Below are 527707 nucleotides of genomic sequence, written 5' to 3'. Positions count from 1 at the left end.
CATTGTAGAGTTGAAGTAGGATAAACTTTGGAACGAAATGTCGAAGACGTGAGATAATTCCAACTTTGGGGGTTATTTTATTTATCACATTCTTAATGTGTGGTTTCCAGGAAAGGGAACTGTCAATTGTTACACCAAGATAACTAGCTGAAGAAACTTCCTTAATCTGTTGATTTCCAAGGTATAAATTACCGTGTAAAGTTACACGTTTTTGACGTGTTTTAACTACCATGTAATTAGTTTTTTCTGCATTAACAGTTAATTTGTTCGCCATGCACCAGTCATGACTTTATGAAATTCACTATTTATATGGTTGAGATGTAGTGTTTGAGAGTCTAAAGATTTAAAAACATTTGTGTCATCAGCAAAAAGTCTGAAATTAAAGTAGCTAGTAGAGTTATTGATGTCATTGATATATATCAAAAAAAGAGTTGGCCCTAGAATGGAACCCTGTGGAACTCCACATGTAATTTGACGTGGTTCTGACACTTTTCCATCTATTACAACTGAATGCTTGCGATTTTCAAAGTAATTTCTAAACCAAAGTAGTGGCTGACCTCTTATTCCATAAAATTCGAGTTTTTGTAAAAGTATATCATGGTTGATAGTGTCAAATGCCTTTTTAAGATCGACAAATATACCAACAGTTGTGCAACCATTATCCATTTGATCTGTTAATTCTGCAATAATATCTGCCAGGGCAAGTTTAGTGCTATATTTCTTTCTAAAGCCATATTGAGTTTGTGAGAGAATGTTATGTTTTTCGAGGAAGGAGATAAGCTGCTTATTTACAAGTGTTTCAAAAATTTTGCTAAAGACAGGTAAAACTGAAATCGGTCTGTAGTTCCCAACATCAAAAGGAGACCCCTTTTTATAAAGAGCTGTAATTTTGGCAAATTTAAGTGCGTCTGGAAAGTAACCATGAGCTAAAGAAAGGTTGATAATATGTGCTAGGGGACTGGAAATATAATCAGCAGCATCCTTGACTAATAAAGGGTGAATATAATCATGACCGGTGGCCTTTTTTGGATCTATGGAGCGTAATTCATTAACGACGTCACTTGCAACAACAGGATGAAAGAAAAAGGACCTATTGTGGTTTCTCCTAAGATATTGCTTAAAGTTGACATTGGCTGTAATTTGTGACGCCAAATTGGGACCAACATTTGTAAAATAATTACAGAAAACCTCAGCAATTTTTGTGCTGTCAGTTACTTCTTCATTATCAACCTTTAACTATTTGGTGTTAAACTATTTCTAACGTTACTATTTAAGATTTCGTTTATAACTTGCCATGTTTTCCCAGAGTTACCATGAGCATTGTTGAACTTATCACAAAAGTACCGTTTCTTTGCATGTTTTAAGACTTTCGTCAAAATATTCCTATAATTCTTATAATATTGATTTATATGAGTGCTCATTGGCGCTATTGAAATAAGAATGCCCCTTGTCAACCATGGTTTATGTATTGTTGATTTACGGCAATTACTCATCTTAACTGGAAGGTGTTTTGACGCTACACTGTAATATTTTTCGTAGAACAGGTCATAAGCCGTATTCGGGTCATGACTCTCATAAATCGGTTGCCAGGTGACATTTCCCAATTCATTCAAGAAAGCTTCGCAATTGTACCGAGTAAAATCAAACTTAATGTGTGATTTAAACTGTTTAAAAACATATCTCAAGTTATTCACAATTACAAAGGTTGACAAGTGATCAGTAATATCTGTGTCGATACATCCACAATCTAAAAAGTGGTCTGTGATGTTTGTGATCACATGATCTATTGTAGTACTTGAAAAGTCATTGACACGAGTGGGAGTATTAATAATTTGTTCAAAGTTATACGACTTTAACATAGTTAAATAAGATGTGGCGGCATTTGAAGTCGACATAACATCAATATTGAAATCGCCAACTATAATACACTTTTTGTTTTTTAAAGACATAAGGTACAGGAAATTTTCAAAACTATCCAAAAAGTCTGAAATAGGTGTGTTCGGCTGTCTATATACTACTCCAACAACAATTTTTGTCTTCGCAATGGCAGTCTCAATGAATAACGACTCACTATTTGCAATATGCAAATTGGGAAGTTGCGCCTGTGGCAATGTGGAATGCACATACATTGCTACACCGCCACCTTGTGAAAATTCTCTGTTACTAATGTGTAAATTGTATGACGGTAATTGAAAAGGAGAATGATCAATACTGTTATGTAACCATGTTTCAGAAAGAGCAATTATTGGAAAACTGTGATCAAGCACATTTAGCAAAGCATGAAGATCATCAAAATGCTTACTGATTGATCTTATATTGAAATGACAAACTGAGAATGGTGTGAATTCACAATTTTAGATTTACCTTGATTGAAGCCGTCAATGGAAACGGATGTACAGCAGGATTTCGTAATGCTCTCTTGTGAACAAAAGTCCATCATAAATGGAAAAAAAACTCGATTATCCTTGAAAAGTTAGTTTATGCGATTTACGGCTTTTGCTGACGAGACAGAGATAACTTCTGATGTTTCATCTTTCCGAGTGAATATCTTGCCATTGCTTGTCCAAATAAATCTCCATTTCAGCTGCTTTCTCCTTTCGTTTACTTGGTGGAAAATGCCACCATTAGAACGGTGGCAGTTGAAAATCATTGGTGAAATTTGCAATATTGTAAAAGTGTATTATTGTCATTTAGTTTCCAAACCATGGTGTTTAACTCCATGATTTTATTTATTGTGTAATTGTTCAAGTTTGCAATTCGTGCCAATGTGAAATTCAGACGATTGCTATTAGCGTTAATCATGTGTTAAATAAATTGTGGGCATACCACGACATTCCACACTGCTTGCTATCAAATCTTTAGCTCAACAGTGACGCTATTGTTTCTCTTCAAATGTACGGCAACCGAGGATGCTTATAGAATCACTTTTAAAAAGATGCTCTTAATCTTAAAATCGTGACTTCTACTGCTTTCATTTTTACTGTAATTTTAAAATTGTATTTCCATTAATTCGTTTTATTATTTTGATTTCGCTTTGAGTTTTGTTGTCAAAGTTAAAATTGATTTTCGTTTACAAATTCAAATCATTATTGTTTTAATTTTCATTTTGATTTAGTTGATGATTTTTGAAATTTAAATTATTTACTTTCGTTTTTATTGTTTTCATTTTTCTTCTAAAGTTTAATTTTTACATTTGTTTTAACAATTAAACTCATTTTCGATAGAGAGTATGGTTGTAATAGCAATATTAGAAACAACTTTCCAAACCCATTCCAGCAGTGTTAGCAACATTTAGAACAAGTTAGTCGTCCTACTGCTACAAAAGTTATACAGGCAAGTCGTTGGAATACAAGTTTGCTATGCTTATAAATGTGATTATCACAAAACATTTGTTGTATTTTAACAACAAAATCGGACCAGCTTCAAAATCAAAGTCCGTTTTTCCTTCGGGACTGTTTTCTGGCTCTAACAGACCAACTGCAATGCTGCGATTACCAACAACCAATATCGCAAATTTCGCACATTTTTGATACGTCACCGATAGAAATAACTGCGTATTATTAATTAATCACAGAATATTAATTATGTATCAGTACAATTGACGATTTTTCATGTTATTGAAAATCTCCATCGGGTGTTTTTGAAAAGGGTAAACATATCAGTGATTAATATGCATGAACCTAAGTTTAAATGTATGAGTGAACTCTGGTAAGTGTTTTTGTTCTACCAGCACTATGCTATGTAGGACTACTCAATAATTTTGTGATGTAATCATAAGATGTGACTTGACGTGACGACAGAAAGGATAAAACGGGAAGCAAGTGCAATATGTTGTCTACAAAATCTTATGACTTACATACAGGAGTAACTTGCAAAATTTATTAATTTTGATTATAAGGAATTCGATTGAACAATGAGTCCAGATTTACCTGTAATTCAGTCCCAGGACGAGAGTTACATTGTAAAGACTTATTGTCATTTTGATATACCGACGTTGTAAGTAACGAAATTTTATAATCGGTCATGGTAAAACATTTTTCCAAGTCCTTCCAACTTAGAAAGTGTGTCGATAAAGACACTCACATGTGTGTTGTATCTTGAATTCATCCTGCAGGAATACTCATTACATGTAATTAGGTCGCATTTCCCATATTAATGAAATTCTATTCGTGAGATCACGAAAACAGTATATTCCAAGTACATGTAACTCTGAAGATATAACTGATTGATCATAAAAAACCCCGAAAGTTACAATACTCATTTATATTCATTAGTTTCCATTTATTAATACTTTATCGGTTGATTGATACTTTATTCTTTGACTTGGCTACATTATTGGTTGATTTGATACGTTACTTGGCTACATTACGCGTTGATTGATACGCTATCGATCTATATATCTATTTATCCGTCGATAGATCTCTCTCTCTCTCTCTCTCTCTCTCTCTCTCTCTCTCTCTCTCTCTCTCTCTCTCTCTCTCTCTATATATATATATATATATATATATATATATACATGTATATACATATATGTATATATACATATATGCACATATGTATCGTTCTACCAATCGATCAGTTCTTTCAATCATTCAATCGATAGAAAGATCGATCTATTGATAGATCAATACATCGATCGATCAGTTGGTCGATCTATCGATTGATCAATGGATTGATCCATTGATCGATCGATCAATCGATCGAGGATATAGATCTATCCCCATGAAGCTATTCCCATGAATCACTTGATCCAATACATTATCAGTTGGTTTGATACGTTATCCGTAAGGAAAAATTACCACGTTATCTGTAAATTTTTACTACGTTATCTGTTAGAAAAAAAATTACGACGTTCTCGGTTCGTTACTACGTTATCGGTTGAGTTGATACGTTATCGGTAAATGTTTACTATACGTTATCGGGTTTGATACTTTATCGGTTGGTTACTACGTTATCGGTTGTAACACGCCCGTACTATAGAAAAAATTGCGAAACTGGAGCGAGAAGTGACGCTTCCTCGCAATTGGTGATAATCTCTTATTATTCTCACTGCTATCGGTGACAATTTTTGAAAACTCACTGGTGAACAGTGAGAGATGCACTCCTTGGTGAGAATCAAGTGTGATAACAGATTCTCACCAGTGAGACTGCAAATTCTCTCCAAGCATAGTGAGAATGGAAATTTTCATGATGAGTATATTATTATACTAATCATTCACTGGTGAGAATCAACCAGACTCGATGATACATAGGTAAGAATCAGCCAGATTTGATGTTCACTGGTGAGAATTAACCAGACTGATTCACGCCAGTGAACAACAAATCTGGCCAGTTATCACCTTAATGAATGACGAGCCCGGTTGATTCTCACCAGTGAATGATGAGTGTGATACATTCTCGCTGTGAAAATTAACATTCTCACTGTGCTTGGTGAGAATTTCCATTCTCAGCGGTGAGAATCTGTTATCTCACCACGAAGTGCATTTCTCACTGCTCATCAGTGAGAATTGTTTACTTTTCACCGGTGAGCAGTGAGAATACGAGAGATTCTCACCAAATGCGAGAAAACATCACTTTCTCGCCCCAGTCTCGCAATTTTTTGCTAAAGTGCCGCCGAACACACTGTACATATTCTGTATGCTCGCGTTTTGCTTTGATCCATAGCTGACCACGTCTACGCTATTTGTATCTCACTCATCGACCTATTGTCGCTTGTGCTGTTTTGTGGGTGGGGTTTGGGTTTGTGCGTAAATGTGATACGACACCGTGTTGTTGTGTTCCTCGGATGATGTGCAATGTGTCCCTAACAATGTTTTCAGGTACAAAACAAACAAATTTAACAGTACACACATCATTTAGTTAGCTGTAGATTTTGTGATCTATTGCTTTAAATACGTAGTTATTACTGGTAACTCCAGTTATTTTATTTATACTTAATAAGTGAACGTTCACAAATTAGGCAGAGTGCAAATAAAGCTATTTAATTGATCTCATTGACATATCAAATAGTACCGAGTTTGCATCATACCAACAACCAACTTTGCTTTTGAATAAAAATCAGCCAAAAACAATTTTAATTTAAGTATTTTACATTATGCTTCCTATTATATGACTAACAGTGTTACAGTCAATTTGACCACACTGTCTACGTTTTATCACGCGATATACGTATGTAATATTATTATAGAAAACCAATGTAGACGCTTTAAAACGTGACTGCAAGTTAGCATGCTGTTTTTCTTGTTATTTAATAGATATCATGAGCCAGAGTTAAAGATCAGTTGCAGTACGACATTCATTGTCACTATAGTTTAATAAATACCCGTTACTATTGTGATATTTCTCCTCGCAAAACACTGTTTCTTCGTTTTGTAAGTTCACGTCAAGGTCATTTTTTTCCTTTTTACAGGAAACTACACGTTATTGGTAGTTAAATTCACACTTCGCCGCCTGATGGCGTTCTATATTCTACAAACTTACATTCCCAGTATTCTACTCGTTGTCTTGTCATGGGTTTCATTCTGGATAAGCGCTGATGCAGCGCCAGCTAGGGTTGGACTCGGTATAACAACGGTGCTCACCATGACAACACAAAGTTCCGGTATTCTGGCATCTCTTCCAAGGGTTTCTTACATTAAGGTATGTCATTCCACCTACCTATGGCCATCTATATGTTATAGTTATATATCAAATACCAATGGCAATCTATGGCAACAGCAATGTTTATTTTTCACGATTTTTATGATGTAACTACCAACCCCACCTATCCAACCCTGTCGTCCAAATTTCATCTTTACAACCCTACAAACACTTGAAGTAAATATCACATCTCCTAAAGTCAACCGCCGTTTGTTATATTTGTTCTCGCAAATATATTTAACGGTTAACTTACATTGACATGATTTAGTTTTGGCGTTGATTTATCTTGCCCTCTTGCTTTTAGTTATCATTGTTCGCTTTATGATTGTTCTTTTTATGATGATACTTTTGTCGATTTATTAAAGTATTATTAAAGTTAATTTTAATTTTTGCCATTTTATATTTTTCCTCTACCATTTTTTAGTTACGGTTAATTTTGTTTTTATTTTTAACTAATTTATTGATGCCCTGATTTGAGAAATAAATAAAGTACTTCAGTGCATACCGATATTTATCGGAATTAACTTTCTATAGACGCAATCTTTGATTACCCTGAACATTGCCGTTTGGCAAGTGGAGAAACATAAATAGAATTTCTTTTCATGTAATTCTACTATCATGTACTACAACGTTGGTATTTTAGAAGATCGTTTCTTTGATGTCTTGATAATTGATCAAAGTATGAAAACAAAACAAACAAAGACCTGGTAAACTTGTCAGTGTGCAGTCGTTACTACATATTGCATAAAAAGTCGTCTTGAATATTCAAGTCATGATATTAGACTCGCACTGAATGTTATGGAAAATAACGCATCAAGTGAAACATGTGTTCCATGTGCTGAGTGTTTGTTCAAAATGCGAATAAAACCAAACCAAACAAAATCGCAGTTCCGATGCGCTACGTAATATGATCTGATTTACACGAACAGCAAACAAATTTTACATGAATTTTTGTACGACATTGTATGATCTAATCTCTTTTGTCAACTTCGAAAGAAATTTATCATTAACACCCGGATTAAAAGAAAGTGAGTAAGCTTATAAAGTCACTTGACGACCAACTTGCTAAACAAATTGACTCCGTACCCTAATTCTGAAAGAAACTGCTTCACAAAATGGCAATTGACGACCAACTTTGATCGAGCATATTTGAAATACAATTGACTAGCGATAGCAAGTAACATTGACAGGATCATGTTGAAAATGAAAAGTACACCTTGAGTAGAAAATGCATAAAGCACGTCTTGATAATGGACCTGTTATGATGAAAAATCAATAGATGATGTCATGGTTTATTGTATCAAAATCGAAATATTTCAAACAGGATACGCTCGAACGAGGTATGGTATCATTTCCTATGTGTTATGTAGGTCATTTCCCCACACTCATCATGACCTGAGTTCAATTAGTCTAGAACATTCTCAAGGTCACTGCCCTTGATGACCTCACAACCTTGAATTCAATTAGTCATGTTTGGAATGTTCTGGAAAGTTGATTAGTTGTGTAAGGGAGATAATTTTAGAACAGTAATTAGCATGTCAAAAAAGTTCTAGATTGTTCTTATATGCCTTTATAAAAGGGACGTGCACAGCTTCCAGTCAGACTTTTGGGATCGTGTCTCTTGTGTGTTACTAAACTCCAGCAGTAGTCATTCTCAAGACTTTTCAAGACCTTCACTGCCAACGCTGGATTTATACTGTGGACTTTGTGCAGCTTCAAGCCTGCAAGGACTGTTCATTCATCCAACTGACTGTTACAACTCTGAGACTGGAGCTTTGCCGTCCCAGCTGAGATAAGTAGTCTGTACACTTTTAAAGCTTGTACTCTATCCCTGACTTAGCAATTAGTTTTATTTTCGTAATAAATTTTGTTTAAACGTTAACTGCTGAGTTCACCCTTTTGTTCGTTTTCTCTGCACGTAACAAAATTGGGGGCTTGTCCGGGATACGAATATTTTGAGCCGTTTGACATTTTGCCAGCCTTTTCAAAACTACTGTACACTGTGAACTCAGCGAAATTTAATCATGGCGGAATTTAAGCCAGACGAATTTATGGATGACCTTGATCAGGACACATTTAATTCCCTCAGAAAAGACAACCTTATAGCACTGGCAAATTTCCTTAAAGTAGATGTCAAGTAGATTCAAAAGATCTATGCGCAAGCGAGAAATTCAATTCAAGATTGCAAAACATTTAGTTAATTCTGGCCATTTTGAAGAGTCAGCCTTAAAAGATTATGAGCCTGAGTCTTCCTTCGAACTCAAAAAATTAGAATTAGAAATTCAGGCAGATTTGGAGCTTAAAAAATTGGCATTAGAAAAAGAAAAATACAAATGCAATTACAAATGAAAGAAAAAGAATTGCAAATGGAAGAAAGACAGAAAGAAAAAGAAAGGCAGGAAAGATTAGAAATGGAAGAAAGACAGAAAGAGAGGGAATTGGAAATGAAAGAAAAAGAATTGCAAATGGAAGAAAGACAAAGGGAGAAAGAAAGAGAGGAAAAAGAAAAGGAAAGAGAATTAGCTGAACATCGACTGCAGTTAGAAATGAGACGTTTAGAGCTTAGAAAGTCAGGAAAATTCTTCCCTTCAGACAATTTTGACATCACTAAGCATTTCAGGTTAGTTCCCCCTTTCCAAGAAAAGGATGTTGATAAATATTTCCTTCATTTTGAGAAAATTGCTCAGAGTCTGAATTGGCCTAGGGAGTCCTGGTCTATGCATTTGCAGAGTGCTTTGGTGGGTAAAGCAAGAGAAATTTACATTCAGTTGTCAGTAGAGCAGGCTTCAAATTATGATTCTGTGAAGGAATTAATTCTCAAGGGTTATGAATTGGTGCCTGAAGCTTACCGTCAGAAATTTAGGGATTGTGAGAAGGTGAAAAATCAAACTTATGTTGAATTTGCTAGAACAAAAGAACAACTGTTTGATCGTTGGTGTTCTTCTGAAAAGGTCAGTCAGAATTATGACAAATTACGACAACTTGTTTTGATTGAGGAATTTAAAAGGTGCATCCGGAGTGACATCAAGACGTTTATCAATGAACAAAAGGCAGATACATTAGAGGTTGCTGCACGTTTGGCCGATGATTATTCATTGACCCACAAATCTTCATTTCTCAGCAAACCATCCCAGTCCTTTTCCTACAGAAACAATGCAGGTAAATTTAACTCCTCCTTTTCATCCAAGAATTTTTCAAAGGACAGTAGAAAATCAAATGACAACAGTTCACAGAGTTCAAGTAACACTCCCACATCATCAGATCCCAAGTCTCAATCTCCTTCTGAAAAACAGTTTGGTACACTTTCTTGTAATTATTGTAAGAAAGACGGCCATTTAATGTCAGATTGTTTCAAATTGAAAGAAACGTGAAGGTCAAAGTGGTCAAAGTGGATCTAAGCCAACCGGCTTTATTTCTTCATCAACTCAATTAGAGTCTAATAATGTGTGCAACACATTTTCTGAGGTTAAACCCTCTCATCCCAATTAATGAGGTCAAGGTCAATTCTTCTCAAGATAGCATTATGGGTATTTTCGAACCATTTATTCATGATGGTTTTATATCACTTTCTAGTGATTTCTCTTCCGCTACCCTGTCAAAATTTTAAGAGATACCGGGGCTTCCAGTCTCTTTTGTTGGCAGATACCCTGCCGTTTTCTGAAAAGTCATTTTCAGGTTCTAAAGTTCTTATTAAAGGGGTAGATTGTAATGACTACATTCCTGTTCCTCTCCATAATGTCTATTTGTCTTCGGACTTTGTTTCTGGACCTGTGACTTTAGGTATTAGGCCTTTTTGCCTTTTGAAGGGATTCACCTTCTTCTTGGAAACGACCTTGCTGGGGACAAGGTCATTACTAATCCACTTGTGACTGATAATCCTAGTTTAGATCAGGATCCAGAGCCAATTGAACAAGAGATACCCGATTTATTTCCTTCATGTGCCATTACTCGAGCCATGTCAAAGAAAACTTCCGAGAATCAAAATACTCTCAAAAATAATGTCACAGATGTTGACTTAAATGACACCTTTCTCAATCAGGTGTTTGACACGGAGCATTCCGTTATCCCTCGTGGATTTGAAACTTCCAGTAAAAACTTCCAGTAAAAGTGTTTTTCAAGTGGGGGACATTTTCTAGATCAAATCTATTGCAGAACAACCCAAAGACCCAGATATTTTGTCTTTGTTTGACAGGGTAGATGATGAAGGTAAAACTTCAGATAGCTCTGTTTCCTATTATACAAAATCTGGTATTCTCATGCGTAAATGGAGACCTCCAGACGTTTTGGTTGATGACGACTGGGCTATAAAACATCAAATTGTGGTTCCAAAGCCCTATCGTGCTGAAATATTGCGCCTGGCCCATGAAACCCCCTGGGCTGGTCACTTAGGAGTCAGGAAAACTTATCATAAAATTCTCAGTCACTTTTATTGGCCTAATCTCAGGCAGGATGTAGCACATTTCTGTAAAACTTGTCACACATGTCAGATGGTAGGAAAGCCGAATCAGACCATTCCAAAGGCCCCTTTACAGCCAATTCCTGCATTTCAAGAACCATTAGTAGGATTTAATAGACTGTGTTGGGCCCTTACCAAAAACAAGATCAGGAAATGAGTACATGCTGACAATTATGTGTACATCAACCCGGTTCCCAGAAGCCATACCACTGAGAAACATAAAGACAAAGACTATAGTGAGAGCTTTAGTCAAATTTTTCACTTTATTTGGCCTCCCTAAATGTGTCCAGTCCGATCAAGGCTCCAACTTTATGTCTGGTATTTTTCAACAAGTAATGGATCAGCTAGGCATTAAACAGTGTAGGTCATCCGCCTATCATCCAGAAAGTCAGGGTGCTCTTGAGCGATTTCATCAAACTTTGAAAAACATGATTAGGACCTACTGTTTTGACACAGAGAAGCAGTGGGATGAAGGAATTCATTTTTTGCTCTTTGCTGTTAGAGAGTCAATTCAAGAGTCTCTTGGTTTTAGCCCATTTGAGCTTGTATTTGGACATACAGTCCGTGGCCCACTTAAGCTCGTTAAAGAGAAATTCCTATCAGACGATGATGATTGTCTGAATATTTTGCAATATGTGTCAGATTTTCGTACGAAACTCTCTAAAGCATGTGAATTAGCCAGAGAAAATCTTGAGTCATCTCAGCAGTCAATGAAAACCAAATATGATAAAAGCACCTCAAAACGGAAGTTTAAACCAGGTCAAAAAGTTCTTGTTCTACTTCCAATTCCTGGCAAACCACTCCATGCTCGTTACTTTGGGCCATATCTAATTGATAAGAAATTGAGTGATTTAAATTACATCATAACAACACCTGACAGGCGAAAACAAAAACAGCTATGTCACATAAATATGCTTAAGCCATATTTGGATAGGGATAATCCTACTATAACTCAGCCTGTCAGTGCAGTCAGTTCAAACCATTATGAAGATTGTGATACTGAAACTGACTTGAGTGAAAATACTCTAAACTCAAAGCTGGGCTCGGTCAAGCTTCAGAACTCAGAAATCCTGGAGAAGCTGGAGTCTACAAAGTTGGCACACCTCCAGCCAGAACACCAACAACAGCTGAAAGAACCAATCCATGAACATTTGTTCCAAGATGTTCCAACGAGGACAAACATCATCTACCACAACGAAGATGTCTGCGACAGTAATCCAGTGGAACAACATCCAGACGGACTGAATCCTGCGAAAGCGGAATATCTCCAGGAGGAAGCCAAGTATTTGCCGAACAATGACTTTATCGAACTCAGTAAAAATAACCGGACTTTGCCGTGCATACTTTATGCCAAATTCAGTGCCATTTCAAGTTTTCCAACAACAAATTGCAAGAAGATAGTCATGGGACATCCTGTTTGCTACTTTTCACACAAATTAACAAATCTCAGAGAAACTACTCTACAATTGAAAAAGAGTGTTTATCTTTGATATTAGCTTTACAGCATTTTGAAGTTTATGTTACTTCTTCAAATCAGCCAATAGTGGTTTATATTGATCACAACCCTCTTGTTTTTCTGCAGAAATTTAAAGGCAAAAATCAGAGATTGCTAAGATGGAGTTTAATGTTACAGGAGTTTAATCTTGATATTCGACATATCAAAGGCAGAGACAATTTAATTGCAGACTGTCTCTCTCGTATTTAGAGTTTATGTTGTTCACTTTCAAGAAGTTTTACTTTAGAAAAAAAAAATGAGTACTTAAATCTTTTTCAAGATTACATTTGTAAAAGAAAGATTTTTCTTCGAAAAATTTTCTTTTTTTGAAGAGGGGGTGTGTTATGTAGGTCTTTCCCCCACACTCATCATGACCTGAGTTCAATTAGTCTAGAACATTCTCAAGGTCACTGCCCTTGATGACCTCACAACCTTGAATTCAATTAGTCATGTTTGGAATGTTCTGGAAAGTTGATTAGTTGTGTAAGGGAGATAATTTTAGAACAGTAATTAGCATGTCAATAAAAGTTCTAGATTGTTCTTATATGCCTTTATAAAAGGGACGTGCACAGCTTCCAGTCAGACTTTTGGGATCGTGTCTCTTGTGTGTTACTAAACTCCAGCAGTAGTCATTCTCAAGACTTTTCAAGACCTTCACTGCCAACGCTGGATTTATACTGTGGACTTTGTGCAGCTTCAAGCCTGCAAGGACTGTTCATCATCCAACTGACTGTTACAACTCTGAGACTGGAGCTTTGCCGTCCCAGCTGAGATAAGTAGTCTGTACACTTTTAAAGCTTGTACTCTATCCCTGACTTAGCAATTAGTTTTATTTTCGTAATAAATTTTGTTTAAACGTTAACTGCTGAGTTCACCCTTTTGTTCGTTTTCTCTGCACGTAACATATGTATCAAGTTTGTTACATTAATATTAGATGCCAGAGTGATGTATTCCTAAAATCACAATGGAATGGCTTAAGTCTTTCGTTTTGTTACACACGTCAAAATGGCTAAAAGTTACCATAAACTTTTCAGTTCGCTAGAAGTAGCATCACGGATACAGCTATTCAGTTCTGTGTGTGTAACCAATACTAAACCTACTTGACCAATCAGAGAAGGGTTTACTTAATCAGTGTCTCGTCTTTTCTCTCATCAGGCGATTGACGTATGGATGACGACGTGTTTGGTGTTCGTCTTCGGCGCACTCCTGGAATTTGCTGCCGTAAATTTCTTAGTAACAGAAGCTAGGGCTTGTGAGAAGAGAAGAAAACGAGAAGAGAAGATGAAAGGAGAAAGAAGATACCCTGTGCATGGCAAAGTAATGCATTTTTCTAGAATTTTATCAAAACCGTTACTCCAGACTAATACTATGAATTCCTTTTTGAGGAATTCCTAATAATGCTTATAATAGGGTGATAATCTGTGTTACAGTTCGATGGGTTTTTCCAATTACGGGCACTCTACCATACATTTAAGGGTACCACTGCTATCGTCAGTGTCCGTATCTGCTATGGTAAATGAAAAGTTTGCGCCTTAATTTAATTCAAAGCGTGTATGCACTTTCTGACTGGAAATCCTGGTAATTGGTAAATAGAGATCTAGAAATGTTCAATTGTGCAGGACATCGAACTAAGGGTAGCAAAGTCATTTTACAGGGGGTTTCTTAATGTTTTGTGTCTTTTGTATAGAAGGGACAAATTTATCACTGAAACCTTTCTTGGAAAAGGAGATTATGAAGCATGTCGAATCACCCGTCTTCGCCAAACTTTAAAATCTGGTCTTAAATTCATTAACCTTGTTTTTGGCATCATTTGAGTAAATAATGTATTCGTCCAGGAAAGTAAGTTACCAGGGGAGACATTATTTATTTAATTAATAAATGTCTTTCGTCTTCTCTTGCAGGATACCGTTCATGTTAATCACCGTGAAGAAATGTCGGAGTCACCCTGTGTTGGGATTCTCAAGGCGTGCTTAGGGGGACCACAATTTAATACAAGTAAATTACTGAAGCCAAAGAACCGACAACACTGGTCACTGCAGGCCGAGAAAATTGATGGTCTCGCGAGAATTGCTTTCCCAGTTGCATTTGTTATGTTTAATTTAGTTTATTGGCCAACCTATCTAAATAGTAGCGTTTAATAAATGTTTAATTTGTTTCTAAGATTTCATCAATAATATTACTTTGAAATTTGAAATTTAACACCAGAGGCCTAGAAACCTTTTACGTATGTATGATGTGTGAACAATATAGATGTGACGATCACAGTAATTACCCTAGAATAATCTCTACGTTTGCATAAGGACTATTTTGTGTGACTTTTAGCGATTAAGGTGAAGTTAGTGAATTTGAATTTCCGATTTCTCCAGAACATATTGTCGCATATAGCATTTACATGGCAACAAGTTGTAAGAGGAGTTGGCATAACTCTCAGTTCTGAAAAAAAAACTTAATTGAACATGATTAGACCGAATGGGGTTTAATCTACCGTGTTAAACAAAAGTGACTGTAAAGATATCCACTTTAAGATCATAGTAATTGAATTTGTGATTCTTATTTGGCTTGCTGACAGGACCGTCCAATAATTTAATGAAACAGCAAAAGTGACTTTCTATTTTCACTTATACGTGTGCGTTCAGCATTGAACATCGACGCATTGATTTTGTATAGCCTGCTGACCCCATAACGCTAGAAGTTGAAACCTTATCAGATCTAGTTGTAAGGCATGTCGTAGACAAACATGCTCACTAGTTTTTCCTGGTTCGTTAAATAGTAACTTCACTAGCGACAAAGTTTCAGTTCTTGAACTTATCTGCTAAAGTCCCAGGCCTAAACACTGGAATTTCGAGTTTCAGATTTTTCGTTTACTTTACTGATATTATACCTTATAAGCGTACTATCTGCGTTAGTGTCAATGTCAATATGTCTCATCTTATACTGACATATCATGCTACAACAAAATCAGCATATTCTCATTTCAATCGGTGAAGTGATATTTTCAAACTAGTGTATCACAGCCACTAGGATAATTGCATTTTATTGGAATGAAAGCATCTCACAAACTATTCAACTTTTCCATTGCCATTTCTACTAAGAACTGCAAATCACCAGATTAAATGATTGAATGCACCCAAGAAATTCTTATCGACACATCGCGATATCGGCTATTTTACTTAGAAACACCATTTTATTGTCTTCACAAATATTTAAACTATTTTAACGGCATTGACGGTTAGCAGGATGGCGCATTGATGCATTGACGGTTAGCACTATGCAGCATTAATACATTGACGGTTAACACTATGGAGCATTGATGTATCGATTTATCCTTTATAAACCATCCGAAGTTCTAAATACTACAATACAATGTTTAATTGATGTAAAGGACATTAAAGAAGTTACTTTGTTTGAAATTCATCTATCAGTCATTTCCGGGTTGGTTCGTACTTGCAGTTTAAGCGCCGGCGGATCTTGTCTGTGCTTAAACTTAAGGAAGCCATCATCATCTATGGCTTCGGGGGCGTCGGAAGAATTGAGGTATTCTTCAGAACACCAAAATCTTCAGAGGGGGTTTACGACGATTTTTGCGGCGAAGGAATATACAGTTGTGCTGAATAAAACCCCCGTCACGGTGGTAAATGACTTCTTTTACGATCCACAATATATCATATAGTTGACGGATTTGCCATGTACTCAATGACGCGACAAATTTATTAACTTCATCTTCATACGTTGGGACTAGCAGTATATATAAAGTGTTGAGAGATATCGTCACATCTGTTTCTAATCAAACCCAGAACTTACAGTGAGGTTTTACATCATATTTTATATGCACTTGCAACACTACGATTCAGCTACATCAATTGCATCAATACCAAAGTCATACTTCAATCAAAGTAGATTAAAAATGTCGGTACCCTTATAACAGTAAGCCTTGATGTTGAGAAGAGGCAATAATGTTGGCAAACTTTGCATTTTTTTTTCTCATAGTGTGACAAAAAATAACATCGAACAGTTGTAATTCAGTGTACAATGCTGCTGTCCTCCTGATGAAAAGAAACCCCTAAACATCAATGGTCATCAATGGGTCGTAGTAATCACAGTATTAATGTGTTTAAACATGCTAATTTGATGCTAATTTTCTGTAACCTGAAGCAAGCCACATATACATGAAATGAAATTGAAAGCTAACATATCAGCTGTATCAGAGACAACAGCGGAGCAAACAATGGCGATTATGAAAGTGGATACTTATTTTCTCGAAGGAATTATTTCTGCCCGGGAAAGAAGTGAGCGCTCTTTACTAAAATAGCCTGAATTGATTTTATATCAATGATATAAGACAATTTGAAAAATAGTTAGATTAACTACAGGATATGACTGTCACCCAATCCTACTATCTCTTATCATTTATTTGTTATCAGTCATGGTACTTCAAGGCGGAGACAGGACCAATGAACGTCCATGCAGGAACCATTAACAAGTAATTTTGCCTGTACAATAGTGACACGTCTGAAAGAAATCGCCCCACATCCTGTATATTAGAACTGGATGTTTTGTTATTGCAATATCATTACCTTTATTGCCTTACAGCTATGTTGAAACCATTCACCAATACACATCACTGCTTATTCGATACATGTAGAGGGAACGATAGTGAGAGCGCCGTCAGTGTTTTGAGTGTGCTTTGCACTGTGACTGCCCCCACTCAATACATTGACACATGACACAACTATTGTCAATGCATATTCAATGCATTGAAAGCTGACTGTTGCACCACAATGCCAAACATAACTTACCCTCAGCTAATTAGACACATTATTGCATTTTATGAGTAAGTGGTTTTCAATCTAGTCACGAAAATTTAGGTCCGCCTCAATTACAGCTTTCGCGGTACTTTTTGCCATGCATGACATTGCAAGTAATTTGTATTAAGAAATTGAAATAATTTAGAAATGTATGTATTTTTCCCCCGGACATCAAACACATACTGCTTATTACTATAGTCTGTAAATATAGCCAACGAGGATATGTCGCTGCCACTGTCGATTCTTGTTAACAACTTAGCTCAAAAAGATATCTTTAACAGCAAGGTGGCAGGATCTATATTTTACGAGGATTGTAGTCTCTCCGAACATGGTCAATAATGCACATGCGATCTAATGCAACAGATTGGAGTATGACAAGTCACCTAATGCAACAGATTGGAGTATACCAAGTCACCTAATGCTAACTGAAAATTGAATGGAGCGATCTATCATGATGTGAGTTCACCATTATAACTTTTACATGTCAGTATTATGACATTTTCTATGCAAGACACGGGGACGTTTTAATGTATTGCACCAATGGCGGTATTTACGTCTGCACACTGAGACTTCTCTTAGGTGGACTAGACTGAATAAACTGAGTGCAAATACAATTATCAGGCAACACGTGCATCCTTTTTGAACTTGGTAAAAGACAACAGTTTGCATATGCACTACCTTTGATATTTTTAAACTGTCTAGGTTCACACTCAAACCCAGGGCTGCTTCTGGGCCTGACCCAAAATTGTGACGACCTTTTATTGCGAACGTCAAAATGAACCGGAGATCAACTTTGATAAGCCCCTATCAATTTCCCTCGCAGTAAAATGGTTGGCCTGGATAATAGCTGTCTCCCTCCGTTTCTTGCCCTTCATACCTTTTTTACGCTAGATGCCTGTGTCCGTCAACAAATGTATGGCTTTTCAGCTCTTCTTGTTGAAGAAAGCTGAAACGAACCAAAGAGCCTGGAGACTGAGGTCAATGAAGGTCATTGAAGGTCATTGAAGATTATTGACAAGGAACAAAATGAGGAAATGGGGCTTGGCGTTTAGATACAATTCCTGTTTCTTAATGGATCAAGGGAGCTTGTGTATTTGGTCTTCGTCCTTTGTTTGTGCAATCTTAATGCCAACGAAAGTATAATTATTACAGAAAAAATGATGCTCTTGCTTTGAAAATGAACATTGATTCGAAACTGTAATGATTCAATCCAAGTTCAACTACAGCCTCTATTGACTTGCAGCAGGCACTGTTACTAATGTGATCTTGCCGCCCTGTTTGGCGACATTACACGACGGGAAGAAAATGATTTTGAAATTTAAGTACGGTACATAACGGTGTGAGACATGTAAACTACATACAATACATAATTGTTACTAATCTACGTGTCTGGATAGCGGCGTAGTCACTTTTAGAGTAAGAGGAGTTAAAAAAGCGAATCGCTAATCAAAAAAGGCATGCAAAATATGTGGATATAAAGTATAATTTGATGAAATATATAATTTCTACTCTACTTTCACGAACAAACAGTTTGTCTCACTCATTAGGTCCATTTAAAAATTTACTCGTAGAAGTTTCAATAATGCATTTTCAATTGTTTCCGTCATGGAAATGTTTCTCTTTGTTAAATTCAATTTTATCAGTGATGATGAACAGTGATAATTATCAGTCACTATAATAATCGTACATTTTTGATAACAGTTGCAGCCAGGAGATTTGGCAGGAATGGTATAGGGTTCTCACAAACTGACTTTGCCGAAAGTATGTCTATCACTGCACTACGTACCTTCACTATCTATGTTTGTATTTATGCTGTATTACCTTGTCTTTGTCTCTCACTTTGGTGGTACGAATGTTGTCAGTTTAATGACTTTCTCTATATGTTTTGATGGCCGGCAGTAATCTTGTTGTTTCACCAGAATGGAATCGTCAACTCTATGTTCTCTGCTAAAATTGTTTCAGCAAATTAAGAAAGTAACTGGTTATGTCATCCAATTTCACTAGTTTCCCTTGATGAATATCTGGGTGATACGTTGAACAATGAAGTGTGAGCATGGAACTGAATCATGGTCGTGAATGTGTGAAGAACAAAAACATATGGGCCAGTGCACCTGGGAAATTTATAAAAAAGGAAGATGCAAATTTAGCTCCGCGCCGTAGAATGACTTCAGCAGACAAGTGGAAAGGTAAAGACTGGGAAGGTCTCCAACAAGAACTGACTTCTCGGTGTGAGATTACACCAGCTGAAGTGAGAAAATCAGGATAAAGAGATATTTGTTTCTATTGTTCCTGCAACGGTTATGTATTGTACGATGCATCACTGATACCAAGGAAGTAGTTATGCTACCACCTTGCTGATACAGACTTCTACAACAGTTACAGTCATGAAATATTCGTCTCAGAACTCTCACTGAATTGTTTGAACAATGGAGAATCGTGGGTTTCGCTAACCTGTGCGTTGACAATACATAAGCGAATCTCTTACTGTTCGTCCGAGCACCAATGGAGTTTCCTTCAGAAAGTCTTACAGTATTCAAAATGTGATTCCCGCTATACGCGGCCCCTAATGGTGGCGCTTACTACAGTTTGTTGCCATAGCACATATACAAATATTCCCGAACCAATTTTTGTGTAAAACTCCTTTGGAACTGAAAATTGTCTTTGTATTGTGTCCCTGGAACAAACAAAGTCATTCAGACTTGATGTTGGTGAGTCAATACTTTATTATAACAATATGACAATGTCAAAACTACTTGCATTTAATGACACACATCTTCATCAACTTTGCTAACATCGTTTCTATCTGTGTATTTCATATTATATGTAATTGTTCTCTATATAATTATATTTGTTTACTGAATCGTTTCATGCAAGCTAATGGGGTTGTAGTTGCAAAGAGAGAAATAATTCCCGATTGTAATTAATTCCCGCTCCACAGTAATGTAGCAGCTATCGAAACAATCTCTTAATTTAACTTTATAAACAGAGCCCACCTATTTCATGTTTATCTTAAATTGCACACCGTTAATGTTCACAATCTTGTCTTGTTAAAGAGCAGAGCTAGCATTGTGTATGTAGCGTGGGGAATTTGTTGTACGTTGGGTACAACGGATATAAATAACACTTGATGTTTTAATAAAAAGAGATGTACTTTGTGTTTGTATCGCTTTAGGCATGCGTTAGAGGAATGCACATGACCTACAAATTGACAAAGGCCTAATCCGGAGAAAAGGGACGGACTTTTGTAATTTACAGTAACCGGTCGACACATTGGCAAGAGAACAGCCATGATAGCTGTGTTAAAACACGGTCCGGACTGACGGCAAGAGATCAGCCATGATAGCTGTGTTAAAGTAACCGATACACATACAATGTGATGGACTGACGGCAAGCCATCAGCCATGATAGCTGTGTTAAAGTAACCGATACACATACAATGTGATGGACTGACGGCAAGCCATCAGCCATGATAGCTGTGTTAAAGTAACCGATACACATACAATGTGATGGACTGACGGCAAGCCATCAGCCATGATAGCTGTGTTAAAGTAACCGATACACATACAATGTGATGGACTGACGGCAAGCCATCAGCCATGATAGCTGTGTTAAAGTAACCGAAACACATACAATGTATGGACTGACGGCAAGCCATCAGCCATGATAGCTGTGTTAAAGTAACCGAAACACATACAATGTGATGGACTGACGGCAAGCTATCAGCCATGATAGCTGTGTTAAATAAGAGATACACATACAATGTGATGGACTGACGGCAAGCCATCAGCCATGATAGCTGTGTTAAAGTAACCGATACACATACAATGTGATGGACTGACGGCAAGCGATCAGCCATGATAGCTGTGTTAAAGTAACCGAAACACATACAATGTGATGGACTGACGGCAAGCCATCAGCCATGATAGCTGTGTTAAAGTAACCGAAACACATACAATGTGATGGACTGACGGCAAGCGATCAGCCATGATAGCTGTGTTAAAGTAACCGATACACATACAATGTGATGGACTGACGGCAAGCGATCAGCCATGATAGCTGTGTTAAAGTAACCGATACACATACAATGTGATGGACTGACGGCAAGCCATCAGCCATGATAGCTGTGTTAAAGTAACCGATACACATACAATGTGATGGACTGACGGCAAGCCATCAGCCATGATACATGTAGCTGTGTTAAAGTAACCGATACACATACAATGTGATGGACTGACGGCAAGCCATCAGCCATGATAGCTGTGTTAAAGTAACCGAAACACATACAATGTGATGGACTGACGGCAAGCAATCAGCCATGATAGCTGTGTTAAAGTAACCGATACACATACAATGTGATGGACTGATGGCAAGCCATCAGCCATGATAGCTTTGTTAAAGTAACCGAGACACATACAATGTATGGACTGACGGCAAGCCATCAGCCATGATAGCTGTGTTAAAGTAACTGAAACACATACAATGTGATGGACTGACGGTTACAGCAATCAGCCATGATAGCTGTGTTAAAGTAACCGATACACATACAATGTGATGGACTGACGGCAAGCCATCAGCCATGATAGCTGTGTTAAAGTAACCGAAACACATACAATGTATGGCATGACGGCAAGCCATCAGCCATGATAGCTGTGTTAAAGTAACCGAAACACATGCAATGTGATGGACTGACGGCAAGCCATCAGTCATGATAGCTTTGTTAAAGTACCGAAACACATACAATGTGATCGACTGACGGCAAGCTATCAGCGATGATAGATGTATTACAGTAACCGAAATACATACAATGTGATGGACTGACGGCAAGCCATCAGCCATTATAGCTGTGTTAAAGTAACCGAAACACATACAATGTATGGACTGACGGCAAGCCATCAGCCATGATAGCTGTGTTAAGTAACCGATATACATGTACATACAATGTGATGGACTGACGGCAAGCCATCAGCCATGATAGCTGTGTTAAAGTAACCGAAACACATACAATGTATGGACTGACGGCAAGCCATCAGCCATGATAGCTGTGTTAAAGTAACCGAAACACATACAATGTATGGACTGACGGCAAGCCATCAGCCATGATAGCTGTGTTAAAGTAACCGAAACACATACAATGTATGGACTGACGGCAAGCCATCAGCCATGATAGATGTATTACATTTACCGAAACACATACAATGTTATGGACTGACGGCAAGCCATCAGCCATGATAGCTGTGTTAAAGTAACCGAAACACATACAATGTGATGGACTGACGGCAAGCCATCAGCGATGATAGATGTATTACAGTAACCGAAACACATACAATGTGATGGACTGACGGCAAGCCATCAGGCATGATAGCTTTGTTAAAGTAACTGAAACACATACAATGTGATGGACTGACGGCAAGCCATCAGCCATGATAGCTGTGTTAAAGTAACCGAAACACATGCAATGTGATGGACTGACGGCAAGCCATCAGCCATGATAGATGTATTACAGTAACCGAAACACATACAATGTGATGGACTGACGGCAAGCCATCAGCCATGATAGCTGTGTTCAAGTAACGAAACACATACCAATGTGATGGACTGACGGCAAGCCATCAGCCATGATAGCTGTGTTAAAGTAACCGATATACATACAATGTATGGACTGACGGCAAGCCATCAGCCATGATAGCTGTGTTAAAGTAACCGATATACATACAATGTGATGGACTGACGGCAAGCCATCAGCCATGATAGCTGTGTTAAAGTAACCGATACACATACAATGTATGGACTGACGGCAAGCCATCAGCCATGATAGCTGTGTTAAAGTAACCGAAACACACACAATGTATGGACTGACGGCAAGCCATCAGCCATGATAGCTGTGTTAAAGTAACCGAAACACATACAATGTGATGGACTGACGGCAAGCCATCAGCCATGATAGCTGTGTTAAAGTAACCGATACACATACAATGTGATGGACTGACGGCAAGCTATCAGCCATGATAGCTGTGTTAAAGTAACCGATACACATACAATGTGATGGACTGACGGCAAGCTATCAGCCATGATAGCTGTGTTAAAGTAACCGAAACACATACAATGTGATGGACTGACGGCAAGCCATCAGCCATGATAGCTGTGTTAAAGTAACCGAAACACATACAATGTGATGGACTGACGGCAAGCGATCAGCCATGATAGCTGTGTTAAAGTAACCGATACACATACAATGTGATGGACTGACGGCAAGCGATCAGCCATGATAGCTGTGTTAAAGTAACCGATACACATACAATGTGATGGACTGACGGCAAGCCATCAGCCATGATAGCTGTGTTAAAGTAACCGATACACATACAATGTGATGGACTGACGGCAAGCCATCAGCCATGATAGCTGTGTTAAAGTAACCGAAACACATACAATGTGATGGACTGACGGCAAGCCATCAGCCATGATAGCTGTGTTAAAGTAACCGAAACACATACAATGTGATGGACTGACGGCAAGCTATCAGCCATGATAGCTGTGTTAAAGTAACCGATACACATACAATGTGATGGACTGACGGCAAGCTATCAGCCATGATAGCTGTGTTAAAGTAACCGAGACACATACAATGTATGGACTGACGGCAAGCCATCAGCCATGATAGCTGTGTTAAAGTAACTGAAACACATACAATGTGATGGACTGACGGTTACAGCAATCAGCCATGATAGCTGTGTTAAAGTAACCGATACACATACAATGTGATGGACTGACGGCAAGCCATCAGCATGATAGCTGTGTTAAAGTAACCGAAACACATACAATGTATGGACTGACGGCAAGCCATCAGCCATGATAGCTGTGTTAAAGTAACCGAAACACATGCAATGTGATGGACTGACGGCAAGCCATCAGTCATGATAGCTTTGTTAAAGTAACCGAAACACATACAATGTGATCGACTGACGGCAAGCTATCAGCGATGATAGATGTATTACAGTAACCGAAATACATACAATGTGATGGACTGACGGCAAGCCATCAGCCATTATAGCTGTGTTAAAGTAACCGAAACACATACAATGTATGGACTGACGGCAAGCCATCAGCCATGATAGCTGTGTTAAAGTAACCGATATACATGTACATACAATGTGATGGACTGACGGCAAGCCATCAGCCATGATAGCTGTGTTAAAGTAACCGAAACACATACAATGTATGGACTGACGGCAAGCCATCAGCCATGATAGCTGTGTTAAAGTAACCGAAACACATACAATGTATGGACTGACGGCAAGCCATCAGCCATGATAGCTGTGTTAAAGTAACCGAAACACATACAATGTATGGACTGACGGCAAGCCATCAGCCATGATAGATGTATTACATTTACCGAAACACATACAATGTTATGGACTGACGGCAAGCCATCAGCCATGATAGCTGTGTTAAAGTAACCGAAACACATACAATGTGATGGACTGACGGCAAGCCATCAGCGATGATAGATGTATTACAGTAACCGAAACACATACAATGTGATGGACTGACGGCAAGCCATCAGGCATGATAGCTTTGTTAAAGTAACTGAAACACATACAATGTGATGGACTGACGGCAAGCCATCAGCCATGATAGCTGTGTTAAAGTAAACGAAACACACACAATATGATGGACTGATGGCAAGCCATCAGCCATGATAGCTGTGTTAAAGTAACCGAAACACATACAATGTGATGGACTGACGGCAAGCCATCAGCCATGATAGCTGTGTTAAAGTAACCGAAACACATACAATGTGATGGACTGACGGCAAGCGATCAGCCATGATAGCTGTGTTAAAGTAACCGATACACATACAATGTGATGGACTGACTGCAAGCCATCAGCCATGATAGCTGTGTTAAAGTAACCGAAACCCATACAATGTATGGACTGACGGCAAGCCATCAGCCATGATAGCTGTGTTAAAGTAACCGAAACACATACAATGTATGGACTGACGGCAAGCCATCAGCCATGATAGCTGTGTTAAAGTAACCGATACACATGCAATGTGATGGACTGACGGCAAGCCATCAGCGATGATAGATGTATTACAGTAACCGAAACACATACAATGTGATGGACTGACGGCAAGCCATCAGCGATGATAGATGTATTACAGTAACTGAAACACATACAATGTGATGGACTGACGGCAAGCCATCAGCCATGATAGCTGTGTTAAAGTAACCGAAACACATACAATGTGATGGACTGACGGCAAGCGATCAGCCATGATAGCTGTGTTAAAGTAACCGATACACATACAATGTGATGGACTGACGGCAAGCCATCAGCCATGATAGCTGTGTTAAAGTAACCGAAACACATACAATGTGATGGACTGACGGCAAGCCATCAGCCATGATAGCTGTGTTAAAGTAACCGAAACACATACAATGTATGGACTGACGGCAAGCCATCAGCCATGATAGCTGTGTTAAAGTAACCGAAACACATACAATGTGATGGACTGACGGCAAGCCATCAGCCATGATAGCTGTGTTAAAGTAACCGATACACATGCAATGTGATGGACTGACGGCAAGCCATCAGCGATGATAGCTGTATTACAGTAACCGATGAACATACAATGTGATGGACTGACGGCAAGCCATCAGCCATGATAGCTGTGTTAAAGTAACCGAAACACATACAATGTGATGGACTGACGGCAAGCCATCAGCCATGATAGCTGTGTTAAAGTAACCGATACACATACAATGTGATGGACTGAAGGCAAGCCATCAGCCATGACGGGTAAGCTAACGAATACAATGTCACTTTTTATATATATCCGAAATTGATAGGCAATGCATAATTTTTTATGGTAATTTAAGGATTTCTCTTTATACTGTTGATTTCAAACTCCGACAAGCTGTTTTGCAGTAATGTGAATTTATATGTGTACTAGGTGTCCGGTAAGAACAAATATTTAACAAAATGACGCTCAAAGTTAATACTCAGGCTTGCTGATATATGATGCAGATCTGTCTAATCGATCTGTCATAAAAACTCGCAGAAATGGACCAGAAGTTGTCTGTAGTTGACGAAAAATCTCAGAACTGTGTTGATACGTGCGCGAACACTCACCTTTCATGGCATAGCTGTTTTCAGACCAGTGTGATGTTGCACCCCTCCAGCGGGGAGGGGGCATAAATTATTGAATGTCTCAAGTGTCGTGTGTTAGTTCCATGAATATTTTATTACAACCTGACTGTTATCTTCCTCTTCTCTATCTCTATAAAATCTACCTGGTTCATTATATACTTGTACACATGTACACTGTCGATTTTCCTAGCCTAACAAGTTCATCGCATGTCTGGTTTATATTCTAGAATGTTACTGTCAGAGTACTAATTTTACGATGGAGTGAGAGTGTGTAAATTGGACTGTATCTCCAATACTATTTGATACGCTAGATGTGATATATGTTAAATCAAGAACATTTAATATATTTGGTCTCATATTGACTGATCCATTTCTAACACAAGAACTTCTTAGAATTCTAACTTCAAGAGCTTCTTAGAATCATAGTATTTCATTGGCACTAAATCATTGAATTTTCATCCATACCTTACATTCTTGAAGACAAAATCCTAAATGGTTATTATCCTAAAAAAGACTAAGCACTTAATGACGATATCAGATTCAATAGTTTGGTAAGTAATTCAATAAAATTGAAGGAATGACATCGTAATTTCATCCAATGGCTCTGATGTTAATAATATAATGAAACAAATTCCGGAATCATTTTATAGCATTCATGACTTTTATTATAAATAAATCTAAAATAGTATAAATGTCATTGAATTTTCATAAGAAAAAACATCAAGTAGACCTTGTACCAATTACAGGGAATTATAGAAATTGTAGGACTACTTGTTGATAATTTCTTGTCAATAGTTATATTGAATATATCAAGTACAGTTTTATGCTATCTCCCTACAGCATGCTTTATATGGAATATATTAAGTACAGTTTTATGCTATCTCCCTACAGCATGCTTTATATGGAATATATCAAGTACAGTTTTATGCTATCTCCCTACAGCATGCTTTATATTGAATATATCAAGTACAGTTTTATGCTATCTCCCTCCAGTATGCTTTATATTGAATATATCAAGTACAGTTTTATGCTATCTCCCTACAGCATGCTTTATATTGAATATATCAAGTACAGTTTTATGCTATCTCCCTACAGCATGCTTTATATTGAATATATCAAGTACAGTTTTATGCTATCTCCCTACAGCATGCTTTATATGGAATATATCAAGTACAGTTTTATGCTATCTCCCTACAGCATGCTTTATATTGAATATATCAAGTACAGTTTTATGCTATCTCCCTACAGCATGCTTTATATTGAATATATCAAGTACAGTTTTATGCTATCTCCCTACAGCATGCTTTACATTGAATATATCAAGAACAGTTTTATGCTATCTCCCTACAGCATTCTGATACACAATATATTCAACTTGTCAACAAATCTTATATATACTTCTGATAATGAATGAATTAAAGTCCAGATTGAAATTCATTTGTTAACGATACAAATGGGACAATACACATGCACATGCTGTGTTGGCAATCTGAATACTGGACGGTTAAACATGATATGAGGAGCAGAACAAGAACCCAGTCGATAAACTGCTTAAAATCTGCCAAATTATCAAAATTAAACAGCTACTCCCCCATATAAGCAACTGAAATGTAATAAATTCTGATAACAAAACAGAAGCAATAATGAACGACCACTTTTACATTATTATTTATTATTATTATTAATAATCTTTATTTAAACTCGACAACTCCATAGGTGAAACACCTCTTTTCATGGAGGTCGAATAGACAAAAGAAAATCACATTACAGCACCAACATGAAACCACAAACAACACAGAAGTACAAATATAAAAAAAAAAACTACGAAAATGCATCAGACAAGTAAATAGAATACAGAAACTTGTTACAAGATTTCTTAAAACTAGTTAGTGACTCAGAGTCCCTGACTGATTTTGGGAGATTGCTATATTCATCCACACTTATTGGCCTGTAGTTACCAGGTTCATCTATTGGACCTTTTTATAGATTTGACTAACACGAGCCAATTTTTATAATTTTACTCAAGTTGCCATTATATAAATAATTGAAATACAAGATTTTGTCAGCAAATACTATCAAATAAAGATCAGTGTACCCCAATATACACAACAATAAATCCAAATGTGTCTGTAGCCCTGATCCGTTCTTTGAACTCCTACAGCAATCCATGCACACGGGTACAAGACAAGCAATATTGTCAGACATATGTCATTTGTTGAAAGTTCTTTATATAATCATGTGCTACAGGCACTATAAAACTGAGCGCGGTACCGTCCAAGGCCCTGCGGTATAACTGTGGTACACAGCATTGCACTCAGCATGAATGACATCACAAAAGTGTATAACGAACATGTATACGCAGCTCTGTTCACTATTAATTATGAACCCTCTTTGTTAACACTGACCAGTATTACAGGGTTGTGTCAGGCCATTCACAAGGTCCATGACAGAGGTGTACTTTTGCTTTGTAAGCATTTACCTGTATTGATACATTGAGCCATGACATGTGAAAAAAAATTAATCTGAGAGGAAGTGGCAGAGGTAATGCAGGACAAGCAGTTTAACTGGCATTTTAAAAATAGACGGTTGATGTAACATTCTAATGTGTTATTGTTTTATTAGTACATGATTGCAAGGAGTAGGTTACGATATTTCGGTATCTTGTTCGGAACACCAAATATGCAGCTTGTCAACACAGCTTATACAGAAAGAAAGTCTATAATTGTTTACAATTGAATCTAAAGACACGTATCTTCAATACTCTTTTTTCTGTTTATAAACCAAATTTCTAGCACCAGTCCCTGAGAACTTAAGGTAGCTACATACCTTTTAGACGCTTTCAGATTTTTAATTTTTTCTCAATTGAACACGTCCCAAACCCCAATAAAGTATACATTTTCTGAAAGCCCTGATATTGAGCTATCAAACCAAGCACAGTACACGGTCATTATTTGCATAAGAGTCACGTGACAAGCGTTTTGCTGAACCTTCCAAAACCGGTTTTTCCCGCCTTATGCGAACACGCTGCAAGATTTCCGGTTGGAATTTCTTCATTGACAAGCCTTGACAACCTTCAAAACCGTGTCTGGGATTTCTTTATATGCCTTTGTTTTTTTTTTAATGCACTCTTAAAGGTGTTAGATGAAGGTGCTTTCAAGGAATTTTAATTATCACGCCATATAATTTGAATGGAGCCTTCGGGAAAAAATCGCAGACACTGTTTTGAAGGATATTGTCAAGGCTTGTCAATGAAAAAATTCCAACCGGAAATCTTGCAGCGTGTTTGCATAAGGCAGGAAAAACCGGTTTTTGGAAGGTTCAGCAAAACGCTTGTCACGTGACTCTTACGCAATAATGACCGTGTACTGTGCTTGGTGGGATAGCTCTATATCAGCGCTTTCAGAAAATGTATACTTTATTGGGGTTTGGGACGTGTTCAATTGAGAAAAAAATAAAAATCTGTAAGTGTCTAAAAGGTATGTAGCTACCTTAAAGCTTGTATTGAAACACCAAGTAATCACTTCAAATACCAATGCAAGCTGTATATTGATATCTTAAAAACTGAATTGCAGTCGATGCAAGTGCTGACTGTATATAATGGCCACTTGAGTAAAACCAGATATGAACTGAAAATGCTCACGTGTTTCATTATATATTGCAGTTATGTGTAAATTTTAACCTTTGTCACATGTTTGCAACTTCATTGAAAATATTATGATCGACGTAATGAACAATAATCACCGCCGATTAGGTCATGAAGTATACAAATATGTAATTAGCTGAAATAAAAATATCAAAGTTCTCCTACTGCTTTCATGGTATCACCACTTTATATAGCAAGTGTAATTAATTGGCTTAAGTAAAAATGCTTAATGATTTTCAACAATGTTGTATCACGGTATCTGCAATATAGGTAGCAAGTTTTGTCAACTTTGATCAAGTTATTTCAGATATATATCTCTAATTAGGAAAGTTCATTTAATATGCAAATTAGGATTTTGCTGAATAGAAAATGCTTAATGACTTTCAATAACATTGTATTATAGTGTCTTTAATATACATAGCAAGTTTTATCAATTTTGATCAAGTCAATTCAGATAAATATCCCTAATTATGAAAATTCATTTAATATGCAAATTCGGAATTGGCTGAAGTAAAAATGTTTTTTGATTTTTAATAATATTTCAGTATCTTTGATGTATACAGCAAGTTTCAACAACTACAATCAAGTTAATTCAGATATGTATCCCTAATTTGGAAAGTGTATTAAATATGCAAATTGGGAATTGGCTGAAGTAAAAATGTTTAATGACTTTCAAAAATGTTGTATCATAGTAGCTTCAATACATGTAGCAAGTTTCATCAACTTTGGTCCAGTCAATTTAAATATATGTCTCTAATTGGCAAAGTTCATTAAATATGTAAATTAAAAATTGGCTGCAGTTAAAACACTTAATGACTTTCAATAATGTTAAATCATAGTATCTTTAATATACATACCAAGTTTGGTCGATTTTGATCGAGTCAAATCAGACATATATCCCTAATTAGGAAAGTTCATTAAAGATGCAAATTAGCAACTCTCTTTCATGTCACCCCTTAATGGTTCCCACTACTGATATATCTTGGTGTGATCAACATTTGTAGCAAATCTCATCAAATTGTGTGTAGTCGTTTTTAATGAATATCTGTTTTTTCTAAAATCATTAATTATGCAAATAAGCAAAAAGTATGCAAGCCACACCCACCAAAAACTATTCAGTTCTTGCCATTTGCTAACTGAATCTATGTACAAGATTTGATTCTGATCTGATAAGCCGTTTTTGAGGTATCGGACCAACAGACAGACAGACAGACAGACAGACAGACAGACAGACAGACAGACAGACAGACAGACAGACAGACTGACAGACAGACAGACTGACAGACAGACAGACAGACAGACATCGCTGCGACATATGCTCACGTGTGTAAACACGTGAGCAAATAAGACACTGTTGGCACACAAAAATATAGAAAAATATCATCAAATAGTGTTGCTATTGTCCCTTTCACATTAAATAAACATATTGTACAGGCAATGTGAATACATTGGCATTCCAGCGTGGTCTGCTTGGGGGATTTATCATTTTTAGCTCATGTGTTCGCACACGTGAGCTAATGTGGCAGCGATGTCTGCCTGTCTGTCTATCTATCTGTCTGCCTGTCTGTCTGTCTGTGCGCTCGATATCTCAAAAACGGCTCGTCAGATCAGAATCAAATCTGGTACATAGATTTAGTTTACAAATGGCAAGAACTGATTAGTTTTTGGTGGGTGTGGCTTGCTTACTTTATGATCATTTGCATAATTATTGATTTTAGAAAAAAACGGATATACACTGAGAACGACTGAACACAATTTGTTGAGATTTGCTACAAATGTTGATCACACCAAGATATATCAGCTGTGAAAGATATTAAGGGTTGACATGAAAGATAGTTGCTAATTTGCATATTTTAATTAACTTTCCTAATTAGCGATATATATCTGAATTGACTCGATCAAAATTGACGAAACTTGTTATGTATATTGAAGATACTATGAGTTAACATTATTGAAAGTCATTAAACTTTTTTATTTCAGCCAGTTCCTAATTTTGCAAATTTAATGAACTTTCCTAATTAGGGATATATATATGAATTGACTTGACCAAATTAGAGTCGATTAGAGTAGTATGACCAAATTGTATCATGATCAATAACGAAAATCGGCCACATCGAGTCTTTTTATATTTCATTTTCGTCATAATTTGATATTATCACGACCATTTGAGGAAACCAAATTTTTAACTAATGACACCACACAGTAAATATCCTGTGACAAAAAAAAAATCTCTAGTAAGCCCTTTCTGATCTTTCGTCGGGTTTAAATTTATTCTGTGTCATCCCGAGCAGAAAGATGGTACTGCACTGTAGGGCTGACCTCCTAATCCTGGCAGTTGTAGCTGAATTTTATCACAATGAACTTAATTCTCTTCAGTTCTAATCATTGTTTTTTGTAATTTTGCAAACACTTGCAAAGATCATTTCGATTACGTTCTATACCAAAAAATGTTGCAATCGAACCGGCAGATTTTTTCAGCGAAAAATTGTACTTCCTAAACAAAAATCCGGCAGAATGAAAGTACCGCCAATTTTAAATTAATCTTTATGAGAACGTCCAACAGCGTATCAAAACTGTTGTGTGTATGTGCGTCTTTTATTGCATGCCTCGGGCATGTAGTCCCTTGTTTGGGCAAGTACATATTACAGCCCAAACAAAGGACTATGTGCCCCAGTGTTGGTGACTATGCGCGCAAGTTCCCAACTTTAGGAGGGCAAATGATCTCCTTCCTCGAGGGTACGTAGTCCCTTGGTCGGGCTATAATGTTTTTATTACATGCCTCTCTCACTTTGCAAATGACAATCATACGCTTTATTTCCATGTTAGATGAAAACCCTACAAAAATAGAACGATTTTCATCGTCGAATGGCATATTGATATACTTAAATCACTATTATGCGGTCTATCGATTTTTCATGCAGGACTTTCTAAAAAAACTGATTTCCAGTGTAAAGAATTTAATTGATCATTTTAATTGCCAAAGTTGCCAAATTGAAAATACGTCCGGCTCACACTCAGTCAAATGATGACTATGCAGCCCGCTACATCATCGAATAATTACCATTAAATATTGTGGAGCGCGACACTTTCGATATAAGAGGCATGTAGTAAACTATATAGGGCCTAGTGTTTGTGCCTGTATGCATACGTGCATGTATGCATACATTTATGCATGCATGGATGTGCATACGTATGCATGCATACATACATGTATATGCATGCATTATTGCATTTTTGGGTATTTGAACATGTCCTGATAACTTGTCAGTCGACCATACATGAAAATAAAACATGGCTGTACACTTTGAATTTGAAAATTCACCAGACCTTGGAGCTCAATGGTCTTCGGCTTTGTTCTAGATGGTGCAAGGTTTTCACACACAGAGTATTCAAAGGCATCGGAGAGAGATATACAGGTCTGTGTGCAAGATCACGGTGGTGATAATGATAAAAAATGGAGCGGAAATTACCTACTAAACCTTTGCAAATGTCATCTGAAAAGGCCATTAGGGAGAACGTCTGCGTGATAACATATAAACTGCAGGTAGGAAACGTCTTCTGGCTGAATATTGGCACTTTAAATAATTAATTCTATGTCCCATTATCGATTCTGCATGTAACATAGCTAGACTAGTGCTGGTGAGAAATGCTGCCTCCATGTTGATTTAACATGATTACTGCGTTATAAGTTAACAGATGCTGAACACTTTGTAAATGTGCAAAGAAAGCATGGTTACTTTCGACTTCTTAAAATATTTTAGGTTGGTTTGAGGATGCGACATGCATTAAAAATCATGAGCTTTGAAACAACGAGAATTATTTCAAAGAAAGAGAATTCGGAAGACGTCGATTTGTCGGGAAATGCCGGGGGATACTTTGGGAAATGAAAGACACCGAAAATGTCGCTAATGCAATGTCTGTCTGTCTTAAGCTGTTTTGGATTTCTCAGAAAAAAGGGGGAGATTGAAATAAATGAAGGTGATATGTGACAATCTGTTTGGTCATTGTTGTGTTTTTGTTATAGTTGCTGAGTACTACTTGCAATTTGGTGATTAGGGATTTAGCAAAGGAAAGTAATCAGCGAAAACGCTTTTGGAATTATTTTAGGTAAGTTCAAGAGATTAAGACGACGATTTCAGTTTGCAAACAATAAATACCTTTAGCAGAGGATAAGCTAGTAACATACACTTAGCTGTCATTGTCCCATCTATGAAGAAATTGGAAAAACAAAGGAAGAAATGTAGACTTGGAGGATTTCTTTCGTTTTTAATCCCCGGAATCGATCCATAGATCATGAGGTAGTTCAGGCCTGGTCGAAAGTAAAATAAAAAAATATATGGCGAGAAATTAGCTTTGAAAGAAAAAGTTGAAATCTTTATAACTAAATAGATAGTTTAAAATGAGAAGATTCAAATAAAGATTCAAATCTTTTGAATTGAAAATACAGTTTCCTTCATCGCATCGTATCAGCTTCAGAAATCAAATATTGAAAAACCTAAAAACGACGATAAGGAAAATAATTTTAAACATATCTGTGTTAGATAAGCGTCATATGAAAGCAGATGGCCTGTTAAGGCCATGCTGAATTATTTAGATGGTGATAAAACGTCAATCTTGAATATTCCTGAGGATACCAGAGCACCTAGATTCCTTACGGTAATAAATTTAAATCCACGATAATTCTAATCTCGACCTCGTAAAATTAATAAAATATGCAAATATCATCACTGTCACTTTGCGTGTCAGCCTTTCTCAAGTACAGAAATGAAATCGTTAAGTTATATACAAGGGTCGAAGGCAAGATACAAGGGCTAAGTATCATTTGGTTGAAATAATTTGCGATATAATTACTGAAATTACTGAAATGTTATCATTTATCATTTATGTCCGGTATTCATGAAACGTCAGTATCAACATTCCTTAATTAAATGGTGATACTCAAAAACGTGTCTTGATTAAATGATGATACTCATAAAACATTCATTGGTTGATTCAAACTGTACATTCTCAGACTGAAAATATATTAACCAACAATTGAAATCAGGTCAGGTCCGTGGAGGATTTGATAGAAAACACGTGATTATTAATACTTTTGAAACACAGTACCTAACATGATTGTGTCCTGTCTCTTTACGCTTTAATACTACCATAAAACAACACTATTAGGCAACACCATTTAAAAGACTATGCCATATTAATGAACATCACAAATGACTTGCCTGGCTGAGTTCTTAAGATCTGTGTAACGTTTTACAATGAACGAAAGAAAGAAAAGTAGTATTTTCATCTTGGAAACATTTTTAGACAAAATTAAAATGAAAAAATTCGATCAAATGAAACTGTTCAAAACTTAGCACACTTAAAAATCAGCTTAGTAAGGCCATTTTAATTCATTGTTTCTATTACTTCAACCTCGGCGTTCTCTGGGAGACATTATTGACAATACATGATTGATGCGATGTAATTGAATATCAAATGAAATCCAGTTTTCGTGAGACAGTGCGTACTCTCATGACGCGAAACGTTTTAGCTACAAGGACAATGAAATAAGATTGGCTCGTACATAAAAAATTTGGAATGTTTTCATCCTTTGGGATGGTGTGTCAGATAACAATTTCACCGTATTTGAATGTAGAATAGATTAATTGGCAAAATAATATCAGAAGAACAATAGCAGTGTGTCCGCTTAGCACCTGTGGTACAGTACTTCGGTCCCACGCAAAAAATTGACAATTCTCCCTACCTTCGATAGCTTTTTATCATGTGCTAGGGGTTCAAACTGCATGATATTGAAATACACTTTGGAAATGTAGAATTCTCACAGAAAGAGATATAGATTGTGACCTCATAAATACTTTCAAAGTAAATGCAATCGTTTTTATGGTAAAAGGTTCTGTTTATTTGTGAAACTAGCTAAAGCCATGCATATTTTCAAATTTTTAGGCTTTTGTGGCATTAAATTCCTGTATAAACAAAACCCCTACTTTGATTTCTGAAGTTTCATGTGTTTTACTTGTAGAAATTCGCCATGTTGAAAAGATGGTCGACCGCCTGAGATTTTTATGACTCACTTAGGCGGCATCATCCTACTTAAGGTACCGGGTATTAAGGCCACGTCATTCGAAGTGTAATTTTGATGGAAAGAAGGCAGAGATCTGTTATTCTGATGTGCACTGGGTTACTCTTGATTTGCGGCTTCGGAAATTCTTATAACGTGCTATTGAGAAATGCAAATGACGAATGAACATGCTCATCGCTTGTTATCATTATCATTGATAAACTCAGATAATCATTGGTCGGACCTTTGATTTCACCCAAGTATTTATCATCTGTGTAATAAATCTATTAAAATATCCCTGTTATATACACATACCCTATTAATTGAATGTTTGAATGTGTCAATGCCATGTCCTACTTTTCTTTGTTCAATAACACGAAGTAGTCATATTACAATCATTTCAGTTGAAAACTCGGAGACACTACATGCAGTTTAGAGTGGGTGTACTTAACTTGTACTGAGGATGAGTGGAAATTTTGGAAAATTAACAAAAAGATTCACTGCGCATATAGTACTTGTGATAAACATGTAATAAGACTTCGCGAGGAGAAGAAATTATGTGAAATGTCGGAAGGCGAGCAGGGAGAATAATCATCAGCTGGTACCGTCTGGTGTCCCATTTCATTTTCCGTCCCGTCCCTATAGCATGTATAGGATGTCATGTCTAACGGCGTGTAATTTCATTCTTCAGAGCGTCTGTGTGTATCATCTTTGATCACGGCTTGCCTTTTACATGTTATACACGAGGCTAAATTTCATCTCTCTGTCTATACATTGAAAACAAGTCATACCTGTTTACTGCATAGAATACTCATCGGTATATATCATATAAATTATTTAGCATAATTTATTCATAAAATAGAGACCTGGCAATTCTAGGTACAGCATAGCCAAGACGTTTCAGTGTAGCCAAGACGTTTCAACATAGCCAAGACGTTTCAGTGTAGCCAAGACGTTTCAACATAGCTAAGACGTTTCATTTGTATCACAAAATCGGTGACATTACTCTTTAGATAAATAATCGTAAAAAAACTGACGAACATTGGTCGTATTAAGTTTCTGGTTGATAAAAATGAGAACAACTGACTCATCTTGTAGTATCTGTAAATAAAAATAAAGACAACTAGAACAGCTGTGCTATTTAGAAATAAGTTCACAATGGCGATAATTACATAACTATTCTAATAATTACGAATGGCAGGATGCCTGGTAAAGTCTAAAAATATCTCAAAGCCAACGGTCTGTTCAGCTGTTTGAAAAAGAATATTTTAATGATTAAAATGCTAAAAGTGGACGTACACAAAACGAGCTCGAGGTGATTGAACGGCTAAGCTGACATTTGTTAATGATGCAAATTAAAATCAATTACGCCTGTTTATGTATGCAAAATTTTGCCGCAATTCTAATTTCAACCGAATCGATAAAAATTAAATATGTGCGCTAACCTTATAACGCGTAGCACTTATACGGCATATTTCTATGACTTTTTATCGAGTTTTAACTTTGATTGGTTGTTCTAGATATATTTAAATCAACAATTATTTAAATTAAAAGAATTCTCAATATATATGCTGATTAGCCGTTGTTAAACCGAAGATTTGATTGAAATTCAATTTGAATACACCCAGAACTGTTAAACAACATGGGCATGTTTAATAAAAGCAATAATTCAGGAAAGTAACGATACCAATTCAACCCTCGATCGATGAAATAAAATGTTGCTAGCCTTCGCCAGTTAAACATTGTCACTATATCAAATTTACTGCAGTATTAATAGCAGTTGGATAATTAGCTGTTTTTCTAATTGCAAAAGCACGCACAAGGTAATGTGAAAAGTTTATTCGTTGAATTTTTATGACGTTTCTTTGAATCAGTCGTGATTATTAGCCAAAGTTCAAGTTTAATACCTTAATACCAAATGCTTATTTAATTTTCCGCTAACGATTTCAAAACAGATCGTGCGAAACTATTTTAGCTCACATTTGGTATACCAATGTGAGGTTATCGTATAAGCTGAAGTCGGTGGAGTCTGTCAGTATGTGTGTATTCATGTATGTTGTTCAATTCTTGTAAGTTATATCTGAAAAGCCGCTCGTTGAGTAAGTCATTAAATCGACTGCTGCAGCCATTCTGGTTCATATCTCTTTCTACAAGTGTATTTTAGCGTATTATTTTTACCAATCTGGCCGATTAGTTCCATATTATGTGTTTTTTTCTTGATCGTCCTCGGAGAATTTAAAACGTTTACTTAGCAGTATGAATATTTCAGCGATGTAGAAATTTTCGTATCATGAAAGAATTACATACGAACATCAAAATACCAGTCTTCATGGAATAGAATGGCCGTGCATTCTATGAGGTCTGATGTGTGTAATTAAGATTCCAGAAATACCTTTGTTTCCGTGCCATTGAAATGTTCCCTGATTTTCTGTGTCTCAAATATGTCACGTGACAGGCCGATTTAGCCATTTTGAAATTTGCTGCTGCCTTTACAGCAGCATTAACGAACAAACATAATTTATGGCAGGGAGAGGTCGAGAGAATGGGGGCATGGAATTCGTAAGTGGTAGACCAAGGATGATTCTGAAATTTTATATAACCAATAGGGATTTCCTATTCTTTACCTTGATGCAATCAGACACTCAGAAAACTGTGCTAGATGTCTAAGATCGTTCTGAAAACTACTTGTATTACGAACCGTGTCTCAGGTCAACACGATTTGTAAATCAGAGAATTTCATTTTAGGCAATGTTGCAGTGACAGCTTATCTTCATTGAACCACTCATGTCACTGTCCATTGCATGGGTATGTTAAGGTAGAACGCACCTCGGGGACAGACATTCGGACTCTCAAACTTTTACAGTTCTTTTCTGATATACCACATGTGGGGGTTCATTTTAAAGCTCTTGGTGAAAGAAAACTTTTCACCGGCTTAGTTTTTTGAAATTCGAAAATTTTTATTTTTCGCCATAGAGTTAACACAGGGATGGCGGCCATTTTGAATTTCTAATATCGGTAAATCTTGGGTTATTTGTTTCTCTAGTACCAAAATTTGCACGGTGACCCCCTATTTTTATTCTTGATTTTGGAAGAGAATGATTGAAAGATTCCTTGAGGAAAGTTAGAGAAAAAGTTTAAGTCTTTCACTTTCGAGGTGCATATTACCTTAAGTCGCGTGCCCGCATGAGGATATGAGAAAACAGCTGAATATCGTGTAAATTCATCACCTGCTATCTGTCGGAAAGGATGTTTCTGAAATATGCTCAACTACGGATCATAATATTCAAAATCTACTGTTTGTAAGCCATAGCAATACTATTCTGATAACAACATTTATTCCATGAAGGAGAGTGATGAATTCCATCAATTAACAATGTATAACAGTACACTGCAGTATAATTTCATTTCACTTTGTAGAGTGAAGTGAATGGCGCATGCGCAGTAAGCAGAAATAAAGGCTAGCCGTATAATTGAAATAAAATTATCCTTTTTCAAAGAAAATTTGACCATGTCTTTATGTCTTCACAAAGAAACTTGCATTTTCAAACCAGTTTGACAATATCTGTCGGAGTATTACTGTTACTACCTACTCCTTAAATCGTCACTTTGATATGATTCACCTTCATCCGTCCTGTATTACGTGTCATCTGCTCTACTTTTACACACGTCGGAAAACCTCGTATCAAAGCTATTTAACACAGTGGACATATATTTGACTATTCATCTGCCATTATTGACAGTTGAACTTCTATTCAATTTCATTCATGTCTATTTTCATTTCTTGGCAAAAGAAAGAGTGTCACTAAAGTTTTGGCTTGCATATAATCATCTCCTCGTACGGTCATTGACTCTGCAACATTCTACTTCGTGTAGCACAGTGATATGCGCGAAATATGATTGTTGACACAATCCCAACGTACGATGAATCATGGGGTAGTGTAGTCCTCTTCTGCTATTATATTTGACAGTGAAGCAATCATAGAATCCAGTCATCAAAAGCAAACAAGCTTAAGGAAATCGATTTCGAGCAAGGTGAGTGAACTCTGTCATTTTCCTACTGGGAAAGTCAGTCGCTACATCTCTCGGGTTTATACATCTTTCCAAAATTTTATGAAGTCAAGTAAGGCATCACATCAATGGGATCTGTATAAGCAAAGTACATGAAACAGACGTGTGATAGAAACACATAAACATGTGTCTGACGATACCATTCAAGTATAAAATGGTTCCTCTAGAACTTTAAGTATTGCAGGGTAATTTTAAATAACGGAAAATACAAGCGATTATTTGTTGGAAAATTAGCAATGGAATTTGTATCAGATTTTTCGAATAGTTTTCTTAATTATCAGCGAGTATTTCAGTGCTTTTCACTGATCTCGCAATATGTTGACACAGTTATTGAAACAATCCATAAAATGTTAATTAAGTACTATAAATACATATTATAAATGTATGTCGGGTTCAGTAAGACGGTATGTACGTACGTATCTATGTATGTAGGTAGGTTGGTATAGGTAGGTAGGTAGGTAGGTAGGTAGGTAGGTAGGTATGTATGTATGTATGTATGTATGTATGTATGTATGTATGTATGTATGTATGTATGTATGTATGTATGTATGTATGTATGTATGTATGTATGTATGTATGTATGTATGTATGTTGTCCGCTGAGATTCTTTGAACAGCAGAAATATTAGGCCTAACTGTTGACCTTGAATGATAGAGTAATTTTCGAAGTTGGTCTTTGGGTGCTTGGTAACCTCATTGCTGATTCATATTTGCTCAAATAAAGACTAAAATTATGAACACGGCAGCATAGCATATTGCTCACTTTTATAGCATTGTAGTCATGTACGCTAACATTAGACATAGTCTCAAAGGCGATATCACGTGATTTATTTAACCCTGTTGGTGTCTGAACCTCATTTCCTGAAGGATTCACGAGCTAGTACAAGTTCACTCTTTTTACTTTTGGTCTATCGATAGTCTCCTTAACATTGTGATAAAACAGGGTAGCAAAGCTCATTGTATCCTGAAGGTCTCCATTGCTTATCTGTAGGCCTAGTATTTCTATGTTATCGGGGAAGTAATTCACGCTGTCTCGCCAATTGCCCACCCAGTCATGAATGACAACATCTGGAAAAGAAATTGATTTCACACAAAATGAACTATGTGCATGTGCGGAAGCTGCTAACGACAGACGAATACGTTGTCTTTTATCAGTGCAATAAAAGTGGTTCTAGATGAAATTCAACATTAGAAAAGTATAGTTACATGACATAGGTCTTTGTTAGCAGCACAAAGCTACCATTTACGTCTATTGCAATTTACATTACTTTCATTTTAATGATATGAGAACATAGTGCTTCTCGACAGACAAAGAAAATAACACATGTATGTATGTATGTATGTATGTATGTATGTATGTATGTATGTATGTATGTATGTATTTGTGTGTATGTGTGTGGGTATATATGTGTGTGTGTGGTGTACAGGATTGGTAAATGTAGGCTCTGTATCTATTTGCTCAATATGTTACGAAGCGAGATGCATTTGATATGCTCTATGCTCGTCAAAGTCCCTACAGTTCTGTGGCTTTGAATAAAGACCGCTAACTTAGGGAGTTCGTTTTCTTTCGGAGGCATAAAATTATAACGTCAGCGTTAGATTGACTGGATGACTTTTCTATCGCTGTGTTTGTAGACTACAAAGATGCATATTGACAGCTATATGGTGTGGTTTATATTGCTGATTCACGGCAGTTCACTGTTATGGCCATTATGTGACACACAGTAGGTACAGTTACTTATTTATCAGAACTAATTGGTTTCTATATCACGTTAATCTATTGATCAGGTGACCGATCTTGTCGGCTTTCAGAATAATTTTGTCAAAACACTCTTTTAGTAACACTATTTCACTGACGGGATCCAGTGACGGGGTATCAGTCATTGTATGGACTTCTGTTCTAGCAAATTTCGCTGACATGGTTTTTAACGTAGGTTTACATGATGCGACCCTTCCAGTGAAACCATTAATGCTAAGCATATGTTACGTTAAGCAATTGGATATAGTGAAAACAAACACCATGTTTAAAATACATAGGATATTTAAGTTTACTCAAACGCATGGTTAATTATTACCACAATGGGATTTAAAATTTGCAATCAAACCCAAGAAATTGAAGCTTTTTTAAATTTTCAAAGCGAAGTCCTTCATGTTCGTAGCACTAATTTAATTAGAAGCACGTGAACAGATTAACTTTGCGGAATTCTATCAACCTTTGCTATTTTATCGCTTTTGACATGACGAAATTCGCGTTCTACAAGTCTCCGTTCAACCACTGCATATCGTTAACCTCACCTGGACAATAATTGCTGACGGAAACACACGTTTGGACAATAGTTACTCTCTGAAACACATTACCTGGGCAGTATTTATGATGAAAGCGCTGAAAGTTGTTTTAGTTTTATGAATGTTTTTTTATCCACAACGAGTGTCTAACAACACTATGCTTTCGTAAATGAAATTGTGAAGATTCACATTATTTCTGCTCATCATGAAAATCGGTCGTTTTATGTATACTTCCATTTTTGTGCATTTATTGAATGGAATATTATCCCGGTGGTTCCTTTAAATAAAAACGTTTTTTTTTGTTTGAAGTCATGTCAGTAAAATGAATGGTATGACCCCGCATCATTAGCATTGGCACTCTATAATAGCTAATAGTTCTAATAGCTCTTCCGTAAACAGTTGCCGGTATACCCGTATCGAATCATAGCAATATTATGAGTTGACGATTACATAAGGCATCTGATGAGTAGCATGAAAAGCAGCTATTTATCAGACGCGGTTTGCACTGTACAAATGTCTCTTTGTTTTTAGTCCTCAGCTTTCTTTCAGCCAATCTTCATTCATCTTACACCAAGAAGTCAATTAGAATAATTAGTCAGTGACAGTAATTAGTCAGTAATACATCATTGACAATTCTGTATGAAACCAGATCAATGGAAATTATTGGCGCATTCAACTGTTATAGAGTTTATCCTCTGATATGTTAGTTGGCTATTACGCCTCAAACCGCCGTATCACGAATGTTAGTCGGCCAACTCGGTTCGTAGGTTAATTGCATTTAATGTTGAGTAAATGAAGCCAACGTGAGTTTTTCTAATGCAAGTGAAAATTATCCAAACTATCTTAGAAATCGATTAAAGGTAATTGCTGATGATAAACCAGAAATCAATTTTATGTACACTCCTAAAACCCTCAACTGTGTCAGAAGACACGAAATGTACAATAGGAAGTCACAATATCCGATTGGTCTGTCTCATTTCAATTCGTAAATGAGGGTATTTAAGAAGTTAAAGGTTCATTGTGTAAGGTATATGCATTATGGATTTAAGTCGACACGGACTGCCAACACCATTGGCTTTCATCTGTTATCGTTGCCTTATTGCCGATATCCTTTGTAACAAATATTATTGTCATCTAAACCTCGCCGCGTAATCAGCTTTCAATTTGTTTACGGTCGATTTCCAAAATACAGAAAGAGCCGTATATATGGCAAGTTTCAGTTTCAGCAATATCCAAATAGGTAATATGGCGTCGTTTTCCAATACTCAGTGAACGTAATTACACGAGGAAAAAAGTCATCGTTGATCCGTAAATCATGTCAATGTGTTTATTATGGCGATCTAATGTGATCCTGAAATGCCAATCAATCCAATTTAATAATGTCTCAATGGATAACACCCGTCTAACGATGAGTACAACTATGAATAGTTGGAATATTCATAAGATATTTTAACACTGAAAACACAAATGACTGTCAAATTATTGTTTCCGGATTATAATCAAGTAACATTGAGAGTAATACCTGCTATAAATTTCCTCACGTTCATGGGGTGAAAATGCTCCATTAATCTATAACTTGCAATGTCAAGATCAGAGATGAGAGGATCAGTCGTAATTAGCGTCTTTATCCAGTAAACATTGATCGTAATAAGCAGGAAAATCGCATTTGCACTTGTGTTTACAATATCCTACAAATTATCATGGTGCAGTTATCGCCAAATATGAAGCGTGGTTGTAAGGTTATTTTTGCTAGTAAATATAGAACAGTGAGATTGTGATTGAAATCTAGATAACATTATCGTTCTTTCCCAATAAGACGCTTAACCTTCGATGGCCAGTCGCGTAAACTCTCCCTACGTATGTTGTTACAATCTGCCGTTATGATTATCGGTTGATACTCAGCTGGCAGAGTATTATCAACAAAAAGGACATTTTGATAATCTCAATCGAAAGCTGACGTTGCTTCCCTCACCTTTGACCCAATGGGACTACTAATTGTTAATAGAGTTAACGGATGTGTTTTTGGTTAAGCTTATGAATGTAATTCTGTTTTCCATACGATACTACGATAGTCACTTTAACGTGTGTTTGATCACCTTATTCCGTTTTTTTTTTAAGCTGATCATCTGATTTTATGTTTCTTACTGATCAAGAAGCCTTGCTCTGTGTACAGAAAATGTCTCTATATTTATTCATTGCAATCTGCGAGGTGGCGCTTTGTACATCGAATAAGGTGTAAATATTTTAACTTCTCCGGTACAAATGAACTAACAGAAGACCTAATCATGTGATCTTTATTAGAGTCAAATATTAGACAACTCTCTACACATTTGAGCACTGTCGTCTTTGATTCACGCGTTCCCGACCAGTTTTATTCCTAACTTCTTATTTGCCATAATAAAATCAATTTAGTTTTCTCGGACATGGAATTAATCCTGGATTATCATTTCCGATCATGAAATACATTTAAAACTGAAAAGTATTCAAAACTAGAAGGAAGCACATTTCTAATGTTCCACTGTTCCTAAGGATTAGTCTACCTATCATAAAATACTCACACGCAGACATTTAAGGCCCCGATGTGAAGTGAGTGCAATATCTCACACGGTGTCATCTTTGCACATATGCCAAAGTAGCCAGCCAAAGTAGTCGGTCGAAGTAGTCAGCCAGTGTAGTCAGCCAGTATAGTCAGCCAAAGTAGTCAGCCAATGTAGTCAGCCAATGTAGTCAGCCAGTATAGTCAGCCAAAGTAGTCAGCCATTGTAGTCAGCCAGTGTAGTCAGCCAATGTAGTCAGCCAATGTAGTCAGCCAATGTAGTCAGCCAATGTAGTCAGCCAATATAGTCAGCCAGTGTAGTCAGCCAAAGTAGTCAACCAATGTAGTCAGCCAATGTAGTCAGTGTAGTCAGCCAATATAGTCAGCCAATGTAGTCAGCCAGTATAGTCAGCCAATGTAGTCAGTGTAGTCAGCCAATATAGTCAGCCAATGTAGTCAGCCAATGTAGTCAGACATAGTAGTCAGTGTAGTCAGCCAATATAGTCAGCCAATGTAGTCAGCCAATGTAGTCAGCTAGTATAGTCAGCCAAAGTAGTCAGCCATTGTAGTCAGCCAGTGTAGTCAGCCAATGTAGTCAGCCAATGTAGTCAGCCAATGTAGTCAGCCAATATAGTCAGCCAGTGTAGTCAGCCAAAGTAGTCAACCAATGTAGTCAGCCAATGTAGTCAGTGTAGTCAGCCAATATAGTCAGCCAATGTAGTCAGCCAGTATAGTCAGCCAATGTAGTCAGTGTAGTCAGCCAATATAGTCAGCCAATGCAGTCAGCCAGTATAGTCAGCCAGTGTAGTCAGCCAATGTAGTCAGGCAATGTAGTCAGCCAATGTAGTCAGCCAGTGTAGTCAGCCAAAGTAGTCAACTAATGTAGTCAGCCAATGTAGTCAGCCAATGTAGTCAGCCAGTGTAGTCAGCCAATGCAGTCAGCCAATGTAGTCAGCCAATGTAGTCAGCCAGTGTAGTCAGCCAATGTAGTCAGCCAATGCAGTCAGCCAATGTAGTCAGCCAATGTAGTCAGCCAATGTAGTCAGCCAATGTAGTCAGCCAGTGTAGTCAGCCAGTGTAGTCAGCCATTGTAGTCAGCCAATGTAGTCAGCCAGTGTAGTCAGTCAAAATGGCTGAATATGGTTGTAATGCCCTTTATTAAAAACCCGATCAAGCAAGTATTTTTGAAATTGGGTACATTAGGTACGACTAATACTGTACAACGGTAATGTTCAATTGCTCAGTATCACATGTGTAACGTCGACGGTCGGCTTTTTACTACAAAAACACAAGATATAGCTTGTGATAACAAGACTAGTTGTAATTTGAAGTAATGACTTTTCGACGTAAATGCATTTCTGTAGATATTATTTCGAAAGTATTAATGTCTCTAAGTATTGCGTAGATTAATTTTGAAGGGTGATTTTCTGACAACCATTTGATCGATAAGGAGAATTTTTACTTTAGATCTCTTTTTTAAAATTGCTTACGCATACAGAAATTCTTGTCTTGCTGCCAAATAAGATATATTGTATTACATTACGTTTGACAAATACAGGAATCTCATAGAGAGATCAAGGAATTCAGATGATGTTGAGTATGGTAAAACCAGAAATCTAACTCATATGCTCGATGATATACTGAAGCAATACGACATGCGAATAAGACCCAATGCCAACGGTAAGTGTATATAGTGAATAGCAATACCTGGTATTGGTCATTTATTCCAAACTTTCTGTACTGAGTCAGTCGGCAATTTTAATGGCTGATTTTAAATATCATTAATCGTAAAGGAACTAGAGACGACCTCAGATAAAACATAGACTCTGGATAAAGTGAAAAAGACTCCTGATTCTATCATGTCTGCAAAAGTGTCGCATTAAATGCGTCCCAACCTCATCTGGTTACACGTTCGTGTGGTATATTTATCTAGTACCGTTTCGTATAATATACATTTCCTTACTTTGAATTTAACATCTGTGAGATTAGTCTGGCCATTAGAAAGACATTGTCTTTGTAAACGATGAGGAACAAAACAGTTAGAGGTGATAATGTGATCAATGACTCTACTGTATATACTTGCCCTGAAACAATAGATCACACTATATGGATGTAAAAGATTGGATGTTATGATTCATTTGAATGATTAATATAAGCACATGATCCTAAAGGCATATTTTAATAACATGGATCATTGTGTCGAAACGACGCGGTACTTGACACAGTTTCAGTAGCTTTACTTATTAATTGGCTCATGTGACACTTTGTGAAGCTTGTCAAGACCAAAGTCATATTTAATTTATCGGCCTGATGAATTATAAAACTGTAATCAATATAAAATTTGCTTCAGAAAAGGAGAGTGAAGTTAACGATATGCTTGTTTCAAACAAATGATTTAAAAACTAAATGGGTGAAAGTTATGCCTTGTGTTTAATAAGTAAACGAGGTTACGGAAAGCTGAGTAAAAACTATGTAAAGCCTGTGGCGTTACTTAATTGAGGACATGTGACTACCATGTGTTACACAGCCTTCTATCTCCAGTTAACATCAGATGTAGAACATAGACAGACGTCCAAAATTAAACGTTCACAGGCAGGCCAGACGGTCCCACTGACTATAGCAGCTACACACCGGTTTATTTCCGAGTCTAGACTATGTATTTTGCGTTATTTACAACAAAAATACAACTTCAAGACAGCTCTAATATTAAAACTGTAAATAACAAATGAAAGTTCTCAACTTATGTGTAAGTATACGTAGTTTCTTTGACCAGATCATCTCTCTTCTTTCTTCATGTTGAATGTTAAAGGCCAGAGACTTAATACCCGGTATCAAGTTTAATCCCGTTCACTTTGACATTCACGGGCGGGATCGAATGTTTCTGTCTTTGTAAATTACGGTCACGATTAGTGTGCACAGGAGGTTGTAAACAGGCCAATGTGTTGACATGCAGACAACAGGTTATACGTAACTGAATATAACGGCGAGACCAGTACACTGAGAAAAACGTTTCATGAAACCCTGCTTGTAGCAATAACAGATGCTGGTCAATATTTCTCATTTTATTTATCGAGGTAATACGAGTACATAAACGAGATACGTGTCTGAGTCAGGAATATACCTTGAAAAACAATGAATAACAATTTCTTGTATCAGTTTGCATTGAAAGGAAACCTTCTAGGTTAACTTGATATTGTATTAATTATTTTTCACAGGTCCAGCGGTTCAAGTTCATTATGATATATTTATTGTGAGTGGGTTTGATTCTATAACCACATCAATGGTACGTATAATACTGGCTGGTGCATGAAGAAGCCTTTCCTTCCGAGTGTCCTCTCTGAATAAAAGCTAGTTGTTCAGCCAACATGGCCATCAAGGGTCACATTTGACTTGTACTGAGATCTGTCAAACGTAATACAAATTCAATGGGTCTCTTTCAAATGGAAGTAGGGCAATAATAATAGCGTTTCAGAAAGACTCGTATTTCTCGAAACAGATTTCATTTTGAAGTAAATCCTTATGGAATATCCGAAAATGAAATATTGATGTAGTTATCGTTCGCCATAAAAAACAATAAAGTAGATACAATGCATTCTATTGTTTGCCAGTCATGCATATCTTTTATTGGAAAATGTAATGAACATACTTTATCCATTTCAAAATTGAACGTTATGCATCAGTGTACATTGACAATCAGCATTGACACCCGGTACAAGGATGTTCACTGTCTGTAAACAATCTTCACGTTATCGGCAAGGTTAATTCCATTTCATTATCGACAGGTTCAGCATTTTTGAAATGGAGATTAGACTCATTTGAAAACAAAGCAAGCAATATGTATATTTAAGAATGTTGCACTGAAAGATTCATTTAAAATATGTGTCAGTTGGTCATGTCCAACAAATAGCACGTATTGGGATTATTGTGTTCTCATCAGTCATATTACATTACGCGCTTAACAGAGGTCACGTTTCCGGTTTCTTCTCCTCGCAACATTTTGTCAACTTAACATAAATCCATTGATCTTCATGGATACATGTAGTTTACTGTTCGCAAAGATTACATTTAGCGTTCTGATTACATTCTAAATTACGACTGATATGAAGATTAAAATTCCCTGGAGCCCGATTCAATCTTGCCTTATTACAGAAAACCATTAGATTCTCCGACAATAAATATTAAAATGTACTAATTCTGTCACGGTTAATGGGCCATCAACGTTACACGAGAATCCGTGTATTTTATCATGGGGGTTTACCTAACTGCTTCTTTCAATGGATCGTGAACGTTTCAGCTCAACTGCAGAACACTGACTCTCGTACCTTGTAAAGGATACACTACTTTGACTCAATGCCGTGAGGGGTTGTAGCTGATATTTGTATCCATTTCTCAGCCCAATCAGAACGCACGCCATCAAAAACTGCACTTCTCACTAAAACCTACACACAAAGGGCCGGGAGTATTGCCACATTTGCTTTTAAACAATATTATCACCTTAAAGTCTTGAAACAAACACTTGTAGTCTTACGAAATATTTACGAAAGCACATAAATACAAAAAACTTGTACAAATTGAACACGATTATAAATACCACGTTTTGATGATATAGATGTTTACAACTATCATCGTGGAATTGTTAACGCTTTTCATACGATCGTTTTAATTATTTTTTCTGTTTCAGCAGGATTATAACATTATGGCATTTATTAGGCAATACTGGAATGATCCAAGACTTGCATTTGAAAATGGTGACGATTACAGTTTGAATGTGAATCAGAAGATGCTTGAATTGATATGGGTTCCTGATATGTATATCATCAACGAAAAGGCTGGCGAACTTCATGAATTAACTGTTGCAAACAAAGCCCTGCGTATTTATCCAAATGGTACGGTCTTGTACAGCATGAGGTAAGATGACTTATTTTTTTGTACTGAAAGAGGTTTTGTCGGTAACGGTGGTAATAGGTTACAGTGTTGGCCATGACAGTGTAGCACTAAAATTCGCATTATTGCTAGTAGTATTTTATTGGATTTATAACAATTTGTCTCTAGTTTGTCGCTTTCCTCAGCAATGTCGTATTTTCAGTATAAGTTTTAAAAACTTTGAAAATCACATAGTGAATGAATGAATTGGATTTCTAACAATTTGTCTCTAGTTTGTCGGTTTCCTCAGCAATTTCGTATTTTCAGTATAAGTTTTATAAACTTTGAAAATCACATAGTGAGTGAATGAATGCTGATAACTATTGCATAGAACAATAACAATTGAAATGACTTGGTGAAGCAAGTCATATTTGCAAAAATCATGCAACATTTAGTAGGAAAAAGAAGCCGTATAACATAATCGTGCTTGGCTGATTTATATATCATTAATATGTGTTTATAAAATATCTTTGCAAAAACCCCACATGCACAGATACGATTTGATTACATTGAAAACTTGGCTGCTGAGCGCTGATATACATAAAAAGTAATAAGTCATAGATGTGTTTTGTGTAACTGTTTAATAGACACAGTAAGAAATTCGTTATATTTTGTAGATTACGTAGTGTACTCAAGTAAGATGCTGATTTTTTAACTGCCATATGGAATAAAATGAACAAAATCAACATGTGGATTATTGTATAAAATTCTTGACCCGTTGGAATTTGACACTATCTTCTGTTGTATGTCAAAACATGTTTACAATTGAGAAACGTTGAATATCAAGGCCATAGCATCTTGTAATATTGAAACTAAAGACCTAATTAAGTTAAATGATTGAAATTGTAACCATTTGACTTAATGAAATGTTTCCTGATGTTTGAGCTGTAGTATTGAAAACCAGCAATGTACTATCTACGACCTAAGCTTATATTTGTATCTTGCAGTCGGTTTCTAATCTATTTCAAAACACTAAAATTTAACTTTTCAAATAAACGTAAATGGTTTCTCTTAAAGTCAAAATGATTTACGGAAAACTGTCTGACTTGGCTGGGCTTCTGAAATGTCATTACTAGAATTCTTGTAAAATATTCAAGAGAAGCTACCTACATCAAAGACGTTTCAAATGAAAGAAAAGAGGTGTTGAGAATGAAGGCCAAACGTGAAGGAGTTCAAAACAAAGAACTAATTTGTAAATATTTTGTTAGATCATAATTGTGATTCATCCATTTGTTGTTATCGATATCATAAAAGCCAGTGGGGGACATTAAAAATAATTATCTCGTGAGCACGAGATAGAAAGCTTTCGTGAGTGCGAGAAAGTTTCTTTTGCTCACAAGAAAGCCATTCGTGAACACAAAACAATTTTAATAACTTCTAACACACCCTACGGAATCCTATTTCTGATTGGAAAAACGTGATATTCATTGGTCACATGCTTAATAAGCTAGTTTTTATGTCTCCTACATATGAGTAAATGATGACTCAGTCGTTGCATACAGATATATAACTGCCCACTATATATCTCTTTGGCATTTCTCTAACCGCGAAGCCTGAGACTGGACACATCATTGTCTGAAGAAATGTAACATTGCAAGTTAGAAAAGGTAACGGTTGTATCAGTTAACTTCGTCAAAATTATACCCAGCTATTAGATCATGGCAAAATTATACCCAGTTATTAGATCATGGCAAAATTATACCCAGTTATTAGATCATGGCAAAATTATACTCAGTTATTAGATCATGGCAAAATTATACCCAGTTATTAGATCATGGCAAAATTATACCCCTCTATAAGATCACAGGAGGACCACGTATATGTGAGATTATTATATGCTTGAACAAATGGAGTCTAGCTACCTGCGTGATGTTGTAATGTCTATATTTACATTTGCACCTGAGACATGAATTATCAAATTTACTAAGCGATGCACTCAAAGTTTTATTGAAAAAAGTCACAGACCTACGAATTACACGTTCTTTTTTATTACGCTATGTCCATTATACATTTTAAATGAATGTGAGAAGTGGCCATTTAAAAACTAATGAGTTTAATGTATACTTTTTGCATCGCAACTCACTATCGCAAGACAACAATTTTACAGCATTATAAAATGTGATTAAAAAATTTGAAATTGTGTGATCGATTAATCGATTTGGTTGATGTGTTATCCATCCTATTTCTTACAGTCTATTCCAGTGGGCGGTTTATGAATATGCATAAGCGTTGTTTAGATCAAGTTTACAGACTTATTAGAAGAGAGAAATTAATGAAATTTTCATTTTCACTTCCCATCTGGGTTCTTATCAAGCATTCACTTAAACTAGAATCTATCTGTGAAAAATCAATTTTATATTTTAAAACTTATATTATTGAAAAGAACCCCAAAACGAGGAAAATGGCAAGAATGAATATGCTGAAATTTTTAGTGACCCATTTCTGCCGGCCGAATTCGTCAAATAAAGTAAATAATGTGTGCAATTGTCTGTAGTGGCAAGAACTATAAATGTTTAGAAAATATTTGTAGTTAACGTGAAAATTTCACGTAGAACTTGTAAAGAATAGCAACATTGGTCAAAATATTACGCAATTCATTGCTTCGGTCAATGGAGATTCCATCTGTGTGACGTGTAGACATCCAGATCTTTGACATTTAAAAAAAGTGATCTAAATTAGACCGAGACGAGACCCGAGGGACTATAGAATTCAACACCCGAGTTTCATTTACATATGGCTCACTGTATTCCTTAACAACTAAATGCCTCAATGCAGATATTAGTCTTGCGTACTTAAGTAGAATTGAAAATTCATCTACTTTTTGTTCTATTTTCACCTTGGCATGCAAGTGTACTGCTTTTGATATTTGAGAAATGTTATGCATCCTGTAGAATGTTTCATAATGTAATATCCCGTGACAAGAATAACTGTAACTGCAATGCCTGAAATCTCGTATACGAATTATTTACACTGATATTAAACACTGGCTTAAGCCGTGCATTTCTTCGATTGATTAGATTTTCTTTGTATGTGCATAATTATTTCTGATATGAACGAAAACAATATTATATTACCATACCCTCTCCGTCGCATTTTAATAGGTCGAGCTGAACCACGTGACAGACCTCAAATTTACAGTAATGATTTGTTTACATGCTCATGAATATGAATAATGATATTAACACCGTCACTTTACAGCTAAAACGTAAATTGTGATTTGTACGAAGATCATAATCTGTCACAAAATAACATGAAGTACATGTGGGCTAAGATTAGACACTTTTTTCCCAAGAAATCTCCTGATTTGCAAAATTTTTACAACGCGCGTGACAGTGTGTCGCGTATTGCACAAGTTCTGGGGCCCTGTTTTCTTTCGCGTGGGAAATTTTCTTAAATTTTGACAGTTTATGGAAATAACATTCTCCACCCTGACCATTAACGTTTATTTATAAAACCAAAATTAAGGCAAGCCTCGCCCATTAATTTTGACTTTCCTCTCGCGCCTGCGCATTTATAAACGTTAATAGTGAGGGCGTCGCCCTTAACTTTTATAATAACACGCGAAATCAACATTTTCACAGTCAATCACAGTGCTCATCACTCTTTCTTTTGCACATAAATGAAATCAGCCTGTCTATATCATGTAATAATGCTGACCGATAGTGATTGACTCAGTTTTACACGTAAATTCAAGTAACAATAACATTGTCCCGATATCTTTGGTTACTTCATTTCTAGTACACTGCCTACTATCTTGGGTTACTTAGTACACTGCCTTCTTGTGTGCTTTTCTGGCTCACGCAGCACGACATACAATGCCATGCTCAAAAGGCTACATGTATTTTGTGCTCACAAAGTATCTCGTGCTCGCGAGAAATTGTCTTGCGCTCACGAGAAGTAAAAATATCGGCTGTCAAAGTGTTAACTTTGGTTCGAGTAATACCGTTGTAAAGGAAATAATCCCTCACAAATGTAACTATGTGTACTCTGATAGTGAACATGTTATGTCAATAATCAGTACAAAGAAATCTGACAACATTCCAAACTTTGGACAGTATGGTAGCATTCAAGGAAGTTTCAACGATTTAACAAATGAAAGTAAATTATCTCGACCTACACCAAGCGAAAGGGATACATTATAGGCTAACGTGATGCCAGGAGATGTTCAAAATTTACTGATACATCACTGCAACATTCTTGCTGATACGATAAACACATTAACCAAAGCAAGCATCTTAAAATGATGAAATTGATATATTACAAATTACAAGTTAAGAAAGGCAGATCCAAATTGTGTTGACAAGATTTTGGAATGATTTTATGTTACATGTACTGTAGGGCACACCTACAGGGTACAGTACCCTCGACACAATTAGTGACGACATAATTATATCGTGCTAATGATAAAGTTTCTCTTGCTCACGAGATAACTATGTTTTTACTTTCTTTTTAAAATGTCCCTTACTGATAGTAATACTAGTCCCTACTGGTTGCGCACGTGCTTTCCTTGTCATATCAATAAAATATGAGATACTATTAGATGAAAGATGCCCAACAAAACAACACTGGAATCGCATTGCCTGAACAGCAATGGGAAATAGCAGAGCATGCAGAGATGAAACATCAAATTCTTGTTGAATGAGTGAAATCTATCCGTCATTTATTACTTTCCAGAAGGCGACGAGAACAATGTTTGGGTTGCTGGTTTTAAATACCACAGTATTTCAAAGAATTGTGCCAAAAATAAAACGTATCAAATTAAGTTTTAATGATGTTATATAACTTCAGATTGAGTCTAACCTTGGCATGCAATATGGATTTACGAAAATATCCGATGGACAGTCAAGTATGTCATTTGGAAATGGAAAGTTGTAAGTATTTATCATCAGTTGTAGCTCTTTCTTGTTCCATTTTGACCAACAGCACGTGGCTTATTCTTTCTATTTGTTCACGTGGCCTCATCTGGAAAAAAGTCGTTCATGAACATTAATGTGAACATGATGAATAGCATTAAAACATACAAAGCTACATATTTGTTCATTGCAATCAACAAGACCTAAGAAAGCAACATCAAGGTATTAATTTGCACGGTCACTCTACCCCATACCGTGGTATTAGTATATCGGTTATACAGTTTACTGTTCAATCTTATGAAGTAACGTAAAAGACATGGTATTGAGAAATCAGTGGGGGAAGTATCGTAAAAGACATGGTATGGAGAAATCAGTGGGGATTCTGGGGAAGTATATAAAAATGTGATGCGCGCTGTGTTAAAGACGTTTACGAATCTCCATTGATGTTAACGAAACGAGACAGTGATATCAATGAAACGAGATACTGATATCATTGAAACGAGACAGTAATGTCAATGAAACGAGACACTCATATCCATGAAACGAGACACTGAGATCATTGAAAAGAGACAGTGATATCAATGTAACGAGACACTCATATCAATCACACAAGACAGTCATATCATAGTCATATCACTGATATCAATGAAACGAGAAAGCAATATCAATGAAAAGTATGAGTGAAGATTTACAGACACCTGTAATATATTATTTCAAATTTGCAAAACAATTTTTTGATAGTGGGTGGGGTTTCACAAAATAATCCACATGAGACTAGTTTAATAGTTTTAAAAGAAAATTTGTCAAAATAATGATAACACTAATTTGCACAGGCAAACCATAAAATATACTGTCCTTTCCAGCGATAAACTCTGTAGTGATTTCGATTCGGTGCATATGTACACAACCTTGTAATAATTGTGCGTTCCCATTGACTGATTGGTGTATCTAATGTCAAAATTTTGTTTATGAATTAGAAAAAAAACAGTTATTAAACATCGAACACAACTAATGTTACTGAAGGGGAAAATCAGTATTGTAAATCCAAAATGAATGATTACAGAGTACTTTTCTGTGGATACACGTCAAATCCACTGCCTCCATGAAGTAACGTAGAGATTAACAGTATGAGGCAAGTAGGTGCTGGATTCGACGATTTGAGAAAAATGGCGTGATGTTTTAGTTCGCATCGAGTGAGTTGACGTAAAAGTTGGATTCCAATAATAGAACCATTGTTTAGGGTAACATATGGTAGAGGAGTATTGTAAACCACAACACGTGTAATTGTTTTGTATCTGAATATTCATGTTTAGATCCAAAGTGTGATGTCCGCCGTCAGGCACTCGACGCCATGCGGCACTCCGACTGCTGGCAGTGCTGCCAATTCACTTGCTTAATGTCTATTCATGAGGTTAATCATGACAATTAAGGGCATGTTCCGACACAGCACGGTTACAATCTGGCGTGGCATTCGGCAATTTTTGATAATGATTTGCTCCCTAGTTAGTAGCAAATGCTGTGCAGAAACACTGTAAAGGCAACGACGTAATAGTATGGATACAGAATTAAGGAAGTAACTCATTTTATCCTGACAAAAAGCCTTTCATATTATGAATTGTCGATTAAATGACGATAGATGCCACTACCGCAATTTTGAAAGCTGTAAAATGACCAAAATTGATGGCAATGCGATAGCCATGTAGTTACAACATGTAATTGAAATTACGGATGATCTGTAAGTTTGAATGTTATTGTCAAATTCCAAGATTTGTCCGAAAAAAAGTGTCAACGTATAGTTCTTGACAAAAACAGTTAAATACTTGACATTTACAATGGTGTATGAGGAGCATGGACTGAAACCAGAAAAAGTTGGTTGGATAACATTCAAGTATCGCAGGTAGCTCTTTTTAGATTATTTGAGTAAATCCAACCGTTAGACATTTTTTTCTTTTGTGATTAGATGGAAAAAAGGTGTGGATTTTGTGCTTTGTCGATTTGGGACTAAATTTATGGATTTGTGAGTTTTTGTTTGATATTCATTTTAACAGGAACACGAAAAAAATCATTAATTTTTGAGTGACAGAGTTCTGGCTAGTTCCTAGGAATTTTAATTTTCCGGGAAATGATGATGAAAAGCTATGACAGTTCGAGCAAGTCGTGAAGTTTATAAAGGTCAAAGGTCAAATCTGGTCATCCTGTTATGTGGGAGCTATGGTTGGCAGGTTGTAGAGTTCAGCTTGCCCCGAGGAGATCCGGGTCAAATGTTGCTTTTGGTATATCACGGTCCCTCATATGAGTTCACGGGACGTAGAGGTTTTTTAGAAGATAAAAACACTCGACGGAATATCAGTTCACAAATATACATTTAGACCTTTAAACAATCAAGATATTCATACATAATAATAGGGCGAGCACAAGATATGCACCTGAAAGTCCTGACATGCAAAAACCACCAGTACCCACTTGTTGAGTAGTAAATTTGTATGCGCATCAATAATACTGACGTGTTAAGTGAGTATTGGCTTTGCATTAAACCAGGAATGGCTGGCTTATAAGGCGCCATTAACTTTTACCGTTACATTTTACATTTAACTTTTATCACTTGAAAATGTCAAAGACAGATTAAAGGGATTAAAGGGATTGGTCGACACGACCTCGGACATATCCCTTGCTATTTGTTTGCAAACAGTGTTCTAAGGGGTAAGGGATTTGGTTAATATCTAATTTACTGATCGTTGAATAACAGATGACGGTCTTCCTAGTTAATTTGTGGTCACCCAGCGGCAGTACTTATACAGACTTGGTCGTTCTGATTTCTTCTTATCAATATCCCTAAAAAAAAAAATGTTGACCACCTAAAGCTTCTCAAAGTATCACTGCTAACCATGCGTAATGATAACAGGAGTCAGGGCCGTTTACTTGCTTGAAATTTCCATTTCTATAATTTGTTCGGCGCAGTAACATTCGTCATATTACGAAACACAAAGTCACGTCATAAGGTCCGTTATGCTGTCGGTACTCACTAAAAGTTAAAGTGTTGTCTAATCTTACTGGAGGCATTCAGCGCAACTTTAGTACTGCATCAAAAATCTACTCAGTGTGTGTTCCAAGAGAGTTCAAATAACAATGGCCTTACTCTGTTGTGAATGTAACAGCTCGTTCCACGTACATTATGAATGAATTTCATGAATTCAATTTGCGAGGTTTCGTGATAATTGCACCAGGTCGGACCGCTGAGTATTGAAAACATCGACTTGTCAAGATAATTAGGGGGACTTTGACAGTCGGAATGTGTTAATGGACTATGAAGATATTTATCTTGTCGTTGCCTTTCTCACTCTCTCAAGTGAAAATGAACAACAATCAGAGTTTGTAACATTCATGCTGCGATACCACTTATGTTTCTCAAACAACGGCGCCTGCAAAGATTTGCAATAGCAGTAATTTTACGATACATCTCCCGTTGAGCAGAAAGTATCTCACCGGTGTGAGTATTGCCGATTGGTATCAGTGACCACTCCTTTACAGATTGTACGAGGAAAGCTAGTCCAGAATACGTAGGTCATCAAGGAACGGTGAAAATTCAATCAATTAACATTATGAAACAACTACCTTGTCGACAAGGTCTAAGAAATCTTTAAAACAACTGATCATATAATGAACATAGTGAACTTTTGACAAAGTAAGCTGGATATAAAGATAGTCAGGAGAATAGATAGATACAGTCGGCATAAGAGCTATCAAGCTGAAATATATAACTTTTATCTTAGTACAGAAAATTTGGCGAGTAAACTTGTATAACGCGTAGAATTTCAAAAAAGGTCAAAGAGATGGTGTTCAAGGCTATAGTCAAAGATTGCAGTAACGCTCTAAAAATGGAAAACCCTAGGTGGTTTAGGTAAATCTTATAAGCTGACACGTTTGTTGTCGGGTTAGAGGAAATGTAACTTTTATGCCACTATATGCAATCCAATCACTGTGATCCTCGGCTGTAATCTGTAAATGTCTTCTAAAATTGTTTTATATTATGGGATAGATAAATCGTATGAAATTTTTATTTCTGAACATACAATCCTTACCGAACACGTAAATTTAAAACCACTTAGGAATAAGTGGTGTACTTGTTGGTATGCGTTACCTATTTTCACATAGTATTTTCATCTTATTGAGCATGAAAAGAAAGATTTGATCGTTTAACAATTTAATTTATCTGATTCAACAATAAGGAACAGAGTCAACCCTATAGGCAGAGCAATGTGTTTTATTTGCAGTGAAAAGGCATTTTCCTGGTAAATTTTATCATGTCAGAATCTATCGACAGAACCAATGAAAAAAATGAAGAATTCATTAAACAATACCAGCATTTGTATTTAAGAACATTATTTCAGCTAGCTTCCAATTAAGGAAGTTATCTGGCTGAATTTTTAAGATCATGGACAAACCTAGGAAAAGGCAAAGTTGTTTTCTGTGGGTAAAATAAGTGTCGGGTTTACTGTAGAGTAGTAAGGGGTGTAGGGTTTCGGGAAGCTTTTATGCTAATAGGAGAATCGCTGATATCACCATGTCACCATCCGTATTGACACCCTCTTCTCAATCAGTAAAACTCAGTATGAATACATCCATTACATCAATGTGTAAGTACTTTGCATTCATGTGTAGGTACATTCTTGTAAACTTCAGATGAGATCAAGATTCAAGGCCTGGAATTGATTTGCTGTAAGCGACAATAATAATATAATTATGTACGGTTCAGTGACGCAAGTTCAATTGACGAGCGTTATCACAATATTAATGTAAGCGTGACTAAGGTTTTGTTTGGACACGTCCTTAAAGTCTTAAGGCTGCCAAGAAAAATAACATTCTCAGATTTTTATGAATCCATACCCAACATGTATTTATAGGGAACAGAAGAATTACACAGCGTTCTATCAAATTAATGCACCTTCAAATGTAGCTAGCTATACAAAAATGTTTCACGGCAAAGCTAGATTCAACTGTGACTGTATGTGAGAGCTTATAAATATTCCGCTTTTCAACTTCTTCTGTCACATCGCTGCTTTCCAATTAACTTTCCACTGTAAGCCATTATCACAATTCATTAAGTTAGCTCTTCCGACGAGAAGTCAGAGATTTCTCATAAGGCGCAAACTGATTTTCTCATGGGGCTCCTACGCATTTGGTAAATGGCATCTGGTAGTTTACAAATTATATTGTAGGGACCATTATAATGAAGAATAGTGCAAATTTTCGTACTGTTTCACCTCCTTTCAAATTTTACCATTACAAATGATCAATTTTGCCACTATGCTGTACTAAAATACTTGGTATTTCAAATAATTACTTATTGTGTGATTGTGTTGTATTTATTAGACGGATATCGAACACACGATGTTGTATTCAAATGGAAAGGAGGAAAGCCAGTTTCCATAAATGGAGCTATAGAAATACCAGAATTTGTCCTACATGACATTCAGACAACAGAATCAGTCAATGAATACACCACTGGTGAGTTAAATACGACATGCAAATTATCTTTCCTTGACCGAAGATGGATCTTTAGAGGGTGTAGAGAATGAAGAAGAATATGAAAAATTTCCATTGACTTCCTTATATAATACCATATATATGCAGTGCTTTAGCAATACTATGACACTCCGTGGAATTCTATTATCCCAGAAAAGATACGTACAACAACTGAATAGGTAACCATACCCTAGTTGTATTGTAAATGTAAATTATTTTATCAACATTTTAGATTACATGAATTCGTCATCATTAATAAATATTTGTAATAGCGTTCTTGGTGGACATTAAGATTGGCCGAATACAATATCTACATAACAATGACATGACATGACTTTCTCCAACTATCAATAATTTTGTTCGTTTGTTGTTGCAGGAAACTTCACAAGTCTTAGAGTTTACTTCTTCTTGAAGAGGATTTTTGATTTTCATCTTATTCAGACCTATGTTCCAAGCATTCTTCTTGTTGTTATATCTTGGGTTTCGTTTTGGATAAACCCTGAGGCGTCGCCGGCACGAGTCGGTCTTGGTATAACCACTGTGCTAACGATGACAGCACAGAGTACAGGGGTGAGAGAAACACTGCCCCCAGTGGCGTACATTAAGGTAAGCGTCAACCGATATATTAATCGCATGGAGGGTAAGAGAAATGGGACTTATGATTCTTTATTGTGGTGATATAACTGAAGTCTTTATCACCTTATTTGTTTTGAAATCAAAAGCTCATTAATAAACATTAAAAATAGTGACATGTCTGTGCTATGTTGGATTTGTAACATGGCAACATAAGTGCTTTGATCATGACGGAGAGATCGAGAAACACCATACTGTTATTGTCCTTGACGTATTCTCACAAATGCAGACATTCACAGACATCGCTACAGGTTTGGCACTCCGGCTATGACTAATAAAACACTAATTTTAAGCACTTTTCATTCTAGTCCATAAAATCTGAGAAATCTAAGTAAATCAGAAATATTATCATTGATAAGTGTCATTCTAATCAACCACACAGACAGTTTGAAACTGTCTCGCACAAAAATATTAACTGATTTCGCCTCATTTAGGTTGACCAGTACGGCCATATCGAAGAGTTCGATATCTTCCCTTACATATACCCCCCTTGCTGTCTATATAGTGGGCCCTCAATCGTTTCAATATGCAGGCATACAGATGTCAAGGTAATGTGTACTTAAATTTAGAAAATAAGAAATAGCAACTGGAATGTGAATTAAACTGGATGTTAATTCAATAGAATGGTGTCACATGAATTAACAAAACGAATTATCGTTATGCGAAGCATACATTTACGATGGGTCGAAATTCAAGCTATTAGAGTGGCTCTGATTCTTAAATTCCGCATTATAAGAACTAAGCTTGTCTTTATAAATCAAGGTCTGTAAGGTGTTGTTCACAGTTTGACTAATCTCTAAAAGGTGCGCACGATGTGTTCCTGAAGGCAGAAACCGTAAAGAACAACGTACGTGCGTTTCAAAATACCACTGTTATCTCAGCAGGCAGGCTGGTCACTGTGAACTCTGTCATGGTGGCCATGGTAACACCATTGCACATAATGCAAGGCGATACAGAGAACGCACAAAGGAGAGGTATTGTCAATATGTGACAAGTGTAATCAGATGTTTCAAACATCTAACACGTATACGTACTAATCGGCCAAGATTCACTTGGAAAGTTTTCAAAGTAAGAAGATTGCACTGTAATTTGTGAAACGATAGACATAATCCCGTTGAAGTGGCAATTTCCATGACATCACAGCTACTGACATTGTGATGATATTTAACTGTTTTATGATTCAAATAGGATTGAAATACCATAATATTTACCTAAATCATGTTGGTATTATTTTACAAGACAATGGTATTTGCATAATATTATTCAAATTACATTTCAATTATACCAAATATATCATCGTAATACCGGTGTAATGGTTTGTATTTACATTTTGATGATTCTTTACGATTATGTAAGTAGGTAAGATTCAAATTGGCCTGTAATTGAGTCTCGGTTTCCTTGATATGACTTTAGCTTTCTTCGCAGCTGATTTCAGTTTCTATCATCAGGCAAATTGTAAGATGTTTAGATTTAATTGTTACAAAATAATGAAAATTCATTTGCGATATAAAGCGAGCGTACAGTCTTGCAATGTTTTCCACCTCCACTGATCACTATATAATTTTCCCAAACCTTGCAAGGTTTCTTGAGCTTATAGCTAGGTCATTTGCAGCTAATGTCAACATTACTGGCTTTGCGTAAACATCCAGTTTTATCAGTATGAATTCAATGACGGTCACGTTTGTTTACAATGTCAGCACTATTTTTTTTTCAAAATAGTAAGATCATTACATTTTGCAGACAATTTGTGTCTCTGACACTGAAATACAGCGTTACCTGCGTAGTTAAATGGTCTTTAATTTCGGTCAATCCTTGATTTTATTGCTACTCTATTTTTCCTTCAAATTGAGGCGCACTGCATATGTATGTCAGTTCGTCCTTACGAATTACTAGGTAACTAACCATACGTACTATAACTCTGCCGAACACAGTTTCCTGCGTGGTTTTGTTAGAGGGCGCGCATGCCCTTGTCAATGCCTGTATAAGATACGCCCTATATTTGCTAGACCAGGCTCACTCTATAGCTCTGAATATTCATAAATAGTTGAAGTCTGTGAAGCTGAGTGTATCGACTCAATAATTCCCCATTGTTTCTTGTATGCTGTGGTACGATGGATGTTTGTGCAGTCATAAAACATTTTCGCTGATTAGGCTATTGATTGTTCTGTCGGTGCGTATTTCACTACACTTACCGGTATATACACCAGGATATCATTCTAACACGAGAGTTGTTCCAAGTTATCATTTTCTGCAGTCCCATTGAACTTGAGATATTTGTTATGATAGTGGAAGCCAAGAATATGAACTCTTCACTGACTGCCAGTATATTGGTAAAAATTTAAAGTTTGTGAATACTGTAGCATTTTTCGAATTAGGGACTGGTCAGTTTCTTTGGCCTTGGGGGGCGATGGATTCATGGGGGGTCACCCTGTTTTTGACTTTGGTGATAGGGAGGTCACCATGTTTTTCAAATGCCCAATAAGGGGGGGGGTCAGTGTGTTTTTGAATTTCGACACAGGCTCCTCATTGCCTAAAATGCATCGTGTCAGCCACAAATTCATCATTCAGTTGCATTTTTCGGCGCGCCCTTCGGGCGCGTAACTTTAATAATCTGACATATTTTTCAGCACGCCCAACTTTAACATATCAGGCATACATATATCAGAGATATCTGTATGTTCAATATTTTTCAGCGTGCTCTTCGAGCGCATTACTTTAGTATATCAGACATTATTCAGCCCTTCCTGTGCATGACTTTAATATACAAGACATTAGTCCGTGGGCTAGAGGGGGTCTACGTGCACCACCGCCCCACAGGATAACAAACCTGTATTTTTCAGACCCCTTGGGATCCCTAGAATACGAAATGGAATTTTAACAGGAAAAATATAGGGACGCAATAGCTGTTATGGTCATGTTTTGAAGGGTACCGCAAAATCACGATTTTCCAAGCCAAATGCATTTTCGTCAAATCTGTTTTCTTGTAAGTCATGTGCTGAGCTCATTTTTTAACATAACCTCACTTGTTTGGTACATTAGAAAGGGAATTTACTCCTATTTAACTTAAGACGACATATTGCACTATGCAATATCTTCTACAGTTTTTGTCAAATATAACCAAAACTTACCCCTTACCCCAAAATTTAACATTGCAAATTACAGTAAAACTAAAATTCTACCAATTTTTTAGTTAGGCATAATAAAATGTGCATTGCTTTGTCTGAAATCTGTTTTATTTGATACAAGGACATGTCAGAAATATGAAATAGACTTTTAACAGAAAAAATATTGGGAATCTACAGCTGTAACAGTCATAGTTTGAAGGGTACCGCAAAATAGCAGTGTTGCAGATTTGCATGCATTTTTGTAAAAACTGTTTTCCTATAAGTTATTTGCTGAGTTTGTTTTTGAATATAACCTGGCTTGTTAGGTATCATTAGAAAGATAATTCACTAATCTTTAGAATGACATATTGTAACATGCAATATTTTGTGTAGTTTGCATGATATATAAGCAAAACATACCCCATACCCCAAAGTTTACATTGAAAATTTCAGTCATAGCTAAAACCAAATTCTACAATTTATTTAGCTTGAATCAAAAAATCTGGCCGTTTGTGCTATTAAATCTATTTTATTTGGTACAGAAACATATCAGAAATAGGACTCTACAGCTGTAGCGGTCATATTTTGAAGGGTACCGCAAAATCACAGTGTTGCAGATTTGCATGTATTTTTGTTAAATTGGTCTTCTTATAAGTTATCTGCTGAGCTTGTTTTTGAATATAACCTTGCTTGTTGGATATCATTAGAAAGATAATTTATTAATTTTTAGAATGACATATTGTAACATGCAATATCTTCTATAGTTTTCATGATATATAACCAAAACCTACCCCATACCCCAAAGTTTACATTGAAAATTTCAGTCATAGCTAAAACCAAATTCTACCATTTTTTTTAGCTTGACACAAAAAATCTGGCCGTTTTTGCTATTAAATCTATTTTATTCGGTACAGGGACATTTCAGAAATATGAAATAGACTTTTAACAGAAAAAATATTAGGACTCTACAGCTGTAGCGGTCATATTTTGAAGGGTACTGCAAAATATTAGTGTTGCAGATTTGCATGCATTTTTGTTAAATCTGTCTTTTTATATGTCATCTGTTGAGTCTGTTTTTGAATATAACCTAATTTGGTAGGTATCATTAGAAAGATAATTTACTAATCTTTAGAATGACATATTGTAACATGAAATATCTTCTATAGTTTTCATGAAATATGACCAAAACTTACCCCATACCCCAAAATTTTCATTGAAAATTGCAGTCATAGCTAAAATCAAAATCTACCATTTTCTTTACCTAGACATATAAAATCAGGCATTTATTTGTATGAAATCTATTTCATTCGGTAATGGGTCAAGTCAAAAATATAAAATAGACTTTTAACAGAAAAAAGATTGGAATTCTGTAGTTGTAACAGTCAGATTTTGAAGGGTACAGGAAAATCTCAGTATTCCTGACTTGCGTGCATTTTTGTTGAATCTATCGTCTTTTAAGTCATCTGCTGAGCTTCTTATAGAATATAATGTAAGTTGTTAGGTATCATTAGTAAGATTATTTACTAGTCTTTAAAATGACATATTGTAACATGCAATATCTTGTACAGATTTTTATGAAATATGACCAAAACTTACCCAATACCCCAAAATTTACATCGAAAACTACTGTCATAGCTAATGTCAAATTCAAGCAATTTTTTACGCAGACATAAAAAATTAGACAATTTTTTGTATGAAATCGGTTTTATTTTGTACTTGGCCATATCAGAAATATGAAATGAACTTTTAACAGAAAAAATATTGGGATTCTATAGCTGTAACAGCTGTATTTTTAAGGGTACAGCAAAATCTCAGAATTCCTGATTCGCATGCGTTTTTGTTAAATCTGTCATCTTATAAGTCGTCTACTAAGCTTGTTATTGATTATAACTGAGTTTGTTTAGTATCATTGAAAAGGTAATTAAATAGTGTTTACAATGACATATTGTAACAGGCAATATCTTGTATATTTGTCATGTAATATGACCAAAACATACCCCATACCCAAAGGTTTATATTGAAAGTACTGTCATAGATAACGTGATCAAATTCCGTGAATTTTTAGCTAGACATGATAAAAATAGCTCTGTTTTGGTATTAAATCTGTTGTATATGGTACTGGGTCATGTCAGAAATGTGAAATAGACTTTTAACAGAAAAAATATTTGGACTGTATAGTTGTAACAGCCATATTTTGAAGGGAAATGCAAAATCGCAGTACCGCAAACTGGCACCTTTTTTGTTAAATTCTTCTTCTTGTAAGTCATCTGCTGAACTTATTTTGTGACACAACCTGGCTTGTGAGGCATCATTAGTAGGGCAATTTATTCTTTTTTAAGATGACATATTGTAATATACAATGTCATTCATAGTTTTCCTGGAATATGGTCAAATTTTACCCCATACCCAAAAAGTTCAAATCGCAAATTACGGCTTATCTTAAATTCTACCATTTTTTGCTGCACATAATACAAAAGGCAATTCTTGTTTAAAATCTGATTTATTTGTTACAAAAGTATGTCACAAGTGTAAAATTAACTTTTAACGGGAAGATGATACAATTTAGTAGCCATTTGGATCATTTTTGGAGGGGGAACCCATATATTGCAAATGTATGTGTTTCGGCAAATTTGCCCTGATACCTGGGTACCCTTCCAAGTATGATCCAAAAGGCTACAAAATCATATTATGTTCCTGTTAAAAGTTAATTTCATATTTGTGACATACTTTTTTAACAAAAACACAGATTTCATAGATTGCATACAAGCATTGCCTTTGGTATATAAAGTTAATAAATTGTAAAAAAAGGTAGAGTTTCAGATTTGCAGTAATTTGCTGTGTAAACCTTGGGGTATGGGGTAAGTTTTGGTCCTATTTCATGAAACCTAAACAAGACATTGCATATTACAATATGTCATTTTAAAAACTAATACATTACTTTTCTATTGATACCTAACAAGCCAGGTTATGTCAAAAATCAAGCTCAGCAGATGACTTATAAGAAGACAGATTTAACAAAAAAGCAAGCGAGTTGGCACTACTGTGATTTTGCGAGACCCTTCAAAATATGACTGTTACAGCTGTGGAGTCCCAATATATTTTTCTGTTAAAAGTCTATTTCATATTTCTGACATTCCCCAGTACCAAGTAAAAAGATTTCATATAAAGCATTGCCTTATTTGTTATGTCTAGCTAGAAAATTGGTAGAATTTGACGATAGCTACGAAAGTAATTTTCGATGTAAACTTTGTGGTATGGGGTAAGTTTTCGTCATATTTCATGAAAACCATATCAGATATGGCATGTAACAATATGTCATTTAGAAAAGTAGTAAATTAGCTTTTTAATGATACCAAATAAACATGGTTATGTAATAAAATAAGCGCAGTAAATGACCTACAATGGGACAAAGTTAACAAAAACACATATGAGTATGCACTGCTGTGATTTTGCAGTACTCCACAGAATATGCCTGTTACAGCCATAGAATACCAATATTCTTTCTGTTAAAAGTCTATTTCATATTTCTGACATGTTTCTGTACCAAATAAAATAGATTTAATAGCAAAAACGGCCAGATTTTTTGTGTCAAGCTAAAGAAATTGTAGAATTTGGTTTTAGCTATGACTGAAATTTTCAATGTAAACTTTGGGGTATGGAGTAAGTTTTGGTTATATATCATAAAAACTATAGAAGATATTGCATGTTACAATATGTCATTCTAAAAATTAGTAAATTATCTTTCTAATGATATCCAACAAGCAAGGTTATATTCAAAAACAAGCTCAGCAGATAACTTATATGAAGACAAATTTAACAAAAATGCATGCAAATCTGCTACACTATGATTTTGCGGTACCCTTCAAAATATGACTGTTACAGCTGTAGATTCCCAATATTTTTTCTGTTAAAAGTCTATTTCATATTTCTGATATGTTCCTGTACCAAATAAAATAGATTTAATAGCAAAAACGGCCAGACTTTTTGTGTCAAGCTAAATAAATTGTAGAATTTGGTTTTAGCTATGACTGAAATTTTCAATGTAAGCTTTGGGGTATGGGGTAAATTTTGGTTATATATATTGAAAACTACACAAGAATTGCATGTTACAATATGTCATTACAAAGACTAGTAAATTATCTTTCTAATGATACCCAACAAGCCAGGTTATATTCAAAAACAAGCTCACCAGATAACTTGTAGGAAGACAGTTTTTACAAAAATGCATGCAAATCTTGCAACACTGTATTTTGCGGTACCCTTCAAAATATGACTGTTACAGCTGTAGATTCCCAATATTTTTTCTGTTAAAAGTCTATTTCATATTTCTGACATGTCCCTACACCAAATAAAATAGATTTAATAGCAAAAACGGCCAGACTTTTTGTGTCAAGCTAAAGAAATTGTAGAATTTGGTTTTAGCTATGACTGAAATTTTCAATGTAAACTTTGGGGTATGGGGTATGTTTTGGTTATATATATTGAAAACTACACAAGATATTGCATGTTACGATATGTCATTTCAAAGACTAGTAAATTATCTTTCTAATGATACCCAACAAGCCAGGTTATATTCAAAAACAAGCTCAGCAAATAACTTATAAGAAGACAGTTTTAACAAAAATGCATGCAAATCTGCAACACTGTGATTTTGCGGTACCCTTCAAAATATGACTGTTACAGCTGTAGATTTCTTATATTTTTTCTGTTAAAAGTCTATTTCATATTTCTGACATGTCCCTACACCAAATAAAATAGATTTAATAGCAAAAACGGCCAGATTTTTTGTGTCAAGCTAAAGAAATTGTAGAATTTGGTTTTAGCTATGACTGAAATTTTCAATGTAAACTTTGGGGTATGGGGTATGTTTTGGTTATATATATTGAAAACTACACAAGATATTGCATGTTACGATATGTCATTTCAAAGACTAGTAAATTATCTTTCTAATGATACCCAACAAGCCAGGTTATATTCAAAAACAAGCTCAGCAAATAACTTATAAGAAGACAGTTTTAACAAAAATGCATGCAAATCTGCAACACTGTGATTTTGCGGTACCCTTCAAAATATGACTGTTACAGCTGTAGATTCCCAATATTTTTTCTGTTAAAAGTCTATTTCATATTTCTGACATGTCCCTGTATCAAATAAAACAGATTTCAGACAAACCAATGCATATTTTATTATGCCTAGCTAAAAAATTGGTAGAATTTTAGTTTTACTGTAATTTGCAATGTTAAATTTTGGGGTAAGGGGTAAGTTTTGGTTATATTTGACAAAAACTGTAGAAGATGTTGCATAGTGCAATATGTCATCGTAAGTTAAGAAGGAATAAATTTCCTTTCTAATGATACCAAACAAGTGAGGTTATGTTAAAAAATGAGCGCAGCTCATGACTTACAAGAAGACAGATTTGACGAAAATGCATTTGGCTTGGAAAATCGTGATTTTGCGGTACCCTTCAAAACATGACCATAACAGCTATTGCGTCCCTATATTTTTCCTATATTTCCTATATTTTTCTATATTTAGGGATCCCAAGGGGTCTGAAAAATACAGGTTTGTTATCCTGTGGGGGTGCACGTAGACCCCCTCTAGCCCACGGACTACATTTATATCAGAGATATCAGGATGTTTCATATTTTTTTCGCGCCCTTCGGGCGCCATACTTTAATAAATCAGAGATATATGCCAAAGATATCTTGATGTTTGCTAAGTGAAAGTGTACCGTTATGAAATCTGCATTTCATATGAAAAGCATGACAAATTCCTGATACTTTTCTGTTCTCTATATGAGAATTCAGTATGAGAAAGCAACATGCACAAATATTTCACAATATATATTTGATACAGTGACTTATTTTAGAGATAGAAAAATGACAAGATATCTTTCGTTCTCATTGATGCAACTGTTTTCCTTTGTGTCTCAGGTTTTCTGTAGAATGATGCTTTTTTATGACCAAAATAACAGTTAAAAAAGGCAGTTTTTGTCATTATTAGCTGTGCTTTTATGGTTACAATGTTACAAGAAAAGGTCATCTCAGACACTGCACACATCAGATTTGGCTAAAATGCCTCTCTATGGCTTCTCAGGAGATTTAATTGGATGGCTGGTAAGTCTTAACACCCATCAAAATTTTTGATTTACTGCTTTTTCCTCTTTGATATTAATGATTGACATCCATTCTGTTCAGGACATCTGGTTAAGCATAGAAAATGTGAAATACATTCAAAGCTCATTCAAAATGTACTATATTCAAACTTTAAGATTGACACTTTGAAATTCCTATCTTCCAACTGACATGTCAACAATTTCATTAAAACACAGAATGACTATTAAAATATAAATGTATGTAAAATATAATATATATATATCACGTGCGGGGGGTCACCCTGTTTTCGAAATTTGGAATAGGGGGTCACCCTGTTTTCAAAATTTGGAATAGGGGGGTCAGCCACTTTTTGATGTCGGCAAAAAATAATTCACCGCCCCCCGCCCCAAGGCCGAAGAGACTGACCAGTCCCTTAGTAACTCAGGCATGACGGGTAATCTGAGGGGGACAGTTAATATGGTGCATTCAAGGGCTTCTTTCATACAATCTCTTTTTAGCTAAACAGATAATTGGGTCGACTTTGCTATTTCAAACTGTTAGGCATCGGGTAATTTTCGAGGTTTTTCAAGTCACTTAAGTTGAACTTTCAACTTTTCTAATAGACAAAGTCCATATAGGGGAGAGAGTAACATCAAAATCAACAGTTACCTGTATAACAGATGGCTGAAGGGAGTCATTCATTGCGATATTAGATGACTGCTGTTTGTTGTTGTTTTTTGTACGTTGTGTGTGATTTTAAATGTTAGCTTAGATTTATTGTGTTCCTGTCGGTGACTATGATTAAATAATGGAATGTAAGTACTCATGTAGATGGTGTAATGTAATCAACTTCAATTCCTTATTTCCATGATAAGGCGTTTTTGCATACAGACGCAACATAAAGTACTTCCATTTCAGAGTTGATATAGATAAAAGACTTGGTGTCTGTTATGAGTTTGAGTAGCGATAAATTGACACATTGGACATATGTAAATGGTTAGAAATAATATGCAGTCTGTGAATTGATAGGGACAATATGATGTCTGTGAATGGATAGGGACATTATGATGTCTGTGAATGAATAGGGACAATATGATGTCTGTGAATGAATAGGGACAATATGCAGTCTGTGAATTGATAGGGACAATATGATGTCCGTGAATGAATAGGGACAATACGCAGTCTTTGAATATATAGGGACAATATGCAGTCTGTGAATTGATAGGGACAATATGATGTCCGTGAATTGATATGGACAAAATGATGTCTGTGAATTGATAGGAACAATATGATGTCTGTGAATGGATAGGGACAATAGGCAGTCTGTGAATGGATAGGGACAATATGATGTCTGTGAATGAATAGGGACAATATGCAGTCTGTGAATTGATAGGGACAATATGATGTCTGTGACCTGGTTTACGTCACTTCTACAAATCCTATCGGCAATTCTAGCCATCGCCACAAATTAATGAAAACATTTCCAAATCCTGACAACTTCTTTTTTGCAGCACTAATGTGATACATCGAATGATCACTTTTCAGGCTATCGACGTGTGGATGACAACGTGTTTAGCTTTTGTCTTCGCGGCGCTTCTGGAGTTTGCCTTAGTGAACTATGTACTAACAGAACAGCGGCAGAAAGTGTCCAAAAAATTCAGGGAAAAGGTACAGACGTTGTCATTGTTTCTTTTTATCGATTTAACGACATCGACATGTTTTTTGTCGATGAAATGATCTACACACACAAACTATATATATATATATATATATTATATATATATATATATATATATATATATATATATATATATATATATATATATTACCAATCCAATGGTATTTCAAAGACTTTGGAAAAAATTGCTTTGTATCGTCAAGAAATGATGTAAATAATATTATATCGAATGTGGAAATTGTGCCATTGCTCTACTAGATGTGTTGTTAGTGCATGCTAATGATGTACTTTGTTCCTCAATTGTACGGGAGGTTGAAAAAATGTGTTAATGTTTTTCAATCTATCAGGAAATACGAAAGTCGTTGAAGAGAGAAAACGGTGAAGCTGGTACAGAGATACCACTGAATATAGTGTCCAAAAATTCTTTCGTTACCCAACAAGCAACAGGAGAGGAAGAAGATGACGAAACGCATCCCTCAATACTCCTTTTGAATTCGCGTGTTACTCCGAGACTCATTGATCGTATTTCGCGATTTTTATTCCCGTTTTCTTACATTTTATTCAACGTCATTTACTGGCCAATCTGTTTCTATGGTTACGGGGCTGAGACAATACCAGTCCATTCTCAGTAGATCACTTAGTTATCAGAATATTACACAAGTTTCCAATTGTCTTCGTGCATTTATTTTCCCAACTCTAGATTTCGTGCGATTCGTTGTTCCGTTTGGTAATTTGGCGAAAAGGATCAAACCAATCAATCAATTTATCACAAAATACGTAAAACGCGCCAAAACCAATAAGCAATGTTATTCTCAAAGGCGTGCGAAAGCTAGTGCACAATATGTACCTTTGCGAACAAATCGATCTTTTTAAACTATGCTTGAAGCTGTTCAGACTAGATGCTTGTCGAATGTCACATTGTAAGGATTTCAAATGTCGTAGACACACAAATGAGAGTCTGTGTATTTCAATCTATGCTAAGATACGCACAACTGATTTTTACCGATTCGGAGAGCCATACACGACAATGTTTGTATTGGTTTAGTAGATCTTGATATAGACTAGAGCTTGGCCATTGAGAGCTTTGTAAGTTAGTAGCAGGATTTGTTCGTACATGCTCTAATATTTTAGCGTTTAACAATGCGGGCTATCGCATTTTGATCACGCTGAAGAAGATAAATACTGTAATCATGGATTATTTACAGTATTGGACTACATAATCTGTCAAGTTTCTTTATTTATATATTTCGTCATTATCAAAATTTGCATAGATGGCCATAATTGACTGGGCAGGTAGTTTAATGTGTTGATGAAAAATTTACATTGTTGAGGGTAAATCCTATGTTACGGATTAATTACGCCGTTGCAATAGTGTTTGCACCTATACAGTCGACAGTCCTAAGGGGTTAATGAATTTTTATCGAACAGGACCTGTCTGCTGCAGTCTTATAATAAGTTTTATCCATGTCTTGAAGTGAAGATTTCGATTGAACTGACAGCAGATGATAATTTTGTGGGAGAAAATCACAAGTTAAGCTAATGCAATCTGCATACTGATGAAACTGATGAAATTGTAGATTACACTGACTGATAAGTTTACCAAGAGGAAAAAGACTTTCAGAATAGTTCGATACATTGAAAATAATGTGCTTCCCTAAATAAAAAGTAGGTCACTTTTACTATATCATTGCACCTCGAATTTCGATCAAAAATCTGATGAAAATCGCCGACATATTGTATAGTTTCGCTCATCAACTGCGTTGAAGGTTTCTACATTTCCGATATCTAATTATCATCGAATTAGCATAAATATAGAATCTGATGAAAAATGCCTACAAAGGAGTGAAAAATGTAAAATAATGGAGAAGAAACTGTATGATCCAGTTTAATGAAAAGAATTACTCCCTTGAAAAAGTGTGAAGAGGATAAACAATGGCAATAATTACCTTATATTTAGTTTGTAAAATGTACTTCAAAAAGAACACTGACAATTACTATACTTATCCTTGAATATACAGTGTAACTTCATTTTAAATGTTACTCCTCCATTGAAAATGGAATTTATTGAATAATAAAGACCTATGAAGTATCAACACAAGTACATTTGTTTAATTTAATCGTAATTTTTGTAATCGTTGAAATTCAGAACATCGAGTCATTCAACTCTCTTCGGTACTACTGGTACAAGCCCTGCATCTGCAGGCCAGTCAGCCACTGCATAACCAACCCACTATACGATACTAGAATCATGCAAAGCTTAAACATTATCAGTGCTCGTTCTACATGCCGAACTCGGCTCCCTAAACATTTAAAATCGTACCATATTTTAAATCCGTGTACCCCACAGCCTTTTATCACTGATTCTAAATGTCACTAGATCGACCTATGGAGAAAGATTTTTTCCTTGCTTCGAACTGGCTGATTCATTGTTGGTTGTGTTTATGCCGCAGAATAACATACTCTCTCTGATGGATATTGTGTAGTGCTATGAAACATTATGCAGATGTCTCGGAAAATCTAAGCGGCAAATGTTTCGAACAAATATACAGCTGGATGACGTGCTTAGTTCGAAAACATTTCAAGATTAGGTTTGCGGAGAACTTTTTTAAGAACTAGTTACAATGCTTTATGATTTTCATGAGAATCGGGGAGTATTGGCATTTGTGTAGAATATGCTGCGTCAATTCAACGCTTCAATAAAATGACGTAATATGGACGTGAAGTGTGGTGGTACATTTTTTCACTATCGACAATAGTGATAAGAATAAAACTATTCTTGGCTTATAATCGACTGGATCTGCAGGCCAAAGGTTATTTGAAACTAACACAGACTTGTTTGACCGACATCATTCATTTTAAAGTGCCATTTACAAATTTATGTCCATTCACCCTGTTCAAAATTAGGTGTTGTCCTGTGTCATAGAACGAGTACTTGTAGGTCAAGGATTTCCTCTTCCACACCAGGTGCTCACTTCGTAGATTGTAATTGATTCAAATGCAAAATGAACGGATGAGTTCTGGAAGAGTTGAAGTCACACCCGCACACCTGGTTTGCGTCAGTGGCAGATGCCGCCGAACGTGGCATAACTCAATAAGACGTCTTTGTTGTGACATTTACCCGAAACAGGACTTATTCAGAGTAATACGGACAGTAAGTGTAGGCATGGCATGGATGTTCTCTCAGTAGATATTACGCAGAATTAATATTTGGAATGAAGATATGAAGCTACATACTGATGACGTAACAAAAGCCGTACGCAAAACAAACACGCCAGGTAAGGCAATATTAAAGATGTGGTACAGTCACAAAATGATGACGTCAGACATGTGCGTACTTTTTTTTTTTTTTTAATTTTTATTTACTTTGAAGAAAAAAAAGCGCACAAAACGACAACAAAACAATACATAACACAAAAATCACAGGAGTACGAGGTAAAGAAGCTTACATTACTAGGGGCACAAACATACCCCATTTCGTATTAAATTTCGTTTCACTTAAAACTTTCTGTTCAATGGCCATTATTTCTTTACTTTCTTAGTGAAGGATATTAAAGATGGTGTAATTTTGTATATCTGCTTGCATACAATAGATATTTCCCAATAAGTATGATATGATTCAGTATATTAGAATCACTTGGAGAACCTAATATAATGGTCTTACATGAAAATGACACACTTACATAGACCTTCAAAAAATTTCTATAGCTTTCCACAACTTTTGTGCAATTTCATAATGCCAAAATAGATGCTGTACAGTTTCAATCTGCTACAATGTTCACAAGTATTATCAGTTCTTACTTTATTTTTGAAAAGGAAGAGATTTGTTGCTATGATACGATGAAGAACCTTAAACTGGAAAACTCTAAGCTTTTCCTCCTTGGTAACTTTGTAAGGAAGGTGCCAAATTTGTTTCCAGTTTACTTCTGTATCTTTAACATAGTCCATTTGCTCAAACTTAATCTCAGCAGTAGGTCTTGCAAATTTTCTTTTAACAAGTAAACTATAAAAGTCCTGTGATTTACCTTTACCAATATCCACAACAATCCTCTCACAAATATCTGCATTTGAAATGTGGTTACAAGCATAAATTAAATCTTTCCATTCTCTTGGTATGGCATTAATATTGCCCAAATACGTTACAAAATCAGTGGAAACACTATATTTACTAATAAAGCTAGCATATGACATGAATTTACCATCATCATCAATAAGATTATGAATATATACGATGCCCTTGTTAATCCACTTATTATAGCAAACTGATTTACCTTCAACTAGAATATTCTCATTATTCCAAATTATCTCTGAGATAGCATCTTGAGGAGTTGTAGGTAAACTATAATTTTGTAACTCTTTCCAAAATCTCAGGACATCCCTGTAAAAACAAGGGGATGATGGTTTGCATTCTATGAATATTATAATTACAGTTCAGTAAAAATTTCAATCCCCCATAAGGACGGAAATAAAATTTGGGTATTATTCCCCATGAAGCAGTACTTTCGGCAATACGTACGGCCCATGCTAATTTGAAGGCCTTATTTTGAATTTCAATGTCAATCATACGTATTCCACCCTCTTCCAGCCCTCCAATCAGCGAGTCATTTTTTATATGATGTTTCTTTCCCCTCCACAAAAAGCTGAACAAATGAGACCTTGTACAACTTATGTCCTTATCTGGAAGACATGTGCGTACTTACAGAAATGAAGTTAGAGGTTACGTTCTTAAAGGGACCACAAATGATTTTCGGGGCATAAGCTAGAAACAGGGACGTGGAACTTACGGGGAAATTGTTTTAAGGAAGGTTCCCAATTATCACGATTTCCGCTTCACGCCTACTTATTGTCCAATCCTAGCTGTAGCCTCTTCCTCTTCTGACGTCATTACAACTCTGTGGAAGCAACAATTATAGGCGAGCGGCAGGCTCACCTATTTTTCACACTTAATGTACCCACCTTACATACAGCCACATCATACATCATTTGAAAGCCTATTATCTCTACTTCAAGAAAATTGACGATGTGGAGCTGCCAAGTAGGGCCATAACCCCCTAATTTGCATAATTCACATGGGTACCCAATTTGCATAAATATGATATAAAATTAGGAAATTCATTGTTAACTACTCTAAACATACTTTTAAACTACCGAGTGATATATCAAATGAAAGGTATTTACATGTAGAATACAAAATTGATATCCAAAAAGATATTTAAAATGGTTTACTGAAATATTTTCATATTTCTATTGAAAAAAATATTTTCCCCTTTTGAATAACAATATTTTAAAAATTTTAACACATACGGCGACATCATACAGCCACATTATACGTCATTTGAAAGCTTACTTTCTCTACTTGAAGAAAATAGACAACATTTAGCTGTCAAGTACAGCCGTAGCCCCTAATTTGCATAAATCCGACGGGTACCCAATTTGCATAAATGCGATATAATATTAGATACTTATTATTCACTACTCGAAACATACTTTTAAACTATCGAGTGATATATCAAATGAAAGGTATTTGCATGTAGAATACTAAACAGACATCCAAAAAGATATTTAAATTCATTTCACTGAAATATTGTCATATTTATATTGAAAAAATATTTTCCCCTTTTCAATAACAATATTTAAAAAAATTTAATACAAAAAGCCAAATCGTACAGCATCATCATACGTCATTTGAAAGCTTACTATCTCTACTTCAAGAAAATTGACAATGTGGAGCTGTCAAGTACGGACGTGGCCCTTAATTTGCATAATTTACATGGCTACCAAATTTGCATAAATGCGATATAAAATTAGAAATTTATTAACTGCTATAAACATACTTTAAACTATCGAGTGATATATCAAATGAAAGGTATTTGCATGCAGAATACAAAATGGATATCCAAAGAGATATTAAAATGATTTTTACTAAATGTTTTCGTACTAATGTAGAACAATATACTTTCCCCTTTTGAATAACGACATTTTAATAATTTTAACACATAGACCCGCATCACACAACCACATCAAACGTTATTTGAAAGCCTATTATCTCTGCCTCCTGAAAAATGACGATATGCAGCTGACAAATAGGGCTGTAATTATTTAATTTGCATAATGCACACGTGTACCTAATTTGCATGAATACGATATAAAATAACAAAAATCCATTGTCAAGTACTCTAACTTACTTTTCAACTATCAAGTGATATATCAAATGATAGGTATTTGCATGTAGAATAGAATCATGAACTCGAAACGTGTATTCAAAATACTCTTATTGAATATTTTCAATTAAATCGTAAACGTCTTGACTCGTTTTTAATATTCAAAATAATGTGTAGTAAATACAATAATGCTCACATTATACGGATAAATATCTGAATTTGTTTTGCAATTGATTTTTTGTTTAAAATACTAGCACCACTTACAAGTTGGTACCTCATGCTAAAAATACAAGTGAACAAAATGACGCCCACCAGGAAAGTTCGTGGGCCGCCCAATTATAAGTGGATGATGCAGTCAAACCTTTCACAGATCAGAATTCATTGACTATTTTCTCAAACAAATCGTGAATAAATAAACAACATACATCAAAGATACGACAGATTTTACATGGAAAATTGAGACAATAAAAGTTCCGGCCAATGCGACATTGGTAACACTAGACATTGTTTCAATGTACACTAATACACAGCACAATGAAGCAATGGAATCAGTCGGCAGAGTATTAAATCAGGAAAGATCATCTAATGATTGCATAATCAAACAACCAACAACAAAATACATGATAGCTATGCTGAAAATGATCTTGAAAAACAACATTTTCAAGTCAACAGTGAATTTTACCGTCAGGTATTTGGGTGCGGTACGGGATCTTCAGTTTTACCAGAAATTCCCGACATTACATTTCACAAGACAAAATGAGAATAATTCAGCAAAACACTGAACAAATATCGCTCTGACTGAGATTCAGAGACGATGTATGATTCTCATTGGAACTCAACACGAGCTTAATGAATTCATGTCAAATATAAACAAATGCATCATACTTTCAAATTTTCGAAAACTCTTCTCAGGAAATCATATCGTTAGACCTCATTATCTATAAAGGTCATCGGTGCAACAAAGAGAACATTCTCGACTGCAATACACACACAAAACCAACAGACACACTGCGGTTCATGAAACCAAATGGCAACATTCAAGGGCCTTGTTAAACGCGAAAAATTACGATACATTAGAACAATCATGCAACAACAAGACACTACAAAATACAAGACATTTTCGAGATAAAAGTAATGAAATGCGACAAAACGATTCTAAATCTTGTTTAATTATTACTAACTTTGGACAGTCGGATGACATTTAAATGTTATTAAATTTTCATTAAATTACTTTCAAAACCTTGAAATCGTAAAAAGTAAAAGGGAACCAAAACATTTTCAGATCCCCTATATGCAGATCAAAAACTCCAAGTACCCCTCTACAATCTTCCAAAACTTTCGAATCCAACCCGAATTCCTCCGCCCCTCACCGTTATTTGTGAGCGTAGCCTAATCACATACATAAGAAACGGAAATATAAGCGTAACGATGATGCCAAACTTCACAAAACCTACAACAGTCCGATCTCCGATTCAAATGAACATACACAAATACAGGCTGAATGAACTGTAGACATTCTAGCTTCCGTACTTGAACAAACTGAACTTCAGAGGAACAACTCGGTTGGTAACACCTACAATCATTCAATCAGTGCACATGTTCCACCGAAAGAAAATGAAGGACTGATGAAGACAACTCTATTCTCGAAAGGTAGCATCAAAGGATCGCAGTGTCACATTAGTCTTGCTACCCCATGCTATAGGGCAGGACACGTAGATTAGGGCTACGTCTCGCCATGGCAAATCAACACCATACATAAAACGGCCAAACATAACATAATATACACTTACAATATACACAATATCATACACAAAATTCAAACGACTAAGATATGAACGATGTGTGGAGCAGCTTTCTCTTATTACATGTCACCAATTGTGTCTGCTGTCAAATTAATCTTCCCTGCACAGACCTTTGTTTGGCAACACTTTTACTCATGACAATGCTGGTGAAGAAGATGATGATGAATTCCTACAATTACTAGATTTACTGGAAATGACATGAGTGACTTGGATCATGAATCATGCCATTATTTTGACTGCAGCTTACTCTGACACATTGTTTGAGCTACAGAGCTACATTTCAACAACAACAATAGTGTCGTTCATGTGGATCTTTTTTATGTTTGCACTTAATAGTAATTGGTGATATTTTCCCAACACATCTTTACCAAATAATGTTGGCGTTCAAATCATTTACCATATTTTTTAAAATCAAAATGTTATATATATCCTGTTTTCATGGTTACAACATTACAAGAAAATGTTGGTATTCTTGAGTAACATTAAAAAGTTTCCTTATGCTGTGAATGGCTATATACTACTAGTAATACTCCAAACAAAAGGCATATTCGAAGAATCAGCCTCTGACCTCTAAAAGCTAGACATCGGTATTGGATAACATTGTAAACAAGAAGAGATGTTTATATGTTTTAAAAACATACATTCAACAAAAAAGTTATAATTTTCAGAACTAATTTCAGCTGTTTGTTCTCCATGTTCTATGCACTTTTTTCACATCATAATGCTTGTGGTTGCATTGATACTTTAGTTATTTTTTAAAATACATTATTCAAAAGCGGAAATATTAATTTCAACAGAAATATGAAAATATTTCAGTAAAATATGAAAATATTCAGTAAAATCACTTTAAATATCACTTTTGATATTAATTTTTGTTTTACATGCAAAAACCATTACCAATTACTATATATCACTCGATAGTGCAAAAGTATGTTTACTAATTTTATATCTCATTTCTGCAAATTGCTTACAAGTGTACATTATGTACATAAAGGGGTACGGTCTTCCTTGATAGCTCAACATGTCAATTTTCTTCAAGTAGATATAATAAGCTTTCAAATGACGTATGATGTGGCTGTATGATAGGGCTATACGTGTTAAAATTTTTAAAATATTGTTACAGGGGAAAATATTTTTTCCATAAAAATATGAAAATATTTAAGTGAAATCAATATCAATATCTCTTTGGATATTAATTTTGTATTCTACATGCAACTAGCTTTCATTTATATATCACTCGATAGTTTAAACGTATGTTTAGAGAAGTTAACTATAAATTATAATATTATATCGCATTTATGCAAGTTGGGTATGCGTGTTGATTATGCAAATTAGGGGGTTGTGGCCCGATTTGGTAGCTCCAAATTGTCAATTTTCTTGAAGTAGAGATAATTAGCTTTCAAATGATGTATGATATGGCTGTGTGTTGTGACTGTATGTGTTAAATTTTTTTAATTATTGTTATTCAAAAGGGGAAAATATTGTTTTCAATATAAACATGAAAATCTTTCAGTGAGATCAATTTCAATATCTCTTTGAATATCCATTTTGTATTCTACATGGAAATACCTTTCATTTGATATATCACTCGATAGTTTAAACGTATCGTTAGAGAAGTTAACAATAAATTTCAAATATTATATCGCATTTATGCAAATTGGGTACCCTTGTTAATTATGCAAATTAGGAGGTTATGGCCCTACTTGGCAGCTCCACATCGTCAATTTTCTTAAAGTAGAGATAATAAGCTTTCAAATGATGTATGATGTGGCCGTATGTAAGGTGGGTACATTAAACTCCTAAAATAAGGCTCTTTTTGTGGATTCGCCGCTCGCCTATTAGTATACAAGGGGAGAAGAAAGAGTAAACAATTGTCATATTTACAATGAACAAAATTAGGCTAATGACTAGTCTCCATTGGTTGATTTGCATACTCAAACAATACTCAGAAATACACTTGTCTTAAGGTAGTAAGCGCCTCAAAATTGAAAGTCTTCAACTTGCTCAGCACTTCTCAAGATAGTTTTCCACCATTCTCTTTAAAAATAATGAAAAATCAGGGGTTACCGTGCAAATTTGTGTACTATGGAAACAAATTTCCTTAAATGTGCCGATCTTTGAAATTCAATATGGCTGCCATGGCTGTGTTAACTTTATGGAAAAATAACCTTTCGAATTTCACAAAAAGTAAGTCAATAAAAGCTTCAGTTACTCAATGAGCTTCAAAATTAGCCCACGCAAGAGGTAAAACAAAATAGTATTGTAAACGTTTAAGAGTCTGAATATCTGTCCCCGAGGCGCATTCTACCCTAAGTAAACATTTATATTGCTTCGAATGTCTTAGGGAGCATTAGTTTTTTACGGGGAGGGGGATCGGCGGAACTTGAGCAACAAATGAAATGTAAAAAGCGATCCCCCCTCCAAATCAAATTTCTAAAATTTGCCCCCCCCCCAATTCATCAATCGTAAAATGTGACCCCTCCCCAAATAAAAAGTCATCAGATTTGATTCATTAACCCTTCGCACCCTATGGCCCTGGGCTGAAAAATTAGGCCCTTCATAAGTGTTTGCAAGAAAAAGAGTTACCCACCCCAATTTTCATGCTCAAAAAACAGCGACCCTCCCCCAGATGTGTTAGTCCGTATCAATAATATCTTGATTGACTTATAATTTTTCATTTGACCTTGAACTTTCAAAGAATCCTTTTGAACTTTACAAATAATCACTTGGTGAAATTCCAATATCATATTGGTTTTCAGATCAGCTTTTTCAAATATAATATTCTCGTCACGTACATTTATATCAATTGTCAAACTTTTTTTAAAGCACAGATTTTAATAGCTAGTTTTGTATTGTAAAAATATATTCAAAGTTTCCTCACATACCACAATGTATAGTGAATCAACATCTCGGTGAAATTTCAAAATCAAATTTCTTGCTCACAAATGCATCGGTAACTACCCTAGTCTGATCATGTACATTAATAACAATAATCAAGAGTCTATAAACACACAGGTTTAGCTAGTTTTGTATTGGAAAAAAATTATTCATAGTTTCTTCATAGACCAACATGTATAGTGAATCAACATCTCAGTGAAATTCAAAAATAACATTTCTTGCTCACACATGCACCGTAACTACCCAAGTCTGATCAAGTACATTAATATCAATAATCAAGAGTCTATAAATACACAGATTTAGCTAGTTTTGTATTTAAGAGAAATTATTCATAGCTTCTTATAGACTACTCATAGATTATGTATGGAGGACCAAGCAACATTTCAGTGAAATTCCAAAGTCAATTTGTTTTCCATAACTCAATACAAACCTTTGTAAAATTTGACCCCTCCCCCTTCCAATCATTGATTGTAAAATTTGACCCCCCTAAAAACGGTTTCGTAAAAGTCAACCCCCCTGATTTCAACCGAACCCCCCCCCGAAAAAAAACGAATGCTCCCTTAGGTCTTAAAAATGAAATGATAAAAACGATAGAGCGTGAGTGTGTATGTGTGTGAGTGAGTGTGTGTGTCAGAGTAAAGAACTACGTATTACGGTTCCTGACAATGAGTGTTCATAATTAATTTACTCAAATATTTCGATTGAAAAAAATAACTTAGTATTCTTTTTAAAAAAAACAATGTATATTCGAAAACGTTAAAATTTTAAGTGCAATTATTTGAACCTTGGAGCCTTATAGGAGATGAACACTGAAATTGAATATGGTAAGTTTTATTTATTTTCACACATTCTTTGTATCATAACTTTAAATGGAATGTAAAGTATCGTTTTATGAAAGAGTCAGCTTGGAAATAATGCTTGAGAGTGACTGAAATGACGCAAAAGTAGGTTAACTAAATGTAACTAAATCACTCTTTTTAAGTCTACTGGTACTCCGTTGTGACGTCCCTGGATAAATTTGTATGGGACATGGTTTTCATTTCAGTCGATAGAAATACGCAGAAAATAGACACTCACAACAACACATACACAAACATCTCCATGCCAATACTGCCGCTGATGATTATAATGACGATGATGATAATAATAATAATGATGATGATTAAAAGATGGAGGAACGTTTGCAACTGATTTATGATATTGCTCTGAGTTTGCTTTCCCTGAGTTAAAGAAGTCACGTGAACATTACAATCACCGTAATACATGCTTATTTGTGCTTGTACATCCATGATACTGTTTATGTCAAACACGTTACACTACTGAGTGTTTATTATTTTTTGTCGTTATTTGCCTCCCTACCATTGTTGCGTACAGTGACTAGTGAGGTTGACATCCCATTGCTATTCGCTTTTGTAAATTTCTATTTACGTCAATGGGAACGCCTCAAATTTTTCCTTTATGCTAATATATCACGACAATATACCATGAATATTAAGTAATTTTATATGCTAACGCCTATAAGTATTCAATGAGCTATGTGTGTGCATTCTGTGTGGCCCTGTGCTCACACAAACACCTTCACAATGATTCTGCTACAACTGGTACGAGGCGTGTGCTTATGGATGTTAGTATCTGCGTTTCTGACCAAAATATGCGTTGTTTCCTGCTCGCATATGAGGTGAGCTTCAAACAATGAGACATTTTATGATTAACCTGTCTTATACACTTTTTCTTATACACAATTTTCTGCATTTCGTAATGTACGACCGCTTGTAAAACGTGTATCTTTTCCGTTTCATAGCTATTGGCTGAGTGTGTTTTAAAATTTAGAATATTGAAGGATGGTATCTCTCTACTCGGTTAAAAACAATCGCAAGATTAAAACAAAAATAAAAAATATGCAATTGTCGTAAAGAAAAAACAACAGATAGAAATGCAATGTGTAATGCATGCGATCATCTGTTAAACTCTAAATTTAGCTCTATTTGTATTCGTATTTTGACGAGGTACCAGCCAGCTATAAAATATTTTATAGTATTATTTACAAACATATGGTGCCACAAATTGAAATGAATGATCATGTTACTTCCACTGTATTGATATTATATTATTTTGTTAATATTGTAAGACTCTAAGGAATTATGTGTGCCACCAAAAATCAGTCTTACGCTATCAGCAAAGTGTAAACCAGAAAAATGCTTTGCAGACGTCTTTGGACATGGACATATGTATGAATTACAAGAATATTCATGCAATTAACAATTCGAGAAAACCTTCGGAAATTATCTTAACTTGGCGTCCGCAAAATGATTGTATTCAACTTTTTAAAGTAAACTGTATGCATGAAACTTACTACAATTGAAAATTGATTTAAAAACTGCAAGATGACATGAATCAGTGCGAATCCATCGACAGGGAGTATCAACTCTACATGTGATGAAAAGAATGTCATCTTGTCGTTGGTATTCCTGACTTACATTTTGCATGTTGTACACAGCATTATAGAATATTCGACCATAGCGGTGCTATTGAAAACAAACGTCTGCGTTGTATTGCTTGTTTTACGAAAATAAGACAGTACTTTTTATTGAGATATTTGTCTCAAAAATACTAGACAGCAATCATTATGTCGATATCCCTTCATTATCATTTGTCAAAATACTAGGGATTTATCAAAAACTGTACAAACACACACAGTGTCAAAAGATACCGGTATGGTCAGACAAGAAAGCTCATCGACACAGATAAATCGTTTGTCTGATGAAAACTTTCAACTTCACTGTGTTGTGCTTAACTACTCTGCTCTCGTTCTGTGAGAGTCGACAGCTGTATTTCTTGCATTCAATAAAACTTCATTAGGTTTGTAGCTTTATAGACACCGGATGGAACTCAAATATGTTACGGTGTCGAATGAATATTAGAAAGAATGAAAACGCATTCGTAAATATCAACTAAAAGCATTCATGCAACGTGCTCAAGATTGATGTGAAAGGTGCAATGCATGATGATAATAAACACGCAAAGAAGTTTGTAATCAACTTTTGTACCATGTAACAAATATGATCGATTTTGAGCCGATTCTTCTTGATATGTAAGAGTTCGTCATGAATTCGGAGAGTATCTGAATTTTGGAATCTTCATCAGACAAATGATTATGATATGTAAACGACACCCATCAAAATCTAATCGGTGCTTGCAATTTCCAAATAAAATACTGTATATCAAATTTCGATTTGAATTCGATGAGCCCTTCTTGAGATATTACGCCATGCGACTACACAGACAAGCATCTTTAAGACAATAACTCCCTTGTGAACACAGAAACTAATTAATCCCTAATCGTATTTGAAAGTCTTAATCCAATACACATCTATACAAATAAATGTTTCAAAGGCATCATTATTGAAGACTCTGCAATTAAGCATTCTTTATTTCTTCGTCACGTGATATATTTAAAATTATGAATTCTGTAAAAATCATCCCTAACGTTTGTATGTTTATTCGTTTAAAGAAAGTGCTATCGAATCATGGTAAAATAAGAATGCAAAGTAAACAATAACTAATTACGGAAATATTGAAATGAAATCTTCCATTAGCAAAAGATGCTGCAGTTATATTCTTCATTCGATAGCACTAATAAAATCCATTAGGAAACTCGGTCAGTCGCGGTTTAATCAGGATTGCGCGTCAAGGAATCTGTGACTATGATTAAATACTATGCGAATAAATCAGAACGTTGATGCGTTGTCATGGTGAATTGAACCCGTAAACAGGTGTACATTAACCCCCTTCTATTCCATGATCTCATGCCGCTCGGGAAAATTATCCATTTTTACTATATACCTTTTAAAATCCCATACTATATTTTGAATTCTTGGATTGCGTGTCTCGCACCTTACTACACCTTGAAACTTCTGTAGTTTTCTCTACCTTCTTAGGACTGGTTACTATGGCAATGGTTCCCTACATGGTCACATAATCAGGTGCTCAACTATGACGTAATCATTGATATCTTCAATGCTCAGTTTCAGCTACAGCCTTTCCTTGTTTGTCAAGAAGAGTCGTGTTGTCGTTAGAGTAAAAGATAATGTTAACAATGTCTTTAAACGTCTTTGATAACGCGTGGCGTAGTCAGTTGTGCGATTTAAAACCAGATTTGCCTAAACTTCGGCTTCAGCAATGCACACCAAAAGACAACAGTAAAAAAACGAACAGACAAATACGTTTGACATAATATTCAAAGTTTTTGACAATGATGTATTGACAATAATAAATTCTGTTACAGCAAAAAACAGGATGGTTGGACAGTCTCATATACATTACGTTTACTTTTTTGTACGTGGCACACAAGTTTTGTAGATAACATTGTAGATAAAAAGAACCGACTCATTTGATAAAACTGCTTACACTAATTACTTTCAGCTGTAGCCAGCTGGCAGATTAGCGTGTAGTGTGTTATAACTGGGCAGTTTCTGTTTCACCCGTGGCCACTTTAGAGTTGACCGAGGTTACTTGATACAGACAAAAAATTCTGCTTGTCCAAAGGCAAAACTAGCTCTGTCTGGGGTTGTAAGCTTAAATAAGTTACGATTGGCACCCTGTGTACAATGTAACATTACCATGCACTGGTCCATGTACAAATCTTGTTTATTTCAACTTCCCCAGACAAGCTGTCTGCTTGGGACATACAATGTTGTCTACTTTGCCAGCTGGCTACAGCTGAAACTAATTAGTGTGAGCAGTTTTATTGCAGTTCACTGCAGTAGCTTAGTAATTTAGCAATTCCCTTGTGTGTTCTATCCAGACACTCAAATGATTCGGTTCTTCTTATCTACAATGTTATCTACAAAACTTGTGTGCCACTTACAAAAAAAGTAAACGTAATGTATATGATACTGTCCAAAGGCTATTGACAAAGGTTGAGACGACCCAAACTAGCCAAAATTAGCCAAACCACCATAAACCACCATAAACGACCCATATCATCAAGTAAACGACCTAAAATAAGCACAGGGATGAAATATGTCTCAGATTTCTGGAGAAACCGCCCCAAAAACGGCGAAAACCAGCCGGCATTTTCGATCATTGCAAATTCCTATACATGCCATCAACGAGTTAAGGGGTTCGGTTTGTTTCTTCAATAGAGGGCGCTGTGCAAGATTGTTACTGCTTTTACAACGTAAAGTGTAGCACAGGGAATTTCCCCGTTGTCGTGTTTAGTGGCTTACCAAGGAATGAGATCAAAGTTTTTAGTTTATTACATTTTTACAGCTCATTCACATTTTTTTTGATACCAACATTAATTTATTTGAATAAATTCTACAAACCAAATATTAAGATAACATGTGCCGTGGCCCTGGTTCCATACATGTACATACACATACCTGCATATATGTGCATGCATGCATGCATGCACATAAACATATATATGCGTGCATGCAGGTTACCATGGAAAGTTGAAGATCTAGCAAATAACAGATTAAGTGGGTGGTCGCTTTAAAAAACAGCGCCCTCACATGGCCATATTGATACAAGGGCATATTACAGGAAACATGCATGTCTACATACATACATACATACATACATACATACATACACACACACACACACACACACACACACACACACATACATACATACATACATACATACATATTGGCCGGTGAATGAGAGTCTGGAGACCACATGTTTTCGAAAATTCGTCAATTATGCCCCACTAGCACTGCACTGCACAAAGTTTGAAAAAGCGCCCCCCTTCGGTGAGCCCAGTTACGATGCTGAAGTTATTTTCGTTTTCAGTTGTGTCATCGAAATGAGCCCCACAACTTGGTAATTGATAGTACCAACAACATGGCTGCCCGCAATTCTGTCGACGGTTTCTCCAGAAGGTGGAGTTTTATTGTATCCCTGAATACCTAGAATGTTTGTTTTAGGTCGTTTACTTGATGATATGGGTCGTTTTTGGTGGTTTATGCTGGTTTGGCTAATTTTGGCTAGTTTGGGTCGTCTCAACCTTTGTCAATAGCCCTGTCCAACCATCCTGTTTTTTGCTGTATGTGTATTTTCTGAAACCAACATTTGTAATTTCGCTTTCAATGAATACAGTGGAATTCGATTGAGTGTCCGGTTTGCCTTGTAGAGCGCGACAAGTCTACATGTTGCTTATTATAAGAAAAGTAAACATTTGCAACAAATTGTATCTTTGGTGATGGATTACAGGGCGCAGCAAATTTCCCACACACTGTCTGGTCTACAATCAACACGGTCGTTTCTGCATGCCACTTACAATAAGCTTTACACTGCACTACATACACATCGCCGAAGTTTTCTTTTAAGTGTTTATTGTAATTTGGGAACTTTATGAAGAAACACGTAAATTCTTTTCAAAATAAACTTTTCTCCTCTCGATGTCAGTAATCACAACAACGGTCCCTTTAGCATAGTCTGTAGCAGGTCCAGCACAGATTACTCTATCATAAGTATTACACAATAATATATCAACCAGAAAATTCTTAACACTCCTGCACGAAACTTTTTTCCTGCTTTCTCTTTTGTCTCAGTTAAATGAAACTTTCTTACTGGACACTTCTCTCGAATACATGACACAGCTACAAAATAGACTAGTAGAAAAGTGTCGATTTACACATGCAAGTGCAATTCTCAACCTGCACTGTAAGCTTACATTTTGTGCCATTAAATAACACATCCAGTGTTTCTAAAATAATTCACGGTATTTTGGCACGTAATTTCCCGGACGGCATCATACACGGCAACGATTAGGTTAGCATGGAGGAGACGGCAATATCTCTCTGCCTTCAAAATTTTCTTCACCTTGCTGAAGCAGTGTTCAACTGAACGCGCCCAGAGTCAGTCCGGTTGATGTTGAAGACTTTCTTCGAAATATAGATCCGACACTCAAAAAATATGTCAGTGAGTTTCGTCAGAGTTGTATTTCCCAAATCAAAGTAGATGTAAATACCTAAAAGAAACCTTGATGATGAGTAGTGCAGTGTCAAGCTTGTTGTGAGTGGCATGCTGAACGATTGTCGTGATTGTAGACCAGACAGTGTCTGGGAAACGCGCTGTAATCTGACACCAAAGACTCAATTTGTTGCAAATGTTTACTTTTCTAATGATATGCAACATGTAGACTCGTCGAGCTCTGCAAGGCAAACCGGACACTCGATCGAATTCCACTGAAATCACCTGAAATTTATCATCTTAATGTCCACAGGATATTATTTGTAGCTAATGCATGATGGTTTGTTTATTGAGCGTCTGTGACGGGAATCCGCCATTAATTACAGGGTATAGTATTCCACAAACATCACCCCCTTAATTTTATAGTCTTCGATTTAATTATCACCGTGACCTTGATTGCTTAATATATTCAGGTTTTCAACTCAAGGCGTTGCCGGCCAACAGATGTTTAACAGTTATTACCGGTAGTGGTCTGGTGTCATCAAGTAAACGTGCTGTTCAACTTCATTTTGCGCAAACTTTAATTTTTGAGGTCACAATAATAGCTGTCTGTAAACTTCTTTGCACTACTTAAATTGAAAATTTCCCCTCCCGCCTATTAGATTTTCCTCCTCAGCAGAAATCTCTTTGCTTTCCCTGTGCACACTAAAGAACTCCCAACTGGCGCATGCTTTTTGAACTCTCAATCGACAAACATCCCTAAAACAACCGAATCAAACTTATCTGCCGCCTATATTCAGTCTTTTATAGATTGTCTGCTGAGTAAAAAAACAAATTCCCGCTCGATATTTGGAAAAGTTGCCAGCTCGCCAGTCAGCTGAGAAATCGCATAAGAATAGCTTTTTGTAAGAACAGCTTTTCAGCTGCCCTTGCTACTCTTTACTACAGTCAACAACTACTGTCATTCCATCGCGAGTTCATGGTTGATGGTTGGTTCATGGTATCTTGTTTTGAATGGAGTCTATAATAACCACATGCTATCATTCCGCAACACAAAATACAGAAACAGCACCGAACTGAGCAAGCACATTTGGTCACTTAAAGATGCAAAGACAGAATACAGGATTGACTGGAAAATAATAAAGCAATGCAATCCATACTCCAACGTCACAAAAAAATGCAATCTGTGCCTCCACGAGAAATTCATACTCCTCAGATATCCAGAAATGTGCTCCCTCAACAATAGAAACGAATTAGTATCGACCTGCAGACACAGGAGAAAATTTCTCTTGTGCAGTCACTAATTATTCATCCTTTTGCAACAAACAGGTGCCAACAAAAACAAAACAAAAGAAATCGTTTCCCGCCTAAAGTCTCAGTCGATCACAGCCACCCGATGAGTGTAGGCGGCTCTGCAGCCTATACGAAACAAATTTGTAGTGGAAATGTAATATCTTAGATTATCCTGATCAACTCAGTTGTGTATTTAGCTCTACTCTAGTATTGAGCACTCTACTCCAGCTGATCTTGAACTAAACAAGTATATATATATATATATATATATATATATATATATATATATATATATAATATATATATATATGAAACATACAATCTCAGCAAATTGCCGTGAATTGTTGATAACCGTTTCCATGGTCACCGCGATCGAACACCAAATGTTGATCATCAAATCTTCTTTGAGCGCACACAGTGGTTCTCTGTCTAATTTGATTTCACGATTATTTCATTGTTTGTTGACACATTTTAAAGTCACCATTGGCACTGTCTACTTTACATTGTATAATTAAAACAGATATATTCAGGGAAACGCCCGCTTGACACTGATACACCGTGATAGTCGCTCAAGTAATACGGCCAAAAACAGACGAAAATAACATAATTTGAAACATTGGTGAAGAAGACCAGCAAAATACTCTCAGATAATATTTATAGTCTGGATACCACTAAAGAGAAAATGCCGCATAATGCTGGTAGTTGCCTAAATACACTGACAAACCAAGATCTATGAATATGCTGCTTAATTTTCACATAATCTCAGTAAGAGGAGCCAAAATAATCTCTCCAAGACAAGACTGAATACATGAAACATGAAATGGTTGCATACTCTCTACTTAGAAGGCAAACGACAAAACTTGACATGACATGAATTGCAGAAGTAAATTTTAAGACAAATCCAGATGATTGTTTGCACGAAAATCCTTGAGTTGCGACCTTGAAACCGTACAAGGATATCGCAAAATTAAAATGCCTCTAAAACAGCTCGCGAGATACAAAATATGCATGTAGATTTACTTTCAATGGGCTAATTTATTGAATTTGTTTCATGTGAATTTGTTTTATTTTTTATTGTTTTGTTTGTTGCGCCAGTATTTGCCCCACAGTTTGACGTACAATTTAGTGCATCGAGTGAGCCCCTAATGCGGTTGTGGAAGTTTAAATATTATATCCTCAGAGAGTAAATGACGCGACACGGTTTACTTAGCAGTGACTTCATTCTGTTGTGTCTGATCGTTACGCTCCGTATCCTACGCACCGTAAAGCATACATTGACATTAACTTGAAGATCTACGATTATTGGCACGAGCAATCTTCTTGACTGCGATGGTAATGAAGATTTATATTAATAGATGTATAATAAAACAATCGCAATCATACCAATCCATAATCCAATGACAGCAGGTTAGAACTAACTCTAACTCTCTGAGGAGGAAGATAAAACCTAACTGCAAATCACAGATTCAGATACCGTAATAGCTTAAATTTCCCAGGACTTACTTGCATAACAGTCATGTTATAAGACAGTTGACTGACTTCAAATTCTTTCGGTTGAAAGAACAATAGCGTGATAGGAAAAGTAATCGTCATTTACACTTTACGTTCCATACAGAATACGAAACGGTAAGTGCAGACTATGTTTCAACCTCTACAGTTCCGAAAACGCTCAACAAACTAAGTTTCATTTCACTTCATAAGTTCAACCACACGCAAACAAGTTATATAATGACAATGTTTCAGAAAGAGAGAAATAACGATTCAATTATTGAAAGTAACTACCCTGACGTCACATAAACTGCGACAATGAACGGAACGCCAGATGTCTAAATTAGACTTGTCAACATCCGCAATGGTTAAATTTGTCAGGTTTTGTCACGGCACTCAAAGTTTAAATTGTAGCTGGGCAAACAGCTTTTTTATCGTAAATTTCTATTTGAATCTCACTGATGTAGATTTTCAAAGTTTGTGACTGGTCGCCACTGACAATCTAACTTTCTTTCTGATTTTTGCTGAAATTGCACATTGCATTTAATTATCACGCAACGTGCCTCAATGGAGATTTATAAAAATAGTAACCTTACATTGAGGAAGATAATATCAGTGAATATCAATTTATTCCTTTGTAAGGTCAAAAATCGTGAATTCAATGAATCTGATTAAATTACTCAACCATGTGAACTGTTGTCTGATATAAAATCATGATACAAGGACCTAACTGAACAAGTGCAGAAAAGGTAATTTGTAGGATATTCAATGGATAAAAGTCAATTCTCTATCTTATCACCAATCCTTAAAAATTGAAAAACGTCTTTCAATTCAATGTTTTTGATTGCACCTCCATAAGATTTTACATTCACTTCGAGGGAACGAGAGTCATAAATGAACTCATAAACGTTGATGCCACTTCAAAATACGCAATTGACCATACAGTTTTCTTAAATATCATGTATCACTGTCGGCATGTTCAACAAACACTTACTGCAATAGTGAAACTCATGCACAGGAACGGCAAAAGCGTAGTTGTATAACTCAAACCATATGTGAGACTTGCAGACCTAGCTTTGCAGCCAAGGTAGTTTCGACATGCCCGATGAATAAAAATCTCAATACGCCTTGGGCTTAAGGTAGACTGTGCCTGGGGAGGGGGGGGCAGATATTCGGACTCTCACTGATGTGTCTCATTTTAGCTCTTGGAGAAAGTAAAATTTTCGCCATCTTACTTTTTGGAATTTAAAATTCAATTTTTCTTATAGAGTGAAGACAGGGGTTGCATCCATTTTGAATTTCGGATATTTGCATTTACCCTTTAAAAACCAAACCTAAAAAAAGGGGTTTTTTTGGCATTTGGTGAAATGTAGTTTATTTTCAATTAATTGCAGTGTTCTCATTTTTCTTTTGACGGGTTTGTCCCGATACCATGTAGATCAAATCACAGAGTGCTAAGACTGACTGACAACAACGAAAATGGATATAATGTCACCGGAAGTGACGAGGGAGGCACTACTTTGAGTAAGGGTATTGTCGTAGATGGTGATGACCAGCAAGAGTCTGACGAAGGTTTGACTAAAATGTTGGATGATTTGCAGAATGGGTATGACTCACGAATAAGACCCCATGCTACAGGTTAGTAGTGACAAGGAAATGCCGATAAAATACTGGACACTGTTGTTGCATGAGAAAGGTTGTACGTTAGGCGGCAGCTCTAGACTACATATTTATTACATGTAATTCCAGTCACGTTGAAGTCTGGCAGTTAACGTGAAAACATCGCATTATGTCTAATCTTGCGATGTGACAGACATAGCATAACAACATTGATTATCCTGTACATCGATCCGGCATACCAACATCAGTAAAAAATTCCATACAATATTTTACGATCAAAAAACATCTTGAATGATTTAAATGACAGAGCAAAGGCAATCAACAGTTTTTTTTCTTTCTAGATCATTTTGTTTTTGCTGAACAAATCTGAACTTTTTTCATTCATTATCCCTTCAAAGGAGAACGAGAATATTATTAGGACGAAAGTAAATGCTCAGTTTTTCATCTCGCTAGCTGTTGATTCTGCAGGATTTAATTCCTCTTCTGCAAAATGTAATATCGAATTATAATGAACCATCTTTCTTTCTCTACTGAAATTTCAGGACCGCCAGTGGTGGTACTCACTAACATTCATGTCCTCAGTGGTTTCAGTACAGTAGCTGCGACGATGGTAATTAATTTACCCATAGCATTTATTTCATTTACAAATGAGTGACAGTGGTTTATATCCTTTTACCATCAGTATAACTATTCAGTGTTTCAGTGTAGTAAAGTCAAACCTGTAGCTGTAGGTTTTAAAATATTTGTAATGAACAGTAACTTAAAATCTGAATGGTCTGTAATACATAATTTGTATCCATTATGTATTCCAGGATTTTAATTTGATGGTATTTATTAGACAACAATGGAACGATCCCAGATTGAAGTTCAATGGAGATTCAAATTACAGTTTGAGCGTGAGTCCACAATTAGTGGAAAAATTATGGGTACCGGACATGTTTTTTGCTAATGAGAAGGACGGGAAATTACACCAATTAACTGTCAAGAATGAAGCTCTGCGGATTTATCCAAACGGAGACATATTGTTAAGCATGAGGTTAGTATTACATCATGAGAAAAACTCTTAGAAGTTATCGCTAATTTGTTAATTATTAAGATTATCTTCAATGGTTCACTTTAAATTACGTCCAGTCTTTGTCTCTAAATATTGGACTGTATATACTTGCAGTATCAATATTTTCTACGGTATCACTTTATGAATAATTGAATGATGATTCATATTGTCTTCAGTGTCCAATACATTAGACTCAAGTCTGCTTTCTTTAATCATTCTCTCGAATTCTGAACCAACATTTCTTTGTCTTAGGGTGAGTCTTACTCTAGCCTGTAACATGAATCTGCGTTACTATCCAATGGATGTACAACTTTGTCATCTGTCAATGGAAAGTTGTAAGTAATGTAGCAATATTATAAAGTAAACTTTCAGAGTTACTTTGAGTTATCATTCAGTGTCGTTGTTGAGATTTCTGCAAGGTCATTCAACTTCACGATATTCTTATTAATTTAGAATACACATACATCACAAACAATGTCACTCAGTACAATAGAATGTAATGTAAGTAGTTAGAGATAAATTTGAAGATTCAGATTCACATCTGTGTAGAAATGCCCCTTAGGTACAATCTGTATTTTCTGTATGGCCAAATTTTGAACAGGATGTTATCAACCGGGTACTATCATTCTTGCTCTGTTCGATAGTGGTAAAGATTCTCTTAATGAATATATTTCTCACATTTTTCAATGATCATTAAGTGAGCTAATTGTCATACCAAAGTTACTTTTGAACAAAAATTCTTCTGCTTTGGAGAGATAGCAATGTGAAATGTTGACGCAATTTAAGTCATATCGATTAAAATCTTTGAAAGTAATCGTTTAACCATTGAAGATTCAGCATTACCTACTATTTCTACAAACAAACGCTCTATCTATATCCGACCTTATTTGATTTCGCCATATCCTAAACATACCTGCAGCATTTGATTTGTTATAAAGCGTTTTAAATAAATTCACATGTTAATTCCCAAAAAGCGACTTCATATCTAAGTTCAATCATATTTTCCCTCGTAGATGGCTACCGTACGCATGACCTTCAATTTCGATGGACAGACGAAAATGCCGTCGATATCGACGATGAAATAGAGATCGCCGAATTCAGAGATCCTCTTGTCAAAACTATCGAATATAACAAGACTTACACAACCGGTGAGTGTTCGCATTAGAAACTGTAAAATGCTGACACGATACACACATAAACTTATGTTGATTATATTTTGCATTTGCAAACTCGCTGGCATGTGACAGTTTCTCCATAAGCGACTATCTCACTATCAAGAACATGTCTCCCACTTATCACCAATCTTTCCATGTGCTTTCTAGCATTCCTGGCAGACTCCAATTACTAGCTCCTTCTAAGACTGAGGTTACTGTGCCTTTGATTGATCGATTAATATATTAGACTTTGTGATTATATGTTATACACACTTTTTATATGATGAGGGATTCATTCTGAACTGTGTTCTGCTTCTATGGTACATGCGGGTACAAAGTATTTACAAAGTGCATATATCTTTTATTATACTTCAGGCAATTTCAGCTCATTGCGGCTCTACTTCATGTTATATCGTATCTACGATTTCCACCTTGTTCAATCGTACTTTCCAACTTTTGTCATGGTGATAATTTCCTGGTTATCTTTCTGGTTGAATCCTGAAAGTGTACCAGCTAGGTTATCGTTAGGTATCACAACTCTCCTCACCATAACTTCCCAAGCTTCTGGTGTTCGGATCGGCTTACCTAAAGTCTCGTACATAAAGGTAAGACATTCGACTGGGTGTAAATGGTAGACATAACTCTGGGTCACAAAAACATTTTGATGGTATTTAAAATAACTGACTGCATGAAATATCCTTTGTGTATTGCATGGCCTATTACTGTGTTGCTTGTCGTGTAAATTTTAAGTTTGTTTTCATTATGTAAGACTAGCAATCAACGAAACATTACCACATAAAACGTGCGCGCATTAATTGCTCTGCATAACTTTTCGACGAAACACTTTACTTTTTTTGTGAAATGTTTGCCAGCGCGACACCGCACTTAAAATAAGAAACGTGTAGGGACTAATGTATCTCTGATACGATTATGACACCTTGTCATACTCTGGTCTACAATCGGGTGAGATTGATATTAACAACCGAAAGCGAAATGGACCTTCCAATGTGACATGCACGCTCAATGTCCTTGTTAGAGAAAAATTCACCACCATGATCAGAGTGAAACATTGCGTTTCCATACCATTGGATGAAATAAACTTTTCTACAACCACTTTTGTCTACCCCAATATATACTTGCAAAAACATTTATTGTGTCTGTGCTACCTTTGTTTGGTTTACACCATTCTCGCTTAATAGACATAATAGGGTCATCTTCCGGGGGCCAAACTGACCGCTTTTTTGAATGGAACTGTGTTTTTATGAAGTCATCCTTGTCGAGTCTGATACTGGGACAATGATGCATGGATTACTCTCTCGATAACTGCGTAACCTACTATTACAGATCAGGACTGAAATTCTCTTGTCAAAATTTTGTGATGTTACAGGCACATTCTCGGCGTTGCGTGCGTATTTCAAATTACGTCGAATCCATGAACATCAACTTCTTCAAACTTACCTGCCGATAACAAGTTTTGTGATCATTTCTTGGTTGTCATTTTGGATAACACCAGAAGCTGTGCCTGCTAGAGTTAGCCTGTGTATTACAACTGTCCTGACGGTCACTGCACAGAGCACTGGTATCAGAAGTGATTTGCCGCGTGTTGCTTATATCAAGGTACATCATCATGGACTATTCGCCACGCAAAGAAACATCAAAAAGCTTTCAAAAGTCATGATTTGTCAAATCGTAATTGATAAGCAATTAACATTTTGCAACACGAAAGTGATTGCTTGTCAGTGCTGAATTCGAATACATTATACGTTCAAATATTGATATGATTCTGTAAGAGGTTTTACTGAATCGATCTCACAAAATACGAGGCCTATCTAAAATGTAAAAATAAAATATCCAAAACACTAAACTGAACCTAAAACTGTTCTTGTGTAATGAACACATGCAGGATATATTAATCTTGTTTCAAGTATAGTTTTTGCTTTCATCTTTTACATATATCATGTAGAACTGCTATAAAAAGGGAATAAAATCGCCCCAAAATGCAAATATCTTCAAACAGTGGTTGGATGGTTGCTTTATGTCAGTCATCCTTCAGTGTTTTTGACAATTCCCAGAAGTTCTGAAAGCAAAATGTTCAAGGGAATGCTGTTAGAACTTTATGATATACAACAATATGTCGAGAAAATCGAATTATGAACAGGTCAAGTAATTCGAGTAGGTTGCGAGAAGTAAATCATCAAAATGATGAACTTAATTTCAGAGAATTATAAATAAACTGCATACAAAATTAGAGTGTTTTTGATGATCTTTTTTGTTTGCCATTCATGGTTCAGTCAAATAATTATATCTATATAGAATATATACCAATGTTATATCAATTTTTATGACGGAATAATTAACACTACAGGTTATTAGTACTCTTAGGAAGGGATGTTTTGAGGCGGTTAGGAATTTACGATTTGTGGTGTTTTTCCCCATAAAATTTAAATCAAACCAGGAAAAAAGTAGCAAAGCAGCCCATTTGAAAGCTCCCTGGTCGGGTTTTACGATTTGGACAAAGATGCAGTAACTTTCAATGTAGTCTTATGAAAATTGTTTCGGATAATTTTTTTATTGTTGGTTTTTTAGCCTTGCATTTCTCGTTTAACTTTAACAATAAGATAATTCATTGACATGTATGGCTTACGTTTCGACTACGTTTCTCAACATTGTTCCATTTTTTATTGTTATTTATTATTGTTGTTGCTTTTGTCGCCATTGCTTTTATACGCTTCTACTTAATTTACATGCCGCTTTGATGTTGAGCCTTTGATACTTGTATATGGGCGATGAACTGCAATATTCGAGAAACAGTTATTTTCTAGATCCTTTTTGTTGAGATATTGTTGAGCAATGATCTGGTGAATATTTCAGCCCTATCACCAAAAACAAAATTCCTACTTTAAAAAGTTACGTTAGTTCAGAGTTCTTGACATGTCAAACATATTTGCATTTAAATCATGATTGCCACAACCGAGAAATGCAAAAACAATTATATCAAGTCATCCGAAAGTGTTTGTATCTCATAGGCTAACATTAACTAGATCATTGACACACATTTACGGATGACTACCCATTGGTATCCCTTTCATTTACCAGGCCATTGACATATGGATGACTACATGTTTGGTCTTTGTCTTTGCTGCTTTGACGGAGTATGCCTTGATTAATTACCTGATAACGGAGAAGAGACGCTATGATGACAAAACCAAAGCCATTGCGATGAAGGTATCCCCACATACGTTCCCTCTCTATTTACAAATGTAAATGTCATGATCTGTTATGATATGTTTACAAAAAACCTTTTGGTATAGTTTGTAACATAATATCCATCAAGTCATTATATGTTCCACAAAATGTGATATTGTTCCAGTTCATATTCAGGAAATGGCAAAAGCGAATTGAATTAACATATTTCGTTGTTTTATGACATTTTTTCTTTTGCATGTTGTTACCATAATGTTTTACTGCTTCGAACATTGGCGCATCCTTCTTCAATCCGACTAAAATTTTAGTTAGGAGTGGGTTTGGAGCATTGAAGCTGGTCCTTCTTGAAAACAGTGTATAAGTTCACTTAAAAGGTAGAGCGATGAATTGATAATTTGCATACTGTCTCATGATTGCCATTTTGTATGCTCTGAAGCTAGTGCCATTTATCTGGCCAGAGTTGGATAAACTCAAGTTGGCTAAGACTGATAAATCCAAAATGTCCACAAATACAAATGAATCAATTTAAGAATTCGCCCTAAGCATATGGTTCTACAAACTGCTGACAGCAGGTAAAGTGTCGAACATCTGCGAGTAGAAAGGTGCAGTACATGTTTATTTTTTCTGTGCGTATATCCGTAATTAATATGCGGCTATATGATAATACGGGGGTCCTTGAAAAATTTTGATCGATGGATGTAGATGGGGACATGAAATTTTTTTAGGGTATTGAGGGGTGCCTGAAATAATATGTTTTCAATCGCGATTCCCCGTCCCCTCACCATTATTTGTGAACGCAACCTAATTGATGTAGCTACATTAGATATCTTGTGCAGTTATCCAGCCATTCAATTTATCTAGCTACATTAGATGCCTTATGTATCCAGCCATTCAATTTATCTAGCTACATTAGATGCCCTATGTATCCAGCCATTCAATTTATCTAGCTACATTAGATGCCCTATGTATCCAGCCATTCAATTTATCTAGCTACATTAGATGCCCTATGTATCCAGCCATTCAATTTATCTAGCTACATTTGATGCCCTATGTATCTAGCCATTCAATTTATCTAGCTACATTAGATGCCCTATGTATCCAGCCATTCAATTTATCTAGCTACATTAGATGCCCTATGTATCCAGCCATTCAATTTATCTAGCTACATTAGATGCCCTATGTATCCAGCCATTCAATTTATCTAGCTACATTTGATGCCCTATGTATCTAGCCATTCAATTTATCTAGCTACATTAGATGCCCTATGTATCCAGCCATTCAATTTATCTAGCTACATTAGATGCCCTATGTATCCAGCCATTCAATTTATCTAGCTACATTAGATGCCCTATGTATCCAGCCATTCAATTTATCTAGCTACATTAGATGCCCTATGTATCCAGTCATTCAATTTATCTAGCTACATTTGATGCCTATGTATCTAGCCATTCAATTTATCTAGCTACATTAGATGCCCTATGTATCCAGCCATTCAATTTATCTAGCTACATTAGATGCCCTATGTATCCAGCCATTCAATTTATCTAACTACAGTACACGAGATGTCCTGAGTATCTAGCTACATTAGGCGCGCTGTGTATCCAGTGATTGCATTTCTTAAGGTGAAGTACGACGAATTACGTCAAAATTAAGTTGTGGTGTCATTTTCTTGAAACTTGCACAAATATTCTTGGAAGTTGTGCAAGTGCAAAAATAAAATAAAAAATGGGGGTCACCACGCTCGTTTCCATGGAAACGGACGTTAAAATGGCGTCGTTAGAAATAAATAAAAATGATATAATTCACTTAAACTAAAGAAAGCAATTATAAAAAGCTTAGCAAATGAGTTAATTTTAATAAATACCAAGAGTTAAGATGCATATCTATCGAATGTATAGTTTTCATGATGTTTGTAAAGAAATTTTTACATAAGTATCGATTACAAAATGACGATATCGAAATTATATCACTACATAATTTTCGAACTTTCTTCCTGTCGCTTTGAATGGTGTCATTTTGACCAAACTTGGCGAATAAAATCCTGACATAATACCATTTAGTTTACACTTTTAATAAAAGGGTGTCACCACGCTACTTTTTACAATATCTCCAGGTGAATGGGTAATATGCGCCATGTAAATGGGAGAGAAATGTTAATTTTTCGCTCATATTGAATAAAAACCAGCTTCCTAGGGGGTCAAAATATGACAAGGTTATAGTTCACATGTATTTCTAAGAGACTGGGTCAAAAAATTAGGTAAAAGCGCAATTTCAACAATGACAGGTGATATAAATACACGCACTACAAAGTAGCCCATTTGCGACAGGCTGGAGTTAAATCTGCGCAGAAACGTTCTAAAGCGTGTGCGCGTCCGAATTCGTCGCCCTTTACCTTAAATGCAACGTACATGTAAGAGGGACGTTTTCGTGTTTATTGCCAATACATATGTTCCCGATTCTCCTAAATTCTTCGGGAGATAAAGGGGATAGCACCGGCATGTCAAAGGTGAAGATTGTGTAAGTGAAGCTTGTTTTATTGTTCTACTGTTTATATGGATTGTCTTCAATATGATGAAATTCTACCGTTCAAATTTGATGCAAATATAACCCTTTTGTCAATTTATGTTTCTCAAGGGATCACGCTGTCGTTTGATTTTAGTTGGGACATACAGATATCGTTTGTGACATTTGACATCAAACATCAAGTAACCGCATTGTACTATTCTTCTGTTTCGTTTAACTAGAAAATTGCTGCTTTGAACGAAGAGGATGACATGAGTTTAGAGAAATTGGGAAACGACGATCGAATAGCAAAGTCCAACGATAACGATGATGGAGATTATTACATTGCAACATGGATGTCACATAAAATGGAACCTGCAAAAGTTGACAAAGTGTCAAGATGGCTCTTTCCTCTGATCTTCCTTCTGTTTAATGTTTTATATTGGCCAATTTGCCTCATTAGTTACTATAGCAACCTTTTCGATGACATAAAGGTCGGTGAAGCCATAAACTGATAGGTTTATACAAAACAAAATATAACAATATGTTCAAACTATATACGTGCTATCACAAACACTCCGTGGAGCCAGCTCACACAACCTATCGAATCAATCGAATCATGTCGATTGATACATCAGTTAACCATGCATGACCTTATTTTAATCCATTGTCTACGGCGAGAAATGAAACCTTTGCACGGCGACACAGAATTTACGACTTTGAATACTCACCAACATTTTATTCATCCTTTGTGAACTACTCCTTTCACACTATCCACCACTATGAATTGTTCTGTTCAAAACAAAGGTGGCCATATAGTCACATAAAACCGGAAAGAAATTTAAAAAACGATAAAAATACTTCATGACAAAAACGAACAATAGAAATGAAAATAGAATCAAAACGTATAGAGCAGCTCTATAGATCCTTGTATAGAGCAGCTCTATAGATCCGTGTATAGAGCAGCTCTATAGATCCTTGTATAGAGCAGCTCTATAGATCCCTGTAGATACAAATAGTGAGTCGGAAAAATATCGTTCAATAATGCCAATTTTATTTAATCTAGACAGCTACTTTTAAATTTCCAACTCATTTGATGCTTTGAGAAAGAGATACTTCATAACTGTTTTACGAACGCCGAAAGTGTCTTAGGTAAAACTAAACAACGTCAGAAAAGGAAGTGTTGGTGTGTCTGCTTATCACCATTAATTTTCATCGCTGCAAACCAAAAAAAGATATAAAAAGGCTCGAAACATTTGGGAGTTTTGAAAAGTAATTGGGCTTTAAGGCTTTTATCTCCTTTCAAAATAGATATTGACATAAACAATGAAAATTGTCTGTTGCAGAAAGAATATACTGTCGAGGTCCATTCCATCTATCCTCCCATGATAAAATTCATCGAAGAACGCAGATGAAATGCTACCAAGAGAGGGCGTGCGTAATATCACACAAAGGAACAGTCCTAGAGAACCATAGACATAATCAAAACAAAACATAACAATGATGAAAAAAATCAGAAGTTTGGGTTTCGCATCAACTTTGATTTTTGAATGAGAGTAATTTCAATATGAAAGAACGAAGGAGAAAGATTTTATTACTTTCCGGATCACAAACAGCGTTCAATGCAATTGTAATGTTGAAATTTTCCTATTCCTAATTCACAAACGTAGATGTTTGGAAATATTATAATCCATCTGTATATGAAAATGAACATTATATTACTATGCCGTGTCCGTTGCATTTTAATTGGTCGAGCTGAACCACGTGACAGACTACAAATACACAGTACTACTAGTAATAGTGCCCCGTTGTCTTTCGCGTATCTTCTCGTATTTGTATCAGTCGCCTGATTTTGCAGGTAAAGCGGAGTTTATTTTTTCTAAACATACTGACTTAAAGGTTCTTCACTGATGTTTGATAAAAAAATATAATTGTGTTTCTTCATTACTTAATCAGAAGTCAATTTGTGTCTTTACATATTTGAAAGTCACATATATAGAGGTATGTTTCAGATTCTACGCAAAATGGGAATGCCAATGTTCCATTTTAGTCAGCTCTGTGTTCTTTAAGGGATGAATCATTGTCATAAAACTAATATGATTCATACATATAAAATCAAAATGTTTCCACAATTCAAATTCTTCTTATTTTTCAGTCTTCAATCTTCCACCTTCAGCCTAGAAATCAGTTCAGGGTATTTATGGTCGCTCTCAATGGACAACTACGTGTATGTACTTTGTATTTAGTTCTTATGTGATAGCTTTTGTTTTATTTTTGATGACAGTTGTATTTTTGCTTTGCTTACAAATACAAGTGTGATTTGCCAGTTTTCTGTAAGTCTACACTTAAAAAATAAATGATTAAATATTCGGAGTTAGGATAGTTAACGGATCCCTGACAAAAAGTAAAAGAACTTGCCCCGCAAGCAGCTACAGGCATCACACCAACTCTATGGCTGCTGTGTTCAGTAGTGCAATGTGAGATTATGTAAACAAATATTCCCATACTGTTATGTGAACTTTTTACCGCAGTGAACAAAGGAACTTTGAACATAGCGCAATATATTGTGATTTAATAAAATCTTCTAGTTTAAAGAAAGTCCATGTGCAATCCTTCACGGGCAACAGCAATAGTATCGAGTTGACTGTGAATAGCGCCTTCTACGGTCTATTCCTTTTCTGTCATGTAAATCGTTACTTGCTACGTCATCATAAAAACATGAGCACATCCATACATGCCATATGGCTCCAACTTCCATAAGAAATAGATTTACCTGGTTTCTATTATTTACGATGAAATCAGAATTTTTAGGAGGCTTTCCATTATAGGAGAAATGTATTTCAAACTAACATCTTAAAAGTGAACATTTCATCATTTTTTTCTGTTCGAGCAGTAAAGAATAATAATTTCATTGATGTTGGTGGAAATTTCCCTTGGTGACGTTACTTCCCATGATCAACTGACATCGTAGTCACTGTGTGGTCATTCATCTTCAATCACATTCACAGTTTCATGTGCTTCAACGCTCTTACTCCATATTGGCTGCAATCCAAACATACACTGTATCTACTCATAACGTTTCAAGCCTGTTAAATCATAACTTTATGATATTTTAGTAGTTAATCATTAACGAACCTTTGTATTTATAGTTTAGAAATAGGGGGAGACAAATAACAAGAATAAATACTATTCTATATTATGCTTTCATCGTTTTTGAGTCTACCTTTAATCTTCGATATAGCTCCCTTTTATTCATAATTTTTCTGTTTTGAGATTGTAATGTCTATGTCGTGTTAACTCTTCGTTGCTTATCTGACACTTACATGAAGCTATAGAGAGAGAATCGACCTCTTCATTAAGTTGGGAAACATAAATATAACAAAGGAAGACATATTTTTTAAATTGAATTAATTCTAGCCAAAGTAGCACAATTTACCTCTCAGCGTCTGTTTAGGATGCATAAAGCGTATATTGAGGGAAAAGAAATAATAATAACATCGTGGACTGTCAAAAGATACATATTTTGTCTTTCAAAGCATATCGTGTTGTAAAAAAATCAGAGAATTATCCCTGGATTAATGCTCCATGAACATTGAAAAATTACACTAGGCTGAGATGCAATCCCCGAATCAACTTCATCGGTTCAAGGACAGTAATTTTCTGTAAACGTTTGCGTTCGGATCGAGAAATCGTCACCATCTAACACTCTCAGAATGAACTGTGCGGTTAAAACTGCGATAAATATTTTCCGAATTTAAGAGGCAATTTATCTCGAACGCCAGAAGGTAAGGCAAGTTGTCTCAAAGAGCGTTAACGGCATCTCAAGTCGACCATATAATCTCTTTCTGAGTAAATTGAATAAATAGTCATGGCATTTGTTATTAATCCGTGACAAAACGCGGCCAATCTGTTTACCAGAACGAAATTTCAATAAAGGAATTCGAAAATGGATTTTTTGTTGATTTTCATGCTAGGCTAAAATCTGTCGTATATTGAAACATACCCTATTTCTTTTTTCTATTTTCAATATCAATTTACCATTTCGAAATAAGCATTATGGTGCTACTGCGTAGCAGAAAGCGGCCAATCGCCCTGTTCAGTTTATTATCAGGCTGGCGTAAATTGAAAATAGGAAATGCAGGCTATTTCCTATTTTCAATTTGGTGCAGACATGCGCAATGACATTTAGTGGCGCCAACCCAGACAGCAGAGGGAGTCCGACGTAATTAAATAATGATTACATTGTAACAAAAATGTATCGAGTGGTCTTTTCCTTCCGTATCGTCCCGGAAGTATTCGTGGGAAGTTCACCGTCAACTGCGCTGACACATGTGGCATGCCCCATGAGTTTGTGGGCATCCGGATCTGTACCTTCCCCCTGACCATGTGGTTGCTGACTATCCACTGGGCTCTGCTCAGGATCCTTATCAGACATCGTAATTAAGAACGGTACTAATTGAAGTGAAACAGTTCAGTAAAAAGATGGCTAAAAGTTGTCTACTGCATGACTAACGTAAAGAAAGCACAGCTACTTGTCAGACTAGAGAGCTAAAAGTAACCTGGTGAGCATGCGTAGAAGAAATGTGGACTATACCAATATCACTCGGGGGTGAAATTAATCAAAATGGGACATTTTTACCCAATGATTACATTGTAACAAAAATGTATCCCGCGAATTGAACAGATTTTGACGTCAAGATACATTAACCCTTGTGGTATGTGATGGCGTAATTAGCTCGAAACGAGAGAAGGCAGATCCCCTATTCTAACTTGAATGACCGTCTAGGGCACGTGATCTTTTCCCCTCAATGGACCGCCAAACTAAATTTCGTACAGGCATTGCATGCACGAAAAGTAATAATTACGCTACACAATAAAAATGGACCCCAAAATCGGACATTCTTGAAACGAAACACCTGAGACCGTCGATAGTCGTTTGCGCCATTTCGTACCCCTTTTTCTCTATTTCACGGACAAGTGATAGGGAATAAAAAACAGTGACTCCCCTCCCGTGATTTTAGACCACGCATGGATAAGCTTACCCATTTCCCCCGACAGTGACACCACCGGGTGCATTCCTGACTCGCGCCTTCGGCGCTAGCTTGCGGCCCCAGTCCCGGACCCCACCCAGACCCCGGGCCCGTATGTGCGAGAGACAACAATAATAGAAAAGGAAAGGCACAATGGGCTGTCGATAGTCTAAGTTTTGTTTGCCCCGTCCCTACCAGGCCCTGACAACAGGTGGGAGCTTTGACAAACTGTACCAAGAAGAAAACATCTCTCCCACGCATTTGTTTGGTTTGAAAGATTTATTGAGTTGTACATAGCAGACCATTTTGGCATATGCGTTGGATGTCTTGGCGCTCACAGGAAAAGCTGGGTAGCTATGCTTGTTATGCAAAATTTCAAAACACTCCTTACTTGGATCTGGGGTTCTCAAGTAAAAAGTCGCCCTTGTAACAGTGCGAAATATAGGAGAAATATGAACCAGAAAAAAGTACCTAATTAATTAAGAGCCAGTGAAATAATTGCAGATACAGTTACTACCATGTCAATGACTGACCAATAACATTGTCTTGACACATCAGTGTAATCTTTGTTGTTGTCTGACCGCTGACCACCACTATTACCACAGGCTCTAGAGTCAATGCAGGCGAACCGCTATTTTTATTGTATCAGTGGCGGCTAGCGGTTCGCCTGCATTGACTCAAGAGCCTGTGACTATTACAGTCTGGGGCAACAAGACACCTTACGGAAAAAGTGTTCATGATGATGCCCTTATTATAGTCGCATTTCCACCTCAGCGCTGAAATGGTTGTACGTGTAAGAACATTGTTTACCAGATTTCAAAGTGTTATTCTAATCCTTTCATCGATAAACCTTTGCAAAAAGTACGTGTTTTCACGGGCCTAGATTGTGAACAAAAAACTCCGGCTTTTCAACTGATGATTTTGAGAATACGCGTGGGTATCCAAATTTCCACAAGAGAACCACAATCAGGTGAAGAGCAAATCTGGCACCAAATACGAATCCACTTCCGGGCTGATGATTCGATGAATGTAATTTACAGTCACAGTCCCTCCGAGGGGCTGTGTTACAGTGTAACAATTACCGTGCGGGCTCTGACGTCTGCGTGAGCGACGCAGCATGCCACTGCGCATGTCTGCACCAAATTGGAAATAGGAAATAGCCTGCATTTCCTATTTTCAATTTACGTCGGGCTGGTGAGTGAACAAGGCTTCGCGTTGGCCGCAATCTGCTAGCCGGAATTACCATTATGCTTATTTCGAAATCATACGCTTATATTAGAAATAGGAAATAGAAATATGAGTATATTTCAATATTCAATAGATTTTAGCGAACAAGCAAAATCAACAAAAAATCTATTTTCAAATTTCTTTATTAAAATTTCGTTGTGGTAAACAGATTGGCCGCGTTTTGTCACGGATTATGTCTGTGTTAAGTTTGAAAGGTTATGGATTGGACGAGCCGAATCTCACATGGTCGCTAATCTGAAATCTTGCACAGCGGTAGTAATTGATTTTTACTGTAACAATCAGGTTTAGCGCTGGTAGCACAGTTTTATTTTTATCCGGTAGAGATGAAAGTCTATTTCTAGGATGGAAAACGCTCGATAAAATTAAAATCCTAGGTTACACTATTTAACTTACTATATCTCCTGATCTGTCGATTGTAGTTTCAAATTCCAATTTCCTTGCGGGTGTACACATCTTATCATCCACTGATTTGCTCTCCTACTTTCTCTATTTTCCTGTTGGAAACAAATTTCAAAAGGTTGCGAAGGAAAGCTCGTTGTTTACAACATAGGGAAGTCTCAATATCCGGACTTAGCAAACAAAATAACTGCAAGTTTACCGAACAAAACGGCAAACCGAAACGAGGACGTCATAAGATCATTCAAAAAGATGTCAGCAGAGAAAATGCAAATTGAAATTGTTTGCGAAAACTTGTCCACCATCTGCGGTAAAGAGACTTTAATGTGATTTGATCCAGCGGCATTGCTTATTGAATTGAATTTGAATTGCTTCGACGTTTATTTTACACAACTTCGTTGGAGACTATCAAATATACACATACACATACACAAAGTTTAAAATCAAACAGAAAATAATAAGATCCCAATAGCAAATTGCGTACACTTTGGATAGTCTCCGTATCAAGCACAAAGTTTTGACAAAATTAACTGCGCTCTGTCAAGTAATTTTAATTTTTTTAGTTTTCCCTGACAATGTATTAAAGAAAATATCAAAATGAAATACCATGTTTATACAAAGGCGCTTCATCACTTTCCAAACCTTAGTATTTTCTTCACCGCAATTTACATCGCTCCTTCCAATTGTCGCCATTTGACATATGAAGATGACCTCGATTGTTTGTTGCTAGGCAACATAAATCTAATTGGTTGTCGGATGCACACTGATGGGTAAAGGGCTAGCATAGGAAGGCGCTAATGAATCCATACATAATGTTACAGGACACTGTGTCTGATTGGCTACGAGACTCCAGCTTTCACAACTGAAACGCGTAGGTTATCATTTAAATTGGCTCTGTGAAATACAGTTCAGTCAGTTTTAAAGCAGTGCTGGTAAAGATTGGACCGTCATCCGTGTGAATAGTGTTGTTTTGGAAAGTGAGTGACATCATAACCTGTGAAATGCTTCAAATATGTATTGATAGGACATAGTCAGGTAATCTATACCCTCAGCATGTTCTGGAATAAGTGAATATGGCCGAGGTTGAAATGTCAGTTTCATTTGATGAAGCCATTCAACTGAAACACGGATGTCAACAGTAAGATAACTTAACATTTAACTCAACCATCGAACAACTACAATACAACAACTTGGAAACATTCAATCTTCCTAATATATTATTCCAAGAGTCATCTCTTCATCTATGACGTCGGATCTCATGGTGTGTATTTAAACTAGACGTAATTACTGAATACCGCGTATAGTCAACGTTTACGTCCGCGTTATATACGTATGTTTGTGTGTATTCGAAGATACGTGATGACTTTCTACTGAGCAGAAGAAGTGAATCCCAGAAGAAACTTCCATGTTTCAGCGCCACTGCCCGATTAACACGTCATAATCGACATTGAAACCTACCTTGAAAGTGGAGAACTTCCAGACTGTAGCGTCATAATGACAATCAGCAACACATCTAAGGGATTTGGCTGGTACGCTACAGTCATTCTCTTTCATGTGAGTAAAGAATCTACAATGAAAATTAACTATTTTACTCGAGGGTCATAAAACAAACACATTCCGATGCCTGTAACACATAACCTAAGAAATGTCCCATGAAAGTAGAGCTAGATATATTGAACATATTGATTTCTTGGAGTTCACGGGCCAAACGTAATTATATTTTCCCAATTTACTTCAAATTATACATCCAAAGTATTATTGTCTTATTACAAAAATGTCATTGACGAATATTTGCCCTGTCATTTGAGAGAAATGTTGGTCTAGGTTGATTTAACTGATTATTAACTCTATATAGGTGATCTTGTCATATTCATGGGCATCGATACCATATGAGTATAGTTTACACAGTACACAAATTTCAAATCCGTGTAAGAAGTGACCCGCAAATCGTGAATCATACAGTTATCAATGAAATATCCAGCTCCACGTGAACATTACCATAGTATTTCATTTGAAATATATAGCATTTTACTTTCTATCCACCTTACTATGATTTTGTTGCACATGCAGTCTTCAAGACGGGCTCATATTTTACAGCAAACTTTTTAAAAATTTTATTTCAGTTGCTGCGTTTGCACGTCAGTTGCGCGATAATTCAAGGTAAGAAATACGTGTTATTCATCTTTGATCTTCGAAATAATATCTAATTATCAAATATAATTTTATTCGGCTGTACCAACGGCAAATTATGTTACAACATTTTACACTTGTCTGCTCAATGTTTCATGTATGTTTTTATGACTGACCATATTCCCAAGGATTCAATGCAGAGTGTCCAATCCAACTGCTATTTGTAGACATTGACGATAGTAACCATTTTGCATTTTGCCAGGGTTTGAAAACGTCTTCATCATCAACACGATGGTATGTTAACGGCATTCAAACTTAACTAGTCCTTAAAATACACACTACATATTTCTATTTGACCAATGTCTGATTTTCCATTTTCCATTTTCATGCCTTAATGCTATATTTTAGATGTGATAACTATGATGTGTAGGAAACGAAGCGAGACCTGCGTTGTTTGGTCCCATATAATAGAGGAGAAACTTCAATATTTGAATACTTGGTTTTCTAAGACTGTTACCATAGATAGGATATTGATGTTGCACTAATCCAAAGGCAAGTAAGAGATAGAATTAATGCCTGTAGGCTAAATTGATTAAATGTAAATTTTAGGCTTACCTGAAGCACACTGGATCTCATACCCTAACCATCAATAAATACAAACATGCTCTAGACAAAATTGAATTTCCCTACAGCTTAGTAAGGGCCCACATCTCTTCAGTCGTGCCGAGTTGGCGGTGGCGAGATGAAAATACTAGATGTTTTGTTAATACCTTGCATGTGAAAATATCACAACCTGTTATGTCGTTATGACGACCGTCTGCATTGATACGATCGCTGGTACACAATCGCAACGTTGATTATTCTACAACTTACTCAAGAAACACTTTAGAAAATAACCGTTTACCGACTATTAACGAAAGATATATTGCTGATACGTGGATCCTCCAGGCACTAACCGAAAGTACGTGTCGCTAAATGTAGAACATTTTCTATATCGTCGATCAGTATCTGTATCTATGCAATTAAGAAAGCATATGGCGTTTTCAGAGTCAGTAACGGTATCAATAACCCCGGAGCTCTTCTTCCAGTTACGACAGCCAAATACAGTTGATGCTATTTACATTGCATGCTGTAGGCTAAGGCCATCTCCTAAAATTATTGATGCAATATTTATATTCTCAGCATGCGATACATTAGTAATCTAAGTCTCGGTAAAAAGTAGCTCCAAAGAAGTGTAAAGTCGGCATCCAGTAGAGTATTCATTGAAGTGCTGGCTAGCTTACACTGCCGGTAAAAGAAACATGAAACAAAAATCGCCGTCATGACTCGCATTTTAAACTTGCACAGTATGAAATTAAAAATGATTTCCCTTGATTGCTTCCAATTAGTGTATCATAATGGTAAAGATATGTTATGTCTAGTTTTGAACGACACACACGCCAAAAAAATATATCGACAGGAGAAGCTTTAAGGTAGCTACATACCTTATAGACACTATTTTTTTCTCAGTTATGGAAGTCCCAAACCCCAATAAAGTATATATTTTCTGAAAGCCCTGATATTGGAAAATCCGACCGCGCACAGCATACAGTCATTATTTTCATAATAGTGACGTGGCAAGCGTTTTGCTGAAACTTCCAAAGTTCGGTTTTTCCTCCCTTTGGCGAAAACGCACCATTTCCGGTCGAAATTTATGCATTTACAAGCCTTGGCAATACCCTTCAAATCAGTGTCTGCGATATTTTCTCCGAGTCTCCATTCAAATTATATGGCGCTACAATTGCAATTCCTTGAAAAGCACCTTAGTCTTACACCTTCAATAGTGCATAACAAAAAAACAAAGGCATATAAAGGAAATCCCAGACATGAATTTGAAAGGGTATTACCAACTTGAAGGATTGTCAATTCACAAATTTCAACCGGAAATCGTGCAGCGTTTGCTAAAAGGAGAAAAAACCGAATTTTGGAAGGTTCAACAAAACGCTTGTCACGTGACCGTTATGTAAATAATGACTGTATACTGTACACAGTCGGATTTCCCAATATCAGGGCTTTCAGAAATATATATAATTTATTGGGCTTTGGGACTTCTATAAGTGAGAAAAAAATAAAAATCTGAAAGTGTCTATAAGGTATATAGCTACCTCAAAGTGCAATATTTTTAGCACCAGACTGAGAATCACAAACACGTGATAGATTTTCATACACTGAATTGTCATGCGGACTAAAACATTCAAAATTCAAATTCAGTAGGCCATCAACAACCTAATTTTTCACTTTAAGAGCAGATAGATGTTTAGATGACGTTCCAAAGATTGATAACCTTATTATGTCAGCAATTCACATATCTGAAATATCAACTATGAAAACAGAAACACATACTACTCCATACACGTTGTATGCTTTGGGCATCGGCAAATCTTCGAATTTTGGATTTATGATGGAAACGTATTTTTAATAAACATCGCACGAATTTCCAACAAATGAGGAGTTTATTTCGTTTATAAATCATTGACAGTTATATAAACGTTAAATGGTGAAACCCCTTGATTTCAAATTAGGATCATGTTCCCATCATTTATTGGAGCAAGATGTCAGAGAGTCATTTGGGTTAAATGCCCTGAATTAGACTTGATGAATCTGCTACAAAAAATTCAAACGATCCCACAGCGCCAGTGAAATATTCTTGCATTTACTTCTAACACCAGATAACATTTTAACTGTGTACAAAACCAATCGACTATCAATTCTGCACAAGGTGTACAATTGTTTTGCTGTTCATGGAAGTTCAAATTATATTCCTTAGAACTGTGTTAAACAAATGTGCCTCAGGCAGCAACGATAATTAAACAAATGCAGTGCAAAGGTTAACTGTATGGTTGACAGGATACAAGGCTAACGTTTTACGTTTACTGATAAACTATTAATTTTATTGCTGACTGCCATAATTCCATTTTATGTTCGGCGGCTCAGAATCACAGAATTAAAGCCTTCAGCTAAAAGCGTGGTGAAGCGAGAAAGCCAGGCTGAATTTTTCGTGTTATTTTGTTGGGTTTCAAAGATTGATTGTTTGATATATCCTTTGTGTAGTCGTACAGTACATGAATTATAAAATGTAACAGTCTTAATCTGAACTCATCGAATATATAATGTTATGCCCTGATTCAGCGGAACGGTGAAAGTTTGTATGCTGTTCTTATTTTACTGGTTTTAGTGAGACTTCATGTAGTTTTATCAAATATCTACGTTGGTACGAAGTGAATGTTATGTTTGCTTTAATGATCAGAATTACAGATATTTGTCACTCAAACAAATAAAACAAATCAAACATGAGTATTTTTCGTAAAACTCCTTGAAAAATTTACAAAATTGCCAAAACTGAAGAAAAAGCCCACAGTTACTTTATGATCCTCGGTATGTTGGCTACATTAATAAAGGTTACATGGGTAGTCGTCTATATGGATAGTTTATAGATGACATAGCAATCTATCAACATGACATGTAATTTTAAGCACTTTATAATCAAATATATATTCTGTCCAAATATTACGTTTTCAATTAATTTTTCCGATGCCGTTAAGTGTCAACTGGTCATTTGGGAGTGATTAAGGTGGAGTTGCACGTAATACAGCGTATTTTGCTCAAAATCACTTTTTTGAAAAGACCCTTTCAAGTTACAGTAATTTTATAACAAAGATTAAAATATTGGTTGGGTTCACCTTTTAGCTTGTCAAGCAGTCGAAAATTGGGTGACAAAGAAGTACATGTATAATTTTATGCAAATCACCTTTCCTCGCTTCTCTTTTCTCCCGATTTCAAGATTTCTAAAGAATTTAACTCCACTCTGGCTGGGTCAAATTTTCTAAAATTTTCACATTATGTTCTTTAAATATTATTGGCGATGAAATTTTTACATTTTGAATAAGAAGCATTTTAATTTTGCTTATCATGATTTTAATCACTTTTTTTGAGTGTCGGTTTTTCAACCCCTGCCATTTTAAAATTAGGGTAGATTAGGCCTATATGAAATAAAATGGTCAGTTTTTCTACATATATTCTTGTTTCAAGTACAATTTTAAATTTCAGAAAATAATATCAAGTTTTTTACTAAATTTCATCCTTCGAGTAAACTACTGCTACCATACTAAACTTTAGAGTCTCTGTTTTATGAAAATATATAGTATGAGAAGGTTTCCTTGTCATCTTTGGTGAGAAATATTCCTTTGAAAAAAATGTGTGGGTTGAGTGCAACGCCACCATAATTTTTTCTTATTTATTTTCTTGTCAATATTCCGTATCTTTGCATCAGTATAATTTCTTCATTTGTTTATCTTTATGAATCTAATGTCTCTGTCAAGTGAATCTCTGTGTCTTGATATCATCTCACTCTGTGTCTTGATCTCATCTCATTGACGTACACTGATAAAAATAACCCTCATTGACATACAGAGCAAAAGTAAAGACAAGATATCGCGAGTTTCTAGGTATTTTTTCCTATCTGACGCTGACTAGAGTATGAAAGAATGAGTAATACATTTAAATAGAATGAAAATGAAAAAGTGACTAGACTATAACGTAGTTAATTATTCCTATTTTAACATCATTTCATAGGATGCTAATGTAATACTATAACATTAAAAATTAAGTTTTGATTGCTCTCGATCGTAATTATATTCGTTTATTGTTTTCATAAGATTGATAAAGACGGTTCCGTTGGCTATTAAAACTAGATTCAACACATAATGTACAAAACGACTTTGTTATTCAAGATCATGTTCGAAGCCTGTAATGAAAACAAAATCCCAATCAGGTCAAGTGAGACACTGATCCATAGTATCATCTCGAGAAGACGACTCTTCAACATTTCATTCCCAGTTAAACCAATATTTCCCCAGGGCTTTCTTAATAGCATCTTACAGAATGCTATGGGTCACACTGGCTTAGTATATTCATTTTAAAATTCAACTATGGAGACTTCTAGGACGTAATGATACAGAAGATGCCCGCTACTTTGTCGACATGGGTACGGCACCTTGATACTGTACTCAATCAATACACCAATGTATTGCGCATATTGACTTCTGGTATATACTGACAAACTCAAAACGATAAACTAAGATTAATACGACCTGGTGGCACAGAAAATAGAATTGAACTCATTAAGTACAGTGAATTGACAGTAACAGTCGCCGCTGACCTTACGATGCTCAAAATGTATAAGACTTACACTAGTCAAATGGAAACTGTCATCAGTACAGGAATTGTCACGTAGATCTTGTTTACCTGAATAATATCGTATGCTTCCAGTACATAGTATTATATGTCATCACATCAATATGGTGATGGCTCTAAACTTGTGCCAAGGACATTTTCCAGAAATATTTCCGGACATGAAATATACAGACGTTCTACGAAATATTTGGAGAATATAACCTTTACAAAAGATCAATCAATGTACATAGCAAGGGAGTTCACAACTTAAGAGAAATTTACCCTTGAATATGCGAGTATGTCATGTAATAATAATATAAAGTGGTCTTTATTAAGCGTGTTGACATATCAAATGAAAATATTTCTCTTATTTTATTGACTTTTATGATTAGTTAATTTAGTAAAGGAGTTTGGTTAATTTATAAGAGGAATTTCGAATTAACTTAATCATGGCTGTATTCATTCAATTTCTAGGAGATTATCACATATTTGACACTGGTAAGGTTGTCATTAATTCTTCTGATTATACATGGATACATATTTACGAAGAATACTACTTTCCCGAGGGTCCGACTGGTATTTTCAACACGACAGCTTTGGACGGGTTGAACACAACAGATAGTTATACGAATAGAACCGATATCAGCTATAATGTGTCATCGACGCCTGCTCCTCAACTCATCAACGTAACGTATGAAGGCTCTTCCACAACGTACGTTTATGGAGATGATAATGGAGTTACGTGGAGTGCTGAACTGGCACGTTTTCGATTTAACGGAACTCTCGTATTGCATTGCCCTGTTGAAATTGTCGGCGAAAACCCATTGTCGCTGGAAAGTGAAAACGGAAATATTGAAATAAAGCAATCTTTGAACCTTGATGGCGACAAAGGACCACAGGATGGCAATTATCTCGGGGGATTTGCAGGTTAGGACTTCATTGTTATTCTAACCTTCGCATAAAACGCTGATGATTATTTTGAATGGCATTTCAAACTAAACTTTGGACACAGTACTGTTTTTTTTCATAGTATAACTGACAAACAATAGGATTTTTTCATCACAACTGCCAAATGTCTAATTATAATTCTGGAAACCGAACAGCCTTAAAAATTTGACATCACAAGCTTCCCTTGAAATCAAATGTTATGAACAGAAACGGATGCTCATGAATTACAATGAAAGACAATTGTTGGAATCACACGAACAACGTCCGTGCCATTACCCTAATAGTATCCAAGGCAGTAGTGTTTTCTATAAGCTTATATAGCTTCTGACAGTGAACTAATATATTCAGCTCTAGACACAAACCGTACAATGCAAATGTTATTTATTGTCGTTTCTTTCTGTAGTTTCATCTTCAAACACCAGTTCTATTTACAAACAATAAAAGCACTAAATTGAATTACCATCACGCTTTGGTTGAAGTAGGCCTCCCATCCTATGTACTTGTTCCTTTGCCTGTTATATATTTGTCTGTCTGTCTGTCTTTCGGTTAGTAGGTAGGTAGGTGGGTAGGTAGGTGGGTAAGTGGGCAGATAAGTTCGTAGGCATAGTATGTATGTATGTATGTATGTATGTATGTATGTATGTATGTATGTATGTATGTATGTGTATGTGTGTATGTATGTATGTATGTATGTATGTATGTATGTATGTATGTATGTATGTATGTATGTATGTATGTATGTGTGTGTGTGTGTGTGTGTGTATGTATGTATGTATGTATGTATGTATGTATGTATGTATGTATGTATGTATGTATGTATGTATGTATGTATGTATGTATGTATGTACGTGTGCGTGCGTACGTGCGTGTGTGTTTGTGTGTGTATGTTTACGTACGTGTGTAGTGTAAGTTTATGTATCAGATGTATGTGTGTGCTATATGTTTAACAAAACAGCGATTGTAATACTATTTTTGTTCCACGTTTCCAAATTCAGGGTCTCTAGGCCCTGGAGCAGGGATATCGGGGGACTTTGCAGGAGGAGGTGGACATGGTGGTAAAGGGGGTGGTTGGAAGAATGATAATGGTACCGACTATGGGAAACAATATGGCATTGACCAGATTGATGGTGTTGTTATTCTAGGAGGCAGTGCAGGTTGGTAGCCATTTAAAGCATTACTACATGAATGGGTTATGCCCGAAATTCGAATAGATCAAAAGATAAGTAAAACCAAGTGCACAAACGCGCAGAGAAATACGCGTATTTCTATGCGAGTTTGTAAACGCGGGTTTGTTTGCGCCGTGGTCATGTGATCTCGTGGGCGTACTGAATCTGTAGAACACCAAGGGATCTATCTATCCAGGAGAAGAGCAATTTGAATATTTCCTTCGTTCTAGGACTTTTCCATACAGTCAACCTTGCTGTATTTGACAGATTAACTTGTGGTGTTTCGGAGCTTCCGTTAACGCTAAATTCTGCGTATTTCACGCATAATTACTTTGAAGTACGCAAAGTAAATGGACGTCTGCGTAATCCGATACGCATTGAAAAAAACGCAGTCTCCGTAACAAAGGCAAGAGCAAAAGTAGTAACGTGCACTGCTCTGTATGTTCTTTCGAGGAAATGTTTTAGTCGTCGCAACTCGACCATATAATTTCTCTAAAGAGGATGACGTGTGAACGTAGAAAAGATGTCAAGCAAGCAAACCATCGACGGTAGCCAGCCACCGAGCAGCAGTGAGTTTCCATGTTTCCATCGCAACAAAATTGGCCATGATTGCAGCCGTGATTCCAGTCTTATCTGTCCCATGTGAACGTGGGTTCAGTACCCAAAATAGGATTAACATCGAAACGTAGTTGTATGAGTGAAGATGTCATAAAATAATCTGATGGTGAATACAATGGAAGGGCCAAGATTTGGCGAATTTGACTTAAAAGCAGCGATGATAGAGTTCAAAAAGCAAAAACATCGTCGGAAGTAGTAGACAGGAAAAGTAAAGAAATGAAAACCGTCGACAGAGAATTTGTAGCTAATTTATGGGTACATAGATGTAGTTGTACGCGTTTTTGATACTTTTTACGCAAATATAAAAACATTTGCGCACAACCTTGCGCAGGTGAAAATCCTAGCGGAAGCTCTGGTGTTTATTATTCATCATCAAATGCCTGGATTTAGAAAACTTATAAAGGCATCTAATTGAATAGGGATATATGGGCAATTTGTCTTTCCAGTGAATAATTTACCAACTTATTTACCCGTGTAGCCTGTCCCATGGAACATAATTCCACTGCAACCAAAGTTGGAGAAAAAATTATTTTTGTTTGTTTCATTCAAATTTTGCCTTAAACAGTCTGTGCATCTTCTGATAGCGCTTTCAGTGGATTTGACATTGTTGCTTTTGAGGTGAACAGTTCTGTGATTTGTTTATCGCCGACACTATTTTTGACAATTGGTTCAGAAAGTTCATGAGTTGAAATATTAAAAAAAACTACGTGGCTTTTTCTTAAGTTTTTGTTCATATTTGTCGATCACACATAGAGAATGCGTTGATTTTCTTATTCTATTCGCAAAGATTTACTGAGCTTACCAAATATATTAATGATATAAAGACATGATAAAAAGTTCACTGCTTGTAAGACTGTAAACTCAAATACAAGTGGGTCAATATAGTCATACAATTAGATTGATAATGTGTCGATTTTGGGCTTTCTTGTCTCTCCCATCCATTGTAAAGCTGATAGTGTGGTTTTCCGTTTATACTCCACTATCAATACTATGTAAGCGAAAATATAAGATTGTTTTGTTTTTGTTTACGTCTATCGACATCATTCTTTTAACTTGCCAAGTCATTTGTGAAAAAAAAAACACATTTGAGCAGGTTATATTAGATTCACAATGGATCAATTGATATCAGAGTACATAAAATTTTGTAAGCTTATTGCCAATCGACACTTATTGAAGTGCATTACAAAGAAGACACATACCGGTTTTAAAGAAGTCATTTTCCAAGTTATAATTTTATATATTTATCGTAAATTATCTTGTAACTCTTTACTTTCTATGAGTTTGAACAAAAACAAAACTTGTTGATGAATGTTTATTCAATTTCCTCAGGAAATGATTCAAAACGAGTAATATTAATTGTAAAATGTGATCAGATCAATCAATATGAAATCCATACCTCGCAGAATACCATACCTAACAGTAATAAACTATCATCTACATTTCTATATTTTTCAGTGTTACAGATATCGATCGTTCAACAACAAGAGGCGTCCCAATCTTCATTTAAAATGTATTATGAATTCAAAAGATGTTTAGGGGTTGATCTTTGGTTGTATCGCCCGTTTACTTGCTTAATCCTCGATGGAAAGGAATTGTGGCAACAAACGATTTATGTCCATCATTTCACTTCACATTTTAGGAGGTGTACGTGTACCGAAAGATAAAGAAGACGCCATTCCGAACTTTACGAGAGGTGGTGGATCAATTTATATCAAGGCAGCAAATGCTATTATTGTGGGTAAGTTACAAAGACAGCACAGCTTACAAAGGCAGCACACAATTTTGACGAACGTGATAAGTTTCTCGGCAAGGGGCGAAAGAGAAAATGTTGGTGTTACAGAAAACATTGGTGTTCCGGAAGCCTTTAGAATTCCAGAGAACAGTGAGGAGCTTCGATACTGCACTGAATAGGATGGACAAGTTTTCTTTCGTTAACCTGTTTTCTCGGGTTCTCTAATGAAAATGGTGTATGCAACTTTTGTTATTGACATATTGTGCTTTGTTAGCACTAACCCTGACTGTCGATGTGTGGCTATATTAAATGGCGGCAAAGGTTGACATGGGGAGCGGGTACTGGAATGTCAGACAACGGGCCATAAAGAATGCATTCAGGTTGATTAATTTTCTTTCGAATGGTAATGTAATACAATCAGTCATCAAAAGGATGAAAACATCATCTATACAGTCATATAAAGCAATGCACCCACGCATGATTTTTTCCTGTCTTCCTTTATCAAGTTCTTCATATACATTTACACTGTAGTCAAAAGACCTTTTACCAATTTAGTCTTGAAAATTTCCCCCTTCACGCTAAATCTAAAAGTGGCGTCAAATATATTTTAACTGAGCAAGAAGACTGGTTTGAATTTTTTGCGGGGAAATTAGGGCACTTTCACCAAGAATATGCGCAGTTATAAAACGAGTTCCTTTAATCTTGCTCGCCACTTCAATTGATGAAAAAGTACGACTGTATTTTCCAGAAATCTGGCATTATGATAAACTTCTATACCCGAGACATGAGAATAAAATTACATTGGTATTTCTTGAACCAACTCAACAATGAGTGTCCTATCGGCAAATTTTCATGATCATAATCACTACGCCATTACTGTTAATAATATCTTTTATAGAAACGTCCATTGAAATACTCTTAAGGTATCTTCGTTTGTATCTTTAATTACTAAAACCGACACCGTTTGCCAGTCAGCAGTTTCATTAATCTCTCGATTCCCCTTGATAATATTGACAGGGTAAGTCTCTTTACCCATAAACTGTAGATTTTTTTGTGACCTTCAAACTTAACATAAGCTGTATATATAGTTCAATACGAATTCATGACACGGACATTTATCAACTTTTGATGGCGGAATAGAATTCTATAATTCCAGATGACCGCTGCAGAACTAACAGGATTTCCTCACAGATACTTCAGAAGTGGTTATCTTTTCAGATGAGCAATGCCTTAGCAAGGAGTGCTCTGCGGTCGGTTGAAATCAAACTGCAGGAGAGTTGAAGTTTTCATCGCACGCTCCCATCTTACAGTGTACCTGCTGTATTATCATAAACTTGTGCTGGAAATGTCCTCATTTTGACGATGTCTCTTTTAATCTAATAATAAATTCGAATATCATTTTCGTGAATAAGATATCCTTGTACAAGTAATATAGATGAACAAATAAATATTTTTACTCGAGGAAGTCAAGTTGTCCTCAAACGTTTGTATTTTGAATTTCAATTAAAATGTCCACCCTTTGTTCAATCTTACCAAAAGCAGACGAAAAGAGTTTTGACTGTTTATTTTGTAGTTTCATATGGCAATTTTACACGAGAGTGAACGCACACTGACATCTACTCAACCATACACGTCCTATCAGTTGCTCTATTGTACCTATTCACCCTACTTCACACAATAATAAAAACTCAATGACAGGCAAATTTTTGTCCTTTCAAACTGGATAATATAACTCAAAGCAATTTTTATATCAGTAACGTGTGTTTATCGTCAATTTTGTACTGCAGGACATTTGATTGAATATACTAACACCACCATAAGTTTGTTTTTATGCGATGTCGCCCTACCATTAGAAAGCAAATTGTGTTTTTGAGTGATATGTAGATTTTTCCTGCTTAAACGAAACAAAAACTTTACTATACCGAAATTTTTACACCCCCTTAGCAAGGTTTAGGAGATTTGAGGGATGTCAAGAGTATTGATTGAAAGATAATCTCAAGTCACTAGGTCAGGCTGCAATACATATTATGTACAAGGTGGTACTGGCAACCAAAGACAGCACTGGTAGCAAAAGTTTCCTTAACACTTAATTTTCGGTCGTCGGTGTATTTTCTTGGTATGTCCGGAATAGCTGTTACTAGAGTCACTTTCCCTGTAAGTCTGGGGAATTGAATGTTTCGGCCATGTCCGTCCGTCGGACCGTCTGTACGTCCGTCAGTCCGCAAGCTTTTCTCGGAGATCTCTTGATCGATTTATTTCAGAGTTAGCACAAAGACACAACTGTCTATCGCACAAATGCACGCGATTGGCAATACAATCAAATATGGACGCCTTGTGGTCATTTTACTGCAATATTTCCATAGCTACTGCTATTTCTACGCCATGACTAATTTCTTTTGAAGCTTGTACAAGGACACAATTCGAGTTGTTTCGGGTTACAATCCTACTATGGCCGCAAAGCAGCCAATTCATTCATTTTTCACATCTACAGCCTTAAGTAAACATAGCATGTGCCAAGGCTGATTTCTTTCAAAGTTAGCAAGAGGAATTTATGTCCAAAATATGCACATCGATTTGATTTTCCATGGCTATGTCATCGACAATTACTTTTTCACAACAACTAAAATGTACATCGTGCGATACTATTAAAGCTGATTGAATATTTGAATAATATTTTTTCAATATTTGTTCGATTTAACTTATTTTTAATGTTTTTTGTCCACTCGAATAGATTGTCCTGCATGATTGATATACTTAACGCTATGAGGGAAAAACAAGTAAACTGAACTCCAACGACTATAGTGTTAAATGCATGACACGGTAAAAACACATTTTGTTACAGAACCTAATCGACGAAGCACGAAGCAGGCGTCCGTAGCGTGAGGGGTAGATGAATGGAGGCCTGTTCTGGTCTCTAGATATGACATGTGTCCTCAGTCATGAACGAAATCATTAAGTTGGATATTTACGGAAAACCAAATAATATATAGCATTAAAATAAGATCTGATGACTGTGCATAAAAAAACTTCAATTTTATTTCTCGTTAGAACTGAGCACAAAATATGATACGATTGCTGTCAAACCACGATATGAGTCATTTGTTTCCCTTTCACTTAAAATGTCATGTAAAAAGTGACTAAGTAATCTATGATGTACACTGAGTTGGAGAAACACTGTTTGCAAATATCAACCACAAAAAACGTAAGTACTAAGATGGAAAGCAAATGCAATTTCTACTTTAAGATGTCTGTATCTGTGACGACATTAGTCCCATATCGTGATTCTAATAATGGAACTAGATCTACTTTTCATGTAGCTAATATATCAACAGTTCCGGCCTGTTGTCATGCTGGGTCAGTTAAGGTTTTACCAAGATCTTTCTGAACACGGTGAGAGGAAAACGTTCTAATACGAACATAATGTAAACAATATAGTACCTGGTATAACAATAGAGTACCTCATATAGTCGTAAAACTAGATTAAGAATTGCAACCAACTATCCTGTGGAAGGTCGGTTGCATCGTTAACTCCAAAAGCAAGTCGTTAAATTTAAAATGCAAATTCAAAGTAAGACAACCAAAGCAAACGCAAAAGTTATGCCATGTACAGCTGTACATCATTACCTTCAGGTTCTCAAGCATTAATGTTAACGTAATCATGGACAGATCTTAATATCTCTGTAATGCCACTGTAATTATACCAGAATAACCAGCAAACGCAATTTGCAAAGCAACATACCAAGTAAAAAAATGGTTATTTACATCAAAGAACCACAGTAACTTGATTTATGTATGTACACAATCAACGGTATCTTCCCGCTTTCCCCTAATTTAGAAATTGACTTAGAATTCTAATTACGTCAGTATTTTATAGAACGAGAGGTTGTGTGACGCAACAGTCGCTGTGGTTACTAACAAAGACAGCTTTTGAAATGTCGCTTAGAAAATCAAATACCATTTATTGACAGAGCAATTTACGGAATGAAATGTTACCTTTGAATAAATATAAATCAGAAGAAATATAGGTTTATTTTTCCTTCAGTTGTGTGTTTACCATATCGGACGAACACAAAGCTTATCCGTTGGTAATATCTATTTCCTGTTCCTTTGAAACAAAATTCTTAAGCCAAAATACGTATAAAACTGACTTTTATTGTCACAATGACAGCGTTTTCCTTTGGTAAAATGTAGGAAGGGAATACTAAAGGTAACATAGTCTGCAGAGGTTTCAAACTGTTAAATGTCCTTAGCGCTTTAATCTAATTTCACGGTTAGACTGGCCATATTTACACCAAAAACAGAGATGTGAGGAAGTGCTCTAATCCATTGACTGTGTTCACAATCAATAGCCACGCACAATTCTACTCCAAATGGGCCCTTCAATGAATGTGACCTTTGAAAAAGAAGACAATATGAAAGGCTGCATTTATGTATTATGCTACAACCAGACCGAGAGAAGCCGAATCCCATTCACCAAATTATTTTCCTCGTAAATATTCGTGCATTGAAAGTAACTGTATGTACAGGCAAGTTGACTCAGTTTCCGGTGAACGGATCAACCTAACATTTATACGACGTGACTTTGTTGAGCACATTAAGGCTGAATAGGAAGACGTGATTGCAACTTCTCCATCTGTAGTAATCGAAGACTGAAGTACCATAGTTGAAACTGTTGTGTTTCCAAAAATACTACCAAGTTGTACTCTACTTGTTCGTACGCGTCAACATGTAATCAAAAGAGACATTGTACAATCACAAGTCTGGCACAACATTTTCTGAAACAGGACATAGGACAAGTGAATGCTTGAATTCGAATTATATGAAATAATAGCAACACTAGTTTAAACTGCAGTCAGCTGATCCTCTCGGACAGATACGATAAACAATCTTGTCATGACCTCTTTATTTTTTGCAATGAATATAACCAGAACACAAATGTTGCTATAAAGCGATTGTTAGTGACGTCTTCTTTAAACTCAAGCGTACGCGAACGTGTGTCGTTTGCTGTAAATTGTACAGCTGTAGTAGGCTTCTTATGCCGTTTAAGCGACCGATAAGCGATGTTAAGATCTCCATTCTCTCAAAATGCTACTCAGCTTCAAATTATCCTCCTAAAAAACCAACCAACTCCCGAAGCTAGAACGATATTTCTATTTGACTGATAAGAACCTCATGCGCATGCGCACTCCTTCATTGTTAGTCTACAGCTTTCCTTTCGATGAATTAAAAGGGCAAACGATCAACAGTGTTACCCGATGTACTTCGCTATGAAAAACTGAACCTTGATGGTCGTAAGGAGTCAGGTTACTGTCCATAAACTAAACACAGTGTACACTGAAATATTTTCAATGATAAATTTTCAATTAAATTTTAATTGCTTGAAATTATCACAATTTCAAGTCCGAACCTGCAAATGTAAGACCTGTCATAGGCAGACAAATTTTTAAATACGGATCAACTGCTGATAGCCATACGTCATTGATTTGTATGGCGATTTTTGAGTTCAAGTATTGAGTGGTAACCAATGCTGGATGTTGATGATTACGATTTCAGAATGGATGGTGTAGAATGTCAGTCAAAATTGTTGTTGTCGTTTTATACAAAGACAACAGTAAACGACAGTATTTTGCTCAACAAGATGAGACGCCTATACTCATCATCGTGATTTCTCTGGGAATTTTCATTATCAATATGCCTGTAATCCCATGTATTTTGTGGGCCTCTGTCCTGACACAAAAGCGACGCGGAGCTCTTCCGATATTTTGATTGTCTGTTGTCTGTCTTTCTTTAACTTTGCACATTGAAGCCACTGGTCACAAAACTTTCATATTTTTATTACAACCCCCCTCGATCTTATTTGGTTTCGTTCACATAATGATAACATTTTCGCATGTTAATTTTATGGTCTAATGTTCTCGTTTTCTGTCAAAGTATCTACGACACCCCTTGTCTAAAAGCTTCCAAATTTGATTGGTAGGGTCGAGTGATATCCTCATTCAGATTTATTCAGATTAGCATAACATTTGCTTATGTGAATTTAAAGATATCTGTTTTGGGTTTTTTTTCAAATTTCTTTCTGTCTTGCATGATAGCTGTGAAATTTAGTTTGGAGCTTCCTAGGAATAACCCCAACCAATTTGATCAAATGATGACAAAATTTACAAATGTAAATATTTAACATACACTAATTAATTAATTAATTAATATAATCGAATATACTCGTTTTTGGGTCAGTACAACTTTTTGATACCCATTGCCTACAAGATTTCAAATTTAATAAATGTTTCTCATTTCACACAAACAAATTAGAATAGAATTTGTACATATAAACTTTGTAGGTTCCTAGCAATCTGATCTGCTACAACTATTATCTTGTTTGCTTTTAACGTTTGTAAGGGTTTTTCTCCCATTTCTGGTGGTATCATTTCTTTTCCTGAAATTGCTCACCTGTCAGTTTTTGTATTTGGTCCATCGATTCCTTGGCCTTCATTTAGATTTGTCCCCCTTTTTAATATAAAAATAGCTGTTTCAGTTGTCTCTATATTTTTGTTTTGTTTTGGTTTTTTTGGCCTTTTTTGTCAATTTGAAAGCGTGTAGACAGTTGGCAAGAATATGTTCTCAACAAAACGAGAATATTATTACTAAGCCCTGGGACATTACTTTAGTTTTGCAGTCTGGTCATATCACATTTGCTTAACAACAACAGTTATATAGTTTCCATAAACGATCGTTGCATGGTGACAGCATACCTGAGAAGCATTTTCCGAAATGTTTGTGCACGGAAATAGCGGAAATCTGAAACTCTCGGGTTAAAACTCAAATATGACTTATACAATTCACTTCATGTTCCAATCTTTCAGAGAAACCTATCACTGCTCGAGGACAGTCTGGTAATCAGAGTTTGTCATTAAACGAGATAGACAGATGTAATGGTGGTGCAAGTGGGGGTAGAATTCGGCTGGAAGCCGATACTGTTAATTTTGCTGTGACTGGTATTTTGGAAGTTGGCGGGGGCGATGGTAGCTATTTACCAGACAACGATACATACTGTGGTCAAGGAGGCGGTGGCGGTGTCATTGACATCACTGTGACAGGATATGTAACTGGTAACGTACCCAGTCAACTTAAACATTTAAATGGCGGCCAAGGTAATCCCAATGACGGACATAATGGCTTCTTGATCATGCGAGGTACGTAACTACATATGATGTGTGGACAATGCTTCTACTTTTCCTAATAAAGTATTTTAGGTATTTTATTCATGTATAGTATATCAATAATTGAACGTTTTTCATACAAGTTATGAATAACGTGATTAGAACTAATTTTGGGATAACTGGATGGTGTAGTATATATATGTTGGTTTAAACTGCAAATGCAAGCGCATCTGCTTTTCTTTTATCTTCGCAATAAGCTTATACTTGTTCATATCGGCAATCGGTAATATTGCAGCTTTAAGCTATATGGTACCTAGCACTTTTGATAAATTTGAAAAATTGAAAGATCCAATTCTCCAAAATTAGTTCTAATCGTGTTAAATGTATTATGAAGTAGCACGATTTGATTCACAAGTTTTATGAAAAGTTGTACTGCAAAAACTCTTTGTCATTTTTAACCGAGAGGACCGGCCTTTTTGAATAAATCGATAATTCTTGACCTATACTATTCAACCAAGAAAACGCTGTAGTTATCATTGATAAGTTGTTTGTTCACGCTGAAATTTAGAGAAAGAATGCAAAAGTCGTCAACTCACTCCTTTACATGCCAACCAAGGTCCTGTGTTCCTAATTTCCCTAATAAAGGGCTAAATCATTCTCGCGAGCCAGAGCATAATTTCCGCTCCGCTGACCTACGCAAAAGCTGTTGCCGTAAAGAGGCGTGTGGCTTACGACGATGGGCTAAATCTGTTGATCAGGTGATTTTTGAGTTGAGATGATCAATATTGATAAACTGTTAAACGTGATCAGTCTCTCCACAGTGTCCAAACTTACATATATATGTATTTATGTTCAGAATTTGCATCCAAGCCGATGTTCGTAATTATTATTATTTTATTCAATGATTTGGTGTGACTCAAAACACTGTCTTTATCTATGCTGCCGTTCAAATGTTGAAATTACAACTTTGGAAGCGTCCGGATGGTCTTATGGCTTAAATACTCCGAATACTAGTAAGAGTTGTATACACGATAGGTATCTTGAGAATTTTCAATTTCCTTATTTCGAAGAACTGTCATTTTTTCTTCAACAGCGAAGCAATTCGGCCTAGGAGGAGGCAATAGCGGTGGAGGTAAGCCAGTGGAATATACGATAAAATGAATTCAAGTAGTAGAGCGTAACAAATGACATGTGAGGCAGTTGAAAGATTTACACAAGAGCGCCTTCAATTCATTCTTCATGGCCATAATACTCCATAAAGAGACGTACAATGCTAGCACATGCCGGAAAAAAACACTGATATTTGTACTTGTTTTTACTGTCAGCAAGATCCGTTGAATTTTAATGTATTCTGAGAGATTTAATCAAAGTCCGTTCACTTCTTAGGAAGGACATGCGAGCAGTTGCACACAACCATAATACCTGTTATTTCAACAATAGAGCATAGCCAATGTGTGGATGCCGAGTTATGTGATCTTCTTCAACAGGTTAGTCTGCATTTGCACTTATATTGTCTGTATGATTTGCCACTGGTCTTGTTGTTCTGTTGTATTTAAATTGGCATTTCTTATTCATTCGGGATTTCTAAATCCAATGAAGCATTTTTTAGTCTGTAATCACTGAATTTCACAAAAATAGAAAACGCAACATTAAAGATGTCAAATGAATGAATACACTGAAAAGCAGCCAATAGTACTTGACTATGCCGTCTTGACTATGCCGCGAATATCAGCACGTCTTGATTATAAATGCTATCAGCACGTCTTGACTATGCCGCGAATATCGGCACGTCTTGATTATAAATGCTATCAGCACGTCTTGACTATGCCGCGACTATCGGGACGTCTTGACTATGATGCAATGGAACATCGGGACGTCTTGATGGCGCAAAGGAACATCGGGACGTCTTGACAACTTACTGGTTGTAATCATTGCTTCCCTGTCAATACATTTAATAGAATAAACCATTGACGCGAAACCAAATCCGGGGCAAAACATTAGAAATCTTATTTTTGTCAGATCGCGACTCTAAAACTTAATTAACTGGTCATTATCGTACCCTTATATGCAGCCGAACGACGCCAGTCACAATATTTGTTAACAAATTTGTCAAACGCACGTTTACTTAATGTATCACATATATTTAATTCTTCCTTCCTTTATTTATCCATTGCATTTGGAGGATTTGAGCAATTTTAAAATGTCATTCATCATTTTAACGCAGAGAACTACTTAAGTTCATATTGTCTATCTAGTCAGTTTAATTTAATGGCTAAAAACCATGACGGTGAAATTTTAGCTTACTTAAAACATCAAAGTATCTTCGTTTACCAAATGACAAGCTGGCTGTTAGTCAGAATTTCAAATTTTGGTCTTGTTTGTCAAATATGCGAAAGTTGTTCTTTGAGTACGGTTGGTAATTAAGAAACATAACATGCAAATGTTGACATAGTGTTTATGTTGTATTCTACTGTCGTTTATTGAATATATAATGAAATGCTTGGTGTACCATTATCATTAGAATTCATCTTACACAATTGCAAATTGCAATGTGTTCCATGTTATTTACGCACTTCAATGCTACCATAAATCAATCCACTAAATTCATTTAATGCATTATAGAAATGTGCCTTTCTTTTATCAATGTAGGTTTTAATGCTTTCCCTCCCAGAGGGGGAAACAGTTTAAAATCTCCAGAATGAATTAAGTTGAACGTATATTGTAAATTTGCATATTCTTTTGTGTGTTCTGTACAGCGCACTGTGACGTATGTGTAGTGTGTTTTTTAAAAAAATTTTAACAACAACAACAATAATAATAATAATTATTATTATTATTATTATTATTATTATTATTAGACCTGAATTTTCATCAACAATCTGAACTTTACTTTTGAAATATCTAAATTAAAAACTTTTGTGCTAGCTGCTTTGAACTTGAAATGCTTATGTCTTTGTAAATTTCATTAGCTAAAAACAGATCTTCAAGAAAATCCGACCTACTTAAAAGGGATTGATTTATAAATAAAAGAAACGCTATTTCTTCTGACACAAAACTTTTCATTTCTCATCATGCCATTAACTATAAAGTTCATAGTTAAAGATTGCCTAACCCTGACATGTTTTGTCATTTATTTGAATCTGTCATAGCATATCTTATACTTCGAGTCGTCGAATGACATGCTAGACTTTTCGCCCGGTCTACTTGAAGTACTTTCACTTTATATTCTTATCTGTCACAATGAACACACGTAGCGATGTCACTGTCTGCCTTCGTTAATAACGTCGAATGAGAGATTGCATGTGCTTCATGTGCTTTATTTAACTTGAATCTTATCACAGAATCCCTAACATTGTAATTCAAACACCAAAATGAGTGAGCAATGTAATTTTAAGAGATGTGAGATGCTAATATCGATGATACACCTTTGGGTCCTGTCACACCTTGACGATTTAGGCAGCGTATGCCGACGTAATCAAAAATTCTCTAAAACGCTGGCTTACTGAACTAACGATGTGTTTTTCAATTTTGGGAGTATACATAGCGTATTCATGTCATGTACTCATTGGTTAGAAATATGTTTTGGGTACGCTAGACAATTATCTCGACGCATTTCGACTTATGAGTAACTTACAAGTAACGTGTGTCAACGTGTATCAACGAGCGCATAACCTACCTACGTGCGCGGGACGTATGATCCATTCGCTGGCATACGTCAAAAAGGTTTTTGCGTGCGCAGTTTTTGACGACCTCGACGTACTACGATGTATACCAGCGTGCTTCAGCGTGCTCTTAAAGGCATGTGTTGACACCAGATTGTCTCCTCAGAAAATTTACCCACCAGATTACAATTTCAATGGAAAACAAAAAGTTATCACACTTCCATAATCCTCTTACAGACTAGAACAAAGGCGATCCCAGGGATCGCGAACAGTACCTTTAACTTATACAAAACTTGCCCATAACGTATTCGACGTACGCCCAGCGTATTCGCCAAATTTTACATATGTTGGCATATACTGGCTAATCGTCAAGGTGTGACTGGGCTATTAACAAGAGACGCATCGTTACGTTTAAAGCTGTTAATAGTAAATGCTTGTCAAATGTCATGTGCAATATAGCAATGGAAATCAATATAAGAACATTTATCGAACATGTACTCACATCTATACAACTGGGGTATATATGCACGACGAGCAGGGTTGAACGTTTGAGAATTGGAACGCAATGGAACGCAAAAGAAGCTGAATGAATTATAGAATTAGTTGCTCTGACTTTTTGCATTTTCATTTGTTATAAATTAATATACTGAATTGTTTTGAAGCCACAGTCACATGATTATCTATTAATGAGAAGAAGTAAGATTGAGCATACGCTGGGTTTACTAGTTGATTTACATTATTTTCAGTTAACAAGTTTGACGTCGGTCTCCCCATACGATGTGAATATGTATATGGCCATATTGTTGAGTCAGCTGAAAATGGCGAACAATTTGACATCGGATTCCGTCAATTACTTCATCACTGTTACATCATTATTGGTTGAATTGACACCCTTTGAGATGCTGAGAGCACAACTGAACAGGAATGTGTACATCAAGGTGCGTTGACATTCTTGTCATAAAGTGTGATAGCATTATTTTAGTCGTAAATCAATGTGCAAGTGAACATATCAAGACATTAGTGTCGGTCCTTACACATCACGTAAAACAAATATATGTCCTGTACTTGTTTCGATTATTTTTTATCCACATAACAACATAAAACATAGATCCACATAACAACATAAAACTTATATACTGCTTTGTAAATATATCAACGGAATTTTTGTCCAATAGTTTGTTGCCTGTGTTAAACGAGGTCCAATGCTTTGTCTGTAGTGTCGCGTATATACACACAAAAGGTTGAGGATTACACAGCCCGCTATCCACATCATAGTTATTGTAGATCAATATGCTCATTTTCCAGGTATGCGCTATTGATACGCAACATTGTCGAGTAGCTTCACGAAGCTTGTTGCTTTTTCATCTAGGTCAATCCGGCATACGCACGTACGCACGCACGCAATTACATACATACATACATACATACATACATACATACATACATACATACATACATACATACATACATACATATCGAATATCACCTAATGCAATATAAAGTCGCAGTAATATTCGCATCGTTGTCACGGTTACCAGGACTTCTATTTCATCATTACACGCACTTCCTTGAAAATTCGGAGTGATAAATGATTTGTACGCCATTCGTCAATCTCTTTCTCCTGAGGAGACAGGCTAGCATTCGGTGATTGCACGAACAGAAATAGCCATTATATCGGTTGTTGTTCAATTACCAGTCACATCAACCAGCAAGAAATGTAACAGGAAGCATCAATCACTTGTCATGATCAATAAATAGATAATGACCAGACATGACACGTTTCAGCCCCTTACGGAAATTAGAACACCACGACAGCCTTACTTAGTATCTCCATTCTAATATTTCTTTCCGAGACAAATGCATCTGGAGAATACCGACAATTACCTTGGGCTTGTTATCTACCTATGTTATTGATAGCCAATTATGGTAACTATGTGCTTCTGTATTTGCCGCTAGAATGTTCGCTTGAGAGAAGACAAGTTCTTCTTGCTGTGTGATGTGAAGTCATCATGGTTTACGAACCAAGCCACCATCGCATAGCATAGATATCTATTTTCAAAACAAGCTTACAGGACATGACTTCATAACGATAATAACACGCCGTTTCCGAGAAGACAATTCTCCGGGAAAACGCATAGACTTGATCGACAAAACTTATGTAACTGGAAAGACCTTGAATGAAAAGACCTTGTCATGAAAACAAGATTGTCAAACCACGGTCCCTCTATCACGTCTGCTGCTATTGAAAATTGCGGTGCTTTTTTGCAAGTTGTACTCGCAAAGGAATATAGTATTTGGAAAAGCAGAGTTTGTTCTTTTAAGGTAGCAGGCAACTCGAAATTAAAAAACTAAACTTTTGCTCAAACTTTCCTCGACGATACTTTCAACCATTCTCAGCTCCAAAAAACTCAAGAATGAAAATCAGGGGTCACCGTGCAAATTTTGGTAATAGAGAAACGAATTATGAAACGTTTACAGATACTTCAAATCCAAAATGGCCGCCATCTGTGAGTTAACTCAATAGGGAAAAATACATTTCAATTTTCACAGAAGTAAACAAGTGAAATCTTTACTGACTCCAAGAGCATCAAAATGAGTCCCCGCAAGCGGTAAACCAGAAAAGAATTGTAAAAAGTTGAGAGTCAAAATATGTCCCCGAGGCGCATTCTAGCTCAGCTACTTTTAACGATCTTTCAAGACACCTTTCTAGGACTATTCGTAACACAGTCATGTATTTGTGCAAACGTGATGCAGTCCAATTGTCTGTAGTCTTTGAGCATTAATGTATGCACTGCTGGTTTACACATTCTTGATTGAAGAAGAACGTAAATAAAGCCATCTCGGTTGATATATGATATCTATTTAACTTTCTATTGAATTTCGTAAATAAATAGTGACCCCTATACAAATTCAAAGTATCAAATACAAGGTATTTTCTATGTTCTATCATGTTGCCATGTCCACTAGATCGGTTTATTTCTTTCTTCAGTTGCAAAAATTGCAATCTAACATCGAATGTTGATGAAATAATTCGTTTCTTGGTGTGTAAACACGATTTTCGGTGCTAACTGTCAGTAACAGTGGTTCTGTCATCGCTAAACTCACGTAAAAAGTAACCAATTATCGTTTGTGACCGAGTAATGGCAGAATTGTGCAAGCGTACTGCATACTCAATTCAGTAATTGCTCCCCCTCCCCCTCAGAAAAACCAAAATTGGTTTTCAGTTCTCTCTGTATTTTGGGTGATCATCAATTGTATGCAGAGTTCCTTGGACGGCAAGTTGAAATCGTCTTCTCTTATATTTTTCACAAATGTTGCCATTGATTTCTAATCTTAAAATGTTTATCAACAAACAAAAAATTTTAAGAATAAATCAGTGGCCGATTTAAAGTACAATCTATGCAATGTGAACGTTCAGATACCGAATATACTTTCATTTTAAGAGCAATTATACATTTTTGATCTTCCTTAAAATGAGAGCTCCAATATGCTCTTATAATACTTAAATGGACAATAATAATATCGTTCATGCAAACTATGCAACGGCCATGTCGGAAACAGTCCTAAATTACAACTTTTGTTTGTCAAGTCAGTTAAATTGTTTCATTAACGCTGGTGATTATCGTCTATGTGAATTCGAATGTCAGGGAATCGCATATTGATATCTCAGGATGTTCCTGCTAAACACAACTTAGTTTATTTTAACATGCTATGTATTATCTGCAAAGAAAATATTAAACGCCGTTATCCAATATCGTTCAGATTCCCAGAAAAAGTTACATTTTGTTTGTATTTTTCAGAACCTTGCTGATGTACTGAACGTCTTAGGAAACCTCATTGAAGAAATGGTAAGTCATTTTAGATATTTGTCCGTTGTGTTATGATTTGTACCGTATAACAGGCTGTGTTATGATTTGTACCGTATAACAGGCTGTGTTATGATTTGTACCGTATAACAGGCTGTGTTATGATTTGTACCGTATAACAGGCTGTGTTATGATTTGTACCGTATAACAGGCTGTGTTATGATTTGTACCGTATAACAGGCTGTGTTATGATTTGTACCGTATAACAGGCTGTGTTATGATTTGTACCGTATAACAGGCTGTGTTATGATTTGTACCGTATAACAGGCTGTGTTATGATTTGTACCGTATAACAGGCTGTGTTATGATTTGTACCGTATAAAAGGCTGTGTTATGATTTGTACCGTATAAAAGGCTGTGTTATGATTTGTACCGTATAACAGGCTGTGTTATGATTTGTACCGTATAGAAGGCTGTGTTATGATTTGTACCGTATAAAAGGCTGTGTTATGATTTGTACCGTATAACAGGCTGTGTTATGATTTGTACCGTAGAAAGGCTGTGTTATGATTTGTACCGTATAACAGGCTGTGTTATGATTTGTACCGTATAAAAGGCTGTGTTATGATTTGTACCGTATAACATGCTGTGTTATGATTTGTACCGTATAACAGGCTGTGTTATGATTTGTACCGTATAACAGGCTGTGTTATGATTTGTATCGTATAACAGGCTGTGTTATGATTTGTACCGTATAAAAGGCTGTGTTATGATTTGTATCGTATAACAGGCTGTGTTATGATTTGTACCGTATAAAAGGCTGTGTTATGATTTGTACCGTATAACAGGCTGTGTTATGATTTGTACCGTATAACAGGCTGTGTTATGATTTGTACCGTATAACAGGCTGTGTTATGATTTGTACCGTATAGAAGGCTGTGTTATGATTTGTACCGTATAAAAGGCTGTGTTATGATTTGTACCGTATAACAGGCTGTGTTATGATTTGTACCGTAGAAAAGGCTGTGTTATGATTTGTACCGTATAACAGGCTGTGTTATGATTTGTACCGTATAAAAGGCTGTGTTATGATTTGTACCGTATAACATGCTGTGTTATGATTTGTACCGTATAACAGGCTGTGTTATGATTTGTACCGTATAACAGGCTGTGTTATGATTTGTATCGTATAACAGGCTGTGTTATGATTTGTACCGTATAAAAGGCTGTGTTATGATTTGTATCGTATAACAGGCTGTGTTATGATTTGTACCGTATAAAAGGCTGTGTTATGATTTGTACCGTATAAAAGGCTGTGTTATGATTTGTACCGTATAACAGGCTGTGTTATGATTTGTACCGTATAACAGGCTGTGTTATGATTTGTACCGTATAACAAGCTGTGTTATGATTTGTACCGTATAAAAGGCTGTGTTATGATTTGTACCGTATAAAAGGCTGTGTTATGATTTGTACCGTATAACAGGCTGTGTTATGATTTGTACCGTATAAAAGGCTGTGTTATGATTTGTACCGTATAAAAGGCTGTGTTATGATTTGTACCGTATAACAGGCTGTGTTATGATTTGTACCGTATAAAAGGCTGTGTTATGATTTGTACCGTATAAAAGGCTGTGTTATGATTTGTACCGTATAAAAGGCTGTGTTATGATTTGTACCGTATAAAAGGCTGTGTTATGATTTGTACCGTATAAAAGGCTGTGTTATGATTGTACCGTATAAAAGGCTGTGTTATGATTTGTACCGTATAAAAGGCTGTGTTATGATTTGTACCGTATAAAAGGCTGTGTTATGATTTGTACCGTATAAAAGGCTGTGTTATGATTTGTACCGTATAACAGGCTGTGTTATGATTTGTACCGTATAAAAGGCTGTGTTATGATTTGTACCGTATAAAAGGCTGTGTTATGATTTGTACCGTATAAAAGGCTGTGTTATGATTTGTACCGTATAAAAGGCTGTGTTATGATTTGTACCGTATAACAGGCTGTGTTATGATTTGTACCGTATAACAGGCTGTGTTATGATTTGTACCGTATAAAAGGCTGTGTTATGATTTGTACCGTATAAAAGGCTGTGTTATGATTTGTACCGTATAAAAGGCACGAGGCATTGTTAGCATCAAACCATTCTTTCTCGTAAACTGGAGATGAAAATACCGATTATGAACTCAATATTACTTACCTTATTGATGTATTCATGACCTTTATGCTGGAAGGTCAGGAAAGAAATTCAAAGATTGTTCACAGTGGGAACTTTAAATGACATAATGAGAAGTTATAGCTAGCTCCATATAGGATAAGGGGGAAATCTTTGGGGTTAGAGCAAAATGGCTGTGTGCACGTGTGGTTTGTTTGTTTGTTTTTTTACAGAGGACAAGGAAAACTTTATTGGTATCATAAATTATATTTGCAAGTTTTCGAGAAACTTCTAAAATGAAAAAATACATTCTATATCATAAACATAAACACAGATACAATTCGGGGGTTTTTTTCATAAAAAATTGGCCATACTTTACTGTCCATGAATAAGTCGATGAATACCAATCAAACCCATTTCTGTTTTGCAATTTATTGTAAGCTTCTCTACACGAATAATAAAAGAGATAGATCATTTTGTACGGCTGGCATGTTGTCGATCAATTGGCTTATATCAACTGCAATTCCTGACGGTGATCACTTCTTCATCTTCCTCTCCCTGCTTTCAATTCTTTTCCCGGCTATGATGAAACTATCTGGTAATTGAGATTTAAAAGTAAAATATTTTCAAGCTTCCCGGCAATCTATGACAACCCTTCACTCATCATAACGAGCTGTAAATTTTTTATGTGTATTTTCTCTGCGTGTTCATTATAAAGGTCACAGCATTCGACCAATAATCTGTTCATCATCTCTGCATGAGATTGATGAAATTTACAAAGTCCATTAGCGGAAACGAATATTGCAAGGTCAGTTTTACCAATAAGCGATTATAAGAAAAATACATAACTGTGTGATGCCATTATTCACAAAAATAGTCCATGGAGTAAAGTAATCGCCATGTTGGTCATCAGGCAGGCTACTATATTAATAGTTGCAGTGATACGGCGCTGAAGTTGCTTTCATTGAGATATTAATCATGTGCATTTTAATTTCATATTGCCTTCAACGCATTACTGCTGACAATATACAAATAAATTAGCAATGACATACGTGTACATGCTATACTTTCCTGGTTTCTTTCACCTAACGAATGAAAACACCACTAACCTAAAAGTCAACCATGTACTGTCGCCATTACACGGTAATGACGTCAGGGGTATTTTACGAGCTGAACGGATATATTTATCATTTGCAAGATCATATTTTTTTTGCAAAATGAGTTTACTCAAATGAATTGGCATTTAAAGTGATGAACCACTCTTGTAATCATATCTACACGCCGTGACGCCGTGTGCGAGTTTTCAATCACCTCAAGGACAGGTGCAAGTCACGCGTGATATATTGTGTATATACTCGGCAACAACAAGGGATTTCTATAGCTAAGGGTAGAATGCGCCTCGAGGACAGGTATCAGGACTCTGAATTTTTAAAATTCTTTTCTGGTCTTCCGCTTGTGATGGCTCATTTTGAAGCTCTTGGATTCAGTAAAGCGTTACGTTCATCGGTTTTGTTTTGTGAAAATCAAAACTTTAATTGTCACCATGGAGTTAACTCACAGGTGGCGGCCATTTTGAATTTGAAGCATCGGTAAATGTTAGGTAATTTGTTTTTCTGGTACCAAAGTTTGTTCGGTGATCCCTGATTTTTATTCTTGAATTTTTAGAGAATGGTCGACAGTTTCGTTTGGGAAAATTTGAACAAAAGTTATATCTTTCAAATTCGAGTGGCGTAGACTACTACCTTAATCACCGTGTGCCAACAGTGAAGTTTTATGCGATCAAGTTCGACGATAACAGTAGTCACAGAAATTCATCTCGGTTGAGTTCAGATATTGTGTAAACAAACTGGGTTTATATTGCGCAGACTTTGTCGAGTTTGTCGAGCCTATCTTGGCACAGGCGGCCCAATCACCATTAATAAGCTTCTTATTGAGTTTTTCTCAGTTTTCTCTGTCACTGTCAGTCCCTCTCCTTTACTTCATGCTCTGACTGATCGTAGTGAATAAAATAAATGACTATATAGCCTAACCTATAGCCTCTTGACTCTTTATGTATTTTACACCCTATTACAAGGACGCTTATCTCTCATATACACATCTTGTAACTAATTAGTCAACACAACTAATTATGCTAATCCGTTGACTTATCAAGGGTTGGTCAACATTGCAAAGATAGAGATGTTTACCTTTCCTATCTTTCGCGATGTTGACTAACCCATAAAATCCCTGATAAGTCCACGGATTAGCATAATTAGTCATGTTGACTATTAATTACAAGATGTGTGTATATGAGAGATAAACATCCTTGTAATGGGGTGTAAAATAAACAAAGAGTCAAGAGGCTAGGCTAGGCTATAAAGTCATTTATTTTTATTTACTACGATCAGTCAGAGCATGAAGAAACGGAGAAGAACTGATAGAGAAAACTAAGAAAAACTCAATGATAAGCTTATTAATAGTGATTGGGCCGCCTGTGATCTTGGGCGATTCTTAATTACTTTCTGAGACAGGCTACAACACTTACAAAATCCAAGATTACTGTACATACACAGGGGCGAAAAGACCATCGGCGAGTTATTTCACGAAAGTATGTTTATTTATTAGGAATTTCGACACATCAATATTTTTGTTTTTCAGCTCATTTTTGTGTCAAGCTGTTAAAATTTGCATCGAAATGAGTTCGTGAGACACCATGTTGCAGTTACAAGTGTATGTATAGCGGAAGGCGTATTGGCATACGAAACTGTATAGCGATGATCAAAACTGCATAAAGGTCCCATCTCTGTGTGTCATCGCTAGATCAGTCAGACTTTTGATCGCAGGAGAAACATCGGCCTCCATATTTCTTTGTTTGTTTGTTTGTTTGTTTGTTTGCTTGCGAAAGCAACTTTCTTTTAATTATTCAATCCATCATCCAACAAACGAACGTCCAATTACAGGATGAGGTATCCATAATCCAATAGAGCTATGGAAAATAAAGTGCCTTGCTCAAAGGCACAACACCGTTCCTAAGCCTCAAATTCACCACCCTCCGAGAGTTCGAGATTGAAGATCGTTGCTGAAAGGTTCTCCGCAACAAAATTGATAACAATGGCGTAGGTTGTCGTAACGAAGAATGACCAGAACATACAATACAAGTCCATATTTCTGTCCATAAATGACAAACTTTGCTTGTGCTGGTGATAAAGAGAAGCTTGTCAATATTTTGCTCACTGTGCTACCATTAATCACAATTCCTTGTACGTGTATAACACACTGTAATTTTCGTGTAGAACACACAGTAATTTGAAATTCGTTCTCTTTTTTCCATTGTACTGACAAGACCCATCTGCTACTATACAACATATGTTTATTCTTCCTAACGTTTCGGACGTCCACGGATTCACGGACGACCCTCATCAGAGGCTATACAAATACTATTTTTCACATCTCATATATCCATTATCTACAATTACCTGCTGCAAATTCCACATATGGACTGTGTTTGCACTGACCCACTTGATATTCACGTCACTATGATTTTCTCTGTTGAAAAATATTTCACTCATGGGAAATGATGTAATTTGTATGTGACTGATCTTAGCGCAAAACACTCTGAAAGGTCATTCACATTTCTCGGTCTCAGATTTAACCGGTACCTTCCGAAATAGCGAAGTGTATTTATAATGATCGGTTATACTCTACAAAAAAAATGCAGTCATATTAACTTAACAGAACATTTCATTTTTTTTGTTTCCGTTCACCAAACACAAGATGTCAATGACATGACAATTTTGCGTGTCACAAAGCAATGATGTAAGATTTACACAAACGGAACAAAGTCAATGTCATCAATTTACAAGAAGTTGGAAATGAAATCAACGTAATAAACAAGAAGACATTACATTATTAGTTTCTTAACTGTAAACTCAATACTTATAACTACAAATTCAATGATACTTCCTTTGTATCCTAGAATCCTGCCATGCTATGTCGAGTACTAGAACGTTACGCAATTTTGTTCTCTTTAGGGATCTAATCATTGCTATGAGGTCTCTTAAGGGACTGGGCAGAAATTACGGGGAGACCGGGTGTTTTTGGCGAGTCGCTATTTTTCGCTCAAGCATTTTAGAAGGGTCATGAAATTTCACGCATGCCTTTGGGGGAAGGTCACCATTTTTGCGCAACTATAAGAAGCCATGATGTTGCTGATATAGTGTCTTATCCAATAAAAATGAATCATAATACATGAGAGTCCACTGGGCAAACTATTAAAAAATTTTCCAATACAAAACAAGCTATATCTGTACATTTATATATGTTTGATTATTGATGGAAATGTACTTTGCTTGAAGTGGCAGGTAAAACGTTTACGTTTGTGTGAGAAATTTGATTTTGGATTTCACCAAAAAGGTCGATTCACTATAAATGGCAGCCTATAAGAAAAATAAGAATATTTTCACACACAAAGCTAGCAATATCTATATCTGTGCATTTATAGACGTGCGACAATTGATATGAATGTACTTGGTTATAATAGGGTGTTTGAAAGCGCATCTGTACAAGAAATTTCATTATGGAATTTCACCGAAAAGATTGATTCACTATAGCCTACATGGTAGTCTATGAGAAAACTATGGACATTTTTCCCGATATAAAACTGCTAATATCTGTGCATTTATACACATTAGACGACTGATGTAAATGTACCTGATTGCAGATAAGAACAACAACCATGATATTGGAATTTCACCAAAAATATCAATTCTCTTCTCATAGTAGTCTAGGGGTAAACTATTAAACATTGTCTCCCTACAAAACTTGGTGTATTTGTGCATTTATATGTACATGCTGTTAAATATTGACTTAATTACGCTGTAATAAGTTTCTTGACAAACAATAATAGTTCACTCTGTATAATTACAAGCTAAACTATAAATGAAGGTAAACATTACAGCTATTATCACTTTTAATTTTGAATGACCAATTGTAGTTGAAGAAGTTGATAGAATTATTTATTGTGAAAATGTGATCTCTTTGTCATCGACTTGAAACCTTGCATTAAAGTGATTGTTTGCAGAGATCAAAACGTATTCATTGAAAGTTCAAAGGTCAAATTAGAAATTATTTATCATTTACAATATTATTGATAGGACTGTGACACATAAGGGAGGGTTACTTTTTAGTGCATGAAAATGGGAAAGGGTCACTTATTTTCCGACAAATATTTTCGAAGAGTCACTATTTTTCGCGCAGCTTTATATTGAAATACACCGGCCCACTCCCTGTAATTTCTGTCCAGTCCCTGACACGTCTGATAACTTAAAATAGGAAATGAAATATGAAACAGTATCAACTAGAAGGACGGTCCCACAGGTACTTGTTTTCAGTTTTAGAGTTTTGCGATTGCTAATGCACTAGGCATCTGTTACAGACTGAAAATTTTCCTTTGAATATTGTTTTGTAATTCCGAAGAATATATAAAGTCCGTGAACGATAAGAATTTACCTTCATCTTGGGAGAAGTTCGTTGTCAGGGATATTGATTGTATTGGCGTCATTGACGCTTGATTTCAATGGGTTTAAAACAGTGAATTTGCGTAATTGACACCCTAATTCCCACTTCAAGACGCTGGGAAAAGTACACACGGAAATATATGACATAGTTATTAAGTAATTGTATAATAATTGATAGAATGTAAGGATTCCTCTAAAAAGAAGAGGAATATAGGCCATCTTTCAGTTTTAGCCTGACATCTCTGATGTGTAAACTTTACACTTCAGTAATTAACAACCATCATCGATTGTCATTCAACTAATTTGTGAGTCTCTACTCTGTCAAAGACCCCGAAATACCTCTCAGCACTGAGTAAAACTCCCAAGACTGACGAAATGAGACATAACACATCGAAATGTTAAAAAATTTCCAAAACATGATATTTTTTTTCAAGAGGGGAACCACATACATCTTTGCTGTTTCTTCAGTTAGAATCAATGTTAAGAAGTGTAAAACTTCAATTAATGTCACTATTTAAAGAGTAATTCCACGACATATTTCTGTTTAGAATGGCGATATTATTCAGGCTGGTGCAGCAACGTTTATGAAGACAATTGAAGCAACAGGACTAGCTATTGGCGAGAAAATTAGAATGCTTGGAGATGATTCACCTGAGACTGTCTCACTCGTTACAGACTCTTTCGGTAAGGTTTGATTGCCAGGTATCATTTCCTTAATCGTTGCTTTTGCTCTTTCTTTCGTATGGCATGGCAGAAGTGCTCTCACTTTTCTTTGCACAAATACGAGTTAGTTATTTCCTCATTTGGGTATTTGTTTTAGTAAGTCTGGACTTATATGGAGGATTGGCATTGTCCACCATTTATCGACTGATATTGACAAAAATCCAAATCGAATATCTTCAGTAGCTAAAGCATGCAGTTTCATTGTAAATATTATGAGTTTGTAAAACCATCGTAGAATGGAATCGATAGGACCATTTAAAATGACACAATAAGTTATGTACATGAGTATGGAAACTACATCGCTTGTCATGTGAGTTTGGAGTTTCGGGGTTTGACAAACAGGATTTCTTGACAGTAACGTACAATTGTAGTATTCTTATCATGCCGAATAATCGGTAATACTCTGCTCTTACCTCTCGCAAAAGGGCATTGCTGTACTTTTTAAGACTCACGCGTGTGATTTGGCTCAAAACTTCATAGTCCAACCGCGGTCAACCCATTGGGGGTAGCTCATAGAGTGCACAACATCACTGGTCAACCACACCAAAAGGTTCGGCCATTTTAACATTAGGGGGCGTTATTTGTATGGATAAGTAATTTTTCATTTGGAATGTCGAAATAAATGCAAAATATCGAAGCTAGTCTTCATGGAAATGACCAAAATTACATGTGTATTGAACCCAGAATAGCTTGATGTTTCGATGGCTTCTTAAGAACTCACCTTCAACATCCTGTGACACACACTGTCGACCACTGCAATGCAGATGTGGTTTCTCGTCGTGAGTTATTAAACTGGTCTTGCGAAAATAAAACCCAAATGTTTTTTACTACGTCGATGCTGCCAATCATATTATCTTCCTTCGCCATTTGTACTTGTTGTAGACAACTAATCGCCTTATCACCACCACCAATGTCTTAGTACTTCACGAACTATAAATTGCCGGAGATCACTTGCTTTTGTAATGTGCATTATTTTGATTCATTTCTCCGAGACAATAGATATGAGAAGGTATGACGATAAACCGTTGGTCGTCACACGGGCATGTTTTCATTTTTGTTTAAGACTTGCTCAGAGACACGAAGAGATATGCAAGGGCTGACCGAGACTGCGATGTTTTGAGCCCATCATTTGCCTGAACTGGGGAAAAATACTTTTTCGAGAGGTAAAAGTTCTGCTACGGTGTATTTTTGATATGATAACGTGCGGCAATCGTCACATCCTTTGATTTTGTGTGTCAGAGGTCAACAATTTGTACGTTACAGTCAGGAAATCCGTGTGTGCCAAACACTGAAACTCCATACTCAAATAACAAACGATGTACTGTATATGGAGACCAGGAGTTTCATGTTCACTTTGCAGAAAATTTCTCAACTTGTCTCGGAACTTGCCTCTCGAGTTACATCAGCTTTAGGTATAATAGTAATCTGTGTTTGTCAACTTAAATGTTAAATGATCTTAGTGGTCGGTATTTGTGCAATGAGATTTGCAAATTGATGTCCGTTATCTTCAATAACGCCACTGTCATTGTTGCTAAGGTCTATTTCCAGAACACGTTTTCCTTGTGTTTTGTTTCTGAGGGACAGTAATCTAAACACGCTTGAGATTGGAAGGGAGATTCCTTACTGGGCGAGCAGACCCGTAACTTTTCATAATGCTCATGAATGAACATTATCGCAAATGATGATGATAACGATAATGATGATGATGATGATGATGATGATGATGATGATGATGACGGCGGTGGTGGCAACTGCCTACCAAAATGACAGCAAAGTGTGATGCTGATGATGTCATGTGGATCAGGATGACTGCGATCTTGTCTTAAACTTCCTCTAAAAATTCCTCCTCTTTGAAGAAACATATTTCACGTGTCTCTGATATATGAACTCTTCGTCAACAGCAATCTTGATAATCTTTAAGTACAACGTTCAATAAAGGAAAGAAACTAGTATTTTCTGTTAATCAAGAGATCGATTCGTGAACTTCGCTCCATTGCATGGATTTATCTTGGAACTTAAGTTACCTTAAATCTCTTCATAATTTTCGTTGTCTAGCATTTACTTGCGCGATCATCTGCAAAGGTAAAATGGACAATGGAAGTACTTTCCCATTGGTTTGAATATTGGAATCAAGAAAACTCCCTAAACCTTACATAAATGTGGCTTTACCTTTTGATATCAATGTTCAATGAACGCAAAACCTTGACACTGCTGTCTCTCACACTTATAAAGAATTCAAAAAAATGTTTAAATATGTTAGTACGATTATACTTGCCCTATGCATCAATGTAATGTTATGATGATTTGAGTTCACACTTTTAATCTCTTCATCTGTAATGATAGGTTTTCAGTAAGCGTTATTGGTCATGATTGAAATTCAACATGTTTAACAAAACTGAAGTACCCACGTTTCAGCTATCATACTCTTTGAGGACTGTATCATGTCTTTTCTGTTGTTTCACAGTGATGGAAATAACAAATTCAAATTCTGGAAATTTTCAACATGTCAGTTTCCCTGACCGCACTTTGGCTCCATTTGATGAAGGAAAGTGGAAATCACCGTACGCCAACATCGAAGTTGCCAAACCCGTTATTTCCGAAGATCAAAACGGTAAAATGGACTATTTATAGTTTTCAACATTAAATGCACTCACTACCATTGAACGTTGTTGAAATCGTTTTTAGCTTACGTGTTCACACGCGCGAGCTAATGTCGTAGCGATGTCTTTCTGTCTGCCCCTGTGTGTGTGTGTCTGTCTGTCTGTCTGTCTATCTGTTTACACGATAACTCAAAAACGCCTGAACGGATTCAAGTCGGATTTTATAGATAGGTACCCTTTGCTAATGGTAAGAACTTATTAGATTTTGTCAGTATGGCTTGCATATTAATAAACTTATGAAATGTCATTTTTATCATATAATGGTTTCCTACGGAGACGGTAATGGCAGTGTTGACATATATCAAGAAATACTGCTCAAAATTTCATGAAACTTTTCACAGATGACAATCTCAGAATATTATGTTGACACTGTGAGTGTCACGTCAATTTTCTGCTCATTTGCATATTTAATGAACTTTTGTTATTAGTGATATAACTCCGAAATTCCTACACCAAATTTGATAATATAGGCAACAAATATTGATCTGATACATCTAATTGTACGTAGAAGCACTGGGCAGTGTCAAGTTAATAAACAGCTCATTTGTATATTTTATGACATTTTGAAATTAGTCATATAACTCCAAAATAAATGCACCAAATTTGATGAAATCTGCTGCAGATACTGATCCGACGGATATATGACTGTGTTTTAAAGCAGCTAGTAGTGTGAAGTTAATTAAGGGTTCATTTACATATTTACTGAACTTTGTAATTAGGTATATAACTCTAAAATTACGGCACAAAATTTGGAGAAACCTGCCACAGATATTGATCTGATAAATATCTAATTGTGCTATGAAACATTGAGCAGTGTCAAGTTAATTAAGGGTTCATTTGCATCTTTAATGAACTTTGTAATTAGTGATAATACTCCAAAATTACAGTATTAAATTTGATGAAACGTGCTACATATGTTGATCTGATAGATATCTAATTGTCCCATGAAGCATTGAGCAGTGTCAGGTTAATAAACAGCTAATTTGCATATTTAATAAAGTTTTGTAATTAGTGATTTAACTCTGAGAGTAATGTGCGAAAGTTGATGAAACCTGCTTAATATAATGATTTAACAGATATCTGATTGTTCTGTGAAGCGTACCACTGTTAATGGACCTGTTGTAAAACACGTGAGTACATTCAGTTCACACCTGGTTTTTTCGTAACGTGGGATCAAGATGAAATAAATGGATAAGAGAGTAAGGAACATCAATAGAAAGTTTCGGGTCGGAAATTCTTATTTTATCTCACATGCTAACACACGAGAGCTCATGTCGCAGCCATGTCTATCCGTCTGTGTGTCTGTCTGTGTGTCTGTGTGTCTGCGTGTCTGTGTGTCTGCCTGTGTGTCTGTTGGTCCGATATCTCAAAATTGGCTCATCAGATCAGAATCAAATCTGGTACATAGATTCAGTTTGCAAATGGCAAGAACTGATTATTTTTTGTTGGAACTGATTATTTTTTGTTGGATGTGGCTTTCATACTTTTTGCTCATTTGCATAATTAATGATTTTAGAAAAAAAAAGATTTACATTGAGAACGACTGCACAGAATTTGATTAGATTTGCTACAAATGTTGATCACACCAGGATATATTAGCCGTGAACGGTATTAAAGGATGACATGAAAGATAATTGCCAATTTGCATATTTAAAGAACTTTCCCAATTAAGGATATATATCTGAATTGACTGGACGAAACTTGGTATGTGTATTGAAGATACTATAATTTAACATTATTGAAAGTTATTAGGCATTTTCATATAGGCCAATTCCTAATTTGCATATTTAATGAATTTTCCTAATTAGGGATATATAACTCAATTGACTTGACCATAATTGACGAAGCTTGCTATATATATTAAAGATACTGTGATATAACATCAATGAAAGTTATTTATCATTTTTACTTAATACAATTCCTAATTTGCATATTTAATGAATTATTCTATTTAGGAATATTTATCTTCATGGACTCGACCAAAGTTGATGACACTTGCTATGTACATTGAAGATACTATGATATAAGATTATTGATTATTATTAATTATTTTACTTAAGCCAATTCCTAGTTTGAATATTTAATGAACTTCACTAATTAAGGATATATATCTTGATTGACTCGACCAAAGTTGATGAAATTTGCTATGAACATTGACGATACAATGTTATAACATTGTTCAATTTCATTTACCTTTCTTGCAGCCAATTCCTAATTTGCATATTAAATGAACTTTCCTAATTAGGGATATATACCGGGATTTTCTTGATCAAAGTTGGTGAAACATGCTATGTACATTGATGACACTAGGTTAAAACAATATTGAAAGTCATTTCACATTTTCATGTCAGCTAATTCATAATTTGCATATCTATTGAGCTTTCACAGTTTTGCATATATGGCTTGAAGGACTTGACCAAAGGCAATAACACTTTCTGTGTATAGTGGTGATACAATGACAGCAGTCAAAGAAAGTATTTTTATTTCAGCTAATTACATATTTGTATACTTAATGACCTTTGGAATTAATCTGTGGTGAATATTGTTCATGATGTTGATCACTGAACACTTTCAATGAAGTTGCAAACATGTGGAAAAAGTTCTAATTTACACAAAATTGCAATATGTAACGATACACGGAAGCATCTTCAGTTCATAGCTGGTCATATATGAGCCTTATACTGAAAGTGTTTCAATACCATAATTGATAAATTATCCACTGTATGGGCTAAAATTAGTCTTTACATGCACCTAGAAACATCTATGACAAAGAACATCTTGGCAAGAGAATTCTGGGAACCTTGTCGATAGATGTCCACCAATCGTTGATCAAAACGACTACATTTTAGTTGTAGAACGAAGCGGCATGCGAGAATATGTTAAAATGTAGTCTAAACATGCTAAAGAAGAACTCGTATGTTTAGATTGTGTTATCAGTCACGTTGCAAGGAATATTGAATCAAAGGCCATTGACGTTAACTTCCTTTTGATGTAGTCAGACCAGGAGGATGTCTCTGATGCTGTCCCTTCTTTCACCACAGGGTCCTGCAGACATTATTCGCCTGGAAGTTATATGGATCAATGCATGTCATGTATTAAACTTTGTTCATTGTACAAGCCTTACCTGAGTCGCATCTGTGCCCTTCATTAATTTGTTCTGCAGCTGGTCAGGGTGATAAGCCCGCGTTGGTGATCGGCAGAACAAATTAATGGAATCGATCAGGCAGGGTAATTAAGGATGTATTAACTGCTTTCTTTGAAATACTATACAGTAATAGCGATGGCCAGCGTAAAGTGACAGGCACAGAAACAACGTAGGTAAGACTTGTATGATACAAAAGTTTAATACAAGACTTGTATTGATCATATTCATAACTGTTAGACTAAACATCTTGCAGTACCCTGTGGTTTCCCGAGTTCTTTGTCTTATACAGTCTGACAACAATCTCAAAAAATATCCCGTGCTTTGTTCAAGAAGTAAAATTATCTAAATTTAGCGTACTAGAAAGTAAATCGGCATCATAGGGACTCATTCTGTATTCTGAAATGACTGTAATTAATTGTTTCGTACACGTGAACGAACTATTTTCTTACATTGATTAGCTAGTGCTTGGGGTCAGGAGTTCTTACCGGATAAACACTTATCATCAGCTACATGGCAGAGTCTGCTCTTAAGGGTTATCATATAATCAGACATTCGACTGAAAATTTATCACCAGATTTTACAACCAGGATTTGTCAAAACATGTTGGCACCCTTAGCTATTACGGTGGTGATTACATTCCCTGTAAAATATCTCTGAAATGTCAAAGGGTGAAAATAATGTATTAGTACAGTGACGTTGGAGACGCATTCAACATATGAAGCGACTGGCAGAGCTACCTTGATGTTACATTCCATTTAATAGTCTTTATATTATTCCATTTCTTCAGGACGTAAAAATTAAATCGATTGAAGTTTCGCGTAGGAAAGTAAAGTAATCGACTCATCATAATAGTTCACAATTGCATTGATGTGTTGATGAAATAAGCTTAGGTCTTGATGATTTGAACTGCTGGCTTTTAGATAGTTATATGGAACAACAGTCCAATCCACGTCTTCTATAATTTCGTCAGCGTTAGGTTTTCTTTATCATTGACTTTTATAGTAAGTCAAGCTTTATCGTTGAATGTTTTTTATCATTGTTTTGTACATCTGATTTGCCAATCAAGTTGTTTATCTGAAACGTTACGAAATTAATTATCGATCATCATGGTAGGAAGGATTTGGTAAACAACAACATTCATGTGATGACAGACGTACCTTCAGTAATATATATTTCACAAGAAAAGCATGGATAACATAGCCATAATCGTTTGTGCCCCAGTCAGATCGTCACATCAAGATAATATCATCATTATCGTCATAACTATCAATTAAAGAAACACAGCAACACGAGCATAATGAGGGCCGTAAATTGTCGAAAGTGAGTCTGGTTGTTATCCTTGTCGTCGTCTAACAAATCAACTGTTTTGTGTTCACCATGTTGATAAGCTGGACCCTGCGGCGTCCATTAATGAACTGTAATATATATACAGTTTTATTTATTTGTTGTTTTAGCACGAAGTTTATGAATCTGAAAATAGACTGAAGTGGCCACTTTATATCCCTGGTATATGAAGTTCTCTTTGCAATGCATTCAAATGAGGCATTTCTGATTATTTAATCTATATTCAATTATTACCAGAACAGCAATGACATACACTTATAGACATTGAGGTTTCAATGTACTGTACTGCCTATCTAATCATATTAAAATGACACTGTCACTTTTCAATTTATTTTTCAGCTTACATTACGATAGTCAATGTCCTGTATGCTAATATGGCATCATCCTTGCCTGGATTTCTGATCGGGCAAACAGAGTAAGTGATCACCCATAAAGACGCTCTTTTCTAGGGTCAAATCATTGTCTATGAAATAATAATCTTTCTACATTAAATCAAAATAAGAGACAAAGATTCATTTGTGTACAAAGCTATGTCAACAAGTTAGATCAGAAATTATGGGTTCGAAATTGTGACTCACCTCACTATACGAATTTTATTTATTTTGTAGTAAATGAAATGGAAATTTACTACAGAAATTATGTCCATTTCAAATAAAATTATATTCGTATTCAAGTAATTGAAATAAAAAATAATATATAAAAACCCATCATTGATCATTATGTAACCCTGTATACTCGATTACATGATCATCTATGGCATATAGATGTTCCCTTCCCCGTTATCCCCATAGTATATCCTAGTATGGGGTTTTAAACTGAATATTGTACCCTGTAAATGAATTTACAGTAATAAACTTTTACTAGTTTACTTACTTTTTTGCATTCTAAGAAAGAACGACACCTACCAGCTACAGAGTCGAGTTATTAGTTCAACTATTTCAAGCAATGTTAATGGCAGCATTACTGGTACCGCTGCTATTGTAAATATAACTTTGGAACTCATCCAGGTGAGAACTGACCTGACAACCAAGTGAAGACGATAGTAAACAACACTTGACTTACAAAGTATTCCAGATTTGGTATAATTATCATCACAAAATGTGCAGAGAATGTTTCATATTGTCAATAGCTTCAATTTTGCATAACGGGAACACCGCCGTAAAATAATCGCAATCATACCAATCCATAATCCAATGACAGTAGGTCGGAATTCGCAAGACAATAATTGTAAACATAGACACAAAACAGCACAGAACAGACAGTAAATAGACGGTACACAAACAAAGTCATATTCATGAAAGAAAGATATATGGACCTCTGGCCAGAAGACCAAGAATGTTCAATTATGTTTCACATTAAGTAGCTGGCGTCTGATAAAAAGGAAATAAAAGCTTATCGACGACAGAATGACAATAACAGGGACACCTCTAGAAATATTGATGATATACTCTGTCAAATATTGAATATCCTTCACTTCGCAACACAACAACTGCTAGTCTGTTTGCAATCTAAAAAGTATGAACTCTAGCCATAAATCTATTGTCCTGGCACCCGTTCTTTACAAAGTACTATGTAATCCACGATGAGATTAAAGTCACTGAACAAAATGTTAAAGACGTTAAACGAATTATAAAACTTTTACTTACCTTTTCTATTCTCCACAATTTCAGCCTGTGGTGTCTCCAATGGTAACATGTGTGTTTTGGAATTTCTCAGCCTTGTGAGTGTGATTTCATTTTCCATAAATTATTTTGATATATTTCAACAAAGAGTGTTGTTTTTAATTGCACAGCGGAAATACAGTTGAAAAGGATAATGACGTCATAATTTGTTGACGATTCCTAAAAGGGCATTTACCGATATTTTAGTCTGTATTTGTCGTTCAAAAAGGTTTAACCACTTTGTCACTCGAAACAATACAGACTGAAAAATGGGAAATATGCAAATGGGCTAGTGCTGATGGCATTTCATTTTCAAGTTTTACGATGTTGCATACGGAATAGCTGTGGAAACGCAGCTATCTGTTGGGGGGGTAACGTGAGTTGCTATGCGGGTCAAAGGTCAACCCCGCCACGGATAGCTGCGGGCCAACTACCAGCGCAAGTGGGTCCATTACGACGACATAACATGTATCGGAACTTTGAACGGCAAAAATAAACCAAAGTGAGCGTAATTCAATAAAATGACCTATACCTGCCTGAACTCTGATTATTGCTCATTCCCTAACTCCTTTTGTGAACAAAATTTCTGGTTCATTTACGTAATTCGGCTGATTTTCCAAGGAGTACTCAAGATTTTCACTCCTGCAGCGTAGTTTGACTTCTATTGATATGCTAAGAAGGACGTCGCGCCTTCGAACGTGGCGGGGTTGACGTTTGACCCGCATAGCAACTCAGGCTACCCCGCCAACAGATAGCTGCGTTTCCACAGCTACATTCGAAGGTACGCTAGAAGTAATATTTATTGTACACCCTATAGTTTGATAAATGAGAAATGATAAACGTGGAAACTGTCATCACTCTCATCACTCCCATAGGACAAGTTATCAAGGAGCATGGTCTGATGAAGGATGCCAGATAAGTGATCAGAATCAAAGTCATGTGACCTGCACCTGTGATCATCTGACAAACTTTGCTGTCTTACTGAAACTCACTGATGCAGAGGTACGGTAATGGTCAGAGTTAAACATGACGATCGATGATATATCGAATGTATAGCTAGCTTCAGTTTCGAACTTTTAGGAAAGCTTAGACAAGAAGAGAGTTTAAGTCGAGATGCAGGGTTACTGCGCAACCGTTTTAATATATTAAAATTTAACCTATGGTGTGTCTAGAGTACACATCTCACACTCGGTGCTACATTTTATCGCATAGCACCCTTCAAGCAGAATCTCTCCAAAACTGTATATGAACGTAGACAGTGCTTGAAAGTGACCTGCAAGAAGGTTCATTTTGACCTATCCAAACATTGCCATTTATTTACTGCTGAAATATGACATATTGTGTATCTCATTATTGCAGATATCTAGGACAGATGAAATGGTGCTGGAACTGATAACGTACATTGGCTGTTCCCTTTCACTGTTTGGACTCCTACTATCAATATTCACCTTGTCTTTTTGCTTTAGGTAAGATAATGTACATAACAAGGCAATTTAAGACAACTTATATCAGATTAGAAGACAATTTAAATCTACACACACACACACACACACACACACACACACACACACACACACACACACACATACGAGGATGGGATGCAAAGTTCTGAGTCTAAATATGAAGTCCGATTTGAATGAGTTTCTATGCTATTTATTTTTCAACATAGTCCCCCTTGCGGTCAACACATGGATAGATATGTATGTATGTATGTATGTATGTATGTATGTATGTATGTATGTATGTATGTATGTATGTATGTATGTACACACAGACATCTGTGTGCGACATTGCAAATGTTTTGATGGTGATAACAGGTACATGTTACAATTTGAAAATCAATTGGCAAGCAATGAATCTGTCAGCGGTCCTCCAATGGTGGTGTAATCTGTTGAGTTTGGAAGTTTTACCTCATTCCATACCGCATTGATCCAGCAAAAAAAGAAATAAGTTATAAGTAATAGGAAAATTAATTCGTCATGAAAATACTCACCTGAAGCCAGATTATTACCATTTTATTTGATACTCGAGTCGATAGTGAAGGAAACAAAAATTGTTTCATCGTTATTTGATCGACTTACTTGACAGGGGACTCAACTACGAGAGCGCAAGCATTAACATGAATCTAATGGTGTCATTAGGTATTGCTAATATTGTTTTCTTGGCTGGCGCTGATGCAACTGGGAACCAAGTAAGTATTAATAAATATGATCTTCAATCTTAGTGACCACTGACCCTTGACCTTCCGTCATAGTCCAAGCCTATTGCATTACATTGCTAGTGATCTGTGCTCGTAAAACCAATGCAAAATTTTAAGCTTTAGTCAATATTAAAAGATTTACTTCGCACAACCGTACAACTAGTATCTGTGCAGAATCAAACATTATGTCGAGTGCAGTGTTTTGTTTTTCACTAATTACTATAGTCCACAATTTTGAGCAAGTTAATTTCATTCATTCGATGATTTGTTAAATCACTCAGAACTTGTTTACGTGCAAAGCAAAATATGATCGGCATATATTACTTCATATTAATATGTCAACAATCACATCTCTCTGATCGTGCACATCCCTTTGAAGGTTGCAGAGAAATTACCGTACAGGCGTAAATAGCTATATTTATTCACACTACCGATACATCTTGGCTTCGAACATTATATTTCTCTTTGGATAGAACAGGAACACCTTTGTGACGTAATTCAAAAGGTGTTACATTAAGAAACAATGTGAACGATTAGATTTAAGGTTGGGTCAGGATTACGGTGAATATTAGGATCGTTGAGTGCAGACTTGCCTACACATTGTCGTCGAATCATAAGAAGCGAACATATAAATATTTAATGCAGCAAGGTATACATCTATATGTTATAATGACAAAGACATTGAACAATCTCGTGAACATTTTCGTTCCAAGTTTAAGAAATTATTCCTAGTGTGAATATAATACGATTTGACTTGCTTGCTTTGCAAGTTGTCACTGCTTACATCATTAATTGTTATGATTTTCAGCAATTGTGTACCGGAGTAGCTATGTTACTTCACTATGTTTATCTGGTGGCATTTATGTGGATGTTAGTTGAAGGTATACACCTTTACCTCAGAGTAACCAAAGTATTCAGTACAGGATTGTACTTACGATTCTACTATCCAACAGCCTACGGTGAGTGTATGAATAACGGTTGCATGGAATCATGGGTGAATGACAGTAATATTTCTCATCAAGTACACTTTGTTCAGGGGCATATTATACACTGAATTCATGGACATACAACTTCTTTCAGGGGTATACCATATGACTCTATTCAGCAACATACCAAAATACTAAAGTCAGGGACATACCATTCAACTCAGTTCAGCCACATACCGTACAAATTTATTCAGTCACATACCATACACATTTATTCAGTCACATACCATACAACCCAATTCAGTCACATACCATATACATTTATTCAGGGAAATACAATTCAACTCAATTCAGTCACATACCATACACATTTATTCAGGGACATATCATATAACCAAAGTCGGGGACATACACGTACCATACAACTTTGGACATACCATACAACTTTATTCAGGGACATACCATTCAACTTAATTCAGGGACATAATTTAAAACTTACTCCGGGGACAAATCACAAACATTTTGCCTCGTGAGATTAGGAGCAAAGCGTGTTGTCTGAATACTACTTAGTAGACATTAAGCTGACTTTTGACAACAAATGCTAAATAACAAAAACATTCAGAGAAATCTGTCTTTTTGTCCTCATAATGCCCTCTCTGAAATTAACTTTAACATGTGAACAGGTGAAGTATTCGTAAACAAGTAAGGTGCACTTTTGAAATTAAGAACATGGACCTCACATAAGTATGTTGTTTGGTCAAATTAACACTTTCCCTTTATTAAAGGCAATTAAGTTGTAAAGAACATCAATGTCAACTTAAGTGAACCGTCGATAATCATTATACATATTAAAGTTACTGGTGATATAATCGAATTGGTGTTGATTTGCATGACTTAGGATTACCAGCTATTGTCGTTGGAGTAACTGCTGGTGTTAATGTAGCGGCTTATGGCAACGAGTCTGTATGCTGGCTCACTGTACATGACAAGAGCATATGGGCATTTGCTGGACCAGCGTTCTTTATCATTCTGGTACGTATGCAATAAAATAGTGTGTGAACTAGTAAATCTAGGTTTCAAACTTGTGAGACAAGAACACCTTAGAGGTTCATGTCTTGTTCTTCTTATCATATATTAATTTTTGAAAACAAGTTAGTAGTAATCTTTCAAAAATATACAGTATGTGAATACAGTCTTTGATACCGTTGCTGTTTCTGTTTCAAAAAATCACCTTAGCCCTGCAATTTTGTGTCCCTTCTTTTGTACAGTGTGCTGTTAGTGATTGACTTTAGGTACCAACCTAGTACACAGTGCAGTGGAGCTTACTCGGGCAAATGTCGGGACGCTTTTTCATTAGATTAGTGAGATAAAGGTAAAATAAGCGCAGTCCAGGAAACTCGTTGAAGAGATTAAAATTATCTTTTATCTCGTACAAAAAACAAAAAGAAATATATAACAATGAGAATGATTCACCATCATTTCAGGCAAACGTTGGTATATTGGTGGTTGTAATGCACACATTTCTTGCTGTAAAGAGCATTGCAAAGAAACCGAAGATCGAACAAGCCAAGTAAGTCACAAAATATTTATCGACTGAATAAGTGATAAAGCATATGCATTGCGCAGTGTTTAGTTAATGAAGGTATCGTGATTCGATTCTTTACAGTTTGCAAAAAATCAAGGTACCAGTATTTAGACTAACCAACTCTTTTCGCTGTGAAACTAGCTCACTTTTGTCACTGTGGAAATGCTGACAATTTACGGTAGAAAAACCAGTTAGCATCAAAATAGCCGGTATTTTAGCCATCTATGTTTGTTACATTCCCGGTCACCAAGTTTGCGCGCTTGTTTTACCGTTAAAATGCCTCACTTAGGCTGCGTTCACAAAAAATGGTAAGGGGGGCTGGAGGAATTCAGCCTCAAAAATTTTGCTCTGCCTGCGGGGGGACTTGAAAATTTTTCGGTTCCCTTTTGTGTTTTACATTTTCCAAGTTTTTATAGGTAATTCAATGAAAAATGAATACCATTTTTATGTCATCCAATTGTTGTAATGTTAGTAATAATTTAATAAAATCTAGAACCATTTTGTCACGTTTCATGACTTTTATCTCGAAAAAATCTAAACTTTTGTGATTTGTCATAAAAACCAAACTTGAGCCTGGTAACAGGGCAGAAGCTGCAACTGTTGACGATTTTGCAATATTTCTATGTAGTAAACGCAGTTTCTTGTTGTCTCCCTACAGCATGCTCAAACACACAATATTCAGTTTGTCGACAAAGTCTGTAAATATATATATGTATTAGGTGATAATTTATTAGAGTCCAGACTGACAGTCAGTTGTCAGTGATACAAATGCATGGTACACATACACAGGCTGTGATAGCAAGCTGAATACTGGGCAGTTCAACATGCTGTAGGTAGGGGAACAAGAACGCAGTTGTATAAACTGAACAAAAATATTGTCAAAATTATCAAATTTAATACAGCTACTCCCTGCAGGCAGTGTCACTCTTACATACTGCCCTGCTACTGCAGTATCACTGTAACTGCATACCTGAGCAGTGATAGAGATAGCTCCGACTCTGATGTACATGGTCATTGAAGAAGAGTTTGGGTCAAATGACACTCATGACAGTGAAAACAACTTGTACCCAAGATTACGCCAGAGAGCAACACATGGAAGACCAGGGATTTTTGAATTCTGGCATATGAGAATAATCAAATATTAAAGAAAAAAGATAAGGTCACCATGCTTGTTTTCTAAATTTTCAAATTCTCGTCATAAAATAATACAAAAGTAAAACTTTGAACAGTAAAGACTAAATGAAAGAATATGTGACTCAATGGAATTATTTATTTTTTAATAAAATTTGCCATTATTACACCCAACATTTCTGAGATTGAAATATTTAGCCTAATTGATGGAATATTGTAACTTTCCAGTATCGCCAATTTTGAATAGCATCTAATTCATATATGTCTTGTACTTTTAAAACAATTTTTGGTGGGTCACTGTGCTGGGCTTTTTACAATATGACAATTAGCCAGAATTCACAATTTGCCTACTCTCTCATGATCGTCATTTTGTGTGCTCTTCGGCAGGAGCAACTGACCTGGCCAGAGTTGGATTAACTTAAGTTGGCTTAGATTGATAAATCCAAAAACTTCAGTGATGCATTTAAAAATAAATCAATTTAAGAACTTGCCTTAGGAATATGACTTTACAACGTGCTAATAACAGGTAGTCTTGAACACCTGTGAGCGGAATGGCGCAATACAAGTTTAATTTTGTCTGCGCGCACATCCTTTACAAATATGTTGGCTTGTGATAGTTTGGGGGGGGGGACTTTAAAATTTTTGATCATATAGAGGGGGCATTTGAAAAATTTTAGGGTATTTAGGGGGATCTGAAAAAAAATAAGATTTCAATCGCGATTCCGTAATTCTTGTCGATGCATAAATGTTGGAGATATTGCTTTTTTGGTACTCAAATGACCCGCAATTTTGATGTAGCCAATGTATGCAAAATTGCTGACACTGTTCAGACTGTAAAATCACCATTATGCTGCACAACGCCATCTGAACATGTCATAGGTGTGCGCAAGGTGTAAGTAGAGCTCTGATTATTGATCATTCGATATGTTTTAATGAAAAGAACCATATTGAATTTCTCCGACAACTAACCCAAACAAATCAAGGAAACAATTTGAAAGGACAGCGACTTTGTCCCTTTAAGATATTTTTTGACACTGTCAATGTAAGAATGAAAATACCAGAAATGTGCCTCTTCCGTTTATTGTAAAATTGGGAACTGGTCAGTTTCATCAGCCGGGGAAGAGGTGGGGGCGGTTGTTCAATAGGGGTCACCCCGTTTTCTACTTTGGTGATTGGGGGTTACCCTGTTTTTTTAAATACTCAAATGGGGGATCAGTGTGTTTTTAATTTAGACTTGGGTTCATAATTTCAAAAAATGCATCATACCAGCCAGAATTGCATAATCAGTACAGTTTTTGGCGCTCCCTTTGAGCGCATTACTTTCATTTTTAAGAGATATATTTTAGAGATATATGTTTTGCAAAGCGTACTTAGCATACGAGATTTGCAGTTTATATACAAAGCATGACAAACACCTAATCTTTCAATTTGGGGCGTATACATAGAGTATTCATAACCTACTTAGCCTATAGGTTAAAAATACGCATTTCGACTTATGAGTAACTTACAAGTAACGTGTGTCAACTTGTTTCAACGAGCGCATAACCTACCTACAGCTGCGGGACGTGTGAGCCATACGCCGAACAGTTTTGTGCATGCACAACAGTTTTCGACGACCTCGACGTAGTACGACGTATTCCAGCGTGCTTCAGCGTGCTCTTAACTCATACAAAACTTACCCATAACGTCTTCGACGTACGCAAAGCGTATTCGCCACATTTTTTATACGTTGTCATACGTTGGCTAAATAATCAATGTGTGACAGGGCAATTATAGTAAACATATTGTAGATAATTATCGCCCAATTTGGTCTGAAGTGCGATTATATTAGCACTTCAATGACTGTCACTTGGCATCCCTGTCTGTGTAATATGCCAACAACTATTTCATGTCAATGATAGTGTTAAAATGCCAACATTCTAAGTCTGACTACCTCCTTCTACGCTTAAATTGTAACATTTTTCTTTGCTTTAGTCGTATGAAATATTGTAAGTTTGCTATGTTGATCACTTTGAAAAATTCTATCAATTCAGCCAGCTCTGTTAAGTGTGAAAATGCTTACATTTAGCTAAAATTCGTGCGTTTTGAAAACAAGCCATGTAACACTGTCTACTGTCAATAACGATTTATCTGGGCGTGATCGTCGTGAGTTGTTGACATTTTGTTTTCTTGTGTTTACCTGGAAATGCTTAATTTCAACAACCAGTCAAAACCAGTGTAGTAACAACTGTTAGTGAACACGGACGAGTTTCCTCATTTTGCGGGCGAGAAGATTAAATTCTTTTGCTCGGCGAGCAATATAAAAATGGTCCACTGGGAGGCTGTAAAGAAAACGAAAACTTGTTCAAATATGTGTTCGGGGGAAAATTTTGATATTGTAGTCGGGAGAAGGCAATTGCAATCAGCTTTCACTTCCTGTCCACATTTTATCACCTGTGGTTACACATTCTCAAAATTAGTGGGTTGGTTGCCCCTGAATGTAAACAATGAATATGTTATCAGAATGTCAGTAAATACCTACTGTATTGCTTTTCATAAATTTGTAAACTTAAAATTTTTGTTGATGATATGACAGACGATCTACAAGGGCAGCACTTGTTCTACTTCCGCTTCTGGGAATCACGTGGTTGTTTGGTTGTTTGGCATTCAACAAAGCTACCGTTGTGTTCCAATACGTATTTGCTATCTTAAACTCACTTCAGGTAAATACCAACACTTCTGACAAGATATGAAAGTCTGTATTTATCTTATCACATATGTGTTCATTTCTCATAAGTGGATTTCGACCATCAATATTTTTCCTATATTTCGTGTATCGAATTCGTAACTGCAGATTGGTTCACAAGCATATGGCATTTGAAGGGCAAGATGCATGGTAACTTTTCACAATATTGTATAGATTTGATGATCTTTCTTTGAAAGTTCATTTTGTATTACAATGTTATTTAACCCTTCTTCTCGGATTCGGTTGTTTGGCATTCAACAAAGCGTCCGTTGTGTTCCAATACGTATTTGCCATCTTATTCACTCTGACAAGCTTAATAAGAACATTTAGCTTCTGTGAGGTCTTCGTAGTTCTAACCTTCAAAGTTAAAATGTACTTCACTACCCCGTTATAGGAACCAATCTATCTATCTATCTATCTATCTATCTATCTATCTATCTATCTATAATATATATATATGTAATAGAAGTTGAACACGAAAAACACATTTAATATGTTGACCGTTACTTTCTAATGATATAATTATGTATCCAAATTATTGTTTTACCTCTCAATGCTTCTTTTAATTATGCAAAGTCTTGAAATAACTGAACTCTTTCAATTTCAGGGTTTCTTCATATTTATTTTCCACTGTCTTGCCAATGATGACGTCAGGAAGACATTTACTACAAAAGTTCGTCGAACCGTAAGTCGGGACAACTACTTTAAACAGGATACATCACATCATTCGGTGAGGAAAAGTTGCTCGATGAGCTGTATAGTATTGTATACTTATTGCCTGAATACATGGCTTTATGTACCCGAGAGCAGGCGTCGGGCACATTGTCTCCTGCTGGGCACATAAACCCATGTATCTAGGCAATAATATTTTTATTACATGCCTCTTCACAGTTAATGCTATGTGACATTTAGTTACATGCAGGGCATTTTCAAATTATCGACCAACATCAAACAGATGTTAACGAAAATCAAAATAGCAGTGCGCGCATGGATATTTTACATCTAGCGTTAAGCGTCTACTTTGACGTCGAAAACGTCGAAGGGCTTCACTGGACCGGGTAACTATGGAAACCGGTCAGTACATCGTTCATCGGCCCGCTAACTCCCCGAATGTTCAAATCAATACACTGATTTGAACTCACATCAAGGCATGTAATAACATGCGATTTGTCGTTGGGTTATAGATTGTATGATTGCATAATAGATTGTGTATAATAGATTGTATGGACGGACGGATGGATGGACGGACGGACGCTTTTACAAACTGACGATCAACGCCATACTTCTAATACAGAGTTCATGGCTTTTAAGCGATTCTCTGTAAAGTGAGCTCTGGGACCTGACTAACTCTCCAACTTATAAAAGAGCACCCGATCTCATCGCTTTCACCAGCCTACATTTTGATGACCATGCTACCTGGATGGTTCTATAAAGCGAGCTGTCAGTTCTCTCCAGACAGACTCTAAGACAATTCTCAGCTATGCTTGAGGGAACGCCAGTTGGTGCCCTTTAAATTCAAGTTATGGTAGCGAGACCGCGACCGAAGATGGTTCAGCAACTGTGCAAGAGCTTCACATGTATTTCATATACCTGAAACATTGATGATGAATAATGAGTTGGTGAAGATTACACAAACAATGCCAACACAGAACGTAAACTTACATACAATTTAAAAAACAGAAGTGAAAAACAAGGCATAAGTATTGGGCAGATCTGCAGAGTACATACAAACAGCGGCAATGTTTTCTCAGTTGTCTGAAAATAAAACAACAGAAACGTATAGGAAAAAAATGGTTTGGAGACCAGTGTGACATTTCTAAAATGAAAAGTAGCCCTTCATTTCGCTATATAACTAATTGAGGACAACGGAAAATATTATTTTGAAAGACTTATCTCCTGTAAATTTCATGACTAATTTATACACAGACAGAAATATAGACACAGCATGATCGTCAAGCTTGTCAGATTAAGACATACACACCTTCCCTCAGACTAACATAAGGCTAAAATCTGTCAGAGAGAGAGAGAGAGAGAGAGAGAGAGAGAGAGAGAGAGAGAGAGAGCAGTTTTGTTGCAGCTTGCTCTGTCCTTGGTGACCTCAATTACATTTTTGTTCAGTATCTTGACAGTCTGAACATTATTATCACGATGTACAACAGTATTCCGGTACTCAGTTGATTGCTTTACTGTGAAATATTAGACGCTAGTGCGACACAGTTGACCAAACCAAACTCGAAGAACGACAAGATTTATTGTACTAATTCTATCAAATTGCAAACATCATTCACTTTTTCCTGCGCCACTCTTAACACTAAACCTTTGCTGACTATCTATGTAACAAATCAAAATGTATCATAATTGATTGATGGACTGTTTTACTGTTTCTTTCATCATTCAGAGTATATAAACTCGATCAAGGTGATGATACCAAAGATTAATACACACGATTCATCTTGGCTATAAATTGTAATTTAGGACTTTATTCTATGTCTAATGTTTTACTTTGAATTTTCTGCAGATTAGCCACACTGTGAAGAAATATCAGACATCCCCCCTCCGTTCAAAGACCTCTTCAATGACTCAGTCCGGCCATTTCGTTCCAGGTACGTCAATTTTATTTTTGAATCTCTATTGCCGTAAGAAGTGTAATGATGCTATACTTCTGTTGTCCAGTCAGAGAACGATGTTCAGGATGTGAGCGAATGTACAAATTTACGATACATGCAAACATCATGAGAGTAAAGTCATCAGCGTTTACCAGTATAACTGCTGCCCTTATGCTGTTCGTCTTATCACAGTTATTCTAAGTTTCACGGGAAACGATTATTAGCGCTATTGGTGACAAAAAGCACGATTTTTTTATATTTATTGTACATTTGTCATGATACTTCTCTCAGTCTTTGTTGTTGGTATTCCATTGGTGTGTTTATCTTTAGGCAAACCGATAATGGATGCTTTCAATAACAAAGGAGGTGAAACTTCATCTACTGAAGTCAAACTGTGAATGAATGAATAAGGAATGAAAGGAAGACCTGACTCAAAGAAGATAAAACGCACGAGTTGTTTTGATTTTAATTAAATATCACTTATTCCTCGCTGACAATCATCTGTTCCTAGGGTAGACGAGTTTCCATGTCAAAGTGAACGGAGAATGTTTCCATTTAAAGGCAGGTTTTGATGTTTAAGACCATAATACCACACCGATTTAAAGTGACGGACGAGGGCATGACACAAATTCTAAACCGATGGATGGCATACACTACAGGACGGGGTTATAACAAATGGAGACCGAGGATCTTTAGAAATCCCTGCAAGACTTAGGAAGGGCAAAGACGAATACTGATCAGACATAGCATTAATAATTATTCGTTACGCGTTTTTCATACATCTCATTATCAATCGTGAACGAAAGCGACCAAAGTTTACATATAGTACATGTAACATTTCGACAGATGTAAGGACTGGTGAGGATCAACAAAACTCCAAATAATTTTGGACTGATTCATCAATTTTCATTAATATGTACCAGTCATTTTGTGTAAAATGAAACGTTTACTGAGATGGCCTAAGTACGGCATATCTAATACTATGCTGGAATAATATGATACATTACTGACAATTAGTTCAGGCATTGCACGTTAGATGGGGAGCAAAACTCAATATATAAGTCGTGTGGATAGTTTTGAATCAGTTACCAAGTATACGACTGAGCAGACAGTGTGTCAAGTCATTAATCTATTGATACGAAAATATATCCTATCGTGTGTGGCCTTTAGAGTCTCTTAAGTCTCCTGTCATATGAAGAAACAAATTCAGATATACAATATTTTATTGAATATATCACTTTTTTATGTGAAACCTTACTAAGCAGGACTTCGTTAACTTTTTCATGAAAGAAAATTTGTAATAGTCATCTTAACATATTTTCTATCGTGAAATATATTTTGCTTTTGACGAATATTCTCAGATTGTCAAGTTCAAATCTTTATGTATAGTTTTGATCAACAGAAATTGTATCTAACATGTATTTTACTTAATGCCCAGTGCATTACATGTAGCACTTTAGAAAGAGAATTATCGTAATATACCATTATGGACAAGAACAAATTTCGGGCTGTGTAGAACGATTGGCTAAATGAATGAAATGTAAACATCATTTCGGTTTTAAAATATTGTGACATTCAAGTTTCAAAGGCAGATTGTTAGGGTGACACTTACGCTTTATGCTTGGACCGATCTGATTATGAACATTAATACATAAATGTAATTAAAGTGTGTTTTAAAAGAACCGTGGCTGTACCTTTGGTAATATTTTCACTATTTCTATTCGGGAATCATCTACTTAAATTATGCCGACATGCAAATCATTATCCGTGCCAACACAACACATTTTATAAGGTATGCAATGTTTCTGTAAAAGCTGAAACCTTGTCCACAATGTGTATTACACACAATAGCCTTGTTGATTCCGACGTGGTTTTCGGTGAGTAAGAATTTCAAAGAAATTGTTTTAGAAACAGAACAAAAATACTATTAAAAAATAAGATCAAACGTTAGAGCTAATAGAGCTTTAAGGCCCCTCATCACCGTCCCTAAACCATCGTTTTTCGTGTCAGACAAATCCAGGTACAACGATCTTGTCTGTTCTCTGACATTCAAACGTTGCTAAGATAATATTTAACATTTATTAGTTGTTTACTATACACGTATTACAATGTGCATTGTCATTAGATCTTAGGAATACAATAACCACATTATTTACGAACGTTTCATTTTGTTCTTATTGATTTATAAAGGTGATTAGCTAAATTTCTAAATGTCCGCTAACTCATTTATTGAAGCAATTAAAAGTATCATCCAACTAACTAACCAAAGAGTGTTCAAAGCAGTAATTTCATGGAAATGTTTGTTCATTTACGGTGTCTGTACAATTGTTTACCAGTTTCATAGGTTTTTCCTGTAATATTAACATACTTACGTCATCTGTAATGTTTGTCTATTTCCCCTTCTTGTACATTAAGGGTCATTTTATCTTTCCTACTGTTACAGTCATCAGCATAAATTACACTGTTGTAAGATTTGATCTGCCTCTATCTATTTTGAGTAGCAAATACGGTATAGCAAAATAGTCGACGGTTCTCAGCCCATGAAAGGCGTCAAGGTTATTATTTGAAACTTTGAATGATTTGGAATTTGAATAAAATGACATAGTCTACACAAAGGACACACTCAGAAATATATCGAAGTCATGTCATGAAGCTGTTAGTTATACTTGCTACCGAAAGTTATACTTGCTACCGAAAATTGCTGTAACGGTTTTGTATCCTTACAATATTAAGTCAAGATTCCACACGGTTAATTTTATTGTCATTGCAATTCTTTGAATGAAATACAATTTTTGTAACTTTAGATTACATGTAAGTATTGCTACTTAATTTACACGTTTTTAATAGTGAGTAGAATTTTGAGAATGTCAAACATCAGCTCAGTGTGAATATCGTTGTCTCCAATATTGATAGTTTATAGTACTACTATCGTCTGTCTAGCCTTATTGATATTTGATAATAGGTTACCGTTGGTCGTCATGAATATCTTTGCATTATAAATCTTGTCAAGACGTTGCAATAGCTTTTACAAATGAGATGTGTTTTGTGAGAAAGATTTACAATCTTTTATTACATGTACGTTTTGCCGTAATCTAAATGTAATCGTTGGAACCGCATCTTCAATTTTGCCAGTGTTGCCATTTTAATAAAGAGCGCCACCAGAGACAAGAAAAGTAATTTGCCCTCCAATGGGATCTGATCACTCAAGAGCTTAGTGTTCGTGCCAATTTATTAACTATTTACCTCCTGTATTTATGTCACTGTAATAATAAATATATGATGATGAAAAAATTGTGTGTATTTCTGAAGTTTCCCTAATAGTTATTGTTGAAGAGTGCGTCGTATCGAAGATATTAATGCTTCAAGATACGTGTTTTGAAGGAAGTGTCATGGCAGGTACCACAGTAACTCGTTTTTGCCTTGTTTTCATCCCAGCATGGTTTTGCCTTGAATTCTTTCAGTGACGCAGTATTGCTTCAACAGAGATGATGTTAGTTCATTCGAAAGAGAATAATGTTATCTTGCAGCTGCATAACGTACGCTGTGTATTTAGAGACTTGTGTGAGTGTTGATTCAAAACTTGAAGATTGCAGTCCATATTTACATTACCCATATGGTACATATCATTTTAAAGAATTATACAGAGGTTGAATTCACATGGCTAAGTCATTATTGCTTTATGCGGGGATGAGATCTTTCCTTTAAAGTAATACTTTCACCTCTTAAATTGATGATGCAAAAAGATTTTCATTTTAATCATTGCCAAATGCGCATCATGTCATATAAGCTTATAGTGTCCTATTATATTGAAATTTACATTACATCCAAGAAATAACCTCACTCGATTAACGATCAGGGCTTTATCATTAACATCTGTCCATATTTTCATGTAATTTCTCAAACAAGTGATTTCGAATCACCTTTAGAATAAAAATTCAACCTATTGCTCCAAACATATATGAATGGATATCCACAAAGTAAGCAAACAAGTGTAGAGTCTCTTCAAAAAATAAATAGGCCTATGTTTGGTGCATATGGGAGTCATGTCATGAAAAAACCAGCGATCTTGCCCTCTCTGTAGCAGCGAGGAAGAACTCCCTAAATCTCGAATTTCATTTTATTTCAAGCCTTAGTTTTATTCCTACGTATGGGTTAACGAATTTGCATAGGTTTAAAAAACTGTCCTTTCTTTTGCTTTTACACGTCACTTATAGAACAACTTCCATAGAGTTCATCCTTGCAATATAAATGACACATATATAATTCAGCTGGTGCTATGACTCCGAGTCATGATATACAAAATGGTCACCAACAAGGTTTTTCGAAATACCTTTTTATTGCATTTGACACAAGTGAAAATTACATCACCCATATGTCCACTGTTACATTAACCATAGACCCTCGAGAAATTTCTCGAGGGTCTGTGCATTGACTGACTAACTCTCTGAAAAGATTGTTGTCTCAACTTCTATATTAGTTTCCTTTGCTTTCCTTACAGTGAATTCATTTTTGAAAACCATTTCAAAGGGCACCTTAACACTTGCGATCCAAAATTTTGAAATGCTCCATTTTCCAACAACAATTTAAAATCTTACATACTTTCTGTGTGTCTGCAATGTTACTCTCTTTACACTCAGTAAAAATGATATTCGATTGTGATATTCCAATGACTCTACCCATATACCTGTTGACAGCGTTTCATCTTATTCCATCATCTGGACGCAATTGAACATTTGAAAAAGATATGTTCTAAAGAAACTACATCCTTACAAACTGAGCATAGCGTATTTTATCTTACAAATATACTTGTCACATGGAAGTAAATTATGTAAAACATTCACTGAAACTCTCGTAGTTTGACTTTTAGATATTATTCCCTAATATTGTTCTTCGTTCAGCTCGGAAAATACGAGTGACGTAATGACCGTGTCACACAAGTCGAAGACTCGTGGTGACATGGTCATTACGTCACTCGTCACAGCGTTGGTGTATGGAACAAATGCCAGACAACCTCTCAGTCTACACGTACCTTCCGCAACGTTATACAATATTTCAAAGATAGCATAGGCCTAGAAATTTACCTCAGACGAAGAGACGCTATTTTTCGGGAACAAACCGACATCGACTGAAGCTTGACGGCGCGAACACTGTAAACGTCACGCCTGACCCTGGTTACAATGCTTACGGAACTCACGGTAACGCGACCAGCTTCGAGTTCGTGTTCCGCAAATTATTCGTGTAATTCCTTCGGAATATACAGGCGGTACACTCTTGTGTTTATATTGTTGGGATTATTATTGTCGTAGTCTGTGAAATCATCGATTTCATTACATGACTTTTGGAGGCCTTGTTGCATTGGAAACCGTATGCCTACCGCATGAGAGTACACAGTGCGTCGAAAGTTCAGGTGTCGGCGGGGTCTATACGAATACGAACCCCCATGCATATTGGCGACAAAACTAAAACACGAGGCCTCAAATATTTGCTTAGTTGATGTATTCAGTCAGACTCTAATAATTGCTTAGTTGATGTATTTTTTCAGACTCTAATAATCGTGACTAATATTTACGACATTTTCACGTCAGACACATTTTGATCGTGGGAAAAATACCGGCCGCCATGTTGTTTGTTTACATTGACGAGCATACCGAAGATCGACGTAAAAAAAGTCAGACGCATCAGAATTAATGACATAGACGCGGGTTGTCGTGACGCAGAACGACCAGAGAATAAATCCCGTATTTTTTGTTCGGAGACGACAAACTTGGCTTGTGCAAGTGATAACACTTATAATATCGTATGAGTTCCTCCACATACAAAGATTCTGGTTCTCTATGAAGTACACGTAAATTTTGAGATTATTTCAAGACTTTACTCTTAGAGCGGTCTGTACTTTTGTATAAAAATTGAATACAGTGCCTTGCATGTTAATTTGCATGGGGGAATTGTACTATCATTGACAGTAACCTCAAAATTGCCATCCTGTAGAATCACTGGAATAAAGACATTGTATCCTAGACTACCAAGTGAGAGGATGAAGATTCATGTGATCTGCACTGTTCTTCACTTAATACAAAACATGGAAAAACATCAACACAGAATTCTAGCAAAGATGCACTATAGCTTATAATAAACTACTAGTAGTACGCTGCTGTAGCAATCCTATCATTACTTTATAAAAGTATAGCCATGGTAACTCATTGCAAAGGTCGCATCTTTGCTTTCAACTAATGTTTTTACTCAAATAGCTCGAGGTGCTTGCACCTGACATTTTACGTTTATAAGTTTCGTAACCCCGTGTTGTAATCACTTTCAAGCACTTTGTTTTGCTATTTCTCTTTTGCGTTTAGCAAAGTTGTCAATAAGGTTTTGGACATTATAACAGATGTCTTTTGGTATACTTATTACAATTGTAACAGATATCTTTTGGTATACTCATTACAAAAGCAAGGTACATTATCTTTGATACAGCAAAATATTCTGTAATAACAGTTCGTCCATAAATTGTAAGGTGACGCCTTCCCCATGAATTTAACAGCTTTTCGAGTGACTTCATTTTTTCTTCCAAATTTTACTTCTTATAAAATTTATCATCATAGCCAAAATATAAACACCTAGTGATTTCCAATTGATGTCGCCAACTTTCACATCTCTTCGTCTCAGTGGACCAAATAAACACCTGTTGTTTCCTTCTTGTTCAATTTAACCGTTACACTGATAGAAGCTTTATATTACTTTAAGAACAGATTCAACTGTGGCTAAAACTTGAACATAGGTTGTGTCATCTGCTAATAAGGAAACCTTTGCTTCATGAGCTGTATCGTTGAGACCAAGCACATTGAAACCTTTGCTTCATGAGCTGTATCGTTGAGACCAAGCACATTGAAACCTTTGCTTCATAAACTGTGTCGTTGAGACCAAGCACCTTTGCTTCATAAGCTGTATCGTTGAGACCAAGTACATTGAAACCTTTGATTCTGTAAAGCTAATATTTCAATTGCCAATACGAAAATCAGTGGTGACAATGAATAGCCTTGTCTTACACCTCTTTCATGATCCAAGTGTTCAGAACACCAACCTTGCACAAAATACAACTTTGAATATCTATGTTGAATGTTTTCACCCACTGATGAAAGGAATGTTCAAACTTCATTAAAAGTAAAACATGATTAATATATTTTTAATTGACGTAATCAAAAGCTGTGTTTCATAATCAACAAAAATTACAGCACTATCCTCATTGCGTTTCTTGAATATATCGGCACTGAGTGTAAGATTCTCGGCAATAAAGCTCCCTTTATATAAGCAGTTTGATCTCTGTGAAGTAATGATGGAATTACACGTTTGAAATGATTTGACAGCGTCTTGGTAGCTTCTTGTAGTCGGTGTTGAGAAGGGATATTAGACGTCAATTATTCAAATCATACTCTGAGCAGTTTTTATAGAGGAGTGTCAGCACACCAATAATGAGAGACTAACAGGACACCACTTCTGTAAGCTTCTACCAAATCACATATCACGCCAAAAAGCCTTAAAATTCAACAGTTAAACCATCAGGGCCTGGAGATTTGTTTACTGCCATGCTTTTAAGGCCCTCGAGTTCGACACATTTTATTTCTGATAATAAACCATTGCAAATACTTCTCTAATTATCAATAAGTTTGCGGATGTGCGTTTCCAAAAGAAAATCTTTCAATGAAACTTCCTTCTTTTTCGCCGTGTATAAATCACTGTAAAACTGCTTTCGACCCTGTAAAATTTACTTTCTACCAATTACTTGCTTACCATCATTTGTGCAAATCGACTTCATCTCTTTCTTCACTACACTGGATTTACCCCATACATAAAAAATACTTAGTATTTCTCTCCCAATTTCCACCAGAGCGAATTTGTGTGCCCTCTGCAAACATGCGGTTTTCAGTTATTCCGTAAATCTCGATATTGACATTTAATGGTTCATTGCTCATACGTACCTTGCAGATGTCAACTTTTTCTAATTCTTGATTTTCAGCTCACAGTAGCCTGTTCAGGTGAAAATTAATCATGTTTCTCACACTATCAGACATGTTTTATCAGGATAGAACTCTTAAAAAGAAGAAAGCACTTTATTTGATGAAAATCAGATTATCCATTTTGAAGATACAGATTTTTGAAAATTAAATTTTCAGCATTAATTTGAAAGTGCCTTTGGCATTATTAACCATTGGAAAGACGATGGTACCAATTTCGACAAAAAGCTTGTAACTTTGCTATTTCGTGACCGATTTGCATTATCTTCAGCAAATGTAGTACTAAGTGAGACCAACTGTACAAAATTATGTACACTTTTGCATATCCATAAACACGTTGCCATGGAACCATGATATTTTATCAAAAATTATTTCAATACAGGGCGGTTGCAACTTTTGCGTTCGCTCAAAACATCGAAAATTATTTTTAAATGAACAAATGATAGTTGGTCATTATATTTACAGGCCACAATACTGGATTAAACGGTTAATTTTTGTAAAATTTCATGTCAAAAGTCTTATTTTTGATCTCGATTCCACATTTTTCGGCCGAGTGTCGATTGTGACCCCTCATTTTAAAGCTTACATACTGTCCCCTCCAACTGTGCGACTTTCATAATGGAACATCCCACATCAGCCTCGGAAGACACGTTGGCAGTTTTGTGTTTGGCCCGGCTCATTAGCAAAATGGCGGCCATGCTTATCAGTGGGGCAGTGTGTGGATTTGAGGCCCGTTTTCAAACTTTTTGAAGTCATTACTCAATCTTGGCTGAATGTTTTGGACTAAACTTTTCACAGCTCATAGAATATTCACTATAGAAAGCCATGGGCTATTTATTTCTTTATTATTTTATTTGGACCCACTCAAAATACGGCCAAATAAAAATGATACAACTGTAATCCAGTGTGTTCTGAACACATTTGTCACGTCACTGAACAGGCTACTTACAGTTAATGTTCTTTGTAGTATGATGTAATAAGTTGTTGTAAATTCTTTCATATCTTTTTTGGTCAAATCCAACCTAACTTTTCAACTGAGATTTGCATATTTAAGTTTACATGATATAGTAATGTATCCAATACTGCTTACATTATCTTCCTCAATGAACAAATGCTTATTGAACTTCCAAATGCCAGGTCCCCTGTCATTTTTCTCAGAGACCATCTCAAAGTAAACAGCAATGTGATCAGTTTTTTTACAACGCTGGTCCAATGTCAATTTTTAACTCTATTTGCAATATGTTTAACAGTAAAAATTTAACATTTCTACGGTGAATTGTTTTTAGGCGTAGGCGTCCCGGCCAAGGGAATTATTGCCAATTAAGATACCGCCGTCTCTTAATATCAACAAGGTCAAAATGATTCAGAAACCTATGAAGGTAATGGATGGACCTATTAACAGTTACTCAATGAGACAATCTATCAAGATGGTTTAGTGCACAGCTGAAATCGCTAGCCAAGACCATGATTTCATCAATAAAATGCTTGTCAATTATATCTGTCAAATTCAAAAACGAAAATCTTTTTATATAGTACTACACTGTCATTTGGTGCATAAACACCGCACAACGAGAAGCCCTCGTTTTCAATAGTACCTATCGCAATTGCAATTCTACTACCCTGGTTATCTGTGTAAACACTCTCAATTTGAAAACCAAGTTTCTCGTCAAAAACAATGGTAACACCCCAATATTGTTAGATCCTTTTGAGAGTACAATTTCTCCTCCGAATTCCTTTTACCATATGTCGGTATTGATAGCCTCCCCATGGACTTCTTATAAAACACTACAATGTTTGCCTTACGATATCTTATCCACTGAAAAATGTCTCTTTGCTTTTCCATTGTAACCTCTTAAAAATTAAATGTGTAATTTGTCACTCATTTACTCTTTTGCTTCCTCTTTCGTGTCCTTTACTTTCTCACGCTTGTCTCATTGTTCCTACCTTTCGGAACGATAGGCGGTGATTCGGAGGGAAAGTCCGAGATAAATTCCCACGAGGTGTGACACACAGTCAAGGAATTGTCCGTTTACACTTTCACTGATGTTTGTCGATTCGCCGCTAACAGACGCCTTATCATCACCTTCGTCTTGATGATGTAGAATTGGTGTTGCTTCAAGGCAAAGAATGATTTAATTGGTCTCAGCAGATTAAATTGATGGTTCATTTCTGTCTTGTGCTTGCTAGGTCTGCTTGCTTATCAGTGCCACAGGAGTCTTTGGTTGTTGCGTGAAAGGGAATGGTCATGGTCTTCGGTCGTTCGAAGATTGGCGTAGATGACGAAGACACCTGTTGGAAGTATTTGCATATGTATTGTTGTAATGGCTGATGTAAAATTCAATCGACAAAGTGATCGCCAATAAGCCCTTGAACAATTAGAAGTGACCAATGCATACTTGTATACCTCGATTGTAGGCCATAGTTTTCAAGCCGTCTATGGTATTTTAGTTTCTCAAGAGCTGCTTCAGACATCGTTGACGTAAATTTGCAGCTTTTCATGTGGGCTTGTGGAGGAATAACGCCGTTTTTGAAATAATAATTTGATTCATAATAATGCAATTAGTTTCATATCATATCCATTCATACAAAACGTTTATATGACATGAGTAGAACACAAATCATCGCAAAATAATAATCGCAAAAGTATGAAGTTCTACAATGAGAAATTCGCGTTGCTATTTGGAAATTTCCGCCGTCCTCGTAGGATATTGGTTTTCCCTCAAAAGTGTGATGTCAACACTTTCACTCCAAAACCTCTTTTACCATCTGAATCGATGGCATTTTTTACCATCGTAGGAAAAGTTAGTAATGTGTGCGTTTTTGTCTTCTCATCTGAGACTGAAAGCCATAAGAAAGGCAGACAAGCTATGTATAACTCTGTTTCTATTTCGGTTACATTACAGTTTATCTTTGAATGCCAGTTGATTGTATTCGGGAAGCATCTTTGACATTGAGGGCGCACTTTCAGCTTCATGCAATGAAGGAACGGACTATAAATGAAATTTCCCGCAATTCGCAGTAAAGCGGGAAATTATTGTCTCGTCAAGATGTCACGTGCCAGTGCGGGGCCAATCAAGTGATTGGAATGCGGTTCAGTACAGGTGTTGTATTGTTGTTGTGGTGTATTTATAAAGTTTTGAGAGCTTTGTGATTTCAGTCTAGCAGTGCTTCTCTCCGTGCATGTTTAGTGTAGATATAAACGACATAGACATTGTAAGGTTTATTTTTTTCCAACTGTAGTTATGAATTTTCTTATTTTGTTTCGAATTTTTTCTGTCATGTCAATATTACCGTTAGGATCTTCGTCCTAATTTTCAAGATGATACCCGACATCCGTTGCGAGCATTTGTAGCATAGTATTCGGGTACAGGTTTCCAGAGTTTTTCCTAATTTTGTTTAGGGTTTTATCTCTGGTTTTTCCTGGACGGCTATGTGCTCTTTTTTGTAGTTCTCTGAGTGTTTTTTCGACATCGTAGTTTGTTATTGAGCGATTTGCATGGTTTCCTTGTATGGTCGTTTGTTTTCTTGTTTCTTTAATTAAGTCGTTTTTTTTTTCAATAAACGCGGGAGCTTGCAGTCAGTAAGGAAGTACCGCACCACCCATAGTATGTGTGTAGTTTGGTGTTTCTTATTTGCATAAGAGTCGGCATAAGACGGAAATCGGGGAAATGTTTGTTGGATTCGCGGTTTTTTTTTTACATCTGCGGTCAGTGCAAATGTAGCAAGCATCCCTGATTTTGCAAAAATTAGATTTGTATAGTTGCGACAAAAACTTTACACGAGACACCTTCAGGACATGTGTCCTGTAACGAGCCTGGGACTAGTGGAGTTCTCTTCTCCGGTGTCTAATGATTGCCGCTGTGGCGTATCAACTTTTACGTGTTTGTTTACATGAGCGGAGGTTCCCATTTGTCTGCAAGCTACAAAAATTGTTCAATGTATTTCATCTGTAGATTTTAAACTCACCATTACTTTTTGTATGTAATCCTTACATGTTCAATGCAGCCTCAACATTCAACTTGACGGCAGTAATATTATTGTATACTTTTACGTCACGGTGAAATCCCTTGTCAAAAGCAACAGCCGATTATTGTGATCAACATCCGCAGGTGTAAATGAATTAAAATGACACAAATTTCTTCCAAATTTCCATGAAACTTTAAATAATTGCCGAACTTTATATTCAACAGCTTTCAAATAGATTGTCATATACAGAATGACTAATTAATGAATCTTGCTATAGCAGACCTGTGTTAAAGAATAGGCGATACGTTCAAAGTGCCGGTACCCTCGGAGCCACAAGTTTCGCAAAGCATCATGGGTATAGAACGCTGGTCCACGGAAATGTAAAGGGGCTTATTGAACAATGTTGAGAAGGTAGCGAATAGAAGGAATTAAGTACGTAGTAACTGCAGAATATCCCGGTTTGATTTCCATTCGTTTGTACAGGTTTGATATTTAAACTGTCTTATGATGTGTTTGTTATGAATTGGCCAGAAAGAATGGTTTGTTTGTTGGGTGATAAACACTGTGAATTACGGAGTATAGAGTGACGGAATTCTCAAAATATATACATCAGGATATTCCTTGTGATTGGTTGGAATCCATTAAAATGTCGACTCTATATTGCAGTAGCAAGTCTGCTCTACTTTAAACTTGCACTACACAAGAAAAGAAGGACCTGTAATATAGCCTTTAATTTACGATAACTGAAATTGATTATCAAAGATGTAGAGAATGCAGATGAAAATGGGACATATTTTAAAGCATACTTCCAAGTATCTATAGATGCAAACAATACAGATGGAGAAGGATATATTATAAAGAATAGTTTTAGGATTGGAAAGATACAAGCATCGCTCTGATTATAGTATATTATCTATTCCGTATCGCTATCCCACACAGGCACAGGCGTGAAGACGACATGGGATCGTATTGCGAAATCTGTGTCAAAAGGTTTCAAATAAAAGTAACATTAATACGTTAAAACTTGATAACATGACTTTATTTTTTCACAATCGCTGACTTTTATTAGTCTAGGGAAAACATTGAGAACAATGGAGTTATTGGACATTTCATAGTCATCATATCTAATCAAATTAAAAGGATGTAGTCGTCGGAACCCATACGAGCCATGGCAACAATGTATCCAAGGCACAATGGTGATTGATGACAGTTAAAACATGTCTGTCATAATCTATCATCGTATAATTTAAATGTTGCAGCTATGATGATAAGGTGCATCTTGATATCGTGCACGAAATACATTGTTTGTAAACATTAAACTTGCGCAGGCGCAGTTCCGACGACTATATCCCTTTAATTGAAGGTCGGATTTGGAATAGAAAAAACAGTTTTGAAATCATGATGTACACCCCACCTTTTCAAATTCATCTATCACATGTTTTCAGCAACTTTAAACACCTGTATTCTCACTGGTCGTAAATTAATACATTTGTTGCGGGTGATCGGTGAAACTGCGACGGTCACATCAAGTCCCTGGTCAAAGGCCAAGTGGCAGGCCCAAGTTGTCCCCTGCAGTTCAACGGTGGGAAGATGTTCACTGAGATTACTATACAGAATGTATCATTGATACGTGGCCAACAAACGATCACTTGGTCAACAGTGAGTGCTTCACGAACTCTACAACGTGTGGGGCGGTCGCAGTCAGAAAAATGTAACAACTTAGCTGGTTATTGAACCACTCTTTTTTAAGAGTGGGAATTTAGCCGAGCGGTTCTGTTGCCTCTCTGCTAGGCGACCGATACCGTATGTTGTGGGTTTGAACCCGATTGAAAACTAGCCGTATTTTAATGTAAACCCGCCTGACTTGCTTAATCTATGAAGAATTCTCACTCAAATGAATATTGTAATTACTGAGGAAGTAAACATTTATCACAGAATACGAACGATAGACTTAAATACAAACAATAGACTTAAAAGGTTAGAATCAAATGTTATCTGATTTTGTGACTCTAAGACTTTACCGGTTGTCTATGTTTGTCGTTTAATCTGAGTACAGTAGTTCATTTAGTAGTTCATCAATCTTAACGATAATTCGTATTTCTTCACTGTGGGCATTGCTGATGGTTTCCTCCTTTCGAAAACTTTTGAACAAATACATTCTCTAATGTTGAACGGATTCATTCACTCTAAATGCTTATGGTTTAATATTATTAATCCGGGGTTAAAGGTCAACGACCGCAGTACGCGATATACATGCTGAAATTCATTCATTTGTATCATTGAAATAAACTTTAATTGTATAAAAGACACTTATCATCATGATAGTACGTGTAGCTATCATTCAAATTCAAATATAAAGCTATTAATATGAATGGGTGATTATTCCTAGGCAATGAGAGTTCATGTTTGTGTAACAGCCCAACTAGCTACTTTACAGCCCAACTAGCTACTTTTCCAGTACTTAGATAAGTATGACATTCTCCATATCATTGTTTTCGCTTTTTGCGTATTTTTTTTTGCATACGTATTTGAATTTGCATACGTATTTGAAAATGAAGCAGGTTTTTAAAGACATTGTTGATGAAATATTGATAATCTGTAGTATTGCTATACAAACTCTCGTATCAGTGATGCACATTTACATAAAAGTTTAAGGACAAGTTTAAGAATCAACGTGCTTTAACTTTGTTTTTTTCAAATCATTCAGCATATTGATTTGCTGCCTTCAAAATGTCATTTTTTAATAAAAACAACAAATGTAGAGAAATAGTCAATAGATTTTGAACACAAGCCAAAACTACAGAGATAACCTCGGTACTCATAAAACACTTTCTTTGATGGACAGAATGAAGCAGAAATCCTCTGCTTTCCAAATAGCCACTGTCCCTCAATACGTTGTAGTCCAGTATTTTTATGTTCGTCATGCTTCACTCAAAAGAATAGAGGATTTACATATCAAGTCATTCGTTCAAAGAAGAATACGCGGGAATAGCATTTGAGAACAGCTTAAGATTCATGCTCTGAAGAAGACAGAGAGATTCATAGATGAACTGAACTGAATGATAGAGCCACAGTTCATGTTTATCACGCGGAAATGAAAAATACTTGACATATATTTGTCAAATCAGTGCAATTTTCTGGACGGTAAAGACATTTGTGAAGTTGTTTTGTTTCTACTCGATGGTTTTTCTTTCAATCTACATAATTCCTCCCATTGTTTGCTCATCATCCACTTTTCAAAACTTTTTTGGGCCATGAGCTGTCTCTCTCGTCTTAATTGTTTCTTATTTCGACCATCGTCATAGGTCGGAGTCGTTCGATGACTTGCCACTCTCTTCGACTCACACCACGCTTCAAATGTGTACCCGTTTATTGCATGTTGTTCAGCAATCAATTGGCGTTGTTTTTCCTCTTCCAGAAATTTCTGTTTTGCTTTTTCCTTTTCTCTTTCCCTTTTTGTCTGAATATCCAGCATCCATTGATCTCTGCTCTTACCACTCGCCGTTTTCAGTTGTTGTCTCTGCTTTTCCAGTTGATCGGTTCGTCTACTTTGCCATTGTTTATACATTCTGGCATGTGTTTCTTCAGCGTTTTTAGATTTCAACCATTCACGCACTGCTTTCTGGTTATCCTCTGGATCAGCGCGTGGAATTTCCATGCTACCAACTCGGAGTATATTTGGAGCTGGTGGCATGACAGCGTCTGCTATTCTCTGTTGTTCACTCTTTTCCAGTTGCAAAGCCTTGTAAGATACATCTGAATAGCTAGCAATGTCATCTTCTGGTACTGTATAATTCTCACTTGATCTTGAAGATTGGTATGCAAGATTTACATCGCCATTTCTTTCATCTCGTTCACTTTTATGCGTGTCTTTCTCGTAAATGTACTTTTTTCGGAGCAATTTGTCGTAAGCTATGGCCTTGCTGTAATTATAAATTGAAAAAGTGCGATAAGAAAATTTAGTTAATATTAAGCATTCTGATTCTGTCTTCAAAGGTCGCCATACACGACATGAACTTCCGAGCCCCTGATCATATAAAGATTGTACGACCGTCCGCATAGGTTAGGTCACCGTCTCCAGATTGAATTCTTGGAGCATGAGCGATGGACACTTCGACCAATTCAAGTAATTTTATGTTTTGTAATCCATCCATCCATCCATCCATCCATCCATCCATCCATCCATCCATCCATCCATCCATCCATCCATCCATCCATCCATCCTCACCAATCCATCTATCCATCCATCCATCCATCCATCCATCCATCCACCCACCCACCCATCCACCCACCCATCCATCCATCCATCCATCCATCCATCCATCCATCCATCCATCCTCACCGATCCATCCATCCATCCATCCATCCATCCATCCATCCATCCATCCATCCATCCATCCATCCATCCACCCATCCATCCATCCATCCATCCATCCACAATAGTCGTGTTTTGTCACCTCTCGACAAAATAGATATCGTTTCATCAAAATAGATATCGTTTCATCAAAATAGATATCGTTTCATCAAAATCAGACCATAAACGTCCGATATTTTGTCTCTTTAAATGTTAATATTGAACTGTATTCTCATTACAATGACCAACAGTTAACGTCATGATACAAGGCAGTCGAACAGTACCTCTAGGGAGTCGATGAAATTCATTATCGCATTTTCCAGATTTTCTCAAATATCATTCATTTGACTCAGCTCCGCCACAAAGATTGCGCTAAGCTTTGACTAAGCTACCAAGATTGATGCGTCAGCGTTGTAATTACATGTATTTCGACAAAATAAAACCTTACCTTCGTGATGACTTTGAAACCTGATTAACATTTTCTTTACCGTGTTCTGCTGATTTGTTTTTGACTGGTTTCCATAAGTTATCTGACGTTTCGCTTTTGTTCTGTAAATTTAACGAAAATCGTCGGGTTATAGCTATGATACTTAAAGTCAATCTATGGTATTATCATTTTTCGTCAATTAGTAATTGTATCTGACTTGTGCAAAATTTTCAATGAATGCCTTCAAGACTCAAAAATACGATTGTGTCATTTATAATTGACAAACATAATTCCAATGGCAGGAATTCTAAATCACAGCTTACCAGTGTCTGTCTATAGTTATACATTATCTGTAGAAGTTGTCGCTTTCAGGCGCAAATTGACCATTTACTTTCATTTGAATCCGATTGTAGGCCTTTTTGAAATGTATGATTTATTCATAGCAAGCATAGTTTTGACCTGTTATATCATAGTAATGTCGCCTGTACTGTGAGTATTTTGCGCTTTCCAATGCTGTGCCATTTTACGCGAGTTCTTGTTGATGGGCTATTGAAAAAAATGTGACTTACATCATAAATCAAATCTGATGATTCTGTCTCGCTTATCAAACTATTCTCTCCACCTTTGTTGCGAGAGGTAATTTCTTCCAACTTGCACTGACTTATCACTAACTCAGGCCCTGGAGTCAGTGACATTTCTCTTAGCAATGCCGCTGGTGGCGCACTTTTCGAGCGGAATCTCGGCGTCCACGCCCATGACGAAACAATTCTTTCTCTTTTAGGAGCGCCCTTTCGTTTATCAGCAGATGGACCTCCACTCGCTCTTCTCAGTAAATGTAACCTTCGTTCTGCTTCTTTTTGTTTGCAATTCGCAGCAACTTCAATTGGCGTCTGACCGTATGAATCTTTAGTAGTCAAGGACGCACCAGCGTCGAGCAGCAAGTCTACGCAGCCGGTATTGCCCATAGCACAGGCGATGTGTAACGGTGTACGACCTGTCGGCAGTTGTCTGTTAACATCCACTCCATCTTGCAAAAGTCTGAAGGAAATGTTAAAGGAAAATACTAATATAACTACAAATATTTCCATAAATATTAAAAGTGTTTTTTTTTTATCTTTTATTAAGGATACACCATTGCAATGAACAGATTATTTGAAAACAAACAAACAAAAATACGTTTGACTGTTTTACATTAAAGATAATTACATAACATTAATTATTTTACGCATTTCATCCAGATGTATAGATCCGGGTCTTCACTCTTTTTCGACTTTATATCTGAGAATCATTTCATTCTTTAAAATAACATTTACAGGGATTTTGGAATCTTTCACCCAATATTTGTGGTGAAAATTAAGAAATTGACAATGAAAGTTACATCATTCGATCATCATTTGATAATTTCACACAGTATTGAAGGTAACCACTTAAAATTCTAGAAACGTTGTGCCAGAGATCTTTTACTGGGGCACATTCAAGAAATCTGTGTTCTAAAATTTCAACTCTAGAGCAAAACTTGCAGCACATACTAATCTACTTTTTTCAAGTAAAAAGATACTTGTTACAAGGTAGAAATCTATGGAGTAACTTCCACTGAAAATCATGTAATTTGAATTCTTTCGTCATCTTGTTAACATTTTCCCAAATGACAAAAGTGTTTTCGTCAAATTAGCCATTTGTAGCGATGTATACCATTTTGGTAATTTATCAATATGAATAAAATTCTTCGCAAAGAGTGAGTAAAAAACCTTTGAAGACAACTTGGAAAGATTAAGGAAATTGAAATCTTTCCACACTCCATAATATATATCTTCTGTTTCTGTTAATGACTTATAGAAGACATTATACTTTTTAGACCATACACAGAACACGTTCTTGTTTTTGACATTTTGACTGGCGCTGTGTCAGGCATTTTAAGACGCTTACATAAAATTGTGGAATTTGTAATCTTACATTTCTAGGTAATAAATTCCAGAACTGACTTTGCTTGAAGAGATCGCTCGATCTATCAAACTCAAGATATGACCATGCTATTGCAGTCCAGGTACTGCCTTTATCAGCAACAAGCCTTTTAACCTATGATGCATTGATAGCTTTGACCTGGTTACCTAAATCAACATGTTTTCCTCCTCCTCTGGCATAATCTTTTTTCTCAAAGTTGATTACTAATACGGTTTTTCTTCTTGATGAAATTGTCAATGAGATTTTGAACATTGCCATACCAATAACACTTGCAAGATACACAATTTGTGAAATGGCCAACACTTTGATGATTAAGGCCCGTCCATAAATTGTCAAATTTCTTTTTGACCAAATACTCAATACACTGTCTAACTTTTTTATCTTCCCATCCCAATTCAAGGCACAACACCTTTCTTTATCATATCCAAAATACACTCCAAAAGTTTTTACCGGTTCATTTGTCCATTCAATATTTCCAAACCTTTCTTTACAACTTCTTTTTATAAAACATTAGAAATGTTTGATGCCATCTCAAATCACAGTCAAACAGTCGACGATTTCCTTTGACTCTTTTTGATATTTCTGACAACGTTAGTCTTGACAAGTAACTTTGCAATAAGCTTACCTACATCTCTCGTTCTATATCGAATCGTTTCCAATAAGTTTAATGGGAAGGGTCTATTATCTGCTGTAACTCTCAGCAAAATGACAAACTGCACAATTTTAAAGGAGACCAAAGGACTAAAATCACATAAACAGTCGATGTAAACTACCATCAATGCGAGAGCCAGAGACTGAGAACTACCCCTTTACGTTAATAAAATTGTTATTCATGGAAGAGAGAACACGCTCTGGTCACCCTGAATAGTCGCTGTCAACAACACACCTTAAACGGGCAGTTACAGGACCGTGGGCGCACATTAGGGGGATTACTGATGACGTTGCTGTTTGCATACATTGGGCGGGAGTTTTTGAATTCTCATAGCATCGCTTTGACCGTGTGATGAATTTGAATAATCATGATGGGCACTTTCGTAACATATGAAAGAGGGGTCAAATGATCGTACAGGGAACACATTTTGAAACATATACATTCTCCGACAAAAAGGGAAAATTTTTTCAGTTTATTTTCGATTCAAGTTTAGTCGCTATACATTCACTGACATCATATGCAAGATTCAGTGACAAAGAACGCCTGAAACATGGCAAAATTGTGGGATTCTGGGACCAAACATGGCACGTCCGATCAGTAGCGTGGCCGTTTTACATTTGTATAGATTTACGATAATCCGGTTTTATAGGGGAAGTTCCTGTTTAACCTGTCGAATTGAAAACAAACGTAGCTATACTGTGTTTTCCATAAAGATTTTATCGTGTTTTACAATTTTCGTTTGTGCTTTCACTATTTTAATCGATTCTTCTTTTTTTTATTTCAAGAATTATTTTCATGGCCTAATTGACATTGAAAAGTAGATTTGTAATAGTATGGATCATTGTTGCAAACATATTACCTGTGTGTGATATTGTTCGCTGTCTTATTTCATGCAATAATAGCCTCTTGCAGAATTAAATTTTAGTTGAAAACATTCCGATCTCCTGAAATCTGCAAATTCAGCATTGCGAATAGGGAGTACATGGAGATCAATCTAAAATTGATATCAGTACCTGTTACATTTCAACTGGAAGCAGTGGCGGAAACATTCATATCTGATATCCAATCAGAATGAGCGAGCGAGACGTCACGCGAGTTATTAATCACCTGTAAACGGCAACAAGTTTCCAGAGACCATCACAGTATTTTATTCAAAGGGACAAGTGAACAACAATGTACACGTCAATGAAAACACATGGTTGTCTTGACAACCTGCAAAGTAGCATTATGAAGTTCATCGCATTCTGCTGCCAAACTCTGTATTTACCCTTTGAAATCAAAAAGACGCTAAACCTGACGTATCCTGTCAAAGCTTTAGTCGCCGGAGTTACATTTCTACTATGAATGCATTTTGTTCGTATTTACAGGCATACTGTTGTAAATCTTGCCTCGTTTTTCCTATTCCTATTCAACCTTTGTTGAAAATTGTACTTTCAGTATATTGAAGGCTAAAGATGCAATAGACTCTCGCCAGTCGCTTGTATCGCTTGGTCTCGCGTAGCTTCCAGTATTTATAGCTGGTACAATCTAAAATTGAGATTAATACCTGTTACATCGCCTTCGGCGCTCGATCACCTACGTTGGATTGCTACCGCACTTAATAAAGTGACTCAAAAGAAGGCACGAGGGACTGTCGACAGTCTAAAGATGCAACCAAAATTACTTTGTTGCCGCGAGATATCTCCATTAAGACGCTGTCTTACCGTATATTTCAAAAGCGTTTCATGTGAACTCCTATTTCAGCGGTTTTTGTTTACAAACAGGGCTGGCATAGCAACAAGTGTTGTTGGCGACAAATCAGCGAAAAAGCATGTATCCATTACACATTGTTCTAGCATAGAAAATCATTACATAAATTGGACTGCAAAATATAATCAGTGAAACAGATCGAGTAAGTGTTCCTTTGCTGGAAATCTCGGAACCGTCGATTCGATGGATTCAGATCGTTATCGGTTGTTACTGTTTTTTCAAAGGAACTTTGTTAATGTCAATAAATGGCACAATCACAAAGGTTAGAAGGTCAGGTTACTGCTTGACTGCATAGCTAGATTTGATAAAACCATGATGCTAAAATGCCTTGACATTAAAGTTTATGACTTCTGCTTCAAATGAACCGATCATGATTTATCAAATGAAAGAATGGGAGCTGTTCCGAACTCTGATAGTTCATATATAAAAAATCGATTCACAGAGCTGAATGTCAGGAGTTGGAGTGACAGATGTACAGCTGTTGGCACAACAACTAATCACCAGCTTCAAAGTACCGTCGATTAGCAGCATATACTGTGGTATAAGCACTGACTTCAAGTAAGGCCACAAACATGTAAAAATACGTTACTCCTAGGCTTAACCTGCATGTTGTTGGTCAAAATGAATGTTTTGGAAGAAATAAGCCAGGAGTAATTGTTTCAGATGATATCAAATGATTCAAAAATACAGATTTACCATTCACAAAAACGTTTCAAATTTCCCAACGGCTGCGGTCTCGAAAATGGGGGGCGTATGGAGGAATCGCTATTGAAATCTTATTTGTTTCAGATCCCCCCTCAATACCCTCAAAAGTTTTCAAGTCTCCCCGTCTGTATGATCAAAATTTTTCAAGCCCCCCTCCAATTATCATATAGTCACATATTTATTAGGAATGCACGCAGGGTAAAAATAAACATGCATTGCGTAGTTCTGCTCGCAGATGTTCGACACTACCTTTTATCAGCGCGCTGTAGCGCCATATTCCCAACGCAAGTTCTTAAATAGATTCATTGTTAAATGCATCTGTAGACTTTATGGATTTATCAATCTAAGCCGACTTTAGATTCTAGAACTCTAGCCAGGTCAATGGCACCAGCTGATACAACTATGAAGAAGTATGCAAATTATGAATTTCTGGCTACATTTTGCCACATTGTGAAAAACTGAGACCTATCGAAAAAATAATTACGAGACATATACGACTCAGATGCTACTAATAAATGTTGTACAAAATTGACCATACTGGATGGTTAAAACATTCCATCAAATAAACGTTTTAAACCCAGACGTTTTGCGTGTAATAATGGCAAATTTGGTTAAAAAGAAATAATGATTCTATTTAGTCACACATTTTAAATTTAAATTAGAGTCTTTACTTTTCAAAGTTTTACTTTTGTGTTATTGTACGATGAGATGTGAAAGTTTCATTCACTGTATGAACTTGAAATGAATGGTTTTATATATTGATTTTACGTGATTTTCGAGAAAGACAGTGACTTTTCATCGTACATTAATAGAAAATCAAGCATGGTGACCCTATCTTTTTTCTCTATAATAATAGGTTATTTTCATATGCCAGAATTAAATAATCCCTAGTAACTGTTACTATGACGTTAAACTGGTCCAATAATCATTTTCTTTAAAGGTAATACATTACCAGGTCCGTGGGACATTTGTGATTTACGAAGTTAAGTACCCATCCTGAACCACTGATAGTTTGTGGCGGTCCTAGTCTTTCATGTGTTGCTCTCTGACCTGATCTTGTGTACAAGTATGTTTCACTGTCAGCGGAGCGTCCTATGACCAAAACTCTTCTTCAACTACATCAGACAGAGTCAGAGCTATCACTGTCACGGTACACAATGACAGGGACACCACCCGTAGGCAACAGCAGGGCAGTAGCTCTTTTACTTTGTATTTTGAAAATTTTTATTCTACTCCCTACAGCATGTTCAGTCCAGTATTCAGCTTGCCAACACAACCTGTGTACGTGTACCATGTATTTGTATCATTGACAAATAACTTTCTGTCCGGACTCTAAAATATTGAGATATACAGGCTTTGCTGACAAACTGAATATTGCATGTTTCAGCACGCAGTAGAGAGACACCAAGAAACTGTATTTGATATATCGCATATAAATATTGAAAAAAATTATCAACAGTTGCAGCCTCTGCCCAGCTACAAGATCAACTTATTGTTTTTGAAAAATTTAATGGCATTCATACATTTTTAGAAGTTCGAGATTAAAGTCAACATTACAACCATTGGATAACATCAAAATGTTAGGAACCAAAATATTTTCAGGTCCCCCACTGTAGGCAGAGCAAAACTTTCAAGTCCCCCCTCGACTACCCCCAAGAATTTTCGAATCCAACTCTGAATTCCTCCATCCCTCTCGCCGTTTTTGTGAACACAGCTGAATGGCTGAGACGTCAAATGGAAATTAATTATACACAACAAAAACTCGTCGGTCTCAAAGGTCATGCTGTCTGTTCGATATTAATTTTCGGGGTTTACATCATGAAATTAACTGAAAAAACTGAATCTACAATAGAGAATATCTTAGGCTAGCTGGTGCCTTATGTCGATTGGTATTTATTCCAAAATAACAATGTCGGCCATGGCCTGCTGCAATCTCCTCGCAGAGATTGAAGGGTGGTGTGGCAGCAGTGCGGCGTAGATAATTCGAACGAAGTTAGAGGGGTCTCCGAGTCGTTCATCGCGCGGGGGGGGGGGGGGCACCAATCTCTTAGTGTGGCCACTGCTGAGAGTCCCCGTGAGAGTCCCTCACTAAATTATAATTATCCACGCCGCGCAAATCTCTGCGCGGAGCTTTGGCCTGCTACTTACGTACTTTTGGGGAAAAAAAATGAATGTAAAGATATGACGATTAATTGTCTGTGATGTGTATTTACAAGTACTTGTAACGTATGTAACTTGGTCAATAAGGCCGACTTTGCATAGATTTACGAAGAAAAACATAATACAACAAGCATTGTAAAACACAGTCGATAAAATCTGCACCAAATAAGGTCATAAAGGTAATGTAGCAAACACTGTGTTATAGTAGGGCATTGGAGTGAAGGTTTTTAATACAACAAAGGTGTTCACTACGTAAGCACTGTGTACTCATTCGCTCGATACAATCTGCAATTCAGCGATTCAACAATAACATAGTATGTAAACAACAATGAATTGTTATCGATCGTGGGCCTTCTAGCTAGGACTCTAAATTTGGTCAATAAAGCCAACACAATACAAGATAGGGTCACAACATTTGTCAAAAGCTGGGTAGAACCCATAGCTTGGTTGATACAATTATATTGAAAAGTTCACAAACATAGCTTTTAGACCGTGAGAAACCATAGACAGTAGAGGGTCTATGGAGAAACAAAGTATTATTCCATGAACCTGATGGATTAAACTATCTCCATGATTAAATCATGTATATGTGCTACCCCAGTGATTAAATCATCTATGTGCCACTCCATGATTAAATCATCTATGTGCTACTCCATGATTAAATAATCTATGTGCCACTCCATGATTAAATCATCTATATGCTACTCCATGATTAAATCATCTATGTGCTACTCCATGATCAAATCATCTATGTGCCACTTCATGATTAAATCATCTATATGCTACCCAAGTGATGAAATCATCTATGTGCTACTCCATGATTAAATAATCTATGTGCCACTCCATGATTAAATCATCTATATGCTACTCCATGATTAAATCATCTATGTGCTACTCAATGATCAAATCATCTATGTGCCACTTCATGATTAAATCATCTATATGCTACCCAAGTTATGAAATCATCTATGTGCTACTCCATGATTAAATCATCTATGTGCCACTCCATGATTAAATCATCTATGTGCCACTCCATGATTAAATCATCTACCTCCATGATTAAACCATCTATGTGCTACCTCAAAGATTAAACTGTATACAGTCATAAACAAGTCTACAAAAAGTACACTTACATTTTCATACTTGTAATCATTATTAGATTATAGGCTTAGTGTCCTTGAATTAAAATTATTGTTGAACTTAAGGTTGCATAACGAGTATTATAGATATGTGAATATTTGTAATGATATTCCATTTGATCAAGTCTATATTCATGGAGGATTATACAGCAACCCATGGAATAAAGAAAACTGTGGCAAATCATCCTTTTGAACACTAATATCACAATCTCTGGTGTAATAATCCCTTCGACCTGAGAGCAATTATGAGGAACAATTTTGTCATATGTGATTACTCATCTCTCCATATCCATCGAAACGAACTAGATCAAATACTTACGACACGTAAATGCACGTATGGAGAAATTTGTAAATATAAAGCCATGATAATACACTAACCAGTATTATAGAATCACAGTATGGTCAGCTGAATTAACGAGAACATTGTCAGATTCATACATTGTTATAAATTAACTCCATACAATATCAGATTACTTGACATATAGAGGAAAGTAATTCATAGCGGAAATTGTTCTATGATTCAAGTGCAGTTGGATTTACTTAATGACCAGATTTGTACGTTTCTTCAGGAGCGGAGTTTTTCTGGATTGTGTTTACATTAAACATTTTACATTTTGATGAGCCGCGCAGAGAACTCGCAGACATTTTTAACACAGAAAAAATCGATATTTGCATCAGATATACGGTACAGAAACCAAGACACCGCCACTGAAACATGCACATAGAGGAAGCTTGGTAGTTGCTATGGCATTAGATTGGTGTGTTAAAATAGACTTTCAATCGCATTTGTAGGATAAAGTGGTTTGAAACTTGAGACAGCACAGTGGCACTGGTGAGACCAGACATACTTGAAAGCATTGTCATCGGTCGTGTTTAAAGAACTGTACCGGGCATTTCTTTGTAAACAAGACGCTGACATATTTTGGCGCGATTGACATCCTATTCGAGGTAACTACCACACAGCTGAACATTCCACAATTTAGCTGAGCACTGTATCCTATACATCCATTGGCATTGCGTGAAATCTACATGGATTTGTTTCAAATAAACAATTCGATATTTCCATATTTGAGCTGGCCAAATAGACTCACTTCCAGATAATCATTGCATTAGGCCCCAAATGTAGTAAATAACTTAAAGGAATTTTAGCAGTTGAATTCATGCGTAATACTTATAGTACACCAGTACATATAAAAACACTTCTGTTCACCATTCTCAAAATCTTTACATGTAAATTCGAAACCATTCAAAAATACCGTAAATGTTGTCAGTGCTGGGTGAGATATCTCCATAATTGCAATTAGTATTTTTTACTTTATGTTAATTTTACTACAGTTCCTATCAATGGTCGTATTTTCTCAGAAGCTTATGTGTCTGTGCAAGTCATAGTTACTGTGGCACTGCAGACAATATGTATGCTATATAACCCTAACGATTCACCAATTTTTTTTCATATTGCAGCCAGTCATGTTATCCAGAAACGGATAAAACTGTTAGATCTTGACAACGATTTTGAAGGAATTAATATCCTGCATACAGTCTGTAGAAATGTCATTAAAAAAGGTATAATAGTACTTCAATGAGTAACCATGACGACCACTATATGCAATATGTCCTTAGCATTCCGATGGACTGTACAAACAACTCCTAGTGCTTCTATTCAATCAATTGTTCGGTAAATAAACTTCTGGCAGAACTGATTTGCCTCTATACATGAATATCACTAACTGTAGTGAAGTTTTGTTGATACGCCCAGTGCCTCTTATACAGTCGCAAATTTCTTCCATGCCGTTAGGTCGTTTGTTGGGGTACTTGCCAACATTTAAACGAATAATTCGAAGTAAGCGTTGTGTCTCTTGTCATTCCCTGGCAACGGTCATATCACGTGACTAAAACATTAACTAATAAATCCCATGTAGGGTAGACCATTTGATATTCTGAAGGGGCTTTTAAATCTGAATTTGATACAGATTTCTTTTCTTCAACCTGAGTGTCGAAGGCAGAATCCATTTTCTAATCCTGAAAAATGGGCGAATTTTCTCTCACCTCACATGGCGATTGATTTATTCTGTCTCTGTCCGAAATGAATGTTTTCCTGATTCCATTCAAGTCAATAAGGAGCAAAATTTAAAAACGCCCACAAGAACTATACATTTTTTAAGACAGGCATACCGTATTGAGGAAGTACTAGTCTAGAATTCGAAAGGGTATGCCCCTCGTTATTTGCCACAGGGAAAACATGGTCCTATCTTTGTCTTTATTTCGTTACCCTGAAATAAGTTATACAAGCACATGATCTTTCAGTGACCTTCAATTTCAAGATATGGAATGACTGAGTACTAACAGTAGCATTTCTCAGAAACATCTAATAATGCTAATTTGATTGCTTTATCCATCTTACCGTCGGTGCTGTATCTTAATGTTGTGATGTTTTTAAAAAGCTGTACGTTGGCGTGATATACGTATACATGTGAACTATGTCACAGCACAGGGACATTTTATGTAAAAACTATTACTTTTTGAAAAGCCAGATGCCATTAAGCCCGACTGGCACCAAATTTATTAATCACACCGATAGGGCACAGTGAAAAATGACATGATTGTCATTCAATAGGTCATCCACGTCTTGTCAGTACCGCTTTACTATCTTGGTTTTCACCTTCAAACCTGTGGCAGGATTGATTTAGTCAAAGGCATAGTCTGCGAATATCTCCCTGTGATCTTTAAAGACCCACCACGCTTTCTAGAAGATCAAAATATCGATTCCTTAAAGTATAATTTGAAAGATGGCGAGGAAATCATCGTTGATTCAGCGTTCATCGTATCAAAATAGCACATTTATTTTGTATAACTGCTATTTATTCAAAAACTCTACTTTACGCGTACATTTATCGTAATTACCCTTACTATAGGCTTTATGATTTCATCTCCACAAATAAAAAGTTAAACCAAAGATTATCGACAGGACACTCGGGCATCTTGCCGGTACTGCGTGGGACGCGCTCTGAATTGTAGCTGGAGTCACGTGACAGGAAGCGCCCAAAATAATACAATGCATCTATCACAAACTTTGTCATGGAAAATTGGAGTCGATTTTCCCTGTAATGGAGACATATAGAGTCATAGCTTCGAAAATCAGTGTTATGAAATTAGTGAACAACAATTGCATTTTCTCACAATTCCAAGTTTCACAGCTGTTTGAGGTGACTAATCTGTTTGTGGTGGTAACAAAACACCACATTTTACAGTAAACAGCCCAATTAACCACAACCAACAATATTATTATATGGATACTTTCACGTTATTAGTGAAGTTAGAGAGACGAAATGAACTATAGCAGAAAGACTTGCATCCAAACAGTAAAATAGTTACTCAATACAGAGACAACCTAGTCGTTTGGTAGTAATATGATCAATTCTGGCAATTCTGACTTCGGTATCTTAATTTTATTGGTATTTGAATGATCTTAATGTCTCTTTTATCAAACTTAAAGATTTTGAATGCTGCCTCATGAAAATTTATCAATTTTAATAGTCAATTGTGACCGTCTGTGAACTACGTATTACACACTTAAAAGTAAAATACAGGTAATGCATAGTGTTTCAATTCTTTGATTTTATCAGTCACGTGACCAATCCTACTTCAGTGCATTGCCATTTGATTAATTTCCAGTGATTGATATCTGTACATCAATGACAATGAATCAAACATAACGATTTCACTTTTCATCTAATAATCAACATTTACATCGGTGTACGTTATTGCCTCAAGTTTTTTTTTTCTACAACAACCCTACATTTCAACTGACCTGACACTGCACGGTTATCAGAGATGTGGTCATACATCTATCACATGAGTGTTAAGCCATACAAACATATATAAATGACCTCATTTGCAAGGCAGAAATGCCTGCTATTATGGCCATTGTACAGTTTGCACAGAAACGCTGTGTCTATGGAGTTTTAATTAGTAACCGGTTGCTTGCATTTGATCATCGTCAGCGTGTTTTTCTTTAAAACTGATTTGATTACCAGGAGACTAACATTTTACCCGGTTCAGAAACATATTGCGCAACCAGTGTGAGGACACGGCTTGATTGGCAACAGTGGTGCCATGTATACAGCAATGTAGAGGTCATATCATTGCCCTCTAATATGTGCCAATCGCATTGTATAGGTTCATCTTTTGTTAGTCTAGACATGCCCTGTCACAGAGGTACCTTGTTAATGGAGGTGTTTATACACAAAGCGTACTGACTGCAATTCATATGTGCTGTCAATGCTTTTGTAAAGCTATCAATGCAAGTCTCTTTCATTAACCCGTACTCGCTAATATATGTTTATGCGTTTAGTGCGTGGTGCTAGTATGTTGGAGGAAAACGAAAACGTTAATCTCACCGCTCGACAAGAAAATGATATCCACGTTGAGATGCGACAAAAACGGCAGCATATCTTCGACTTCGAATGTTGCAGTTTTCATATCTTTTCTTCAAATCGTTGAGTACGCCTTTGGTATTTCCGGCCAAAGCTGTATCCATCAAATCTTCATATCCGTGAATAAAAGCCACAGGTATTCGTACACCAGGTATGATACATAGAGTTCTAAGAGTGTCTTTATCTTGAAGATCATGGTGTGTCTTGTACGACAATTGTTGTAAGTTGGACGGTATACCACATGTAAATTCAATGATCGATTTCAATTCACGTACTGTAGTTTCAAATTGCACCATCACAGAAGTCAAAGTCCCCGCGGGTAGTTTAGCAAATATCTCAAAGGACTCCGTAAACTTTCCACTGTTGTCTCGAACACCAACATCCATGATTGTTTCAGTTTGTTGATTAGATTTGGTTGGTATACGCACACTATTTGTGAAGTGACCGTGGTAGGCCTATAAGACTGCTAATGTCCCCCGCTTTGCCGAACGGTTCAATGTGCACAAATTATTACACATTGAACGGTAACAAGACCACGGACGGTGACGCTACCATGGACGGTGACGGTACCATGCTCCGATGGGAAATGCAGGTTGAATCCTGGCATGTGTGGTACACGGTCACTTTGGTGACCGAAGGCTACCCGACGATTTGTTGACTAGAAACACAATACATGTTCGGATATTGCTTGATCGCATATCTAAATCGCCATATATGTAAATTCTTACTACCAAACGCAACACCTGTTGTACATACTTCGTGCCTCTGTAAGAATAGCAGAACGCTGTACCTCGGTTCTCCTGTGTGCTTAATTTAAAAATACCTTTGTGACCCCGCAACTACGGTCACCGAATTTACAAGACACTTTACAGACGGCAAGTACTTAAAGGTAGATTTGAATCTTGAAATTCACTATTGTCAACAGTCGACATTATTGACGAGAGTCTTTCCTACCGTGACTACCAACACGCGTTCTGAGTTGGATGATTACGAACGTGACAACAGCCCAGCTAACACCACCTACAAATCCTTGGAAAGAAGGACCGAGTGACTAAGTTCCGACACTGCATGGCATTCACATCCAGAATGAAAACGACATAAAAACTCTGGAGGTCTTTCAGTGATTATCTCAGTTCGCGGTATTTGAATGTCATTTAAATAACCATTGACATAATACTGGTTCACTGAAGCTCAACTGCTACATAGAGTAAATGGGTATCGCCTACCTCGGTGTGCTAAACATTTTAGAATGATGTGTTCAATAGTGCAAACTTTACGTAACAACACACAATTAATAGAGTAATTGATGCAAAATTTAATCATAAGGCTTACTAACTGTGCTCTCGCGTTGCGTCGTAAAATTGAAATAAACACCATATAATGCAAATATTGCTGTAAAAGCTTATCATAAAATGGTATCGTCCAGAGCACCTTAGCAACATAGCGCCGATTAAGTCGGTCGAGCAAAAGAGATTTAATAGGCCATCGGTACACCGTTATTGGCACTGTTATTGTTACTTAGAAATAACTGAATACAACGACAACGTGATTAGCAAATCATTTTCTTCCCTACTGTATTTTCTTCAGAAAGAAACGCTTGCATCAGGGGAGCCCATCTTTCTCGTCGGCACTCATCATGGTCTGTAAGTTACCAGAGCATGAGAGTCGAAATGCGAGATGTGCGTGGCTTGCATGTAAGTTTGTGGAATGCGTAAAAACAGGTGTACAGACGATGTTGTCGTTTAGATACCCTATTGATGATGGATTTGCGTGTGATAATGAACCAAACTGGCTGTGCGTGGCAGGGACGTGTGTTACCGGCTACGCTGCTGTTGTGTAAGCTGGGATGGAAGGCCTGGCCAATAACATACAGCCCTACTAGTACTTTTGTTACTTTTCTGATGCGTGCAGGTACTAGCAGCTGCAGCTGATGCATGGCCAATGTCGATACTACGCATCATATGGGACACAGTTTCTGAATAGAATGGCCAAATTACCATGAAATTTGTTGTAAAGTTGGGAAACGGACTTAAAGGTGACTCACAGTTGGGGGGGGGGGGGGTATGGTGTTACCCTCTGGCCATGGCAGTCAATAAATCTACTAATCTCTTTACAATTGGATGTTTGGTTTTCTGATGTTTTAAACTATGCAGGGTAAGTTTATAGGAAACATCTAATACATGTATTCTGCTGCAAGAGTGGCAGAGCAACAGCTGAGGGTTCTAAAGCTGAATAAAAAACAAATAAACACAAAAACAAACAACATAGCTACAAAAAGATCATTAGATAAATATGAACTAGTAAATAAATAGTACCACAAACTGCAAAAATTACCTTGTTAAATGTGGAGCAATTATTCACCTTCTTCTGTGATATTTGATCTCATAAAATCAGACGCAAGGATCACAATGCAACCACCTTTGCTGTTCTCATTTAGTGGCCTCACCACACGATCATGATCAGCAAACTAAAACAGCAAGGAGCAAACAAAGATGGCACCTTAGTCACCTCTAAACCTATTTTTATTCAGATTGAGGCAGTCAGTTTATGCTAACTTGTTGGAAGAAACAGTATTTTGACTCAGTTTGCAGCTTGACCTCCATAAATAAATTTTAAAATATATTTGATTGAATATAAACTTGTGTGATGTTTCTAGATGTGATTTGAGAGTAAAAAGGCAACATTTTTAGGTCTGCAACTATTCAGTTGATAAGTTGTATTGAGTAACATGTTGACACAAGCATTCAATCCAAACCTGTTGTGTCTCTCAATACACATGTGTATGTGAGATGATATTGAAAATAAATACATTTTGAGAGGAGTTTAGGTGATCAGAATTCAGTCTTACAACAGTTCATGAGTTATTGTGATCTTTATTGTAAATACAACTCAGCTTGTATTGAGCCAAAAATCTTTCACATTTGAAATGCGTAAAGTTCAAAGGCAAGATATCTAAAAATCATGAAATTCAATAGAATGGAATTAATGAAACTGTACATACACCGTGAAACAAGACACCATCACTGATTAAGCTTTGCAAGCATCTCTCAAATAATGAAAACCAACATTTTTGAGTCAGCAACTGTTTTCTGTCATTGTCAAGTGATGGACTATATCTATTTCAATAAATAATGCTTGATATCTCTGCAGAAATTGACCAATCGTGTGTTTTCAGTGTCATTAGATTACATTACAATCCATTGAACGTTACTATGCACTGTAGTGTACCATCAGAACAGACTACTCCAATTCTGACAATTTAATAGTAATAAGCAATATGAAAATGAAACACATTATGCCATGCTGTTCATTTCACTTACTGGACTTCTCTCTTCACATCACAACTTAATCAACACTTATGTGAGACCATGTGCTGTTTTGCAGAAATACAGACACAAACTTACAAACAAACCATGAAAGATGGCATTCTACTGGTACATCACTCTAGCTGCATTTCCTTTGAAAATTCTCTCTTTTATATCATATTTTTCTTTTGTCCTAAATTCATGCCAGTCAAGCAAACACATGGAACTCCAATAAATTGAACTGTTCTTAGCCAGGTATTGTGCAAATATATTCACAAATGAAATTGCAGAAAATTATTGTAGTGCTTGGTGTAAGTAAATCCGAAGAGACAATGTTCTGATCATGTGAGTTCCTGCCAACGATGAGTTGTTGACAGCTTGTCTTTCAGAAAAGTATAACATTATGCATTTGATTGAAAATTACATTCTCCTTTCAGCACGTTCTCAATCAAACTATCTCTCTATCATACATGACACTCAAAGATACCTCTCTGTATGCTATGTGAACACATATAAAATTTGCCTTAAAGAACTGGAACTTGCAGACTTACAATCTTTGATTGTCCAAAATAAAATCATAGCTGGGGTTGTGGATTTAAGTGAGCTTGCAGATCATGTAGTGAGGTGTATTTAGTGATGGGAATATTTGATCTTGCTTTCTTCTCATAACTGATAACAGTGATATTTAGTGAGATTTTTTTGTGGTAAGATTTGATCCAAAACACATAAGGAATAATGGATGAGAAATCAAGATATGCACACAGTGCCAGTCTATTAGTGATACAGTTTGTTGCACTGATGGAATGAAATGAATTCTTTGATGATCCAATACTCTGATTATAGCACTGGCAAGTGACCAAATCAAGTTGATAAAGCAAATCATTCATTATCATGATTCCCGGTACAAGAAAGTTAATAAATGACATCTTCTGGTCAAGTACAAATCCATGGTTTCAAGGGTTCATTCTAACACTTGTAAGCAGATACATTGCCAAGAATTTTCATGCACCATCAGAACTTTTTAACAATTTGACAGTCAAATCTTCACTTCTATTAAAAAATCCATCTGTCTATAGGATCATTGTTTATGCTAAATAAATTGATCTAGCAGTCTTGTTTGCTAAATATTATGAAGTAACAATGAAAATATCATTGAATATGCAGGAGATTAGCACTGTGTATCAACAAGCTCTAATGTCTCACACCATACTCTGCAGTATTTCATAATGGCCTTCTTGGTATCAATTTGTGACTAGGATGTCCAATGGGTTAAGTGGTGACCATTTTCAACAGTATCACGACAGTTTTCTTCAGAGTTCCATCTCCAGTGTGGAGTGCTATGACATGCAACTGATAATCTGCACATCTACACTATACAGTGCAAGATAAATGCTGGCATATAATTCAATGGGTCCCTTGAAACTGTCTGAAGAGCAAATATGTAGAGGCACCCACAAAATGCACAGTGCTCAGTGTGTCTAGAAACAGTTAATGTTATGAAACCATTATTTTATCACCAAAGGTAATTCTATTTATCTCGACAGAAACAACCAATAAGACAATTACTGTGATGACAAATGAATTGCAAAATCACAACATTTTGTGGACTAACTACACATCAAGTTTGAATATATCTTGACCATTTGTGTTCTTTATACCTATGGAACATATTGTTCAAATTTGAAAGCAGTAAGACAGTGCATTTAAGCAACATTCTTTCTGGAAATCTCAGAAGAACATATTAAAGGAATGGTAGCTATTTTTTATGATTTTTACCCAATTTTTGTTTTGTATGTCGATAGCAAGTTCTAAAAGCATGTTCAAACACCAACCAGTTTAGCATGTCAACAAATGCAATGTAATTGAAAACATTTGAATTACAATACAGTCTACACATATACAGGCTGAGTTGACAAGCTGAATACTGTGTATCTCAACATGCTTTGCAGAGTAGAACAAAATACTACTTGACATAAAAGACAAAAGTAGTGAAAAAATCAAAAAAGATATGCTCTTTCTTCAAAGCAACAACATAATATGATACATTTCACATCAGTGACAAGACACTCAAAGGTATGATGAATAAATAACTGTTCATTGCTTTCTATAAAGAGACTGGCTGAAATCAAATGCTTGGCTTTATCAAAGACATTCATCTGTTTCTTTCACCACTGAATATGAAGCAGCACCATCCCAGGTAAAAACAAATTATATACATGAGGAAGATGTCCAATCAACAGTTACAATTCATGGATGTCACTTGTCAACTATATTTTACGATGAACTATTTCGTTGTCGTCTTTCATAGTTCACAAGTCTCTGTCCAACTAGGTACCTGAAAACCAAACACAATTTAGGAAACTATAATACTAATGCTTGAATATACCTAACTCCAACTTAACCCTTTTCCTGCCAGACAGTAATAACTGTATCACTTCACAATCAGCCAAGTCAGTAAAAAGCGGTATTGAGCCAAAAAATTACGTATTTTCACCCACTTGGTTTGGTATGTTATAGCATCTTTTGTCCAAAAAAAATCAACTTTACAGTATTATGTTTTCAACAGCCTTCAAATGTACAGTATTATGTTAAAGTACATCATATGGAATACGTTGTTTTTCATTTATTTTAACCATCTTGACCTGGTGGTGAAATACGGACTTGGCAGGAAAAGGGTTAAAGAGAGTTGGAGTATAGCGTTGCTTAAAGGTATACTGTCACCTGTTCCAATTTTGCCACAGTTACCACGGAAAGAGAAAATCCAACAATCACAGATTTTAAGCGGGTGGCCACTTTTTAAAAACAGCACCCTCGCATGGGCATTTTGAATACCAAGGAATGCCCCTTTGACCATATATGGGCATATTTAGATTACAGGTGACTGTATACCTTTAACACATGGACACAGTACACTGTTATGCAACCACACTCCAAATCAGGACACCATTTAAAGGGGTTTATAAAACGTTGGTTTGAACCCTAAACAATGGCAAAGGTTCACATGTAAATATTAATGTGAATGTGACATATGTCTGCATACTTTTCACAGTTTTCTATTTCTGATTGATTTATTGCAGAAGTAATATCCAATAAAGTTGTTTACATTGCATTTTTGAGCACATAAACTAATATCACAGAAAAGATGTTCTTGATATATCACACAAATCTTAAACATGTATATGCCAACAAATTTTCATGAACACTTAAAAAACAAAGTATTTTACAGAGAGACACTTAGCACTGATCATTGGAAGTTATAAATAAAGACCTACCTTTCATTTTTGATGTGTTCATATAACTTCTTAAACTGTCTTGCTTGGAAAGTGACAACACCAATAACACTTACAATCATTAGCAAGACTGGGTAGATCCTTCTCACAATAAAATGAGTTGTATCATCAGTAAAACCTGACGACAAAAACAAAAGTCATTGGAATTCTGGTAATGATTATTTGCACAGTGAGTTTCAGTATGGATCAAAAACCACTAAAATATTTTCTGTGTTCAGAGAGGAAAAACTGGAAGTTTCTGTGGCACTATTTGAGATTTGCAAACACAGGGGATTATAGTTTGAGTCTGCTTGTGTCCACACTCACAAAATTAAGTCTTTGTTTTGGTGTTTAAGCCTGCTTAATGCTCCCTCTCAAGTTCAAAAGGTGTACATGGTCAAGTATACAACATTGTAACAAGATGGCTGACATGAATGCTTTCATACTGTTGTACTGCCTGTTGCTGTCAACAACTTCTTTGTACTTCAGTTTCAGTGCCTTTATCTTTTGGTGGGATTGATCCGCTATCCTGTTTAAACCCTTTTGTAGAGTCCTTTTAGCAATTTTTTTTTGTAAACGAGACTGTATCTACAGGTTCCGTATAGCATTCTCTGTATACTTCCATCCACCTATACTGAGACTGATTTCATCGTCAGACCAATTATTGCCACTAGATGTAGTGCTCTATTTGGCAGCCATGGTAAAAAGGAAATTGAATGTTGGTTGTTGTTTGTTATATGTTACAAATACCTATCGCATGAGGGTGTTTAAGACAGCTCTGAAGAAGCTCAGTCCATCCACACAGCAAATTGCGGATAGAGTTAATCCCTACACAGGTTCAGGTCTGGCCAGCTAAACTGTTTCAAATTTGAAACCACTTGGGAGCATTCACATGTAACTTTTTATGCCAGTATTGGACCAAAGTCGTTTCAGAGGTATTTTATAATGGCCTGTGTGAACTGCACTACAAATTCTTCTACTAATACGAACCAAGTCTGGCTTAACAACTAAATTAAGAGCGCACTGCTTGACAGAATAAAGCTTACACATAAGACCAATAGGATATAAGCACCATGCACCATCTTGGAATAAATTGGAACTAACGATTGATTGTAAAGAAAGATATATACATGATGGAGTCATTCTAAACATGGAGTTAGAGACACAAGAATACTAGCTGCTAGTTCTCTATGTATGCACCAACCAATGTGAAGATAATGTGTAACTTACCCAGCAATGGAACAATACCAGCAGCAAAGAAATATGGTACAGTCAAGGCTAAGAGTAAACTGGTGACAACTGGCAATGCCAAGTGTCTAAAGATGAATTTCAAATTCAAATTTCTGAAGCCATCTTGATATACCTGTGGAATGAATTACATGGAAACATAGTAAGCATTTGGTTGTACCAGACTGAAGGATTCATTATTAAATAATTGATAACCTACAAAAATAATTACTGGTACATTAAAAACACTTAGTTGTTAATATCCTTCCACAAAACAGCTGCTAGAGGATTATATAAAAACACTATAGCTATGCTACATAGGAACCGTAAATGAAGACAATGTAGTGTGTTTAGTAAAATTTGGAGACACCATGATCTAGTCTTTTTAAAACTGAAGAGTGGAATCATAGACACATACAAGTAAACATATGAGGTTCTATCAAAGTTACTGCTCACACAAATCTCTGTACATATTACCTGTTCCATAGCTCTTTTCAGCCACCAGCTTGGTCCCATCATAGTTATTGCACATATAATTTTGGTATGCAATACACCTAAAGCCCAATCCTAATAATACAAAAATAAAGATATTTTAAGGTATATGTAATTCTCTCATGTATGCAAATTGTTCTAAATTAATTACATCTATAATGACATTCCATCCAGCAGAATACCTAACAGTGCACTTTCAAAAATTGATTAAACAAGACTATCTGTGAACTTGAATTAATGAGAACACTTTTTTCTAGAACTGAAATTGAATAAGATGACAATATGCACACACCACATAAACACTGTATATCAATGTTGTGGGATTTCATCAAATGCACAATGTATTATCTCAAAGATGATATTAGATGTGTGCAGATATGATTGTAATTACCTGCCATGGAAAAAACACTGGTGATTGGTCTAGGGGCACTCTGAGAGGAGCAACTATCACAAGCTCAAATAACAGACCAAGTAATAATGGCACTACACCAATCAAGATAGCAGCTACTATCAAAGCCTTCACAGCCTGTAAAAATCAAGTATATCATTAATAAGACATGAGAGAGACAGCAAGGAATACAGTAGAACAGTTGTTTATGTCTTTGAGGCAATACAAAAAAATCATCGTTGATGACAGTCCCCACTTGTTAATGGGTACTTTGATTACATGTCCTCAGAGAGGATAGAGTCCTCTTCATTAATTAGGTCTGTGATAAAAATACTTTGATACAGATAGCGCTCAATGGCCAAGAATGACCTACATACAAAAAAGACCTACATATGTATGACATAGGTTAATGTCCTTGTACCAACTTTGAATAAAATCGTTTGAGATATGCCTGAGTATTATGGCTCTGTACATGAAAAAATCGTAACAAAATGGCCGCACGGCAGCCATATTGGATCGTATCACATAACAAATTGACATGCATATGTATGACAGTAGTCAATCTCCTTGTACCAACTTTGAATAAATTCGCTTGATACATGTCTGAGTATTACGGCTCTGTACATGAAAACATCGTAATAAATGGCTGCCTAGCGGCCATATTGGATCGTATCACAAACCAAATAGACGTACATATGTATGACATAGGTCAATGTCCTTGTACCAACTTGGAATAAAATCGGTTGAGATATGCCTGAGTTTGGCTCTATACATGAAAAAATTGTAATAAAATGGCCGCCAGGCGGCCATATTGGATCGTATCACAAAACAAATCGACATGCATATCTATGACATTGGTCAATGTCCTTGTACCAACTTTGAATAAAATTGGTTGAAACATGTCTGAGTTATGGCTCTGTACATGAAAAAATTGTAATAAAATGGCCGCCTGGTGGCCATATTGGATCGTATCACAAAACAAATTGACATGCATATCTATGACATTGGTCAATGTCCTTGTACCAACTTTGAATAAAATCGGTTGAAACATGTCAGAGGTATGGCTCTGTACATGAAAAATCGTAATAAAATGGCCGCCAGGCGGCCATATTGGATCGTATCACAAAACAAATAGACTTGCATATCTATGACATTGGTCAATGTCCTTGTACAACTTTGAATAAAATCGGTTGAAACATGTCAGAGTTATGGCTCTGTACATGAAAAAATCATAATAAAATGGCCGCCAGGCGGCCATATTGGATCGTATCACAAACAAATAGACTTGCATATCTATGACATTGGTCAATGTCCTTGTACCAACTTTGAATAAAATTGGTTGAAACATGTCTGAGTTATGGCTCTGTACATGAAAAAATTGTAATAAAATGGCCGCCAGGCGGCCATATTGGATCGTATCACAAAACAAATACACTTGCATATCTATGACATTGGTCAATGTCCTTGTACCAACTTTGAATAAAATTGGTTGAAACATGTCTGAGTTATGGCTCTGTACATGAAAAAATTGTAATAAAATGGCCGCCTGGCGGCCATATTGGATCGTATCACAAAACAAATCGACATGCATATCTATGACACTGGTCAATGTCCTTGTACCAACTTTGAATAAAATCGGTTGAAACATGTCTGAGTTATGGCTCTGTACATGAAAATATCGTAATAAAATGGCCGCCTGGCGGCCATATTGGATCATATCACAAAACAAATCGACGTGCATCTGTATGACATATGAAGTAATCCTTGTACCAAGTTTGAATGAAATCGCTCCTTGCATCTCTGAGATATCTGCGTGAACGGACGGACGCACGGACGGACGGACGGACGGACGCACGGACATGACCAAACCTATAAGTCCCCCCGGACGGTGTCCGTGGGGACTAAAAAATACCGTCAATGACGCTGTACCTTCTCTAATGTGTGGCCAGGTCAGGTAATTGGTTGTTGGCATGGAGTTGTTGGTAAATAGTTGATGATGTAGGGGCATGAGGTGGGATATGGACCCAAAGAACCCAAAAGATGATTAAATACATCAATCAAAAAAATTCTAAGCTACAGTATAAACTGCCTAATGATAGTTCAATCTGGAAAAAAGTTAAACAATTCAGAAATAAGAATTAACAGTCCAAAATAGTAATGACGCACTTCCTTACTGACCTGAGTGCATGTGAAATACACAACCTGGCATCTGTAAATTAAATGTATGCCAAGTGATCATTTCCAGTCACTTTTAACTGTTTTTAATGGATTTTCCAAAGAGTCCTGTGGAAATGATGAAAAACGCTTATCTGGTCTTGTGTTTGTATAACTTCATGGCTGATAATTGTCATAGTATTTAAAAAAAATTGAAAGTGAAGAAATTACTGTTTTTAATAGGCATATTTTCCTTGAAATACATGACCGTGTAAAGAATATATGCTAAAAGTGTTTAAGAGTAAATTTCTTTTCAAAAAATAATTTAATTTGTGACCAAAGGATTTTTATTCTTTGAGTTTACAAATTCACACATTGCAATTTGTTCAATCATCTTGTGCAGTGCAAAATTTATATAATGACTGAAAAACAAAAAAAATTGGCAGAATTACAGTCTTTGTGATGTAAAATTATGGGTTGACATCACGATAACTGTTAATCTGTTTGAAGTACTAATATACTATAATTTAAAGAAGAAAAATTCATGCAGAAACGGTAAAATATATTGTCAGCAATGTAGTGTTAATTTTGACTTTACATCAAAATATACCTTTGCTGGATACCAAATATATAGGGCGAAATATCAGCCATGTTCAGCAAAATCCACACAACAGCATTGATCCTTTTCTAATTTGATTTGATTTGCTTATGTTATCCTTGTATGAAAGTCAGTACAATATGGAACTTGAACACAACACAGTGAATAAGTATGCTGTAAATGAAATGGTGTGGCTGCATCCACATGCAGCAATAGGAGTGCCTTTGTCTCTCACCCCTCATTTCCAACCTGTCCCATCCCTGAAAAAATAGTTTGGTCTTATATTTATAATGTTAATAATTTCTGTATTTGTTAAAATGTGCGCATCTCAAAAACTTGATCATAAACATTTTCATTGTTTTTTATAGCTGACCAATCAGTTAACCTGTTTATTTTGAATATTTGCGCATTTTTCCTCAGTATTTGACATTTTCTGAATACCTTCTTATTCAGTTTGTCATTTTCTAAAAGTTTAAATGCTCCATTGTGTGGTCAAGCTTTCCACAAGCATCAAATGTGGTACTTCATATAGGAGGGTCTGCCTCTAGAGGGCGGGCATCATGAACACTCCTGTGTTTGTTGGTTAATTCCTCCACGTAAACTTTTGATTGTACTGTAAACATTGAACATGGCCAACGTCCGATTTTCCTGTCTAAAACTTTCACTCATTTTCGTTCATATGACTCTGAAACTCCAGGAAACGATTGGGAAGAAAGGGTTATCTTGAAATATTGAGGTACTCGCCGATATTTTGCAAATTAAATGAGAAAAAATGCAAGGAAAATGCCGACAGGCTTACACAATGACAGTTTTCAGACTCGGAGGCATATGATCATCTCTGCAGATTATGCAACAGGCCCAGATCACGTGAGGCCATGAGGGGATATCCACGCAACTCAGTACCAAACACTAGCGCTCACAGAGTGAGCAAACACAAAGTGAGTACCCCTAACGTCAGCTCAGTAGTCTGTAATAGATTGTAGTCAACTAAGAAACCTTGGAGAAAGGCTTAACACTGTGGCTATGCCGCTAAGTCCCTTTTGATTTTTGTCATAGCTCAAAATCGTTCTCCCACACCTCAACCTGAGCCATGAACACCCCCACCAGTTTATGATATGACCCATCACAATGGCATGACGTCAACAGATCTTGACAGACGGAAGTCTTGACAGACGGAAGTTCTTGACAGCAGCATATTGGTTTTCAACTCTAATACCTTCTCTGTCTATAAATAGACACGAGAAGGTAAAAATTGCCATTTCTGAGCATTGGGAGCCAAGGGTGAATGAGCAATATCAGTCACAACATGAAATTATGAGATTGTGAGTGACTATACAATAATGTGTATTACATCATACCAGTATATTGATGGCGCAAATACAGCAATCTGATTGGTCAAGACGTGAAAAGAACCATAATATATTAGCAATATATTAGCAATATACCATGGCTGGCACAACGTGAGCTCTCGGCTTGAGCAAAACTCCTTTTTTGATGTTTGAATTTCCATATACTGTTATGATAGAATTGCAATAAATTATACCAAGCGATGGTATACAACTCGGTTTGACCAGTTTACTTCATATATGCAATTGCTATTGCTCATGCATGTATGTCATGAACTGGTCAAAATTGTGTGGTATACCGTTGCTTGGTGTGCTTTATTGCTTAAATATCAATCACAACATGATTGGTGGGATTTTGTGAGTGAATATACAATAGTATACTTCAGTGAGTCCACATGGAAATCAAGTACAAAATCTGCCTAAACAGTACAAATCCTCACACTTTAACCCTTTTCCTGTCAGACAGTATCACTTCCCCATCAGCCAAGTCAGTAAAAAGCGATATTGAGCCATAACATGACGTATTTTCACCCACTTGGCTTAGTCTGTTATAGAATCTTCAGTCCAAAAATATCAACTTTACAGTATATATGTTTTCAACAGCCTTCAAATGTAAGGTATTATGTTAAAATATACCATATGGAATATATTGTGTTTTGTTAATTTTAACCATCTTGACCTTAATGGTGAAATATGGACTTGACAGGAAAAGAGTTAAAAGAGCATGATTAAAGTGGCACTCCCACTTGGTAAAATTTTTAAAACACATTTTTTAATGCCAACGGTCCATATTTGATGTGGCAACTGCACACAGATCGCAAGATATCGATAAAAATACCGCAATTATACGGTGTCGCTCAAATTTGATCAGAATTGGTACATACCAAAGATCAACAATAAGTGTTATTTCTATCTGTTCAGTGCAAGAAAATTATACATTGATGTTATGACAATTTCTGCACAGTACAACCAGAAAAACAACAAGAAATATTTAAACCAGAAAATTAAGAATGACAAAAGTAAATAAGGTCTGAAACTTTAGGTACTGAAGGTCAACTTTAGCAACATGCATAGCAGAAAATTTTTCAACCGTGGATGTACAAAAATAGACATCCATGGTTTCAGCAGATCTGTTAATATGTCACAGTTCATAAACAATGACAGGAAATGACCAATTAGCTGTTTCAGTTACTGCTACCACTCCCAAACATAATAGGTACCCTGCATACAAATAGGTTAAAGGTCAAAATCCTCTTATTCAGATGTGTGGGCTGATTCAGTTCACTGCCACCACTCCTGCACACTTGCAGTATTTCCCTTTTTCTTACCTCATTTGCACATTTTTGACACTGATGTGTTCATTTGAACAAATCACATCTCAACCCCTACATCTACCTGTACACCAAATACTGAGACGGTAGCTTTGGCAGTATGGGAGCCTTTGTGTGTGACGGACATACATCCGCACATACATACCCACAAATATACAGACATACAGACGCCACTCAGACTCATCATATAAGCTCTTTTTGGTATTTATATATAAAACCAAATATGAGCTAAAAACATATCATTTCCCCGAGAGTATTTTTGACATCCTGAAGTTTTACGATCATTTCTGATTATGACCCGAAATCCCCCGAAGATTTGTTGTTGTGTTGATTGACGATATCCTAGGGAGTTCATAATAAGTTCGAATGACGTACTAATTTACCTCCCACTGCAAAGACTTTATATACAGCATTATGCCTTTACCTCAGGTACGTTTTTTTTAAAACTTCTCCTTAGTTTTTGTTATTTTCATTATTTTCAACCAGTTATTTTCGCCTTCTCTGATTTTGCTACATTTTGTCGTCTGCCAGTGCTGAGACAGCCTGTCGGCCAAAACTAAGTTCTGTTTCATAAAAATGTTTCCAATTTGAATATGAAAGAAAATGTACGGTTCGGATTTATATCACTGATATCATCTCCTACCGCATCAAGGTAGTTTTTGCCATTTACAGTTTCAAAATGTTGAAATCCTGTCAATGTCCATCGCCACTGTATTGTATTGCATTGTCGACTTGAGTCGGCTATCCGTATGTGCAGTGAGCTGTTAGCAAGGCAAAAATGTGTAATCTAAATTGTCCCCTAGAAGATTGATAAACTTTCGGAAAATTTATACCAATTGAGTTTGGTTTACGAATTGAATAAAGCCTGTGCATGAAAAATTTACATAGGGCCTATCACTCACGATGTACATTTCCACCAGTTTCAGTCCTTGGTCTTGGGCCAAGTCGGGTGCCACAAATATGGTCATCCATGAAAAATAATGAATGTTGACAACAATATGATAAAAACAAGTCATCGTTGATGACACAGTCCCCACTTGTTAATGGATACTTTGATAACAGGTCCTCAGAGAGATTAGAGTCCTCTTCATTAGGTCTGTGATAAAAATACTTTTGAATAAATTCACTTGATACATGTCTGAGTTATGGTTCCGGACATGAAAAAAACATAACAAAATGGCCACATGGCAGCCATATTGGACCGTATCACAACACAAATCAATGTGCATGTGTATGACATAGGTCAATGTCCTTGTACCAACTTTGAATGAAATCAGTTGAGATATACCTGAGTTATGGCTCTGTACATGAAAAAATCGTAATAAAATGGCCGCACAGCGGCCATATTGGACTGTATCAAAAAACAAATTGATGTGCATAGCTATGACATACATCAATGTCCTTGTACCAACTTTGAATAAAATCGGTTGAAACATACTTGAGTGATGGCTCTGTACATGAAAAAATCGTAATAAAATGGCTGCCTGGCGGCCATATTGGATTGTATCACAAAACAAATTGACATGCATATGTATGACATAGGTCGATGTCCTTGTACCCAATTTGAATAAAATCAGTTGATACATGTCTGAGTTACGGCTCTGTTCATGAAACAATTGTAACAAAATGGCCGCACGGCAGGCATATTGGATCGTATCACAAAACAAATTGACATGCATATATATGACATTAGTCAATGTCCTTGTACCAACTTTGAATAAAACCGTTTGAAACATGCCTGAGTTATGGCTCTGTACATGTAAAAATCGTATTTAAGTGGCCGCCTGGCGGCCATATTGGATCGTATCACAAAACAAATTGACGTGCATCTCTATGTCATTGGTCAATGTCCTTGTACCAACTTTGAATAAAGTCGGTTGAAACATGCCTGAGTAATGGCTCTATACATGAAAAAATCGTAATAAAATGGCCGCCTGGCAGCCATATTGGATCGTATCACAAAACAAATCAACGTGCATCTGTATGACATAAGAAGTAATCCTTGTACCAAGTTTGAATGAAATCGCTCTAGGCATCTCTGAGATATCTGCGTGAACAGATGGATGAACAGACGGATGCACACACGGACGCACGCACGAACACACGGACATGACCAAACCTATAAGTCCCCCCGGACCGTGTCCGTGGGGACTAACTAGAAAGCATTTGCAAGCAAAAGCGAAGTTCCAGAGACCAGAGCAGCGGAAGAAAGAGTGTGTGACAGAGATTGGTGCAGAATGAAAGTGCTTGGGATTTTAATATGCAAGCACGTACCTATAGTGAGGGCTGATACAACAACAGAATACAACTAAAAGCAAGGCAGTCCAGGGAATTACAGTACACAGATTACAAATGCCTACATGTACGGTAAAAATGCAACAGATACATACGGGGGCGACAATGCACAGAAATGTATATCAGACGAGAGGAGACATCGGACCTAGGCCAATGAACTTGAAAACCGAGGCCACATGCATTTTCATTTGATTAAAAGCAATTAACGCTTCATCTGTTAAGAGTTTTCACCACTGACTAAAACAATTTTCATTGCTATGTCGCTGTTTTCACAAGATACTGACCGTTTGATCTTGGAAAGTTGAGTTGCTTTTACCTGCAGCCAACGCATGCCGGTGCAGTGACAGACAGTTCACTATGCTATGCCTAGCTCTGCATGGCAGGGCTGTGTGTTACCAGCGTTAAACGGCCTCCCACCACAGCCCTGCAGACTGATATACAAAAACCGCTGGTGGCTCCTAAGAAATACGGCGGGCAGTTTCTCCGCCGAAAACAGCCGATTTTGAATCCAAAACTTGCATTGATCTTCGTTATCGAGCACACCCACCTCGCCTAGGTACATGATGTGCCCAGCCGCACTTGTAAACTTACGCAAAGCCTACTTTTCTCTTTCTATGCGAGGGAAGCGTTCGTATCCGCCGACATTGTTAATCTCATTCAACCCATGAGCACTCGGGCAAAAACCAGCGTGAGTCTAAACCATATGGAAGGCGTATGACGTAACAGTATAGCACCACGTACGGCGAGTATTTAGAGAAAAATAAAAATCAAAAAGCAACAAAAACAAAGCGAAGAAAGCTAGCGTTATTAATAGCTGAACGCAATTTGATATTTGTGCAATGCAAAATAAAAAATAAATAAATAAACAAAGAAGAAATGCCTGTGAAACCCGTCCGAGCTGAGCTATGACGTCATAAGCATGTTGCAATGCATTATGGGTAATGAAGGTAGAAATTTGTATATAGCATGTTCTATGGTAGTAATACGACAGAAAGAAAGAAAAAAAGAAAGAAGGAAAGTGAGCAAAAACTAACAGTTCCAGAGCTGGTCTCTGGAACTAATGGCCGGAATCTGAGCTGTTAAAAAAAACCCACAAAAGTGACGGTCAAATTCAATTCATACGCCGTGACTCGGTAGGTTAACAGAACTCACCTGTCTAATAAGTGCTTCGCAAAATCTCTATGGGTAAGAATGCCAAGGCACTCCCGATAGTTTTCCCAGCAGTTATACTGGTCACCTGTGCGAATTCTGGTGGAATCAGCAAACTTTCTTTTGTGTTTTTTTGCCGAGTCAGTAAGACTCGGCTTTCTCCCATGGGGCATGACCGATCACCGACGCAAGTGGTACTATGGCATACAGCAGCATCAGCGTAGACTCATACTCCCTAGCTTAGTTGACAACGGCCCCAGTTCCGAACGTTCGATGTTCGGAAACTGAATTTAGGTGGGCCACCCGAATTCAAACTCTTACTTTTTTGAAGACATGTTTTTATTGATATCTCGTGATCTGCGCGCAGTCACCACGTCAAATATTGACCGTTGGAATTAAAAAAAATTGTTTTAAAAATATCACCAAGCGGGAGTGCCACTTTAAGATGTTACTGGTATGAGCAACTGTGTGCCAGTTAGATCCTAAAATATCACTTTGTATAAATTATTTCATACATGTTTCTAAAATATAAGTAGCTGTAATAATGTACCATACTTGACCCTTTTCATGTGAGATATTGTGTGGCCTGTTGTAGTACCATCATCTCGCAAAGGTTATGTAATTTGTTGTTGATCTTAAAACAGTATTTCTCTTACCAAAACAACATACTCTTTGACTCTTTGGGCAACATTTAACCATCCATGAGGTAACCATGTAAGGAAGACAGTTCCAGCTCGAAGAGTAACCCAACAGACATAGAGTCCACAGGCTGCTGTGTAGAGTTCATGAACTTTAGCATCTCCCATCCATAAGGACATGATTGCTCTTCCAATAGTAACTGGTACTGTCAGGCAGATAAAACTAGCGACAAGTAAAGTCACACACATCAGGATAATCAGTAGCACCAACTGAAAAACAAAAAAATTTTGGCATCGAATAGTGAGTAGCAGTCAACAGCAATATGTCCCTTATACCCTGATAAACAAAATGTATTGTAATTATGTGTCGTAAATAGAAGTGTGGATCATGAACAAAAAATATGCAATTGCCATACACTTTGATTTTTATGGACATGTGTGAGACTTTCAGTGAAGTAGTCATATGATTACAGCTTTCATTACAGTGTCAAACATAACTTATCATTGACAAAAATAAGAAACAGCATAGCCAAAAATGACGTCAATCACTGTAATCGAGCTTTCAATATATTATAGGCCAACGCTGTGAGACAAGATCATGAAATTATGGTTTACTTGGAGAAATATTACTTGTATTAACCAAAACACAAAAGCAACATTCAATTGGAATTGTACTACAATGTGGTTTATCTGCGGGGGGGGGGGGGGGGGGGGGGGGGGGGGAAATGAGATAAATTATAAACTTTGCAGCACAATCAGGAATTTTACTTCCACAGCTGAATATCAGTGATTGGATGTAAATTTATTGACACTCATTAAACATGTATTAATTAGTTTACAAGGTGCATCATCTGCATGGTTTATATTATAATGCATGGTAGACTAACACTTTCAGTATGTCATTGATAGCCAACATCACAGTTTGAACATAAAATGGTACAACACTGTAATCAGTGATTCAAACGGATGTCACTATTGGCTGATTCATCTCAGTACATTTATCAAAAATATCAAACTGAATGAATATCAGGTTTAATTGTTAGAAAACAACAACTACAACATTGCAACTGCTGCTGAAATGTTGTTATTAGCTGTACCTACAGCAACATCATTTCAGAAATAAATAAAACTCAATTAATTACTGAATTATGGAGAAACCTTAGAACAAAGACACCCCGTATTCAGCTGATCCACATTGATTACATATACTACCTGTAAACATTACATAGGGTCAACATGCATTTGTTGTACGCAAGAGCAGGTGAACTTTCAATGATCAAAAGAATCCCACACCCAAAAGGACTGAAATCATAGAATGTCTAATGCGAGTTGGGGAATTTCTGTCCAATGAGCATGAGACATTATTTCTCCGACAAGTCTGACATCCCTTCAATACTTTTAAGAAATTAAGGCTATGGTATTCTATTGTAGAAAACACCATTGTCATCAATGACTTTCTTTGATTAATATCAATCCCCTTCGAAAAACATAGTCCACATCTGCTCAAATATAATGCTATACATGTCATGTACATGTTTACAGATGCTCAACATGTTTATACTGATGAAAATTTTCTTCTCACTGCTCTTAACAGTATTTAGTATTAATAATTCAGTAATGTGTTCATCAAAATAACCACATGGCATCATACTTTGGTCAATCACACACATTTGAAAATGTGGTTCAATAGCGTGACAATACAGAGTGCAAGAACAAATCAATCCTACACTGGTGTTCTCACACTCCCAGCGTACTGGAGACATAACAACAAACAGTCTGATTTGCATGAAAATAACAATATAATTATTTTACCAACTACTATGATTCATTTCACTTTTCCAACCCTGGAGCATCCCTCATCTAACCCTGGAACATCCCTCATCTAACCGTGGAACATCCCTAATCTAACCCTGGAACATCCCTCATCTAACCCTGGAACATCCCTCATCTAACCCTGGAACGTCCCTCATCTAACCCTGGAACATCCCTCATCCAACCCTGGAGCATCCCTCATCTAACCCTGGAACATCCCTCATCTAACCCTGGAACATCCCTCATCTAACCCTGGAACATCCCTAATCTAACCCTGGAACATCCCTAATCTAACCCTGGAACATCCCTCATCTAACCCTGGAACATCCCTCATAACAATGTTCGGACCTGATTGCTGTTCATATTTGAACATAAACACAAGTACTGCTGCAACTGATGCACTGTTTCTGTAACATTATTTTGTCATACAACCCAGTGAAGATATCTTCAAAATCCACAGTTCGTCAATCAGTCACATTTTCACATACCTTATCAGTACTGTGGTTGATATTTGAATTCAATATTTCAGCTAAACTAGGGTAAGGGTTTATAGATGGACGTATCACATTTTCAAAAATACTCTAAAAGCAGCTGGAGGAGGGGTTAATATATGAACAGGGAGTTATGATAATATTCAAGTACAGGGATAAAATTTTTTTGTCTTCTAACAGTCTATTTGATAGGTCATGGTCAATCTTGGCTAAGGCAGTCACAGATATGGAGTAAGTTAGGGGTGTAATCAGCAAAATCTAAATTAATCTTACCCTGACATGAAATAAAGACGGTCGTTTATACGGTTGAAATCCAGTAGGTCCTCCTTGGTTTAACAAGGCTTCATGTGCAGCATGTAACGCTTGGTTATGAATTAATGGCATAGGTAACTCAGGCTGTGGTAAATTAGCAACATCAACATCATCTTCTGCTGCCATTGCTACGTCATTATTAGCTGCATCAGCATCTATCTCATCATCAATATCAGCCATTTCAACATCATCGTCACTTGATTCACCATCATCTGATCCAGAATTTTCATCATCTTCACCATTTGCCTCATCTTCCTCTTCATTGACGTTTGCTGCATTCATTTCATTATCATCATTTCTGTCTGCTGCATTAGCTTGATCATTATCATCGATATAAACACCATCAATGGTATCCAATGGTACATCACCAAGCAAGTATGATCTCAAGTTACTGCAAATAATAAGATCATATCAATAATTCATATTGGTCACATTGGATTGAACCTTACATGGACAGAGAGATGGCAAATTGTAAGGAGTCAATAAAATGGACTTCCCACATTTATATAGCATTGGATTACTTTTACGGAATGTACATGTATTCATGGATGGCATTTCACATCAACAGTTTTTGGCTGTAAGGCCTAGCATTGGGTAAGACACAGCCAGCACTGCCATGCCTACCAAAGGGGAAGACACAGCACAGTAGGCTGCCAGGTCTAGCACTGGGTAAGACACAGCACAGTAGGCTGACAGGTCTAGCACTGGGTAAGACACAGCACAGTAGGCTGCCAGGTCTAGCACTGGGTAAGACACAGCACAGTAGGCTGCCAGGTCTAGCACTGGGTAAGACACAGCACAGTAGGCTGCCAGGCTTAGCACAGGGTAAGACACAGCACAGTAGGCTGACAGGTCTAGCACTGGGTAAGACACAGCACAGTAGGCTGACAGGTCTAGCACTGGGTAAGACACAGCACAGTAGGCTGACAGGTCTAGCACTGGGTAAGACACAGCACAGTAGGCTGACAGGCTTAGCACAGGGTAAGACACAGCACAGTAGGCTGACAGGTCTAGCACTGGGTAAGACACAGCACAGTAGGCTGCCAGGTCTAGCACTGGGTAAGACACAGCACAGTAGGCTGACAGGTCTAGCACTGGGTAAGACACAGTACAGTAGGCTGCCAGGCTTAGCACTGGGTAAGACACAGCACAGTAGGCTGCCAGGTCTAGCACTGGGTAAGACACAGCACAGTAGGCTGCCAGGCTTAGCACAGGGTAAGACACAGCACAGTAGGCTGCCAGGCTTAGCACAGGGTAAGACACAGCACAGTAGGCTGACAGGTCTAGCACAGGGTAAGACACAACACAGTGGGCTACCAGGTCAAGCACTGGGTAAGACACAGCACAGTAGGCTGCCAGGCTTAGCACAGGGTAAGACACAGCACAGTAGGCTGACAGGTCTAGCACTGGGTAAGACACAGCACAGTAGGCTGCCAGGTCTAGCACTGGGTAAGACACAGCACAGTAGGCTACCAGGCTTAGCACAGGGTAAGACACAGCACAGTAGGCTGCCAGGCTTAGCACAGGGTAAGACAAAGCACAGTAGGCTGCCAGGTCTAGCACAGGGTAAGACACAGCACAGTAGGCTACCAGGTCTAGCACTGGGTAAGACACAGCACAGTAGACTGCCAGTATTAGCACAGGGTAGACACAGCACAGTAGGCTGCCAGGCTTAGCACAGGGTAAGACACAGCACAGTAGGCTGCCAGGTCTAGCACTGGGTAAGACACAGCACAGTAGGCTGCCAGGTCTAGCACTGGGTAAGACACAGCACAGTAGGCTGCCAGTATTAGCACAGGGTAGGACACGGCACAGTAGGCTGCCAGGTCTAGCACTGGGTAAGACACGGCACAGTAGGCTGCCAGGCTTAGCACAGGGTAAGACACAGCACAGTAGGCTGCCAGGTCTAGCACTGGGTAAGACACAGCACAGTAGGCTGCCAGGCTTAGCACAGGGTAAGACACAGCACAGTAGGCTGCCAGGCTTAGCACAGGGTAAGACAAAGCACAGTAGGCTGCCAGGTCTAGCACCGGGTAAGACACAGCAAAGTAGGCTGCCAGGCTTAGCACAGGGTAAGACACAGCACAGTAGGCTGACAGGTCTAGCACTGGGTAAGACACAGCACAGAAGGCTGACAGGTCTAGCACTGGTCTCGCAAATTCCTATTTTATACAAATTAACTTGCTTAATAAAATCATAGTACAATATCTTTATACTACGTTTGGAAATGGAACTGGTTCAGATATTTCTATGTAAATGCGGTAGTCATGAATAATCGAAGGGACTAATTATCACCATACTTGGTTTGCTTTACATTAGGCCAAAAAAAAAAGAAATGTTTCTGGTCAGGTCTTTCTTTAAAAAATGGTGCGGCGACACGAATTTTATTTTTTTATTTTTATTTTTTTTCCCTCAAGGGAGGGAGGAGGGTCAGTTTTATAGTTTTATCAATATAGTCACATATATACTGTTCATGCAGTCACTGATCATGCCCCCCAAAGAATTTTCTCTTTCTCTTCAGCCATTTTGGTTTGGTGTCAGCCACGGCCGCCGGCCACAAACAGAAAAAAAGGGTGACGCGCTGTTGTTCAAGTGACGCGCGCGCTGACCAGAAACATTTCTTTTATTTTTTTGGCCTTCATAACAACAGAGTTAGAGAGACAATCTGTAAGTTGATCAATAATAACACCAAATTCAGTCTGGAGTTTCTACTCACAGGATATATGCAGCAAAGACTGTCCATGCTCTGACAAGGTTTTTCAGCCAGGTTCTGGTATGACCCTGCTCCAACAAAGCTGGTAACACAACTTGTAGCAGTAGTAGTTCCAAGGATAACTCACTCACAGGGGCATCACTATGAATATCAGTAAAACACATTAAACTTTTACGGTAACTCTTATGACACAGAAAAGCCAATCTCATTTGTGTTCATTAAATAAGCTTTATTTCATACACATACCAAATCTGGGCTAAAACCAGTTTAGTTGAGATATAGGGAATACCCGGTATTAAATTCATGAAAAATGGCCGACTTCGTCCCTTCAAAGTACTCAAGGTTATCAAATAACGGATGTGTTAAACAGTTGAGTGTTACTGTTAGCAGGCTCTGCCTGTGTACATGTAATCTGTTGCAAAGACTGATTGTTTTTGAGAAATCTACAATGCATAATGTAACATGAAACTTTGTTTATCATTTTACAATCCATCATGACAAAATAGATTGGTAAAATAGTATCATTAAAGTGTCAATTCCTGTAATACTTCTTTCCATACTTTTTGCAAGCTATAGTTTGGACTGGTAGAGTTTTCTGCTATAAAGGAGGTGAAATTTACTGGTTTGCAATCATATAATAGCAATTATTTATCTCAATATTGATAACAAGATAACAATGGGTTAGGGTCAAACGATTTTGGTGAAAGGATTAAATAAGGAACAGATGAATTTAAAGCAGTTTGCTATTTGAATACATGTAGCCCATGCAGCAATATGCAGCATTTCATATACTGATCCATCAATCTGTGAAAACCAAAATCTGTACTCTTTGAATGAGAACTTTAACTGCATACTGCAATTACATCAATAATGGATGTTACATTAATTGAAGAAGACCAGAGACTCACCTGGACAATAGTACATTGTATGGCAGAAACACTGGCAATATGGTTTTAATGAGTTGTATAGGCATCCATAACATGAGTAAAACTGTACTACCAAATACTACTATGGACCAAATAAAGCGCCTAGCATGTCTGTATATTGGTAGATGTATCATCTCTTGTACTGGATTGAAGTCTGGATCATTCAGGTTACGAAGAAACCACAAGACACCAGGCCTAAGCACCTACCATTGACAATTGTATAGCAATAAGAATGTTACAATATCGCTGTGACATAGAAAAAGTGGAGATGTATCAAAATATAAAAGTGTCAATTAAGAAAATCCATCAGCTTTCTATTTCATTGTAATATCATATGATAGATTAGTAAAGAGTTAATGTTACCTTACAATATAATCTGTATTTTCTCACTAGAGGTTTTTCCATTGACAAATCATCTTATCCATGTTACCATTGTTAATACATGCAAATAAATATGGCTAAGCTATATCTGGTTCACAATAAAGGAAATTATAAATCTGCTTATAATTCCATAGACAAATATCCATTCTTCATTTCAAAACTTAAAACTTGAAGAGAGTCTCTCATGATGTTAATTGTCCTCTCTATACTAAGCTCTATAACTATCCATGAACTGGTATCTACGGTACATAAATGTATCAAGGTGTACAAGTGTACCACAGCAAATCACAGCACAATATAAAGACTGATTTAATGTCATTTCTTTATGGAAATCAGTATTTAATATTCATTTTCACTTTGTGCTTGAACTGTATTTGGATGACTTGGAGCAAATCATAACAGCCATGTCATGAATACATGTACACTACAAACACAATATCAGAATGGCCATTTCAGTGCCTACACAATCTCATCATATGGGTTTGTCATGGAATGAGACTAAAATGCAGTATGCTCAAACATTAATGAAGGGTAAGGCAATGTAAATCAAATCTTTCTAGTTCTGAAACTACTTGACCGCATATATGCATAACAATTTACAAAATTGGCGGACTGAATAAATTCTGAAAGCACACCTGCAAGCAACTGGATTTTAAAGCATTTGTACAACATGTGAATGTTATTGTATAGATGTAAGGAACAGGCCTTATGGCAAGGAAAAGTAAAATCTTACTTTTGCTAAATGCACACTGAATGAGTTCTGGTTTACAAACTATCTGAAAACTTCATGCAACAAAATTTATCAAACGGTCACACATACATGGGAACTGTGTGCTTTAGCTTTCTAGCCTTAAATTTCTACAAAATACTGTAACAAGTGTTACTTCAATTATCTAGTGTTGAATTACTTCATAGTAAAAGACTTAAAGGGACAAAGTCGGCCATTTTTCATCAATTTTGTTATATAAAATATACTACTTATATTGTTTGACATGTTGAAGATACTGAATGAATGGGTGACTATGAATATATTTGACCCCGGTTTTAGACAAATTAAATTAAAACCATGCGAAAATGAATTAATTGTCATGACCTTTAATTCATTTTCCCCATGGTTTCATTTGTCTAAAACTGGAGTCAAATATATGAATGGTCACCCATTCATTATCTTTCAACATTTCAAACAATATAAGCAGAGATTCGGTTACCCCAAAATTCTGCATATTTCACGCATATTTACTCTACAGTATGCAAGGTAAATTGACGTGTGCGTAATCCGATACACATTGAAAAAATGCAGTCTCCTTAACAAAGACATGGGCACCTGTTGTTTCCTTCCAATGCGTATCTTGCTTGAATGGTTAGCATGATCATAAATCTAGATAATGATTTCCTTAATATAATAAATTTTATCTTGTTAGCAAAATTAAATGACTAACAATTTCTTAATAAAATTTATATTGCAAAATATTTTTTTAAATCAAGAATATTTTTCTCAAATCGAGACAAATTTACTTGCTACTTGTTCAGCTGAATACCAAATAAGATCTTGCTAGAAAACATTGTTACAATTTTTCTTATTTGAAGAAAATTTATCTCATATTAAGAAAAAATTTCTTGTAAGAAAAATATTTTTAGCAGTGTAATTTATCCAGGACCAACACTAAAATTTTTGCTGATAACAAATGTTCACTATTTTGCAGTGTTTTGTCAAATATTCTATCAATTATGTAGCACTAATTGTTTCCTTCAAGGCTGTACCAATAAAAATGTAACATGTTCAAAAGAGTTCGTCATTATTTCAAAAAATGTTCTCTTTCTGTTAATGCGTATTTGTAAACCCTGAGGATCTCTGCGTCGAATATCAACAAATTTAGGCTAATGTAATGCCACGCATACTTATAAAAAATACCGCAATTATACGGAGTTGCTCAAATTTGATCAGAATTGGTATATACCAGTATGGGTTACCAATGATCAACAATAAATGTTGTTTCTATCTGTTCAGTGGAGGAAAATTCTACGTTGATGTTATGACAATGATTTCTGCACATTACAACCAGGAAAACAACAAGAAATATTTAAACCAGAAAAATAAGAATGACAAAAGTAATTAAGGTCTGAAACTTTAGGTACTGGAGGTCTTAGCAACATGCATAGCAGAAACAAGCCCCTCTTAGTTTGACCATAGACGGTCTTCCCCTCTCTACTGTCTATTGTTTGAGCAGGTCTGTTAATATGTAACAGTTCATAAACAATGACAGGAAATGACCCAAGTTCAGTGGAGTTTGCCTGTTTCTTACTGGTATGCCATCACTCCTGCACATTTGCAGGATTTCCCTTTTTCTTACCTCATTAGCACATTTTTGACACTGATGTGTTCTTTTGAACAAATTCACATCTCAACCCCTGCATCTACCTGTACACCAAATACTGAGATGGTAGCTCTGGCGGTATGGGAGCCTTTGTGTGTGACGGACATACATCCGCACATACATACCCACAAACATACAGACGCCACCGACTCATCATATGTTTTTTTTTGTGTTTTATATACAAAACCAAATATGAGCTAATAATAGTTTTATGGCAGTCTGCATGCTTCGTTACAACGAATATAGTGAGCTCTTTCCGAATATTGCAAAGTTGGCTATAATTGCAGCCATGATTTCAGTCTCATCTGTCCCATGTGAGCGTGGGTTCATTACCCAAAACATGATTAAAACATTTCTGAGTGAAGATATCATAAATGATCTGACATTTATAACCATGGAAGGCCCGAGATTTGGCGACTTTGACTTCAGAGTAGCAATGATGGAGTTCAGCAAAGACATCGTTGGAAGTAGTAGACAGAAAAGTAACCATTCCACAGAGAATTGAACAGGACAGTGTTATTAAAGATTGTAAAACTCATCAAACAAAAAACATTTTCACTGCTGATGTTAACGTTTATTGACCACTTTATAATTCATTGACTTTTCAACTAGTTTTTTAATATTGTATATGCAGCTATTCCATATGTACTTAGACGTAGTTGTACGCATTTTTGATACATTTTAAACGAATGAAAAAAAAACGTTTGCGCACAGACTTACGCACGTTTGAAAATCCTAAAGGAAGCTTTGTATAAGTAGTATACTGTATCCAACAAAATTCATGAAAAATGGCCGACTTTGTCCCTTTCATTACAATCCTTGTATTTGGGTTTCTTTGAGCCAGGCTGACCAGAGCAGTGTGAAATCATGTAAATAATACGGCATTCTACAATAATCATGATTTTTGGTGTTCTGTATTATATTCTATTTATTTACATGTGTTCTGTTCTGCAGATAACTTACCTCTCTGAGCAGTAGTATGAATGAAGCAAAGTAGAAAACATAGACCATACCAACCAACCAGTGAAGAAACATGGCTGTGCCTGGAGCTGATTTAAAACTTGCCTCTCTGTCTTGTATCGTAGCATCAAACATAGACTATGGTGGAAAGCAAAACAAAATTATTGAACTTTTGAAGTTGTTGAAGTTATACTTCCTTAAATCATTAATTTCTGTATACAGCTGATTAGCTCTATAAACATGATTAGGTGTGATCATACATGATAAAGCTTACAGTAGCTGAACGAGTCATATTACTATCAAAGTAAAAAAAACATAGGGCCAAAGTCCCTGAAGCTACTATAGACATGGATATAAAATTAAGTATTTCCTGACTGCATGAAATTATCTCACTAAGGTCATCCTAGGGACCTGTAAACCAAATATTAAAGCTGTCTGAACAGCGGTTTTGAAAAAATAAGCAACCCAACAGTTGACATGAGCTCTAGTGTGTTATGTAGAGAATAACTTTTAGTGACACATGTATTGATGAAAAAAATGGATATCTTTGATAGCTCATTTCAGGATGGCCTGACCAAAAATGGCAAAATTAGCTGCAAAAAATACAAAATTGAAGATTTCATCATAATTTCAATATATTACATTAAGATAAAGCCTAGGAACCTGTATACCAAATATCAAAGCAATCAGATGAGTAAATTTTGAGAAACAAAAATTTTGACCAAAAAATGGCAAAGAAATTGACCAAAAACACAAAAATTGAAGATTTCATTAAATTTCAATATTACTAAGACAACCCCAAGGAACCTCTATACCAAATATCAAAGGCATCAGACAACTAGTTTTAGAGTAACACATTTTTTGACCAAAAATGGCAAAAATAGCACCAAAAGTACAAAATTGCAGATTTCATCATATATTCAATATATCACATTTAGTTTATCTGTAAGAACCTGTATACCAAATATCAAAGCTGCAAGACGAGGGGTTTTGATGAAATAAAGTTGTGACCAAAAATGACAAAAAATCCTTAAAAATACAGATTTGCATATTTCATCATAATTTGAACAAATCTAAGTTGGTTATCCCTAGGGACCTGTATACCAAATAACAGAGCTGTGTGACCAGGGGTTCTGAAGAAGATTTTTTGCCAAAAATGCCTTATTGGTGCTAATTTGCATATTTTCAACAATATCAAAAAATAACGAAAAGTTTCTCAAAATCATATTTTTCATCTACACAACAAATATCAAATCAGTAAATACTGTGGTTCTCAAGATAATTGAGTGGACGGATGCCTCACAAACAGACATACATACATACAGACTGACGCCGGACGCTTATCCATCCCAATAGCTTCTATGGACTATAGTCTATATAGTAGCTAAAATTGGGGCTTCTTACTTAAGCAATTTTCTGTTAAACCTTTGGGTAAATTAGATATTATTACCTAATATTTTTCTTAATTCAGCAAAGGAAATTACTCTTGACATAATGACTATGTCACCACTCGTCTTGGACTTGTGGTGACATAGTCATTATGTCATTTGTATTTTTCTTCACTGAATGAAGTAAAATATTAGGGAATAATATACTTATCACATGCACAAGACGAGAATTCGTTATTTTTTTGCAACGTACAATAAGTTTTCCATAGCGATTCCATGTTTAAATTTTTGACTTATATAATATCAATGCGCCATGGGCAAGTTGTCATTCATTTCAAGTCCGTTGCATGAGCGAGGAACACGGCATTCACGTTTGTGTACAAAGCAAATGCCAGACAACCTCTCGGTCTACATGTAACTTCTGCAAAGTTATACACTTTTCAAAAGATAGCATAGGCCTAGAAATTTACCTCAGACAAAGTTACGCTATTATTCGGAACAAAATCAACTGAATCTCGACCCCGCAAACACTGATTACAAACGCTTACGGAACACAGAGTAACGCAACCAGCTTCAAGTTTGTTGTTTCTGCAAATTATTCACGTAATTCCCTAGGAATATACAGGTGGTACACTCGTGTTTTCATTGCTCGGATTATTATTGTCGTAGTCTATGAAAGTATAGATTTCGTTACATGACTTTTGGTTACATGACTTTTGGAGGCCTTGACATCGCACTTGACCCCCTTGTTGCAGTGAAAACTGTATGTCATACTGCATGAAGTACACAGTGCGTTGAAAGTGCAGGCGACAGCAGGGTCTATACGAATACAAACCCACGTATTGGCTACAAAACTAAAACACAAGGACTCAAAGTTGCCAAGTGGATGTAGTTTGTCAGACTCTAATTATCATGACTAATTTTTACGATATTTTCACATCGACACATTTTGATCACGGGAGAAATACCGGCCGCCATGTTGTTTGTTTACATTTACGAGCACACCAAAGATCGACGCAAAAAAGGTCCTACACATAAAAATTGATGACATAGATGCGGGTTGTCGTGACATAGAACGACCAGAGGATAAATCCTGTATTTTTTTTTCTTACACAACAAACTTGGCTGGTGCATGTGATAATGGTTGACAAACATAAATTACCAGTAACTAAAACTAAAATTACCAGTAAATAAACTGCATATGTGCCACTCTGCTATGCCACTGTGTTCACTAAGAACATCAAAAGGGAAGAGATTTGAAACAAAAGAACATATAATTGAGTGAATAAAAATTGTGATGACATGTTGGAACATATGTGTAAATTTGCTCTTACTTTAGGCATAATTTATCATTAAAAGTGGCAGAAAAACATGTTTTCTTTAGTAAAGCTTTTCTAATAAATATTACATTTGCTAATGTAGCAAAATTAAATTACATAATAATCAATAATCAATTTTGCTGCTTTATGTCACATTCTGGGCAAGGACATCATAATACATCAATTATTACCAGATGGCATCAACTCCTTGTGTCATATCAGTATTCAAGTTGTCTAAGATGCTAAGATACCTGATATACCTTGTGCTTGATGTGACTAAAATAGTACTGATGCAGGTATGTATGTCATGTGATTAAAATAGTGCTGATGCCAATATGTCTGATGTGACTATGCTGATATGTATAATGCTAATGTCTGATGCTGATATGTCTCATGTGTCTGATGCTGATACGTCTCATGTGATAAAAATAGTACTGATGCCGATATGTCTCATGTGATAACAATAGTACTGATGCCGATGTACTGATGTGACTAAAATAGTACTGATGCTGATATGTGTGATGTGACTAAAATAGTACTGATGCCGATGTCTGATGTGACTAAAATAGTACTGATGCCGATATGTCTCATATGATTAAAATAGTACTGATGCCGATGTCTCATGTGATTAAAATAGTACTGATGCCGATATGTCTCTCATGTGACTTAAATAGTACCGATGCTGATGTCTGATGAGACTAAAATAGTACTGATGCCGATATCTCATGTGATTAAAATAGTACTGATGTTGATATGTGTGATGAGACTAAAATAGTACTGATGCCGATATGTCTCTCATGTGACTTAAATAGTACTGATGCCTATATGTCTGATGAGACTAAAATAGTACTGATGCCGATATGTCTCATGTGATTAAAATAGTACTGATGTTGATATGTGTGATGAGACTAAAATAGTACTGATGCTGATATGTGTCAGATGTGACTAAAATAGTACTGACACTGATATGTGTCTCATGTGATTAAAATAGCAAAGATGCAAATATGTGTCCAGTGTTATTAAATAGTACTGATGCCGATATAGAACAAAATGATATCACATGACTCGGTTTATAGCCAAATCAGGTGATATAGAACACATGTACTGATATGGCCTACCAAGCCTTTTAGTATATTGCACCTTGTTACCGCACATAACAAATAAGTCATTTACTGGTTTTGTATTTTCTGTATAATCATAGCTTCGAAAATGTATGTAAAGTTAACTGCACTTGAATTTGACATCATTTCTGTACAACTGTACAGGAAGTATACAAGATATGCTACAAACAAATCTCTCTTCATTTTAGACATTATTTGATAATCAACTTCATGTACCGATACAACAAAGGTATAAAGATATGGTTCACAGAAGCAACTTTGGACTCTTGGTTGCATTCTACACTAAGATTCAGACACACAAGCGTTTGTCTGGTATAGTAAAATTAAAAATACCGTCAAGGACAGTGTGCTCACATTCGGTTTGAATTGGTCCATTCGAGAAATATTTAAACCAGGAAAAACAAGAATGACAAAAGCAAATAAGGTCTCCAACTTAGGTACTGGAGATCATCTTTAGGAACATGCATATCAACTTCTATAGCGATGGGACAAGCAGATCCTAAATACATAAGCAAATGTCAACAACAAAAAATAGACAGAGAAGGTTTGATAAAAGGAAAAGGTGGGAGTGGGTAAAAAAATGTACAAAGGATCTGGTAAAAAAGTAATGCTACCTCATCAATCTTCTAGGCCCTACCCCCTCCTGAATATCAAATGTTCCATCCCTTGGTATTACATAACCCCAGATGACAGGAAATGTATTGACAACCTTGGGAAGTTTTTAGTAAATGCCATGAGTGTTATCATTCTAATGTAAACAGCACTTAAGTTAGTTACAGATGGTGAAATGCCTTCCACTGTGGGCGGTGGTTACAACATCTGGAATTATCCTTGATCCAAATTTCTCATCAGTTCTTGTATGTCTTACATAGAAAAGTTGCAAAAATTGGTCAGCAATGAAAACATTCACCTCAGCTTTGTTTTCTGGATCAAATTTTCCAACAAATTGATACCAAATATGACAAAATTATGTTCACAGCCTTCAAAACTGTCTCACAACATATCCTGGAAACATATCCTGGGTTGGTGTAGGTCATTTAAGGTCACAAACTGAGAAAATTACCTAAAATATACAAATCTTTGAGCCCAACACTTTGAGCAGAAAATTTATCTAATGAAATCCCTCGGGACTTTATACCAAGTTACAAAGTTATGAACAAGTTTTCTTGACAAAAACTGACAATATTGTCTTAAAATACAAATTTGTATATTTCAGGACAATTTCCACATATCTAACTATTGTCATCTCTGTACGTCTCTGTACCAAATATAAAAGCTGTCTGTCCAGGGGTTTTAAAAAGAAAATACTGTTTAAGATTTTTTACCAAAAATGACAAAATTGCTCCAAGATAGTAATTTTCCCAATTTTGTCATAATTTCAACAAATTAGAAGAGTAACACCCTCGCAAAGATCCAACCCAAATTTGAGAGCGATTGGGCAGGTGGTTTCAGAGAAGAAGAATTTTTACTGAAAATGAGAAAAATCACCAAAAAGTTCAGTAAAAATACAAAATTATGGATATCTTCAAAATATTCATAAAACTGTATAAAGGTTCACCTAAGGTACTTGCACACAAATTTTCAAAGCAATCAAAACAGCACATCTCGAGATATTAATTCTTGACCATTTTCACATTTTGAGAGCTCATTTGCATAATTTTGGCAATGCAGACTTCATTTGAAAAAATCCCGTCTATAGCCCAGGATGCATCCACACACCAAATACCAAGCTGAAATGTGCAGCGGTTTGTGTGTTTTTGATGTTGACGGACATACTCTACGTATGTACGTACATACATACGTACATACATACATACATACATACATACATACATACATACATACATACATACATACATACACACATACATACAGATGCCATCGACTTCAGCTTATACGATAAACTCACATTGGTATAACCAAATGTGAGCTAATAACACATGATAGCAAGAGCAAGATCACGATTTGCTACCTGCCCTTGGCCTGGTGGTTCTGACAGTAATATTGATGATCATCGCCGTTGGCTCTGATATCTTCATGGACAAGTAACAAATCATGATCTTGGCCTTGCTGTTCATGCAATATCATTGAACCAATGACTATGACTTACCAAAGAGCATATATCCAACCACCAACCACAGATCAATGGGAAAATACCAATCTCTACAACAACTAGGAGAAAAACTTTAATGACAACATAGCAGAGACCAAGTATTCTTTTACATCTTTTGAACTTTGACATGGATGATACCAACTGAGGCATTGAAGTTAAGGGATTAATAATTGGATATCACATGGTATTTGAAACAAAACAACATCATTATTGCATCCAACAAGACCATATCATTATTGCATCAAACATGACAACATCATTATTTATTGCATCCAACATGACTCAGGCATATAAAAAGCAGCTGGCAGCCAGCAAAAACAACCAGCTGTCAGCTAAAATTTGATGGCTGTGAAAATTTAGTTTCAGTAAAAAATTAGGACATTTTGCACAAACTTAATGCGTACATACACTACTTGTAACCACCTGTACTTTTTGTCACATGTAACCAAAACATTATTATTGCATCAAACATGACCAAATCACAAATGCATCCAACAACACCACATCATTATAGCAACACAATATTCATAAAACTGTATAAGGTTCACCCAAATTTTGAGTTATAAATTCTTCACCATTTTCACATTTTTAAAGCTCATTTGCATAATTTTGGCAATGCACACTTCATTTGAACAAAATCCCATCTATAGCCCAGGATGCATCCACATTCCAAATACCAAGCTAAAAAGTGCAGCAGTTCGCGAGTTTTTGATGTTGACGGACATACTATACGTACATACATACATACACATATACATACAAGATGACACCGACTTCAGCTTATATGATAACCTCACATTGGTATACCAAATGTGAGCTAAAAAGGAAAGCACATGAGCTTACATTTTCAGATTAAACCGACATTACTTCACCATCCAATTATCCAAAATTAGTTCCAATCCTGTTTATAAACATAATCCTATAGGGATGCATGCTATGTCCATATGAATAACTAAATGTAGCCATCCACATATACTTTTAAATCTACATTCTTCACTGCTGACCAGTGTGTTTGAAAGGATACATGAAAGATGACTAGAGTCAAAGCTAACATGACATAGCCACACATTGCAGTCAGCAAACCTTCAAACTGGGTCAAGTGCAAATAGTCTTCCAAAGCCATGACAACGATGGCAAATCTACCGATGTGATACGGACAGAATGCTACAAAGGGTACAAAGAGATAACACAGTATCAGTGAGCTAATAACATTATGTGTAATTTTATAAGCCTGTATCAATTGATTTGATCTTGTTCAATCTCTACTAAACTACTATGATCACTAATTGTATTAAAAACTTACTCAATTTTGCAGCTTGTATTAACAATATCAAATTATGAGAGAGAAAACGCTCAATCATAAAAAAACATTTTTATTCAAGTAAACCAAACTGCAAAATTCAGGTGCAACTCTCCACCTGGAGAATGTTTCAAAAATCATGTATTTACACCAGAAGGCGACACTGTGCCACAAAGATAGTAACGAAAACATATCAACCTCAACAGTTTTTATTGTATTTATTTGAGTTACTTGTTAATTTTCAAATGCTTTTTTCCAGGATGTATCAATTTTACACATTTATGTTTTATTTCAATTCACTATAATCACACAAACGCATTGTGTTCTTTTCCTTGCCTAGTTTCATCTTTCTCACCTCCAAAATGTTGTGTCAACTGTTTGTAGTGTAAGGAATTTAGGAATTGTAGACTTACCAAATACTAAGATAAACAATGTATTAAGGGAAACAACCCAGAAAACATGTTCCAAGAACACCAATGAACCATCTAATCCAAGCATTCTTTCCCAGGTTAGTTCTTCTGCAGCTCTGTCCCATTCCAATGCATTCCAATTTACATCTTCTACAGGTTAATAGTCATCAAACATTGTGTCAATTTTGGCTTTGCTTAGAAATATAAATAGAATACAGATTCTACAACACTGTGTTTCTAGCTTATCTTCCTCTAACAATAATATTCAATGTGTCAAAGAAACTGCACCTTGGGAGGAACAACTTAACCTTGACAGTGACCTGACATACCTTGTGCTCCATTATTGGCATCTGCAGCTGCTGCATTATTAGCAGCAGCAGCAGCGTCATCTTGGTTTTCTATATTGCCTTCACCAACCTGTACAGCAGCATCTGCAGCTACCTGATTACCGTCTTCATTTAATGCTGGCTGCAAGGGTTGAATATAAACAACAGAATTAGATATCTTTCATTTTATGTATAATATTTTATCATAGTCGGCCATTTTCTGTCATATTCTATCAGAACAAAATGGCTGCCTGGTAAACATATGGCATTATATTGCTGAAAATATTAGACATGCACATGTACGGTATATCATTGTGTGTTGTCCTTGTGGCAAATTTGAGAGAAAACAATCATTACATTTCTGTGTTATGGCATGAGACACAATTGGAACAAAATGGCCACCTGGATGCCATAATTGGTTGTACTTTGAAATAATGCTATGTGCATATGTAAGTCATAGTGTATTGTCTTTGTGCCACTTTTGAAAGAAATTACTTAGGCATGTCTGAGTATTGGCACTGGTTATGAAAAAAATGGAAACAAAATGGCCACCTGGCAGCCATATTGGATCATATTGGAACACAAACTGACCAGCATATGTATGCTATAGTGTATTATCCTTGGGACAAGTTAGAAAGAAGTTGACCAGGGCATGTTATGTGTGATATCTGTGTGGATAGGCGGATGGATGCATGGATGGACAGAGGGAGGCTCAATCAAAAAGGCCCCAAGACAATTAACAATGTTGACTATGTTTTGTTACATTTTGCAAGTAACCAGGTATTCTGTTCAAAACTATTAACAAGAAAAGTATATTTTTATTTGTGAGAAATCGTGTTGATGAGAATTTGTAATAATAACACTTTCATGGCATTATTCTACTATTGTACTCTGACTGATTAATTGACCTGTATGTACCAACAAGAGATCTGAGATTTTCTGAGAAATTGCGTGTAACTCCTCCTTACTGTTATTTCAATAAGTCTTACAGTCAGAGAGGTTTTTCGGTATGTGCTCCTCTGCTGTGGAACACGTTGCCTTCAGAAATTTGCTGTGCCAGAAATGGTACATATTTTAAATGTTGATTGAAGACCCATCTTTTTACAAAATTTTCCTCATGCCAGCTAAGGAATAAGAGTAACAGCTGAAGACATTATAATTTGTGACAAAATGGCCACCTTTTGGTCATATAGCACCCCGTCATGTGAAAGTTACTAATTGTGATTGCATCAGGATTGAGTGTAATCAGTTAAGACATGTTTGAGAAAGAGTACCACTGATGAAAACTACAAAAATTTGCACTTTGCAACTGCTACACTTATTCATAGGATAGCTGTACTTGATCTAACAAACATCACGCAAATTCACAGATTACATACTGTATCCCTTCCCCTTACTCCTACTATCTTTCCTCATATGCGCTTAAATGATTACTTGAGGTTACAAGTGCATGAGATGAATTGTCAGGTAATTAATTTGTATGTAAACATGTCTTATAAAAAATTGTTTGCATAAACAGGATGTCATATGAAAGGAAAGTTTTGCATGTGTGTATTTATGACTGATATGATTTTGACATCACTCTAACAAACTGGAACCATGCTAACTTCTTGTACAATATCACCTTATATGAGATTTCTGCCTTTGATAAGTGATCACACAGGCAGACAACCTACATTTGTCTAAGACATTGTATTTGCTGCAAATTCTGTTTAACACTCTACACTTCACTTTTCTCACAAATGCTACTTTTCCCACTAATGCTACAATACCATATTGTGTTATATGTTACTTTAATCTTTGGAGAGGGCAACAAAACAATGCTGTCAATTGTTACATGCTTGATAGACACTTATTTCCTTCGGCAATAATAATGAAACACCATTGAATCCTTAACTGTTATTGGAAGGGGCAGACTCAGCCATCAACTTCAGCCAAGACTTGTCCAAGTATTCTGTTTATTTTTAAGCAATTCATACCTTCAAGGGCTGTAAAATACAGATTGATAATTTTTCACACTGACTTAAAACAATGACAATGGTTTATAAAATGATCTGGAATCGCGACTACAAACAATACCTCTGCCACAAAGACAGCCACACTGTGGCCTATTTTGACTTCAGTCAAGCACCCTCAACAAAACAACAAAGGCATTAGTGTTATCTTAGCAGAGAAAATTCCAGTGATATTACAGGCAGACAGCCATCAAACCCTGTGAGGTCTTACCTCTTCAACTGCAGGTTGTTGCTGTTGTTGTTGTTGATTCAGTATATCATTAGCAGCAATATCATCAACAGCAACTGGATCATCAATTTGTTCCTGATTATCATCTAGCCAGTTAGGACCTCCACCATGTAAGATCTGTTCTCTCAACCACACCAGACTGATAAATGCACACAATGTGCATGTCACTACAAAGCAACCCTGGAAACAGTCTGATAGAAGATTTTCCCTGTGACAAAAACATATCGGTAAATCTTTAGTACTGTAATTTTATTGATATTACTACAATCTGTTTTTGCTGCCACTCACACACACATACGTAATTCAGTTTGGTATATTTCTTGGATAACACAAAATATAAGGTTGTACGGAACCCATATGACCAATGTAAACACTGTATCCAAGATACGATGGTGATTGATGAAAAGTTAAAACATGTCTGTCATAATCTATATTGTATGATTTAAATGTTGCAGCTATGATGATGAGGTGCGCAAATACATTGTAAACAAGGAACTCGCACGGGGGCAGTTCCGACAATGGTTTCCCTTTACTGTAACAATAAAACCAGAAGTTTCTTCCTGCTTGCTCATTGACATTGGATCAGAGAGCAAAGAATACCTATAGCTGTCAATAGTATTACTGATTCACTGCTGCGAGATTTGAACGATGATATAACCATATTTGGTGGTATCTTTTTTTATGATACAACACAGTATTTTATGTGAAATAAATGGCATTTTACAGAGGTCATTACCAGCTATCATGTGTTTCTGCATCACATCAGCATAAGAGCCATTTGTGCTGTATCAGACATTTAACTTTGTCCTATCTGATGCAGCTAGAACAATACCAAGTCTGGTATGACAGATGGCAATTGACAGTGATGGGAAATAACCAATTCATCAAAACAGTTAACCCATTTTTCATGAAAGGGGAAGAATAATTTACCACCATGGATATTTATATTGTAACAGTCACATCAACAGGCTTTAGTTATACGGCTGTGTACATCATTACAACTGCAGTGACATTACATATAAGCACTTCATCCATGTTCTGTTTGTTACCTTATAACAGATAGAAAGACCATACCTCTAAAATATAGTTGCACAGGATGGATAATTCAAAGTACAATAACATGTTGTTTCAATAATTATTGAAGCCAAATGTTCTTGAGTTTCAAGTTCCACCTTGATCTAGTATTCAAATCATGTGGTTGCCACTTTGTTTGTTCATTCTGAAAGTCAGTATGTCAGCAGGTGATGCACATGTGTAGGGTTTGATAGTGTGGTTGGAAAGCTCCCTACAACATACAAAAATATTTGTTACCCATCAAAAGAGGATACAATTTCTTCCTGCTAAGATTGAACTTATATAGGGTGACTTACGTTGACAACATATCAATTGGTAAAGTTAAGAGAGAACTCAGAGAGCCAGTGAAAAGACATCTGTAGATTCGACCTGCAAAATCAAACGAATTAAACATTAAATATATGTACTCTGGTGATGAGACCACATGTAATGTTACAAGTCATCGCGGCTAACCAACTTCAGTCCTATAGATTTGTCAAAGTCTTCATCTCAAATGCAACTTTCTGTATCATTGTATTAAACAACTACATGTACATGTGAAACATTTCAAATAGCATGTACGCATACTATGTGGCTGATGATAATTCATTCCTTATGGCCATAATTCATTGAAAATGTACAAGTAGGAATTAAACCATGATTTTGTCATGGAAAAATTCATCTTGCATTTTGAAGACACTTAAGGATTTTGTTTTCCTATTACAAAAGTTAGATTTTTCACATTTCTTTTTTCCTTTGAGGGATCAGCACATTATTTTCACACACATTTCATGTACAACTAGTAATGTTTCTTGTACACAATTCCATTCACTTATCAAACTATTATTTACATATCCACTGGAATAAAAAATAAATCTTTAACAGTCATAAAGTTCACTGAATAAAATGATACTTACAGGCAGTCAATGGTACTACACCCAACCATGCAAAAGTTACAAGAGTGTAATGAAACCAATATTTGACTGCTGTTGCCATATTTCTGGCCAATCCGCTGACGATGTCTTTGATTGGAAGCCTTGATGGCATGTCTGGCGAGTAAACTGTAGAATAGAATGTAACACTAAAATGTGAGAATGTAACAATAGGAGATGTACAATTGAATATCAATGTATGTATAGCTTGCTATGCTACTTACTCTCACCTGCAACCCAGGCTACCAAATCTACCTTGCTTGCTCACTTTCAATAATCACTTGCTAAAAATGAAATGATGTGTCTAATTCAACTTTTCTAATCCATTTAATTTCAAAATAGAAACATCTGGGAATTTGGGTAACCATTCACAATTCTCTGCCAGTCTGAGCCATTTGGCATTATAAAGCAAAAGCTTAGTGATGTGTAGTAAGCTAATGTTTTTGTCACGTGGATAGTATTAATGTACCGCAATACTTCATATATTTAAACATGGATACTTCATTTTTTTTATCTTTCTGCACGCAAAGGGACACAGTTCATTTTCTGGTACTTTTGACTCTGTGATCCTCCCAGCCTCCTGCTGCCTAACAGAACAGTAAAATTTGTGACATCGCATTACTGCCATGTTTCAGTTCTTAGCTACGACATTCAGTGTGTCTACTTCATACATGCATTTTTAATGTTTAAAGCAATTATTTTTCCATATTTGAAGACTTCAGATGGTGACCACGCTGTCTTTGAATTCTGACTGGTGACTTCAAAGAATTTCACTACTACCTTGTTATTTTACTGAACACCAACCATTTAATCATGAAACCTTTGTTGTTTTTACACAAAACAAACGTATAAACACACTCTTAATTGATTCTTTTCCCCTGAATGTATGTTATTTTACAAAATTTCATGAATGAATTCAAGCTGTAACAAAATTACTGTTTCTTTACCCAGGGATCACACAAGCTGTTTGATTTTGAAGAGACAAAGAATAATCGGTTTGGGTGAAATCTGCGATGTGAAAGCTGTGAAATCATCATTGTTTTTCCAATCTCTTTGACAAAGTTTGTCTATCAATGAACTTTTAGTCATCCAATTCATGAGATCAGTACAATAATCTATCAAATCTTGTCAGTATGTTTGTTGTTCATGTTTGACATGGTGTTGCCTTTGGCACTAGAGGTATATTCATACTTACTCGGAGTAAATGAAAATTTGTGTTTGCACAATTCACAATACTCTTTTTTGCTGTGCTTTAGCCATTGTAAGAGGCTGTGGAAAAAAACCATAAAAACTGTCACTGTCTCTTCATTATAGATATCTCAATAGACACGGACACAACAGATTGTGAAATTTGCTATTCTCTACATTTGTGGTAAAGTGAACAGAGTCACCTGAAATGTTCTCCATGCATATGTGCTGTTTTCAATTTATTACATTTTGACAACAATGTAGGATGACTGTATAGTACAGTAAAAGATTTATGAGTTTGATTTTGCAGATAACATGCCACAGTTTATTCTAAGTTGTCTCACGTGAGATGTCTGTGATTGAAAACATGTTGACAACAACTAGACATACAGTGTATGCAATGCACACAACCAATAGAACAACCATCAATATGTTTTGAGAAGAAAACAGTCAACATTACGAAGGTTGTGGAAGAGGCTTAGTACCAATTCTACAATATGTAAATAACTTTAGCAGTTTTGCATCTTGAATCTTAATATTTTTCTTCAAACTCCTGAAACATTCTTTTTATATACTTTGAGTTGCTCTTATTATCCAAATCTGGGAATTTACTATCTGTAAAATTATAAAGATGACATTTTAATTATATAATACATGTATCATGTAAAAATAAGAGTCATTTTGCTGCATGTATACTTTCGGACTCAACATTCATTTTTTTCTGTTACTCTTGACACTAAACTATGCAAGACTGAGACGCATGTGTAGAGCGCTTTAAAGAAGTTTTTAATAATAATAATAATAATGATAATAATAATAATAAGACAAAATTATTTGTAGCCTTCATAGAGGTGCCTAAGAAATTGTAGTTCCAATACCAATGTTGTAGTTCAGAACAAACACTTACCAATCTTGATGAATAAACTTAATACTGCCAGTACATATACATGGGTGAAATAGAGGTCGGTCTGAACTCCCTTCAGACCGACAAACCCTGCATATGTCACCTGAAATGGCAAAAGAAACAATTTACCATAATGTACTTCTGCTATCTTCCAGTATTGTGTTAAGTTTCAGGTGATTTTTTTGCAATTGTGTTTTAGTGCTACTTATTGTATTTTGAATTTTGTAAATGACAATGAAGAAATAACAGCATGAAGGCAAAATAGTTAAACACACACTCATGATTGCACTTTATCTTTTATTTTCTGTGAAATAGAAATCACATCTCCGGAGGAATTACCCAAAATCAAAACACCTTTTACACAAACTGTTCAGCTCACTTGAAGTTCTGTACAATATATTGCAACCTAGTACGTGATGTAATCATCATGAAAAAACTGATCTTTCATTACAATCATGACAGAAATAGGACTGTATTGTTTTGAAAGACAACATAACTACACAAGTCATTCCTTTATTATGCATAAGGGAGGATCTGGGCTAACTTATAGAAAACAACCAGTTACAACAACGTGTTGCCAACTGACTGCATTGACTGATCAATTTTGAAAGTAATGGAATGGTTATAAAACGTATTATAAGAAGGTGCTGACTGTTTGTTACAGGGCTGGCATTAAAGGCAAGGGGTCGTCATAACTGCACCTGTGTGACTTTTTTGTTTACAAACAATGTATTTCATGCACACTGTTGAGATGTATCATGTCAATATAGCTGCAACAATTAAATTTTATATCCTATATGATGATAATTATGATTAAATTTTCGTCAATCACCAAAATACATTACATTGATCATATGGGTCGTATTGGTCCAATACGATCTTAGAACGCAGTTCTGTAATCCCCCTTTAAATTATGTCAACTGCTCCGACAAAATATATCAAGTCGGATATAGTCGAAGTGGCAACCACAATAGATGGTTTTAAACATGATGAATTTAGAAGAAAGACCAAAAACAGTGACTGAGTGTGAACTACATGTAAGTAAACAACAAGGGGCATAAAGAGAGGTTACAAGGAATTACAGTCAACTCACTTTTTCCAACCCGCCGAGAACCAACTCGCCCTATTCCAACTTGCCCGATACCAACCCGCCCGATTCCAACTGGCCCGATACCAACTCGCCCGATGCCAACTTGCCCATTATTTTGAGATGGGGTGTATGTTGTAGATTCCATATACGCCACTAACCCAATGGCCCAAGGCCAGCTATTTTCATATCATGCCTGGCCAGTAACTCGTGAAAGACGGTCCTGATGTTTCTAAAGACGTGAGCCAGTGTTACTGACACTGTAGCTCTGCATGGCAGGGCTGTGTGTTACCTTCGTTATACGCCTTCCCATGTGGTGGGAGGCCGTACAACGCCGGTAACAGTGACACACAGCCCTGTCATGCAGAGCTAGTATAACTGCAGTAACTATCCCTATGCGTAAAGAAGCCGAACGAAATTTATTCTTTTAAGAGATTTGCGAAACGTAAAATTCGCAAATAAAAACTTTTCCGTGTTGGCACATATTTCAAGCCGCACCTGTGGTTCTCAATGTTAGAAATATTTGTTGTTAGAAATAAAACGTTTTATACGTACCAGGTACTCATAAAATTGCAAAATAATATCGGGCTAGTTAATTGGCATCGGGCGAGTTGGAATCGGGCGAGTTGGTATCGGGCGAGCTGGAATCGGGCGAGTTGGTTCTGGGCGGGTTGGAGAAAGTGTGTGTTGACTGGTACCCGTTACAAGTACCCACAAAGTGAAGATACATGAATGAATACTGAACAAGAATAATGTCCATCCGTATTTTCATACAGTAACACACGATCATTCACTCCCTTGAAATGTTGTATGTCATGACAGGGTCACTGATATGTAGTATAAATGTACAGATATGATACGATAGCAACTATACAGTCATTTACTTAGTAGTTGGTCCTGCGATTTAAATTCCAGTGATTTTTTTCGCAATATGTCATATGGTTTGTAGATCCCACAACGAATTTGATAGCTATGTTGGTTTGTAAATGAACTGTTTTTCCTCGATAATCGGCCTGGACGTAAAGCAGAGCTACATTACAGCCTATCCGTGTTTGGAGGAGAAACCCAACAAATAAGTCTGTGGGAAAGCACAGTCAGAAAGCACTGCAGCTGCATCGAACTTTGAGTATTATGAAGGGCTCCATCTTTCGATTTACATGTAGTCCAAGAACCACCGATACATATTGATCGGAAGATCACACTGCTTCTCTGAACAGAATGCTCAGTTGTCTGTATGAACTATTTAGAACGGATTATTGCAAAAGATAGTCAGCGAGGAAAGAAACCTGACAGCAATAATCTTGTTTAAGAAATAAGATCTCGTAGTTTCGTTAAAAACATACTAGTCCAGTCAAAATAGGGTTAGACCCACCACAAATTGCAACAGAATTTTTTCTTCAGAATGCATTTCAGAGAGGTACCCAGAACAACATATTAAAAGTTTACTCGAATCCACCTTGGGGAAATATGACTAATTTGCATAAATCAAATATGGCGGCCAACCATCCGACAAAATAACATAATTGGCCATATATCACATGTTAAACAAGCTATTCCAGTGATTTCAAAGTCTGACACTAGTTATTTGGCCCAGGGAATCATTTTGGAGGTATAATGTTTCATATAGGCTCTTCATTAATTTGCATAATTCCAATATGGCGGCCAACATTCCTACAAAAGACATTTCCGGTCATATACCACGTATTAAACAAGCTATTTCAGTGATTTTAAACTTTTAATATTTTTCTTGGGTATGAAGAAACACTTTAAGTGGTTCAATTTTTACAAAGAACCTTTGATAATTTGCATAAATTAAATATGGCTGCCATATTAATGCCCCATAGCTTAATAGCTTATAATATAAATAAGGGTTTGGTATAGTATTTAGCACTAGGAAACTATCAAGAAGAAACTGTTAAGTCCTTCGACATTCATTTTTAGCTCATATGTGGTATTGATATAAATACCAAAAAGAGCTTATATGGTGAGTCAATGGCATCTGTATGTCTGTATGTATGTATGTATGTGCGGATGTATGTCCGTCACACGCAAGGCTCCCATACCGCCAAAGCTACCATCTCAGTATTTGGTGTACAGGTAGATGCAGGGGTTGAGTTGTGACGTTGTTTCAGTGTCAAAAATATGCAAACGAGGTAAGAAAAGGGGGAAATCCTGCAAATGTGCAGGAGTGGTGGCAATAACTGAAACAGCGCACACATCTGAGTAGAGGTTTTTGACCTTCAACCTATTGTATGCAGGGTACCTATTATGTGCGGGAGTGGTGGCATTAACTGAAACAGCTTATTAGTCATTCCTCTGTGATTGTTAATGAACTGTGACATATTAACAGACCTGCTCAAACCAGGCCTGTGCTCAAACCATGGATGTCTATTTTTGTACATCCATGGTTGAAAGATTCTCTTCTATGCATGTGCTAAAGTTGACCTCCAGTACCTAAAGTTTCAGACGTTATTTTCTTTTGTCATTCTTGTTTTTCTGGTTTAAATATTCCTTGTTGTTTTTCTGGTTGTGCAGAAATCATTGTCAAACACATCAAGTTTTCCTGCACTGAACAGATAGAAACAACACTTATTGTTGATCTTTGATATGTACCAATTCTGATCAAAATTGAGTGACACTGTATAATTGCAGTATTTTTAAAATTTAATTTTTCTGTTAATTTGTTAATTTGTGTTATTTTGTCGGATGGCTGGCAGCCATATTTGATTTATGCAAATTAGACATATTTCCCCAAGGTGGATTCAAGTAAACTTTTAATATGTTGTTCAGGGTACCTCTCTGAAATGCATTCGACTGTTAATGATTGTTAGTCTTCTGAATAATATATTCTCTTTCTGAATATAACATTGGATTCATCTGTGTAAGGCATTTTCGTAATTTGTATGGGTGTTTAACACTGTACAGTGTCTAAACATGTAATCTGTAATGTTTACTGGTAAAACAAAGACGTGTTCAAAATCTTTTGTTTTTAATTTAGACTGAACCCCCTTCTTATGGATGGGTGCATCTTTATAAGATCCCCTAGATGACAGGCAAGAAGTCATCACACATAACAGCAAAAATACAATAAACACAACAAAGCTAAAATACAGAAAAAATGATATGACCAAAATAAAAAATGCCATAATACACACAAATTGAAACTTAGCACTATTGCAAACAATGTCAGATTCATAAAAACTTTATGAACACACAGACTCAAAAAAATCTGAAAACTGCATGCTTTAGCAAAGGCTTATAATTAATCCCAAAACAGAATCAACTATTACACAACCATTTCTTCAATCTTCAAACGATCTTTATTAATAAAACCGACGTTTCGGCAATACACAGATTGCCTTCCTCAGGGTAAAAACTAATAGATAAAAGCGGATAAAATAGAACGTGTCAAAGGAAGGTGGAACGACTACAGGAAAGTAAAATCATGATGACAAATCCTCACAAAGACTAAAAAAAGGCGATAAAAATACAGTACTCAGAATAAAAACACTGGAATGATGTAAAATACAGGAATAAAAATGAGAATGTGAAAATCGACATAGGTAAAATGGAGAAGGGACTCTACTACCTAGATCGTGTGAGGTCTGGATGGAAAAGGAAATGTCATTGTCAAGGGAACCCTTATGTACATGTTGAAGAGACGGAGCACAAGACCCCCTAACTGGAGAACAGAGAGCGGGGGGGGGGGGGGGGGGGGGGGTCTTGTTGCTCCGTCTCTTCAACATGTACATAAGGGTTCCCTTGACAATGACATTTCATTTTCCATCCAGACCTCACACGATCTAGGTTAGTAGAGTCCCTTCTCCATTTTACCTATGTCGATTTTCACATTCTCATTTTTATTCCTGTATTTTACATCATTCCAGTGTTTTTATTCTGAGTACTGTATTTTTATCGCCTTTTTTAGTCTTTGTGAGGATTTGTCATCATGATTTTACTTTCCTATAGTCGTTCCACCTCCTTGACACGTTCTATTTTATCCGCTTATATCTATTAGTTTTTACCCTGAGGAAGGCAATCTGTGTATTGCCGAAACGTCGGTTTTATTAATAAAGATCGTTGAAGATTGAAGAAATTGGTTGAGTAAGCCTTTCATTCTCCACACTGTGTCAAGACTTTGCTGTACTCCCGCTTCTTCCTGATGACTTCAATAGTTGCAGTTGGACTGACTCTATTTCTTGGAATTCTATATATTACACAATACAAACAAGTACATCTTGAGTCATTTTCCAAGTGTCATTTTTCCAGATGTACATGTTTGTATCGTGTAACAGTGGATTCTGTGGGGCTGATGAGTTGTTTGAATTAATTTTAAGCCTTTCCTAAGCATGCAATTTCCAATTTTTCGTGAGTTTACGTGTTGATCAAGTTTTTAAGAGTCTGAAATTTTTTGCATCAGAATTTTATTGCAAAACAAAATAGTTGTTTTGTTATAAAGCATTTAAAAAAACAATGTGAAAATTTTAGAAAATTTGACCCAGCCAGACTAGAGTTATATTCTTAGCAAATCTTGAAATTCGGATAAAAGGGAAGCAGAAAATCGGGTGATTTGCATAAATTTGCATAAATTACCCCTTCTATATCATGCAACTTACGACTGCTTGCCAAGCTAAAAGGTAATCCTAACCAATTTTTAATCTTGGGTTAACAAATTAATCAAATTGGATGAATATTTGCAAAAAAAAAAGTGAGCAAAATACGCTGCATTGGGTGCAATGCCCTTAACAGTTTTTTCTTGATATTCCGGTTGCTAAAAACTCTACAGAACCTTATTTATATAAGAAGCTATTTGGTCATTAATTTGGCAGCCATATTTAATTTCTGAAACTTATCAAAGTGTCTTTTAAAAACATTGAACCGCAAAAGGTGTTTCTTCATGCTCAAAGAAATATATTTAAACTTCAAAATGGCTGAAATAGATTTTCAATACATGATATATGACAGAAAATGTCTTTTGTAGGTATATTGGCCGCTCTATTGGATTTGTGCAAATTAACGAAGTGCCAAGGCAAATCATTGCACCTCAAAAATCATTTGTCCATGCCTAAAAAATATACTTTTGACTTTGAAATCACAGAAATAGCTTGTTTAAACCTTTGACTGCTTTAATTATTTACACAAAAATTTTAATGCAATATTTTACCAATTTCTGTGAACTTTGTCTGAACGATTTTTCATAAATTTTGACCAAATGGACATCATTTTCCGGCAGCTACAGTTTTTTATCAAAATTTGGCAAAAAGCAGAAAAATTGACCGTGGTACATTTTATAAAGTTGACAAAAATAGACTTTGGCGCCCAAAGGGTTAATACATGGTATATGACAGAAAATGTCTTTTGTATGGATGTTGGCAACCCTATTGGATTTAGGCAAATTAACGAAATACGTAAGTATGCAAATCATTGCATCTCGAACGTTGTTTGTCCATACCAAAGAAATACTTTTAACTTTGAAATCACAGAAATGGCTTGTTAACCCTTTGACTGCTGTAATTTTTTACACCAAAATTTTAATGCGATATTTTACCAATTTCTGCGAACTTTTCTGTACGTTTCTTTCATAAATTTTGACCAAATGGATATCATTTTCCATCAGCTACATTTTTTATCAAACTTTTGGCAAAAAGCAGAAAAATTGACTGTGGTACATTTTATAAAGTTGACAAAAATAAACCGTGACGCCCAAAGGGTTAATACGTGGTATATGACAGAAAATGTCTTTTGTAGGTATGTTGGCCACCATATTGGATTTATGCAAATTAACAAATTACCTATGCAAATCATTGCATCTCGAAAAACGTTTGTCCATGCCTAAGAAATGTACTTTTAACTTTAAAATTACTGAAAGAGCTTGTTTAATATGTCGTATATGACCGAAAATGTCTTTTGTAGGAATGTTGGCCGCCATATTGGAATTATGCAAATTAATGAAATGCCTATATGAAACATTATACCTCCAAATGATTCTCTGAGCCAAATAACTAGTGTCAGACTTCGAAATCACTGAAATAGCTTGTTTAATATGTGATATATGGCCAATTATGCTATTTTGTCGGATGGCTGGCAGCCATATTTGATTTATGCAAATTAGTCATATTTCCCCAAGGTGGATTCGAGTAAACTTTTAATATGTTGTTCTAGGTACCTCACTTAAATGCATTCTGAAGAAAAAAATTCTGTTGCAATTTGTGGTGGGTTAGGTGCAAAATCTCGTAGATTGACTGGATTATACGTACCTTCCTCCATGATCATGTTGATAGGCTGGCCCTGGTGTCTTATGGGATAGGGTTGACCTTATGTCCAGTCGTAAAGCGGTATGCAACCTTAGAGACAAGAAAATCACTCTAATTGCGACAGTATAGGGAATAACGACACGCACCTCGATTGTAATCCAAATTATACAGTGATACTGATACGATATTTTAGATGCCTCTAACCTTGTCGAGCTATTCGGTGGATAATTAACTGACGTAAAACGTAAAACATCTTACAGCCGTAAAACGCGTCGACTGTAGTAACGCGTACGTACAACAACATGATATGCTAGTGCAGAAGCTCGCTGGGTAGACCTGTGCTATCTCGTAGTTCGCTTGTTCCTTTAGGCCTACAATCGACAGACTGGGGAAAGTTATTTGAATATTGTCGGTATGACAGAACTCGATGATAGCGATATTGATCCTCTAGCTCTTGACGTAACTGGTGAACAAAATGTTGTAAATAAGGATAAATCGGGAACGTGGGAACACGAAGACTTAGCTCAGGTGAGTTTTCACTTTTATATAAACTGTCGTTGAACCACGGTCCCTCCACACCGTGGTTGAACTTTACAATATTGTGATACAAAGAATAAGCAGAAGTGGTGAAGTGCTTACGAGATAATGATACTTCATGCAGTTTGTCTCCATAATACGGAAGGCAAGGTATGAGGGGGTCGAAGTGACTATGGTGGCAGGGTCGAGGTGATCGGGTGTGAGTATCTGAACATATGACAATGAGGTCGAACCAATCAGGAGTCAAAGTGACTAGAACTAGAAGTCGAGTGTAACGTGTGTGCATGCATGTATACGTGTTTGTATGTCAAACCATCCGTCCACCGTGAAAATTTGCGAACTGCTGAAAGTTTATCAATGGTGTGTTTTTCATGGGTTTGCAGATTATGAGATGGGATTTTTCAAAGGTTCATCACTCCACAAGGAGCAATGTAATGTGGCAGTCATGTCAACTCCCACCCCCCATCTCGGGGTATAGTGGGGGATTTGGTAATTAGTCTTATGAAATTCGTCAAATGCCCTACCCCCTAGGCAAGACAATCTGGAAAATCCTAACCTAAAACAAGTAAATCCTCCACATTTCCCCATCCCAGTGGGTAGGGCATTCATAAATTCTGCACTTACAGTGCGTTTCAGCTAAGTACCGCAACTCAGCGTATGAGACGGACACAATCCACGTACAAAACACACGATTGGCTTGGGTATCAGGAACACATTTCAAAGCCACCGACTCGTCGATTAATTACAGTAAACCAGCATGGGGCAGCTGCTGTCTAGACTAAGAGATAAACAGTTGACTAGACTTGATCTACAAGTACAATGTAACTGTTTCTTTTACAATTTCAGCTAAGAGTTCAAGAGGTGAAGGTATTCTCAACAGAAACTAACTAAAAAGCCACACATTGTAGATAAAGTGTATCTCTCAGTCTAGACAGAGCGGCTGCCCCATGCTGGTTTACTATAATTGATCAATGAGTCGGTGACTTTCAAATGTGTCGTGATACCCAAACTTCTCGTTTTTTTTGTACGTGAATTGTGTGCGTCTCATACGCTGAGTTGCGGTACCTAGGTGAAACGCACTGTATCCGTGAAAGCATGGATGTAAAAAATTTTACATCCATGGTGAAAGTGAGTAGGGGGAACAATAAGAGGCAGTTGGTAAACACAATCTAATACCCTACATTTGTTCAGTATGTTTGAGGTTTGCCCCCCCCCCAGGGATTACGATAAATGCCACAATATTTACAGATAAAAACCAAAAACAATTGTCGTAATATTTGGTAGATGTCAACATTTCTTTTAGTTAGGATGAAATTCGGATGTTTACATTTTTGAGAATTATTTCCTTAATCATCTTAAAATAACTTCAAAATCTTCTTCTCGTCTCATCAGACATCCTTTTGTAATTTGATTTTTTATATTTCTATGGATGGTGATAATATGAAAATATTTTGGCCGATATTTTCAAATTTGATTAAAATAATTGTGTCTCCAAAAGTTTGTGTCTCAATTAACCCTTCAAAGTTGTGATTTACTGGTAGGTTCTCATGGATGTCTTGCTCGTTTGTCCAAACATAGCTGAAATTTGCACTGTGTCATAAAAATTTTCGGTCAGTCAAGACGTCTTTCTCTGAAATGATATAAGAGATTCAACAAATGTGTACTTTATAAATTCGAACATGCAAAGTTTTTGTGAAGTTAAATGGTTGTCAAATTTGCAAGATAGATTTCTAGTGATGATTTGATTCTGATGTGCCAAAATGATATAAAATTTGAAATGATTATGGAAATGGTTAGGGACAATTTTCTCACTCTTGGTCAATACATGTATATCATAGCTTTCAAATGTAGTTTGCATGTGCCTTTGGATAACTTATTTCATGTTTGATTACACAATGACAAGGTTAGCATACATGTATGTAATATGTTTGGGGACAAGAAACTGCATGCTTGTCTTCCAACTTTCAACATTTATGTCAAACTTACATCAGTTTTGTCAAACTTACATCAGTTTTGATCATAGAGAAGCATGGTGTCACAGGATGTTCTTTGTTCAATCAATTCTTTTAGCACATCTTCAGATCATTCACAACAGTGAATTTCTTACAACAGGTTACTGCTAACCATTTATAACCTATTCATTGTGTTTGATGATAGTCACAAGCCTGTTAATGATGTTCCTGGATACATGGGTTTCTCAGTCATGTTATCATACCGCTCCATTACTTATTCTTCATGTAGATTGTCAATGTCTATATTACATTTGCTGGCAACCGTCCAAAATTGACGTTTTCAATCAAATACAAATGTTGTATATGTAAAAATTTTCATGCAGTGATTCAGTGCTATGCTTAGTCTACTTTTTATCAAAGAATTATGTTTGAGTAACCAATACCGTAGCATACAGTGTAGACTTCTGCAAGGAGAAAGTTCAGGCTTGTGTTATCAAAATTTATATTGAATGACAGCAGGAATCTTACCCTCTACTTTCTATATGACAAAGCAGACAAAACCATTAGGTGTTTCTATTACATGTCATAAGTCATTCCTACACAGAATAATTTTTCTTTCAATATTGCTGTTGTCTAAAATAGGTAAAAATAAAGGTCATCAGAGGTCACACAGGAGGAATAACATCCTGTCAGTTTTGTTGTCAAGACAATAAAGCTCTATCTTCATCAAATGACAAATCCTGTATCATTTGGGTAAGTAACAGAATAACATGTACATTAACGTTATCATACTTCACTTTAAGCCAAGCTGTATTTTTTCTGTTTTCTAATTGCTTTTGATTAATAAATTTATTTCACTGGAGACACAGTTGTTGTTTGATATTTTTTATTGATATAGTATGTTTAGAGCAGTACATGAATCATGTATTACAAATTAATGAAATCTTACAATATATGTAAATCCCAATGATTGCTGCTAGTGAACTCAGCTACTTTGCACCCCCAAGGATATGAGCTATAGGTCAATACTGACATGTGATACCTCATGGTGTCTTTTTTTGGTAGGATTTGGAAAGTGGAGAACCAATACACACATACGAAGGCCATAACAGATCTGTTACATCATGTTGTATGAGTCCTGATAATACCATGTTTGTTTCATCATCTTGGGATAAAAGTGTAATTGTATGGGAGGTTGAAAATGGCAAAATATTGGTAAGAACGATATTTGATAATAACAGATAAATTCATGATTCATGCTCTCATATACTGGTACATGGCATCAATTTTAACTTGTATTATAATGGTGTCAGAGTAGATTATTAACGGACTAACATTACAAAATTATATCTCTCATTAGCTCACATTTGGTGTACCAAAGAGAGCTTGTATGGGAGGTCGGTGCCGTCTGTATGTATGTACATGTATGTGGGGATATCTGTCCACGTCAAAATTTCCTAAACCGCAGCACCTACCATTTTAGTATTTAGTGTACAGATGCACCAAGGAGTGGAGATGTGAATTTGTTCAAATGAACATGTCAGTGTCAAAAATAAGCAAATGAGGTAAAAAAGGGAAAATCCTGCAAATTGCTAACCTCAGTAATCACTGGCCACATTTGGTTAAAACTTGGTATGCTTGTTCTTTATGGTGACTTTAGTTTACATTTGCTCAAATTGTGATGAAATTTTGAAAGTTGTACTTTTGGTGCAGTTTTTCCAGTTTTTGGTCAAAAAATCTTCTCTGAAGTGAAAGCTCTCGTCCCATTGCCTTGAAATTTGGTAAACATGAGGTTAGGGTTGGCCTTAGTCTGGCGGAGACCCTGCGATTCGCGTTCTTCCCTTAACAGTTAGCTGGAGCACGCACAGGCCCTTCAAAGGCGCGACGTGAATCCCAGGGTCTGGACGTTCTTGCAAGCGACCAGTCAGATTTTTAATGCATATATTGTATATTTTAATGATTTCTCGACACTGTGTGAGAAGAGCCACTAGCTCAACAGTTTCTTGAGATTAAATAAAGTCTATGATAAAATAAAAAAATAAATAATTGACCTATATGTCATACATATGCACATCAGTTTGTTTCATGACATGTAGCAGTATCATGTCAGTTATTAAATTTTCGTATTTAAATTAGGCTGATATGTCAAGAAATACTGCATCAAATTTCATGAAACTTAGTACAGATGTTAAGCTCACATTGCTTTAACAGTGAATAATGACATTTATCAGTGTCAAGATAATTAATTTATAATTGCATATGTAATGAACTTTTCCTAATTAGAGTGATATATCCACAAATACTGCATCAAATTTGATGAAACTTTGTACAGATGTTAATCTCATAGTGTTGTAAATACAATTCAATGACACTTAGCAGTATTGTTTAATACTGATTGCTCATTTGCATAATGAATTAACATAATGAATTTTTGTTTTTAGGGTGAATGTCCAGAAGCACTGCATCAAACTTTATGAAATATGTACTAGTGATAATCTGTCAGTGTTATGATAGGATGCAAAAATGTTTGGCAACATCCTGTCCATAATTACTAAGTGACTATTTAATGACTTTTTGTTATTAGGGGGGCAGCCTACTTTTGTTTTATGATTTCCCCACCATGGAACTCATCTCGGCCATTTTTTAATCACAAACCTGATTAATGGAGAGGACTCTATATTCTCTGAGGACTTGTAATTAAAGTACCCATTAACAAGTGGGGACTATGTCAATGATTACTGATCTCTATATGGTTTTATAATTCTGCACTTAGCTATTATCTCTGAACAATGCAGTACACGGACATTACTGTGTTCCACTTCAAGAAGTAATGATTGTTATCATATACCTACATTCACATGACTGTGTAAAGCTATGGGAGAAAGCGCCCTCAGATCCGTGCATTTTTTAACTTATCACGCCCCGGCCCGGTGCCCAAATATGGGCTATCTTGATTCTGGTCACTACGCGCGTTGCTATCCGCAAACGTTCCATTCGTACACAAAGCCAGCGCGAGATTATGAAAATGTCTGCTCGCTCAGATCGTAGTTGCGCGTGACGACAGTGGAGCCTCGCAGGTGACATTAATTCTTATTTCTTAATTCTAGTGAAATCCTGTGTGTACTTGGTGCGTGCCTGTTCAGTATAAATTACAAGAAACTGACATCACGCTTTTGTCCTTCTAACACCTCGATTTCAGCCTTGATTTCTGTTTGTCGCGAAATAGTACGGATGTTGCTTTGTGTGTTCTAGAATCTGCAGGTAAACAAATGACATCATTATGTATCATTTCAATCTGCGATGGGAAGGGGCCATTGTATTATGAAAAACTGACACAAATGACGATGAATTTTTGATATGGGACGCATTTTTATCTCCTAAACAATGTTGAATATTATGTAAACTACATATTTATCATGCCATAAGGTATATGATAAAACCTTTACGGCCCTGATACGGCTTTTGCGGCCCTTGGTCGTACGGCGTACGGGCCCTTGAACACTCGGGCTCTTCTGCCGTACGACCTCAGGCCGCAAAAGCCGTATCAGGGCCGCAAAGATTGTTAGTAACTTACTTGAGGATAATGCACACTTTGATAACATTAGCTGTATTTAGAAATCTGTACATTTTCATTTTTGTTTTACTTCAGTGGCAAGGTAGCCATGATGGCGTTGTAACATGTTGTTGTTTTTCCAACAATGGCAAATACATTGCATCAGGATCAGATTTGGATAATGCATTGAATGTATGGAATGTTAAAGATGGTACTTTGCTTCATAAGAGAAAAAGTAAGTATCAGTAATTTATTCCTCTGAGAGAGTAAATCCAAACATTTTATCTTTACAAATGTACCAATACTACATGTATGGTTAATTTGTAGATATCTCAGTCTATGTCTTCATAAAATGTCCAAATAGTCCTACTCTGACTGCAATGTTTAAAGGTATACAGTTACCTGTATTCTAGATATGCCCATATATGGCCATGTATGGCGTTTCTTGGTATTCAAAATGCCCATGTGAGGGCGCTGTTTTTTAAAAAGCGGCCACCTGCTTAAAATCTGTAATTGGTTAGATTTTCTCTTTCCATGGTAACTGTGGCAAATTGGAACAGGTGAAAGTATACCTTTAAAACCCTTTTCCTGCCGAGCGCCCCTGTCCGTTCAGTGTTTTTGCTAAGGTTTGGGAATATCGGTAAATGATTTGGGAACCCCGGTAACATTGCTACTGTCCCCTAATCTCATTGCATTGATATACCAAGGGGAACCCCGGTAAAATGACTGGGGAACCCCGGTAACATTTACCGGGGTACCGGCCTTAACAAAAACACTGCCGTTATCCTGCCAAGTCAGTCAAAACCGGCCCCCTTTTCCGTGTCTACAGAAGATAGGCTCTCCTGCACGCTTTCCTGCCAGGCATTTGGCGGGAAAATACCGCATTTTCGGGGTACGATTACCGACCATATACGTGTTAGACTTCAAAAATTTTTGCATGCCCGTATAGAGGGGCAACCGCTGATGAGGTTGTGTCCAGAAAATGACGAGGTCACGGGCGTTGTTTGCCCCGGGGGACGTGCACTTTTATGCCCTTTTCTAGCTTACTTTCGCGGAAGTAAAGCTCGTTCGCCGGCACGCACGGCCACACCGGGGAAACGTCACCTCTCTCGTGGGTTAGTAGAGAAGACCCAGGGGTTAGTGCTATGGGTGCGGGAGCACCCTCAAACCTGTCCTGTTTCCCTGGGTTGTGTCACTTGGCCACGTACTTTGAACGACTTGGAAGAGTCGCACAGTGCAGTCTGCTTTGACGTAGTGTCAACGACATAGTTCCGCCATTGAAGGAAGGCGTGTACGTAGTTTGGCCAGTTCAGTGAACACTTAGCTCGTTAGTGTTACCGTTTCCTAACAGGTTAGTTGTGCAGTTGTTACTAAGGTGCAGTTTTGTACCACCTTAGCTCTGGACAGTGCAACTGCTCTATGCACTAACCCCAACGACAGATGGTTGGTACAACGTCTACGTCGCACGAGCACAGCCTCCGTTGGGCTGTGCCCCTCCCACGTGATACAACGCACGTTCATCCATTACTATAGCGTCCTTACGGATCTGCCAAAAACGAAAGTGGGGGTAAAAACAAAACAAACGAAAATATGCGATCATAGATAGTATTTTATTCGGGAATAATTTACATTATGCCGAACAATAAATCTCGGAGTCTGTCTCGACGTCCGAGTGCATGGTCCGTGTTTCAAAAATTACAATCGGGGTGGCAGATCCGTGTTTCAAAAATTATAATAGGGGGAATTGTACAAAATAATCGTCTAAACAAAAACAAACGAAAATATGCGATCCATAGATAGTATTTTATTCGGGAATAATTTACATTATGCCGAATAATAAATCTCAGAGTCTGTCTCGACGTCCGAGTGCATGGTCCGTGTTACAAAGATTACAATCGGGGGATTGTACAAAATAATCCGTGTTTCAATTTACAATCAGCGGGATCGTAAAGCACAAACAAACGGCACAACCGTGCTCAAAATGTGATCATGGTCCGTGTTCAGAATACAGTCAAGCCACTGTTAGGCGAAGCTGTCCCCTGTCCGTTATTTACGTCGGGTTCTCTTGCTGATGGGTGTCGTCGGGGCTGTGTGAGTAGAGGTCTGCACGCCAATGCTCCTCTTACCTCGTAAGATCATGCGATGATGAAAAGCCGCAAAACACCTCGCTCGTGAAGATGAACCCCGCACAGACTACATCCTTTGGACGTCTCAGACAGTCGTCCGCTCGCAGTGGTCTTACCCTCTCTGCTGCATACTTTACAGCATTTCTGCCGCCCCTCCAAACGGCTGACAACGTGCATCGGCTGATTTTGTGGATTGATGTACGAGGCAAGAGAAACGGTGGCCTCGACCTCTCACACTGGGCTGCGATCGCCCACAATAACCGCCAATGAGTTGTTTCCCGACACGCAGATGAAACATCTTATGGGTCAGCTTACTATCAGGGTGTACATGCTTGAAGCATATATATGCATTTACCAGGGCAACATCAATCAGGTAACATGCCAGATATGTCCACCATCTGTGGTTCTTGCGCCCAGTGTGAAAGTACTTGCGCTTCTGGTTGGCTCGGTCGACGCCTCCCATGTACCGGCGATAATTATACAGCGACAGAGGCACTTGTCGCCGCTCGTCTCCCTCCCCCACTGGCACGCACTCCAAGGGTGGATAGACCGTATTCAAGATCAGCACCTGAGCGTTACTATCCTGATAAGCAGTGATGTTAAGACGAGAGTCCGTTCTGGTCGTGGCTTTCATATCCCCAACAGACAGAGGAAGGCGCTTCCTCTTACCCGGCGGAATTAATTGAGGGGGCATGGTGCGACGATTACGGCGGTTAAAACTCCCGACCATGTAGATCCCGGTCTCCATCAGCTCTCTAGCAGTAACGACCGTGCTAAACAGGCTATCACAGAATAGGCTGTGATTATATCCACAGAATGGCTGGACCAGCTCCATCGTAATTCTTTTCACCACACCTCGCTCCTGCCGTCTCCCATCAGTTCGATCCCGAAATTTCACACCTAGGTACGGTGCAAAGTTAGCGATGTATGCAGTGGTGGAGTCGCACAGCTGCCATATCTTGAAACCGTCTCGATCAGGCTTATGCGGTAATCTCTGCTTAAATTTAGAACGGCCCTTAAATCGCACCATGCCCTCGTCGATGGAGATCTCTCTACCCATCTTATAATTATTTACGCACCGGTCAACTATGGGCTCCATCCATGGATTGATTTTATACAGGGGATCCTCCTGACACCGACGTCGGCGGCGTGCCTCATCAGGATCACGACGTGGATCGTTCTCTGGGTCTGCCAGATGAAAGTATCGCATAAGCTGCTGAAAGCGACTGCGGGTAATCACAGTAGAAATACCCTGGTTTCTCAGAAAGGGATCGCTAGACCAATAATCCTCCACTGATGATTTACGGTCGACACCCATACAGACTAAGACGCCAATGAACGCCTGCACCTCTCGGTAGTCAGCGTTACGCCAGTATTTATCTATTTTCCTAGCGATATATCGCTGGTGGAATTTGGCGTATTTATTAGTCTCGTCCTTGGCCAATCTGATCAGTGTAGCTGGAATAACTTAAAAAAGTAATCGAGCTCACGGGCGTGGCTGGGCAAGGTGAAAGTCGGTCCTCTCTCATGGTCAAAATCGGTCTCCTCAAATATATTAGCATCGGTAGTCTCCGACATACGCCAGACAGGAGGGGTGTTGTCCTCCGCCAACACAGCAGCAACGTCATCATCGTCGTCAGAGCTTGCCTCACCTACATACTGCCTGTCATAAAAGTCATCGTCCTCTGCCGCATCCTCGTCAACCTCCGAGTCGGACTCAGCGGTGATATCACCGTCGTCTGGGCGTCTGGGCCTGAACTCGCCCGTAGCGGCATCAAGGATCATATCTGGCTCAAAATCAGGTGGGCTATCCTGATAACGAACCCTCCGCACTATCTTTTTCGGCGGGGGCATCGCAGCACACGAAACTATGGCAGGGGGGGGCTCGGCAGCCTTGCTGATGACGAGGACTCAAGCTCTTTCGCACTGGGCACAGGAACCTCTCCTGACGCAGGATGAGGGCTCATAGTAGCAACAGGTGGTGTCTCTCCCGGAGCAGCCGGGGGAGAACCAATGGCATCAGCCGTCTCGTTACTCACTGTCTCACTAGCAGCAGCAGACGTAGTCTGTGCAGGTGAAGTATCTCCCACAAGAGCAGATGTAGTCTCTGCAGGTGAAGTAGTCTCTCCCGGAGCAGCCGGGTGAGAACCACTGGCGACCGGTGACCCGTCATCATCCTCATCGGCAGAACGATCGCTCTTACGTTTACGCTTACCACTGGGTTTTTCAGCCGGAGATAGCTTCGCCTACGGGAGCGTTTCTTGCCCGACTTCTTAGAACGTTTACTAGGGACATCACAACGATCGCTACCACTACCGCCCGGAGACTCTGCATCTTTGAGCTTCAGTCGTCTGCTCGCCTTCAGAAAACTTTTGCGGTCCGTCAAGCTCATGTCTGGAACAGTGTCGACAGACTAGCAGGTCCCTCCCTTTTAAAGCCACAGGGAAACAAAGCCCTGGACATGATTGGACGCAGGGGTGTTAATATATGCATCCACCTGTTATTATAATGGACCTACGGCAATCAGTCCACCAACCGGCGCTGACATTCTACCCGTCATGTAAATTGCCTGTCCGCACCATTTGATATGCTAATAATACTCATTTGCGATGCAAATCCCTCGAGCACTTAGCATAACATAGTCAATGTCATTAGCATCTCAACTTGACATTCCGTCCAGCTGGGTACGTGGCATGCGCACCTGCCACCCAAGGACGTTGGCCCAAGCCCATGTTTAGTACGGGTGGGAAACCCGTATCTTTAACCTCATGTCCCTTCTAAGTACGCCTGCGCAGGGCGTATTGTCATCCAAGTCGGTGACAAGCCAACCCGACAGATCGCCCATTAAGCAGTAATGGACTGGCCGTCTCGTTCTTGTACGGCAACGAACAGTGCTTCAGCGGCTTGTTTAGGTCATAACCGTCGCCTGCCGAGCGGCTTACCCAACTAAGGCGGTCAAAGATGAAGGATGCCAAAATTGTCAACGGCTGTCTCGGCCTTGTCCGTTGGGCAAACATGGCTCCTTCAAATAACGTGGCCAGCACGTCTACGTCATCAGCGGTGATGACGACCCGTCATTGACGCCCGAGTGCGTAAAACTCGGAATATACCGACAGGTACCTCTACCTGAGTCGGTCATACTACGGTATAAACCAAACACAGGTCTGCCAACTCCCGTTAGACTCGGCCGTTAGCCGAACTTCACAGGGACAACATAGGCGTAACAAGTCGGTGAACAACGGTTCACGCACCTAACCGCAGCCGCCAAGTCGGTGAACAATGGTATCAAATTTTGAGGCCATGTTCGTGAATGGCAAGGCTGAGGCGGTGTGTTTCGTTGCACGGCTTGAATGTCTAGAGCCAAGTGCAGCCGACAACGTCCGACATCTGAGTGGATAGTCTTTTCGAGAAGGTAACAAGTCGGTTAAAAGCGGTGGTTACCCTTCACAAATGTCGCTCAAGTCCGTTCGGATCAGTTCCATGTCAGGGACTAATCAAGCCGAGTCCGTCAAATCCGTCCGCACTTCCCGTCAATCAGGACCAAGTCCGTGATTTTCGTCTCGCACCATTGGCAAAAAATTGCACCGCCAGCTGAGGCGGTCTTAGGCGGTTGCCTTACAGAAAGCCGAGTCCGTCAAATCCGTCCGCACTTCCCGTCAATCAGGACCAAGTCCGTGATTTTCGTCTCGCACCATTGGCAAAAAATTGCACCGCCAGCTGAGGCGATCTTAGGCGGTTGCCTTACAGATTAGCGTTGCCGAGACGGTCAATTTCGGCCGCAATCTATGTAGTGCCTCAGAGCCAAGTTAACCCAAACTCCGCTAGAATACGTCAACGTGCTAACCTGCCAAGTACGCTACTCGTCCCCCCAAAAAAAACAGTCCCCCACCGGGGTGGGGGACTGGCTGGGTAGCTTCCGCACCTTTCCCTGTCGTTGGACTCTCTGTGAACCCATTTCGAGAGCAAACGCCGTTCCTCGCCCAAAACCTGTCCTCGAACGACCCTAGCGCGAGCAAGGGTTTGCTACACGTAGTTCCGTCGACTAGGCAGGAAAGGGGGTACCAAAAAGTAGCCCGATTTCCACCGCCTTGGCAGGATAACGGCCGTGGCTGCTCAGATTCTAGCTACACCGAATTTCAAGCGGATTTTCACCGACTTGGCAGGAAAAGGGTTAAGTCACAGTTGTTTGAAATATCAATGGATCAGTGTTTCTGCTGATTAGGGAAATTTTTATGACTAGTCAAAATCATTAGTCTTATAACATGTAATTTCCCTCAACAGGCCCTGCAAACATAATACATGTATTAGTTGTTTTGATGAACTATTGCAAATGAAAGGAAACCCTTGACAGAAAATCAAGTAAATGCCATGGGCACTCTGAACATCTCAAATCCTCTCTGCAGAATCATATCAGAAGAAGATAATTTAAGAAAAGACAATTCTACAGTTCTGCAAGATGATATCAGCAACACTCATGGAGAAAAAGTACTTTACAAACCCTTATGTAACCTGGGAGATTAAATTCTAAAGCAGTGTTTACATACAGAAAGAAAAAATAGCAATTAAAAACCAAAGAGGCTAAAACACTAGATTATCCAGCATTCTTCATGATCTGTGAGGACAAACTATAGCAACAAGCTTTGATATTGATTTCCTTTGTGTTGATCATGTCGTGTCATGTAGTATATGATTTTCCTTGCAAAGGTGTTAAAATTTTTATACTACAGATCATCATGACAGTACCATCACCAGTTGTGCATTTTCACCCAATGATGAGAGGATATGTACCACATCGACAGACAAAACAACCAAAATCTGGGACATTGTAAGTCACAATGTCACTGTAACAATCAAGTAAGTCAAGGTCACATACCTGGTACAAGTCTTAATACATGAGCTCAGAAATTCACCTCTAGCTAAGTTACACAAGTTTTCAACATACAAATGTACATCTACTGAACCTCTACATCAAGGACATAGTCATTTGTGTTTCAACTAGGCACATCTTATATTGCAAGTTTTAAGGCCAGTTACAGTGCTTATGAAATCACATAACATCTGCTAAGAGGTCATTTAATAAGCCAACTATATCCAGGATAGGCATGATCAGCATTTCAAAATGTTTATTACCAAATGAATAAACAAAAAAATATACCAGCCTGTTTGCCTGACCTTGCCACCCAAACCTCAAGGATTCGATAATATAATACAAGAAGCATATTACATTCCCAAAGTACACCATTACTCATTCACATACCACTGGTCCATCTCTGCCAATAAGTCATGACAAACTACCTTGACGAGCTGATAATGCAGTTATCTGAAATTGATGTTTCCAAAATATTCTCAAATGGATAATAAGATTTCCTCCTCCAATTCCACACACAGAGGTCACATCAATGTTATCTCTGCATGCTGTTTTTCACAAGATGAACGTCGGCTTTGCACTGCATCATGGGACAAGCAGTTACAGATTTGGGATATATCAACTGGCATGTTCAGATCAGAAGGTCCAGTAACTCTGAGTAAAGGTCATGAAGGGTCTATTAGTTCATGCAAATTTAGCCAAGATGGTAAGTGTGTCAATACAACATTGATATCAAGTATTTGTCAGAAATAAATGATTGTAAAAAGATGCAATTTTTTCATTATACATGGAAAGTAAACCTTCAATTAAGTAATGTATTAATGTACAAATTCTTTGATTTACTACATTGAACAGGTTCTTTGCTTGTCTCAGGATCCTATGATCAAACGATTGTTGTATGGGATTCTGATAACTGTATAAGAAAACTGACATTGAAGGTGAGTTAAACATTTACTCTCAATGTAGCATGCAAAATCTAGAAAGCTGTTTAATCAAAATCACAAGAACAATATAGAACTGTGACAAAGGCATGTTCAGTATTGCCATGAATTTGTGCCCTGAATCACTTGGGGATAATTGGGGGCCCCTCTTGGCCAATAATGGAGGTATGTAATTGTCTCGAAATTGACATTGTTATGTACGAGCAGAAGTACTAGCTCGTACTTTCATATTACGAGTGACGTATGCAAGCTATAAGTCACACATGCCTTTTGACCTAATTTTTTATGAATACGCTTAGGACTATGTTGTATTCCATGGATGAAAGATTTTTGTTTATGTGAAAGGATTTTACAACAAATGAACGCTTAGACACATTTTCTGTGTATATTCGAAACTCGGAAGTAGGAGCGGGTGTGAACTTCGTATGATTATTATTTTGGTCGTGAGAGCGGGTTCAGTGCAGTGCGGAGGAATACTTTTAGGCTTTGACTTTCGGACGAGTCTGTACGTACGGGTCAAGACTGGAGACGACGCGACACTCTCTGACTTATTATACGCCATGATGGTAGACTTTTTTGCAGACGTCGATTGTAACATTAAGCTGTTAAAGAAGAACCAAAGAAGAGGTTGCAATGTCCGAACATCAAGGAAGAGACCTCGATTGGTTGTAATGCACTTGAACCTACCGCCGTTGTAAATCTTTTTTACTTTCTCGAATTCGAAAGTGCAATGATTTCACAGACATAAAACCTGCGTGGCTCGCGAGTCAGCTTATGACCTCGAAATAATCTGATCACCACATTATGTTAATCACAGTGTACAATGAATAATATGAAGGATTTTATGAGTTGGCGGGTGTTTTGTGGCACCCGTGTGTACTCATGTTGTACAGTCTATTTGAAAATGACCTCTACTCAACAATGATTTTAAAGACTAACATTTTTCTGACCTCGCATTCAACTTCAAGTTTTGAAAAAGCACATTATCGGAACCACACTATTATTGGTGTGTATTGTTGAGATTACGGCCCTGCCTATTGAATAATGGTATAGTCAGGTCACTGTGGGGTCAATATTCCTGTTTGTCATAGCGGAACTTGCAGAAGCCATACAAGATATCGATGCTCGATACTTCTATATTCAATTCCTTCGTTCGCGCTCCTGAACAACAAAAAAACATCACTCAAAACCAACTCATCACATTCCAAACTTACCTAGCTACACTCAGTTCGGTAGATAAGTTCCAGGCATCAGTCGTAGTATAAATGCTGACGTCGATTTGTCGACGTCAATGAAGTCGGCGTCGACGTAATAATGTATTTTTACAAATATATTTATTTATTTGGCGTTAATTAGAGGAAAATCACATCAGAGGGTGGATGATGTATGTATTACAATATCCCGGGTAGGCTAAACTGGCCGTTTTGTTTATCGCTATTAGTGCCTACTCCCACCGTACCGCCCATCGTCTAACTTGCACGCGATGTTTGCACACGAAAGAACGCCCAATGCCAGTCACTCACTCACTCGGTTTTCTTGCTACCCAAGTTGAAATATATGCAATTATGAATGTCATTTGTGCAAATTCACTAATGCATGCAATACCAATTACGATGAACCCGCAATTTATTGTTGTTGAGATTTTGTCAACAGTGTTATAAATATAGTGCTGCAAAGTCAGTTGTAGGGCCTACCCACGTGAAAGACGTTTTGAACTCGTTCCCGTACTTGCTATATTCAAGCTGAAATCAGTCAAGTCATTACGTGTTTATTTCGCATATTTGCTATATTTTAGCACCCGTACTCAGAACCCCTCTATGACATTCTGTTTGGCATGTTTCTACGTTCATTTCGAATCCTATTTTGTCTTTTTTTTTCAACGCTCAGTTCGATGCTGTTTTTGTTTTTCCACGCTCAGCTTGACGCTCACTTTGTCGATTTTGGGACCTGCATTACGTCACTCGTACTTTGAAAGTACGGCATATTACGTCACTCGTACTTCGCTCGTACGAGCTCGTAGGTCTGCTCGTAGTTCGTCCGTTTTGAGACGATTAGATAAATGAATAATGACTTTCCCGCGTCTGCAGATCATGTGGGACGTTTTCACTTTTATGATGGCGTTGTAAAGTTTTCACTGTTCAGACTTTCAGTATTGCCATAAATTAGGGTCATAAAGAATTTATGAACCTTTAGGTATATGGTGACTTCTAAATGAAATGGTTTTTTTTCACAATTTCTTTTAATACGCATGTAAACAAAGAGAGTGAATTATTACAATGACATTGCTATTAATATTACGGCAAATATGCTGTTGACTTGTCTGTAAGTATAGATTAAGTAATAAGCATTATAATATCAACATCTTATCTTGGAACAGTATGTTCTATTTGCAAAATATAAATTGTTACATATGTAGCACAGTTTACTTGCACTGGGGCACACACGTACTATTGGTATTTGCACTGCAGTGCAAATACCAAAAACATTGTGTTATTATGATGATGTTATGTTGATGAGCATTAGTAATCTGGACTTTTTTTGTTTGTAAATAAACAAGACAAAAATAGTTGTCTGCAAGCTATACTGCTTTCCATGAGAAAGAACTTTTTGGATTGGAAGATTTCACAGACGATAGCTAAGGCAAAGCTTACCATGTAATGAGTCAGGCTTGAGCGAGAATTGTCCAACAAGCACACCAGCATTTGATCCATAAATATGTGAATAACTCTACCCTATAGCTACCAGAACTGGAGATGTGGTGCAATAAACCAGTTAGTACCGGTATTCAATGATACGGTATCTTTGAATATCATCATTTATTAATACCCCCGGATGAAGTCCAGGGGGACTTATGGTTTGGGTTCTCGCCGTCCGTCCATCCACGCAGATATCTCAGACATGTCTGAGTCAATGCCTTTCAAACTTGGTACAAGGATAATACACAATTGCATACATATGCATGTCCATTGTTTTGGGTGTGGCAGGCATAATTATTGCTAATTTGCATAATTAGTGATTTTTGAAAAAGAGCTCTGTTTCTTAAGAGACTGCACCAAGTTTGATGACACATATTGGTCACACACAGCTCTAATAGTACATAAAGACATTTGTCAGTATTGTGTCAATTAATTGCTTATTTGCATAAATTATGAATTTTCATAATGCCACTAATATTTTGATAAATACTGACTCAAATTTAATGAAACTTTACAGATGTATACGTACCAGAGCTGTAACTTTGTGCGAAGGCATTTGGTAGGATCATGTCAATTAATACCTAATTTGCATGTTGATGAATTTTTGTAATTAGGGTGCTATGTCAAGAAATACCCACTCAAATTTGATGAAACATGGTACAGATGCTGACATACCAGAATTGTAACAGTATGCAAAGACAGTTAGCAGGATCATGTCATTTAATTTCTAATTTGCATATTTTATGATTTTTTGTAATTAAGGAAATATGTCGAGAAATGGACAGCAAATTTGATGAAACTTGGTATAGATGTTGATCTCAAAGTGTTGTAATAGCAAACAAAGACATTCAGCAGTATCTTGTTAATGAATTGCTAATTTGCATATTAATGAACTTTCCTAACTAGTGTGCTATGTCCAGAAATATTGCACCAACTTTGATGAAACTCGGTGCAGATGTTGATCTCAAAGTGTTGTAGTAGCATGGAAAGACATTAATCATATCACATCAATTAATTGTGTATATGCATATTAATGAATTTTCCTAATTAGGCTGATACGTCAAGAAATACTTCAGATTTGTTGAAACTTGGTATAGATGTTGAGCTTATCTTGCTTTAATTGTGTATACTATAAGGACATTTATCAGTATCGTGTTAATTGATTTTTCATTTGCATATTTAATTATTTTTCCTTATTACTTTTATACGTCCAGAAATCCTGCATCAAATTTTATGAAACATGGTACAGATATTGATCTTCCAGTAGGGTAAAACTGAATGGTGACATCCTGTTATAAATTATTTACTGACTTATTTAATGACCTATTGTGATTAGAATAGCAGCCCAGATTGGTGGAATAGGGAAACAATGTTTGTAATGAGAGATCTATATTCTGAATGACTGCACTAAATCTGATGACACTTGCTACAGATGTTGATCTTACAAAGATTTACCAGTCAAGAAAGGTGTTTTAATTTTAGAAGTATCAATAGCTATTTATAGGAAATCTCTTCTGTACTGAACATGAGGACATTTTTATTCACATCTGGCATTTTGACTTTTTTATCGTCAAGAGCCATTACTCACACATGCCTAGACCAGTTTCTTGCATATGATTTTGATTTGAATTTTGACATTTAAAAAGCCAGGGCATGGCATACCTAATTCTGTCAAACTTGGTAAAAGGACGTAACCCTATGCCACTACTTGTTCACAATCCAATCCAATAAGGGCATCAGTCACAGACAGGGCTTTGGTACCCGCATTCCTTGTTTCATGCGCATCACATTGACTTCAATTTTTAGTCACTTCCAGTGACAAATTCCCAATTACAAGGGGGACTATGTCATTGTCAATGACTTGTTGTGTTTTGCTTTGTAACATATGTAATAATAACAGAACCCCATGGCAAGATGATGAATGCATACCACACTTGGTGTATTTGCATGAGTGCTTGCAGTGCATTCTGTGGTGCGGCCATCCCTACCTGAGCCTCTAGTGAGTGCGGGGACGGCTGCAGAATACACAGCAGACTCTCAGACTATGAGCATGGTGGGATTGCATTTTCTTGCAATGCGATTCTGTCATATTCCACAAAAATAAATTGAAGACATTATAGATTCTTTGCTATGTCTGTATTATTTATATTTGTGTTTGATTGACAGGGTCACAGTGATTGGGTATGTGGAGTTGACATTAGTGAAGATACCAGATGGATCTTGTCTGGATCTCGAGATAAAACTATTCGATTATGGAACATTGAAAACAGTGATAACATCCCAGTAGTCATGGAAAATAAGAAGACAATGGGTTTAAAAATCGTCAAGGTGAGAACACCAAACGTCTAATGATCCTTTTATATCTGACATTCTCTAAATCTTTTCTATGACTGAGCATTTGCTAAATACCAGTATATAGCTTCATAATAATACCAGTGCTACAATATTGATATAATATAATAGTACATTTATACAATATAGTAGTACATTGATATAATATAATAGTACATTGATATAATATAATAGTACATTGATATAATATAATAGTACATTGATATAATATAATAGTACATTGATATAATATAGTAGTACATTGATTTAATATTATAGTAATAACCTCTTCCACAGCCAGGTATAAGATTTATTTGAGTATAGGATTGAGTAGAGTTTGGCTAGCAGCTGGTATTGTATTTCATACAGTTTACCCAAATCTCTGTTTATCATCATAGGTTTGAGTAGAGTTTGGCTAGCAGCTGGTAATATATTTCATACAGTTTACCCAAATCGCTGCATATCAGTCTGAAGCAAGGGTATTTGCTTATGGTGGAGCTGCACGTTGCCAACACATTTTTTTTTCAAAGGAATATTTCTCATCTAAGATGACAAGGAAAGCCCCTCATACTAGAAGCAAAGAGTCTGAAGTTTAGTATAGTAGCAATAGTTTACTAGAAGAATGGAGGGGATGTATATTTGCGGTCAAAAAATCCTCAAATTTGGTATTAATGATAAAATTGATTTCAATCAAAAACTTGATACTATTTTCTGAAATCTAATATTTCACTTGAAACAAGAGTATTATGTAGAAATTAAAGCTGCAAGCAGCATTGGCAGGGCCCAAGCAGTTTCCAAGGTTGAAAGTACTTGCACTTATGATATTATGTGCAAATTTTGAGCTTCCATGTGTCTCATGTGTAGAGAAATCTTTGGACTAGTTGTTAACACATGTGAAAATTACCTTTAAAAGCTCACGCATCTGAATTCCTGTATGCTTGATAGAGAGAGGCGAACTAGCATTTTAATTAAAATTGATCTATACCACCATACATGTAGCTCACTCTAGAAATTTACCATGTGTGCTATGGATTGACAAATCCTTCCATAATTGTTAAAAGTGAAAATTACCTGTCAAAAAAATCATTTTTAGCTCATATTTGGTATTTATATAAATACCATAAAGAGCTTATATGGTGAGTCAGTGGCGTCTGTATGTATGTATGTGGGTATGTATGTGTGGATGTACATGTATGTCCGTCACATGCAAAAGCTCCCATACTGCCTAAGCTACCATCTCAGTATTTGGTGTAGAGGGTATTTGGTGTACAGGTAGATGCAGGGGTTGAGATGTGACATTGTTCAAATGAACACGTCAGTGTCAAAAATGTGCAAATGAGGTAAGAAAAAGGGAAATTCTGCAAATGTTCGGGAGTTGTGGCATGCCAATGACTGAAACAGGATACTCCACTGACCTTGAGTCATTTCCTATCATTGTTTATGCACTGTTACATATTAACAGACCTGCTCAAACTAAGGGACCGACCATTAGATCTTGGGAGGGGGTGGTCACAATGAAATTGTGAACATTTTTAGCTCCCATATATGCATATGTATATATGCAAATGGAAAGTATTCTTATAAGGTGGCAAAATGGCGTCTGTGTGTATGTATGTATGTATGTCTGTTAGTCCGTCCACATCAAAAACTCCTAAACCGCAATGGCTGCTGTCTTAGTATTTGGTGTCGGTGCCAAAAATATGCAAATGAGGGGAAAAAAGGAATAATCCTTTAAATGGCCAAAACTCAGTAAGCATTGGTCAGATTGGGTTGAAACTTGGTATGCAGATTCCTTCAGGTATTCTAAATTATGTGTGCACAAATTGGGGTGAAATTTGCATGTTTGTATTTTTAGGGTATTTTTTCTGTTTTTAGTCAAAAATTCTTATTCTCTGAAATCGCTCGTGTGATCACTTTGAAAGTTGGTATTCATGTTCCTCAAGATGACCTCAGTCAAGTTTGTACATATTGTATTGATATTATCATAGTTGTAATTTTGGGGCAATTTTCCAAATTTTTGGTCAAAAACTTTTTTATCCAAAAACTGCTGCTCTGATAGCTTTGATATTTGGTATACAGGTTTCTAAGATTCATCTTGATGTATTGGAGATAGGTTGAAACTGGCATTTTTTTTTTATTTTGGGGCAATTTTTGCCTTTTTTGGTCAAAAATTTTTTTCTCCTGAAACTACTGATCTGGTAGCTTTGATATTTGGTGTACAGGTTCCTAGGGTTTATGTTAATAAGATATATATCGAAATTAGGATGAAATCTGCAATTTTGTATTGGGGGGGCAATTTTTCTCATTTTTGGTCAAACAATTTGTTTCTCAAAATTTACCAATCTGATTGCTTTGATAATTTAGTAAACAGGTTCCTAAGGTTTATGTTAATATGATCTATTAAAATTAGGTTGAAATCTAGAACTTTGAATTTTGGAGGCAATTTTTGCCATTTTTGGTCAAAAATTTGTTTCTCAAACACCACTTCTCTGATAGCTTTGATGTTTAATAGACATGTTCTCACAAATGATGTTAATGTCGAGGCTGCAGGCCGAGACATTTTATCGTAGGGTTGGACTTTATATACCAGAAGAGCCCGAGTACGAGGGTTTTATCCGACTTAAAAACTATCGCCCCTAACTGATATATTTTCGTTTTCAATGTGTTTACGTCAACCGTCCCCTTTGTCAATGTAACATGTTTAGGATATGAATTAAAACTTTTATTTATGAAATAGCCTTCCAATGTAATGGAACATCCTATAAATGCCCTAGGGCACATTATATAAATGCCCTAGGGCACAGCAGATTTTGTGTTGCAGCTGGTTTACGCTGTGTTACCAAATTTGAATATTAAAACGTACCAGATGTCTACAGAATATGACATGTTCACTTTTGATTGGACAGTACTTAAATACGGCGCTGTCATTCGTTTCTGGAATTTGGTGACGAAGGCTTTATGAGTAAATAAAACACCCTGAATTGAGCACTCTGATTGGTCAATCAACAGTAGATAGTTTTTAAGTGCCAGTTTGTGTGTGTCAGTCTGTCTGTATGTATGTCCATGTTTCAGACAATTGTTGGTTTGCTTTGATAACTATATGGGAGCAAACAGTGACATTGGCACTATTTTTTAGAATTGTAAATTTCTAAAACAAAATTTTCCAAATGAGAAAAGCTGTGCTAATTTTTTTTTCAGAGGAAATTTTCAGATTCATAATTTTTTCAGTTCGACGCTGTCTGAGGATACAATGTACATCCATATCACTAGCGCAAATAAGATTGCGTGCTGTAATTACAACATACATATGGCCAAGTGATTTATATTGCTGATAGATTTTGCGAAATGTTGCAGATCATCTTTTGACAAGCTGAGAAGCTGTTTGCAAAAAATGTGGTGAAATTTCAATATTTGTGTTTTTAGGACAATTTTTGCCCTTTATTGATCAAAACATCTATTTCTCTGTAGCAGCATGTCCAACTTTTGTCATTCTTGTTTTTCTGGTTTAAATATTTCTTGTTGTTTTTCTGGTTGTACTGTGCAGAAATCATTGTCATAAAATCAGCATAGAATTTTCCTGCACTGAACAGATAGAAACAACATTTATTGTCGATCTTTGGTACCCATACTGGTATGTACCAATTCTGATCAAATGTGAGCGACACCGTATAATTGCGGTATTTTTCTCATTTCCCATTTAAATGATTTGGAAAAGTATGTTTCACATACAAACGGGAAATAGCATTACAGTAAATTTCCCACTGATTGTGTGGTCACTTGTCAGCCATATAGACTGATCTGATGAAAAGTATAAGTCATTGCATCAGTTTATGAAACAACATGAAATTGTTTTGTCCACAGGTATGTACACTACCTGCACAATGTGACTCTGATGTCTTGTAATTGCTTACAGGAAATTATACTACAATATTTCAACGTAGTGTTAATAATTATATATGATCAAATATCTTGAGAGTTCACATTGATGCCTTTAAATTTATGCAGAACTGGGAAAGGCAGACGACAACTAACGTCCTTAGTACAAATCCAACAGTGGGAATCAATATATACATGAACTTACGAAATGCAAAGTCATGCTACCACACATGCTCCAGCATGTGAAATGATCATACAGTGTACAACCAATCATGAGGTACTAGGAGCTGCTGTATAACTTGCTTGAAAATTCAAAATGTTGAGTTTCTCAATTGGAGAAGACTGAAACTGAACGAAACACTTCTTTATCATGCAACTTACGACTGCTTGACAAGCTAAAAGGTGAATCCAACCAACATTTTAATCTTGGGTTAACTTTATAATCAAAATTGAATATTTGCAAAAAAAGTTGATTTTGATCAAAATATGCTGTGCTAGGTGCAGCACCCCTTAAGGGTGATCAAGTCACTTGCTACGTTATCATAGCTGCAAACAATAGAACGCACACTCTACGACGCGTGTGTCCACTGTACGGGACCGTGCTCACTGTAAAAATTACACTGTGGTTTTGATAGGAACCTATCTTCATACAACTTATTGTCAGAGCTTTTAGCATGAAAGCAGAAGTTGCTGGTGATGATTAAATGCATTATGTTATCTTCGAGTAGTAAGTTTTAAATGTTTGAAATGTTGATATATTTACAACATATTTAAAAATCCAAACAAAATAATTTAAAAAGGACACATTTCACTTCAAATTGTGGTTTTTTCCCATTTCACATATTGGGAGGGGTGATGTTATGCGATGTGGCATTGTAAATGGGCTAGTGACCCCACATTTTTATTTGCTGCATATAATGTGCAATATCTGAACAATAATTTATGTAAAAATAAACAAAACTGTTGGTTTGAATATCTAATTAATTCTACAAAGTATGGATTAGGCGTGATCCTTACATTTAAATTTGCAACAGCTTTAACAGTCGTTTTAGAAGGCCTGAGAAGTGATAATTTTAAATTCTTATGCACATTTTCAGCGGAAAATAGCTAAAACTTTCATTTATTATTCAATGTGGTTCACATGTAAATAAAACAAGTGCAGCATTTCAAGAAAGGAACTGAAAGTAAATATATTGGGTTTTGCAACGCTTACGGGAGATTCATAATGTCTGTCATTCGAATGGGATAAAGTGGGTGTATTAATTTGGTGACATATTGATTTTTGTGTCGTAATATCATCCTCACATACCGTATTCCTCCGATTCTAAAACCCCCTTTTCAGAACCAAAGGTGACGGAAAACATGTGGGGGGGTTGTATAAACGGATGTCACCGCGAAATCGAACGTCGTAGTTAATTTATGCTAATTGTGCTATGTTATGCAAATTTTATGCCAATGTTTTTTTATTCCCATGAGCGCTGCAGACAACTCATACTTTATGATATCGACTCATGGCCATGCTGCGTCGATACTGACAGTCGAATCTGTACGGTATAAATTAATGGAGATCGACAAGTTCTGAAATTTAGCGTATTTGCCATACCCTCTTTTGCTAAAAAATACGATAGCAATAAATCTTCGTATTTTGTGTATAGTTAATCACCACGATACTTCGTTGCAACAAAGCAAGTACGCTCCAGCAGTAGCTAGCTCCCCATAGCAATGCATAGCATGGCCGCAAAGGTCAGACAAGGAGTAAAGGGAAAGTCCCTAAAGTTCCGCTGGCTGTGATTGGTCAATTCACGCAATAGGTCAAAGGTGTCAGTGCATGAGGTCAGGGTAAAATTCTGTTCAGCACATGCAATGATACATGGTGTCCGTCCGATGTTTTCTATTTACAATTTTCAATTAGCGTACTCCTTAAAATAAACGATCAATTACATGTTGTGAGTTTTATTATTTTGCTTCTACGGTAGTTACAAAAAGTCTAACCGTATCTCAAAATGAAATGTGATCTCATGAAAAGGCAGGCGGTAGGCTGGAACTGATAAAGTGTTGAAGCATCGGCCGGCTGGCCGAGACGAAAGATTGCTACGCCAATATGCTTACAATTTGATGTATTGAATTTTTGGCAATAAAACTTTGAAGTTTTTTTTTTATTTGTATCGATGAACGAAATGTCTCTTGATGTGGAATTCAATCATCTATGATCATCTGTTCGGAATGGTACGAACATGCACATAAACTGTAAGTGTATAGGGCCGTTTATGAAGTTGGGTATTTTCCCTAGCAAGACTTCAAAAGCATGCGTAATCTTTAAAATCTGTTACACTATCGCCTACTCATTGCCGGGACTAGTTCAGGAAAAGGACACACACAAGCAAGAAATGCCGTTCAAACAATAAATACATTTATAACATGAGAAAAAAATGTACAAAATTGATAAAACATAAAGAAAGAAATTCAAAGTATTTTCAGTTCATGCGCGGAAGAAACTTCGGATGTCGCGTTTGGTGATACAATTGCCCTCTTCATCAAAGTCAAACCCATCGAAGTCTATATCGTCATCTTCCCCCTTGTCATCAAACACGAGTCCCAGGGTTTCATTTGATAAGTCGTCATCGAGTACCGGAATCTCCTCGGAAATCATGTTGTCTTCAGTTCCGTCAAGCGCATTTGCGATACCAGTGGAAAGGAACGGTTTTTTTTCACCACGTGAAATGAGGGAATCGTACTTGATCGACACGTTCAAAAACCCGACTATCGTAATATTCATGTTATGATAGCCGAATGGCATCGAAATATTTGATTCATACTTGATCAAGATGTTCAAAAATCTGCTTATTTTGACGGTAGCAAAATGACAGTGACGAAAAGACAGCATTATACTAGATCGAGACGCTCAAAAATTCAACTCTTTTAATGTTCATTTACCTTGCGAAATCCAAGTGGAATTGTATCGCCAGGAACGATAGAACCGTTCCCGATTGACATGTTCCAACACCAAACAATAGTGTGCTTGTTTTGAGGTTTGATATTTCACTTTGGCACTTGTTTGTGACTTTGATTAGCGACGTAGGTGTCGCGGATATCCTTGTCTCATTACATGACAATGGCTCTATTGTTTCAATCAGAATTTGGGTGTACCCCCCCCCCCCCCTGAGGGGCGTTATAAACGAATTAACGACCAATTACAAATCGATAAAATAATCCTGGGGGGCGTTATAAACGGGCAGGGTTTTAGAATCGGAGGAATACGGTATAAGTCTTACTGTTAGAGAAAAATAACGAAAATTGTTGGTAAAAAATTTAGTGGCTCGATCACCCTTAAATGATAAGTAATGGCATGTATGCTTCTCTATCATATGATTTGCATGTGAAAAATGGGTCAATAATTAGATTCTGTTCCCATTTTAATTCACAAGAATGGGTTAGTATGGTGTATTATCATAACACTACTCAAAATGTGTTTTACAAAAATTCCTTTATGCTTAGTTATTAAAAATGCTTTGACTGTAGAAATTAAATTATTTTTCTTGAAATTGAAAACATTTTTTTCATATCTATCCCAACAGTGTAGCCTATGTGGAAAGCCATTTTCTATTTCACAACTAGAAGATCCAAGTGAATTGAAGATTTGTGTATTCTGCAGGCTTGATAAAGGGCGCCCTCTAAGTACCATAACTGCAATAACTGATGATGAAGCAGAGATATGAGTGCCTTACAGTTTATGAGATAAACAAGATTTGAAAGAATATTCATCCACAACATGTATCCTGGGCTGTGAAAAGCACACCACGAGCTATTCTAAACTGATGTAGTTTAGGTGTAATAAAAGGCAGCTCAATTCTTATTTATTTCACCCTGTTTTAAGTTTTGGTAAATTTATCTCACAGATGCTGCTACATTTCAGGCAATGTACAGTGGCTCAGAAGGTCATATCTAATTGGTAGATTATCATTATTTACAGCAACTTAAGGAGTCTGTTTTGAAATAATAAGAACAAAGAGTTTCAGTAAACCAATTAGCTGAAAGCTTTTGAGACGCTGGACATAAGCCCCCATTTTTCCTTTCCAGTAATCTTGGTGACTTGGAGTGCAACACATACACATTTGAATGCCCAGTATAGTGTACTTGCTATACAAATATATCCTATGCATTTGTCATTCTGTTAACATCCAGAACACGATACAACAATATTGAAAAAAAATTATCATGAGTTTATGTTTCTATGGCTTCAATGTGACTGTGTGTAAATTATCAATAAGCCATAGAGTCAGGGCCACTTCAACAGAATTATGGTCAAGAGCTGAACTGTGTAACATACTATGAGATAGTTACACAGACAACTTATACACACATATTGTGAAAAAACACAAATACCAACGACTTCAAACCCAATACCGTCCATTTTTGAGTACATGAACTCATTATTCCGGCCTACTAAATTACAAAACTTCCCAGATATCACTCAACTGATATCATGAAAAGTTCAAACAGAATATGTTTCCACTTGTGATAGTACTTGTCACTAATCACATTACAAATGTATTTACATTTTATCTTAATTATCTGTGACATTGTATAAAAGATACAAAATATTGACTTCTTTGTAAATTTGTGAAATCCTTCTGCTGTTATTGAACACCAGATGTTTTTATTTCTTTCAGTGTTGTAAACTTTTATACTTATTACATATTTTACGTATTTTATATAGTATCATCTTTGACGAATGAAATTACTGAAGACATTGTCAGCAACACTTGCTGTACTGCCTGCAAATACATGTAACATTGCAGACACATATCACTAAAATGTTTTGTGAATCGTAAAATAAAGTTGAATAAATTCTTCTGTTGAACAGAGTTTTGTTTTTTTGTAATCCTGTTTGGCAAAGATCAAAATAGCGATAATACTATGGTTTGGTCACTGCTTTGTGGTGACATACTGTAGGTGACCAAGTGAAAGGATCAACCTTAGAACAGTTTTGTCATCCATACAACTTAGGTCAACAAAAACTTAAACTGGGCCTTTATGGATTTATGATATGCTGTAGGCACTTGTGTCAGATTTAAGAAGCTAAAAGAACAAAATTCATTTATTTTAGTTAGGGGTCATTTTAGTAACACTTCCCGTTTAGCACGCAGAATACGGGGTGCAATGTTGTCAAATGATTCTCTGTCAAAATGTCATGAAACATACAAAATGTCACAAAACATACAAAAAGAAACAGTCAAAAGATAATTGGAAAAAGTAACTATTACAACCTGTGAACCATTCATTTACCATCTGAATAGAGTAAAAGATGCACAGGCACAAATATAGTCAGACAGGAAAAATACAGGAAGACCAGATAACATTCTACAACTCTGACATTTTCTTTGTAGTAAAGTGTTTTTGATTATCATCAGATTGCATCCATCATGTCATTAACTTTGCAAGAGGTGAGCAGGCCACAATTGAGTATTATCCAGTACTTATACCGGGTATATGGAAACTGGTTTGTAGTCTGGGTATGACATTCTGACTTCAAATGCACTTTTTAACTTTGTTCAGAGGGAGGAGAAGACCACACAGAACGCATATTGTAATATACCATAAAGTAATAATATTACAGGAGTTGAAAAATATGATGGAAAATAGAAATTTTAAGACTTAAACAATATGGGTCCAAACATCTTACAGTGGAATTTGATCGAGTGTCCGGTTTGCCTTGCACAGCTCGACAAGTCTACATGTTGCTTATCATTAAAAAAGTAAACATTTGCAACAAATTGAGTCTTTGGTGTTAGATAAAATAGACTAGAAGAAAAGTGTCGATTTTACACATGCAAGTGCAATTCTCAACCAGCACTGTACATTTTTTGCCGTTAGATAACACATCCAGTGTTTCTAAAATAGTTCGCGGTATTTTGGCACGTAATTTCCTGGATGGCATCATGCACGGCAACGGTTAAGTTAGCATGGAGGAGACGGCAACATCTCTCTGCCTTCAAAATTTTCTTCACCTTGCCGAAGTAACGCCGAGAGTCAGTCACGTTGATGTTGAGGACTTTCTTTGAGATATAGATACAACACTCGAAAAATATGTCTGCTCAGTGTGTTTAATTTCGTCGGAGTTGCATTTCCCAAATCAAAGTAAATACCCGAAAGACAACTTTGATGATGTGTAGTGCAGTGTCAAGCTTGTTGTGAGTGGCATGCTGAAACGACTGTCGTGATTGTAGACCAGACAATAGCTCTGGGAACCGCAATGTAATCTAACACCAAAGACTCAATTTGTTGCAAATGTTTACTTTTCTAATATGCAACATGTAGACTCGTCGAGATCTGCAAGGCAAACCAGACACTCCATCGAATTCCACTGTATCTAGCCAATGATACAAATTTAGTGGGATGTAGCTGAGTTTTGATTCCCGACTTCTTTGCTGGGCATGAGGCTAAGGTACTAGGTACAATATCAGATTGTGAGTTTGAATAAAACCAGAATTCAGTTGGCCTAATGGCACAAACAACCCTGTATATGAAGCTAATATTTGTAGCATTTCAATGTGCATTTGTACACAATGGACTTATTTACATTGCCACCGCATGATTTCTTTGATGAACAGTGTACTGAGTCTCCTGAACACTGTATGTCTTTAATTATTCTGGAATACAAACATTACTGAACTATTGCAAAATTAATGCAAACTTTAAATAAATGGGGTGTCCTCAGGCCCTTGATCTGGTTGTTGGAACAGTTCTACATGAAGCAATAGCATTGATCGCGATTTTGAGTTTAATGTTACTATAAATTCGGACAAATTTTGTGGTTGTATGTGTGGCTGTTGTTGCAGCTTGTAGTCTCAGTCATCAATTCATACGAATAAGTGTGACGCTAAATAGCCATTCTAACACTCGCAGGTTTTATTTTCGTCGTTTATGCAGAAAATTTAGACAAATATTTATTTATGCATATTAATGAGAGAGAACAGTGAATATTAATGAGAGAGAACAGTGACGTCATTTGCGATCAGCGCTATTGTCTCCCATACAGACTTTGTGAATGGTCCTCTACAAAATAAGACCAACCCTACAGGGCATAAATATCTTACAGGACCATAGGCAGATCCTACAGGCTAAACAAAGCACTGTACTGCATGAGTCCCAGACATTGTAGCCAAAGTCAACTTTTGTCGCCTATATAAAATTTACCCCAGTCAAATTTTTTCAGATTTTTTTCCGAAATTGTGATGAAAACCTGTAGGCAATGAAATGTGATGTCTGTTTGGTCCAAAATAATAAAAAAAATTACAGAAAAATTCACAAAAATTAAAATGTTGCACTAAAATTTTGGTGGGAATAATTACAGCACTCAAAGGGTTAATGAGATGCCCTATGTACATACCTCCTATTGTAACACACCACATGCTCATTCTGTATTGCAATTTGCCATATACTCTCACCTTTATGGATAAATCGCCGAGGAAACTTCTAACAATAAATTGTTGCAGTGCATGTGCATTAAGGCACATAAATAAGCATAAAACAACAGGTGCCTGCTTGGTCTTTGTTAGGGCTACAAATATGTAGCACCTGCATTCCTCCATCCATTCAATATCATCATAGAAAGGAGTACAAGGTTGTTCATCATTGTCGGCTGTCTTTGATATTCTGTACTGACCAAGAGCAAATTCAAGGGTGCTATAGACCACAAACAGATGTCACATTATTTGTAACATAAAAATTATGTCTACCTCCATCAGTTTAATGTTTAATTATTACAGATTGTAAGTTCAGCCCGGGAAGTTCAATCTTGCTATGAAATCAAATATATATTGACATAGATTTGACTGTTAGAGCCATTATGGGCCAATATTGATTGCTAATAAAAACTTGCCACCACCTGGAGCTCCTGTAACTTTCTTGAACCGCATATAGTAAACTCCAAATTTTAATTTTTCAAAACTTTGGACGAAACCACAATTATACAGTGACGGTTCTCTATAAAACAGTAAAAAACAATTCATTTACAATATGGTTGAGAGGCAGAATCTTGCAAATTTTTATATAAAGGAAATTCAAAGTGACAATTTTCTTTAACTGGAGGGTGGGTAATGTTCTTGGATGTATCTTTTCAGAGCACATCAAAAAGTGTATTACAACACCTTGCCCCAAATTACCAAACCAAAGTAACATCGTCCATGGCATATTCTGAATTCAGTGATACTCCCAAATTCTAAACCAACTGCTGAGTTAGTGTAGGAGAGTCTTGCAATGTAAGTAGTAACAGTATGACCTATGACCCCCAATCATGACCCTATCTACAACTGCTACTGTAATGATGCATGTAGGAGGGCAATGCTGATAAAATACAGGTAAGGTTTCTTCAATCAGTCGAGAAGTCTCCACCATATACAATTTCAACCACAGTCCCTTTACCCACGTAGAGGGACTGTGATTCAATGTGCATCATCCACTGTTACTCAGTTTATTTCAGTCCATAAGCCATAGGCTGTGTTTCAAAATGTGGTTGATCACAATTAATGAGACAACATTTAACTAGACTGCTACAAAGATTTCACACAAAACACAGTAAAGTCAGGTTTTTTAAAACATGGTTTTTATTCACCAAGAGAAGGAAGTTTTCAAAGAATTCACATGGACTGGCAATGGCCACTCTTTCTTGATTATTTTCTGAAAAAAGACTGAACTATTTCCATTATGTAAATGAAGTTGATATGTGATCATAAATTCAAAATTTTGATAGCTTCAGTGGATAAAAAATTAATAAATGACTATCAACAATATTTGAATTGAATCTTCGTCAAAAACATCTAATAACCAACCAGCTACAGAAAAAAGCAAATGGATAACAGCAAAGGAAGCAGGGAAGGTGTTCAAATTAAAATTTGAATGACTGCTGTTAATTACAGAATGGGAAGCGGGAAATCTAACAACACTGAAATAACATGAAATAATGCTATTATGTTTTAAGATTCCAGGACAAGTATTGAGCTATTCTATACAATGAATTCTCTGCTAAAAGACTGAGATTGTAACCCCATTAAAGTATATATTTTCCTATGGGATGTAGCTGAGCAGTTTTGATTCCTGACTTCTTTGCTGGGCATGTAGGTACTAGGTACAATATCAGATTGTGAGTTGAATCCAATCAAGCAATGGGTTAGAAACAGAATTCAGTTGATCATAGAAGGATCACGTGACAGTCAATTTGAATAAACTCTCAAAAGTCAGTTTTTATTTTCCCTGGTATAAATGCATGCCGCAGCATTTCTTCTTGAAATTTGCATGACATAAAGCTATTGTAGAAATTTTGCAAAGTGTGTTAGATAAAAGACATATGAGACATGCTTTAAACTTTAGAATGTTGTCGACAATTGGTGAAAATTTTGACCTGAAACACTTAAGTGTTTTTACAGGGGAAGGTACCAAATGTGTTTAGAGGTTATTCAAATTGACTGTCAGATGATTCTTATGTAATCACAGACTAATTAATATAAATATTAGCATTTTCCAATATCTAGGCTTTCAGAAATGTATAGGTGAATGGGATTAAGAGCTCAGTATTTTGAAGAGAATTCACCATGTAGAAAGTCATTAATACCAACTGACCTAACCAGTAATCAACAGAATTCATCTTCAGAGTCTATCGATTCATGCAAAAAGTAACAATTTCATTCAAAATTTTCTCATCTGTTGATTCTACAACAAATACTTTTGTTTTGTCCTGAAATCTGAGCTTACAGTGTTTTATTCTACATTCTGGATAACAGTGATCTTGGCATGTAATCATTTCAGCCAGATGTTTTTTAGAATCAAACAGATAGCAAAACTAATTCATCATGCTGTGGTCAGTAATATTGTAACAGTAATGAATAATAATCTTTACGGCCCTGATACGGGTTTTGCGGACCGAGGTTGTACGGCGGAAGGGCCCGAGCGTGCGAGGGCCCGTACGCCGTACGACCGAGGTCCGCAAAACCCGTATCTGGGCCGTAAAGGTTTTATCATATACCTTATTGAACGGTTGTGATATGTTTCAGTATTTATCAATAAAATTTTGTCAAAGTTATGGGCGTAAATTGGAAAAAAAACATGAGCCACGGAACTTTGCGGATTTATATGTACGATGTTGTCATTTGTTCTGTTGTGAACGCGTCGCGAGCTTGTTCTATGCGAACACCACTGTCACTACAGAATGAGCACAGATGAGTAGTTGATCCTGCTCGTTAAAATGCACTTTCTCAGCAAAACATTGAGAGGAGACTATCAAGCACTTGTTTTAAACCAATTTGATCGGAATAAGATTCGAACTGTCTACAATTTGCTTCAAAACTACGAGCGAAGCGCATAGAAAGGGGTTCGAATCTCGCGCTGACGTGTTTTCGAATGGAATGTACTTGGATAGCAACGCGCGTGGCAACGACAACGAAATAGTTCGAAAATGCGCGCACACTACCTTATTTGGGCAAAGTGTGCCTGGGCGTGATACGGCTACTTATTACACACCTGTAAGAGCGCCTTTTCCCCATAGGTTTACATGGGTACGTGAATCTAGGTAATGAATAACAAGTTTTACAAAATTTTATAAATGACGATTACAGTGTTCTCAACTTTGAATTACTAACATAGTGTACTGTTTGAATAGTAAAAAAGGACGGCTTAATTTCTCAAATTAGTTTTACAAGTTTTTGAAAAAACAGGCAAGGACGGATTATGTAGGCTCTTACACTTTCATTTTGCTGTGTAATTGTAAATTTACATCTCAATAAAGTGTTTTTCAAGAATTCAAAAAAACAAACCAGCCTACAATAGTCAATTGATCTTTAATATCAAACACTCTCTTTGAAAAGCAAAGTTGTCCATTTCCCTGATTCTTAATGAGCTATGCCAGATACAATTTCTAAAGAGCCAACATAAGACAACCATTCAGTAACTAATATATAAGGTTATTTTTTCAAACTTAAAGAACTTATTTACATAACAATGATCTGTTAACACTTGAAATGAATGACTTCTTTATTTGTATCCAAATTACCGGTACAAATAGAAAGGCTGGATTTCTGATTTCCAATTTTCCCATAATATACAATGTATCTGTGCAAGAGACTTGTCATTGAAGTATATCAAAAACATTGATGTGTTAATAACTGCATTAAGAGTAACCTCATTAAAGTATACAAATGCAAATTACCTTTCTGGTAAATTTCTCATTGCTATTACCAGGTCAGCTAACCATCAAAACATTGATGCTATATTACACTAGATTTTTTTATGGTTGAACACTATTCTCAAAAACACCGTTGTGTAAATTATATTTTAAATAAACGTATGTTTTTTCTCAAAAGTAGATTTTGCCTCGATGAGAAATTCTTTATCACTTTACATCAGTAACAGTTCTAATCTGTTCAATCTGGAAGTTAAAATAGGAAGAAACCTACTTGGCCATATCGACTCAAATCTTTGACTTTCAAGTAAGGACCCTGTCAAAGGCATCAAGACATCTAATCAAACAATGCAGGGCATGTCTTGAATATACTAAGACTTAAAAAGTGATTTATATTGACAAATAATGTGTGAGGGAAACACAGAAATATGTGCTGAACAAATGAAATTTTCTGCTGCCATTCAACATACATATATAGGCCAATATTGCATGTATTTTTCACAGCAAATCAACATTTCACTTACATTTAGGCAACATGGTTAATAAAAGCTACACTCACTGAACAAGCTAGCTGTGCTATTAAGACTGCATGTTATCATCAATGGAATGTTTTTGTGAAAATAAGATGAATACACTGCAGTTGAAATCTAGCCATAAGTCATTTTCTTAGATGTTAGTAACTGATAAAAGATGTAAAAACTTTGTTTTCAAATTCAGAAAAAGTTATAAGAAAAATACTAGAAAGTCATATGGATTTATACAGTATGTGCTCTTGAAAAATGATATAACTTAATATCAATACAGTTGAAGAATGCCGTAGAGCACATGCTCTTAAAAGGGTAATTTTAAAATGTACAAAATAATGATAGCTTTAACCAAAACTGTTACTGTAACAATAGGTAGGACTTCATTATGCATGTTTATTGCAGATAAGGTGTGTTGTAGGAAGTTGCAGTAGATGAACACTGAACTACATCCACCAGCAAAACACTGATGACAATGATAGGATGTGAAATGAACTCTGATGTTACTTACTACCATTCTCATTACAGCTATTTACATTGATACACCATATCGTAGTTCTATATTTTACTGTTTAGTTCTAACAGATGCTGTGCAATATTAATCAACTTTTGATTATACTTATGTTTCTCTTTACATCTCTCATCCCATCACATTAAAATTAGAAGAACAGATCAAAATAGCTTGCTCTGGCAGACAAGAAAACAGCTATAACAGAAAATGACACTGACATATTGCACTCATCTTTCCTTTGTATGTTAGTTCACTGTAATACACCAACCCTGAATGTTTAAACATAACAAAAAACTCTTCATTGCTAACTTTAATGGCAGATTTAGTTTCAACAATATAGGTTGGACTGCAGCATCAGACCGAGTTCATTAAAATATGACAGTCACCGTGGTGTTATCTACTCTTTGTTACAAGAATACCACAAGCTAGATATTTGCATGGGCTAACAGTTTTAATGTAAATAAACACAGCTACCAGATAGGTGCTAAAATGAGAAAATATATCGGAAGCTCAGCTTTATCAAACCTAGTAACTTAGGTTTGACATAAGGTTTGGCATGAAATGTGAAGCAACACTCTTTCCACACATCAGCACTTTCTATTTAATACGGAACAACAACAATTATCAAGATTTTAAAGAAACAAGACCTTTTGACTTGAAATTTGATTCACTGAATATACAGCAATATTGGTAAAAAGAGATCAATAGAGATCTTAGCCTTGCATTCGACATATTATTGCAATTATAAAAATATTGTGATTCATAAGTAAAATGAACCACCAAAAATCAGACTGTAAAAATCTGAATATTTGCATCTATTTGAATTAAATTTGTGTTCTAAATATCTCTATTTCGATGTGTATTGAGCAGTATGTTAGGAGTAGGGATTAAACTGTAATATTGCATTGTGGAAGATTAAATCTCAGTGTAAGAATAATTATTTTCAGAAACTGAACAGCTGATTTTTTTCTGTTGTTGTTGTGGCCGAGTATTGACAAGGCGATGACACAATAGAGTAAACAAACATCTGTCAGCAAATCACTGATCACTGTCTATGAATTCAGCCAATCAGTGATCACTGTCTATGAATTCAGCAAATCAGTGAGCACTGTTTGTGAATTCAGCCAATCAGTGATCACTGTCTATGAATTCAGCAAATCAGTGAGCACTGTTTGTGAATTCAGCCAATCAGTGATCACTGTCTATGAATTCAGCAAATCAGTGAGCACTGTTTGTGAATTCAGCCAATCACTGATCACTGTCTATAAATTCAGCCAATCAGTGATCACTGTCTATGAATTCAGCAAATCAGTGAGCACTGTTTGTGAATTCAGCCAATCACTGATCACTGTCTATAAATTCAGCCAATCAGTGATCACTGTCTATGAATTCAGCCAATTCAACCAATCAGTGATCACTGTCTATGAATTCAGCCAATCAGTGATCACTGTCTATGAATTGGCAATGATTACTAGATGATGGTTCTTCATTTGATCATCAAACAAGCTTTTGGATACATGAAATAAATCCGGGTTTATATTTATACAATCACTTTGCCATTTGAAACTATTTCTAATGATCCTGCAACAAATTGAAACTGACTAAAATTGATGTGTGTCCCTAACATAGGATTTATTTAACAACTCATCTCTAAATGGACTGTCCAAATTCATTTCAAATTAAAATATCTGAGAATTCTACTTCATGTGATTCTAATTCTTACAACTTTTTGCATCTCTGACACCACTGCTACACCAAAAGGGTCACACATGATGGCTGAGATTTCTAATAATGATTTTTTCCTAAAAAAGATAGTATATAGGTTATTAAACAATATAGCACACTTGTCAAGTAGTAATTCCACAACAAAAGGATAAGTAAATATGTGTGTAGATTATTCATATGTACATTATATCACAAGGTGTTAAAAATTTAAAAAAATTAACAAAAGTGTGGAATATCAGCTTAATAACTGATTAGCTAATTTACATAACAATACATGCTTTGCTTTGGTTTTCAGCCGGTTGCTTGTCACCTTTTTGTGTTTTGCTGTGCCCTCTTTTCTTCACAGTGTCACCATTTTTACTTCCTTTTTGCAGAACCTATGCAAAAGTAAAATGACATAAAGAATATAAAAGTGAAAAAGCTGAGCATGGTACTTTTTTAAAATAATGAACAAAGCAGTTCCATGTCTCTGAATATAATGTTGTGTCCACACAGAAATGCATTTCTTAAAATCAGTTTTGCATCATTTTGTGCATGGTATGAAAAAATACATAATAAATTCTGCAACATTTTCCGGTAAGATTATCAGTTGAGTTTTACTCATCCAGTATATTGGTACTTTAATTGTGATGTCTTAAAATTTGATCAAAATTATTTATTGTATTGATAATATTTTCAACACTTTTGAAAGATCTTGTCCGATGCTAAATAATCAATAGTCAATAAACTGATGTAACAATAATAAAACTAACTAAACTGTATGGAATGATGTGTGCATAGTCTGTGATGAATGTACTACTTTGATACATGCAAATACAGAGAGTGGGTTACTGAACATGCATTGTGAACATACATTGGGATGAAATCCATAAATACACAACACAAGATGATCATGAATTGAAGGAACAAAGTTGAAGTACATGCAACAAAATAGACACATTACAATATTGATGTTTATGAAAACACACAATACAGTTAAAAACACTTATTAGATTTAACACATGCTAATTACAAACATGAAAAGGCTTCAGTCATCAATATAATGCATTTACTAATGAAAATCAGATTACTAGTATGACGTTGCATGCAGTAAACAGAGACATTGTCTTACACAGTCTACTAGCAATGTTAAAACCTTATCATTAATAAGTAACAGTTGTTCAGATCAGACTTTATTGATTGGTATAACAATTGATTTTATTACCAACATTTCAAGACCAATGTTTTCCTATCCCGATAAGAAAGAGGACATTGTTGCCATACCATAAACTAACAGTGATTCACCAATTGATGAAAAGAATCAAATAAAATGAACATCTCTAAACAACAGCATGGACTTTCTGATGGCTTATTCAATGATTTGCTAGATTTACCTCAAAACAAATTCAACAATGCATAAAATATACTGGTACTTGCATTACCAATGTTTTCTGATAAATCTTTCTGATCATTAGAAGCACTCAAAATTCAAAGTTTCTAACCAGACAACAGAATTTTGATGAGTTGGCTGATCAACAACGCAGCTTCAAAGTCTATATTCAGTTTGCTAATTCATCTATTATTCACTGATTCAGTTTATAGTACAACCCTGTATACATAATTTGATGACTGTAGCCCTTTCATCACAGTGTTTATTCTTGGTGCACGTTTACTGCATGCATTCAAATGTGTGACAAAATAAATTCATTAACTGTTGTGTATTGTTTATATGACATATGATAAACATTTGACATATGACATTTCCATGCAATGCTGTTGCTGATGTGAAATCTGATGCACAACTAGAAACCTTACAATCATACAATCTTTATATCAATTACTGGCAGTCTAATTTTGGTAGTTCTGCTCATTCTTGTAAAGTTCAGTGACTAGTTGAGAATATATAAATTCTTCAATATTCAATATTTATTCTTCAATAAATTCTTTTTTTAAGTTGTGCATTCTTGTACCATTACTTCTAAAATAAAATGTATCTCAACAGATGCAACATAACAATATTATATCTTTCATGATCCTGTGCATATATTACTACCAGTACCAAGTTACAATAGGTCATTATGGTGATGTATTGCCATTACAAGCATGGGGTAACAGGCTAGATTTGTAAATTAAACATATTACGCAAATGCATGGTGATATAAATAAGCATGGGATCTATCACTGAAATTAAACGTGATATTACTGAATATGAAAATATCTTATTGATTGCCACCTGCATAACAACCATTTAATGTCAATGAAGTTGGCCTATCGAAATAAAAAAACAACATAGAAGATATGAACATCATGAATCACAAAATCCACAGGTTATACATGGTTGTACATGGTTATACATGGTTATACATGGTCACAGAGTACACAGTGATTTATTACAACAATACAATATCTTCAGCTGTAACACTGATATTTGACAGGAAAATACATTATTCTCTATCAGGACCATTTGACATTGTGGCACTTTACCACCAGATAAACATCTAAATTAAACAATTTTGCTGTTAAACAACATATAAAATTTTACTTTCATGTGTGGTCACTAGGATTTGTTTTGCCACCAAATATGACATGTATCGAAAATTTTCTAAGAAATGTAGGGGATATTGAGAGCAACGATCAGATTCTACAATATTTCCAAAACATGGCGATGGAAAATGTTTCAGAGTTTTGAGGCAAACAGGGTTAAGCTGGGTATAAATACTATTTGGTTGTTTGTGTAATCTTGGATGTTTAATACCAATGTTTAGCAACTACTTTTATGTCACGAGGGAAACTCCACCTGGTTAATAATGACTAATAAAATAAATTTGTTTAAAAAGTGAAATTGCACCGATACTGATATATAAGGCAGAGTGTCAATGTGAAGGGTATAAATTTACAGCTACCAGAAATATACATTGACAACTTGAAGTAAAATATTTTACTTTGGATAAAACTCTTGAGATGTTAATGAGACCATCAGATTGAGGATTAAACAGACAATAAAGGATGATATGAACCAATGAATGAAACATTAAATGATGTTTTGTAAACAAATGATACCATATGAATTACAATGAGGGCAGGAATTACCATGGTAACCAATGAAGAAATGCAAAATCATTAATTCACAGGATAGTACAGGTGGTGGATTTTTGCCCTGTAGATTTCTTTTGCAAATCTTGCATCTAAAACAAAAATATAGACAATTTATACATGGCGTTAGTTAAAATGACTTCATTTAGTACAATCTAATACCAATGTCATCACATGAAATATGTTAGAAGGAAAAACATTTAAGAATTGGTAATGTTTGACACAACACACAACAACTTTATAATACACAAATGCCCTAGAACTTGCAGAATTTATTTCCACTTGTGTCTAGATCATCATCCAAACTATAGTAACCTACCTATCTAATAATGCCTCACTGTAGAATGGTTGATCTAAACCTAATGTGCTTTGCTGTTTTTAGTTTTCGCCACCGTAAATGTTTTACTCTACTTTTAATGTTTTTTATGCATTATTATTTATGTATTGTCGTAATTAGATTTTTTTAGTGACTTAAAAACAAAAGTACAAATGTACAGACATAGTGCAACCATTGTTCTTGCCATTTCCAATTGTACAACTGGTACACAAAAAACTGCTAACAAGCCTACTACTAGTACGGTTACTTTCACACAATTCAGGCACAAGGCATTACATTTGAAGGCCTGACTATTTCTCTGAGCATAAATGTTAGATCAATGAACAGTGTACTGAATTCTTATGTTTTGCCATCATAATTTCCAAAATGGAAAAATTCTATCAGCTGCTTTGAAAACCCAAAATAAAAAAATGCAGCATCACAATATCAACAAATCTGCCTAAGGTCACCATATGAACCTGTATACCAGTGCTACTTGACCAGCAGTTTAGAAGGTTATCACAATGGCACAGCTTGCCAAAGATAAATTTGATAGTCTCTGTGTCACGGACAGCAGGATTCAAAAGTGACCACTTTGTATTCAAAGTATGATTCTGATGAACACAGTCATGTAAAGCTATGTACGACATCTGATAAACCAAATTACACGACTCCAATAGCCACAATAACTTGCTAACTGATGTAAATCTGGGAATAATCAATTCAGAGCCAGTAACTGCACTGCCAATCACCTGATATATATCCTAATATTACTGTCATCTTTAAATACATACAATAACAGTACTGTTATCAGAAAACTTTGAATACTAATTTCTTAGGCATTATCCGTTAGTTAATACATGCAGATGTCCGTCATTCACTGCTAGCTCACAAGAATTACCCATTTATAAATGACTTTAGGCCTACAAGGGTTAAAGAATTCTCTTTAATATTTGACATCAAGAACTCATGCTAACTGCTTTCTAGAACTATTACCACTATTGAATGAAACTACTGTCCATCACTGACTGAAACCCCTTTCCATCATTGAATGAAACCCCTTTCAATCATTGAGTGAAACCAGTATCCATCATTGAATGAAACCACTGTCCATCATTTGAATATTGAAGACTGAATCACTTGTTGTTCAGTCCAATAATTGCACATTGTAATAGTGGTTGAATGAAACACATCAATCATCTGCAAACACTGCTATCACATGTCTGTCAACTCATTTCTTTGGTAAGATGTTGAAGTGCCTAGGAAATGGGAAAGGAGGGGGATGTGTTTATGTGGATAGGGTGTGTCATGTGCTCAATAACATATCTTTTGATAAAATGAGTGGACTAGCCTTACATTTCTAAGCTGATTTCTCTTTATTAAGGCTATCAATTGTTGTCATGAGATTAAATACCATCATTGGATAAACTCCTAGTGATGTGGACTATTTTAATTTCTTGGATCAATCAAATGATAATCATTGTGGATTAATTACTCTGAGTTTCAGTTGTGTCTAATCGAAAGGTTACCCTTTCTGTGACACCCATGCAGACATTTAGCCAGCACACAGTGTAATCACACAAGGAGAGGGGCTTGTGAAAAACTCAAAAAACTGCACACATTTTGTGGTGGCTGATATGATGGGCACTGCATCATGGGTAAAGGTTTCTGGCAATTAATTGATGTATGTAAGGCTTACTTCCTCTGTCTGCTCAAGCTGCCCATTGAAATTAAAACTTACAATACTGATGACATCATCCTAAAGAATTAAAAAGACAGATAACAACCAATAACAAAGAAAGTAGTTAATAGAAAAGAAACACACACTGTGCACTCTGTGTCTGTGTATGACCTGTATGACTTGTGATTTAGTTCATATCTATGACCTGTATGACTTGTGATTTAGTTCATATCTATGACCTGTATGACTTGTGAGTTAGTTCATATCTATGACCTGTATGACTTGTGAGTTAGTTCATATCTAGTTGTTTAACACAGAGAAGTCTCATTTCATTTCATTCTTTGTTTTGTGGTTATAAGTTTCCAATTACACTCAAACATGTTGCTTTTCAATATCAAATATGCAATGGCAATATAAATTGACTTAAAACAACATAAAATCTCACTTTGACATGGAACTGTGAACAGCTTAACCCTCTCAAAACCAAAGTTTCACACTCCAAATTTTCTTCCGTGGACAGGTAGATGGAAGGGTTAAGCTGCTCATTCTGGAACTTTACACAGTTTATACTTTATTTGAATGGTAATGTGAATTTATATCTACTTTTAAAATCAATTTCATAAAGTACTGTAATTTATTATCAGTGGACACAAAACATGGAATGAAATTAAAATGATTTTGGAAGGAGGAAAAGATGGTTAATATCTAATGGCCTATGCACATGTTAACTCTTACATTGCCATCAGGGTTCAATCTTTCTTTGGCATTTTGATGACCTCGCAACATCTGAAGAAAGAATGGATGCATGATTAAATAATGAGATACTACAAAAGAAGGGCGACATGAAAAGAAACTCAGCAGACTTAGACAAAAGTATTACAATGAATGGTTTCTGTCACATGAAGTTGACAACTGTTAATGATAAAATAAAAACCAGTAACAGAACAAGAAAATAAGAACTGTTGAGAAAAGTGTCATGAATCTAGGCAAAATCACGAATACAAGTAATCTTGGCCAGAGAAGTGTTTTCATTATTTCACAATCAATCCGAAGGAGAGAGTAGATTAGTTGGTTAAAATGACACATTTTTTGATGACAAAGATTGATTATGAAGTAGATATGTAGATGTACATAGGAAGTCCAAATATGTCACTGACAGGTAAATATCAGCTGTCATACTTGTAATAAAGCTATCAATGTTGCAAACATTAGCAACACAAGTAAAAGTTTGGAACTTTCCTCAGCTGAAACCATTGAAAGGGTCAATGAAATACATTGTTTGAAAACTGTAGTCAATTCTGCAAACATATTCCTGAATGTTATGCCTTGCATGAATAATGAAGTCGTATGAAATATTAGCATCCAGTCTGTAAAACAATACTACCACCTTATTAATTTAAAGACTGGTCAAGTCCTCAAGTTTTGATAGCATTATTTTTTAGGACTCAAATTTATCCTCCTTTATATAAAGTTTCTCGATAAATTATGTGAAATATGATTTGTCAAAAAGATTTCAAAATAACTAGGAGTGGGGTACAGACATGTAAACAACTGGGTGTGGGGTAAAGACATGTAGCAACTAGGTCTGTGGTACTGACATGTAACAGGTAGGTCTGAGGTACATGTAACAGCTAGCTAGGTCTGGGGTACAGACATGTAACAGCTAGGTCTAGGGTACAAACATGTGACAACTAGGTCTGTGGTACAGACATGTAACAACTACACTGGGGTACAGACATGTAACAGCTAGGTCTGGGGTACAAACATGTAACAACTTGGTCTAGGGTTACAGACATGTAACGGCTAGGTCTGAGGTACAGACCTGTGACAACTGGTTCTGGGGTACAGACATGTAACAGCTAGGTCTAAGGTACAGACATGTAACAACTAGTTCTGGGGTACAGACATGTAACGGCTAGGTCTGTGGTACAGACATGTAACAACTAGAGAATGTAACAGCAAGGTCTGTGGTACAGACATGTAACAGCTAGGTCTGAGGTACAGACATGTAACAGCTAGGTCTGAGGTACAGACATGTAACAGCTAGGTCTGTGGTACAGACATGTAACAGCTAGGTCTGGGGTACAGACATGTAACAGCTAGGTCTGTGGTACAGACATGTAACAGCTAGGTCTGTGGTACAGACATGTTACAACTAGAGACACGTAACAGCTAGGTCTGGGGTATAGACATGTGCAACAGTGTAGAATATTTCAGTTTATCCACGCTGTGATGAAGAGATTGGATCAAGGTATAGACGAGGACATTCACTATTATAAGCATCTTGCAAATATGGATGTATTCGCTGGCTGACAGTAGATTTAAAGTACAAATTACAATTCAGCAGGAAGGAAATTCAGAGTAGATAGATGAGAATGATATTCTGCACAAGTTGTACTGATAAGTAGATTCTGTATTCATGACATTTCTCACAACAATGTCCCACACAGTTTGCTTGAAGACCTACTAGTGAGTAATTTTCCTTTATAGCTGTTCCCATCCAAGATTGATTCTTGATTTCAATGTTATGACACTTGTGTATTACCATAATTGATAAATGTTGGTAAATCTCGTGAAAAAATGTTTCTCAGAAAAAACAGATCCAAGCTGTTGTTCTTCAGATTTGTTCTGAATCAGTATGTGCTAAGACAAACCAGTTATGGCAGTGAGGTCATTGTTGGAGATTGTAACCTTTAGTTTCTAAAATATCACGATTATAATTATCTGAGATACAGTAAGAGAATTGAGATTCAAAATGCAAGGTTTGCTCAATTAACACTGATACTTCAGAAAACAAGGCTTGATTGCTTTGCAAACATAAGACAATGAGATAGCTTGTATGTTATCCTCAGAAAATACCTGAGTTATTAGTAAATATTCTAAAATGAATATTGAATGTAATCTATACAGGATAATAATTCCTTGTGGAGAAAATCTGGTATTCTTGTTGATCCTGAAATAATAGATTGTGTTCTGAGGATGAAAGGAGGGTTAATCAATATCAAAAAATTATCAATCACATCTGAAAAGTATTTTTTGTTTATCGTCTTAAAAATAACATGAGATATCAACAATAAAATTATACAATACCTGATTAAGAAGATGAACTCTCGTTTTAAGTTTTGTTCCTGTACTGTATGCAACTGCAGAGACTGCACGGAAAAATGGTTCAAATTGTTGTTGTTCAGATGGCTTGGATTCCCACTCTCTACAGATCTCCTACATAAACAATATGACAGTAGCAATAACATGTAAGCCTTTTTCCCCACAGGCAAACTATAAACATAGGGCCAATGTCCCTGAAGCTACTATAGACATGGATACAAAATTAAGTATTTCCTAAATGTTTGAGTTATCTCACTAAAGTCATCCTAGGGACCTGTAAACCAAATATTAAAGCTGTCTGACCTGCAGTTTTGAAAAAACAAGCGACCTAAGAGTCCACAGTCTAAGCTCTGCTGCGTTATGTAGAGAATAACTTTTTGTGACACATCTGTTGATGACGAAGGTAGATATCTTTGATAGCACATTTTAGGAAAGCCTGACCAAAAATGGCAAAATTAGCAGCAAAAATATGAAATTGAAGATTGCATCATAATTTCAAAATATCAAATTAAGATAAACCCTAGGAACCTGTATACCAATATCAAAGCACAATTTTGACCAAAAATGGCAAAAATTGACCCAAAAATACAAAAATTGAAGATTTCATCAAATTTCAATATATCACATTGAGACAACTCCTAGGAACCTATATACCAAATATCAAAGCTATCAGACAAGTAGTTTTTGAGAAAGAAATTTTTTGACAAAAAATGGCAAAGATTGTGCCATAAATACAAAAATTGCAGATTTCATCATTATTTCAATATATCATATTAAGTTCATCTGTAGGAACCTGTATACCAAATATCAAAGCTATTAGACGAGTACTTTTTGAGAAATAATTTTTTTGACCATAAACGGCAAAAATTGCCCCAAAAATACGAAATTGTAGATTTCATAACCATTTGTACAAATCTATGTTGGTTCATCCCTAGGGACCTATATACCAAATATCAAAGCTGTAAGACAAGCACTTTTGATGAAATAATTTTTTGACCAAAAATGACAAAAAATTCCTTAAAAATACAAATTTGCATATTCCATCACAATTTGTACAAATCTATGTTGGTTCATCCCTAGAGACCTGTATACCAAATATCAAAGCTGTCAGTGGTTATGAAGAAGATTTTTTACCAAAAACGCCTTTTTTGTGCTAATTTGCATATTTTCAACAATATCAAAAAATAAAAAAAGACAGTTTCTCAAAATCATATTTTGCATCTACACAACAAATATCAAATCTGTAAGTACTGCAGTACTCACAGCTAGCAACAGCCTGAGACAGCATTGTATGAACACCTGTGAGTAACAAGACTGAGTATCTAACAAACTGTTATCAAAAACCTATCCACTAAAAACAATGAACTGCCACTTTCACTTTCAATTGAAATTACATTTCCAATCCTTCTCTGCATAGAAGTGCATGCCAATGGGCTTAGCAATAATGTGAATTAAGACCAAACAGATATAATGGGCTTAGCAATAATGTGATATTAAGACCAAACAGATGTAATTACCTGCATTCTTCTTTCTTTTTTCTCCAGTCTTTCATATTTCCTCTGAAGTAAAACAAATTCAGCTTTAAGTTGAGTTCCATCACCACTGCTATCAAGACCAAATGATGTTGACCTCCGCGGTCCAAGTCCAGGTCTCTGTGTTTTTGATTCCATCTCACGAAGTTCCTTTGCAAAAATGAAGACAGTTACTGTAGTTGTTTTATTGAAAATAATCGTGACTACATAGGAAAGCATTGGAAATGAGAGATAAATCTTTAACAAGACACAGTTCAATGTACTATTGGAGAAACTGGCAAAGTAAAATTGGCTAAGAAAATATTGAGGACAGTCAGGAATAGATGGGGAGAAGACATCCTTGCAGACAGTAAACATAAACCAAATGAACCATATGAAATCAGTATGTACTGTATGCTAATTTGACATTCCATCAATTCAAGAGTCTCTTCCATGACTCAAAACATATTTGTTCATTAAATGTATATGTTACGGGGATGGTAAGGGAAAATTTACGGCAGTGTGCAGTATCTTGGAAGCTTGTAGCTTATTGGCTGCTGGATATCATCATTGACATTGATCATTTAAAAACAGCCAATCAGCTGCATAATAGTCTTAGTTTCAGACTCTGTAAGGTGTTGTGAATAATTGCATTCTGCCAATCAGCTATTACCTTCATACCCACTACTTAAGGTAGAACGCACCTCGGGGACATATATTAAGACTCTCAAACTTTTACAATTCTCTTCTGATATACCAAATGTGGGGGTTCATTTTAAAGCTCTTGGTGAAAGAAAACTTTTCACCACCTTAGTTTTTAGAAATTCGAAATTTTTCATTTTTCTCCATAGAGTTAACACAGGGATAGCGGCCATTTTGAATTTCTGACATCGGTAAATCTTGGGTAATTTGTTTCTCTAGTACCAAAATTTGCATGGTGACCCCCTATTTTTATTCTTGATTTTGAAAGAGAATGATTGAAAGATTCTTTGAGGAAAGTTAGAGCAAAACTTTAAGTCTTTCACTTTCGAGGTGCATACTACCTTAGGGGCGACGTCAAAAGATCGATGTTTGAAAAAAACATAATTGCTTAAGTTTGGGGGTGGGGGGTTTTTGGCCAAATTAATTTCTGTGCAGTCAAAAACGATTTAACGTCTTTTTGGCAAATTTTACGATTTCAAGGCTGTTTTTGTACGCTAAAACCGATCCAGTCACCTGTATTTTTGTTACTTTATAATGGTTTTCAATTTTTATTTAATTTAATGTTTCATTGGTACGTCGTTTGAAAGAATTAGTACAGGGTATGAGTCTGCAATGTTTTTCAATTTTAGGTCAGTTAAGTTAGAAGGGGGGTGGCGGGGTCTGAGGCCAAACTTAAGAAATTAAGTTAGATTTATTATATTGAACTTTTGATGTTGCCCCTTAATAGCCTGAAACTTTCATAAAATTCTTCAGCTGATTCAGAATGTTGTGAAATTTTAAATTTTGGAAGGCACAGTGGTTGGAATATTCAGGTAAGCCTGGCTTGGTAAGTGATTTGTCTGACAGCTTTTCATATTCTGGAAATCACAAGAAGTTGTGACCAGTATTACACTAGTGTATCTCTGTTAACATCATCACAATCACTGCACGTGGACTTGATTAAAGTAAGCTGCTGATGCAGCCACTGTCAGAATTTGAGTAACTACACTGACTTATATATATCCTCTCAGGCCTTACCTTATGATAACATACCTGAATTACCCCAAGGTACTAGGGTTAAAGCTTGAAATAGCATACTGGTATATTTTTCATAAGCATGATAATTATTATACATTGTTGTGGGATTACCCTGTTGAACTTTATGTGTATATGAAAATCTTACTTTTGTTGACATCTTGACTAATTTAGAATCTGGAACAACATCTTCTTGTACACCATAAAGGAGAAATGTGATACAGCCAGAGTCAAAGTAGTCCAGATGTTCTTTAGTAACACTTGGGAATGACACAATACGTGAATGATTCCACTCTGGAGACAAACTTCCCTTCAATGTAGGTGTCTGTGTGTATTCAGCTTCATTGAAAACCCTGTACTTTACAAACAAACCTTTGGAATAACGAGCTTTGTTCACATCACAATTCCGAACAGTGACCTGTAAGACATAATGTTCATTTTTATAGAGATATTCTTTGACAACAGGACATCACAATGACACCAAGCTGTATGTCAGACCAGCTGAAATGCCTTTTCCTGCTAGACAGTATCACTTCCCCATCTGCCAAGTCAGTAAAAAGCGGTATTGAGCCAAAACCATATGTATTTTCGCTCACTTGACTTGGTCTGTTGTAGCATCTTTAGTCCATAAAAATAAGTTTACAGTATTTATATTTTCAACAGCCTTCAAATGTTCAATATTATGTTAAAATACACCACATGCAATATCTTGTGCTTCACAAATTTAACCATCTTGACCTGATGGTGAAATATGGACTTGGTATGATTTGTGTTTATCATTATACATATATGAAAAGTTCTCTAATTTCTAACTTCCCTGAACTTAAATGATATAAACAGGATGTGATGTTAGATTTTCAATGACACCCAGCTTATGGAAGCTCTGCTCTGCTAGCTACAATAATGAGAAGAGTGATCAGTAATATACTTTTGAATTAATGATAATACCCAAGGTACAAATATGTTTAAATTATCAAAGCTACAATTATCTATCTCATATATTCCTTCTTGGTTTGCCATCACTTCTTTGCACATCTTCATCAATATAAATGAATATCGAAAGCCTCTTTAAAATAGTATTACAGAAATTTAGTTGCCCGTAAGGACATGTCATCAACAAAAGATGTGACATATGTTGTAAGGCAGGTCCTTGTACCATACAATGCAATGTATTTGATCAAGTCATACGACGATTAAAAAGAAAGATGTGCTTTGACTTGGCAGAGTTTACCAGTAATGCTCCTCAGTTTACCAGATCTCTAAAATCTAAGGTCAACGTATCACAGTACTGTGATTGGAAGAATTTCCTTTAAAGTTTAAATAACTCAGATTTCAATACTTATTTTGATTCTTTGATTCGTTTTATGTGACTCCATGAATATACCTTGAAGTAGAAAGGTTTGCCAAGGAGTTCCTGTGGATCATCAACAAACATTTCTTCATCTAATGGCTTGCCTGCCTGAGTACTTGGTGTTAAAACAATGGACATCTGTCCTTCTTCAGTTCCCTGTTATGCATTAAATAAGCAGATCATTACAAAACATACAGACTTCAAATACATCTTTCTGTATCTGTTGTAATCAGACTACAGGACATCACTCATACTTCTGAAATTTGTCCACCACATAGACATGGATACCCTTCTAACATATCAGTAATTAAGCCCCAATCACCTAATAACAATGGCCAAATTGAATAGGAGAAATTTGCACGGAACTTTATTCAGCTGAGTGATCAAACAGGGAGACAAAGCATCAATAATTTGTCTCATAAAGCAGGAAGTACAGTAAAGTACATAACTGGGAAAAGGTATAGAAAAATTTGTGTTCTTGGTCTTCAATAACTCCTGTTATATGTCCATAGATGGATGACATGACTGAATCAAATAAAATTTGTTTGCATTTAGTTTGGGCTAAATTAAAACTTTCATCGGTTGTAATGCACACAATGTAAAATGCCTTGCTGTATTAACAATTGATCAGAATTGATTTGAGAAGTAACATCAAGGTCAAGGGCAAACAGTCAAATGACACTGAAGGATATTAAAGCAGTTGAGATACAATAAACAGAAAGGACTGAAGGCAGACTTGAAAGTTGAAGTTTCCGGGCACAAAACAATATCCATTCCCAAACATCCATAGGTGAACTGTGGAAAAGTCTCAATAAAGCATATGATGAGACTATAATAGCTTGATCATAGTATATTAAATACCAGTAGGCTATTCTAGACCCAGTCTGACACCAAGGATACGCTATGTAACATGGTATTTACCTTATAGTCAGTTACAGCTAGACTGTCATCAAAGTCTAGGGCATAACCTAAACTCTGTAAAAATGCATTACAACTTCCAATGAGAACATCTTCAGTTGGTTCCCAAAATGGATCCTCTTCCTTAGGAATTTTCATCACATCTTCATCACCATCTAACCATCTTTGATACATATCCTTCAAAACAAAAAGATTACCAACAAAAGATTATTACTGCTGACTTCATCTGAATTTTACTTCCATTATGCTTGTACAGTCACGTTTACAGAGTCTAACCAAAGTCAAGTTTCCTTTACCTAAAAAGCACTTAACTTCCATTCATTATCTCTTAATGGAAACCCTAAACCTAATTTTAAACTGTTCTCTTTTACACTTGTAAACCAAAAAAATAAGTATCAAGGGTCACTCACTCACTGTACAATTTTCCAAATTAGACCGGCATTTCGCCACCAAAATTAATCAATACTGGATATTCTAATACATAGTGCTCCATCACCTCTATTAGAAATTATATCATACCAGTATATTGATGGCACAAATACAACAATCTGATTGGTCGAGACATGAAAAGAACCATGGTATATTCGCAATATACCACGGCTGGCACACGCGCGAGCTTTCGGCTTGAGCAAAATTCCATTTTTGACATTTCATGCCTGAATTTCAATATACTGTTATGATATAATAGCAATAAATCACACCCAGCAACAGTATACCACTCGATGTTGACCAGTTCACTTCATATATGCACTTGCTGTCGCTCATGCATGTATTTTGTGAACTGGTAAAATTCTTGTGGTACACTGTCACTGGGTGTGCTATATTGCTAAAATATATTACTTTCATTCACCAGTCACAACCACCAGTAAAGCACTTTTTAATATTTTGACTTGCATGAAAAAATCATTACCTGCATCAAATATCTTCTGTTCATAAACTTCCCTCTTTCCCAGAGCCATGTATTTCCATTCAGTAAATTCTTCATTTTCACCATCACTCTGTCAAAGATGGAAGACAAATCATAGCACTCATTGACAATAACACTAGGTACCTATTGGATCTTGCATTGAAATATACTCTTTACTCATTTACGGAGCAATGATGTGAAATTAAAATATATTAATTACTCATTCTGGGAGTATTGATGTGTGATAGTAACATACATGTACATTCACACTAATAAAATGTTTAGTTTCTGATTACCCATACACTTGTTGTGTACTAATGTACCTATCTCAAACACTTCTTTTGTTTGCTCTCACACCTTTCATTGCCTTTTTTCTTATCTCTACCTCATACCTTCACCATGGGTAATTTTCTAGATTTTCTGGGTCAGATTTCATTTCTCACGTCCCCAGTGCGCTGGGAGTGTGAGAACACAGTGTGAGAACAATTTGTTCTCACACTCTGTATTGTTGCGCGACCTAACACCTCGTATGTGAAATGTATGTTGATTGGTCAATTCTGCTCAGCGCCTAGTTCTCTGTACGAATTATTTGACGAATAGAACATCGCGTAATGTACAACTTGCACTATAGGGACAGACGACTGAACCGCAGAGTGAACAGGTTATTCTAGATTTGAGTACGGTCAGCGCGGCGTCGGCAACAAAAACACGGAGGATGACCGCTTTTATGTTGTAACGGGAGAATTCAGGCCATTACAAACCTATCAGCTATTTACGCTCGTCGACATATTTTCTGGAGAAGAACTGACTTGACAGCGATACATTTAGCGAAAGACTTCGATGAGCGAGCCATTTGCACATGAGGCTGTAGCAGACGACAGCTTTCACGCAATGTCATCAACAGATGGCCACCAGAGCTGTTTCGCAACATTTTCCTCAGATGACCAGGAGAATTTTGTGGCTGACCAACAAAACAAAATTGCCATATCGGTAATGTACATGTTAACGTGTTTGATATGCTCATCAATGAACGGAACTTCAATTTCTTTGCGGAATGATACAAATGAAAACAAGTGCAATCGTGTGCTGGTTTTTGATAGTATAAACCTACCACGATAAAATGCAATTTTCTAAAGATATTGGAGGGACGTGAGAAAAATAATCCCACACCCCAATGGGTTGGGATGGAATGTCTCACACTCGTTGGGGAATTCTGTCTCACACTCGCCTTCGGCTCGTGTGAGACAGAATTCCCCAACTCGTGTGAGACATTCCATCCCAACCCGTTGGGGTGTGGGATTCTATTATTCACTCTAGCATCTCATGAAGGTGACTAATACTTGTCTTCAAAAGCACACACGTAATATCACTGACATGATCAATATGCTACCTATCACTCACTTACGAATTAAAGATCAGCGTAACCACACTCTTCATTCATCACTGTCTTCATGTCCTAAATTTCCTTTCACTTGTGACAATCTATTCAATCTAAAAATCATTCAATGCCTGATTTAGTTTAGAAATGATTGTCGCATAAAGCAATGACTCACTTGGTTTCTTTACCAGCTCCTTCCTGTGCTGCACCACTGATGAGGATCACTTCAAAACTTTTATGTTTATTCAATTCCTCACTCATAGCATTAGCTTCAGTGACCAATGGAAGAATTTCTAACACTTGTTCCTGAGCTCTTTGCTGATCTGAAAGATCATATAATGATTTGAATTCAGAAAGTACCAATAAAACAGACATCATGTTTGATGTAGAGATGGTACGTCAATTTCCAGTGTAGTGTCTGAAACAGTGGTACAAGGCAATGTGTACCCACATTAATGTGTCTACATCTTTACAGCATTTCAATCATGTGGGTTTATCTGACTTTGAACTTGATATGACAAAAATAAATTTAATCACATATCACGGAGATCATACAAAATGAGTGAAAGAAAATAAATATTTTCTTTCCAAATTATATTCTCTCTATCATCCTTGCCATCTCAGGACACAATATGATGAATGCTGCAAAAGAGTGGGCTTTACACGAATTGTGGTTGAATCTGTCAATATGCAAGTCATCATTGACGACATAGTCCCTACGAGTACGAGATCAAATGTTGTTAGGACTTGTCCAACCCTATTTTGATTTAGCATTTCTTATTTGTATTTGGTGCTATAACCATCATGAGACACAAACTGACTTGCATATTAAAATCATGGTACAATGCCCATGTATTTAGTTTGAATGGAATCTTTTCACACAAATTTAAGTAATGGCTGTGGACATGAACAAATAGTTACCAAATGACCACCAGGTATCAACCAATTTTTGACCCAAACTGACATGTGTAGGACATTGTAAAATTTCCATACCAATATGCTATATAACATGTTTAAGGTAAAAATTTTATATAGAATAGTTTTGAATTATTTTACAAGTTCTCTATAAATATTCATGATAAAACTATGCTTTATGAAAAACATCAGACAACATTGAAATAAACAAAGAATTGGCAATGTCCTTTTGTCCCCTGTGAGAGACTCATGTAAATTGATGTTTGAATTTACATAACCAGTTGCAATGCCTCATCATAATTAAAAGGTTTGATTGTCAAACTGGTTACAGCACAATGAAATCAAGCGTATTCTAAGTATTGCTATTATCTGATACGTAATTTTGAAAAGACAATAATGTCACACATCTCCAAACATCTGATATGCACAAAGATGTTCTGCATAAACTAATGAATTTGTTCACCTTTGGTAAGTCCTGCCATGCCCCCTGTTGCAAAACCTTTAGCTTGAGCAATTTCTGTTTGAGCAAAGTCCCAGTCAACATGGTCTGGAGTTCCATCTGCTTTCTTCGGTTTCAAAGGATTTTTGAACACATACATATGACTAGATCCTGAGGAAAATGAAGGAAAATAAACTGATGAAGACAGACACAATGCCATGAATCAATGCCACATTTTTATCTCAGTTATGTTGGAAAATATCACCTTCCACTGTAGAAGTAAGTGCATTGGTAAGAATGTGAGAAAAGTGTTCTGACTTACACAAAAGACAGGAATTCAGCCAATGATTTACAATCAGAATGCAAATTAACGGAGTAAGGGCTCAAAATAGCGGTAGTCCTGCGTCCACAGACTACCAACTTTTCTATTGGGCTACCAAAATCCATGAAATGGTAGCCCACATGGACTACTAAAGCCTGAGACCTGAAATTCAGTCAGTACTTGGCATGCCATGCCCGGTCCGTCACTTTGGAACGAGCTATTAAAACGCAGTCAAACCCAGCTGGACACAGAAAGGCCAGACTATAACTTTGTTATGCAAATTACTAAGACAAACTTCGCAACAAAGTTTCAATATCTGAACTGATGTACTTTAATGACAGGCACAGGAAATGATGGCCAATGAAAATGCATTTTCGTTGCATTTTGATCACAATGTATCAATCACAATTACACGGAAATTATGCAGCCTCCCTACAGAAAGCTCATGGTCTATTTTTAGCCCTGCTACAGTACGTCTCAGTGCATGGGCTACCGGCTATTGTCACCGGCCTACCAACTTCAGAAAATGGTAACCCAAGTGGAATAGCTGGGGAAAAAGTTAATTTCGAGCCCTGAAAGATGTTACATTGATCATTGACCTAATTTACCAGGACAACATTTGCAATGATAGAGCTGTAGAAGATAAAAATCTTTGATATGTTACAAGTTGTGACCATTTCATCAAATATTCAGATTGACATAACAACTGGGCAACTACACTATGCTGATATTTACACTTACCAAAGAGAACTCTATCTAAATGTTCCAAGGTTCTTGGTCCAGTGAGAGGTGCACCATTGACTTTGATTTTAGCGCCAGGTCCACCTGGTTGCAGGGTCACTTCACCGCCTTCATTGGTGATCACAGCATGATTCTTTTGAATACTATACAAATTATACAAGAAGATACACGAAATATGTGATATCTGGAAAATAATGCTGTGAATTTAATAATCATGTTCACTGTTCCTAAACTTACATGAAACTTCAACTTTGCAAAGCAAAACCTGCTGTTACTTTGTAAACTACTCTCTGTAAGTATTGGAATCAAAATTTTGCATTCTTGAAAATTGGAGTCAGTAAGAAAATAGCTATGTGAATCTCCATTAGATTTTATCTCATTTGGTAAACCGTCTTAACAGTTCAAACTTTAACATAAAAATCCATCATTCAATTAGTAGAGTGCATATGGCAAACTACCATTCACATTTCATTGAATTACCACAAATGCTTATACAGCATGTGCCCATGATCTAAATCCAAGATGTCACATGACATTTTCATTTAGTGTCAGCTGTGCTTGAGTACAAGTAATTTTACATTCATAATATGAGGTCTAACATTATAAATTTATGAATTAAATGGGAACAACGTGATAAGCCTTAGGCTCTATTACTTTTCAGTTTTGCCTACAGTGAAAGTTTATAGCATTGGGAAAGAGAATTGTGTAACAAATGAAAAGTGTAGAAAATAAAATTGCAACAGTGATGATTTGAAATACACAAGACAGGCAATGTTATCATAAGAAATGGACAGAAAAATTAACATTTTATGGTGTTTTGTCTGTCCGCACTCCACTTACTAGTTGGAATGTTGCTGACACCTTTAAACACATGAACTTGAATCATAAAAATGTTTGTGTTACTGAAGTCTTTGGACAAATGGTGACCTGTATGTGCATTCAATATCACTATCAGTGATCCAACAAAATAAACAAAGACAAATTCATCCACAAGCTTACTTGGTGTATATTTTGTTAACCCTTTGAGCGCAAAAGTCAATTTTTGTCACCTTCAGAAAATATACTCCAGTCAATTTTTTTCAGATTTTTGTCAAAATTTTGATAACAAACTGTAGCCAATGAAATGTGACATCCATTTGGTCCAAAATTATCAAAAAATTACAGAAAAATTCATAAAAATTGGTAAAAATGTTGCAGTAAAAATTTTGGTGGGAAATTATTACAGCACGCAAACGGTTAAAATATTAACCTATTTACCCAAAAATCCCTGTAAGCAGATCCACAACACCATTGATAACAATAAGTGTGGGAAAAAACATAATGGTGAAAACGTTAAAAGGGAATGGAATTTCAAAGTGTTCAATAACAAACCATGGTATTGGAAACCATACCAATACCTTTAATGTGCCATTTGTCCAGCCTGACTGATAAATTCTCAACTCACGTTTCCATAACCTGACAACTAGAGCATTTTCATTGTAATGTCTCAGTTTCATAAATTTGATAAAGAACAACATAATATTCACCTTAAACCACTGAGTGTTATAGTAGGCACAGGATCAGCATCTTTTCTACCAATAGTTGTCTTGCTTGCAGATACAAAATATACAATCATACCGCTCAACAATGGATCTTCATTCAAGTTCATAAAATGTGGCTCTTTGTTTTTTCTTTCTTCTGCCATTGTTTTTTCTCTGTTTTCAGCATCATACTCTGCCTGGTCCCTTTTCATCTAGTTCAGTGAATAGAATAAAAAACACTAATATCAAAACTGTACTTGGTCTGGGCAGTCTGTCAGTATTGAAATGTACTGGACTATAAATGAACATGTGTGTCAAACTGTGCGAATAATCAACTCTTTATGATTTCACAGACACTGTACTCTTTCATACAAAATCAAATCAGTCAGACAGGGAGAGCAATATGCAACTTCATCTTCAATAACATTTACATAGTCTATGTCTAACTTTTTTATTTTTGACACTTTTCCATTCTTTCAATATTTTGGAATTGGAATTTGTACTGCACAAAATCCAATCTTCAAAACATGCATGTACTAAATGATTTTTCCAATCTACCAATCTGTTGAACACCAATGAGATGATGATGAAATAAACTCCATTTTTCTCATGATCTGCACAGATGAAAAGACATCATTTTTCATCAGAAATCACAAATTTTACCATATAACACCATCATCTTTCCATAAAACAACTTATAAATTTCAGATTTTTAAACAAATAGACAGTAAATTTATAGTAATGTTATCCATTTGTAAAATGCCTCAATTTATTTTATAGAAACAAAATATAACTGCAAAATATAAGTTTTGATGGGAATAGCTAGATGTAACTCTAAAGAATTGCACTTCATAAACTTTACAGACTTTGTGCAAAATATAATAGGAACATTTATTTATGACAGAAGTAACATGTTAACCGCTTCATGAAATTCCACCTTTCTGACCGTATTCTTTCTCCTTCTTGAAAAGACTCAAATAAAAACATTATAAATACAAAAAAAATGTTTTAATGGGAGCTTGTGCATGAAATTGCAGACTGGACACTGGAACTACAATGTTTATGGAATCCTTCACTGTGTATTATTACTTTACCATTACAAATATTTCCATGGATGTTTATTCATTACCATATGAATACAGAAGAATTCAGTGACCATTACCTTTTCTTCCCATCCACTACCCATGTCTAAAGCTTCTTGATTGGCTGTTAACTGAGCTCTTATCTCTTCCTCCATTTCCCTCCTCATTTTTTCTCGTTCTGAAATAATCATTAGGGAAAGACTGCATTAACTTGCATGGTACCTGAAACCAGGGTCCTTGCCTGACCAACTCGGGTGACAAACAGAAGACTTTTAATCCCCAAGGTGTGAATGTTCCATTGTTATGTTTATCTAATCCAGCTGGTACCATTGTAGGAAAGGCAGGTCTGTGAAATTGATCCTCTGATAACAAAGTAGGGAAGTAGGATATTCCTAAGTTAATGGAGCTTTCCCGTAATGTCAGAATCACAGAATGTATTGAAAAGCTACACAAACATATAAATTCCATACCCTGACATATACTGGTATATCTGCTGTGTTGTGGATTCAGTTTCTGATGTGGCTTGATTCAGGCATGTACCGGTATGATTAGTTGAAAATATACAAAATTGTACATGTGATTGCACTAAGGAATCCGCTTGCGGGATTTACAAAGATGAACAATACTTCCTACCCGTATGTATTAACCCTGTGAGCACTGTAATTTTTCCCGCCAAAATTTTAGCACAGCATTTTACCAAATTTGTGAATTTTTCTGCAATTTTTTTTCGTGATTTTGGACCAAATGGACATTCAATTTCACTGGTTAAAGATTTGTATCAAAATTCTGGCAAAAATATGAAAAATACTGACTGGTGTATACATGATAAAGGCGACAAAAATTGACTTTGGCGCTCAAAGGGTTAATGTGACTTCAACAAACTTTTGAACAGTTGACTGTATAAGTTTTGAGTACACATAAATTGCTCAGCATATATTTGACAATTACTAAGAAATTTTACACAATAATGACACATAGAAATGAAAACATGAGATACCAAGGTGATGTTAAAATTCAGCACAGATTCTTCAATGTTGAGAATTTTGACGCCTTACCTTCAGGTGACATTCCACTTCCACCTTCAATAGGAATTGCACCACCACCTGCCAAAGCCTTCTTTAATTTTTCATTTTCTTCTCTGAGTTCACGGATCATTTTGTCAAGGGGATTTTCATTGACCACAGCTTTGTTTTTTATTTTCTTGGCTCTATCAGCATAACGTAAAGTACTCAGTGTTTCATCATAGTTGATATCAGCTGGTGATAAGGCAGCTATCATCACAGTTTTACTGTAATACAAACATATCCATCATTTTAACAAACTCCGGCAGTGTTCATATTACGGTATTTGACTAAACCATCTTAATCATGTAAGCAGTAAAACTTTTATGAAGTGTCACATATTTTATCCTGTTACTTCATTTTCAAAATACACATCAAACTCTGCTGTTAAAAACAACAGAGCAGTTCAAAAACATAGCAGTGATTATAACCCACAAATTTATCATTTCTAGGTTGTTTCTCATTGGTACTAGGGGGCTGTACCATGTCAGATTTCAACCGCAGACACTTCTCTATCTTGATACATACGTTCATAAAAATATTATACATGTGCAGTGTTTTCTGTGTATGTCATTTAAAGGGGCACTTTGTGCCCCCTTCATCAAAATTTAGGGGGCAGACTGGACATTGCGGGGAGGGGGGGGGGGCAGTAATGATGTTAATTTGCCTTCCTAAGAAACGCTTCCCAATATTACAATCGACCATCACCCAGTTCAGTTGTGTCGTCTATGTCTCCTGCAGCATTGACATATACCGGTAATGTTTGCCAGCTTGTGATGTGCTTGGCTGCTGCCCATCTTCTGTCAATTTGTCACCCTCAGATTACCCTGACTCAAGACTTTGACGTATTTTTCCCTTTTACACAATTTGGTCAGAGTTTGGGGAGTTAAACTCCATGAAAATATGTGGTGATAAAACGATTGCAGTTCCTTGCAATCAAGATCGATAGGTCACTGCAGCGTGCAAGCCTACACAATTCTTAAGCTAGAATTTTCCCTAATTCCATCATTGATAGTATTTCAAGTTCAGCTTTCAAACTTTAGCGCTATCAAAGCATGAAAATAAAATTGCACTGTTTTCTATGGAGACTGAACCGCAACTTCATCTTGGCTGTTCTTTTTGATGTGTACACTCCATGTCTTTCAATCACAAAAGCTGAATGACATGCGATATTGTTTTTTTCGAGGGAGTATTATGACTAGAAACAACGGTAAATTCACAGGTCACTACATTATGCGCTTGGGTCGCCATCATATAAAACGGACGTCTCTGCTTGATGTGTTTCGTGCGCGGTTTTCGCGATGTCACTAACTTTTTCAGGGCAGACAATGGCTCAAAATGCTCAATTTGCGCAGTCGAGAGAAAACCCTTCATGTGATGTGAATTTTGTAAAATACTATTAAATGAACAACTGCGATTACGACACTATCTCTGGCTATAATTGATGTAAAATTTGAAAAAAATTCTTTGTTTTCTATAATTAAACATATATCCATACTTTATCCTATAAATCTTGTTCATGCTGTTGCCACATACTTTTGAAACACTGTATAAACAATGTTGCTCTTATCACTTTGCATTCAGTGTTTAAGGTGTAAACTCACAGAGTTATCTTATTTTCATTATACTTTTATTATTAGCCATGTGCTACAATCTGTTTGTACAATGGTTTATTATCAACATTTATGCTGTCACATAAACACAGTTGTAACTGAAATTAATATCAATTAGTAGAATATGATAACAATGATCTCATTTACCTGTTTCCACCCAAGGCATTCTGTAAAAGTTTGGTTAAAACTGAGTCTCTATAAGGCACCATAATTTTCTTCTTACCCATTGATAAATCTGCCAGAGCCTACACACACACGTCAAAAAAACAAATTTCTCATTATTTGATCCCAGTTGTTTGCTGCATAAAAGAAAAGAGTTTGCTTGACACTATGATACTTGCTGCACTAAGTCTGATGGTGTTTATCTCAGTAACTATACTTATACAGAGCACAAAAGTTATCATGAATTAAAATATTCCACAACTTTCATGGTTTTTTTGACACCTATTGATGATGACATTATACTTACTGAAATAACATTTCCTAACGCTGAGAGTGATTTATTGATGTTAGCTCCTTCCTTCAGTCTATCACCAGTTGCACCTGTGCTGTCAGCACGTTCACTACCTGATGGAAACATATGAAAGACATTGTATCAAAATAGATCACACAACAAATTCAATTACAATTCTCACGATGACAGACTTAATGAATTTTAAACACATATATCTTGCATTCTAAGTGCTGTTTACTACCGGTACCTCAACCTGTGTATAACCTGGTGCTAGGTCAAGTGGTAAAGGATAGTTAATTCAACTCTACCTGCTAAGTCTACTAAGCTGATAGACTAGTACTACTACTAGTGCTAGGTCAAGAGGTAAAGGACAATTACTTCAACTCTACCTGCTAAATCTACTAAGTTGATAGACTAGTACTACTACTGGTGCTAGGTCAAGTGGTAAAGGACAGTTACTTCAACTCTACCTGCTAAATCTACTAAGTTGATAGACTAGTACTACTACTGGTGCTAGGTCAAGTGGTAAAGGACAGTTACTTCAACCATACCTGCTAAATCTACTAAGTTGATAGACTAGTACTACTACTAGTGCTAGGTCAAGTGGTAAAGGACAGTTACTTCAACCCTACCTGCTAAATCTACTGAGTTGATAGACTAGTACTACTACTGGTGCTAGGTCAAGTGGTAAAGGACAGTTACTTCAACCATACCTGCTAAATCTACTAAGTTGATAGACTAGTACTACTACTAGTGCTAGGTCAAGTGGTAAAGGACAGTTACTTCAACCCTACCTGCTAAATCTACTGAGTTGATAGACTAGTACTACTACTGGTGCTAGGTCAAGTGGTAAAGGACAATTACTTCAACCCTACCTGCTAAATCTACTAAGTTGATAGACTAGTACTACTACTGGTGCTAGGTCAAGTGGTAAAGGACAATTACTTCAACCCTACCTGCTAAATCTATTAAGTTGATAGACTAGTACTACTATTATAGGTGCTAGGTCAAGTGGTAAAGGACCTTTACTTCAACCCTACCTGCTAAATCTACTAAGTTGATAGAACTACTGGTGCTAGGTTAAGTGGTAAAAGTCGTTCACTTCAAACCTACCTGCTAAATCTACTAAGTTGATAGTACTACTCTTCTTGGTTTCTTGACCAGCTTCATTTTTGCTAATTTGTTCAAATATTATGGTAACCACAGTGTGTGCTCTGCTACTCGTTGCATTCATATTCGTTGATGCCACAGTACGATTTGCTGTACCTGATAAAGAAAAGCAAAAATACATTTGATGTTTTCTTTCATTCAAAGTCAACATTCACATGGCCATGAAGCTTAGGGCTGTTCTCAACATTCGAGTGTTATTGTTATTGAACCTTTGTTAGCTTTGAATAGCACTTGGTATATGTCATCATTTGCTACATGAAACTTGTACAATTAATAGTAAAGTACAGCCACATTGGCAATCATTTAACTATTACAGTTATGATCAATTCAATATCTGTGACATATCTATAGACCCCTACCAGATGTTTAGATCCCTTCTAGGGCATAGTCAATTCCTTGTCTATATGGATGTTGAGTGGTATACCATACAAAGCAAGTAAAATACCACACTGTTCATAACTTTTATAATTAAATGACAGCAATGGTTCAACAAATATTCAACCACTGTAGTCCCATTCAACTTTTAAGGGTACTAAATTATACACTTAGTCAGGTGATGGCCTAGCTTTTCAAAGGCATTACATTTGTTTTGAGGTTCATAATTTGAAGAAAGTATCTCCAAGAAGTATTTCAATCATCGATATTCATTATAATGGTTTGGTTCTACCAGTACAACTCAAAGAAGGGAAACATACTGCATTGTTCCCTTCTCAGTGACTGGTCTCTTAGTTTGTTCTTCATGCATTACATAATATCCAGGCAGGTAATAAGTTTCCCTGATGGTTTGATAAATAGATGAAGTGATATTTTTCACCATAGTCTTTGCTATAAGTTCATTACCATCCATACTGAACAAGACTTATTCAACATAAGCTCTAACAACATCATCTAACATATTCCATAATATGGAACTATAAATTATTAACAACCTAGCTGTACAAAGGTGTGTCAAAAAGTATTAAACATACCTTCTGCAATACGCTTCTCGATTTCTTGGTAACTTCCAACAGCTACCTTTTTTAGATCTTGTACGTAGAAGAGACCCAGTTTTGGATTCTGTCGGACTTGTAAACCACCTTTAGGGTTGTTTTTCTGAAGTAAATCTCTAACTTGTTCATTGTAAATTTCCAACATGGAAAATGTAATTTGATATTTCTGAGGAAAAGAAAATTATTGCAAAAGGTGTTACATAACATTATTGACTCATCATTTCTATAAAACAACCACAAGATTAATATAAATATTATTGCATTATTATGATGCAGAAGAGTAAGTAAGTGGGTACTCATATGGCCGGTAGCCATATTGGATCTTATTACTTTTCAAGATGTTATGCTTTTTTCAGACTGGTGCAGTTCATTTTCTTTGATAAGAAATCCTAACAAATTATTTCCGAAGCTCAGGATTTGAAGAAGCTCTCTAAGACAATGAATAGTTTCAATATACACATTGAAGGTGTAAAATTGGGCTAAAATGCACACTTTTGTTCAAAATTCAGTGAAAAAGATAAAAAGTTTATAAAAAATGTATAATATTCATCAACAGCCTTCAAAACTTGCATAAAATTTTCATGTCATCAAAAGACATGAATTCAGGTACATGATTTCAGCATCATGTAATATATGTCAATAATAAACAAAAACAAACAAACAATTAGTGTCTTTCAAAATAATACAAATGCTTCCTGTGCAAATGCATCTCTACAAAATACAAATAATATCTTACATGCCGTAAACTAAATGTAGATTGACAGCTACTGTGTATAGAGCAATGGCATGATTTCATTGCCTAAACATTGTCTTTTACTTGTCTATTGTATTTGTTTGTTTGCTTGTTTATATATTTTATTTCTTCTAGTGGAAATGATTTTCCAGGGAAAAATTCAGTGTACATATTCACTTTGTCATCATTACTATCTATCATACGATTCTTTGTTGTTGTTGTTGTTATTTAAAATCTGTCTTCAAAGTTAGAAGAAATCAATTATAGTATTTTTGCCTGTAAACACAAACAATTAATTTGCATACACAGAGACATCAAGGTTCCATATTGTACATGGAGGGGTTACTATTGTGCAACACATGCACACAACAATAGGGCATATTAAACTGACTCTGCATAGCTTGAACCACCTGATTAACTATTCATGAAAACCGCTGACCTCTTTACAGGAAGTTTGCATAAATTACAAGAAATTTTGATTTGGCTACATGAAATCATTATTTTAGTCCTTATATGGTACTAAACTGGGTTCAAAGGGTCAGGAATAGCCTTCCTCTAGTGGAGTTCGGCAATGCGCAGCCAAGTTAGGCATAATGCATAGAACGTAACCACTGTCGGTTTATATACCTATGTGGCACTGAGAGCGAGAATGCCCTGTCGGTTTATAAACCAACGCGGCGCGTTAAGGGTTGAATATTAATGACATACTACGTCAGAATTTCCCTTGGCCATGGTCTTGAACAGTTCATCACAGGTTATAGGAACAATGCCCCTGCAATAAAAAATTACACATTATAAAGATACAGGAGTACTGACATTCACTGTGGTTGCATCATTTCTCTTTAGAATTCCACCTACAAATTTGTTCAGTACTTCAGCATGCTGATTGATTTATTGCTGATGATACTTATCTCCATCAGAAGAAAGAGTTCCGGAATTACATGAAAGTAATTTCTCTATAAAGTACAATCTTGTGACATTTGTTGTGTCATAATCATTGATACTAACTCCTAAAGCAAAACTATGCACACAATAAATTAGGAGAGGTCTATGCAAAAAGATAAAAATTTTAGTAAATTACTGTCATGAGCTTCCTGTAATTTTAGTACTGATTGTCAAGTACCACAGCTCATTTCAAGATCCTGCATTAAAACAAGCAAATTACAAAAGTAACATGCACACGCTGCAACAATATTACCTTTAATTGTAGCGTGTGAACATATGCAACTCAATATATAGATTCCCCTGCTGACATAAAGAGTACATAAATCACAGCTCCTTTCTCAGAAAATTCAAATAGTTATGATTTGTAATTAAGACGTGTCACAGAAATGACTTACTTATTTTCACCGTAACCAACCATAGAGTACGATTTGCCAGAACCAGTTTGTCCATATGCAAATAATGAGCAATTGAAACCTATAAAAACAAAAACATGCCTTTAGTATTCCTGAAATGATCTCAACCTTTGCATTTTGTGATCAGTACATATTTCGGCTATTTGTAATATCAGACACAGTACATTATGGACAACAAAGAATGAGCCATCAGGCAATGTTTTTAATGCATATGACACGTAATATATTCTTGGTTTAGGTCAATTGCATAGAAGTTGCCAACTCTGTTATCTATCAGTAATTAGTTAATTATTTTCAGACATTTTGTTTGGTCTATTGATTTCTGATTTGTTAAAAAATCTCAGTTGGTTATCTTGCAACAATGGAAAAGCTAAAAAGCTGGTCTGCGTTTGAGCCTATGAAGAGCTGTAATGGAGGTACTATATTTTGTGCAGTTGAATTTGGAACCATTTGGAACAGCAATAAAAAATACCGTCAATGACGCTGTAGCTTCTCTAATGTGTCGCCAGGTCAGGTAATTGGTTGTTGGCATGGAGTTGTTGGTAAATAGTAGATGATGTAGGGGCATGAGGTGGGATATGGACCCAAAGAACCAAAAGATGATTAAATACATCAATCAAATAAATTCTAAGCTGCAGTATAAACTGCCTAAAGATAGTTCAATGTGGAAAAAAGTTAAATAATTCAGAAATAAGAATTAACAGTCCAGAAATGATGCATTTCCCTGTTGACCTGAGTGCATGTGAAAAACACAACCTGGCATCTGTAAATTAAATGTATACCAAGTTAACATTTTAAGTCACTAATTACTGTTTTTAATGCAATTTCCAAAGAGTCCTAAGAAAATGATGAAAAATGCTTATCTGGTCTTGTGTTTGTAAAACCTCACGACTGATAATTGTCATAGTATTAAAAAAAAAATACCGCAATTATACGGTGTCGCTCAAATTTGATCAGAATTGGTACATACCAGTATGGGTACCAAAGATCAACAATAAATGTTGTTTCTATCTGTTCAGTGCAGGAAAATTCTACGTTGATGTTATGACAATGATTTCTGCACAGTACAACCAGAAAAACAACAAGAAATATTTAAACCAGAAAAACAAGAATGACAAAAGTAATTAAGGTCTGAAACTTTAGGTACTGGAGGTCAACTTTAGCAACATGCATAGCAGAAAGGCAGCTAGCCCTCCTTAGTTTGACCACAGACGGTCTTCCTCCCCTCTACTGACGGTCTTCCTCCCCTCTACTGCATATGGTTTGAGCAGGTCTGTTAATATGTAACAGTTCAATGACAATGACAGGAAATGACTCAAGTCAGTGGAGTAAGCCTGTTTCAAGCCTGTTTCAGAATTTCGCTTTTTCTTACCTCATTTGCACATTTTTGACACTGATGTGTTCATTTGAACAAATTCACATCTCAACCCCTACATCTACCTGTACACCAAATACTGAGACGGTAGCTTTGGCGGTATGGGAGCCTTTGTGTGTGACGGACATACATCCGCACATACCCACAAATATACAGACATAGACGCCACTTAGACTCATCATATAAGCTCTTTTTGGTATTTATATATAAAACCAAATATGAGCTAAAAATTAAAAGTGATGAAATTACTGTGTTTAATAGGCACATTTTCTTTGAAATGCATGACCCTGTAAAGAACATATGCTGAAAGTGTTTAAAAGTAAATTTCTTTTCAAAAAATAATTTAATCTGAGGCCAAAGGATTTTTATTCTTTGACTTTAACATTCAAACATTGAAGTTTGTTCAATCGTCTATGCTGTGCAAAATTTATAAAATGACTGAAAAATAAAAAATTTGGCAGAATTACAGTCTTTGTGATGTAAAATTATGGGTTGACATCAAAATAATTATTAATCTGTTTGAAGTACTAATATACTATAATTTAAAAAAGAAAAGTTCATGCAGAAAAGATGACATATATTGTTAGCAATGTAGTGTTAATGTTGACTTTACATCAAAATATGCCTTTGCTGGATACCAAATATATAGGGCGAAATTAAAATCAGTCATGTTCAGCAAAATCCACACAACAGCATTGATCCTTTTCTACTTTGATTTGCTTATGATTTGCTTATGTTATCTTTGTATGACAGTCAGTACAATATGGAACTTGAACACAACACAGTGAATATGTATGCTGTAAATGGAATGGTATGGCAGCATGCACATGCAGCAATAGGAGTGTCTTTGTCTCTCACCCCTCATTTCCAACCTGTCCCATCCCTGAAAAAATCATATGGTCTTATATTTATAATGTCAATAATTTCTGTATTTGTTAAAATGTGCGCATCTCAAAAACTTTTAATCATACACATTTTCATTGTTTTTTTCCCTTATTATGACTGACCAGTCAGTTACACTGTTTACTCTGAATATTTGCCCATTTTTCCTCAGTATTTGACATTTTCAGAATATCTTGTTATTCAATTTGTCATTTTCTAAAAGTTAAAATGCTTCTTTGTGTTGGTCAAGCTTTCAACAGGCAGTAAATCATACAAGCATCAAATATGGTACTTCAAAAAGGAAGGTCTGCCTCTAGAGGGCGGGCATCATGAACGGTGTTTGTTAGTTATTCCCTTGACATAAACTGCTGGTTGTACTGTAAACATTGAACATGGCTGCCATTGATGCCGACGGCCGATTTTTCTGTCTAAAATTTTCACTCATTTTCGTTCATACGACTCTGAAACTCCAGGAAACGATTAGGAAGAAAGAGTTATCTTGAAATATTGAGGTACTCGCTGATATTTTGCAAACTTAAATGAGAAGAAATGCTACGCAAATACCAACAGGCTTACACAATGACTGTTTTCAGAGGCATATGATCCATCCGCAGATTATGCAACAGGCCCATATCAGGTGAGGCCATGAGGGGATATCCAGGCAACGCAGAACCAAACACACCTAGTGCACACAGAGTGAGCAAACACAAAGTGAGTACCCCTACAACGTCAGCTCAGTAAGTCTGTAATTAATAGATCGCAGTCAACTAAGTAAGCTTGGAGAAAGGCTTAACACTGTTGCTATGCAGCTAAGTCCCTTTTGACTTTTTGTCACAGCTGAAAATCGTTCTCCTACACCTCAACCCGAACCATGAACACCCCCACCAGTTTTAATGATGTGACCCATCACAATGGCATGATGTTGCCGGATATTGACGGACGGAAGTTAGAAGTTGACAGCACCATAGTGGTTTTCAACTCTAATGGCTTCTCTGTCTATAAATAGACGAGAAGCTAAAACAGCATGTGAATAAGCTGGGAAGTTCATCGCTGTGTTCCATCTTTGTGGAATAGTTACCAGTTAATGTATACTGAAATGTATTAAATCATAGACGTTCAACTTCTTTGAGTTCACAAGATCTTGTAAGTATTTGTACATTCTGACAATAAATATGTGAAAGTCTAGGTTTATGCTGAATGGATGTGAATAAATTAGCATAAATTAGACATGTTGGCAAAAAACCTGGGGTTTCTTGATTATAAGACCTCCTTATAATTCTACATGTTTCATGTTGCTATAACCTCGGGACTTGAAATGAGGCGATTATGGTAGCCAATTACTGCTACTGCAATTCAATTCAGGATTGTGCAGAAACTTTAAAGCAAGACAAGCTGTGCACGTCAAGGTATTTATTACATAAAAAAAAAGAACACATGTCCATTTTTGACTAGCATCTACTAACACAACCAAAACACACAAAACTAAGTACAGCTTGCATAAGAAATCTGTACACTATACAATTGCTCTATTTACGGTAGAGACACACGTTAGATGATACTTATTTTAAACTCACTTTTTCTCAATAAATTTCACTTTTGGACCCTACACATTATATATTTTCTGTTAGCCCTATATCTCAACATTATGAAAAATACGTTTATTTTCCAAAATCACTGTGTCTGTGTCCATTTCTCTCAAAAATATGCGTTTTTGAGTTTTTTTACCTGAAAAAAATTAGGTGTTCAAGGACTATGGCAACTTGAGATCTTTTAACAGAAATCAGCAATTGAGTATTCTGGGGAAAAAAGGTGTCCCAGATTTTTTCTATTCCCTTTTGTTTCAGCACAATAAGGAATTACCGGGTTTCGTTCACTTCAGCAAGACTTTCTCTTGTTCCATAAATTTTACCGAAAATCTGAGACACCCTTTTACAGATATGTATTGCTACTGTGACCTGGTAAAAAATCAGACCGATCTGTGCACCCTACTCCAACCTAATTTCTTTTGAAGTTACGCTTGTCAGGCCAAAATCGGAAGAGAGATAATCAAAGAATTGTGTAAACACCCCTATACGTACAAAAATCGATCGTTGATATGACTTTCCGGGCGATTTTTATTCATGTTCACGAACTTGCATCAAGCAGGAGACTAGATGTTTTGTATTTTACATCAAATACCCTTCCGAAGATCATAAATGGCGAGAAAATCGGGAGAAACACACACAAACTGTTGAGTTGTACGAGTAATGAGGGCGGTTTATTTACATAACAAACACTGCAACGGCTAATCTGTTTTTGCTCAAATTAGAGTCTAAGCTTGTTACCGTAACTGTAAACGGTTGTCAAGATCTATCAATCCGTTTCTCTTCAGTTTAGAAGTATCTTTTACGCCAGTCGGAGGCGAATTGCGATATTTTACATTTGCGAGAGTCTCAGTGGACCACATTGATTTCGACATCGCGGCGTCACGGAAGCCATGGCAGTGACTATTCAAGTTCGTCATTCGGCCCGTGCGCTTGTTGAACTTCCCCTGGAAGATGAAAATTTATGCATACCCATCGCTTGACACGTCCACCAGTTTCATTCACAAATTTGTTCACTTATCACCGACCTTCGCATCGGAATGAGCGTACTGTGGTAGACAGACTCTGTCGCTGACTTTCACGTTGGAGAACTTACTTCGGTGGAGAGAATCTGATAATCAACCAGCTTCCTCGTCGGAAGAAAGACTCGTGTCCGACATCTCATCTTCTGCCACGTTGCTATAGTACGACCCTAAGTCAGACAATCTGAGTTTTGTTCTGGTAGCCTGGTGCATGATCTTACTTACTCTCTTCTTTAATACGACCACGCTTACGTTTTACGCGTCTCTGCCTTCCGCTTGTCACCACGGAAGCCATTATTATTAACGTCACGCACACAGGACCGTGGAAAGTACGGTATGCGCATGCGCGCCGGACAAGATCAGAAAAATTAACATAATCTGTTGACCTTGCGTCCCTATCCTAACTAATCCGTACACAGTTAAGACAACCAAATATAACAGTACGCGTAGTTTGCAAAAGTCTATTTTCATTGGTATTTTAAGCATTTCTTTATACAATATTGTCTCAACATTTTTCCTCATGTAAAAGTCATACGGTACGGACTCCAATTTTGAAATAAAACCAAAATCTCTGTAAAAATGCATTAAACGTTTGTCTATACCTTAAGATGAATTTTGATCTAACAATTAAATTTCATTGCTTCAAGAATGATAGGAGTGGATATGTACCTTTGAAGGCATTGTCTAAAACACCTTTTCCTAAGTCATCAAATACCCTCTGCTGTGATGCATATTTACTGCCAGGCTTTGCCTCTAATACGCCATTGGGCTGTTCTGTATATCCATCATGAGACCTGTTGGAGAATTCAACATCTAATTCACTTCTTTAAAGGGTTAGTTGCTGTAACTGCTACTCCCTACAGCATGTTGACATAAACATTATTTAGTTTGTAAAATTGGCCTCTGCATGTATAGACTGCTTTGCTGTTGTTTACAAATGAATTCTAGTGTGGATCACAATGCACATTTTTGTCAACAATAACACTGCACTTTACAAGTAAACACACTGTGTTGACAAGCTAGATAGTGGAAGTTTCAACATGCTTAAATAGGAAGTAGAACAAGAGCTTGTTGCTGACATACACAACAAAAATAGTGAACAAATCATAACTTCCAACTACTGACCCTATAATGGGTAAAATTGTATGTGTTCTTGGGTCATACATCAGATATCTATTGTTCTACCAAAGTTAAAGTGTGGCAGCCACTATATGCTTTAATTGGTCAGGGGAAAACACTGTTACCTATGCAATATATTATATGTTTGTCTGGTGATACTAGAAGTTTAAATGAAAGTTGTGCTATACAGTTGTAAAGGGAGAAGGAACAAATACCTCTGAATGATTAGATGTCAAATAAAAGTGCCTGTGATTCACTTGTATGCCATACTGAGCAATGTAATGATTCAAGAGGATTTGGAATGTTACATGACAACACTGAAGTGGAGAAAATGTACTTACCAATATGAAAAGTCAAAGGCAAACTGATGGGTAGCAGTTGAAATTTCCAGGTATTACACATAAGGAGAAAAAACAAAGACAAACAAAAATATAGTTTACTTTCAGTTATGAGAAACATGCTATATATGTAACATCTTAAATTTCTGCAAAGCAAGAAATACTGAATATCTTGAAACTTTGAGCTTGATTGACATGCAACTTACATTTTCATTGAGGAATGAGGTGTTTCAAAGCCAAACATGCTCTATCCATAAATATGTAGCTTTCATTAACGGTATTTTACTCAGTTATAAATGAATTACAAGCACAAAAGATTATCAATGCATCCCCAATGAATACCAGTACACAAATAAGGTTATAATTTACATTATTATTTGCTTAGATTCAGTTCCAGGTTGACTGTACAGTGCTTGGCTATATGTGCACTTCTGTTCTGCGTAATAAATCAAGTTGCTCTTTCTACTGTGCACACATTAATCTATGCAGAACCCTAAAATCACCTGCATTCAAAGTGTACATTATGAACTGAAAATGCTCCCATGTTTTGGTTATATATTGCAGATTGTCTGTAAATTTACACCCTAACGTTTTCACATTATTGCCATGAGTTTGCAGCCTTATGATAAACATTATGAGCAATATTCATTACCTATAGCTTGAATTGACAATATTGTTAAATATGTAGTCTAAGATTAGTTACTAGCTGAATTAAGGATGTATGAGCCGTACGCATGCGTGGACTTTGTCACTTCCCACAGGATTACATTGAAATTTGTTGGAAAATCAATTTCTACTATTGTCATTTTTATGAAAATTTGCACAAAGCTCAGTCTAGCAAAATAAATAATAGTGATCAAATAGAATGATATTGAGATAAATAGCTTTGAATTATTTCGTCCATAGAAAATGCATTGGCGAAAAAATGCTGACCCAGCATTTTTTCTCATAAATGGCAAAATTCGTGGTCATGTATCTCACAAACGAGCACTGTGACCCCTATATTTTATCACACATTTTAATAATACTTACAAAGGGGAATCCAAAAATCAACAATTTTGAGAAATGACATTACTTTTAATTTTACCGATCCTACATCCTTAAAATGCTTAAGATAGCACCTTTAAGCAAACGCGGTGCACAATTTCCGGTTGAAATTTGTGCATTGACAAGCCTTAGCAATACCCTTCAAATCAGTGTCTGCGATTTTTTCTCTGAGTCTCCATTCAAATTATACAGCGCGACAATTACAATTCCTTGACAAGCACCTTAGTCTTTAATAGTGCATAAGAAAAAAACAAAGGCATGTAGAGGAAATCCCAGACACGGATTTGAAAGGTGTTACTAAGGCTTGTCAATGGCCAAATTTCAACCGGAAATCATGCAGTGTGTTTGCTAAAGGGAGGGAAAACTTTTTTTGGAAGGTTCAGCTAAACCCTTGTCATGTGACTATTATGCAAATAATGACTATGTACTGTTGATGGTCATATTTCCTAATATCCGGGCTTTCAGAAAATATATAATTTCTTTGGGTTTGGGACTTATATATCTGAGAAAAAAATAAAAATCTAAAAGTGTCTAGGTATGTAGCTACCTTAACTTCATTCACTGTAGATCTATCATTGTGTAATCACTTTATATAGCAATAAGTATAATTGCCTTTGGGCAAGTCCTACAAGTTTTATATGCAATATTGTGAAAGCTCATTAAATATACAAATTACCAATTAGCTGACATGAAAATGCAAAATATTTCTCACTACTATCATGTAATTGAATTACCACCTACACCTTCATTCACTTTCATAAAGTCATCAAAGTCACTTGTTTACCATCAAACAAGTAACTATTATTAGTGGATTGCTGGTCATGGTGACTTTGAATAGGATACAAAGGTGTCTTGCTCTTTGATTAAAATAGCTTGCCAATAGCTATGGCTACACATTACAGCTTTAATTTTGCTTAGTTTCTATAGCATTATTCCCAAACAGACTGTTCAACACAACCACTCTTTTCTGATACAAATTTATGCTGTTTGTAAAGACTGGATTATCATTGTATCACTGCACTTCCAGCCAAGCCTTTGGGAGAAGCATTGTCTCCAACAACAGCTCTTCTACTTGCCTACGGGCAGATTATAAGTCCACTCTCCTGACAACACTTGCATTGCTTGAGTAAAGATATGACATACCATTAACCAAACAAACGTCTGGGAAGTACAGCCACAGCAAATTAATCAAGTGATACCGGTACACCAAGTACATTATGCTTGCATCTTTGCTGTGGGGTTCTTTTTAATGTTTAAATATGTTACAAAAAAAATCCTATTTTTTCATTTAAGACTTATAGTAAACTTTGTCCTAGCTATAAGCTATGAAATCTTCCATGAACGTTATCTATTGTGTAAAGTAGAGCTTGCAGATGACCACTTTTGGTTTGTTTACAAAATGCTCGTTGTTTATAAATGAAAGTCCTCAAATTAACATATTATAGCATGTTTTTGGTTTGCATTGGTACAGTAGTGCAAATACCAATTTAATGGTATGCGTGCAACTGAAATGTGGTACATATGTAATAATCTGCAGGATATATGCACACATTGTAATTTGTATAGTATGACATGATTCTTTACTGGCTTATTACTAATACCTTCAACCCTTAGCCTACCCAAATTGAAGAATCGCTTACAGCAGCCTCATATTATTATTAAAAGAAACAAATGATACAGCCCTGCCCCCCTGATTAATGATTACTGGTTTACGGTACGCTGTGAATTAAGGAAGTTATTTGGTCACATTTTCTTCTGTTTATTTTCACCTATTTTGATGTACGTAAGATAACTACAGTATGAAAGTTCTTCTATTAGAAGTACGGCTGCAGAAATATTTCATACCCATTCACGTACTGGAAAAATGACACGAACATCTGGATATAACACAGCCTTGGACAGAAAGATGAATTCTTGAAAGAAATATAATAAACAAGTCATGATAATAAAACGGGGTATGTTATTCAATAACACATTTTTGGGTTGGATCATATTGAGAGTTCTGTAAAAGGAATTGATACAAGTGGGTTATGACTTACCATTTTTGGTTCATCCTCTGAAACAAAACAAGAACAATATACAAATTAACAATCAAAATTTGTAGTCACATAGAAGACTTATCTGAAGTACAAATAATGAGAAGAAACATGAATTTCACTTTCTACAATGTAGAAAGGGATACAAAATTCATGATGCTAATCAGATGGGATAGACCACATTATGCATGCATTACAGTATCTTGTAGGTGTACATAAAGTTTTCATATTTTTTGGACCATTGAGAATGTACACTGCACATGGTCATGATTTTTAATACTAATCAGTTGTCAGAAAAATTTGTAGAAATGTTCTCTCTTGTCTGTTAAGACCATGCTGTCTTAGAGACACGATCAAAATACTCAAAGATTGCTTAAAATAAAAGTTGTGAAATTACATTTTACATTAGATATACATTCTTATAGCATTACTGGCTGTATCAAGACATAATGTAAGTAATCAATCTTTAAAGCCGCACTTTTCAATCCCAGGTTCTCGCATTAGTGGAGTTCTCCTCCCATTCAAACGCTTGGCCAGTACGATGTTTGATTTCTGTAAAATTGAGTACACAAACTGATCTCAACCTTTTGTCACAGTTTGCTAATCCTACAAATAGAGTGTATGCAAGCTTTTGATTGACGGCCGGTTCAAATCGCCAACGGTCATTGATTCCCCACCACAAACGCTTGAATTTCCTAAAAAATTGTCTTCCAGTCGCGTTAGACTTTGAATATAACCACAGAGTTCGATCGGCAGCAACTTCGCGCTGACCGCTTGGCAGTCTGTCTGTTTTGCGGCCGGGGAAAACTAAAAAGTTGCATTTTCTGGAGCGTGTGCCTGCGTGTTGCCTGTTTGGTGTCCACTTACACAATGAACGCCGCCATAACTTGGCGTCCTTTTAAAGGGAGGCTCAATCTTTAATAACACATGTAGTATAATGATCACTAACAAAGCACGTGGTCAGTTCTACTTTCATAATTCATGTAAAATAATGTATGGCTTGACTACATGGTAGACGCAAACCAGCTTAGACTCTCTCACTCACTGCTCAAATTATTTCAAATATATATTTCTAATATTCAACTTCAAAAAGTGCAATTCTTGTTGCAACCACAGAGAAGGCATTGCCTTATTGTCATGGAACATTGGTTGCCTTTGCAACAGAAATACATGTCATTCAGTAAATATAGAAGACCAATAGCCTTGTTCTCATTATCCCAATGTATTGATTATTCAATATATACATAGGATAAATGCAAAAAATATTTTTAATCAACTAAAGTGCCACAACGATAAACACCCTATGTACAATACACCAAAGGTGAGCTAGCACTATGGCTCCATTTCTTGTTTCTATAGTGAATTCTTTCCTTTCATATATAAACACACGCACATACACACGCATACTTACACAATAAAAGACAAAAAACACCCAAACCCATATATATCCGTCTGATGATCGCTACAGAGAACACATGTAGCGTGAAAGTCTGAGTACCGCCTAAGTCCTGTGTTCTACTTGTTATCAATTTTTACCATATATATATATATATATATATATATATATATATATATATATATATATATATATATATATATATATATATATATCCATTGGACATTCCATTTTTGTGCTTCTGTATTGTTTTCTTCTATAAACTGATTCCAAAACATTCCAATGAAAAGCAGTAGAGTAATGAATAATTATGAAATGAACGTGGGTATGTGAGTTAAATATAGTCTAGATGACAACTAAAATAACATCAAATACCTTTGCAAAGATATTTGTGATAAACTTGCTAAAGAAAGAACAGCATTTACCAGCTTCAAGAAAGAGTCATTTCTGGTACATAGTGTAGTGCCTTCTACTTCTAGATCAATATTACGAGTATTACTTGTCTTTTAAAGTCAGATCAAATAAAAGATAACTATATGGCTTTCTTTACTACAGGTTTATTTTGTTTACATATAATATTTTTTATTTTGAACTTTAAAAGCAGCTAGCAAGTAGAGTGTCATGACTTTTGTCTGAGAGAAGCTGGTAAAATCATCAAGTTCCTAATCTTTTCAACATGGTTACAATACATACAATGCATATTAACAATGTCTTGTTGACCATACTATTCAAACCATAATCTCTTGGCTAAATCACCAATATTGATTCTTGTGGATGGTTTGAAAGGGCCAGTATTCTAACATAATCTCTTACTGCTCACAAAGCACTTCTCAAAATAAAGTTTTGTCAACTTTGTATTGCAGTCAACCCTGCATACAGTGATGGACTGTGCAAGGATAACCACTGACATGGCCATATATATGGATCTATATCTACAGTATTACTGATGGTGTACACAGTCCAGCACATATTTGGAAATATCAGAACTTTGAATGATCACAGTACTAGCAAGGCTTATTATCATCACTCTTTGAAACATCAGCAAATAATTTCTTAAAGAACACGTACAAGAAACATTCAAGGGGCATTCATTTTTTCCCAGTACCACTTTTTGCAAAGTTTCTTCACTTTTCAGTGATTTGTTAACTCAGCTGATATATTGGTAAGGTTTACTTTTCAGTATGACAAGCAGTCATAAGATATGGGTGAGAAAGAATTGTGAATCTGTACAAGCATATGTGAATCCCCTGATTTCACGGCTTTTTTTTTCTCCTGTTGTCAACATTTCCAAAGAGTAGAAATCCACTTTCATGGCAGTGGGTCAAGTTATGTGTAATTTTCATATTTCATTTTTTAAATACCAAAGAATGAATAAGCAATTTTGTTTGGCAATATGCATCCTCATATTTGGAATAGAAATCATTTTAATTTCGCTAATCACGATTTTGGTCACTTTTTTGAATGTCAGTCTTTCAATTCCTGCCATTTAGAATTAAGACTAAATAATACAAAACAAAATTGCTGTTTTTTTCTATGTAAATGCTATTCTATGTTTCAAATGAGAAATTAAATTTCATAAAGTCGCATAAAGTTTGAATTTTTATTATTGATACCAGAATTGAGAATTTACCCCAAATATATACCACTTCATCATCTTTGGTGAGAAATACTTTGTTTTAAAATGTGTGTTGGTTACATGTAACATCACCTTTATTGGATACAATTCAGTACAATTATAATAAATTGTCATTTAGTAAATTATTTCAGCTCACTTGTACACATGTCAAGTACAGTTCTGCAAAATAAGAACAATTGCATGTATGGTACATGTGCATGTGGCAACTGACCAATAAGAGTGCCTGCTCAAGAGGAAATTGAATCATGTAAATCCAATAGAACTGCCTAAAATGACCTCTCTAATACTTAAAATCCCCTAGAACATGCCTAATAGTGACCTCTCTACCATGTAAAATCCCCTAAAACTGCCTAAAAGTGATCTCTAACAATAACATGTAACATCCTGCAGAACTGCATAATCTGACCACTGGGGGGGGGGGGGGCACTAACTCAGCTTTGACTGTCTCAATGAAATCTATGATGCTTAAACTAAAGGCATCTTGAAACTTTCTTAGAGACGAGTCAACAAAGACTTATCTTCAACTCTGCTTAGTGATAGAAGATAAGGAAGGGTTTCAAGGCAACAATATCTGGTATCTATGATTGCTAAGAAAGGCTGTTTCAACAAACTACCGGTAATAAATAAAGCTGAATATAGCAAGATCAGATTTGACAAATCATATTTATCAGACAAGCAAGGCTTTTAACAATGAGCATATATTTTATTTTCCTAGAAACCTCACAAAGCAAACTGTTAATCATATTATCTGATTCAAAACATGAAACAAGTTTAGTTTCATGAGATGATTTGACAAAATTAACAAGCGACCTAGCGGCCGATATAGCTCCGCTGTGTTTATGTAGAGAATAACTATTTTTGACACATGTTGATGAAGAAGGTGGAAATCTTTGATAGCTCAATCAAGTGGACAGAAAAAAGTGGCTAAAATAAGCTGCAAAAATACACCAATGAAGATTTCATCATACATGACAACATGTCAAAGCTATCTGATGAGTATTTTTTTGAGAATAAAATTTTCTGACCGAAAATGGCAACAATTGCCCCCAAAAATAAAGATTGCAGATTTCATCATAATTTCAGAAAATCAAATTTAGTTCATATATAAAAACCTGTATACCAAATTTCAAAGCTGTTAGACCAGTACTTTTTGAGAAACGCATTTTTTGACCACAAATGGGAAAAATTCCCCCAAAAATGCCAAATTGCAGATTTCGTCATAATTTCATTAAATATCATTTAGTTCATCTATGAAAAGCTGTATACCAAATTTCAAAGCTATCAGACGAGTAATTTTGGAAATACACATATTTTGACCAAAAATGCCAAAAATTGCCCCAAAAATGCAAAATTACAGATTTCATTAGAAATTCAATATATATCACTTAGCTCATCTGTAGAAACCTGTATACCAAATTTCAAAGCTATCAGACCAGTACTTTTTGAGAAACACATTTTTTGACCAAAAATGGCAAAAATTGCCCCAAAATTACAAAATTGAAGATTTCATCATAATTTCAATAAATATCATTTAGTTCATCTGTAGGAACCTGTATACCAAATTTCAAAGCTATCAGATGAGTAGTTTTGGAAATACACATTTTTTGACCAAAAATGGCAAAAATTGCCCCAAAAATACAAAATTACAGATTTCATCAGAAATTCAATATATATTACTTAGTTCATCTATAGAAATCTGTATACCAAATTTCAAAACTACCAGACCAGTACTTTTTGAGAAATACATTTTTTGACCAAAAATGGCAAAAATTGCCTTAAAAATGCAAATTTGCATATTTCTGCACAATTTGAACAAATCTGAAATAGATCATCCCTAGGGACATATGTACCAAATATCAAAGCTATCTGACTGATAGTTTTGAAGAAGATTTTTAAAGATTTTTTTACCAAAAATGACAAAAATTGCCTTAAAAATACCAATATACAAATTTCACCACGAATTGAAGAAATCTGACTGAAGTCACCCTAAGCAAACTGCATATCAAATTTCAAAGCAATCGGACAAGCGGTTTCAGAGAAGAAAACTGAAGTGAGGTCCTCCCAAGTGAACTGCATATAAAATTTCAAAGCAATTGGACTTGCGGTTTCAGAGGAGAAGGCAATTGTTGACGGACGACGTCGGACGACGACGACGACGACGGAAAATCAACCTATTTGATAAGCTCCGCGTCGCTGACAGCGGAGCTAACAAAAAATAGAAACTGAGGGCTATCAAAAGTGATACCTATCACAATAAACTATAAACTACTTATCGAAATAATTTGACTCGCAGTTTTGATTTTCCCTTTATGAAAAGGATTAAAATTGTAAAAAAATATGAACAACAAACTGCCCTAGAATGTGCAATATAGGAGTTTAAATTTGTGGCAATTCTAAAAAAAGTGCCCATAATACTTTGCTCACATGTGGTCAGATGTGGCATGCCAGAGAGTGTATGTACTACGATATAGTTAAGCTTCTATGGGCTTATGCTTGTAATATTCATAATGTCAAGTGCACTGGAACAAGTTTTGACAAGCCAAATCTCAAATACCAAGGCAAAGTATGCAATGGTTAGCAACTGCTTCAATGAACACACATATGTACAACACAATGCATCCTGGTATATCCAAATTAGTGATACAATCTACCACACCAAAGTAAAGGTGATCAAGACAAGAATTGAGACATGCCAAGGTATACATACCACACTAAACTTCGCTCAAAGTCAACATCAGTTTCACTATATACACTTTTTGTAAGAAAACCATCAACAGAGCCACCACTATCTTTTACTTGAAAATACACTTGAAAGCCAATGGCCATGCAATTTTACATAATTGATATTATAAATAGTATAATGTCTTTCTTTAGATGGGTGCCTCTGTTTGATATGGAGAAATGTTCTCAGGAGAAATAAATAGTCCTGAAAAAGAACCTTTCAATCTTGTCTCAGAGAAATTAAATGTCTGAATGTCAAACTGTAAACAAAAGACATGTCAATCATCTTGGGGTAATTTCCATTACTGCTTGCAAAATAGCACTTTATTGTCATCAAAAATACCTTCATACCGGTATATAGGTGTCTTTAATAAAGTTTAGTTCGCATTTCATTTTATGTACATAAAGTCTATGGGAGCTTGTCTGATAGGGTAGAAAAATTTCCAGTGTCCATCCATCCGTCACTATGTATGTATTTATGTACTGTCTGTACTCTGAATCCACTTGAAAACTGTGTAATATATCACTTAATAATATGGAGATGCATCACTGGATGCAAAGCTCCTGTTGCAATCAAACGAGAATGTAATTCCCCAAAATATACAAATGAGGTTGCAAAATGTGAAAATAATTAAAAGCCTTGAACCCAGACATTACAAGTCAGATCTCTCTGACATTTTGATTTGTTACTTTAGGTAGGGTTATGTAAACATGTATTTTAATAGAAATATCTTAAATTATATTTTTTGTGAATTCGTTTTCTCAATTTTCACGGAAAAAATTACTTTTGCTATAAGTCCCTACAGATGTTCTCTTACATACATGTTAACAGCACTATGAAAAAAGCATTTTAATAATTTTGATAAATATTTGGCCCACATTTCGAGAAAAAAACATTTTGCGGAAACATTTGCCGTACCGCTGTGAATTTTGGGATGACCATTCCGAGGAATGGTGGTATTATTATTTATTCAGATAATGTTGAAACAAGCAAAACAGAATATTTTGCTAATAGATTCTTATTTTTTGGTGATATTTTACGCCTACATGTACATGGTGATTTCACCTGTTCACCTCCAATTCCCAATAAACAGGTAAACAATCACCAATGACAACAAAGGGTTTGGGCCAAACTATGGTAGTAAAAGCGTTTGAAGGTACTTGATATGGGTTAACTATACTTGGTGTAAAACTGTATTGAACATTCATTAGAAAACAATACTGAATAATTATGGTTTTTACAGATTTCATCTCCTATCAAAGATATACTATAATTTCTATTGATATTACACAGATTGAAGGTTGTGAAAAAGTTTACATATTATAATTTCCTCCCATATGACCTTTGTTTCTCTTTAAGTAAACATGGCCTATAATGTCCTTGATGAGTCACTGAAGCCATACCAGTGTCCTACAGTAAGAATGACTTCCTACACACAATAAATAATATTCTAGAATCTGAAATTCCAAATTCTTAGTTATTCTGAGATTGTTTCAAAACTCATTGCCTTTTAAATTGAAACATGTACTGGTACATATCTAAATGGAAAAGATAAGATATCAACCGAACAAATTTTAAAGCAATTGCATGACTTCACAGCTGCTTTTTTTAACAAAAATGTTACAAAATCTTTAAACATGTACAACATTGATTGCAAAATGAATCAACTTGCCCAAGCCTGAACCAGAACATTTCTAGGTTAGCAGAACACTAAACTTTACAGCACAAAGAAGACCAAACACTGACTTTTTAACACAATACAATATCCTGTTGAAAAGGAAAAATGTTGATGTCAAAATGATAAGGAACTTTGTTTTCAAAAAGTATCTTACACAAGCTGCATTTAGAAAATCTGACTTAAGTTTTAACATCTTTGCATAGAACAGCAGACCATAATGCATCTCCACACCTAACATCAAAGTGGCATACACAGCAGTCGTTGATAGATACAGTGGGCAGACAGACAGAAAGTCAGACATACATACATACAAACATACATACATACATACATACATACATACATACATACATACATACATACATACATACATACATATAACCTATATACATACATACATACATACATACATACATACATACATACATACGTACATACGTACATACATACATACACTGGATCTTCAACTTCAGATAAACTCCTTTGTAATACATAAATTTGGCAAAAGGGAAGCTATTTTAATATTTACTTCTGCAGCTCACTCTTCTATAAATGATGAACTCAACTGAACTGATCTCAATATTGCCGTCTACCACTGTGACACTTGCACTATATTGCAGATCAGGATGTAGCAGGTGCAGCCAACGGAGCTATTCATCGAAAAAGCTATTCCAGGAGCAATTTTTGAGGGCAGGGGAAATTTTAATTTTGCTAGGGCAGGGGACATGTTTTAGGTGGTAGGGGAGCAAATTTAGTTTTTTTGTAGGGCAGGGCGGATATCGGTTGATTTTCCTGGGGACAGGGCTTGGCGAAAATTTTTTGAGGGGAATTGTTTCCAGGGCAGGGGAAATTGGCAAGTTTTTTTCGCCACAGGGCAAGGGAGCTTCCAAATTCACGGTGGGGAGGGGAAACAGGCAAAAATAGTGGGGAGTGGGTAAAAATGAAGTTTGAGTGTGGGAGGGTAAGTCGAAAAATTTTCTGTGGGAGGGCAAATTATGAACAGCTAATTAATTACCCTCTTGATTTAAAATAAGTCAGTTCACATTATTTGTCATGCACAATATATCTTATCATAGTAAGGACCTTTTTAAAAGTGCATTTTTCGTTGGCTGCACCTGATGTAGTATTTAAGAAATGAGACATGGCAGCAGATCTGACAACCACAAGCGCATTGTATGAAGAAAACAATTGTGCTACTCTATAAATAAATGTCACATCATTGGTGGATAGCGACAGTATGATTATAAGGAAATACATGTTCCTAAATCGTGCTGGTAGATTTGCAAAAGCTTGATGAGTACTATGTAAGGTTATCATTTCTAACATATAAATGAATCCTATGACATAATAAAAATAGAAAATATGTAGTAATAATATGAATTTCGGGATCAAGCATTCACAAATGTTCAGGGAGTACACAGTGCCCTATAACAAGTCAAGAATGAAGTCATGTCAGAGTGGTTAAGTCATGACCTTTGGACAGGTTACTTTGGTTTGGAGACGAGCACGCAAGCATATTTTCATTTATTCGTGTGCGTTCTCACTCAAAATGTGAGATAAAATATCAACATAAACGTCTTGTTTTCAACTCAGTCAACAGGCAAGTTAGTGATTACATAATACATAATGACGACAATAAGTTATAACCATCTTTTCAGAGTACTATCCTGGAAGTAACCCGGTACCATCGGATAAACAGAGGTGTGTTTCAATGTTACAACTCTGTTTTCACTACGACAAAATTTGATCCTTCATTAAATGTTTATGAAAACTACATTAGCAAACACTGCGTGCGTGGTAACACGGAAATCGTCACCATGTTGTGAGCAAACTTACTCGTGTCTGGGTTCTTGATCCGGGTTTGGGCACCTGACATTTCTATGATGAGCTTAGCTCCCCGGTCTTTCTCTCTGGACGTTGAAGAAAAAGAAATTGTTATTAATAGGATAACGTTAAAAGTAAACATAAAACCGAGAGCATGAACTGAAGTTATTCTCAAGTAAATGCGTTTTTTTAAAAAAAGTGGCAACTGAATATTACCTACCTTTGGTTGAAAGGACGGACCCTTACTGCTACTTTCACCCTGCAAGGATAAGACAGGTCGAGTTAATCACACTTGCTTTAGTTAAAATATAACGATAAAATTTGAACCACAGTATAGTTAGAACTGCTTACGATTCCCCCGCCTCCGCCATGGTACTGGCTGTGCACTACACGCTTCTTTTTAACAGAAAATAAGGTTAAACTTCTCTGATGAAATGATCGACGACAAGGAGAATCGACCGCAGAAAGGTATACTTAATTTGATATTCATGAACTCAATGTTATGAGCTCCTAGCAACACACAAACCAATGACGTCATGAATTTTGATTAGGGCTTTGGTTCTACCATTATCATAGAGCTGAGGGATAAGTACAGAACGGATCGACGCGTCACAGGCTTTTTGTTGATAGTTTGTGAAGGTGTAGTTTATGCTACGCTCCGACGTTCTTTAGCCTTATGGCTGCAGAACAGAACGTCGGAACGTAGCATAAACTACACTTTTACAAACTATCTAGCTCTGCATTGCAGCACATTCGCTCGTGAGCTATTCAGCTCTGGGACTATTCGCCCCATATGTGTACAAGCGAGAAAAAGACACGTCTATGGGGCGAATAGTCCCAGAGCTGAATAATTCAGCTCACGAGTGACTGTGATGGCAGTGTGCACTTGTGTTACTAGCTCTGCATGGCAGGGCTGTGTGCTACCGGCGTTATACGGCCTCCCATGCCACAGGCGCTCCTTAGCTAGGTAGTCTGCTAAGTAGATCGATTTTCGGATCAATCTATTGATCCCGTAGTCGATATGCCCGCCACTGCAACATAAATACGAAATATGTCACGTGTCTGACGCAGCACAAATGACACTCATGCTGATACGACACAGGAACAGGAGATATAGGCCTAATGGGTAATAACCTCTAAATATATATATATTATATATATATATATATATATATATATATATATATATATATATATATATATTATATATATATATATATATATGCACACTGAGAATCTAGGAACTTGTAGGCCTAGTTGTCACTCCACAGGCTGTTTCATGCGCTGAGCAATCATTAGGGGTGAGGATTTGGCGGGAATGGGACTGTTTATATTGTGTTGCAGATGAGTATGCATAATCAAGTAAGCGGTCGCGGCCAATGGCAAGTCAGTTATTAATGAGGAGGAATTTGCTATGACTGCAAAGTGGCCATTTATTCTGACTTTTTTATTCTCACCGAAGGCTTTCAAAAGCCATATCTCTTTTAATACCAAACTATTGCATAAAGTTAGCTAAACTATAAAATTTCATTTGTACTAGGTATATCAACAGTGTACATTCACATCAATACAATGCAATATTTTCTAAAATATTTTTCGGATATCCTTGAACCAGTTTAAGGCTTAGGTCGCCGTGATTTCGGTCGATAGGAATGTTCAAATTGTTGACAAAGTTGACTATGTCATTTACGATGACTTGCCTACTATTGTATGTTTGTAACTAGCCCCTGTACTTTGCATGGCTCTTTTCATTTCAGTATCGGTTTTCAAATATTCCCTTTTTCTTATGCCCTCAACATGAGCTATGGTCAATAGTTGCCCATTTAACATTTTTTACATTTATTACACGAAAGGTTTGCACGAAATACATTCTAAGATGGGCGCTTGGTCTAGATGGGCTTGCATGAAATACATTCTTTACATTTAATACATTCTTTAAATTTATTACCCGAAAGGTCTGCACAAAATACATTCTTTACATTTAATACAGTTTTTACATTTGTTACACGATAGGTCTGCACGAAATACATTCTAAGCTCGGGTCGGGTCAAGCTGGGCTTGCACGAAATACGTTTTTTACATTTAATACATTTGTACATGAAAGGTCTGCACGAAATATATTCTTTACATTTAATATATTGTTTACATTTATTACCCGAAAGGTCTGCATGAAATACATTTTAAGCCCGGGCTGGGTCTCGCTGGGCTTGCAGGAAATACATTCTTTACATTTAATACATTTAAATCAATTTTTACATGAAAGGTCTGCACGAAATACATCCTTTTTTATACGTTTAATACATTTTCTCAATGAATGTCCGTACGAAATACACCTAACTATCGAGACTTCGTCAGGAGGGCCAATCGGACTGCATCGGGAGTTTGGCCCGATCTTGCACGAACATGAAAGGTCTTCACGAATTTCATACGATCGAGGCTAGGTCTAGATGGGCTTGCACGAAGTGTATGAAAGGTCTGCATTTTTGAATTTTATTTATTTATTTATTTTATACAAAATGATACACAAAACACCACAAAATGAACAAAATTGTGCATGGATTACACAGAAAAGTCTAGACTTATTTCCACTGGGTCCATATTGACAAAAGACTAACAAAACAATGGGAAAAAATACAAAGTGAGAAATCCGACAACAGAGAGTAAAACAAGCACTTCCAATAGATAAAATAAAACTGACTAAAACCCTCTGAAAATCACACCAAAAATTAAATGAAATCACTCCTGATACAATTATGGAAATCCGGTCACGACATGCGACATGCGACCTGCGACTTCAAAACTGCGACCTGCGTCCTGCGAGTTTGAAATATGCGACCTGCGACTTCGGCATTTTGATAACCTGTACCTGCGTCCTGCGTGTTTGTCAAACTGCGACCTTCGACTTCACAACTGAGATGCAAATAGTAATAAAGGGAAAGTGGCTTCACACATCAGCCATCTCGTCTTGTATGTGCTTTGGTGTGTTTAGTGTCTGAGTTGTGTTTTGGCTGTTAGTGTGAAAATTAACAAACGAGTCGTTAATTTTAAAATAAGCCATGGCGAGACGTGGGCGTAGTCGAGTGTGTCTTAGACAACCGTGATCCTTTGACCCCACGTTTCGAAACCAGTTCGGTCTCTTCCTCAGTCGCCTATGTATATCTCTTTCTTATTTTTATATATTGTGTCTTATGTATCTCTTGTTTTTCTAGCCGGGAAACTAGAATATTATGTTTGGATCGTTTTGTGTATATTTATTTCTTGCCTTGTTCCAAAGCCGTGGACTTTGGCGTGTACCAGTATATCGCTAATCATTTCTTTTGTATGCGATGATCGGTTGTTAAGGAAATATTTCATTCGTCCTTGTCTATGTGTTCCCAGTTTTCGCACATCGCTGTTTTTATAGCTTGTGTTCTTATATATATTGTTGCAAAAGTTTTCGTTGTGAAGACTAGTAAGTGTTTTCTTTGTTTTTCGTTTGTTCGCTTGTGTTCTAGTAGGGTTTTCAGGGGATTTTTTTCTATTACCACCAGTATACTTTTTTTGATGCCTATGGATAGATCTCAGTGAGAGAAGAACAATGTTTTTTACCTGGTGAAAATTGAAGCAACCAAACTCAAGTTACAGAATTTTAAACTATTAAATTTTGCATTTTAATTAGAAAAATCTTTTTAATTAAATCCCATAGGCATGTGGTTAAGGTCACGGCACCAATTTTATAGAGAATTTTGTTTTCAAAAGCAATGAAAGTGTCATATCTTTTCTATTTCTTGACCAATTTTGATGAAATTTTCAGTTTAACAAGTGTTCATGGCAATGAACATACTATTACCATTCATTAGAAAATTATGCCACCGTTTCCATGGAAATATGATATTATAATTACTTATTTGCATAATCAAATAAATGAAAGCAGTGAAAGTATATTTGTCTTTGTCATTTCTCAACCAATTTTAATGAATTTCAGAGTACAGAGTCTATACACCCTATACTTCATTCAGGAATCAAATTATTTATGCTGTTACCATGACGATCAATGAATATAAGGTTTTCATAAAGAGCATGATTGTCAAACACATGCATTTTGCAGTGTAGCATGATTTAGTGAAGCAACTGTGTTAGAATTGCCATACCGTATACTGTCATTGTTCAATATTATTGACTGAAATGCTAATTTACAGGAATCAAATTATTTATGCTGTTACCATGACGATCGATGAATATAAGGTTTTGCATAAAGAGCATAATTGTCAAACACATATGGATTTTGCTGTGTTCCTTTAGCACGATTTAATGGCATTGTCTGCTAAATTGTTGCAGTATACTACTACCATGTGAATCATGCAATAAATGTTACCATGGAAACATTTGTACAATGTAATATCCAGATTTCTGATTTGCTTTACTTAAGATGCCTAAAAATCATGCAATATGCCAATATGCACGAAGATACAAAATCAGTTTGGCAATGCAATTGAATGATAGCTATCATCAATGCATATCCTCTAGCAAAAGATCTCCTCTTTTAAAGTCCATAAGCAATGGAAAACACCAGGAAGTGTCCTCGTCTTCCTCGTCATATTTTATCAAATACTCTGTTTTCAATGGATTTTTTTCATTTTTTTTCACAATCTTAAGTACACTAGCACGAAACCATTCAGGTTCATTGGCACCCTCCTCGATACATTTATGGAGTACATATTTGTTCACTAATTGTTCAGGATCATCAATCAGAATGGGGAGAAGTTCCTGTTGTTTCTTGATTCGTCGTTTCCTTCTGGAATCATGTAATTTTGCAGCAAGTTTGCGTTTCTCCGTCTGAAAGTGTTCTGCCAGTTTGTCAGACACGACAGAGTCTGATGTGTCCGTTTGTTCATTAGTTTGTACCGGATTCAATTTTATTATTTCTTTTAAATTACTGATTAACTGTGGGAGTGTATATTGGATTCCTTTCTTTGATTGTTGGAATAAGTCCTTTGGTCCCTTTGAATGCAGTACAGCTCTGTGGAAATTTAGCTGAAGTATAACTGCAGCACGCTTCTCCTTATCAGACATGTTTATCAAATGTTCTTCAACTGATGTCCACACAGAATCTATCTTATTTGTCAATTCAACCTTCTTCGAGTACTGTTTTTCTTCTGCCTTTTTCTTATCCTCCTGTTTTTTCTTCAGTATGTCTAATTTCCTTGCTTGTAGGGCTGTCATCCTATCCTTGTACTTCTGTTTGTAGCTACATGCACCTTTCCTTGCTTTTTCAAGCAGTTTTTCCTTTTCCTCTTGATCCATATTATCTAACTATGCCTTGGTTTTATTGTTCGCCCACATGACCAGTGTTTCATAGCATAGGGTAGTAGCGGCAGGTTTTGTCCTGACAAGCAAATCTAATATAGCAAAGTCTCGTTCGCCGGCTACATTGGTTGTTGGTACACTTGACACAGACTCCTTCTCTCCATCACTCAGATCACAGTATTTTCCACCTGGCAACTGCTCCTCACACTGCCTTTCTAAAATGATCAATAAAGAATGCATCAGCATTTCCAACGCTTGTACTGTCAATGAGTCAAATTCCACACTACCAGTTTCCTCCATCAACTTGTCGTAAAGAGCATCCTTGTGGATAGGTGCAACTTCTGGTGCAAACATTGGTTCCCCCTCGAGCACTGTGGTAGCATCATGAGTCCATCTTTCTAAGCCCAACTTCATCTGTAAAAGATGTTGATTCATGTCAAGGATATTATCAACTTTCTCCACTATTCGCCAATATGGCCCAGTTACAACCTTGTCGATCAAACCCAGAGCACGAATTTCAGCCTTGTACACCGGTATTTGTAAATCCTCTGAAACCGCTGACAGTAACCTGTTGGGGTTTGGCCAGTTTGTAATAAACTGGAGTATATCACTGGCATGGTAATACACTGCCGCTGCATTGTAGTACATGATGTTGAACCTGTTGCCCTTATAGGATTCTAGCATCATTTTTTCATTTTTACTTTTCAAATGTACAAGAAAGTGTGAAGCCACACCAGACTCCTCGCAGCCACGGGGGTGGAACGCTTTAACAGCTGTTCTCGTCAACCTCACAGCTCCTGATTCACTTGTCTCAATGGCGTATTTCGGTTTATGTTCATCTAAAGCAATGCTTTCAAAAATTTTGAGAACACTGTTGGACTCTTGTGCAAAATTAGGCAGTACATGAATTTTGCAAAAGAAGTTAAACATCTTTCCAATATCAGCTTTGTGACTGTCAGATAAGTGGTCCCAATCCTTAGTTACTGCTGGAAGTAGCTTTTCAGCAATACTTTGATCTGCCTGTTGAAGGTGCCTATAGTTGGCCCCTGATCAGACATCGTACTGTTTATGGACATTATCAACTTGGCTACAACATCTTCTTTGTCAGAACTGTTGCCTGTGACTGCTTCTGCAAGGTAACATATGGAATCTTCAAATGATTTCATTACATCATTAGTAGTACTTCCGGGCATTTGATGCATTCCAAGTGTCATGGTTTGACCGCTGGGCAAAGTGACCTGGTAGCCTTGATAATGTTTATGAAACTTACTGGTGCCATCCTGGTGAAGACAGGTCTGAGGACTTGATAGCATTGCCTCTGCAACCTGGGTAGCAGCAATATGTTTGGCTTCTACTAGCAAAGTGCTTTTTAAAGCATTACTAGGGAGTCTCCCAATGTTTTTCTTTGCAAGCTTGCTCAAGACAGTTGTGATGACCTTGTTTACAGCATTCATGCTTACATTCAGTGACAACAGTTCCATGACAACTTCGCGAATTTCTGGCACATACTTCCCATCGCAGAAAGTTATAATGTCCTTGTCCTCTAAAATATCAGAGAGTTGTTCAAGCTCAGCTTTGTCCTTTTGTAACCTTTCAACTTGTTGCTGGAGGTCATTCATCAGTGAAGGGTTATCACTATCACACTTTGTCTTTTGCCTGAAATAACTCAGACTTTTCTGCAGTTTTATTTTTTCTCCTTTAAGTTTGTCAACTACTTCCTTAGCAGCTTGCAACTCACGGCATTTTGTCTGAAGGGTCTCTTTGACGGCAGCTGTCGCTTCTCTGTCAGTGTCTACAATCTGTTTTAAGCGTTCAACTTCCTCTTCCTTTTGTGCATTTGTTGTTTTTAGGTTTGAGATAGTTTCATCTCGTCTCTTCAATTTTTTATTCACATTTCTGATATTGACTGAGTTTTGTTTGGTTTTCAGCTTGATCAATGTTGACTGTGTCTGTTCAAGTAGTTCTGAGTTCTTTTCATAATCCTTTCTCAATTTGGTTATGGTTTCATGGAGATCATCCCTATCAGTGTGGAGTTCCAGCAGTTTATTGGTAATAGAATTTAACACACTTAGTAGGCGTTCATATTCAGCTTCTATGACATCATTTTCCATTTCTAAGTCATCAACAGTACGTTTCAAGCTATGATTCTCAGCAACAGCTGCAGCAGCAGTAGCAGCTAAATCTATGGAGTCTGTGGATAGTTCAGTCAGGGAACTGTTAACAAGGTGACTGGATGCTTTCATAGGTAAGGAGAAAGTGTCTGCCATGAACTTTTCCTTTGCAACATGCTGCCTATTACTGTTCAACTTGACTACCTTATCATACACAGTTTTGCCCCTGGCATACAAGGTGGCATCTGTTGCTCCACCGTCTTTAAGGCATGGGTAGTTTTGGCTTAGTTGCTTTGAAACCCCTTTAACAGAGAAACTTCTGTCCTTCTTACACTGAACAACACAGTGGTAAATGTCACCATTTGTCACAACTGCCATGGTCTCAACATACAGCTGCTAAGACTGCAAGAAATAAAAAAGTCAGTTCAGTGTTTGTAACACATCATTTGTGTATTACATTTAAAACAATCACCTTCAATTACTATTGATTTTATAAAATAAATCATTAAAATGATTTGTTCATTACAGATATCTTGTGTAAAATCTTTTTTGTTAAAGTTACTCAGCTCACTGCTCATAAAAACTGAAACTGGGCTAGAGGAAACTACTTTTGTTTTTACAGTTTAATCAATCACCTTTAATGAAAATTAATTTGATAACATAAATTATTAAGTGCTGTTTATTTACATATATCCTGTGTTCAATCTCTCTTTGTTAACATTAATAAGCTCACTGCTGATAAAAACTGAAAGGGGCAGGCAAAAACTACAGCTGTTTCTACCAGTACAACGCACATATTAAAACGCTGGAGGAAACTACTTTTGTTTTTGTTTTTTACCTATCAAAGCCACGGACGAAAACGCCCTCTACGACTGATTACAATTTCGACATCTCAAGAACATGAACAACCTAAGATGTCAATATTTAGCGACAAATCTATTCTAAAGTTTATATTTATTACTCATTAAATACAGATGCCATGTTTTTTTTCATCAATACGTAAAAAATCGAATGGAAAATAAGTGACAGAACATCAGTTAGCGGCCTCGACTCAGTGGACCATGTGTTCAATTGTTTATCAACGAAATTTACGTAAATTCACGCCATTTTCTGTATAAACTTTGCACTAGAGACCTTTTAACAATCAGCGATAAGTATCTGTTTACGTTTTGACAAGATTTCATTCAGTAGAGAGAGTTTTTACCTCGAAAACTTGACAACTTGACGCTGTAACTTTCTCTCAGCTCCGTGGCGCGGCGGTCCTGTATAGGAATGCCTTGAGTTGTATATGGCGCGGCGGATCCAGGGACTCAGACTGGGCCTGTACCACTTTGAAATTGGCTCTCCGCATCGGTTGCGTGCACTAAATCATACAAATATCATGTGATATTGAGTCTAAGATGATCAATTTTCATGATCAAACCTTTGATGATCAAATATTTATTGTTTTTGGTTAAAAAAATACTCAAACAAAGTAAACGTTTTATCCCCATTTCTCTAATTCTCAGCCGATTTTACGTAAAACCCCTCAAAATGGAGCTTACCTACCTACCCTTACGTCAGTGTTATTTTCAAAATGGTACGGTCTAAAAAAGCGATGCGGCGATTGGTTCTCCGCAAGGCATGTCAGGGGCCTGATCGGGAAATCCGGTGCCACGCAGAGACGGCCGCTCTGACCGGCTTCTTGGGAGCCGTGTCGGACTTCATTAGCCGATCGCTTCGGAATTACCGCAAACAATTCATTGAAACTCTCACAAATTGTGAAAAATTTATCTGGTAACCGTTTCCAATATTTTTTTTCTCCATACTCTGTCTTACTGCCTTTATTTTTGAAAAAGTTTGGGGTCATGTAGGCTGCCTGCGCGCACGTAAGCGCTTTTCGATGGGAAAGTGACGTCATTCTGAAAACCCTAGTTCTAGTTGCGTAATTCGTGCGGCGAACTGTGCACGTAGGCCAACACAGCTGTGTCATCGGAGCTCATCTCTTTCCTAAATGACACCACCTATCACTGATATTACTTGTGACTGCTTTTCATACTCTCAATAAACACCAAATACCTAAAATCATGGATCAGGTCGTGATCTCGCAGGTCGCAGTTTCAAACTCGCAGGTGGCAGCTAGGCCAGAGCACCCGGAAGTCGCAGGTTGCAGTTTGACAAACACGCAGGACGCAGGTCGCAGTTTTGAAGTCGCATGTCGCATGTCGTGACCGGATTTCCATATATAATCGACATAAGAATCTTGCAAATGACGTTGTAACATTTTTGAAAAATTGTAATTGCAATCAATATTCCTTATACTACGTGGAAGGCAATCCATAACTGCGAAGCTGAACTTGTTTGAAATAATTTAGCTCCTCCTGGGATATAATTAAATTATTGGCAGAACGAGTATATTATATTGTGTATACATTTGTCTGCTAAGGGACTGGTAAGTTTCTTCAGCCTGGGGGGGGGGGGGGGCGGTGGATTATTTTTTGCCGACATCAAAAGTGGCTGACCCCCCCCCCTATTCCAAATTTGAAAACAGGGTGACCCCCCTATTCCAAATTTCGAAAACAGGGTAACCCCCCCCGCGCGACATAGGTAAAACAAAAGGTGGACATAAATTTATATTATATATATATATATATATATATATATATATATATATATATATATATATATATATATATATATATATATATATATATATTATATTTTACGTTTTACATATATTTATATTTTAAATAGTCATTCTATGTTTTAATGAAATTGTTGACATGTCAGTTGTAAGATAGGAATTTCAAAGTGTCAATCTTAAAGTTTGAATACAGTACATTTTGAATGAGCTGTATTTTGAATGAGCTGTGAATGTATTTCACACTTTCTATGCTCTTTAACAAGATGTCCTGAACTGTTGTACAGAAATGGATGTCAATCATTAATATCAAAGAGGAAAAAGCAGTAAATCAAAACTTTGATGGGTTATAAGACTTGCCAGCCATCCAATTACATCTCCTGAGGAACCATAGAGAGCCATTTTAGCCAAATCTGATGTGTGCAGAATCTGAGATGACCTTTTCTTGTAACATTGATATTTGTGCATGTTGCGTTTTCATACTGAATCCTCATAGAGAGAACAGAAAAGTATCAGGAATTTGTCATGCTTTTCATATGAAATGCAGATTTCATAAGAGTACACTTTCACTTAGCAAACATCAAGATATCTCTGGCATATATCTCTGATTTATTAAAGTATGGCGCCCGAAGGGCGCGGAGAAAAACATGAAACGTCCTGATATCTCTGATGTATATGCCTTGTATATTAAAGTCATGCACCTGAAGGGTGTGCTGAAAAATGTCTGATGTATTAAAGTAATGAGCTTGAAGAGCACGCTGAAAATTATTGAACATACAGATATCTCTGATATATGTATGCTTGATATGTTAAAGTTGGGCGTGCTGAAAAATATGACTGATTATTAAAGCTACGCGCCCAAAGGGCGCACCGAAAAATACAACTGAATGATGAAATTTGTGGCTGACACTAGCATTTTAGGCAATGATGAGCCTGTGTCAAAATTCAAAAACACACTGACCCCCCCTATTGGGCATTTCAAAAACATGGTAACCCCCCTATCACCAAAGTCAAAAACAGGGTGACCCCCCCAATGAATCCACCCCCCCCCCCTCAGGCTGAAGAAACTGACCAGTCCCTAATAAAATTTGATGCCAGGTGGGATGGAGCTTGACCCCTTATTATTTTATGCATGAGATTCAGTTTCAGATACGACACTCTTTGCTCTACACGAAGCCACCGAAGTTTTTCAAAGTGAGCTGGCCCAATATGTTCCCTGGGGTGCATATCTAGAACAAACCTTATTATTTCATTTTGTGTCGTTTGTAGTCTACTAGTATGTTTACTTACAACCTTCAAACCTCGATACCAGTAGGCACAGGCATAATCAAAAAGACAATTAGGCTAATGAGACTGTTGGCAAGAAGTTTGCGTGTTTTCCTGTCAAAAAAGTGACGTTTGCGTAACAAAAACTTAAGACGAATGTTTGCCTTCTGAATTATTTGTGAGGCCATACTCTCTCCTGATAGTGTTTGATCCAAATCGGCACCCAAATAATTAACAGTATCCTTGGCGATGACATTGGTATCGTTACAGACTATTTCCAGCTTAGACTGTTGTTTTAAGAAATGATTCGAGCCAAAAAAGAATTGACTCCGTTTTACCAAGATGTAAAGTCAATTTGTTATCCACTAACCATTCATTCAAACTTTGTAGTTCTATTAGCTTAGTTCGTTTGTATTTTACCAATATCCTTGTCAGAGACCATCAGTGCTGAGTCATCAGCATACAAAAGAAGTTTACAATTTGCAGCAGAACACGTCATTAACATATATTGAAAACAGAATCGGACGATCCTCTGGATCCTTGAGGCACCCCACAATTAATCTGATTAAATGATGACATGTGATTATTTACGTTGACCACTTGCTGTCTGCAAGTCAGATAAGAACTGAACCAACGAACAGCTTTGTGACTCAGGCCTAACGCTTTAAGCTTATCTAATAAGATCCCATGATCCACGGTATTAGACTTGGTTCAAGTCGGTGAATTTAAAAAAAAATATTTTGTAATAGTTTCTCGTGTGTCTCTCCTATTTCATACAAACCTATTTGGACTTTAGCAGCCTAGGCCAGGTTTCCTTGCGATTAATTGAGCGCGTTACCTTTTAGTCTGCGCAGTATAGTCAGTTAGTTTCTGCTGATTCCGGGAGAAACTCCCGGAATCGCCATACTTTAATAAATCAGAGCTATATGCCAGAGATATCTTGATGTTTGATAAGTGAAAGTGTACCGTTATGAAATCTGCATTTCATACGAAAAGCATGACAATGACGGAAAAAAAAAAAATATATATAATACACACACACACACACACACACACACACACACACACACACACATATATATATATATATATATATATATATATATATATATATATATTATATTTTACATACATTTATATTTTACATACATCTATATTTTAACAGTCAATCTGTGTTTTAATGAAATTGTTGACATGTCAGTTGTAAGATAGGAATTTCAAAGTGTCAATCTTAGAGTTTGAATACAGTACATTTTGAATGAGCTGTGTATGTATTTCACACTTTCTATGCTTAACCAGATGTCCTGAACTGTTGTACAGAAATGGATGTCAATCTTTAATATCAAAGAGGAAAAAGCAGTAAATCAAAAACTTTGATGGGTGTTAAGACTTGCTAGCCATCCAATTCAATCCTGAGGAGCCATAGAGAGGCATTTTAGCCAAATCTGATGTGTGCAGTGTCTGAGATGACCTTTTCTTGTAACATTGAAACCATAAAAGCACAGCTAATAATGACAAAGACTGCCTTTTTTAACTGTTATTTTGGTCATAAAAAAGCATCATTCTGGGAAACCTGAGACACAAAGGAAAACAGTTGCATCAATGAGAACGAAAGATATCTTGCAATAAGTCACTGTATCAAATATATATTGTGAAATATTTGTGCATGTTGCTTTCTCATACTGAAATCTCATAGGGAGAAAAGAAAAGTATCAGGAATTTGTCATGCTTTTCATATGAAATGCAGATTTCATAACGGTACACTTTCACTTATCAAACATCAAGATATCTGTGGCATATATCTCTGATTTGTTAAAGTATGGCGCCCGAAGGGCGCAGAGAAAAATATCAAACATCCTGATATCTCTGATATATATGTCTTGTACATTAAAGTCATGCACAGGAAGGGCGTGCTGAAAAATGTCTGATATATTAAAGTAATGCGCTCGAAGAGCACGCTGAAAAATATTGAACATACAGATATCTTTGATAAATGTATGCCTGATATGTTAGAGTTGGGCGTGCTAAAAAATGTCTGATTATTAAAGTTACACGCCCAAAGGGCGCGCCGAAAAAAGCAACTGAACGAAATTTGTGGCTGACACGATGCATTTTAGGCAATGATGAGCCTGTCGAAATTCAAAAACACACTGACACCCCCCCCCAATTGGGCATTTCAAAAACATGATGACCCCCCCTATCACCAAAGCCAAAAATAACAGGGTGACCCCCATGAATCCATCCCCGGCCGAAGAAACTGACCAGTCCCTAAGTATCGCTCAGCGGTTATGTACTCTGTGCCAGGACAATTTTCGCCCATTTAGAACTTTTGCAAGCCACATCTACCACACGGTACCCAGACATCTGCTTGTTGTTGTTTGTATTATTGTTTTGTTTATCAGTCGTGTTTTTGTTGTTGTTGACCAATAAAATTCAACGAACGTAACTGTTGTGTTGTTGTTAATGTTTCAAACTCAGAGTGTACGTTAGCAGGTAGTTGTATTGGGCCAAGTAATGATAGTGTCCTTGTAGCGTTTCTTATGACATCTACGTTACGTTTGAAACATTAACAACAACACAACAGTTACGTTCGTTGAATTTTATTGGTCAACACAACAACACAACTGATAAACATAAACAACAATACAAACAACAACAACAAGATGTCTCGGTACCTAGTGCATCTACAACCTACCCCGAGCTTATGATGTATTTCGTGCAGACCTTTCATGTCATCAATGTAAAACGTGTGAAAATGTATTAATTGTAAAGAATGTATTTCGTGCAAGCCCATCTAGACCCGGCCCCGATCATAAAATGTATTTCGTGCAGACCTTTCGTGTAATAAATGTAAAAAATGTATTAAATGTAAAGAATATATTTCGTGCAGGTCCTTTCATGTAAAAAATGTAAAAAATGTATTAAATATATAGGCCTAAAATGTAAAGAATATAGCTAGACCCGACCCGATCTTAGAATGTATTTCGTGCAGACCTTTCGTGTAATAAATGTAAAAAATGTAAAGAATACATTAAATGTAAAAAATGTATCTCGTGCAGGACCGACCCAAAGTCCCGATGATGTCCGATCGGCTCTCCGGACGAAGGCCCGATAGTTGGGTGTATTCGTACGGACATTCATTGAAAAAATGTATTAAATGTAAAGAATGTATATCGTGCAGCCCTTTCATGTAATAAATATAAAAAAATGTATTAAATGTAAAAAAATGTATTTCGTGCAAACTTTTATGTATTAGGGCCTATAAGTTAAATTTAAAAAATGTAAAGAATGAATTAGAGCATGTGCAAGATGCGACCCAAACTCCCGACGATGTCCGATCGGCTCTCCCGACGAAGGCCCGAATGAATGTATTTCGTGCATGAATAAATGTCAAAAATGTAAAACGTGCTGCGCTGATCGGCCCTTCCGACGAAGGCCCGATGGTTGAGTGTACCTTTCGTGTAATAGGCCTAAATGTAAAGAATGTATTAAATGTAAAGAATGTATTTCATGCATGAATAAATGTAAATAATGTAAAACGTGTAGAATTCTTGACTACTGGCAATTACATGTATAACACAGCGGTATTTTGACTCTGCACAAGGCCAGGGAAGGATCCAAGGAGGAGCTGGATAAGTCTCGTCCGCACCTTCGTTCCCAGTACCGTCCGGGAGGATAAGTGGGATACCATTACCCAGAATGCGTCGTAGTCGGAAGTACCGCCATATTTGACGGTGCACAGAGTGCATGTCTCCATAAGACAAAGCTTACCTAAGATTGATGTGATCTATTCGCCCGTTTACACAAACGCAATCATACCTTGTAGAGTAAGTATTGCCTCAACTTTCAAACTGTTCGCTCACTCTAACGCTCGCCCGATGTGTTGTGTTTATTTGATGTAGAACTGTCAATGTTATAACTCGATAGTGCGTGTGCACTGATGACAGTGATGTATTGTGTACCAGACTACGATATATATAGCTTTACATGAGCTTCTGTGGCGATCAACAATACGTACGTCGTAAAAACAAGACCTAAACAATTACAAAGCATGCTATATTCAACTGTTATCATTTTCCATAGGACATCAGTGAGCGCATAACAATTTGATCTCATATAGGTTTAGGCCAAACTGTGTTGTTACCCCGTTCCACTTCGCACCATCTATTCCCATATCATTTCGCACCAAAACCTCTTCGGCCCAAAAGTCACATCGCCCCAAACAATTTCGCCCCTAAAACAACACAAATTCGCCCCAAACTTATTGCCAACCGGCAAAGTTATAGCCGACCCTGCCCTCAAACTTTTCATCACCTATCTATCAGCCCAGGTCTGAAATTTTGAAAGTGTGCATATTTCGAGAAAATGACATCGTGCAATTCCGCGCACGGCACCTGAGTTGTAGGATTTAGTAGTTCGCGTGTTTTCTTTTTTTTAACATGTCGTTTATGGTTTCATGCGGGAATAAATGTTTCGTGGTAGCCATAATATCCTGACACATTAATGCTTCAAAGTTGCAGGTAAAAACAATGTTATGTCAGCATACATCGTGGTATCGTTGTTTTAGGACTGAGTTGGTAGTATTATGATGGTATTACTATTTACTTGGGCGAAGTGGTTTTAGTACGAGGTGGTACTTGGGGCGAAGTGGCATTGGACGAAGAAGTACTTGGGAAGAGGTAGTTTTGGTACGAAATGGTTTTGGGGCGAAGTTGTGCGGGGCGAACTGGTTTTTGTGTGAAGTGTCTGGACCCCTTAGTTTAGATCCTTGATAGTCGAGGCATCTTTTTCACAATGTGTTTCAGTTTTTGTGGATACTAGCTTTCACTTCAACCATTTGCCAACAACTCCATTCCAACAACCAATTACCTGGCCTGGCCACACATTAGAGAAGGTACAGCGTCATTGACAGTATTTTTCAATATCCTCATTTCTCATCAAGAAACAGGCTTAGTATCATCAAAAATTTCATTTTTCACCTAATATTTGCACTGAAATTTTAAAAAATTGGTCAAACACGGAAAGCTTATCTCACTTCCTACGTCAGTGTGACAACTTGTTTACATACAGTGTTCAAATAAATGGGCCATTACTTCAGTTGCTGCGTGATTTTGCAGCTTTGACGCAACATTTTCTATGGACGCGTCAAAATACACGCAGCCAAAATTCCTAGCATGATCTCCGACTGTAGATGTCTTTCTTGCAGAGTTTTCTTTTCAGTTGTATGTTATGGGCAGTGTTTCCAAACTGTTCCTTGTCATTAACCAAGCATATACTACTGATATAATCATATTACATCGAAGATTACCTATTAAATACACCAGTTCATTTGCTTTATAATTCTCAGGTTGTCTTTTAGTAGGACACCACCCAGAGGACCCAACCAATAATGGGCAAGAAAAGCAATATTACAGTAAGTACCCAACTCGATACGATTTAGATACTTCACATTTGATTCATGTTGCATATACCGGAACCAAAGTCGTGTCAGAGCTTCAAGTAAGGCAAGTTGCTAATTAATCATTAATTTAGGAATGTTTAAAACTCTGATGGTTCGAGTGAAGCTCTAAACGTGTATTTGTCATTTTAAATTAAATTTCTGTTGCACGGAATTAAAATTTCTGTTCCTGAATCACAATTATAGACTGACTGCAGCTCAAAGTATCAGTATTTCAATGGACTTTGATGTTACTTTTCAAAGCTTCTAGTTAGTCCCTACAGACCCAGTCTGGGGGACTTATACCGGTAGGTTATGTCATGCCCCGTGCGTGCGTCCATCTCAGGGTTCTCCACGGGGGGTTTTTGAGGGGCCGCCCCTCTAGCTAATGTGCCGCCCCTACAATTGGAAACGCCGCCCCTTTGTTTTTGATGCAAATGAAGCTTGTAGTTGGCAATTGTTAGCGAGCAACTTGCGTACTTGCTGTGATTAAAATGTGCAATACAAATGGTAGGTCGTTCACACTTCGTAATCTTGACGGTGACAGTTATGGCAAATGGAAGTCGTTTCACACCTTTTTTTGAAGCGGAGTTTGTCAAAGTACCGATCTAATCAAACACATGTATCCAAAAAATCATTGCTAATGCAGTCCTGTTCTGCTACGCGCACGCTGGGGTACTCCGCAAAGTCTACAGTAGTGCAATTTCAAAGGATTTGAACTTCGAAGGTGTTAATATAGACGCAATTTGCTGGTGCACAACAAAGTTTTCTACAGCGTACACGAAACTCACAGCGAACTGCTATGCATGATCAATTGAAAGTTATCCCTCCTAAAAAATGGAATCTTCCAGTCTTAGCCAATCAGCAGTCTTATACTATACGGAAGTATTTGTCTATGCTCATAATACTAAGTCTTCGTTGCTGAGTGTACTTGCGCTATGAAACATACCTTTCTATTGGACAAAGGTACTCTTCCTTGCAAGCTGTACGGAGATGTCAAAATGGCGGCTGTTTCAAGTCAGCTGCCGTCGCGGCTATCGATAGCAGTCCAATCCGTGCATATTGTTTAGCACTAGAAGTTCAGCTTACGCAGACTACGTAGGAGACAGTGTGGTTTGAACTGCTAATGATTGCAAAACTCTGAAATTGCGGTAGGCTTTTCTGAATAACCATGCGTCGGGCGGGAGATATGGTTTCCGTGTTAGAAGTTGTGCACTGCTTACTAAGCTTACTACGTTTGCAATATAGGAGTTCACCGGTACCACAATTCAACTCTTACTAGGTATAAGCTCCATGATACAGTGACCAGTATTGTATAAAGATGGTTTTAGCTTTACATTTAGCCCTTTCCATTACTCTTTCCAACTGTTTGCAAATCGGTCGACAATGGGATACATGCCCGGGATACATGCGTTTGTCTACCCATGGACGTCCATGGTCTACCGTACGTCCACGCTCAGACTTTGGAGATCGGAAGGTTCATTCGCCTTTGATCATAAACAGTCAAGCGGAAGACTCATTTACTTTAATGTTTCAAAGTGTCATTTGTTAAAACTATAATTACTGGAAACGGAGGGTCAGCAAGTTGAGAGAAAGATATTACTTTATGTCTTTGTTCAATTGTTAGAGAATACATTTAAAAAAAAATAAAGACGATTGTTTTTAAGTACATATCATATACTTTAAGTATATGATATTTTTAAGTTTTCAATAAAAATGATACATTTAAAAGGCTCTGTCCAATTTTTATGTTCTAAAGTAAATTTTCAAAAATGAAAAGAAACAAGCTAAGTATATGTAAATGATATGCTAATTTTTATGCAAATTAGCCCCCCTATAAAATCACAAACTGTGGAGAACCCTGCATCTGTTCATGCAGATATCTCAGAGAGGCCAGGAACAATTTCATTCATATTTGGTAAAAGGATTATTACCTATGTCATTCATATGCACATCAATTTGTTTTGTGATCTGATCAAATATGGCCACTTGACGGCCATTTTGTTTTGTGTATTTGGTGTTGCTGCGTATGTTCACACAAATTTCTCAGTGATGCTGGAAGCGATGCTATTCAAACTTGGTACAAGGATTACTCCATATGTTATACATATGCACATTGACTTTTGTAATGATCCAATCAAAAATGGCTGTGTGAGAGCCGTTTTGTTTCCTGTATTTGATATGCATCCACAGGGTTGTCAGGGTTTATACACAAGGGCTCAAAGATGGCCAATTAAGAGATAATAAAGAATAATGCTATATGTGTCAATGCATAGGAGCTCATGAATTGATACATCTGAGATATGCCACTATTAGCCACTGTGGAGAATAGTTTCAAATTTTTATTAGCCACAGATAAATTTTATTAGCCACACATTTTTACGAAAACAAAGCTTTCTATAATGCTGTAATCTCCAGTGTCGGTTGCATGCACAAGAATAAACTATCAAGTAATCAACCCATCAACCTTGCATCCAATTGTCTTCATTTTAACACTGGAAATTGCATGACTCTGGACCGCGATGCAAATCGACAGCAACACGGAACGTTGAGACCGCGATTAAAATTAACACAGGTTGGGACCGCGATGCAAATCAACAGCATGACAGCAATACTTCCACGTTCGGACTGCGATTAAAAATAGAAGTTTGGTTACACGTAATTATGTTCCATCAGTACACGTAGCGTCTTTGTCACGTTATACAAGACGTCGTGTACATGTGGCACAGACCATGGAGGTAGAAAGAGAGGAGTCACAATGGCTCCAAATAGGATTACATTCCTTTGTAGTGAAGTGGTTAATCCCGTTAACACCTTTGTTTCCGAACCCTTTTGTACCATGTGCGTTACCGACGACCCAAGCTCATGGCGATCTCTTCTATATGCATGAACTTTGACCTAAGGAGAAATAAGCTGCTTAGTCGAGTTCAAAAGTGAAAGGACATGCGCACTCACATCTAATCGATTCTCGAGGTCGCAACCATTATAATGACACCGGATGTTTACATGTCGTTGCACCTCAAGATAAGTTACGGCTATTTTTCAGAAAACAGAAATGTAGGTTTACCGGTATACAATTTCAAAACGACGATTACATATACTCAGAATAGGATTGAAACGTTTGTTATTAACTAAAATGAAAGTTTGGGACATGTTCTTTCATGCAAGATATGGCTCATTAGTGGCCATTGAGTGGCCGATGGTAAAAAAACTCATCAAACTTGTGGTGATTTCACTTGCCTACTCGCACGGCCATTGTTTGTTGTGACAAGTTTTCTGCAAATTATAACGGTACCTCCAAGTGCTTCCATGCTTGTTTGTTTATAGTTCATTCATGCAAGTAGTGAATAAACAACATCGTTTTTTCCAAAAAAAAGATGGCAATCAGACAGGTTGCTACTCAACACTGCAGGCCTGGCTGCTTGACCAAACATTCCGAACGTTCCCGACGTACTGTCGGAAAAAGTCGGCAACGCAAAATGCATTGTGCGTAAGCTAATCTTTTACCGTTAATCCAGAACCACCCGTTGGGAGAACAAACGGCGATAACGCTCATGGTACAAAGGGTTGTGACTCCTCTCTTTCTACCTCCATGCACAGACGGAGACGTTCGGAACGTCATCAAACGACACTTCTACACGTAGTCATAATTACATGCAGTAAGTTTTAGATTTTCTTGATGATTTCCGGTAATTTAGACAGGAAATGTCGTTAAGTATGAGTATCATTGTAAATTAGCAAACATCTTTGATATCAGAAAATTCCGTGGAGTTCACCTGTACAAGACGTACGTTCTATGATTTCCTGACATAAATGAAATGTTGTCGTCTAATTCAACTTTTTATCTGAAGCTGTCACAGAGATTTCCCTAAACCACATAAATAACTGTATTACCACAGGGGCTCATAAGTGGCTATTTAAGTCAATATTACAGCGTTTTTCTTTCTTTTTCAATGTTACAAATAAACCAGCTGAAGAGCACAACACTTGTGTAGCTGTCTTTTGTGTAGCTTGTATTGGCATGTATAGTGCGCCCTCAATGGGGAATGTGATCATATGTAAATACGACCTTTAGTTCCGTGACCTCTAGCCAATTCCTCTGGCCATGCCTACGGGCCATGCGTACAGACGTCGCTGTGTTTACTGTACTAATATTTCCCAAGGGAGGCAGATCCGGCCATATCCGCAGTATGAGTGTTATGGTGAATCTTCGAAAACATGAAATCTTGGTAATTTTTTTTGACGGACACGGTCATTGTTTTGGCACATTGATCTGACATTGTCATTAAAGTCTAAAAATGAACGTTCGTGAATGTAGAATGTGAAAAAAATTGGACGCTGTCAGCACCATGTCCGAAGCGACCCATGTGCGCCGTGAAGTACATGTGTGGGCAACTTGATTATACTTTATAATGAGGACGTAATCTGGTGAGTGACGGCTGGTTCAAGAGTGGTGGGGCGTGCCTTATGCAAGAAATAAACAGGAAATAAACATATTTACAAACACGATGTATTGCCAATGGCCCGTACGCGACACAGCCGGCAGATCACCTCAGTGGTACAGCAACAGGTAAGTTTGTATGCCTATTTTGTTCCCATTTTATCGCTGGGAGGTTAAAAAGCCAGTCGAGATTGCGTTATCACCTAACACCAGTACTTCTCAAACTCTGCTTAAAACAGCAGCAACAGTCAAACACTAGGAAAAGTGCACGGGATTTGTCGGTTTAATACTACTACGAACATTCAGAAAACAACTCGAAGTCGAAGAGCTCCCACGTCCACCCTTCAAAACATGTACAGTCTGCCTCAGTGTTTCTGCAGATCGCGCACGTACCGTATTAAAGTTCAGGCAAACATTATGCCATTTCTTCAGTAAAATTCATGGCTTGATGACTCTTAACTAATTTGCTTCACCATCTCCTATGACTTTTTAATGAACTTCAAGTGTAACTATGACGAAGGCTGCAAAACTCGCTACCACGATCACGATACACCGCCATCTTTTACCCAATGGCAATGTGTGTTCATACGTGCGTTGAACCATGGATGTACATCCATGGTTGAACTGTGATCTGTGAAGTTTGCAAATAATACGCTCATTTTATTATGAATGACATTTAGATCGCTTTCGCATATAACTTTAGTGAGACTTCAAAAAAAAGAAACACTATTATGGAGCATATATTCTAATTGGGTGCATACTGTACTGGCAGAGTTCGCCCACTGGCCGACTTCTCAAACTGGCCGAGTTCGTAACTGGCCGAGTTCTCCAACTGGCCGAGCTCGCAACTGGCCGAGTTCTCTTGTATTCTCCCCTTTTCATGTAGCTGTGATATCGCAGCGGCACTTGTGGCGTGTATCGAACGCGCTCGGGTCATTTAGGTCATCGCCACAGTCCCGCTGCGAGCCAACGCATAGGCTTCGTTGGCAGTTTACTACGAGACCGACCGGAATCGTAGATTTTGCTTGCAAAATAATGAACTACTTTGAATAAATAAACTTGTATCATCTTTATTATTGACTATCTGAGACTATGTCTCTGCTACCTCCATGCTGAGACTCATTCTGTACGCGTGCTAACTTTCTTGAAGATAAGAACACGTATTTTCGACCATTTTCCCGTGAGCCGTCGACGGCTTCTACAATGTTTGCTCGATCACGCGTACAACGCACTGAATACTTTACTGGACTTTCTTTGCTCTGCGTTTTTGCCAGCAACAACAGTCGCCAGAGCCGTAACATGTTGCTCCATGCTTAAGGTCGCCGGTAGCCCTGGTGCTTTTTGACGCTCATTAATGCAGACTCGCCCACATAAATATATGAATATTTATGATGCATTTTGAGTAACCAGGTACTTAGCGGCGCTGATGGTCTTGGCTTGGCGATAGAGCTGCTTCCCTTGGGAAATAAGTACAGTAAGCAAGCGAGGGCAGGGCAGGAAGTAGGCATGGCTAGAGGTCACTGAACTAAAGGTCACATTTACGAGGACGCACTATACATGCAAATACAAGCTACACAGAAGACAGCTACACAAGTGTTGTGCTCTTCAGCTGGTTTATTTGTAACATTGAAAAAGAAAGAAAAACGCTGTAACATTGACTTAAATAGCCATTTATGAGCCCCTGTGGTATTACAGAAAATCAGTAAATTTAGTGCGAGGATACGACGAGCTTGAATAGTCCTCACGTAGAGAACCTAATTGTTTCTTAAACTTTAGACGAATTTCGTATGTTTCTGAAAAAACAATACTGCAAAATCAACCAAAAAAATCACAACTGAGCAAGGATACGCGTACGGCACTGTGTGCCTTCAGACGTACACGTAATTAGGTTTAACTAAACCTTTCTAATGAACAACAATACGGAACGTCGAGACCGCGATGCAATGTGTCGTTGGGATGGCGATTTAAATGAACATCAATACGGGATCATGAGGGCCGCGATGCAAATTGATCACCATTAAAATAATACCGCAATTAAAATTCGCAACTCAGAATGTCTAGACCGTGATGCACATAAATTTCAACACCGAACGTTGTGACCGCGATTTAAATGTGTATGTTCGCACAGACTTATTATACCTGCAACTTAAAACTAATAGCGATTTTGTTGCTCATTCTTTACTATTTTTCATAGTTTTTGGTAGCCGGTAACAGACACTTCATGTTCGTGTCGGCTACATGGACGATCTGCGCTCTGCTACCTTCATGGTCTGCTGTAGCAAAAGTTTGGATTCTCGCAAGGGTTCGCTTTGCTTGCTGTACACACGACAAAATGACGTCAAATTCATTGCGAGACTAGGGCTCGATTGCGTCTGCCTAAATTTTCAAAGCTCGCGATAGTCATTCACGCGTGATGCTGTGATAGTCATTCATGTGCATGCTGTACACTATACAAATTGACGTCAAATCTTTCGCGAGACTTGGCTCGATTGCAATTGCGCACGTCGGAGAGAACAATATGGAAGTAGATAAATTTTTTTCACAAATCGCCGAAAGAGAAGCACAGATCAACAAAAGACTAAAAAAACCCACGTTTTTGCTTATTTTGCGGCATTTTATAGCTACTATAGACTATAGTCAATAGAAGCTATTGGGATGGGTATCCGTCCGGCGTCAGTCTGTATGTATGTATGTATGCCTGTATGTATGTATGTCCGTTTGTGAGGCGTCCGTCCACTCAAATATCTTGAGAACCGCAGTACTTACTGATTTGATATTTGTTGTGTAAATGAAAAATATGATTTTGAGAAACTATTTTTTTTTAATTTTTTGATATAGTTGAAAATAAAATTAATGCCAAAAAAGGCGTTTTTTGTAATAAATCTTCTTCATAATAACCGCTGGTCAGACAGCTTTGTTATTTGGTATACAGGTCCCTAACGACAACCCAACTTAGATTTGTTCAAATTGTGATGAAATATGCAAATCTGAATTTTTAAGGAATTTTTTTGGTCATTTTTTATCAAAATAATTAATTTTTTAATTTTTTAATTTTTTAGGTGAAAAGGTAATAAATTTCTGTTTAAAAACTAAAGAAAGTACTCATGTTTCATTTTTTTCAATTTTTATTTATTTATTTTACATACGAGTACATTTTTTATGTGTCAAAAATGCATGATTCAGCAGGTGCTCCCTGTTTCCTAATGTTGCTGAGTGAGTGTTGGAATACCTATTTCAATTTGCGTAATTAATGAACTTTCCTGATTTGAGTGATATGTCCTGAAATACTACATCAAATTCGATGAAATATGGTATAGATGTTGATCTACGGTGCTGTAATACAATTTAGTGACACTTAGCAGTGTCATTTCATTTAATTGCTAATTTGCATACATAATACATTTTTGTTTTTAGGGTGAATGCCCAGAAGCACTGCATCACATTGTATGAAATGTGATGAAGCAGGGCTTGACAATTCCTATCGCCTGACGCCCGGGACAAGTGAAATTTACGTTTGGGCAAGTCAAAAATAAAAATCTGGTCGCCGCCGGAAAGGTTGTCTGGCCCAATCAACGCAAACCTAAGTTGCGGTTTGTGCACGTATTGCCCGATTTGCGTTGTCGTTCACACGAAATAAATGTCAATCACTGACTCTTTTTAGATACAATTGTGACGTTCTTCTTAGATTCACCTGCCGACTCACACAATGTTGCAATTTTTCGATGATCGACATGAAATTGTTTCATCGTCCAATTAAAAAAGTCGATTACAATTTGGCGTAAACAGCATTTCTTTGTCGTATGCTGATTGCTCCGCCCCAACAAATTAGGTAAAAAATTGCAAAACCCAATCATATTGCTTATCATCGATCGACCATACTGTACTTCAAAATCATTTATGCTGCCTAGCGAGGTAGACAAACATTGTTGGCAGATAGTCTGTGGATGATCGCTGTAAATATGAGTATTTTATGGCAATATTTCCACGAACGTATACAAGGCATTGTGCATTTTCGCGAGCCAGAGCGTAATTTCCGCTCCGCAGACCTACGCAAAAATCAAGCAAAGTTGTTGCCGTAAAGAGGTGCATTATTCAAGACGATAGGCATTGTGTAACTCTGAGAAACGACGTTGCGATGATTTACGACGGCGCCACGAGGGCCAGCGTGAGTGGGATCGTCTGAGAATCGACGACTCGATGTGAATATTAGAATGATGTTTCTGACAAAAGATCTAAACATAAGCGTTATGATGAGGAAAAACGCCGTAGATGTTATCTCCCGAAATGGAAAGCACCACAGTGGCCTTGGTTTAAATATGACGGTTCCAAAATGTTCAGTACGTTGTGTCTCAAATACCCCACCATTGCCAAACCAAACGAAATGCTTTTCTTGACAGATGCGACATGTTTCGCGTTGAATCGATAAGGTCTCACGAGTTTAGTCAACCACATTTGGACTGTTTGGCCCATCACAGATGAGATCGTGACAGGACAATGTAGGAATTTTGTGGGTCCCGCCGAGCCCGATACGGTTTCACTTGTCAACACCCTGATCCCTTGCACTCGCTAAGCGTAAACCGAATGACGATGACCAGCGACAGAAACTGACCAATCTTTTTACGACGGCATTTATGCTTGCCAACTACGGAAAGCCGATGTATGATATGTACCTTCAATGTCAGCCCTGCGTACAGGTCTGTGTGTTCCCGGCGTTATACGACCTCTTGTGGTGGAGGCCGTATAACGCCGGGAACACACAGACCGCATGCAGGGCTACTTCAATGTGAACTTTTGAGAAAATTCAGCATCAACATCGGCAAAAATTACCAAAATAAGAAAGCCCTGAAAGCCGCTACAGAATTCGTCGCAAGTAATTTGGTCCTGATTATTACAAATGGAGGACAAGTAAAATTGTGAGGACAAGTGAAATTGAAAATCCACTTGTCCGACGGACAAGTGAACTGGAAAAAAAATTGTCAAGCCCTGATAAAGGTGATAATCTATCAGTAGGGAGGCCAGCAGGTCGCCCAGGACATGCTGAATTGACAGTCAATCACCAGTGACTTAGTCATGTTCAAAATTGAAAAACATCGATAACAGGAAAGAAAATTGTGGAAAAAAATACATGAGGCTAAAATTAAAAATGCAGCTATTCTCTCATATGTTTTTTATTTCTTTATATGAACTACTTACTTTTTGAATAAACTGCAAAATTGAGCTAGAAACGGTACCGGGAACGGCGATCTGAAACATGGCAGCACCTAATATTTACATCGCTGATTTTGAAACGCATTTTTGAAGGTGAGCCAATCAAAACATCCCTTACATCGAATACTCATTTGAAAGCCCAGATCTCGCTCTTTCTCGCGATATAAGGTTCTTCACCAACATAGGGCAGTGTATATGACCAAATCTGAGACAAAAAATTGAGAGCGATTTTCCGAGACCTAACCCGACCAACTCTCAGTGAAACGTCCTCTAGTACGCAGTTTATCATTATTTCTTTTGAATTTTTGCTAGAAAAATGAGAAATTTTGAACAGCTCACGTATTTATTAGTCCCCGCGGACGAAGTCCGGCGGGGACTTATAGATTGGGTCCCGTCTGTGCGTCCGTCCGTCCGTCCGTCCGTCCGTCATCAACAGTTTCTCAGACACTGCTGAACCAATTTCGTTCAAACTTGGCACAAAGGCATAGCACTATGACCTACAGATGCACGTCGATTTATTTTGTGATACGATCGAATTTGGCCGCGAGGCGGCCATTTTGTTGCGATTTTTCATGTCTTTGGACCATAACTCAGACATCCTTGAGCAGATTATGTTCAAACTTGGCACAAAGGCATAACACTATGGCTTTCATATCCATGTCAAATAATTTTGCGATATAATCCAATATGGGCGCGAGGCGGCCATTTTGTTGCAATTTTCATGTCTTTGGACCATAACTCAGACATCCTTGAACAGATTCTGTTCAAACTTGGCACAAAGGCATAACACTATGGCCTACATGTGCATGTCAAATTAGTTTGCGATACGATCCAATATGGCCACGAGGCGGCCATTTTGTTTGCGATTTTTCATGTCTTTGAACCATAACTCAAACATCCTCGAACTGATTCTGTTCAAACTTGGCACAAAGGCATAACACTATGGCCTACACATGCATGTCAAATTATATTGCGATACGATCCAATATGGGCGTGAGGCGGCCATTTTGTTGCGATTTTTCATGTCTATGGACCATAACTCAGACATTCTTGAACCGATTCTGTTCAAATTTGGCACAAAAGCAAAACAGTATGCCCTTCATATGAACACCAATTTATTTTGTGAAATGATCCAATATGGCTGACAGCTGGCCATTTTTTTGCGATTTTTTCATGTCTTTGAACCGTAACTAAAACATCCTTGAACCGATTTTGTTCAAACTTGGCACAAAGGCAAAGCACGTACTATGGCATGCATATGCATGTATCAATTAACCTTGCGATAGGATCCAATATGGCTGCAGAACTGCATTTTGTTGGAATTTTGCATGTCTTTGAAGCATAATTCAAAGGTCATTACACCCATTTTGTCCAAACTTGGCACAAAGATCAAGCACTATGGCATACATGTCAATTTACTTCGTGACATGTTCCAATATGGCTGCCAGATTGTAAATTTTTTCCAATATCTCTTAATCATATGCAAATATTCCTTAACCAATGTTGTTGAGACTTGGTACAAAGATAAAGTACTATGGCATACATATGCATGTCTACTAATTTTGTGCTATGATCCATATGGTCAAGAGACAGCCATTTGATTTCAATTTTGGTGTGATTTTTTTATGTCTTTGAAACATAAACATAGGTCACTGTCCCTCGATGGACTGATTTTGTTCAAACGTGATACGAAGATAAAATACTATGGCTGCATTCTTTGCACATTAAATTGTTTCATTATATGATCCAAAATGGCTGATTACAACAACATACCCAATGCCATAGCATTTCGAAAATTCCACCAAACCATGTGTATAGTATGTGCCGTCATGACACTAGAGGCAGTGAGGGCATCGTTATGTGTGATGTAATCAAAAGTTCCTTCAGTGGTCATTACCGGCAGAGATGAGTCATTTATTACACGTTCCTCAGATTACTTTATTATGCAAGTCACAGGCCTGATGCACCCATTGCATCAATGTCATTCCACAGCGACCTAGACCACAGCTACCTAGACACCAATGATTATAACAAAATGGACAAGCGGGGACTGTGTCATCAACGATGACTTGTTGACGGAGATATTGACCACGCTTCACAGTAAGTGAGGCTACCCACAATGCTCCATGATCCGTACACACGGAGATCACTCATTGAACTGGAGCAAATTTCTCCTGTACACAGAACAGCTCGGTCCATATATCAAAAGTCTGGGACCATAGTTTTGATAATCATAATTCTCTCATTTCTCACGGTGAATAATGAGAAGATCAATCCCTTTTGCGCAGAGGAGATAGCAATTTTGTGATTTTGTCGACATAGATTTTTGACAGCCATACACAATATTTCAAGGAAACTGAGGGAATAAGTTGCATCTGTGTTGGCAAAAGAAAGGGTATTGATTTTTTAAATGTTTGTAACAAAGGAAATTTGCATGTCTGACAGGTGGTATGATGAGACCATCTTAGTTGCTAATAACTTTACCATGACAAGTATGCAATTTTTAGCACCTCCAAACATCGACTTCTTATTCAATTTACTCCTGAATTTTAAAGATGATCAATAATTTTGGAACATAGTTTTAACCAATAATCCTTAAATTAAATTCTAAGTTTCAAATTGTTCAGAAACTGATAAAATTGAAGAAGCCTTTACCAAATAATGTCAAAACTCCACATGGCCCCAGTGGTGATGTTTTGAAAGCCTTTATTTGGATAAAATACTTATTGTTGGTAGTTTTAATGCAGTAGAGCTATTCAAAAGTGTCATCAGCTCAAAAAGACCTTCAATTTGATATATCACTTATGCCATTTGAGCTTAATATTTTCATTTTGTCATTTCTCGTTAAGTGTCGTTCATCCGTTGCCATGGATAAATCCAATATGGCCACCATCGTAATCACGTAATTTTCGGATACATTTGTGTGTGCCATTGAAATCTATCTCCATGCCAAATTTGGTACAAAAAGGTGTTTTATTAACAAAGTTACAGCAAATTTACTGTAAATTTCAGCTAAAACTCCTTCATTTTGTCCCATTGTTCCCATTGTTATTATATGTATTGTCTTTCTACAGAAAGAGTAAAAGTGAATGTTTTAAAAAGCTATAAAATTGTAACCGTTCATCCAATTTCGAAAATTAAAAAAAATGTTTAGCTTCTCTCATTGAAATCTAAAAAACTACATTAATTAAAATGCAGATTGAACATTTCAAAATTTCAGTTGGCCTCCCTACTATCAGTGTTATAATTGAATGAAAAATGATTTGCAACATCCTATCAATTAATTATTACTTGAATCATTTTTAGCTACTATAGACTATAGTCTATAGAAGCTATTGGATGGGTATCCGTCCGGCGTCAGTCTGTATGTATGTATGTATGTATGTATGTATGTATGTATGTATGTATGTATGTATGTATGTCCGTTTGTGAGGCGTCCGTCCACTCAAATATCTTGAGAACCGCAGTACTTACTGATTTGATATTTGTTGTGTAGATGAAAAATATGATTTTGAGAAACTTTTTTTTTAATTTTTTGATATTGTTGAAAATAGGCAAATTAATGCCAAAAAAGGCGTTTTTGGTAAAAAATCTTCTTCTTCATAACCGCTGGTCAGACAGCTTTGTTATTTAGTATACAGGTCCCTAGGGATAACCCAACTTAGATTTGTTCGAATTGTGATGAAATATGCGAAGGTGTATTTTTAAGGAATTTTTTGGTCATTTTTGGTCAAAATTTGACTTACATTGTATGTAATTCTTGTACTGTATAAACCCTATCAATTCACCCAGAAAAAAATAATTAATATGATTTTAAATAATTGAATTAATTAGGAAATCATCAAAGCCAAAATAATTTCAGTGTAGAATTATCAGAAAGTTCAACTTTTTGACAGTTCATAGTGAAATCATGTAAAGGCAACTTTCCTGAATCCAAACTTTGACATATTCTGAACCATCATTTATTGTGCCTGTATGTTATCTAACAGAAATTGCTCATAATAGTTTGTCATGATAGGGTGGTCAAATAAATAGAGATAGAGAAAGTTCTAATTTCCATTTATGGTTGACTTGGTAAGGATAAAATTACTCTTTGAGGAAAAAATAGAGTGGTCAATTAAAAGAGTGGTCAAAGTGATAGGGTTTTTATGGTAAAGCTGGGCTGTAAGATTCCTCATGTGCTATTTATAGCAATTATGCAATCTGTGTAAACAGTGCAATGAAAGTGTTACATGATTCCTTATAATGCTTTTGATGACCTTGAACTTCTTAAGTTTCAAACATTTGTCTCTTCAGTGTGCTTTCTCTGAGTACGTACAGTCTCAACTTATTCATCAGAACTTACTTACAATGTTAATTTGAAAGTTAAAATGTGCTTTGTTAATAGGATGGAAATACTGATAAAGATAACCAGCTTAAGATTCTTTATAACCTGACAGATACATATATGCTGTTTTTTATGATGTAAATCTTGATTTAACCCTTTTCCTGCCAGACAGTAATAACTGTATCACTTTCCCATCAGCCAAGTCAGTAAAAAGCGGTATTGAGCCAAAACATGACGTATTTTCACCCACTTGGCTTGGTATGTTATAGCATCTTTTGTCCAAAAAAAATCAACTTTACAGTATTATGTTTTCAACAGCCTTCAAATGTACAGTATTATGTTAAAATACATCATATGGAATACGTTGTGTTTCATTAATTTAAACATCTTGACCTGATGGTGAAATATGGACTTGGCAGGAAAAGGGTTAAGCAAGTCTTGTTTACTTTAATTAGAATGTAATTAACTCTCGTTTATTAGCTTGTATAGACTAATATAGTCTATAAAAGCTATTGCGATGGGTATCCGTCTGGCATGCACCGTCAGTCTGTATGTATGTATGTATATATATATGTATGTATGTCCGTTTCTTAGGCGTCCATCCACTTAAATATCTTGACAACTGCAGTACTTACTGCTTTGATATTTGTTGTGTGGATGAAAAATAGGATTTTGAGAAACTGTTTTTTTTAATTTTTTGATATTGTTGAAAATAGGCAAATTAATGCCAAAAAAAGGCGTTTTTGGTAAAAAATCTTCTTCATAACCACTGGTCAGACAGCTTTGTTATTTGGTATACAGGTCCCTACAGATAACCCAACTTAGATTTGTTTGAATTGTGATGAAATATGCAAATCTGTATTTTTACGGAATTTTTTTTTCCATTTTTGGTGAGGCCATCCTGAAATGAGCTATCACAGATATCCACCTTCTTCATCAATACATGTGTCACAAAAGGTTATTCTCTACATAACGCAGCAGAGCTCTGTCAACTGTTGAGTCGCTGTTTTTTCAAAACCGCTGGTCAGACAGCTTTAATATTTGGTTTACAAGTCCCCAGGATGACCTTTGTGAGATAATTTCATACAGTCATATATCCATGTCTATTGTAGCTTCAGGGACTTTGGCCCTATGTTTGTAATTGGGGTGGCTGCCCAGATTGATTTTACGTTACGTTTATGGTGGTTTTCACCACCATGGAGCTCATTCTCGGCCATTTAGCCTCTTCTGTATTGCAGTATTTTGAATCACAGACCCATTTAATGAACAGGACTCTATCCTCGCTCTCCGAGGACCAGTAATCAAATTACCAATTAACAAGTGGGACTGTGTCATCAACAATGACTTGTTCACAGTATTCACTTGTTGGTCAAAACAGGTTTCAAAGTTTGACAAGGTTTGAGCTTTTGCTAGTCATAAGATCTGTATATTTAATGGTGCACAATAAAATAATTGGTGAATCTTTTACATGAAAACTGAATGTCAAATCATTTCAATTGTTTTGAGAGATGACTATTGTTGATATACATCAATTTTATTTGATTTCTTCATCACCAGAATGTTGGGAAATGCTTTTATCTTACTCAAAATGAACAGAAGAAAAAAATATTCCACCTTAAATATTCATGTGCAGATGACCAGTATGTTCGTGTTTCTAATGCTAAGGAAGTCATCAAGGGATGGGAAAGTGGTGTGTTCCTGGAAGAAAACATACAAAGAAATAAGACAAAGGAAGAGGTAAGGTGCAGTTACACAATTCAAGCATTGAAAATGTTGTGGTACAAATACCGGTAGTTCTCATTAAAGGGGAAGTTCACCAACGCTGATTTTTAGCTCCCATATGGCCATACATGTATGTGCCACTGGAAGCTATTCTTATAGGTTGGAAAAATTGCCTGTCTGTATGTATGTGTGTACTGGTATGTCTGTATGTACGTATGTATGTATGTATGTGTGTCCGTCCACTGCAAAAACTCCTAAACAGCAGCACCTACCATCTTAGTATTTGATGTACAGGTGCACCCAGGGTTGGAGGTGTGAAATCGTTCAAATGAACGTGTCAGTGTCAAAAATGTGCAAATGAGGGGGGAAAGGAAAAATCCTGCAAATTGCTAAAATTGTGCAAGCGTTTGTCAGTTTAGGTTGAAACTTGGTATGCAGGTTCCTTTAGGAGTCTTTCCACAGTAAAGCGCAACATTTGACATTCCCAATTTTGGAGCTCTAGCTTTTTCAATGATAACAGCATTCACACAGAATGATATTATTTTTAGTAAGTACTACATATGAGCATATATAAAAAATAATATTAAAGCTGTACCGGTATGTCCAGCTCAACAAAAATTATAGATTTTTATCTTTGTAAATATGGCCTCTATTTGCTCACCATTTTGTGACATTTTGTACCCCTGTTACATTAGGAAGAGATATTTACAATATTGATACTATTTGAATTGATTTCAAATGCAAAGTAGTAATGTATTATAAGCAATTACGAACTAAATTTATTCTTGGAAAAAAAAAACACTAGGGAAAGGGCCAAATATTATGCCAAAAAATATTGGCAACGCGTGTAAGTATGTCTGTCAAACTCTATGCGAATTGATAACATGAGCACAATAAATATAGTGAAAACTGTAAGCTGCAACAAACCACTCACACATTTGACTAACAATGAAATCTTCCACTATGTAACATTCTTTATTCTGTCTTTATTGAAGCTTGGGTTCTCTTGCAGTTAAAAATATTTCTGGAAGGCGTCTGTCCACATGTTACACGCATTACCTCATTTCTGAAATCAAGATTTAAAAAAAAATTCTTTTGGTATACATTGCTGAAATGTTGTCATTTGAGGGTGCCCTAAATTTCATGTTTCATGGAGCAATTGAATAAAAACCAATGGCCACCATTACTGAGAGCACCTGAATGGCAGGATGTCTGTCTTCTTTGTTACACGCGTTACCAGTGTTACACGCATGGAAGTAATTGTAGTTTAATTAAACACAGGATAGAATAATGTTAATTTGTTTTTTAGTGTGACAATTCTATCTGTATCAGAAAGTTACTGAAAGCTTTCTTTACAACTATTGATGCACCTCAGATGCCCATATCGTTTATGAACAAATTGGACGGAACTGATGATGTCTGTCCAATGTTACATACGTTACCCATAGACAATACAGGGGTCTTCCCTCTGTTGTCTATATGGTTATCCACAGAGCCAATTTGTAACAATTCACTTCATAATTCTGAGGTATTTAACTTCGTCATGACATATTCATATATAAATCAATCAAGTACATTTATTCAGATTGGAACACACACCATTTGTGTATAAAGCCAATCCAGTGTCTGTCCATGTTACATACGTTGCCAGTTGCCATAACATTGCGTCAGATATCCTCCTCTTCTGATAATATTTAAGATTAAAATATCTACTGAAGTGTGTTTCTAGTTCTTGTAGACTAATGGGTTTCTTTCAAACTTGGCACAGGGATCATAATGGCATACATGTGATCAAATACAATACTACCGTAAAATTCCAAATTGAAGCTGCGGCTTGTATTAGAAACATTTTTGAGGAACCCTGGGATCACGCACTGAAGTCCCGGTGCGGCGTCAGTTGCGTACATTTCCTGTGTTTCGATATTTTTCTCCATGTGCGGAGGCAATCGCTTTGTTATGCAAATTAGCACCACTGAATTCTGCGTGAGAACAATTTACCAGCATAAAAAGCCCCTACCCTAGTGTAACTCCAATATAGAAACGTTAGGAGAGTGTATTTGGTCGTTAAACTTGGTAAAATTACTTTTAGATAATACGGAAACTATTAAAAGATGTTAAAACAATGGGAAACTGGAGTTCCCTTGACAGCATCGAAAGGAAAATGACACGTTTTTCCAGTACTTTCTTGATTCTCTGACCCTGCTCACCCCCATCCCCTAAATAGAATAGTCTCGCTAACGTCGGCCATGTTGATCAGCAGCATGCATGAAGTCTTTGTAGTCTGGTTCCCTGACCCATTTCCCCGGTAGAGGGCGTGGGGAAATATAGGGTCAGGTACCGGCTAATGTAAACATGGATGCTATTGGGTTAAAATAAAACAAGCTGTGATTGGATGAAAGTAACACTTGTAACTTTTTCTCATGTTTCTTGGGTTTCGCACTTTCAGGCTCACTTGACGCCAACTTCTTGTTTGTACCACATATCCGTGGAGGTAGAAAGAAATACTTTTTACCTCCATGATTTAGCCACTGTGATTTAGCACACCTCTTGATACTTTTAGAACGTCTACATGATGCCTGACATTTTTCACGAAATCGGACACCATTCTATCCATCGAAATCAATCGTCGTTCACAGTTCCAACAAAGTTTGCTTTCAATTAATAGCAGTACTTGTGGCGTGTATCGAACGTGCTCTGGTCATTGGGGTCACGCCACAGTCGGCGCGGCGATGACCTCAATGACCCTAGCGCGTTCGATACACGCCACAAGTACTGCTGCGATATCACAGCCAGCCTTCAATCACCTCTATTTCCCCGTACTTCTGGATTAATCCTTTCAGTTTATGTTTCCCGTCTCGTGTGCCAATGTTTTTGGTTCGGATACCTGTGTTCGAACATAATTCTGATCCAGTCGAATTTTGACCGGCGTTTTCATGGTAGCAGCCATATTTGTTGTAGCTTGTTCTGTCAGGTGACTAACCTCCGCCATCTTGAACAAAATTCTGTTCAAGATGGCTACCCGGTACCTGACCCTATATTTCCCCACGCCCTCTACTGGGGAAATGGGTCAGGGAACCAGACTAGAAGTCTTTGTTTCAAGTTTAGGGTTTTTTTGACGCTGAAATTTCACAAAAATGTCACTTCTGTATTCAGAGATTGTACAATCAATTTCTTTGGACGTGTTAGTCGATTTTGAAAGCGATAGAAGATCAAATGGTGTTGAAAAAATCGTGCATAAAATTAGCATAAATTAAGCGTCCATGGCAGATTACATGGGGTCCCCTTGATTTACAGCCGTCTTGTGTTGCCGAACATGTGGCTCATACTCGGACAGAATTTTGTGCAATAAAGGCAAGTGAATGACCTTTGGTAACTTTACTGGCATGTTTTTGTGAACTGTTTTGCGGTCAAACTTTATTTTCTCATGATCAAAAACGGACCGTGTACAAGCTTATACGCACCCACCATGGTCATTCAGCAGCCACAGTACAGTATAGGCGTAGTTCATTATGTCAATATACGTGATGCAGGTGGTGTTGTCGTACGTCAAGCATCGGTAAGGGTACGTGGGTATTGAATGAAAACTACATATTTGAAACATTGTATCTCAATCTCTCAACTATTTTAACTTATAGACAAACACAGCTGCATCAGGTAATTGAGAGATGGTAATTGACTATGGCGGTGTTTACCACATTGACAAAAACTTTGGCCGTGTTCAAACATACGTGATACACACAAACGTACCAATACATGCGGCATTTTTTGTACTTTTGTTACTGTCGATGACAAAATGCACAATAGTAGTAGTGTTAAAAAGGAACTTTTTCTTGTGTATTTTTTCCTGTAAGAAAGACACCTGTCAATCATTAGCACAAGTCAATGACGCGACGCAAGCCAGCTGGTGTGAATATCACTAGCATTGTTTCATGATGGGCTCAGAGAAGGGGGGCCGCTTCTATTATGGTACAATTCAAAAACCCAAAATTGGTGAACCAAGACAATGTTTCAAAGTCAGGGTGCGGCTTCAATTAGAGGTGCGGCCTCAATTGGGAATTTTACGGTAACAATGTCATGTCTGTCCATGTTACACGCGTTACTGTTGCCGCTACAATTTGACCTCCTCCTTAAACAAAGAAATTATTTATCTTAAAATAAATATTTTTAGATGACAGACCTGTAGTTCTGTCCACCCACTCAACTTTTAGATTCAGACCCGGGGATTAATAAATTTAATTTTTGACCTTATTGTCGCAAAGTGGTTGCACTTTACTGTGGAATGACTCTTAGGTATTTTAAACGAGATGTCTACAGATTTGGGTGAAATTTGCATGTTTGTATTTTTGGGGTAATTTTTAGCTCATATTTGGTATGTATATAAATACCTTATATGGTGAGTCCGTGGCGTCTGTATGTCTGTATGTATTTATGTATGTATGTATGTATGTGCGGATGTATGTCTGTCACATGCAAAAGCTCCCAAATTGCCTCACCTACCATTACAGTATTTGGTGTATAGGTAGACCCAGGGGTTGAGATGTGACATTGTTCAAATGGACATGTTAGTGTCAAAAATATGCAAATGAGTAAAGAAAAAGGGGAAATCCTGCAAATGTGTGGGAGTGGTGGCATTAACTGAAACAGTCCACATATCTGAGTTGGAGATTCTGTTATCTCTTACCTATTTGTATGCATTGTACCTATTGTGTGAAGGAGTGGTGGCAGTGACTGAAACAGGCTACTCCACTGACCTTGAGGCATTTCCTGTCATTGTTCATGAACTGATACATATTGGCAGACCTGCTGGAACCATGAAGGACTGTGTTAAAACATTCCTCTGCTAAGCCTGCAGGGCTCGAAAATTCTCGCCGCCCGACGCCCGTGACAAGTGAATTTTGAGTCCGGGCAAGTGAAAACAACATTCTCCCAGCCCGACGGACAAGTGAATTTCAATGAGGCCACTGTACGTACGCGCTGCCACTCTCTAGTGCTTTGAGTGTACAGCTTTAGATATGGCCGGCCGATAAAATAGCTCTGTTATACTTGGTTACAAAATAGCAAAATATTGACGTCTTTGCACGATGTTTTTTTCTTCTGATGAAATGATGCCTCCTCAACAGAAAACTACAGCTTACAATAAAATGTTGTAAGGTATTGAAACAATTTACCCTCCTTCCTACAAAGTTACAAGGTATTGAAACACTTTACTCTCCTTTCTACAAAGTTACAAATTCCCTGGTACGTGAAGCAAACATTGTTGCTGTTTGATTCTGCAATCTCGGTCCCTCAGTCCCTCATAGACGGACCGTGCTACAAAACATCATGGAGGAATGATGAATACACTGAGGCTTGGCTTTGCCTCTGTGAGTCCCGCGTACCGGTCGTCCTTTTTAGTCCAAGTTTTATCTACTTTGCTTGAATCAAAATTTGGCCTGCAATTACTCAGTTTGATAGTAAAAACCATTATTTCAGAGGAAACTTTCACAAACAGAGTCAGAATATAAGCACTGCGGGACGAACGTATGCCTGAATGTTTCGTATTCCGCGAAGCATATATTCTACCTGAGAGCGCTTTCGACTGGTTGCTAGTGACGACAGCGAACATTGTATCAATTTATTTTCAATAGAATATCGATCGAAATCTGCTGGCGTACGGGTTCATGTGTCGAGGTCAAATCATTAATATGTCCACATAACCCGTATATATTGACTTAGATAGCATAAAATCAATGTATCCGTTGGTTTCTTGTACTTAGATTGAATCGTCGACACTTTTTTACAGTTTTTGCGATGCGTTCACATTTTGGCGCTCTTTGCAAGTTTGGCGCCATTGTGAGCTGAATATGACCTGCGAGTGAGTACGACAACAATGTATCAATTTCCGATAAAAGGATATCGATCGATAACGTTCACTGCACGATTACAGTGGAGAGTCTGCGCCCGTTCGCCTCCGTTCTGTGTTATTTTTCAAATTTACTGGAATTTTCATTGCTGATTTTCGCCAAAATTTGGTATAAATTACAACAACATGACATGCATTTGGTCTGTACATCTTATGAGATGCATACTGATAAAAATGCGTCAATTTAAGGCCCGTGTTCTGCATATGTACACGCCGTCAGCTCGCCAAATCATTGACGGCAACAGTATATTTCAGTGATCGGAATAAATAAAATTCAAATAAAACAATTTTCGTGAAGATATTTAAAAATCTAAAACGATAGGAATTTTGTATATTAATCAAAGGATCACCGTGTCAATTTTCATAATTATTCGTTCAAAATTGAGGAATTTGAACCTACGAGAAGTGTGCAATCTGTTCGGTATATTACGCGCCATTGTTTTCTACGGGAAATCAAACTTATTCGCCGCGTCGTAAAATGAAAAATATATCTGAAAAAACCCATTGGTTTAACTTTTTCATTTCGCTGTAATTTCTTACGATATTTGACATAGCACATCTCATGAAGGTTAACTAAAACTAAAACTCTATCGTTTTACTTTTTGAGTTTCCCTCTTATTTTTATGAAATGACGAGTTAACGATCGTTTGGCTGTTGACTGTGTTTTCACCTATTTTTGCATATGAATAATTAGCACATATGTATTTTCATAATTCCTTCATGAAATTATTGCCAAAATATCATAATGGAAAGGTCAACATATGAGGAAATTGAATCTGCAACTTTTCCATCAATATTAAGCTGTGCAGCGTGGAAATTTGGCGAAATTTAATACATACCGTCAAAGGCAGATTTGACTCACTGTACGCGTACACGACGTATGTGCGGCGAAAAAGTGACACGCTAATATGAAACAAAATGGGGGGCCTTTGGCCCCGCAGTGAAGGGAGTTTTCTGAAAGGTCAAATCTGGGTCATCTTTATGTGATGTTATGAATGAAGACCCCTAAGTACACAATTATGGTTCAAAAGAAACCACCTAGGGAGGTCCAATAGGTACAATCTTATGATAAAAGGTAATTTCTTGGTGCTTTCCAATTTAATGGCATTTAGCTTGACTGTCAGTTTTAAATTAAATTTTATTAACAGTTATGGCAAAGGGAAATTGTCAACAGTAGTTGCAGTAAGCATATCCATTTCAAATCATCACATTAATATTTCTGCAGAGTCCTCCAGTTTAATGATGTAATAGTGAACATCACTAGACATTTCTTGATGATATCAAAATATCAAATGAAAATGTTCCTGGGCTACAATGTTATCATTATCATTACAACTATTATTACTCTTTAAAACATTGGGAAATGAATTGAACAATATCATTGTGTCTTGTTTTAAAGGATACTTATGCTGAAGATGCTATTGAGCCTGCTTGATCACAACTACGACACAACACCACAATACTTGTATACACTGTCACTATGCTACCGAATGCTTTCTTCTGCATGGAAAATTTTTATTTGTGTGGCTAACAAAATTTACATCATGACTTAAAGAGTGCATAAATGTGACACATAAGGAAGTAAAGCTTGTAGTGTATATGTATGATAAGTTGTCATACTGTGAACACTTACTCAATGCTGCAGAAGTATTCTGTATCTGTGGTAATTCACTTCACATTGCTACCTGATTTTTAGAATTGCCACCTAATTATTTGTTGTGGCAAAAGTTTACCATCAGAAATGAAAAAGTATTTCGATCCCTTCAATGTCATAAAAAAAACACAGATAATTAATGTAATAAAAATCTTTAATGTAAAAACTATCATGAACAACATACAAAACATCTTGATTTGTAAAATTAGGAACTCCTGAATGCCGAGAAAGCTGTTGCTACACTTGAGATCATAAACTGTTTAAAAGTTGCTCAAAGTGGCTACAAGATTTTTTATTTGGCTAAAGAGTTGGCTAATCATTTTGGTGACTTAGGGGAACCCTGCAGTTTATGCACATACCACGTGGTAGCAGTAAACTAAATGATACTGAAAGTTTCATGTGGGCACAATTTGACACAACACCGCTGGCCCATTATATACTTACCCTTAGTGCACCTACCTGACTTGCCTATTAAAACCAGGTACCAGGTCATGATGACACACAATGACAATGTACCGGTGTTGTTTTATTGAAATGCATTACATGTCCCCCAAAATTTAATTGGTCCCCCATTAAGACCTACTATGGGTCACTGTGTCCCCATGCTAGCAAAAGCTGGCTGAAACACTGTGTATGTGTACGTTACATAAGATATTATTTTTGATACACAGAATAAGGACACAAATTTATCAGTAAATACTACCTCCATGGTTACAGCTATTGTTTCTTTACAATGACATCAATAAAACCATCAATATTTACTCTTAAAATCATCTGAAATTCAGGGCAAGTGAATTTTTCTTCCGGACAAGTGAAATTGAAAATTCACTTGCCCTATGGCAAGTGAGTTTTAAAAAAAATTTTCGAGCCCTGCTAAGCCTGTTCCTAAAGTTGACCTCCAGTACCTAAAGTTTCAGACCTTATTTGCTTTTGTCATTCATGTTTTTCTGGTTTAAATATTTCTTGATAGACCACTTCAAACCAAAGATGAGCACACTGTGATGGCATTTTTTCAGTTTTTAGTCTAAAAATCTCATTCACTGAAATGGCTTGTCGGATTGCTTTGAAAGTTTGTATCCTATGTTCCTCGGGATGGCCTCAGTCAAGTTTGTGTAAATTGTGTGAAAGTTTGATAATTGTAATTTTGGGGCAATTTTCGGTCAACAAATTTGTTTCCCTAAAACTACCTGTCTGATATCTTTGATATTAAAGGCGGAGCCTCCCTTTAAAAGGACGCCAAGTTATGGCAGCGTTCATTGTGTAAGTGGACACCAAACAGGCAACACGCAGGCACACGCTCCAGAAAATGCCACTTTTTAGTTTTCCCGGGCCGCAAAAACACAGACAGACTGCCAAGCGGTCAGTGCGTTGTTGCTGCTGATCGAACTCTGTGGTTATATTCAAAGTCTAACGCGACTGGAAGACAATTTTTTAGGAAATTCAAGCGTTTGTGGTGGGGAATCAATGACTGTTGGCGATTTGAACCGGCCGTCAATCAAAAGCTTGCATAAACTCTGTTTGCAGGATTAGCAAAACGTGACAAAAGGGTGAGATCAGTTTGTATACTCAATGTTATAGAAATCAAACATCGTACTGGCCAAGCATTTGACTGGGAGGAGAACTCCACTAATGCGAGAACCTGGGATTGAAAAGTGCGGCTTTAAGTAGACAGACATGTTCGTAGGGATGATCAGAATTTAATATGTTCAAATTATGACAAATCGTCAATTATGTATTTTTGCAGCTGTTTTTGCAATTTTGGTCAGATCAACCTGAAGCAGGCTATCAAAGATATCCTCCTTCAGCACATGTCACAAAAAGTTATTCTCCAGACAACACAAAGCTCTATTGGCTCTTAGGTTGCTTGTTTAAATTTTCAGAGAAATCTCTTCAAATTTTTATTTTGTGAAATTTTTTCTAATTTTTGACAGAAAAAAAATCACAGAAATAGTCCACTGTATTGATTTGAAATTTGGTTTGTAAATCTCTACAAATGTTCTTATGTATATATATTACCATGTCAGAATGAGATGAACAATTTTAATACTTTTTGTCTGTGTTGCTTTTGGTAAATAAATATCTTTACAACAACCACTTCCAATGCTAGTTTGAAATTTGGCATGAAGGTTACTTTGAGTAGTGGTACCATAACTTATTCAGATGGAGTTGATATGAACAAAATTAATAGATATTGTGAAACGATATTTTTATGTTTGGTAATTTTATACCTACTTGAACCAAGAGTATAAAATGTGGTGATTTAGTAACCATTTGATATGGTAAACTGTATTTGGTGTTGAAATGCAGTAAAAAAAAAATCATTAGAAACATAGGTTAGGTGATTGTACATATAGCAGGTTTGTTTTCCAACAAATATATTCCAAATTTTTTTCAATGTTAAGAGAAAGAAGGTTGTAAATAGTTGACATACTTCCTGCACTCTGGTCATTGTATCTCTTATGCAAACATGGTCAATACAAAGGGGTGGACCATTTGATATTGGGGGCGTGGGTCCTGGCAGATCTTCAAAACAAAATTCCAAATAGATGTCAATAAAACTCAGCCAGAGAAGGTTTGAAAAAGAGAAAGGTCGGAGAGCGGGAAAAAACAATGTACAATGGATGGGATAAAAATGACAAATGTACCACACCAATCTTCCAGACCAATCCCTTTCCCCCCAACATCAAATGGTCCACCCCTGATGTCTTTATTGCACACAATTAACCTGCAGTGTATATTAGTTTAAGATGTCAAGTTTGGTAAAGATTTGAAAGGAATAGTCAAGTTCACTATAGTTAAATTTCTTAACTTTATCTCTCGTGTCATCATCCTTGTGTAATTGGTTAAGTTTGTAAGTTGGTCAAAATATGGACGCACCAGTTGTACCAGAAGAAAACAATGTTTACTTTTTAGTCCTTGCCGACGCAGTCTGGCAGGACTTATAGATTGGGTCCCGTCCGTCTGTCAGCAGCCGTTTCTCTGTCACCCCTGAGCAGATTTTTTTCAAACTGTGTGTAAGGATAAAGTACTGTGCCATACAAATGCATGTCAATCAATTTCAGAATATAATCCAATATGGCCGCTAGATGGCCATTTTGTTGTGAATTTTTCATGTTTTTGAACCATAACTCAACAATCCCTGAACTGATTTCATTCAATGTGGGTACACAGATAAAGTACTATGGCATACATATACATGTCACTTTATTCCGCGATACAATCCAATATAGTGGCCAGGTGGCCATTTTGTTACGATTTTTCTCATGTTTTTGAACCATAACTCAACTATCCCTAAACAGATTTTGTTCAAATTTGGCACATAGACTTTTGATCTTGTCATGTAAAACACCAACAGCCAGAACTTTACTGTCTCAAGTATACAAACATGAGCCCCACAGACCACAATCATGTGATTTCCAACATTAACAAATTCGCCCCTCTCCCCTATGTCTCCCAGCTACCAAGCATGTAATTCAATCACCGTAATTCAAAAACCATAATCCAGCAGGGACTGTGTCATCAGCGATGACTTGTCCCCATAGGGTTTCTGAGTTAATGTTTGTATATTGAAATCTCTTCATGTATCTGTGTATGGGCAAAATGTAAACATTCGTTGCATGTCGTGTATTTCAGTTTATGTCAGATATTGTTCATGAAAAGATTCAGCAAGTACCCGTATACGGCCACAATAATCATTCACAAATTACAATCCACCACTTCTAAATGTACAAATATGATAGACCATACATCCGAAAACAGCTATTAATAGACATACAGATTAGCTTACCTCCTCAATCGTAAAGTATGCGCCAGCGGCAGGAAAAAATCCGGATTCCTCAGTCGACTTTGACACACTCGTCTCAATGTCGTTCACTTTGTTTTAGACAATGGTGCATACGCTGGCAAATTGGCTATTACATTAATTGTTACTATTCCCTCCTTACATGTATCGTTTCACCATGCAACAATAGGGTCCTACACTATCATCGTAACAGCAATTACGCAATAGAACATAGGCTGAACTTGCATAAGCAGCAATGACGCAGTTAAAAATAAATACGTCTGTTTCGAGTTGTCAGAAAACGCACGAATTTTTAACATCGGTGGCATGGGGGCGCTCGAGATTTTGCAAAAGTGAGGGCTAAAATTTTAGTCATGGAGGGAAGTCGCAACATCACGCGTGAAGACGTCCACAAAATGAACACAAAAGAGCTACGAGAATTTTTAAAAGCAAGCAAGATTCCCCTTTCCAAAGCTAAAAAGGCTGAGTTGGTAGAGCTTGCTGAGAAATCCATTGACCTTGGATTAGAAACTGATGTAAAACATGTGAAAGAGGCACCCCACCATACTATCCAAAATGTGGTTTTTTGTGTGTGTCGAGTTTGTTTGATTCGTTTTGAATATGTGTTCCTACATTCTTATCCGATTGTTTGTGTTAATAAAAATGTTTGTTTCGTTTCGGATATTTGTAGGGAAGTTTGGATTTGTGTGTACGGTAATGTTTTGTTCGTGTGGGGAAAGCTTATGGCGAGATGCAGCCGGGCCTATGGTGTGACAAAGTTGATAGAGTGGCCCTTTGACGCTTGCGTTTCGAAACCCGAGTGTGATTTCTCATCAGTCGCTGTGTAGATTCTTTCCTTAGTCTGTGTTTGTGAAAATTTATTTTAGGGCTCGAAATTAACTTTTTACCCTGGTAGTCCCATTGGGCTACCATTTTCTGAAGTCGGTAGCCCAGCGACAAGGTCTGGTAGCCCCTGCTATGCATGAATGGACGGGGTTTTTTGTAAAGAATATTGTATTTATATCTAGACAATGAACAAATTATTTTGCATGATTCTATCAAGTGAGCGAATTTTCTAGTCATTTGGCATCAATACCTGAAGATCATGGCCTTAGGAGAACAGAATAGCATGTGTAGTGGACGACGGTGACGCCTTAAAGTTTGACGACCTATTCACACACATACGCAGAGCTTTGATGTTCACAATGACAATGACTTTTCACTCAGCACGTGTAAACATAACATGGCTAAAACTAGATTGGCTATGAATTTCAGGATGACAACTTAGTACAGTCATGTTCCTAATACTTTCGTGGCAATTTTGACTATATTTCCCAAGCATATCATGGGATAATAATCTCGTACACTTCAGAAAGCTAAATGTGTGGATGGCCCGACAGCTTTTTCTTTGCAGTTTGAATAATTTTGTGTCTAATTGTGATTGATAAATTGTGATTAAATGTGTAGTGGCGTCAGCGATCAACATCATGTCGCCCACTAAGTAATTTCATGTCCCAGGCTTTGGTAGTCCGTGTGGGCTACCATTTCATGGACTTTAGTAGCCCCAGGGAAAAGTTGGTAGTCTGTGGACGCGGGACTACCGCTAATTTCGAGCCCTGTATTTTAATGCATTTTAATGATCTTGCTCTTCGAGTAGCGAGGCAAGTTCCCCGTTTTACATTCGTTGGCAAGACGCCGACATCGAGACTGTTGCCGTTTCGTTTAGTATTAAAAGAATCATCGCCCTCGAATAAGGTCGAGTAATGTCGCTCATGCTTATGTTTTGGCGATGTGTCCGTTGAATTCGGCAGAAAATCACACGAAACGAGCGATTTTGAAGCAAATTGAGTACCAGGTATGAATTTTGAGAATGAAAGGGAACGATCGACGGTTACATGATAGATGAACTTGCTACTTTTCACAGTAAAATCGAACGTCGAAGATGACATGGTGGCATAATCCCTATATATAGGAAATATAGTCATTTGGTTTCCTGACATACTTTTTCTCAGGCATATGTACACACGTCTATGGGGCGCATAGTCCGAGAGCGGAATAGATCACAAACATGTGGAAACTGTTAGGTACCCAGCTAAGTTCACGTCGTATCATCCTTATCCATGTCGATCTCTGGCGTTTCTCTTTCTTAACATCGGGGAAACGGCGGAAGGTCATGCTATTCATCAATGGGTATTTGTCGAGTTTGCCGGCTTGGCAGTAAAAGTTTGGCATAGTCAAACGCTTACGGTGACAACAGAGCAGATGAAAGTTGACTAAACTTAGGTTAGGAATACGGAGTCTGTGTTATCGCAATGTACGCAGACCGGAGTCCAGAAAGTAGCCCTCACTTCCGGTCAAAGGAAGAGCGCCCCTAGTGGCGAAAGCTTAAAATCCTTGAATTACCACATGGTCTTATGGTAACTCGAAACCGACGTATTGATCAAGAACATTGACTTTCCAAATTTAAACTTTTTTTTCCTTTGCGTATTTCTTCCCTTTTAGAAGTACACTCTCCATGTAATTTACCCACAAATAGTTAACAAAGAGCAATCCCACTGGCAAGAAGCAGTGTTTGATCTAGGACTTCAAAAATAGGGGCCATCGTGGGCCCACTCCCTTGAAAAAAAGGGGCCATTGGTAAAAAAAGGGGCCATGCTGGGCCCCATGCAATTTTTAAAGAGGGCCCTTGTTGATCCCAACCAGCGGATAAAAAGTGGTCCCCCAGAATTATTAATCAAATTAAAATTGCAATTAATTGTTTTTAAAAGGCTTATAATGGACAGATTGGGTTGCCAGGCAACATTTGCAAAGACAGATTCCACTGTGCTAAGGGAATTGACAAATAGGTGCAGTAGCTGTAACTGTTGATATTTTTCTTTCTGTGTGTCATTCAACAACGGCAGTTTTCTATTGAGCTTGAAGTCATTTCACTAGCATTCAGTTTATCAACTACGTTTTAGTTATTCACGTTTTAGTTGTAAAGTAAACCCTTATTGTTCACAACTTAATTTAAATTCAATTGTCAACAATATCATCGCTAGAAATAGAGTGGATATACAGACTTTGTTGACAAACTTGATTTTTTAAGAATTACAAAAACCATTTTGATACTCAGAATAAAAACACTGAAAGCAGCCTATTAAAAGTGACAGCTACTGTCCCTTTAATCAAATAATATGAAGTTACTGCAGTGACTGGCAGTTCACCCGCAAGAAGGATCTCCACAAAAAGGCAGACGTACAGGTGAGTCAACATTTAATAACACACTTTTATTCGTTTTTTTTCAAATTTTGACCATCTTCTCAACTCAATACTGATGATTATGCATATGTTTTATTGCAGACATGTACCATCAGCTACCATTCATCATGTCCATAGTACAACCAGTGCCATTGTGACAGCCACTTCACCTGAGAGAAGAAAATATGATTTTTTTTATTGAGCTGTAAACACTGAAATGCCAAATCTGATTTTAATAAAAATTTCACCCTAACATGTACCATTTCTGAATCAATTTTGAGTAAAGAGTAAAGGAATAAAATAAAAAGAGGGGGTAAATAAATTTAAAAATAAACTATTAAAAATGTTAAATACTAGATTTTGGTATCCAGAGAAATAATAAACTTAGATTTGAGAGTGTGTCCTTTATCTTATATTTCTTCAAAATTTCAAGTTTAGAGTAAAGTACTAGATAAAATTTGGGGGTTCACGCAAATAAGTTGAAAAAAATAAATTATCAAACCTGTAAATACTAGATTTACGTATACTAGAGAAAAATTAAAGTGAGACAAAAACACTCACTCTCTTCTCTATTTGTTTGATGACAGAAATATGAAATATCTAAACCGTTTTTGTACGACAGGAAACCCCACGTGGCTACCACGCTGGTATGCGAATCACTGCCAAACGAATAAATAAACAAGTGACTTGTCCTCGGAAACTCGAAGCCAGTTTACAAACATAACCATTCCCTACCACTTTTGATCACCCCAAGAAATGTCAGAAATTAGCGTCCACGACACCATGCACTGAATACCAGTCCCGGCCACTCCATCATGTAAAATAGTTATACCGTATAAGCATTGCTTGCTATTTGATCATAACGTACTACAGTCTAAGCTTACATATGGTAGCCTTACATATCGAAGTCAACGGTAAAATTCCCAAAATTGTAATCACCTGCGGGGTGCGGTTGTGTTGCGAACCGGTAGCATCGGTCTGCGTGCCAGTTTCTGACACTTCCATCGTTGTACCTCCTTCATCGTCGGGCGTGGGTGCACGGTGAGGAGACAACCCGACGGCTTTACAGATATAGCCACGGCATAGTAACCATCGTACCGCTGGCATCGTACCGCTGGCATAGCTATGCATGGCCTTCTGCACACGTCCCATCAAAGACGTCATCCCAACTTACGTCATTGTCGCAAAATGTCGTGATTGAATATATACCACGTTACGGTAAATCCTCATGTTGTCGTAGAGCATGGGCGTAAAGCATAGTGGCCTGGCAGAAACAAACTACCAGGTGCCGGTTTTGGAATATTGCGCCCAAAATGGCGCCATGGCCTGTGAAAATAGCGCCATAGCTGATTTTTTTGCGCAAAATGCGCAATGGCGCACTCTAGATCAAACACTGAAGAAGGTATAACAATTCTAAACCTTTTATTATTCAACATGTATTTTTGAAGAGCAGTTGTTCAACCATAAATGAAAAAAAAAATCTTAAAAATACAAAAATTAAAGATATCCCTGTAAAAATTAACATTTTTGTAAACGATTGGTGCTACCTACCTATGCACAAAATATCAACACATTCTGCCCGCTGGTTCCTGAGTTGCAGCAGCTCAATGGATTTTCACATTTTTGTACCTCATTTGCATATTTTTGATCCAAACATTTTGATTTGAACAAATTCACATCTCCAACCTAGGATGCCCCTTTGTACCAAATATGAAGACGGTAGGTATTGCGGTTTTCGTGTTTTTGATAAGGACGGACATACATACATACATACATACATACGTACATACATACATACATACAGACAGACAACCATTTTCCCACCTTATACGAATACCTCCCATTTGCATATATGCTAATATGGGAGCTAAAAATCAAGAAAAGCTTGCTATGTGCTTGTAAAAGATAACATATATGTCAATACATAAACTGCCTTCCAGCTTGATTGTCTCGAAAATTATCACAGAAGTAAAGGAAAGAAACTAATCAAATTGATGTAACATATTCACCCAGAGTGCCTGTATATTTTAGCTATTTTATCATTACATCCAGCTGTTTGTTATATCTTTATCACTCTCCACGGGCCAAGGCACAGTTGGGAGCCAATGTCATCACTCTCTGCCAGTCTGTGTATGTCAGTATGAATGTCCATTTTTCATACAATTGTTGGCTTCTTTTGATAACTATATGGGCGCTAACAGTGACATTGTCACTGTTTTTACACATGTGCTAGCTTATTCCAGTAGAGCTGTTTTCGTTACTTATTAACTCCAGTGTTGCGGCCAGGACGCGCCCTTGCGACAATGTCCACAAAACAGAACCCGTTGTCCCACATTCTCATTTATTGCTGGTCACGTTAGGTGCATGCATGAGTTAACTCTGTTGGGTGTGGTCTGCAAGTAATATCTGCTCTGACAATGACCTTGTTTTGCATGATTAGTTTTAGGCTTATATTAAGTACTTTCGGAGCTGCGATTTGAGGTTATTAACATGCTGCACTTGATATTATAACTTGCTTGTAGTCCAACTGAGCTTTGATTGGTGGAATGATATTATAAGTTGCTGTAGTCCAACTGAGCTCCGATTGGCGGCAGATAAAGTACACTGCTACAATAACATGTACTTGCCTCAAAATCAAGCATGTAGCGACACTGTCCTGTAAGCTTGAATTTTGTTTTAAACTGGTTGGAAAGGCTAGAGCGTCAGTTATAAATTTCAACAAAACTATTAAAATATAAAAGTAGTCAACATTCTCTGTGGAATAAAAAAAACTAGACATTTGGGCACAAAGGCATTGCAGAGTTATAGCCTGTTAAAACTTCTGAAAAACTGACCAAATAAGAAGAAGTTGGGGAATCCTTAGTGTATTAACTATGGTAGAGGTCCCCTAGCTTTTAATAAAATGTTTGAAAAGGGAAAGTCATTATTTGCTGTTTTTCAGGAAAGTTTGACAAGGCGGGTGCTGGCATTCAGAGTGAGTGACTGCTATTGTAAATGCATTTTTAGATTCTTTGAGTGTCAATGAGGTGTCAAAAGTGAGATTAACCAAAAAAAACTGCTCTATGACTTCAAACGAGGGGTGCAAATATGGCTTGTTTTCAACATTTTTGACAGAATAACAGTTTTCCTACATAATTGTATACCAATTTAATCCAACTTTGAAATGAGATATGGACATGGAATTTTTACAGCCTATTAACAAGGTTACAGATAAATTTGTACGGCACAATTTTCCTGTATTGAAGTACTTTTTGAAAAATCACATTTTGAAATTTGAAAGAATTTTAATAATTTTTTGATATATAAAACCCATGTAGAATCATAAAAACAAATTTTATTTACAAATCCTGCCGTACAAATCTTACAATAAATAGTGTCAACATATTTATAACTAATTTGGTAATATTAATACTATCCAATTATTATTAAATTCAAATATGTAAAAAAAATATGAAAAATTAAATTTTAATATTTACTGGTGTCATATTTCAAAATCATGGCTGCAAATATACAATTTTTATATTCTCTGGAGAAAATATTAACTAAGGGAGTTATCCTGAAAATTTGAACTAAATATCTTGATTCTAACACTTGAAACTTGACATTAACTCTGAGAAAAGAATTGGTGCTAAAATAGCCTTTCCAACCACCTTAAACTACTTTGTTACAAAAATTTGATTGACAACTGACGCAAAATGTGCAAAATGTCCCCAAAAATAACTGTTAGTAGGACACTGTGTCCCTTCATTTGAAATTCCTGGCTGCAACATTGTAACTCGCACAATTTTTCACAAAAAAACCCAGCTATAAATAGTGGTGGAAGTTGCATTTTAGGGCTTCATCAACTCACTGTATTTTCACTCATGGGGGAAAGTGCAAAGCTTGGCACTTTCATCACTTTATATGGCAGGGACCATCTTCCGATGGGTATGGCATTGTCCATTCACTCCCATTCACACCAGGCTGTGGGTAAGTGCATAACTTACACAATAGTTATGTAAATACGCACAGCCTTATCAGCCTTAGTGAACTTCCCCTTTAAAGAGTAGACTCTTAATAACATAATACTGAATGTGATAATGTTATTAATGAAAAGTTCAGGAGAAAACCAGTTAAGTAGATGTACCTCTGTTCTCACTTTTTTAAGGCATTTTTGTCAAGAAGTAGCAGCAGCAGCGCTGAGGAAAGTGCATCTATTTCATGGAAGTTTGACTTTGGCAAGTTCAAAATGGAATTTGGAGCACTTAGAACTACCAGTGATTGTTTATATGAGAATGCTTCCGTGACATGGAAAATCCATGATGGGGCCAATACTAACAGATGTGTCTTTCCTTGTGGAGGTAGGTTTTTTGCCAGTAATAAATCATTGATGTTTTGTGGTTCTGTGTCTATCACGGGAAATGACAATTTCAGAGTGATCAAACAAGCATCTCTGATTTATTGCAATTGTTACTACCCCGTTTATATATCTATCTATCTATCTATCTATCTATCTATCTATATCTATATATATATATATATATATATATATATATATATATATATATATATATATATATATATATATATATATATATATATGGTCAGTCAGGAGTGTCTGTATGTATGTGTGTATTTAACCCTTTTCCTGCCAAGTCGGCGAAAATCCGCTCGGAATTCGATGTAGCTAGAATCTGAGCAGCCACGGCTGTTATCCTGCCAAGGCGGTGGAAATTGGGCTACTTTTCGGTACCGCCTTTCCGCCCTAGTCAACGGCACTACGTGTAGCAAACCCTTGCTCACGCTAGGGGTCATTCGAGGACAGGTTTCGGGTGAGGAACGGCGTTTGCTCTCGAAATGGGTTCACAGGGAGTTCAGACAGGGAAAGGTGCATAAGCTACCCGGCCCTACCCTGGTGGGGAACTGGTTTTTTAGGGGGGACGAGTAGCGTACTTGGCAGGTTAGCACGGTGACTTATCCTAGCGAAGTTTGGGCTTACTTGGCTCTGAGGCACTACATAGATTGTGGCCGAAATTGACCGACTCGGCAACGCTAATCTGTAAGGCAACGGCCTAAGACTGCCTCAGCTGGTGGCGCAATTTTTTGCCAATGGTGCGAGACGAAAATCACGGACTTAGTCCTGATTGACGGGAAGTGCGGACCGATTTGACGGACTTGGCTTGATTAGTCCCTGCCATGGAACTGATCTGAACGGACTTTAGCGACACTTGTGAAGGGTAACCATCGCTTTTAACCAACTTGTTACCTTCTCGAAAAGACTACCGCTCAGATGGTCGGACGTTGTCGGCTGCACTTGGCTCTAGACGTTCAAGCCGTGCAACGAAACACACCGCCTCAGCCTTGCTATTCACGAACATGGACTTAAAATTTGTTACCATTGTTCACTGACTTGGCGGCTGTGGTTAGGTGTGTGAACCGTTGTTCACTGACTTGTTACGCCTATGTTGTCCCAATGAAGTTTGGCTAACGGCCGAGTCTAACGGCAGTTGGCAGACCTGTGTTTGGTTTATACCGTAGTATGACTGACTCAGGTAGAGGTACCTGTAGGTATATTCCGAGTTTTACGCACTCGGGTGTCAATGACGGGTCGTCATCACCGCTGATGACGTAGACGTGCTGGCCACGTTATTTGAACGAGCCATGTTTACCCAACGGACGAGGCCAAGACAGCCGTTGGCAATTTTGGCATCCTCGATCTTTGACCGCCTTAGTTGGGTAAGCCGCTCGGAAGGCGACGGTTATGACCCAAACAAGCCGCTGAAACACTGTTCGTTGCCGTACAAGAATGAGACAGCCAGTCCATTACTGCTTAATTGGCTATCTGTCGGGTTGGCTTGTCACCGACTTGGATGACAATACGCCCTGCTTGGGCGTACTTTGAAGGGACATGAGGTTAAAGATACGGGTTTCCCACCCGTACTAAACACGGGCCTGGGCCAACGTCCTTGGGTGGCAGGTGTGTACTGCCACGTACCCAGCTGGACGGAATGTCAAGTTGAGATGCTAATGACATTGACTATGTTATGCTACGTGCTCGAGGGATTTGCATTCCAAATGAGTATTATAAGCATATAAAATGGTACGGACAGGCAATTTACATGACGGGTAGGAATGTCAGTGCCGGTTGGTGGACTGATTGCCGTAGGTCCATTATAATAATAGGTGGCTGCATATATAAACACCCCTGTGTCCAATCATGTCCAGGGCTTTGTTTCCCTGTGGCTTTAAAGGGCGGGACCTGCTAGTCTGTGGACACTGTTCCAGACATGAGCTTGACGGACCGGAAAAGTTTTCTGAAGGCGAGCAGACGACTGAAGCTCAAACCTGCTGCAGAGTCCCTGGGCAGTAGTGGTAGCAGCGATCGCTATGATGTCCCTAGTAAACGTTCTAAGAAGTCGGGCAAGAAACGCAAGAGACACCACCTGTTGCGGTCACCATGAGCCTCATTCAACAACGGCAGTTTTCTATTGAGCTTGAAGTCATTTCACTAGCATTCAGTTTATCAACTACGTTTTAGTTATTCACGTTTTAGTTGTAAAGTAAACCCTTATTGTTCACAACTTAATTTAAATTCAATTGTGAACAATATCATCGCTAGAAATAGAGTGGATATACAGACTTTGTTGACAAACTTGATTTTTTAAGAATTACAAAAACCATTTTGATACTCACAGGGCTCCCCCTAAGTCACCAAAATGATTAGCCATATGATTAGCCAAATCAAAAATTTTGTAGCCACTTTGAGCAACTTTTAGCCAGTTTATGATCTCAAGCGTAGCAATTACAGCTTTCTCGGCATTCAGGTATTCCTAATTTTACAAATCAAGATGTTTTGTATGCTGTTCCGGATAGTTTTTACATAAAAGAAATATTTGTTCAGTTTTTATTGAATAATCCGGGTTTTTATGACATTTCCAGGATAGAAATACTTTTCATTTCAGATGTTAAACTTTATTACCAGAAATAAAATAAGGTATCAATTGAATTCTAAAAATCTTGTAGCAAAGTGAAGTGTATATTACAACAGGTACAGAACATTTCTGCGGCATTCAGTCAGTGTTCACAGTATGATAGCTTGTCATAAGCTACAAGCCTCTCATGCGGCAAATTTATGCAGTCTTCCATAACCAAAATGTTTTAGCCACAAGAATATAAAAATGGTGCAGAAGAAAGCATTTAGTAGCACACTGGCAGTGTAGATATGATTGGCCCCAGTGTTACTAGTATGTCATAGTTGTGATCAAGCAGGCTGAATAGCATTTTGAGTATGAGTATTTTTCTTGAGACCAAAGGGTTTAAAACATAACTCTTGTAAAACAAGACACAATGATATATGTTCATTTAAATTACTCACTGCTTGAGAGTGTACATTGTTTTAATGACTATGATAACATTTTAGCACAGATATATTTTCATTTGATATTTTGATATCATCAAGAAAAGTCTGATGTTCACTTCTACATCATTAAACTGGTGGAATCTGCAAAAATATTAAAATAATTCAGAATCACATAATTTCTTGTATAAGTTATAGCAGTTTGAAATAGACCGAATTAATAGTTTGTTGCTTTAATGTTTACATGCAAAATTGCAATTCACAAACGTGACGATTTGACAATGGATATGCTTACTGCAATTACTGTTGACAATGTCCCTTTGCGATGACTCTAATAAAATTTAATTTAAAACTGACAGTCAAGCTGAATGCCATTTAAATATGAAGGCTCCAAAATTACCTTTTACCTAGGTGGCTCTTTAGAACCATAATTGTACACTTAAAGGGTCTTCATGCATGACATCACATGATGAGATGACCTAGACTTGACCTTTCAGAAAACCTCAGTTTTTCTCCTCTTCCTTTGTATTATTACTCCGTTTGTGAAAGTTTCCTTTGAAATTACGGTTTTTACTATCAAACTGAGTAGTTGCAGGCCAAATATTGATTCTAGCAAAGTAGGTAAAATTTCTGATAGACTGAAGGACGAACGGGATTCACGGAGACAAAGCAAAGCCTCTGTGTACTGCAGACGGACAGCAACAATGCTTGTTTTACATACCAGGGAATTTGTAACTTTGTAGAAATGAGAGTAAACTGTTTCAATACATTGCAACTTTGTATGAAGGAGGGTAAACTGTTTCAACATCTTACAACTTTTTTATTGTTAGCTGTAGTTTTTTGTTGAGGTGGCACCGGGCCCGGGCAGTAAAAATTCATTAGCCACTGTGTTCGCCAAACTGGAATTTTTGTAGCCATTTTTACTTTCTTTCGCATTTGGCTAATTGGCGATCGGGTAGCGGGAGCCCTGACTCAGAATAAAAAACACTGAAAGCAGCCTATTAAAAGTGACAGCTACTGTCCCTTTAATCAAATAATATGAAGTTACTGCAGTGACTGGCAGTTTACCCACAAGAGGGATCTCCACAAAAAGGCAGACGTACAGGTGAGTCAACATTTAATAACACACTTTTATTCGAGATTCCTGTGCCCAGTGCAAAAGAGGTTGAGTCCTCGTCATCAGCAGACGCTGCCGAGCTTGCTCCTGCCATAGTTACGTGTGCTGCGATGTCCCTGCCAAAAAAAATAGTGCGGAGAGTTCGTTATCAGGACAGCCCACCTGATTATGAGCCAGACATGATCCTTGATGCCGCTACGGGCGAGTTCAGACCCAGACGCCCAGAGGACGGTGATTTCACCGCTGAGTCCAACTTGGAGGTTGACGAGGATGCGGCAGAGGACGATGACTGTTATGACAGGCAGTATGTAGGTGAGGCAAGCTCTGACGACGACGATGACATTGCTGCTGTGTTGGCGGAGGATGACACCCCTCCTGTCTGGCGTATGTCAGAAACTACCGATGCTAATATATTTTAGGAGACTGAGTTTGACCATGAAAGAGGACCGACCTTCACCTTGCCCGGCCACTCCCATGAGATCGATTACTTTTTAAAGTTTACTCCAGCTACACTGATCAGGTTGGCAAAAGACGAGACAAATAAATACGCCAAATACCACCAGCGATATATCGCTAGAAAGATCGACAAAAACTGGCGTAACGCTGACTACCGAGAGGTGCAGGCCTTCATTGGCGTCTTAGTCTGTATGGGTATCGACCGTAAACCATCAGTGGAGGATTATTGGTCTAGCGATCCATTTCTGAGAAACCAGGGTATTTCTACTGTGATTACCCGCAGTCGCTTTCAGCAGCTTATGCGATATTTTCATCTAGCAGACCCGGAGAACAATCCACGTCGTGATCCTCATGAGGCACGCCGCCGACGTCAGTGCCAGAGGATCCCCTATATAAAATCAAACCATGGATGGAGCCCATAGTTGACAGGTGCGTAAATAATTATAAGATGGGTAGAGAGATCTCCATCGACGAGGGCATGGTGCGATTTAAGGGCCGTTCTAAATTTAAGCAGAGATTACCACATAAGCCTGACAGAGACGGTTTTAAGATATGGCAACTGTGCGACTCCAGCACAGCATACATCGCTAACTTTGCACCGTACCTAGGTGTTAAATTGCGGGATCGGACTGATGGGAGACGGCAGGAGCGAAGTGAGGTGAAAAGAATTACGATGGAGCTGGTCCAGCCATTTTGTGGATATAATCACAGCCTTTTTTGTGATAGCCTGTTTAGCACGGTCATTACTGCCAGAGAGCTGATGGAGACCGGGATCTACATGGTCGGGAGCTTTAACTGCCGTAATCGTCGCACCATGCCCCCTCAATTAATTCCGCCGGGTAAGAGGAAGCTCCTTCCTCTGTCTATTGGGGATATGAAAGCCACGACCAGAACAGACTCTCGTCTTAACATCACCGTTTATCAGGATAGTAACGCCCAGGTGCTGATATTGAATACGGTCTATCCACCCTTAGAGTGCGTGCCAGTGGGGGAGGGAGACGAGCAGCGACAAGTGCCTCTGTCGCTGTATAATTATCGCCGGTACATGGGAGGTGTCGATCGCGCCAACCAGAAGCGCAAGTACTTTCACACCGGGCGCAAGAACCACAGATGGTGGATATATCTGGCATGTTACCTGATTGATGTTGCCCTGGTAAATGCATATATATGCTTCAAGCATGTACACCCTGATAGTAAGCTGACCCATAAGATGTTTCATCTCCATGTCGGAAAACAGCTCATTGGTGGTTATTGTGGGCGATCGCAGCCCAGTGTGAGAGAGGTCGAGGCCACCATTTCTCTTGCCTCCTACATAAATCCCCCAAATCAGCAGATGCACGTTGTCAGCCATTTGGAGGGACGGCAGAAATGCTGTAATAAAGTATGCAGTAGAGAGTGTAAGACCACTGCCAGCGGACAACTGTGAGACGTCCAAAGGATGTAGTCTGTGCGGGGTTCATCTTCACAAGGGCGAGTGTTTTGTGGTGTTTCATCATCGCATGATACTGCGAGGTAAGAGGAGCGTTGGCGTACAGACCCCTACTCACACACCCCCGACAACACCCATCATCAAGAGAACCCAACGTAAATAGACTCATAACACGGCCCGGGGATAGCTTCTCCTTACAGTGGTGCTCTTCTTGACTGTATTCTTACGATTTAACACGGACCATGATCAAATTTTGGGCACGGTTGTGCCGTTTGTTTGTGCTTTACGCCAATTGTAAATTGAAACACGGATTATTTTGTACAATTTCCCCGATTGTAATTTTTGTAACACAGACCTGCCACCCAGATTGTAAGTCGAGACAGACTCTGAAATTTATTGTTTGGCATATTTGTAAGTTATTCCCGAATAAAATACTATCTATGATCGCATATTTTTCTTCCTTTTAATCGCTGCTAGATAGGATTGTATATTTACGAACTACCGATGAAAAAAATTCGTAAAAGTCCTTAAATGTTCGTATTTTTACTAAAAAACGAGCGGCAGCGGAAACACAGGGTTAGTGCATAGAGCAATTGCACTGCTCAGAGCTAAGGTGGTACAAAACTGCACCTTACTAACAACTGCACAACTAACCTGTTAGGAAACGGTAACACTAACGAGCTAACTGTGCACTGAACTGGCCAAAGTACATACACGCTTTCCTTCAATGGCGAAGCTAGGTCGTTGACATTACGTCAAAGCCGACTGCACTGTGCGACTCTCCCAAGTCGTTCAAAGTACGTGGCCAAGTGACACAACCCAGGGGGAACAGGACAGGTTTGAGGGTGCTGCCGCACCCATAGCACTAACCCCTAGGTCTTCTACTAACCCACGAGCGAGGTGATGTTTCCGCGGCTTGGACGTGCGTGAGGGCGAACGAGCTTTACTTCCGCAAAAGTAAGCTAGAAACAGGGATAAAAGTACACGTACTCCGGGGCAAACAACGCCCAAGACCTCGTTATTTTCTCGACACAACCCCATGAGCGGTTGCCCCTCTATACGGGCATGCAATAATTTTGTAAGTCTAACACATATATGGTCGGTAATCTTACCCCGAAAATGCGGTATTTTTATGCAAAATGCCTGGCAGGAAAGCGTGCAAAAGAGCCAATCTTCTGTAGACACGGAAAAGGGGGCGGGTTTTGACCGACTTGGCAGGATAATGGACAGTGGTGCTTGGCAGGAAGTGGGTTAAAGGTATACTGTCACCTGTTCCAATGAGATATTTTAAGCGGATGGCCGCTTTTTAAAAGCAGTGCCCTAACATGGGCATTTTGAATACCAAGGAATGCCCCTTTGACTATATATTGGCATATTCAGATTACAGATGACTGTATACCTTTAACCCTTTTCCTGCCCAGTCCATATTTCACCATCACGTCAAGATGGTTAAAATAAATGAAACACAACATATTCCATATGGTGTATTTTAATATAATACTGTACATTTGAAAGCTGTTGAAAACATAAAAACTGTAAACTTGATTTTTTTGGACTAAAGATGCTATAACAGACCAAGCCAAGTGGGTGAAAATACGTCATGTTTTGGCTCAATACTGCTTTTTACTGACTTTGCTGATAGGGAAGTGATACTGTCTGGCAGGAAAAGGTTTAAAGCCGCAATTTTCAATCCCGGGTTCTCGCATTAGTGGAGTTCTCCTGTACGATGTTTGATTTCTATAAGATTAATCACACAAACTGATCTCAACTTTTTGGCACCTTTTGCTAATCCTGCAAATAGAGTTTATACAAGTGTTTGATTGACGATTGGTTCAAATCGCCAACTGTCATTGATTCCCACCACCAACACTCGACTCTCCTAGAAACTCGTCTTCAAGTCGCATGGACTTTGAATATAACCACAGAATTTGATCCGGAGCAGCTGACCGCTTGGCAATCTGTCTGCGTTTTTGCAGCTGGAAAAAATTAAAAAGTGGCATTTTCTGGAGCTTGTGCCCGTGTGTTGCCTGTTTGGCGTCCACTTACACAATGAACGCCACCATAGCTTTGTGCTCTTTTAAAGGGAGGCTCCACTTTTAAGTACTTTACTATTCCCAGTACTCCTACTAGTTTGGCAACACAAAACTGCAGTTATACTGGAGGAGGTGCTAATACCTGAGCAACCAATGTTATCTGTAATACATACTCAATTTATTCTTATTTATGCATGGTTATTGAAGGCCACTGGAACTTTCAATCACTTTCAAAAATCCACTAACATCAAAAAAATGTAAAACAATATACTGACATGATTTGGTAATCTCAATGGTTCAATTGTTACAGAATACATTAAAAAAATAAAGACGATTGTTTTGAAGTAATTTGCAGTCCACATTCATCCTGATAACAATCCCTGAATAATTTTACCAACATTGGTTCTGGTGGTGGGTCCCTTTCTACCTGATTTTTCTGACAGAAAGGCAACTACTTTATTAACATGATTCCATCGAACTGGCCTTTAGTCTATGGATATGTGGAAGGCTGTTGCATGTTACTGATAACTCTGTATTATGCTGCATTTTGAAGGTATTGACAGTAATCTTTTAACCTACTGCAGGTCACAGGTTAAATGATGTAAATTAATATGCAAATTATTATACTAATTAGCCACCACTTTGACAAAAATTTCCGGGGAGAACACTGCTCTAAATACTTGGAAACATTGCAACAAAATTCACAATACAGAGTCTGAACAGGCAAAACTAAGAACACACATGAAGGCATTGTCTCAAAATCCACATTTTAGCAGGCCTACACTGAAAGTTTATGAAAAAAATTCACAGTACAAAAGTGCTGACACTATAAATTTACAGATAATGAAAACAAGCAACAAAGGCTATCGAAAATCACAGAGAGAGTGTAAAGTTAACAACAACAGAAAACTGAGGAGAGTACAATATGCAAGATTACTTGTTTGAGCAACAAAAAGATACTGCACACAGCAGTGCTGAAAACATTACTTCAGATATCAGGAGTCTACAGTAATGTAATGGCCACTGTGTGTGCCACAATGAATCACATCAGTTCTGCATTGTTAGCTTTAGGCAAACAACATCAGAAGGGCCTATTTCATGTGTGTGTACAATATGTTACCAAACTTGCTTTAGCAAGTCACTTGAGTCCTTAGGGAAACACTGAGAGGACCAATATATATCCTGTCCGATTGGCATCATTCTGAAAGCCTATCTTGACCACACATCCTTCTCCCATTGTCAGTGCTTGCAGTGTCATTCCCTGTTTAACTCAACGTAACTTATCAATGCTTTATGAACCACTCAGCCCCACTCGCAGTGCTCATGTAAAAAGGTTCCATAACAAAAATGTACAATATATAAACTATACTATTGTGCTGTCATGGAGCCAAATATATCTTCATGGTGCAATTCACATTTATGGTACTTCAATCTAGTAGATATTTACTTACGAGATACATCAAATGGGAGTGCAGTGTCATTGACACTATTTTGTGTCATATTATGCAGATGAAAAGCCAGTAAGTTTACACAAATTGAACGGAGCATCATCTTTAGTCTTATCGGCATTTTTGAGAGGTGGCTCAGGGGAGGATGCCTGGTCAACAACAAGACTTTTTCATCAGACAAGGATGATGATGAGCAATATGCCATACCCTTTTGAAATGTGGGTTCAGCTTCGTCCAGGAGAAGATATAGAGAAATGGGTGAGTTCTTCACAGTGAATAGACTAATATGAATGTTTTAAATGTGTCAAACTGTTAATGCTTTCTGCTCAGAAAAGTTAGAAATTTCTAGTTTCTAGTCAGCTTATATGGTCAGTCAGCTGCATCTGTATGCATGTGTGTTTGTATGTATATATATGTCCATCCCCTGCAAAAATCTGAAAAACAATGCACATTTTACTGTAGTATTAAATGCATAGATGCACGCTAAAATGCAGATGAGAATTTAATCTCATAATGTTGTCATTACCCAAAAATATGCAAATGAATTTACAAAATGTAAACTGGTCAGATTACTACGGAAATTGGTATGCAGGTACCTCAGGTTGATCTTATACAATGTACTTGTATTTGTTTGAATTGTCTGTTGTCGTGAATTTTGTCATTTTTAGTCCCCACGGACACCGTCCGGGGGGACTTATAGGTTTGGTCATGTCCGTGCGTGTGTGCGTGCGTGCGTCCGTGCGTGCGTCCGTCCGTGTGTGCGTCCGTCCGTCCGTTCACGCAGATATCTCAGAGATGCCAGGAGCGATTTCATTCAAACTTGGTGCAAGGATTACTTCATATGTCATACATATGCACATTGATTTGTTTTGTGATACGATCCAATATGGCCGCCAGGCGGCCATTTTATTACGATTTTTTCATGTACAAAGCCATAACTCAGACATGTTTCAACCGATTTTATTCAAACTTGGTACAAGGACATTGACCTATGTCATACATATGCACATTGATTTGTTTTGTGATACGATCCAATATGGCCGCCAGGCGGCCATTTTATTACGATTTTTTCATGTACAGAGCCATAACTCAGACATGTTTCAACCGATTTATTCAAAGTTGGTACAAGGACATTGACCAATGTCATACATATGCATGTCGATTTGTTTTGTGATACAATCCAATATGGCTGCCATGCGGCCATTTTATTACGATATTTTCATGTACAGAGCCATAACTCAGACATGTTTCAACCGATTTTATTCAAGTTGGTGCAAGGACATTGACCAGTGTCATAGATATGCACGTTAATTTGTTTTGTGATACAATCCAATATGGCTGCATTGCGGCCATTTTGTTACAATTTTTTCATGTACAGAGCCATAACTCAGGCATATCTCAACTGATTTTATTCAAAGTTGGTACAAGGACATTGACCTATGTCATACATATGCACATTGATTTGTTTTTTGATACGATCCAATATGGCCACCAGGTGGCCATTTTATTACGATTTTTTCATAAACAGAGTCATAACTCAGACATATCCACCACTATCATTCAAAGTTGGTACAAGGACATTGACCCATTTCAGATATATGCTCGTCAATTTGTTTCATGTCATTTAACAGTATCATGTCAATTATTGAAGTTTCATAATTAGGCTGATTGTCAAGAAATACTGCATCAAATTTCATGAAACTTTGTACGGATGTTAAGCTCACATTCAATAACAGTGAAAAAGACATTTATCAATGTCGTTTTAATTAATTTGTAATTGCATATGTAATGAACTTTCCTAATTAGAGTGATATATCCACAAATACAACGTCAAATTTGATGAAACTTGATACAGATGTTGATCTCATAGTGTTGTAAATACTGCATCAAACTTTATGAACTATGGTACCGGTGATTATCTGTTAGTGTTAGGTTAGTAGGCAAAAATGTTTTGCAACATCCTGTCGATTAATTCCTAGTTGACTCATTTAATGACTTTAGGATAGTGGCCTACATTGTTTTATGTTTTCATCAGCATGGAACTCATTCTTGGCCATTGAGCGCCATCTGTATCAAAGTATTTTTATCACAGACCTAATTAATGAAGAGGATTCTATCCTCTCTGAGGACTTGTAATCAAAGTATCAACTAACAAGTGGGGACTGTGTCATCACGATGACTTGTTAGCTAACATTTTGTATACCAATGTGAGGTTATGAAGTCAGAGGCGTCTGTATATATGTGTGTATGTATGTATGTGCATATAGAATGTTCGTCAACATCAAAAACTTGTAAACTGCTGCACTTTTTAGCTTGGTATTTGGTGTATGGATGCATCCTGGGCTATAGATGAGACTTTGTTCAAATGAAGTTTGCATCACCCACATTATGCAAATGAGCTTAAAAAATGTGAAAATGGTCAAAAATAAATAACTCAAGAACCGCTGTTTTGATTATTATGAAAATTAGTGTGCAAGTACCTTAGGTGGACCTTATACAGTTTATAATAATATAATATAATAATATTGGGTTCTTATATAGCGCACATATCCACAAGTACATGTGATCAAGGCGCTTTACAATTATTATTACCCCTGGTCACTGGACCTAATATGATACCACTCAACTCCCTGGGGAGCAAACAACAGCTCACATGTGCAGCCAATAAGCGCAGCAGAGCTAAACACACACATTACAACCACTGTCCTACCAGGTACCCATCACTCCTGGGTGGGGAGAAGCAATGAGGAATGAAGTGCCTTGCCAAGGACACAACACCACAGCCATGCCGGGGCTCGAACTCGCCAGTTTTATGTATATCGTGAAGATATCTTGAATTTTTATATTTTTGCTGAATTTTCTGGTTATTAATCTGTTGAAATTATGACAAAATTAGCAAAATTACCATATTGGGGCAATTTGTGTCAAAAAAATCGTAAAAATTCTTGTTTCTTTTAAACTGCTGGACTGACAGATTTTACAGATGCTGAGGAATGGTCAATAGTTGGATTTGGGGAAATTGTGCTGAAATATGCAAAATTTGCATTTTTAAGACTATTTTGTCATTTTCGGTCAAGAAAACGTATTTTTAAGACAGTTTGTCATGTTTGGTCAGCAAAACTTCTTCCCCAAAACTAGTTGTCTGATAGCTCACATGTTTTTTCTGGCGATAATCGGTAAAATAGTTGGAGCCGACAAACAATGAACAAACATGCATATTGGCAATTTATGTCTGATTAAGTCTCATTAATCCCGGGAGAAAAAACGGTGATTTCATTCCAGAACATTCCATGTTCCATCTTTCTGTTGAAAATGTTCCATATTCTAGAAAAACCCGCCATTTTGTTGAGAATTTCATGATTTTTTGAATAACGGGCGATGATTGCAAACGTACATGCACGAATTTTGCTGCAACAAGCAACCTGTGAGGAATATTTTGCCATCAGGGTCACAGCGGAAATTCTATGATAATTTATTTGAAATAAATTTTCCCATGGTAGAACATAATTTTTAGTCCCCACGGACACCGTCCGGGGGGACTTATAGGTTTGGTCATGTCCGGTGTGCGTCCGTGCGTGCGTGCGTGCGTCCGTCCGTGCGTGCGTCCGTCCGTTCACGCAGATATCTCAGAGATGCAAGAAGCGATTTCATTCAAACTTGGTACAAGGATTACTACATATGTCATACAGATGCACGTCGATTTGTTTTGTGATACAATCCAATATGCCGCCAGGCGGCCATTTATTACGATTTTTTCATGTACAGAGCCATAACTCAGACATGTTTCAACCGATTTTATTCAACGTTGGTACAAGGACATTGACCAATGTCATAGATATGCACGTCAATTTGTTTTGTGATACGATCCAATATGGCTGCCAGGCGGCCATTTTATTACGATTTTTTCATGTACAGAGCCATAACTCAGACATGTTTCAACCGATTTTATTCAACGTTGGTACAAGGACATTGACCAATGTCATAGATATGCACGTCAATTTGTTTTGTGATACGATCCAATATGGCTGCCAGGCGGCCATTTTATTACGATTTTTTCATGTATAGAGCCATAACTCAGACATGTTTCAACCGATTTTATTCAAAGTTGGTACAAGGACATTGACTAATGTCATAGATATGCACGTCAATTTGTTTTGTGATACAATCCAATATGGCCGCCAGGCGGCCATTTTATTATGATTTTTTCATGTACAGAGCTATAACTCAGACATGTTTCAACCGATTTTATTCAAACTTGCTACAGGACATTGACCAATGTCATAGATATGCACGACAATTTGTTTTGTGATACGATCCAATATGGCCTCCAGGCGGCCATTTTATTACGATTTTTTCATGTACAGGGCCATAACTCAGACATGTTTCAGCCGATTTATTCAAAGTTGGTACAAGGACAATGACCAATGTCATAGATATGCACGTCAATTTGTTTTGTGATACGATCCAATATGGCCGCCAGACGGCCATTTTATTACAATTTTTTCATATACAGAGCCATATTCAGACATGTTTTAACCGATTTTATTCAAAGTTGGTACAAGGACATTGACTAATGTCATAGATATGCACGACAATTTGTTTTGTGATACGATCCAATATGGCTGCTGTGTGGCCATTTTATTACAATTTGTTCATATACAGAGCCATAGCTCAAACATGTTTCAACCGATTTTATTCAAAGTTGGTACAAGGACATTGACCTATGTCATAGATATATATGTCAATTTTTTTTGTGATATGATCCAATATGGCCGCCAGGCGGCCATTTTACTATGATGTTTTCATGTACAGAGCCATTACTCAGACATGTATCAAGCGAATTTATTCAAAGTTGGTACAAGGAGACTGATTTATGTCATACATATACATGTCAATTTGTTATGTGATACGATCCAATACGGCTGACGTGCGGCCATTTTGTTACGATTTTTTCATGAACAGAGCCATAATACTCAGGCATATCTCAACCGATTTTATTCAAAGTTGGTACAAGGACATTAACCTATGTCATACATATGTATGTCAATTTGTTTCATGATATGATCCAATATGGCTGCATGGCAGCCATTTTGTTACAATTTTTTCCTGTCCTTAGCCAAAACTTGGGCATGTCTCAAATATGGTACCAGTGATAATCTGTCAAGTGTTAGAATTGTATGCAAAAATGTTTTGCAACATCCTGTTGATTAATTCCTAGTTACTCATTTTCTGAACTTTAGGATGGTGGCCTACATTGGTTTCATGTTTTCATCACCATGGAACTCATTCTTGGCCATTGAGCGCCATCTGTATCAAAGTATTTTTATTACAGACCTAATTAATGAAGAGGACTCTATCCTCTCTGAGGACTTGTAATTAAAGTACCCATTAACAAGTGGGGACTGTGTCATCAACGATGACTTGTAATTTAACCCATAGGTAACATTTTGTATGTGTGATAGGTGTTCGTACTGGGGCAACCTCTTGATTTTTGGGGCACTCTATTCAGCGCGACTGGTGTGTTTACTATTGTGAGACAGAAATCAGCGCCATATTTGAAATTGCCCACAATGGACATCGGCATTGGCAAAATAGATGTCAAAGCGTAACCGTACAAAATTAAACTTAAAAGTTTAGGATGTCAAATGTTCTTTAAAATTTCATCCATAAAGTCGAATTTTGTTGTTGGGATTGTGATATCAAACCATACTTATTATATATGTACAATCACAGCAACAGTATGTAGCTGTAGACAATGATCATTTTGTGATCGGGTACCATAACCTTTTTTTGAGTCAAGTCTCGGCGAGTACCGGCAAATTCTATGGAGGAGGGCTGCAGTATGAAACAAAACCAAAGACTAAATGTCAAAAATTATTGGAAATAAAATAATAAGCAATTACTTACTCTGTTGTTTAAATTGTGATAAGAAAGTGTATTTGAAAGTTATTCAATCATGGCAACTACCCCGTTACCTTATCGGACCATATTTGAAATAGGAGGACACTGCATAACCCCCTAAACCATAGACCCTCGAGAAAAACCGTTTTTTTACTATGCCTAAGCTAAGCTTATATCGGCAAAATCTTTGTTGCAGCGTGAATGTACAAAAGCCAATCGAAAGCAAACACATTAAAAACAAATGAATATTACACCTGTGAAGTCCAACTCCTGCTTTTTTCAGGTTGAGATCATCGGTATTTGTAAGACTCTACATGCGTATCAGCTGTAGCCTTGTGTCACCCACGGGCGCCATCTTTGAAATTAGGTGGCTATCCAAAACAGACAGCAAGGGCAAATTCTATGCCGTACTATGATCACGAAACATAATATTTGAGATCAAAATGTCAAAAACCAATGCTTACAACTTCTTTATAATCTAACATGCTTGTTCAATTTGTTGTAGTAAATTAAATTTTTGAACAATTTACGATTACGGCAACCGGCTATGTGCTTGCATTGATCATGCACACCGCACTGTGAGTGACATACTGTGAACTGCCGCCCGCCCGTTCAGTCAATCCGACTTAGACCTTCATATAAACTGAATGCTATTATGATTTTAGAAAAAACCAAGCTATACTTATAAGGATTTTTTCTGTGAATGGTGTGAGTATGGTGAAATCAAATTTAAAGAATCACAGGAAAGTCTACAAATAAATGTTTCCATCTCGCTGACCACGGGTACGTGTAGCCGTGTTCAACGGGAGAGGTGACACGATGTACCGGTTAGCCAGCCAGCTTCCCGTATGCTGACAAATTTTCCGTTGTCGGCCAAGAATTTTAAAACGTGCATTAGTATGATTTTTATGGTCTGTTTTGCAAGAGTGCATATTTCTAATGCCATAAAATGGTAAATAGTATATTTTCAATAATATATTTACGGAACTTTGCCCTGTCTCAAAGTTTGATGAGCCTCGTGCATTGTCTATGGGCTAAAAAGCAGCCATACGGGAGGTTTGATTGTTAGTTTGTATTTCGTTCCCTCAATTATGTTACCACTCCATAACACTAGCTGTGTAATTTGGTATAAAAGTCCCAAAGGATGTTATTAGTTAGATAAATCTTCTGCTCAAAGAAACTCCCAAATTTGTATAATTAAGGTAATTTTGACCCAGTATATGTTGTGAGACAGTGGTTAAGGTTGTGAACATAATTTTGTCATATTTGGTATCACTTTGTTGTGAAATTTGATCAAGAAAACAAAGCTGAGGTTTAATTTTTTGTTGCGGACCAATTTTTGCAACTTTCCCATGTAAGACACACAAGAACTGATAAGAAATTTGGATCCAGGATAATTTCAGATGTCATAATCACTCCCAAAGTGGAAGGCATTTCACTATCTGTAACTAACTGAAGTGCTGTTTACATTGGAATGACAGCACTGCTAGCATTTAAGAAATCCCCAAGGTTGTAGATAGCTCATCAACTTTACATTTCCTGCCATGGGGCCATTGTAGCTCTTTATGTAAATACGGTCTATGCCAAGGGGTTGACAATTTGATATCCAGTGGGTGGGGGTGTAGAAGATTGATGTGAGGCAGGGCTCAAAATTAGTGGTAGTCTCAGGTCCACAGACTACCAACTTTCCCCTGGGGCTACCAAAATCCATAAAATGGTAGCCAACATAGACTACCAAAGCCTAAGACATGAAACTAAGTCACGATTTGTCGTGCGATGTCCACCACTTTGGGATTAGCTAAATGCATCAACCCAGTGGACACAGAAAGGCCAGACTGTGACTTTGTTATGCAAATTACAAAGACAACTGTGGGGGTGGAATTTTTGAAACAAAGCTTAATTTGATCAAATTAATATAAAACAGACATATCTTCACAGTCACTGATATACTCAATTACAACTCAAGATTGAGTTCCTTATAATCAGGGGGGTCATAGTGGGTCTTGGCAAGCTCACCAGCACAGCCTCTGCAGTGACACAGCCAAAACCAGGAACTACAGGCACATGAGAAATGGACACAAATTACGAGGCACAAGCAAGGAATAAAAAAATAAATAAATATTTATGGAATATACCGAGCAAGAATATTGTTCACTGCGCTTTGGCAACATGGCATATTGATTGATTTATTTCACTTGTTATATTGCAAACAATTCTCATGCTACGGAAAAATTTGACATTGCACAACATTTCAATATTGAACTATTATTGATCTCCAAGTGAACAATGACATTTCTAACCACACCATCTGATTTTGTAAGAATTGCAATTGTTGCTGATACCCAGTACAGTATTGATAAAACTGACTGACTTTTATTGAAAAACACAAATCACCGCAATCAAAAGTAAGTGTTAAAAATTTTGGTATGGTGCAAAACAACTTTGTGGTGGTTTTCTGCCAAAAAAACCCCCGATTAATGGCTGTCTTTATTGAACAGTATTGACTAGCTGTTCAACATTTCCATAGTCTTTGTGGTAAACATAACTTTATGATGGTAGGGTCTTGACTTTACTTGCCATTGAAAAACCAGCTGTAGTACATATCATAATGTCAAGTTCAGAGGGTCATTGAATGTATGACTATGCACAAAAACCTTAAAATTTGGAGTGGCAATGAACTGACCTTTGAATCATCATGGTATCTCAAATATATGTGACATGTTGCATATATGCATAGCTCAATGCTAACCAGAGACATTTTCAGAAGTTTTTCAACATCATACAGTACCAGGTAACAGGCCATTCTAAAATGTTGTCAAGGTTGACAGCAGGAAAGGCAAATAAATCACAACAACACAGTATTTATTTCCCACTACTTGAGATGTCCTGATTTGCAATAAATTAGTAGAAATTAGAGGACAAAATGACACAACAATGAGATGGCAACCATTTTCTTGGTTACATTTTTGGATCATGTTTTTAGCTACTATAGACTGTAGTCTATAGAAGCTATTGGGATGGGTAAAGTTTGGCATTCGACGTCGGTCTGTATGTATGTATGTATGTCCGTTTGTTAGGCGTCTGTCCACTCAAATATCTTGAGAACTGCAGTACTTACTGATTTTATATTTGTTGTGTAGATGAAAAATATGATTTTGAGAAACTGTTTTTTTAATTTTTTTATATTGTTGAAAATATGCAAATTAGCACAAAAAAGGCATTTTTGGTAAAAAATCTTCTTCTTCATAACTGCTGGTCAGACAGCATTGTTATTTGGTATACAGGTCCCTAGGGATAACCCAACTTAGATTTGTTCAAATTGTGATGAAGTATGCAAATCTGTATTTTTAAGGAATTTTTTTGTCATTTTTGGTCAAACCTTTATACCATCAAAACCGCTCGTCTGACAGCTTTGATATTTGGTATACAGCTTCCTACAGATGAACTAAATATGATATATTGAATATATGACAAAATCTGCAATTTTGTATTTTTGATGCAATTTTTGCCATTTTTGGTCAAAAAATGTATTTCTCAAAAACTACTTGTCTGATGCCTTTGATATTTCGTATACAGGTTCCTAGGGGTTTTCTTAGTGTTATATATTGAAATTTGATGAAATCTTCAATTTTGTGTTTTTTGGTCAATTTTTGCCATATTTGGTCAAAATATTTGTTTCTCAAAAATTACTCATCTGATAGCTTCGATATTTGGTATACAGGTTCCTAGGCTTTATCCTAATGTAATATATTGAAATTATGATGAAATCATCAATTTTGTAGTTTTGCACCTTCTTCATCAATACATGTGTCACAGAAAGTTATTCTCTACATAACACAGCAGAGCTCTGTCAACTGTTGGGTCGCTTGTTTTTTCAAAACCACTGGTCAGACAGCTTTAATATCTGGTTTACAGGTCCCTAGGATGACGTTAGTGAGATAATTTCATACAGTCAGGAAATGCTTAATTTTGTATCCATGTCTATAGTAGCTTCAGGGACTTTGGTCCTATGTTTACTAAAGGCACACCTTTTTCTCATCCATGCTTTATCACTATGGTAAATGATTATTGATGACCAAACTTATCTTGAAGGAAAAACCTCAAGGCAAGTCATTTACTCTGACAAAGAAGGAGAGGGACCGTAGGGAGTTTCATGTGAAGTACACATCACTAGAAGACCACTATGTCAGAGTTAGCAATGACAGTGATGTAATTCATTGTTGGAAGAATGGAATCTATGCAGCAGAGAATATATCCAGACATGAAGAAGAAAATGATTTCGTAAGTTTAGAAAAGTGTGAGAAACTCAGAAACCCATGAAAGGGGTGTTTGACACACATTGATTTTATGAAGAGCTGAAGAATGCGAAAAAAAAGAAAAATAATGAAATATCCCTCGGTAATTCTGGTTCTCATTATTAAAAGATGTTGCCAGGCTTTTTGTGTGTTTGTGCATGAATTACAAGACCATTACAATCACAAACATCATTTTAGTGTGTGGAAATACAGTAGAATATCATCTCTATGCAATACAGGTACAGTCATGTCAATGTCATTTTATTCATTTCTGAAAAGCAATGCATTGAATGGAATATATTGATAATGTATTCCATTCATATTGATAATTTATTGCTAATATAATAGGTCATAAAAGTTACTGAAATAGAAAATAAAAAAGTGTTGGAATGAAAATTTAAAAAAGTTGAATGCTTAAATTCAGGTATTGACACTAGATTAACAGGAATTTAGAGAATGGCAATTGGCTTTAGGAACATGATATTTACTTAAATGTTAATAGTGATCAAGTCAGATTAAAAGGGTGGAACATTGTTATATATAAAGTCTTCGACAAGAATGTAAGAGAAGACTTTGCCATGGACAGATGATCAGACATCTTGAGCCAACACTACCGTAAAATATCAATACAGTTTCACAAAAATACATAAGAATCTGTGTTCTTGATATGTACAATGTAGACTCATTTAGATCTCTGTTTATTGTAGACATATTTATCTCGAAAAGATGGTCAGACACCAGATGACTCGGCCTCCATAACATGGAAGTTTGATTTTGGTGGTTACCAGTTGGAGTCAGGCAGTCTGTTAGCATGGAGTGGAATACATCATGAAAGTGCTAGCATTCTTTGGAAATTACAGGATAGTATGAACCCACACAGGTTTATTATACCATCTGGAGGTAAGGTTTGTTGTTGATCTTCGTTACGTACTTTGCTATTATCAAGTTTATTTAACTCATGACCTACAAAACTGAGCTCGGCAATGACAGTTTGTTTGATGTTAATTTTAAAGTCGCACCTTTCAATCCCAGGTTCTTGCATTAGTGGAGTTCTCCTCCCAGTCAAACGCTTAGCCAGTACAATGTTTAATTTCTTTAACATTGATTACGCAAACTGATCTCAACCTTTTGTCACAGTTTGCTAATCTTGCAAACAGAGTTTATGCAAGCTTTTGATTCACGGTCGGTTCAGATCGCCAACGGTCATTGATTCCCCACCACAAACGCTCGAATTTCCTAAAAAATTGTCTTCCAGTCGCATAGACTTTGAATATAACCACAGAGTTCGATCGGCAGCTACTTCGCGCTGACAGCTTGGCAGCCTGTCTGTGTTTTTGTAGCCGGGGAAAACTAAAAAGTGGCATTTTCTGGAGCGTGTGCCGGCGTGTTGCCTGTTTGGTGTCCACTTACACAATGAAGGCCGCCATACCTTGGCATCCTTTTTCAAGGGAGGCTCCGCCTTTAAGTCATAGAATTTAGAGAACAGGGGCTTGACATTTGAAATGAAAGATACATGTACATGGTTGTGTCATTTTGATTAGTCCTCATCTTTAATTGACTTTGAAATATGAAAAAGAAATCTTTCTGTTCTCTTAGTTGTTAACTAGTTTTACCATTTGGTTTCAAATTTTGAGTTGTAATTGGAACAGAAGTTCAAGTATACTGAAAGGGTTTTGCCAAAAAAGACAGTAACCAGTAAATGGGAGTGTCAGGAAGACTTGTTGACATCAAGTGGACTTTGATGATCAGGCTGTAAATATATTTTGACAAAATAGGTCAAAAATGTGAGACTTGACAAGACAGAGAGAGCAAGCATACATTTGTGCTGAAACTGATCATTGTTCACTCAAATATCCTACATCACAGAAATCGGTCATCACACCATTCAGATATATGACAGAAGCAGTCACATAAACTTCTCTGAAATTTGACAGACTTTTTGCAACTCCTACTGAATTCTGGAGACTAAGCTGTATTTAAACTGTTCCCATGGTAGATAATATTGACCGTCAAATTCTTTTCAAAATTTATCCTGTTAAATTTGAACTCTGCTACATGCATTAATGAGAGTCGTAAGTGTTGGAATAACAGTTCTGATGTTGATGTTGGTTTAGTTTGATCACTTATAATTGCAATCACTTTGATTTGCCATGTGTTCTGACTTGAACACACACATACAAGTACATCAACTGAAGTCAGCTAATGGAGATTTCTTTTATGAGTGTTTTCATATTTCTCTTTTGTAGCAAAAGAAGCAATCAATTTAGAAGAATTTAAAGGGTCATCATCTTTGGTTTTGTCTGCATTTCTGTGTGGTGGACTTGGAGAAAATGGAAAGGCTTGGCAACATGCCCAGTTATTCCGACAAAATCGCCATAGTGAACAAGAAGCATACCCATTTGAAATTAAATTAAAACTTACAAAAGCTGTAACAATTTTTGATAAGGTAAGTAATCGACTTCGTCTCGTGTCTGACGCAGCACAAATGACACTCATGCTGATACGACACAAGGAACAGGCGATATTGGGTAATAACCGATTTATCATATACCCATGCCCATAATTTTAGGGAATTTTTACTAATAGAACGAAAACCTTTAATTTTGAGGCTTTACTTTACTACGCCTTGCGCATAAATATCAGAATGTTTATGTGAACAGGCTTCATTCATAAAGTATGCGACGAAGATGTCAACATCACGCGCGACATCGTCCATATCTCAATGAAACCCAAGAAGAAAGACACCGGGATACAAAAATCGTCATACAGAAGGAACATTTTAAGGTGCAATATGCTATTACAACTGTAACCGATCAAAAACTGCTCAGCTTTAAATCTATCCTGATTTCGATCGTGTACGGCACCGAGCTCGCGCAGAGAGGGGACGCCATTTTGTTAGTTTACCTTTAGAGTTGCAATGTCAACAGTCGTCGTGCGCGCGACATCGCTGTCACGCCACGCACTCACTACCTGTTCGGTGGAGACCATGCACAGTGCCGGCGCTGTGCGAACGGCAGAATGTTTGCTAGAACTTGACAAAAAAAAATACCATGGGAAAACATTTCAAGACTCAACGTGATATTTCCGTATTTTGCAACCAGAAATACCCGTGTTCCTCGAAGCCCTTCAAGTTTTAACATTGGCGACATCGCTTCGCAGGCGGGGAGTGGCAGCCATTTTGTTGTTTACGTTGTTTACCAACAAACTGCTAATGTAGTTTAGGAAAACTCTAAAACTGATGACGTTCATCGTGCATATCTCGACGTTTACCGTGAAATATCACGGCTGATATTTTACGTTGAACGTCACTGGAATGTAGCAATATGGGCATGGGTATATGATAATATTGATTATATCATCGATCGTATCATATGGCCTTCTTCCTATTTGATAGGTATGAAAAAATTCTAGAATATAAGAATTTTTGGATAGGCAGCACAAGTATGAATTTTGTCATCATGGAAAAAATGGAGGTTTATACTGGTAGATTGATATCCTTCTGTCAGTCCAGCTTCCCCTAACATACTGCAGAAACACAGTTAATAATATCGTTGAAATTAAACAAGTGAAGATACACTGGGACATGCATATATATCAGTTTATTTTAGATACAGTCTAATATTGTGATAGCTACTTTGGTTGATTTTTTCAGCTATAAAGGGTCTTTTCATCATCCAATGTGAGGGTGTTATTACTTTAGAGCAACAAAACAAGATATGGCTTGATAATCCATTGAGTGAAAATTAACAAACCAAAGTTCAGGCAAATTACATAGTTAGAAGCGGTAAAAAGTCCAGTATTTTGCAGTTTGCTTCCTTTTATGCTCACTGGTCAGTGAACATACAAGTTAGTGTTATGTTATTTGTGTGAGTCAGGTAGATGTTTTGATATTGTGGAGATGTGTGAATCGTATACATGTAGCCAAGTTGGTACTGTGGAGATGGTTAACGTTGATTAAAATATGGCATGTAACAGCACATAAATATTGAATGCAACCAGTATCAGCACAGAGTGGATTTGAAATGACTAATGATCCAATGCAACCAGTATCAGCACAGAGTGGGGTTGAAATGACTAATGATCCAATGCAACCAGTATCAGCACAGAGTGGATTTGAAATGACTAATGATCCAATGCAACCGTATCAGCACAGAGTGGATTTGAAATGACTAATGATCCAATGCAACCAGTATCAGCACAGAGTGGATTTTAAATGACTAATGATCCAATGCAACCAGTATCAGCACAGAGTGGATTGAAATGACTAATGATCCAATGCAACCAGTATCAGCACAGAGTGGATTTGAAATGACTAATGATCCAATGCAACCAGTATCAGCACAGAGTGGGGTTGAAACAAACAATGATCCAAACTATTCTTTGTCCACAAATTCACTTATGCTTGTGTAATTACTCTTGCTGTGAAAAAAATCACAACAAAATGCCAACATATCTCGAAAAACTGATTCAGCAGGGGCTAAGATTTGTCATCAATGATTACTTATCTTTTGATACTGTGTTGCAAACATTCAGAATTGATCAGAAATATTATTATTTTTAATGTGAATGAATGTCATGGTCTTATCTGCACCTAGATTGAGGAAATGAGCATAGCTGCCATGAATAATGACATGGACTACCTAAAGGAGGTTTTAGACTGTGTTACAGATGAATATGGTATTTCAGAACTGAGTATTATCCACACAAACAGTCAAGGGGTAAGTTTTATACAGTCAAGTCAGAGAAGCACATGTGCAGCAATTGCTGCCATCTGTCTGATTTGTACAAATTGCCTTGAAAAACAATGGCTTGAATTATGCAGTATCAGGTTTTAAGACAACAAATTATCTTTTAAAAAATTCATATTCACAGAAGTGAAAAAGGTAATTGGCAGTTATCTGCATTGATCCGTGCTTGAATAGAGATATGACAATTTGTTGCCATTTCTGTTTTAAATACAGCAATACAAAGGTGAAATGTGCATAATTTATTTTTAGAGCATTTTTTCCTGTTTATTGGTGAAAAATCATCTTCTCTGAAAGTACTTGACCGATTGCTTTGAAATTAGATGTGAGGGTTCTTAGGGATGACCCGTATCAGTTTAGACCAAATCATAACAAAATTTGCAATATTGTATTTTTTGAACAATTCAGCCAGTGTGGTGAAAACATAACTTTCCAAGACGAAATGGTCAGATATTGTGAAAACAGCAATACTGCAGTGAAATCACGATAGTCATCATAAAAACTCTTTAGAGATGGAAAAGCAATCACTTTAGTCCTTTGAACCCGGCTCGGACATAAATGTCCAATGACGTCATAGAGTACCAGGGGGTCAGGGTGCAAAGGGTTAAAGAAATGAAATTGCATCGTCACTCTGTGTTATTTGTTAATTGATGCCAATTCACCATAGTCTTATGCTCGTATGCAGTGTGTCCAGAATTCACCATTTAAATAATAACACATGAGAGCAAGGGCAATATCACGATTTATTGCCTGCCCAAGGGATGGAGGTCATGATCGAAATACTGATGATGCCCGAGCAGTACCACCAGCTCGAGGGCAGGCAAAAAATCATGATATTGCCCCAGCTCTCATGTGTTATTATTTTTATAACACCGAACAAGCAAACATGCAAAGAAACAAAAACACAAACTGAAGACTTCTTCGAGTACAGTTTGCCTTCTTAGTCCAGACCTCGGCGTAAAATGTTGTCAGTGTCTAGGGTTGTCGCTAAAGTTTGCCGATCTCCTCGGTGGCGTATCCAAATTTGTTGCTTGCAGAGTCGCTAAACACAGAAATTGCATTCCTTGTTGCCATTTTCGTTCATTTGCTGTTTACTTGCATCAAAATATCGTCTAACTGTGCCAGTGACAGCTCTGCATGACATTTCGCAGCCATAAGTTGCCAACTGCAAAGTACAACAAGCGAACGACAATTTGTTTTGCGCAGAAAGGATGCGCAGTAAGTAAAATGACGTCATCCATGTAATATCAAATGTAGAGGGCATCATCAAGTTCGCAGAGGGCATCATCACATTTGCAGAGGGCACCATCACGTTCTTTTACATGTCACGTGAGTCGTGTTTAACCAATGGCAGTGCACGCTGAATGAGTGAGGTGTAATAATTAAATAATAGCACATGACAGTGAGGGCAATATCACGATTTGTGGCCTGCCCAAGGGATGGTGATCCTGACCAGAATATTGATGATGCTCGAGCCACAGGCAAGGGTATCATCAATATGTCGGTCAGGATCACCAGCCTGAGCGCAGGCTATAAATCGTGATATTGCCCAATCTTCATGTGTTATTAATTTTATTACACCAAACATTTGAAATCATCTCAAAGTCCAGTACTTGTACTGTGCACATCGAACAACAGGTGGAAATGACACACAAATTTTCGAATGACGCATTTTATATATCTCCTGCAAGAGTTCCCAGCGCAGCGCTTGTACACTATACTATGTGCGCTTTGAATTTGTGTTTGAACGGCTAGCACATAGCGGGCAATAGACAAAGGCAATTGCAAATCATATGCATATTCTCCTTTTTCACAGGATACACCTCTCCATGTGGCAATGAAGTTTAACTCTGTGGACGTTGCCATCTGTTTGATGGAAACTTTCCCTGCATTACTTGGCATGACAAATAGGGAGAATAAACTACCAATGGATTATGCTAGCATTGAAGTGAAATCTGCAATAGAAGAGAAAAAGGCAGAAGACAAAGTATTAAATTCACAAACAGGTACAGTATCATTGTCAAATATCTCAGCTGAGATGACATGAGTCATTGGACCTATTCAAATAGCCCCACAATCATTAGGATGTACATATTGCTGTGTGCATTATCACTTATTCTGCAGTTCAAACTACACAATATTACTTCATAACACAACCCTGTGCAGTTGTCCATCATGTCACATGGAAATCTCTACTTTTGTACCAGCCTCTGATAGCGTTTCTGGATTGTCACTGAAGCAGCAGTGACTGAAAGTGCTGATGTGTGAGACACAGGAATTCAGTGATAGAAAAAATAGATAGGATGAGATTGCCAGCGACAGGGAATGGATTGCTGTGTGTGGATAATAAATAGCTTTAATGTTGGTAGTGATAAGTACACGTACTCGTTGATTCTGACACAATCTGAATATCAACCTGAAAGTGTCATCAAGAAAATTAAGTCGTACACTTGTTTGCATCTAACATCAAATGCTTAACTCCATGAGAATATTGATTCATCCAATGAATTCATTAGTGTATTGCCTTTGAAACTTCATGAGTTGACAAAAAACTTCTTCAGAGAATTCACTACCTCACCAATATAATAATATGGCTACAGACTTGCAAGACAAATTTGTGCCATCAAATATACTTGCTATAGAGCATGCACTAATTACACTACAGGCATGCACCACAGTTATTTCATATGTAGCAGTTGCGGCAATGCTGATGCTTTCCATGATGTTCCAGTTTTTCAAAAAGACTTTCTTTGGTTTTTCCATTATACCACTGAGTTTCACGTAAAAATGTCATCAGAATTTGTGTTTAATTGTTACTTCCAATACTATGGTTTGCAAAGGATAACACCAGTGTACATATTACCCGTTTGATGGTCCAATGATCACATCGGAATGCTCAACAACCCTATCACTGACAAAGAGTGACTTACTACTGGTACATTTCTGCTCTTTGTCTTTCATAGTCTCATTTTGATTACCCCATCTCTCTTTCCACAAGCAGATATTGTAAATGATAACAAAGAATGTGGCACTGTGTTTGGAGAGAGTAAAGATGAAGTAAGACAGGACACTTTCAGAACATCTGATGAGTGTCAGGAACTAATTCAACTTAGCAAAGATAAGAAATCTAGGGAAGCAAATGGAAATGCTGAAAAGTCAAAACTCTCAAAGAAGGAAAAAGTTAAGAGAGCTGAGGACCATGCAGAGAAAGGCAAATTACAACTTGACAAAAGGAATTTGCAAACTTCTTCAGCAAATACAACAAATAGCATAAATGTGAAGTTGAAAGGAAAAAACAAATACCAAATAGTGAAAGAAAGGAAAAGCAAAACTTCATCACAGCCAGCAGAAAATGGTGAAAAAATTCAAAAAGTGAAAAGAATGAGGAAAGATATTGGCACTGTGGAAAATTCAGAAACAGGTCTGGGAATGGACAATATCAGCAAGATCAAAGAGAAGAAACGGAAAAGCATCAATTCTGAAGATGGTAAAAGAACAATACCTGCCAAACATAAGAGGAAAATATCTGTAGAGTCTCAAAAAGAAAGTGTATCTGCTGCAGCGTCTACAGAGCATGACAGTTTTGAGGTACAATCAGGCCATAACACTGAAAAAAGTGGAAAGGCATCTGAACAAAACAACGATGATAGCAGTAAGCTGTCAGAAAAAAGAGCAAAGAAGAAACGAAAAAGAGATGACGTATTAGATGATGATGAAATGGAAAAACTTAGACAGGTTAGTATTATCTTATAATGATTAAATGTGATTTGAGAGTAAAGAACAACACAGCCCCGTGTAAATAAATAATTCCATGTACAGTACTGTTTGTGTCACATGTGTAACCCTACTGTGTACTATGATTGCTATTTTTTATGTCTTGGCCATGTATTTTCCTTTAAGAAAAGCCTTTGCAAGGTCCTTCTTCAACAAAGCGATATTTCTGAGCAAATTTGCTCTGTTAAAGAAGTCATGAAGTTGTAGGAAATATGTTGCTGTAATACATCATCAGCTAAGACTGTTTTCAGAGTTTGTATACGCCAAAAAAGTCCTTGAATGTAAATATGAAAAACCTCACAAAGAATCCTAAAAGAGGTCTTGAAATCGAAATTGAGTCCTGCACAGTCCATCCTGAAAAATTGATTAACCATCCACAATTTTTAGCTCACATTTGGTTTACCAATGTGAGGTTATCGTATAAGCTGAAGTCGATGGCGTCTGTATGTATGTATGTATGTAGGTACTGTATGTCCGTCAACATCAAAAACTTGCAAACCGCTGCACTTTTCAGCTTGGTATTTGGTGTGTTGATGCATCCTGGGCTATAGATGGGATTTTGTTCATATGAAGTCTGCATTGCCAAAATTATGCAAATGAGCTTTAAAAATGTAAAAATGGTCAAGAATTAATAACTCAAGAACCGCTGTTTTGATTGCTTTGAAAATTTGTGTGCAAGTTCCTTAGGTGAACCTTATACAGGTTTATGAATATCGTGAAGATATCTTCAATTTTGTAATTTTGCTGAATTTTTTTGTGTTTTTTCTCATTTGAAGTAAAAATTATTCTTCTCTGAAACCGCCAGCCCAATCGCTCTCAAATTTGGGTTGGATGTTTGCAAGGTTGTTACTCTTCTATTTTTCTGAAATTATGACAAAATTGGGAATATTACTATTTTGGAGCAATTTTTGTCATTTTTGGTCAAAAAATCATAAAAAGTATTGTCTTTTTAAAGCCCCTGGACAGACAGCTTTTATATTTGGTACACAGATGTCCAGAGATTACAATAGTTAGATATGTGGAAATTGTCCTGAAATATACAAATTTGTATGTTTAAGACAATTTTGTCATTTTTGGTCAAGAAAACCTGTTCTCAAAATTACTTGTCTGAGAGCTTTGTAATTTGGTATATAAGTCCTGAGGGATGTTATTAGATAAATGTTTTGCTCAAAGTGTTGGGAAACTGCCAAATTTGTATATTGTAGGTAATTTTCTCAGTTTTGTGACCTTAAATGACCTACACCAAGCCAGGATATGTGAGACAGTTTCAAAGGCTGTGAAGCTAATTTTGTCATATTTGGTATCAATTTGTAGGAAAATTTGATCCATAAAATAAAGCTGAGGTAAATTGTTTCATTGCAGACAAATTTTTTCAACTTTTCTATGTAAGACACACAAGAACTGATGAGAAATTTGGGTCCAGGATAATTCCAGATGTTGTAATCACCCCCACAGTGGAAGGCATTTCACTATCTGTAACTAACTTAAGTGCTATTTACATTAGAATGATAACACTCATAGCATTAATTATGGCCTTATGTAATACCAAGGGATGGAACATTTGATATTCAGGAGGGGGTAGGGTCTAGAAGATTGATTAGGTAGCATTACTTTTTTACCAGATCCCTTGTACATTTTTCCCTACTCCCACCTTTTCTTTTTATCAAGACTTTTCTGGCTATTTTTTGTTGTTGACATTTGCTTATGTTTTTAGGATCTGCTTGTCCCATTGCTATAGAAGTTGATATGCATTTCCCAAATATGACCTCCAGTACCTAAGTTGAAGACCTTATTTGCTTTTGACATTCTTGTTTTTCTGGTTTAAATATTTCTTGAATTTACCAATTCAACCGAATGTGAGCACTTAGTGTCCTTGACGGTATTTTTAAAAAATAACTGACTGACCAATCATGATATCATAAAAATGAAAGTAAATGATATTTAGAGATGGCATGTAATGAAAATAATGAGTGAAATATGGTAAGTCCATAGAATTTGCTGAAAAAGTATAAAAAATCTTTGAATTTTAAGTGAGTGTAGATAAACACTGTGCAGTGTTAGGCTTTATGCATAGTATGTGGCTTCTGTTGCTGTTCACATTTATAGATGGAAATTTTAACAGTTGTTAAATATCTCTCTCTATATCTCGTCTTACAGCTTTTAAATTCAATATCAGCTTCTTAGGGGAGCCCTTATTTAGTTATTAAAAACTAACGTAAAATTTGCATAATTTGATTTTTGAGAATAATTTTGACTCCATTAGCCAGAGTCCTAATGGTGTCCTATGTTGCCACAATGTCTGTCTGTTTGTCTGTGTTTGTTCATCCCTCTATTTGTCAGTGGACAGACTTTGTTCCTGTCATAACTTTAAATCCATTGGTCAGTATGTCATGCAATTTGGTACATCGCTTTAAAACGGAAAAATTAGATCTTATTAGATTTGGTTGATGTTGGTTGCACAAGTAAGGGTAATTTTCGAATTTAAGGTAGCTACATACCGACAGACACATTCAGATTTTTATTTTTTCCTCAGTTATAGAAGTCCCAAACCCCAATATAGAGGGAAATCCTGCAATTTGCCAAAACTCTGTAACCACAGGCCAGATTCGGTTGAAACTTGGTATGCAGGTTCTTTAAGGTGAATTCTGGTAGATTTATTCAAATGGTTGTAAAATTTTCATAGTCATATTTGGTCAAAAATCTTTTTTCTGAAAATGCTAGTCCCATTGCTTTGAAACTTGGTGTGCATGATCCTAGGTTGACCTTTTTCAGATTTGTTCAAATTGTGGTGAAATTTTCATTATTTGTATATTTGGGGCAATTTTTCCCATTTTTGGTCAATAAATCATTTTCTCCCATAGTTCTCGTTGGATTCCTTTGAAACTTGATATGCTTGATCTAGGGTTGACCACTGTCAGATTAGGTAAAATTTGGAGAAATTGTCATATTTGTAATATTTGGGCAATTTTTCACATTTTAGGTCAAAAAATCATTTTCTTTGAATTACCTATTCTGATTGCGTTTAAACTTGGTATGCATGTACCTAGGGACAACTTTAGCTGAGTATCTTCAACTTATGGTGAAATTTCCATATTTGTATTTTTTGGGCGATTTTTTGCTTACGTGTTTACACACGTGAGCATATGTCGCAACGATGTCTTGCTGTCTGTCTGTCTGTCTGTCCGTGTGTCTGTCTGTCTGTCTGTCTGTCTGTCTGTCTGTCTGTCTGTTGGTCCGATATCTCAAAAACGGCTCATCAGATCAGAATCAAATCTGGTACATAGATTCAGTTAGCAAATGGCAAGAACTGATTAGTTTTCGGTGGGTGTGGCTTGCATACTTTTAGCAAATGGCAAGAACTGATTAGTTTTCGGTGGTGTGGCTTGCATACTTTTTGCTCATTTGCATAATTAATGATTTTAGAAAAAACGGATATACATTAAAAACGACTACACACAATTTGATGAGATTTGCTACAAATGTTGATCACACCAAGATATATCAGTAGTGGGAACCATTAAGGGATGACATGAAAGATAGTTGCTAATTTGCATATTTAATGAACTTTCCTAATTAGGGATATATGTCTGATTTGACTCGATCAAAATCGACCAAACTTGGAATGTATATTAAATATACTATGATTTAACATTATTGAAAGTCATTAAGCATTTTAACTGCAGCCAATTCCTAATTTATGTATTTAATGAACTTTGCTAATTAGAGATATATATTTAAATTGACTGGACCAAAGTTGATAAAACTTGCTACATGTATTGAAGCTACTATGACCATAGGGGAAAGAAATCAGTCCCCTGGGGTGGGGAGGGAGTTTTTTTGTGCAATGGTTTACCTTATTTTATTTTATTAATTTTGACTGTGATATTTCAATAAAGTTCAAGTCCAAACCGTCTGACTGCTTTCTTTATTACTAAAAGTAATTTTTGTTAATTTTGACTGTGGTATTTCAAATACAGATTTCGACTCCACACCGTCTGACTGCTTTATATATTACCGACAAGTCCTTATCTCCTCTCCAACTTGTGTATACGCCACTGTAATTGCTCCGAAAACATTGCCAACTTGCTAATCCGCTGTCGGTATCAGCGGATTAAGTGATTGAGTCAACACCACAGCCGTCCCACACGCATTAAAATAAGGAAAGGGTTGAAGATCACAGACACAGTGTCACGATGTCGTCCGTAAAACTAGTGGACGCTTAAAATATTCATGAATTCGTAAATAAACAGGAGGGTAAACACTATTATTCATAAATAAACGATAAAGGAGCTCCCTAGTGACCGGCCATTGAGAGAAATTACAGAAAAAAGTCGAAACCTGAAAGCAACAACCTCGCGACCGGTCGTGTAGACAAATGTTGGCAAATATTCAACACTTTACACCTTACAGCCATGACCTCACGATCGGTCGTTGAGAAAAATTACTAGGAAAAAAGTCAGATTCAAAGCTTGAAACCGTAACCTCATGACCGATTGTTGAGAAAATGTCGGGAAAAATTTAACACTTTACGGCCACGACCTCAACCGGCCGTGGACAGAAAATGAAGTCGAATACCTGAAAGCCACGGTCGTTGAGAAACATGTCGTGAAAATTCAACACTTTACAGCCACGACCTGGCGCGATCGGTTGTGGAGAGAAAATATTGGGAAAAAATCGGAAACCTGAAATCTACGACCGTGGACGCTTAAAATATTCTCGTGGAGAGAAACTGAAGCTCCTTGTCTGTGATGAAATTAACTAGGCTACCGTCCGACCGATCAGGAGAGAAAATGTAGAAAAGTTAAAAGTCAAAAACAACAGCCATGTGGAGAGACAGCTCAGAAAAAATTAAAATAAATCTGAACGGCCTGAAGGAGAACAGCAACGTTACAAAATTTTTGATGACATAGATTTAGTTCCTGACTGCATTTTCCTACCCTAGGACTTTAAAAAGCTAAGTCCATGCTTTTAGCTCATTCATATTATGTTCTGCCGTCGTTGAGTTGCGTGTTTGAAGAATGATAATGGTGGAAAGTGCATAAAAATACAGCGAAAATATATAAAAGTCAGCGTGGACCCTCTGTTGTGCCGTGCAACAACATAAACGCAGCCGCTGACGTTTTTACAAACAGAATACATAGAATGGAATAGAGTAGGTGAGAACTTCATTGGTATGGATAGTCGCTGATGTATTATCGGGGAAGCCGGGCAAACGAGTCGGTCACAGCATGGATGTAAAAATAGACTATTTTTTTGCATCAATGGTCAAAGTCGATGGCGGTGTGCTAAGTTTACGATACACGCTAGATGTACGGTGACGATGCATCGATGGTGGCATCGAATAATACGGATAGTATATAATACTAGCATTCATGATGACATCAATCTATATTGAGCTGCCTGCAGCGGTGTTCGTTCGGTTGATGCTGTCCGAGCCTCGTTACAAGGAGAACCGATTTCTCCTTTTCTGTGGCTGAATGAGCTACCACCTCGATTGACCTAGGAGTTTGTGTAGATGCGTGTGCCAGATGTGAGAGGCAAGAAACATGATACCTCACCCTTCAGCTCTTTCTGTGCAGATTTTTCAGAAGATTTGTTTATGTTCTCAGACTCATCGTTATCAACTTTTTGTGACAAATAGGATAAAAATTGAATCCTTGTTTGATTTTATAGGATTGATTAAAACCAGTCTCGTAGCGTGCTCATATAGAATGTACGAACTTTTCATTATATAACGTCAGGGAAATATATATGTTTACTTCTGGACTGGAAATAAACAGGTTTGAGGTCAAAAGGTTCTACTTCCGACTTCCGCTCTTACGGATGACACCGGACCATGACCGACTCAAAAATGTAGGTGAATTTCTGGCTCAAGATGACCATTTTAGACGGCGTACTTTGGCATGTAACAGTTCATCGGTATAGTGATACTTTTGATAGTCGTTAAATTTCGATTGACTTCTATATCTTCTCAGATTTGCGTTTTTTGTGACACAGTGTCAGAGATCTTCAACCCTTTCCTTATTTCCTTATTCCTGTGGTGTTGACTTAATAAGCTAATCCGCTGATACGCTCAGTCATTAACAAGTTGGCAATGTTTGCGCAGCAATTAGAGTGGTATGTGCACTGGTTGAAGAGGAGATAAGGAATTGGAAACACAGTCAGATAGTTTGGAGTCGAAAGCTTTATTTGAAATATCACAGTCAAAATTAATAAAATCAAATATTAAAGGTAAACCGTTGTACAAAGAAAACCTCCTCCCCACCCCAGGGGACTTTCATCTGCCCCCTGTGCTATGATACAACATTTTTGAAAGTCATTAAACATTTTTACTTAGCCAATTCCAAATTTGCATATTTAATAAACTTTCCAAATTAAGGATATATATCTGAATTAACTTGATTATAGTTGTTGAAACTTGCTATATACATCAAAGATACTGTGATATAATATTATTGAAAATCAAAAACATTTTTTACTTCAGCCAATTCCTAATTTGCATATTAAATGAATTTTCATAATTAGGGATATTTATCTGAATTGACTCGATCAAAATTGATGAAACTTGCTATGTACACTAAAGACACTATAATACAATATTATTGAAAGTCATTAAGCATTTTCTGTTCAGCCAATTCCTAATTGCATATTAAATGAACTTTCCTAATTAGAGATATATATCTGAATCAACTTGACCAAAGTTGGCAAAACTTGCTACATATACTGCAGATACCATGAAACAACATTGTTGAAAATCATTAAGCATTTTTACTTAAGCCAATTCCTAATTTACATATTTAATGACCTTTGCTTATTAGGGATATATACTGGATTTACTTGATCAAAGATGACAAAACATGCTATGTACATTGATGATTATACCAGGTTAAAACAATATCAAAAGTCATTTCACATTGTCATGTCAGCTAATTTATAATTTGCATATCTAATGAGCTTTCATAGCTCGGCATATATGGCTTGAAGGACTTGGCCAACGGTAATTACACTTGCTATATAAAGGGAAGTGGTGATACAATGACAGCAGTAAAAGAACTTTGATATTTTTATTTCAGCGAATTACATATTTGTATACTTCATGACCTAATCGGCGGTGATTATTGTTCATTAAGTTGGTCATAATATTTTCAATGAAGTTGAAAACATGTGGCAAAGGTTAAAATTTACACATAACTGCAATATATAATGAAACACGTGAGCATTTTCAGTTCATATCTGGTTCCCATTTTTGGTCAAAACTCATTTTCTCTGAAATCGCTTGTCTGGTTGCTTTGAAACTTTGTATGCATGTTACCAGGGGTGAACTTTTTTGAATATGTTCAAATTTGACAAACACACAATATTGTATTTTTATTGCAATTCTTGAATTCTGTGGTCAAATTGCAAAATTTGGAGAACCATTGCACACTACACCTTTGTATTTTGTGCTTGCTAAACTGTAAATGGGAATTAGTTTGAAGTTATTATGAAAATTTTAGTAACTGTGATTTGGAAGTTAACATGTTTGTGATATTTTTACAGAAAAACAACAAAAGACCTCCAAACCAATAAAAAGTTGTTTTTCTTAAATATTTTGTATTTGATGGATCATGCATCAAAATGTGTTCAAATGCACCTGACATTATGACTCTTACAAGCTACGGCCCATAGTAGCTGTTCAATGTTGTATGTACACTCACTCTTGGCTCACATTGAGCCAAATGTGAGCCAAATGTCATTGATGCTTTGAGATTGGATACAGCATTACAAAGTGAGTCATAAATATTGTTAGTTAAGAAATCCTGTGGATGTGAAAATGTAAAAGGAAACTAATTCAGTGTATGAAGTCAGCTTGAGCTTCAGTCTTGTACGTATACATGCACATTATGCTATTAATATTATACAATACAATACAATACAATAGCTCTTTATTATCCCAAAACATGGGCATTCTTTGTACGACAGCGGACAAGTCAAAAAGTTACACAGATAAGACATGTATAAAATATTTAAAAAAGGTCAGTGACTTTAAAACACATTATATAAAAGCAGAGATGACTAGTCGTTTCTGTTTTGATTCAGAACAGAAATTGCAGTGGGAGTGAACGAATGTTTTGATCTATTTGTTCTAGTTATTGGAACCCTATAACGCCAGCGAGATGGTAAAATATTGAATTCCTTGTAAAGTGGGTGGTGATGATCTCTGCCTATAGAATTGGCTTTGTGTAAAACTTGTTTTTTATTTATACAATGTACTGAGATTAGTTTGTTGTACTCCAATTATTTTACTACAGATGTTTACTATTCTACCAAGTTTGTTCTTGCACTGTACAGTGAGGTTTCCAAACCAGCAAATGAGTGAAAAACTTAAGACACTTTCAATACATGATCTGTAAAAAAGCACAAGCATTCGTCTATCAACTTTGAAGAAATTCAATTTCCTCAAGAAGAACAGACGCTGCTGGCATTTACATAAAATCATATTAATGCTATCCTCCCATCGCAGCTTATTATCCAAAATAGAACCCAGATAATTGTATTTCTCAACAATTTCCACTTCTTTACCATTAATAATTGTTACATCAGCTAATGGTGCGTCTTTCCTGAAATCTATGCACAAATCTTTGGTCTTATCAATGTTAAGTTCAAGGAAAGAACTTTTACACCACAGTTGCAGTGTTGATATAATAATATCAATACTAGACAGTTAATGTGAATTACAGCAAATGTCAAAATGAACCGAAGAGGGCAAGTTTGATAAGCCCCTATCAATTTCCCTCACAGTCTTCCAATATCCCTTTGAAAACAGAGAGGTATTTTGGTCAGTAAACATACACTGCCCCTGCTATGCTATCTCCATTCGATCTCCCTATGCAAGCTTCTGCATGGATCAAACCATTTTGCGCCAGTTTACAGCTATAGCTGTTGATATCAGTGTATTCAACGAAGCACATGGCACACTTGTTATATATTACAAGACAATGGGACGCTGGAGTTCCTGAGACAGTATTGTTAGGAAAATGACATGTTTCCCAGTACTTTCTTGATCCTTTGATCCTGCCCACCCATGTCACATAAATAGTATAGTTCATTACGTAGTTACTTCCGCCATTGTTTATTGTCATTCATGGACCATGATGTTAGTTTTCTTCCTCTGAACATGAAGTTTCTTTAGTTTGAAGCAATTATCCTTTCATCTGTGAAGAGTTTTCACTGGTGACTATTAAAAGTTTCACTGCTATGTTGTTGTTTTCACAAGATGCAGACTGCTTTTCCGTGCAGTCAATCATAGACAGTTTCTCTACGCTCTACAGCCATGAGTCAATAATTGTCACTTCACACATGCACTACATGTATGCTGTTGATTGGCACATGACGTCCTCATGTCAAGTTTTGGATTTTTTGATGCTGAAATTTCACCAAAATGCCATTTCTGTATCCAGAGATTATGTAATCAGTTTGATTTAAAACAGCGATATAAAACACTGTGTCAGTAAATCTCGGAAATTGCGGCTGAGTTTGCTGTTTGTCTTTTATCTTTGGTTGTCGATCAGTATGTGCACTGCATTACGGCCTGTATAGAGAGACCCTGATGTAATCAAGGTATACCAGTTCATAAAATCGTGAGAATATTTTTTTCTCTGTCGACGTCGATTTGCCCTACGATGGATTTTTAGGCAAGAAAGAGCATCATAGAAAAATGGTTGATAGGCATTTCCCAAATCAGTATTGCCGCAGAAATGCATCGCATGTTCAGCACTGTGAACGATGTCATAATGAAATACCGGAGAACCAGGCATTTCCACGAGGCCGAGAGTCAAATCAGGGCCTCACTCAGAACAACGACATTTTCTTTTACTAGATACACTAACTAGCTGTATCTCAGTCGTTCCGTGTGAATGTTTCTAATTTTACCGTCGAACTCAACTTGTACTTGAAACATTGCCATCGCCTATCCATGTGCTCTCACACTGACATTTGTTTACTTTGCAAGCTCATGGAATTTACTATTCAAGTTTGGGTAAAGTATGTCATGAGACATGACTGCTTACGGGAAATACTTCACAATAACAGGATCGACGCTCGTAACAATGCAAAACAAGTTCTGTGAAAAATCAAGTTTGAAATTATTATTACAATTACAGGTCTTAAAATCGCATGCTTTATTTCATTTCAACCACTTTGGGCTTCAAAATGGTTTCTTCCGGAAAGTGAGCCAGAAATAGAAGGGAGATTGAATGGCAATAACACAGCAGGCGCCTTGTATGTGTATTGGCCTGTTTATCGGCAACACTAACCAAAGTACCTCGGTGTTTTCCAAGGGATATTGGAAGATTGCGAGGGAAATCGATAGGGGCTTATCAAACTTGGTCTTCTGTTCATTTTGACGGTCGCTGTAATCACCCTCACTAAACCTCAGTGTTTGCAGTGTTTCTTTTCATATCAAGGTATTTCCTTTCATGTTAATTTTCAGGAAAGAAACTTTAAACCTGGTGATCTTGTTGCTGTTAACGGTGAGGGATTAGATGAAGATGCCTATTGGATAGGAAAGATCCGCAGAATTGAGGGAGACATTGTTGAAATCCACTGGTATGATAAGGACTTTAAAGGCCGATATAAACCACAGTTTCTGAGGGCAAATAACAAAGCGTATGTGGACTCTATCACAGAAGATACCATCATGGAAAAGGTGAAACTGGTCAAGGGAAAAGTCTGTTTGAAATGATCATTGCCATGTGATGGTTATATTGTTTTCAACATTGAAGCAAACGTTTGTGGTTATTTTTAAACATAACCCCACTGTTTCTCCATTTACATGTACATGAAGTAACGAAGCATTAAGTCAATTCAACAAAAGAGAAAATGGAATCTGCAAAACCGGATTTGTTGTAATGTATTGTGTGCTCTGCTCTTCTTTAAGTATATTTCTGTAGCCATATTGTTTGTTGCAGTGTCATACCTATATTTATAACTGGGGCAAGCATGAGTGAATGAAATACAATTTTAATCAACATTTTTCATTTTAAATTTGTGGATACTTATGAACCATGGACTAGTTTACATATGCTGACAACCTGAAGAAGAGAATCCTGAATCATTTTGTTTGGCAGATGCTGTTTATATCCATGTATTGTATACCCATACTGAAACACACCAATATCCTCCCTTTTGCAATATTGAACAGTCAAAAGTATGTCACGCAACTGTTTTGTGCAATGTTTTATGAAATCATCAACAAAGAACAAGCCTGTGTTCTTTTTTTATTTGTCAACAGATTCAAAATTTTTAGTTCAAAATCCAAGCTCTGTAATAATTTATTAATTCTGTGCATTCGTTGTCTTGATTTAAAAGAGAAGCACTCTCCATTATGCATACCTGCAAGAGCCCTCTTATTTAAATAGGGCAAAACGGTCCAGCTCACACATGTAAATCGTATCTGTTGTATTAACTTAAATATCTTATGGTTGCTAGTATTGTTCAAAAAGTTCTTCATAATGGCCATACAATTCATTGCTACTATAAAGATGATGCAAGCATTGCATTTGGTAGTTATACAGTCAGAATTAGATTCCATATTTCTCCTTTTAAGCACAAAGAGCATCAATGCCAATAAATCAAGGGAATAGTGGTTGATAATTCAGTGCAGTGGCAAAGGCATAGAGATTGCCAATATGACTGAAATAGCAATGGTATAATGGATACCAGTAAAACTCAACTAAATCACTATGGACTAATTCAAAAACACCAAGGAATTGGTCCCTATTGACATTAAGTCCTAGACAACTTGTTTCCATGTGTCCATGTGCCCAGAGATGTGCCTTACGTGACTTTTACAGGACTTGTCAGCCATCAAACCAGTGCAAAAACAAAACACAGCTTCCCAGCATAGCAGCAATGATATCATAAACCATCTACAGTCACTCCTCAACATACCACAATTAACTTCTATTGAAATAAAAAAGTGCCTCAAAGCAATCTTAACATACTCTGACCAGTTTATTGTGCCCCACAAATCAATCTGGCCTCTGGTCCATCATTATGTTAATGTAATCACATCCAGAGTATGCTTTATGCAAAAGTACATATGCAAATTTGACATATATTATGAAGAAAAGGCGTAAATCAAACACATGTACTGAAAAGCAGTTTTACAATTTTGTTTCATTTTTCCCCAATGTGCCAAAGGCACTCTTAGGGTTTCAGTCTCTCCGTCTGTCTGTAGACCACATTTGTGAGGTTCATAACTCAAAATAAGTACACTAAATGTTACCATCTGTGGTATGTTTAATGTTTGGATGATTATTTCAACTAAGTGGAATCTTACAAAAGTATTAAGAACAATTATATAATTATGAATTTTCATAAATTTTAAAATTTTCCATTGATAAACTTATTTGATGATTTTGTACATATGTTGGTAGAGATAATGTATTTGATATTTGTGCAAGACAGAATAAAAATTGTATTTTTGAGAATATTTTTTCCATTTTTTTTTTTCATAATTGGTCCACTGTCAAATTTGGGTTTAAAGTTTTTTAAGATGACCTGATTATTATATTTCCATATAATTATGAAATTTTTAATGTGTAAATATTTTGGCCCAATGGGAAGGGGGTGCACGAAGGGATGTCAAAATGTCAAATTTTCCAGAACTGCTTGAATAATATCTTTGAAGGATTACAGGCTCCTAGGGGAAATTGATTTTGATTTGTGAAAATTCTTATGAAATTTGCACATGTAAATTTTCTTATTTTTTGTCAACATCTTATTTCTTGTAAAATGCCTGACCATAAGCTTTCAAATTTAGTTTACAGATTCCTTGGCTTCACTGCTTTCTATTTGCCCAAATGATAATGAAAATTACACTAAACTTTCTTATGATTTGCCCTGGACTAGTCACGTTTTAGAAAAAGTCTTCTTGATTACATTGTATTCTTTGTTCATCATTGCAGCCATAGAACACAGGGGCCATGAAAATCTCACTTTGATTATCATGATTGTTTTGCTCAGGTATTTGGAGTCAGTACTGCTTTAAAATGTTCATATGTTAAACTGTGCACAATAGGTAACATGTGTGAGTGTGTGATTTGCAAAACAATCCAATAAGGCAGCAAGATGTCTGTGTTTATCTTGAACAATTCAGTCTATGTACAGTCCGTTGAGGTCATTAAATTACATGGCCTGACAGCAGAAGTTTGTTTGAATGAATACAAGCATTCTTTGAGTTTCATTCATTTACTGTTAATGTTCTGGTGTAATGATGTACTATGTGTATTTCATCACTGCAAAATACAACCATATAATGGCTGATAATCATGTCCTCATGTAATAATATATATCTATATGTCTATAATCATGTCCTCATATAATAATCATCCATAGAACTTAATTTCACACAGAATGTCAAACATTTTAATTCCATCAAACCTAATCTGAAGGGATTAAAGTTGGCTTTTCATTTTAGCATGCATCCTCATGACACCAACGATAATTCATTATACATACCAGAAGAGATTTAAAGTAAACAAACAAAAATATCATGCCATGTACAAAGTGTGTGTCTTTGATTGGACTATCTGATGTAACAGTTAAAATTTGTTACTGTTGATGTTGATGTTGTCTGATTGGTACCCATTGCAATTTACAGTAACATGCATTAGCAGATGTAAATCCAATTTTTCAAATCTCTAGCTGTCATTGTTGTTTCAACATTATTATCTTGAGCTTTTCTCACGTCTTCCAATATATGAAGGAACAAAATCTTATCAGAGGATATGTATGTAGCATAGGAAGCTTTTTCATCAGTTTCATAAAAAAGACAACTTATGTACGCAGGGATGTGTATGTGTATGTCCATTTACTGTGTACATTTGAATACTGCCTCATGTTTTATCTTGATATTTGGTGTAAAGTCATGCTTCAATTGAAGATTACTATTAATTTTGATTAGCATGTTCCTCCCAAAACTCTGAAAGTGAGAAAACTCAGAAAATTGTAAAAAAGTCTTACGAACCATGTTTTGAATTGTTGTAATACGAGATTCACAGGTCCTGAGATGACTTTTAAGCAGGTAAATTTATCAATTTTGTAGTGATATGTTCCTCTTTATTGGTCAACACAAACACATTTTAGAGACTTTCATTCCATAGCCTAGAATCAAGCAAATTATATTGAGGCTCCTGGAAATCCCAAAAATACTGCCTATCATTATCATGCTTAGTGTGAAGGTTTGTGTATTTCATTCATATCATCCAAATGTTCGTATATGTTGTTTTTCAAATTATCTTATTCTACAAAATGACTGAAGACTGACCAGTTAGCTTCAGAAGCTGTTTCATGGGTTCCATTTTCTAATAGGTTTGGTTAAACCTTGTTCTAAGAGATTTCAAATGTCATAGGGTATGTCCTGGAAATGGTCAATCAGCAAGTACTGCATACAGAAATAATGTGCATCAGTAATGACTACACTGATTGTACAAAGTTGACTGTGTGCACTGATGTGCTGCACTTTTGAAGTTGCAGTTTTAAAATGATAATGACATAAGGAACAATTAGGTGAGAAAATATTTTGTCCAATGATGCCTACAAAGAATGAAAAGTGAATATTAACAGAATGAAGGAAAGACTTTAAAAAGATGTTTTGTTTCTTTTATCAAGTATGCCAGAAAAATTGTACAGGCACCTGAACTTTAACATGGTGAGAACCCCTCAAAATCCAGGGAAATATTCTGGTGTTTTCTTGGATGCATCTGTCATAGTAGATTTAGGTATTTATAAATGTTTTGAAACTTCTGGTTGGTCCCTAGATTTGTGCTTACAAGGAGAATTATGGTTAAATATCTTACTGTTCTGTCTCTTTGCATGTTATCACATTCTTCTGAGAAAAGCAAATGCTAACTTATGTTGGACTTTATAGGTCAATATTATATTAAATCTACACAGCCAAGTTGTTTCTGTGTATTGAGAATCTGTTTGACTCGTTTAAAGCATCATTTTGCACATTACAGATATTCTTGCTGAACAAATCAATTATGCTAAAACATCCAGGGGGTGACAGTTGAAAAATTGTATATATGCACAAATAAAGTACAAGTGGTTATATGAATTGTCTTTTTCTTGTTTCTTTGCCATATATCAAATTTTGATGAGTGGCAACAATGGTGACTTGTAGATGTGAATCTTAGGCGTGTTTTGTTTTTATTGTATTGCAGTACATTACATCATATAGATGACAGTATGTCCGATAGAGGTGTAGTGCTATCAAATGAACAAAGACTGCTTATTACTGTTGTCTCTGTCCACTTTCATAGAATTCATTAAACTGCTTGATTCTTTAAGGCAAAAATTGCATATCAGCTTTAACTCAAACCAAATGATTAATGTGATCATATTTTAAAAGGAAATCAACAGACTAACAACTATATAAATGGTCAATGCAGGGCTCGAATTTTAGCGGTAGTTCCGCGTCCACAGACTACCAACTTTTCTCTGGAGCTACCAAAATCCATGAAATGGTAGCCTACACAGACTACCAAAGCCTGGGACCTGAAATTCAGTCAGTACTTTGCATGCCATGTCCTGTCTGTCACTTTTGGACCAGCTAAATGCAGTCAAAGCCAGCTGGACACAGAAAGGCCAGACTGTGACTTGTTATGCAAATTATGAAGACGACTGTGCAGCAGAACTTTGCAACAAAGTTTCTATATCTGAATTGCCGCACTTGAATGACAGGCACAGGAAATGATAGCCAAAGAAAATGCATTTTTGTTGCATTTTGATCATAATATATCAATCACAATTACACAGAAATTATATGCCTCCTCTCTACAGAAAGCCCATGGTCTATTTTAGTCCTGCTACAGTATGTCCTAGTGCTTAGAAGGTCATAGAATTGTCATGACAACTATCAAACTTTGCATACAACTCTGACAGTGAAACCCGTTGTCAATAGGTCACCAAACTTTTTGAGTATCACTATCGTCCATTATACCCGTTTCCTTGGGTATTAAAGGTGTGCAATATTCACATCAAATGACTAGAAAATTCACTTTATGGGCATAATCTTAAAAATGGCTTTTTCTTGTCTGCTCAACGAAAAAAGATATCCCTTAACTAAAATATGCATGGGCTACCAACCAATGTCACTGGGCTTCGAACTTCAGAAAATGGTAGCCCAAGTGGACTACCAGGGGGAAAAGTTAATATCGAGCCCTGCAATGTTAGCAAGTACCAGGAATTGACAACCATTGCAGTTGACTACAGCACATTTAATTGGCGCCATCAAAGTGCATTATTCAGTACTGTTGGTCACCAAATGCTATCATCAGAGTCCTGTCTCTTTATGTGCATGTACCAGTATATTTGTGCTACATTTTAATTCAAAAGTACTCTTTGCTCATGCAAAATTGCATACAATCTCTTATAGATCCAAATATTTTTGGTAAGTAATTAATCTCTTATAGATCCAAGTATTTTTCATACAATTGTGTTATTTATTCATGTAAAGGGCCACCGCCCATCAAACTGAAAATATACAAGTTATATAGGAAAAAAACTGGACACGTGATGCTTAAAGTCATCAAATGTACACACAAAACTACTTCTGTTGACAATGATTTACAATGACTTCAAATAATTTTCTCTCACAAACATTGCCTTATATATAAAGATTGACAAATTAAATATAATGTTAGGATTCTCTGTTGAAAGTAAAGATACGACTTTTTCTCTAGTCGGATTGTTATGTAAATAAAAAGGTAATAAATCCCTTCGAAGTGTTGTATAAAGTGGACAAAACGCAAGAAAGTGAATCTCATCTTCTTGGGCTGAAACATTTTGCTTTTCTCAAGAGAAGCAAATTCTGTTTTGAACATCAGTGCCTGTATGTCTTCCAGTTTCTATTGTGAGACTGTGATTGGAACATCGGAATTTTGATAGTGCAAATTTGTACTTAATGGGATGGACACATTTAAGATACATTTCTGGTTCAAAATAAAACTTAAACATTGAATAAAATCTCAATCTGGGTGAATCATTAATTGAAGCATGCCATTCTTGTCTGTGACAGTCTTGTAACTTTGACAAAATAAAGTTAAAAATACTTCACAATTACCCACTTGCTGTTCAAACCAAACATAAGCAAAACCATATCTCATGAGCAACTGTTTAATCTTTGTAGCCCAATTTGTCTTGCCCGCTTCATCCAATTTACGTAACATTTCATAGCATGCCTTTGGATACCGAGCATTGTCCATTCGGACTAACCTTAACCAATATGAAACACATCTCTTCATGTATACACAACTCAGAGGGTATCTACCGCATTCACCCAAAACAGCGTCATTATTTACATTACTGGCAAGACCTAATAAAAATCTACAAAAACGGAAATGAACCCTTTCAATAATTGGAGAGTACTCAAATCCCCAGATTTCCGAGCCATAACAGAGTATAGTAACAATACAACTATCAAAAAGCTTAAAAGCATTCTGAGTAGACATACAACCTATTTTTGTGATAACGATTTGAATTTGTGTAAGAGCTCGTTTTGCTTTAGTAACTAACTCTGTTTTAGCAGGTGACCATGATAGTCGTGATGATATTAATAGTCCAAGATAATTATAATGCTTAACACTAGTAATCTTACTTCCCATATAGACCCAGTTTTCGTATTTCTTTAAAACGCCACCATTTCTGAAAACAATAATTTTTGTTTTATCAAGATTTACTCTCATACACCATTGTTTACAGAACAACTCTAACTGATTGATTTTCGCTGTAAAGATATTGGAAGATCAGCATTGTCTGTAACATCGTCAGCATACATAAGTAATCCCGAATTAGGCAAATCTTCATTTATAAATATCCCATCTCTATCGGATACATTCATGTATGTATACAATTCATTTATAAATAAATTAAACAATAAAGGGCTTAGCATACAGCCTTGCCTTGTACCAATTTTACAATCAAAATAATCTGTCAAACCTTCATTGCACAAAACACCGGACTCTAATTTTGAATACATTGAACGTAAAACATGTAAAACACTGCCATGAAGACCATAGGAAATTAATTTGTGCCATAAATAATCATGTCGAACGCAATCAAAGGCTTTTGAGAAATCAACAAAAATACAATACATTCTACCTTTTCTATTTGACAAATACTTAGATGCTAAAGATTGTAAAGTAAAAATATGATCTACAGTGCGATAACCTTTACGAAAGCCTGCCTGTGCTTCGGTAATTAAATTCATACTATCAACCCAGTCAACAAGACGGTTATTAAGAACTTTAGTGAATATCTTGCTGGTGGTAGACAACAGGGATATTCCTCTGTAATTATTGACGTCATCAAATGAACCCTTCTTGTGTAGGGGGTAGATAAACCAGTGGAAAGAGATAAGGCACTCATGTCAGCAGAGAAGCACGCAAGCGTCTGTTATGTTAAGGAATCATTTAGGTCTGGTATTTGTTATTCTTGTCTTTGAGAACTTGCCGCTCGCAAGCAATATTGTGAGGTACTAGTGTAGTTTTAGAAATAAAGTGTCTGATGTAAATTAGTAATTGAGTAAGGTATCATTTAATCTCATCGTTTACTTTCCGTTGAGCATAACTGTAATGAGGTACAATATGTGGCGTCATAAGGTGTCCATTCATACAAAATATGAAGGGTGTAGCACTTATGGTTCCTGAGTTATGGACAAATATGTATATTTGAGGGCAAAGGTCATCGAGGTCACGTGACATTTTGTCAAAAAAATTGTCTTGATAAGTTATCCTACTACCCTACATACCAAAATCAGACCTCTGGCTCTATTGGCTCGCTCAAAATTAGATATGCACATAATTAATGACGTACAATATGTGGCGTCATAAGGTGTCCTATCATACCAAATATGAAGGGTGTAGCACTTGTGGTTACTGAGTTATGGACAAATATGTATATTTGAGGTCAAAGATCATTGAGGTCACGTGACATTTTGTCAAAAAAATGGTATTGCTAAGTTATCCCTACATACCAAAAATCAGACCTCTGGCTCTATAAGCTTGCTCAAAATTAGACATGCACATAATTAATGAGGAACAATATGTGGCTTCATAAGGTGTCCCATCATACCAAATATGAAGGGTATAGCACTTGTGGTTACTGAGTTATGGAAAAATATGTATATTTGAGGTCAAAGGTCACCAAGGTCACGTGACATTTTGTCAAAAAAATTGTATTGCTAAGTTATCTATATATATACGAAAAATCAGACCTCTAGCTCTATTGGCTCGCTTAAAATTAGATATGTGCATAATTAATGAGGTACAATATGTGGCGTCATAGGGTGTCCCATCATACCATATATGAAAGGTTTAGCACTTGTGGTTACTGAGTTATGGACAAATATGTATATTCGAGGTCAAAGGTCACCAAGGTCACGTGACATTTTGTCAAAGTGTCTGAGATATCTGCGTGAACGGATGGACTCACAGATGGACTCACGGACGGACATGACCCAATCTATAAGCCCCCTGGACTTTATCTGTGGGGACTAAAAACTGTGTCACTGCATCCTTTTTGCAATATGAATAAGATGAGAAACTAAATGTTTATTTTCCTTGGCCTTTACATGGGAGTCTATGGACTGCCTTATACATGGGAGTCTATGGACTGCCTTATACATGGGAGTCTATGGACTGCCTTATACATGGGAGTCTATGGAGACTGCCTTATACATGGGAGTCTATGGAGGTGAAAACTAAAAAGTCCTCTAACACGGCCAAATTTGATCGCATTGTGAAACAAATCGACGTGCATCTGTATGAGGTAGGGTACTATCCTTGTACCAAGTTTGAACGAAATCGCTCCAGGCATCTCTGAGATATCTGCGTGAACGGACGGACACACGGACGGACGCACGGACGCACACACGCACGCACGGACATGACCAAACCTATAAGTCCCCCCGGACGGTGTCCGTGGGGACTAATAAGTAATTTATCTCTTGTTGATCCAATTGTCTTTGATCACTAGTTAATCTCTTACAGATCCAGGTGCTTTAGCTCCGCTGTCAGCAATGCAGAGCTTATCAAATAGGCTGATTTTCTGTCAGTTTATTCGTCGTCATCCATCATCTGTCAGTCAACAATCGCCTTCTCCTCTGAAACCGCAGGTCTGATTACTTTGAAATTTGATAAACAGTTCACCTGGGGTGACCTCACTTAGGTTCGTTCAAATCGTAGTGAAATTTGTATTTTTGTATTTTTAAGGCAATTTTTGTCATTTGTGGTACCATTGAATTTAATATCGTCGCTAGATGACCAATTTGTCACAAAATTTCTTAAACTTGGCTTGCGGATACAATACCGTGGTATGCACATATTGTAAATTCCTACTTTAAACGGTGGGCATCAAAGCTCCTCACCTGACAAATCAATACTCGGGCGTATATAGGTCAATTCTCACCCCTTCCCCATGTCTCGCCGGGATCTGTTAATAATTACCTTTCCATTTTTTTTTGCTGGTACAGTTGTTTTCTTTAGTTTCACATTATCTCCGATGTGAGCAGTTTGATTTATCACATTTTTCCAATGGTGACACTCAAATATTTGTAGAATAAACCGCACTCCAGCAATCCACCCTCGCAAAATAAACTCTGCACAACCTCTAACATGTAACTTGAGTAGAAAGTTTAAAATATACCAACTACTGTAGCAACACGCCGTTCAAAATTTATGTAAATTTAATATGTGATCTCAATCCTAGGTAAGTCGAGTTTCCAGATTTAGCCATTTGAAATAAACATTCATTGCCTGCACGAAACAGATTGTATGGAGAACTTCCTCAAAAGTGCTCGCAAATCGGGTTTTAACCATTTTGACACTGTGCGAATGGAATCTTTACATATTTGCATCAATGTTCTTCTATTCGGACAATTTTTTTACAGCAAAGTGAAACTTATTTGCAGGGTTAAGATTCTTGAGAAAGTGTATCTGTAATTTTCGGGATATACACCTTTCTCTGATAGTACAGCGTGTACCGTTAAAGCTGTCAAGAAAGCGACAATATGTAATAATAACATCCAACTGAGAATTGAGAATAACTTTCGTTATCCTGGTGTAGCCTCTTTGTTCATGATTCGCCATGTACCTCTTGCAACTCGCAGAATCGCAGTGAAGACGAGCTACGACAGCTTGTTTTTTTTTATTTCCGGAGGCAAATTGAGCTATTTCAAGAAATTTAAAGAGGGGTTTTTAGATGTAATAAAAATAGTACTTTGCATTATTTCAAACAATGAAAATATTGAAGAGGAAAGTAAATGTTAGCAACTGCCCTCCCGCTAGCATATGGTTTAATTTCGTCTTCTGAAACGGCCATACAGATGTTACCCTCTTCCCACGATACCATCCCCACGCTGGCCCTTTCCTAATCACTCAAGGCCCCCGTCCTCTTTCCACAAAAACTGTCTACTTTCACTTTCATGGACATTTTTGTCTCGTTTTTTAGCCGATCACAGATGACAGGTAGATTTACGTGTATTTTCAGTAATCCTCGGTCAGTGCCATTACACGCTGACATATTGTTCGCACTAATTTATATCAAAATAGAATTTGGTGTATGTATGTATGTATGTATGTATGTATGTATGTATGTATGTATGTATGTATGTGTGTTTGTATGTATGGCCTGCTGGCCCTTTCAGCGAGTTATATTACATTTAATTGAACACAATTTGAGAAAACGGGTTACATTTGACTCACAGGGTCTTGTTACCGACCTCCTGTCCCTGCAAAACCTATAGAAAGCCGTACGAGTGCAAGATATGGTTAGTGAATGACGTCCTGTATTGCCTTGGCAATGCATGGCAAACGAAATTGTTACAAGCAAAACCTTGCAAAGTTGCAAAGCTGTTCTGTACAAGAAACACCATGGTGATATTTAATTTGAGCTCGTGACGGTGAACTGATAAATAACGTTCACCTTTCTCTTATTTGTCGTGATAGTGAAAAGCAAAGAGTTCAGCAGCATACGGCATGATAGGTAAAAGCATCGTATCAAATGTCTTTGCTTGTTATAGTCATCTAGAAATTACAATCATCTAGAAATATTTGAAGTGAAGGGTGATCGTGTCACTAAATTTTTTCGTTATTTTTCTCTAACAGTAAGACTTAAATTTGAGGATGAGATTACGACAAAAAATCAATGCGTCACCAGATTAATTTGGCAGCTAGAAGGATTTGAAATACACCTACTTTATCCCTTTCGAATGACTGACATTATGAATCTCCCGTAAGCGTTGCCCAATCCAATACATTTACTTTCAGTTCCTTTCTTGTAATGCTGCACTTACTTACATGTGAACCACATTGGATAATAAATAAAAGTTTTCGCTATTTTTCGCTGAAAATGTGCATAAGAATTTAAATTATCACTTCTCAGGCCTTCCAAAACAGCAATTAAAGCTATTGCAAAGCTGTTGCACAGTTAAAAGTAATGACCACGCCTTATCCATACTTTGTAGAATTATTTAGATTTTCAATCCAACAATTTTGTTTATTTTCACACAAATTCTTGTTCAGATATTTTGCATTATATGCATTCAATAAAAACATGGGGTCACTAGCCTATTTACAATGCTCCACCCCTCCCGATATGTGAAATGGGAAAAAATTACAATTTGATGATAAATATGTCCTCTTCAAATTATTTTGTTGGGATTTTTAAATACTTTTAGTCGTGGGCTAGAGGGGGTCTACGTGCACCCCCACAGGATAACAAACCTGTATTTTTCAGAACCCTTGGGATCCCTAGAATACGAAATGGAATTTTAACAGAAAAAAATATAGGGACGCAATAGCTGTTATGGTCATGTTTTGAAGGGTACCGCAAAATCACGATTTTCCAAGCCAAATGCATTTTCGTCAAATCTGTCTTCTTATAAGTCATGTGCTGAGCTCATTTTTTGACATAACCTCACTTGTTTGGTATCATTAGAAAGGGAATTTATTCTTCTTTAAGATGACATATTGCATTATGCAATATCTTCTACAGTTTTTGTCAAATATAACCAAAACTTACCCCTTACCCCAAAATTTAACATTACAAATTACAGAAAATCTCAAATTCTACCAATTTTTTAGCTAGGCATAATAAAAAATGCAATGCTTTGTCTGAAATCTGTTTTATTTGATACAGGGACATGTCAGAAATATGAAATAGACTTTTAACAGAAACAATATTGGGAATCTACAGCTGTAACAGTCATATTTTGAAGGGTACCGCAAAATCATAGTGTTGCAGATTTGCATGCATTTTTGTTAAAACTGTCTTCTTATAAGTTATCTGCTGAGCTTGTTCTTGAATATAACCTGGCTTGTTAGGCATTATTAGAAAGATAATTTACTAATCTTTAGAATGACATATTGTAACATGCAATATCTTCTATAGTTTTCATGATATGTAACCCAAACTTACCCCTTACCCCAAAGTTACATTGAAAATTTCAGTCATAGCTAAAACCAAATTCTACCATTTTTTTAGCTTGACACAAAAAATCTAGCCGTTTTTGCTATTAAATCTATTTTATTTGGTACAGAGACATGTCAGAATTATGAAATAGACTTTTAACAGAAAAAATATTAGGAATCTACAGCTGTAACAGTCATATTTTGAAGGGTACCGCAAAATCATAGTGTAGCAGATTTGTATGCATTTTTGTTAAATTTGTCTTCTTATAAGTTATCTGCTGAGCTTGTTGTTGAATATAATCTGGTTTGTTAGGTATCATTAGAAAGATAATTTACTAATCTTTAGAATGACATATTGTAACATGCAATATCGTCTATAGTTTTCATGATATGTAACCCAAACTTACCCCATACCCCAAAGTTTACCTTGAAAATTTCAGTCGTAGCTAAAACCAAATTCTACCATTTTTAGCTTGACACAAAAAATCTGGCCGTTTTTGCTATTAAATCTATTTTATTTGGTACAGGGACATGTCAGAATTATGAAATAGACTTTTAACAGAAAAAATATTGGGAATCTACATCTGTAACAGTCATATTTTGAAGGGTACCGCAAAATCATAGTGTAGCAGATTTGTATGCATTTTTGTTAAATTTGTCTTCTTATAAGTTATCTGCTGAGCTTGTTGTTGAATATAATCTGGCTTGTTAGGTATCATTAGAAAGATAGTTTACTAATCTTTAGAATGACATATTGTAACATGCAATATCGTCTATAGTTTTCATGATATATAACCAAAATTTACCCCATACCCCAAAGTTTACATTGAAAATTTCAGTCATAGCTAAAACTAAATTCTACCATTTTTTTACCTAGACATATAAAATCTGGCCGTTTTTGCAATTAAATCTGTTTTATTTGGTACAGAGACATGTTAGAACTATGAAATAGACTTTTAACAGAAAAAATATTGGGACTCTACAGCTGTAACAGTCATATTTTGAAGGGTCTCGCAAAATCACAGTATTGCCAACTCGCTTGCTTTTTGTAAAATCTGTCTTCTTAAAAATCATCTGCTGATCTTTATTTGACATAACCTGGCTTGTTAGGTATCAATAAAAAGGTAATTTACTAGTCATTAAAATGACATATTGTAATATGCAATGTCTTGTTTAGGTTTCATGAAATAGGACCAAAGCTTACCCCATACCCAAGGTTTACAAAGCAAATTACTGCAAATCTGAAACTCTACCATCTTTTACAATTTATTAACTTTATATACCAAAGGCAATGCTTGTATCCAATCTATGAAATATGTGTTTTGTTAAAAAGTATGTTACAAATATGAAATTAACTTTTAACAGGAACATAATATGATTTTGTAGCCTTTTGGATCATATTTGGAAGGGTACCCAGGTATCAGGGCAAATTTGCCGAAACACTTACATTTGCAATATATGGGTTCCCCCTCTAAAAATGATCCAAATGGCTACTAAATTGTATCATCTTAAAGTTAAAAGTTAATTTTATACTTGTGACATACTTTTGTAACAAATGAATCAGATTTTAAACAAGAATAATTGCCTATTGTATTATGTGCAGCAAAAAATGGTAGAATTTAAGATACGCTGTAATTTGCGATTTGAACTTTTTGGGTATGGGGTAAAGTTTGACCATATTCCAGGAAAACTATGTATGAAATTGTATATTACAATATTTCATCTTAAAGAAGAATTAATTTCCCTACTAATGATACCTCACAAGCCAGGTTGTGTCACAAAATAAGTTCAGCAGATGACTTACAAGAAGAAGAATTTAACAAAAAAGGTGCCAATTTGCGGTACTGCGATTTTGCATTTCCCTTCACAATATGGCTGTTACAACTATACAGTCCAAATATTTTTTCTGTTAAAAGTCTTTTTCACATTTCTGACATGACCCAGTACCATATACAACAGATTTAATACCGAATCAGAGCTATTTTATCATGTCTAGCTAAAAATTCACGGAATTTGATCACGTTATCTATGACAGTACTTTCAATATAAACCTTGGGGTATGGGTTACGTTTTGGTCATATTCCATAAAAACTATACAAGATATTACCTGTTACAATATGTCATTGTAAAGACTATTTAATTACCTTTCAATGATACTAAACAAACCCGGTTATAATCAATAACAAGCTCATTAGACGACTTATAAGATGACAGATTTAACAAAAACGCATGCGAATCAGGAATACTGAGATTTTGCTGTACCCTTCAAAATCTGACTGTTACAACTACAGAATTCCAATCTTTTTTCTGTTAAAAGTCTATTTTATATTTTGACATGACCATTACCGAATGAAATAGATTTCATACAAAAAATGCCGGAATTTATATGTCTAGGTAAAGAAAATGGTAGAATTTGATTTTAGCTATGACTGCAATTTTCAATGTAAATTTTGGGGTATGGGGTAAGTTTTGGTCATATTTCATGAAAACTATAGAAGATATTGCATGTTACGATATATCATTCTAAAGATTGGTAAATATCTTTCTAATAATACCTAACAAGCCAGATTATATTCAACAACAAGCTCAGCAGATAACTTATAAGAAGACAATTTTAACAAAAATGCATGCAAATCTGCAACACTGTGATTTTGCGGTACCCTTCAAAATATGACTGTTACAGCTGTACATTCCTAATATTTTTTCTGTTAAAAGTCTATTTCATATTTCTGACATGCCCCTGTACCAAATAAAATAGATTTGATAGCAAAATAGGCCAGATTTTTTGTGTCAAGCTAAACAAATGGTAGAATTTGGTTTTAGCTATGACTGAAATTTTCAATGTAAACTTTGGGTATGGGGTAAGTTTTGGTCATATTTCATAAAAATCTGTACAAGATATTGCATGTTACAATATGTCATTCTAAAGATTGGTAAATTATCTTTCTAATGATACCTAACAAACTAGGTTATATTCAAAAACAAGCTCAGCAGATAACTTATCAGAAGACAAATTTAACAAAAATGCATGCAAATCTACAACACTGATATTTTGCAGTACCCTTCAAAATATGACTGTTACAGCTGTAGAGTCCTAATATTTTTTCTGTTAAAAGTCTATTTCATATTTCTCACATGTCCCTGTACCAAATAAAACAGATTTAATAGCAAAAACGGCCAGATTTTTTGTTTCTAGCTAAAAAATTGGTAGAATTTGGTTTTAGCTATGACTGAAATTTTCAATGTAAACTTTGGGGTAAGGGGTAAGTTTTGGTTATATATCATGAAAACTATAGAAGATATTGCATGTTACAATATGTCATTCTAAAGATTAGTAAATTATCTTTCTAATGATACCTAACAAGCCAGGTTATATTCAACAACAAGCTCAGCAGATAACTTATAAGAAGACAATTTTAACAAAAATGCATACAAATCTGCAACACTGTGATTTTGCGGTACCCTTCAAAATATGACTGTTACAGCTGTACATTCCTAATATTTTTTCTGTTAAAAGTCTATTTCATATTTCTGACATGTCCCTGTACCAAATAAAATAGATTTAATAGCAAAAACGGCCAGATTTTTTGTGTCAAGCTAAAAAAATGGTAGAATTTGGTTTTAGCTATGACTGAAATTTTCAATGTAAACTTTGGGGTATGGGGTAAGTTTGGGTTACATATCATGAAAACTATAGAAGATATTGCATGTTACAATATGTCATTCTAAAGATTAGTAAATTATCTTTCTAATGATACCTAACAAGCCAGATTATATTCAACAACAAGCTCAGCAGATAACTTATAAGAAGACAAATTTAACAAAAATGCATACAAATCTGCTACACTATGATTTTGCGGTACCCTTCAAAATATGACTGTTACAGATGTAGATTCCTAATATTTTTTCTGTTAAAAGTCTATTTCATAATTCTGACATGTCCCTGTACCAAATAAAACAGATTTAATAGCAAAAACGGCCAGATTTTTTGTGTCAAGCTAAAAAATGGTAGAATTTGGTTTTAGCTATGACTGAAATTTTCAATGAAAACTTTGGGGTATGGGGTAAGTTTGGTTTACATATCATGAAAACTATAGAAGATATTGCATGTTACAATATGTCATTCTAAAGATTAGTAAATTATCTTTCTAATAATGCCTAACAAGCCAGATTATATTCAAGAACAAGCTCAGCAGATAACTTATAGGAAGACAGTTTTAACAAAAATGCATGCAAATCTGCAACACTATTATTTGCGGTACCCTTCAAAATATGACTGTTACAGCTGTAGATTCCCAATATTTTTTCTGTTAAAAGTCTATTTCATATTTCTGACATGTCCCTGTATCAAATAAAACAGATTTCAGACAAAGCATTGCATTTTTATTATGCCTAGCTAAAAAATTGGTAGAATTTGAGATTTTCTGTAATTTGTAATGTTAAATTTTGGGGTAAGGGGTAAGTTTTGGTTATATTTGACAAAAACTGTAGAAGATATTGCATAATGCAATATGTCATCTTAAAGAGGAATAAATTCCCTTTCTAATGATACCAAACAAGTGAGGTTATGTCAAAAAATGAGCTCAGCACATGACTTACAAGAAGACAGATTTGACGAAAATGCATTTGGCTTGGAAAATCGTGATTTTGCGGTACCCTTCAAAACATGACCATAACAGCTATTGCGTCCCTATATTTTTTCTGTTAAAATTCCATTTCGTATTCTAGGGATCCCAAGGGTTCTGAAAAATACAGGTTTGTTATCCTGTGGGGGGGTGCACGTAGACCCCCTCTAGCCCACGGACTATTTGTAAATATATCGACATTCAAACATTTTAAGCTTACAACTCGGAGATAATATAATGATCATTCAATCATCACTAATAACGTCCCGATAGGTTTCCATCAAAACCACAGTGTAATTTATACAGTGAGCACGGTCCCGTACAGTGGACGCGCGCGTCGTAGAGTTGTTTGCATTAACCAGTTATCCACTCATACAAGCAGATCATTCAAACAAAACCTCCAGATTTTCGTTAATTTCAGAAACAAAGTAGGAGTTTAAGCAATTTTGTTTTCAATTTTTTTTATTTTTTTTTTTTATTTGGCTTTATTTAATGAGGGTAGCCTGGTAAACTCTAGAGAGAGTTTATCTCCCCCAGGGCCCTCGACATTACAACAAAAATATACAAAACCACAAAAACAATTTTCAAAAGTGAAAATACAAGTCACAACAACTTCCACATTTAACAGGAAAAACAAGAAAAAATTAAAATTCTGCCCAATATTGTTTTAAATAATTTCTTTTAAAAGAGACAAGTGTCTCAGACGATTTGACTTCTGTTTTCAACTTATTCCATTCCATAGCTCCCTGTACTGACCATGTGTTTTTAAAAACATTCAATTTGGCTCTAGGGATATCAAGCTTATTTTGGGAGCTAGCTCTGGTCACACGGCTATGACACTGACTGACATATTGGAACATTTCCGTCATATACAATGGGGCTATACCTTTCAAGGATTTAAAAACTAAACACATATTTTTGTATAAAATTCTATCAGGTAAAGGCATAATATGTAATGATCTAAAAAGTCCATTGGTCGGATAATTATACTTAGTGCCCATCATAACACGCACAGCGCGTTTCTGTAATTGAATAACTTGTTTATATTTGCACTAGTTCCCCATGCACTACAACAATAGTCCAAATGGGGAAGTATATATGCATTATAATATGTTACGTCTAGTACTTAATGGTAAATATTGTATTATACGTCTAAGTAGAGCTATACGTGAATTGACCTTTTTATAAATTGAATCAGTATTTGACTTCCAGTTCAAGTGTTGATCTACCACTATACCCAGAAGTCTTTCTTCATTTACAGACTCTAAAATATTCTGACCAAGTTTACAATGAAGAACATTTCTTGGTAGACGTGACAATCTCTGATGTGTGGTCATAAGCATGGTCTTTGTTTTACTTGTATTTATAACCATTTTATTTTGCATACACCAATGCCTTACTGATTCAAGATCATCATTGAGTGTTTTTTCAATTTCTGCCAGGTTCTTTCCTTTTGCCATGATTGTAGAATCATCGGCATACATTTCAATGGTGTTGTTGATAGCTAAAGGTAAATCATTAATAAACAATATGAAAAAAAGGGGCCCAAGTATGCTACCTTGAGGAACCCCAGTAGATATCGGTAAAGCATCAGAAATTTGATCTTGAAAACACACAACTTGTTTCCTATTTGAGAGATATGAATGAAACCAGTTTATGGATGTTATATCACAATTATAGATTTCAAGCTTTTTAAGAAGCACATCATGGTTCACCAAGTCAAAAGCTTTGCGTAAATCTATAAAATTACACCATTTAGATCACCATTATCCATAGCCTTAGACCAGGTTTGAACCATTTTACATAAAACTGTCTCACATGAGAAACCTTTTCGAAAACCTGACTGTGAGTCATTAACCATAGGTTTTAAGAACCCGTATAAATGACTATGAACGTGTTTCTCAAATATCTTAGAAAGGACCGGGAGTACTGAAACAGGCCTGTAGTTTCCACGATCTTGTAAGGATCCAGACTTGTGCAAAGGGGTAACCTTTGCTCCCTTCCACACATCTGGAAACACACCTGTTTTTAAGCTTAAATTATAGATGTAGCATAAAGATCTAGCTATAGCGTTCGATGATAATTTAAGAATCTTAGGACTTATCTGATCAAGTCCAGTAGCTTTAGCTGTATTTAAACTTGATAATTCTTTTAACACAAATTCCTCGCTAACTGGAGGGATTTTAAAACTCACATCTGGACCCAAAGTGCCATGAACATGATTTCTTAGTTTTGTAAAATCTGTTTCTGAATCTGTAAACTCTGTAGTAAACTGATTCACTATATCTGTGAAAAACTTATTGAAAGAATTTGCTATTTCCATTGGATCTGTAATATCTGATCCCTCTACTTTCAATGAAGCGGGGCAAGTATTAGACTTTTTGGGCACTAGATCAGACATGTACTTCCATAGCTCTTTAGTATTTGTATTGTTTTCTTCTATGAGCGATCTGTAGTAACCAATTTTAGCCTTTTTAACCATTTTATTAACTTTCTGTCTCCAGATTTTATATTCAGTGTGATTTTTCAATGCCTTAAATCTATCTCTAGTATGAATGGCATTCAGAATATCATCAGACAACCATTCTGGTTGCATTGGTTTCTTGACACGTTTTTCTCGCCACGGAGCATATTTATCCAACACATTAATATACATTTCATACCAACTTTCTAAATAATCATTTGGGTCATCGAACACTTCCAAAACTGACCATGGGAGCTCATTAAGCTCCCTGATAAAATTTGTTTCGTCAAAATTTTTGTAGCACCGATATTTAATTTTGATTGAAGTATCTTTTCGGGCTACATTTCTTTTCCTGACTATGATGGTAGGATAATGATCGCTCATTCCTAAAGTAGGTATGTTGACGCAACGAACATACTCAGCATTACTTACATAAATATGATCTAACAGTGATGCTGAATGATCAGTTACTCTGGTTGGTTGGGTAATAAGTTGATCTAACTGAAAAGATGACATAAGGTCACGAAAATCACAGTGTTGACCTTCTTCCAGTAGGTCAACATTAAAATCCCCAAGAATGATCAATTCTTTATTTTCGGCGTAAACTTTTTCGAGTAAAATCTCAAATTTGGGGATCCACCATGATAATATTGGAACTGTGGCCTATACACCACCCCAATAATAATTCCCGGTGAATTGGGATATGTTACTTCTATCCATAAAGTCTCTAATTCTGGTTCATGAAAGTCGTCTCTAATCTTGTGAGGTATTGTTGTCTTAATGTAGGCAGCCACCCCACCACGCTGTTTATCTATTTGCCGATCTTTCCGCAAAGGAGGATTATATCCTGGAATCAATAAGCTGGCATTACTAAATGAATCGTTCAACCAGGATTCTGATATACACATGATGTCAACGTCTCTCTCAGGGTTGTCCAGATACGCATGTTTTAATTGGTCAAGCTTTCCCTCTTGCAAGCCTTGCACATTCCAATGGCAGTCTTTAAACCAAAAAGTATATCTTCCTATTAATTGCAAAAGTCGTGAAATGTGTCATTCACGGAACATAGATTTAGTCACCTACACACGAACTTGCAGACATACAAACACAAAAGAACCATGACAGGCCGACACGTGGGCCAAGAACAATATCACAGCTGGCGCACTTTTTGCAAGTAGCACAGCAAGCGCCCTTTTTGCAAAACCAGCGAGACTGAAAAATGACTTTTCCCTAGCGTTTTTTTTCTTTTTTTTTTTGGGGGGGGGGGGTTGTTTTTTTTTGTTGTTTTTTTGTTTTTGTTTTTTTTTATTACCCTAGCCTAGGATCGGCTAGGCCTTTCCTAAGAAACACAACCACGTTGCAATCTTGTGAAATTGCAATTTTTTTATATCACTTTTTATATCATTTGCATGTTGTATCAAATTGTTAATCAAATGTAATTTCGCATTGGATAGTCTGTATTGTTGAATTCTGGCATTCTTCATGTAAGAATGACAAGTCTTCATGTCCAAATAATCGCATTTGGCACCTCATCATGTCATGTCCTAATTACAAATGGCATAGCGTAATTTTGGCAGAGATTCAACGCCATATGTTTCACAAAGGAATGGTTTCCTACATGTAAGTATCCGTGTTTGCAAACTGCACTATTTTCCCCGATTTCCTATAGGCACTAATAAGCTAATTTCCTATATAAATGCCCACGTGTTTGCTGTCACTAGGGACCGGTCATTTTAACCAGCTCAGGAGATGTTTTTCTTGTTTGACTGAGTTTCTGAAAATGTTTCCCCGGCTCCAGTTTTCAACCTAACAGTAAAAAGAAATTCCACCTTTAGACATTTCCCTAGATGCCCCACCCCCATGCATCCTGTCAAACTGGACAGATTTCCATGGTAGGGTTGGCTATGTGAATACCTACATTTAATCACGTATCACAGCACTGTTGTCGACAAGTAATTTTATATATAAAAAGTGGACGAAGAAATTGTTTACTGAATGGGACCGAAATTTAGGATGATGGGAAGTACTAAAGGCAACTCGATAAGCAACCTGATCAGCAACTCGAGTTGCCCGACACGTTGCCTCGTTTGTATGATAGAGTTGAATGCGTATAATGGTATCAATGTCTTTTATCTTCAACTCCATGATGTCCGCACCAGTATTTTTTGTGTATATTCTCTAGCTCTTGTAATGCAGTTTTATAGGTCTTGTAAGTCCGCTGTCTTTTAACAATGCGTTGTAAGGGGGGAATAATGTAATTCACCCCTTTGCGTTGCGTTGGACTACTCTGTGCATCTGTGCAGTTTAGGTGAAGATTTCAGTGCAGATGTACACAGTATCCACGTTGTTTTATCCTTGATAAAAAATTACATACCGTACTTTTAAATTCCTCAGAGATTCATATTCCGTAAAATTATGAACATGGTTAGAGCACTCCGAGAAGTTGAATACCGTATTGCTTTAAAGAATTGAACCCTTGAGAAATATATGCATGTTGTATTTTCTGTTGTTGCTTTATTCTGATCTCCTTTTCTTCCATTCTGGGTTTTCTCTGCTTTGTCTCTGGTCTTGCTTCCATAATGTGTTTGATAAGGTGCAAAAACACATCATGGCAAGAAAACCTGTTTTTTTAATGACAATATTTCTGATTTTTGAGCCATCCATCATCTGATTGTTTACTTTCGTTTTTTGATTGTCAAAAAACTGTGGCTACATCCACCCACTCAGGAAGTAAAAGCAACATCAGGTACCTTCAAAATGCACTAAATCTACTTTTAGAATTCATCTCCATTTCCTTGTCACTCTATAAATTCAACCACAGATCGCATTCGTTATTCGATGACATTCGAACTCAGCGTCGACTGCCATGTGAACAGGTAAGGAATGAGTAATGTTGTCGTGTAGTAATCTTTTGTTGCATTCAGATTCTAAGACAAGCAAGAGTGTATGTAATCATTTGGATATCATGGAGACGGTGTCAGCTGACGGTTATAGTTACACGGATTGTGAAAATTTTGACGTTTAACCATACATTTTAATGCTGAAGCAAGTGTAACTATGTAGAACTTTATAAATGAATATAGGGTGCCTCGGAAATCCGTGGCACAATTCGGCCAACCAATAAACCAATTTGCATTTTCAAAAAAGAAAATCGAAATGGAGCTAATTTTCAATTTTCAAATGGTTTTATCATCTTGATTACTAACTTTTAGGCCTATTTCTAAATTTAAAATCTTTGGGCTGAGATTGAAATATAGGAAACAGGTGTATACTGCTATGAGGATGGCACTTTACGGCCATTCAAATTTCCCTCTGACAAACTCTATTTCCCACAATTCGTATTTCCGTTTTTTAGCTCCGCTGTCAGCGACGCGGAGCTTATCAAATAGGTTGATTTTCCGTCGTCGCCCGTCGTCGTCCGTCGTCGTCCATCGTCGTCCGTCGTCCGTCAACAATTGCCTTCTCCTCTGAAACCGCAAGTCCAACTGTTTTGAAATTTTATATGCAGTTCACTTGGGGTGATCTCACTTAAGTTTGTTCAAATTGTGGTGATATTTGCATATTTGTATTTTTGGGGCATTTTCTGCTGTTTTTGGTAAAAAAATCTACTTCTCTGAAACCGCTTGTCCGATTGCTTTTAAATTTAATATGCAGTTTACTTAGGGTGACTACAGTCAGATTTGTTCAAATCGTGGTGAAATTTGCATATTTGTATTTTTAAGGCAATTTTTGTCATTTTTGGTAAAAAAATCTTTAAAAATCTTCTTCTTCAAAACTACTGGTCAGATAGCTTTGATATTTGGTACATATGTCCCTAGGGATGATCTATTTCAGATTTGTTCAAATTGTGCAGAAATATGCAAATTTGCATTTTTAAGACAATTTTTGCCATTTTGGTCAAAAAGTGTTTTTTTCAAAAAGTACTGGTCTGATAGTTTTGAAATTTGGTATACAGGTTTCTATAGATGAACTTAGTAATATGGTATACAGGTTTCTATAGATGAACTTAGTAATATATATTGAATTTCTGATGAAATCTGTAATTTTTAATTTTTGGGCAATTTATGCCATTTTTGGTCAAAAAATGTGTATTTCCAAAACTGCTCATCTGATAGCTTTGAAATTTGGTATACAGGTTCCTACAGATAAACTTAATGATATTTATTGAAATTATGATGAAATCTGCAATTTTGTAATTTTGGGTTAATTTTTTTCCATTTTTGGTCAAAAAATGTGTATTTCCAAAACTACTCATCTGATAGCTTTGCAATTTGGTATACAGGTTCCTACAGATCACCTTAATGATATTTATTGAAATTATGATGAAATCAGTAATTTTGTAATTTTGGGGCAATTTTTGCCATTTTTGGTCAAAAAGTGTGTTTCTCAAAAAGTACTGTTCTGATAGCTTTGAAATTTGGTATACAGGTTTCTACAGATGAGCTAAGTAATATATATTGAATTTCTGATGAAATCTGTAATTTTGTATTTTTGGGGCAATGTTGCCATTTTTGGTCAGAAAATTTCATTCTCAAAAAACTACTCATCGGATAGCTTTGGTTGACATGTTCTTAGGGATGATCCGATGTGATATATTCAAAGTATGATGAAATTGTGTATTTTTGCAGCTTATTTTAGCCACTTTTTTCTGGCCATTGCATTGAGCTATCAAAGATTTCCACCTTCTTCATCAACATGTGTCAAAAATAGTTACTCTCTACATAAACACAGCGGAGCTATATCGGCCGCTAGGTCGCTTGTTTCAATTTCCAATTTACCAAATGTCCGATTTTCCTATTTCATTTGGGGCTTGGCAGCTGATAGTATCGATCTTTGGCCCAGAAATGCATCAAATTGTGACAGTTGTTGGCAAGTCGTTCAATGGATCGAGTAACGAGCATACATAGAACAATAGTGTTGCGGCTGCCGGAAAGGAAAGTCCGATATAATCAGTTTGACCCACAGTTACGAGTGGAGTGATACGTATCGGCCGCCGCGTACTATGCATACCAAAGGGTCCTCAGGCTCCGATGATGATGATGTTGTTGTTTTTATTATTGTTGTTGTTGTTGTTGATAGTATTTGCAGAAAAGAACAAAGTATGCGCTGCGAAATTCAATACAGCCTAACTATACATGTGCGTTGCAGCCTAACTATACTATGCGTTGCAAATTCAATACAGCCTAACTATACATGTGCGTTGTTGCCTAACTATACATGTGCGTTGCAAATTCAATACAGCCTAACATTTTAGTCTCCCCCCCCCCCCCCCCCCCCCCCCCGTTCGCAATGGCGCCAAACTACGCCGAGGTGCGCCAAAATGTGCCGAAACGTACGTAAAAGTATCACCAAAACTAAAAAATTGTCGTCGATTTAATTTCAGTACAGGAAACCAACGGATACCTTCAATGTTGATATTAAGTGTATAAGTCAATATATGGGTTATTGTGGAAATGTTTATGACGTGACCTCCACACACGAGCGCCCGGCCCGTCCAAACAAATTTTCGATCGATAATCTATTGAAAATAACTTGATACAATGTTCGTCGTTGTCAATAGCGCTGTTCGATAGAAATTATGCTTCGCGGAATAACGTACACTGAGGCTACCTCGGAGACATATGTGAGAGAAAAAACAATTGAATGCGACGCAGACTTGGAATGCGGAGACATATGTGAGAGAAAAACATTTGATTGCGACGCAGACTTTGAATGCGGAGACATATGTGAGAGAAAGGCTATTGACAAAGGTTGAGACGACCCAAACTAGCCAAAATTAGCCAAACCACCATAAACCACAATAAACGACCCATATCATCAAGTAAACGACCTAAAATAAGCACAGGGATGAAATATGTCTCAGATTTCTGGAGAAACCGCCCCAAAAACGGCGAAAACCAGCCGGCATTTTCGATCATTGCAAATTCCTATACATGCCATCAACGAGTTAAGGGGTTCGGTTTGTTTCTTCAATAGAGGGCGCTGTGCAAGATTGTTACTGCTTTTACAACGTAAAGTGTAGCACAGGGAATTCCCCGTTGTCGTGTTTAGTGGCTTACCAAGGAATGAGATCAAAGTTTTTAGTTTATTACATTTTTACAGCTCATTACATTTTTTTTGATACCAACATTAATTTATTGAATAAATTCTACAAACCAAATATTAAGATAACATGTGCCGTGGCCCTGGTTCCATACATGTACATACACATACCTGCATATATGTGCATGCATGCATGCATGCACACAAACATATATATGCGTGCATGCAGGTTACCATGGAAAGTTGAAGATCTAGCAAATAACAGATTAAGTGGGTGGTCGCTTTAAAAAAACAGCGCCCTCACATGGCCATATTGATACAAGGGCATATTACAGGAAACATGCATGTCTACATTTATATGTGGAGACACACACACATACATACATACATACATACATACATACATACATACATACATACATACATACATACACATATACATGCATGCATGCATATACACACACATACATACATTAACATACATACATACATACATACATACATACATACATACATACATACATACATACATAGGCAGGCTGACAGATAATGAATGTAGACTCGGACTCTAAGCACGTGGCATTATCAACATCACGCAGGACTTTCAACTGCATAAAGGTTTTAATTTCAGAAAAGTTTTGAAGCTTAATTATGCCCCACTAGCACTGCACTGCACAAAGTTTGAAAAAGCGCCCTCCTTCGGTGAGCCCAGTTACGATGCTGAAGTTATTTTCGTTTTCAGTTGTGTCATCGAAATGAGCCCCACAACTTGGTAATTGATAGTACCAACAACATGGCTGCCCGCAATTCTGTCGACGGTTTCTCCAGAAGGTGGAGTTTTATTGTATCCCTGAATACCTAGAATGTTTGTTTAGGTCGTTTACTTGATGATATGGGTCGTTTTTGGTGGTTTATGCTGGTTTGGCTAATTTTGGCTAGTTTGGGTCGTCTCAACCTTTGTCAATAGCCGTGAGAGAAAAACATTTGATTGCGACGCAGACTTTGAATGCGGAGACATAAGCTTATGTGAGAGAAAAACATTTGATTGCGACGCAGACTTTGAATGCGGAGACATATGTGAGAGAAAAACAATTGAATGCGACGCAGACTTGGAATGCGGAGACATATGTGAGAGAAAAACATTTGATTGCGACGCAGACTTTGAATGCGGAGACATATGTGAGAGAAAAACATTTGATTGCGACGCAGACTTTGAATGCGGAGACATATGTGAGAGAAAAACAATTGATTGCGACGCAGACTTTGAATGCGGAGACATAAGCTTATGTGAGAGAAAAAATTTGATTGCGACGCAGACTTTGAATGCGGAGACATATGTGAGAGAAAAACAATTGATTGCGACGCAGACTTTGAATGCAGAGACATATGTGAGAGAAAAACATTTGATTGCGACGCAGACTTTGAATGCAGAGACATATGTGAGAGAAAAACATTTGATTGCGACGCAGACTTTGAATGCGGAGAACAGGTGTTTTGGGCCACCGTACAAACTGAACATTGTGTAAAATTGTGACAGTCATCAGCCCAATCAGAGCGCGGCATCCACATTTAATTTATCTGATCAATTTATTCAGCTGTCAATCTGTGTACGCAATGATGTTCTCCTCGTATCATAGTTTTAATCCGTATGCCGGCTCACTTTATAAATTGCACCCGTTCCAACCCGATCAAATCTTGACCTTAAAGGCGTTTGATATCATGTTTGAGACATCATCGTCTAACAGTTCGTTCAGAGATACCACTTGCCCTGGGCAAAACGTTTTGGAGATGAACACCTATTTCGCGGTGACTTCTTCCTTTATCACCCATTTCTTGAATTTCCTGCGGCTGAACGCGCACCCGCACTCTACCAATCAAAGAACAGCTTTTTTTCTTGTCTCCCACTATGTGAGACGATGTTAGGGATTGGCCAGTTTGTTCAGCCTCGCGCGCTCTGTACGTACGTAGTACACACACTCCAGAGTTTGCAGAAGCCGTCTGAGATAGCGTTCTACATTTGCTCTATAAATTCACTACTCTGACAATTTGTAGCTCTGGAAACGCAGCTATTGTTGGCGGGGTATAGCGTGCGCCCCTATGCGGGTCATCAAAGGCGGGGTTTACCTTTGATGACCTTTTGATGACCTGCATCGCCAAGCACCCTACCCCGCCAACAGATAGCTGCACATCTAGACAATTTGATGTCCCAGTGAAGAATGTAAGATGTATAATAGTAAGATTATCAAGAAAATACCGCAAAGGAAGCACTAGGACATCAGCGTCGTGCATCACCCTCCGCTTCGCGTCGAGCGATACCCTGCGCCAATGTCCTCGTGCATCCTTTGCGGTATTTTCTAATAACCTCATATTAGTAAAGTTACGCGCCGAAAGGCGCGCCGAAAAATGAAACTGAATGATGAAATCCATGGCTAGCACGATGCATACTAGGCAAGTATGAGCCCGTGTCGAAATTTAAAAACACACTGACCCCCAATTGGGCATTTCAAAATAGGTGACCCCATCACCAAAGTGAAAAACAGGGTGACCCCATGAATCCACCGGCCTCCAAGGCCGAAGAAACTGACCAGTCCCTCATTCCCGCTAATTTTTAAAAGTACCTTGTGCCAATCATCGTAACAAGCCCCGCCCTAGTACATTTGGTCACACTGAGATAAATGTTACACCTTAATTCCAATTCGATACAGTTTTTTCCGCCATAGTATGAAAAGATACTGGGCCACGCCCCAAATGAAATGGGAAAATCGGACATTTGGTATATTGGAAATTGAAAAAAACGGAAATACGAATTGTGGGAAATAGAGTTTGTCAGAGGGAAATTTGAATGGCCGTAAAGTGCCATCCTCACAGCAGTATACACCTGTTTCCTATATTTCAATCTCAGCCCAAAGATTTTAAATTTAGAAATAGGCCTAAAAGTTAATAATCAAGATGATAAAACCATTTGAAAATTGAAAATTAGCTCCATTTCGATTTTCTTTTTTGAAAATGCAAATTGGTTTATTGGTTGGCCGAATTGTGCCACGGATTAGATAGGTCAATTTAAAACTCTAAAGACAGATTGGAATTCTTTGTTATCAGTCGCTTTCCTCGTCAGAAAAACTATAATTTGTGAGTCTAATCTGTAAATTTTATCACAAATAAAACGTTACCCTGACATAGTAGAGTCGATTCTTAACTTAACTTTTGACATATGTCACCTGTTTTATCAGTAGCGTTTAGAATCCGTGACATTATTCGGCCAACCATTTTTCACAATGAAATCAAAGAATGAAAGTAGAAATATGGGCAAAATTCAATATTTCATCCGTTCGCTTAACCATTTACATTAAAATTGGACCAGATTTCTATCTTGACTTTGTTCTGTTAGTATTCTATTTCTGAATTAAGAATAACACGTTCTTCGAGGTATCATTGTCGGCCAACCTTATTTTTAATCAATACGGCAAATGTGAATTACGAATAGGTACAATACTGAATTAAGTGTTGATTTTTCCGAGAATGAATAGCGACCTCAACGACTAAACTTCTAGTTGAGCGATGTTGAACAGCAAATCAAAATTAGAAATTAGAAATTGGCTCAGCATGATTTCTACTGACCCATTTTCAATATCACTTCATGGGTCCTTGACCCGATATGGTTTAGGTGTATACGTGACACAAAGTACTTGAACCCAAGCAATCATAATTTGTAACTTTTTTTATAAAATCCGTACTAAATGTAACCATTTTATCAAAATTTTGCAAACCCCTATAACTTATAAGTTTGGACGGATTTTTTTCCACACACTTTTTCCATGGGCAGATTTTGTTTTTGTAGATTTTCCCTTCGTTTGTCTCCACCTTGCATAGTAGTACCGAGGATATATGTAAGCTTTAGTTTTACATCTGAGTTTTTTACGTCAAGCTTTTTTCCCCAAAATCTTACATACAATCATAGACCCTTGGGTCTATGATACAACCACCCCAAGATATTAAATGGTCCGCCCCTTAGCCTGTTTGGAAACGCGCGAGGTCGTGGGAATCCTCAGACCGGAAGGTGTGCCATTGAGTCCGTTTTCTCACATTTCTTTACAAAATATTTGCTACAATGTTCGATGATTAGTAATCTGGAATGACAGCTGGAGAAAAATGATGTGATTGGACGAAAAGTTTCCACGGGGATCCTGTCGTATAGGCAACGCCTCTGGTGGGACTCGAGATTGGATCAAAGTTTGTCGTAACACGGATCATTTGAATCGAAACCTCTGTGCGATCGTCATGTCGGTAAAAGTTCGTATCGGGGGTGAGGTGTTGCAGCTCCCACTTCCCCTCCACACATCGAGATTAAACGTTTTGACCGGGAACACATTTAATGAGAGGACAATGTATCTCGTTTCCGACGAAACAACTGACTCTGGGCGAAAGGTGCATTGGCAAACGGAGGCGGGCCTATTTGAAATTCCTGAATCGGAGCTTGACACAACATATGAAGTTCGGGGGATAATACCGACGAGTGGATCGTCAAGTCCGAGTCGACACAATCTCCCAGCCACGACAGTTACTAGTAACAGTAACAACACTGAAACTGGTACACCACCGGCAAACATGTTTTACCAGCGACCTCAGTCGTCAAGACAAGGAGGGGTACCGCCACCCGGCACCTTGGCTAACATCGGGGCAAGCACAAGTTCGCAAAATCGACGTCAAGAGTCCAGTGTAACTAAGGCAGTAACATATCTGCAGTTTGAAGAAATGGTTTTGAAAGACACTGAGGTAATCCCCGTCTCAGTAACAGCAAGTTCCTGCGGAATAAATGTTGTTTGTGAAAAGCTGAAAGGCGAGTTGGGTTTGGATGAAAACCTGAAAATGCTTGACAGGAATTACATCCCACTGAGAGAAACTCAGGCTACACAAAGTAAGTATTGAAAATCGCATTTTTTTTACTCTAGGGCAGCTTTGGAAGACATTATTCCGAGTTATTCCTAGTGAAGTATGCATACTTTTTGCGAAGACTTCCTGAAGTTATAAGCGTAGGTAATATTGGACCGATTCACCGTTACGCAGCGTTAGACTGCAAGCAAAAGGCTATTGACAAAGGTTGAGACGACCCAAACTAGCCAAAATTAGCCAAACCAGCATAAACCACCAAAAACGACCCATATCATCAAGTAAACGACCTAAAACAAACATCCTAGGTATCAGGGATACAATAAAACTCCACCTTCTGGAGAAACCGTCGACAGAATTGCGGGCAGCCATGTTGTTGGTACTATCAATTACCAAGTTGTGGGGCTCATTTCGATGACACAACTGAAAACGAAAATAACTTCAGCATCGTAACTGGGCTCACCGAAGGAGGGCGCTTTTTCAAACTTTGTGCAGTGCAGTGCTAGTGGGGCATAATTGACGAATTTTCGAAAACATGTGGTCTCCAGACTCTCATTCACCGGCCAACTTAATCTGTTAACTTCCATGGTAACCTGCATGCACGCATATATATGTTTGTGTGCATGCATGCATGCATGCACATATATGCAGGTATGTGTATGTACATGTATGGAACCAGGGCCACGGCACATGTTATCTTAATATTTGGTTTGTAGAATTTATTCAAATAAATTAATGTTGGTATCAAAAAAAATGTGAATGAGCTGTAAAAAATGTAATAAACTAAAAACTTTGATCTCATTCTTTGGTAAGCCACTAAACACGACAACGGGGAAATTCCCTGTGCTACACTTTACGTTGTAAAAGCAGTAACAATCTTGCACAGCGCCCTCTATTGAAGAAACAAACCGAACCCCTTAACTCGTTGATGGCATGTATAGGAATTTGCAATGATCGAAAATGCCGGCTGGTTTTCGCCGTTTTTGGGGGCGGTTTCTCAGAAATCTGAGACATATTTCATCCCTGTGCTTATTTTAGGTCGTTTACTTGATGATATGGGTCGTTTATGGTGGTTTATGGTGGTTTGGCTAATTTTGGCTAGTTTGGGTCGTCTCAACCTTTGTCAATAGCCCAAGCAAAATATCTGCGGTATACCCGAGCCCACTTCGTATAGTATGTGTGTTTATTTGTACAAATTGATTTTTTAATTTTTTTCCGATATAGAGCTATCGTACTGGAGTAGCGCAAGGAAACTTTACGTCATTTCTGTCTCGGACTTCGAGGTTTTGAAACTACAGCGCAGTGGAGGCAACAAAAGAAAGTCCAGCGAGCTAGATGACATAAGAACAGTTTTGGAGTCTGTCAAGAGGCAGTTACACGTAAGTCCTTCAGCGAGATTAATAGCCGACAATGTGCTACACATTTTCTGGCACACTTGTACATTGTACTTTAATACCGAGGGAAAAAAATTCGTGACATTATTTGGCCAACCATTTTTTCACACTGAAATCAAAGAATAAATGTAGAAATATGCGTAGGCTAAATGTCAACATTCGCCTTTACCATTTACATTAAAATTGGACCAAATTTCATATCTTGAATTTGTTCTCTTTAGCCTAGGATTTTTAGCTCACGTGGGTCACACACGTGAGCTAATGTTTCAGCAATGTCTGTCTGTCTGTCTGTCTGTATACACGATATCTCAAGAACGGCTGAACAGATTTAAGCCAAATTTGGTACACAGGTTCAGATCACAAATGGCAAGAACTGAAAAGGTTTTGGTGGGTGTGGCTTGCATATTAATGAAATTATCAAAGATTTAATTTTTTGATATAATGGTTTCCTATGGAGACATAAATGACAGTGTTGACATATATCAAGAACTACTGCACAAAAGTTCAAGAAACTTCATACTGATGTCAGTCTCATAACATTATGATGATGTTATAAGTGTCATGTCAATAATCTGCTCATTTGCATATTTAATGAACTTTTGTAATTAGCGATATAACTCGGAAACTACTGCACCAAATTTGATGAAACCTGCTACTAGTAACGATCTTGTAGACATCTGACTGTACTGTGAAGCATTGTGGACTGTAAAGTAAACTAACTGCTCATTGCATATTTAATGAAGTTCTATAATTAGGGACATAACTCAGAAACTACTGCACCAAATTCTATGAAACCTGCTACTGGTAAAGGTCTTATAGACATCTGACTGTACTGTGAAGCATTGTGCACTGTAAAGTTAACTAACTGCTCATTTGCATATTTATGAAGTTTTGTAATTAGAGACATAGCTCAGAAACTGCTGCACCAAATTTGATGAAACCTGCCACTGGTACAGATCTAATAGACATCTGACTGTACTGCGAAGCATTATACAGTGTGAAATCAAATAACTGCTCATTTGCATATTTAATGAAGTTTTGTAATTAGAGACGTAACTCGGAAACTACTGCACCAAATTCAATGAAACCTGCCACTGGTACAGATCTAATAGACATCTGACTTTACTGTGAAGCATTTTACAGTGTACAATTAACTAACTGCTCATTTGCATATTAAAGAAGTTTTGCAATTAGTGACATGACTCGGAAACTACTTTACCGAATGTGATTAAACCTGCTACTGGTATAGAGTTGACAGATATCTCTGTACTGTAATGCATTGAGCATTATCAAATTATACTGCAATAGAAGATGCTGTACTTCATATTTACTTACATTCTCTTGTGTATTACTTATTTTTCAAAACACGTGAGCATATTCAGTTCATATCTTGTATTCTGAATTAAGGAAGTATGCACCTTGAAATCTAAGTTTCCCAGATCGTCTAAAAATTTCAGCTATTGACTGTATATTGCCTAAGGTGGTTGTTCATAAAAAACAATATAGGGTCACCCGGCTATATTTTGAAGAAAAGCGCCCTCTATTAGGCAAGAGTTCTAGTTCAACACATTTTACTCACAATAGTATAAAACCATCCAAAAAAAAAAGAATTTTGTCCGTGATGTGACGTTTTCCCCACTATTTTTAGTTGTCCGAGGGGACTTATAGAGTGCCTTCTGTCTGTCTGTGCGTGCATGCATGCATGCGTCTTTTCACACAGATATCTCAGACATGGTCTGGGTCAATTTCTTTCAAAGTTTGTACTAGGATAGTACCCTACCCCATACAGATGCACGTCAATTGTTTCAAAATGCGATTAAATTTGGCCATGTTAGAGGAAGTTTTAGTTTCACTCTCCATAGACTTGCATGTATGAGCACCTCTGGACTTTTGGAATAAATTTACTCTTGATCTGAATCTGAAAATAACTGACTTTGACCATATACTTTACCATGTCAGATAGGGTGTACGTTCATGCAGATGTCTCAGACATTCCGTGGTCAGTTTGTTTCTGGGTGTTTATGACAGACACCTGGCTTTTGAGTGTGACATTGAGCAGCCTTTTGTTAATTAATAGCTTATTTGCATATTCAATGAATTTAACAACTCCTGCTGTAAATTCAATTAAACTTGCTGGAGATATTTGTTTGTGTACATGTTAAACTGTATCAAGAAACTTTTCAGATAACGAAATAATCAAGGTACATTTTACCTTAAGAATAACACGAACTTCAGCACAGCAACTTGTCAGCCAACCGTATTTCTAATCAATACAGCAAATGGGAATTGTGAATTGGGTAAATACTGAATGTAGTGTTGGTTTTCCCGAGTAAGAAAGCGACCTCAATGACAAAACTTCTAGTTATCAATGTTAACAGAAAATCGAAATTAGAAATTGGCTCTGTGTGTTATACTGAATTCATTGGTACCCGAAATGGTTAAGGTTAGCGTACTTGGAACTGGCCGTTTGTCTTCATTTTTGCGACTCTTAGACACTCCATATAAAACCTCACATATTTTGATCATGTTTAAAAATACATGTATCGACACATGTAACATTTCGTGATGTATGCCTAGGCTATGGAAGTATAGCTTAACAGACATTTTTTCAAATGCTGTAATCAAAATAAAATCTTTGAATGTATCATGTTGGGAAGTAACTTTAGCTGAATTTCTGCTCTGTGTATGGAATAGACGGTTCTTCGTGATCTAATAAAGTAATAAATTATTGTATTTTACAGTCTACATCTGGAACACACGCAGGTAGTTCGACATCCGACAATATACTTGGAATATCGTGCATGATTTGTCTTGACAAACCCGATTTCCCTCTGTACTTCTGTCCTGGAACCTGTAACAGGATTATTGGCTGTATGAAGTGCGTGCTGCCATTAGAGTCCTGCCCCCAGTGTAGAGAACCAATTCCAGAGAATCCTCCTCACGTGCGTGGTATAGATCATTTGGCAGATGAGGGAGGATATGATGTGTCCTCCGAAGAGACACTGTCCGCTGCATTGGCCCAAAGGTTTCAGACAGAGTCACACCCACATGTAGTGGAAATAGATGATGATTCTAGTGATGATTTTGTTGAAACCAGAAATCAGTAAACATATGTGAATCTGATAGTGTAAGGGTCCAAGATGGCTTTCATATATGGAGGAATTTTTTATGCTGTGTCAAACCTGGAAATTTATGTTCCGGTGTTAGCTTTGAATTACTGACTGAAAAAAAAACTTTGTCAGTGTTAAGGCGATACTGAAGGATTTAAGGAACTCATGCGTTGCTAAAGATAGAAACCTTCTAAAGGCGCACACATGCAAGTACAAAATCTTACTGTTCCGTTGTTTTCTATGGATTTTATGCTCCTGATATTTTGAAAATTTCAAAACCTTTCAACTCTCAATTTTCAATCAATCAGTCCATATTTGGTAGAATTATTGAAGTCAATAAGGAGAATATAGATAAGCATGCTTTTGTAAAACTTCATTATCGTTTATGAGATATTGCCATAATACCCTTCAAAATTTCATAAAATTAAACAGCGAATATTCATCATTTCAAATATTGCTCCTGCCTGAACAGACAGCCTAATCCATGCTAGGGGCTATCAGCAGGTATTTCATGTATTAAATTCTGAAGTTTTGGAAAATTCTGTGCAAATTGTTGGAGCTGATAGGGTTTGAAATACTTTTGTTGTCATTTGCATATTTCTGACGTCACGCGCATAGAACCGGTCTTTTCATGTGGTGTTGTTTATTTTTTCTGATTAAGAAAAATCAACGAATCTTTGCATGTTCATTTATTTTGAAAATTATCCTTAGCAAACGTTGTTTAGCAATTTGAATCCTTCGATATCGTCTTAAGTGTTATAGAAGTGATTCACATTTTTTTCAAGTTGTCAATGTTGTGTTACTATTATTATACACTGTTTTCAAGTTCTTGTTGTTGAAGTATTCATGTTGTCATCTTGCCAAGTTTATCTTGGAATTGAGCACATCCTGTATACTACATACCAGTAGTTGCCAGTATTTTCACTGACTTTTCAAAGCCCAATGATTTTATCAGTAGATATGATGAACATAACAGTGAATGGGATTGCCTGGCTAGAATTGATCTTCACAAATAGAAATGTAAATTGGAGAAATATTCAGAGACGTGCAAGTGTTGCAACATAACCTTTGCAATTGTGGACTTTTTTCAAGTTTTGGGGAAGGAAAAATTATGGAGGTTCCAGGAATATGTTGTTGAACAAAAAACTGCTGTGAATGATCAGTGTTTAACCATGCAATACTTTCAGAAAAACACAAAGTGGATAAAAAAATACTGAGATGAGTAGTGATTACATAATCATTCTTTATCAATGAGCTTGCCACAATTTATTGTTGTCGTCATCATGCTGACTAAGTTATCAAAAACTGAAACTATGAACATTTCAAAACTAGTGGATAACTTCACTATATACGTGTAGTCTGCAATTATGTCACACGGAATGTATTAAAGAATTGCATTCTTTTGCATAATAGTGAGACACTTACTGTACTTTATATCTCTTCAAAGTTGCATTAAAGATGAGTATATTCTCATTTTCTTGTTAGCGTATGACTTCTTTGCATTAGAGTCTTAATAACAAGCTGATGACAAGGCCCTGGCAACTTCAAATTTAGCAAAGTCACAATCAGTAATGTGTCATCGTGTCTTGTCAAGTAACAAATGCTATTTACGGCTTAGGGGCATCACTGATGAAAATGTGATCTAAAATTCTAGATGAACTTTGAAGCCCCTTTACTTAAACTCTATATAGGCTGATGCTAAATTATGAATCTTGTCGACAAGGGCAGGCGTAGGACGCCCTCTGGTGGACAAAACGATGTCGCTGAAGTTAATTTCGGGTTTGAGACACTGAAAGTAGATGAACATTCTCAGCGACGCCATTAATTGATTTCATTGTATAATCGAGTACATACGTATAAGTACAAATGATCCTTTAGTCTTCAATGCGTAACCATTAGAGCTCCACTGTCAGTGATGCGGAGGTTATCAGATAGGTGGACTGTCTGTCAACATTCATCGTCTTCTCTGAAACCCCTGGTCAAATTGCTTTGAAATTCAGTATGCAGCTACCTTAGAATGGCCTTAGTACCGTACAAATTGTGATGAAATATATTTTGGGTGGGGAAAGCTTTTGCTGTTTGTGGTCAAAAATCATTTTGTCTGAAACTCAGATTGCTCTGAAATTTATTATGCAGGTTCTTAAAGTGGCAGTCCCACTTTGTATTAGTTTTAAAACGCATTATTTAATGCCAAAGGTCGAAATTTGACATTTCTACTACGCCCGGATCGTGCGATATCAATAAAAACGTGTCGAAAAATTTGAATTCTGGTGGCCCACCTATATGCAGTTTCCGAACATCGAACGTTCGGCACAGTGGCCGTTGTCAACGAAGCTAGGGGGTACATGTACATATGCGTTCTTCTCGCGCGTTCGAATCGAACACACAGTGCGCGATAAGAACTCTGCATGGAGCAGGGGGGATGTGCACGAGAGGGCGCTATTGCGTTGATCGAACGCATGTACCGTCAGTCCGTCGCGATACGTCGTAGTGAAAACTTCCGGGTTGTCGTAGGCCAAAGTGAAAATATGTTGTGCAAACTCCAGCATTGCGGTTTCTGCCTAGACTTTCCTTGACTTTGCTCTCCGTCCGAGACTCTTTCCATCAGAAGAGCTCCGTAAATCTTTACTCTTACTCATTTTTTGCTCATTTTTGTACTTTGGCCAACGGCCCGGAGCTCGTGACCACACGGACGCAATGTTGTCATCTTACGTCACGGTCGCCTGATTCGAACTTGGGCGCACGAGACGTAGTATAGTAGAAGTACTTTACGTTGCCGAAATTGCATATTAATTAGGTAACTTTAGACATCAGGGGCGACTAAATAAGGGTGGAGCAATTTGGAGCAATCATTTTAGACGGAAATCTGACAATTTGTCTACAACATACTTCAGTATTGAGACTTGCGGTATTAAAATAAAGTAGAAAACTGCATGTTATCAACATCTCTTCATCGTCGTACAACGTAATCGGCCAATCTGAAAAGGAGGGTTAACATGAAAACAACTCTACAATTTCGTGTTGGTTGTGTCCAAAGTACTTGCAATTGGAATCTGGAGTGAAATTCAAAATAATTAGAAGAAATTCTGAGAAAAAATCGAGATTTTATTACTCATGAATTATTCATATTATGCAAATTAACCAATATTTTAAGCCAATCACGTCGTGCACATCCCCCCCCCCCCCCTGGCATGGAGAATGCAGTGTACCCGCTCACGTCACTCACTAGGATAGCGCGTTAAACACAAAATCGAACCTTCGGGTATTTCGAGTTAAAATCGGAAACGATCGTATACGCTCGGGAAATAACATATTTTTATTGATATCGAACGATCCGCGCGTAATTGAAACGTCAAATATCCATTTTTGGCATTAAAATAACGCGTCGCAGGATTGGAAGGGGGTTTCTATTTTCGAAAAAAAATTAAGAACATCTCAGAAATGACATCCCTATGCTTTGAAAGTTCGCATGCAACTTCGTAGGGTTGACCTTAGTCAGGTTTGTTCAAAATGTGGTGAAATTTGCATACTTGTCGTCTGGGGGCATTTTACCTGTTTTATAATAAAACTCAATTCAGTCAAACTGTAATCAAATTGTCCTGAAGTAATAACATTTAAACATCTCCAGACATCTAAAAGTTACTTTACACACGTCAGTTGGGTGCAAATATGTAGCTGGTCATCACAACCTGCATACTATTCCTGTTATCAAGTCACCTCACCATTTCTGCAACTTATGATAGTGGAGTCCATCGGTTGTTTGTTTTCAACATACAATTTCTTCAAAATTTTGACAAAACGATTCTTTTCCAAGATGCACTGGCAATATCAATACAAACTAAATATGCAGCAATGCCTTGCATTTATTTTTAATTGCAAGTAGGTAAATTTATGACTCAAAAGCAGCAAAAATAACTAGACTTCAAAATGCAAAGTTACATTCGGTCACTCGAACAAAAATCTGAATTTGTCTGAGACTGAATTCGAAACCAAAAGTAAATCAGAGCGATTTATTAAGGGGGCGAGTAACCAAGGACGCCGATTTTTGTCAGATTTTCGTTTTTCACATAATTCGGTGGCTTCGATACGTGTCTTGGTAATGGCAATAGCCTTTTCTTCAAAACGTATTTCGAAACAGAAATTATTGAATGAAAAAATATTTTGATCATCAACACACCTCATATGAGTACAATCTGCATTGTTATTGTTGAAAGTGTAATCTAGTCCGGACCAGAATTTAATTATCAACAATAACAACGGTTATTCCACATGTATAGGCTACATTGGCAAGCAGAATACTGGACATTTGAGCATTATCTTTAATTTGGCGTGCGTTTTAATGTCAAGAATGCTATTCTTGTTGTATCGGTGACTTTTCAAGACATCTAGGTCGCGATATGTTACACCCCGAATTAAAATTACAGGGGAGAATTTGAAGTTTTGATCACTTCTGGTGTCTTTTGCAACAATTCCATACAATCTGTCGTAAAAATTGACTCCCCTTCCCACCATTCATTCATATAACAGATCGGAACCCCCCCCAAAAGAAAAACAAAACAACTTCTTTGTTAAAGTCAACACCCCCCCCCCCCCGTGAAAAGCGAATGTTCCCTTAGTCCAGTTCATTGTCAAAAAAACTGCTTTGTTAAAGTTAATAGTTTAATTCCCAGCCCTCACCCAAACAACGCCTATTAAACTGGTACTAGACTGAAAGATTCAGTCGTGTGCGGGCGCTCTGCTCATGCTAATCCATTGACGTAAGCCAATTGGGGATTTTATCAGTTGGCCAACATCGCTCGAAATGCAGAAACGACGTCATTTTGTTATGATTTCGCAGGCATTCTTATCGTACTACATGTAAGAATTAGTACTGATTGACTCTAAATCCCATTTGTATATTTAATCACTTTTAAAATAAGGCATGGCGTGTGCAGGAGCTCTGCCCGACGGTTGAATCTTTCAGTCTATATCAAAATATATTGTTAAGGTGGCACTGCATGAAACACGGCGATTTCGGTCAAATTTCACACATTCGGACAAGTTTGGTTGTCTTGCTCTTACACTACAGTAGCAAAGACATCTTGGTCAATAATGTAACTGACTACTATAAACCTCTTTTTTGCATGTAATGTTGACATGTCCACGTGATGTTTGCATTATTTGTTATGCAAATTTGTGCACCAGTAGGAAAATGTTAAATTTTCGCCCCACTTTTGAATGAATTTAACTTCGCTCAGCGTAGGTCAAATTGCTCGAAAATTTCAAAAGTAATTTTATATGTATCCTACACCAAAATGGTATTTTTGTTTGTCGTTAACACGATCAGAGCAAAAATAATCATGCATTTAGTTTCTCTTATCAAGGCCTTTTCCGCGATTTTTGACAAGTCAATCTTTCGAAAGCTGTCAATCAGCAAGGAGAGCAGATATCGCAAAACAAAAATACACTTTTTCCTTCATAAACTCAATTTTAAAATAAAATTTTAATTTTCAATAAGACCCTTCAAGTTTTTGACTTAAATTAAACTGTATGACATAATACCAAAATTTAAGTTTTTTACCCCCAAAACTCACCCACCTCAGTTATTGAATAACATTTTGCCAAGTTATAAAACCTCAGATATTCAGCTTTCTAAAACCCATCTTTTATAAGAAATGTTGCTTTGAAAACAAGCGTGCTGGTTGCATGCAGTGCCCCGTGTACCTTAATTTTATCCAATATCATACAGAAATTTTGAAGCCCGGGTTGAATAATTATATCTGTTTATGACGCGTCTTACCACACTTGTCGTTTGCAACCGATTCTCACTTCCTTCGCTTGAGTCGAAATTGAATTATTTCATTTTCAGGATACCTACAAACTTTTAATACGGTGTAATTGGTGGCTAAAGCCACTGAGAAAGTTAGTTTTTTAACTGGACTGTAGATCGTTTTGATAGAAAGTAGATCCGCACTCACTGCAAATCAAGAAACTGCTTGATAAGTGGTTCTTTTTATGCACATCAAGACGATGAGAAATTTATTCTTCTCATTTAATTATGCAAATCAAGAGGTCTGGTAACTATGCAAATCAAGAAAAACCATCAAATTGAGTCCATGAAAATATTATTCCACAAGGAACGGAAGTCTATGATGTTTCGATCTTCTCAAAACTATACCTAAAAATGACATTTCTCCATAATACAATTATTGAAAAATGCAAATATCTAAATAACTGTACTAATAGAACGTGTTCTCTTTGTGAAATAACCCGTGTAGGAATAATCACAGTTCTTGATAAGAGGGACTGTTAAATAACTGAAAGTTCACCAAACCCAACTTTAAAGCTGCAGATAGTGCTCATATGACCACACAACTTTAGCCATGTACTGGAACCATAAGACTAACATGAATAGTTCGAAATGTATATAGTGAATCAAAACTCAAAGCACAAGACTGAAATAAGTTATAATGTATGCGAAGATATGCTAGAATAGCTCACCATGACGAATCGATTGAAATAACTTTGAAACATGTCATAGCCCATCTCTCTTTTGTTTTCCTCTAATGGAAAATGACCAAATGGATCTTTTACATATGTAATATGAATTTCGTCCTGTATGAATATGAAGTTTACGCCTGATTGACTAGAATAAACAAATGAAACGACAAAAGGCTTTATTTCCTTCATTACCACCATTTAGGTTTTCAATTTCAGTATTCGATGCGAAAAGATAGTTCTCCTGGTGCTTATTCACCCCTACTCCTATTACAGTGTAATTTGCTTCTGTTCTCTTCACATGGAACATCGATCTATCACAAAGTTGGCCATCGAAGGTGAAATGTACATCTGGGACAGATATTTTGATACTATTAATCAAAAGTTTAAGTCTTTCACTTTCGAGGTGCATATGCGTATCAAAGCATCAGAAAAGATGCATATATCTTGCAAATACAGGTGAGTTGTAACAATCGTGGCATTTTCAGGCCAACAACTTTTCATATAGAATTCGAAATCACAATTATCCCTACTCGTCCATTCGATGTATATTTGATAAGAATATTAAAACACCTCAACACACAGCGAATCACTGGCCTAGATCAAGGAAAGTGTAATGTTAATGAATGAAACGATTGCCGTTTCAAAGGGTTCACAGTCTCCGTTCACCAAACGTCCAAAAATATATTCAAAAGAATGAGCTTGCTGGTGGTGAAGCTGCTCTCGGCGACTGATTTTGTGTTGGTCGTCTTTTAGAGGGTCGTCACCAAAACGGCTCTCCCTGGTTAAACTGCCCCCTGCTCTTTCGTACATAATCACTGCATCGTCGACAGAAGGTATCACATCATCTGTTAAACGTGCAATCCTGTTGTTACCTCTGGCCAAGACATCTGGCACTCGAGAATTGAAACCTGGTATGGGAAAAAATATTACAGTATCAGAGGACATATTATTTCGTTTTTCAGCAACTAATGACGTACTTATATTCTTGACCTAGGACATCCGGGAACTTGCGGTTTGTCACGTCATTTTTGCGTCACGCTGAGGTGAAAACAAATTTTGAAGTGTGGCTTTCTCAATCTTTACATCATCAACATTACGTCGATGATAAACACTAGGGGACGGTCCATTCCACGTTGGGAGGGGGTGGTCAGAAACGACAAAAATCAGAGCAGAAAGTTTGGAAAACAAATTCCAGACTTCTCTCTAAAATAAAAAAAATATATTCAGAACATACCGGGTAATAAGACTTCTGCAAAATTCAGAAAAAAATTGTAAATCAATTTTCATTTGAAAAAAAATAAAATTTGAAATATTCAGACGTAAAAAAATTCAGAATCCTATCGTGACCATTCTGTCCTTTGTCACTTAATTTCTTGCTCGCCGTCCTGTATTGTAAAATCTCATTTCACCTCATGCAATGCAGGCTTAGCACTACTACATTTGAATTCTTATATGTGTATTACTATGAAGGATGGGACCCCTCCTCACCAAAAGTAGGGGTCCCACTGCAAAATTAGAAGTCCGGGAAGCAAAATATGGGGTTAACGCAATCCCTACGCAAATAGTGAGGTGAAAGTGAAGTCATTCCGCGGTCAAGAATATAACGTCATTGTATACGAGTATTTTCGCGGATTAGTACAAATTCGAGCAGTGGGCGAGAATTTCTGCGCTCCGCGAAAATACGAGTATACGATGACGTTAACAGAGAAAAATATCATGGGATTATATGTTTATCACATGAACAGTCTTCTTATGGTATTTTGGAGTTTTGGAGCATTAATCGAGCTTTCTGCAAGGAATTATTACACAGGCAGATCGCATAGAAAACAAGATTCACAAATGCGTTTTGAAATAGAGATTTATTGTTCATTTATCAACAGAATAAAGTAAAATATATCTTTCTGTGGCCAGTTTTCATACTGCTGAAATCACTAATGTGTTCAAAACGTGAAAACAAAGACCCTGCCGCCAGCACGTCTGACCGCAACTTTTTCCTGCTGTCAGCAAGACATGTCAACCAAAAACATGAACCCGCCACATTCAAAACATCGACGCGCGAAACAGAAAAGTTTGACTGCCCAGACCAAAAACATTAAACCACGCCCACCTTCCAAACGCCGACCACCGCACACTTACACTGTGTTTGAAGCGTGTTTGTGCACAGCTTTTCTCTTGATTTGCTTACTGGTTTACTAAACTGGTTCAAGTTCATGATTTGTGATCGTGTGAGTTGGGTGAACGCTTGGAATGCATTGCAATTGTTTTGTGTTCTGTTTTCCAGTGAAACGTGTGAGTAGGATATGAAAGCATTGAGTGGGGTGAACGCGATACAGGGAAGTTTCACCTGGCACTCACTGTAGCTGCACAGACTAAATAAAAACGCGTTTGATCGCTACGTAAACCTGACCTGGGCTGCCAAATTTTACACGATGAACTTTTACATATCATTTTATTTTTCGAAAATTTACCGACTTGAACCAATTCTCTGGTTAATTTACCTTCGTCATGTGACATCCTAATGGCTCAAACGGAGATATAGGAATGGAAAGGCAATCTTGCCCAAGTTACAGGATTTGATTGTCATGGAAATCTTACCGCGTGGTGGGGATAAAGTTACTGGCGATTTTTTCGTCATGCAGAGAGGTGGCGAAAAGTTCCGTTTCAGCGATCGTGGGTTACGAAATTTATGGCAACGCTTTGTATCAAGTGAAGTGTTAGATATCTCTCAAAGAAAAACAAAGAAAAAGAAAATGACGAATATGGCAATAGTGAAGAAGATGTCTCAACCAGTGCCGTCGCACGATGTGTGAGAAGCCGATGGTCAGTTTGGGAATAGACTTTTTAAAAACTGACGCCAGTAGCCTATGAGAAATTCACCGATGGGAATATTGCTAACTGTGATGAATATGTGAATTTTTTTCTGAACAACACTCAAACAAAATCCAGTTCTTTGATTTCCAGTTCTTGCATATTTCACAAAGTCCCATAGTCCATGATTACGAGCCATGCTTCTAGTTGAATCTCCCGCGGCGTGTCGATGTTCTGTTCGGGTAAATCCTGTTCATCGTCTCACAATTTTACAATTTTCCAAAGATGAACGACAGAATGTCCGCCGGCCGCGCCAGTCGACAGGACCACAATGTCTGAAAAACGTATGTGAAAGTGGTTGATCGTGAAATTTGAGGTCAAAATTGGAGGCGTGGTTTAACAGATTTGCTCTGGCGGGTAGAACTTTTCTATTTCGCGCCACGATCTTTTGAGTTTGGCGGGTCGATGTTTTCACTTGACAAGTTGAGTGACAGCTGGGAATATCTTGCGGTAAGACGCGCTGGCGGCTGGGCCTTTGTTTTGACGTTTTGAACACATCAGTGATTTCAGCAGTATCCTTTGTGGTCATACTGATACGTGCGCTACCCGATCGATCACGAGCTGCCGGTGGTTCACGAAGAGCGGCTATAGTTTTATTACTCACGTTACTGTCCATATGTCCTCTACAATGCAACGGTAATTTATAATGTTGTTGCGTCCGGGAGTTTCGTCTATATAGAATGCACGATGGTTTAACTTTAGCGCCACGTTTGACTTCCCGAAATTTGTTGGCATGAATTGTTGAAAAATAATAGCAGCAGGGTTTGCCATGGATTGATGTGCGCGTGTGACGTAGACCAGGGATACGGGGTTTGATCTGTCATGTCACAAAGGTTGAGATCTGTGCACGTGCCCGTTCATGTGATAACGGTTATTGTGAATTTCGTATGTTTTGGGAAATCTAAAGGAGAAATACCTAGAAATTGCAAATCAATTAAGGTTCCAGTATAAGAAATTGACCATTTTTCGACTCTTTTAATTGAACAATTCTTAACAAGCTCATAACCCCACCAAATTGTATATTTTCTGAAAGCCTGGATAGCCTATAGGAGAACATTTTGTTAACCACAGTGTCACCACTGTTTACATAACTATCATGTGATAGGTAATTTGCATAATCTTTCAAGAATCAGTTTTCCTAATGTTTTGTTTCAATTCAATCTATCTGCCTCAAATTTGCACAAATACAAGCTGTTATAACGCTCTTCCAAAGTGTCTCAGATTTTTATACTTTGCTTAGTTTTTTTTTTGTAGCACACTCCGAAAGGAAAAAGACTATTAGTGTGTAAGTTTTTTGTCATAAACAATCTTTTTAGAAGGTTTAAAAAAATTCTGAGACACACTTTTAACGATCAGTTTTGATATCTTGTACTCACACAAATTTCAGCCACATATCTACTTAATTAAAGGATTGAAACAAAACATTCGGAAAATAGATTTTTTGAAAGATTATGCAAAATAAACTGTCATGTGACAGTTATGCAAACAATGTGTGACTGTGGTAACCAAAATATTCTCCTATGTCTAGGCTTTCAGAAAATGTATAATTTGGTGGTGTGAGAGCTTGTTAACTCCAAGAGAATTGTTCAATTAAAAGGGTAGAATAACGGTCAATTTCTTAAAACGAATCCCAGTTAGTAGAGTTCGCTAAAGTCACAAAGTGCGCGCCCCTGTGAAGCCACTAAAAGCACGGTATATGTCCCTGACTTGGATCGGACTGCAAGGTAATAAATACGTTTTGGATGGGGATGCTTCAGCTCATGGCCAGATCAAAGTGGCCATTACACTTTGGGAGGGGTGGTCAGAAACGGGAAACAAATTTCAGAGCAGAAAGTTTTGGGGAAAAAATCAGACTTCTCTCCAAAATAAAAAAAAATATTCAGAACATAACCAGTAATAAAAACTTCTGCAAGATTCAGAAAAAAATTGTATATCTATTTTCATTTAAAAAAAATAAAATTTGAAATTTTCAGACGTAAAAACTTTAAGAATCCGATCGTGACCACCCCTCCCAATTTCTAATGGTCTGTCCCTTATAATATAGGTAAGGATGTGCGAGAACTACGCGCGTGTGGAATTTTTGCTGTTATCATTTACCTGCTTGTGAATTCAGCAAATAATTCACAAACTTAAGTTAGGTGGCGTACATGGCCAACTTTTCTACGCAATTTGTATGTATTGTCATTGAATGATTTTGACAGCTCTTTGAAGATATTCACTTTACCTTCTAGTGGGTGCCTGTTCCATGCTGGCACAAAGCGTTGCAACCCAACTTGAGCAACATTACAGGCGATGAAAGATACACAAAACTTCTCGGTTTCGTTGTACATGTTGATGAGCATTCGTCGCTGCATGCTTATCAAGGCCGCCTTAATATCATAATTCGTCCGCTGGTTGACTTCTGGCCATGCCCTTTCCGCTCGTAGATTTTCTCGCGAACGGGATTGGACATAGGCTGGACAGTCCCGGAAGTTTCGGTAGTCTCGCAACTTGTTTTGAACGAAGTTCATCAAACAGAACTCTCGACCATGATCGATGCGAAGCATGTCCCAAATACCAAACTCAAGTAGTATTTCACGGTAAACTTTGTAAATTACAATCGGGTTTTGATAGGCATTATCACAGATTTAACGATCTTACGGCTGAAGCCATCAATGAATAAGACGTGAGTAACTCCAAATGCAACAAGTTTTTCGTTTTGGTCTACATGAAGTTTGTGTCCGAAGTACGCTGCATAATACGGCACCGGATTGGTTTGTCTTGCCGTATCGTTTCTTCGTCTTTCGTGAAAATCAGGATGAGACCGTCTCAGGCTGTTTCTAAGGCGAACACGTCCGATCTTTAATCCATTAGCATCTAAATATCCCAGCATTGTTTTGACACCATACGTTGGTCCCACTTCTTGAATTGCGTTAGAAACACGTCGATCAAGTTCGGGACCATTTAAACGCTGAATGTTATGTTTAATGCAATACCTCCGCACACTACGCTCAGATAACCCTCTAACATTCGGGTAGAGACTTTGCAGGTGGCAACTGATGTATTTGTGACTCTTGCCGTTATCAAGAAATGACTGGATGTAAGCACTGTCAAGCGATAGCTTTCTAAATCCATGGCGAGTATCCGCTTTGCTTCTGTGACTTCTAGTTGTCAGCTAACGTATAGAAAAAGGGTGCTCAAACAGGAAAATATTGGTGTACTTTCACTGCATGTATTATGTCCCGTGGGAAATGATTCCCCTGAACCATACCTATCACTTTTTGTTACTTTTAATCCATTTTGTAACATAACGAGAATCCGCGCTGCGTCTTTCAACAAAATTGTTACATTAATGTCCAGCGGTATTTCTTTGTGTAATTGTGTTGACATTAACCAGGTCATGTCAAGGTCCCACGCAAGTAGTTGAATATAGGAAAATCTAAATAAGTCGGAGCCAATTTCCAATTTCTAATTTCCTGATAACAATGGATGATTAAAGAAGACTTTTATGTTCCACGACGACGTTATGCGTACTCCTATATGCCAACACCTGACTTCTGAAATGACATTTTTAGTCTAATTCGTAACTGCACATTGTCGATTGTCGACAAGAATTAAGGTTGGCCGAATAATGTACCGCGCACAGAGGGTTATTTCTAATTCTCAAGTTCAAGTCAAGAAAGCTTATTGAATATCGAAAAATGGCCCAATTTCAATGCGCGACAACCAGATGAACTAATTGAATGATGGCATTTACCCCATATTCAACATCCTCTCTTTGATTTTCTTATGGAAAAATGGTTGGCCGAATAATGTCACGGATTGTTTAGCATCTTTCAAACTCAGAAGTCACTGTAAAGAGAATATCAAATCACTGAATTATAAGTGAGAATGAGAAGTGCTTTAAAGCTGGCACTCATTAAATTTTAACTCACTTTTTATTCACTTGAAGATATGCCTCGGTGTATGCACCCGATTGCTTTGTTTGGAATCCGTGACAAAAACGCGGCCAATCTGTTTACCACAACGAAATTTTAATATAGAAATTAGAAAATAGATTTTTTGTGATTTGTCTTGTACGCTAAAATCTATTGAATATTGAAAATATACTCATATTTCTATTTCCTATTTCTAATATAAGCGTATGATTTCGAAATAAGCATAATGTTAAGTCCGGGTGACAGATTGAGGCCAACGCGAAGCCTTGTTCACTCAGCAGCCCTACGTAAATTGAAAATAGGAAATACAGGCTATTTCCTATTTCCAATTTGGTGCACACATGCGCAGTGGCATGCTGCGTCGCTAACGCAGACGTCAGAGAGACGGTGCGTCGCACGGTAATTGTTACACTGTAAAACAGCCCCTGGGAAGGACTGTGATTGTATATTACATTCATCGAATCATCAGCCCGGAAGTGGATTCGTATTTGGTGCCAGATTTGCTCTTCACAAAGGGGTTATAAACCTGATTTTGGTACTCTAATGGAAATTTGGATACCCAAGCTTGTTCTCAAAATCATGGAAAAGCGGGAGTTTTTTGTTCATCATCTAGGCCCGTGAAAACACGTACTTTTTGCAAAGGTTTATCCATGAAAGGATTAGAATAACACTTTGAAATCTGGTAAACAATGTACTTACACGTACAACCATTTCAGCACTGAGGTGAAAATGTGACTATTGTAATAAGGGCATCATCATGAATACTCTTTTCCCAAAAGTTGTCATATGTTGCCCCAGACTGTAACAGTGGTCGCCAGCTGTCAGACAATAACAAAGATTAGGGATGGACCATTAGACCTTGGGAGGGAGGGGGTGGTCACAATGAAATTGTGAAAATTTTTTTTTTACTATTGTAAATTTCTGAAATTTTTTTTCCAATTGAGATTAGCTGTGCAAATTTTTATTTTCAGAGTAAACTTTCAGATTTATAATTTTTTTTAGTTCGTCGCTGTCTGAAGATATAGAGGGCAAAGATGTGGTGCCAAGCACCACAAGCGGCCACGCAAGCGGTCACGGGGGGGGGGGGGGGGAGGTCAGGAGAGGGGTGTCCCCCTGCTGCTGTTGGAGCTTTTGAAAAATAGAGATTAAAATGGTGTTATTTGGTGGCACTTGGGGAGTATTTTTTGGGGGGGTGGTCAGGAGGGGGTGTCCCCCTCCTGCCGTTGGAGCTTTTGAAAAATAGAGATTAAAATGGTGTTATTTGGTGGCACTTGGGGAGTATTTTTGGGGGGGGGGGTTAGGAGGGGGTGTCCCCCTCCTGCTGTTGGAGCTTTTGAAAAATAGAGATAAAAATGGTGTTATTTGATGGCACTTTGGAGTATTTTTGTGGGGGAGGTCAGGAGGGAGTGTCCCCTCCTGCCGTTGGAGCTTTTGAAAAATAGAGATTAAAATGGTGTTATTTGGTGGCACTTGGGGAGTAATTTTTGGGGGGGGGTGGTCAGGAGGGGGTGTCCCCCTCCTGCCGTTGGAGCTTTTGAAAAATAGAGATAAAAATGGTGTTATTTGGTGGCACTTTGGGAGCATTTTTTTCGGATTACACATCTTCCTCTGAAACATGGTCTTCTTGCTCCTCAGTAGCTTCCTATAGTTTTGAAAATTGACTATTTTGGTTTCCTGGCTTCCCTTTCTACTGCGTGGTGAAATGCCTACATTCACCCCACCAAACATCATGCATATCTCATGATTTACAATTGATTTTGAGAAGCTGAGAAGCTAAAATAAGCTAAATAATATAGTTAAATTTGCATATTTGTGTTTTTAGAGCAATTGTTGCCCTTTTTTGAGCAAAACATCTATTTCTCTGTAGCAGCATGTCCAAATTGATTGGATGTGTATAGATGTGTTGAAATTTCAATTTTTGTCTTTTCAGGGCAATTTATGCCATTCATGGTCAAAAAATCTGTATTCTCTGAAAGGGCTTGTCCAATTTCTTTGAAATTTACTACACACAAACGATTATTCATGCAGATTTATTCAGTTTTATGTGTGTTTTTGTGTTGGGATTTGTTGGATAGATGGCATTCTATGTAGTGTATTGTTGAATGTTAAAAAAAGTTGCTGTTGTTTTTTGAGGTTGTTTTTTGAGAAAAAAGAATTGAAAATGCCTTTTTAAAAGCAAAATAATACATAATGACTTGATATGTTGTTTTATCATTATTGACGTTTTTCTACTTGTTCACCCATTCTTGCATTCATCATTGCAATAAAATGCTGTGAAAAAAATGAAACTGATGTGGCCTGCATCTGTTTACCTTGATCTTAAAAGGCAAATACAACTTTCTGTCTTGACAACCATACCATAGTTTCAATGTTTTACCTAGTGTACCTGCTTGGTTTGTACGCAGGAAACAAGTAGGAAACAGGCTCTATAATTTCATAATTTTCAAGTGATCAGAATACAAAAGTCCTGAAAAGATAAGATAATCTACAACTTCCAGTATAAGGGATACAGTCACTCTAAATGTATAAATTAAAATTAAAAATGTGCCTGGAGGATGTACTAAAAAATACAGAAAGTTGCTTCCTGTCGGTAAAATCTAAAAAAATTCAAAATTTTAAAGACTTTGCGAGATTTTTTTTTTACGCCTTTGTCTTCTTATTAATTTTTTTTTAAATTGCAAACTAGTTTGAAGATTTTTTTTTTCCTAACTTTCTGCTCTGAAAATTTTTTTTCTGTTTTGACCACCCCCCTCCAAGATCTAATGGTCCGTCCCTTACACTGATGTGTCAAGACAATGTCATTGGTCATTCACATGGTTGTAACTGTATCTGCAATTATTTCACTGTCTCTTGATTAATTAGGTGCTTTTTTGCTGGTTCATATTTCTTCTATATTTCGCACTTTATAAGGGTGTCTTTTTTTCTTGAAAACCCAAGATCAAAGTAAGGATGTTTTGAAATTTTGCGTAACAAGCATAGGTACCCAGTTTTCCTGTGAGTGCCAAGACCACGTTCTGGGTTTATGAAAAAGCATCGCGTATGCCAAAATGGTCTGCCATGTACGAGTCAATAAATTTATCAAACCAAACAAATTCCTGGGAGAGATGTTTCCTTCTTTGTACATTTGTCAAAGCGCCCACCTGTTGTCAGGGCCTGGTTGGGACAGGGCAAACAAAACTTAGACTATTGACAGTCCCTTGTGCCTTTTCTTTTCTATTATTGACATTGTCTCTCGTACATACGGGGTTGGAATGGGGCCCGGGACTGGGACCGCAAGCGTAGCGCCGAAGGCGCGAGTCAGGAATGCCCCCGGTGGTGTCACTGTCGGGGGAAATGGGTATCCATTGCGTAGTCCTAAAATCACGGGGAGCGGAGTGTTTTTTATTCCCTATCACTGGTCCGTGAAATCGAGAAAAAAGGCGTACTTTTCCAAAAACCTGGCTTAAGAAAGGTTTGAAATATCCCAGGAAATACCCATCAGACACTCAAACTTCACCAAAATTTCATTGTGCGTTTTCTATGCTTTGATCTGGTAATTCAAAATCTAATGAATTTTATGGGTTCCTGTTCCAAAGTTGACAGTTTCTTTCAGACTCTGATGTGTTAATATATGTGAAAACAATAATTCAGCATTGACCTTACTCTAACATTACGTCTCCCTCTCCTGGATTTTGTAAGTAAGGGGGTAATTTTTGTCGTATTTTCTCCCGTATTTCTCAAAATAAGGGGGTCGTTTTTGTTGAAAAATCAAAGATTAGGGGTATTTTGAAATTTTGTGGAATGAGCATGGCTGCCCATGCTCTCTGAGAGTGACGCCACCGGGGGAATGCCTGCAAATACCGAAGACTTTGACTCAGCCGAATCCAGCGCAACTGCAACGACGAAATGGCGCAAACGACTGCCGACAGTCTCAACAAACTTAAGGTGACCCTTTTGTTTTTTTGTTTCTCATCTCCAGAGGAATACTCGGGCAGGGCTGGCGGTCGCAATAAATAAACATAGGGCCAAAGTCCCTGAAGCTACTATAGACATGGATACAAAATTAAGTATTTCCTGACTGTATGAAATTATCTCACTAAGGTCATCCTAGGGACTTGTAAACCAAATATTAAAGCTGTCTGACCAGCGTTTGAAAAAACAAGCGACTCAACAGTTGACGGAGCTCTGCTGTGTTATGTAGAGAATAACCTTTTGTGACACATGTATTGATGAAGAAGGTGGATATCTTTGATAGCTAATACCAGGATGGCCTGACCAAAAATGGAAAAAAATTCCGTAAAAATACAGATTTGCATATTTCATCAGACTATATTAGTCTATAATAGCAAATAAAGGAGAATTAATTACATTCTAATTGAAGTAAACAAGACTTGCTTAAATCAAGATTTACGTCATAAAGAACAGCATATCTGTCAGGTTATAAAGAATCTTGAGCTGGTTATCTTTTAATATCAGTATTTTTATCCTATTAACCAAGCACATTTTAACTTTCAAATTAACATTGTAAGTAAGTTGAATAAGTTGAGACTGTACGTACTCAGAGAAAGCACACTGAAGAGACAAATGTTTGAAACTTAAGAAGTTCAAGGTCATCAAAAGCATTATAAGGAATCATGTTACACTTTCATTGCACTGTTTACACAGATTGCATAATTGCTATAAATAGCACATGAGGAATCTTACAGCCCAGCTTTACAATAAAAACCCTATCACTTTGACCACTCTTTTAATTGACCACTCTATTTTTTTCCTCAAAAAGTAATCTTATTTTATCCTTACCAAGTCAACCATAAATGGAAATTAGAACTTTCTCTATCTCTATTTATTTGACCACCCTATCATGACAAACTATTATGAGCAATTTCTTTTAGATAACATAAATGGTGGTTCAGAATATATCAAAGTTGGGATTCAGGAAAGTTGCCGTTACATGCATGTTTTAATCCTCAATTTACTATGAACTGTCAAAAAAAAGTTTAACTTTCTGATAATTCCACACTAAAATTATTTTGGCTTTGATGATTTCCTAATTAATTCAATTATTTAAAATCATATTAATTATTTTTTTCAGGGTGAATTGATAGGGTTTATACAGTACAAGAATTACATTCAATGTAAGTCAAACTTTGACCAAAAATGACAAAAAAATTCCTTAAAAATACACATTTGCATATTTCATCACAATTTGAACAAATCTAAGTTGGGTTATCCCTAGGGACCTGTATACCAAATAACAAAGCTGTCTGACCAGCGGTTATGAAGAAGAAGATTTTTTACCAAAAACACCTTTTTTGGCATTAATTTGCCTATTTTCAACAATATCAAAAAATTAAAAAAATAGTTTCTCAAAATCATATTTTTCATCTACACAACAAATATCAAATCAGTAAGTACTGCGGTTCTCAAGATATTTGAGTGGACGGACGCCTCACAAACAGACATACAGACATACATACATACATACATACATACAGACTGACGACGGACGCCGGACGGATACCCATCCCAATAGCTTCTATAGACTATAGTCTATAGTAGCTAAAAACAAGAACCAAATAAAACCTGTATTTGTTTCAGTTCAATATTCTGTCCATTCAGTCACTGCAATTTCTTGTCTTTCACTTCAGTGTTCTGTGCTCTCTGTCCTTTCAGTCTGAGTCGCCGCAATCTCACTAGTGATGATGGTGGTGCTGTTGCAAGCTGAGGATGATCGCCTCAGAGGCGGCGCAAATAAAAAGTTTTTTTATTTCATGTCGGAGCTGAAATTTACGGTCGGTCGGGAGATGAGAAACACAAAAATAAAAAATGTCGCCCTTAACGAAACGTTGTTTCGTTTCAAGAGTGTCCTATTTGGGGTCAATTTTTATTGTATAGCGATATTATTACTTTTCGCGCATGCAATGCCTGTACTAAATTTAGTTTGGCGGGCAATTGAGGGGTAAACATCACGCGCCCTAGTCATTCAAGTTAGAATAGGGGATGACATTTTTGATCTGCCTTCTCTCGTTTCGAGCTAATTACGCCAGCACATACCACAAGGGTCAGTGTATCTTGACGTCAAAATCTTTTCAATTCGCGGGATAATTTTGATACATTTTTGTTACAATGTAATCATTATTTAATTACGTCGGACTCCCTTTGCTGTCTGTCTTGGCGGCACTACATGTCATTGCGCATGTCTGCACCTAATTGAAAATAGGAAATAGCCTGCATTTTCTATTTTCAATTTACGCCAGCCTGATAATAAACTGGACAGGGCGATTGGCCGCTTTCTGCCACGCAGTAGCACCATAATGCTTATTTCGAAATGTAAATTGATATTGAAAATAGAAAAAAGAAATAGGGTATGTTTCAATATACGACAGATTTTAGCTTAGCATGAAAATCAACAAAAAATCTATTTTCGAATTCCTTTATTGAAATTTCGTTCCGGTAAAACAGATTGGCCGCGTTTTGTCACGGATTGTTTGGTGTTGTTTTTGTTTTGCATACCTTATTCTCGTATTTATACATTTAAATTTCCGTTCATGATCAAACTTATTCCTTAGAAACTTCACGAGGAGAAGAATGAAGCCCTTGATATTGTTGGTGGTTGTTGTTCTTGGTATACACAAAGCAAACGGTCAGTTTCTAAAATTTGTCGGTTTTAATTTGCTATCTGCAACAAGCGAAAGTTATTGTTTTGTATTAAACGCCAATGCACTTGTCAAAATACTAGATCAGATCACATTCTATCATCATTTACTGAGTTTCATTCATTGTCATTGATGATAGAGCACCTCTACAAGGGAATTGAGATAGAGTGTGTGTCCCATGCAAAAGAAATATGACTTCTCCTAAAAAGGCATATCGGATAAAGGGAAAAACGTCACAGAAAGGTGCAATACAAGGTGATAGATGTATTTAAAGTGAATTGTGGATTGAGTATTTAAAAAAATATTTTGGGTTGCAATTTTCAAACGGCAGCTGACAACAATACAATTTTTCTGCCAAGAACCGCGATGGGTCCGTTATAGCCCGTCAACTTTGTAACAGTCAACTTTGGCGTGTTAATGTAGTTTTCAAGTGACATTAATCAAATGAGATTTCATTCAAGAGGAATTATTAATCATTTCGATGAACCTGTCAACACGTTTTTCGTCTCAGGTAGTGAAACCTAGCATGTTTCAATAATATATTGGCAATCGTGACAAATTGCGTTCAACCTTTTTAACGATGTGCTACTTCATAAACCGAACGCGAAAACACATGTTTAGATATTTTCGATTTGTTCTCTTAACGATTTCGATGCAATGTCACACATGTCGTAGAATAAAACAGGAAGGGAGATACAGGACATCCTGCTTTTCATTTATTTCAATTTCAAAAAGTACCGAACTGAAACGTCAGTTGTCAAGACGCCGTTTCGGCATAACAATCGCGTCCATGTGATGTGACAGCTGAAAGTCATTGTAGATAATCCTCAGAGTAATTATAAAAGATTGTATATACTAATTGCTGTATATATATATATATATATATATATATATATATATATATATATATATATATATATATATATATATATATATATATATATATATATATATATGTATGTATGTATGTAAACCCCCCCCCGTATTCCGAACGAGTGTGGCTGCGTCAATAAAGGCTTACTTTACTTTACTTTACTTTGCTTTACACGGGGAATCAACACCACATGTGGTGGGCGGCCATATAACGCTGGTAACACACAGCCCTGCCATGCAGAGCTACGTCATAGCTTTCAGAAATGATGAACGCCCTTCGCGTCCGCGGCTCGACCCGGGGGCCTCGACTCGTTGACTTCCGCGGCAGGGATGATTGGTACGTGTCTTGGGTTATCGACATGCTCATTATGTTGTTTGATGGACATCGACAGGGGCTCTTTTGACGAGGTAGACGACACAAAATGCCGGTAACATAGCGTATTAAAATGTCACTGGTGTAGAAATCAAACGTATCAATCGCAAATCAACGACGAAGAACACAAATTCATAAAAATTATAGTATCGACGATATTTTGTATTTTACACATATATTTTAATACTCCATAATTTCTTATGCTTCATTGCCCTCCCACTTTTGCATTTCAGGGATTTGAAAATAAGTTCTAAACAGCTGATTTTTTCTTTACGTTTCAAAAGTTAAAAGTAGTCCGGGGCCCATATCCACCACATGTTGAATATGGATTCATCGTAGTCATATACCAGTGTGACGTCATACTAAGTAGGAATAACTGGGTTTATGTATGCGATGAGAAGTGCATATATGTTGGATATTGGCTTTCACTAAAATGTCAGAAAAGTAATAACCATTTGTGCAATAGAAAACTAGCAAAATCTGGACAATGCGGGGCTTAGCCACCTTGTGGACTTAGGCGCTGCCCTGAGATGACAGGTGACATCATCAGTGCATGAGTGAAGGCTCTTTCCTGAGATGGTACTTGATGTCGTCACTTGTATAGGGGCTCTGGAACATGGCATCCTGGGTGGATGATTCTGGAAATATTACTCAGAATGCCTTAAAAGTAATGAAATCCAGGAAATATTACATGGAAACGATATTTCTGTTCTGCGGCTGGACCTAGTTTTTTTTATGTACCGCAGTATTGGAGCATGCGCTTAGCGTCTGCATTTGCACTATGGTGCAATACCACACACATTGTGTTTTAGACTTGGTTCAAGTTTATGATTTGTGAATGTGTGAGTGGGCTATTCGCGATGATTTGTGTTCTGTTTTAATGTGAAATGCGTGAGTGGGGTTAACGCAATACAGGGGAGTTTCTTCCGGAATCCGGCGGAAACTAACTCACGACTGCGCAGACTCAAAGGTAACGCGTTCAATGGCTAGGAAAACTTGGCCTGGGCTGCCAAATTCCAAGTAGGTTTGTATGAAAAAGGAAAGACACATGAGAAACTACTGCAAATGATTTTATTTTTAGAAATTCACCGACTTGAACCAAGTCTAATTGTGTTTGTAAACAACTAGTATCTTTTAAGCAAACCGAAAATGGCCACCTGCAGGCTAGGCTTCACAAGAAAAAACTTTCGGCAAGAATGATTTCACGGATGATAGCAACAACAAAGCTTACTGTAAACTTATTTTTATCAAAGAGAGCTCTAAGATCACATTTCTGAAACTTAATATATATTTAGACCCCATCGCTTTCCCTCGCGATCATGCCAGCTCAAACTGGCTCCAGCTCTTTTTCGAAATGATAATACAACTGTGATTCTTTGTTGCTTATTTTTTACGTGTTATAGCGTAGACCCTGTGAATAATAATAATAATAATAATAATAATAATAACAAGGCAGTATTGCTGAAGGCAATGAGTACTTGGGCCGTGATAGAGTAATTTTGAGGACAATATATACTACTATTCAAATATGGTCTTGAATTTCCTCCTGTCAATTAGGCATTTGATTAACTGGTTATTAAACGAAGCAATGGCATGACAACGGCAAAATATGTTTAGCAACTTTTGTGGAGTTTGAGGCAGGGGTTCTTTATTTCGAGTGGAAATTGCTTAAACTCCTTAAATATTCAAATTACAGCAAATTTCTTTTGTTCTCGATGGTAGATTTCTATTAGATGGGCATATTTAGATTTCTACCCTATAGTTATCCCTATATACCAAAAATCGGACATCCAGCTCTATTGGCTTGCTCAGAATTAGATATGCACATAATTAATGAGGTACAATATGTGGTGTCATAAGGTGTCCCATCATACCAAATATGAAGGGTGTAGCACTTGTGGTTACTGAGTTGTGGACAAATATATATATTTGGGGTCAAAGGTCATTGAGGTCACGTGACATTTTGTCAAAATAATTGTATTGCTAAGTTATTCCTATATACCAAAAATCAGACCTCTAGCTCTATTGGCTCGCTCAAAATAAGATATGCGCATAATTAATGAGGTACAATATTGTGTCATAAGGTGTCCTATCATACCAAATATGAAGGGTGTAGCACTTGTGGTTACTGAGTTGTGGACAAATATGTATATTTATGGTCAAAGGTCATTGAGGTCACGTGACATTTTGTCAAAATAATTGTATTGCTAAGTTATTCCTATATACCAAAAATCAGACCTCTAGCTCTATTGGCTCGCTCAAAATAAGATATGCGCATAATTAATGAGGTACAATATATGGTGTCATAAGGTGTCCTATCATACCAAATATGAAGGGTGTAGCACTTGTGGTTACTGAATTGTGGACAAATATGTATATTTGAGGTCAAAGGTCATTGAGGTCACGTGACGTTTTGTCAAACAAATTATATTGTTAACTCTTCCCTATATACCAAAAATCAGACCTCTGGCTCTATTGGCTCGCTCAAAATTAGATAGGCACATAAATAATGGGTACAATATGTGGCGTCATAAGGTGTCCCATCATACCAAATATGAAAGGTTTAGCACTTGTGGTTACTGAGTTATGGACAATAATGTATATTTGAGGTCAAAGGTCACCAAGGTCACATGATATTTTGTCAAAATGTCTGAGATATCTGCGTGAACCGATGGACTCACTGATGGACTCACGGACGGATATGACCCAATCTATAAGCCCCCTGGACTTTATCCGTGGGGACAAAAAACTGTGTCACTGCATCCTTTAGGCAATATGAATACGATGAGAAACTAAATTTTTATTTTTCTTGACCTTATACATGGGAGTCTATGGAGAACTGCCTTATACATGGGAGTCTATGGAGGTGTAAACTAAAAAGTCCTCTAACACGGCCAAATTCGATCGCATTGTGAAACAAATCGACTTGCATCTGTATGGGGTTGGGTACTATTCTTGTGCAAAGTTTGAAAGAAATTGACCAGGGCATGTCTGACATATCTGCGTGAACGGACGGACGCACGGACATGACCAAACCTATAACTCCCCAGGACTTTGTCCGTGGGCACTAAACCAACGCAACAGTTATTACAGCTACACTGGCGGTAGGTTCATATCCAGAGCCCCGTACGGTCTGCCGCCGTCGCTTGAAAACAATCTCATAAACCTGGCCATATGGACAACTGTGTATGGGCAGCTGGATGCTTGACTTCCCGGAGAAGGCGAGCTGTCACGTTCAAGCTCAGGATTATTTGTCGATCAAATTTCAGTAAATTTACCTCACCTAAATGAAATTTTGTCTAAAGGCTGAAATTTCGCCGAAGTTCGACAAAATTGCATCGATTTTTCAGGTTCATATCCGACATTTTTGAGTTTTGAGTGCAGACAGAAATAAGTTTTGAGGCAACATGGCTGCGACCCCATGTTGACCCCTAGCCCTCCTATGTGCTACACAGGTGCCGCCAATTGGTAAATTTCATGAATTCGCAAAATCATCACAAAACATGTTTTGAAGGCTGATATACCGATTTTTCGTATTTTTGACCTTGACCCAAAATTTGGAGGGGAAAGTAGAGCTGTTCGTAACTGCCCTCCCACTGGCATACACGGAAAATATGCCCTCCCACTGAATTTTGATGCCCGCTGCCCTCCAGTATCTATAGTCTGCCCGCTCCCCACTCCCCACAACATTTCAAGCTCCCCTCTGCCCTCTCCCCACTACTGAAATTTCCCATTGCCAACTAGATGCCTACTAGGCAACCCAGATCGACGCAAACCGTGGGAGCAGCTGGCAGTATAGCTTGGGCAGAGGGACTGTGCTTGGAACATTGCTCCCCTCTAAGTTAGGCGCTAAATCTCCCCTCAAGTTCTATCAACCACGCCGCTTTCCCCTCCCTCTACGTATCTTCCGGTGCCACTGTCAAAATTTTCTCCCCGCCCATTGAAAATAGTGAAATTTCTTCCCCGCCCACAGTAAATATAGATTTTTTCTCCCCGCCCGCTGATTAGTTTTGAAATTTGCCCGCCCGCTGAAAAACTTCGCACGAACACCTTTTTGCACGAACAGCTTAGTTGGCGGCACCTGGCTACAGCTAACACACAGCATCGTACGCAGGGCTAGCGAGAGTTGCCGACATCGACGGTTATTTAAGAGAAGTGAATAAAAGACTGTCATTTTTGAAGCGATCGAGTAGCTGAGGTAGGCTGGGATACGACTTGGGCCCAAGAACGCTGAATTTCGGCAGTAATTTGGCTTTTTACGTCAAGTCAGAAAATGGATTTGAAGTCACCGACCCTAGCTACGTACGGGTCTTTGCAGGGCTGTGGTGAGCGGGGCGAATTAGCTGTAGCGGAACACACAGCATCGTACGCAGGGCTAGTTGACCCCAAGTGAAAATGTGTTCGCGATCAAATCTTCCTGTATTTTTTTCAGAATTTTCGACAAAATCATTGCTTCTTAAATCTTTTGTAAAATATAAAATACTAAAATAAAAATGCGATGTGCCATGTCTCCAGATTTCTAAAATATCGTTCGTTGACCGTTCGACGGAATACTCATTTCGCAAACTTGTGAGTCGTGACGCAGTTGAAATTCAATACTGACCGCCAAACAATCTTAGTGAGACGAGATCATTCTAGACATCCTCCAAATTATCCAACCATTCGCGTTAGAGTTCAGCTCGCTTAGAGTATCATAACATTCTTTGGCCTTCGTTTAGATCGACCCTAATCGCTCCCATTTAGGAAATAAATACACAAGCTACCTTGACAAAACTTCGTGCACCATCCAGGACCAAACGCACTACAAATCTGTCTTGACGTCATCATCTCCTTACATGGTAATCGGAATACCGTATTTTTTAGCAAAGGAGACACAGAATACGTCGGAGTATTCAGTTTCAAAACGTATTACATTGAGTGATGTTGTCAAAAAAAGGTAATGTTACTGCAGTGGTATAAATTACAAAACACAAAAGTTCAAATCAGTTTATTTTGGACTGGCTTTACCCAACATTTCATATTGTTTCTTATGCCAGATTTGACCACGTGCTTACTGGCGACCCCTTTACATGCAAATTTTGTGTCAAATGGTGTGTTCTCCTGGAAAAACAAACGTACGATTTCTATATGAAGGAGGCGAAATTTGCCCTCAAAAACTGTGGGCATTACTATTCTCAACTGGGGGTGCAGTTTCCAGTCGTAATGTTTTTCATTGTGTCCGGGATATAAAACCTTTCCTTTTTACACTTTTGCTTTGATTAACACTAGTCCACATCTTGTCAGCGATTAAACATGTTTCAAGTTTAAATGTTAAATTCTGGTCTCGAGCCCTCTTGTTCGACCAAACTGAAATTACCCCTCCCACTTTGGCTCGTCCAGTGGGTGTAGCAAGGGTCGTGCCATCGCCTAGGAAACGGAGGGTGCATTAATTGTTGCATTTCGATGCACATTTTGATTATATTCAGAAGATTTTGTGGCAAAAACTCAGATAGAGAAGCATTAATATTCACATCTCACTTATTCAATACTGGCTGAGCAGCACTTCCATTCAGTAACATCATTACACCATTTATTATGCCAAGAAAGATGAAGCCAAGACATTTGCCCTCCCTGGTCTCAGCCAGAAATGGTTATACCTTACAGAGTTTTTTCCCACGGAATGAAAACAAATGTACTTGGCTGAGGCCCAAGTACAATAATAGTGGTTTATTTACCAAACTTTTTTGACCACCTGGTCAAATGGGAATGGTAAATTACATAACTAACAAATCGTACATTTACAAAAAATTAAAGTGGGGTCAATCGGCAGTAAAAATAACCCCGCCCTTAAAACACTGAAATCCCTTAAAAACGCTAAGATAATGTTAAAAGACATGACCAGACAAAGAAACAGACTCTAAAAAGTAGACTCTAGCAGATATTAACACTATACAGGATGGGACTTAAAAACACTAATGTAATGTTAAAAGATATAACCACGGTCCCTCCACAAAACCAACCAGACCAAGAAACATACTCTAAAAAGTAGACTCTAGCACCCCTTATACCAGAGATTAACACTGTACACTCCAGAGATTAATACTGACAAAATGGGACTGTTGTCCTTACGCTTTGTTCTGCTTATAAATGAATATGTATATTTAGTTTCAGAGACCAGCTCTGGAACTGTTAGTTTTTGCTCACTTTCCTTCTGTCTGTCTGTCTGTCTGTCTTTCTTTCTTTCTTACTTTCTTTCTTTCTTTCTTTCTTTCTTTCTCTCTTTCTTTCTTTCTCTCGTATTACTACTACCATAGACTTGGTTCGAGTCGGTGAATTTTTAAAAAAAATCATTTATAATAGTTTCTCTTGTGTATCTCCTATTTCGTAAACCTATTCGGATTTTGGTCCCTCAGTTACCTCTGAATCTGCGCAGTATAGTGAATTAGTTCACGGTTAGTTTCAGCCGGATTCACCGACTTGGACTTCTTGCAAAGTACCAGCTGCCAGACGGACTGTGTACACAGTGACTTCAAGCAAATACATTATGATTGACAGCTCCAGCCATTATTCTAGCCACTGAGGAGAACGCATGAACTTAGTGTTAGTGGCGCCTAATAGGGCCATTTGATTTTGCACGGAACAAGCCACTTGACAACTTCTTCTTTCCATCCTTGAATAACCGGCGACGATTATCGCATTTTGGAACATAGCCTCCACAAACAACACGGATATTTTCAGGCGTTTTTGGTGATACAACAAAGGTCGTGCTGATGTTTGTGGGAGTGATCGCACTTATGAATAATATATAAGTAAATAATAACGTCATCATGAATAATTTATAGCAACGCAAACCCTGCAAGGTGAATGCATTGTGACACGCTTATGACGTCATCACCGAGCTCGGACGGGTTTTACGGGCATATCTTGATTGTTTATTTATTTATTTTTTATTTTGCATTGCACAAATATCAAAATGCGTTCAGCTATTAATAATTCTAGCTTTCTTTCGCTTTGTTTTTTGTTGCTTTTTGATTTCTATTTTTGTCTAAATACTCGTCGTAAGTGGCGCTATACTGTCACGCTGGTTTTCGCCCGAGTGCTCATGGGTTGAATGAGATTAACAATGGCGGCGGATACGAACGGCTTCCCTCACATAGAGGGAGAAAAGTAGGCTTTGCGTAAGTTTACAAGCGCGGCTGGGCACATCGTATATCTAGGCGAGGTGGGTGTGCTCGAAAACGAAGATCAATGCAAAATTTGGATTCAAAATCAGCTGTTTCGGCGGAGAAACTATCCGCCGTATTTCTGAGGAGCCACCAGCGGTTTTTTCTATAGCAGTCTGCAGGGCTGTGGTGGGAGGCCGTTTTACGCCGGTAACACACAGCCCTGCCATGCAGAGCTAGGCATTCATAGTGAACTGTCTGTCACCGCACCGACATGCGTTGGCTGCACGTAAAAGCAACTCAACTTTCCCAGATCAAACGGTCAGTATCTTGTGAAAACAGCGACATAGCAATGAAAGTTGTTTTAGTCAGTGGTAAAAACTCTTAACAGAAGAAGCGTTAATTGCTTTTAATAAAAAGAAAATACATGCTGCCTCGGTTTCCAAGTTCAACGGCCTAGGTCCGATCACAGTCGCTTGGTGGGCTATTCAGCTCTAGGACTATTCGCCCCATAGACGAGTGTACAGAAGCGGGTTGTTTCTCGCTTCTGTACACTCGTCTATTATTATTATTATTATTATTATTATTATTATTATTATTATGTTTATTTCGGTACTTTGGCCTCCGGCCTATAGTACAATAGATTATACAATAATTATAAAGTTACCTGGACACATATGAGGACTACAATTATGACAAAAGCAATTGACAAAAGAAATTCCAAATGGACTACATCTCTAGGTCACGTTTACGTCGCTCTCTCCGTTTGAAAGCAAAAAATACAAATTTAGCCAAATACTCTGTACTTCGAGACTCTAACAGCATTAACATCACAAATTTCTGGTAATTACAATCTCTATAAAAATACCTCGGTAAGTACTTTTCTCTCAGGTCATCATACAGCGGACAAACCAAACAAAAGTGATATTCGTCTTCTACTGCACCATATTTACAGAACACACACTTTCTATTCTCCCTTGAAATACCTCTTGAACGATCAGATTCGATCCTTAATTGGTGTGTTGACGATCTCAAACGACACAATGCTGATCTTAAGTGATTGTCCTCAATATTTGTAAGGTAAAATTCACAGTTGAAAGTAATTTTAAAGGCACGGTATCCATTACTGTATAAAAGTATCACGAACCCTCTGCTTAAAAATATTCAAAAATACAGTTTCGTCATCAACACCTTGATTTAGCCATGCAAAGCCAAAACCATACGAGAACAACAGTTGTTTTACATTAAGAGCCCAGCATTTATGATTATTTTCAGCTTCTTTATATTGATATTCGATGGGCTCTTTCAACATTTTCTGCCATGTGGAAGCCCCATATTTCACTTCCATACATTAAAATAGGCAAAATCTTGCAATCAAAAATTTTCATTGAAATCCTTACATCTAGTGAATCATACCTTGATAAAGACTTTTTCAAGGCAAACATTGATTTGCATGCTTGCTCAGCTATCACTTTCTGAGTCATGTACCAAAAACCACTAGAGGAAAATGTAATACTAAGATAACTAAAGTAAGATACAACTGACAGTTTTTTGCCATTGAAAAGCCATTTCTCGTATTTTCTCAGGCCACCAGATTTCCTAAATACCATTACTTTAGTTTTGTCAATATTGACTTTCAATCTCCATTTGGCTGAATATGTTGACAAATTATTCAATAGTCTTTGCAGGCCGATAGCATTGTAACTAAATAAAATAAGATCATCAGCAAAAAGAAGGTGTATCAGTCTCTATGCACCCACATAGACTCCAGAAAGTGGGTGATTAAGTTGTTGACCCAAATCATTTACAAATAGTGCAAAGAGCAAAGGTGATAAAATAGCTCCTTGTTGAACTCCACAGATACATTCAAATGCTTGTGTAATACCATTTGGTGTGCGGACATGAGACCGAATATTCTCGTACATAGATTGAAGTGTTCGATAAAAGTTACCATGAAGGCCATACTTCATCAACTTATAAGATAACAAATAATGGTTTATACGATCAAAGGCCTTCTCAAAATCAACAAAAACGCAATACAAACGACTTTTCAAAGAAAAATGTCTATTAATAATTGTGTCAAGTATAAACATATTATCGATACAACTATATCCCTTACGAAAACCTGCCTGGTTTTCAGAAAGGGGACAATTTTTCTCAACCCATGCTTGGAGTCTGTTGTACATGACTGATGAGAATGTTTTTCCTAACAAAGAAAGTAATGTTATCCCCCGATAATTATTGGCATTATCTCTATCTCCCTTTTTGTGTAATGGAACTATCAAACCCAAGCCCATTCCGATGGAAAATAGCCAGCAAAAAACAATTTATTAAACAGAGCAACTAGAAGTTCTTTGAATTTTCTTGGGGAATGTTTAAGCACTTCCGCTGAAATACCATCATAACCCGGTGCTTTCCCACATTTTAATTTGGAAATACTGTTTTCAACTTCATCAAAAGTAATTTCTTTGTCTAACTGACTACAGTCAATATGATCACAAACCTCGACACCAAAAAGAGGATCAAACCCATCTACAGTATTCTTAACCTCGTCATAAAACTCATCACTTTCCCCCGTATCATTATTGAAGTTAAACAGGCCTTGAAAATGCGATAACCAGTCATCCAATGTGACATTGGGTGAAGGACCCCCCGAGTTTGCTTTGAGAAGAGACCAAAATCTTTAGTAGAATCAGATTCGGTAGCCGCTTCGATTAATTTCTTCTTCTCCTTCTTTTCATATTCCTTCTTTTTCACAGATAACAGTTTACTATAGCTTGATTTACTCATTTTTAAAGAATCCAGTGATTTTTTTGACCTAGTACGTCTAAATTCGTTCAGTACTCTTGTCGCTTTGACTTTGGCCTCGACGCATTCTTTATCATACCAACTATTACGCAATCTATCGCCATGTTCTTTAAGTTTGCCAAATTTACATTCAATTTTCATACCAGATGCAGCTGTATTCAACATTTCCAGAAGCATAGCAAGACTGGCGTCATACTCATTATTTTCCAGCTTTTCTAAGAATTTATCAACCAAGATATCAGCACTCTCGCTAATCCAGTAATCATGAAAATCGCGACTTTTGTCGTCTTTCCAGACAAGTTTTGTTAACACAGGGACGTTATGTTCTTCAGTGGCATTTGCAGAATTAGTGTGTGACGTAACAGTACTATGATTACGTAAACGAAAAATCAAAGGTTGGTGATCGGACTCTATTCTATCGCCAATGCAAAAATTAACAATCTCTTTCATAGCTGTTGAATTACATAGAAGGTAATCAACGACACTGCCACCTGTACCTTTTATGCAAGTAAAATGCCCACTTTCATCTGAGAAACGACCATTCATAATTCTCAACCCAGATGTCTTGCATAACTGTAACAGACATTTCCCATAATGATTACTATTTACATCACGTGACATCCTTATTGGCATAATTTCATCTGCCGTATAACATTCATCACATGGTAAAAAGGCAGAGTTATCAAAATATAAATGGTCTATATCATTGGAAGTTCGTGCATTGAAATCTCCGCAAATAAAACAATGATAATCTGCAAAACGTTGTGTATACATAGCGTATTCATTTTCAATGACATCAAAAATTGAATCGTCAGAATACGAAGACGAACCTTCTGGTGAAAGGTACACAAGACCAATTAACAGTGGCAAATTATGTACAGTTGTTATTTTGACCCACATTACGTCATCAGATTGACTTGGTAATTCAAAAATTGATAAAACATGATCATTTGAATATAACAGCAACAAACCACCAGAATATCTTCCGAAGTGAGATCTTTTAGAACGAACTTTAGAAATTGATTTAAACCCACGTAATGAAAATTTATCTGAGGCTGTAGCCCATGTTTCTGTAAGACATAATATGTTAAATTGCTTGAGATATTTGATAAGATCAGGATTTGACTCGTCTATGGGTGGGATAGTCCCAGAGCTGAATAGCCCACCAAGCGACTGTGGTCCGATGTCTCCTCTCGTCTGATATACATTTCCGTGCGTTGTCGCCCCGTATGTATCTGCACAGGGTACAGGGGACAGTCCCCTGGGGTGGGGAGGAAGGTGTTTTTTGTGCAACGGTTTACCTTATTTGATTTTATCATGGAGGTAGCTACTACCTCCATGATTTTATTAATTTTGACTATGATATTTCAAATAAAGAGTTCAACTCTACACCGTCTGACTGCTTTATTATTACCGACAAGTCCTTATCTCCTCTCCAACTTGTGTATACACCTCTGTAATTGCTCCGAAAACATTGCCAACTTGCTAATCCGCTGTCCGTACAAGCGGATTAAGTGATTGAGTCAACACCACAGCCGTCCTTATTTCACGTTTATTTCACGCTTATTTCATTTCACGTGTGGGACGGCTGTGGTGTTGACTTAATAAGCTAATCCGCTGATACGCTCAGTCATTAACAAGTTGGCAATGTTTGCGCAGCAATTAGAGTGGTATGTGCACTGGTTGAAGAGGAGATAAGGAATGTAGGTATTGGAAACACAGTCATACAGTTTGGAGTCGAAAGCAAGTTGGCAATGTTTTTGGAGCAATTACAGTGGTGTATACATAAGTTGGAGAGGAGATACGGACTTGTCGGCAATAATAAAGCAGTCAGACGGTGTGAGTTGAACTCTCTATTTGAAATATCACAGTCAAAATTAATAAAATCAAATAAGGTAAACCGTTGCACAAAAAACACCTTCCTCCCCACCCCAGGGGACTGTCCCCTGTACCCTGTGGTATCTGTTGCGTTATTACCGTACATGTAGGCATTTGTGATCTGTGTACTGTAATTCCCTGGACTGTCTTGCTTTTAGTTGTATTCTGTGTTGTATCAGCCCTCACTATACGTGCTTGCATATTAAAATCCCAAGCACTCTTTCATTCTGCACCAATCTTCGTCATACATCTCTTTTCTTCCGCTGCTCTGGTCTCTGGAATTTCGCTTTTGCTTGCAAATGCTTTCTAGTTTAGTTCTGTTTCTTCCCGCTGTGCTTGAAGTGAAAGGCTTTAGTGAGACCTGTTCAACAAATACACGAACTTTATATCACTGAGGTAGGAAGTCCCACTACCTCCATGCTTAGATCAAACATTTAAACACCATTTCACCCGATTTTTCACCCGATCAAAACTGGAGGTGTGGCATAAGTAGCCAGTGAGAAGTCGATGACATCATCGTTTATTACATGCCTCGACGTTAGTGCAAATATGTGCATTGATTTGAATAGGAACATCCGGGGAGTTAGCGGGCGTACCCGGTTCGGTAGCCCTTCGACGTTTTCGACGTCAAAGTAGACGCTTGTGTCAAAATAGCAGTGCGCGCACTGCTATTTTGACTTTCGTTAAAATCTGTTTGATGCTGCTCGATAATGGTACAATTGTTTTCGAATGCCTTGCATGTAATAATTTCCCCTCCTGGCGTCGGGCAAATTGTCACCTGATCTCGGGCACATCATGTATTCAGGCAACAATATACTTTTTCACACCTTTGTTAAGTATCGCAGATGTTGAACACTCGCTCGTAAATTTGAATAACAATAAGTCAATGGGGGCTGATGGGCTACATCCGAAGTTTCTTAAACATGCTGCTTGTGAAATCGCTCCCTCTTTAACCAAAATCTTCAATGCTTGTATTCAAAGAGGCTCTTTTCCTAGTATTTGGAAAATTGCAAAAATTGTCCCCATCTTTAAATCGGGTTCCAGACAATGTGCTGAAAACTATAGACCTATATCTGTCCTTCCAGTTTTATCTAAAATTTTGGAGAGACATATCCATACTCATTTTTATAAATTCCTGACAGATTTTGAACTGCTGTTTCCCGGACAGTCCGGTTTTCGCCATGGGCATTCATGTCAGAGCTCTTTACTCAAATTGCTTGATCAATGGCGTTCAGCCATCGATAATGGCAAATTAGTTGGTTCAGTATTTATTGATCTACGGAAGGCCTTCGACCTTGTAGATCATGGTGTTCTTCTGCGCAAATTAAACTACTATCGCTGTTCTGAGGAAACCATGTCGTTTTTCACGTCGTATCTCCATGACCGAAAACAAACCGTAAATGTCCATGGAACGACCAGCAGTTCCCAGTCTGTTCTATGCGGGGTACCACAGGGTTCCATATTAGGGCCCTTGTTCTTTCTTATCTTTGTTAATGACTTGCCGTTATATTTGCAGAACAATATTGACATGTATGCAGATGACTCGACCTTGCACACGTCAAGGGAAACAATCATCGAGCTTGAGTCTGCTTTAACAGCCGACCTTGCTCATTTGTCATCTTGGTGTAATTCAAACAGGATGCTAGTTAACTCAGCAAAACAAAACTATGTTGATTACTTCTCATCAGAAACAATCACGCTTACCTAAACCATACCTGGATTTATCTTTAAATAATGATCCATTGTCAAATGTTAGCGACGAAAAACTCCTAGGAGTAATTCTGAATTGCAATCTTTCATGGAGCGCTCATGTGAATTCCTTGCGTGGTAAACTATCTAGTCAATTGGCTTTGTTACGACGAATACGACATCTCTTGCCCTTACGGGCACGGAGATTGTTCTATACATGTTATATTGAATCAACCTTCGACTACTGTTCGGTTGTTTGGGGAAATTGTGATCAATCCTACTGTAACAAACTTTTTCAGTTGCAAAAACAAGCTATTCGTCTAGTTTGTGGGGCTAAATGGGATCAACCAACTGGTCCATTGTTTAAAACTTTGGGCCTACTTCCACTTGGTAGTCGCTTGATTTATCAAAAAGGGGTCCAGATGTTCCAAATTGTCAATGGCTTGTGTCCAAATTATTTGAGTAATCTTTTCCAGCCTGCTAACGTTCATTCATCCAGGTCTCTGCGCTCAACTTCAACTAACAATTTGTACTTGCCAAAAATTAGAACGGAAATAATGAGAAAAAGCCTTTCATATTCTGGTGCTGTTCTTTGGAATGAACTCCCCTCATCTTTGAAAAACAGCCCAAATCTGAGATCTTTCAAGTTGCAATTGTATAAATTTCTCATGGATCGGGTGTGATATGTTCTTGCCTTTTGTTGTAGTGTTAGTTGTCTTATTGTCCTAATTGCTGTTATTTTTTCTTGACCTGATTTTTTACTGGTTTGTTGCTTGTACTAGTATTTGTATTTTTTTTTCCTCTGTCATTCTGTAAATTTTTTAATGTCGACCTTGTGGAAGATCGGCCTTATTGGCCGAACATGTTATCGACAGTAAATAGAGTTAAATAAATAAATAAATAAATAAATAAATATCAAACTTGATTTCAAAGCAGGAACTTGGTGCGTATAATTCCGCCAAACTTCAGACGTCGAAGCATGCTGTATTAGGCATCAGTTTGTGTTTTTTATGACAACATATGTTATAATAACATTCACATTACTCGAAAGTGTTAGATGCCATACAGCTGAATATTGCAATATTACAAATTACTCATAAAAACAAGTGTGTAACTTTAAAAGAAATGGCCGACTTTGTCCCTTGAATTAATGATTGACAAGGTGAACCTCACACAGAAAGATGAATATTGTATTTTGGATGGTCATCACCTGTTGCTTTAATCGCCATATGTCGCCACATGAGAAGAAAAGCCTGTAATCAGCCCCTCATTATCAGTTGCTATAAACACCTGTTGTACATTTTTGAATGGGAGCCTTTCCTGGCATTGATCAGCTGGCACAGTGTTGTGTAATGAAATGTTCCACGAAGGGTTTTACTCCTCCGACGATCACATTAGACTTACAACCGCGGTAAAGCTAGTGCATAGATAACTGATTGTAATACAAACAGAAGCTACAATAGCAACAAGTACTGGAAAACCGTAAAGTATAGAAGCGGCACCTTTATTTTACTGATAAAGAGCTAATAAACCACGGGGTGCTTGGTTTAGATATGAGAAGTCTCCTTGCCAAACATATATATAAGAAATCAACTTGGCATGGACTTCCTGAAGACGGTACCCATTTAACGCCACCCTGCTGAGATTTCTTACTGACAGCGACAAAGTATAGATAAACAAGGCGTAGTTAGACTACATATTATTAATTACTATTAGTGTTTGTATTACAATCGGTTACCTGTGCACTGGCTTTGCCGCGGTTGTATCACATTATTGAAGATATCTAACATATGAAGATCAGTCGTAAAACGTAGATAACAAATCTGTGAAGTTGTTGTTCAAGAAAAGGATGATGGTATATAGTGTTAATGCTATGTACGGAGAGATAGATAACGATCGATGAAGAAGTAAATCTAGAAATTACTTCTAATGATTAAAAATGCCACTTGATGAGATCAAAACAGCCGATTGGTGGATATAGAGTTAGAAAGCACACGCGATTCAAAACGCCACTGATTCAAATGCCAGTTTACAGGGAAGAGGGGAAAATTGTACCATCACTGGGTGCCATTTTGCCATAATCCTTCTCGAGCATTAAGAGAAGTGGAAATTTAAATAAAAACTACACCTATGATCTTTGAAATTGATATATACAGGGTAAAGCACAAGACGACTGAGAACTTGCGGCAACACGTCAAATGTTGATACCAAGCATTTAAAAGAAATATTTTCGACAATTTTCTATGTTTTTCTTCAAAATGATAGTTCCGAGTATTCTAAATGCGTTAACGTTTATTCAATGTTAGGTTTATCTTCCATCTTATAATGTATTCCTAGTGATTGTAAAAGCAAATGCCTAAGCTCATTTCGAGCAAAATCCACAAGTACGGAGTATTAAACCCCTTAAATAATCTATTCTATCGATGTACAGTGATGAACGATAAACTGTGACTATCCTTGCCAGTCATTGACTCTTTTAATAAGAATCACCATTCATCAGTCAATGACAATCTATACCCTATATCTTGGGCGACTGCATTCATGGTGCCTGGTGTATACCTTTGTCATCCGTGCGTTCTCTCGTCACAAGGACAATATGATGCCAAAGTAGGCTTATTGAAAATCGAAAATAATGCGACTGCCATTACTGCTTAAACGTTCGTTTCTGTCATACTGCTCAACGGAAGCCACTGTGTGATTATACGTCTTGTGTTAAAAAGAGTAACTTTTTCTTTTTTTAAGCAATAAAATGCTATGAAGCGCCACTGTAACAACTTACAATCTAGCAACATTTATTTTCGTGATTAGATAAGAGGCTGCATGCATATCTTCAGGGTTTATTAGCTCACGTGTTCATACACGTGAGCTAATGTCATAGTAATGTCTGTCTGTCTTTCTGTCCGTGTGTGTGTGAGTGTGTCTGTCTGTCTGTCTGTACACGATAACTCAAAAATGCCTGAACAGATTCAAGTCAGATTTGGCGGACAGGTACCATATGTTACTTGCAAGAACTGATTAGATTTTGGTTAGTGTGGCTTGCGTATTAATGAAGTCTTTTTTTTCTCTTTTTCTTTTTTTTTCTCATTGCCTTTTTGTGGCGTTAGATGTGTATTTGATGCATAATAATATGGCAATAAATGATGATGATGATGATGCTGATGAAGTTATGCAGTATTATTTTTTTCATATAGGCCTAATCAGCTCCCTATGGAGTGATAGTGTTAGTGATAGTGATAGTGTCGGCATATATCAAGAAATACTGCACAAAATTTTATGAAACTTTTCACAGATGACAATCTCAGAATATTGTGATGATACTGTGAGTGCGATATCAATTATCTGCTCATTTGCATATTTAATGAACTTTCGTAATTAGTGACATAACTCTGAAATTCCTGCACCAAATTTGATGATGTTTACATGCAACAAATATTAATCTGATATATATTTAATTGTACTGAGAAGTATTGGCAGTGTAAAGTTAATAAATAGCTCATTTGCATATTTTATGAAGTTTTGTAATTAGTCATATAGTAGTAGTAGTAGTAGTTTTGTTTATTGTAGTGACATGAGGATTTATCCCTCCCTGCCCAATGGGCTTATATATCACCTAGAATCAAAATGAATATACAGTACAAAGAAAGAGGGTGTACAATAACAAATACATTGTTTTCTGTGAAAAAATGATAATATTTAGCTGTTTCTATATAAGACATTTTTTCTTTTCATAAAAGCCTTTTCTATGTATTTTGCCGTGTTTCGAATGTTTACTGGGTTTGTCAAGAAATATACCAATTTCTGGTTTGACGACAGATTGTTGAATTCGACATTATCAAAATTAGTGACCATATTCCTTATAACATAATAACTCCAAAATAAATGCACCAAATTTGATGAAATCTGCTGCAAATACTGATCCGACAGATATCTAACTGTGTTGTAAAGTATTTTGTAGTGTGTAGTAAATAAAGGGTTCATTATGTATATAACTCTGAAATTAAGTCACCTAATTTGGTGAAACCAGCTACAGATATTGATCTGATAAATATCTGATTGTGCTATGAAACATTGACCAGTATCAAATTAATTAAGGATTCATTTGCATATTAAATGAACTTTGTAATTAGTGATAATACTATTTATTTCCATCCTTGAATAACCGGCGACGATTATCGCATTTTGGAACAACATAGCCTCCACAAACAACACGAATATTTTCAGGCGTTTTCGGTGATACAACAAAGGTCGTGCTGATGTAATACTCTAATCAGTTTGTGTTTTCTATGGCAGCATATGTTATAATAACATTCACATTACTCGAAAGTGCCATACAGCTGAATATTGAAATATTACAAATTACTCATAAAAACAAGTGTGTAACTTTAAAAGAAACACAGATGAGCTTACATGTGCTAGTTTAAAGGGGAAGTTCACCAAGGATGATTTTTACATATGTGCTAGCTTTGTGGTCACTTACCCCGGAAAAGCTATTTTCGCCATTTATAACTTGCAAGATTTTTTACAAAAAACGATAGAAATAGTACAGGAAGTTGCCCATGTAATTTGAATCATGGGAAAAAGCGCCAAGCTTGGAGCTTGCATAATGTGATATGGAAGGGACCATTTTCCCATGGGTATGACATTGTCCACTCACCCATGCTTAAACCAGGCTGTGCGTATTTACATAATTTTTGTTTATACTGTTTATTCTTGCATAAACAATGAATCACTTATAATAAACTTTCCACTGTCAGATTTTGTGTTGCTGTTTACTACTGTGTTACTGTGAGTGGACAATGTGGGGGCCATACCCGTCCGAAGATGGTCCCTTCCATATCACATTATGCAAGCTCCAAGTTTGGAGCTTTTTTCCCATGATTCAAATTACATGGGCAACTTCCTGTACTATTTTATCGTTTTTGTAAAAAATCCTGCGAGTTATAAATGGTGAAAATAGTTTTTCCTGGGTAAATGACCACAGAGCTACCACATATGTAAAAATCATCCTTGGTGAACTTCCCCTTTAAAAGACCTTACTTCATCATCCAATTATTCCAAATTAGTTCCAATCCTGTTTACTACTAATATTGTTTGACATGTTGAAAGATACTGAATGAATGGGTGACCATGCATATATTCGACCGCGGTTTTAGACACGATACATGAAACCATCGCGCAAATGAATTAATGGTCATGACCATTAATTAATTCATTTTCGCGATAGTTTCATTCAATTTGTCTAAAACTGGGGTAGAATATATGCATGATTACCCATTTATTCAGTATCTTTCAACATGTCACATTATATTAGTAGTATCTTGCATCATACAGAATTCATGACAAATGGCCGACTTTGTCCCTTGAATTAATGATTGACAAGGTGAACCTCACACAGAAAAATGAATATTGTATTTTGGATGGTCATCACCTGTAGCTTTAATCGCCATATGTCGCCACATGAGAAGAAAGGCCTGTAATCAGCCCCTCATTATCAGTTGCTATAAACACCCGTTGTACATTTTTGAATAGGAGCCTTTCCTGGCATTGATCAGCTGGCACAGTGTTGGAGTGTAATGAAATGTTCCACGAAGGGTTTTACTCCTCCGACGATCACATTAGACTTATCACGTTATTGAAGATATCTAACATATGAAGATCAGTCGTAACCGTAGATAACAAATCTCTGAAGTTGTTGTTCAAGAAAAGGATGATGGTATATAGTGTTAATGCTATGTACGGAGAGATAGATAACGATCGATGAAGAAGTAAATCTAGACATTACTTCTAATGATTAAAATGCCACTTGATGAGATCAAAACAGTTGATATAGAGTTAGAAAGCACACGCGATTCAAAACGCCACTGATTCAAATGCCAGTTTACAGGGAAGAGGGGAAATTGTACCATCACTGGGTGCCATTTTGCCATAATCCTTCTCGAGCATTAAGAGAAGTGGAAATTTAAATAAAAACTACACCTATGATCTTTGAAATTGATATATACAGGGTAAAGCACAAGACGACTGAGAACTTGCGGCAACACGTCAAATGTTGATACCAAGCATTTAAAAGAAATATTTTCGACAATTTTCTATGTTTTTCTTCAAAATGATAGTTCCGAGTATATAAATGCGTTAACGTTTATTCAATGTTAGGTTTATCTTCCATCTTATAATGTATTCCTAGTGATTGTAAAAGCAAATGCCTAAGCTCATTTCGAGCAAAATCCACAAGTACGGAGTATTAAACCCTAAATAATCTATTCTATCGATGTACAGTGATGAACGATAAACTGTGACTATCCTTGCCAGTCATTGACTCTTTTAATAAGAATCACCATTCATCAGTCAATGACAATCTATACCCTATATCTTGGGCGACTGCATTCATGGTGCCTGGTGTATACCTTTGTCATCCGTGCGTTCTCTCGTCACAAGGACAATATGATGCCAAAGTAGGCTTATTGAAAATCGAAAATAATGCGACTGCCATTACTGCTTAAACGTTCGTTTCTGTCATACTGCTCAACGGAAGCCACTGTGTGATTATACGTCTTGTGTTAAAAAGAGTAACTTTTTCTTTTTTTAAGCAATAAAATGCTATGAAGCGCCACTGTAACAACTTACAATCTAGCAACATTTATTTTCGTGATTAGATAAGAGGCTGCATGCATATCTTCAGGGTTTATTAGCTCACGTGTTCATACACGTGAGCTAATGTCATAGTAATGTCTGTCTGTCTTTCTGTCCGTGTGTGTGTGAGTGTGTCTGTCTGTCTGTCTGTAAACGATAACTCAAAAATGCCTGAACAGATTCAAGTCAGATTTGGCGGACAGGTACCATATGTTACTTGCAAGAACTGATTAGATTTTGGTTAGTGTGGCTTGCGTATTAATGAAGTCTTTTTTTTCTCTTTTTCTTTTTTTCTCATTGCCTTTTTGTGGCGTTAGATGTGTATTTGATGCATAATAATATGGCAATAAATGATGATGATGATGATGATGATGATGATGAAGTTATGCAGTATTATTTTTTTTCATATAGGCCTAATCAGTTCCCTATGGAGTGATAGTGTTAGTGATAGTGATAGTGTCGGCATATATCAAGAAATACTGCACAAAATTTTATGAAACTTTTCACAGATGACAATCTCAGAATATTGTGATGATACTGTGAGTGCGATATCAATTATCTGCTCATTTGCATATTTAATGAACTTTCGTAATTAGTGACATAACTCTGAAATTCCTGCACCAAATTTGATGATGTTTACATGCAACAAATATTAATCTGATATATATTTAATTGTACTGAGAAGTATTGGCAGTGTAAAGTTAATAAATAGCTCATTTGCATATTTTATGAAGTTTTGTAATTAGTCATATAGTAGTAGTAGTAGTAGTTTTGTTTATTGTAGTGACATGAGGATTTATCCCTCCCTGCCCAATGGGCTTATATATCACCTAGAATCAAAATGAATATACAGTACAAAGAAAGAGGGCGTACAATAACAAATACATTGTTTTCTGTGAAAAATGATAATATTTAGCTATTTCTATATAAGACATTTTTCTTTTCATAAAAGCCTTTTCTATGTATTTTGCCGTGTTTCGAATGTTTACTGGGTTTGTCAAGAAATATACCAATTTCTGGTTTGACGACAGATTGTTGAATTCGACATTATCAAAATTAGTGACCATATTCCTTATAACATACTAACTCCAAAATAAATGCACCAAATTTGATGAAATCTGCTGCAAATACTGATCCGACAGATATCTAACTGTGTTGTAAAGTATTTTGTAGTGTGTAGTAAATAAAGGGTTCATTATGTATATAACTCTGAAATTAAGTCACCTAATTTGGTGAAACCAGCTACAGATATTGATCTGATAAATATCTGATTGTGCTATGAAACATTGACCAGTATCAAATTAATTAAGGATTCATTTGCATATTAAATGAACTTTGTAATTAGTGATAATACTAATTATTTCCATCCTTGAATAACCGGCGACGATTATCGCATTTTAGGAACAACATAGCCTCCACAAACAACACGAATATTTTCAGGCGTTTTCGGTGATACAACAAAGGTCGTGCTGATGTAATACTCTAATCACTTTGTGTTTTCTATGGCAGCATATGTTATAATAAAATTCACATTACTCGAAAGTGCCATACAGCTGAATATTGAAATATTACAAATTACTCATAAAAACAAGTGTGTAACTTTAAAAGAAACACAGATGAGCTTACATGTGCTAGTTTAAAGGGAAGTTCACCAAGGATGATTTTTACATATGTGCTAGCTTTGTGGTCACTTACCCCGGAAAAGCCATTTTCGCCATTTATAACTTGCAAGATTTTTTACAAAAAAACGATAGAAATAGTACAGGAAGTTGCCCATGTAATTTGAATCATGGGAAAAAGTGCAAAGCTTGGGGCTTGCATAATGTGATATGGAAGGGACCATTTTCCCATGGATCCACTCTCCCATGCTCAAACCAGGCTGTGCGTATTTACATAATTTTTGTTTATACTGTTTATTCTTGCATAAACAATGAATCACTTATAATAAACTTTCCACTGTCAGATTTTGTGTTGCTGTTTACTACTGTGTTACTGTGAGTGGACAATGTGGGGGCCATACCCGTCCGAAGATGGTCCCTTCCATATCACATTATGCAAGCTCCAAGTTTGGAGCTTTTTTCCCATGATTCAAATTACATGGGCAACTTCCTGTACTATTTTATCGTTTTTGTAAAAAATCCTGCGAGTTATAAATGGTGAAAATAGTTTTTCCTGGGTAAATGACCACAGAGCTACCACATATGTAAAAATCATCCTTGGTGAACTTCCCCTTTAAAAGACCTTACTTCATCATCCAATTATTCCAAATTAGTTCCAATCCTGTTTACTACTAATATTGTTTGACATGTTGAAAGATACTGAATGAATGGGTGACCATGCATATATTCGACCGCGGTTTTAGACACGATACATGAAACCATCGCGCAAATGAATTAATGGTCATGACCATTAATTAATTCATTTTCGCGATAGTTTCATTCATTCAATTTGTCTAAAACTGGGGTAGAATATATGCATGATTACCCATTTATTCAGTATCTTTCAACATGTCACATTATATTAGTAGTATCTTGCATCATACAGAATTCATGACAAATGGCCGACTTTGTCCCTTGAATTAATGATTGACAAGGTGAACCTCACACAGAAAAATGAATATTGTATTTTGGATGGTCATCACCTGTAGCTTTAATCGCCATATGTCGCCACATGAGAAGAAAGGCCTGTAATCAGCCCCTCATTATCAGTTGCTATAAACACCCGTTGTACATTTTTGAATAGGAGCCTTTCCTGGCATTGATCAGCTGGCACAGTGTTGGAGTGTAATGAAATGTTCCACGAAGGGTTTTACTCCTCCGACGATCACATTAGACTTATCACGTTATTGAAGATATCTAACATATGAAGATCAGTCGTAAACCGTAGATAACAAATCTCTGAAGTTGTTGTTCAAGAAAAGGATGATGGTATATAGTGTTAATGCTATGTACGGAGAGATAGATAACGATCGATGAAGAAGTAAATCTAGACATTACTTCTAATGATTAAAAATGCCACTTGATGAGATCAAAACAGTTGATATAGAGTTAGAAAGCACACGCGATTCAAAACGCTACTGATTCAAATGCCAGTTCACAGGGAAGAGGGGAAATTGTACCATCACTGGGTGCCATTTTGTAGTATTAACTTTACACTTCTTGACCATCTATTGTTCTCTAAAACCAAATTATTCCAGCAAATTTCTGATGGTATCGATGTGCACAGAAATAGTAAAAATATAATTAACTTGAACTTTAAAGGCAATGTAATATTAGGAAACGTATACAAATTAATTTTAGTTTGGAAATATATCTGAATAATGACATATACCGCTACCAATAATAATTGAATACTTAAATTTTTCTTCTACAGACTATCATTTCTTATATCTTTGGTTGAAGTTGAACAAAATACCTGGGCACAATAGAGCAATATTACTGAAGATTTGGTCGCTTCAGCAATCGTTCGTTGATTAATACCATATGTGACATTCAAAAGAACAATGGGTTCCTGATAAGCTCACTAATCAACAATAACAAATTGCATATGCATTATTCAAAACTATTTCCATTTTGATGACTCTGCAACTTCTATGTACATTACAGAAGAGCTAATCAAAGTCACGTGATTGTGTGTCTAAAAAACGCGTTACATGAGTGAAAACGTAAGCTTATCTAGAAAGAAAAGAAGCCTCTTGAAAAGTTTACCCAGTATAATGGCAAAGGAATGAAATTTATTATGCTGTTTGTTTTGAAATACTAAATCCCAGTATAATGGAAACTTTTTAGCTCATTTTGTCTGCCCATGACTGCTGTTCATTACATTGACAAAGGAAATTGTAGTTCCTGAAATACGAAACTTTATATTTTTTCAATATTAACACGATTGGAACTAATGTGGGATGATTGGACTTCATATTTTTTAGATTTCTCAAAAGTATTAGGTGCTATACAGCTGAACGTTGCAATATCGCAAATTACTCATAAAAACAAATGTGTAATATAAAAAGAAAAGCAGATGAGATAACATTTGTAGATTAAATCGACATTACTTCACCATCTAATTATCCAAAATTAGTTCCAATCGTGTTTATTGTTCTGACAAAACCAACACTGCCGAAAAACGGACGGGTCAAGCTTGAAGATGATGGTATCATAAAGTTTTACCAGCATATTTTTGCCGTAAAATTCAGCTCGATCTCTAAAGTTACGTAATAACCGATAACTGAATCCTAATATAACTGATCCTGCTATATAAGAATTCCATATTCATGACTTATCGATATGTCTCAAATAAAAGGACGCAAGTTTTAGGCAATCGTCATTCTTGCACCAATCATGGTGAAAGAAGGAAACCAGTCCAGGCAGTTGCTTGGAGTCATCTTGCTTTTGACATGTGCCAAGGGAATAGTAGGTAGGTGATTCAGCGAAACTTAATTGCATTTTATTATTCATTTTTGACACTTATTGATTGTGAAGTCTAATATTTTGCAGAGTAAGAAGAAAATGTATGACTATAGTTATTAAGGTTCAAATTAACACAAGGTCCTACTGATATGACGTTTATAAAGTTAAGCTTATCGTGTAGGTGTATAGGTTCACAAGATACCAGGCATTATCTAGATAATATTTGGGATATTTTACGGATTGATTTAATTTCTATGATTCTGGAACCAATTTATTTTTATGATTCCGACTTGCAACAGTACCAGTAGTAAGACTGTTCATGATCTTGACAGCAAAAAACACGATATGGTGGACGCACGAAACGTCGTGAAATAGACTCGTATGAGATTGCACCATTTATAAAATAGAATATAGCGACTGGGCTAAATAATAAAACAATGCCATTAAGGAAAATGTTCGAATTTAGTCTGCAAAATAAAGCGGAAGAAAAAGCGTGGGCCGTGTATTGTTGCTTTTCCACCGGTATTACCATACGGTGACAAATATATTTCTACAAAGTATACTCCCAGATTATGTACTGATCACAGTATTACATGCAACCAACCAACGTAAATTATGATCCAACTATTCAATTTTGCGTTCATATATCTCTGAAGGGCCCTGTGTGCCATTCAACATAGTTTCGAAATATCGCCAGAGAAGGGTGTGGTAAGGGTTGGGTCTATCTTTCAACATTAGAGACGATGCAACAAAATTCACCGTGCGCATGCTCCGGTCTTGCAGTGGTCATGCAAACTACTGTCAATATAGATGTAAACGGTGCATTACGACTTTAATGTTTTTCATATTTTTTTAAGTTTTTCATATTCCTGTATAATTGCTGTGAATCTTTATTTTTCACCGATTTTGAATTTTGAAAGGTGATGCGCAATGCCCATATAAAATTCCCTCGGCCGTAGAAAGACACGGCACATAGACTTGCACATGGAATGACACGACACATTTTCATTCCTTTTCGAGTGAGAGAGAGAGAGAGAGAGAGAGAGAGAGAGAGAGAGAGAGAGAGAGAGAGAGAGAGAGAGAGAGAGACAGACAGATAGAATTTGGCAGATGCATTGACAATAGCTCCGTCCATTAGACGTATTAGTGACGTATGGAACGGCCGCTTGCGATGGTATTTTTGAGAAGTGTCTTCGATCGTATGAATGGCTGGTGCACAAAACATCGCAAAATACACAAAAATATCAATTGCGCAAATACAGCGTCCTAATCAGTCGGAACTCGGAAATAATGGTGCCACCTACATTCGCGATATAGCACAGCTTAAGCGCGTGTGAGCGCTTTCAGATAGCATAAATAGACTTTTTCAACAATTTACGCTAGAATTTCGATATACTGTTATGTTATGATAGCAAAAATCCACCTCAATTTCAATCTCGACTGTATAGATATATATATATATTATATATATATATATATATATATATATATATATATATATATATATATATATATATATATATATATATATATATATATGCATGAGTGATTAATTCGCTACTTGTACATATATATTTTCCATTGATAAGAAGATCACGTTTTGCGTATCGAGTCCGTTACCAGTATGCTTATGTCACGTACCTAATAGGTTCTGAAATACTTATTATGGGACTGTTGATATTGAAACTTCAAATGACAATATTGTCATTAATGTATCTGAATTAGGTCTCACGTTAAGGTACATCATTTATGGAGTAGAAATTATTTGAGTCGTGTCTTTTTTTTAACAATATTGGCTCATGTGTGAGGTGTAGGCTAAGCCATGTCTCGTAGGTAAACACTTCCAACTATTTTATTATGTTGCAATAGAGGTATCATGCTGAATAGATCTTGCTTTGATAGAGATCCGCCATGGAGTTAAAATTATTTGTGTGAACTATCATATGTTTTGTGTTATAGTGGTGTAATTAACCGTTGGCTTAGTCATGTCTCACAGGTAAACACTTCCCAATGTTTTTATAAAGGTGTTTATGTTGAAAATTCAAGTATACGTAGTCCGATAAATGCGTTACCGTAAATAGACCTTACAAAATCCAGAATGGAGTAAAGATAATATGTGTCAAATATCACATTTTTTGTGTTATATGGGCCCAATGTATAGCCTAATGCATAGGCTAAGCCATGTCTCATAGGTAAATACCTTCGCAAACTGTTTAATATACCCTAATACTTGCGCCCGAACGGCGCGCCAAAAATGGAAATGGCAGAAAATGGAAGTGCCAGGAGGTATTTTTTCTTTTTTCAGTATTCCATATTCTTTAATTGGTGCACATACAATTTCAGCTTTGATGCATGAAAAAAGTGACCCTCCCACATAGGCTTGCACAAAATTTTATGACCCTTCAAAACTGCTTGGGCGAAAAATGGCGACCCACCCCCAAAAAACATCCCCCAACCCACGTAATTTCTGTCAAGTCCCTTAGAAACGATCTTGTGGAAGTTGACGTTTCTGATCGCCAGTAAATCTCTTGTTCTATTGATGAGACTGATAGCTTTCTTTGCATCTGGTGCCGAGGTTAGTCCGTCGTCGACGTAAAAGTTCCTGTCTATGAACTCTTTCACGTCTTCTCCGTACGTAGGTAGATACGCCGTCTTCAGCGATCTTTCCCAGTCCGAAGGTAGCAATGGCTGGTGTAGCTGCAGTACAGTAGCTCGAGGTTTTGCCTGGGTATTTGGGTCGGACGGCAAGACCAGACCAGGCAAAACCTCGAGCTACTGTACTGCAGCTATGGCTGGTGAGGAGACATTGCCGAACAGGTGTACGTTCATTCTGTACTGAATAACTGGTTTCATGGGGTCATTGTCTTTGAACCAAAAGAAGCGCAGATAGTCTCTGTGTTCTTTCGACGTGGAAGCTGTGAAACGTGTGCTACGTCACCCATTACTGCTGTCTGCTCGCGTCGGAATCGCGGAATGGTAGCAGGATCTGCAGGATACCGAGGACTCGGCGGAGGCTGTTCATTTGATCAGGTCCCATGAGCGATGCGTCGTTCAGGGATACTCCGTTGTACTTAATTTGCACCGGAGTCGAATACTACTCTGATCTGCTGTTTCCTGGGATGGTAGAAACCGAAGTGTGGTAGGTGAATGACGCGACGTCATGACCGATCGCAGGTCCAGTAGGCATAGATTTGTGATGATTTTTTCCTATAATTATCATAAAATTATCATAATTATGAATATTAATAAATTATTAATATGAATGTTACAGAATATTAAAACTTTTTTACACACAATGTCGTCTACTTTGTGTAAATGCCATCTGGACACTCCATTGTTGTGATAATTATGATTATGAATAAATTATGATTATGATTAATAAAGTCATATTTTACACATTGTAATGTGCTTATGTGAACAACCCTCTGGGAACCCTCATACAGTTTCACAATCTATGCCAAAATATACAAGTGACACCATTGCCCAGGTTCAGTCTACGGCGAGAGTTACCATTGCCCAGGTTCAGTCTACGGCGAGAGTTACTACACAGTATACACTGTGTAGTAACTCTCGCCGTAGACTGAACCTGGGCAATGGTAACTCTCGCCGTAGACTGAACCTGGGCAATGGTGTCACTTGTATATTTTGGCATAGATTGTGAAACTGTATGAGGGTTCCCAGAGGGTTGTTCACATAAGCACATTACAATGTGTAAAATATGACTTTATTAATCATAATCATAATTTATTCATAATCATAATTATCACAACAATGGAGTGTCCAGATGGCATTTACACAAAGTAGACGACATTGTGTGTAAAAAAGTTTTAATATTCTGTAACATTCATATTAATAATTTATTAATATTCATAATTATTTTTTATGATAATTATAGGAAAAAATCATCACAAATCCTATGCCTACTGGACCTGTTGACCGATCGCTATAAAGTTCAATACTTCACGGAAGGGTCGAGATTTCCATGAATCTCGCGTGTATCACGATATCTGTAAGCGATCGCGGTCGCTTACTCAGTTGCTTGAAGGGTAATCCCACCAACTCTTCACGAGTTATGTTTATTTTCGGAGCAATATTTGCGTGAAACGTTAGTTAACCTCCAACTGGAATGAACCACGGACTGGATTCATAGATATCTTCGTTATTGAAGAAATTAAAGTCCAACCTTTGTCGAAATCTTACGATGTAGCGCCAGCTCTATGAGCCGATCTCGGACGCTCACTTGTTCACCCTGAACTTACAGAAAATGTTTCAATGAGTCTTGATGTCTTAGGCCGCGTTCAAAAAAATGGGGGGGGGGCTGGAGGAATTGAGGGGGGATTCGAAATTTTTTGGGGTAGTCGTGGGGGGGACTTGAAAGTTTTACTCTGCCTACAGGGGGGACCTGAAAATATTTTGACTCCCAACATTTTGATGTTGTCCAATGGTTCTAATTTTAGTAATAATTAAACAAATTTTAGAACCGTTTTGTCACATTTTATGTCTTTAATCTCGAAAAAATCTAAAAATGTATGAATGCCATTAAATTTTCGTAAAACAAGTTGGCCTTGTAATGGGACAGGAGCTGCAACTGTTGATAATTTTACAATATTTCTATGCAATGTATCAAATACAGTTTCTTTGTGTCTTTCTACAGCATGCTGAAAAACACAATATTCAGTTTGTCAACAAAGCCCATTTGTATAAATATTGGTGATAATTGAATAATACAAATGCACGGTACACGTAGGCTGTGTTGGCAAGCTGAATATTGGACAGCTCAACATGCTGTAGGGAGTAGAACAAGAACGCAATTGTATAAACTGAACAAAAATATTGTCAAAATAAAAAGTTAATACAATTACTGCCCTGCTACTACATACTGGCAGTGACAGTGATACCTGTAGCTCTGACTCTGATGTAGTTTAAGAAGAGTTTCGGTCATAGGACACTCAATTTACAGTGAAACAATCTACTTGTACACAAGATCAAGCCAGAGAGCAACACATAGAAGGCTAGGGGACTAGCAGTTACCATGGATTTTTGAATTCTGGCATATGAGAACAATCAAATATTAGAGAAAAAAGATGGGTCACCACACTTGATCTTATACAAATGTGCGATGAAAAGTCAGTTTTTCTAAAATCACTTAAATCAATATATAAAACCATTCATTTCAAGTTCATGCAATGAATGAAATTTTCACATCTCATGGTACCAATAACACAAAAGTAAATCTTTGAACAGTGAAGACTCTAATTAAAATGGAAAATGTGTGACTAAATGGAATCATTTATTTTTTATCAAATTTGCCATTATTACACCCGAAATTTCTGAGATTAAAACATTAATTTCATGGAATATTTTAACCTTCCAGTATTGTCAATTTTTTAAAACATTTATAAGTGGCATCTAAATTATATATGTCTTGTACTTTTGAGAAAAAAAATTCGGTAGGTCACTGTGCTCATATTTTAACAATTTGGTTAAACGTAGCAAGGAATATACAATTTTCATACTCTCTCATGATTGTCATTATGTGTGCTTTTCAGCTGGTGCCATTGAACTTGCCAGAATTGGATAAACTCAAGTCGGCTTAGACTGAGAAATCCAAACAATCCACTGCATTTAAAAAACGAATCAATTTAAGAACTTGCCCCAGGTATGGCTCTACAACCAGCTGATAAGAGGTAGTGTGTTGCGAGCAGAACGACACATTACTCTGGTATGTCAAAATCTTAACAACCCTCCGAACACGACATGTCATTTCCATGTGTGAGAACACATGTACATAAGCGAAGGGTAGAATCACGCCAAAAGATTTATGCCCACTTTACAGGTTTTAACAGATATTAATCCCGGCGACAAACATGAATGACTGATTACACAGGTTCTAAATCAGACAAAGAACTGCGACTAGTAAGTTCATGTGGAAAAGCGGAAGCGCAGTTGCGAGATCACTCAGATCGGCGGTGGGAATAATTGGTGTGAATAAGAAAGATATCGACAAACAGGTGCTGCATTGCAATAGTAATCGCACTGTAAGGCATTGCAAGACTTCTCGATTTTAAAAGTTCGTAAGAAAATGTTGGAAATGTAATAAAAAAGTCAGAAAACACACGTACGAATTGTATGTCACCTCATTCGGCGCGTTGATGATGAGAGTATAAGTTCCAGGTAAGACAATAATTAATACGGGAAAACATGACAATGTTTTTGCACGAATAAGATTGATAAGAAAATAGCTGATAGCCAGCTAATAGCCCGCTAGCATTGGCTAATAGCGGCTTAAAACGGCTATTAGCTTGAATAGCTGAATAGCCAAGGATTTTGGTATCATAGCAGAATAGCTGAATAGCTGCTCAACAACCCCGAAGCAGCTATTAAGTTTCCGTCATTAGGTCCCAAACATTAGGCTAATAGCTGAATAGCCGCTAATTATCCCTTGAGTCATTGTTGTAAACCCTCTTAGCTAAATAGCTGCTAAATATGTCAAAGCTGGCCATTTTGGCTATCCAGCAATCCCGCACCTTTATGCTTCCATCCATGGCCAGTAGTCAAGAATTCTGCACGTTTTACATTTTTTACATTTATCCGTGCACGAAATACATTCTTTACATTTAATACATTTATTACATGAAAGGTCTGCACGAAATACATTCTTTACATTTAATACATTTATTACATGAAAGGTCTGCACGAAATACATTCTTTCCATTTAATACATTCTTTCCATTTATGTCACGAAAGGTCGGGTCTAGCTTGGCTTGCACGAAATACATTCTTTACTTTTTAATACATTTTTTTTCATTTATTACATGAAAGGTCTGCACGAAATACATTCTTTACATTTAGGCCTAATACATTTTTTTCAACAGATGTCCGTACGAAATACACCGAAGTCTCGGGCCTTATTCGGGAGTTATCGGACATCATCGGGAGTTTGGTCCGGTCTTGCACGAAATGCATTTTTTACATTTAATACATTTTTTACATTCATAACATGAAAGGACTGCACGAAATACATTCTAAGGTCAGGTCGGGTCTAGCTGTGCTTACAGGAAATACATTCTTTACATTCAATACATTCTTTACATGAAAGGTCTGCACGAATTACATTCTTTACAGTAAATGCTTTTTTTCAAAACATATCCGCACAAACTATCAGGACTCGGTTGGGAGGGACGGTCTAACCTCATCATGAGTTTAGGTGGGTCTTGCCTGAAATATATTCTGTACAATTAATAAATTTTGTCGTAAAAATGTCCGCACGTAAGACACATCATAGAGGCCGTGACTTCGACATAGCCATAGGTGTGAATGGGTGCTGAATAACAATAGATTATGTAACACTTTGTCGAGTCAAACTTGTTCTAAGCGTCGCTCAGCGTTAATGTACGTTATGCTAGGACAATTTTCGCCCATTTTGAACTTTTACAAGCTACATCTACAACCTGCTCCGACCTTATGATGTATTTCGTGCAGAACTTTCATTAGATTGTATTAGGCCCCTAAATGTAAAGAATGTATTTCGTGCAAGCCTTTTGTGACATAACTGTAAAAATTTCGTGCAAGCCCACCTAAACCTGACCCGAGCATAGAATGTATTTCGTGCAGACCTTTCGTGTCATAAATGTAAAAAATGTATTAAATGTAAAGAATGTATTTCGTGCAAGCCCAGCTAAACCTGACCCGAGCATAGAATATATTTCGTGCAGACCTTTCGTATCATAAATGTAAAAAATGTATTAAATGTAAAGAATGTATTTCGTTCAGAGCTTTCGTGTAAAAAATGTAAAAAATGTATTAAAAGTATTAAATGTAAAGAATGTATTTCGTGCAAGCCCAGCTAGACCCGACCCGACCAAAGAAGGTATTTCGTGCAGACCTTTCGTGACATAAATGTAAAAAATGTATTAAATGTAAAGAATGTATTTCGTGCAGACCTTTCGTTTAAAAAATGTATTAAAAGTATTAAATGTAAAGAATGTATATTGTGCATACCTTTCGTGTAAAAAATGTAAAAAGTGTATGAAATGTATTAAATGTAAAGAATGTATTTCGTGCAAGCCCAGCTAGACCCAACACGACCAAAGAATGTATTTCGCGCAGACCTTTCGTGACATAAATATTAAAAAATGTATTAAATGTAAAGAATGTATTTCGTGCAGACCTTTCTTGTCATAAATGTATTAAATGTATTAAATGTAAAGAATGTATTTCGTGCAGACCTTTCTTGTCATTAATGTAAAAAATGTTAAATCGGCAACTATTGGCCATAGCTCTGTCTAAGGACAACCTTACTGCGGATTCGTAGCCCTGCCACTCCCTGACTGTTTGTATGGGAGAGTGTCCCAGTCCCTGATACAAAGTCAGGGAGTGGAAGGGCTACAGATCAGCGGCAAGACACAAGAGTGTTGTTGAACATCGGGGAGGGCGCTATTCTAATGGCGTAATGATAGGACTTGCCCACACGTTGCTCCGGAAAACACTGAGATAAATCTAGGCTAAAAACTTCGACACTTTATCAAAAGTATGCTACAAGCAGAGTGCATATTTCCTAGAGACATCGACGAGTACAATTTTGACAGGATGGAGAGAGGAACTCGAGCTAAAAGCAAGGCAAAAAAAAATGGAACTCCGTACTCCTGCCACAGGGAAAGCACATACGCAGCTACCAATTACGCAATACGTGGCAGTGTGCGACGACGTGGAAGGTACAGGTGCAGTTGGGGACAATGAGGCACAGAGTGAAGAAGACTTTCGGAAATTCATGAGAGAAGCCATTCTTAGAATGGACAACAACCTGAAGGGATTGGTAAGAGCCAATATCGCGAACACGACAGAAAGAGTGGTTAGAGTTGAAAAAGAGTTACTGTGGTTTTACGATTTATCGGGACACCAAACTTGCTAATTACCCAGCAAGTTAGCTGATGATATTGAGACTTTGATCGATAATTACCAAAGCACTTCTGTAATTCACACAGGCGCTCCTTAGTTGGGTAGTCTGCTAAGTGGATCGATTTTCGGATCGATCTATTGATCCCGTAGTCGATATGCCCGCCACTGCAACCTAAATACTCACAAGGTGTGCAACACAGTCACTCAAAAAACACACCACCCGATTTGTAAACTGGCCGTGCGCTCGCACAAAACATTCAGAACTACACTCCCATATACCTAGTTGGATCACAAATTAACCATCTCGTCGAAAATCACGCCGATGAATGTGTTGCTCGCATCATCTTGAAGATGTCAGCCGTGTTTTGAGACCAAGCGCAGTGAAATGTGGCCTGCAGAACGATTCTACCATATGATGTAATTTATTCACTACTGATTGGCTAATCAACGGCCAAACAAAGGTCATGGCAAAACGTCACTGGTGTAGTATAGTTGAACCAATCAGCGGTGGAAAAAATGACGTCATATGGTAGAAACGTTCTGCAGGCCGCATTTCACCGCGCTTGGTCACAAAACACGGCCGATTTCTTCAAGATGACGCGAGTAACACATTCATCGGCGTGATTTTTGAGGAGATGGTTAAATTCATGATCCAACTAGGTATATGGGAGTGTAGTTCTGAATGTTTTGTGCGAGCGCACGGCCAGTTTACAAATCGGGTGGTGTGTTTTTTTAGTGACTGTGTTGCACACCTTGATTTAGGTTGCAGTGGCGGGCATATCGACTACGGGATCAATAGATCGATCCGAAAATCGATCCACTTAGCAGACTACCCAACTAAGGAGCGCCTGTGGTAATTCACCTCAAACTTGATACTTAATCTGGCTGCATGAGTGCTCAATGGGGTACACAATGTGTATACAAAGTCACTGATAAGTACCATACTAGTGCCATAAACTAATTTGTGACAGGGGTTGGCATTCCACTGGCCGGCATTTCTCAGTAAAACCAACAGATGTACATGTGTGCAGTAGACTGTACATCTGCGTATCGTACCCTAGCTGTGGGTCCATAGCTGTGGTGTTTTCAGAGGGATTCCTGCCTTTTACGGGCTGGTTTTGACTTCTATGATTTTAACCCCGCCACCACAGCTATGGGAAAATGCGTAGAATAGCGTCCACATTATGCCCGACAGCACTCTTGTCGCAACTTTGTTCGGCGCTATTTCGAAGTTTCAATCCAAATTACTAATTGCCAACACTCCTCAACAATTTGGTTATTAGGGACTCACCACGACCAGAAATCCGCCTAAAATTCACTGAAATATCGCCTTTTTAGCTATTATAGCTATTATAGTTTCTCAAAAACTACTTGTCTATAGAAGCTATTGGGATGGGTATCCGTCTGGTGTCGATCGTCAGTCTGTATGTATGTATGTCCGTTTGTGAGGCGTCCGTCCACTCAAATATCTTGAGAACCGTAGTACTTACTGATTTGATATTTGTTGTGTAGATGAAAAATATGCTTTTGAGAAACTAGTTTTTTTAATTTTGTGATATTGTTGAAAATATGCAAATAAGTGCAAAAAAAAGGCGTTTTGGTAAAAACTCATCTTCTTTATAACCGCTGGTCAGACAGCTTTGTTATTTGGTATAGAAGTCCCTAAGGATAACCCAACTTAGATTTCAAATTGTGATGAAATATGCAAATCTGTATTTTTAAGGAATTTTTTTTGTCATTTTTGGTCAAAACTTTATTTCATCAAAACTGCTTGTATGACAGCTTTGATATTTGGTATACAGGTTTGTACAGATAAACTAAATGTGACATATTGAATATATGACGAAATCTGGAATTTTGTATTTTTGGTGCAATTTTTGCCATTTTTGGTCAAAAAATGTGTTTCTCAAAAACTGCTTGTTCAGGCCATCCTTTAATAGGCTATCAAAGATATCCACCTTCTTCAACAATACATGTGTCACAAAAAGTTATTCTCTACATAACACAGCAGAGCTCTGTCAACTGTTGGGTCACTTGTTTTTTCAAAACCGCTGGTCAGACAGCTTTAATATTTGGTTTACAGGTCCCTAGGATGACCTTAGTGATGAATTTCATATAGTCAGGAAATACTTAATTTTGTATCCATGTCTATAGTAGCTTCAGGGACTTTGGCCCTATGTTTTCAAAACCTCTGGTCAGACGTCGACACCTTTAATACTTGGTTTACAGGTCCCAAGGATGACCTTAGTGAGATAAATTTCATACTGTCAGGAAATAGTTAATTTTGTATCCATGTCTATAGTAGCTTCAGGGACTTTGGCCCTGTGTTTTCTAGCTTCAACCGACATGACCACCCGGAGACCGCCATTTTGCTGGCGTAAAACTGTTGTTCGAGGCTCTCTGCAGAACGTCACTACAGTGACATAGCGGTGACCTCTCAACTTATAGAAAACAAACTGAGTATTTCATCGTGTGATATCGATGACCATCGTTGGTCCTATGGACATTGCCAGTCTCACATAACTGGAATCAAACTTTAACTTGGGGAAAAACATAGTTCAGTCCTGGGATCTGTGATTGTTCACAGGGCGCGGATGCCGGCCATAATCTCTCAGTTTGTGTTTACAAGTTGAGAGGTCACTGCTACGACACTCTTAAATTTGTAGATATTTTTAGAATACGGCAATCCAAATGCTTATAGATTCACATGGAGAAGAGGCAACTCGGCATCCCGTTTAGATTACTTTTTAGCTCATATTGGGTTTTGTATATAAATACCAAAAAGAGCTTATTATATGAGTCGGTGGCATCTGTATGTCTGTATATTTGTGGGTATGTATGTGCGGATGTATGTCCGTCACACACAAAGGCTCCCATACCACCAGAGCTACCATCTCAGTATTTGATGTACAGGTAGATGCAGGGGTTGAGATGTGAATTTGTTCAAATGAACACATCAGTGTCAAAAATGTGCAAATGGGGTAAGAAAAAGTGAAAGCCTGCAAATGTGCAGGAGTGATGGCATGCCAGTAAGAAACAGGCCAATTCCACTGATCTTGAGTCATTTCCTGTCATTGTTTATGACCTGTCATATTAACAGACCTGCTGAAACCATAGACAGTAGAGGGGGGAAGACCGTCTATACTCAAACTAAGAGGGGCTTGTTTCTGCTATGCATGTTGCTAAAGTTGACCTCCAGTACTTAAAGTTTCGGACCTTAATTACTTTTGTCATTCTTGTTTTTCTGGTTTAAATATTTCTTGTTGTTTTTCTTGTTGTACTGTGCAGAAATCATTGTCATAATATCAATGTAGAATTTTCCTCCACTGAACAGATAGAAACAACATTTATTGTTGATCATTGGTAACCCATACTGGTATATACCAATTCTGATCAAATTTGAGCGACACTGTAGAATTGCGGTATTTTTTAATCCTTCTACTCAGAAGCAAATAAAACAGTATGATATTATCCCAAGTATAAAATCAGATCATGATGCAATAATGCTTACATTAGAGATCTCAACAAGCAGAAGAGGCCCAGGTTTTTGGAAATTTAATTGCAGTTTATTAGAAGATACACAATACATGCAAATGATGAATACACTTATTACAGAAACAATACATGAGAATGCAAACTTAAGTGATAGTGCTCTTTTTGAATTTTAAAATATAAGATAAGGGATTTAACAAATTTTTTTTTGTATTTAAGTTGTTTTATTGGTAACATTTTCTTTAGTAACAGTAACGTAAGTTAAAATTGAAGTACAGTGCTTAGTTATCTACAATTTTGTGTAAAATTGAAATCCATTTGCTGCAGTTTCTCTCTGGTTTGTCTTTTTCCAGAGCTATTTCGTACTCCAGGTGGTAGTTGAATTTCACTTGCAACATAAAAGCTGCAAAGTGTTGTTTACTCTGTTTCATTTTCATGGCATAGATGTGTCTTTTGGCTAACAGTAGAATGTGATTATGAATGTCAGAGTAACCGTCAACATCAAAGAGCATTTCATTAAGTTATGTCTTGTGAGCAAACTGAGAGATTCCTCGAAAAATGTGTGAAACTCGTTCCAGAAGGTCTCAGTGAATTTACAGGTGTAGAAAAGATGATCTAGTGTCTCGTTGCGGTTTTGGTAGAATGAACAGAGCGGTGATTGGTCCATGCCTCTTCTAGATAGATCGTAGTTTGTGTACAGAATATGATGAAGAAGTTTGAACTGGAATTCACATGTTTTTGTGTCTATGGCTACCTTAAACGGTAGGCTATAGGGATTCAACAATTACGTATTCAAAAAAGAAAGCCAGAGACACAAGAGATAAGGAAAGAGACCTTTATTTAGAATTGCATAGATTTGAAGAAAGAAGTGACGATAATCTTAATGAAGGGGTTTTTAATCAATATGAGTCTGTAAAAATAGAATTAGATAAGATAACAGATATAAAGGTGAAAGGATCAGCTGTCAGATCTAGAAAACAGTGGTATAAAGAAGGGGAAAAAAGTTCGAAATATTTTTCAAATTTAGAGAAAAGAAACTATACTGAGAAAACAATATGTCAACTTAGAGTGAGTACTCACCTTATTCAAGGTGAAAAAGAGATTTTGCATGAGATAAAAACATTTTATTCCAACATGTACTCTTTGTCTTTCTGAGATTAAGATACATCTGATGATTATGGTTTTTTCAATCGTTCAAATATTCCAAAAGTGCTTCCAGATAAAGTTCATCTGTGTGAAGGTCCCCTGACAAAGGATGAGATCTTTAATGCACTAAAACGAGCTCCAAAAATCAAGTCTCCTGGTAGTGATGGTCTACCTACAGAGTTTTACTTGTTTTTCTTGGAAGTAATTAGTGATGCCTTGTCAGCCTCTCTGAACTTTGCTTATAACAGAGGAATGCTTTCAAATTCACAAAAACAAGCTGTCATTACTTTATTACCAAAGCCTGACAAAGACCTATCCCAGCTCTGTAATTGGAGACCAGTATCTCTGCTCAACACTGATTACAAGCTGGCCAGTAGATGTATTGCCAAAAGATTGGAAAACATTTTTCCGTTAATTATTCATGAGGGTCAGTCAGCATTTATTCCAGACAGAAAAATTATTGACAATATTCGCTTAATTTTAGATGTTATAGATTTGTGTGAAAGCACTGGGCAACCAGCAGCAATGATGTTTATTGATTTTACTAAAGCGTTTTACACCTTAGAATGGAATTTTTTGAACAAAGCCAATTGATTTATTTAATTTTGGAGATTCCTTTAAGAAATGGGTATCTGTGTTTTACAATAATATTGAAAGCTGTGTTCTTAACAATGGTCACCCTTCCGGTTGGTTCAAATTACAAAGGGGGATTAGACAAGGTTGTTTCCTGTCTACTGCACTTTTTGTGATAGCAATAGAGCTACTGGCTATAGCAGCTCGCTCAAATTGTAATTTAGAAGGTATAAGACTACCAAATGGGCAAAAACAAAGCATTTCTGGATTTGCAGATGATACCACTTTAATTTTAAAAGATCAAAAATCTGTTAAAATTGCTTTGTCTATGCTTAGCCATTTTACAGACTTTTCAGGGTTGGAAGTAAAAAGCTTAGTGTTTTCCAGTTTAAGGTTCTTTATCGTATCATAGCAACAAATCTCTTCCTTTTCAAAAATAAAGTAAGAACTGATAATACTTGTCTACATTGTGGCCAGATTGAAACTGTAGAGCATCTTTTTTGGCATTGTGAAATTGCAAAAAAAAGTTGTGGAAAGCTATAGAAAAATTTTTGAAGGTCAATGTAAGTGTGACATTTTCATATAAGACCATTTTATTATGTTCTCCAAATGATTCTAATGTACTGAATCATATCATACTTATTGGGAAATATCTATTGTATGCAAGCAGATATACAAAAATTACACCATCTTTAATACCCTTCACTCAGAAAGTAAAAGAAATAATGGCCATTGAACAGAAAGTTTTAAGTGAAACAAAATTTAATACAAAATGGGGTATGTTTGTGCGCCTAGTAAGTTTCTTTACCTCGTACACCTGTGGTTTCTGTGTTATGTATTGTTTTGTTGTCGTTTTGTGTGTTTTTCCTTCAAAGTAAATTTTAAAAAATATCGTAGAACATCTACAGTACGCCTCTTCCAAACATGTTTTGTAGGGTAACATCTGAAGTGAATTTCTATAGTTTTTAATTTCAGTAGATGTTAGGTGTCCAGTAGGTGTTAAAACATGATCCATTTTCAGTGCAATCCATTACACGCTTTTAAATTTAATGAAATTTACCGATCAAATGAAACAGATTATGACATAAGCAAGACATGACACAGTTTACTTGAAAAAAAAATTAACTTCAAAAGGAGAATAATTAACACATCTGAGGACTTATCAAACTTCTTTTGAAGTTGTTCAGTTTTATCAGTGATTCCATACTATGAACTAACATGACTATTACTAGCAAGAATCCCTGAACTCGCTATATCTGATTGTTCATTTGGTTGCTAATTTCAGGATTGCCAGACCCTGTGGCATTTTGGCCTCTTGATGGAGATGAGCAGTTGAGTGATACATCTGGTAATGGTAATCATGGTGTTAACGCAGGTGGCGTTAATCTTGTTGCTGATGCAGATGGTACCTTAGCAGGAGCTTATCAGTTCACAAGCAGCGCCACTTCATACATTGAATTCCCAAACAATGGCGCCTATGATACAAGGTATTCCATTTCTATGTCCATGTACATATATCCGCAAGGGGTGTTTGGTCCAACGTTCAACTTCAAGCGAGATGCATGGGGAGTTCACATGTATAGTGGAAGTACCATGCATTTTGTGCGGTTCTGTCAAAGAAATAATTTGGCGTTTACCCAGGCTCTGTATGTAACTACATTGAAGCAAAACGACTGGACTTTCGTCAGCGCTAGTTACAACTACGAAACAGGGTATGCAAAGTTGTGGATCTACGACGAGGTTGTACAGTCGGTTAACATCGGCAAGGTTGAGCTGGCAACCAACTACGAAGCTAGGATGGGAGTGAGAACAGGAGACGGAAGATATCTGAGAGCCATGGTCACATGTATGCAAGTATACGACAGAGAGCTCACACCAGCTGAAATGAGAGAAGCTGAAAGCCTTTGTAAAATTGGAAAAGGTATGTGTGGACTCATTAGTTTTATTGTTATGGATAGTTAAGTGTATTATGTTGCATCAAACTCTTCTTTTAGACTTCTTGTGATTCAAATCCATGCTTTCCGAAGATCCACGGCTGTTTGTCACTGTCACATCAAATTTAAGGCTGTTTGTTAGCTAGATGAAAGGTAACATTGTTTGTGACATCATCATATTTACTTCAGTGGATGTATATCAGTATGCTTTCCAGTAACAATTCTTGATTTCACACAGCTGAAACCAGTACATCAAGTTCAAGATTTAATTCATTACTGGTGGTTAATGTTTCTGCTATTGATGTCCATTTTCCGCGGATAGCGTCATATTTCTTTGTCACTTTGAAATTATAGCTCATTGAATTTGGCTGAAATAGTTGAAAATCTACCTACCTTTCCCGGTCACTCTAAATTTGGCGATAAGCAAATTTCATCTATACAGGTGATACTCGCTGTAAGTGGTGTTTTGAATAATTCGCACTATTGTATTATTTCCTCACTACATGTATAAGTCTTTTCGTATATGACATATTTTCATTGCAAAGTTTTGCGCTGTTGGCCTATAAAGAGCATCTTTAGGCGCATCTATGGTTCAGATAGAAAATGTGTTCTAATACAGAATGATCTATTTAAAATGAGCAAGATATGAGGTGATTCACCTGTTCATAACATTGGAAAACGGAAGAAAACTGGGTCAAGTTCAGTGAGAATAGTTGGTAATGGAGTAAGAATCGTTGGTGTAGCACGAGGAATATGATCTGAAAGAAACGGTTTTGGCATTATTTCAGTACCACCTGTTTGAGTACTCGTAATTGATGAGCTGACCAGATTGAAGGTTATTTTCATTACTTACTATTTGAAAAACAGGACAAAATTAGGTTGGTTACATTGAAGTGGCGGAATGTTATTTTTTCCCTTCATTTCGTTTGTTTGTTTATATGTTAAGTTATGCTTTTGTTTTCCAATAACCCGAAAATATACTGCAATTCTGTTTACATAAAACCATACTTTGTCATTAAAATTTTTAAGATATTTCAATGTACATTCTTTAGAGACATTCTAATTATCCGGAGAAACGTTGCACATGGATATCACACAGCACAAGTCGGAAACAATCAGATCAATGAGAGGAAGTGTTAATCCTCACCATGGTCCCTCTGAGGGACCGTGTCCTCATGTAAAAATTACACACTAAACAAGTCATGCAACTGTACGCTACGCAGGGGATCAACTGTACAAACCATTTTCAGGGTGCTAGGGGGGATATATTCCCTATCACTCTTTGGACAATGTTTCCTCAGTCCAGTGAATTCTTTGCACTAAGAACAGTCAAGAATATTTAAAGTGTTTCTGACGTGATGGTTATTTTGAAATTACATTTTTTTTGCACAGAGAAATAATTCTGTGGGAACATCCTGAATATGGAGCTAAAAACTTAAGTAGCGCCAAATGAAATCTTAAAGTAACTTCATCATCCTTTCTGGTATGGTCTAGATAAAAGATTTCTACTCTGTGCATGTTTCATATGAGTGATGTCGATCATACGATGGATGACCGATAACTGTGAATAGCAATATTTGTGTTCTTTTCAACAGTGGAGCAACCTTTACCAATTGTTAATTGTAACAATGGTCCTCTCAGAAACCAAATGGTACAGTTTGATGGCACTGCAAGCAGCTATGTCAAGTATTCAGGTGGTGAAATTCCTGACCTAGAAAGATTTTCTGTTTGTTACTGGGTTCAAAGTGATGCCTCTGTAACCAACTACAGAACTTACTTTAGTTATCTGACAAGCAACGTCAACACAGGTTCCATATACATTCGAAGAATAAATAATCTTATTCTAAATGTCAACAATGGCGATAGTGCTGCTACCTCAGTGTCAATAGAGTACGGACTTTGGCATCATGTGTGTGTCTTGTGGAGCAATATCGTGGGACGGTATCAAGTTTTCAAAGATGGCGGACTTGGATACACGACGACAGGTCTGAGAACTTCTCAGACAGTTGAAGGAGGTGGTCTTCTTGTACTTGGACAGAGGCTTTCCAGCAATACTGGTACCTTTCACAGCACTAGTTACTCATTTAAAGGAAACATGGCCTCCTTTAGCATGTGGAACGAACTGATTGCCGAAGAGGATATACAGGTAAAATTACACAATAGGTTTATGATGTTAAATAATGACATCTTTTGATTCAGATATTATGATGCATTTCAGAGATCATAACAGTGTCCCAGGGCTGTTATTTGTTCCTTTAACCTGTTCACCCCCAATTCCCAGTAAACAGGTCCACAATCACCATTGATAACAATGGGTTTGGGCCAAACCATGGTGGTGAAAGGGTTAATGCCTACGATGTACATTGTTTCTTGTACATATGTACTATATGTACTATATATGTAACAGATTGTAAGTATTAATTTTGCATTCTGAGAGGGTTCTGTCGCCCATTTAACCCATTTTTGAGCTTCCCTTTCTGGGGACTAGGAGTGATTGTAAGTAATGCAAAGCCAGTTTGGAAATGTTCAGTTGCAACACTTACAGTTTTACCTTTCGTTTGACCTCAGAAAATGGCATCGAGTGGTTGTGACCCGGAAGATTGTGGTAACATCATGGCCTGGACTAGTTTTAAGAATGATGACCTAAACGGCGTTGATACAGAGAGGTCGACACTCAGATGTGGTATGTTTAACATTGTCTCATCTCTTTTACTTTTACTTTCGATTACATATCCAGTGCTTTTAGCATTCGTTTAATATTTGTTCTCAAAACGAAAACGTAATATGCCGTGATATTGTTGATTATCATAAAAGTCATGCCTGTCTTGGCACTCTCCTATTGTTTAGAGGGCACTGATAAACCGTGCCCACATTTGGATTCCTTGCTGTGCAACTCATCAAACTACGGGCATGTCATTCGAATACGATGCAATATCCAACAAACTTCGTTCAACAGCCCCTAAAGACCACCTGAAAAAGTAAATCGTAAGAAAAGCAATCAAGATCATTGTTCAATTAATTCTGGCCTTTCTAGGCACACGGATTATAATAGCCAAAATTGAAGGATACGTTTTTTCGTTCGTGAATAATAATGTAAATAACCCAATACAGAGCATTGTGAATAACAGTAAAGATGAGTACAAACAAAACACAAAAATCCATGTAATCAGTGAAATGTGTCTGAATGACTGTTTCTGTTGTTGGTGGTGGCGGGGCACCTGCAACATATGAATCTGAAAAATTTGAACATTGTTCTGGTATGTTAGGTGAGAATAGAAAAAATCCGGAGGATTGTTCATGAAATTAAATTGTGTTTATGAAAAGATGTCAAAAATTTATTCTGCCTTCACAAACCAGTCAACGTGATTTTACTTGAATTTATTCAAAGCCATTTTCAATATTCGACTATCCAGACTTCTTTCTTGAATAGTGTTTATACTATTAGTGAGAAAATAACAATCGGTTTGTTCAATAGAGGAACGTAATGAAGACTGTAATGGTGGCGATTTTGATGGCAAAGCTCTCAACATGGACAACACCGATGGGTTCAGCTATGCCCAATCCTTTCAAGCAATTCCTGATATGACGCAATTCACGATGTGTTGGTGGGTCCGCAGTACAGACACTTCGTCATCAAAATACTTGATGACATACCGCTCCTCCAACGTGAATACTGGCAGCATTTACGTGTACAATCCAAATAGTGTTCGGCTGTACGTCAATAATGGAGCAGCTACTGCAAGTGGCATTGCTGTCAACTATGGTATATGGCATCATTTGTGTATGACTTGGAATGGAGCAGACAGCGGTAGATACCATTATTACAAAGACGGAAACATGAGGTATACATCTTACAATTTGAAAAGCACTCAGACTATTCTTGGAGGTGGTACACTGATGATTGGTCAGTGGCAAGCATCTGTTGGAAGTGGTCTGAATAAAGCTTACTCTTTTAATCATGAAGTGACCAATTTCAACATTTGGAGTGATCTTCTAGAACCAGGAAAAATTGGGGTGAGACTTTAATTTTCATGTACATATCAAAATGTAAAATATCTAATAATTTTTTTTATTGATATATTCCTTGATGTTTAAATTTTAGTATAATACTTCTCGTCAACCGGAGGCAACTGGAAGCAGGATAAGAGTATATGTGTAGTTTGTTTCTTGTGAGGGACAGTGTTTGACTAATTTATCTGTATATTTCGACGTCAGGTTTCTGACAAATTGTTTAATTTGATAAAGTGTGACTGTTATAAACTCGATAACATTATACATATATACCATGTGAGTGATGCTGAATTGAATTTGGAAATACATATTGGTTGCAGGAAATGGTTAGTTCTCCTTGTCAAACCTCCTGTGGTGATGTAGTGTCATGGCCATTTTTTAGAGAAAGTGATATCACTGTGTCTGTCACTGTAGAAGACTCATCCATCCCGTGTAGTAAGTAGTCTAAGTTCATTATTTCTTTGTCACCAAACTTTTTCTCCTCCTGCACATGATATACCGGTATTACTGTTTTAAAACTTCACAGTAAATTCTTTCAAATATGAAAGTTTTGTTTAAGTTTGTCCATTTTCAAAATTTTATCTGTAAGCTACTGAGGAACCAAGCTGTGAAGATGGAGTGTATAAAAACAAGCTATGGAGTTTCGACAGTACATCTGAATACACCTACGCTACAATTGACAAAGCCTTCAGAGATATCTCGTCCTTCACAAGCTGTTGGTGGATGCGAACACAGGATACCTCTAGTTCTTATCACACAATGATGAGCTACTTTGCACTTGGTGATAGTTCAAGTATCCCTAGCATTTCGGTAGAAAATCCCTACAACATAAGAGTTGGTATTAAGAGTCAGTGGGGCAGCAGTTCTGGAATTGCAGTCAACTACGGAATGTGGCATCATGTGTGTGTCACATGGACGTCAGATGGTGGAACCTACCAGATATATCGAGACGGTGGTCTGGCCTATACACAGTCTGGTTATTCGGCCAATAAGATCCTTCGAGGAGGTGGAAAGTTGGTTCTTGGACAAAAACAGACAACGCTTGGTGGAGGATTCAGTAGGACCTATTCCTTCTATGGTGACATGTCTGACTTCAACATGTGGAGCACTGTTCTTGAATCTGATGTCATTGAGGTTAGTTAATGACCTTTTTGGATATTTAAACATGGTGATCGTTTCTCTGTCAGGTCACATTGGACCAACGCTTCCAATGATAACATTTTAGAGGACTTTATATTTTTACTTGTGATAACTCAGGAACAGCGAAATTGCAAAGTCGATTCTCTCACCTTTCATTGTATCCAATTTTGGCAGGAGTTTGTGGAAAATCGTGGCTGTGACAATGGTTGTGGTAACCTTGTTTCCTGGGCTGAATTTACAAATGATCACATTACAGATGTAGATGTTGAAGACGCTGATAGTGTTTGTGGTGAGTGGAAAGATCTATGCCTACTGATATCATGCCTCTTCTTTTATCGATGAGACCAAGGATTCAGATATACCCAGACCTTAAATACTATAATTGTATGAGAACAGTTAAGTTCTACTGTTCAGTTTTGTTCTGGGATTATTGTTTGATTCTGAAAATTAAACGATTAAACATTAACAACAACTGTTAAGACTTTTAGGAGTGTACCACTAAATAATTGGTACCATATAACATATGACTGAAAATCCTCAATGTATTACCTTGTAGGACTCATGAGATAGAAATATATGAAAGAATGAGCGATGAAAATCAGGAATTCAAGGGATACTGGCATTGAAAGTCTACAGAGTCTGATAGAATTCCTTCGTTGCAAAACTACTATGTGACAATGTTCAATACAGTTTAAGAATCATCTTAACGAATAAATATATACGTGCTATGAAACATTAAACGAATCTTAGCAAATATATAAAGTTAAGTGAATAAGCCAACATAATACCAAAAAAGCTGCAGACAATATTTTTCCATGTGAATATCGGTCATTGTCTTATTCAACCTCAGAGCCAAGAGCCACAGAATGTGGACAAGGTGACCTAGATGATAAAAAATGGACCTTGGAAACATCGTCATCACAGTTCAGCTATGCAACTGTTAGGCAAAAGATTCCTACCATGTCAGCTGTTACTGTGTGTATGTGGGTGAAAAGCACAGATTCATCGTCTAGCAAATACCTATATACCTATAGAACATCCAATGTAAACACCGGGAGCATCTATTTGTACAATCCAAACAACCTACAGTTCTACATTGACAATTCTGCTGGTACAGCGAGTAGCACAGCTATTAACTATGGGATCTGGTTCCACATATGTCAGACATGGACACAAGAGAGTGGAAAATATCAGTATTTCAAAGATGCAAGACTTCGTTATACCAGCACTAATTTGAGAACTAACTATGAAATCCAGGGAGGTGGTACTCTGATAATTGGACAATGGCAAGGTTCCCAGGGTGGCACCTTCTCAACAGCGTATGGTTTCAATGCTGAAATCACCAAGTTCAACATGTGGAGCGACGTTTTAGATATTGAAATGATCGAGGTAATTATTTCATACAACCGTATACGATAGTAATATGCATTTCTCCCATGCCTGTTTATTTCCTTTTAGTCAAACATATGTATACATCAACCTCTATAATTTTTTTTATTACAGTCTGTTACTGTACAAAGAGTGCAGATTTTCATATTTGACTCATAGTATTAACATTGTGAAACATAGTAAGGACAAGATGGGGTGTTATATATATTTGTTGGGCGCATGACTTTAATATATCAGACATATCAGATATATCTGGATATTTAATATTTTAATATCCAAAAGTATCCATTGCTGTCACAATACCTTTTAGTGTAGGAATCATTATGAAATCTGCATTTCATATAAAAAGCATGACAAATTCCTGATACTTTACTGTTTTCTCTCTGAGAATTCAGTATAAAAAAGGTACTAATATTTCACAATATATTTGATAAGTGACATATTATAAAAGAGAAAAATGACAAAATATTTTTTTGTTTGCATTGATGCTACTATTTTCCTTTGTGCTGTAGGTAAATTACACAACTTGCATTGAAATGATATTTGCAGTTAAGTTACATCCTATTGCAAATAGATTTTTTGTGTAGTACGCTGATCATGTTTGGTGACAGAGGACATTGGATCTATAACGTTGTATCGATTTGCGTCAATGTCTTACAGAACATGTATGAAGAGCCCTGTGGTTACGTTTGTGGTGATGTTGTTGCATGGTCCTTCTTCAGATCCGATGACTTAGCTGGCATTGAAGTTGATGATCATGGTCTGCAATGTGGTATGTATTTACCCTGGCATCATAAGGAATCCGCATTGAAACAACTCTGAAATTACCAGATCTGCTCATAAATTCAATTGAATTTCAGTCAGAATGTGTAATCCTCTGCTGATTAACGACCTCTGCTGTGAGGTATGCTTCACGATATAATTACGGTTCGAAATGTCTCTGCACATGAAACGTACCTCAATCTAGATTTCCTGACAGAAGTGCACTTTATGCACCTTTGAATTTTGCGATATTTCTATTAGATTACGAGAAATATGCAGTCAAGAAGCAATCGGACTAAAAGAAACCATTATTGAGCTATTTTCAAACAATAAAATTCTGAGTTTGGAGTTAGTGTACTAAATCTACTAAGGACGATCACTTCTGAAAAATATAAATCACATACATAATGTATGGTCGTGAAATATTTTGGTTTAGGATATTTGTAATCACTAGGCACACTCGAATATGCTTCACACGCTAAATTGTGAGAACAGAATCCAAATAGAGGTTATAGTTTACTGCACTTTGTAAACTCTATACGTGCTGCACACGCTACATTATGTGAACAATATCCAAATACGAAGAGTTTAGAGTTAACAGTCAGCATTCTGAACGAGCGAACAAAGACACCTTTTTATTATTTGATCTTTTCACAAATGATTAATTTTGGAAAATATAATTGTGCTCTGGTGAAGAAAATAGGCAGTGCGAATGAGACCAAAGAGTTGACAAATTTTTGTAAGGACCAATTTAATTAACTTTCAGAGTTTTTGTGGCAAAATATTGATTTTGATATATCGTCATAAAAGCGATGTAGTAAATTTAATAGCGTGTAAAATAGTAAAATATGTATACAGTCAATTATTAGAGAAAATCAAATTCAATGTTGCTTTCTCGGTCATTTACAATGGGGAATTAAAGGGATATAGTCGTCGGAACTGTGTTCAAAGGTCGTATGGGACCCATACGACCCATGGCAACAGTGTATCCAAGGCACAAGAGTGATTGATGACAGTTAAAACATGTCTGTCATAATCTATCATCCTATAATTTAAATATTGCAGCTATGATGATGAGATACATCTTGGTATCGTGCACGAAATACATTGTTTGTAAACAAGAAACTCGCACAGTTCCGACGACGGTATCCCTTTAAAGTTATCAAATTGATCCAGAATTATGAGGCTTTAAAGGGACAAAGTCGCCCATTTTCCATGAATTTTGTTTGATATGAGATACAACATATATTGTTTGACAGGTTGAAAGATACTGAATGAATGGGTGACCATGCATATATTCGACCCTGGTTTTAGACAAATTAAATGAAATCATGGCAAAAATGAATTAATGGTCATGACCATTAATTCATTTCTCGATGGTTTCATGTATCGTTTCTAAAACGGGGGTCAAATATATGCATGGTCACCCATTCATTCAGTATCTTTCAACCTGTCAAACAATATACGTTGTATCTCGTATGGAACAAAATTCATGAAAAATGGGCGACTTTGTCCCTTTCACTGACAGAGAGTTTTATGATTCATGTAGGAAAGAATTTTAGGTTCCGAGATTTATTTTTTGCAGTACGAATAACTGACAACGATGTTTGAATAGTTGTGATAAAAAAAATATGACGACGAAAAATAATGTTGGATCTATGTTGTGGACACTGATGTCCTCAAGCAAGTCAAAAATGAATTTTAAAATGTTTGTGTTTTTGTTTCATCTTACTTCAGAAAAAGAGGAGTTGCTGTGTGATGAAGGACCCCTTACGAATAAAACATTGACTTTCGACAGTACATCAGAATTTACCTATGTTACAGTCAACAAAGAATTCAAAGACATGTATTCCTTCACATCGTGTTGGTGGATGAGAACCAATGATGTTTCAGGTCAGGCCAGAGCTATCTTCAGCTACTTTGCAGTGGGAGACAACCCTGGAAGTATTTTGGTGCAAACAGCAAACAATTTGCGAGCCGCTATCAAGAGCTCGTGGGCTTCTCCATCTGGCGTTTCAGTGACGTATGGCGTCTGGCATCACGTGTGTGTCACATGGACGATGGATGGTGGCATCCACGAATTTTATAAAGACGGGAGCAGAGTGTACACACAGCTGAGTGTTAGAACCAACCAAATGTTGCGTGGTGGTGGTAAACTCGTTCTTGGTCAACGGCAAGGAAGTGTTGGAGGAAGTTTCAATAAGGCTTATTCATATATTGGCGAGCTATCAGACTTTCATATGTGGAGTGAACAAATACTAGCATCCAAAATCCAGGTAACCCTTAGTGAATGACATTCCCATCTGAAATACAGGTAGAAAGACATGCAGAATGAATCTCCTTCTACGAAAATGAAACAAATCAATCACTGTTCACAATTTTTGTGTCGATAGTGTGAATAAACGATACTATGACAGAACGATGGAAGAATTTCCGATAGGGCGACAAAATAACAGAAATTAGAGTTAAAATCAAGGTATCCACGAAAACATCAAATTGTGATATGTAAAAAGAAAATATGGGAAGATTTGACAAATACTCATTTGAGTAAAATGGCAATTTTGCAATATTTGGCAGATTTTAATATTGTAGACATAAAAGCGACCATCTTTTCTCTATTAAAATGTTCACCCTGCACACATTATAACGTCATGTTCAGAAAGTTAACTATGTGTTCCAAAAGACGTATTTTTCACATTTTTGGTATGCAACATTTGTACAAAGGTCAACAGAACCTCTACACTGTAGTATTCCAACAACAAACCCTACTAATAATCTTGGGGACAAATAATGTATTGTGTGTCGGCAGAGTGAGTGTCCTGAATGCGAAGTACTTGTCTTTCAACTTCTTTAGAGCAGGACATAGTAAGCGTGTATTCCTTTTGTCTCAGTGTATCGAAGAAACAGTGAAGCTGACGGCTGACTCGCAGCGTGTTTGCAAGGTTATATCTGATTGGTCGATTGTCACTATTTACAGCAACTTAGGGAGTTTATTTGTATTATTTCATTATAACGGTACGATTCTGCCAACCAATTGGATAACAGCTGCGAAATCGCTGCGAGTCGGCCCGAAGCTGAATCAAATCTCAGCTGAATTTTTGTTGTATCACTGTGCCACAGGCGTTTGCAGAGAATCGTGGATGTGAAAATGGATGTGGTGATTTAATCGCCTGGCCTACAATATCTCTCTCCGAGCTCACTGATACTGATGTGAACGATGCGGATTCTGTTTGCCGTAAGTTAACATTTTACACACATCTGCAGAGATCTCTAGTAGCCAGGTTTTAATGTAAAAAGGCAACGTATGTCGTGCACCCTTCCGCTTACATTCAACATACTCCATTCTGAAATGTTTCAGCTTTTATCAGTTCATCTTTCTTTTCAATTTGATCTCAGAATATCTCAGTTTGGGGGATTATGCCAAGCTATATTTACTCTGTTGCGGAAGTTCATACATTCATACATACGTCAAGATATCCCCAAGGCGACCTGAGCAAAGCTGTTCTACGCATTAATCTAAAAAAAATCATTGTGGTTATGTACAGTCCGTACAGCTTCCAACTTGTCATATCAGGACACCTGTCATCAGACCACATATTCTCACCCTATGTAAACGTACAAATCAATAAAACATTGGACGAGCTGTGTATAAGGAGCTCCACCAGTTTTCTGTCTATACTGTCCTCTATACAATACCTCTCTGACAACTTCTAAAGTACTGTCTGAGCGTGCTTTTTATGAGTTTACTTCATTGCGGTACTCCAATGATTTATATATGTGTCACGTGACCTTGGCCGCCATACTGGATTTTCGAAAAATATCAAATTAATCTTTAAAAATCTTCTTCTCCAGAACCACCCAACCATGAAACTGAAATTTCGTTCATATCATCCTTTGTTTGACTACTATCAAGTTTGCGAAAGGCATACAGATCAGTCACGTGATTTGCTGGCCATATTCGATCTCACAAAAAAGCTATAACAACCACAAGATGACATTAAAAATTCTTCTTTACAAGAACCAAAACACCATTGAAGCTCAAATTTTGCACATAGTATCATGCGTACAAATACTTTCAACTATGATAACTGCTTGGGCCCCGCCAACGCTGCTTGCAGCTGTAATTATATATTATTTTTGAACAATTTGTGATTTGCATTGTGCCTGGCTGTTAGTAGATTTATATGTTACTCCTGTCAGCTTTACTTATTTATTCCTATAAAGAAGCGTTTGAATTCTGAATCCGAGAGACCTCTTGTTAGTACCGCCAATTGTGGATGTACCGGTAGTAGGTTTAAGGAGGATTTCATATTTTTAATGGATTCTAAGGTCTATTATTCTCCCTATTGGATCTAGCAATTATTTTTGATCCACTTTCAATGATGCACAGTTTATCAGATGTCTGGTGGCATCCCACTTCTGTCGCCAAGTTTCAAGCATCTGTCGTCCATCATTTTCCTTTTTTGGCTTTTTTTTTTATTTTGAACAATGCAGACCTTCACATACAATACATTGCTGCAGGGTCCAACTCCATCGGTATTCGGTATAATATTGCTGGGAAATTGTAATTCAAAGTTTTGCAACTTAGTATAAAATTTGTAAATTGAATTTTAAGATTTTTAAAAATTTTGCCTTCAAATTCATTCTCCCCCGAAACATCAGGTCTGATACCCTTCAATTTTTTTTGCGCTAAATTATAGGGAAGATCTTACTAAGCTAATGCCAAATGATCTGAAATTTGCATATTTTGGTTGATGAAATGTGATAACAACCCCACTGTCCTTTTAGGTTGATCACTTTTAATCAATAAAATAGCATAAAATAATTTTTGTATGTTCCTCTGTATCATTTCAAATCTGTTATTTGTGCTTTTGTTAGAACCGAGAATCACAACGTGTGAAGAGCAGTCCCATGGTGAGTTTCAGGACAAGGTTCTAGAGCTCGAGAACTCAGGGGACTTTTGCTATATGACGACTTTTCAAGCAATGCCCTATATGACACAATTCACGATGTGTTGGTGGGTCCGCAGTACAGACACATCGTCATCAAAATACTTGATGACATACCGCTCCTCAAACGTGAATACTGGCAGCATTTACGTGTACAATCCAAATAGTGTTCAGCTGTATGTCAATAATGGAGCAGCTACTGCAAGTGGCATTGCTGTCAACTATGGTATATGGCATCATTTGTGTATGACTTGGAATGGAGCAGACAGTGGTAGATACCATTATTACAAAGACGGAAACATGAGGTATACATCTTACAATTTGAAAAGTACTCAAACTATTCTTGGTGGAGGCACTCTGCTAATCGGCCAATGGCAGGGGTCTGTTGGAGGTGGTCTCAGTAAATCCTATTCTTTCAACCATGAAGTTTCACAATTTAATATATGGGATGAAGCCATGGAACAAGATGATATATCTGTAAGTTTTACATATTTTTAAATGTTTCGTCACTGACTTTCATGTATCTATTTCATTATCAGAGGTGAATCGCACAAAGTCATACAGCTTTAATACCACCGTGATAAACTGCACAGTCGAGTTTTACAGCGTCTACAATACACCTGTTGGTGGTTAGTTGTGGTTCCTACTACGATGTTACATAAGAGATGTTATACAGCATATGTTCTATAAACCAACATTTTGTTGTGTACCTCTTTTCAAATCATCTATTCCCCTCAATCGTATCATCGCAACTATCATAAACGAATTGTTAATATTTTACACTTCGACTTACTCTTTCAGCTCAAAAAGAGGTTTTCTTCATAGTTCTCTTGGACCATTTTCGAATGACTATTCTCTATGTAATTATATTACTAGTAGTAGTAGTAGTAGTAGTAGTAGTTTTTCAAATATCTTTATTTCACATAGGTCCCTACATACTAAAACTGTAAAAGGAAATTTTTACATTGCCAAGAACCAAAGGAAATATAAGATACAAATAAAAGAAAATCACTACAAAGTGATGGTCGGCGTTGAACAGAACACGTCATGAATGACAAAAGTAAATGTCAGCAAGAAAGACATATCTTAAATCAATCACATAATATTTCAAAGATGACACAACCTAGCGATGGACAGAAGCAGGGAAGTTTCTTAAATGTGAAAATTGAGTTGACCATCATGAGTAGTAGTAGTAGTAGTAGTTTAGTTTCCATCTATTATCAGTCATACTTTTTTATTTACCTCACATGTGTATGCCCTTGTACGTCACTTGACCTGTATACTTGTGCACAGCAAATGCAAACATAGCATGAAGGGGAGTGTCAAGTGTTATTCAATGTGTGAGCATTGCACTTGAGATTTTCCTACTCGTCTTACACGAAGACTGTTATGATATCTGCAAGTAAAACTGCTTCCTAATCCTTAAATAATAAGGATAACAAATTTCTATAAGACTTTTGTTTACAGAGCAAATATGTACTTGGATTGTCTAAGAGGTGTATTAAAACTGATATTGACAAAC

At 36.7% G+C, this 527707-nt stretch overlaps 11 protein-coding genes and 1 long non-coding RNA gene across 23 annotated transcripts in view; 7 read left to right on the top strand and 5 right to left on the bottom strand.

The window, feature by feature from the left end:
- LOC139147065 (glycine receptor subunit alpha-1-like) overlaps positions 1 to 16003 on the top strand; it is a 49354-nt gene extending 33351 nt beyond the window's left edge. The window contains exons 7-9 of the mRNA XM_070717922.1: positions 6410 to 6639; positions 13746 to 13907; positions 14492 to 16003. Of these exons, the coding sequence (XP_070574023.1) occupies positions 6410 to 6639; positions 13746 to 13907; positions 14492 to 14728 (629 nt within the window). The 3' untranslated portion in view covers positions 14729 to 16003. The remainder of the gene's footprint in view (positions 1 to 6409; positions 6640 to 13745; positions 13908 to 14491) is intronic.
- A 25893-nt stretch (positions 16004 to 41896) lies between these two features.
- LOC139147064 (glycine receptor subunit alpha-2-like) lies at positions 41897 to 74040 on the top strand. 4 transcript variants are annotated; one of them, XM_070717919.1, is made up of 9 exons: positions 41897 to 42040; positions 46697 to 46818; positions 48354 to 48421; positions 49823 to 50046; positions 54850 to 54932; positions 60285 to 60419; positions 60814 to 61043; positions 71815 to 71937; positions 72295 to 74040. In XM_070717919.1, the coding sequence occupies exons 1-9, from the start codon at positions 41961 to 41963 to the stop codon at positions 72577 to 72579; spliced, it is 1350 nt and encodes a 449-aa protein (XP_070574020.1). In that variant the 5' UTR covers positions 41897 to 41960; the 3' UTR covers positions 72580 to 74040. The 4 variants fall into 4 exon arrangements, with proteins under 4 accessions (XP_070574020.1, XP_070574018.1, XP_070574021.1 ...); XM_070717917.1 differs by having other exon boundaries at positions 49820 to 50046; positions 72295 to 72726; XM_070717920.1 differs by having other exon boundaries at positions 41913 to 42044; positions 49820 to 50046; positions 72295 to 72726.
- Positions 74041 to 84317: 10277 nt separating this feature from the next.
- On the top strand, positions 84318 to 105242 carry LOC139147063 (glycine receptor subunit alphaZ1-like). Its single transcript, XM_070717916.1, has 9 exons — positions 84318 to 84483; positions 93946 to 94145; positions 94670 to 94737; positions 94940 to 95163; positions 95434 to 95516; positions 96195 to 96329; positions 97723 to 97952; positions 99432 to 99560; positions 102284 to 105242. The coding sequence occupies exons 1-9, from the start codon at positions 84341 to 84343 to the stop codon at positions 102554 to 102556; spliced, it is 1485 nt and encodes a 494-aa protein (XP_070574017.1). The 5' UTR covers positions 84318 to 84340; the 3' UTR covers positions 102557 to 105242.
- A 4355-nt stretch (positions 105243 to 109597) lies between these two features.
- LOC139147062 (uncharacterized) lies at positions 109598 to 166797 on the top strand. The gene is made up of 25 exons (XM_070717915.1): positions 109598 to 110269; positions 110839 to 110875; positions 116531 to 116983; positions 118000 to 118158; positions 120428 to 120526; positions 127381 to 127710; positions 128771 to 128809; positions 129064 to 129164; positions 132086 to 132277; positions 135140 to 135187; positions 143349 to 143484; positions 145988 to 146134; positions 151012 to 151087; positions 151562 to 151679; positions 152343 to 152392; positions 153209 to 153335; positions 153693 to 153799; positions 154422 to 154524; positions 155342 to 155492; positions 156358 to 156491; positions 156944 to 157029; positions 160751 to 160877; positions 161508 to 161630; positions 163419 to 163503; positions 163837 to 166797. The coding sequence occupies exons 1-25, from the start codon at positions 110210 to 110212 to the stop codon at positions 163902 to 163904; spliced, it is 3156 nt and encodes a 1051-aa protein (XP_070574016.1). The 5' UTR covers positions 109598 to 110209; the 3' UTR covers positions 163905 to 166797.
- Positions 166798 to 176193: 9396 nt separating this feature from the next.
- Positions 176194 to 194238, bottom strand: LOC139148645 (ankycorbin-like). Its single transcript, XM_070720143.1, has 4 exons — positions 193027 to 194238; positions 180832 to 181300; positions 180284 to 180384; positions 176194 to 179404 (listed from the first exon to the last, which is right to left on the bottom strand). Exons 1-4 carry the CDS (start codon positions 193446 to 193448, stop codon positions 178606 to 178608), a joined length of 1791 nt encoding a protein of 596 aa, XP_070576244.1. The 5' UTR covers positions 193449 to 194238; the 3' UTR covers positions 176194 to 178605.
- A 1681-nt stretch (positions 194239 to 195919) lies between these two features.
- On the bottom strand, positions 195920 to 242949 carry LOC139148644 (E3 ubiquitin-protein ligase MARCHF6-like). Its single transcript, XM_070720142.1, has 20 exons — positions 242867 to 242949; positions 235526 to 235625; positions 234626 to 234699; positions 233416 to 233559; positions 232816 to 232888; positions 231428 to 231653; positions 229205 to 229343; positions 228879 to 229025; positions 228190 to 228329; positions 227163 to 227306; positions 221228 to 221362; positions 217491 to 217711; positions 216586 to 216723; positions 213831 to 214260; positions 211273 to 211524; positions 201747 to 201881; positions 201341 to 201430; positions 200867 to 200999; positions 199640 to 199775; positions 195920 to 198702 (listed from the first exon to the last, which is right to left on the bottom strand). The coding sequence occupies exons 1-20, from the start codon at positions 242880 to 242882 to the stop codon at positions 198642 to 198644; spliced, it is 2934 nt and encodes a 977-aa protein (XP_070576243.1). The 5' UTR covers positions 242883 to 242949; the 3' UTR covers positions 195920 to 198641.
- On the top strand, positions 242943 to 270607 carry LOC139148646 (WD repeat-containing protein 88-like). 2 transcript variants are annotated; one of them, XM_070720144.1, is made up of 9 exons: positions 242943 to 243391; positions 245995 to 246105; positions 246418 to 246567; positions 249002 to 249140; positions 255759 to 255885; positions 256420 to 256604; positions 256754 to 256836; positions 261702 to 261863; positions 269318 to 270607. In XM_070720144.1, exons 1-9 carry the CDS (start codon positions 243278 to 243280, stop codon positions 269456 to 269458), a joined length of 1212 nt encoding a protein of 403 aa, XP_070576245.1. In that variant the 5' UTR covers positions 242943 to 243277; the 3' UTR covers positions 269459 to 270607. The 2 variants fall into 2 exon arrangements, with proteins under 2 accessions (XP_070576245.1, XP_070576246.1); XM_070720145.1 differs by lacking the exon at positions 269318 to 270607 and adding an exon at positions 265872 to 269288 and having other exon boundaries at positions 243036 to 243391.
- Positions 270608 to 274325: 3718 nt separating this feature from the next.
- Positions 274326 to 327170, bottom strand: LOC139148642 (kinesin-like protein KIF28). 4 transcript variants are annotated; one of them, XM_070720140.1, is made up of 27 exons: positions 327037 to 327170; positions 326906 to 326944; positions 326698 to 326771; positions 317433 to 317449; positions 314350 to 314372; positions 313559 to 313683; positions 308010 to 308088; positions 307378 to 307441; positions 305916 to 306102; positions 304891 to 305043; positions 303793 to 303890; positions 303471 to 303568; positions 301705 to 301937; positions 300730 to 300827; positions 299574 to 299779; positions 298048 to 298190; positions 297009 to 297155; positions 295806 to 295953; positions 294256 to 294343; positions 293349 to 293522; positions 292461 to 292583; positions 291225 to 291494; positions 289367 to 289531; positions 287835 to 287963; positions 285480 to 285530; positions 282745 to 282839; positions 274326 to 280052 (listed from the first exon to the last, which is right to left on the bottom strand). In XM_070720140.1, the coding sequence occupies exons 1-26, from the start codon at positions 327054 to 327056 to the stop codon at positions 282780 to 282782; spliced, it is 3012 nt and encodes a 1003-aa protein (XP_070576241.1). In that variant the 5' UTR covers positions 327057 to 327170; the 3' UTR covers positions 274326 to 280052; positions 282745 to 282779. The 4 variants fall into 4 exon arrangements, with proteins under 4 accessions (XP_070576241.1, XP_070576239.1, XP_070576242.1 ...); XM_070720138.1 differs by lacking the exon at positions 282745 to 282839; XM_070720141.1 differs by lacking the exon at positions 285480 to 285530.
- Positions 327171 to 329926: 2756 nt separating this feature from the next.
- LOC139147060 (uncharacterized) lies at positions 329927 to 335422 on the bottom strand. Its single transcript, XM_070717914.1, has 2 exons — positions 335287 to 335422; positions 329927 to 334484 (listed from the first exon to the last, which is right to left on the bottom strand). Exon 2 carries the CDS (start codon positions 334458 to 334460, stop codon positions 332952 to 332954), a length of 1509 nt encoding a protein of 502 aa, XP_070574015.1. The 5' UTR covers positions 334461 to 334484; positions 335287 to 335422; the 3' UTR covers positions 329927 to 332951.
- A 6249-nt stretch (positions 335423 to 341671) lies between these two features.
- On the top strand, positions 341672 to 421317 carry LOC139147059 (putative histone-lysine N-methyltransferase 1). Of its 2 annotated transcripts, XM_070717912.1 has the most exons (12): positions 341672 to 341795; positions 343316 to 343381; positions 358939 to 359118; positions 377828 to 378020; positions 387561 to 387757; positions 397493 to 397681; positions 398403 to 398595; positions 399942 to 400141; positions 402291 to 402413; positions 404257 to 404446; positions 405442 to 406175; positions 416686 to 421317. In XM_070717912.1, the coding sequence occupies exons 2-12, from the start codon at positions 343358 to 343360 to the stop codon at positions 416935 to 416937; spliced, it is 2475 nt and encodes an 824-aa protein (XP_070574013.1). In that variant the 5' UTR covers positions 341672 to 341795; positions 343316 to 343357; the 3' UTR covers positions 416938 to 421317. The 2 variants fall into 2 exon arrangements, with proteins under 2 accessions (XP_070574013.1, XP_070574014.1); XM_070717913.1 differs by lacking the exon at positions 358939 to 359118.
- Positions 421318 to 458813: 37496 nt separating this feature from the next.
- On the bottom strand, positions 458814 to 464129 carry LOC139147058 (uncharacterized). Its single transcript, XR_011555626.1, has 2 exons — positions 463765 to 464129; positions 458814 to 459580 (listed from the first exon to the last, which is right to left on the bottom strand). It is a non-coding gene; the product is annotated as an uncharacterized lncRNA (long non-coding RNA).
- Positions 464130 to 497770: 33641 nt separating this feature from the next.
- Positions 497771 to 527707, top strand: part of LOC139148641 (uncharacterized) — a 135747-nt gene continuing 105810 nt past the window's right edge. For 3 of the 4 annotated variants that reach the window (XM_070720136.1, XM_070720137.1, XM_070720134.1), the window contains exons 1-13: positions 497771 to 497898; positions 513286 to 513921; positions 515530 to 516080; positions 516503 to 516617; positions 517410 to 517948; positions 518266 to 518380; positions 518535 to 519079; positions 519260 to 519374; positions 519936 to 520474; positions 521135 to 521246; positions 522974 to 523512; positions 524357 to 524471; positions 526115 to 526662. In XM_070720136.1, coding sequence (XP_070576237.1) covers positions 497823 to 497898; positions 513286 to 513921; positions 515530 to 516080; positions 516503 to 516617; positions 517410 to 517948; positions 518266 to 518380; positions 518535 to 519079; positions 519260 to 519374; positions 519936 to 520474; positions 521135 to 521246; positions 522974 to 523512; positions 524357 to 524471; positions 526115 to 526662 — 4545 coding nt within the window. In that variant the 5' untranslated portion in view covers positions 497771 to 497822. Of the gene's footprint in view, positions 497899 to 506419; positions 506707 to 513285; positions 513922 to 515529; positions 516081 to 516502; positions 516618 to 517409; positions 517949 to 518265; positions 518381 to 518534; positions 519080 to 519259; positions 519375 to 519935; positions 520475 to 521134; positions 521247 to 522973; positions 523513 to 524356; positions 524472 to 526114; positions 526663 to 527707 lie in introns of those variants that run through there. The other variant, XM_070720135.1, reaches the window with a different exon arrangement.

Source organism: Ptychodera flava, chromosome 13, assembly GCF_041260155.1.
Source record: "Ptychodera flava strain L36383 chromosome 13, AS_Pfla_20210202, whole genome shotgun sequence".
NCBI classification, from domain to species: Eukaryota; Metazoa; Hemichordata; class Enteropneusta; family Ptychoderidae; genus Ptychodera; species Ptychodera flava.
The sequence above is the reverse complement of the archived record's forward strand: the minus strand, read 5'-3'. Positions and strand labels throughout refer to the sequence as shown.

Coding starts and splice junctions, on each gene's coding strand:
- LOC139147064 (XM_070717917.1), top strand. CDS start 41,961: ATGCATATTGACAGCTATATGGTGTGGTTTATATTGCTGATTCACGGC. Junction 60,420..60,813: donor AGTCAATGAATACACCACTG/GTGAGTTAAATA, acceptor TTGTTGTTGCAG/GAAACTTCACAAGTCTTAGA. Junction 61,044..71,814: donor CCCCAGTGGCGTACATTAAG/GTAAGCGTCAAC, acceptor ATCACTTTTCAG/GCTATCGACGTGTGGATGAC.
- LOC139147063 (XM_070717916.1), top strand. CDS start 84,341: ATGTGTGTGCATTCTGTGTGGCCCTGTGCTCACACAAACACCTTCACA. Junction 84,484..93,945: donor GTTTCCTGCTCGCATATGAG/GTGAGCTTCAAA, acceptor GATACCATGTAG/ATCAAATCACAGAGTGCTAA. Junction 97,953..99,431: donor CGCGTGTTGCTTATATCAAG/GTACATCATCAT, acceptor TTCATTTACCAG/GCCATTGACATATGGATGAC.
- LOC139147062 (XM_070717915.1), top strand. CDS start 110,210: ATGACAATCAGCAACACATCTAAGGGATTTGGCTGGTACGCTACAGTC. Junction 143,485..145,987: donor ACTCGTTACAGACTCTTTCG/GTAAGGTTTGAT, acceptor GTTGTTTCACAG/TGATGGAAATAACAAATTCA. Junction 153,800..154,421: donor ACCTTGTCTTTTTGCTTTAG/GTAAGATAATGT, acceptor CTTACTTGACAG/GGGACTCAACTACGAGAGCG.
- LOC139148645 (XM_070720143.1), bottom strand. CDS start 193,448: ATGGATGTTGGTGTTCGAGACAACAGTGGAAAGTTTACGGAGTCCTTT. Junction 180,385..180,831: donor CATCAGATTTGATTTATGAT/GTAAGTCACATT, acceptor TTAAATTTACAG/AACAAAAGCGAAACGTCAGA. Junction 179,405..180,283: donor GTTTCAAAGTCATCACGAAG/GTAAGGTTTTAT, acceptor TTATAATTACAG/CAAGGCCATAGCTTACGACA.
- LOC139148644 (XM_070720142.1), bottom strand. Junction 233,560..234,625: donor CAAATTTTCATTTACTCCGA/GTAAGTATGAAT, acceptor TCTATTCTACAG/TTTACTCGCCAGACATGCCA. Junction 201,000..201,340: donor TGAAAAGAGCTATGGAACAG/GTAATATGTACA, acceptor TTCATTCCACAG/GTATATCAAGATGGCTTCAG.
- LOC139148646 (XM_070720144.1), top strand. CDS start 243,278: ATGACAGAACTCGATGATAGCGATATTGATCCTCTAGCTCTTGACGTA. Junction 246,106..246,417: donor ACAAATCCTGTATCATTTGG/GTAAGTAACAGA, acceptor TTTTTTTGGTAG/GATTTGGAAAGTGGAGAACC. Junction 256,605..256,753: donor ATGCAAATTTAGCCAAGATG/GTAAGTGTGTCA, acceptor TACATTGAACAG/GTTCTTTGCTTGTCTCAGGA.
- LOC139148642 (XM_070720138.1), bottom strand. CDS start 327,056: ATGGCGGAGGCGGGGGAATC. Junction 294,344..295,805: donor GGAGCTGGTAAAGAAACCAA/GTGAGTCATTGC, acceptor CATCTTTGACAG/AGTGATGGTGAAAATGAAGA. Junction 291,495..292,460: donor GCAAACCTTTCTACTTCAAG/GTATATTCATGG, acceptor TATGTCTTACAG/GTCACTGTTCGGAATTGTGA.
- LOC139147060 (XM_070717914.1), bottom strand. CDS start 334,460: ATGGCAGTTGTGACAAATGGTGACATTTACCACTGTGTTGTTCAGTGT.
- LOC139147059 (XM_070717912.1), top strand. CDS start 343,358: ATGGGCAAGAAAAGCAATATTACA. Junction 359,119..377,827: donor GAAATAAGACAAAGGAAGAG/GTAAGGTGCAGT, acceptor CACTTTTTTAAG/GCATTTTTGTCAAGAAGTAG. Junction 406,176..416,685: donor AAATGGAAAAACTTAGACAG/GTTAGTATTATC, acceptor GTTAATTTTCAG/GAAAGAAACTTTAAACCTGG.